Raw genomic sequence first — 576,716 nt, 5'->3', positions numbered from 1 at the left:
ACTGCTTCCTTGCCATCTACCGGTAAGACTAAGAGCCCTTCATCCCCTCTTCTGTCCTCCCCCAACCCATTCCCCCCTTTACCTCCACATCTCTGCCACACCAACCCCATCTTCTCAGCAACCCAGGCCCTCAAACCTTGGAGTCATCCACTCCTCTCCCACCCCACACAAACCCTATCAGCTGGACTTTCCAAGCAGATCTAGAACCTTACCCCTTCTCTCCATCTCCTCAGTCTCCACTCTGATCTGGGCCACCTTCACCTGGGGCCTGAAATAGCCCAATAGCCTCTCCACTGGACTCCCTCCTCTTGCCCTCGCCCGTCACTTGGTCTACTTGCAGCCGCAAAGCCAGAGGCGATCCTTCAGAGTAAGCCAGCCTGTGTCTCTCCTCTACTGAAAAGCTGCCAGTGGTTCCCTGTCTCATTGAGGATAACGGCGGAGCTCCTGGGACTTCCCTGGTGGTCCGAGGGTTAGGAATCCACCTTGCAATGCAGGGGACATGAGTTCGATCCCTGTTTGGGGAACTAAGATCCCACATGCTGCGGAGCCATGATGCCCGCACGCTGCAGTTAGAGTCCATGAACTAGAACTAAAGATCTCGCCCGATGCAACTAAGACCCAAAGCAGCCAAACTAGAAAACAAACTGAGCTCCTTAAAATGGTCCCAATGGCCGTCTTGTTCCTCCCTCCCTCGGCGACCTCCGACCTCCTCTGCTGCTCTTTCCTGCCCTGGTATAAATCCTTCCAGCCCTTCTCCAACACCCAGTACCCAGCACCTACACTTGCAGGAAGCTCTCAGGGTGGGCCTTCCTCCTCCCCATGCCTTTGTGCTTCTTAACTTCATGCTACGGATGTTTGGGGCTGGTTAGTTAGCTTTGTTGTGGGGATAGGGGGGTGGGGGGGTGCGTTTCAGGAAGGTCACCAGCATTCCCGGCCTCTCCGTACTGGCTGTCCACAGCATCTCCATATCTCCAGAAATTGCCACGTGTCCTCTGGTGGGGGCAAAATCTCTAGGCGGGGAACCGCGGCCCTTCCTGTAATGTATTCCCCAGATACCCTTGTGCCTCCTCCCTCATCTCCTTGGGGCCTCCACTCAGCTGTCACCTCCTTTTGGAGGTCTCTGTCCTCCCCAATTATCACTGCCGCCCACCACAAAGTCCCTGGGTCCCTTCCTGCTATATTTGTCCCCATAGCACTTATCACCATTTCCTGTTATTATCTGTCTCTTCTCCCTAGACTGTCAGCTTCAAAGAATATTTGCCAAATTCACTGCTGTACCCCCAGCACTTACAGAAAAACCTGGCACACAGTAGGCACTCAGTAGATGCTTCTTGAAAGAACAAATCCATGTCAGGCTTTGTAACAGATGCATGAGCATTAGACCTTGACCCTGACAGACTTACACTCCAGGCCGGGTGCGGGAAGTAAAGAGACAAATGTCTCAGTGCAGTGGCAGGTGGTGGCAAGTGCCAGGAAGAAAAACAAGCGTGTGTCTTGGTTTCCTAGGCTGTGAACAAAGTTCCACAAACCCGGCGGCTTAAAGCAATAGAGCCTTATTGTCTTGCCCTCCTAGAGGCCAGAGGTCTGAATCCAAGGTGTCGGTGGGGACGTGCGGGGGGCGGGGAATCCTTCCTTGTCTCCTCCTCGCTTCTGCTGGTTTCCCAGCTCTCTTGGGCATTCCGAGGCTTGTAAATCCTGCAGACCAACCCTCCGTCTACCCAAGGCCTTCTCCCTGTGCGTCTCCACAGCACCTTCTCTCTGTGCATGTCTGTCCAAAGGTCCCTTTTGAATAAGAGCACCGCGCTTCTTAGATGAGGGCGCACCCCCATGACCCCATTCCGTTTTGATCTCTGTACAGATCCTACTTCCCCAGAGGCCACATTCTCAGCTGGGGGTGGGTGGGGGGGTGGGCAATCCATTACGTTTCTTGGCGGGGACAACGCAGTTCAGCCCCTAAAGTGGGGCGTGGGTTGAGAGGGTGCTGGCAAGGCTTCTGAGTTGCTGGCATTTGAGCGGAGTCCTGAATGAGCAGGGGGTGAGTCCTGTGGCTTTTTGAGGGAAGAACATTCCAGGCACAGGGAACAGCCAGTGCAAAGCGGCAGCCAGGGTACCTACCTCAAAATGCTGGGAGGATTCAGTGGCTTAATATATGAAAACCTTTGATTTGAGCCTCACCTGGGGACCAAAAAACAGTCAGCAGGCAGTTAACATGAGTTATTATTACTATTACTATTATTTATCCTTTTAACAGTCTCTAACGTGACGTCTGCTCTGGACCTGGTAGGCTCCTAGGGCCGGGGATACACTTTGAACTAGCCAGACAGCACCCTGTCTTTTTGGGGCTGAACGTCTAGCTGGGGGAGACCAAGAATCCAGTAAGTCAGCAGAGAACAGCTTGTGGTGTGATTGCTGACAGCCCCAGGGCTCAGTGCAACAGGGTGATGTCATACAGGGTGACTGCTGGGTGGGGCTGGGGCGCCTCCACTGGTTAAAGCCCTTTGGGAGGAGGTGACCTTGGAGCTGAAGGTTCTTTCCTCCAGGGGACGTTCGTGGAGAAAGGTCCACTGGTCAGGTCAAGAGCCATGACTAGGCTGCCATTGGCCATGGCAGGGGTGCCCCAAAGGTGAGAATTTAATGAACCTATAACACTGGCAAGTCAATTCAGGTTAACTGCAAAGAGCAGGACGCCTGATCAAACTGGTCTTAGAATTCCAGACTTCTTTTATCAAACCCCACGACCATCCGATCCCTGTCTCCAAATGAAGAAAACATTGGTGAGAAACAGAATCATTCCCTAGGTCAGACCCCCGTGATTCTGTCTGACTTTAGGTCCAGGTGGGAGCAGTTAAGAACAGGTACTGTGGTTGCCCCTGTAAACCCACGGGTTACTCTCAAAGCGGGTTAGCCACATGACGACGCCACGATTACACATTCTCAGTGGGCTCTCTGGGCTGGATTCAGCACCGCTCCTCAGTTCAGTTCAGTTCAGTTGCTCAGTCGTGTCTGACTCTTTGCGACCCCATGAATCGCAGCACGCCAGGCCTCCCTGTCCATCACCAACTTCCGGAGTTCACTCAGACTCATGACCATCGAGTCAGTGATGCCATCCAGCCATCTCATCCTCTGTCGTCCCCTTCTCCTCCTGCCCCCAATCCCTCCCAGCATCAGAGTCTTTTCCAATGAGTCAACTCTTCACATGAGGTGGCCAAAGTACTGGAGTTTCAGCTTTAGCATCATTCCTTCCAAAGAAATCCCAGGGCTGATCTCCTTCAGAAAGGACTGGTTGGATCTCCTTGCAGTCCAAGGGACTCTCAAGAGTCTTCTCCAACAACACAGTTCAAAAGCATCAATTCTTCCGCGCTCAGCCTTCTTCATAGTCCAACTCTCACATCCATACATGACCACAGGAAAAACCATAGCCTTGACCAGACGGACCTTTGTTGGCAAAGTAATGTCTCTGCTTTTGAATATGCTATCTAGGTTGGTCATAACTTTCCTTCCAAGGAATAAGCGTCTTTTAATTTCATGGCTGCAGTCACCATCTGCAGTGATTTTGGAGCCCAGAAAAATAAAGTCTGACACTGTTTCCACTGTTTCCCCATCTATTTCCCATGAAGTGATGGGACCAGATGCCATGATCTTCGTTTTCTGAATGTTGAGCTTTAAGCCAACTTTTTCACCCTCCTCTTTCACTTTCATCAAGAGGCTTTTGAGTTCCTCTTCACTTTCTGCCACAAGGGTGGTGTCATCTGCATATCTGAGGTTATTGACATTTCTCCTGGCAATCTTGATTCCAGCTTGTGCTTCTTCCAGTCCATCGTTTCTCATGATGTACTCTGCATATAAGTTAAATAAACAGGATGACAATATACAGCCTTGACCTACTCCTTTTCCTATTTGGAGCCAGTCTGTTGTTCCATGTCCAATTGGAACTGTTGCTTCCTGACCTGCATACAAATTTCTCAAGAGGCAGATCAGGTGCTCTGGTATTCCCATCTCTTTCAGAATCTCCCATAGTTTATTGTGATCCACACAGTCAAAGGCTTTGGCATAGTCAATAAAGCAGAAATAGATGTTCTTCAGGAACTCTCTTGCTTTTTCCATGATCCAGCAGATGTTGGCAATTTGATCTCTGGTTCCTCTGCCTTTTCTAAAACCAGCTTGAACGTCAGGAAGTTCATGGTTCACATGTTGATGAAGCCTGGCTTGGAGAATTTTGAGCATTATTTTACTAGTGTGTGAGATAAGTGCAATTGTGTGGTAGTTTGAGCATTCTTTGGCATTGCCTTTCTTTGGGATTGGAATGAAAACTGACCTTTTCCAGTCCTATGGCCACTGCTGAGTTTTCCACATTTGCTGGCATATTGAGTGCAGCACTTTCACAGCATCATCTTTCAGGATTTGAAATAGCTCAACTGGAATTCCATCACCTCCACTAGCTTTGTTTGTAGTGATGCTTCCTAAGGCCCACTTGACTTCACATTCCAGGATGTCTGGCTCTAGGTCAGTGATCACACCACTGTGATTATCTTGGTCGTGAAGATCTTTTTTGTACAGTTCTTCTGTGTATTCTTGCCATCTCTTCTTAATATCTTCTGCTTCTGTTAGGTCCATACCATTTCTGTCCTTTATCGAGCCCATCTTTGCGTGAAATTTTCCTTTGGTATCTCTGATTTTCTTGAAGAGATCTCTAGTCTTTCCCATTCTGTTGTTTTCCTCTATTTGCATTGGTCGCTAAAGAAGGCTTTCTTATCTCTTCTTGCTATTCTTTGGAACTCTGCATTCAGATGTTTATATCTTTCCTTTTCTCCTTTGCTTTTCGCATCTTTTCTTTTCACAGCTATTTGTAAGGCCTCTCCAGACAGCCATTTTGCTTTTTTGCATTTCTTTTCCATGAGAATGGTCTTGATACCTGTCTCCTTCCATAGTTCATCAGGCACTCTATCTATCAGATCTAGGCCCTTAAATCTATTTCTCACTTCCACTGTATAATCATAAGGGATTTGATTTAGGTCATATCTGAATGGTCTAGTGGTTTTCCCTACTTTCTTTAATTTAAGTCTGAATTTGGCAATAAGGAGTTCATGGTCTGAGCCACAGTCAGCTCCTGGTCTTGTCTTTGCTGACTGTATAGAGCTTCTCCATCTTTGGCTGCTAAAGGGTATAATCAATCTCATTTCGGTGTTGACCATCTGGTGATGTCCATGTGTAGAGTCTTCTCTTGTGTTGTTGGAAGAGGTTGTTTGTTATGACCAGTGTATTTTCTTGGCAAAACTCTATTAGCCCTTGCCCTGCTTCATTCTGTATTCCAAGGCCAAATTTGCCTGTTACTCCAGGTGTTTCTTGACTTCCTACTTTTGCATTCCAGTCCCCTATAATGAAAAGGACATCTTTTTGGGGTGTTAGTTCTAAAAGGTCTTGTAGGTCTTCATAGAACCGTTCAACTTCAGGTTCTTCAGCCTTACTCGTTGAGGCATAGGCTTGGATTACTGTGATATTGAGTGGTTTGCCTTGGAAACAAACAGAGATCATTCTTTCGTTTTTGAGATTGCATCCAAATACTGCATTTCAGACTCTTTTGTTGATCATGATGGCTACTCCATTTCTTCTGAGGGATTTCTGCCCGCAGTAGTAGATATAATGGTCATCTGAATTAAATTCACCCATTCTAGTCCATTTCAGTTCTCTGATTCCTAGAATGTGGACATTCACTGTTGCCATCTCTTGTTTGACCACTTCCAATTTGCCTTGATTCATGGACCTGACATTCCAGGTTCCTATGCAATATTGCTTTTTACAGCATCAGACCTTGCTTCTATCACCAGTCACATCCACAGCTGGGTATTCTTTTTGCTTTGGCTCCATCCCTTCATTCTTTTTGGAGTTATTTCTCCACTGATCTCCAGTAGCATATTGGGCACCTACTGACCTGGAGAGTTTCTCTTTCAGCATCCTATCATTTTGCCTTTTCATACTGTTCATGGGGTTCTCAAGGCAAGAATAGTGAAGTGATTTGCCATTCCCTTCTCCAGTGGACCACATTCTGTCAGATCTCTCCACCATGACCCACCTGTCTTGGGTTGCCCCACGGGCATGGCTTAGTTTCATTCAATTAGACAAGGCTGTGGTCCCAGTGTGATTAGATTGACTAGTTTTCTGTGAGGATGGTTTCAGCAAATAGCAGGGGGCAGTCTAATTAATTGGAAAGTAACTCCAGGAAGGGTACCCTGAAGAAATGAATTTTGTGTTGGGTTTTGCAGGATGAGTAGGAGATTTCTGCTAACAATAGTGACAGCTAAGTAGTGTCAGGCACTGTGCCAAGTAAACACTATTAATAAAGGAAACATTCAGGTATGACCTAAATCAAATCCCTTATGATTATACAGTGGAAGTGACAAGTAGATTCAAGGGATTGGCTCTGATAGAGTGCCTGAAGAACTATGGATGGAGGTTTGTGACATTGTACAGGAGGCAGTGATCAAGGCAATACCCAAGAAAAAGAAAAGCAAAAAGTTTAAATGGTTGTCTGAGGAGGCCTTATAAACAGCTGAGAAAAGAACAGAAGCTAAAACAAAGGAGAAAAGGAAAGATATACCCATTTGAATGCAGAGTTCCAAAGAATAGCAAGGAGAAATAAGAAAGCCTTCCTAAGTGATCAATGCAAAGAAATAGAGGAAAACAATAGAATGGGAAAGACTAGAGTTCTCTTCAGAAAAATTAGAGATACCAAGGGAACATTTCATGCAAAGATGGACTCAGTAAAGGACAGAAATGGTATGGACCTAAAAGAAGCAGAAGATATTAAGAAGAGGTGGCAAGAATACATAGGAGAACTGTACAAAAAAGATCTTCATGACCCAGATAACCACGATGGTGTGATCCCTCACTTTGAGCCAGACATCCTGGAATGTGAAGTCAAGTGGGCCTTAGAAAGCATCACTACAAACAAAGCTAGTGGAGGTGATGGAATTCCAGTTGAGCTATTTCAAATCCTGAAAGATGATGCTGTGAAAGTGCTGCACTCAATATGCCAGCAAATGTGGAAAACTCAGCAGTGGCCATAGGACTGGAAAAGGTCAGTTTTCATTCCAATCCCAAAGAAAGGCAATGCCAAAGAATGCTCAAACTACTGCACGATTGCACTCACCTCACACGCTAGCAAAGTAATGCTCAAAATTCTCCAAGCCAGGCTTCAATAGTATGTGAACCATGAACTTCCAGATGTTCAAGCTGGATTTAGAGAAGGCAGAGGAACCAGAGATCAAATGGCCAACATCTGCTGGATCATGGAAAAAGCAAGAGAGTTCCCGAAGAACATCTATTTCTGCTTTATTGACTATGCCAAAGCCTTTGACTGTGTGGATCACAAAAAACTGTGGAAAATTCTTCGAGATGGGAATATCAGACCACCTTTCCTGCCTCCTGAGAAATTTGTATGCAGGTCAAGAAGCAAGTTAGATCTGGACGTGGAACAACAGACTGGTTCCAAATTGGGAAAGGAGTACATCAAGGCTTTATATAGTCACCCTACTTATTTAACTTAAATGCAGAGTACATCATGTGAAATGCCTGGCTGGATGAAGCACAAGATAGAATCAAGATTGCTGGGCGAAATATCAGTAATCTCAAATACACAGATAACACCACCCTTATGGCAGAAAGAGAAGAAGAACTAAAAAGCCTCTTGATGCAAGTGAAAGAGGAGAGTGAAAAAGTTGGCTTAAAACTCAACATTCAGAAAACTAAGATCATGGCATCCGGTCCCATCACTCACAGCAAGTAGATGGGGAAACAATAGAAACAGTGAGAGACTTTATTTTTTGGGTTCCAAAATCACTGCAGATGGTGACTGCAGCCATGAAATTAAGATGCTTGCTCCTGGAAGAAAAGCTATGACCAACCTAGACAGCATGTTGAAAAGCAGAGATATTACTTTGCCAACAAAGGTCTGTCTAGTCAAAGCTATGGTTTTTCTAGTAGTCATGTATGGATGTGAGAGTTGGAATGTAAAGAAAGCTGAGTATTGAAGAATTGATGCTTTTGGAGAAGACTCTTGAGAATCCCTTGGACTGCAAAGGAGATCAATCCTAAAGGAAATCAGTCCTGAATATTCATTGGAAGTACTGATGCTGAAGCTGAAACTCCAATACTTTGGCCACTTGATGCGAAGAACTGATTCATTTGAAAAGACCCTGATGCTAGGTAAGATTGAAGGTGGGAGAAGAAGGGGATGACAGAGATGAGTTGGTTGCATGGCATCCCCAACTCAATGGACATGAGTCTGAGCAAGCTCCAGGAGTTGGTGATGGACAGGGAGGCCTGGTGTGCTGTAGTCCTTGGGGTCGCAAAGAGGCGGACAAGGCTGAGCGACTGAACTGAACTGATCAGATCAGATCAGATCAGTCGCTCAGTCGTGTCTGACTCTTTGCGACCCCATGAATCGCAGCACGCCAGGCCTCCCTGTCCATCACCAACTCCCGGAGTTCACTCAGACTCACGTCCATCGAGTCAGTGATGCCATCCAGCCATCTCAGCCTCTGTCGTCCCCTTCTCCTCCTGCCCCCAATCCCTCCCAGCATCAGAATCTTTTCCAATGAGTCACCTCTTCACATGAGGTGGCCAAAGTACTGGAGTTTCAGCTTTAGCATCATTCCTTCCAAAGAAATCCCAGGGCTGATCTCCTTCAGAAAGGACTGGTTGGATCTCCTTGCAGTCCAAGGGACTCTCAAGAGTCTTCTCCAACAACACAGTTCAAAAGCATCAATTCTTCCGCGCTCAGCCTTCTTCACCGTCGAACTCTCACGCCCATACATGACCACAGGAAAAACCATAGCCTTGACCAGACGGACCTTTATTGGCAAAGTAATGTCTCTGCTTTTGAATATGCTATCTAGGTTGGTCATAACTTTCCTTCCAAGGAATAAGCGTCTTTTAATTTCATGGCTGCAGTCACCATCTGCAGTGATTTTGGAGCCCAGAAAAATAAAGTCTGACACTGTTTCCACTGTTTCCCCATCTATTTCCCATGAAGTGATGGGACCAGATGCCATGATCTTCGTTTTCTGAATGTTGAGCTTTAAGCCAACTTTTTCACCCTCCTCTTTCACTTTCATCAAGAGGCTTTTGAGTTCCTCTTCACTTTCTGCCACAAGGGTGGTGTCATCTGCATATCTGAGGTTATTGATATTTCTCCCAGTAATCTTGATTCCAGCTTGTGTTTCTTCCAGTCCAGCGTTTCTCATGATGTGCTCTGCATATAAGTTAAGTAAACAGGGTGACAATATACAGCCTTGACGTACTCCTTTTCCTATTTGGAACCAGTCTGTTGTTCCATGTCCAGTTGGAACTGTTGCTTCCTGACCTGCATACAAATTTCTCAAGAGACAGATGGTCTGGTATTCCCATCTCTTTCAGAATTTTCCACAGTTTATTGTGATCCACACAGTCAAAGGCTTTGACATAGTCAATAAAGCAGAAATAGATGCTTTTCTGGAACTCTCTTGCTTTTTCCATGATCCAGTGGAACTGAAAGGAACCAATTGACTCTTGTCAATACTATGGACTACGTTATAATTCGCATTTGCCCAGAGGTTAAGTTACTTGCACAAGGTCACACAGAGAATGAATAGCAGGGTCAGAATTTGAACCAGGTCAGAAGCCTTGTTGGTGTCAGAGCCTCCCAAGATGGCTGGGGTCTGGTTGGAGTTGAGACTTAAGCTGAAGTTGGGGAAGGGAATCCTGCAGACCCCAGAAGGCTTGGTTAAAAATGAAAGACTTTGACTTGAGAACAATGGGAAATCTTTGAAAGGTTTTTGGAGGTAAGGGGCGGGAAATGGGGGTGTGTCCTGATCCAAATTGAAATTTCAATAGATCTCTCTGGCTGCTGAGAGTGGGGGATGGGAGCTGACTGGGACCTGGGGGCTGGTGGGAGGCTGTTCCCTTCCTGCCCAGATAACAGCTAATGGTGGATCTGGAGCAGGCCACCACCTCTGTAGAATGGAGTTACGTGGCCGCAGTCGACAGTGTAAGACACTCAGCAGGTAAATCCTACGGAGCTCCCGGATGGGAAGTGGGAGAGGAGAGGGAGAGGAGAGGTCAAGGGTGATGACCAGGTTTGGGACTTGCAGTACTGGCTGGGAAATACGAGCTTTGGTGGCCTGAGATCATGTGAGAATCGATTGAGTTTTGACCAAATCGCCCAAGTCTGGGATTTCTTTGGGGGCTTTACTGTCCTCTGTTTTGTTGCTGTGAAACTGATTTCGGATCGCATTTGAGTGTTTCCTGTCTGCCTTGATTCTCTTTCCCACAGTATTTGTTTCTTGAAATTTGAGGTTGGGAGTTCATTTTTCTTATGAATGTCTTCCTTTTTCAGATGAGTACGTTACTTAGTCTCTTTGCCTCCGTTTCTTCATCTGTAAAACGAAGGTAATAATAGAACCTGATGCATAGAGTTATTGGGAGGATCAATTAAATGATATAAAGATTGTATCAGCACCTGGAGGTAGGAAACTCCGGGTGTATCTGCTCTTTAAGGTAAAGATGATACTGCCAGACGATAGTGATATCTTCTGACAAGAGCTGGAGGTGGGAGTGGCTTTAAAAGGAGGTGAAAGCTCCTAGAAGTCACTCTAGTTACTTAGCAAGTACATATTAACACATTATTGACCAGAGCCGTATCAATATCACTTACATAACAAATCACCAGCCACAGGCTTTAGTTTCTGCAAAAATCCCCCCCCATCAATAAAGGATTAAACATCTTTTTATATCCAGTCACAAACTATTTAAAAAAATGTGTATAAAAACTCAAGGGATTTCAGTCACCCAAACAAACACTGAGAGAGTCTTGAATTCTAGACCTGCTCTGGACTCTGCGGTGGTAACTGTATATGAAAACAACACGTTTCCTGCCTTAAAAGGAAATAGGACACTTAATTTTAGAATAAGCCTTGGGAAGGCAAATCACTGTTGGGATGTGGCGTGATCCCAGAGAGCTTCCTGGAGGAGGTGACCTTTGGTCCTGGCTCTGAAGCAGAAGGACCAGGTGCAGAGGTCCAGAAAGGATGGGAACCAGTTTGACTAGATGCAAGCAGCACATTTCCAGGACCCCAAAGTAGGTCAGGTGACTGGAGTCAATAAACAGTTGAAGGGGAAAGCTGTTTTGTTTGTATTTCTCTATATTGCCATAGATAAAATGACTGGTGGTCAACTTTCTCTATTTGTATATAAATTTTGAGATTGTACGTTGCAAGAAGGTGCAAAATCCAAATCAGGGCCATGGTTGATCTACTGAAGATGTTGCAGAGAAACTCCTTTATGTAAGAAAAAAGTGTGATTCATTGGCTAAATATTTATTGAGCAGCTACTATGGTACCCAGGTCTTTGGTAGCCTGGGGAATATTAGTGAACAGATTCACAGAGTTCCTTCCTTTGTACACAAGCAAAAAGTACTAAGGGAAGAATTAAGGTGCTTATGTGTTGTGCTGTGTCCTAGGAAGGAAAAAGGGAGTCAGCTCAGATGGGTGCTGAGCAAAGACCTTGAGCTCAGAGATTTAGGGACCAGGCCTGAGGGGGCTCTGCAGGCCAGGTACAGGATTTTCAGCTGAGAGGGAATTTGCAGAGATTTTTTGTAAATGTGCATGCATACTCAGTCATACAGTCGTGTATGACTCTTTACAACCCCACGGACTGTAACTACCAGGCTCCTCTGTGGAATTTTCCAGGCAAGAATACTGGAGTAGGTTGCTATTTCCTTCTCCAGGGGATCTTCCCCACACAGGCCTCTCCTGCATTGACTGGCAGATTCTTTACCACTCAGCCACCTGGGAAAGCCCTTCTGTAAAGGACCAGGTAGTAATTATATTAGGCTCGGAGGACTATCCCTTGTGGCTCAGCTGGTAAAGAATCTGCCCGCAATGCGGGAGACCTGGGTTCGATCCCTGGGTTGGGAAGATCCCCTGGAGGAGGGAAAGGCTACCCACTCCAGTATTCTGGCCTGGAGAATTCCATAGACTGTATAGGCCACGGGGTCGCAAAGAGTCGGACACAAATGAGTGACTTTCACTTTGAGGACCATGTATGATCTCTATTGCAACTATGCTATGCTATGCTAAGTCATTTCAGTCGTGTCCAACTCTGCGCGACCCCATAGACGGCAGCCCACCAGGCTCCCCCGTCCCTGGGATTCTCAAGGCAAGAACACTGGAGTGGGTTGCCATTTCCTTCTCCAATGCAGGAAAGTGAAAAGTGAAAGTGATATGAGACCCTGTTGTACCATAAAAGCAGGCCTGGATAACAAGTGTGTGCCCAAGGCTGTGTTTCAATAAAACGTTACTTATAGACACTGAAACTTGAATTTCCTGTGCTAAGTTGCTTCAGTTGTGTCCGACTTTGTGCAACCCTATGGATTACAGCCAGCCCGGCTCCTCTGTGTGTGGGATTCTCTAGGCAAGAATACTGGAGTGGGTTGCATTTCCTTCTCCAAAATTTCGTATAATTCATGCATTCTCCAAATTGCTTTCGTTTTTTACTTCTTTCCCAACCATTTAAAAATGTAACAAAACTTTTTTAGCTCATGGGCCAGACAAAAACAGGTGGTGGGCTGGATTTGGTCTGTGGGCTGTACTTTGCAGACTCCTGTTCTCAACTCATGGGAACCCATGGAGGGTTTTGAGCCAGGGAATGAAAAGGTGTGATTTAAGAGGGGAAGGTATGAAGACAGGGTGTGATGCCAGAAAGTGGATGTAAAGAATCCATTCCAATCAAGCAAGCAGTTCGTCACTCAACAAACTCTGACTTCCCTCAATAGTCCTGGTGCCGCTGCAGGGGAACCCAAGATGTAAACGGCAGTTTTACACTTGTGGACTTTGTAACAGCAGGAGAGATTCAAGAGCAAGACAGAAATACTGACAAACTTTAAGGTCAAAAGAGAGATTGTTGGCCGTGTTTAGTCACTAAGTCGTGTCCTACTCTTCTGCGACCCCATGGACTGTAGCCCCCCAGGCTCCTCCGTCCATGGGATTTCCCACACAAGAATACTGCAGTGGGTTGTCATTTCCTTCTGCAGGGGATCTTCCCAACCCAGGAGTTGAACCCGAGTCTCCTGCATTGGCAGGCAGAGTCTTTACCACTGAGCCCCACATGAGGGGTAGGAAAAAGCAAAGGGTGCTTTAAAAAACAGCAGGGTGGCAGACAGGTGGCTGGAGTGCAGTGAGCCAGTGGGAAGTCGGTGGGAGTAGAGGGGAGGGCCGTGGAGGAGTTGGGATTTTTATCCAAGGTGACATAAAAGGTTGTGGAAAGTGTTTTTAAATTGTCGTATTTATAATGCACAATTTACCACTTCACCCATTTTATTTAATGTTTCCTTTTATTATTTACCTGTTTGGCTGTGCTGGCTCTTGGTGGTGGCATGAAGGATCTAGTTCCCTGACCAGGGATCGAACCCAGTCCCCAGGCACTGGGAGCAAGGAGTCTTAGCCACTGGAGAACCAGGGAAGTCCCGTCACCCATTTCAGCATGTGCAATCCAGTGGCATTAAGTACATTCACAGTGTTGTACAACCACCACTGTCAGAATGTTTTCATCACCCCAAAAGGACAGCGCCAATACCCATTAAGCAGTCCCTCCCCATATTGCCCCCCAGCCCTCTCTGGCCCCCGGCAGCCATCAGTGTTCTTTCTGTCTCTGGGTTTGCCTCTTCTGGATCTTTCATTTAACTCTGGCTTTTTGTATCTGGCTTCTTTGACTTAGCATAAGGCTTTCAAGGTTCAAGCCTGTTGTCTACATCAGTATTCCATTTCTTTTTGTAGCTGAATAATCTACTGTGTACATACACTGAATTTGTTCATCCATTCATTTGTCAGTGGACAGTTGAGCTGTTTTTACCTTTTGTCTGTTGCGACCAGTGCTGTCCATGGAAAGTTTTGAGCAGGCGGGTGATATTTTTTAATAGGCTTTCTCTATGCTGTGAGGGGAAGCGCCCAGAAATGGCAGGATGGGAGACTGGAGATCAGTCAGAACAGGATTCCTAGTCTTGACTGCACAGGGTGAACCTCTGGGAGGTGAAACAAGCCTCTCACACCACTAGAGCTGAGTCCTCAGGTGATTCAGCAGGAAGATGGCAGATTGGGAACCACTGGGGAGAAGGCTGTAGGGGTCCCCTGGGTGCGCAGAGGCCATGGTGCTGATTCAGGGTGTTAGTTGACAAACAAGAGCCAGGTTCAGAACACTCTTGGGGGGAAGGATGCCCAGGCTTGCTGATGGTTTGGAGGAGGGTATGTGTGGAAGTGGGAGTCAAGGGTGGGGCTTTGAAACAAACCCATCAAAGGGTGTGATTCTGTTGACTGGGATAGAGGAGACTTTTGAAGGAGCTGGTTTGGGAGAGTCTAGAAGTTGAGTTTGCCTTATTCAGTGGGAGGTCCCAGGAACCCCCACGCTGAGAATTCATACAGGCAGGGGCCATGAGGAGTTCGGGGGCCTAGAAATCTCCCAGGTGAGAAATCAGGAAAGACCTCCTGGAGGTGATGTGGCACCCAGGACTTGAAGAGTGGGTGTTATGCCAGCAAGCAAGGGAAACAGGAGAAGGAGCCCCAGGGGGACAGACTTGGGACATGCTTCCCAGCTTCACTGAAAAACAGGGCGATAGGGTGGGAAAGTCAGGTATGGGGTTAGATGAAGGGGTGCTGATGGGGGGAGTCAGGGTTGCATTTAATTAGTGAAGAATTGCTCAGAAAACAGCAATGAGACAGATCATTGTGAATGTTTTGTTTAATGGCGGGTACTTTCATACCCTTTATTTGTTTTAATCAAGGTTTTAAAGTTGAAGAATGGTTGATTCGCAATGTTGTGTTAGTTTCTGGTGTACAGCAAAGCAATTCAGTTATACATTTATCATTTTTCATATTCTTTTTCATCATAAGTTATCACACGGTTCCCTATGCTATCCAGTAGCACCTTGTTTATCTATTAATATATATAATAGCTTGAATCTGACAATTCCAAACTCCTGATTTATCCCTTCACACCTTTTAATTCTTTGGCTCTTCAGTCCAACTTCATGAGATTGGAAGTACTGTTTGTAGGCAGAGAGCCAGGTGTAGGGCGTTACGGAAATTAGTTGGGGTTTTGTCACCTGATGCCGGTAGACTTCGTTCCAAGCGGCTCAGGCCCTGATTGTACGTGTCCCAGGGGCCTCTCATTTGGGGTAGACTTGGAGATGGTGTGGACTACGTGTGTGTGGGGGGTGTGTATGTGGAAGGATAAAGAATATTCTGGAAGATTTTTGAGTCTGAGTAACGGAAGGATGGCAGGAAGTAGTGAGCTTGTTTCTCGCTTCTCCATGCTCAAGTATAGCAGTCACACTTGGACTTTAATTGTTCCTCTGGAACACCAAGCTACCAAGCCAGGCCTGCCTCAGGGCCTTTGTCCTGCTGCCTACTCCACCTGGGAGGCTCCATCTCCTTCATCCTTCAGCTCCTATGTCACCACCGCATTCCCTACCTGTGTAAAGCAGGCCTCCCCCCACCATCTTGTGACTTGTCTATATCCTCACCCAGCTGTTTCTTCACAGCGCTGGTCTCAATTTGTTATGTTATTAGTATATTTGTTTAATAGCTCCCTACCTCCACTGCCCAGCTGTCAGTTCCTTGAAGGCAGGAGGAACAGACAATAAATCTCAGAGCTAGAGCTAGGGCTCCCTGCATATTTGCACACAGCTTGGATCCACAGCAAGAAAAGGCCTGTTGCCCAGGGAAGAGGTTGGGCCTGGTTAGTTACATTCGGAATCTGCTGTGGCAACGGACGAAATGACCACGTGAAAAGTTTCGAGGGAAGAAAAAAACCTCTAAGGTTTCTTAAGCCCGCACTCTGCGCCTGTTGTTAAACTAATCCTCACAATGTCTCTGCAGCCAGGACCATAATCCCCATTTCACAGACTTGGAAACTGCGGCACAAAAAGGGCAGTCACCTGCTCAAGTTCCGTAGGTACAAAGAGAGGGAGCTTGGAATGGACCCCTTTCCCCCCATAAGCTGGCTCCAGAGCCCAGATGAGAAGCACTGTTGGCCAGGAAGACGGAGCAGAGTCTGGAGTTAAGGTGCAGATGGAGAGTTGGAGTCTCTGGACAGAGCACTGGTTGGAGACTCAGAAATGCCCAGTATCAAACGTGGACCCAATACTAACTAGCTTCTTGAAATAGATTCTTGGAGGTCAGTGATGACCTTTTTTTTTTTTTAAATCACTGCTCAAAAATAATATAAATATAAAACGAACACATTAGAGATTTTATCTAACTCGTTTAAATAATGATGCTTCTAAGGTGTTAAGACCAAATTCAAAGGAGGATTCCAAGTACTGCACAGTTAAGGAAGGAATGCTGAATTTACAAATAGATGCAAAAACTGGCAGTTCAGTATCCACCGGGCAATAATCAATTGCATTCCAGGGGATTCCATTTGCATTTCTGTGGACGAGCATCATTTGCATAACTATTCCTCTTCTGCAAGTTGTAAAACAGTGCCAAAGCCATGAAAGGTACAGGTAACCCAATGGGGAAGCTAGACAGGCTACACGTTAATCTCTTTTTGCTCCGTCTTTAACAACTTTCCTCATATTATATTTACTAATTTATTTTTGAAGAAGTAATACATTCACATGGTTGAAATTCAAAAGATATAGTGGTGAACACAACATTGTAAACCAACTATACTTCAATTAAAAAAATAAAAAGATACAATGTAAAGTCTCCTCCCTACTCCTGACCCCCAGCCACCCAGGACCCCTTGGAGGCAACCATTGCTATCAATTTCCTAAGTATGCTTCCAAGAAATTCTATGCATAGTAAGCAAACATGTTAAAGAGACACTCACACAGGTTTGCTTATTAAAAAACAACAATGACTATATTCCATGTTCTGTTCTTGTGTTTTTTAAACTCAACAATATGTCTTAGAGTTTGTTCCATAAAAGGGTTCCCAGATTATTTTTTTTAAGATTAAAAACATTGGGAATTCCCTGACAGTCGATAGTCCACTGGTTAGGACTCGGCACTTCCACTGTGGCAGCCTGGGTTCAAGCCCTTGTTGGGGAACTAAGATCCAGCAAGCCACATGGTGTGGCCAAAACACAAATTGCAAAAAAACCCACCATTATTATTTTTATTGCAGTACAGTTGATACAATATTTTATTAGTTTCAGGTATACAACATTTATATGCATTATGAATTGATCATGATAAGTCTAGTTACTGTCACCATACAAAGTTATTGCAAAATTGACTATTCCCTATGCTGTACACTACATCTCTGTTATTTATAAGTGGGAGTCAGTTCAGTTCAGTTGCTCAGTCATGTCCGACTCTTTGCGACCCCATGGACTGTAGCATGCCGCCAGGCCTTCCTGTCCATCACCAACTCCCAGAGTTTACTCAGAAGCATGTCCATTGCGTTGGTGATGCCATCCAACCATCTCATCCTCTGTCGTCCCCTTCTCTTCCTGCCTTCAATCTTTCCCAGAATCAGGGTCTTTTCCAATGAGTCAGTTCTTTGCATCAGGTGGCCAAAGTACTGGAGTTTCAACTTCAGCATCAGTCCTTCTAATGAATATTCAGGACTGATTTCCTTTAGGATGGACTGGTTGGATCTCCTTGCAGTCCAAGGGACTCTCAAGAGTCTTCTCCAACACCACAGTTCAAAAGCATCAATTCTTCAGCATTCTGAGTGTGTACCTCTTATTCCCCTTCCCCTGTTTCGTCCAACCTCTCCCATCCCACTCCCCTCTGGCAATCACCAGTTTCTTCTCTGTATTTATTCGTCTGTTTCTGTTTCTTTTTAGACCCAGATTCTTTCTTCACAGCTGCATAGTATTCTGTTGTGTGGCAGAACCATGTTTATTTAACCATTCCCTTATTGATAGCATGGTGTCTTCTGAGTAAATAGCTAATTGAGAGGCATTAAGGAGTTGGTGAGTAGTGAGGCAGAAGAAACTGGAAGTTTTCTTCAGTTCAGTTCAGTTCAGTAGTTCAGTCGTGTCCGACTCTTTGCGACCCCATGAATTGGAGCACGCCAGACCTCCCTGTCCATCACCAACTCCCAGAGTTCACTCAAACTCAGGTCCATCGAGTTGGTGATGCCATCCACCCATCTCATCCTCTGTCGTCCCCTTTTCCTCCTGCCCCCAATCCCTCCCAGCATCAGAATCTTTTCCAATGAGTCAATTCTTCGCATGAGGTGGCCAAAGTATTGGAGTTTCAGCTTTAGCATCAGTCCTTCCAATGAACACCCAGGACTGATCTCCTTTAGGATGGACTGGTTGGACCTCCTTGCAGTCCAAGGGACTCTCAAGAGTCTTCTCCAACACCACAGTTCAAAGGCATCAATTAAGTGACTCTCAAGTCTTCTCCAGCACCACAGTTCAAAAGCATCAATTCTTCCGCGCTCAGCCTTCTTCACAGTCCAACTCTCACATCCATATATGACCACAGGAAAAACCATAGCCTTGACTAGATGGACCTTTGTTGGCAAAGTAATGTCTCTGCTTTTGAATATGCTATCTAGGTTGGTCATAACTTTCCTTCCAAGGAGTAAGCATCTTTTAATTTCATGGCTGCAGTCACCATCTGCAGTGATTTTGGAGCCCCCCAAAATAAAGTCTGACACTGTTTCCACTGTTTCCCCATCTATTTGCCATGAAGTGATGGGACCAGATGCCATGATCTTCGTTTTTTGAATGTTGAGCTTTAAGCCAACTTTTTCACCCTCCTCTTTCACTTTCATCAAGAGGCTTTTGAGTTCCTCTTCACTTTCTGCCATAAGGGTGGTGTCATCTGCATATCTGAGGTTATTGAGATTTCTCCTGGCAATCTTGATTCTAGCTTGTGCTTCCTGCAGCCCAGCGTTTCTCATGATGTACTCTGCATATAAGTTAAATAAACAGGGTGACAATATACAGCCTTGACCTACTCCTTTTCCTATTTGGAACCAGTCTGTTGTTCCAGGTCCAGATCTAACTGTTGCTTCCTGATCTGACTACAGGTTTCTCAAGAGGTAGGTCAGGTGCTCTGGTATTCCTATCTCTTTCAGAATTTTCCACAGTTTATTGTGATCCACACAGTCAAAGGCTTTGGCATAGTCAATAAAACAGAAATAGATGTTTTTCTGGAACTCTCTTGCTTTTTCCATGATCCAGCGGATGTTGGCAATTTGATCTCTGGTTCCTCTGCTGTCTCTAAATTCAGCTTGAACATCTGGAAGTTCACAGTTCACTTATTGCTGAAGCCTGGCTTGGAGAATTTTGAACATTACTTCACTAGCGTGTGAGATGAGTGCAACTGTGCGGTAGTTTGAGCATTCTTTGGCATTGCCTTTCTTTGGGATTGGAATGAAAACTGACCTTTTCCAGTCCTGTGACCACTGCTGAGTCTTCCAATTTGCTGGCATATTGAGTGCAGCACTTTCACAGCATCATCTTTCAGGAATTGGAATAGCTCAACTGGAATTCCATCACCTCCACTAGCTTTGTTCATAGTGATGCTTCCTTAGGCCCACTTGACTTCACATTCCAGGATATATGGCTCTAGGTGAGTGATCACACCATTGTGATTATCTTGGTCGTGAAGGTCTATTTTGTACAGTTCTTCTGTGTATTCTTGCCACCTCTTCTTAATATCTTCTGCTTCGTTTAGGTCCATACCATTTCTGTCCTTTATCGAGTCCATCTTTGCATGAAATGTTCCCTTTGTATCTCTAATTTTCTTGAAGAGATCTCTAGTGTTTCTCATTCTGTTGTTTTCCTCTATTTCTTTGCATTGATCACTGAGGAAGGCTTTCTTATCTCTTCTTGCTAGTCTTTGGAACTCTGCATTCAGATGCTTATATCTTTCCTTTTCTCCTTTGCTTTTTGCTTCTCTTCTTTTCACAGCTATTTGTAAGGCCTCCCCAGACAGCCATTTTGCTTTTTTGCATTTCTTTTCCATGGGGATGGTCTTGATCCCTGTCTCCTGTACAATGTCACGAACCTCTGTCCATAGTTCATCAGGCACTCTATGTGTTAGATCTAGTGCCTTAAATCTATTTCTCACTTCCACTGTATAATCATAAGGGATTTAAGTCATACCTGAATGGTCTACTGGTTTTCCCTACTTTCTTCAATTTAAGTCTGAATTTGGCAATAAGGAGTTCATGATCTGAACCACAGTTAGCTCCCGGTCTTGTTTTTGCTGACTGTATAGAGCTTCTCCATCTTTGGCTGCAAAGAATATAATCAATCTCATTTCGGTGTTGACCATCTGGTGATGTCCATGTGTTGCGTCTTCTCTTGTGTTGTTGGAAGAGGGTGTTTGCTATGACCAGTGCATTCTCTTGGCAAAACTCTATTAGCCTTTGCCCTGCTTCACTCCATATTCCAAGGCCAAATTTGCCTGTTACTTCATTTCTTGACTTCCTACTTTTGCATTCTAGTCCCCTATAATGAAAAGGACATCTTTTTTTGGTTGAAAAGGCAAAATGATAGGGTACTGAAAGAGGAACTCCCCAGTTCCTCCCCATATTGGTCGGTAGGTGCCCAATATGCTACTGGAGATCAGTGGAGAAATAACTCCAGAAAGAATGAAGGGATGGTGCCAAAGCAAAAACAATACCCAGTTGTGGATGTGACTGGTGATAGAAGCAAGGTCCGAAGCAAGGATAGAAGCAAGGTTGCTGTAAAGAGCAATATTGCATAGGAACCTGGGATGTCAGGTCCATGAATCAAGGCAAATTGGAAGTGGTCAAACAGGAGATGGCAAGAGTAAAGGTAGACATTCTAGGAATCAGCAAACTAAAATGGACTGGAATGGGTGAATTTAACTCAGATGACCATTATATCTACTACTGTGGGCAGGAATCCCTTAGAAGAAACGGAGTAGCCATCATGGTTAACAAAAGTGTCTGAAATGCAGTACCTGGATGCAATCTCCAAAACAACAGAATGATCTCTGTTTCCAAGGCAAACCATTCAATATCACTGTAATCCAAGTCTATGCCCCAACCAGTAACACTGAAGAAGCTGAAGTTGAACGGTTCTATGAAGACCTACAAGACCTTTAAGAACTAACACCCAAGAAAGATGTCCTTTTGATTGCAGGGGACTGGAATGCAAAAGTAGGAAGTTAAGAAACACAGAAGTTTTCTTAGAATAGGACTATTGCTTGTTCCTACCTCAGTTTCATCATCTAGGAAATGGGTTGATGATTCTAACACTACCTTACAAAGTTGTATAGGTAAATGGATTAGTTCATGTAAATTGCTTAGAACAGTACCTGACATAGTAATTGGAACACGGTACGTATCGGAATTTATTATTTTCCTCCTTTGGAAAATTTGATGGTGAAAGAACAAAGAAAACTGAGTGGGAACCATCCAGGAAATATCCTTTTAAGAGTGAGTAGAGAGGGAAAAAGGAATAGCAAACAAGTGAGTGCTGTGTTGCTGCAAGTCTTGATGGGATGGGTCCCTTCAATGTCTCCAAGTAGGCATTACAATTGTGCCCATTGTACAGATGAGGAAATCAAGGCACAGAGAATTTTGTTGCTCAGGCAAGACTGCCCAGCTGGCAAGTAGGGCAGGTGCATTCACACTCAGACAGCCTGATGCCAGCAGCCACACACTCAACCACTGCACCATTCTCCCTCTTGATGTGGGAAAGAAAGGAAAAAGGTTAAAGACGTAAGAGAAAGGCTGTGGAGCCAGAGCTCAGATCAGAAGGCATCTGATAGAAGGAGCAGGGCTGGGGGGGATGCGGTGATGGCTGTGGGAATGGAACCTCCTTTCTGAAACCGACAAGAAGGCAGGAAGGAAGAGGCAGCCACATGCAGGCAGAGGAGGGGAATGGCTGCTTTGGGTGCTTTGCGGAAGTTGGGAGGTCCACTGATTGGGAGCTTGGGAAGATCAAGTGCAAAGGCCCAGAGGAGGGAGGTTCGGAGTCAGGCCCTGGAAAGAACAGATGGACAGAGGCTAGAGCAGAGTGAGCCAAGGGAACAGAGAAGGAGATGCGTGAAGTCAGAGATGCCAAGGGCCCTGATGTTCCGGGGAGGCCTGTGGGCCATATTTAGTCTTTGGGCTTTTACTGTGAGTTGGCAGCTATTGATGGATTTTGAGCAGAGGAGGGATGAGATCTGACTTGTTTTTAAAGGATGTGTGTGTGTGTGTGTGTGTGTGTGTGTGTGCGCACAAGCATTTGCAAGGGCAGAAGCAGGGGCTCAGGTAGGAGACATGTGCAACTGCCCAGGCAGGAGATGATGTTTAATTGAGCTCTAATACATATTGATCACAGTGTGAGACTCTAAAGGGACAACGGTGAAGGATTCAGGCCAGATCTTTGCCTTGTAGAAGCTCTCAGGCTAATGTAGGGTTTCTCAGCGTCAGCCCTGGAGACTCAGGGGCTGGCTAGCTCTCCGCTGTGGGGGCCTGCCCTGGGCACTCTAGGACATCTAGTAGCATCCCTGATCCTTATCCTCTCGATGCAGTAGCATTGCCTCCCTTCCTCCAGGTGTGACAACCTAAAACGTCTCCAGACACTGGCACTGGTCTAGTGGGAGATGAAAACAGAGCATATAAATATGTGCTCTTCTTTCCATAATGGTAATTGCTAGGAAATAAAAAGAGCAGGTCAGGGGAGGTCCTGAATCTTCCTGGTTTTGATTTTTTGTTCTCTTGCATCCATTACATCTCTGCCCACCCACACTGCCGCCATCTGCCTGATGGTCAAGTACCATCCCCTCCCCCGCTCCACCTGCCCTTCCTTCCCTCCTCCCTCCATTAGCGTAATCCTGCCAATCCCTCCTAGAAAGAAGACAAAAACGAAACGAAGAAAACCTTCTAGAGGACCCCTCTTCTCCGAGGTAGGGACCGAATCCTAATTGCCCCTTTACAGCTGTAACGTGACTCGGTCAGCTTCATGCTCTGAAGGGGAGCTTTTCTGTTTCTGTGCCCAAAGTCGGCCTTGGTTTCAATTGGCCAAAAGGGAACAAAACAAAACAAGATATTTCAGACATTTCCCGCCCTCGGTCCTGGCCGTTTCACGTAACGGACAGGGAGGCCTGCTGCTCGCTGGAGGCAGATAACTCCAAGGGTGCTTATTTTCATAGTCAGCCCAACAGACTATCTTGGGATGCAGCTTGCAGAGGCGGTCGCTCCTGCTGCTGGCCTGGCTGTGGGCCATTTCAGTGGGGCCAGGCCTGGGCCGGTAAGAAGCCCGGGGAAGGGGGCTGAGGTCAACCCTTTGCTCTCCTCGGAGGCCCTCAGCTTTGTCACTGAGACACTCTGGCTTCCTTCAGCCAGATTTTATCCCCAGATTCTCTGTCTCCTGGAAATATTAAAAGAGACATGTTTCATCTATTCTTACTAGCTCATGGCTTATTCATATCACCACGAAACCTGCTTGTTTAGGCCTGTGCTGGCTTTGCTATCCAGAGGCACAATGGTTGGATTTTTCTTCCTTTCCTTTAAGCCAAGGTTTCCCACCTTGGTGCAGTGGACGGTTAGATCATGTAAGTCCTTGCTGGGAGCTGTCCTGCACGTGGTGGGATATTTAGCCACATCCCAGGTCTCTACCCACTGGATGCCAAGGGCACTTCTCTTCCCACACTGTGACCGCCCCAAAGTCTCCAGACATTGCTACCTAACCCCTGGGGGGCAAAACCACCCTTTTGAGAAAAGCTGATTTCCAGGGATTTTTATATTTCTGATTTTAGAGTTAGCAAAGTGTCACCCTGGACATCTTGCTGGAGGTTTGTAGGGAGAGAGGAGCTTTCTCTGAGTCTTTGAATGATTCTGACCTAAAGGTCTCCCAATTTCATTATTCAGTACTTAAAACATTCTCAAAGAAGTCAAACTCCTAAAAGAAAACGCAGAGCATGCAGTCACTGTTGGTAGATTTCAGCCTCGTCTCTGCTCTGCTTGGTTCGGCTTTTTTCTTTTCTTTAGAGGCAGGCAAAAGTACAGGCTTTAGGGATATGACGTCTTCACTGGGTTGGAAATCTGACCTCTAGCACTGGCTTGCTGTGTGACCTTGGGCAGTTCACTTCACCTCTCTGGGCTCAGTTCCAGCTCTCAAACAATGCTCCCCACTTCGTGGAGTCAGTCTGTGTAAAATGCTGATTTAGCCAGCGCCAGGCCCAGGGCGAGCGTGCAGAAGCTGCTGAGATTACTCTGTGCAGTGGGGGTTTGAGAGGGGCCCACTGGGTAATCTCTCGATTGAAGCCAGCAGCATTTGGTTTTCTTTATTCCCTGCTTATCAGCCACATTCCATCAAACCCTGGGAACTGGCCCTTAGTAGGCCTGCCCTGGGCTTCCTTTTTCAATCCGCGTCCCTCCCAGGATTCCATCTGCCACCATACCTTTGTCTCTGTCCCCAGCCGAATTGCTGTTTTCCAGATAACCTCAGACCTACTCGAATGCCAGCAGCATTCCTCAAACGGAGCGGAGCTGCCAGAATAAGCCGGCAGCTTCCTGCTCTTTGCCCCAGAAAACATTTCAAGTGATCAAGTGATCAGGGTGGAGGGGGGAGGGGGAGGATGCTGCAGCTGCTTATGCAACCAGCTTTAATCCGGGGTTAAAATCCACCACGCCAACCAGCGCTGTATTTTATTTCCTCGTCCGCTTGGGAAGTGAGCTGTTTGGGAGATCCGCCACAAACTCGTCGTCCTACTTGTCACCCCCTCCCCCAGAGCAGCACCCATGGACACAGAGAGTATTCCTTCGGGGCCGGCGGTGGGGGGCCCCTGCCCACATTGCCGGGAGGGAGAGCACAGTCCGATCAGCTCTGGCCTCCTGTCCCAGTCCCCCCCACCCCGCCCTCTCTTTGGTCTCCGGGTACCCAGTTCCACCCCCAGGAAGAGGGGGCCCTCCCTTCGGGCGAGGCCCAGCCTGCTGTCCTGAGTGCTAGCCCTTTGTGGAGGTGTCCCTCCCTGCATCTTGGCCTCTTCAGCCTAAAATGCAAGACAGCAGCCACAAAATCCCCTCCCTTTTCATACAGCCTGGGCCCTGCCCCTGCGGTGTACAGAGTGCTGGGCTGGATTCCTGGCTTGTTCCTGTCTTGATAGGAGATTCCCGGCCAGGAAGAATTGATGTACACGCGGTGGGCATCTGTTGTCCGTGGGGGCGGGGGCGGGGGCAGGGCGAGCAGGCCCTCAGCTCCACCGTTTTCTTTGTGGCAACGCACGGGGTAGGAAGGAGAAAGCCCGCAAGTCCTAATTTTAGGAGAAGGGGAGACTTGCCTGGGCTACGGTTTTTACCTCCTGGCATATGTGCGTCACCTCTGGAAGATCTCTCCAGCCTCTGAAGAACGGTGTTTAGTTTCTGTTGTTCCAGCTTGCTGTTTTTTTTTTTAAACTTGTTCATTAAGCACCTTGTCTTAAAAAAAGAAGAAGCAAGCGAGCACCAAATGTTTTAAGATCCTTTTTTGGATCTGCTTTTTCTTCCTCAGGCTACAGACCCACGGCAAAGGCAGCCTGACAGAGGAAACAGGCAGAGACGTCCTAATGCTGTTGAGATGGGTGGAATTATAAGTGGTTCTGAAATGCTAGTTAATATTTTACTGGGGAGCAGGGCCACAGATCCGGTGGAGGTGGTGGTTGTGGGGGACTGCCAGGGTAGGGCTGAGTGTGAAATAGCCATTCCGTCTGCCTTTGGGGACCTGAAGAAGCCGCTCTCTGTAGAAATAAATTTAAGCAAGAGTCTTAATAAAGCTCACGGGATCTGTCTGCCCACCGAGGGCCCAGTTTGCCGAGCACCACCATACAAGGCTGATTGTGGCAGGAAGGTCTAAGCAGTGGGTGTAGGCCTGACTAATAATGGGGGTTCTTGTTCCCGGCTGAGTTTGACATCTTTCTTTCTCCCTCTGGATTTAAATGGCTTCTCAGCCCGGGAGGCACTGCCTGTGCCCTGGATTCAGAAGGTACACGCCTCCTTGGGAAGCCAAGGCGAGAGAGACAGCGGCTCGCTCACTCTCTCTCTCTCTCTCTTTCTGCATCTGCCGGGGGAGCTGCCGCTGGTATTTTTCCACAGGCCTTTTCTGCGATCTCAGGGCCTAGTTCTTCCCAGCCAGGCCCAGAGTCCGAGAGAGGGTTAATAGGCAGGAAGCTGAAGCCATCGCAGACTAATACGGAAGTCAGATTTTTGTTTAACTGACAGGTTTAGCAGGCCTCAGCCGTGGGGGAGGGGGCCGGGGAGGGGAAGGGAAGTTTGTAGATGTAGGCATGTGGCCTGCTAGGAGCGCCTTTGGCTTTTCTTAGGGTAAGGACGGAGGTGGGGGTGGGGGTGGGGGCCCTGGCATCCTGGCAGGGAGGCTGGAAACCATTTTGGTTTTTCGAGTTCTGGCTGGCGGGGGCGGTGGGGGTGGTGAGAGGTTAGATTCTGGGCCGGGGGACAAGTGGCCTCCCTGGTCTGCTTTGTCCAGAGGAGGCATTCGGACAATGACGATGCAAACTTTGACCACTTGGTTCCCCTCCTCCCCTGGCAGCCTGAGTCCTCTGGCCTCTGAGAAGCCCAGGGCTGCTCTGGGGCGATTTCGGGGTGGGGTCGGGGGGCTCTCCTGGCTTGTCTGGTTTGCTCAGAGGCCTGCCTCCAGCCTCCTTCTCTTGCCCCTGGGCCTCTTCCTGGGCCTCCCCTCCCTCCAGCCATCAGTCCCCATCCTCCCCCCCGCGGGTGGGGTGGGGGGCAGAACATTCTGCTGGATTGTTCCAGAAAAGGGTTAGCCTTCCTCTCAGCGAGAGAGAGCCGTTTCTGAGGGGGCAGATGAGGTTGAGTCCTACCAGCTCACCCCCCAAAACTCTCTTGCTCGTGGCCTGTGGGCCTCAGGCTCTGCTGGAGCAGGTCAGGCTGGCTGCACTGGTTCGCCCGCGCTGGGAAATCTAGTCAGGGTGTGGGAGAAGGGCGTCTGGGGGCCCCTTTCCTCAGTTTTTCTTGCTGCAAAAGGCCTAGCTTAGCCTGTCTTTCTCTATGCACAGGATGGCTCTCTTGCTCACCAGAGCCTCACAAAGATAATCGCTCAGGAAGTGTCTCAGCCAATCCGGGGCCGCCTTACACTCCGATTTGCCGGGGCAGCCAATCGGGGGTGCGCTTTCATGAAGCGGCCAGATCATCAAGCCGAAGTGCCAAACCCTTTTTCTGTGAGAACTAGGAGCCTGTCCTCCATGTTTTATAAGTATTGACATTACACAGTGTTAACAATGCATCCACAGAGGTAAGCTCGACTTTTTAACCATCTTTTCTCCCCCTCCCTCTGAGACATCCGCATTTGTGGGCGAGCCGTGTGATTTCTTGTGGCTGGCCGTGCCACACTCACCCCCACAGCACTTAGGTTAACTTGGAACTGTTTAGAGAGAAAAAAAAATTTTTTTTTTTTTTTTTTGCTTTCTTGGGTCACATGGCTAAGTAGCCATTAGCCAGAGCTCGATTTTGCAAACTGGCAAGGGCCTGGCACACCTTTTCTTCCACCAGGACATGGTGTTTCTAGAAGAGTGTGAAGCTAGATCCTGGTATTGCCAAAAAAGAAGCTTTTTTTTTTTTCCTTCCTCCCTCTTCTCTCTTTCTCTCTCTCTCTCTCTCTGAGCAGTTCCCCCCTCCCCCCCCAACCCTGTACTATTGTCTTCTCTTGTGTCACATGCCTGCTGGGGAAAGAAAATGGAAGGTAAGCAAGCAGGCTCCCCTCCAAGGAGAGCTCATGGCAGACAGCAAAGCAGGCAAGTTTACCTCCAAAGAGGTGCTGGGAAGGCCGGACTCAGTGCTGGCCAGAGAGGACGTGTGTTTGAAACAGAACCAAAGGCCTCAGCAGAAGAGCAGCGCTAAGGACAGATCCTGGGTCCTGGGGCCTAGGTGGGTGGTGGTGTCTCCCTATGGTCTTTTCTCTTCCTGCAGGGTTTCTTCACTTGAAACTACATTGTTCAGCCTTTTTTCCTGACTTCTGTTGATACAGAGTGTTCTTCTGCAAAGCCAGCCTACAGCCAGCAAATGTTTCTGAAAGTGTTTTCTAGGCTTTGGAGGAAGTTTTTGGAGTAGGGATGGGGATTGGGGGTGGGGGGGGGAGTGTAGGAGGTTGTGGGGGGAAAGATGTTGGACAACATCCTGCAATAAATCTGAGGAGTCTTTTGAATCCCTTCGTTTTCTCCTCGTGCATGGTTTTCAGTGAACTCATGTATCCTTTCCCCTGCTTTTTCATTCTCCTTTCCTCATTTTACATTGTATCACCCTCTGTCCTCCTGTGTGATACAGTGCAGAGGAAATAAAATCACATCTGTGGCTCATGACAGCATTCCATATTCAGTGGTTGGGTTGTGGTGTTGTTGTTGTGTGTGTGTTTTTAATAATCCCGTGTAACTGTTTAAAAAAATTTCCTTTTTGATCAAGTCCCAAATCTGCCAGCCTGTTCTCTCTTCTTAACTGTGGAAAAATGAGACGGTTGCTTGAACATTTGTTGGGTAAGTAAAGCAATCCATTTCTGTGACCATGTATAAAGAGTTTGGCGAACATTTGGGGTCTGTTTGTAACAGGGGGGTCTTGGCTCCAGCCGTTGGGGGCTTTTTTTTTAATGAGCAGGAACCCAAGGAGGGCTTTTAAATAGAGTCTTGATTTCAGGTGACTGTTTGAATCCACTGTTTTTCCTGATAACCTGGGTCTAGGATTGAAGATTATACTTCCTGTTTACCCTCAGACAGGGAGAAATTGTTCAGTTCATTGTGACTTGACTGGAGACCTTGAATTGGGTTTGTTTGGATATTAAGTAGAAAACTCTGGGGAGGCAATCTGCTTGTGAAATGTAAGGAAACTGCTTGGTGTTAGAGTCACAGAGCAGGGTGGGGTGGGGGGGAGGAGCTGGGGTGGTGGTGTGTGTGTGTGGGGGGGTGGTGTCAGTACTTATGTTTTAAGATACTTAACATGTCTGTAAAAATCCCACCCACCGCCAAACTTGGTCTGATTCAGGATTCAGTACATCCCAGACCCGGCCTTTTTCCAAGCCTGCCCCACACATCTGTATGCACGCCTGCCTTTACTTCTGATTTATTTCTTACTTTTTACATTTCCCCTTGATCTCTCAAGGCTGCAGCTAGAACTTCAGAGTCAAAAAAGTAGCTTCTTGCTTAGCGTTCGCTTCAGAATTTCCCTAGACGTTCCACTTCATACATTTCCAGCCTGGAGACCAATCCAGGACTGTAAAAGCTGGAAGTATATTCAGTTGCTGTATTTTGCCAACTTTATGGAGTCAGTAGTCTTTCTTTTAGAGTGGTGTTCAGCAACCCACCTTTGATAACCCATTGGGAAAAGGTCATTTAATAACGAGGAATGTACCTCATTCTAAGCGTGAGAAAAGTCTGTGTAAGACAGGCCAGCTTCTCAGAGTAAAGAGACAGGCCATTAATGATGAAATGTACTTAGAACTGTGTGCTTGTACCCCACACCAGAAAGTTCAGACACTTTAGCTCTTTTCTTTGTTCTTATCTCCTGGCTGTAAATGAAAATTACATATTGAGGTTCATAGGCGCAGTATCTAATCACAAGACTGCTGGTTTCTTGCCGTCAGTGTTTGCATAATAGTGTATTTGTTGGGCTGGAAGGAGACCTAAGGGCAGGGCACTTGTCCTCCAAAAGCTTGCATTAAAATGGCTCCCACAGGTTTGCAAAGCCAAGATCTGTTTTCAGATGTGCAGCCCCAGCAAGTTCTCAGCCCTGGACCAAGCCAGCCTCTTGCCTCTGGTACTGTGGCCAAGCAGCAGACATGAGTCTGTAAAAAGTTAATTGCTCTCAAAGTAGTATTGTTTTCCAGCTTTCACTCGGGGTAGGGGGTGAGGGTAAATAAATGTCTGCATTGCAGCAGGACTAGGTAAGAGGCAGCAGACCTGCCTCACCGTGCAGCCCAATGGGCTTCCTCTTACCAGCTTTTGAGCCAATAGACTTGGAGGAAAGGTTACAGATTGACAGTTGCAGTGGCCGGACCCAGATCAGGCCTTCTGGAAATTTCTACCATCTTTGTTCCTTTTAGGAAAAGGAGGTCTGCTGAGCTGAAGCATCCCCTAGGTTCCATGCCTAGGGCATCTCCCTCCCCCCACCTTTTCTTTTTTACATCAAGGTAGATGGGTTCTCTCTGCCACATTTGTAAATTGCAGAGGGAGGAACAGAACTGTTGGGCTGTTTTCCTTTTTCCTTCTGCCTCAATCCCCAAAGAGGATGCACAGCTGCAAGGAACAAACACAGACACTGGAGCTTTTGATTCCTCTCTTTCTCTCTTTTTTTTTTTCCCTTCAAGACCCTCTAGGATGGATTCACTTTCTGCTTTGGGAAATTAAGTGGCATTCGTGTGGGGGAGGGGGAGTAACTGCTTTTATTAGCTCCAGAAAATGGTCAATGTTCTGTCTGTAACTAAGAATTAATTATATATAATCACTCAGTAAACTTTCTACAGTTTTTCTAATTGCTGCATAGGATCATGATTTGCCTGCTGAAGCTGAGTCTAGTTACTTTTATAATTAACAGCTCAAAGATTTGAGTCAGGAAGAAAAGCAACAATGGGGCCTCCTGGATTATAAATTAGAGATGAAAACAATAGCTTTTTTTTCTTTCTTTCTTGTTACCCCTTTTATTTTAAACAAAACATTCCCCTTTTTCTTACCCGGGGAGAACAGTGGGGAAATGGCTTCAGGTTTTAAACAGGAGAGATGGGGGCGGGGGGGGGGGGGCCGGTGGCGATGAGTCACTCTTTCAGAAAGCGGGGTGACAGCAACCCAGCAAAACCTGAAAGCAAAGGTAGGTTTTTCTTTTTTGCAAAGTCCAGCCACCTCACATGTGTGTGATCTCTTTGTTTCTCTTGACTCCTTTTCCCCTTCTGTCTCCTGGGCAGAGGCCACAGACATTTGTCAGCTGGAAAGCCCTAGGTCTGGCTTTACCTCTGCTTTGACCCTGAAAAGAAGGATACCTGCAAAAGTGCCCTGGTCACCCCACCGCAGAGGAGGAGGAAGGGAGAGTCAGTGTAGCAAGCCAGCCCTTGCCTTGCTTGCAAAGGCAGAAGCAAGTAAGGATTCACCCTTGGCTTCAGGTTGCTAAGGCTATGGCCGCCCTTCCCCCTCCGCCCCACTCTGCTTACTGATAAACAAGCAGGCAGGAGCCATTTCAGCAGTGCAGCGAACTGGGCTGCCAGCCTGTCCCTCCTCATCAAGATTACCTACCTACCGGCCGGCCAGGAGCCAGCCGCCCGTCCTCGCCCTGGCACAGCGTTGGGCACTCTGCCCTCCTTTCTCTCCTGAAGCTCCAAAACAGTCACCTTGAAAACTCTGAGGCCATGCTCAGACCTGTAACCGTAAATTACATTATCCACTATGAGGCTCTTAGCTCGGCCTGTGAAAGCAGGTTTTGCTAAACCCATGGTTAATTTTGAGGGCTCTGTTGGGGGTGGACAAAAATTAATTTGTGAGTATTCTTTGCGCCTTGGCTAAGGGGGAGGTTTTCCTGTTGTTTCTCCTCTGCAGACTCGGATTGTCTTTTCCTTGATGTTAACTGTCTTAGGACTGGCTGGGTGTTGGGGGCCGTTTCCAGGCTTATTAAATGGCCTTTTTATATTCCTCTGGCCTCAGACTGGGGTACAGCCCTTCAGATGCCTGCTGCCCTGGACGCACTTTTCATTTTCCCCAGCTCCTCTTTGGTAGGGATGCAAGGCTGGTTTCTAATCTACCAGCAAGGGGGAATGGGCTTCCTTCCCCCTCCCCAGCCTGTGCCCTTTTAAGATTTTTGTTGTCTGCGCAGACACCTGTCTGTCTGCACTTTATGCCACAGGGCTGCCTGATTCTTAACCTTCCACCCACCTAATTCGAGGGTAAGGGGGCCTCACTGTAGAGCCTCACATTGAAGGCTCAGGATCTGAAAGAGAAGGGTTTTCCTTAGGAACCTGTGACTTCACAAACTCCCCCTGTCACTGCAGATTTTTTTTTAAGCCTCTAAACGTTTGGTTGTTGGTGTCCTTTGGTTGAGCTTTTTCCTAGTTCTGATATTTAGGAAGGTGGCTTTGAAACTAGCAGGGCTGCTTAAGCCAGAGCTACAGCTATTGAACAAACTGCTACCATTTTAGCTTCAATACAGGAATGAGGCAGTGTTGCCAGACGCCATTTTAAGAATCCTGCATAAATAGCTTAGCTCCCGATGACTCTGCCTGTTTTAGGTGAGTGCTTATATAAAGCTGCTAACCATTCCCTCCCTCCCCCGCCCCCCCCATTTTTAAAGAAATTAATTGCAGATTTAGGGAAGCATGGTGTTTGGATTTTGATATTCCCTCTTTTGTGATCTGGAAGAGGAAAGATGTTTGTATCTTGGGGATGAAATATTTCTTACAGCCTGGACCAGTTTGGTATTTTGAATGAAAGTAAAAAGCTGAAGGAAAAGTCCTTTCTACTGATTGCATGATTCTTGAATTGCTGTGTGATGGTCCTCAGCTGTAGACCCAGAGTCTTGTGCATGCTGGTTATATATTCTAAGAGGGGTTAGATATTCTTGGTTAAAAGTCAAATAGTAAGGGCACTTGGGGAAAAGAAATATCTGGGCATTGTGTTTCCAGGCAGTTTTCTATCCAAACTAGCTATTTTTTCTCTTTTCTCTCTCTCTACTGGAAGTGTGGAGGGGATGGGATTCCTGGGAATTACGGACCAGCCTTGAGTCTTCAGAATTAATAATCAGAAGGCTTAAAACATCCTGGAGGTGCAGTTCATCTGCAACTTTTAATTGCTCTTTTCCAGTGCATGCAGGTTAAGTAAGCAGAGGTTTTCTTGCTCAGGCATTGGGGGAGAAATCTTCTATTCTTTCTGGGCGGGATGGGATGGTCTTGGTTGTGCAGGGGCTGGTTATTTCTTCTTTAATTGCCTGAAATGTATCAGTGTGTGAAATCCAGGGGCAAGTGACTTAGGCGAACCTGTGAGTGTAAGAGGGGATGGTGGTGGGAGCATACAGTATATACAACTAGTTGGTGGGGTATTTTCCTGTTGGGGTGAGAGGCTGTTGTTTGATTTTCAGCTAATTTTACTCTTTCCCTTAGCGGGCCCCCAGCCGACCTAAAAAAAAAAAAAAAAAAGTAATGTCAGTTTGAAACAAGGACTGCTTGTTCCATTGTTTTGGATTTAAATAATCGGGGTTGCTGGAAGCTAGCAGATATGGAAGGAAAAATGCTGTGTATGTTGTAAGACTTTAATGTGTTAATGACAGGAGTTCAACGTCTTTTCTCCAGACGTAGCCTCTTTTTCTTAACAGTTATTATTTGACTGCTTTTTTGTTTTCCTCCAAATGACTGAACAGTTCTTAACCTAAATTGACCGAGATCTGTGGGGGCATTCAGACAGGTACAAATCTTTTCTCACCACCACTTTTGATGTAATATTCATATTTTCCCCCCACCTAACAACATACTAGTACTTAACACTAAACCAAAAAAGCAAAAAAAAAAAAAAAAATGAGATCAGTGGTGTAGAAAAAAAGGAAGTCCCTTTAGATGTGGCTATTCAAAATGACTAATTTTGCATTCTGGTCTTTTGTAAATGAATTTTTTTTTTTTTGCCCTTTAAATGCATAGACATTGCAGTTTCCTTTAGTCAAATACAAGTTATTGTGTGTGTGTGTGTGTGTGTGTGTGTGTGTGTGCACGCGCGTGCATGTATGAGTTCCCTTTGAAAGGATGGCTTGCTGATCTGTGAAAAAGATGGTTTTCTGAAATTGTTGTCCTTCAAATCCTTGGCTAAAGCTGGTGGTGCTGTTGTTAGAGTTAGGTGATTACGGTGCCCACTTTGTAATACTTGGAAAGATAAAACAGCTTAACTTTTTTTCCCCTTTTCTGCTCCAGCATTGATTATCTTAAACTCTGCAGCAAATAGCTACCCCTTTGCTAGTTTGCATTTTCTTAGCCTCTCAGCAGCTTTCCTCCCTGAAGTATTCAGCCTCCTCTAGGCTGTTACAAGCCAAATAATTGTTCTCTTGAATGCAGCCCTCCTCCGTGATCAATACACCTTTGAATGTTTTCATCACTGCAGAAATCCTTCAAGTGGGTTTGGGGGAGGAGGGGTAGGCTCTGTAAATGCATAATTGTTTCTTTTCACCACTGAACATTTTGGTTGGATACCAGATTAGCGTTTCTTCCATCACTCAAAATATGGGATCAGTTTCAAGAAGTTTAGTATTTCACATACTTCGTGCTAGAGAGGGGAACAGAATTCTAGTTGCTAGAAAGATCAAGGTTGCTCTTTGTGCTTTTGAAGCTGACCATTTTCCCCCCTCTCTGAAGGGACCGCCTGGGGCTTTCTGTTAAAATTTATTTCCAGTCACCCCAAGCAAGAAACCATCAACAGCATCCATTCGACTGGGTGTGTTACATGCAGGGGGTGTGTTTCGAAGTTGAGAATGTTTGCCTCTTAAGTTGGAAGAAAAAGTACCCGTGCTAAAATCACCTGCCACAAATCACTGTTCTATTATTGCATGTTAGCGACATGTTTAAATTTCAGAGGCGCTGGCTTCTGACGAAAACCGCTTGTGACAACATGTCTGTTGTTTCTCTGGTGGTTTGTGTCCCAAGCTTTCCCTACAGATGCAGTGTGAATGAAATTGTCAACAGGGTTCAATATCAGAGGCCTAAATGTGTTAATATTCTGGCTTAAAAGCAAACTACCTTTCTCTTTCTTCTCTTTGCTGAGACCAGTGAAGTTGGAGGCCTCCAAGTTCTTCTAACTAAGTCCTGAGCTCTCATCTCTTCCTTTTTCTATCTAGTCTCACCAAACACTGAACTCTCCTAAATGCATCTCCACCTGACCCTGAGGTTCCAAGCCATTTGGGACTTTGTCTCATCACTGTCCCAGACCACAAAACACAGGCGGGACATTCTGATTCTTCCTGCCTTACCCAGCCTCCCTCCTGTCCTGGCTCTTGAGGCTTCCAGAAAATTTCAGCCATCTCAATTGGAGATGCACTCATTTCTTCTTGTTGAACCACAGTCCGATGGAAATGCATGTAGAATAATTGCTCAAATTCTTATCACTTTGTTGTCAGCTGAATGTTTGGAAAGTTCTAACACCTCAAATAGTTGGCACTTTTAAAAGCAGATCTTCCTGGCGTGGCCTGAGAAGTGTATGTGTATCCATGGGAAAAATGGAAATAGCCTGCACTTTGTTCAGCTGGGGAGAGTTCTGGCCAAGAGAGGGAGAGAAGATTCTGGTGAAGGGGCCTGGTTTTCCCTACTTCTTGTCCCAACCCCCAACTCTCAGCCTGTCTTTTAAATAATCCTTCCTCATTCCACTTTGGTGGTGGGGGGGGGGGGCGATAATTAGTCACAGCTCAGAAGAGTGCTGAATACTTTCTCTAAGCCATGCCTGCTGTAGAGAAGAAACATCCCAGGGGCTGGGAGTGTGGAGACCCCAATCTTAATTCCTGGGCTAAATGCTGGTGGTTTGAATGTTTTGAAGCCAGGCCTTTTGCTTCTAGCCTAGGCATATTTTTCTACTTTGTGATTTAATGTATGTATTTTCATGTCCCTGCCTCATCACTGCCTCATTGGGGAATTTTAAGATTTAGCAGGGAGGTCTGCAAAGATACTCTTTGCCTTGCAGAACTCAAAGAGATCAGAACTCCAAGTACCCTGAAAACCATCTCCAGCCTGAACCCAGTGTTAACAGGAAACTTACTTACTCAGAGGCTGGGTTTTCACTGGTCCAGGGCGGGAGATTGTAACTGTGTGTCTCATTTAAAAAAAGCCTTTTGCATCCCCCAATAGCATGACAACTGGAATAGTCATTTGACTTCAAGAACAAACTATTATTTTAAAAAACCCCTATAGGAATCTTAACACTTCGTTTGAAATCAGATGTGGGTTTCTTTCCCCGTGCCTCATCTAAGGATGGGGGATTGTCTTAAAAAGGTGGCTTTGTTGTTAGAACTTCTGAATAAATGCCCCCATGGGGCAAGTTCTCAGTCTACCTAAAACGTGAACATAATTTGCTCTGTTTCAGCTTGGCTGAAGAGGAAATAAAAACAGAACAGGAGGTGGTAGAGGGCATGGATATTTCCACCCGCTCCAAAGGTAAGTAAAAACCTTGTGTTATCTATTCCAGAGCAGAGGAGGAAATTGGAATTCCTTTTTCTTGTTGTTGTAGTGCAGTCAAGTGTGGCTTACGAGCCGAGGTTGCGACACTCCTCCCATTTTGAGAGGTTGGCGCCTTTGATGGATGACCCTCATTTATAGAGAAATCTCCTCCTGATTTTCTTTCCCTTGCATGTCTGGCTAGGTGTTCTGACCTGTTGGGAATTGTCCTGACAGTCAGTCTTACGTGGTGTGTGTCATGACTGAGGATGGCTGGCTAGCTCTCTGCAGGGTGACTTTTGGGAATCAATTTAAATAAAGCATGTTCTAGAAGCAACGGGCATCTCCAGCCGCTTCTTGGTTTCCGATTTTAATAAAAGGTCTCTTTGGAATTGCGAAGGTGGAACGAAGATGATCCACTTCCTGGAAAACGGTGGTCTTGGTTAGTGAGTAAAGGAAAATGTTAGGACCTCCTGGAATTCTGGGGCTATTGTTAGAATTTTGCGAGTCAGAGTAAACACTGGTGTGTGCTTCTGTTCAGAATCCTGTGTTAGAGTGCCTCAAAGATCTTCTAATTGTGATATTGGTAACTTTTTGTTTGGTCTGTATGAGATTTTACTAGGTTTCCTACGAGGAAGCAGTTATCCACGTTGCCTTAGGGGTGCTTTTAGAAGGTTGATGAAAATGCTCCTCTCCAAACTAAGTGGTTGTACCATGGTGTTGTTATGCCTTCGACAAGTCACTGGGTACTTGTGCTGGGGGCGGCGGGAAGGGCTAGACAGAGGATGAGTATAGACTCGGCCAGAAAGACTCCTTTCCAGCTCACGAGCTTCACAAAATGTGGTTCCATAAAGGGGTTTGAGACAACAGAGCTTTTTGAGGGTTTTTATAAGACAGCCTGTCGTTCTGGGTGATGAGGAGGGTCAGCTGGTGGTGGCTGTTGTTGGGTCTGGCCAGCCTGATAGGGTCTGGCCTGGTTCAAAGAGGTGGGCAGGCTGGGCTGCCCGGGTGGGTGGTCAGTGCCTGGGGAGCGGGAAGAGGATGTTGGGAGGGAGACAAGGCCCAGTCTGAGGCCTGCTGCCCTTCCCCACAGCCCCCACCCAGCTCAGGCTAGACCAGCAGCAGAGCCGCAGGGGAATCTGAACAAAAGGTGTCTGGAGACAGCTGCCGATGGGAAGCAGGTCCCAGCTCCCCTTGGTGGTCAGAATTGACTGTGGAGAAGAAACTCGAGAGAATGGGAGCTGGAGGTGGGCTCTTTGTGCTTGATCTGTGCATCACTTGGACACTTTTCTGGCTCTGCTGCTCAGTTTTCTTATCTGTAAAATGGGCTGTTGGGTTAGATTCCAAGAGTCCTTCCACCTTGGGCTTCTCTTGTGAAGATAACGCATGCTGGCGGCATTTATGCAGGCTGTGCTTGGAGGGTCCAGGAGCCTTTTCTTAACCTGGGAGGATGTGGGAGGTCGTGTTCCCATTTTACAGATGAGGAAACTGAGGCTCTGAGTGCTAATGTCTCCCAGGTGGTCAGTGTAGGATGGGATCGGACCACATCGAGGCTCTGATTCCAAGGAGGTGCTTCTTTCCTGAACACTCAGGGCCTGGAAGGGCCCGGAACCCAGTCGTTCTCCAAAAGGGTCCAAACTGGGGACTATCAGCCTGCTCAGGCCCGTCCATCTGTGTGTGGAGACCCCACTTCTCATCTTGCAGACCCCCTGGACGTTCCTGGCCCTTCACCCTATGTCTGGGCTGCCCGAGGTGTGATCACTCTGGGATCATCTCTGTCCCTCTTTCTTATCTGCACCTCCCCATCTTCTCCCAACAGCAGCCAGGGTGATCTTGGAAAAACACGTCCATCGGATCTGTCTGCTCTTGCTGAGTCCCTCCACTGCCCTTCCCGCGCCCTCAGGCTCCAGTCTGCAGTCACTGTGACCGTCCTGCCTAGCCTGAGCCCTTCAGCTTCCTTCTCTTTTGTTTACCTGGGACGCTCTGTGCGCCTGACCTCACTTGAGCTCCCCGCTCCTCCTCCCTGCTCTGTCTTCTCCTGGGGGCCCTTTGCTGGGAGCATGCCACCCTGGGTCCGGCTGCCTAGTTTTCTCATCTCAGCCGTCTCAGACGTCATCTCCTCAGGGAGGCCTTCGGTGGCCACCCAGTCCACGGAGCCCTTCCATTGTTTTCTGATAGGTTTTCAAAATAAGCCTCATTTTAGAGCAGTTTTTAGCTTTCTGGATAAGCAGAGTGTTCCCATAGTACCTCCTGCCCCCGCCCCCCACACACACAGGTACACACACCGTTTCCCCTCTCTTATTAACACCATATATTGGTCTGGTCCATATGTCACAATTAATGAATTGTTGTGCTTCATTCAGATTTCCTTAGTTTTTTCCACTAAGATCCCTTTTCTGTTCCAAGACCCCACCCAGGCTCCCACATGACATTTAAGTGATGTGTCTGCTTTAGAATCCTCTTGGCTGTGACAGTTTGTTAAATCTTCTTGTTTTTGATGGCTTTGCTAGTTTGGCGGTATTTTGTAGGATGATCATCATTTGGGGATAATAATTTTCTCATGGTTGGACTGGAGTAGCCTGGAATTACGGGTTTCTGAGAGGAAGGCTTTAAAGTGCCGTTTTCATCACATCATATCAAGGGTATGTACTGTGAATATAGTTCACCATTGGTGATGTTGACCTTGGTCACTTGGCCAAGGGGATGGTTGTCAGGTTTTTCCCTTTCCTTTTTGGAAGGAAGTCACAGTGCCCAGCCCACATTTACAGAGTGGGGAGCCACGTCCCATCTCCCGAAGGCCAGAATATCTACATAAAGTATTTTGTATTCTTCTGTGTGGGAGATTTGTCTTGTTTTCCTCATATGTTTGTTCAGCCATTTATTAATATCAGCAGGACTAAACTGTTTTATACTTTGGGTTATAGTTCAGTACTACTTACTTATTTTGTTGCTCAAATTGTTCCAGCTTTGGCCACTGGGAGCATTTTCAGTTGGCTCCTGTGTCCCTTTGACGTCATTGTTGGTTGATCGGTTGATTGACTGAATACTGTTTTACTTTCTTCCACTGCAGAAGTGCTCTGGGCATTTCTTAGGATGCTTTAGGCTCGTTTGGGTCTTCCCTGGTGGCTCAGGGTACAGTAGAACGCTGCCTGCAGGACAGGAGCCGCAGGAGCCACAGGTTCAATCCCTGGGTTGGGAAGATCCCTTGGTGAAGGAATTGGCCACCCACTCCAGTATTCTTGACTGGGAGATCCCATGGACAGAGGAGCCTGGTGGACTACAGTCCATGGGGTCTCAAAGAGTCGCACACGACTTAGTGACTAAACCACCACCACCACATAGGCTCATCTTGTATGTATTTTCTGCCTAGAATTAGCCATTTCCCTGAGGCCCCCTGTTTGTTATTGGAGAATAGCTTTAGAAACCAAGATCTGGGTGCTGGATGTGCTCATTGCTACTGAGGTGTCTTTGCTTCTAGGTCCTTTGAGCTGACAGAGTGAAGAAACACGTATGTGCACGGGAACCTACATGCAGGCGCGTCTATAAGTACTTCTATCTGTATCTATGTTAAATTGAGCTCCTGCAGGTGTCTCTGAGTCTGATCCATTACCACCTGGATCCTTCTAGCTTTCTGTCCGTAAAGTAATCCCTGATCTCCCACTCTCACAGTGAGAAGTGGCTCCTACCATCTGCCATTCCTTACCATTTTCTGGTACATTTAAAATCGTAAAAAAAAAAAAAAAAAGTTCATCTGGCTGTACCAGATCTTAGTTGCAGCATGTAGGGTCTTTAGTTGCAGGCACGTGAACTCTTAGTTGCAGCGTATGGCGTCTAGTTCTCTGACCAGGGATTGAACCCAGGCCCCCTTCACTGGAAGCGTGGAGTCCTAGCCACTGGCCTATGGGGGAACTCCCCATTTAAAGTCTTACGTTCAGCATTCAGCTTGATGCACTTTAACACGTGTGTGCACTTGTGGAACCACGGCCCAGATCAAGGTGGTTGAACATTCACGGCATTCCAGAAGGTCTTCATAGCCCTTGTCCACGATATTATGCTTCTATTTGTTTGTTTGTTGATGGTCTCCTAGGCAATGTTGCAGGCCCCTTCTCTCTCCAGGGCCTACACCACCACTGTCAACCTTTCCCTTCCATTTGAGAGGCAGGATGGCACGGAGGTTTAAGAAAACCTGCTCTAGTGTCAGACTCCCTGAGCTTGCATTCTGGCTGCCCTGTGCCTAGCTGGGCCGTTCTTCATGGCTCAGTTTCCCCTTGTGCATGGTGGGTGATAAGAACAGAGGGTTATGGTGGAGATTAAATTTGCTCACATGTGCAGAGCACCCAGATCAGTGCCAGGAACATGGCTAGTGCATGGAAGTGTTAACCATGATTAGAATCAGCTGAGGAGGGATACACTTGTGTTGATAAGCCTATCAGGTGGAAGCCTTACTCAGCAAGTTCTGCTTCTTTCCCTGCTTCCAGTCTCCAGGAGGAGGGCGTGCTATGCTATGCTATGCTATGCTATGCTAAGTCACTTCAGTCGTGTCCGACTCTGTGTGACCCCATAGACGGCAGCCACCAGGCTCCGCCGTCCCTGGGATTCTCCAGGCAAGAACACTGGAGTGGGTTGCCATTTCCTTCTCCAGTGCATGAAAGTGAAAAGTGAAAGTGAAGTCGCTCAGACGTGTCCGACTCTCAGCGACCCCATGGACTGCAGCCTACCAGGCTCCTCCATCCATGGGATTTTCCAGGCAAGAGTACTGGAGTGGGGTGCCATTGCCTTCTCCGGGAGGAGGGCATGGAGGTCGTTAATGAAGAATTGTATAATCCAAAATATATAAACAGTTTATAAAGCCCAATATCAGAAAACAAACAACCCAATCAAAAAATGGACTGAAGACCTGAATAGACGTTTTCCCAAAGGAAACACACAGATGGCTTTTGGGCACGTGGAAGATGCTCAACGTCGCAAATGTCAGAGAGATGCAAATCAAAACTTTTAACAATAAGAGATCACCTCATACCTTTCAGAATGGCCATCATCAACGAGTACAAATAATGAGAATTGGCGATGATATGGGGAAAAGGAGACCCTTGCTGCATTATTGGCGGGATGGTAAATTGGTGCAGCCCCTATGGAGAACAGTATGGTGATTCCTCAAAGAAACTAAAAACAGAGCTACCGTGTTACAGCAGTCCACTCCTGGTTGTGTGTGTGTGTGTGTATATATATAAGTAATTTGAAAAGACACGTGCACCCTGATAGTCATAGCGGTACTATTTACAATAGCTGAGATACAGAAGGAACCCAAGTGTCCATCAAGAGAAGGGATAAAGAAGATGCATATGTACACATGAATACTACTCGGCTATAAAAAAGAATGAAATTCTGCTTTTTGCAGCAACACACATGGACCTAGTCAATACTTGGCTTAGCAAGATAAGTCAAAGACAGGCACTGCATGCTGTCACTTAGGTGTGAAATATATATACGGGCAGCGTAGGGGTATGGGATTAAGAGCTACAGACCACTGTCTATGAAATAGATAGACAATAAGGATGTACACACAGCACAGGGAATTCCAGTCACTTTGTCATAATGGGGTATAATCTGTAAAAACACTGAATTGAAATGCTATATACTTGAATTTAATATAACATAAATCAATAAAAAATTGTACTTCAGTTGAAAAAAAGAGAATTGTATAGGGTAGCCCAGCGGGTATGCTCAGGACAGGCATCCTATCCTCTGAGACATTTGGACTGATTTTCTCAGGACCTTTGGAGCCTCTGTTCTGGTGGGGAATCCGGAGGGGAAGGGGTACCTGGTTTCGAGGGAGACCTTCCACTCTCCCCAGGGACTGCCTTGGACGGCTTTCCTTGTGTGGAGCCGAGCTCCCACCCTCCAGGGTCATCGGATGGCCAGGTGACTGACTGGCTGCTTCTCTGTCTAGGGAGCCTTTCTGATAGAACCTCTGGGGTTAGGTGAGGATGCTGCATATGCAAAGAAAGGCCTGGAGTTATGATACTGGGTTGCTGGGGCTCTGAGAGCTAAAGTTAGCCTGGTCCGAATGTGACCCCCTTGCAAAGGCGGGAGTGAAGGCTTATCTCTCTTAGTCCCGATGATTCGAAATCAACGTTGTGAGGCTGTGGGCTCCGTGAACACATACTTGTTCCTCTAGCCTGCTTTTCTTACGGTTTGGGAAATTCATGCTTCAGCCCTTACCTGATACCGTCCGATTGGGGTTCTTTTGTTGTGAGCAGCAGAAGCCAGGTCGGGTTCTTTGGAGCAGGGAAGGGATGGACTGGAAGGTGGTCAGTTGCCTCATGGACTCAGCGGAGTGGCTGGAGGCCCAGGGCTGCTCTGGGCAGTGAAGCTAAATGTACAGTCTCTGCAGATCAATAGGACAGAGTCCGCAGGGAGAGTCCCTTGCCTAGTGTCTTTTTTTTGCCCTTTGCTCAAGGAAGGGCTGGTACTAGACACTTGGACCCCCCAGGGTTGCCCTCACTGGGGAAGAGATAATTCCTCAAAGGAGGATGAGGACCACCAGGCATCTTGGGAAACTGGCAGCATCATGCCCTCCTTGTGGGTGGAGAGGAGACCCTGAACTGTCGTGGAGAAACGTAGAAATCCTAACAGGAATTGGCTCAGAATTCTTTCATTCTGTTCCTGTGTCTAGTTTGTACGACCTTTTAGATTCTCTAAGTGAATTTCAATTTGTGCACCCTCTTCCCCCTGACACATACTCACTTATTAACTGAATAATTCCCAAGCCAGTCATTGCCATAACGCCAGCCCTGGCATTTACTGGAGCGTTTTAGTTCTCAGGAGACAAAGCTTTCGCACTTTCAAGATGTCAGGTTGACATTTGTGTCCAGGGGTAATGATCTGCTGAAAGATGCTAGAGCAAAACTCGGAACTACCGTCGAGGTGCCAAGTGTGTTTGCCTAGCTGCTGTTTTCCTGAGTACTTCCTAGGTATCAAGTATTAGATGTAGATTACTTCATTTTATTCTCTTAATAATGCTGTGTTACAGGTGTGTTGTTATTCCCATTTTATAGTTCAGGAAACTGAAGCTCAGAGGGATTAATGAAGTGGCCAAGTAGAGAAGAGAGGTTAGGTTTTATCTTTGATTTTAAACCTTTGTACTTGGTCATGAGTCCCCAGGATCCCGGGTGAGATGTCCTCAGGGGACAGCAGGTGGACCACTGAATGTAGCTGGTATCCAGGGTTTGGGGGCCTTTGGTGGGTGGGAGACCATCTGTCCTAAAGGGGTAGGGTGCCTCCATCTGATTGCTGAACAAAGCAGGAACAGGAATATGTCTCACTTGGTGTCACCAGCTGGGATTTTATTCCCCTCCGCGCCCGCCTCCTGTAAAAATGCCTGGTTTAGAATCGTGATCTGTGTAGCCCAGTTTCTGAAAGACCATGCACGAACCCAGCAGGACACATCTCAGGGTCACAAGTGGTGGGAGAGTTGTGGGTTTGCATTCTCTGCAGGAGACTGGACACAGCACAGTTCAGTACGGGATTTTAGCCACACGACGTAGGAGTGTGGCTCCTCCAAGGACAGGGACTTAAAGTCTGGAAAGTGATGGACGCTGGGCGCTCACGGCCCCGTACAAAGGCTGCCGTTTGGGCTGCCTGCGTCTTGATCCTGCTCTGTGTGCATTTTGCAGTATGATTGTGGTGTGCGGATGCCAGGCTGCCGAAGCTGAAACCATTTTTTAAAAATGTCTGTGTAATGTCACCCGCGCAAGGGAACGAGTCACTTGGAAACCATGCACAGATGCAACGGAAGCCCAAGATATTAAAATCTTGAACAGTATCATTCTTGCTGAGATTTGCCTCGGTATGAGTCTGTTTTCCAAGACAGGAAGCTGGAGAATATACAATTACAGCAATTTGCTAACCAGCCCGACCTTAATTAGTACAGGATCCTCGTTCTCACTGTTGTATGTAAATTAAGCTTGTTTCACAAAGGGACTGTTTATGAGGATGGCTCTCAGACAGAGACCTTGTACCATTCTTTTTTTTTTCTCCCCAAGGAAACTTTAAGAAAATACAACCGTAAACACCCATTAAATCACAGTGCGAGGCTGAAGTGCTGAGAATATTTCTTTTCAAAAATGAGCATCAGTATTTTTAACTCAGTTTTGGCTCTTTCACATTTCCTCCAGCCCGAGAAGTGCCGTCCTTATACTGTGCAGTGGAAGGAGCTGATTTGCGAGTTAGATAACTACCAGATTGTTCCTCTCCCAACAAGGTCTAAAATATCCTGCAACTCTTGAGAATGTTGGATACGGCTTTCTGAATGAGAAACCTGCCTTCTCTTGGCCTGCAGAGCCTCGGTGCAGTCTGCTCACGGAATCCTGTCAGCACCTTCTGTGCAGTTTATCTCCGTGGTTCACTCGTGGAAAACCTTGCGTTTGCCCCAGTTTTGAAGCCTGACCTACGTTAACGTGTTTATGTGACTGCTGTTGTTCCAGAAGACTGTGATCTACAATGATCCATTTTCAACCTTAGTTTCAAAAGAACCATCTCTCCTTTTTCCTCCTCCCAGTGCCTCTGGAGTTAACATTCTAGGTCTGAGGCCTTTTAGAGATCCTGGCACTTTTTTTCTTTTTGCTTGAAAGTTTCAAAGAGTAGTTATTTCACTTTGCTCCATTGGTGGAGGCCCCTTGATGATTAACTTGAGGGCAGCAAGCTTGGCAAGCCCACATCTCAGAGTTGGGGTGAGTGGGGGTGCTCCCCCGCGCAATTCTGTCCTGCCTTCAGCTTTCCTGGAACCCAGAGAGCCAGCGTTTCAAAGGGAACAGAACCATGGTTTTTATTTTTAAAGTATTAGTATTATGTTTGGCCGATTTGCTCAGCATGTGGGATTTTAGTTCTCCGACCAGGGATCGAACCAGTGCCTTTGGTGCTGAAAACACAGTGTCCTAACCACTGGATCACCAGGGAATTCCCAGCAACATGTTTTTTAATCCAGTCACAGAATTGTTCAGTGATGATCTGGTTGTTTAGTCGTTCAGTCGTGTCCAACTCTTTGCAACCCCATGGACTGTGGCCCGCCAGGCTCCTCTGTCCATGGGATTTCCCAGGCAGGAATACTGGAGTGTGTTGCCATTTCCTTCTCCAGGGGACCTTCCCGACCCAGGGATCAGACCCTCATTTCCTGCATTGGCAGGTGGATTCTTTTACCGCTGAGCTACCAGGGAAGCTTCGTTCAGTGAATCACCACAGTCTTATTTTGGAACATTTTCATCACCCTAGTAAACACTCCCTGACCCGTTAGCAGTAACTCCCCATTCGTTGCCCATTTATCCCGGCTCCTGGTAACCACTAACCTGCTTTCTTCCTCTCTGGATTTGCTTACCTGGATCATTTCGTATAGATGGAATCATTTAGGATGTGAACGTTCATGTCTGACTTCTTACTTGTAGATTAATGTTCTTATGCTTATTCATGCTGTAGCACATACCACTTAAAAAAATTATTTGCTTATATTAAGGCTGTGCTGAGTCTTAGTCGTGGCAAGCAGCTTTGTGGCATGTGCACTTCTTAGGTGCAGCATGTGGGATCTAGTTCCCTGGCCCAGGGATTGTACCCCGGCCCCTTGTGTTGGGCGCGTAGAGTCTCAGCCACTGGACCACCAGGGAGTCCCCTCACCCCACTCCTTGACTCCTTTTTATGACTTTATAATGTTCCACCACATTATTCCGTTGTCACATTCTGTTTATCCATTTATCTGTTGATGGACTTGAGTTGTTTCTTTTTTTTTGGCTGTCATGAAGAACGGAGCCGTGAACGTTAGTGGATGAGTTTTTATGTGGGTGTATGTTTTCATTTCTCTTGGATGTAGACCTCGGAGTGTGGTTACGGGGTCATAGGGTAGCTCTGCGTTTAGCCTTTTGAGTAATGTACAGAGTTTTGAACACGCGCGGGTCTTTCCCACATTCCCTTTCTTGACCCTGCATCCTTCCTATTAGTGTTTCTCCTTTTTCTGGCCTCTCCATAGCCAAATTTGGTAAAAGGAATGTCAGTACTTAGGTCTTGGTTTCCTTACTTCCTGCTTTGTTCTGCCAGCTCCGTGGTGGCATCCACGGAGACGCTGCATGTTAGCAGTTCCCGCCGGGCTTCCTGTAGACTCCAGGGGATGGTGTCAGCACTTCGTGCCCTGACCTAGCAGAGGCAGTGGACACTGCTGATCATTCTTCTCCTGGAACCTGCCTCTTCTTGTGCTTTTCCTCTGATTTCCCTGGCTCCTCCTCTTCTCCCGACCACGGCGTCGCTGAAAGCTTGGTTCCTCATCTTACCCAGCATGTTCTTTCCCTGGGTGATCTCGCCCACATCTGTGGCTTTATGACTCATGAATATCTTACTTCCAGCCTAGATGTTTCTTGAGTTACGATGCAGAGGGCTAGCTGCCTACCTGACTGCCCGACCTGTTGGTCATGGGCGTCTCGAACTCAACATGTCCCAAACTGATTTCACTGTCTACCTTCCCTCCTGCTCCCCCAAGAAAACACCTGCTTCTCTCCCATGGTGAATAAGCCAGGACTCTGCCAGTTGGCTAGGCCAGGATATGGGACTGAGCCTTGATTCTTCTATCCTTTTGCCTTTTTTTTGTTGCTTTCTTACAATAATACATTGTACATACCACTCTTCTTCAGGTTATCACCAGTGAACTGTACTAGTCTTTTTTTTTTTTGGCTTCACCCAGCAGCATGTGGGCTCTTAGTTCCCCCAAGCTTGCACCTCATGCATTGGAAGTGGGGTGTCTTGGCCACTGGACCATCAGAAAAGTCCCCGCAGTAGTCTTTTAATTGGGCTCCCATCTCTCATCTGCCCTACCCTCCTGATCTTTCTAAAAGGAACCTCTCTTTCAGCTACCACCTCCTGCTTTGAAGTCTTAAGGGCTCGCTTCTTGGTATTAGGATGAAGAGCAAAATCCTGATATCCTTGTGTGTGAGCCTTGCCTGCCTTTCCAGCCTCCTGCCTCTGTGTGCCCCTTTCTCTCTACTCCAGCCACACTGATCTTTTCAGATCCTCCGAAGGAAGGTCCTCCCCGCTCTTTTTTCTCCCAACATCCTACCTGCCCTGGGTGCTCCGGCTCCAGGTGGGGGTGGGTCCTGCCTCTTGTTTTTGTGCATCTTATTTTCCCTGGTGCCCGTTTTACCACCACTTGTTCCAGATGGAGCACAATAAATATATCTCTTGAATGAATGAGTGAATGACTTGACTTTGTCTACCAGGTGGATAGAACTCCTGGAGAAGGAAGTAAAAGCAGCCTTTCAGCTAGAGTGGATGGCTTTGTTTCCAGCATCTTCCGCGCCTGGAAATAATTACCTAAGCTCAAATTTCTTCTCTCTCTGAAATGATCGGTGGCTTATCTGTCTTTCCCCCCAGGGATATGGGGCTCTTTGAAATGGCCCCCTTCCCTCTGATTTCTTTCCTTCCCCAGGTATTAAGCCCACTTGTAATGGGCCCTTTTCCAAACACAAGTGCGATTGTCTTGCTTGCCTGATTTGGGCTGCTGGTGGCTCCAGAAGATGACCCCAGTCCTGAGTCGAGATTCAAGGCCCTGCTCCATCTGTGTTTTCTGGGACTCTGGTCAGTGTCCCTGCAGAACTTGCCCCTCCTATTCAGCCTGTCCAACCTGAGTGCCTGCCGGCTCCCTCCTGCTCCTCACCGGGTCGTACCTTTGTTCATCCTTCCAGGCTGCTCTCCCTGGGGACCTGTCTTCTCCACGTCCTCGGGGACCCAGGCTCCCCTCTTGTGGAACCTTCCCGGGGGAAATTCCCTAGCAGTCTGTCGAGTGGTTCGGATTTCATGGTTTCACTACCCGAGGGTACAAGTTCGATCCAAGGTCAGGGAACTAAGATCCTGCAAGCTGCAAGCGTGGTGAAGAAAAAAGAAATCACCCTGGAAAGTACCCTAAATTGGCCAGGAAAAGGACAGGATGGTAATCTGCTCAGATCAGACCTTCTCACACATCCTGAAGGTTTGAGAAATTTCCAACCTAGGCTGAAGGTGGCAAGTCCACAAACACTTCTAGCCCCCAAATCATTTTGCTTTGAAGGCTACTACCAGATTCTTCCCTTAAGCATGGGTGGAGGATTCTGAAGGATCCCGCTTGCCTGCTGAACTTCCTCCCTTGTCTGTTGTATCAGATCAGATCAGATCAGATCAGTCGTGTCCGACTCTCTGCGACCCCATGAATCGCAGCACACCAGGCCTCCCTGTCCATCACCAACTCCCGGAGTTCACTCAAACTCACGTCCATCGAGTCGGTGATGCCATCCAGCCATCTCATCCTCTGTCGTCCCCTTTTCCGCCTGCCCCCAATCCCTCCCAGCATCAGAGTCTTTTCCAATGAGTCAATTCTTCGCATGAGGTGGCCAAAGTACTGGAGTTTCAGCTTTAGCATCATTCCTTCCAAAGAAATCCCAGGACTGATCTCCTTCAGAATGGACTGGTTGGATCTCCTTGCAGTCCAAGGGACTCTCAAGAGTCTCCAACACCACAGTTCAAAAGCATCAATTCTTCGGTGCTCAGCTTTCTTCACAGTCCAACTCTCACATCCATACATGACCATAGGAAAAACCATAGCCTTGACTAGACGAACCTTTGTTGGCAAAGTAATGTCTCTGCTTTTGAATATGCTATCTAGGTTGGTCATAACTTTCCTTTCAAGGAGAAAGTGTCTTTTAATTTCATGGCTGCAGTCACCATCTGCAGTGATTTTGGAGCCCAGAAAAATAAAGTCAGCCACTGTTTCCACTGTTTCCCCATCTATTTCCCATGAAGTGATGGGACCGGATGCCATGATCTTCGTTTTCTGAATGTTGAGCTTTAAGCCAACTTTTTCACTCTCCACTTTCACCTTCATCAAGAGGCTTTTGAGTTCCTCTTCACTTTCTGCCATAAGGGTGGTGTCATCTGCACATCTGAGGTTATTGATATTTCTCCCGGCAATTTTGATTCCAGCTTGTGTTTCTTCCAGTCCAGCGTTTCTCATGATGTACTCTGCATATAAGTTAAATAAACAGGGTGACAATATATAGCCTTGATGAACTCCTTTTCCTATTTGGAACCAGTCTGTTGTTCCATGTCCAGTTCTAACTGTTGCTTCCTGACCTGCATACAAATTTCTCAAGAGGCAGATCAGGTGGTCTGGTATTCCCATCTCTTTCAGAATTTTCCACAGTTTATTGTGATCCACACAGTCAAAGGCTTTGGCATAGTCAATAAAGCAGAAATAGATGTTTTTCTGGAACTCTCTTGCTTTTTCCATGATCCAGCGGATGTTGGCAATTTGATCTCTGGTTCTTCTGCCTTTTCTAAAACCAGCTTGAGCTTCTAAAGCGAGGCTTGTCTGATTAGGTAGCTACTCTGAGGCTGTTTCAGTTTATATTAATTGAAATAAAAATTCCTTTTTCAGTTGGACTAGGCACATTGCAAGTGCCCAGTAACCACACGTGGCTAGAGGCTGTCCAGATATGTAGATAGCCCAGATACGGAATGTTGCCATCACCATAGAAAGTTCTGTTGGATGGCACTGCATTACAACTCTCCATACATTAACATGTCGTGCTGGATGTAGTAGGTGGAAACATCTAGCTACGGATTGGCTCAGCACAGAACATGCTAAAAAAATAATTTTATCAGTGTCTTAAATTTCCCTTGATTAGATTCTCCTGGGCTTGCTGTTTTTTGAAAAGATCCGCAAAGAAAAGAACACAGCTATCTTCCCATCTTCTCAACTGGTATTTGCTATCCAGGCCCCTCTGAACTGCCTTTCTGCCAGGCTCTTTGGCATCTTGGTGCACTGGCTGGGGGAAAAAGAATCCAGGATGTGCTGGGCCCCCGTCTCCCCAGCCTTCAGCCTCTGTTGTTGCATTCTTTTCCCGTTGTGTCTCCTCCTGAACTGATAACAGGGACCAGGTCTTCTTACCTCTTTAATGTGGGCTAGCGATTTCTAGTCCTGGCTTCCCTCGTGGCTCAGTCAGTAAAGAATCTGCCTGCAATGCGGGAGACCTGGGTTCAATTCCTCGGTGGGGAAGATCCCCTGGAGAAGGAAATGGCAACCCACTCCAGTATTCTTGCCTGGAGAATCCCACGGACAGACGAGCCTGGCGGGCTACAGTGCATGGGGTCACAAGAGTTGGACACGACTTAGTGACTAAACCAGTGATTTGTAGTAGCTGCTCAATAAATGCTTTTTGAATGAAGACTCTCTTGCAAGAAATAGAAACTAAGGGAATAAAGTGGTTGATTGGATTTTCTTTGCTTTTTTTAAAAAAGAAATTTTTATTTATTTACTTTTGGCTGAGCTGGGTCTTTGTTGCTGCGCAGGCTGCTCTCTGGTTGCAGAGAGCAGGGGCTACTTTCTCGCTGTGGAGCGTTGGCTTCTCTTGTTGCGAAGCATGGGCTCTAAGATGCACAGACTTCAGTAGCTGCAGGTCCCAGGCTGTACAGCACAGACTTCATAGCTGTGCATGGGCTTAGCTGCTCCGTGGCTTGTGGGATTCTCCCAGAGCAGGGATTGAACCTGTGTCTCCCACATTGGCAGGCGGATTCTTTACCACTGAACTACCAGGGAAGCCCTGGATTTTCTTCTCTTTTTTTTAATCTTTTTTTTTGAGCACACCTTGCAGCACGTGGGATGTTAATTCCTAGATCAGGGATGAACCCGCACCCACTGTAGTGGAGACCTGAGTCTTAACCACTGCACTTCCAGGCAAGTCCCTGAATTTTTTTCAAATGATAAAGTCAGTTCATCTCCTGGCAACAAGCTGAAGTATACAAAGAAAAAGCTCAGAAATCCTCTGCCAGGTAACCTAGTTGACGGTTTGATATGTTTTCATCTGTCCTTTGTCTTCCTCTTAGAAAAATATAAACAAAGGTGTACCACGTTGGGTTTGCATTGTCTCGATCTTAGCCATTTTAGCAAAGCATCCTTTATCTCTTATCCTACTATTTACCTGCTTTGCCCTTCTCTGCTCTGCCTTGAAGGGATTTTCAAGGTTACGATTAATTATCTTGACAGTTAGGAATGATGGAAACCTTGGCAAATGGGGAATTTCATGTTCCATCCTAAGGGTAGGGGAAGCAGCCTGGAGGATCGTACCATGTGGAAATGGGGACTTTTTGTGGCTGGATCTTAATTTTCTTTTTTTAAAGAGGAGCTAGTAATCTGGATTTCTAGATCAGTTTTTCCCAATTTCTAAATATCAGCAACTAAAGAATCACACAGTTGTGAGGGGTGGGCTGAATGCAGTCTGGAATCCTTCCGTGGGGCCATCTCCCACCCAGGCCAGGGCTGTCAGTTTGCTTAGATGATTTCCTGGCCATTGCTTCTCTTCTAGATCACTGGCTCATCTCATCAGCTGTCACTTGGGCCCTCTTCCTAGTAAGACTGACCTGGTTTTGCCCTTCACCTTCTTAACCAGCCTCTAGTAACCGCCCATACCCACACAGGAACATGGGGACCATCTTTTAAACCAGGCTGCTCTTTCTTGGGTTGAGACCAGACATATTAGTAGTTGCTGAGAGTTACTTGACAAATATCTTTCAAATCGAGACTCCCCTCAAGCCGGGTGAAAATGCTTTTATCTGAGAAGCCCAGGGAAACAAAGATGGAGACAGAAGAGAGCAGAGTTAATTTCTCTTGTTGCATGCCTGTTGAGTGGGATGGAGGGAAGATGAACTTGAGAAGTCATCTTTTACTCTCCCCTTTTTGAAGCCGAGCCCATCTTGCTGGCTTCCCATGGATGAGTGCCCATGCGATGGGCCCCTTTTTTCGTCTTGCAGGCCCATGCTGGACAGTCCAGGCAAGCCTTCAGGGAGGCATGGAAAAGAGAACCTCGGTGGCCTTAAAAAGGTTTGATAAGAAAAAGGGAGAAGAATCTGGGTTAAGAGGTGTGGTAAACAATCATCACAGTGGGGAGTCTCCCAGTTGGGAGTGTGTTTTCCCTGGAGAAAGTCATTCTTTTCTAACACTAAATCTTTCTGAAACAATAGCTCTCCCCAAGAAGAATGGAGGGAGTTAGGAAATGAGTGGCCAGAGAAAACCCTTCTGAGTTTTCCGCCTTTGGTTTCTCTGTAATTGCATTTAGCTGCTAGGCCCCATCACGTTCAAGATATAAATCCTCACTTAATCTCCTCCTTTGGGGAAAATGGGCTCTTTAGGCCAGAAGTGAGAATAGCGGAGTACCTGTTGAAAAGGGAATTTCCTCCTTCAGTTTCTTTCAGACCCTGGAATGGCCAGGCTCCCTTTTGTGTAATCCTCCCTGCCCGCTTCACCAAGACCCTCTGGCCGTCTTGGTTTCCCGGGACAAATGCTTAGACCTGGGAAGAAAAACTGGAGTTTGCTGTGATCACACTTCATTTAGCTGGTCCAGTGTGTTTGGGGACTGCCTCTGAGCCACATTGGGTGTCAGTCATTGAGCTACAGCAAAGAAACACAGAAAAACTGAGATTGAGTTCTCATTCTGGAGGAGACACAATAAGCTAGCGAATCAGTAAAAAAGAGAATGTTTTGATAATTTCCAGCTAGAGATGACTTCAGTGAAGGGGCGGGCTGTGGGGGCGGAAACTATTTTAAGATGATAGAAGAAGCCACGGAGACTGGGTTGGTAAGGGAAGGCTTCTCTGGGGAGGTGACTATTGAGGTCAAAAGTAGAAGTTGCCAACTATGGGAAGATTGGGCATAGAACGTGCCAGGTGGAAGAATCAGCCAGGACAAATGAGATGGCTCCTTCGGGGCTGTTTGTGGTTAAAAGTGAAAGTTGCTCAGTCGTGTCCGACTCTTTGCGACCCTCCAGGCCAGAATTCTGGAGTGGGGTAGCCTTTCCCTCCTCCAGGGGATCTTCCCAACCCAGGGATCGAACCCAGGTCTCCCGCATTGCAGGCAGATTCTTTACCAGCTGAGCCATAAAATAAGCTGTTTGTGGTTATCATTGAGTAAAAGAAAGGTGGGTAAAAGATGGGCATGGCCGATCCCTGCGGGCGTGGTGAGTCCTGATAAGATGCTGGGCGTCTGCAGGAAGCCCCTTGGCAGTGGGTTTTAAGTAGGGGACGGCTTATTTCCTTTAGGTTTGAAGAAGGCTGCTGGCAAGGGCAAGTGAATAGTCCCAGGGCTGGGATCAAGATGGTGGCCACTGTGAAGGGCGGGCCAAACGGGAACCGGCAGGAGGAGGGTGGGCAGGGGAGGAACAGCTCTCTGCAGAGCACTTGCTGTGTGCCAGACACCACGTAGGCACTTCCATGCCTCCATCCTAACCCTGCCAGGTCTGGCATTCTTCACGCATGTTGAGGATTACTAGGATTCTGAGGCCAGCGCTCTCCCAGGCTTCCTGAGTCTCACTTGAGTAGGGAGGAGAGGGCGTTAGGAGGCATCCTAGGGTGGAAGGTCACGGCCGGGCTGGGTCTGTGGGCCACCAACCTGGTGCTTCTTCTTTGATCTGGGAGGAAATCCTGAGCCCTGAGGAGATTTGAAGCTGGCTTGGTTGAACTTGTGCCAGCCTGGGAGGACTTACTATGAAAGTCTGGTATTTCCCATCAGTGAACCCTTTTTAGGAACAGGCTGGGAAGGCCTCATTGGGGGGCAAATCAAGGTGAAGAGGCAAAATGATTGGGGGAAACTGGTTTGAAATTTCTGGGTTTATGTCTTTGCTCTGGCACCGAGGTTACCTACCAGTAATAACTGGTGGTGTTTTGAGCTGTTCACTGTGCTCACAAGACCTCTTTTATTCCTAACAGTCCTTGAAGGAAGAGTCTTTAACAGTTAACAGCTGGGTTGACTAGGCACAGAGGTTAAGTCACTTGCCGAAGGACTTGGTGAAAGGGCTCGGATTTAGACCTGGTGGGGTGTGGCTCCAAAGTCCACGTGCTGAACAACTGTTGTGTTGACGTTGGCTGGCACCAAACATGCCCTTGTGTGTGAAAGTCGCTCAGTTGTGTCTGACTCTTTGTGATAGCCCATGGAATTTTCCAGGCCAAAATACTGGAGTGGGAAACCATTCCCTTCTCTAGGGGATCTTTCTGACCCAGAAATCGAACCGGGGTCACCTGCATTGCAGGCGGATTTTTTTTTACTAGCTGAGCTAGCAGGGAATCCCCCCTGGTAAACATGCCCGTAGTGATAGAGAATTACAAGGTGGCACCCTGGACTTCAGGGAAGTCAGCTGACTGATTTGGGGGAGGGGGTGTTGTCTTTGGAGTGGGACCCAGCTATGATGGAGCCCCAGTCTGCTGCTTTGACCTGAGTGCCTTAAGGCACAGGTGATTTCACCTCTCACCGATGAAATGGGTACAAAACCATCATCGTTGGACTTTGCTGGTACTCCGTTGGTTTAAGATTCTGTGCTTTAACTGCAGGGCACAGGTTTGATCCCTGGTCGGGGAAGTTCCAAACGCCATGTGGTACGGCCAAGAACCAAAGCAGAAAGTCCAAACAAAAACCATCCTTACCTCATGGGATCTGGGGGAGGATTTGTAAAGTAGCTTCTTAATAAATATCAGCTGTGACTCACACAGGCCAAGTTTGAGAAAGAAAGCGCAGAGATCCTGTCCTGGTTATACTCTCTCCCCAGTGTGTTATTCACAAATTCCCAGTATTTGTCCTGCTCAGCTTTTTGTCCATCTGCAATCAGTTTCTCATTCAGTATTTCTAGGTGGAATATATTCTGTATCCATTATTTATTAGTCACTTCTTCACGGGCTTGCTTTTCTCTGGGCCACAGTTTCCTCATCAGTAAAACGGGGGGAGTCTCTGGCCCCACTGCCTCCTAGAGCTGCAGTGGGGAGTCAGTCGGTTCACAGTTGTGTCGGGAGCTGTTAGTACGGTTTGTCTCTGGCTGTCCTCCCAGCGGGGCAGGGCCCTTCCCTGGGTGGTTTCTCAGGGAGCCCAGATGTCTAGGAGTTTCTCAGTGACTCTCTGTTGACTGACTGATCCCATTGTTTTCTTCTCTTTGAAATCTGAAGTCAGGGCCGCCAGGTGAAACATAAGGCATCATTTTCCTTCTTCATGGCTGCAGAAACCTTCGTGGGTGGTGTATTGACACAGAGTTAGACCTGCCTGGCAACTCCCTGGAAGTTTCTTTACTGCCAGGGATTTTCTCAACATCGGGGGCTATTGACATGTCCTGTTCCCCATCATTCACTGGGATGGGAGTTGAGCTGAGCACGGTGGGCTGTTGAGCAGCACCCCTGGACGCAGAGTCCAGGTAGCAACCCCCTCTTTGCCTGGTTGTGACAGCCAGAAGTGTCTCCAGACATTGCCAAGTGTCCCCTGAGGGGAACGGGTTGAGAACCAGTTTTTCACTGTTTCAGACACCTGAGCCCCTTAAGAGCAGCTCCTCATTAATGCCAGGGTAGGGAGAGGGTGGTGGGGTGTGGGAGATGTTCTGAATTCCTCCTGCGTGCGGGGGGTGGGGTGCAGACGTGGTCCCTGGCATGTACTGGGAGCCCCATAAATCTTGTTCTCATCCATTTCTCCCCATGGCCATTTAAAAATACCTTAAATAGTTAAATACGTGACTGGGATCAGAAAGCATTCAAAGAGGAGTTCCGTGCTGGCTGATGTTCCTGGGTGTTCCTCCAGGCCTTTGCAAACCCGGAGCCCATGCAGCTCCTATTTCTTTCAGCCAGGTTCTATTTCTGGCCTTTTTGCATTTGGATTTTGCCCCACGCCAGTACACAAAGACGTGCTTCCTTCCCTATTTCATGACGGCGCGTCAGTCCCCTATGGATGACATTGGAGTTACTGCCCATCTTTGACTTTCCTCTTACGGCGTGTTGCAGGGGCTGTGCTAATCCATGCTTCTGTACACACTTAAGCCTGGGGGCCTCCATATCCGGGTGATGTTAGGGCGTCCTTTTGACCGGGGTAATTTGAGTGACATTCTGGGCCTAACATCTTTGCTTCCTCCAAAAAAAAAAGAAAAGAGGCAATGAGGTGACTAGAGGGCCTGTCCCTTCTTCTCTGGTGTCTTCTAGAGAATTTTCTTTGTCTTCATTAAGGCGACTTATAGAGAGGCCAGACCCCGCCCAGGGTGGGTGGGGAACGTTGCCTGGTTACCACCGGGGGCAGCACCTCTTCCTTCATCTGCCCACCCCCTTCCCTGTGGCCCCTTTCGTTTCCAGCCCACTTTGCTACTTCAGCTGGCGGCTGGCAGTCTTTTTGTTTCCGAACTGGCCTTCTGATGCTGCAATTCCCCATTGCAGTTTGAAAGCCACCCACCAGCACCTGAGCTTTCCAGAACCTGAGCCGAGTCCCTGCCGCCCGGATAAATAATGCACACGGGCTTGGGGCACCGGGACCAACTCCTGTGACCTTGCTCCTCGGCCAGCTGCGCTGTAAAGGCTGGGGGCGACTGGTTCCTCCACATTTTCTCTGTGGCAGTCTGGCGGGTCTTTAAAGGCCTCGTCTGTGTACACGCGTTGGATTGCCAGCCTTCTGGGCCTAGACCTGCTGAGGGGGGTGGGTGGGGCACAGCGGTTTTTTTTCTTAGGGAGTTGGGCCCTGCCTTCGCTCTGTAAAGCCTGAAAGAGCTTGGCATTCGGGAACCAGGAAATTCCTGTTGAGATGTTGTCGTTTTTTCCAGAGGCTTCATCCCAGCTGGGATTGGGGGAGGCGGGGTGGGGGAAGGAGAAAGGGCTACTTGGTTTCCATTGCCTCTAGATATTGAAGGCTAAACAGGGAATTCATTTGTAAATCAGCCTCTTCTCCTTCCCTTGTTGGAAGCCTTCTCTCTGTCTGGCCGTGAGAGTTTGGAAGTTCATCTTTTACATATGAATGTGCCCATTAATCACCACTTCTGCATTATTGGGTGGGGGAGAGAGAGGAGAAAGAGGGAGGTGGAAAGGGAGGAGGGTGGGGGAGAGGGAGACTGAGTCTGTACAGTGGGAAGATGGTTTTCTCATTTCTGGGAGAGGCGCATCAGAACTAAATTGGAAACAATTATTGAAAAAAAAAAAAACCCACCTTCAAAATGCAAGCCACCCCAACTTTCATTTCCCCCACCCCCACCTCCCTTCTGATATTCTCAGTCGGGCCAAGTAGAACCATGCAATTTGTTGTGTTTATTCACATCAGCGAAATAAATGGCTCTCTGGTGCTGGCACTGAAGATTTTCAGCTCAGCCGAGCCGCTGTCTGCTGAGGGTGATAAATGAGAGCCTGCAAGCTTGGGGGACACAGAGGCCTGTCGTGGGCCTCGGGCTGTCTGATTGCAGGGAGGCGAGGCTGTCCCGGCCCCGCCGGCCGGCCTGGGAAGCAGTGACTCTTAGCCTGCCGGCCCTGCCGCTTCCTCCTCCCCCTGGGAGAGGCCGCTGAGCATCCGGAAGCAGGAATGTGTGCCGTGTGTGAGCCTCTGTTCTCTTTTAAAGAGAGGCTAGGCCCTCCGAACGGCAGAGCTTTCTCAATGGCAGGTAAGCGCCCCGTTCGCAGGGTTATCTGCCCCTCGCTCGCTTGGATCTCCGAGGTACCCAGATTCTGGTCCAGTGACGTGTCCCCCAAGTTGAGAACGACCCGTTTCCTCATCTGCATTCCAGCCCTTCTTTCCCTGATCTGGAAGTTCAGTCACATGCGGGAGACCTTTAAAGGAGCCCGGCTTAGGCCAGGGTGGCCTTTCCCTGGGAGGCCCAGGTCGCGGCCGTGTCTTCCAGATTTTGTGGGTCCCTGGTCCGCAGACTGTTCACCTGAGCGTTTCGGTCACTCACTCGTTCCTCGTGGCTGGGACCTGGTCCGTGGCAAGAGAACCGTTGTCCCCTCCCTGCCCCCACGTTTTGCTCTAGATTCCTCTCCTTTTCTGCTCCGGGCCTGGAGGAAATTCCGGGCTTTTGTTTCATTATGATGTAATGACTGGCTGGAGAGGGCCTGAAGGATTCCTGGGGAGGGAGGTCTGTCAGGGTACCTGCTCTGCGTCTTTGGGAAAGGCTTGGAAAGGATGAGCCGCGCTGGGCTCTGCTGCTCCTGGTAAAAAGCGGCCTGTGGTCATGCTGGAAGGAGGCCACGATGAAGGCTGGCAGCCATGGCGCCTGCTTTCGTGGTTGAACCTCCGCAGGCCTCCGGTCTGCCCCTGCCCCTGCCTTCGCTGTGGCAGGGGGAAACCTGGACTCTGTACGATCTGATGGACGTGGAGACATCACGTCCTGGGCTCCTTCTATATAGGCTGGTATTTCCGTAACAGAATTTGTGGCCTTGATTTAGCATGCTTTCTCGGAGAAATCGACTCTGTTTTTGGAGAAGGATGGAAGAGGAGGAAGATGAGAAAGAAGGGGGATGTGTGTTGCTTTTTAAAAGAACTAGCTACTGTTTATCCAGTGCTTCCTCTCTGTCTTACCAAGAGTATCTCATGAATTAACTCTGTTTAATCTGTGGATTACTCCGTGGGGTACCGCCATCTCCATCTGCCGGAAGGAAGCGTGGAGGCACAGAGAGGTTAAGGAACTTGCTTAGAGCCACGCTGCACTCTCACGTGTCCTGACCGCCCTGTATCCTGTGCCGCCCGGCCTGACTTCAGTGTAGGGTGACCAGCTTGTACGGGTTTGCCTGAGACTGTCCATCTCCAGCCAGCTGATGGTGGGTCACCCCACCTCTGTGGCCTTCGGTGCTGGTCCAGGCCTGTTTCATTCAGCCCCCCCCCCCCCCGGCCGCCCCGCCATTGACAGCATCAGGGAAATTTAACACCCATAAAAACACACTACTGGGCTGGTCCTCCCCAGGAAGCGCCTGGCCTTCGGCTGGGGCCCCTTCCCTCTCTGGAGGAGACAATTCCCTGTAATTGGTGTGTCATTTCCTGGACTCTGGAGAAGGGCGGGGGAGCTGTGACTCAGGTGCCGGATGTGGGTGGGGGCAGGGGTGCCTGGATGGATGGATGGATGGACACTGGGGAGGAGTGTTGGGGGAAGGGAGATGGCTGTGGAGCGCCACTCCCCACTGGCCTGTTTTGTGATGCCAGCCAGGCTGTGGTGCCACCTGTGAGGGTTGGGAGGTGGGATGTGCTTCAGTATTGTGCATCGTTGCAAGTGACACGGTCACAATTTTCCATCTTCCTTCTGGTTCCTGGAGCACCGCAACCCCCACATTCTGTGTGATCAGAGCAAAAGGAGTGTGTGCTGTTGAACGCAAAGACCCTGAATTAGGACGTTTTCGGGCAACAGACCTGAGGCAAGCCTCTCTCCCTGGGGTGAGGCCCAACCCGTGGGCCTTGGAGTTCTGCTGCCTGGGCTTGAATCCCAGCCTGGCCGCTTGTGTGCTCTTGGGCCGGTGACTTAGAGGGAAGGACACGGGAGGCATTTTGAACAGGGCTTGGTGCATTGTGTGCAATACAAGCGCATCTTAGCTGTTGCTACCTGTGGGTGCGTTATCTGGGAGGAGGGCGTCCCTTGTGTCAAGGGACATCTAGGAAGGGCTGAGTGGGATTATTTCTGGCCTTTCACAAGACACGGGTTCGGGGAGGATGGCATCACAAGCCTGGCTCCTAATACCCAGGAGACTTGCCATATTATTAAGATTTCAGCGAAATGTCACAGGAGGGGAAATTCTGCTTCCTGCTCCATGCCAAGCTGTTTTCCTGAGTCACAGCTCCTGGCCTTTTCTTCTCTGCTCTGCTCTCTTGCCCATGTTAACTCCTTCAGAACCAGACTGACTTTGGGGGAGTGGGTGTGGGCCAGGCCCAGAGCATCCCAGGTCCTGCCACTTGGCCAGGAAGGTCTCTCAGATCAAGGGTGAACCATTTCCCTGGTGATTCGGTGCACAGTGGGTGTGTGTCATCATCGTTCCAAATTTATACATGAAATGCATTTAGAAATATGTCCCTGTCAGAATTAAATCATCATAAAGGGAAAAAAAAAAAAAAACCTTTGACTCAGCTTTCTGGAAATGGTCTTCAAGGCAGCTTTGTTACCATGACTACAGCAAGGTTCCCACCCACCATTCTATCACCAGCAGAGGCCTGGCCTCCACTGGAGTGGGTAGGCTGGTAGTCAGAATGCTGCCAGCCTGCTGTCTCGTATCTCAGAAGGACCCTGAATCCAACAGGCATTTTTCAGTTTTTCTCCCTAAGAGGCTTCAGTGAGAGCCTCTGCTGTTGACAGATGTGTCTGTTGTTTGGATTCTATTAAATTTCTTGTATCCTCTTGGATATAGCCACTGTACAGATACTCACCTTAACTCCGGAGCAAGTTGCTGTATGTGTAACCGGGAACAGAATTGGGGATTTTCTTCTGTTTTGCTCAGACTAGAAGGTTGAGGATCCTCTTGGGTGTGGGCAGTCTTGGGTCAGACCCCCTCCTCTCAGTGAGTTAGACCCTCCTGCCCTTTTATTTCCCGGTGGCCTTGGGGAAAACTGTTTCCTCCACTCTCAATGGCTTATGAGTATATTCATTTCTAGTGACTCCCTCCCCATCCTGCTCTTTCATGTATCATTAAAGAATTTCAAAGTTAAAAGACTTTAGGATCCTCTGGTCCTGTAGCTTTTTGATCTTTAGAGTCGATTCACCTTTAAAAAGGTGAAATAGGCTCAGGCCCCCTTTCTCAGGAAGTTGCATCCACGTATAGAACTGTGGCAGGCAGCTCATGGGGCCTTGAGGCACTTTCATGGACTCCGGGTAAGAACTGGTCTGGTCCCTTTCCTTACCTTTCCTCCCATTTTACAGATGTGTCCCCGAGGCCCTGAGAAGGAGGCAGAGTTGTTCAGCTGTTTCAATTCTTTCTCCTTGCCTCATTCCTGGCTTCTGTTTCCTGGGGTCCTGAACCAACCCTCTAGATGGTGATGAGGAAGGCAAGGCAATTCCTGAGACTGGAGAACTCAGACTCTGTCTCCTAAACACACAGGCGAGAGCATCTCAAATTAGCCTTCTCCGTAATCCTCCAGAAGCCTGCTTATACCCCAGATTGCTGGGCCTTGCTCCAGTTTCTGATTCTGTAGATCTGACATGGAGCCTGAGAACATGCATTTCCGGCAAATTCATAGGTGATGCTGCGGCTAGTGTGGGGACAACACTTGGATGGGGAACCATTGTCCTAGGAGATCTCAGCCACAGGCGGATGATTTAGATGGCCCAGGGAGGAGCTGGAGCCATTTCTGGCCCCAGAGGTTGACCAGGCGTGGGCTGGGCTGTGGGTTCCATTCATTGTGCCCCATACTCTAGCTCTGAGGTGCTCCAGGAGGCTGGTACCACTCCTGGGAGGGTTCAGGAAGTATTTGGGGTGCTTTTGTTTGTCACAGTGTTTGGAACCATCAATGGCAGTGGGTATGAGGGGGCTGGGGTTGTCCTTGCAATGAGGAGGGGCCATCCTTTCCAAAATCCACTAGTACTCCATTGAGAAACATCGATACACTAAACTTGACTCTGGAAGAACACGTGTTGAATCTACTCTGATCCACTTACACGTGGATTTTTTTTCAATACATAGAATACTTGTCTTTTCATTTTGGGCTTCCCGGGTGGCTCAGTGATAAAGAATCAGCCTGCCAATGCAGGCCACACAGGTTGAATCCCTGGGTCAGGAAGATCCCCCGGAGTAGGAAATGGCGACGCACTCCAATTTTCTTGCCTGGGAAATCCCATGGACAGAGGAGCCTGGCAGGCTGCAGTCCATGGGGGTCACAAAGAGTCGGACGCAACTGAGTGAGCACGCACGCATTTTCATTTTACCAATTTTTAAGTGAGGGGAAAAGTTTGTGTTCAATTACAGATCACAGTATGTGGAATCACAAAAAACCAGGGCTTGAGTCCTGATTCTATCCAGATTGCTTCAGCTTCCTGCTTTTTGGTGAGTCCTTTACCCATTCCTTTGTTTTTGAGGCAGAGATAGCAGTATGTGGATTTTCAGCTGTGGTGGTGGCTGCGGGCTCAACCCCTGTTGTTCAGGAGTCAGTGGTTATTTGTTTTTTCCCCAAACATTGTCCTAGCTTTCCACTGGCCTGACTTTGCTCCAGTGCTCTCCTCCTTCAAACTTTGTGCACTAAGGGAACAATACGTACAGAAGCAGCACCTTGGCCCAGTGGCTTTCAGTTTTGCCTGGCCTGGGTACCGTTTCTCCTGGGACACATCTCCTTTGAGCCCCCAAAATGGTTTTGTTAAACACCTGTCCTCTGATACATAAATGGGGTTATTTGGATTTATTAGATGCACACAGAACAAATTTCAAGCTCCTTCCTGGGGTCTGTAGGCCCGCACGGATCAACCCTAAGCTTGTACATCTGGTCACATTTTTTATCCTGAGTCAGGCCTCTGTCATTTGCTCATTACTGGCTTTGGTTTGCACCTACTGTTTTTTTTTTTTTTAAATATGACACTGTACCTTCTAAATACTTCCTTTTTATTTTTCCTTATTTTGTTAAAGTAGTTCAGGAACATGGTCAAGTACAGCAGGATACACAGCAGAAAGAAGAAAGAAGTCCTGCGTCCACTCCTTGCAGATTCTCCTCCCCTGAGGCAACCTCCGGTCCCCATTAAGAACTTACGCTTCTGTGTTCAACTAGGAGTATTTTAGGCTTATGTAAATATGAATATATATGAAAACATCTTTTTCAAAAAGAAACAAAAAACCCAAACAAAATGGAGGAGAAGAAAAAAAAAAACCCCGAAAAAAACCAAGCTAACCCAAACCAACCCATCTTTTTTGGGCTGTGTCTTTTGGTCTATTATTGGTGCTAGACATGCATTGCTTTTTTGTACATGGTGTTAGAGAATGTTCTAATTTTATTCTACATGTAGCTGTGCAGTTTTCCCAGTACCGCTTATTGAAGAGACTGTCTTTTCTCCATTGTATATTCTTGCCTCCTTTGTCATAGATCGACCATAAGTGTGTGGGTTTATTTTTGGGCTCTCTGTCTTGTTGCATTGATCTTCGTGTCTTGTTTTTATGCCAGTACCAAAGTGTTGTGATGAGTGTAGCTTTGTATTAAATAATATAGTCTGAAGTCAGAGAGTGTGATTCCTCCAGCTCTGTTCTTCTTTCTCAAGATTGTTTTGGCTATTCAGGGTCTTTGTGTTCCTATACAGATTTTAAAATTGTAATTTGTTTAGTTCTGTGGAGAGCGTCATTGGTATTTTCATGCTGTTTAACCTGACCCAGAAGCTTGGAGATTATCACACGTCAGTTTGTCTCAAGGTGATTTGTTCTTCTTCATGGCTGTATCCCACTGTATGTTCAGGCCAACTCCCAGTTTGTGGACACGGAAGTGCTTTCTAGTCTTAGCTGTAACACCAAGTGCTGCAGTTGAATCATCTTGTATATGCTTTGCTGCCCTGTGACCAGGCCTGTAGAATGTTTCTAGGAGGAGATTGTTAGGTCAGAGACCCTCTGGAGAACGTGCGCATTTTCACGTATGATGGTGATGTGGGGTGAGGATCCCTGTGGGAATGAGAGGAGGTTCTCTCCGGGGAAACTTGCCAGTCCTAGGCTACATCTTTTTAGTGCGTTTCCCCACTAACTAGCTGTTGTGTGCCTCTGAGCCATCCCTTTGGGCTCTCCAGGCCGCTGTTTTGATGTCTGTGGGGTGGCCCCTTGACTCTGAGGTCTCTTCTCCCTCAAGGTGCCTGTGGTTAGCATTTAATTTCCTCTCGGGGCTGGTCTCAGTGCAGCACTCCAAACGTTTGTTCAGGATTTTCCTGCAGCCTGCCTGGTGAGCAGAGAGAACTCCCTGGTGTGGATTGGATTTTGCAAAAGTGGTCCATTGTCTGAAGCATGCTGGAGGGTGCTCCAGCCCTTGGGCCCTGGTGATCTGCCCCAGCAGCTCTGGCCACCATCCCAGACACAGGCTGGTCACACACAGCAGAGCCCGCATGCTGGGACTTGCCCGAGAGTTAACCCTGGAACTGGGGAACGTCATCAGGCCATCTTCGCAGATAGTCATCTTTCTGAACTCTGTATCCCATTCTGCCACCTGTGCTCTTGGCACAGTCCTGTGCTCCTCTGGTCCCTGGAGTTTTCATTCCTCAAGCATAGCAGGGGCTCAGGCCTCTGTCAGCTAGTGGGAGAGCCATCAGGCATGAAACGGATTCAGATCTTTGCAGGTGAAGATAGGATGGTTGTGTGAATGCTTGTGTTTAAATGAGGTACGGGGAGAATAAAAATAGAAACGGATTGTCGAGGGTGGCGTTTGTATTTTTCAGATGAGACGCGGGTGAGAATGCAGCTCTCTGTTGATCTCTGGAGGATAGTCACAAACACGTTATCTACTGTTGATTGGGTCACGGGAACTCTGGTGGGTGGGGTATATATATATATTTTTTTTACATAGTTATACTTTGTTAATCTGATAAACGTGAATAAATATTTGTCTTCTACCACGAGTTATGTTTGCCTTCATTTTCTTAAAAGTATGTGGCCTTCTTTTCTTGGCCTGTCTCTCATGGTTTTCTGCTTTTGCCATCAGCGTTGAGTTTGTGACTCTGGTAGCTCAGACGGTAAAGCGTCTGCCTGTACTGCGGGAGACCTGGGTTCGATCCCTGGGTCGGGAAGATACCCTGGAGAAGGAAATGGCAATCCACTCCAGTACTCTTGCCTGGAAAATTCCATGGACAGAGGAGCCTGGTAGGCTATAGTCCATGGGGTTGCAAAGAGTCGGGCACAACTGAGCGACTTCACTTTCTTTCTTTTCTTGGGTGTGTGACAGCTCATGGCTGCTGGTTCATGACCTGGTCAACAGGGAGACAGTAGGGAAGGCTGGTGGTGTTTCTTGTTCAGTTGCTAAGTCATGTCTGACTGTTTTTGACCCCATGGACTGCAGCACATCCGGCTTCCCTGTCCTTCACTGTCTCCCAAATTCATGTCCATTGGGTCAGTGATGCCATCCAACCATCTCATCCTCTGCTGCCCCCTTCTCCTTTCGCCTTCAGTCTTTCCCAGTCTTTTCCAATGAGTTGGCTCTCTGCATCAGGTGGCCAAAGTATTGGAGCTTCAGCATCAGTCCTTCCAATGACCGTTCAGGTTTGATTTCCTTTAGGATTGACTGGTTTGATCTCCTTGCAGTCCAAGAAACTCTCAAGAGTCTTCACCAACACTACAGTTCAAAAGCGTCAATTCTTTGGCATTCAGCCTTCTTTATGGTCCAACTCTCACAGCCATGCATGACTACTGGAAAACCATAACTTTGACTAGACGGACCTTTATCAGCAAAGGGAATGGTGGGGATTTGGGCAAAATAGAGGGCATATTCCCTTCTAAAAACTGGCTGGCAAATATTCAGCTCGATCTGGTTGTATAAGGCCCTGCAGGCTCTGATTTTTTTTTTTTTTTTTAATAGAAGCCCCAAATCTAGGGTATTATGTGAAGTTTCTCAATTTTTTTATTTTGGCCATAAATTACAAATTTCACAGAAATGTTATATATGCAAAAGAAAGACCGTCTTACCTCTTTGAGACATGTAATGAAGACAGTGGGGTAAGTATATTCTAGGAGGATCAATAAGATAGCATTAAGTTTGGGGACAAAATGAGTGTGTCCTCCACACCCCGCTTCCTGCGGGGCCTAGTCCTGACTGCGTTAAAATACGTGATCCTGTGTGTCTCTTTCAGATCCTGGCTCCACAGAGAGAACAGCCCAGAAAAGAAAGTTCCCCAGCCCTCCTCATTCCTCCAATGGCCACTCGCCACAGGACACATCCACAAGTCCCATTAAAAAGAAAAAGAAACCCGGCTTACTGAACAATAACAATAAGGAGCAGGTAAGAGGCCCGGGAATGGCGTCCGCACTCTAGAGGGTGGGGCGGGGCTGCGGACACAGGCTGTTGTTTCTCTAACTGCCCGGCTGCTTGGCATTTAGGAAGCTGCCTTGCTCCGGCTGTCATTTGCATGGGACAGCAAGAGGAGCTCAAAATGGGCCTGGGGAGAAATTCCCAGTGGCTTTTCAGATCTCTTTGTGGGGACAGGGCAGTGACCCAGATAAGATAGAGATACCATGCTCTAGGATTTGGGGATATTCCTTGGATTTCTTTTTTTCTCATGTTGGCACTGTTTGCCCTCGTGGCCTGAGGGTGTTACCCTGCTAGGCTGGGCTGGTAGGACAGTGTAGAGTTCTGCCTGGAGGGGGTGGTATGGCTGAGGCCTGTGCTCCCTTCTGGTGTCAATTTTCTCATCTGTAAAAGAATGGGTTTAGGACTGTGGTGAGAGACAGCCGCCCTCCCAACCCACTGCCCACTGCGACTTGGGTAATTGGTCCCCATTTCTTCTCGGAGTGCCCGGTCCCTGGCAGACCCCATCCTCGATGCAAACATCGATTCGCCATCTTATATCTTATCTCGGGGACCTTCTAGCTCTAAAATTCTGTGCTGCAAACTAGCTACTCTTCTGATTTAAAAAGATGAGAGGTGCTTTCGTGGTCCATGAGGTCGAGTCTCCTAGCGTGGAGCAAGCAGGATGCCCGGTTTCCTGATAACCATTTTAGAGGAGATTCCTTGGGATGTATTCACACATTTGTGCAGATTATGGATGTGGAAGTGGGCCCTGGGGATTTGAGGTCGAATAAAATAAGATTGTTGCTTTCACGGGAAGGAACCCAGCAACGGTTAAACGCCCGGGACTCTGAGAGGGGCCGTTTCTGGGCACGAATCTATTTTCTCTCCAAATTACACAGTGAAATGCCAGCGCGGCTGCTGCCCTGTGGCTGTGGGCAGGTTAACCTCTTTGAGCTTCATTTTCCCATTTTCTGAAATGAGAATAATGATCTTACTGCTACCAAACTCGCAGGGCTGTTGTGAAGAGGAATTGAGCTAAATGACATAAATAATAAAAGTTAAGCGAGAGTCTACACTAAGTGAAATAATCACACAGACTATCTGTGAAATAATTAAATAGCTTTGGAAATGTTCCAGGCCTGTGCTGTTCAGTGTGATAGCCACAAGCCACGTGTGGCCACAGCACTTGTAAAAGCGGCAGCTGTGCCTGAGCAACTGAATTTTTAATTGAATTTAAATTTACGTGGCCACCTCTGGTTTATAGCTGCCATGTTGGTCAGCCCAGGTTTAATGAGTTGAAACTCCCATCACAGAAGAAACTGATAGCTTCTAAATAAGTTTTTGCAATTTGAAAAGATGATTTCAATGATCTTTTCAGTGATCTTGATCATTTCAAGATCTTGATCAAGAGCATTTGAAAAGATCATTTCAAATTGCAATTTGAAAGATCATTAACAGTGTTGGAAAAGTGAGTGAAAGTGATAGTCATGTCCGACTCTTTGTGATCCCATGGACTGTACAGTCTTGAATCCTCCAGGCCAGAATACTGGAGTGGATATAGCCTTTCCCTTCTCTAGGGGATCTTCCCAAGCCAGGGATCGAACCCAGGTCTCCCGCATTGTGGGTGGATTCTTTACCAGCTGAGCCACCAGGGAAGACCAAGAATACTGGAGTGGGTAGCTGTCCCTTCTCCAGGGGACCTTCCCAACCCAGGAATCGAACCGGGGTCTCCTGCATTGCAGGCGGATTCTTTACCAAGTGAGCTATGGTGGCTCAGTAATAGTGTTGGTGAGACTAATACTAAAAGCAGAACTTGCAGTGTGCCTGTCCTTTCATAAGCCTTTTTTTGTGTAAATGTTTGTAATGATGCTGTGAGGAAGGGTATAGTCGTCTCTGTTTTACTGGCAGAGAGGTTAAGTTACTTCCCCAAGGCCTGATAGCAAGAAGCTTAGGTCTGCCTGTCTGGCTTGAAGCTGCTGCCCCCACCCCAGCCCCGGTCCCCTGCCCCCCGTCACCATTAGCCATCCCATAGCTGTTGGGCTTGAAGACTAAGAAACATAAAGGCTATAAATAATCCTCAAATCTTAATTTAAGGCAAGCCCTCTTTTACCAGTTATCAGTAAAGTCATGAAGCAGATATTGTCCTCTCTGGGGAGAGAGAGTCTCCTAGTGGTTCTCTCTGTGTGTGTGCTCTCAGTGACTTCCTTCTGTCCTTTAAGAATTGGCTCACATTAAAAAAAAAAATTAAAACAAAAAAAAATTGGCTCACATCTCTCTTCCTAGAATCTGACCAACTTAGGCAATTCACAGGTTTTCTTTTCCCCCTTCCTCATCCACGGGTCCTCTTAACACTTAAACCTCATGACCACAATGGTGTATTTGTAAATCTGTGGCCAGAAAGTGGCCAGTGGCTGCTGTCACCCCAGAGCTTGACGCAGGGGGAGCTCATGAATACAGAAGGCACCGTGCATGTGGAGCCGAGCAGCAGGGATGGCCAGACACAGGGCGTGACTATACATCTGCAGAATGGGTCATCTTCCATAGTGATGAGAGAGTTTACGGAGCCGTGTCTCTGGAGGAGAAGGGGTCCAGACGTGTCGTCCAGACTCCTTCCTGCCCCACTGCATCTGGGAAACCCACTGGGTGACCTTGTCCGTTGCTTTCCCATCCTGGTAAAATGGGGGTTTGAACTGGGAAGGAACATTCTAAGGTTGATTGTAGGTTTTTGTTTTTCACATCTAAAACTCCCTGGGGCTGAACTGCCAGGAGTTGGCAACAGAGAAATAGCCTGAACTGTAAAGAAAAGAAATTCCTGACCCTTGACCCCATAATTCACTCTAGTTTATAGTGTTTGCATAAACTATGCAAACCTTCCCTCGAGGCAGCTTCCCTTGAGCACAGTCTGTTTTCCTAAGGGTAACTTAAATCCTTAAAAAAAAAATTCTTCTGGACTCTTTTTTTTATCTTCTCTTTCCCTTTTTTTCTTCTTTTAAGATTACAGAATTGAAAAAAGTTATGGAGTTAAATGCAAAATGTATGTCTCCATATGCTAGGTTTTACCAATGTAATTTCTGTTAGTCATCAACATTTGATGATCATGAGATGTCAAATATCAACTTATAGTTCCTACAAAAACTCAGAGAAATCCAACAATAGCTGGACACTGAATCTGTGTGCTCTATCTTTCTGCACTCCCCATCCCTCCCTATAGTGGTGTCCCCTGCCAGCTTTGCTCATTCCTTCTGCCTTTAGTGCTCTCTAGGCGTTCATACTCTTGATTTTTGGTATATATCAAAATTCTTCTCCCCTTTCTTGTTTTTCTTCACGCTGAAATTTCTCTGTGTTCCATTGTTCTAAAAAGAAAACCATTCTAGCATAATAACTCCCCCCACCGCCCTCATATTTTCCCATTTTTGGTAGAGATGGGTTATTATGAAGTAGAGTTACAGGTTTTAAATTTCCACCCATTTTTCATGTATTGGAGGCTCATTACTTTAGGTTAAAGCCTCTGCCTGGAATGCGGGAGTACTTTTAGGGGAGTTCTAAGAGTTTTAAGAACTTTAGAACACACTTTACTTTTAGGGGAAGGGTTCTAAGGTTTGTATTTAATTTTTTTCAACCTTTTTGTCTACTGATTTTACTTGTTTAAAATACCTTTTTTAAACAAAGACTTACGGATTTTATTTTTTGGCGGTGGTGAGTCTTCATTCCTGCACGCGGGCCTTCTCTGGTTGTGGGGAACAGGGGCTGCTCTTTGTGGTATGAGTGCTTCTCATTGCAGTGGCCTCTCGTTGCGGGGCCCAGGCTCTAGGCTTGAGGGCCTCAGTAGTTTCGGCCTGCGGGCTTAGTTGCTCCGAGGCATGTGGGGTCTTCCTGGACCAGGGATCAGATGCATTGAGAGGTGGGGATTCTTAACCACTGGACCACCAAGATTTTGCCACCTGGAATGGACCACCATCATCTTGTTTCACCTTCTAACAAAGGTGAGAAAGTATGTAAGCGCGTTTTTCTTGGAACTGGGAATGGGGGACACCCCAGAGCTTGGAAGGATGCTTCTGGTGTTGTGTGGAGGAGGGCAGGTTGCTGAATGACCTCTGGTAGATGGGGCGAGAAATACCTTTTCTCAAGTGACATTGGACCGTTGTTGAGAAATACCAGTCTATCTGCAGTTCTTAGGACATTTTTGAGTTTGAATCCTTTGGGAGGTTCTCTCTCCCTCCTCTCCTTACTTCTTTTCTTTCTTATTCAAGTATTGAGCAATAATCTGCTAACAGATTTGTGCATAATGGCCTTAGGTGTACCTTTGATCAAATATGGCAGAGAAATGACAGGGCCCCTGTTGCCTCCTCTGAGTTCAGGGCTATACATATTCATAAGGAGGCGAGCTGGGGCTTATTTTGTTGGGCCCATGCATTGTCTTGGGCTTCCCTGGTGGCTCAGACTGTAAAGAATTCGCCTGCAGTGTGGGAGACCTGGGTTCGATCCCTGGGTTGGGAACATGCTCTGGAAGAGAGCATGGCAACCCACTCCAGCGTTCTTGCCTGGAGAATCCCCATGGACAGAGGAGCCTGCGGTCCATGGGGTCACGAAGACTGGGACACGACTACGCACAGCACACAGCACAGGCATTGTCTTAAAAACAGGTTCCTTGTTGGGTGGGAGCAGTATGTTAACAGCCAAGATGGATCAGGGGACAGTCAGTAGGAGTGCCGATCACTGGAGCCGAGGGCCTTGAGGATGCTCTGCCCTCCTGCTGTTTCTCTCCAGCACCATCCTCATGCTCCAGGGCCGAGCAGTTTTTCTTTATTTTGCAGCCCTTGTGTATTTTTATCAAATGCAGGAAAACACAGGCTGGAATGAGGACAGTTTTCCTTCTCTGTGTTTCCTGTGTGGGCCCAGAAGGCATTTGAGTCTGTGGTCCTCCCCAGACATGTTCTCCGGTTTTCACAGACCAGGTGTGGCCCAGCGCCTCTTTCTGTAAATGAAGTTTACAGGCACAAAGCCACGTCCACTTAGTGACACCTCGTTTGTAGTCACTTCTGCTCTCCTGTGACAAGAGGGTTGCAGTAGAGACCACACGACCTGCGAAGCCTCAGCTGTTCACCTCCTATCTTTATAGAGCCCTTTTGTAGAGAAGGCTTGCTGGCTGCTGGTATAGGCTGGGGTGTTCCATGGGGTGTCCCAGAAGCCGATGAACAAGCCTGTCTGTTTCTCATTAAGCTGACCTGTGGAAGGAGCAGGGACATAAGAACGTGTGCGCTCGGAGCCTGCAGTTAGTCCCAGAGCAACGCGTGTTCAACCTGCTTGCCTGGCTCTGAGAACACACCTTGTGCATGTGGGGGACAAAAAAATCATGACTCATTCTACCTGAAGTGATTTCCCTTTCCTTTTATTAAATGTTGCATATTTATCAGATTGTTTTTATGGCCCAGAAAACACTTACAAGCAGCCGATAAGGCCCGTATCTGATTGGCAAGGTGATTCCCAGCCAGCTAGTTCTCATCAAGGATGAACCCTCCTAAAAAAAAGGGCAGCCTGGTCCACCCGCCTCTTGGTCCTCCCGGGAACGCCCACCCCTGGCCAGGTTGGGGTAGGGGCAGGGACATGGAGGAGGGGAGTTTAACTTCTCAAGGGGCAGTAGCCTGGCTTCTGTTAGATGGAAAGGACTTGGGTTGCCTGCTCAAGGGATGATGAGCTGTCACATTCTGATTCTTCTAGTTTCATTGAGGTTTTCATGCCTCTTCCTGTTCTATTATTAACTTACTGAAAGGAAGTTGGGCCCTTAAATACGCCTTCCTGCTATCTTGCAGAAAGCCGCAGTGCATCCTGGAGGACCCCACTCAGGTTAGAAATAGTTCTGCTCGCTTGATAGGTCCAGTTTATCTCTCTGGGGGTTCCTCCGTCTTCCCCTCCCCCAACCCCTCCACTTTCACACCCTCCCCCATAGAAATTCAAGCAACCATTTTTCCTAGGCAGAGAGCAGGCCTCTGCCTGGGTGACTCTCAACTGAGGGCAGTTTTGCGCCCCGCCCGGGGACCTTGGGCAGTGCTTGGAGACACTTTGGGTTGTCCCAGTTTGGTGCGTGGCGGGTGGAGGTGCCCCCGAATGATGCCACAAATCCTCCAGTACACAGGAGCAGGTCCCCACAACCAAGATTGTCTAACCCAAGATGTCATCTGAGTTGAGAAGCCCTTACTCTAGATGCTGTTATCTTTTCCTGTCCCCTCTATTATGTTTCTAGTAGTCTTCCTAAATTTTAGATTTTTTTTCTGCTCTACTTTTTTGCATTAGCAGAAGTTATTTTTTTTTTTAATTTTTACTGGTGTATTGTTGGTTTATAATGTGTTAGTTTCAGGCACACAGCAAAGAGAAACAGGCACATAACGTATATCCAGTGTTTTTTAGGTTCTTTTCCCGTGTAGTTCATTACAGAGTATTAAGTAGAGTTCCATGTGCTATACAGTAGGTCCTTGTTAGTATTCTGTTTTATGTATTGTTGGGTAGTCACTCAGTCATGTCCAACCCTTTTGCGACCCCGTTTCCTGTAGCCCACCAGGCTCCTCTGTCCATGGAATTTCGCAGGCAAGAATACTGGAGTGGGTTGCCATTTCCTCAACCACTTCCTGAACCAGGAAGATCCAAACCTGAGTCTCCTGCATTGAAGGTGGTTTCTTTATCACTGAGCCGCTGGGGAGACCCATCTATTTTATATATAGTAATGTGTATATGTCAATCATAATCTTCCAATTCATCCCCTGCTCCCTTTACCCCCTGGTAATCATAAGTTTGTTTGGCAGAAGTTATTTTGAATTACAGAGAATGTTCTCTGAGGGGGTCACTGAATCATCAGAATCTCTTTTGCATTCAGCTTCATCTTCTGTGGGGCATAGCGGTGAGAGAAAGTGCTAGGACCCCCGGGTGGGAGTCCTTGCTTCTGGACTCGAGGGGTCAGATGAGTCTTTTAAGCTTCTTTTTCTCATCTGTCCACTAGGACTAGTGGTGTCTGCCCTGAGTGCCTCTCTGGGGGATGGTGAGGACAGAGTGAAGATGGTGTGTGTGACAGTGTGCTGAAAAACGTGACACGGACAGAATAGCCTAATGATGATATTATCCGCTGGAAACCAAGTAGAGCACTCTAAATGTTGAACTGAAACAGGACTCAAAAATTACACAACCGCCCTTATGAGTCTTAGCTCTTTTCTTAGTAGAAGTGAGTTGGGAGGCTTAGAAGGATTGATTCATAAAGATCTGCTAAGCAAGCATCTCTGAAACTCTTTATCAAGGAAGGTGGAAGTACCAGGCATTTGGGAGACATTAAAACCTCATAATAAAAACCAGGAGCAAGATGGATGCCTGCAATTGTGGTCACTCTCTCCCATTATCCTGGGGGGTCCTAGCTGGTAAAATAAGGAGAAAACTAAAATGATACACGAGTATTAGACATGGGCCGACAAAACTAAGGTTACTTAGAGATGATAAAAGTTTTTAATCAGTAAACTATTAGAACTGTGTATATATAAGTAGTATTAAAAAATCTAATAGCGCTTCTATGTACCAACAATAACTATTTAGAGACTGTAATGGGAAAATGACCCATTCACACAGCAACAAAAATTATGCAGTCCCTAACCAATGCTTGAAATCTTTATGGAAAGAACTATAAAGTTTTTCTGAAGGACAGGGAAAAGCTTGTTAACAAGGAGGTTTTTTCCGAGGTAGGCATTGTGGCTGTGGCTGCCCTGTTGTCCATGGAATCAAGGCTAAAGTGGGTTGAGTAGCTTTCCCAAGGTCAAATGGGAAGTTACCAGGTCATTTTGAACACATACCCCTAGACTTTCTCATGCTTCCTAAACAAGATTTCTTACTGGTCTCCAATAGGCATTTTCTGAATGACTTTCTTCTGAGGGATTGTTTTCAGTTTCTTCTGAGGGATTGTTTTCAGAGAGTAGCTTTGCCAGATTTTGTAATGTATCATTTAGTTCATTCAGTTCAGTCGCTCAGTTGTGTCTGACTCTTTTTGACCCCATGGACTGCAGCATGCTAGGCTTCCCTGTCCATCACCAACTCCCAGAGCTTGCTCAAACTCGTGTCCATTGAGTTGGTAATGGCATCCAACCATCTCGTCCTCTGTCATCCCCTTCTCCTCCTGCCCTCCTTCTCTCCCAGCATCAGGGTCTTTTCCTATGCATCGTTAGGGAAGCATTTCTCTTGCTATTTTGGCGTAGGGAGGGGTCTAGCTCTCATGAATTGGCACTTCCAGCTCTTATCTTTCTACCCTTGTTTGTCTTCAGTAAGAAACGTGGCTTCTCTGCAAATACCAGGGCCTCCTGTGTTTGAGAAGCATGGTTTTAGGAAAGCCTCTTGTTGGCTATAATTCTTTGTGCATTAGGGGTGGCCTTCAAAAAAATGAATGATCATTTTTGATGACTTATTTCCAAACAGATCCATTCTCCCATGGCCCATTGTTGAAAGACTCCCAGGGCAAATTGCCATACTTGCTTGGCTTTTTACATTTAGACTTCCATATGTTGGACTTAAAAGTGTATTAGCAATATTTTTCATGGTGGCGCTGTGTTAATTGCATACGTTGTATGATTCCTTTTAATTCCAACCACAATCCCATGGAGTTAGATGTTATCAACCCCATTTTACAGATGAGAAAATTGAAGCTGGGGGGGTTAAGAGACTTGCCCTGGTCCTGCAGCTGGTAGAGCTAAATTTGAACCCAGGCATGCCTTGGTTTTAGCCATTGAGCTCTCCTGCTAGGCTGCCTGTTAACTCTCAGACACCAGCTTTTCAAGTCATGGCCTCTTCAAATACAAGATCGAATAAATAAATCTTAATACCTAATGACTTGCAAATTCTATTTTAATATAGAGTAGAGTAACCCCAGATAGCTTTTTAATGAATGTGTGTAATGCTCTGATTTTCTTTTGTTGTTATTGTTGTATTTGTTCAAATTCCTTTTGAGAATGCACATTTGTTTTGAAACCAAACCTGTCTTTCTTGCCTACATTTCAGTCAGAACTAAGACATGGTCCGTTTTACTATATGAAGCAGCCACTCACCACAGACCCTGTTGATGTTGTACCGCAGGACGGACGAAATGATTTCTACTGCTGGGTTTGTCACCGGGAAGGCCAAGTCCTTTGCTGTGAGCTCTGTCCCCGGGTTTATCACGCTAAGTGTCTGAGACTGACATCGGAACCAGAGGGGGACTGGTTTTGTCCTGAATGTGAGGTTAGTTCCTGATGAATGAATGCATTGTCTGCCTCGTTTACTCTCCTTTCTGTTTCTTCCTTTGATATCAAATTTTTCAAATAATCCAAACACAAGGAGAAGAGAAGTTCTTTGCCTTCCCTCTGCTCGGTCCTGATCGTCCCCCTTTTTGGGGACCGACACTGGCAGTGGCCTTAGCACTCCAGCTCTTGGAAAGACAATCGCACTGAATATTGATTTTGATTCTTTGTGGGTTTTTGGATCGCTCTGAGATCTTCAGCCTTCTCTGATTCTTCTGGAGTGCGCATTCCAGAAGTTACAAACTTCTACCAGTTCATATGTTTCGAGAAGATCCCGAGCTCTTTTCTTACTTCTTGGATGTTGTTTCCTGCTGCATCACTGAATCCTCGGTAGTAGCCAAGCTGGAAGGCCAGTGTTTGTGTGTCCTACGTGGGGGCCATCTGATGCTCTTTTGCATGCCTCTTAAATGAAGAGGTCCAGGAAGTCCTCTTACGATGTGAGAAAGACTTAAAGAAGGGAAGGAGCCATGGAGCCATGGGAAAAGGCAGTGGGTACGGAACCGAGTCAGAAGCACGCTGGCACAGTGAAGGGAACGTGTATATTTCATTTGTAGCAAAGCCTGAACACTCTTCATGAAAACAATTATGATTTCCACTCTTCTGAAGTGTCTTCTAGTCTTGGGAACATCCATCTGAGATGCTTTTTCCAAATGCTGAAAATAAGAATTTTATCTAGAAAACAAAAATGAAGTGAAACGACAGCAGCAGCAAACAAAAAGAATGTCATCTACAAAGTTATTTAATATGGAATGTCACCTGAATTCAAAGGTACATTGGTATTAGGTCTCAAATGAGGATGCTTTCTATGTAGGAAATGGAAAGTTCTCAGATGTTGATCATGGGGGGAAAAAGGCAAGCTTTAGGACGGTGTCTGTAGTACCGCTTTTGTGTACAGTAAAGGGAAAATCTATGCGAAGAAATTAGGTGTCAGATCAATATGATGACATTTTAATGGTGTTATGCCCCTAGAATTGCAAAAGATGATCCCTGATTCTCTCTGGGTTACTTTAGACAGAGACATTGTTCAGCAGTGGCCTCCTGTTCAGAGTCCAACCTCATTCTCTGCATTTAATTGTGGAAACTGGAGCCTTCATCTGTTTCCTTTGTCTTGACCATTCCTTCCCAATTGTTTAATAATTTCTCAGCGAAGATAGTGGCTCAGACAGGATACTTTTGCTATAGAGAATAGAGCTTGATGAAAGGCAGCTGAAACCATAGGGATTTATTATCGTGTGTAGAAAGAAGCCAGAGGCAGGACCAGGACAGAGTTTGTTCAGAGCCAGAATCTTCACATTTTGTTGTTGAGGTGATGTGTCCCTGGCCATAAGATGGTGGCTGGAGGTTTTATCACGTGTGGCTAGACAGTAGTCCTCCTGGGAGAAGTGTGTCTCCTCACGTCCCTTTTTATCAAGCAAAAGACATGTCCTTGGGCTCCTTGGTCAGGATTGGCTCACCAGTCCCCAGGCAGGAAAGGCTTGCAAATGTCTGTCTGGCCCCTTTTCAGTCTATATTGTAGGACCCAGGCATTGCCAGCCAGGAGGACTGGGCTGGGGCTGGGAGAGAAGAGGTCTACAGTTGAGTGAGCAACTCAGGTGTTCACCATGGATAGTTACCTGGAAACGAACTGGAGTTCAAACAGATGTGTGATCTATGTCTAAGACTTTTGAGTCCTGGATTTCTTCCAGGAGTGAATGGGCGAGGCGGTCAACTAGAAGACTAGCTGTTTCCGGTTCTGGTAGCTGAACAGTTAGATCCATGCATCATCTCCCCTTCCGAGCACCTCTTGTGTTGCCCTTTTTTCTCAACAACCAACCATGAAAGTTCCTTTTGGAGGATCCAGAGATCTGAAGAATGGAAACAAAATCCAGAGTAGTTGGAGAAACCTTGCTTTGCTCTCCCTACACAGGTGATTCAAGAGTGACATCATCCGAGTTGGCTGTTTTTGTTCTTGCTGTTACCTAAGGATTCCACAGCTCTGAGATCTGGTACCAGTTTATATAGCAGAATCTGGTTTCAGACATGTCTTTGATAGGAATTTCTCTTTTCTTGCCCATGGAGGTAGACATGTAAGATTGCTCCTTGGATAGTTTGCTGGAGTGTCCTGAGTGGGTTCACGTCAGTGGTGACGGAGAATGAAATCATACTTATTCGTTCACTTTCACGCATTAGACTTTTTCTGTAGGGAAGACTGTCCTGCCCCATCCATGATGTCATTGCATCAATGCCTTGTCAGTTTCCTGAAAGATAGCCCAGAACCTCTAGAGGCTCAAGGAAAGTGGTTCATTCATTGTGTGAGGAGAGTGCTCTGAAACCTCCAGTGGCCTTTCACGTCCTATTTTTGAAACCCAAGGTTATAAGAATGACGATTTTTCGGGTCCTTGCCCACCTTCCCTCTTTTCAGATTACATCGCCTCCATGAGCTAACAACACTTCTTAATCAGGTCATCAGTGGATTGGTGTGCTGCTTCATTTTTATCCACAGATCCAGCCCCCAGGTCAAGTAGACTGGAGTCCTCATCAAGCGAAACAACTGGTCTCATTTAGATGGGGATCGTTTTTTATGTATGAAGTTACTGGAAAATTAGGAAAGGGAAATGAATACATGGGATCGTAATATTCTTTCCTAACTGGGTATTTGTGTGATTTTGACTTGCAGAAGATCACAGTAGCAGAATGCATTGAGACTCAGAGTAAAGCCATGACGATGCTCACCATTGAACAGTTATCATACCTGCTCAAGTTCGCCATTCAGAAAATGAAACAGCCAGGGGTAAGAAGACACTTCCCCGAAAAAAAAAAAAAAAGACACTTCCCCTTGATACACGTGTTAATGAGAATGGTGGTTTTTGTTCTGTTAACATTTTTGTTCCTTGTAGTTACCTTGGCTTTTCAGACACGTGTGCTTCTTACTCTTTGGGTCTTGTGTGCCCAGATGCAAATCCCTGAAAATTTAACTGGACAGAGGCATTCAGTGAATTCTCTAAAGTGAACACTTTGTGTCCCTTAGGAGTTTAGTCAGAAAATGACATATGTTAGGAAGCTGGTGGGGATTTAAAATTCTTAGTGGTTGCAAAGTGAAACCTCAGACCACACTAGATAAGGGGGAGTTGTAAAAATTCCATTTCAGTGAGAGAGCTGAGTGCAACCCAGTTTATTTGTAATCAGGGTCTAATGATGGGGAGCCTTCAAGTAAAACTCAACCAGTGAGATTCCTGTAAAGGGTGAGGATTTGCTTAGTTTCTTTAAGTTTGAATTGGGATTTGATGGGCAGCCTTTGCCCTTAGGAAAATCGATGTGAAGGCAGGCCTGCCATGCTCAACTGGCAAGCTGTGTACTTTAAAATGGTTTCTCTCAAAGAGTCCCAGTTATCATAGCTGTCATTTTGTAGTTTTTTGCAACAGTTGTCAGAAAGATGGCAGTAACATACCTTGTTTTTAAAAATAATACTTTATGACAAGATTATCAACGTTAGGACATTTTTCCTACAGAAAGTTGGGTTCTTTTGTAGAGTTCTTTGGTAGATTTACATGAAGGCACCAGATGGGCTAGTGGTGACCCTTTATGAAACTCTTGAGACTTTGCTTTCTAAGTCAAAGGAATACATGGAAATACAGAATCTGAATGCTTTTAGTAGCCATTGTGGTTTAATTTCTTTAAAAATGTAGAAACTTTACTTTTGAGATTCTATTCTGAAATTGATATCATGATGGAAAAAGTTCAGAGCATGCCCGTTGGGTGTTGCTAAATTGGGAACCCCTTTCACAAAAACTCCATCAACGGAAGCAAAAGTATATAGCCTCATTAAAAAGAAAACACCAAACTTTGACAGGAAGAATTGATTTATTTAGATTTGTCAACTCTGTAGAATTATAAACCAAAAAGAAAAATCAAAGAAGGTGTTAATTTCTTACCTAAATTGTTTGTTACAAAATCAGGGCAGAAAGTTGCTGATTTTATGGAAACATCTTTTAAACTGACAAAGCCAAACTTATTCTGGATGAGAAAGAGCTCGGGTAACTGCAAATGGTAACCCATTCACATGCCTTGCTTGAGCACAATTTGGTCGTTAATTAAATCTTATCTGTAAGTGTGTGTGTGTCCGTAAAAATTGTATCTGTGTGTTCCTGGTCATAGTTACTTGACAAGGGATCAAACCTGGGCTCCTCGCGTTGAGAGTGCTGAATCCTAACCGCTGGGAATTCCCTATATATTTTTTTATTAATAAGTAAATAGTGCCCATTGACAAACCAGGCCTCACATTTTGAACTGATTCAAATAGGGCTTAAAAAAGTGGACTAAGATACAAAACCTTTACTCCAGGGCCCCAACCTCCAGGCCGCGGACTGGCACGCCTGTCAGATCAGCAGTGGCATTAGATTGGAAATAAAGTGCGCAATAATTGTAATACGCTTGAATCATCCCCAAACCATCACCTCACGCCCGTCCATGGAGAAATGGTCTTCTACAAAACACGTCTCTGGTGCCTAAAAGGCTGGGGACCGCTTTACGTAGTCCCTGTGTTGGAAGTAATTTGGCTCCTAAGAGGAGGAGCAAAATCTCACTAAGATTTCCACCCATGTGTAAAATATCTGTTGGCACTTAGAGGAACTTTTTGGCATGTCATCTCTGCTACTGCTGCTAAGTCGCTTCAGTCGTGTCTGACTCTGTGCGACCCCATAGACGGCAGCCCACCAGGCTCCCCCGTCCCTGGGATTCTCCAGGCAAGAACACTGGAGTGGGTTGCCATTTCCTTCTCCAATGCACGAAGGTGAAAAGTGAAGGTGAAGTCGTTCAGTCGTGTCCGACCCTCAGTGACCCCACGGACTGCAGCCTTCCAGGCTCCTTCGTCCATGGGATTTTCCAGGCAAGAGTACTGGAGTGGGGTGCCATTGCCTTCTCCGATGTCATCCCTAGGTGTAGCCAAATTTCACCGCCAGTCAATTTTAATTATGGGCATTTGCGATGTACTACAGATGAGCCTCCTTCAGAGTTGAGGTCTAAAGTAACTGATAGCCCATTGTTCTTGTCGATCTTAACTGAAGAGGCCTGGACCTGTTTTTGAGTTTACACTGAAAACAGAACAGATGACAAAACTGGAACACGGCTTGGCCCATGATTATTGATAACCAGGCAGAATTAGAAGGTAAACCACTTTGGAGCTTTTCAAGGGCCTGTTTTGTAGAAAGTTTTAGAACTGTATTTTCTGGAAAGATGTCTCCGTTGTGGAAGTACTGTGTAGGCGTTAATGCTTGCGGTCTTCCGTGGCAGTGACGGGTTTGTGTTTGTGTGTACGCGTCCTTTCTTTTACAGACAGATGCATTTCAGAAGCCTGTCCCCTTGGAGCAACATCCTGACTATGCAGAATACATCTTCCACCCCATGGACCTTTGTACATTGGAAAAGGTGGGCTTCCATCAGAGAGCCCACAGCTGTCGAGATGACTCGAGAGTCGCCCTCACTTGCCAGCCCTGTCTCAAGTTAGATGGCTCTTCTGTGTCTCCCCTGCGCCACTTTCATTTGGATGGAAGAATGCTCATTCCCCTAACGTCTTTGTAACATTGTCCCAAGGATTGCAGTGGGCGTTGAAACCCACTGCTTAGCGCCAAATAGTATTTCTGCTGGTGATTCTAGCCTTTTATCCGAGAAAGTTACAGCTTCTAAGCATTAGTGATTTGATTGATTTGGGGTTTACCCCTTCTCTTTCTTTTGGAGGTGTTAATGAGAGCAGCAGGAAGGAATCAGAGAAAATTAAGTATCTGGGAAAACCTTCATGTTAGCAGTAAACATGTGGCTTCTTAGATCTTGACTTACTTCACCGAGAAGGGTATTTCTGTAGTGCCTAACCCTGGTTTTCAAAGGTTTGAACTGAAATTCCATGCTGAAAATTACACTGGTAGCATTTTAGACTGTGTCTGTCATCTTGGTGCTGATTTTCAAATTTTTGGCACCAAAATATTCTTAAAGAAAAGCATGAATGAGGAGAAAACATTACTTTATATTGTGTGTATTGATGGACCCATTCCCCCAACCTCCAAACAGTAAATTCACCCTGCTTTCGAAAATTGCTTACACCCTTATGGTGTTAAAAAAAAAAAAAAAGACGTTCCAAAAAGATGAGATTAGAATCCTAATTTCACAAATTAATAGCTTTGGAACTCGGATTAGTTCTTTAACAATACTATACCTCAGTTTCTCTGTCTGTAAAATGGGGATAAGAATGGCTTCATTGAGTTTTCAATTATGAGGCTTATGGGAGACTGTACAATTAATAATAAATGTGTAAATATATAAAATACCCTGGTTCATTGGAAGAAGCTGCTTGATAAATGACAGTGCTATAAGATGAGAAGATTCAGGTTAGTGTGATGAATTCAGTGAATGCATTTTTATAGAGTTATAGATCTCAACTGTAATAGCATCTTGGGAAATGAGTAAAAGCATTAATTAATTTGGCAAATGACTGCTAAGAAAATTATGTGGGGACGCAGGTGTTACATGCTGTGGCTTATAGAGACTCACTGGTGATTATTTTCTGTGGCTTTTCTCCCCAGAATGCTAAAAAGAAAATGTATGGCTGCACAGAAGCCTTCCTGGCTGATGCAAAATGGATTTTGCACAACTGCATCATTTATAATGGGGGTGAGTGGCTTAGACGACTCTTAGAAAAGAGAGTATGCTGCGTGTGTTGCCTGTTCTCCTGCCTTTCATTAAAAAAAGAAATGAGGATCTTTTCTCATGCGTCAACCCAGAGCTGAAGAAACTTACGTGTAGATTGCTAATATGTGTGAATAGGGCACGGTGACTACATGCATTTTAGGGTATGAGCTGATGTCCACTGTTGCTTGTGACTATGTGATGCTTTTACCTGTCCTCTTAATTAAAAAAAAAACTTATTTATTTATCGTTGGTTGCGCTGGGTCTTTGCTGCTGCGTGTGGGCTTTCTCTAGTTGGAGGCTACTCTTCGTTGCCGTGCATGGGACTCTCATCTCGGTGGCTTCTCTTGTTGCAGAGAACAGGCTCTAAGTGCTCAGGCTTCAGTCATGGTGCGTGGGCTTAGGTGGTCCATGGCATGTGGAATCTGGGATTGAACCCGTGTCCCCTGCACGGGCACGCAGATTCTTAACCACTATATCATCAGGGAAGGCCTCCCTGTCCTTCTTAATGGAGGAATAATTATATAAAATAGAAAGCACAGGTTTTACAGGTACATTCCATGAATCTGACAAACGTGTTCCACCTCCGTAACTCCAACTGCAAATAAGACCCTGAAACAATTCTATCACCCCTATTATATCCCAGTTGCCGCTCTCCACTAAATCCACACTCCTCAAAAGGAATTACTGAGAATTAATTCTCCATATTCTAGAATTTGATATCAGTGGAGTCTTGACTGTGTGGACAGAGTATACTATTTTGGGGATTCCCTTCTGTTGTATGTATTATTGCTTTGTTTCTTACTGAGGGGTGATGTCAGTATTGTGTCAATATACAATTTATCCATTTCCTTTGTTGATGTTGATGGATATTTGTATTGTTTTCAGTTTTCGGCTATTATGAATAAAGCCCCCCTCGTGAACATTGTTACAGAAGTCTTTGTGTGGACATAGACTTTCATTTCTCTTGGATAAATACCCAAGAGTGGTATTGCTAGATCATTGAGTAGGTTTGTATTTAAATTATAAGAAATTTTACCAAATTGTTTCGTCAGTTGGTTGTATTATTTTACACTCCTTCCAGCAGTGTATGTGAGAGTTTTGTTGTGCTGTATCATTGCCAACATTTGATACTGTGTAGCCGTTCTTGAAGGCATGAAGTGTTATGCAGTGGCTGTTTTATTGGTCTCTAATGACTAGGTATTGAGTACCTTTTGTGTTTATTAGTCATTATGCATCTTTTGTTGGTAAAACGTCTATTCAGATGTTTTGTTCATTTCAAAAATTGAATTTTTTTTTGTTATTAAGTTTTAGGAGTTTTCTTTAGATTTTGTGTAAAGTTTTGTTAGTTACGTTTTTGTGGATTAAGCCTTCTGGACAGATTGGAGGAGACTTCCCATTAAGAATCTCTCCCGTGGGCACCTTTCCCATTGCCCTATCTTCTCCCATAATCCTCTCTGTCTGCCTTCTTGCCGGGTAGATCTTTAAGCGTGTCCTGCCTCATCCTGCTCCTCTAGTCCCCTGCTGAAACACTCCTCTCTCTTTGCCTTGATGATTTTTCCTTGTCCTTCAGTGACCTTTGTGACCTTTCCTTTGTGACCCAGACCGTATTACATACTTTTGTTAAGGGCTCTCAGTACTTGTTCTTCCGCATGACAGTATTTATCGCACTTTCTTGATGGTGCTTTTTAAATTTTGAGTTGCTCACCAGGGCATAAGGTCTTTAAGGGCCTATCTTGTTTCCTATAGCATAGACTGTTGTTAGCTGATGTTTGAAGAAGGAAATATGAGTGGATGACTATCTGCTTAAAGTACATATTTTGTATTACTAATGTGTTTGCAGGGCTGGGGACGCAGGGATGAGAGAAAGGTATGTATCTAGGCATTGGGAATTTGTGTAAAGGTTATAAAATCAAATACAGAGAAAGGCCAGTAAGATCATATAAACAAGTAAATGAAGCCAGGTAGCAGAAAAACAGTAGAATAAGCCAGGATGACCAGTGCGGGGAGCTGGAGACTGCAGACAACAGGGAACTCCTGCCCACTCTGGAGAGGTCGCCATTGGACACTCCAGTGGTTTATTGGATACAGAGTTTTCTGATGTGAGTTTTCAAACATGTCAGAAATCTAGGTATTTGTGTGTATGAAATCTTTTGCCACCAAATCTACAATTTCTGAAAACATACTGTTCAATACAACATGGCTTTTCGACCTTCTTGTTCTCTGGTTTAGTGCAAAGGTGAGGGATTTAAGAGTTAGACCAGGAGCCATAATCTCAGTTCATTAGCTCAGTGATCTCATATATGTGATGATTCCTGAACCTCGGTTTACTCTTAGGTGAAACGAGACCATTCATGCTTGCTTCCTAATAAGGCTTTTTTAAGGAGTTAATTTCATTGCACCAGGCACACTGGAGTTAGTCAACTAAATGTTTTCTTTTCCCTGGACTCTTCTTCGTAGTATTCCGTGGTGGCTCAGAGGGTAAAGCATCTGCCTGCAATGTAGGAGACCTGGGTTCGATCCCTGGGTCAGGAAGATCCCCTGGAGAAGGAAATGGCAACCCACTCCAGTACTCTTGCCTGGAAAATCCCATGGACAGAGAAGCCTGGTAGACTACAGTCCACAGGATCACAAAGAGTCGGACACAACTGAGCGACTTCACTTTCACTTTCACTTCTTGGGTTAGGGTCTGGGACAATGGGCAGAAGAAGGCTCCTTTATATATTTATTTATTTTCAGCTGTGCTGGGTCTTTGTTGCTGCGAGGGCTTTTCTCTGGTTGCACAGAGCAGGGGCTGCTCTCTGGTTGAGACGCGTGGGCTTCTCGTTGTGGCGACTTCTCTTGGTGCAGAGCATGGGCTCTAAGGTGCTCGGGCTCAGTGGTTGTGGTGCACGGGCTCAGTTACTCGTGTAATTTTCCTGGACCGGGGATCAAACCTGCATCCCCTGCATTGGCACGCGGACTCTTTATCACTGGACTGCTGGGGAAGTCAGAAGGCTCCTTTCCACTAATTTGGGCCTTGAAACTATAAAAGCATCTTTCAAATATTAACTTATGAACTGTTGGGAAACCACCACAAATTGTCATCTTTCAGGGAGTATCTCAGCACCAAAGGCTGGTTCCTGGGAAGAGTCATCTACACTGATGTTAGAAGCCAGACATGTCTTGTTTTTAACCTTTAAAGGGTTACTCCCAAGGGAAAGCAAGTGAAAAGGTTGTTAATAGAGGTATAAATCCTAAGGTGTTTCTGTGTTTCCATTTGAATTAATGCTATTGTCTTATTCCCTTAGGAAATCACAAATTGACACAAATTGCAAAAGTAGTCATCAAAATCTGTGAGCATGAGGTATGTGTTTCTCACTGTCCCCTTTTAAGTGTAACTGGAATGATGGGTTGGGTGATTGATGTTCCCATTGGTGGAATTGTCTGAGGGTAGTTGTGGAGATTTGAGAATTTGTTAACGCATAGACAGCGTCTTTTGTCTTTGAGGAAAGTAAAAGCAACAGAGCGGACCCTAGTACGTGATGAAATAACACCCTTACCTTATCTGTGATCTAAGAGAGAGGATTTTTTCAGCCTTGACTGGTGGTCAAGCACTGCATGTAGCGTAGAGTTTATGATTCTTTGCCCCACAGTCTGTGGCATTTCCCTGGGTCCTTTTTAGTCGTCTTTTTTTTTTTTGGTTATAGCACAATTTATATATTTCAAATGGACAAAAAAATTAGTATCATTTACAGTATCTTAAGATGAACTGCCTTTGAATGGGAGCTTTCTTTCCAGCACTTTGAGGTCTACAAGACGAATCTAGAAAATTTACTACTGTGGAAAATGAAGACTGCTTAAATCGATGGGGGCAGGGGAGGCCTGTGGTTTTTCTTTTTGATTAATTGCTGTAATGCTGTCCTTCAGGCGGCTGAGGGAGTTTCATATTTTCTTTAGACATCATTAGGCGCCGAAGCTCTTGCAGGACAACTTTGATGCTATACGAATTCTGCCATTTTGCTAGCACTGATAACGGCTCTTGGGTCCACCACTCCATTAGAACTATTAGCTCCATTCATGTTAGTTTTTGTTACAAATCTTACAAAGGGGGGTGCTTCTGGGTATTTAGGTCCCCATTCTATTTTAAGGCTGTATATTCGGTTTTCATAAATTGTCCAAGCCCGTGGTGGCTGCCATCTTGCGTTGCTGTTGCTCAAAGGCCGACCCCTTATTCCCTTTCAGACTTCTTGTGGCAGGTGTTTGCATTGACGTTATTTGCAGGAAATGTCCTGAATTTCTCCAAGAATGGCCTAGGTGTCCTGGAAAAATGCCCCCTAGTTTTGATGGTGTGGATGAAATGAACCTCCTGGGCTGGGCTCGGGCTGTTCCATGTGTGTGGGGAATGAACCAAGTTAGGACGCTGAGGTTCAGAAAGAGATGATGATGGCTTGGGCTAGGGGAATGCATCAAGGTTGGTGAGAAATAGTCCAATTAATGTCCAGGGTGTTCCCCACTGTGGCATTTAGTTTAGCTAACCTTACCTGCCAGTATCGTCATGTATTTCTTGAGGACTTGCAGATATAAGGCCCCTGGGAGTGACGCATTCTAACACCTTTTTGCTTTACAGATGAATGAAATTGAAGTTTGTCCAGAGTGTTATCTAGCTGCCTGCCAAAAACGAGATAACTGGTTTTGTGAGCCTTGTGTAAGTTGGGTTTCCTTTTCTATCTTTGTTCTCTGAACTCTCTGCCTTGGATGACCCAGGACAGCTTTCATCAGGTGGCTTACTGGATGGAACTGTGGATGATGTTTTTAGATAATTTTCTTGCTGATATAGTTATAGTCAGAAAGGGAGTAATTCAGGTGGGATAAACCTCTTTGGCTAAAAGTTCAAAGCATCATCATTGACGGGGTCTGTTGGTCCTTGAAAACAGCAGGATGCAGAGTGAAAGAAAAACTCATCAGAGGGAAGACACACCAACGTCATGCAGACAGTGAGCCAGTAGTGGTGAATGAGTATGTTACTTACGAATCACCCGGGTCTATTTTAAGAGGTTTGGAAATCCCTTCTAGGATTAACTCCATGATCTCGCCAAACCATGGTTCTTTTTTTTTCCCCTTTCTTTAAGATTTGATCAACGATTTAATCAACACTGACATAGTCAGAGCTCAGGGAAGAGCAGGAAAATACAGGGTGGTCTGGATTCCCCCCCCCCCTTTTTTTTTTAAATCTGTTTTTAATTGGAAGATAATTGCTTTACATTGTTGTGTTGGTTTCTGCCATACACCAACATGAGTCAATCATAGGCATACTTAGTCTCCTCGCTCTTGAACCCCCCTCCCACCTCACACCCCATTCCACCCCTCTAGGTTGTCACAGAACACCAGGTTGAGCTCCCCTGTGTTCCATATGTAAAATCCACTAGCTGTCTATTTTACATATGAAACCATGGTTCTTGAGGATGGGATGGGGGTAGGGAGAGAACGTCAGTCACCCTCGTTGTCCCCAGGGATCTACATTTTCCAAACTGGTGCTTTGTAGAGAGAGGTGTGTTTTGGGGTGGGCTGGGAGTATGGGGGTGGGGGTAGAGGGAATTGGGCAGCAAGACTTGTCATTAGAGTTGAGAATCAAAGCATAGTTGAGAGCTTTTCCTGCCTTTGGAGATGAATATCTGAATAGTTAGGCTCTGAGTAGCACTTGATGAAGAATAAAGGTATGTAGTGCTGCCTGTTACTCTGTGCTCGGTGTCATGTGCATTTAACCCTCCAACTTAACGGAGAGTTGTAGGTATTATTGTCCCCGTGTTGCCCAGAAAGGGTCGGTCTCCTGCTCACTGCCATCCAGATGGTAGTGGCACAGCCAGGATTCAAGCCTGGATTTGTCAGCGCTGACTTCTTCTCAGTTTCCCCGTTTAACTGCCAGCCTTGCCCAGGCTTACTGGCCACGCATCTGGGGACTGCTGCTTGGGGAGACAGACCCTGTTTGAAACTGTCCTCTTTCACTTTGTGGCCTGTCTCACCGCTCCCTTGCCTGAACCTCACCTACTGAGCTTTATATATGGTTCTTGCTGTCGAATACGTACAAACTCGGGATTTTGTTTTTCTTTTCCTAGAGCAATCCACATCCTTTGGTTTGGGCAAAACTGAAGGGGTTTCCATTCTGGCCTGCGAAAGCTCTGAGGGATAAAGATGGGCAGGTGGATGCCCGTTTCTTTGGACAACACGACAGGTGGGAGTTAAACACGGGCTTCAAATGCGTAGCTCCGAGGGAGCCTTTGATCCTGCCAGTGAATGTGAGAAGGGGCGGGGGGCACGACTATTATTTGATTGTCATGATACCCACCGATGATCTTGTACTTTAAAAATACTGGCCTGGGCTGTGTTAAGCCTGATTGTGCACCGGCTTCCGTTTTTATCAGGTAGGTTGGAAAGGATCTTGCTTTCGTGATTTTGTGGATGTAGCCAGCATGGGCATAGGTTCCACGGCTGTTTTAAGCTCTGCTGTTCTCTTTTCTTTTTCTCCCCCCTGCAGTAAATTAAATCACCGCACAAATTGCTTTTCAAAATAATGCTTTCAGGGATCAGAAACATTTCCCCAGATCGCTGGTAAATGAATCTCCCATCGTCATGTGGGGTGGTCCCCTCCTGTTCCTTTTTCTGTGGAGCTAAAATGGGAAACTAGAAGGGGTTGCTGTTTTGACAGGTAGGAGCCCTCCTTCCTAGCCTTCCTGCCCTCCCCCTACTAGCGATGCGAATTATTCTAGCTAGATGTGAATTACTCTAGCTAATAGCAGCTCTCTGCAGAGCGCAGCCCCCCCACCTGCTTCAAAACAACAGGTAGACGGAGATGAGCAGCGGTTAATATCTCCAGCTCTCTTTCAGCAAGTTATGTTGTGATTAAATGAGGCAAACCGCGCCCCCCCTCACCCCCAGAGCCCTAGCAGGCAGGCTGGGAAAGTGTTTGTGTGTGTGTATATTTAAAAGACATATTTTGAAAATTATACCCACCCACAGAACATACAGAAAATACAGTTTATCATTTGAAACAACAGCAGACTCTGAAATAATTGCTCCTTGTAAAATTTTGCTTGTCATCTTGGGGGAAAAAAAACGAATTTCAAAGTAATCTGCAAAGTCACTTATCAGGAATCCAAGCAGTGCATTGATAGGAAACAAGATGGAAATTAGTGGAGATGGTTCTGGGTTTGATAGCAAGTATTATATTTTGATCTTGACCATTTTTTGTTGGGAAGCTTTCTGAAATTCCCTTATTCGTTCATTCATTCAAAGAAACATGTTTTCAGTGTGTGCTGTGTGCCAGGCCAAGTGCATGCTCCTGTGGCAGCTGACATTAAGTGCTTTTTTTAATAGAAGCTGCTTTTATCCCCATTTCACTGATAGGAAAACCAAGGTCCAGAATTAGAAAGTAGCTCAGCTGTGTGCCGTGTTGCCTCTCAAGACATAGCCTCCTAGAGGCTTCCTGTCACTAAGCAAATAGGATATCCCTTTCAATATTTCCTGGGTCTCCTTTAAGAAAAAGAAACCCTTTTCTGAAATCATTTGTAAAATAACTTCATGGAACTTAGGACACCAATGCCGGACAAAAATGGGAGAGGGTACAGCCCCGGTGACTGTGGCTGGTCAGCTCCTGGGGGTGCAGGGTACCGGTCAGATGCGTCTCCCCAGCATCCCTCCAGGTAGGGGCTCATCTTCCACCCCACCAACAGAGTGGAGGCTGGCCCAGCGAAGGGGCGTCAGCTGTCGGGGCCGCCTGGAGCTCCCCGCTGCTCCTCAGAACCCCATTTTGGTCCGGACTCCTGCCCACTTGGCTGAAAGCCCCGGAGGCCCCGCAGACGCTGGCCCTGGGGCATCTGGCTCCTGCCCAGCCCCCGTTCTGCCTGGCTGTACCTTTGTTTCCGCGGGCCTCTGCAGAATGACAGCATGAGTGGGAGCGGATGAGAAGCGGGTGGTTTCCAGCACTCGGAGGGTGCGGGTGGGTATTTTGAGGGGTTCCATGTTCATATGCATCGTGGCCTAGCATCACCAAGAGCTGTGAGCTGTGGGCAGCCAGCCTGTGCCCAGCCAGCCTGTGCCCTGCCAGCCTGTGCCCTGGACTCTGCCCCATGGCCAGGCTTTGTTTCTCCTTGGTGGTTTTCTCTTAAAAAATAGGAAGGAGATGCTCTTAACATTTGGGTAAAAGAGAAGATAAAAAGTTTCTATTTTCTACTTTAAAATTTTGGAAGACTTGGTGTTGGGTCCAAATTCCCAAGGCACTTTGATAGCACCTGAGTAGGGGGTCCTTGCATTAGACTGGGTGTGAGTTTCCCACCTGCTCTCCCCACTAAGTCCACGTTGCTCCCCGTGGCTTTGTACCTGACTTGAGTTTATGGTCTATGAAATCCCTGAGGTCTCCTTGGAAACGCTTATTCCTACCAGATTCCCATCTATCCGCTGGGTTGAGGCTAGGGGCATCAGGTATCGCAAAGGCACACCCCGCCTGAACGCTCGTATATCCACTTTTGCCTTCCCCAGAGCATGGTGGTTTTGTTTCTGTCTCCTGCCTGCCTTCACTTGGGTGGCTGATTCCAGAAAAGCAGCTCACGTTCTAGTGGATTTCTGCAGAGCACACTAGGATGTGAAGGTTGATGGTAGGAAGATAGAACTAGCCTGAATCAAGAGTTGAAGGGCTCATACCCCAAGGGTAATAGGCTGTTTTCCCATTTTTTCCATGTGAATTATCTCACGTTCAGAACCATGCACCCCTTTTAGGGCTGTGGTTTTCTAACCTTTCCTTCTAGTCCCATGGAGAATCACAGTTTTAAAAGAGAAAAGAAACGTCTTTATGTCTGAGTGCATGAGAGTGAGATTTGGGGAATAATTATCTTCTCGGAGGTGTGGTCTGGGATCCAGACTGTTTTCTTACTCTCTACCAACCCAGAGGCAAAGGGGATTTATTATTTTTTTAATGGATTAAACTGACTAAGCTATTGAGCCTTTTAATGTAGCTGAGTGTCTTGTTCACATTCTGTCCTTGTGACAGAACATGTCTGTTAAGTGGATTGTTAATTAACCATTCAAACCAAGTCATTTTTAAAAAATGGAATACGTGTTTAAGAATCTTGGTAATTCCACCAGGATACTTTGGTTTGCATTAAGGAAAAAAAGAAAAAACACCATTCTGGAAACAACCCAGGTGGCCATCGAGCGATGAATGGATGGAGTAAATGTGGTCTCTGCACACAGTGGATACTGTTCTGCCTTAAGAAAGATGAAGCATCACGGCTGTACCAGAAGGACTTTGAGCAAAGTGGAATAAGCCAGTTCCACGAATACTGCATGATTCCCTTTGTAGGAGGTATCTGAGATAGTCAGGTTCAGGGGCTGGGGACTGGGGAAAAAGGGAGACTACTGATTAACAGATACAAAGTTTCAATTAAACAACCTGAATAAGCTTTAGAGAGCTGCAGTACCAGCATGTACCTACAGCTAACTGTTGAAAAAATGTTGCCTGCTCTATCAGTAGGCAAAGGATGGTACTGCCATCAAGCCAGTACAGACTCCCAGATGATGAACCCTGAGGGAGCTTAGGATGGAGACAAATGGGTACCCAGCTGCCAAGCGCTCAGCCACTGCAGCCGACCCCCAGTGGTGCACCCTGAGGGGACTCAGGCTGAGAAAGCCCCAGATAGCTAAGCTGCATGTCAGAGGAAAGATTTCAGTGAACCCAGACTCTTGCATCTTCCCAGACTGAGAAAAATGCTGAATTCCTTAACACGAGATATCTGGTTTTTCTTTAATAGGAAGCTTTTGAAGTTCTGGCTACCTGGTCTTTGTTACAAAAAATCTCCTGTATATGCTGACTCCTCCCTTGCCTCTTTGGAGCAGTCTCTCAGTGTGATCTGAGAGGCTGCGTCCTGGGCTAAAGTCCTCAGTTTTGTCCGCCAAATAAAACATAATTCTCAGCTTTTAGGCTGTGCTGTTTTTCCGTTGACACAGCAGTAATGTATGATACACTTGTTAGGAGAGTACATTTGTCAAGAGGGCAGATCTCAACTTAAGCGTTCTTGCACAATCAAATTTGTAAAAAAAAAAAAAAAAAAAACTTAAAAATCTTGGGAATGACCAAGGCTGATTTAAACTCCCTTTCTCTTTTGTGCTCCCAGGGCCTGGGTTCCAATAAATAATTGCTACCTCATGTCTAAAGAAATTCCTTTTTCTGTGAAAAAGACTAAAAGCATCTTCAACAGTGCAATGCAAGAGATGGAGGTTTACGTGGAGAATATCCGCCGGAAGTTTGGGGTTTTTAATTACTCTCCATTCAGGACACCCTACACGCCCAACAGCCAGTACCAAATGCTGCTCGACCCCTCCAACCCCGGTGCTGGTGCCGCCAAGATGGACAAGCAGGAGAAGGTCAAGCTCAGCTTTGACATGACGGCGTCGCCCAAGATCCTGATGAGCAAGCCGATGCTGAGCGGGGGCGCAGGCCGCAGGATCTCCTTGTCCGACATGCCGCGCTCCCCCATGAGTACAAACTCCTCCGTGCACACGGGCTCCGATGTGGAGCAGGATGCTGAGAAGAAGGCCACATCCAGCCACTTCAGTGCCAGTGAAGAGTCCATGGACTTCCTGGACAAGAGCACAGGTCAGCCCCGGGGAGAGAGGGTGCAGGGGGTCCCTGCGACACAGGGGTTCTCATCTGGGGGACACCTGTCTGGCCCTGACTACCTGGTGAGCATCACGGAGTCAGAGGGAGCTGGGTAGGGGGATCTCATCCCAGTGGAGCCGATTTTAAATTTTAAGTGCGTAAACCCACTGGGATTCTTGCTGTCGTCGTTCAGTCGCTACGTCGTGTCTGCCCCTTTGTGACCCCGTGGACTGCAGCACGGCCCCACAAATGAGAAAAGCGTTCCCCAAAGGCCAGCTGGAGGTCATTCCTAGAAGTGGGCAGAGGTGGCCAAAAATCCTTCAGAGTTCGGTTCAAATGCCTCGGAGATGAATCACAACTTCCTGCAATCGTTTTTTTCTTTCTCAAGAATTTTATTTTAATGGAAACAGTATTTTTCTATCAAAACCAGATACTCGCATTACTGAAGGCTCAAATATTAGAGTAACATGTAAGGGAAACAAGAATATTCTCTCCCCAGAGAGAGCAGAGGACTCCCACTCCTTGAATGGTCCCAGTCCACTCCTCCCCGCGCCCCACTCGGGTTAACAGTCATGTTGCATCTTGCAGCCTGGCTGCTGTAGCAGAGGTGAAGGAGGAGGATGCTGGTCTCGGATCAGGTCCCAGCTCTGTCATTTACTAGCTCTGTGGCTTTAGGCAAGGTGCCTCACCCTCCCATGCCTTGGTTTCCTCTCCTGTAACACAGCCATAATGATAGGCCCTGCCTCAGTGTTTCTTGTGAGGATTAATGAGCCGATATACATAAGGGGTTTAGAGTAGTACCTAAGATAATAAGTGCTACAAAAATGTTGGCTGCTCTATTATTTATTCTGGTAGTCACTCATTCCGTGCTGATACGGATCCGGAGAGGTGTTGCAAAGGAGGGGTGCTGGCTGAGTTACAAAAGCCAGGATGACTTAAATTGAATTCTTTTCTATCCAGACATAATTCAGTTGCATGTTAAAAACCTATGAGGGGGCTTCCCAGGTGGTCCACTGGCTGGGACTCTGAGCTCCCAATGCAGGGGACCCAGGTTTGATCCCTGGTCAGGGAACTAGATCCCACATGCCGCAACTGAGACCTGGTGCAGCGAAATAAATAAATATTAAAAAAAAAAAAACCCTGTGAGAACTTTATGGTTTCCTCAAGGAAATGGGTTTACTGTCATTTTTCTTGAAACGGGGCCTTTACTGTTTGCTCTTTCTTGTTCTCTGAGAGGCATAGGTAAAAAAACAAAGCTTTACACTGAACGTGATGATGGACGCAGGCAGCCTGCAGGCTCTGGGCTGAGGAGACTGTTGGTGAACCTCAGGCACATGCCCCATTCTCAAGGGTTTCAGCCCATGGTTGCTGCCCAGAAGTGTGGACTTAGGGTTTTCACGTTTTAACATTCTTACAGAGAAATGGGGAATCTGCGTTTTTATGTAGACTCTCCAGTTATGAAAGTGCAGCTCAAACTGTCTTAAGATATTTGCCAGAATGAATAAAGCACATCCACAGGTTGAACCACCAGTATTTAGACTTCTGGCCAGAGAATTACCCTTGGATAGCCTTTCAGATCAGCCCTCTTCCTACCTCCCTCCTTTCCTCTTTCCCTTCTTTCCTTCACGGAGAACTCTTTAGGGAGCAGGCATCAGGAATTTCCTGGTGGTCCAGTGGTTAGGACTGCAAGGTCTTCCTGCTGGGGCCTGGGTTCGATCCCTTGTTGGGGAACTAAGATTCCACAAGCTGCATGGCACCCCCCTCCCGCCCCCCAAAAAGAGGAGCAGGCATCGGTTAAGAGAACATCAATATCCCCAGAAGATAAATGATGAAGCCTTAGTCAATGGGGAACTCAGAAGATTTCCACTCATTTTGGTTCACGCTGTGGCTTCTTTCTGGGTAGCTGCTTATTTTCAAGTACTGCTTGTAGCTGCTCTGAATGGCTCTAGGTGGAGCAGAGTTCATCACCAGCGGCTTTTGATTCTTCAGAGTAAAGGCCGCAGTAGGTTCTGATCCAGCCACGTGGTTGACGGATTCAAGGTTGAGTTAAGAGCTTTGTTCTGGGATGACATAACTTCTGTTGACATAGCTTCAGAGAAAAGCTTGCCCTTTGCCCCCTTGTTTCTGACCAGAGTCCTTAAAGGCTTACTTTTATTCTATGACATGATTTCATTTAAGCCAAGTTAACAACATATGGTGTATAACCACACAAGCTCCTCAGCCTCTGAGTTCCTATTGAAATCCTACTGCTTGAGAAACTGTTTTAATGGGCAGCAATCCCATGAATCACTGTTGCCTGAACTTTTCATATCTGAAGTTATTGATATTTCTCCTGGCAATCTTGATTCCGGCTTGTGCTTCTTCCAGCCCAACATTTCTCATGATGTGCTCTACATATAAGTTAAATAAGCAGGGTGACAATATACAGCCCTGATGTACTCCTTTTCCTATTTGGAACCAGTCTGTTGTTCCATGTCCAGTTCTAAATGTTGCTTTCTGACCTGAATACAGGTTTCTCAAGAGGCAGGTCAGGTGGTCTGGTATTCTCATCTCTTTCAGAATTTTCCACAGTTTATTGTGATCCACACAGTCAAAGGCTTTGGCATAGTCATAAAGCAGAAATAGATGTTTTTCTGGAACTCTCTTGCTTTTTCCATGATCCAGAGGATGTTGGCACTTTGATCTCTGGTTCCTCTGCCTTTTCTAAAACCAGCTTGAACATCTGGAAGTTCATGGTTCATGTATTGCTGAAGCCTGGCTTGGAGAATTTTGAGCATTATTTTACTAGCATGTGAGATGAGTGCAATTGTGTGGTTGTTTGAGCATTCTTTGGCATTGCCTTTCTTTGGGATTGGAATGAAAACTGACCTTTTCCAGTCCTGTGGCGACTGCTGAGTTTTCCAAATTTGCTGGCATATTGAGTGCAGCATGTTCACAGCATCATCTTTCAGGATTTGGAATAGCTCAACTGGAATTCCATCACCTCCACTAGCTTTGTTCGTAGTGATGCTTGTAAGGCCCACTTGACTTCACATTCCAGGATGTCTGGCTCTAGGTGAGTGATCACACCATCGTGATTATCTGGGTCATGAAGCTCTTTTTTGTACAGTTCTTCTGTGTATTCTTGCCATCTTTTCTTAACATCTTCTGCTTCTGTTAGGTCCATACCATTTCTGTCCTTTATCGAGTCCATCTTTGCATGAAATGTTCCCTTTGTATCTCTAATTTTCTTGAAGAGATCTCTAGTCTTTTCCATTCTATTGTTTTCGTCTATTTCTTTGCATTGATCACTGAGGAAGGCTTTCTTATCTCTCCTTGCTATTCTTTGGAGCTCTGCATTCAAATGGGAACATCTTTCCTTTTCTCCTTTGCTTTTCGTTTCTCTTCTTTTCACAGCTATTTGTAAGGCCTCCTCAGACAGCCATTTTGCTTTTTTGCATTTCTTTTCCATGGGGATGGTCTTGATCCCTGTGTCCTGTACAATGTCACGTACGTCCGTCCATCTTGATGCTTTTGAACTGTGGTGTTGGAGAAGACTCTTGAGAGTCCCTTGGACTGCAAGGAGATCCAACCAGTCCATCCTTAAGGAGACCAGTCCTGGGTGTTCGTTGGAAGGACTGATACTGAGGCTGAAACTCCAATACTTTGGCCACTTCATGCACAGAGTTGACTCATTGAAAAAGACCCTGATGCTGGGAGGGATTGGGGGCAGGAGGAGCAGGGGACGACAGAGGATGAGATGGGTGGATGGCATCACTGACTCGATGCACATGAGTTTGGGTGAACTCCAGGAGTTGGTGATGGACAGGGAGGCCTGGTGTGCTGCGATTCATGGGGTCGCAAAGAGTCGGACACGACTGAGCAACTGAACTGAACTGAACTTTTTATCACCCATGATTTTTTTGTTTATAGTGTGCATACCACCTGTTTTATTACATTCTTACATATTAGATCCACAATTTAGCTTCATGTAAAGCTAAATAAAATACACAAGCTCATGTGTTTAAATTGCTTGTTTTTTTTTTTTTCCCCCCTAATGTACATGAAATTAGCACATAGCTTGTAAAGTAAAACATGTTGGTCCGTGAACCACTGTGGATGTTTTTACACCATATTTCAGGAAACACAGTTGAGAGGAGTATGAGGAACACATATTGTGGGTTTACTTAAACTTCTCTCATCCCTCGAGAGGGGCAGAGGTTGAAATGATGCCAGAATTCCTGACAAAGTTTCTCATTATTTGAGTGACTTTTGAGATGGTGAGTTAGCAGATGCCCCATTTCAGTAGAATTTAAAATCTGTTTCACGAAACATAATCTGTTTGCTAGTATGTGTCTGAGTTATTTTGCTGATCATTAGTTAGGCAGCCAGTGAGTAGTGTAGGAAGAGAAGGTATTTATTAAAAATCTTTTTAGTTTTAGAAACTGTCCCCTTTCTGGAGCCAAATGGTAAATATTTTAGGCTTTGTAGGTCTCTTGTCACAACTCTGCAATTATTCAACACCTTGTTTGTGTTACTAAAATAGCCATAGGCAGTAAGTATGTGACTGGGATACTGAAATTTGAATTCTATATGATTGTTATGTTTTCAGGAGCTATGAATCCTTTTTTTCTCCCCTAAACCACTTAAAAGTGGTAAATACCCCTCTTGGCTTCCCAAGTGACTCAGCAGTAATGAATCTGCCCGCCAATGCAGGACACACAGGTTCGATCCCTGGGTCGGGAAGATCCCCAGGAGAAGGAAATGGCTACCCACTCCAGTATTCTTGCCTGAGAAATCCCATGGACAGAGGAGCCTGGCGAGCTACAGTCCATGGGGTCAAAAAGAGTTGGACACGACTTGGTGATGAAACAAGAACAGCACCCTTCTTAGCTTGCAGGCAACATGGGTTGGTTTGCCAATATGTGGTGCCAACTAAGAGAAGAGAGACTCTGAGTCACTCTCCTCCTTTTACAGAAGGCAGGTTGAGGCCTCAGAAGAATGAGGGAGTTCCACAGCCAGATTCTGAGACTGGCTTTCTTTGCCCTGCATGCCACTGCCCTCTGCTGTTGGCAGTGATAATAGCATTTAGTGGAAGAAGACATGGGATATTTGTTGAAATGCCCCCACACAATCATTGAGAATATAAGTGAGACAAGACTGTGTTTTATCTAACATTGTATTAAAATAGTAGCTTGTCATAGGATTGCAAAACCTTCTTTGTTTCAGCAGGGAAAAATTGACAGTCTGCAGCATAAACGTACACATTGAAATAAGTTATTAGATAAAAATTCCATGAGAGTTTAGAAACCCTCCTTTTGTTTAGGGCATTGAGGAGCTCAGAATCTTGTGTCTGTAATCCTCAGGGCTGGTTTTAGTCTTCGAGGAGCACTTCGGTCAGCCAGAAGCTGTTCACTCCTGGAATCTTGTCATGTTACGGGTCAGAGTAGTTTATATTCTCCATGCTTTGTCTGCTTCCTCTATCTAGACCTCCTGGCCAGAATTGATGCCTTGCCAGTATTTTGCTTGCAGGATCCTGTTGCATTTTATATGCATATTGAAATTATACATATAAAATTACAATTAATATGTATTAGGGTAAGAATCCTAGGCCCTGGCTTTCACCAGCCTCTGGGCTAATGGTAGTTCTTTGGTCTCGCAGCTCCACATGGGTTACTCCAGGGAAAAAGGAAGATGGTTTCGTATACACTTTGCCCTGTGAAATCAATACGTATTTGTCATAAACCAATGGTTAGTTACAAAAACTAAAGTCAGTGATAATCCCACCTTCCACAGTCAGCCCTTAGAGATTGTTCCCTGAACTTTTTCTTTTTTGGCACACGGCATGCTGGATCCTAGTTCCTCAACCAGGGATCGAACCTTGGCAGTGAATATGAGGAGTCCTAAGCACTGGACTTCCAGGGAATTCCCCATCCTGAGCTTTTTTTCTATGTTGGTTGACACAATCATACGCCAAGTTGAAAACTCAAGCACTTTGGGGGATCAGGCAGATACAGAAATAAGCGAGGATTGGAAGTGACAGGGACTGAACTGAAGCAGAAATCTGCTTGTCTTCACGACCATTTAACTACTCATGGGTGCCTGTGTCTGTAACGCTTCTCAAAGCAGTACTGACTCTTCTGTATGTGTGCGCTGAGCTAGAGACCTGTGCTTTTTTAAAGTCACTGGCGGCCCTCTCCCCTTGCTGGTTCTAGCCAAGTGGGAAGGTTGGCTCAGTGTTGCCACATTTCTGTGCTGTTCAAGAGAAATCCCAAATATTTTTTAAAATACAGACTACCCCAGCTTTTACACGTTATCTCCCATTTTTAAAAATAGCTCAGAAGGACTTCCCTGGTGGTCTAATGATCTAAGACTCTGCTCTCCCAATACAGGGGGCATGGTTCAATCCTTGTTGGGGTACTAAGATCGCACATGCTGTGGGATCTTACAAACCAAGATAAGTGAAAAAAACTACAGGCTGCATCAAATGCGTCCATGAACTGTTTGCTTCGTGGACCACCTCTTTCGTGTAGACCTATTTAACTTAGCCTTGTATTCTGAATGGGCTCCCCTGCTGGCTCAGGTGGTGAAGAATCTGCCTGCAATGTGGGATACCCTAGTTCGATCCCTGGGTTGGAAAGATCCCCTGGAGAAGGGAATGGCTGCCCACTCTGGTATTCTTGCCTGGAAAATTCAATGGACAGAGGGGCCTGGCGAGCCACAGCCCATGGGGCCCCAAAGAGTGGGACACGACAGAGCGACTAAAGCTGATCTGAGAAAAATAAAACTGTGTTCTGACTGCTTTTCCATGTTACTAAATAACCATTTAGAGCAGCATTTCTGTCCTGTACTGATCGTCCAGTGATTCTGTGCTATATAGGTCCTTTGTACAAGCCACCAAGAGTGGTGCAAGATGCCAGCAGCCCTTTGAATGTATAGGTTGCTTCCAAAGTTCTGTAAGTAGAGGAGCTGAAGCATGAATCATGACTCCTCCACAGGCTACCCCACCCAGAGTGCTGGGGTGCGTGGGAGGAAAGGGCCCCTTTTTTCTAATTTAATTCTGCAACTTATATTTCATGTAGTCAGAAGGGCACTTAGCACAGGCTGGGGGTTTTGTAAATGTAGATAATAAATGATGTGTTTTAGCCGGCACTCGTGAATTGTACATCAAAGTAGATTATCTGATTAAATTATTTGTGACTTCAAAGGCAATTAGGTCTTCCTTTGGGCAAGATTTATGGCTTTATAAAAGGATTGGCATCCATTTGAAGGCATAATTGAAACGAGCATTTCCAAATGTCTTTCTGCTTTTGAAAATGTCTAGAGTGATTTAAAACAGGGTTTCTCAACCCCAGCACTACTGACATTTTGGGATTTGGGTGGGGCTGTCCTGTGCCCTGCAGCATCCCTCCACCCATTTGATGCCAGTCTGCACCCCTGCCGTGGTCAGAACCTCTCCAGACATTGTCACACATGGTCATCTCTCCAGTCCTCATCGGGAATCATAGATGTAGGTACCATGCTTTTGATTTTCAGCACCAATAAAACTTTGCTCAGCCTTCAGGTTTGAATCTCTTCAATATTTATATTTCATCATTTCCCCCTGAATATAAAATATTCCTTTGAAATTTTAACATTGTAGAATAAATAGTCCATTATTCCATCCTGAGAGGTGACAGCTACTAAGAATTGGGTGGTCCTTCAGATTTTTATCATGTTGATGATGACAGTAATAAAAATTATTTTTGTGTGCGTGATAGAATGGGATCATACTGAACTTTTTGCGTCTTTCAATTTGGCATTGTGTCTTTAACATCATTTTATTTGCATGCACTTATTATTGGGCTTCTCTGGTGGATCAGTGGTAAAGAATCTGCCTGCCAATGCAGGAGACACAGATTTTATCCCTGGGTCAGGAAGATGCCCTGGAGAAGGAAATGGCAACCCACTCCAGTATCCTTTGCCTGGGAAATCCCATGGACAGAGGACTCTGGAGGGCTGCAGTCCATGGGGTTGAAAAGAGTTGGACACAACTTAGTGGCTAAACATCAACAGCATTTCTCATGTTTTATGAAATCATACGAATGCAGATGTTTTAAACAGATACATCAACTTGTTTTCTTAATGTCAACTGTATATAAATATATATATATAGAGAGAGGGAGAGAGTCCTTGCTCACTTTCTAACCCCCAGTGCTGAAGGTGTGTTGGCCAGCTTAGTATTTTACATGTTTCTCTAGATGGTCATGAATAAAAGTCTTCAAGAACATATCTATTGAATGTTACTGGAATCATACAGAATTCCTCTCACTTCCTTACATTTTTTATATTAATAAATATATTTTTGCACCCGTTTTAATGCTTCTCCCCCACAAGAAAACCATAGTAAAAGCATTTTAAAAAGAGCAAAATGGTCCATAATCTAAATGCCTCTAGTTGACTTTATTTTTAAAAAATGATGAAACGACCAAACGCACATGGTTAGAATTAAAACAAAATGGAAACCCAGGCAATATTAGAGCAGGTCAGAAAGGTATATAAGAAAAGGTAAAGGTTTTTTTTTGTTGTTAATCTTTGAATTCTGGGCTCCAGTTTTTCTCCAAAGTTTCTATGGCTATAGAATGTGCTGATAGGAAAAAAAAAGTATGCATTCATTTAAGGATGTGGGACTGCTTTTGGAAAGTATTTACACATATGGGGGCATTTCTGTACACTTGATTTTACCTCTCTCTTTTTTCCACACTTGTTATTTTTTGGCTGTACTGTGTGACTTGTGGTCCAACCCAGGCCCTTGGCAATGAAAATGCAGAGTCTGCACCACTGGGCTGCCAGGGAATTCCCTGTATGCCCTGTATGTTTCATTTTTATTTTTAAAAATATTTATTTATTTGACTGCGTCAGGGTTTAGTTGCAGCACGCTAGACCTTCAGTCTTTGTTGTGGCATGCGGGGTTTTTTTTAATTGCCATATGCGAACTCTTAGTTGAGGCATGTGGGATCTAGTAGGCTGACCAGGGGTCAAACCCAGGCCCCCTCACTGGGAACAGAGAGTCCCTGGACTCCACACCAGGGAAGGCCCAAGTTGTTATTTTTTGTACCAAGCGTACCATGCAGATGAAGAGGCTGTAGGATAGAGCCTATAAATAGACAGACTGTATCTATTTATCTCTGTGCCTGTTAGCTGAGTTTACCTTTATTTATATCCAACTCAAGTTTCTCTCTAAATGTGCTTCTTGAGCTTTTGTATTTTCTTCTGTGGGCTGCTTATCCATGTTTCTTCCTTGGCCGCTTAATCACTCACAACGCTGCAGAATGTCAAGGAGATGGTGTACATTGGCACCTGCGTATGAGAGAGGTTTCATTTTGATCGTCATTATCATTTCTTTATTACTTATTGTGACCACAGTCATGAGAAGAGAAATGGAGACCTGATTCTTCAATTAATCATCTCGCATATCGACTCATTCTGTCATCTCCGGTGCCTGGCAGTGTCAGAGGCCGGCAAGGAGACTGTGCTTGTGGAGTTGGCATTCTCAAGGCAGGAGGGGCACTGGGGCCACCTTAGGTGGGGCCAGCAGGGAGGGCTTCAAAGGGATGGTGTTGGACCCAGATGTAGAGGACTGCCAGCCGGAGGATCTGAGTGGGAGTGGTGGGTAGTGGGGAGGGTGTCTTTCCTGGGAAATTCCAAGTGTAAAGGTTTGAGGTAGGAGCAGACTTGATCTTGGAAGGGCTAAGCACAAAAGGCCACGTGGCTGGAGATTGCAGAAAGAGACGAGGAAAGGTCCTTGGATTTTATGCTGGCCGGCAGGACGCCCCTGAGTGCTCCCTTTCCTTGTTTTAGGTGGCTCACAGCTGCTAGGTGGAGGTGCCCCGGGAGAGGGGTGCTGTGGCAGGCAGTTGGGGGACCAGTGCGAAGCTTTTACAGGGTCTCTGTGGAAATGGTAGGTAAGGGCAGTGTTTCCCAACCTTTTTTTTTTTTTTCCATTGATTATCACCCCCTAAGGAGCCTTTTTTGACACTTTCTTCCTAATCGTTCTCCTGTGAATTTTTTAAGTGGAGGTGAGAATCACATAACAGAAGATCGATCATTTAAAAGCCAACAATTCAACGGTATTTAGTGCAGTCACCACATTGTGTGATACTGTGCATTCACCGCTGTTACCTCATCCAAAACTTTTCTGTCACTGCAGAATCAAATCCTGTGTCTACCAAGCCGCCCCTCCTCATCCCTCCGCCTCCCCCACCCCATCCTCTGAGCCTAGCCCCGCCAGCCACCAGGCTGCATTCTATTTGAATGTGCCCATTCCGGATATTTCATTTTAGTGAAATCCTGTAAAACGGGGCCTTTGTGTCTGGGTCCTCTGATGTCATACGATGTTTTCACCCACATTGCAGCGCGCATCCGAACTTCATTCTTTTGCACCATGGCTTTTCTGTTGATGGGTGTTTGGGTTGTTTCCATCTTTGGGCTGAATAGGGCTGCCTTGAGGCGTTGTTTGAGTGCAAGTTTTCAGTTCTTTGGGCTCTATATCTAGGAGTGGACCCTCATGAAATTTGAAAGTATTATATGTCCCATTACATACTGTGAATGGGCTTTATATATATAAAGAGTAAGATTTTTTTCAGGCCCTAAGATCTATTTTGGGGGCCCACATTACCCCTGTTCAGAATTCACGGACTAAGGTGATAGCCCTGGAGATGGGGGTGGAGATAAGTGGGGAGATTTGGCTATATTTTCGAAGTGGTGTGCAGAGGCCTCGCTGAAGGTTGGGTGAGGCATGGTTTAGACATGTTTCTTAAACCTTCAATACTTAAGTTGTATTAACAAAGGAAACTTTCTGAAATTAAAGGCTCATTTTTCCAATAATTATTTTTTTAACTCTGTGAATATATACACAGACACACACACACGTATATATATACACACACACACACACAATTATAAAACTAATGACTCCTGTGTTTCTGGCAAATTCCCTGCAGCAGGCTCTCAGTCGGGGAGGGCTCTGCTAGATTGCCTGCCGGCTGCTTCTTCTTACTTTTGTAACTTGATCTGTTAAGAAAGGAAATATGGACTCTACTTGCTTGAGTTCTCTGTGTGACCCCACACTTTTGCAGGCTTTTGGTTCCTACTACCCTCTGGGGTTAGAGTTCCTCGTCAGAGTTGCCTGCAGCCAGAAGCAGAACTTCTGGAGTGTGTTAAGACCCTCTCTTGAGACCTCATGGCTCCCTCGTTTACTTCAGTTAAGTTCAGTTCAGTCGCTCAGTCGTGTCCGACTCTTCGCCACCCCATGAATCGCAGCACGCCAGGCCTCCCTGTCCATCACCAACTCCCGGAGTTCACTCAGACTCAGGTCCGTCGAGTCAGTGATGCCATCCAGCCATCTCATCCTCTGTCGTCCCCTTCTTCTCCTACCCCTAATTCCTCCCAGCATCAGAGTCTTTTCCAATGAGTCAACCCTTCGCATGAGGTGGCCAAAGTACTGGAGTTTCAGCTTTAGCATCATTCCCTCCAAAGAAATCCCAGGGCTGATCTCCTTCAGAATGGACTGGTTGGATCTCCTTGCAGTCCAAGGGACTCTCAAGAGTATTCTCCAACAACACAGTTCAAAAGCATCAATTCTTCGGCGCTCAGCTTTCTTCACAGTCCAACTCTCACATCCATACATGACCACTGGAAAAACCATAGCCTTGACTAGATGGACTTTTGTTGGCAAAGTAATGTCTCTGCTTTTGAATATGCTATCTAGGTTGGTCATAACTTTCCTTTCAAGGAGAAAGTGTCTTTTAATTTCATGGCTGCAGTCACCATCTGCAGTGATTTTGGAGCCCAGAAAAATAAAGTCTGACACTGTTTCCACTGTTTCCCCTTCTATTTCCCATGAAGTGATGGGACCAGATGCCATGATCTTCGTTTTCTGAATGTTGAGCTTTAAGCCAACTTATTCACTCTCTACTTTCATTTTCATCAAGAGGCTTTTTAGTTCCTCTTCACTTTGTGCCATAATGGTGGTGTCATCTGCATATCTGAGGTTATTGATATTTCTCCAGGCAATCTTGGTTCCAGCTTGTGCTTCTTCCAGCCCAGTGTTTCCCATGATGTACTCTTCATAGAAGTTAAATAAGCAGGGTGACAATATACAGCCCTAATGTACTCCTTTTCCTATTTGGAACCAGTCTGTTGTTCCATGTCCAGTTTGAACTGTTGCTTCCTGACCTGCATATAGGTTTCTCAAGAGGCAGGTCAGGTGGTCTGGTATTCCCATCTCTTTCAGAATTTTCCACAGTTTATTGTGATCCACACAGTCAAAGGCATTGGCATAGTCAATAAAGCAGAAATAAATGTTTTTCTGGAACTCTCTTGCTTTTTCCATGATCCAGCGGATGTTGGCACTTTGATCTCTGGTTCCTCTGCCTTTTCTAAAACCAGCTTGAACATCTGGAAGTTCACGGTTCACGTATTGCTGAAGCCTGGCTTGGAGAATTTTGAGCATTACTTTAGTAGCGTGTGAAATGAGTGCAACTGTGCGGTAGCTTGAGCATTCTTTGGCATTGCCTTTCTTTGGGATTGGAATGAAAACTGACCTTTTCCAGTCCTGTGGCCACTGCTGAGTTTTCCAAATTTGCTGGCATATTGAGTGCAGCACTTTCACAGCATCATCTTTCAGGATCTGAAATAGCTCCACTGGAATTCCATCACCTCCACTAGCTTTGTTCGTAGTGATGCTTTCTAAGGCCCACTTGACTTCACATTCCAGGATGTCTGGCTCTAAGTGAGTGATCACACCACCGTGATCATCTTGGTCGTAAAGATCTTTTTTGTACAGTTCCTCTTTGTATTCTTGCCACCTCTTCTTAATATCTTCTGCTTCTGTTAGGTCCATACCATTCCTGTCCTTTATCGAGCCCATCTTTGCATGAAATGTTCCCTTGGTATCTCTTAATTTTCTTGAAGAGATCTCTAGTCTTTCCCATTCTGTTGTTTTGCATTGATCACTGAGGAAGGCTTTCTTATCTCTTCTTGCTATTCTTTGGAACTCTGCATTCAGATGCTTATATCTTTCCTTTTCTCCTTTGCTTTTCACTTCTCTTCTTTTCACAGCTATTTGTAAGGCCTCCTCAGACAGCCATTTTGCTTTTTTGCATTTCTTTTCCATGATCTTGATGGAATGGTCTTGATCCCTGTTTCCTGTACAGTGTCACGAACCTCCGTCCATAGTTCATCAGGCACTCTGTCTATCAGATCTAGTCCCTTAAATCTATTTCTCACTTCCACTGTATAATCATAAGGGATTTGATTTAAGTCATACCTGAATGGTCTACTGGTTTTCCCTACTTTCTTCAATTTCAGTCTGAATTTGGCAATAAGGAGTTCATGATCTGAGCCACAGTCAGCTCCTGGTCTTGTTTTTGTTGACTGTATAGAGCTTCTCCATCTTTCGCTGCAAAGAATATAATCAATCTGATTTCGGTGTTGACCATCTGGTGATGTCCATGTGTAGAGTCTTCTCTTGTGTTGTTGGAAGAGGGTGTTTGCTATGACCAGTGCATTTTCTTGGCAAAACTCTATTAGTCTTTGCCCTGCTTCATTCCGTATTCCAAGGCCAAATTTGCCTGTTACTACAGGTGTTTCTTGACTTCCCACTTTTGCATTCCAGTCCCCTATAATGAAAAGGATGTCTTTTTTGGGTGTTAGTTATAAAAGGTCTTCATAGAACCGTTCAACTTCAGCTTCTTCAGCGTTACTGGTTGGGGCATAGACTTGGATTACTGTGATACTGAATGGTTTGCCTTGGAAACGAACAGAGAGCATTCTGTCATTTTTGAGATTGCATCCAAGTACTGCATTTTGGACTCTTTTGTTGATCATGATGGCTACTCCATTTCTTCTGAGGGATTCCTGCCCACAGTAGTAGATATAATGGTCATCTGAGTTAAATTCACCCATTCCAGTCCATTTCAGTTCGCTGATTCGTAGAATGTTGACATTCACTCTTGCCATCTCGTTTGACCACTTCCAATTTGCCTTGATTCATGGACCTGACATCCCAGGTTCCTATGCAATATTGCTTTTTACAGCATCGGACCTTGCTTCTATCACCAGTCACATCCACAGCTGGGTATTGTTTTTGCTTTGGCTCCATCCCTTCATTCTTTCTGGAGTTATTTCTCCACTGATCTCCAGTAGCATATTGAGCACCTGCTGACCTGGGGAATTCCTCTTTCAGTATCCTATCATTTTGCCTTTTCATACTGTTCATGGGGTTCTCAAGGCAATCCCTTGTCCAGTGGACCACATTCTGTCAGACCTCTCCACCATGACCCGCCTGTCTTGGGTGGCCCCACGGGCGTGGCTTAGTTTCATTGAGTTAGATAAGGCTGTGGTCCTAGTGTGATTAGATTGACTAGTTTTCTGTGAGTATGGTTTCTGCCCTCTGATGCCCTCTTGCAACACCTACCGTCTTACTTGGGTTTCTCCTACCTTGGACGTGGGGTATCTCTTCAGGGCTGCTCCAGCAAAGTGCAGCCGCTGTTCCTTACCTTGGAGGAGGGGTATCTCCTCACCGCCGCCCCTCCTGACCTGGAACGTGGAATAGCTCCTCTAGGCCCTCCTGCGCCGGCGCAGCCACCGCTCGACCTGGGGTAGCTCCTCCCCGCCGCCGCCCCTGGCGTCGGACGTGGGGTAGGTCCTCTCGGCTGCTCCTGCGCTATTGCAGCCTGGCACTCTCCACCGCCGCCCCTGACTTCAGACGCGGGGTAGCTCCTCTCCGCCGCCGCCCCTGGCCTCGGACGTGGGGTAGGTCCTCTCGGCTGCTCCTCGCTGTTGCAGCCTGGCACTCTGGGCTGCCGCCCCTGACTTCGGACGCAGGGTAGCTCCTCGGCTGCCGCCCCTGACCTTGGACGGGGGGGTAGCTCCTCCCGGCTGCCGCCCCTGATCTCGGACGTGGGGTAGCTCCTCTCGGCCGTTCCTGCGCCGTCGCAGCCTGGTACTCTCGGCCACTGCCCCTGACCTCGGACGTAGGGTAACTCTTCTTGGCTGCCGCCTCTCGGGCATGGGGGTCCTCCCGGCTTCTGCCCCTGACCTCGGACGTGGGGTAACTCCTCTTGGCTGCCGCCCCTCGGGCATGGGGTCCTCCCGGCTTCTGCCCCTGATCTCGGACGTGGGGTAGCTCCTCTCGGCCGCGCTGTGTGCGCCGGTCGCAGCCGCCCGCGCTGTGTGCTTTTAATTAAGGGAATGCAACTAAAAAGGCCTTGACTTTAGTCCTTGCGGAGGGAGCACACTACCCTGCTGTTTTCAGCCACTGCTCATCTCTTTTGGAAACAACGTATATGAATGAATAATCATAATTTTAAAGTCCTAATGTTGAAGATTTTGTTTTTACTACTTACATCTTTTGAAATGCCTTTATCTTTCTTTATTCTTACTTCTTTGTGCGACAAGCATTTCTGCTTGTTGGAGTGCCTGCAGTTAGAGAACAAGTGGGAATCAGGGTCATGATTTGAGAGGATGTTGTCTGCCAGGTGCTGGGGCAGGCATTTAATCCTTCCAGTAAAACTGATTATATTTTTAAACAATTTAAATTCTCAAGATAATGTCAAATGTTTATTGAGCACTTGCTAAGCACCAGTTGGCATGTATTTGCTTATCTCATTCTGGCCTCCTCATCTTATTTGCAAATAAGGTGAAGGTTTCCTGGAGACACACCTCCTTCATCCCTGTATGGATTTATCAACCTTAGCACTGTTAACATTTGAGGCCAAAGATAATTATTTGTTCTGAGGCGGGGTGCTGTGTTATGCATCATAGGATGTTTAGCAGCATCCCTGGTCTCTACCTACTAGATTCCAGAGCACCTCCCTCCCCAGCTGTGACAAACAAAAATGTTTATAGACACTGTCCACTGCTCCTTGGAGGGCAGAGTCACTCCTGGCTAAGAATCACAGGTTAGATGATTGAAACCAAAACCCTGGAGGTTAATGGGGAAATAATGGGGAAATAATATGATACTAATAGCAGATGGTAATATAGTACTTAATAGAGATCAGGCACTGTTTAGATAATTGATGAATTTATTTGTTCCTTATAGTTGATGAGTTAGGTGCTTTTTTGGTTGTTTTTTTAGTGACTTTAGAAAACTTTACTTCTTTGGCTGCGCCAGCTCCTAGTTGCAGCACTCAGGATCTTCTAATTGGGGCATGTGGGATCTTTAGTTACAGCACGGGAACTCCTAGTTGTGGAATGTGGGATCTAGTTCCCTGACCAGGGATTGAACCCAGGCCCCCCGCCTTGGGACATGGAGTCTTAGCCACTGGACCACCAGGGAAGTCCCCAAGTTGGGTACTTTTATTGATCCTATTGTATTATATTATCAGTGTCCCTCCTTGTAGCCATCAGGAAAGGAGATTTGAAGACATTAAGTCACTTGCCCAAAGTCACATTGTACGTCAGCCACAGAGTTGGGATTTGAACCTCGCCTTCTGGCTCCTGATCTGTGCTTGGATCCGTTGCTCCCTACGTCTAGAGTCTTTCCCACTGTGTTGTGTTAAAAATAGCATTGGCAGGTCTTGGCCCTGGAGCTGGGGCTGCCTCATGTAGGTTGACCGGCTGAACCTGGTGTAGAGTTAAATCCATTAAATCCTCACTCTGAGGATCCCTGTTTGGCAGATAAAGAAACCAAGGCAAGAACCCACCACCAGCGTGTCTAAGCACATGTGAAGTCCCCGGGATGTCTCAGTTCTAAACCCCTCACCATCCACAGCTTTCTTGAGGTTTCCTGTGCGTCTGAGGGGATGGACAATCATTTGGTTGCCTGTCACACGTTGTTTGTTTTTTTTTTTTAATGTTTGTTTATTTCAGCTGCTCTGAGTCTTAGTTGTGGCATTCAGGATCTTTAGTTGCGACACATGGGATCGAGTGCCCTGACCAGGGGTAGAACCTGGGCCCTCTGCACTGAGAGCGCAGAGTCTTAGCCACTGGACCACCAGGAAAGTCCCTGTCCCATGTTTATAGTAACAGGACAGCCCAGTAGTATAGAGCCATTGCAGCAAAGGGGCGGTATCTCAGAGATTCTTGGCAGGTTCCGGTTGGCCCATTCGAACTCTTTGTTTTGTTAAATGGTTTGGTTTCTGTCCTGCCTCCCGCTACCCAGTGGACAGGGCTCAGGGGAGCAGTAAGTAGGGAATTTTAACTTCTTTTTAAAAGACTCGGGCATAGGTATGACTCTGTCCTATAAGAGTTTGAAACCCAGTGAGGAGGCAGATAATTGACCAGACACTCCCTCACTCCATCTGGCGTGGAGTTTGGCTTCGTTCAGCGTCGCAGGACCTTTGAAATGGGAAGCCCACGAGCCCCCAGCGGGTCAAGCTGGCCCCCGGGGCAGGTGCAGTGGCTGAGCGCACGGCCCCTGTGTCTCCCACAAACGGATGACATGCCATTTGTAAGCCTGGCTCTGGCCTCTGCATCTGGACTGTGGTGGGGGCCGGTTTAATCGCTCTTTATTTTGAGATTTACACCCGTGAATGGGCCAAACCAATTTCAGTGGCAGCTTAGCCGATTTGTCTTAGAGCTTTGTGTTTAATAGAATGACTGGGGTGGCCTTTTTCCTTCGTGGCTTTAAGGGTTTAACATTGGGTTAAAGCTCTTTGCTCGAAATAAATGGCCAGCCCTTCCCGCTTCATCCCCTCCATGGTGCTTTGGGGGTCTCGTTGAAATCAAATACAGTTTCTGTACTCTGTTCTCTGCCCCACACCTATAAGCTTGATATGTTCCTTTATTTGTAAATCTGTCTTTTAACAAGTAACCTGCTTTTTCAGCTTCACCAGCCTCCACCAAGACAGGACAAGCGGGGAGTTTATCCGGCAGCCCAAAACCTTTCTCTCCTCAAGTATCAACGCCAGTCACCACAAAAACGGACAAGACATCCACCACAGGAAGCATCCTGAATCTTAACCTGGGTCAGTTGAAATTTTGGGAAGCTTCTTTCTGTGGCAGCTGTGCATGTTTCTGCAAGTTAAAATGTCCTCTTTTGTGTGTGGTTCTTTTTTTTTAAGGTTGGTATTTTTATTTTATTTTCTTTGTGTTTGGCCATGTGGGATCCTAGTTCTCTGACCAGGGGTTGAACCCGTGCCCCCTGCATTAGAAGCATGGAGTCTTAACCACTGCACCACCAGGGGAATCCTCGTGTGTGGTTCTTGAACCACTCTTTTCTCTGTGCGGAATATTGAAAAGATACAGTGGATGGAGATGAGAAGAGATGAGTAGAAGGAACTGGCAGAGCATTGCTCAGGACTTGTTGAAATGCAAGGCTGTTTTACTGTGAAACACTTGAGGCCAGTGTTTACCACCTTACTTGCCCTTGACCACAGCAGCCCAGTTCTTCAGTGTGTAAAATGTATATTTCAAGTTATCTGTATACATGTAGTATCTATTGTTTTATGAATCAGTATTTACTTTCTTTTTAAAAAAACTTACTGAGTCTCAGTAGATTCTTCCGAAAGCATTATCTCAGGTCAAAGTCTTTAACTAAACTTGGCACCAGGAGTGCTAAACACTCAACTGTGAAGTTATTTTATTAATTCATTGCATCATGAGCCCGGATTTTGATTGAGCATCTGTTATGTGCTGTGCACTGTGTTCGGCCTGGGGCAGAGAGCGGTGAGTGTGGGCCTTGCTGTCTTGTGGAGCTAGGTTCTACAGAGGGAGAAATAATAATCAAACTGAAAAAAAACCAAGACAGGTCATGTCGTCATGGAAGGTAAAAGGCGTTCCTTCGACAAGGGGAGAGCTGGGCAGGATGGCGGCGGGGAGCAAGAGGCAGTGGTTAGGGGAAGCCTCTGGGGAGGTGATATCCCATCAAGGGTTTGTCTGACAAGGAAAGATAACCATTCCAGTATTAGGAGGAAGAACATTCTAGAAGGAAGAGGAATGTCAAGGCCTTAGGATCAGTCTGAACTTGGTGTGTTGTAGCAATGGTAAGGAAGCCCAGTGACACGTCCCAGTGGGTGAAGGGGCCGAGGTGAGGTGTTGAGGTCAGAGAACACAGTGACCTTGTGGACTTTGAGGTGGGGCCATCTGGGCAGAGGAGTGATGTGACCGGGCATTTTAGAAGGACCTCTCTGAGTGCTGTGTTGGGAATTAGCCTGTGTCAGCCATTCTTCACCAGGGACAGCCCCCCCCCCCCACCCCCACCTCGTCCCAGGGGACACTTGGCAACGTCTGGACACATTTTTCAGTTGTCATAGCTCGCGGGGAGGCTGTTGCTACCAACATCCAGAGCGAGCCCCGCAAAGGAGATCTGCTGGATCGTGCCTGGGTTGACAGATTTGGTTACAGCAGGAGAAATAGGAGCCAAGGGTTCAGTTTTCGATTTCGTAAGTTTGAGATGCCTGCTAGATTCCTAGGTGGAGAGGGCATGAGGGCAGGTGGAGGCCTGGATCAGGCCAGGTCAGGGCAGAACATGTAATTCTGAGAATATTGATTTCTTCATGGGATTGGATTCAAAGCAGTAGGTCTCATAACTTAGGGGAAGGAGGGACGCTGCTAGACTTTCTGCAGTGCACAAAACAGTCCCCACGACAGAGAATTGTCCAGCCTCGATGGGGGCACTGCTGAGGCTCAGAGACCCTGGCCCAGAGCATAAAGAGAGTGAGAGGCTGGAGCCACCTGCCCATGTTGGTGTTTAGTCGGTCAGTCGTGTCTGACTCTTTGCAACCCCACGGACTGTAGCCCCCCAGGCTCCTCTGTCCATGGGATTTTCCAGGCAAGAACACTGGAGTGGGTTGCCGTTTCCTTCTCCAGGGGATCTTCCTGACCCAGGGATAGAACCTGAGTCTCCTGCATTGGCAGCCGGGTTCTTTGCCATCAGGGTAGCCCACTTGCCATGTAGACCTTAGGAAAAGTGAGCGGAGGAGACTGAGAAAGGAGCAGGAGACAAGCAGAAAGCAACGCTCAGGGTGTATGATCCAGAGCCCTTTGAATACACCAGGTTTTAGGGAGGGAGGGCAATGGCACCCCACTCCAGTTCTCTTGCCTGGAAAATTCCATGGACGGAGGAGCCTGATGGGGTGCAGTCCATGGGGTTGCGAAGAGTCGGACAAGATTGAGCGACTTCATTTTCACTTTTCACTTTCGTGCATTACAGAAGGAAATGGCAATCCACTCCAGTATTCTTGCCTGGAGAATCCCAGGGACGGGGGAGCCTGGTGGGCTGCCGTCTATGGGGTCGCACAGAGTCAGACATGACTGAAGCGACTTAGCAACAGCAGCAGGGAGGGAGGGGAAGCCACCTGTGTGGAGTGATGCTCCAGCCTGAATTCACAGCCTCTGGTGGTCAGTGCCCTCTGGTCTCATCTTGTCCTGAGATGCCATTTTCAGATGGAGGAGCTGAGGCCTGGAGAGGAGGCCCTAAGGGACTGGGATTGCAGAGGCAGAGGTGGCGGGGCTGGGGCGAGTCTCTGTCCCCACAGAGGCCGAGGCCATGTTCACCCCCATCATCTGATTGTCCGGCCCAGAAGTGACGGGACAGGCTGGGCAGTGGCTTGAGGGGCTCCCGCTCAGGTTGGCTGGTGGGAACTCCTTATTTGAACACACGAGGACCCATCTGCGCCCCTGGGGATCACTCCCGTTCTCAGCAGTGTGGTGTGCTTTCTCACGCTCTCCTCCACAGCCTCAAAAAGAAAGCTGTATGGAGGCGTTCTCACAGTCACCCTTCCTAATTGCCAGTCATGCGTGGCAGGACTAGCTCCTTCCCTAAACGAGGCTGTCCTTGGGCATCTGTGCCGTGCTCTGGGTCTTTCTGTTTGACTTGAGTCATGCGGTGGGAGAGAAAGGTTTTCTCCTGGCGTGTGTATCGGTGGTGGGCACAGTGGAGTCCCAGGCTCTCTTTGCAGAAGCTCCCTGCCAGCTCCTTCCATTCCTGGGACATAGGCTTCATGTCAGTAGAGACAAAAGCGTTGGCAATGTTGGCAGTTTATGGGCTGGCATTTCAGTTACCCGATGCCAAGAGGATCAGATAGGGACTGGTGAAAAGTGCTGTGAATGGGTAGAAAAATCAGAAAGTGGAGGGAAATAATAATTCTCATGGCACTTGATGTCTGGCATCCCCGTAACTATTTTGAGCAGAGAGAAGTGAGAGTGCCAGGGATAATAATGACATTATTCTGTCTAACAAAATAGTGTTTCATTAAAAAGCAAAACAAAACCAAAAACTAGAAAAGGCAAAATTATGCAGATGGAAAAAAGATCAGTTTTTGCCTGGAGTTGGGGAGGGTTTGACTATACATCACAAAGGAACTCTTTGGTAGAGGGAATTGTTCTGCATCCTGTTTGTCCTGGTGGTTACTTGCATCTGCGCAGGTGTTAAAATTGATGTATTCTCCAAAAAGTGAATTTTACTCTCTGTGTTTGAAAACTATTAAAAAATATACAGTGACCTTCAAGGTAAGGTAATAGCACCATCGCACAGAGAAATGAAGTTACCTCCCAGGATCACACATGGTTTGTGGTTGAGTTTGGCCTTTAGATTTGGGTCTGTCTGCCGTGTGCAGCTTGTGTTTTTAATCAAGACACGTGAACTGTAGTGCTGCAGGACAGGGCATATTTTCACTCTCGTGGGCTCTTACCGCTTAGTGCTGTAGGGTTAGTTGGCCCAGCTGTAGGGGTCAAGGATCAGGTGAGGATTTGGATGGCAGTGGAATGAAGCACAGAGTGCGTTTTTCAAGGAAGCTGCTCCCACCCATTGAACTTGTGCTGTCCAACCCTGAATTTTCAAGAAAACAGAAATCCAGGTTTTTAGTATGAACTCTTCTAGGTTTTAAAAGTGGACCATCAGTTTCATTAAAAACCTCTGTTTGGGGATTTCCTGGAGGTTCAGTGTCTAGGACTGTGCTTTCACTACCAAGGGCGAGTTTGATCCCTGCTCAGGGAACTTCCCTGGTGGCTCAGATGGTAAAGCGTCTGTCTACAATGCGGGAGACCCGGGTTCGATCCCTGGGTCGGGAAGATCCCTTGGAGAAGGAAATGGCAACCCACTCCAGTACTCTTGCCTGGAAAATCCCATGGACGGAGGAGCTTGGTAGGCTGCAGTCCATGGGGTCACTACGAGTCGGACATGGCTGAGCGACTTCACTTCAGGGAACTAAAATCCCGGCAGCAAATTAAAATAGATAAACAAGGAAGTAAGTAAATAAACCAAGCCACCCATCACCTTTTAGACCAAAGAAACAAGTAGAACCAAAAATATAGCCAGCCCACTGGTTAGATACCAGTTGGATACTGTTACGGTTTATTTTACAGCATGACGGAGGGGAAGGCCCTGCTTGCTGATACACTGGGCCTCACTTGCTGTCTTGGGCCCCTTCTTCTGCTCTAAAATAAGGAGCCAAGTTAGGCAGATGGTTCTGGCTCCTTCTGTGCCCTTCTGGCAGTTAATAAGATGAGTCCTGAATAAGAATATGCTTGTGGCACGTGGTGGGATGGAGGTGGGGTGGGGTGTGTGTTTCTTTCCTTCACCTCGACTCCTTTTTGCTTTTTCTGGGAACCTTCTCTCCTCCTGTCTCATGCACGGTGTTTGCTTTGGGCTCAACAGACTCAGCAGTTAGTCATACTGTTAGTGACAAAATGTGCCTCGATGCCCCGTCAGAGATGCCGACGATGGAACGTCCTCAGACCCGAAAACTTGCCTCTGGTTTATTCTTCCACTGTTGCTGTCACCAGCAGGGGGCAAGACTGTGGAGGCCAGGCCTTCTTTGAGGATGTGGATGCGGGGCTGGGTACCCCGGTTGTCCAGATGTTGTCTTGATTTTTTTTAAGAGTGAATGAGGTGAGGAAGATCTCTGCTTTACTGATTGATAAGAGCATCTGCCCGGGTGTCTTGTCTAAAGATATTCCTTTGAAGGAACCGTTATCTTGTGCCTCCTGAAAGACCATTCTTTATAGTCTGCCTGTGTCTTTTGAATAAAGGAGTTCTTTTTTTTTTTTAGTTTAAAAAGAAGTGCTTATATTTTTGTTTTAAAACTTTCTGTGGCAGGGGGAGGTGCATGATTCATGGCATGCAGGATCTTAGTTCCCGGATCGGAGATGGAACCTGTGCCCCCTGCAGTGAAAACTTTGTCTTAACCACTGACTGCCAAGGAAGCGCCCTTAAAACATTTTGTTGTGATGGCTGTTTCTCTTGTGGCTGGAGCCTTAGGCCGTGGGATTTTAGTCTGTCATACGTCTAAGCTGGCTTGTCTTCTCTCAGGACACCACAGGGATGGCTTGGCTGTTTGTTAGTGTGTTTTGACTTTTGCCGAATCACACAATTGAAGAAAAAAAATTGTTTTTATAAGTAATGAATGCACACCGGGAACAAATAGTCAAAGTACGATCCCATGGTCTGTAGCCTGCCAGGCTCTTCTGTCCATGGAGATGCTTCAGGCAAGGATGGTGGAGTGGATTGGCATTCCCTTCTCCAAGTCAGAGTATAGAAGGACGATGAATGAAAAGGCAGTCCACACGTGTCACCTCTGATCACCTGTTCCTCTCTTCATCCTCCCCCTGCTGCCTGCGAAAAAGAGAGTGACCAGTGTTGGCTCCTTTGTTTGGTCCACCCTCTGCCCCTGTTGGCTCTATTTAGTCTCCTTGGAGAGCTCTTTTAGACATCAGTCTGGGTGATCTGGTCCCCAGTTAGCAACGTCTACACACTTTTGAAGCAGGGAGTCCAGGTCGGGACGCTGCACTGTGTATCTCATGTGGGATCTTAGTACCCCGACCGGGGATCAAACCTGTGCTCCCTGCTGGAAGGTGGAGTCCTAACCACTGGACCTCCAGGGAATCCCCTGGACCCCTTTTTATTGTCCCAGCTGGGCCGTGAGTGCTCCCGTCTAGTGGGTGGAGGTCAGGGTTGCTGTCAAACATTCTGCAGTGCCAGAACCCCTCCTGGCCCCCTACCCCCACCCCGCTAGGCCCAAATGCCCACACCAAGAAGCCCGAGAACACATATATTAGTATTTGCATTTCCTTTCCTCCTTTTCTGCCTCGCACCAGCGCTCATGTCCTTGACTGACTATTTTCCTTTTCATTAAACAGATGGGCTTTCCATATCACCACACAGAGAGCTATGCTGCTGTTATTTTAGCGGCTGTATTTTATTCCCTTTAAAGGTGACCAGTAACTTATTCATCCAGGCACTTTACTTATTGAGTAGATCTCCATTTTTGCTGTTGGAAACAGCTGTGAGGAAGACCCTTCTGCCCAGGTGGTAGTGAACAGATCTAAAAACAGGATATGTTCCTAGAAGTGGAGCTGCAGGTCAGAGGCCTCGAGCTGCTGACATTTGGAAAGATATTGCCAGATTGCCCTCTGAAGGGTGGTTCTGATTTATGCTCCCTCCAGCAATGTGAGGATCGTGCCTTGTTTCTCTAGCGTGGGTGTTTTTTTTTTTTTTTTTTTTTTAATCCCTGGTTTCCATTTATAGCCTAAGCTGTCTTCCTATCAGCTGAGAAGTTCAAAATGTTGACAGCCAGGGTGGATTCTGCAGATATTCCCGATATAGAAGGGCAGAGGTGGAAGGAGTCCTGATAAGCCACTAGGAGCTAAATAAGAAAGAGAAGCTCATCTTTTCTCCCTGCGGAGGACAGTTGAGTCCACACACAGCTGAAAGTTTGAGAAAGATAATTACATCTGGCTTAACTCCTGAAGGTCCACTCTCAGGGACCCTGGAGCAGCCTCCTCCCTGGCTTTTGGTGGTGTCTCGTTAGAATAAACATCACAATGGAGAAGTGCTTTATCTTTTCATTCTTCTTGATTATGAATGTTCAGTCTTAGGCTAAAGGTAAGGGATTGCCCTTACATAGGCACGCAAAGGAGGCAGCATGCCCATAAGGCTTCCCGGGTGGCTCTGTGGTGAAGAATCCGCTCGTCAGTGTGGGTTCCTGGGTCAGGGAGATCCCCTGGAGAAGGAAGTGGCCGTCCATTCCAGTATTCCTGCCTGGGAAATCTCGTGGACAGAGGAGCCTGGTGCGCTGCAGTCCATAGGGTTGCAAAGACTCAGACATGACTGAGCGCACGTGCAAAAACAAAACCACGCAGTGTAGACACACACAGGTGCACACACGTGCTCATACTGGATTATTTTGGTGAGGTGTAGATCTGTTTGTATGAACCCCAAGGTTTCATACAAGGTGCATAAGGGTTAAGGCTAATCGTGAGGCATTTTCTTTCCTCACAGACAACGTTGGTCCAAATACAGGGGCTTACAGCCTTGCCTGCCAGTTGTGAACACCTGGGGAAGCTTTATATGGCCAGTGCTTAGGCCTCCCCCCATGCTGGTGAATTCAGTCTCTGGGGATGGGGCCAAGTAGTCAGGGTTTTGTTTTTTTTTTAAAGCTCTGGACTGGACAGTGAGCAATTTCAATGTGCGGCCAAGGTTAGCAGTCAGGGGTCCACAGTTTCCAGCCTGTGGACCAAATCTGGCCCCCAACTTGTTTTTGTAAATAAAGTTTTATTGGAATGCAGCCACATTCATTTAACACATTATTTTATGGCACTCAGCAGAGCCTATACACCTGCAGAGCTTCATTTATTCTGTGGCCCTTTATGGAAAAAATTTGGTTGACCCTTGCCTGATATGGTCAGTTGTGTTTTTCGGTAACGGCTGTGTGGAATCTGTTAACCACATAGGAATGTTGTAGAGGACAGGGTGTCCTCCTGTAACGTAGGCAACACCGCCGTCTCCTGCTTCTCCACTTCATGGAAAGTATTTTTGTGAGATACTTCTTTTCCAACTTTATGCTTGAAAAGGTTGCCTGCAGTTTCCCTCTGGAACGCAGTGCTTCTTCATTTCTGAGAGCAGAAATGACGAGACGGGCCTCGCATCTTCCCCCTTTTACTGTCGTGTTCTTGGCTCAGCAGTTGAAGTCCTTAAGTCCTGATTATACTGTTGTTTAATCAGATCTTCTTCTTTTCTCTGTTCCCCAGTTGTCCTCTTTTTTTTTTCTCTTTTATCTCTTTCACTCTCGCTGTTTACTTTGTAAGATGCCTCTCCAGTAAAATTGAATGAATATTCTTCCCCCTCTGAAGTAGTTGTACATTCAGCCATTCTCCTTGCAAGCATCTTCAGTCCTGGCCCCCAGAGACTCTCTGAAGGTCCCCTGATCAGCGTGTGCACACACACCAGACAAACACATGCGTGCACACACAGGTCTGTTTTTTTAGAGCCGTTGCTTTAATGACAAGGATGCTGTTCCTGTTTGCTTTGAAAGCTCACTTTTGGAATCTCACTGGTGGCCAACCTGAAGTGTGTCTTTGGGACAGGGCTGTTCCTGATCTTACCTCGTTATGGTGATAAATGAAGTTGGAGCAATTTGTGGCTCCAGTCATCTATGAGTGGGTTGTGTAGGACTTTGGGGAGACTACCTGTGGCCCTTTAAGTGGGTAAATCTCTGGTGTGTGGTGTTAGGAGCGCGCCCCTGTCTTGGGTACAGGGCGGAATGCTAGGGTCACGTTAAGGGGAGGAATGAAGGCTTTGGAGGAGCCTGCATTCCAGCACTCAGCCTGTCTTTGCACCAGGTTGGTGGCTAGAGGTGGCCTTCTGGGTGGGGTAACAAAGACATGGGCGAAGTCAGGTAGTGAGTGCGTAGCCAGTGGAACTAGCTCACAGGTGGCTCATCTTTGTTCTTGATGGATCCTTGAGGGATCCCACATCCTTTCTGACCCTGACCCGCTTTCAGGGATTGAGAAGAGGAGCTGGGCACCCCCCACCCCCTTATCAGACCCCAAGTGCATTCTCTGCTTGGGGTCCTAGAGGCAACGTCGGGGTGAAAGACCATGCTTCCTTCCTGCAGAGTCTCTCACTGTTTCCCGGCCTTTGCTACTTCCACCATTTTGTCCCCTTTTTATGTTTTGGGGAGTAGCTAGAGGAGGCAGCAGAGGAGGTAGGGAAGGAGTTCAAGACGTACAAGCTCATGGATCCTTTGGAATCTGGGCCAGCTTGGTCGTACAAAGACCCACAGCAACTGTGGTGTGGGGGTGGGGGTGGGGGTGGGCAGAACCTCTGGACCTGAGTCATTAAGCAGGGGCCTTTGCCTGCAGTCAGGGTGAGGAGGCGTTGACATCTTACCTGAGCAAGAAGACATAGGTTCATGTCCAAAACTAAGCGGTCCCCATTCCTCAGACAGATGCCAGGAGCCAAAGGGAGGTACAGCACACCAGCTGGAGCGTCTGCCCGTCTTGTATTTCCCCTTTCCTTAAGTATTTATTTGTTTATTTGGCTAGGCTGGGTCTTATTTGTGAGACGCGGGGTCTTTGGCCTTCCTTGGCGGCATGTGAACTCTTAGTTGCTGTATGTGGGATCTAGTTCCCCGACTAGAGATCGAACCTGGGCCTGCTGCATTGGGAGTACAGAGTCTTAACCTCTGTACCCCAGGGAGGTTCCTGTTTACCCTTTCTTTCTAATTTGAGCTCCAGACTAGGTCGGCGAAGATCGAAGTCTCTGTGGTAAAGGAGGAGCTGGGCTCCCCGTCTTTATCAACATGTTCTCCGCAAGGCTCAGCGCCTCTCTAGGTTACAAGCCCTCTCTGATCTGGGCCTGAAATTCAAAGCAAACTGGCCAGACTCAGTGTCACTTTATCTGCTGTTGTTGAGGTTGAACATAGCGTAACCTTTGGCTTTGGAGGATCCATAGTGATGCTGAGCTTCCTAGAAACCAACGATCTGGCTGGGATTGTGCATTTTCTGTATTGAAAGCAACCCAGGCGATAGTTCAGTAGAAACCGGCCAAATGTTCTCTCAGGCTCTTATCGCCAAGTCAGCCCTGGCCGTCGAGTAGATAATATTGTTGGGATAAACAGACACATTTTAGGTTTTTTCCTCCTGGGCTCAAAAGTGTGTTTTCGAGAAGAAGCCGAGTGATGAGCGTAATTCACTAGTTCCCTCCAGTGCTTGATCTCATGAGGGTGTGGTGGTGTCTTCCAGATCGAAGCAAGGCCGAGATGGACCTGAAGGAGCTGAGTGAGTCTGTCCAGCAGCAGTCTGCTCCTGTTCCTCTCATCTCTCCCAAGCGACAGATTCGCAGCAGATTCCAGCTAAATCTCGACAAGACGATAGAGAGTTGCAAAGCACAATTAGGTATGTGTCTCGGTTTGCTTATATCGTTATCACCATCATTACTTTAGGGGGACCACCTGGATGAAATGAAAGCCTGATCCTGGCTGCTGTTTGCGCAGCAGGTTTAACTTTGGTGTGTTTGTTCAACAAAAAATTATTTCTCAGGGCAGAATATTTCACATTTGCTAGTTAATTGTTCAGTGGGGTATTTTGAGTTTGTCAGAGTGCATTCTTTGATTGTGACAGCCTGCTGATCTGAGGTGCCACTTGTAAGAAAGTTTGGAAGCAGGAAGAGCCTCTTGAGTTTGCCGTTGTGCTTCTCTGCACGTGTCGGCGTCTCCACTTCAGCATCACGTGTATCCCACAAGTGTCCCCAGCACAAACCCTTCCCCTCCAGGCTGGGCCACACCCCCCTGTCCCCGCCCCCGGCACATACATCCTGATTCTGTATCTATTTTCCCCTTTCCTCGTCCTGCCTGCCTTTTTACACTGCCTACCTGAATCCTATCCCTAAGGCTGAGCTTGGGCGTCACCTCCTTCAGGAAGTCTTCCTTGACTGCCCTCCCCATCTGCCCACCTCCTTTGGTACTTTATGGCTCCAAAGCATCAGTGGTCCTTTTGTGTGGGGGTATTCCTCCCAGTCTAGACTGGAAGCTCCTTGAGGGCAGAGAGGTTTGTCTTAATAAAGATGTTATAAAGACTAGCCTTCTCCAAGGTACTTGGTCTTATACACATAGTGATGCTCTAGAATGTTTGTTGAAGAGGTAAATGAAGTCAGAAGGTATTTATAAGGAAATAGGGGGTGGCTGGGTCTCAGTAGAGAAAGCCAGTCCAAGATGAGATTTCCATGTCACTGGGTGCTCTGGACCTTTGGCTGAGAAAGGAGCTAGTTGGGAGTCACTCAGGCTGTCCGAGGAAAGCATTCCTTGCTGAGTTGCCCATTTGGTTAGGACACTGAGTGACATGGATGAAATTTTGCAAGGTATATCCCTCTTGGGTTCTTCCAAGCAGCTGGTCTAGCTCCTCAGTTTGTTATTGTTAATAAGGATTTATGGAGGACTTCCCATGCCTCCTGCACTGTGCAGAGATTGTCCTGGAGGTTTGATACTGTTAACAAACCCATTGTACAGGTGAAGAAATGGAGGTTCAGAGAGGAAGTTCACCTGTTCAGGGCCACACAACTAATAGAAGCGGGGGAGCAGGATCTGAATTCATATCCTTTGGGCTCCAGTATCCAAGCATGTGTGGTCATGCTTGTCAGTCTGGTGTCCAGCCTTTAGTTACCAGTTGCCCAAGCCCTGAGATCCAGAAATTAAACCAGATTTGGTTTTTAGATTCTTTCAATTTGAGCCCTGGAGGAGGTGGATATAATTCACTCCTGATCCTGCTGGGCTGTTTGTGGCTCTTAGCCTTTTACAAGTTTCTCTTAACGTGACCCCACTCACGGTAACCATTGCTCTAGAATGAAGACAATACAGAGTTGATGGGGATTTCCTGTTTTCAAAATTGTAGGGTATCGGATTACTTACCTCCAGGTGGATGACGCTCACTCCCGAGAGCAGGAAACATGAATAGGTTAAATGAAACTATTGTTAGAAATAGGCTTTTGCCCATTTGGGCTTGTGTGTATAGGAAACTCCTGCTGTTCTATCGTTTCTCCTTGTGCTTGAGGCGTGGAAATGGGTGACTTTCCTCTGGACTCGGTTACAAGTAGAGAAACAGTAGAAACGCAGTGGTGTTGACTCTGCTTCAGGGTGGGGAGCCCGCTGGGGGCTGGGCAGCTGGGCCACCTGGAGACTGCTTCCCAGCCGAAAGGGGCCAGTGGTTCTCAGCCCCGGCCAGCCTCGCAGGCCTGTGACCCAGAGTGGCCAGGGCTTCTGCTCTTGCAGCACAAGCCTAGCATCTTAATTTTTGTGTGAAACTTCCTGATTTATGAATTGGCCAGCATGTTCTAAGTTAAAAATAAAAACAACAAATAACACAATGTTGGAGAGCATTGGGTCAAACCATTGCTTCCTAAGTAACATGTCTGCTCATGTGGCTCGTGGGCTGTGAGTTTGCATCCCCTGCTTTAAGCCTTGGCTTATTTCTTTGAGTCCTGTACGCAAAGGGTAAAAGACTTAAAGCTTTGGGAGTTTGTTGGAAGAGCCCTAGTGCTGACTCGAGCCCATGTCTCTGGCCTCGCTTCTCTTGATTTTCTTTTGTGTCCCAGGACAAGTGATTTCTCAGGGCCTCTTTTTTTGTCATCTGTAAAATGGATCAGTTTTAACCACTCCTTTGTAGCATTCCCTTTCATCCCTCCCGTTCTGTGTCCCAGTGAGTTACCCATGCCGTCAAGATTGAGCTCTGGATAAATTAGAAATTCACGTCGTTTGGTCCCATGTCATCTTGGAATGTCAGTAACCGAAACCCTCAGCAGACAAGTCCCATTTGTCAGCTGTAGTCAGCTGCAACTTGTATCTGCTGCTACCCCACCAGGCCAATGTGATGCAATGTGATGCAATGTGAAATTTTCTTTTTTTCATTCCAGCGTTGGGCGTGGAAAATGTTTGCGTTTTTTTGGTCCTGCTCTTTATTCTGTGACTACGCCACATGCTGGGTTTTCTTTTTGAATTTAGGCATAAATGAAATCTCGGAAGATGTTTATACGGCTGTCGAGCACAGCGATTCGGAGGATTCTGAGAAGTCAGATAGTAGCGGTAGTGACTCTATCAGTGATGAGGAACAGAGGTCCAAGAACGAGCCAGAAGATGCCGAAGACAAAGAGGGGACTCGGATGGACAAAGAGCCATCTGCTGTCAAAAAAAAGCCCAAATTGCCGAACCCAGTGGAGACGAAAGAGGAGCTGAAAGGCAGCACGTCACCAGCCAGCGAGAAAGCGGACCCAAGCTCGGTCAAGGAGAAGACGAGCCCCCAGCCTGAGAAGGACTTTTCAGACAAAGCAAAACCCTCGCCTCATCCCACAAAGGATAAGCTGAAGGGAAAAGATGAGACGGATTCCCCAACGGTGCATTTGGGCCTGGACTCCGATTCAGAGAGCGAACTTGTCATAGATTTAGGAGAAGACCACTCTGGGCGGGAGGGTCGAAAAAATAAGAAGGAACCCAAAGAACCGTCTCCCAAGCAGGAGGGTAAGTGCTTGCGCCCGTTTCCGGTTTCTTGGTTTGGTGTGAGAATGCCACCTTGCCGTTTGTAGTATCACGTGTCATGTCGCGCTCTGACATCGTGAAGGGTGGCACAGCAAAGCTTGGATTGGCTCCTGGTCACCTAGCTAGTTACTGAGCGGGACCAGGCCTTAACCTGGGCCTGCCCACCTTGTACCTTCTCAGTACCCGATGTGGTTGATTTTGAGCACAGGAAAAGAAGTCTCTTAGAAAGTAGTAGTTGCTTCTAACAGTCAAGTCGTTTTGAACTTAAGCAGTTTCTTTTCCAGTGTGTTCACTTATATGCCTAAAGTGTTTGTCAAAGTTAAGACATTGAACAGGGCTAAAATTGTTAAAAGTGTTCGGTTCAAAGACCTTGATGAGTTTATTCTTTACCTCCCCTCACGCTGCCCAGGCTTCTCAAAACACATTTTCTTACTAGAGTGTAAGACCTTTTGGGTCGGTGGCACCAGACTGCTGAGTTCTTCTTAAGGCCTCTAGAAATCCAAGGGGGAATTAATGTATGATTCCCACCTGACCCCGTGTTCTGCCATATTTGCGTTTAACTGACATGGGCCCGAGGTTTCTCAGCCTTGGCACTAATTGACTTTTTATGCTAGATAATTCTTTGTCCTGTGTATTGGAGGATGTTTAGCAGTATCCCTGGATGTCAGTAGCGTCTACCCAGTGGTGGCCTTCAAAAGGGTCTTGACAAAACAAAATCTCCCCTAGTTCTGGACTACTACCTAAGTTCTCCCTTCGCTGCTGTGAGGGACCGAACTAGCTGTGGCTGCTCTCAAACCCGCTGCATCCCAGGCATGTTGGCAGACCCCCCAGTGGAACATGGGAGTGATTTGAAACATGTTTGGCCCATGGGCGAAGCAGTCAGCAAATTTCTCAGCTGGCTTGGCAAGTGGGTGGTGAGGGGATTCCAATATACCCAAGAAAGATAATTAAGAATTAATTAAGGGCCCAGGAGAGACAGGGCCAAAAGACAAACTGGAGGTTGTAGCCATAAAACCTCTTGTACTTTGTGGGTTACATAAGGGGATAGCCAGGTTTAATTCTGTGGCTCAGTGGTAAAGAGTCCTCCTGCCAATGCAGGAGACGTAGGTTCGATCCCTGGGTCGGGAAGATCTCCTGGAGAAGAAAATGGCAATGCACTCCAGTATTCTTGCCTGGAGAATTCCATGGACAGAGGAGCCTGGTGGGCTGTAGTCCATGGGGTCACAAAAGAGTTGGACATGACTTAGTGACTAAACAGACAACACACAGCTTCTGACAGGAGGTAACTTCTCAGTTATGTATCCCCTGGGGATTTCTTAGTCTGGCTGCTTAAACAGGAGGGGGATGGGCTTTGAGCATCTTCCTTCTGTGTTTGTATCAACATGAACTGTTCTGGAACCTCAGTTCCTGCAGTTCATTGAAAGAGGATGGAATATCTCTCAGTGATATAAGGCAGGAAGAGAGAGAGGCAGTTGAGTGGGTCAGGAAGGATGGATTACTGCCCCATCCCTTAGAATTATGAATGGCATCTGAAACATCCATTTCTGTGTGGATTGGGGTTTGAGGTACCACTTCTGATGCTGCAGAAAGCAACAGGAGTAGCAATTATTCCATGAAGTTTGTGGAATTGTTGGGTCCCAGATGGCAGTGTTCCTATGAATGATACATTTATACTATTCCTCTTTTTCTGGAATAGATCTTTTGTTTGGTTGTGGGATTTTTTTGCTCCTTCCAGAAAGGATTTGTGACGTACTGATAAAATGGAAATCAAGACATCAGTGAGAAAGATGAAAATAGAACAGTGAGAAATCTGGGGAAAGTTTGTATACAGAAATAATTCTTTCCGCCTTCAGAATTAGCAAAGCCAGGCTTCCATTTTGGCTCCGAGCTTCCTGGCAGTCAAAGCGAAAAGGGAAACACATTTGAGTAGTGCCCTAAAAGATCTCCACCTAAATAGAAAGCACTCCAGTTGATAAAATGAAGCTGAACTGTTCCTCTCACTGGTATCTGGAGCAAATTTCTCTAGGAGCCCCTGAGTGTATGGTGGGACTTTCAAGCAAAGGATGATTCTGAAACATAATTCAGTTAGAGGAACTTCGCAGGGGTTGAAATCCAGAGTCACCTGAGGATGATTTGCGTTTTGAAGATTCAACTTCGTGTCCGACTCTGCAGTTGAGCATCTTTTCAACAATGTGCTTTCACTTATAAGTTTATTAAGTGAAGGGTGTGTTGGAGAGTGCTTGGTGACCTCCAGCTGATCTTCAGTTTGGAGTGCAGCTTATACACAGAATCTGAATCCTCAGATAGAAAGACGGCTGTTCTAGCTAGAGATCCCAGAGCAGAGGCTAAGGGAGCTTGCTTCAGGACCTTGACTATGCTTACCCGGGTCACATCAGTCATTTCTAGCCTTCTCTTAAAAAGTCCTTTTTTAATGTACAGGACAGCAACCTGAGTCTGATAGAAGTAGGTTAGTTGGGTGGGGTCGTTTTTGGAGTGTTGATCTTTAAGAAATTCACTTCTTTTTGAGACTACAGGTGATTATATGCTCCCAAATTTTTAGGACAAATGGAATTTTCCATGGCCCTTCCTCTCCCTACCCCCACCCCCAATAAACCATCAGCATCCTCTAGAAATTAAAATGTTTTAGTGTCTAAACACTAAACACTAAAACACCCACCCCCCCACCAAGAGTGCGTCAAACCTGGAATTTTTTTTTTTTAATTTGGAAAAGAGCTCCAAAGGGACTCTTGCAGAGCAGTTACTCATCTACAAAGCCAGCTGTTTGCTTTTGCAAGATGAGAGAGAGAAAAAGACCTATTTGTGGTTGCCCTTTGCCCAAGGAGGGTTCAGGCTAGCTAATCAACAAGGGCAGTGTATTTTTTAATCACATGGCAGAAAAGAGAGGCACTAAAGATGCTTTTGCAGGTTAGAATCCCTGCCTGTGGCATCTCTGCTTTTTTAGAAGGGCTAAGCTCAAAGCCACTTTGCCCCGGAAGGGGAAGGGGCAGAGGCTGCGTCCGATATCTGGAAGGTTGTCCTGGGCAGGGATGGGGGCTCCTCACTGTAGGTAGGGATCTTCTCCCAGCCCCGCCCTGTGTTCTTGCCCAGGACTTGGCTGAATTTTTCCCCAGAGGAGCCAAGAGGGCCAGTCAGTTGTGATAACCACCGAGACACCCCCACCCCCAGGCAGTAAAGTCAGCCTGTCAATGCTCCTTTCCTTTCATACTCCTTGGTTTTTCCAGACCCACCGTTAACTGAAAATTTCCCCTAGAATGATCAAGAGCTCATGTCTTTTCTGGGTGATAGAAATCTAAAAATGACAGGCATGGAGTCACACGTCGGAAGTGTGCTGAGCCCCTAAAAAAGGTGTAGTCCTTATTAAGGGCTTCCTTGGTGGCTCAGCTAGTAAAGAATCCACCTGCAATGCAGGAGGCCCAGATTCTTTCCCTGGGTCGAGAAGATCCCCTGGGGGAGGAAGGAAAAGGCAACCCACTCCAGTATTCTTGCCTGGGAAATCCCACGGACAGAGGAGCCTGGCAGGCTAGTCCATGAGATTGCAAAAGAGTCGAACACGACTGAGCAACTTCACTTTCAGTCCTTATGAAAAAGTGTTTGATGTCCAGGCACATCGTCTGAGATCAAGGATGCTGACTTGCACCTGTGTTTTTTGTGTGAATCCCGGGGAGTCCTCTCTGGGGACGCAGGTTCATCTCTGCAGGGCCTGGGGCCCCTGCAGTAGTAACTGACCCCCTCCCCCTTACAGACGAGCACTCGTGTGGTCATCTCCTCTCCGCCGCTCAGTGCTTCTGGCTCTAACCTGCCTTCTGACCAGCCCTTCTCACTGCCTGCCCTCACTTACCAATATGCTGCCGATTCCTGGGCATGTCTTGGCTAAAGCTGTTCCCCTCCAAATTCTCCCTGCTGCCTGTTGACATCCTGCCCTCCTCCCTTATAGCCCAGCTCCTCCCAGAAGATACACTCCAAAAGGCAGCTTTTTTCAAACTTGAGTCACTCGCATTCATTCTTTTTGCCATACCCAAGACCTGCTCATACAATTATTGACTTAATATATTTTTATTTGAAGCAGCAGCTCTTTTTTTTTTTTTAATTGAACTCAATTTTGAACTTAAACTTGACTACCACACAGTAGGTGAAACAGTATTTTGTGCTCTGCATAAAAGACGTAACAGGAATAATTGCAGTCAAAATAAAAGCAAGGCTTCTAAATTCTCCATAAATACCATTGTGCTGGGGAAGGTTCTGGCCTTGGGGTGGAGTTCCCTTGCGTGTTAGGTGTCAAGGCTGCCAGGACCACACTGAGACTATTCTGGAAGGAATTAGAAGAGATGAAAGACAATGCTCTTCTTTCTGGGTGATTCATTGTTATTGGCCATTGGGAGGCTGTCTGGTTCCTTGGGGGACATGCTCTGTAGGTTTCCTGGCCAAGGAAAGGATTCCTGTTAATCTCCAGATGGACTTTGGCTAAGTCTCTCTCAAAGTGCTTACTGAACTCTTAACTTTGTAAAACAAGGTACTTGCAGTGATTCTGTTCATCCACTGGGTCATCGACTAGCAGGTGGGCAACTCCAGACCAGGGGCTGGGTCATGTTGGCCTCAGTCCCCCGGAGGCCTTGACAAGTATCTCAAATGTGAGCCAGCACGTAACCCAAGGAGGCTGATGTTTTACGCTAGAACCTGCTGCAGAAGTGGCCTAAGCATGTAAAGTGACAATGTACCCATTCACGGGGAGGTCCTTGGCATGCTAGCCTGGGATGGTCACCTGGAACTCACTGGCCTGGAGACCCTGCAGGTCAGCCGGAGTCCCGTCTACTTTCTGTTTTGTTTTTTCATGCCTTGGCTTCAGTCGTAGGTAAAGCTCCACCATCCACGACAGCGGGCAGCCAGTCTCCCCCCGAAACGCCGGTCCTCACCCGCTCATCCTCCCAAACTCCCACGGCTGGGGTCACGGCCAGCACCACGTCCACGGTCACGGCCCCGGCCGCCGCCGCCGCCGCCGCCGCCGCCACCACCACGGGAAGCCCGGTGAAAAAGCAGAGGCCGCTTTTACCGAAGGAGACTGCCCCGGCCGTGCAGCGGGTCGTGTGGAACTCCTCAAGTAAGTTTCAAACGTCCTCCCAAAAGTGGCACATGCAGAAGATGCAGCGCCAGCAGCAGCAGCAGCAGCAGCAAAGCCAGCAGCAGCAGCAGCCTCAGTCTTCCCAGGGGACGAGATATCAGACCAGACAGGCTGTGAAAGGTACCGAGCCTCCCCCTCTGCTCTCCGTGGCGCCCGCTCCCTTTTCGCCACATGGACAGGAGAAAAATCGTCCTCGTTTTATTTTTTCAGTTCCCCTTGGTTGCCTGGCCACCGTATCCGGGAGGCCTGACACATTCCATTTGGCATTATTTTTTAAAGTTGTTTTGCAGCTTGCTTTTTGTACTTTTCTTTTTCCTTTTTCATTTTATAAACGGTACATGCACGTCTTCTTAGAAAGGGGTGAAATAGATGCCTAGACACACAAAAATCTGTTGTCTTGATTGACTTTCTATTTCATTCTCCACCCTTTCTCTGAGGTTATTGTTAACCATAAGATCTTTTTTTAATGCATGTATGCATATATATTTATGTATATATATATATGACTTCATAAAAGTATTACTTTTTTTTTTTTTTTTTCTTTTTGGAAACATAAAAATGGTACCATCCTTGCCTTTTTTTTCTCCCCACCCATCAGCATGTTTTGGAGGTCCATCCATGCAGTACATAGAGCTCTCCCTGATTCTTTTGGACTGCTGCGTAGTATTCCAGTTTATTTAATAAAGTATTCCCCTATGGATAGACATTTAGGTTGCTTCCAGTTTTTCCCTGTTGTAAACAGTGCTGCAATGAATACCTTTGTATAAGTTTCCTTGTGCATGCCCGTGTACCCCTGGGCATTATTTTTGAAAGAGTACAGTATGAGAAGTGGATAGTAAAGGATACCTTAATAAGTAGGGATTAGCCCCTCAACGCAAGAAGATGCAGCCTCAGGAACCGTTGCTGAAGCGTGGAATGACAGCTCCCAGCAGGAGGCTCCATCTGGGCTGACGTAAAGCCGTACAAAGCGCTGATCTGATGGGTACTAGTTTGTCCAGCTCTCGTGAGGACTGACACAGGGCTTGTTTCCTGGGGAAACCCGCATCGAGGTCCTTCGTGGTTGGGCTCCTTGATCGAAACTCTCATGTACTGAGTGCACTATTGTGAGTAGAACTCTTGAGAGGTGCAGCAGATTGTGAAATGAAAGAGTAGCCAGATCTTGAACCGGGCCCCCAGTGAAACCCTTCGAAGATTGGGGTGGAAGGAAACTGAGCGGTTGGACACACAGTGTTGGAGTACAGCCGGAGTGATCCTGCTGTCTGAAGAGTTGCTGGGGCAGAACCGAGTCTGGGATCTTTCAGGTTGGGATGGTCAGTTCCAGTCTCCTGAGTTCATAGCCCTTAAGTATAATGAGCCATCCTGGGGAACTTGGGAGCTGGCGAGAAGGAGCTTATTGATGGTATGGCTCCTAATTCCCAGATTGTCCTGTTAAAGATAAACAAAGCTGGCCACTAGTTGAAGTAGTTAAGATGGATTTTAATCTGCTATATACTGTTGCAGTAGGGCAAAACGTCCGACATGAACTGAAGTCAATTTGAACGTGTACACGGGGGACTGGGGTTTTAAAGGGAGAATTTGGGAATAGGGAGGGGGAATCGTGGGGGCTCAGTAGAGTCAGAAAGGGACAGTTTTACACCAAGTGGGACGGGGGTGTTGGTCCATGTGAAGTGTCTGGGTTTGCTGACTCTGGTACGTCTTGAAGGTAGGCTTCTGCCCTCCCATGGAGACTGGACACTGGGCCCTGTCGTTAGGTGGTGACTGGAGCAAATAGGCAATTCTATTGGCAGCCTTGAGTTTTCGTAGGTGGGGACTTTAAAGGGGTGGGGGTCATCCTAGGGATGCAGCCTTGAGCTGTTGGAAACCGTATTGCTCTTATAGACCCAGATGGAGGTCTCGCTGAGAAAGGGCTCGGAGGAACCTCGCTTGAGTTCGGCCGACGAGAGAATTTTTGTCCCTTGAAAGCAGAGAAACTCGAATGGTGTGGATTGGGCCCTGCTCCCACCACAGCTTCAAGCTGGGGCGGCCTTCCTGAGGCAGTGGGGTGACCAAGATCCTTTGCTTTCCCAGCTGTCCAGCAGAAAGAGATCACACAGAGCCCATCCACCTCCACCATCACCCTGGTGACCAGCACCCAGTCGTCGCCCCTGGTCACCAGCTCAGGGACCACGAGCACCCTCGCATCTGCGGTCAGCGCAGACCTGCCCATCGCCACTGCCTCAGCGGATGTCGCTGCAGACATCGCCAAGTACACTAGCAAGGTGAGTGCCTGCGGTGGGATGGGGAGCACCAGCCTCGGGTCTTTCCCGGAATTGAAGGGGACCGGGAGGTGGTGGAGTTCCTTCCCGACTCCCCTGTCCTCTTGGCGTGTTCCTTGTGGAGGCGTGTGGTGGGCAGGCTCGCCTGCTCTGTGTTCACTTGTGGGCACCCTCTCAATGCAGGTTCTGTTGTCTCTCTTTTAAAATTTATTCTCTTGAAGTATAGGTGATGTACAGTGTTGTATTAATTTCTGCTGTATAGCAAAATGATTCAGTTATATACACATATACTTTCTCATATTCCTTTCCTTTCTGGTTTATCACAGGACAATGGTTGTAGCTCCCTGTGCTATACAGGAGGACCTTCTTGTTTATGTATAATAGTTTGCATCTGCTAATCCCAGACTCCTGATGCATCCCATCCCCGACCCCAGCCCTCCTCTCCACTTCTCTCTTAATTTGCCAAGTGCTTTTATGCTCACTGTTGAATTCGGGCAAGTGAAGCTTGCAGCTCTCCTTGCTGTCAAATGAAAGTGCTCTGGAGTGATGTTCAGGTTCATGTCTGTGGAACCCAGGGAGTGAAAATTACCACCAGAGTTGCAGCTCCCTGGGGAGTCCATTCTGCTCTCTGCTGGGGCCTAGAACAGTGCTTGATGCATAGTTGTACAATGAAAGCAGGTTGCTGCCTAACTTCTCATTGGGCTTCTTATCAGCACCTTTTTTTTTTTTAATGCGTACAGTTTTTTAAGTCTTTTGAATTTGTTGCAATATTGCTGTATTTTCCTTCTTTTAAAATGTTTTGGTTTTTTGACTGCAAGGCATGTGGGGTGTTAGCTCCCTGACTAGGGAATCAAACCCGTACCCCCCACAGTGGAAGGCAGAGTCTCACCCACTGGACTGCCAGGGACGTCCTCACACCCGTTTTATAGATGAGCATGCTGGGAGCTAGCCAGGCCACACAACTTGTCCAGGGTCACATAATCCGTGAATGTCTAACTGGCATTTGAATGGTAGCAGCCAGGATCTAGAGTATCCATTTAACCCAGCTTTGAGCTGACTTGTGAATTCGCACCGGGCCTGCTGACCACAGCTGTCCAGTGTCCACAAACCTATTGTTCTTACATGTGGCTTTTTAAAGCAGCCACGCTTGAGTCAGTGTTGCTAAAGAGAGAAAACCCAAGTCTTGGTGTAACATCTCTTTATTTAGTATTTCTGTTCCCCCCCTTTTGAATAAAACACAAGAATTCTTATTGAGTCCCTGAGTTTCGGAACAGGAAGGGTTCAACTATTAGGTATGGTTACATTCTCAGGGTTTTCGTCTTACCTGTTCATCACCTTGAACTAGGACTGACTGCATATTTTTACTTATAGTGACTTAATAGAAGTAAAATTAAGTCTAAACTCACCAGATCCTGTTCTTCAAGGCTTGAAGCCTAAGCCCATCTTTCTTCTGTTAAAAAGAGTGATTCGCATGAAAGTGTTAAAGAATTGATGCAAACTTCCCTGATGGCTTGTTGGTAAAGAATCCGCCTGCTAATGCAGGAGACGTGGGTTCCATTCCTGATGTTGGAATATCCCACACACCCTAGAGCAACTAAGCCCATGCACTGCAACCACCGAGCCCGTGCTCCAGAGCCTGGGAACCGCAACCACCGAGCCCGTGCCTAGAGCCCGTGCTCTCCGTCCAGCATGGGACGCCACCGCAGTGAGAAGCCTGTGCACTGCACCTGGAGAGTAGCCCCGGTTCGCTGCCACTAGATGGAAGCTTGTGAAGCAACAAAGACCCAGCACAGCCAGAAATAAATGCATAAATAAAGTTATATTAAAAAAAAGAATTAGTGGTACCACGTGGAGACTTTCTTCCTAACAAGATCTGTTGTAGAATTATAAGAGAACTGAAAGAGACTACTTTTTTTTTTTTCAAGAGGGTATTAAATCTTTTATTGATTACACATGATAATGGATGATACACAAGCTTCATTCCCATCTATAACTTTATCTGGTACCATAATTCAATTTAGATGTATTGCATAGGATGTGCCAACAATCATTAATAACCAAAAAAAAAAAAAAAAAAACTCCATGACTTTGCATGGGTGACCCTTTTAATGGTGAACTCCAGGTCACAACACAGTAACTGTCAGTTCAACTACACCAAGGTTCTGAAGACAACAGCTTCTCCACCAAGCAGGTTGTAAATAAATTTCAAATGGAACCTGGCATCACCCTGAAGGAATTCTAACTTCACACTGTTGGGGTAGTTTACCAAAATGGCTTCAGAGTAGACTAACTTTACACAGCACATAAAAAAAAAAAAAAGACATTTATTCAGCGTCATGATCAGACTATTACATTTAGCAATCAACAGCATGGGTGCAAAAAAAAAATCTACATTAAAACCCTTTGTTGGAATGCTTTACACTTTCCACAGAACAGAAACTAAAATAACCTGTTATACAATTAGTCACAAGTACAGTCCTCGAGTTTTTTGCCCATACACATGAGTATTGTCTAAAACATGTCTTCTTTGTAGCAGCTAGGCCCTGCCACCACTGCGCTTGGCTGAGTTCACAAATCGGTGGTAACCTGTAGCTTCCCTGTCACTTCTCTGGCTCTCCTCTCCTGCTAAGCTTTGTTTCCTGGCAGTAATTAAAACCTTCTGCCACTGCCATAGCTACTGCTGCTGCTGGAGCCACCATAGCCACCTTGGTTTCGTGGTTTGGCAAAGTATTGGCCACCACCACAGGGGCCAGAACTTCTGCCTCCAAAGTTTCCTCCTTTCATGGGTCCAAAATTTGAAGATTGATTGTTGTAATTGCCAAAATCATTGTAGCTTCCGCCACCTCCAAAATTGCTTCCGTCATTACCAAATCCGTTATATCCATCCCCACTGCCACCATATTCGCCACCACCACGGCTGCCACCAAAGCCACCTCGACCACTGAAGTTTCCTCCACGACCAAAGTTGTCATTCCCACCAAAACCTCCTCCACGACCGCCACCAAAGCTTCCAGAACCACTTCGACCTCTCTGGCTGCATGAAGCACTAGCCATCTCTTGCTTAGACAGGGCTTTTCTCACCTCACAGTTGTGGCCATTGACAGTGTGGTATTTCTGAATGACAATCTTGTCTACGGAGTCATGGTCATCAAAGGTTACAAAAGCAAAGCCTCTCTTTTTGCCACTGCCTCACTCAGTCATGATTTCAATTACTTCAATTTTCCCGTACTGTTCAAAATAATCTCTCAGGTGATGTTCTTCAGTGTCTTCTTTAATGCCACCAACAAAAATCTTTTTCACAGTTAAGTGGGCACCAGGTCTTTGAGAATCTTCTCTTGAGACGGCCCTCTTTGGTTCCACAACTCTTCCGTCCACCTTGTGTGGCCTTGCATTCATGGCCACATCCACCTCCTCCACCGTGGCGTATGTGACAAACCCGAAGCCTCTGGAGCGCTTGGTGTTTGGATCCCTCATTACCACACAGTCTGTGAGCGTTCCCCATTGCTCAAAATGGCTCCTCAGACTCTCATCGGTTGTTTCAAAGCTCAATCCTCCGATGAAGAGCTTCCGCAGCTGTTCGGGCTCTTTGGGAGACTCTGATTTAGACATGATGGCAGTGGAGGCGGGGAAGACTTCAACGATGCTTTCTCGGCGGCGTCCACGGGCAGAAAGCAGAGACTACTTTTTAAAACTACTGACTTAAGATGTCTGGTATTGCCTAAATGGCTTTTTTTTTTTTTTAATTATTTATCTGTTTGGCTGTTCTAGGTCTTTAGTTGTGGTGTGCAGATTCTTAGTTCGCATGTGGGATCTAGTTCTCTGACCAGGAATCAAACCCAGGCGCCCTGCATTGGAGGTGCAGAAGCTTAGCCGCTGGGCCACCAGGGAAGTCCCCCCAAATGGCTTCTCGTTTGCTTGCCATTGATTGGACTTCTTGTATCGCCTTCCGTTGATTTGGTCCAAGTTGTCCATTTACAAATGAGAAAACTGAGTTTGCCACGCAGCTCAGGCTGGTGTTCACACCAAGCCCAGTGTTCTCCGCTCCTGCAGCCCTTATTCCATCTCCTAAAGTTCTCCCCCTTACTCATGGAGCAAAATTGAGGAATAAACTTTTTGATAGGCATTTTCTTTGCAGTTAAGAAAATACACTCAGCGACGTAGTTTTGGAGCTGGTGAACTTGCTTGTGTCTGAGGTGACCCAGAGTTGAAGACCCAGATTTGTGTGTTTTGGCAGAAGGGCTCTTTTTTATTAATCTTGAGTTCTTTGCTATATTTGGAAGTGAGAACGAAGGTCAGCCCACAAATTCATGATTTCTTTAAAATGGAATGTAACTATGGCATTAGTAACGTATTGGATTTCATCCAGTCTCTAAAGTTTTCTCGTAAAGCAATTTCGTTTGAATATTTTAAATGGACCTGAGCAGGGAGGCCCGTGCAGAATGACTGACCATAAAGCACAAAGTGTTTTTGCTGGCAACGTCCTCCTGTGGTCCCTGCAACAAGGGGGAGAACTAATATTTCAACAGATACTTTATTCATTTTCCGCCTATTTTGGGGGTGAATTGGGGGTTACTCTTTTGGGGGTTGGCAGCAGTTTTGCGATCACATGTTCTTGAGAATGAATTCTTCTTTGAAAATAAGAAAACAGGTATCTCTTTATGAACTCCTCAGCAGGTACGGAACCATAGTCGCCTCTTCTCCTCATTTAATCCTTGTACACACCCTACAAGGGGCACTGTTGTTATCCTTGTTTTGTGCCTGGGGCCCAGAGAGAGTTGTGGATGGCAAGATAGAATGGCAGGAACAAATCTCGGGCATCAGATCCAAGGGTGCTCTTCGTCCTCTTTTCTTGCTGAATTGGAGCAAACGGCATGGCGCCAGGGCATCTTGGCGGTGGCCGGGCCAGATCCAAGACCTGATTTGGCCTCCTGTCTCCTCCTGCCCCTCCAGTGATGTGGGGGGGCTCAGCGGGTGTGTGCCCGTTTAGGTCACCACAGAGCCTTGAGGAGGGCTCCCTGTGCCGAGCAGTAGGCTCTCATGAGTTGTCTGCTGTGTACATAGTACTGTGTATATGTCAGTCCCAGTCTGAATCTCCCTGCTCCCCCATCCCCTCCTTTGGTCGCCGAAAGTTTGTTTGTTTTATCTGTGACTCTGTTTCTGCTTTGCCAGTAAGTTCATCTCTGCCATTTTTTTGGATTCCACAGAGAAGTGATATTGGACAGTATTTTTCTGTCTTACTTCACTCTGTATGACAGTCTCTAGGTTCGCGCACATCTCTGCAAATGGCCCTATTTCGTGCCTTTTTTATGGCTGAGTAGTACTCCGTCGTACATAAGTACATCTTCCGTATCCGTTCCTCTGTGATGGACACTTTAGGCTTTGTCCGAGTCCTGGCTATTTTCGACAGCGCTACAGTGGACACTGGGGTGCATGCCTCCCTTTGAATTACAGTTTTCTCCAGATACATGCCCAGGAGGAGGATTGCTGGCTCACCCGGTAGCTCTCTCTGTTTTTAGTTTTTTAAGGAACCTCCATGTAGTTCTCCTTAGTGTCTGCACCAGTTCACATTCCCACCAGCAGTGGAGGAGGGCTCCCTTTTCTGCACCCTCTTTCCAGCATTTATGGTTTGAGATTTTTTGATGATGGGCATTCTGACTGGTGTGAGGTGGACACCTCATGGTAGTTTTGATTGGCATTTCTCTAATCATTAGTGGTGTTGAGCATCTTTTCGTGTGTTTTTGGCCATCTGTGTGTCTTCTCTGGAGAAATGTCTATTCAGATCTTTCCCCCCCATTTTATGATTGGGTTACTTGGGGTTTTTTATGAGCTGCATGAGCTGTTTGTATATTTTGGAGAGTAATTCCTTTTTGGAGATTAATTCCTTGCTTTATTTGCAAATGTTTTCTCCCATTATGAAGGTTGTCTTTTTGTTTTGTTTATGCTTTCCTTTGCTGCCTACAGGTAGATTTTGGATATATGTCATCTAGAAAAAGTCTCAGGGAAGTTGATCACCCAGATTGTTTCTCTTTTTATCTTTTCAGATGATGGATGCAATAAAAGGCACGATGACGGAAATATATAACGATCTTTCGAAGAACACTACTGGAAGCACAATAGCTGAGGTCAGAGGTGACACATGTCATTCTTGTTTTTTTTAAAGTTTTTAAAAATTGGAGTAAAATTCCTTTACAGTGTTGTTAGTTTCTGCTGTACAAGAGTGTGAACCAGCTGTCTGTATACATGCGTCTCCTCTCCCTTGAGCCTCCCTCCCGTTCTTTACTCCCTTTTTGCTAAGGGTATTTTCTCTGGGCTGATACGGGGGCGTCCTGAAGAAGTTTGCCAACAAAGGTCCGTCTAGTCAAGGCTATGGTTTTTCCAGTGGTCACGTATAGATGTGAGAGTTTGACTGTGAAGAAAGCTGAGCGCCGAAGAATTGATGGTTTTGAACTGTGGTGTTGGAGAAGACTCTTGAGAGTCCCTTGGACTGCAAGGAGATCCAGTCCATCCTAAAGGAGATCAGTCCTGGGTGTTCTTTGGAAGGACTGATGCTAAAGCTAAAACTCCAGTACTTTGGCCTCCTCATGCGAAGAGTTGACTCATTGGAAAAGACTCTGATGCTGGGAAGGATTGGGGGCAGGAGGAGAAGGGGACGACAGAGGATGAGATGGCTGGATGGCATCACCGACTCGATGGACATGAGTCTGGGTGAACTCCGGGAGTTGGTGATGGACAGGGAGGCCTGGCATGCTGCGATTTATGGGGTCGCAAAGAGTCGGACACGACTGAGCGACTGAACTGAACTGAAGAAGTTCTCTGGAAACCCCTCTCAGGTCTGGCCCCGGTCCCCAGGCTTGCTCTGCCTTAATGGTGGTATTGAGGGTATTTCTTCACTTGGCTGGGAAGCTGGTGCCGTGGAGACACACCTTGCTCTCTGCGATCACCTCACTTCTAACCAAACAGCTGAAACCAGAGCCCGAGTTATTGACCCACTGGCGAAACCAGAAACCGGTTGTTTTGGCCCCATATAAAATTGGCTCCTTTATCATCTCCTGAAGTTTGGACTTTTTTATTCAAGTGATCTTGGTGTTCAAGAGGTAGTATCCCAAACTTCCTCACTTTAGGTGATTACTTAGAGAATGGAGTGGTTAAAACATGGAAATGTCCACTTCTGAAGTGACCACTTACTTATTTTTTTTTTTTTTAAAAGCCTCCCTGAATTTTCTTCCTAGGATAATGTCAGCGCAAGCCGGCTGCAAACGGGTCCCTTGGGGAAATGACAGGTGGCAGGACTTGTTGAGGTCATTGAAAGTCATGATGGAAAGTGACAGGAGCCTCACATGGAGCCACTGATGTGAGAGGGCAGGCAGAGTGAGGCCGGCACCTGGAAAAAGAGGGGAACATCTCCAGGAAGATGCTCTGATGGGCCTTAAACAGAGACCTGTGTGCTTCAGCTTTTTTTGTTTTTTTTTGTGCCACACTGAGCCGCTTATAGGATCCTAGTTCCCTGACCAGGGATTGAACCTGTGACCTCTGCGTTGGGAGCGTGGAGTCTTAACCACTGGACTGCCAGGGAAGTTTCAAGAGAGCTGTGTGAATGTAAAGATTTCAGGGAGGTCCCAAGAAAAATCAGTGAATCTCTTTAGGTATTTTTGCTGTATGACCGTCTTTATGATTATGCTGGGGTGTCAAACAACAAGGCCAAATGCTGTTTTTAGAAAAACCTCCTCTCCCTCACCCTGACCTGTCGTCATACTTCATTCCTTTTTGTTCGTTTAATTGATGTTAGGTTACCTGAAACCTTGGGTGTCTATAGATGTCAGATTATTCCAGATTTTAATGAGGTAATATACAGCCCCCTTCCACAATTAGAGGCAACATTTCTGCAGTGATACAGTATGATTGTTTCCACTGTGTTGGAGGAATCAGAATTTCTCAGCCTTGAAGCTCCTGACGTCGGTGCCAGATGTTTCGCTCTGGTGGGGGCCGTCCTGTCCGTCCGGGATGTTGAGCAGAATTCCCGGTCTCTACACTCTGGATGCCAGAAACAACCCAGAGTGTCTCCAGGCAGTGCAGCGTCATAGACAGAGGAGGGGGGCAAAAGTCATCTCAGTTAAGAGCCATGGCGATGATTAAACACTGTCAGCAGCCTTGTGTCAATTCAGTTTTGGTTTGTATTTTCTTCTCTCCAGATGAATTTGGCCCCAAATATACTCCTCCTCCCCTCCACCCCAAATAGCCCATGGTTTCCAGAATGGTTAAGCTTTGGGATTTCAGGTGAATGATTATGGCCCCCACCCAAAACTTTAGGTCAGAAATAAAATAAAGCTGTTTTTAGGATGTTTTAGTTTTATTTTTTTAGGCCAAAGTCCTGCTCAAAGCTTTTACGTATAGTAAGTCTCTTAGGCGTGAACCTTCAAATTGGGAACTTTGAAAGACGCGAACGTTTGCGTGTCCAGCCACCTAAGTTAGCCCACGTGTCTGGCGCACGTTGTCACGTGCATATGCCCTCTGCAAGCGGTTGTGCTTTGTGTGCTTTACTCTGTGGAGTGCAGTATGACAGTACCTTTATCTCAAGCCCGGATGTCCAGAAGCCAGCGTAAAAGCGGCGGGATGGAGCTGGTACTGTACTATATAGCCATTGTGTAGTTGGTTGCTTAGGCTAACTTTGTTGGACTTACGAACAAATTGGGCTTCTGCACGGGCTCTAGGAATGGAACTTGTTCGTATGTAGGAGACTCACTGTACTATTTATTTTGAAAATCTGGTCGTCTTTTTCTCTTTAAATGGCTTTTCCCGGAGTATCTCTTAGAAAAGATGAATCACTTGTATTTGGTGTTTTGAAGCAGAATTTCTCATGAATTTGGATTAACTCACTGGCACCCATCTGGGGGAGGCCAGCAGAGACTAGGCTGCCCACCCTCTGACTCTGCACGTGACGTTAACCCGTAGTGAGAGCTGGAGCTTCTGAGCCCTGTTGGCAGTGGGCACCCAGATGCGCTTTCTCAGTCTTTCTGTCCCCTTACAGATCCGCAGGCTGAGGATTGAGATAGAGAAACTCCAGTGGCTGCACCAGCAGGAGCTCTCGGAAATGAAACACAACTTGGGTAAGTGCTGCTGACCTGGTCTGCACTGACGAATGTTCTGGATAGGAACTTCTTGCCGTGTCTAGAGTCGGGCCCAGATGTGAACTGGGTCAAAAGTAGGCCAGGGGGATGTACCACTCCTGGGGAGAACACAGCATCCTGGGGAGTCTGACCTGGAGAAACCAGGTATGGAGCAGGAGCTGGCGGGAACCCCCTTTCCTCACTTGCAGATACTGACATCAGCAACCAGTTCATCCCAACAGCTGTGGTAGCTTGTGAGCTCTGACCTGCTGTAACATTGAGAGACATCTCAGTAGCCTGAGGAGTTTGATGATTGTCCTGTCAGCCTAGTGATCAGCCCTGATGTCCTGTCTGGCAGATTAGATCCACTGCCACTGAACACATCAAGAAGGAAGTATATCCAAGTTGTAGCCCCAGCTCTGCCCATCTTAGCAGCTGTGTGCCTTAGTTTCCTCATCTGTGAAATGGGTATTCTAGAGGTAGTCACCTCCGTAATAGTGAGGATTAAAAGAGTTCATATTTATAAAGTGTTTACAGCAGTGCCTACAGATCATAGGTGCTGTATAAATATTTGACAGGAAAAAAAGCTTATATGAATGATAAATTTCAGAAGGAATTGAGTGAAAATTGTTCTGAGGATTTATGTGAGCACTTCCTGCAGAGTCATCATGGGGCCCCGTTATCAGTATCCTCAGGACCTGACATTCCTGATCACAAATAGTTCCTCAGGTCGGCTCGGTGGATGCCTATTTTACAGATGAGGACGTTGGAGCTCAGGGAGGCAGGGTGACTCTCTGCACTGGCTCACATGACCAGGACATCCCTGAGCCAGGGATTTGCAGCTGTTAGGATCCACCCTCTGACCTGCTGTGAATGAGCCCACGGCTCGGGATCGGGGAATGAAGTTGGCGTCCTCTCCCCTTCTCTCTCCTGGCAGAGCTGACCATGGCGGAGATGCGGCAGAGCCTAGAGCAGGAGCGGGACCGGCTCATTGCCGAGGTGAAGAAGCAACTGGAGCTGGAGAAGCAGCAGGCCGTGGACGAGACCAAGAAGAAGCAGTGGTGCGCCAACTGCAAGAAGGAGGCCATCTTCTACTGCTGCTGGAACACCAGCTACTGTGACTACCCCTGCCAGCAGGCCCACTGGCCCGAGCACATGAAGTCTTGCACCCAGTCAGGTAGGCCTTAGGAGCGCCCCCTTGCCCAGGCTGTGGCGGACGGGCCCTTGGCCCCCCGTGGACCACAGGACACTTGCCACGCTCACTCACTACAGGTGACTCCTGCACACAAGAGAGCAGGCAGACACATAGCCAAGTCTCCAGGCTCCGTTGCCTCCACCCTCTGGTTTCCTTGGCAGTGTTCTTTTGTGTGAATGGAGCTTATAATGACAGCCCAGATGACTTCAGTTTCCTGTGGCTTGCTGTGGTTCTCCACTGGGGGCAATATCTGTCTCTGCCCAAACCAAATGTGGGCGTCCCTGGTGGCTCAGATGGTAAAGAATCTGCCTGCAATGCAGGAGACCTGGGTTCGATCCCTGGATTGAGAAGATCCCCTGGAGAATGAAATGGCAACTCACTCTAGTTTGCTTGCCTGGAGAATCCCACAGAGGAGCCAGGCAGGCTTCAGTTCATGGGGTCACAAAGAGTAGGACATGACTGAGTGACTAAGCAGACACACGCACAAATCAAATGCATCTTCTACCCCATTCTCCAATGCACAGGACAGCCCCCCACCATGGAGCCCATCCTGGACTGAAGGCTTTAAACAATCACCGGTTCTTTTGTGAATGGCAAAGTGTTGGTTTGGAACTAATCTGTCTTTGAAATCTCTTTCTAATGCAGAGCAAGCAGATCCCAGGCCAGGAGACTCTAGCAGGAAACACCGTCTAGTTAGAACTTATTAATAATATTTATTAGTAATATTTTACAGTTAGCACTTATTTATGGCCAATATTAGATTTCTGTGTTTAGAAGTAGAAGTCTCCACTTCAAAGAATTTATTTAAATGCAAATAACATAAATAATATGACAAGGGACTGTGTCAGTGGACTGGCAAAGTTTTCAAAGGTGGTAGATGAATGACCCAAGTTTGAGAAGCTCTAGGCAGGGGTTGGTGAGCTTTTTTTATGAAGGTCCAGAGAATAAATGTTTTAGGATTTGTGGCCCATGGGGTCTGTCAAAACCTCTCAACTGTGCTGTTACAGGGTGAAAGCGAGTGCATGAGGTGAACACTGGTCTAAAATCAGAAATTATGAGTAATTGGAACAGCTGTACCAGGCTGTTTGCTTCACGAACATGCTTTTGTCTCCAGAATGATTTAATAAAACTTAAATCACAGACTCTGAAAAATGAACATATCATGCACAGTTTGGAATTCTTGCATCTGGGAAGGCTCTGGTCCAGCTATTCTGGGCCGGCGCTGTGCCCTGGGCGGGGTTGGCTGGCATCTCTTAACACGTGGTGGTTTGCACGGAGCAGGGTTCCCTGCGGGCCTGGGCGCTACTACGCTTGGCTTATACATGGCTTCTGTCACCCTTTGCCCTCAGCTACCGCTCCTCAGCCGGAAGCAGACCCTGAGGTGAACACAGAAACACTAACTAAGTCATCCCAGGGCGCCTCCTCCAGTACTCAGGCAGCCCCCGCGGAAAGCAGCGCCTCGAAAGAGAAGGAGACGCCAGCTGAGAAAAGCAAGGACGGTGGCTCGGTGAGTATCCATCCCACACGCCTCGGGGCCAAGCAGAATCTCAAACCTGCCCCGCTCCCACCGGCATGGCGAGTCCCGTGCTGTAGGAGCTTGTCTGTCTTCAGGCTGTAGGTGGGGGCGAGAGGGTCTCTGCAGGGCTCCTCCTCTCCAGGTATGTGTTGGGGGCAAGCATTGTCCGGTAGAACCTTCTGTGATGACGGCAGTGTTCTGTATCTCCTCTGCCCCTTGTGGGAGCCACCAGCCTCAGGTGGCTGTTGAGCATTTGAACTGTGGCCAGTTTGACCAAGAACCTGGATTTCAGATGTTAGTAAATTAATTTAATAACAACTAATTTAAATGCAATCGCCATGGCTGGCTGGTGGCTGCCGTATTGGACACAGAGGTTGCACCTCTTATTTTCCCAGGGCGTGGTATATGGATTGTATGCAGACATTATTGTAGATGACACGTTGGCCGTTTTTTACATTTGTAGTCATTATGGGTTTACTTCATGTGTATTAGGGAAAACATCAAGTCATCCCAGAAGTCAAACCTCTTTGATTTCATTGATAGTATTGCTTAGGAAGAGGTTATTGTGAAATAAAAGTGAATCAATATAATACGGTGTAATATGTAGTCGGCCCTCAGTATCCGTGGATTTCTCATCTGCAGATGCAACCAGCCAAAATGCCATTCTGTGTTTGGTTGAATCCATGAATGTGAACCCTCGGATACAAAGGCGTGGTTATATTCATCCTTCTGGGCCATTTTATATAAGGAAATTGTGCATCCTTGGGTTTTAGTATCCTTGAGGGCTCCTGGAACCATTCCACCTTGGGTCCTGGGGGACGGCTGTACTTCCTTTTTGGGATAGGGCAGAAATCCGGAGAGGGGAGTAGGTCAGAGAGAGGGCAGTTGAGGAACAGTGTTCTTGACGCTGAGGCTCTAGAGTGGAGTAAGGGGCCCCCCTAGGCCTGTGTCCAGGGAGACAGGGCAGAAAAGGGCACAGGGTAGGGCCAGCCCAGCTGACCTGGCCGCCCCCCGAGCACGCCAGGCAGGGGCCATGCAGGTGCTGGCGGGGCCGTGACGAGCAGCCCATGGATCCCGGGGCTCCCTGGGAGGGCTCCGTTGACCCCAGTGCCTTGCCTCCATCTCTCTCTCTTTGTGTTTCTAGACCCTCGACCTCTCTGGCTCCAGGGAGACGCCCTCCTCCATTCTCTTAGGCTCCAACCAAGGCTCTGGTATGTTGCCCCCTGGTGGGTAAATGCTCTCATGTTCCACACGGGCAGAGGGGAGCCATGTCCTCAGGGAGAGCCTGAAGGGTTCAGGGCGGTGGTTTGCAAACTGGGTTTCCTTAGGGATTCTCGGGGGCGCCCTGGGCCGGTCAGCAGGGATGAGGGAGCGGCTGGGCAGGCGGCGTTGAGGCATTTCTCCAAGCGGAATGAAATTGAGTGAAACTGTCCCTGAGGTCCCAGCACCCACATTCCGTGGAGGAGGGTACTTGAGCCTTCAGAGGAAAAAAACCATTTCTAGTAGATGATTCTTCTTGAGCAATCTTTCCTTTTGAGGGATAACCTGGCAGGCTGGCGCTAACTTTTCTGGTTCTCCTCTTCTGTGGAGTTTGCGCTGTTTTCTAGCCCAGTGGGTGTTTCCCCTACCCCCTCTCAAACCAGTTTTAGGGCCTTCCAAAAGAGTTCATCCTCGGTGAGAACCGTTCTGCTGCTTTCAGGGTCCTTCAGCTCCAGCCAGGGTCTTTTTCTCTTCTAGATCATTCTCTTCTGTTGAAAACCACTTTTTTTTTTTTTCATTTCTGCGTATTGAGTACCTAGAGGAAGAAGTCATGTCCCTTGTTAGGGTGGCTGGAGGTTTCCCAGTGGCGCTGGAAATGGGGTTTAGGTTCAGGGGACATGAAGTGGGGGTGGCATGAGCTGACTTCAGGGGCAATATGAACTGGGCATGGAATTATGATTGAGCCACCTGTCACTCCCTTCTCACTCTCAGGTCTTGTGATTGCATTTTGAGGACACGTTGAGTTTGGAGCTGAGGTGTCTTCCTCATCCCTTCTTCTAGCTTCTCTTTTTAACCAAGGCAGAGCGGACTCGAGACCTCAGCAGCATGGCACCTGCCTAGAGCTTCCTGCTACAGTTTGGGTTTCATTATGTTGATTTGTAGAGTTGCCTGCTGTGTATGGCAGGTATTATGCGTTCCTGCTTTTGGCAGTGATAAAAGAGTTTCTGTTCAACTTAAGTGGAGAGTGAGTTTAGAAACATCAGCTGAGCCGTAAGTAGGAGGATTTTGGATGTGTCAGAGCTGCAGAGGTGGTTGGCGTGGGGAAGGGTTCAAGTTGTGGGGAAAACACTGCTGCGGGCAGGGGGCGCTGTTGAGGTCTCGGAGCAGCCAAGTGGCAGCATCCACGTGGGAAGGTTAACGGACCTTAGGAAGATCAGCGATGCTGTGGGGTATGGAGTCCGGTGGGACGAGAGGCTTCATGCAGGAAGGCGGTTGGGAGACGCAGCATCTCCCAGTTGTGAGGTGGATGAGGTGTTCCCTGGCCCAGGGGTTGATAGGCTTGCTGTAAAGAACCAGAGAGTAAAAGAGGTGAAGCTTCGAGGGCCACCCCGTCTTTATCAGAACTGCCGTCGTCGGATGGAAGCAGCCTCAGACGGCATGTAAACAGATGGGCCTGCGCTGCAGTGAGCTCGTGCTTGGAAGCCGGCGTTGGGCTGGATTGGGCCTGTGGGCGTCACTAGCTGACCCCCGGCCTGAAGCGCCCTGGTGTGCGAGGGAGTGGAAAGGGAGGCTCAAGTTGCTGGGGAGTTGGTGCGGAGGGTGGAGTAGAGAGAAGACCGTCCCGGGGAGTCTGATAACTAGAGGGGGAGGGAGGGAAAGGTCCCGAATTGTCAGCATTTTTTAGGGAGTGCTGCAGTGTTACTCTAGAGCAGGGGCAGAAGGAGCTGAACCAGAGGTCCCTGGAGGCTGGATCAGGACTGGGAGCTCACGGCTCCTCATTGCCCCCTGTTCGCGCTCCACAGCTGTCTGGCTGATGGGTTGTCCTCAAAGCAGACAGATCAGCTCATTTTCTGATTCCTCATACGTCTCCGGGCTTCTGTTAGTGCTTGCTGCTCGCTGACAGTGTAGAATCTGGAGAAAAGCGGGCTTTGTAAAAACATGGAGGTTCCTGTGCTCTTTATTGGCTTCTGGAACCTGGCTGTTTAAGAGGAGGGTCTAGTCGGGAGGGAGAAAGGTTGAATAGGAGACAGGAGCTTCCTGGGGGTGGGCGTGGGCCTCTCCTGTTCACTTGTCTCTTCATTTTAAGATTTTAAAGCGACGTCTGCCTATCAAGTTGACTCTTAAAACAACATAGGTTTGAACCATGCAGGCCCATGTCTTGTGTGGATTTTTTTCCCCCATAATGAATACAGTTCTACACAGTCTGTAGCTGGTTGAATCTGTGGATGTGGATATGGAGGGCTGACCATGAGACAAGTATCCATGGAATCTGGTATCCATGGTGGGTCCTGGAATGGATCTGCTGTACCATCCCTGATACCAAGGGATGACTAGTCAGAGAAAATCGTACGGGGAAAAAAATTCCTTGTCCCAGTTTTCATGGCTATCTTTTTGCATCTGGTACTTATTTGTAAATAACTTGTTTCCCCATATGTCTGTTTCTCGACTTTATCTAGACATTGCTTGTTGACTTGTGGCTTTAGAAGATGAGAATCGGGGTCACTAATCACCTCTCTTCTCCCCTGTCTCCCAGACCACTCTGTCCCTGTTTGACGTGCTCTGTGGGTTCCCTTGGTCCAATTCGGCACTTACTCCTTCGTCCTTGTTCTCCAGCTGGAGGAAGCAGTGTCCCTGGGCCCCTCTCTTGGTGCTCATCGCCTCCCTCACCTCTCCTCCACTGTCACATTCAGCCTTTTCCATCTTCCTGCTCTGACTTCCCCATCATCAAGGTGGAGAATGTGTGCATTCTCTTTAACTGCAGTTGGTCCTTCTCAGTTCCGGCTGTTGGCTCTCTTAAGGTTGACAGGTGATCATCTGTTTCCATCATTATGGTCGTGCTGTTCGTTGCAGAGTCAAATAGTACACTGTGAATACATTCCCATCTCTGTATAGCCACTTTTCCCTGGAGGTTTTTTCCTCCCCCCTGTATCGTATCTTCAGCGATTTCCCTGCCAGGTTCTTCGCCATGACAGTTGTTTTATTGAGACACTTTTCCTGTCGCACATTTTGGGCTCTTCCATCTCAGACAGTTACGTGTTGGTGTCCTGAGATTCAGAGTGGCCCGCTGAATCTCACCTGTGGCTCCTCCCTCAGTCCTTTTCACCACACACCTCCATCGCCCTCTCTTTTCTGATCTGTCATCAGCCTTGGCAGTAGATTTGTGATTATACTTGCCCTAAATAATCTGGGTTCCTTGGGTGGAGCCATCCCACCTAAGTGTGGTGGGGCCGGCACCTTCCGTTTCCCTGGCTGAATTAAGCTCTTGGTAGAGCTAGTGGTTCCGAGAAAAATTTGCTGTCAGAATTCTGGGAGTTGATGGCTTCATGTGGTTGCTTTTCTGTCCTTGTATGCCGTATTTCCACCTGTATTCTCGTGCTGTGTCCAGTGATCCTGTTCATGGTTTTAATATGCATTTTTAAAAGCCTTAGTCTCCTGTGAATGCCTTGAGTTGGAAAATGGTGACATCGACCCAGCAGTCCCCCATGCTAAGACCAGTAGCCTGTTGATGAGCAGGAGAGCGAGCCCGTGGGGTTGGCGGACTCAGCTCTCTGCCAGACTCTGAGGGGGCCTGTGCTATCTCTCCAGTTAGCAACAGGTGCGACAAGCAACCTGCCTCTGCCCCAACCTCCACAGACCACCAGCCGCACCCCAACTACCCAGCCCAGAAGTGTAAGTATGAACCCGCCTCACGGCAGCCAGCGGGGAGCTTTTCCCAGCAGGCGGAGGGCTCGTCTTGTGTGTGTCCGTGTGTGTTTTCTCTGTGGGCGTGTCTTCTCCTGTTCTCCTGAGTGATGGGTCTTGGCTTTGCCTGGTTTCTTCCTCGTTGTGCCTCTGATGGCCATTGGAAACTGCAGTAGGAAACGAGAGAGCCAGGACAGATGGTCTGGCTTCTTTTTTTTTTTTTTTTGACCATGCTGTGCAGCTCATGGGATCTTAGTTCCCCAAGCAGGGATTGAACCTGTTACCCTTGGCAGTGAAAGCACCAAGTCCTAACCACTGAACTGCCAGGGAATTCCCCATCTGGCTTCTTGAAGGGGCTCCATCCTTGGTCTTTTCATGATGAGTTCTAGAGTCACAGGCTCTGCAGTGACCAGCTGAACCAGCCAGCACTCCCTGTCCTGTCAGCTCTGCAGTTCCTCAGGTGGCCAGCCTGGCTCTGGGATGCGGCTTCTGTGCTAAGAAAGCTAAGCCCGGCTGCCCAGCTGGACTCGGCCTTCAGCAGAGCTGGGGAGACTCCAGTGTGACTTGACTGCCTTGTAGTCAGAGTTCCCGTGTCGTGATGACCAGCTGCATCACTGACCTTCCAGAGGAACAACAGTGTAGGTGTCACGACTAGGGAAGAACGTGTAAGAAGAGGTGGATTCAAGGACCGTAAGAGAGCTGGACCCCGGACCCCAGCTCTGCCCACCACAGTAGTGCCCCCTTTGGGTCACAGATGCAAGTGACGAGGAAGCATTCCCTCCTGAGTGAATCCAGGGCTTGGGAGATCCATATCACTGTCTTTGCTGCTTCTCTTCCAGAACCAGAGCTCAGGACCGCACACATGCCTCTATCACCCGGCGGTGATACGAGCGGTCACCCTTCTAGGCGGTGATCCGGTCCCTTGCTCCCTCACTCCGATTCTGTCTTTAAGCTTGACAGCCGACTTCTTTCGATCAAATATTTTCATCCCACCTCAAGAAGTTAAAAAAAGTGTTGTCCCAACCTGTCTGAACTTGGTAAATGATCTAGGATATGATGGGATCTCAGTGATGTGCTGGTGGGTCTCTCAGAGTCGACCATCCCGCTGAGCCTGCAGGCTGGACTGTCTCCCAGCTGGACAGACACCTCCTTTGGCTCTTCCTTCAGAGTCCTCACGTCTTACTCATCCTCGATGTAGCTCCTTACAACGCACATGTCCTTGAAGCTCCCTTAGGTCTCACTCTGGTTCTTGCATCCTTCAGTTGACCCTTAAGCTTGTCCTTACTGGGAGCCAGGTGGGCTTAACTATTAAGCCCAGGTGGGCTTAACCATTCTGGTCCTCACTCCTTTTCCTTTGGCTGGTTTAGGTGTAAGTCTGTTTTTTCAAGTTGCCTGTACAATGATTAAAGAAACCCCATTAACAGAAGTGAGTAGACTGAACGCCAAATTTCAGTGCCTTTTTTAGTGGCCAAGGTCCGACGCAGCGAGGACATGGGTACTTGGTGTCTGCTCATGCAGCAAGGGTGCCTGGTCCCAAGTGGCACACAACAAACATCTTCCTCGATAATTTAGTACCTTTTCCCCACTTGTCTTTATTTTCTCTGAGCATGATGCCCTCCTGTTTTTCCAACCAGCTCTTGTTAAATCCTTACAGACCCCCACCAAATGCAGGGCAGTAAATGGTGGCAGGATTTTGCCCCTGTGTGTTGTGGGGAGTCGGGAGGGGAAGGTGGCTTCCTGGGGGACCAGGTGCAGATCACGTAGAAGGGGATGGTTGCCCTTGGCCAGGGGTGGGCAGGGATGCTAAAGCTCCGTTTCCCCTTGGCTTCCCCCCTCCCCAGACCATTCCCGGAGCAGTAAATCCAGTTGCTGGAGCGGCAGCGAGGAGAAGCGAGGATCGGCCCGCTCCGAGCACAACGCCGGTACCAGTTCGAAGAGCCTCATCCCGAAAGAGTCCCGCCTGGACACCTTCTGGGACTAGGGACACGCTGGGACACAGGCCGCCCGCCCCATGGAGGGAAACAACCCAGACGCCAGGGAAACCGGAAACCGCAAAGAAACGTGAGACCGGAAGACCGCCACCCTCAGCCTGGAGGATGCCAGCCATTCAGACTCGGCCTCTGCACCCGGCACAGAGGGCCGCCCACACTACGTCACGTCCGGCGATAGCCTTGACTAAGGACTGTTCCACCCACGTGAAACCTTTGCTTTAGATGTAAATAATGTACAATTTGTGGATGTCATCGAGCCTAGAGTACCTTCCCCTTTTTATATTTGTATTGACTTTAACTTATAAAAAGAGAGAGGAGAAAAAAACAATAAAAAACAGAAAACACACCCAACAACAAAAAGAAGGTTTGGATGCTGGAGAAAGGATGGTCATCCAGCCCGTCTGTCACAGGGTGCGGAGAGGGCGCGGGGCTCGCTTTGGGGCGCACAGCTCCTCCTCCTCTGATGCCCCGTGAGCTGTTTGCATTCGTATGTCAGTGCGCGGCACATTGGGATCAGGAATTTCCAGCACAGAATTCGGTGCTGCTGCGGACACATCCCATGCACCCATTGGCCCCTTTCAAATACTACGTTGTCATGTTACAAAAGGCAAGCTCTCTGGACCAGAAGGACGCACGGAGGAGCTCGTTAATTGTATGTGATTTCCACGATGACTCTACTCCTATAAAAGGGAAAAAAGACAAAAAAAAAAAACCACACCCACATCCTTGTTTACAGAAGATTAACTAGAAACAAGCCCCGCTCAGCTCAGTTTGCAGAAGAGAGGACCGTAGAAAGCGTTCGAGTCAGAAGCTCCGAAACAGAGAGTTTTTCTTTGCTTTGTGTTTCCTTTAAAGACACTCACACCCGCTCGGTAAGAGATGGCTGTGCTTCACGGAAGTGAGAGGTCAAAGGCGAGACGCACGCGGAGAGGACATTTGCGTCTGAGATGAAGCATGTATGTAATATTTATGCGATGGCATTTTACGTTCTTACGTCAGCATGAAACAAAGGCAGTTTGAGGGGAAGCAGGAGGCCGCCGTGCTGTGGGTTACACTACGTAGGCTGTAGAACCATTTTGTATGTCGTGTAAAACAAGAAGCATTGAACAAAGCAAAAAGGCGATGTATGTATATGAGAAAAATTAATTGTACGATATCATTCCAGTACATTCTGTTGTACATCTTAGTCTCGTTTCCTTTCTCTTCATTGTTGATAAGAGGATGCGAACTGTACAGTTTCCAGCTAGTTACCCATATTAGAAAAGAAATAAAAAAGAGAGTCCTAGAAGAAAACAGGAAAGAACATTTGTCGATTGCAGTTGTCAAAAAAAAAAACAACAAAAAAAAACCTAGCCTAGCTGGCCTTATTTGTGAAGCATAATTGCTTTTAGCATATGGAAGTATTTTTTCACATTTTCTTTGTATAAAATTTGTATTAAACTTAAATATCTTTTTTGATGATGGTGTTTCTTTGTGACTGAGCCAATGGACTCACGCGGTATGCTCTCTTGGGTTCCCCCCACCCCTTAAGTTTTTCAGATTCTTCACCCTTTTTTTAATTAAACTGTTTTGGAAAAATGCCTTGGTCGTCCTCGAATTTGCGGTTTTCCCTTTGGTTGGGATGGCCATGTCAGGTTTGGACCAAACACAGAGACAGGGCCACACAAGGTCAGGAGCCCCTCTCTCCACATTATAAATCACGGCCCCCACTGGGAGCTTTCCTGGGAAGTCCAGTTCTTGGGGATTTACTGACAGAGATGGAGACAGAAGGGAAATCCTGGGTCAGTCTTGGAAGAACACTGGGAGGGAGTGAAGTTGTGTTTCTGTGGCCGGGATGGCAGCCTCCGCTATAAGCAGCTCTGTGGGCAACGTGTGACCTTGACTGCCCAGGCACACCCTGGTCATTTCGTCTTCATGCATCATGTAATTATTTTGGTTTTGTTTTTTTCAATCACTTAAACATGTGAACACGCCTCAGCTCATGGCTGGACAAGAGCAGGGCATGGTTTGGCCCCTCAGGCCATCCCTGGCCGGTGCTGTGAAAGGAACCGAATGGTACTGGTTTAGAGAGGACCGTACAAGAGCGTCTTTGTTCTTCTTCGTGGGTGTGGGAGCCTGTCACGTGGAAGGTGACAGTGTGTGTCACAGCCCCAGTTGACGGATATTCAGGCGTGGCTGGCATACCTGCCTCGTGTGCAGGTCATGAGCCAGCTGAGGGGCCTGTGGGAGTCATCCCAGCTTACATCCAGGGCTCAGTGAGGGGCCAGGGAAGAGGGGGAGGACTTGGAGGCTCCAGACAGGGCAGTGGGGCCTTCTCCCTCTGACTTCAGTCTGAGTGGAGTGTTCTCAGGGCTCAGTTGCTGTGAGTCTAGGAATGAGGAGAGGAAGAACCCCATGCTGTCTGCCGTGGTTCTTGCCCGTCTCTGAGCGATGACCGGGCGCAGGGCAGGATGGGTCCCCCTCCCCACCCCACCCTGCCCAGCTGGCCTGGTGGGTCTCGTTCAGTTCAGTCGCTCAGTCGTGTCCGACTCTTTGCGACCCCATGGACTGCAGCATGCCAGGCCTCCCTGTTCATCACCAACTCCCGGAGTTTACCCAAACTCATGTCCGTCGAGTCGGTGATGCCATCCAACCATCTCACCCTCTGTTGTCCCCTTCTCCTCCTGCCTTCAATCTTTCCTAGCATCAGGGTCTTTCCCAGTGAGTCAGTTCTTCGCATCAGGTGGCCAAAGTATTGGGGTTTCATGAACACCCAGGACTGATCTCCTTTAGGATGGACTGGTTGAATCTCCTTGCAGTCCAAGGAACTCTCAAGAATCATCTCCAAAACCACAGTTTAAAAGCATCGATTCTTCGGCACTCAGCTTGCTTTATAGTCCAACTCTCACATCCATACATGACTACTGGAAAAACCATAGCCTTGACTAGACGGATCTTTGTTGACAAAGTGCCCTTTAATGCAGCCAGGTACTATCGCCACCTCGTGGCCTCCCTGGAGAACTGCAGCCCCTAGAGCTGGCGCTTGACCCAGGCGGGACCGGTGGAGGTTCACTCGGGCAACAGCTGTGTGCTGAGCACCTGTGTGAGCCAAGCACTGAGGACCCAGCCTCTGCCTTCGTCCATCTGACATTCTCACTGGGAAGCAGTCAGATACGTATATGACAGAATCCTAGGGGGGACACGAAATAAGCAGGATACGGAAGGGAGGTAAATGGTGTGACTGGGGACGGCCTTTTGGAGAGCTGGCCTCTGAACTGAAACCTGAAGATGGTGGGGACTGAGTGTGATGTGTAGAGCGGTGACTTCTTAATGCTGCTGAACGTTAGACGCACCTGTTAGAACAACACACCAATAAATGTTCAGGTGCCGCCCTCCTTCCCCAGGTAATGACATCTGACTTTCCGAGGTGGGGCTTGGGCCTCCATAAAGCTCTTCAGGTGATCCTGATGGGCAGCTCGATCTCAGAGCCTGTAGCCTGGTTGGAAGAACATCCCAGGCAGAAGGGAGAGCAAATGAAAAAGACCCGAGGGGGCGTCTGGATCTTCTAAGAAGAGGAGGAAGGCGAGTGAGGCCAGAATGAGGGATTCAGCGCTGGAGGTTGATGAGGTCAGAGAAAGAAGAGAGGTCGGCGGGCGCGGGGTTGAATTAGGATCAGAAGGAAGTGGGAAGCCAGGGTGGTTGGTATTTTAAAAAGCTTTACTGACATAGCATTTAAAGTGTATAACTGCTATGGGTATTTCACTTTATTATTATTTTAATGGGGTAAAAGAGATGTAACAAAATTTGTCCTCTTAACCATTTTTTTAAAGTGTATGATTCAGTGACATTAGTCAAGGTTGGGTTTTAAACATGTAAATGTTTTCTAAACTTCAGCGTTCACAGACCATCTTCATCTTGGACTCCCTCAGGACAGCGCCTTTATGATTACTTATTTTCTTTAATCCAGCAAAACAAAGGCCACTCACATTCCCTCCAGCATCACTGGTGCGGGTGCGTCCCGCACCCTGAGCTGTGTGCTGAGAGATTGCTCCGTACGGGAATCTTTTGGTCTCCATGATAACCCCCTGAGGCCGGCACTAATCCCAGTCCGTTCTCCAGATGAGGAAAGTGGTCTGCTCAAGGTCACAAAACAGGTCAGTCAGCGCCAGAGCCGGGATTCAAATCAGTCTGCCTGACTCACGACCCAGGTCTGTGACCGCCTCCGATGACACGGGGCCAGAGTCTGTGGCACTGTGTAAGTGTACAAAAATGCCTCTGACTCCACTGCCCCCGGGAGTGGTCATCGTTTCCCTCTGTCTAGGCTGGGAAACAGACTTGGCAGTTAAATGAAGTTAGAGGAGCGTCAGGTTTTTACTTGAAAACAGTAGAATCCATTACAGGTTAAGTCTGAGCAGGAAAGGAACTTACAAAGGATATTAAGTGACTCAGATCTCTGGGAGGGAGGGCTGGAGAGACAGCCATGAGCAACATACAGATTATATTGCAGGAGCTTCCTGTCACGCCCACTGGTCCACTCACAGCAGCTGTCACTAGAAACACTAGTCAGGTCTCTTCCACTTCCTCTAGATGGAACTCTACGCAGCAGAATCCGCCTGCGTTGCTTTCACCTGTAGGTGTATCCATTGGCTAAGCCTACGTTCCACATGGCTGTAGCTAACTGAGGCCCAAGTACCATCTGCATGTATTTGATTGGCTGAGCCTGGGTACCATCTGGGTGTATCTGATTGGTTGAGCCTACGTCACATTCTGACTGCAGGGGAGGCTGGGAAAGTGAGATTCAGGCTATTTCTAGTGCAGATTTGTAAGATGGGAAATTAAAGCATTGACCAAAAATGTCTACCCACTGCAGACTTGTCCAAAGTCTCTCTATCAGTCAGGTCAGTTCACCTCAGCAGAAGTCACCCTACTAATTGAAGCAGAAGGGTTTACTGAGCCACTGGTCTGTGCTCCGCTGTGTTTATCTGGCTAGGCTGGGACTGTATTTCCCAGAATCCCTTTCTTTGGTTCCCAGGTAGAAATTGACCAAAAGTAACTTGGGAGAGAGTTTGAAGGTGGACGGGGAGCAGCAGTCTGTCCTCTTACAAGGTCGCTGCAGTTTGATGTGGTGACAAATAGCCGCAGACCTGCCTGCAGGCTCTGGCATGTCCTTGCTGTCCTCTGGGCTGTGTCCATGTCTTCCTCCTGACTCCTGGGCATCAGCACCTGGCTGTCACCAGCCGCTTGGCTGCAGAGGCAATGGTTCCCGATCCATTTCTCTACTGTTGGCCCTCGGCAGCCTCACTTGGTGACTAGATGGACCCCATGGCCTCTCAGTTTGCCTGGTTGGTGGCTCCACAAGTCCCTGTTCAGACCTCACTTCTCAACCTCCTCCCACATGCTGACATATAAGGCTTATTAATAATTCTCATAATAAATTGTGCGTGCATGTGTGCATGCTAAGTTGCTTCAGTCGTGTCTGACTCCGTGTGACCCGGTGGACTGTACCCCGTCATGCTTCCTTTGTCCATAGGATTCTCCAGGCAAGAATACTGGAGTGGGTTGCCATGCCCTCCTGCAGGGGATCTTCTCCACTCCAGGCTCGAACTCGCATCTTTTGCATCTCCTGCATCGGCAGGCAGGTTCTTTATACCCCAGCCACATGGGCTGGATCTAGCTGCTTCCCTGATGGGGTGTGGCTGTTGTTCAGTCGCTAAGTCTTGCCAATTCTTTGCAATCCAGTGGACTGCAGCATGTCAGTCCTCTGTCCTCCGCTGTCTCCCTGAGTTTGCTCAAATTTCCTAGGGTATGACTGATAACATCATGAGTATTTACAGAATCTCAGAAGGGCTGAGGGAGCCAGGCCCCAGGATCAGGAGGCCCTGCTCACCTGCAGGCCAGTCTCCTGTGCTCAGCCATTTGCCCTTTCTCAGCACACGCACAGGTGTCTTGTGGACACGGCTGATGGGTGAGCCCTTAGAGGCTTCAGATCCCTGGCTGCAAGGGAGTCTGGGAGATGAAATTTTCTGCTCTCCAGCCTCTTCAGTTCAGGAAGGTAAGCAGCGAGAAGCACGCTCGGACGTTGAGAAAGCCAGTTCTCACCCAGAGGTGTGCCTGGGGATTGACTCTCTGCTGTTGCCTTCTGGCCCAGGGCTTTCTTTTCAGGCCATGATGTTAATGGGAAACCATCACCTCCCTGGCCTGCAGATAATCCAAGGCCAGGCTAACTGGTCACCAGATGGCTTGTTAACATGATTGAGTACTGACCTCGGCTCACCTTGACGAAATGAAGGAGGAGAAGGGAACTTCATTTATCCTGCGTTTTTCACATTCCCGGTCACTTATGTACACGGTGCCTTTTGCAGCTGATGACACAACGGGGCCCAGAGAGACGGAGGAAACTGCCTGAGGTCACACAGCTAGTTACGGCAGAAGCCAGACTCAAGCCGTCCTGTTGACCAAAGAGTGCCTGCTCTCACCGTTACTGCGTATTTGTTAGGAGAAGCTTTTGCATAAAAGCCATTCATTCTTAATTAGGCACTTTTTCTTGGCTGAGCAGTTTTGGGTGCTGGGGACACAGTGGTGGGCAAACCAGGCGAAGGTAGATAAAGGTAGTGTTAGGATGGGGGTTGCAAATTCTCAACGAGTCAGGGAATAGAGACAGGTGAAAGAGATTTGGGGTTAAGTTGATATTGATGTGTTTTCTTTGTATTTAAACATGTGAGAAAAGATTTGTGCTTTTTTTTTGAAACGTAGGTCCCTTGGTTTAGTTTTTGTTTTTTCTTTTTTGAAAAAATTTATTTATTTTGGACTGTGCTGGGTCTTCATTCCTGTGAGAGAGCTTTCTCTAGTTGCGGTGCGTGGGCCTCTCTTTGGTGGCTTCCCTTTTTCCAGAACATGGGCTCTAGAATGTGGGGTCAATGGTTTTCATGGGCTTACTTGTCCCACGGCATGTGGGATCTTCCCAGACCAGTGGTCGAACCTGTGTCCCCTACATTGGCAGACAGATTCTTAACCACTGGACCACGAGGGAAGTCCTGATTTTCCTTTTGTGATAGAAAAATATTTCTCCATTCTGAAAAAAACATAGACTCCAGCAATTGATGGTTTGTCTCAGTGTCGGGGACACAAAACGGCAGTGATTGCTGTTGTTTAGTTGCTAAGTCATGTCTGACTCTCTGAGGCCCCATGGACTGTAACCCACCAGGCTCCTCTCTCCATGGCACGGCGGGGACTGGGGTAAACCAGTGAACCTGGAGAGCAGCTCAAAGTGGCGGCTCTGGTGTGGCTCCTGCTGATCCCGTGCATACGTAGGTCCCCGTGTTGCCAGACTGCCCACTTTTTTTAGTGGGAAGTTGAAGATTCATATTTTGAGTTATGTCTTCCAAGTTATCTATAGTTGTACCAAATTTTGCAAACATTGTGAAAATCAGTCAAACTTCTCTGTTTGGGAAGACGGGTCAGATCTGGCCAGTGTGCATCTTGTGTGGAAGAGCCTTAATTTAGGCGTCAGAGATACTGGGTTGGAGTCTGGGCTCTGTAACCTTCCAGTGGGTGGGGTCACAGGCAAGCCACGACACTCTCTGGGCCTCAGTTTCCCCTTCTGTAAAATGGGACTCCTGAGAACAACATGGTCTGCCGAGCCTTTTACTGAACCAGTATTTTCTAAACGGTGGGTCATGGAGTCGATTTAGTGGATTGTGGCCTGCATCTTTTAAATAGAAACCAGGACAGGATGGAAAATAACAGGATGGATCATAGTATTATAGGTCAGCATTGCTTTGTGGAACATATTTTAGTTTTAGACACACAATATGCACACACATATATCTACGTTAGACTGGCTCTTGATGTATATAACATGCATTTCTCATGTGCAGTGACCGAAAAGGAGGCTTTCAAATAAAAAATGTTCATGTCTGAATGTATTCAGTGCTGGCAACATTTCTGTGAGGTGGGTTTTCTCATCAACCCCATTTTACAGGTGAGAAAGCTGAGGTTCAGAGAGTGACGTTTCCACAAACAGGAAAAGGAAGAGCTGGGATTTGACCCCAGGCCACATCTTAACCACGTGCAATCTGTCCTCTCCAGACATCACCTGTGTGACTGCAATGAAAGGAGCTAGTGCAGGTCAAGGGCTTAGCCGGGTGCCTGGGGCAGAGCAGGTGTTTAATAAACGCAGAAGCCAGGCTTGTGTGCAGCGCCTCATTCAGAAACGCCAGGTGGTGTGCAGGGACCCAAGGGCTACAGGAGACAGGAGGGCTGGGCTTCTGTGGTCCCAGTACCCGTGCGGTGGGGACGGAGCTACAGGGGCAAAGAGACACCCTCTCCCCTGCAGCCTGAGTTCCCCAAATACTCATTTTTGGCCAAATACTTGATGGTTGAATTTTAAAATCAGTATTTGGCTGGAGCTGGCGTATCCATCATCCTTGAATGAACTTCTGCATATTTTGCTATATTGAATTTATGGATAAAAAAAAAAACCCCAACATTTTGGTAAACAATTTAAACTATCATGACGATGGTATTATTAAGCATTAGGGCAGTTAACTTTTAAAACCGGGCTGAGTGTAGGAAGAAGTGCTTCCAGGGCAGTGGTTACTGATGGCTCGAGGCCACCATGCTGCTCTCTGCTAGAATCCCCATTGTGACCACAGCAGGTCAATTAATCCTTAACTCTTGGGCCTGAACACATCCTTGAAGGTGCTGCAGTTTCAGGGAAGCACTCCCCGAAGCAAGGGCGCAGCCTAAGAAAGTGCTTCTGGAATCCTTGCAGTGCTATTTCCAGGCCTAACTTTGGGTGGCACCTGCGGGCAGTTGGGGCCAATGGCGGGCTCGCACTGCCCTCTGGTGGTCACTGGCGAGCACAGCGTAGCGGGTGCTGAGCCGGCAGCATCGCTGGGGCTGCGGGCGCTGGGGGAGAACCGCAGAGCGCGCTCAACCCAGATTTTCCCTTATCCAGAATGGACTGTCTATGCATCCGGACGACATGTGAGTAAAGAAACAAGGCTGCATTCTGTATGGGTCCATTTATAGGAGCTTGGAGATCTGGGGTGACAGAAATCAGGAGAGAGGTGGAAGGCCGGGGAGAGGCTGGGAAGGACCACGAGGGGCCCTTTAGGGGACCTGGAGACGTCGTCCCTCCTCATCTGCGTCGGGGACCATGGTTTCCAGCGGGAAGGATGGAGGCAGGGTGTCTGGGCAAAAACAGCTGGTCGTGGACTTTCTCTTGACCTTGAGGGTATTTTCTCCCTTTGTAACCTACACCCAGCTTACTGCACCAAGCTCAAGTGTGCATCGTGACATTTTCTTACACATGGTTATACTTGGGTACCCATCCCCCAGATCAGGATATTTTTTTAAAAATAGAAGTCAGATCATGCCCCTCTCCTGCTTTAAACTTTCTGGCGTCTTCTCACTGGATTTGGAGTAAGATCCAAACTCCAACGAAATAAAAAGTCCCACAGCCAATATGTATCAGTCCACTGCTGATGGATATTCGGTTGGTTTTCATTCTTTGCTATTACAGATGGTATTGTAGAAAATAACTCTGTACAGAATATGCATGCTTACGTAAATATATCTGTAGATAGAGTCTCAGAAGTGGAATTACTGAGTCAAACTTACAAATTGGATAAATATGGCCAACTTTCCCTCCTTAGGTGTACCAATTTCAGCTTCCATAAGCAATGCACGAAGCCCCACAGCTCCACCAGCTCTGTGAGTCATAAAACTTTTGAATTTCTGTCAATCTGATGTGAAAAATGGTATCTCAAAATATCTGCATTTCTCTTATTATGAGTGAACTTGAGCATCTTTGTATAAGTTTAAGAACCAGTTGTACTTAAAAAAAATACAAAAATGTCTGTTCATGGCCTCTGACCATTTTTTACTTGGGTTGTTGGCCTACTGTTTATTTCTAGGAGCTTTTTATGTATTAAGGGGGATTAACACTTGCTGTTGTCTGCGATTTGAATTTCAATTTGACTTTTGTCTCGTGTTTTTATTTTTATAGTATATTTGTGGCTGTGCTGGGTCTTCTTCCTGCGAGGGCCTTTCTCTCGCTGGGGAGAGCGGGGGCTGCTCTTTGGCTGTGGTGCACAGGCTTCTCACTGCCGTGGCTTTTCTTGTTGTGGAGAACAGGCTGTAGGGCAAGTGGGCTTCAGTATTTGGGGCTCCCGGGCTCTAGAGCACAGGCTCAGTAAGCTGTAGTGCACGGGTCTAGTTGCCCCTCGGCATGTAGAAACTTCCCAGACCAGGGATCGAACCAGCATTTCCTACATTGGCAGGCAGATTCTTTACCACTGAGCCACCAGGGAAGCCAGTTTTTCAGTAAGTTTTTTAAGGTGGTCAAATTTCTCAATTTGTTTTTGCAAGCACAATGTCTTATTCAAATATGTGTCTGTTGTACCTGGGACACTGCCAATGCATTGTAGATACTCGATTAATATCTGATGGAAAAATGTCCACTCCACTCGAATGACTGATTTTCTGAGTAGACATCTGAGCCCATGTGATATAATACTGCTACTACTACTATTTATTACGTGCTGTATATGTTGAGATGCTTTTGGCTGCAAATAACTAAGGAAGAACGAACTCGAAATATTTCAACCATCAGGACACTTTAATCTCACATAATAAATTTAACCTATCTTTCCTAAGCAATTATCCTTCTAAGAATTAACCAATGCTCAATCAATAGAAATCTTTGTTGAATCACTCCTGCCGCATCTTTTACCCCAAGCATGTGAATTATTGTCCACAAATGAAGCCAAGTTAGAGGAAACAAGAGTCCAGGGGTAGAGACAAAGAGACTGAATTTAAAAGAATTTAAAGACACTTGTTGAATTCTGCATTTGGGGTGGTGATGGGGTCTGAGATCACACATTCCTGAACTTTTCAGTCAAGCAGGCCAAAGACATCTTTTTTTAAAAAAGCCACTTTGATGGTATTTATGCATTTGCAACTGAAAAATCCCCATGTTAGCTCTCTAATTTCTAAATCCCTTGTGAAACAAATACCTTCAGCCCTGGAGGCTGACCTGAAGACTTCTTTGATTCTCTGTCCTTCTGCTGAGCTGGCCAGGAAGTGCTGGTGTTATGCTCAGACTTCCAGGCCAAGGGCTTTTGTTTGGGAGTACTGCACAGTCCAGTTACTCTACTTCTAAGAGTGTCCCAGAGGGCTGCAAGATACTTTTGGATAAACAGTGAAGGCAAGCAGCCTGGGACTACTGAATCTTAGCTACCCATCCATCCGTCCATCCATTTATCCATCTATCTGCCTATCATCCACCATCCGTCCATCCATTTATCCATCCATCTGCCCACCATCCATCCATCCGTCCATCGTCCATCCATCTGCCTATCATCCACCATCCATCCATCCATCCATCATCCAGCATTCATTAATTGCCATCTCTTACAGAATGAGAGAGATACTGTCTTTACCCACTGAGAGCTCCGAGTCATCTAGAATTCAGAAGGAAACACTTTCCGACTGTGGCCCGTCAGCACCAGCCTTCGGCAGTCAGTCATCACAACAGAGAAGTAGTTGACCACCTAGGCAGTGTCCCTTAATTTCAGGATTAAGGGACAGGTCTGTTTCACCCCAAACCTCTTTCTGTGTGGACAGCTGAGAGTCTACTATTCGTGCCGCTAACGGAAGTCTTTTAAAATAAAATTTATTTTTTATAAGTAAATTTACTCGTTGTTAAACTCTAAACAGAATTTTTCTTGACAGCAGTTTTTTTCTTCTTTTAGTATTTGGAGGTAGGACTACTTTATTTTTTTCAAATACTGAAGTATAGTTGATTTACAGTGCTGTGCCAATCTCTGCAAATCAGCAAAGTGCCTCAGTTATACACATATACACATTCGTTTCCATTATGGTTTATCGCAGGATACTGAATATTGTCCCCTGTGCTGTACATTAGGATCTTGTTGTTTATCCACTCTAACTGTAGTAGTTTGCATCTACCAACCCCAGATTCCCAGCCCGCCCCTCTCCCCTCCACCCTTGGCAACCACAACTCTGTTCTCTATCTGACAGCAGGTTGCGATGGTGGCTGCAAGGGAAGGGTGGATAGCACGTGATTACAAGTGGGTACCTAAGCAGCCAGGGTGTCAAGGGGAAAACAGGGCGGATTCAGGAGTGTTCACATCACTGGTTCCCTGGGTGGCTCTGCTCCAGTCTCTCTCTCTTCTCCAGCCAGAAGTCAATTCATCCAGTACAACTCCTCCACTCATTGAAAGAAACCTACGTTGGCAGATTACAGTGAGGTTGACCCATATTTTCAGCAGCTAACTATGGGGATTCTCTACCTCCATTTAACCACCTGTCCATCTAACCATTATACCATTCTTGCAATCACGTATCCAACTATCATAGTATTACTATCAGTCACCCATCAACCATTAGTCATTCTATCCAATTATCATTCAAATACCCATCCATCCATTTAGCCACTCGTTCACCTACTTAACGCTCTATCCATCTTTCCATCTCACTGTGCAACCGTTCATTCATCCAGACAAGCATCCACCCATCCACCTCACCATCTCACCATTTGGTCATCAATTCAGGTATCTATCCAATCATCCAACCACTCATAGTCTATATAAGCGTCTATCTAGTCATCCCAAGTGTTATCCACCCATTTGTTCATCCATTCTCCAATCACATAACCAGCCACCTACCCACCCAACTATTTAAACATCTATTTATCCATTTTTACAAATATTCCATTCACCCAGCCAATTACCTTACTATGATTTCAATTATACTTCCATCCTTCTTTCTACCTCGTTTATAGTTCAGTTCAGTCGCTCAGTTGTATCCGACTCTGCAACCCCATGGACTGCAGCATGCCAGGCTTCCCTGTCCATCACCAACTCCCGGAGCTTGCTCAAACTCATGTCCATTGAGTCAGTGATGCCATCCAACCATCTCATCTCTGTCATCCCTGTCTCCTCCTACCTTCTATCTTTCCCAGCATCAGGCTCTTTTCCAATGAGTCAGTTCTTTGCATCAGGTGGCCAAAGTATTAGAGTTTCAGCTTCACCATCAGTCCTTCCAGTGAACACTCAGGACTGATATCCTTTAGGATGGACTGGTTGCAGTCCATGGGACTCTCAAGAGTCTTCTCCAACATCACAGTTCAAAGGCATCAATTCTTTGGTGCTCAGCTTTCTTTATGGTCCAACTCTCACATCCATACATGACCACTGGGAAAACCACAGCTTTGATTAGGTGGACCTTTGGTGAAAAAGTAATGTCTCTGCTTTTTAATATGCTGTGTCGGTTTTTCATAGGAACCTCATCTATAATGGGATTCCAATTTGTGTTAGCATCCACTCTGTGGATTGATTCCAAGAATATCATTCCATGCTTGATTTTGGGGGAAACAGAGATGAAACAAACAGCACCTGCCCCCAGGGAGCTCAGCGCCTAGCGAGGAGTCTACTCACTGTTGGTAATGGCTTCCTATGTATCAGATTCTAGCTCTGCGACTCCAATCATCAGGTCGTTTTCCCATCTCCGCTGACATGGATGCCAGTCAATTGAAGACCCTGGATTTCACCAACATGAATAGAGGGAGGAGCTTATACTTAGGCTTAGCATCCAATCAAATGGGTCCAGGCTCTGCTGGGAACTCTGTGGGCAGCATGATGTCCTTGGAACTCCTCTGGATGTCCCTTCCTGTTTCCTACACTGAATCCTCAGTTCATCCCCCTGGAAAACAAACTCCTACCATTGGCATGGAGATTAGTTCTACTTCCATGCTGCTGCTGCTAAGTCGCTTCAGTTGTGTCTGACTCTGTGCGACCCCATAAGATGGCAGCTCACCAGGCTCCCCCGTCCCTGGGATTCTCCAGGAAAGAACACTGGAGTAGGTTGCCATTTCCTTCTCCAATGCATGAAAGTGAAAAGTGAAAGTGAATGAAAAGTGAAAGTGAGGTCGCTCAGTCATGTCTGACTGCCCGAGACCCCATGGACTGCAGCCTACCAGGCTCCTCCGTCTATGGGACTTTCCAGGCAAGAGTACTGGAGTGGGGTGCCATTGCCTTCTCCGTAGCACCCCCCAAATTCTTTTAGCAGTAGCTCACTGATTCCTCCTCTGGGGAACCAGCTCTCTCCAACTTTCTGCTCATGAGATTGAACCCTAAATCCAGCTCCATGGGTAGCTCATGACTCAGGTTTGGCCAATGAGACACAATCCTGGGGCTCTTGTTGGAACCTCAAGGCAGAAGCAGCTCTTTCTACTGGTGTGGTTTTGCTGAAAGATTCTTGGAGCCATTTTTGCCACAACAGGGAAGAGCCTGCCTGAGAAGTAAAACCACCCAGGAGAAAGTCACTCGACCACCAGGACCCATGCTTGGTTTGGGGGGAAACGTGAAACAAATGGCACCTGCCCCCAGGGAGCTCAGCGCCTATTTCACTGTCGGTGATGGCTTTCTATGTATCAGATTCTAGCTCTGAGACTCCATCATCAGGTCGTTTCCCCATCTCCACTATAGGATCCAGCTATGCCTGAAGACATATATGGACTAAAGTTCCTGGAGATGCTTTGTTTTTTGGCTTAAGCCAATTTGAGTTGGATTTTATACTTCTGCAGTGAAAGAGGAAAAGACCAACATATTCAGAAGCCGCAAAGGTGGTCATCAAGTAGTGACACCCTACCCCACTTCAAAATGTAAACGTGGTTTTATTTAATGCCTCTTTCCGTCGCAAAATACCACCTCCTCCCCAGGGTCCCCTCTTCCCAGAAAACAAGATGGCAGCGTAAGGCACGCGCACTGTCCGCATGATGTCAGGTTAGGTTCTTAAACACAAAATAAGCCACAGTCTTCCCCACAGCCCCGAATCGTCTCCTTCACTAGTCCCCCCAAAGCACAACTCGGAGCAGAGAGGCTTCGATTAGAACTGTGCACCACCAAACATTGCCAGCTGAGAAAACAAAAAAACCAACAGCTAAGAAAACCATCAACACAGGTACAAGAGCATAATAGCGGAGTAATGAGATTAGTCCATAAATTAAAGTGGGAAAAAAAAAAAAAAAGCCTGTTCCCTTCTCATCACCAGCCCTTCCCCAAATCAGCAATTCCTTGCTTTTGTTCTGTGAGTCTTGCAGAAAAGTCTGGACTCTGAGCCAGCCCTCTTCCCCAAAGTTAAATATTCCAAAGCCACTGCTGGGTGCTCTATTTCTCAGGACCCGCGATGGGACTGAAAGGACAGCTTCTGAGATGGTCACTGGACACCTCTTGGCTGCAGGGACCCTGCCCGGTGTCCAGCATCTGGCGGGGGCGGCGGGGAAAGCCAGGGGCCTGGGCTGGTGGGCTGCATCTCTGACAGCAGGTGGCGAGGCTGCGGGTGCTGCTATAAATACTCCAGCTCCAGGGCGTGCCTCAGCGCCTCCAGGTCTGCGTGGCAGGATATCCTCCAGAAAGGCATGTTGTGCTGGAACACAGAACCGCAGACTCATGGTTACGGCTCTGCTGGCACCTCCTGCAGCCCCGCTGGATCCCATGCCTGTGGCGAGAGCCTCAGAAGTCACCAAGTCAACACATCATGGTGGACCCCACCACCCACTGATGTGATCAGTATCCTTTCTATTTCTTTGGAGCCTGTTATTTAGTTATTTTTTGGCTTTGCCCAGTGTCCTGGGGAAATCTTTGTTCCCCAACAGCGATCGAACCTGTGTCCCCTGTACTGGGAGTGTGGCGTTTTAATCCCTGGACTACCAGGGGAGTCCCCTTCTGCGCCTGTTCTGATGCCTTATCCTGTACTGTCTGACATGTGGACTGACTGGCTCCTTTCCCCTCCATTGGGACCACTGTGGTCTTGATGTGCTGAAAGTGATGGTCGCTCAGTTGTGTCTGACTCTGTGACTTCACGAACTATAGCCTGTCAGGCTCCTCTGTCCATGGAATTCTCCAGGTAAGAATACTGGAGTGGGTTGCCGTTCCCTTTTCCAGGGGATCTTCACGACCCAGGGATCAAACCTGAGTTTCCTATACTGCAGGCGGATTCTTTACCGTCTGAGCCACCAGGGAAGCGGTGCACAGACATGGCATCAATCACACAGCAGGAAAGCGATTCTGTCTTAAAAATGTGTTCTCAATCATGATATTCCAGACAGAAAGTCTTGGCCAGATGCTACAGTGTCTTCAACCCCTCCCTGACACTCACTAATTTCCGTGTGAACAGACAGGGCTGGTCCCAGAGACTGTTTTTATCTTTTCTTTACAGCAGGCGATGCTTGCTCTCTGTTACTGTCACGCAATGAGGTTTTTCATTTTAAACATAAGCGCGCTGACTGAAAGGGAAATGTGAAGTAGGTAACAGGACAGGCAGCATGCAGATACAGTAGAAGTAATTGGTGTAAAATAAGTGCTATGTTGACTACAGAAAGAAATCACTCATGTGAAAGGAGAAATCTATGAAACACTTCCATAGTGTGAAGGTTAAATGTTTAAGACTGTCCTTGTCAGAGCTCTGTTCTGCCGTCATTAGCTGGGTGACCTTAAGTGATTTACTCCGCTGCTTGTCTGAAAAATGGGGATAATACTTGCTGTATACCATGTCTATCTTGTTTTACAAATGAGGAGACTGGGGCACACAGAGATTCTGTCTGACTCCAGAGAAAAAACTTGACTGCGTGTTCATCACTAGATGAACTAAAGCTGATGCCTGTCCAACAGCCGTGCTCCTCCTTTCTACTTCCAGAACCCTGAATTTGGCAGCACTGTGCCAGAGACGTAAGTAAGGGGTGAATTATGATTATATAAGTCAGCTATGACAACCCCAACCCTGTTTGTCAGGGATCTGTCCTGTATCCCACTTGACTTGTGAGCCACTGAAGCCAATGAGGAAGTTGGCTGGGGGCATCTGGGAAAGATTTTCCTCAGGGTTAGAGATAACTACCTGAGAACTCTTTTCTCCTTACATTCCCTTTTCATTTGAATGCTGGCATGTTAGTATGTGATGTCGGGAGCTGTGGCAGCTGTTTTGAGATCATGAGGCAACATAGCAGAAATGAAAAAGCCAAAGATGATTAGAAAGGTAGAGCAAAATGATGGAAAGGGATACTTGGTGAGTTTTTGGACCCACTGCAACAACCTAGGGTACACCTACTTCTAATCTTGTTAGGTGAGCAAGTGTTTAAGTCTTCATTACAGCTAAAAGATACTGAGCCTCCTCAAGATGGTCACTGACCTTCAGTTATTTACTGAATGAACAGGGGATGCCTGATGAACATATGTGAATGCCCCAGTTCCGTGGTGGGTGTGCTGCCCTGTGAGGTTTTTTGCCCACAGAGTAGAAACTATACAAGTGTCCTTTTGGTTCCAGGAGCACAATAAACCCTTTCCTGCCTCTGGGGGGTCTGCACTTTTGATAGCTGGGTCAGAGCAGGTGTCTCCAGAGGGGTGACATTTAAGTAGGCCCCAGAGAATGGGAAGGCAGGGGCCATGCAAATGTCGGGGGGAGGTAGTCAAGGCTGAAGACACAGCAAGTGCAAAGGCCCCGAGGAGGGTCTGAGCTTGGAAGGTCACGTTCACTGCTGCCTAGCATGCCTCTTGGCCCACAGTGGGCACTTAATATTTGTGGAATGAAAGAAAAAAGGAAGGGAGGAAGAAGAAGAGGGAAGAAGAGTTTTTCAAAGCTAAGTTCTCAATGGACACATCTTTTTCTCTTTTGCCCAAAGGAAGCAAAAAATGATCCATCGTGGGCAACAGATGCCATCTCTTTAATGCCTTTCAGCCCCCCGCCCCTCCCCTCAGCCTGGCTGAGCCTTTCATTCTCTGCGAAGATGGATGTTGGTGGCTGCCTGACCAATCCAGTCCCTCCTTAAACAATGTAATTTATTTTTCTGGGAGGAAATGAGCAAAGGGGAAGAGATTGTCTCAGCAGCCTCCCTCCCAGGCCTGGTGGCTGCAGAGCCCGGGTGGATTTATCACTTGTGGAGAGGTGGAGACAAATGACCCGCTAAAATGGAGATATTAACAACACTGTCAGCTGAGACAGCCGAAGCCCCCGTCCTGTCGCCGTATTTCACGCTGCTCAGGTGTCCGGCGGCCTGGGCTAATGAGGCCCATCCATCAGGCCAGGAGAGCTGCTGGCGCACAGAGCTGCTCATTAACGTGCTGGGGCTGCTGCTTCAGACACTGGTGGGCATTTTCAGGGGAGCTTGGCGTATGGGGGTGGTGTGCCCTAGTCTTCTTTGGTGGACTCCACTCTCTTCTGACCAGCTTGGGGGTGCGGAACGACAGTGTTTGAAACTCCTAAGTCCGCCTCCTTCCTACCAGGAGTTTGGCACAAAACACGTAGCAGTTTACATGACCAGCTGTGTGACCTTAAGTAAGTTAATTAACCTCTCTGAGTCTCAAACAGGTCCTCTATAAAATGAAGTGGGGTGGGGGGAGGGGCTTGGAGGATTAAATAACATGATGACATCAGTAATAAAGAGTAGTGGGTAACCAACCTGGACAGCATATTAAAAAGCAGAGACATTACCAACAAAGGTCTGTCTAGTCAAAGCTATGGTTTTTCCAGTGGTCATGTATGGATGTGAGAGTTGGACTATAAAGAAAGCTGAGCACTGAAGAATTGATGGTTTTGAACTGTGGTGTTGGAGAAGACTCTTGAGAGTCCCTTGGACTGCAAGAAGATCTAACCAGTCCATCCTAAAGGAGATCAGTCTGAATATTCATTGGAAGGACTGATGCTGAAGCTGAAACTCCAGTGCTTTGTCCAACTGATACGAAGAACTGACTCATTGGAAAGAACCGACTCTTTGCCTGAGGCTGGGAAAGATTGAAGGCAGGAGGGGAAGGGGATGACAGAGGATGAGATGGTTGGATGGCATCACCGACTCAATGGACATGAGTTTGAGTAAACTCCAGGAGTTGGTGATGGACAGGGAGGCCTGGTGTGCTGCAGTCCATGGGGTGGCAAAGAGTCAGACACGACTGAGCAACTGAACTGAACTGAAGGCTGGGATGAGTTACAGCCCCGCCGCCTGCCGTCTGTGATGGAGACTGCTGGCTGGCTCCCTACATTCATTCTCCCCTTCTCTCTCAGAAAATGTTCCTTCCTTGTTTTCTTCCTTTTCTTCGTTTCTTTCCTTGCTAGGCAGGAGTGGCTGAGAATCAAGGCTACATCTTCCAGCTCGCTTTGTGGCAAGGTGTGACTTTCTGACTCAAAAATCCGTCCAATAGGATTTGAGCAGCCGTGATGTCGACCTGTATCTTCTGTGCTCTTAAAGGGCCGGGAAGTCCTCCCCTCCGCCCTCGCCTTGATTTTCCTGGTGGGGGCAATGCAGACGTGGAGGGGAGAGAAGCGGTCTGTGTGGTAAGAGCAGTACTAGGACTGGCAGAGCAACGAGACGGAAGGGGCCTGGGCCCCTGGTGCTGGCCCCGCCCTTTGGGCAGCTAACAGGAGAAAGAGTCGGCTTTCCGCTCTTGAAGCTGCCAGCCGGCATCTCTGGCGTCGCAAACTCCGCTGAACAAAACCTGGCCCTGCTGAGGACTACCTTACCCACTCCCTCAGCCTGGATTCAGTGACACTTGCTCCTGTGGACTTCGCCCAAACAAGATACTGGGGTGAGTTTTTGTTATGTGGGCTGACTTTGTTTTTTTTCTTATTTAAGCTATTGTATTGTGAAGTTGCTCAGTCGTGTGTGACTCTGTGCAGTCCCATGGACGTTAGCTTAGCAGGCTCCTCTGTCCATGGAATTTTCCAGGCAAGAGTACTGGAGTGGCTTGCCATTTCCTTCCGGGATTTGAACCTTGGTCTCCCACATTGCAGGCGGACGCTTTACCCTCTGAGCCACCAGGGAAGCCCAAGCTATTTTATTAGATACCTGCAAGTTGTATGGATGTGAGAGTTGGACTGTGAAGAAGGCTGAGGGCCGAAGAATTGATGCTTTTGAACTGTGGTGTTGGAGAAGACTCTTGAGAGTCCCTTGGACTGCAAGGAGGTCCAACCAGTCCATCCTAAAGGAGATCAGTCCTGGGTGTTCATTGGAAGGACTGACGCTAAAGCTGAAACTCCAATACTTTGGCCTCCTCATGCGAAGAGCTGACTCATTGGAAAAGACTCTGATGCTGGGAGGCATTGAGGGCAGGAGGAGAAGGGGACGACAGAGGATGAGATGGCTGGATGGCATCACCGACTCGATGGACGTGAGTCTGGGTGAACTCCGGGAGTTGGTGATGGACAGGGAGGCCTTGCGTGCTGTGGTTCATGGGGTCGCAAAGAGTCAGACACAACTGAGCGACTGAATTGAACTGAACTGAACTGAAGTTTAGCTCAAATGAATACTTTTATATTTCTAATTTTTTAGTAATGACGTTCACCTTAAAATCCATTTCTTTGATATTAATACAGCTATACTGGCTTTCATTGTTAGTATACATATGAACACTTTTTCTGTATTTTTCAACTGTTCTCTATATTAGGAATCTTTCACATTCAGCCAGCTTAAAAAAAAAAAACTGTCAGAAAATCACTGACTTTGAAATTGTGCTTCATTCCCATTTATTGTGATGACATTTGGCTTTTTTGATATCAGTTTACTTTTTTTTTTTTTTATCAGACTTCCCCGGTTTTCTTTGATAAACTTCTTTGCCTTATTTATCTTTGGCTGCGTTGGGTCTTCATTGCCATGAGGGCTTTTCTCTAGCTGAAGGGGCAGGGGCTACTCTTCAGGCGTGGTGTTCAGGCTTCTCATTGCAGTGGCTTCTATTGTTGTCGACCACGGTCTCAGGGCAAGCGGACTCAGTAGGTAAGGCTCCTGCGCTAGAACACAGGCTCAGCAGTTTTGATGCATGGGCTCAGTTGCTCCGTGGCACGTGGGATCCTCCCGGATCAGGGATCAAACCTGTATCTCCTGCATTGGCAGGTGGATTCTTTACCACTGAGCCACCAGGGAAACCCCCTCTTCTTTGCTTATTTTTAATTAGATTCTTTGCTCAATTCATCTTCCCTCTTTGTTATGTGTAAATTCGGACTCCTGTTTTCTTTCTCTGCTGGCTCCCCTGGAGAGAGACCCTCCTCTGAATTTCTGAAGATGGATTTAGCTTTCTCCTGCAGCCCCAGGGAGTAGTAACTTTGGGCTATTGAGTAGTAGCTTTGGGCTACTGAGGGCTAACTCTGCACGGTTCCTCTGCTGGCCCCCCTGGTGTCTGTTCTCTGCAGGTGTGATAGATTAAAAAGGCAGCTCAGAGAGGGTTGCTACTGGCTGAAGGCCACACAGCCAACAATGGCAGAGCTGGGATTTAGGGCAAAATACGCTCCCCTGGCCACCTGTTTCTGTGAGAGCCAGGTGGCTGTAGGGTGAAGCGAGGGAGGCGCCAGGGACACAGAGTTGAAAGAGGCACCTCCAGGACTTCCCTGGAGGTCCAGTGGTTAAGACTCTGTGCTTCCACTGCACGGGGCATGGGTTCAATCCCTGCTTGGAGAACTAAGATCTCAAAAAAAAAAAAAGGACTCCTTTAGTTTATCAAGAGGCATCTCTCAGCTCCCCCTCCTCCTGGCTCTCTAAGGGAGGGCGACCCTGGACTAACAGTTCTCAAAGCAGCAGCCTGCCCCCTAGGAGTGACTGTGTGAGTTTTGACTGTTGTCATGATTGGGGGGCACAACACATGGGGCAGGTGCCTGCTTCATCCCACACACCTTAGACTTGAATGATTTTCAAATGTTCTGCCAGATATTTAAGTATAAACCCATTCATAATAACCTGAGTGGAGACCCTTAACTCCACTTTGCCACATAAATAGAGTATCTTTCACATGCTTTTAATAAACGTTTTCCAGGGCTGCAATTACTGTGTGAACTGGGGAAGCCTATATTTTGTTTTACTCCGAGCCTAACCACGGGTTGCTCTGCAGTTTGGAGCAATCACGTGACGGCCGCAGCAGCTCGATGGCTTTGTGAGTGGCCGAGACTGCACATGCGTGTCCTCCTGCATTTGCTGGGCTGCATCCGCAGTGACAGCACTTCTGGGTGCAAGGCTCTGTGCTCAAACATTTACCTACTGGAGCACATGTTATTGTGAGTATAAATACGTGTGTGTGCTCAGTCGTGTCCAACTCTTTGCGACCCTATAGACCGTAGCCCGCCAGGCTCCTCTGTGCATGGGATTCTCCAGGCAAGAATACTGGAGTGGGTTGCCGTGCCCTCCTCCAGGGGACCTTCCTGACCCAGGGATCGACCTTGTGTCTCTCACGTCTCCTGCATTAGCAGGTGGATTCTTTACCACTATCGCCACCTGAGGAACCCTTGAGTACAAATGACTTTCCCTTATTTCATTAAAAAAATTTTTTTTGATGTAGACCATTTTTAAACTCTTTATTGAATCTGTTACCAGATGCTGCTGCTTTATGTTTTGGTCTCGAGACATGTGGGATCTTAGCCCCCTGTGGATAGAATCTGCGCCCCCAGCACTGGAAGGCGAAGTCTTAACCCCCGGACCACCAGGGAGGCCCCGCCCTTATCTCTCTCTCTATCACTGGATGTTGATCTCCAGGACGCTATGGTTTTTTTTTCTTTTAAAATTTTCCTGGGGCAGGCCATTATGGTTTTAAGGGGGTTTTATTATCCATTAGTATTTCATTTCAGGATAGTAAATAATCATTTCAAAACATTTGCTCAGTCAGTTCAGTCGCTCAGTCTGACTCTTTGTGACCCCATGGACTGCAGCACACCAGGCCTCCCTGTCAATCACCAACTCCTGGAATCTACTCAAACTCATGTCCATTGAGTCGGTGATGCCATCCAACCATCTCATCCTCTGTCATCCCCTCCTTCCGCCTTCAATCTTTTCCAACATCAGGGTCTCTTCAAATGAGATGCTTACTCCTTCGAAGGAAAATTATGACCAAACTAGACAGCATATTAAAAGGCAGAGACATTACTTTGCCAACAAAGGTCCATCTAGTCAAGGCTATGGTTTTCCCAGTAGTCATGTATAGATGTGAGAGTTGGACTATAAGGAAACCTGTGCGCCGAAGAATTGATGCAACTGCAGTGTTAGAGAAGACTCTTGAGAGTCCCTTGAACTGCAAGGAGATCCAACCAGTCCATCCTAAAGGAGATCAGTCCTGAATATTCATTGGGAGGACTGACGCTGAAGCCGAAACTCCAATACTTTGGCCACTTGATGCGAAGAGCTGACTCATTTGAAGACGTTTGAAAACATCTGCTACACTGTCCTAAGAAACGCCCTTTGACGTGAGAAGGCAAGTAAACAGCAGTGACTGCTCCATGGACTTCCTTGTCATTCTCCAGGTGAGAACCAGAGGGCGGGTAGGGAGGTGCCCACAGCCAGAGGCCTAAGCAGGTTCTCAATCTGCTTCTATCAGAGTTAAAGTTTATTTTGATCGCTGTCACATGCTTGGGCAGAAGTTCTCAGTTAGATCTGAACTTGGAAAAGGGGCTCTAGACTCCCCCTCCCACCCCAGAAGTGGGCTTCAGGTAGGTTCACCAGAGACCAGCTCTTGACCTGGCACACTGGTCCTGGATTCATGTGATAATTCATGAGGTTCACACCACTGTTTTGGTCATATCCTGGTGTATCATCCATATCAGTCAGCTCACTTGCTCAGTTGTGTCCGACTCTTTGTGACCCTATGGACTGCAGCATGCCAGGCTTCCCTGTCCATCACCAACTCCTGGAACTTGCTTCAACACATATACATTAAGTCGGTGATGCCATCCAACCATCTCATCCTCTGTCGTCCCCTTCTCCTCCTGCCTTCAATCCTTCCCAGGGTCTTTTCAAATGAGTCAGCTCTTCACATCAGGTGGCCAAAGTATTGGAGTTTCAGCTTCAACATCAGTCCTCCCAATGAATATTCAGGACTGATCTCCTTTAGGATGGACTGACTGGTTCTCCTTGCAGCCCAAGGGACTCTCAAGAGTCTTCTCCAACACCACATTTCAAAAGCATCAATTCTTCGGTGCTCAGCTTTTTTCATGGTCACCCCAATAGCTATGATTAATATTTTCTCCTCTAAATTGAATGTAAGCCATGCCGTGTGGTGTATGGGATCTCACTTCCCTGACCAGGGATCAAACCTATGTCCCTGCATTGGGAGTGTGGAGTCTTAGCCACTGGAGGGCCAGTGGTAAGGACAGCCAGGTAAAGAAGTCCCTCAAAATCAGTTCATTTTTAAAGTTAAAGAAATCTGCTTTAAAAAGAAGTACTCAGAGTAAAAGCTGAAGTCCCTCTGAAGGCCCAAGGCACCTCCACGACTGCACCTCCCTGACCCTCCGTGCCCTTTGCTTGGTGCATCCCTGAGGCCACCCCACCTCTCTGCAGGAAGCTCCAGCCTTCGGACCTTTGAACTCCTTGGTTCCTCTCCCAAAATTCCCTCCCTCTGATGCTCACTTCATCAGAGGGAAAAGTTACTTTTGAACTGTGGTGTTGGAGAAGACTCTTGAGAGTCCCTTGAACTGCAAGGAGATCCAACCAGTCCATCCTAAAGGAGATCAGTCCTGAATATTCATTGGGAGGACTGATGCTGAAGCTGACACTCCAACACTTTGGCCACCTGATGCAAAGAATGGACTCATTAGAAAAGACCCTGATGCTGGGAAAGATTGAAGGAGGAGGCGAAGGGGATGACAGAGGAAGAGGTGGTTGGATGGTGTCACTGACTCAATGGACATGAGTTTGAGTGAACTCCGGGAGCTGGTGATGGACAGGGAAGCCTGGCATGCTGCAGTCCATGGGGCTGCAAAGAGTCGGACACAAGTGAGCGACTGAACTAACGGATGCTCACTTGGCTTACTTCCTCTCCTCCCACCTCTGCTCGGCTGTCACCTCGCAGCCAGGCCGGCCTTGATCACCACATACACTCCTAGCCTGCCCCCCCCAGCGCCGCCTTTGTTTTCCACTCCCCGCTTTACTTTTCTCCCAAGCTCTGGTGGTCATCTGACACGCTTGTTACACTTAGGTGCTGACTGCTTGTCCCCAGGCTGTGAGCTGAGTGAGGGGTGAGACGGTCCGTGTGTTCTGCTCACTGCCCAGGCACAGCGCCTGCAAGAGAGGCCACACACAGTAGGTGCTCAGCTAACGGAGCTTGCACTCCAGGTGGAGGGTCGGTGATGCAGCCACGAGTCACAAAGGTAACTCTTTCATGACAAGAGGGGATACGCCCTTGGAGGAGGAATATGGAGAGCTGGGGGAGGGAAGTGCAGGCAGGCTTCACTGAGCTGGAAGGTCGGAGTGGGAGCTGGGAGGGAAATCCTCCTCTGGAGGGAGGCTGAGGTGGGAAAAGGATGAATCAGGAAGAGTAAGGGGAGGAGCAAGGAAGGGAAAGGGAGGAGCCTTCCAGGAGGCTGGACCAGTACATGCAAAGCCTTCTAAGCTTCCCCTCTCCCAAGCCCGTCTCAGGACCTTCCATCTTCTTGTGGGTTTCATCCACTGAGACCCTAAACATTTTTGCATTTCCTTAGAATCTGTTTCTGAGACAGGAAGGGGGAATTCAGGTCCCCCAAATTAAGCTCTGTGACATTAACAATCCACTTCCCAGGCCTCTGGGTGGGGGGGGGCGGCAGGCTCTCTGGGATGCTGTCGACAGGTCCAGACCCCAGACTTTAGCAGCTGTTTCTTTTCCAAGAACAGAGCTACGGCCACCAGAACCCCCCTGCCTGTCTCCTCATGGGCCTGAGATCACAAAAGCAGGATTTTCTTTTTTATTAGCTTAATGCTGTCTTTATTAACTGGGAAGGGTTCCTGGAACATATGATCAGTGAGTATTAAATAAAACACACACGTGCACCAGCTCCCCCACCAGCCTGCCCTGACGGAGGGTCTCTGGGCTCCTGAGCAGTTGTCCCAGAAACAATGCAAGGCTACCAGGGGCGGCAGCCAAAGGCACGGAGGGGGGATTTGCAGAAGGAAATGACTCAGGATGCTTCTGCGATTTCTGAGTGGGAGTGGACCAGTGACCAAAGAGCCTGGAAAGGAGACAGGCTCAACAGAGGAGGGGGAAGCAGCCTGAGAGCTTCGTGGAGGAAGTACCTTTTTGGCTCCCTGCTCCTCTTCCACTCCATCGCCGATCACGATGTAGACGGCCTTTCTGCCAAACCTCTGCATTATCCTCTCGAAGCAGCTCTCCTTCCCTGCATGCACGGAAGGAAAGGGAGATGCTCGGTGAGGACCTGGGGCTGCGGTGAATAATCACCACTAATAAGAGCTTACTTTGTGCAGCCATCTTCCTAAGGACCTGGGATGAATCATTTCATCCTTGAGCAAACCTGGAGGTGTCCCTGTCCCCAGGCGACAGGACAACAAGACAGAGGCCCAGAGTGGTTAAGAGGCTGGTCCACGGGGACCCAGCAGAAAGGCAGAACAGGGGTTTGAAACACGCTCTGGTGTCTGTGCAGCTGTCCGGTGTAAGAGCGATGGACCCGTTTTACAGATTAGACGTGAAGCCCCGAGAGGTGAGGTGATCTGCCCAGGGTCCCAGGGTTAGGAAGCAGAAGTGTCGGGCTTCACGTGTCCGAAGATGGGCAGCCTGGCACCAGGGTGGCCCTCATGTGATTCCCTGGTTTGTTTTTCTCTTGCTTCGTGTAGATGATCATCTTTTCATGTTTTCCTTCGTCCCAGGTGGCCAGGCAGCAGCATCAATCCTGGCACACTGAATTCAGATCTTAGCTCAACCTGACCTCGTCGGCAAGTTTAGGAACTACCATCATAACGAGAAGCGTTCTAATCGTGACAGCTGTGACTCTATGCTGGTGCCTGCTGAGCGCTTCACCTATATCAGCATTTCTCAGCCTCGGTGCTCCTGACGTTTTGGGCTGGCTAATTTCTTTGCCACCCTGAGCACTGAAGGATATCCAGTGCCATCTCTGGTCTAGAACTTTAGTAAAGGCTCTGCTCTAAGGAAATGCTTCCAAAGTATATATTATAAATTGATTTTTTCTCCAAAACAAAACACAGGTAAAAATATCTCATCAAAAACATCTTAACTAGATTTTGTATTATTATACATTTTTAGGTGATACACACACACACACTAATCAAGACACAGTGTCCCTCTACCCCTACCCCAGAAAAACCAATATTACTTGTCCTGATGACAATGCTGCTGTTCATTTTTAGTTACTGAATTCTCTTATTTGATGAGAGCTCTGAGCCTAAGGTGTTTTATCTGTTAATAAGGGAGATCAGCAAATATGAAAGAGTTGTTGAAACAGGATAACACTAAATTGAGACACTTCTTGAAAGAGCATTAAAAAAATCAACAGTCTTCTGTGTGGTTCAAAGTTAGGTTATTCAATGTACTACCTAAAATAAAACCACCTCATGTACCATCCTGGGGTGGGAAATGTTTTCCTATTCTTCCTTAATAATAGAATTTCCCGAGTTTTACCCGGGCCTGCTGCTGCTACTGCTGCTAAGTCACTTCAGTGGTGTCCGACTCTGTGCGACCCCATAGACGGCAGCCCAACAGGCTTCCCCGTCCCTGGGATTCTCCAGGCAAGAATACTGGAGTGGGTTGCCCTTTCCTTTTCCAATGCATGAAAGTGAAAAGTGAAAGTGAAGTTGCTCAGTCGTGTCCGACTCTTAGCGACCCCATGGACTTAGCTATGGTCATTTAGCTATGGACTACATTTCCCAGATTCCCTGGCAACTAGTTGTGGCCACGTGACTAAGCTAGGCCAATAGGTGAGTAGAAGTAAACCCCGCCCCCGGTGTTATTTTTAGAATACTGGCGGTGTATCACCCCTTCCTCTTTTCTCCCTTCCCATAAGCTAGAATAACAATATGGCAGATTCTGATTTGACCATATACATTAGAATAAAATTAGAAGGGATGATGATGGGAAAAATGGGAAGAACCTTGCTTCCTGGATGAGTATGAACAGAATCACCCCATCAGCCTGGATCACTCGCCTTTGGTCTGTTTGACCTCTGAGAGAACTTAGCTTTGGCCCTAATGTAATTAGGGTCTTCCCAAAGGTGGGGCTAGAGGTAAAGAACCTGCCTGCCAATGCAGGAGACAAAAGAGATGAGGGTTCGATCCCTGGGTCAGGAAGATCCCCTAGAGGAGGGCATGGCAACCCATTCCAGTATTCTTGCCTGGAGAATCCCATGGACAGAAGAGCCTGGTCGGCTGTGGTCCACAGGGTTGCAAAGAGTCAGACATGACTGAAGCGACTTAGCACACATACACGCACTAATGTAATTAAACCCTTGTATTTGCGGGTATTTGTTAATAGCAGCTTTGTGCATATCTTACTAATACACTTTGGAAAACTGCAAAACTAAGCAATTTCTCTAGAAGCAGAGGTTATGAGAGTGGTTTGGGGAATTTGGTCATGCCTCGGACAAATTCTTTAACTTCCCTGGTGTCGTTAAACCTCTCATCCCGGCAGGCAAAGTCGACCTTACCCTCCCCCTGTAGGTGCAGGTTCCCCTACCTGTCTTGGTTGCACTGTAGATGTTCTCAATAGGAAACACAGAACCCAATCCGTACAGCAGGACTTTGGCCAGGGCAGGAATTAGTTGAGTGGTGGTGACCAGCACGTTGACACAATTGGGCCTGAGGACAAAGAAGACTGTGGGTCAGAACTCCAGGATAGCACAAGGAGTTTAGTAGCTGAGCCTGGAGTTGGTGGGAATTCTGGTGCGGTTTGGAGGCTCTGGCCAAGTCATCTTCAGGTGAGGGTGGATGGAGCTCCAGGATCCTCCCGCCATTCCTCTCTTTTAAGCCTCCTGACGCATTACAATTGAATACAAGTATAATACTTCTATTTACAAAGCAAATGTTAATTGCAAGGGTCACTAAAATAGCTGCAGGGACCTGCTGGAAACGTACCTGAGCGGTACAGAACAAGTGTGGGAGAGCAGGGAGACGTGAGGCCTGGCATAAGGACTGGAAAGCACGTGCGAGTTCTGACACCTGACATCCTCAAAACCTTTCGGTTCTGGATTAACCTTCCCTGTCTTTGGGGCCAAGTGTGTATCAGACAAAATGCATCAGTAGGGTGGATTCAGCTCACGGGCTGCCATTTTGTAACCATTCATGTATTGGGTCACAAGAATTCTGATGTTGGTACAGAGTAATTTGTTCTCTGCTGCAGGTGATTTTTTTTTTTTTTTAAGAGTAAGAGGCAATTTATTAGGAGGCCTAGAATGAAACTGGACTCCCCTGACCTCACTAAGGGCCCACCAGATAAACTGGGGCATTCTATAAAATGGTTTTCACCGGGCAATGTTGTGGCTGCAGGGTGTTGTGGGCAAGAGTGGACAGGAGAAGACAGACCTACGGACCAAAGTCTTTAGCTCTGCTGGCCCCTGACTGAGTCTCTGCAGCTATCTACTCATCTATGGGACAAGGTGTCCATGGTGCCTGGTACATCCCAGCTTTATCAAATGTCTGGAAAGTGTGCCAGGGAGAATTTGGAGAGTTCGATTGTCCCACTGTGGACGTGAAGGGGCCACCAGCCTTGAATGGGAGAAAGTTCAGCGGCACAAAGAGAAATGGGGGCTCCCACCTACCGGGAATTGATGAGGTTTAGTGCCTTCAGAGAGTGGGTCAGCCAGAGGTCAGTCAGAGCTTCCAGCTCGGCTCTGAGCTGTAGCCAGGTCTCTCTTTTGGGAGCTCCTATCAAGCCTGTGGACAAAGCAAAAAAACATACAGTTATCATTTTAGAGATCTGGGGAAGTAGGGTGACAGAAAGGGAGTCTAGCTACTGTACTTTGAGGTTTCAAGTCAGGTGACACCCAAGGACAACTTCAGTCCAGTGACCTAAATTTTATTTTGAGATTGACTGATAGGCTCAATGGATGGATGGATTGATCATTCACTGCCTCCCAGATGCTGACTTATTAAGCATTTTCTCTTTACATCCTGTATCTTGCTCTTTTCCAGACACACTTACTGAAACCCTTAGGATGCTGCTGTCTACAGTGACTCCTGGGTTGGCGGCTGCAGCCCTCACTGGGCTGGTTCTGTGATGCAGAAATAGCTGAGGGCGGGGCAGCAGGAAGGGGCTGCGCACCGGTGTTCTGCCAGCCGCCAGCTCCTTGCCTGTTGATACATCAGATAATTTCCCCTGAGCTGACTGGAAAGCAGAACAGCCCGACAGAAGCCCTGAGCATTTCCTGGGGCTTAACTTGGATGAGGACCCGAGGGCCTCTGTTGGCTGACTCGGTCCCTGTCACCCCTACTCCAAGCACACCTGCTTCCCTCCATCTGTGTGCAGAGATGGGTGAGCAGGCAGGGCTGACCACGAAGCTCTCTGCTTCCTTCCTGCAGCTGACAGGCTTGGGTGTGAGAGGCCGTGAAGTGTGGGCAGAGGTGGAGAAGTCACCGGCTCAGGACTCGCTCTGCCACCTGGGCTGTGAGACTCTCTGACCGCAGTTTCCACCTTGGTACAACATGCGTGATAAAAACTGATACCTGGCTTCCCTGGTGGCTCAGTGGTGAAGAATCCGCCTACCAGTGTGGGAGACACAGGTTCGATCCCTGATTTGGGAAGATTCCACATGCCACGAGGCAACTAAGCCCGTGCGCCACAACTACTGAGCCTGTGCTCGAGAGGCTGGGAGCCGCAGCTACTGAAGCCCACACGCCCTAGAGCCGGTGCTCTGCAACAGAAGCCACTGCCGTGAGAAGCCCCTGCATCACAACTCGAGAGCTGCCCCCTGCTCTCTGCAACTAGAGAAAAAGCCCGTGCAGCAACGAAGACCCAGCACAGGCCAAAAGAAATAATAGAAAAATTATTTAAAAGAAAGTTGTTACAGAGGTGTTGTGAAGAGCAAAAAACCTATTAGACAAAAAAGCCTTCATAACAGAGCCTCGCATGGAGGAAATGCTCAATAAACATTCGCTGTTGCCAGGACTGCAGCCTCAGACAAGGCAGAAAATCTGTCCTGAAGGACTGATGCTCTACCCGCAGAAAGCAAACAGAGAAGAATCTAAAAGACAGCGAAACTGAAAGGAACCAGTGATAAATGCTACTGTTTACTGAGTGCCTGCTGCATTCCAGGCACAGTCCTGCCTTTTGTATGCATTAACAACAAACCTTTCAGTCACCAGGGAAGCAGAATTATTTTTATCCCCATTTCATAGACTTAAGAAACTAAGGCTCAGGGAGTTAGAAAGTGGCCGCGCTGGGACTAGAAGTGGATTCTGTCCAGTTGGAGACCCTGAATTCTTCCCGGGACTCGACTCTTTCCGGGAATGGGGTCAAGGTGTAGACGGCAGATTCTATTATCCGCCTACTCAAATCTAATTCCCTTTACCGGCCAGTAGCTGGTTAGAGACGTCGTGATAATCAAAAACATCCCCATGTACCTCCCAGGGAAGAAGCAGCCTCACCTGTTAAGAGTCAAAGGCCTAGAGAATTCCAGAAATATTGATCAAGGGCCTGGTCATTGGTGAACCCACCCTGCCTCCAGCCCCTTCCAGGTTTCTTGTTCAGTGTGATAAACCAACGCTCTCCTGCCACTGAAGCTGGTGGCTTTCACGACTTGGCCGCACAGTAGAATTGCGCAGGGAACTCAGTAAGTCCCGAAGCCAAGCGGCAGCCAGGCCAAGGAAAGCAGAAGGGGAAATTCCTCAGGGGGTTCCAATATGAGCCAAGCTTGCGAACCAGTGTTTTCACGAATCACCTGGGAATCTTGTTAAAGACACAGATCTGACTCAGTTGCCTTGGGAGGGGCCTGGGTGTCTACAATTCTCACCAGCTCCCAGGTGATGCACATGTGGCTGCTCCAGGGGCCACAATCTGAGTAGTGAGGGCTGAAGCCTGTGGCCCTCAAGCTTTCAACAAGCATCAGAATCACCTGGAGGGCCAGTCAAGATACAGAGGACCAGGCCCACCCCAGAGCTCCGATCTGACAGGTTTGAGGTGGGGGCCAGAGAATGCATTTCCAACAAGCCTCCCGGTGACCCTGATGCTGCTGGTCCGAGGACCAGAGGTGGAGAACCACGGCGGGGCCGGAGGCGTGATCATGCATGGGCAGGACATGTCATCGCTTCCTCAGCTTCCCCAGACCCAAAGTGGGGGTGATGAGATCATAGTGCCCTCTCCCAGAGGGCGTCACGAGGGCCACCCCAGGTGAGCTAGGGTCTGCGGGCCTCTCGGAGCCTGGCGCCGCGCATGTGGGATGTGAGTGACAGCATCCATTCTTGATGAATTCCCTTCGGTCCGGGGGTGCGCCCGGGGCCCAGGCAGGCAGACCCTCCGAGCGCCCTCTCCCCGGCCCGCTCACCACCGACGTTGTTCTTGTAGGTGTTGTACATCTCCTTCACCCGCCGGTAGCGGAAGGCCAGCTTCCTCATCCAGTCCACGCCGCCGTGCACGCCGGAGCCCAGGCACAGGTTGGCTCCTGGGGCCGAACTGTGGAAGCCATCGGCGGAGAAGTTGTAGGTGCTGGGGAGACGGCAGAGGGAGAAGAGACAGCGTTATTGCGGGGAGGTGGGAGCTTCTCACCAGGAGACTCGTGGGTGGGCTTATGTTTGCCTGTGTCCCCGAACGTGCGAGGATGCTCTGAGTATCTGCGTTCTGGGAGAAGCAGGATCAGAGCTTTCATTAACTTCCCAAACAACAGTGGCATCCTGTGCACATGCCCAGTGGGCATCCATTCTCTTTCCTTCTGGTATCAAAGAACATCTCTGTTTTTTTTTTCTTTTTTTGAGGGGCAGTCATTCTGTTCCCTGCATGCAGTGCAAGCCAAGGAAAGCCTCTCTCTCCCCCACTTTGGAATCTGAAGCTGGAAAGGCAATTCCAAAAAAGTGGTTGGCCTCGGTTCACCCCGAGAGAAGAGTCCAGAAGAAAATACCAGTGAGCTCTTGATACTTTGATCCCCAAATCTGCTCTGCCTCACATGCCTCGAAAGGCCTGGCGGCTAACCCTTTCTTCCTCTGCTGTGAGCATCTCTGTGTCTTTCCATAGGCATTCCCCACGCTAATTTTATCTTTTAAACTAGGCAGTCACACTTCTCTGGTGGTCCAGTGGTTGGGAATCCACTTGCCAGTGTGGGGGACACAGGTTCAATCTCTGGTCCCAGAAGATCCCATGTGCTATAGAGCAGCTAAGCCCCCCAGGCCACAACTACTGAGCCCGCAGTCTGGAGCCTGTGCTCCGCAACAAGAGAAGCCACCTCAGTGAGAAGCCTGCGCTCTGCAAGGAGGAGTAGCCCCTGCTTGCCCCAAGTGGAGAAAGCCTGTGCACAGCGCTGAAGCCAAAAAAAGAAAAAATCAGGCAGAGTTGATTGCTGGTACTTTGTAGATAGAACCCTCCGTCAGCATGAAGCATGCCCTGGGGACATGTCAGAGCATCACTGGAAGTTAATGACAGGAGTGCCAGCTGGGAACCAGAAGGGGGAACTGTGGGCGATTTGTCACCTACAGCAGCTAGAGCGTGAGAAGGAAAACCCCAGGTCTCATGGAACACCATTTTCTTTCCCTCCACCGGAAGCCTGGTACAGGTCTGCAAAATCATGGGACGTCACAAGGCAATATGTGGACCAAAAACTTCCACAGTGAAGGTCTCTTCAGAGAGAAAAAGCCTGGGTGTGGTGTGGGGAGCAGTTCAGCGTGGTACCAGGGCCTCTCAATGGCGGCGGGGGCAGCTGGCTGACGTTTTTCTCTTCCTATTATTTTGTTGTTTCTGGATTATCTGTGATGGGTTAAGGGTGGAGATGTGATGCACTAGGAATGAAACAACACTGGGGAATTGTACCCTAGGTATCCCCAGTTCAACACAAGTGCTGCGACAGAGAAAAGGGAATTTGGAAGTGGGAAGTGCTGGGTCATTCTCTCCTGTGCGTGGGGCTCAGCCTGAATATCAAACTGGTGACAACAAAACCCTTGCAGGATCCACAGAGATGCCTTACGTGATGCCTCAAATTTGAAATCAGATTTCACCACTGGGGCAGGCGGCCCAGGAGGACACTGAGCAGGGTGGCTTAATGTGAAAGGGCTCAGCTGCAGACGCAGGGATTCTCTCCAGAGGAGGCTGGATGGACAATCCCAGAGATACCAATGGGCTGACACAAGCTGTTCTTCAGACAAATTCTTGCCCATATGGCCATAAACACACACACATTCACCTGGGTCATTTTTCACAGACATTTGTGAGTGTGTACAAGATTAGAAGCAAGTAAGTCATAATATCAGCAAGTGGTGAGTTGGAGATGGTAGATTCGAATAGGGGTAATCACAGTCTCTGCTCTGCTTTTTACTGAATTACTCAGATTTAAATAGATGAGGAATTCCCTGGTGGTTCAGTGGTTAGGATTCCATGCTTTCACTGTTGAGGGTGTGGGTTCAATCCCTGGTCAGCGAACTAAGATCTCCTAAGCTGTGTAGCATGACCAAAAAAAAAAAAGAAAAAAGAAAAATACAGATTGTGTGTAATTAGCTTGTTCGACCACTAGCTTGATAACATGGTATTTAACATCGTAACTTCTGAGATCTTGAGAACATTACTAAAAAATGTCTTCTGCCTGGAGATAAAATGTGGCTGTTCTAACAACTTGTTTGCATGACTCTGGTCCCAGAGCTGACACCTGCATCTCCCAGAGGCTCTCGGGTTAACCCGCCCACCGCTGCTCTGTGTAGCACAGACTCCTCCCCACCGTTCCTGAACCGCAAGGGAGCCTCCCCAGCGGGTCTGGCGCAATGGATTCTGGCCCCAGAAGTCCTGCACAAGCTGGGACCATCTCTCCTGAGGACTGGAAAGTGAAATTATGGAATCCTTCCTCTTTCCCACCAAAGATGCCGGTGGGTTTGTCACACAGAGGTGTTGCTGTCACTTTTTTCTCAGCCCCTCCCTTGGGTGGCGGTGATCAGGGGCTAAAGAGAAATAAAATAAGCCCAACTAGTAAAAGGGAGCAGACAACATCTAATCAAAGGGACAGAGAGCCATTTAGTAAGGATTATTCACTGTGCTGGGCACTTTTCGAGCACATTCTTAACCTGATGAGAAAGGGGCTATGTGACTTTATCCCATCAGGGCTCCTCTTTTCTAGAACTGACACTTTTTCTTTTTCCACCTGAGAATTTTGCTTTATTGGGTGTTTGGATAAATACAAGGTTACTTCTTATCTGAGTGACCACCACTATGTCTAAAATGGAAATCATTACATAGCTTGCTGTATATAAGGTCTCTTACTCTGGATTTAAAAAGAATTTTAACTCATTAGTTTTATCAAGTAAAGGAAATTTTATAAGAGTTCTTTTCAATTGCCACAGTAAAGGGAAAATATTTTGGATATTTCACAATATTTTATAAAAAATATTAAGACATTTTTTCCTGAAATTTAAGTTTCACATTTTGGAGTAGTATTTAAAACCACTGATATGAATAGCCTGATGAGTGATATTCAACTATAGTTTTTTTTTTTTTTTTTACATATGTTGGGAAAATACGTATTTTTTATGAAAGTCAGTGGATTTTGATAAATTACAATACAAAGACCATGTCCCTAGGAAGAGAAATTATAAGAGGGAATGTTCATAAGGTTTGAAATACAAATGTTACTAAGGAGAATCATGCCCCAAGAACCCACGCTTTAAATTGCCACATACTCCTTCCTCTGTACTGTCAAGGTTCTCATCTTGCTAGAGAATTTTGTTTTTTCACTTAATTTCTATCAACTTCTTTTCCATTTTTTTTTTTTTTTTTAAGAGTCTATGGAAGAACAGCTTCAGACCACTTCCCATCCAGTGGTCTGAGCACCGCAGCCTCCAACGAGGAGCCGCTGGGCAGGCACAGAGGGCGTCTGTGTGACTGTAGAGCCATCTGTGGCCTTGGTTGAGTGGCGGTGAACTTGGGTGCTGGAGCACCCATTCACCCTAACGTTCCTCCTTTTCAAAAGTGGCTTCTTCTCCTTTTTCAAACTCTTCTGGATCCCTGGAGAAGTGGAGCTCAGGCACGACCTCCTGGGTACTCACGGGAGATGGTACCGCGCATGTGCGACTTCCCAGACCAGTATCCACCGCCTCAGACCCGCTGGGGAAGCTCCCTTGGTATCGCAGGGACCGCTCAGAGGAGAGTCTGTGCTACACAGAGCAGCGGTGGCGGGTTAACCCGAGAGCCTCCGGGAGAGGCAGGTGTCAGCTCTGGGATGGGTAGCCACCAGTAGCCCCTCCCTGGGTAGTGCAGAAAGGCTAGAGGATTTATTGAAAAACGCTGACTTAAAACTCAGCGGACACCCTGGGGAGATGGCTGGATGTGCTGCCAAGAGGTGGAGGGCAGGGCAGGGTGTCCATGAATCCTGCCTCCCGCACTTACCAGCTGTGTCAGGTTGGGCAAGTTACTTGACCTCTCTGCACCTCCTGTTCCCGTGTAAAACGAGGGTGGTAAGAGCCACTTTTCCCTAACTGCTGTGAAGGCGCAATGAGGTGAGCCATGTGAAGCATCTGGAGCAGGGCACGGTGCAAGATAAGGACGGTACCGCTGTTTCTTTTCACTGTTTGTTTTTTTTTAATTAATTATTTTTTGGCCACCTTTGTGGCACGTGGGATCTTAGCTCCCCGGCCAGGGATCAAACCTGTGACCCCTGCCTTGGAAGCAGAGAGTCTTAACTATTGGTCCACCAGGGCAGTCTCAGTTTTCACTATTAACTGAGGGAAAAAAAAGGGGGGGAGGCGTTTGATGCCTAGCACACAGTAGGTCCTTAACAGATATTTCCTGAATGAACACATGGGGAATTTGGCTCCTAGGGGCAAAAAACACCCTTGGATTGTGGATTCTTGAAGTGAGTTGGTGCCCAACAGCTTAGCTCGAGTCAGGGTTTAGAGGGGCACCGCTTTCGATGCAAGCCAGCCACTACAGCAGAGAGGATAAAAATGGAACGCTGGTTGCTTATTGCTTTCAAAGGGAGAGTGGTTCCCAGGGATGACTTCATGGAAAGGACACAATTAGCCTTGATCTGGGATTTATTTACTCCATAAATTGAGCAGTCCTGGCGGGCCCTGGAGCCTGGTCCTGGCCAGGCCTGACTGCAGAGGATTTTCTGAATGGCTAATTAAAGCGAAGCAGGCGATGCCTACCAATCACTTCTAATCGAGCTGGGCTTTGAAAAGACTTGCAGGGCTCAGTAACAGACACTTTGATTTCTTTTTTTTGGAGTAAGTTGGAAGACACACCTCAGAAGCCAATGCTAAGTAAAATTACCACAAACGGCCCACAAGCAAAACATCGTTTTGGTCTCACAATACTTTTGATGGGCCGAGAGGTGCTGAATAGTGATCATTTTGATAAGCACAGATTAACAAGGGTTTTGTTTTTATAGTGGGCAGGCTTGGAACATTCCTCAGCCACATTCTTCAGAAAGCTGTCTCATTTTGAGCAGTTGGGGACCTTATTTCTGGAATTCATGTCCTTGGAGTGATTTTCCTAGAAAACCAACATACCATTTATTCATTCAAGAAATATTTTTGAGTGTTGACTGTGTTGATCTTATATCAGATTTTATATATATATATATATATGTTAATGAGTGCAGTCAATCCTTGGAAAAAGGTGTACTAAACTCTTGATGGTAGTGATTCTGGGAGGCAAGATTAGGTGTGGTGTATGACAGTTCTTACAATATGCATGCATTAGTTTATTCTTGCAGGATCTTAGTTCCCTGACCATGGACTGAACCTGTGCCCCCATGCATGGATTACTTTAGTTAGCAGGGCAAAAAAAGACCCACAAAGAGATCAGCAGAAGCAGAGTTACAGGGGATTTGTGGGAAGCTCAGCTCCAGTGACTTGAGATGATGTGGAAGAAGCTGCAGGGTTGGCGGCATGACTGTGCTTTTTGAGTTCAGAGAAACAAGTCCCAGTTATGGTGGAGGCAGGCACACCCTTCACTGATAACCAGCCTCCTCTCTGCATCCCAGTGATAGGTGAGCTTGATTTGCAATCAGAAGGGGCATTTTTGATTCCCTGAATTCCTACCTTAAATCTTGCCCATTGTCATCGGATGAGACATCGTCCACGTGGATCTGGTCACAATCCTATGGAGAATTTGGCAAGAAGAGAAAAAGGGAGATATGTGACTGGTGAAGTTGATGCAGGCTTTGAGAGCTGATTTCATAAGCTGGAGGGTGAAGGAGCACTGGACTGGGAGTCAGGAGTCTTGAATATGACTGTCCAGACTTTGCTACTAAATGTTGGGTGACCTTGGGTAAGTCTCATCCTCTTCTGCCTTTGGTTTCCTTATGAAGGAGCTGCTTGGCTATAAGGGGTGGTAATGACTGTATAATTTATCATGCACTCCCTGACAGTTTTGCAGTGTAAGGGGGCTGCTATTAGTAATACACTGGGAGGACAGGCACAAAATAGGACCAATCCAATCTCCCTCTGTCCCCAGGTACACTAGGACCTACGGTCACCATGGCCATACCGTGGAAGCCTTTGCTTTGTTCAAGGTGCTTCCTCTGTGTGGAGGGTTCTCTGCTTTCATCTGCTTAGTGAACCTTGTATTCTTCAAGCATTAGCTTCAGGAGGTACCCCCTGCCCAAGTTCCCCTCTGTGTCCCACCACCTGTGACCATCATTTATTGAGCACTTACTATGTTGAGCACTTACTATGTGCCAGGCATATAGTTTGGGCTTCCCTGGTGGCTCAGAGGGTAAAGCGTCTGTCTGTCTGCAATGCAGGAGACCTGGGTTTGATCCCCGGGTGGGGAAGATCCCCTGGAGAAGGAATGACAGCCCATTCCAGCACTCTTGCCTGGAAAATTCCACGGACTGAGGAGCCTGGTAGGCTACTATCCATGGGGTCGCAAAGAGTCGCACATGACCGAGCAGCTTCATGTCTGCTATGTGCCAGGTTACCCTTTCAAGTGCTGGCCATTCAATGGATTCCAATAACAAGCTGCCGGCCACCACTCATGTTCTCTGCAGAAATACCTTAACACGTGGCAGTTAAGACAGAGAGGAGGGGATGACATTGGTGGGCACGTGACTCAGGTTCAGCCAATCAGAGAGACCCAGGGTCCTCTGGCCACAGTGATTGCTTCAGAGATGAGGGTGTGGTCTCAGATGGACCAATGAGAACCAGCCCTGGGACTTTTGAGAAAGAGGAGCTCTCCTTTCTCTGGGGCTGCTGGATGGTGGGGTTAAGCCTGGGGCTGTTAGAGGAAAGCAGGTCTGGGAGCCTGAGAGAGGGATGAGGTACGATCACATGACTAGCTCTATCCCGCCGCAACTGAGAGGAGGCCACCCTGACCACTATAGTAGGCTGAACTGCAGCCCCCCCAAGATGTGTTATGTCCTAATCCCAGGAACCTCACAGGGCAAAAGGAACTCTGTAGATGTGATTAAGTTAACCATCTCGAGATGGGGAGAGTACGCTGGTTGGATCCTGAATGTAATTACAAGGGTCCTTGCAAGTAAGAGGCAGAGGGGTATTATTTGATGACAGAGAAGAGAACTGGAGTGAGGTGCATTGAAGGTGGAGAAAGAGGCCACAAGCCAAGAAATACAGGTAGCTGCCAGGAGTCGAAAAAGGCAAAGAAACAGTTTCTTCCCTTAAAGTCTCCAGAAGAAACCAGCTCTGCCGACATCTTCGGCCCAGTGAAATTGATTTTGGACGTTTGACCTCTAGAGCGGTGTTGTTTTAAGCCACTAAGTGTGTGGTAATTTGTACAGCAGTCACAGGAAAGGAATACACGGACTTTTCTGTTTAAGGGAGTGGAAAGGGGTTTTCTGCAGTTGGCAACCAAGAGGCAAGGGTGATGCCAGTGCCCCCAAGGAGGCCACATGCAAATCCCACCAATCCTGTGAAGAGCTCCACCTCCATCATAAAGTACATTCAGGTGAAAGATCCATAAGGCAAAAATCATGAGTGTGCTGTGCGTGCCACCATGGTACTGATTATAGAGTCAGGCTCTGCAATCTGATCGCCTGGGTTTGGATCCTGGACCTAACCACTGCCTAGCTGTGTGACCTTGAGCACATGACACAGCCATCCTGAACCTCAGAGGTCAGACTGGCAAATGGAGATAACAACAGAACCTGCTTACGTGGTTAACGAGAGAAGAAAAGCCTGGTGCTACACAAATGTTAGCTTTGATTACTGTGTTAAGATTTGTAAACATCCACGTTTTGGTTTTTGCAAGACAATTTCAGGGCGTAGAGACCTCCTAGTAAAGACTGTTAGAGAGAGAAGACACACGTGGAACTCTGAGCTTGACCTCTGAGAAAAAAACTGGTTGTTATATCCCTGGACTCCTCACAGGAGGAGACACGCTGGGGAAAAAAATGGTGCTATCAACATCTTGAGCAGATTTCTTTTTACACAAGGAGGAGGCTGGAATTCATCTTTGAGGACAGGAGCTTTGCTGGGGGATAATGGAACCACCTTCCCATCACTTGTGAAAGATATACAGAGGGAACCTGGTTGTCATGGAGATACAGGGGGCAGGGTGGAGACAGTCGTACCTGGGGAAGCCTGGGCGGCTTTGTGGGGATGAAGGTCGGAACCTAGAAGAAGGGGTGGTGTGGCGCTGACCCCTCCAAACCTCCTCACGGGGCTGTGGACTGGAGGGGGTTTGCTGAAGCCTCTGGCTTGGGAAGAGGTTTATGCCCAGAGTCCCTGGCCTGCTTTGCCCACAGTTCTGTGGCAGTGGCGAAGCAGGACTTGGGGTCCTGTGGCATGGGACCTGGTGTGTCTGAGGTCCCTGGGGGTGGGTGGTGCGCTCTGACACGCCTGGATGGCAGCAACAGCAGGGAGGTCCGCCCAGGGGCTTCCTTAGGGTCAGCCCTGGGCAGAGGGCAGCCAGACCAGAGGGCAAATGACATGGCGGCCGCTCAGCGGTGACTCCGACTGAGAGACTCTTTGGGTAGTAGTGGGAAAAAAAAACCTGGGAGGCAATGAATGACCACTCTTCAAGCTAGCAGACATCTGGCTGACACCTAAACCGTTTCTATGTATGATTCCACATCGCCTTTCTTTCCATGCACCCAGGATTCTAATCTCTTGGTGGTATAATTGATCCCTGTCCCTGAGACGGCGTGTTCTTTCCTAAAGAGTTGTGATGGCATACCTCTGACTGAAAAGGTCCTATAATCACGTTATCTAATACAGTAGCAATCAGCCACACGTAGTTCTTTTTTTTGTTGTTGTTAAATATTAACTTTATTTATTTGGCTGCTCAGGGTCTTAGTTGGGGCATGCAGGATCTTTGATCTTCATTGCAGCATGCAGGGTCTTTAATTGTGGCATGTGGGATCTAGTTCCCTGACCAGGGATCAAACCCAGGGCCCCTGCATTGCAGGCACAGAAACTTAGCCACTGGACCACCAGGGACGTCCCCACACGTGGTTCTTTATATTTAGTTAGACTTAAATAGAGGACTTCCCTGGTGGTCCAGTGGTTTAGCATCTGCCTGCCAATGCAGGGGTCAAGGGTTCGATCCCTGCTCCAGGAAGATCCCATGTGCCACAGGGCAACTAAGCCTGTGTGCCACAACTACTGAGCCCACGTACTCTGGAGCCCAGGCTTTGCAACAAGAGAAGCCACTGCAGTGAGAAGCCCACGTGCTGCAACTAGAGAAGGCTCATGTGCAGCAGTGGAGACCCAGTGCAGTCCAAGATAAATAAATAAATTAAAAAGTTCCATAGAAAATTCAGTTCCTTAGGTCTATTTCATGGGCTCCATAGCCAAATGGAGCCAGTGGCTACCATACTGGATGGCGCACGTTTCCATCACTGCAGAAAATTCCGCTGGACAGCGCAGCTCTGGAGGGACAAAGGAACAGGGTGGACAATTTCACTGCTGTGTTGACAGGTTCAGTTAGGGAAGAGCTTGAGAGCTGGCCAGGAGATGTATCTCATCTAGCCCAAACTGTCTTAAAACAATAAAACATTTTTTGGAACAACAGCCGTCTCTCTCCCTGCCTCTCTCCCTCACTTCCCCTTCCTCCCTTCTCTCTCCCTTCTTCTCCCTCTTTCTCCGTCTCTCCAGATTTTCTTCTACTTTGAGAATTTACATGCTCTGGCAAGGCAGGGCTTGCATGCCTCTGTCCTGACCATCCACAGCCTCAAGCTCCATCTCCACCCCCCACAGCCTCTGCTGGGTTTTCCTCACTTTACCTCACTTGGGCCCCCGTGAGCATCCTTGTTTGAGACCCCTGATCCAGAGCAATGTCATCAAGACAGAAGGATCCTAGGGCCTGCCATCCTAATAGGTTAACGGAGACTGTATTGAAAAGCCAGCGCTGACTTCTGAGACCCAGGCACCGAGGAGAAATTAATAGCAGATTTCCCCCAGTCCGTTGCTTTGCCTGAAATTGGAAAAACACTGCCCAGTGGCCCCCGGTCCTTCCCTCAGGCTTGAAAGCTGCTCCGGGGGGTCACCCAGGCTCTCGGGCCCCCGGGCAGGGTTCCCTGCACTTTCCCTGACGTCAGGGGAAAGGCATGCGGGAAGGCTCTGGTTTTCTCATCTGCCAGGGGATTGTTGGGGGCGCTAAAGTGTGACAACAGTAGCGATCACATTTCGGGCTTAATAAAATACCATGACGCTCAGCTAGACGCTACCTCATACTCCGCCAGCTGACCTGGATCGAGTTACCTGCCGAGCCGGCACCGAGGGGAGCGGGACAGGGCGGAGGATGTGAGGATGGGCTGGGTCCCGGGGGCGAGGACCCCCAGCTCCTCAACTGGGCTGGGTCCTGGGGGCAAGGACCCCTGGCTCCTCAACTGGGCTGCGTGGGGGACGGGCATCCTCACGCTGAGGATGCCAGCTTCTCACTGCCCAGGGTGCCTCTGGCCTCTCTGGACTCAAAGTGTGACTGTAATTTTGGGGGGGGATCTGAGCAGGAACACCCTTCCAAGACAGAGTGGGGGGTTCCTGTGGCCTCGACATTGGTGAGGCGCAGTGGTGCTGAGGAACTGACACTTTCTGACCCAGAGAAACACACACAGAGTCCTGCACAAGGAGGCCATTCACCCCAGTGAGAAGCTGGAATCACCTGCAGTTCCCTCAACTGGGTCATGGCGGAATGAACTGTGGTATATCCATTCAGGACACTCCCACCTGGCCGCTCAGAAGGAAGACGGAGATTGTTAGGCTAGCACAAAGACGTCCTGCGGGGCAAAAAGCAGCAGACTAGAGAAGGAGATGGCCAGTATCACTGGGGTCTACACAGATTAAAAACTATGGGGTTGCAAAGAGTCAGACATGACTGAGTGACCGAACGGAACTGAAAAACAAAATGAGATACTATATACAAATGTATCCATACACATAAATGAAAATGGAAAGATCCGGAAGATCATAAATCTGGTTGGAAACAGGAACTTAACATGTCAAAGGGAAAGAGTCTCCGTAAAGAGTCTCCCTTGCTGCTCCCACCATGGTCTAAGCTATGATTACCTCCCACTTACACCAGGGGGCAGCAAACTATGACCTGGGAGCCAAATCTGGCCTGCCACCTGTTGTATAAATAAAGTTTTATTGGAACACTGCCATGTTCATTCATTTACTTCCGGTCTGTGGCTGATTTTGTCCTGCAACGGGAGAAGTGAGTAGTTGAGACAGAGACAGTCTGACCCTGAAAAACTTAAAATATTTACTCTCTGGCTCCTGACAGAAATTTGTGGACCTCTGACTCAGCTATTACCATCACCTCTTCATTTCTACCCTCCTTCTTTCCAGCCTAGTTTTCATCCAGCAGCCAGAGGGATCCTGCTAAACCCTAAGTCAGATCCTGGCCCTCCCCTGCTCAAAACCCCACAATGGCTCCCACCTCCCTCCAAGTCCTCACCATGACTCAGGCCCCACTTGTCTGCACACCCTGCTACTCATCACCTTCCACTCCCCATTTCCCAATGCACTGCAGACATAGCCTCTGCTAAAGTGGAGAAGGCAATGGCACCCTACTCCAGTACTCTTGCCTGGAAAATCCCATGGACGGAGGAGCCTGGAAGGCTACAGTCCATGGGGTCACTAAGGGCAGACAGGACTGAGCGACTTCACTTTCACTTTTCACTTTCATGCATTGGAGAAGGAAATGGCAACCCACTCCAGTGTTCTTGCCTGGAGAATCCCAGGGACGGGGGAGCCTGGTGGGTTCTATGCCGTCTATGGGGTCACACAGATTTGGACACGACTGAAGCGACTTAGCAGCAGCAGCAGTCCTTCAACAACCCTCGTCCTCTGGCCCCAGGGCCTTTGCACTTGCTGTTCCTTCTGTTCTGAATGCTTTCCCCCGCTCTCTTTCCAACTATCTAAAGCCTGCCAAGGTTTGTTGATGTCACTGCCTTTGTAAAAACTGCCCCAATTCTACCCCATTTCAGGACAAATGTTTCTCTGTTTCTGCAGTTTGTGGGGCCTGTAGGATGAATCTAGGCCCGATACACTGGCTAATTTGTTTCATCTACTAAACTGGGAAATCGTAAAGTAGTGTCCTTTTTTTTTTTTTAACTGGTTTTTGCAAGGTCAGAGAGTACAGCACAGACTCTGGGATCTGGGTCAAATTCTGACTCTGCTACTTATTAACAGAATGAACTTGGACAAGGTATTGAATCTTTTTGACTCTCAGCCTCTTTGTTTGTGATTGAGCTGCAGAATGGTACTTCCCACTTAGGGTTTTGTAAGGACTGAATGAGTCAATACAGATAGAGCACTTTGAAAAGTCCCTTGACTGTAGAAAATACCACATACACGTTTGTCTTGATTATTGCTAGTATTACTACTGTGGATTCCATAGCCTCAAACTGAATTGAGTTCACCACTGCAAGAGGTTCATGGATGGTCAGTTCTGCTGATGAAACAATTTAGAAGCAAAGCAGAACACTGTAGTCTTCAGTCCTAATCCCATGGACACGTCAGGATGCTACACATTAATACATCTCAGGGAACAGGGCAGAAGAGAACAGGGGTAGACACATTAAGTTTCACATGGCCTTGACTTTATAGTTGGCCTTCAAAAGCCCATCCCTGGGCTCCAGTACCAGCCCTGCCATTTCCTAGGTGTGTGATCTTGGGCAAGTTACTGGATGAGTCTCCAGTTTGTTTGTTTGTTTGTTTTAAATAAACTTTAAATTTTAGAATACTTTTAGATTCACAGAAAAATTGTGACTATAGTATAGGGCGTTCCCATACAGCACATGCCCAGTTTCCCTTGCTGTTAACATCTTATATTCAAATGGCTTGTCACAACTAATAAATATCACTATATTATTATTAGCTACTGTCTATTTTTAATTCCGTTTTCCACTACCATCCTTTTTCCCTTCCAGGATCCCATCTGGGATACCATGATATATTTTTTCATCTTGTCTCTTTAGGTTCTTCTGGACTGTGATAGTTTCTCAGACTTTCCCTGGTTTTGGTGACAGTTTAAAGGAATGCTGGTCAGGTATTTTGCAGAATGTCTCTCAACTGGGATTTATCTGATGTTTTGCTCGTGGTTAGACCGGGGCTAGGGCTTTTGGTGAGGGAGATCGCAGAGGTGAAAGTGCCACTCCCAGCACATCACATCAAGGGTATGCTGTACCAGCATGACGTAACACTGGCGATGCTGACCTTGATCGCCTGGCTCGGGCAGTGTTCCTCAGGTCTCTCCACTGTAAAGCTGTCTCTTCTCCCCCACTTGTCTGTTTATTCAATCCTTTATCTGCGTCAGTACGGACTCACGGGCGCTTACTTTGTACTTAGGGTTGTGTGCGTGCTCAGTTGCTCAGTCACGTCCGACTCTTCGTGATCCCATGGACTGTGGCCTGCCGGGCTCCTCTGTCCGTGGAACTTTCCAGGCAAGAACACTGGAGTGGGTTGCCATTTCCTACTCCAGGGGATCTTCCTGAGGGATTGAACCCGTATCTCTCGTACCTCCTGTATTGGCAGGCAGATTCTTTACCACTGTGCCACCTGGAAGCCCATACTTAGGGTTAGATGCTATGTTATTTGTTTTAGTACTCAAATTGTTCCAGCTCTGACTCTTTCTGGTCAGCTCTTGTATCCCTATGACATACCCCATCATCATGGGGCTTTGTGAGTATGTCCTTAGTTTGGGGCACTGTAAGATGCTCCATGTTACCATGTCTTTCCTGTCCTGCCCTAGAATCAGTCTCATATCCAAGGAGCCCTGGTTCCTTTCACTGGAAAATGGTGTTTAGAAGCCAAGATCTGGGTGCCACGTACACTAGTTGCTGCAGGAGTGTCACTGCTTCTGGGCCTTCAAGGTCTCCAGGATTTTAAAACCATGAAATATGGTTACTGCATCCACTCGTCGGTGTGTGATGAGGCATACGGCTGGCCTGATAAAGAATTCCAATGATAGTCCAGACCCCTCCTTCCGCCAGCATGCAAACTGAAGTTCAGACCGGGTCAGTGGAACTTACATACAGAGTCACAGGGCCTGGGCAAAGGTGCCCAGTGGCTGGGCTGGTGGTCCAGTGGCTAAGACTCCACACTCCCAACGCAGGGGGCCCTGGTTTGATCCCTGGTCAGGGAACTAGATCCCATATGCCACAACCAAGAGTTGAATGCCACAGCTAAAGATTCCTTGTGCTGCAACTAAGGCCCGGTGCAGCCAAATAAATAAATACAATAGATAAATACTTAAAAAAAGAGAATCTCCTCTGAACCTACAATAATGTCCACTCTTTCATTCTGGATGTTGGTTACTGATCTCTTTTTCTCTCTCTTTTTTTTTCCCTTGTTTGTGTTTACCAAGGACTTATCTACTTAATGGTCTTTTCAATGACCAGTTCTTATTAATTTTCCTGGTTTTTCTAATAAATGTAATTTAAGGTTATCTGGATTAGACTCTGCCTGCATCCCACAGGTTTCGCTACTTTGTATCCTTGCTCATTTATGAACAGTAAGCCTGGTGACAAATACCCATCAAAATCCATTCTGATTAAGCTGGTGACAGCTGGGCTTTTCCCGACCTGCTCTGCTGTGGTCCAATCCCATTACTTTTTGTCCTTGGCTGCTTGGAGACACGAACGCAGAAAGGAAATTGTTGACAAATTTGCTTTAGAAAAATGACTCAGAGCGCAGATGGACTCCCTGCCCACTCCTCCTCCAAGGCAGGTATATTTTAAGAGCGAGGTTGCTTAATCCTGCCTCTAGATTAGCCGGCGAGGGGCCTGCTTCCTGGGAGGGAAACCCGGGCCATCTTCCTCGTGTTGTCTGCATGTTTAAGTTCTCTGAAGAGCATTAAAGAGGCTGTGGTCCATGTTGCATTAATGGTCAGTTGGGCAGGACGTTCTGGAGAGCAGCTCAGCGCTGACACGGTGAAATATTACTCTCCCTGATAGCTCCTGCAGAACCATAAATCAGATGCTTAGCAATCAGGCCTGTGTGTCAGGCAGGCAGCCACGGCCTGCCCAGACTCCAGCTACTTCTGAGTCCCTCCAGCATGAGCCTTCCCAGAGCTCCAGCAGCATCTAGAAATGTCCTCCCTCTGGCCCACCTGCCTGCCTGGCCAGGCCTGAGTTGGGCCGGGGATACCTTTTGCCAAAACCTTTCCGATGATCTCGTTTCTTATGAAGGACTCTTTTCTTCCACCCACTCTGTGGACCTGTTCTCCTTCTCCAAGTCTCCATTCATCTCAAAATTGTATCTTCTTTGAAAGATAAATATCCTAGCCTAGAAGTCAGCTTGGCCCGGGATCAGACCTCCACTCTGTTCTTACTAGCTCTGTGGCCCTCGAAAAGTGACCTCTCTGGGTTTCATTCTTCATCCATAAAATAGTCTTAAAAAAGAAACAACTCCTTTGCATGGCACTTAAGATTTCAGTGAGAAAATGCATGTGTGATGCTGGGCACAGTGTTAGAGCTCAATACAAGTCAGCCCTGAGTACGTTAACCTCTCTGTGCCTCAGTCTTCCCGTCTCTAAAATGGGGATACATAACAGAATCTACCTCTGTGGCTGCTGTAAAGGTTAAATGAAGGCATACAGGTGAGCCCTTTAGGGGTCACCTGAAAGGTGAGCCCTCAGGACATGTCAGCTGTCACTGTGATTGCATTTATTATTCCCACCAGTGCCTCCTACTCAGCTCCAGCCTCTGTCCATGTCCTGCTTTATAGAAATGCATTTAGATTCTCTGTTTATTGCTTTGTTCCTGTTGCGGGGGTCGGGGGGAGGGAGGGTGCTCTAGTACTGTAGTGTGGTTTAGGCTGCTGTTATCTGTGTGACCTTTATGTATACAATGTGAAGATGCCGTGCTAATTTACAGAGGAGTTTCTCATCTTCACTTTCTTCACGTGCACCAGGAATTTGTTTTCTTGCTGTCAGTCTTTCTCCAGGCTTCCTGGCACATCTATCCTCCCTGCTCCCCCTTTCCCTCAGAACCTGCTGTCTACAGCCCTGTGCAAGTCGAGATTTCCCACTGGGAATCTCTGCTCTTAGCCAGATGGCAATCTCTCCTGGGAGAGACCGCACAGCACAGCTGATGCGTGGAAGGGCTCCAGAGCCAGCTGCCTGGGTCTGAAGACGGCCTCTGCCAACTGTGTGACTTTGGATTGTTCGCTTAACCCTTCTGTACCTCAGTCTCTTCATTTGTAAAATAGATGTTATGGACTGAATGTTTGTGTCCTCCCCGAATTCATGTGTGGAAGTGTGAACCCTCAGTGTGGCTCTGTTTGGAGAGGGGGCATCTAAGGAAGTCATTAATGTTAGGTTGTAAGGGTGGGACTCTGATCTGATAGGATTAGTGTGTTCATTTGGGCTTCCCTGGTGGCTCAAGGGTAAAGAATCCACCTGCCAAGGCAGGAGACACAGGTTCGATCCCTGGGTCAAGAAGATCCCCTGGAGAATGAAATGGCAACCCATGCCAGTATTCTTGCCTGGGAAATTCCATGGACAGAGAAGCCTGGTGTGTGGGGTTGCAAAGAGTCAGGCATGACTTAGCAACTGAGCACATGTGCTCATAATAGTCAAGAAGAGACTCAAAACTGGCTAGCACACACACACACACACTCTTTTTTTTTTCTCTCTCTCTCCTGTACACACATCGAGGAAAGGTCACATGGAGACAGCGAGAAGGTGATCTCTACAAGCCAGGAAAAGAACTTTCACTGGAGACCACATTTGCCAGCCTCTTAATCTGGGACTTCTGGCCTCTAGAACTGTTAGTTGCTCAGTCGTGTCTGACTCTGTGTGACCCCAGGACTGTAGCCTGCCAGGCTCCTCCGTCCATGGGATTCTCCAGGCAAGAACACTGGAGTGGGTTGCCATTCCCTTCTCCAGGGGATCTTCCTGACCCAGGGAGTGAACTTGGGTCTCCTGCATTGCAGGCAAATTCTTTACCATCTGAGCCACCAGGGAAGTCCCTAATTTATTTCTGTTGTGTAAGCCATATAGTCTGTGGTGTTTTGTTATGGCAACTAGGGCAGACTGAGACAGTGGGGATAATAATAACCAGGATTAAACAAGTTAATACCTATAAACTACTTAGAACAGTGCCTGGTACCTGGTAAGTGCTCAGAAACTGCATCCTAACTGAAAATGTAGGTCATGTCTTACAAATTTAGGGCTCCAGAGCTGCACTGTCTCATAGAACTTCCTACGATGAGTTGTTATTTAAGTCACTAAGTCGCGCCTAACTCTTTGCAACCCCGTGGACTATAGCCCGATAGGCCCCTCTGTTCATAGGATTTTCCAGGCAAGACTACTAGAGTGGGTTGCCATTTCCTACTCCAGGGGCTCTTCCCTTCCCCGGGATCAAACCTTCATCTCCTGCTTGGCAGGCAGATTCTTAACCACTGAGCCACCATGGAAGCCTAACAATGAGTACAATGAGGTAAATGTTCTGTCCTGTCCGATATGACCATCAGCTACACGTGGCTTATTACATTAAAATTACTTAAATACAATGAAAAATCCAGGGCCTCAGTCACACTAGCCACATTTCAAGTGCTCAGCAACCTCAGGTAGCCAGTGGCTACTGTGCTGGACAGCGCAGAACAGAACACTGACTGCTCAGAAAATTCTACTGGACAGCCCTGCTCTAGAATACTGGCTTTCAAGTGTTTTGACTGTGACCTTCCATAAGAGACACGTTTTCTATCACAGAGAGATTTAAATTACTGAAACAGAACTGATGTCACTGAAACAATTTCTCAAACAGTATTCACTACGACGACTTGTGGTGCACCCTTATCACACCTCTTTCAGTCAACTCTCCTGTTTAAATGTTTAAAAAATTGGCTTCTAATTACCAGAGAAATGCAAATCTCAACTGTAAGGAGGTATCACTTTACACCAGTCAGAATGGCCATCGTTACGGCTACGGCTAAGTCACTTCAGTCGTGTCCGACTCTGTGCGACCCCACAGACGGCAGCCCACCAGGCTCCCCCGTCCCTGGGATTCTCCAGGCAAGAACACTGGAGTGGATTGCCATTTCCTTCTCCAATGCATGAAAGTGAAAAGTGAAAGTGAAGTCGCTCAGTCGTGTCCGACTCTTAGCGACCCCATGGACTGCAGCCCACCAGGCTCTTCTGCCCATGGGATTTTCCAGGCAAGAGTACTGGAGTAGGCTGCCATTAAAAAGTCCACAAATAACAAATGCAGGAGAGGGTTTGGAGAAAACCTCCTACACTGGTGGTGAGAACACAAATTGGTGTAGCCACTATGAAGAACCAGATGCAGGTCCTTTAAAAAACGAACAATTGAGTTACCATATGATCCAGCAATTCCACTCCTAGGCAGGTGTTGGGAAAAAACTCCTAATTCAAAAAGACACATACACCCCATGTTCATTGCAGCACTATTTACAATAGCCAAGACACGGAAGCAACCCAGTGTTCATCAACAGAGGAATGGATAAAGAAGATGAGGTACATACACACAATGGAATATTACTCAGCCACGAAAAAGAATTTACTAACGTCATCTGCAGTAACACGAGTGGACCTAGAGATTATCATATAGTGAAGTCAGAGAAAGACAACATATGATATCACTTACATGTGGAATCTAAACTATGACACAAATGAACTTATTTACAAAACAGAAACAGACAAAGAAACAAACTTATGGTCACCAAAGCGGAAAGGGAGTTTGGGATGACCAGATATACAACACTATATATAAAATAAACAATAAGGATTTATATTTAGCACAGGGAACTATATTCAATATCCTGTAACAAAGCACTTAGAAAAGAATATGAAATAATATATGTATATAACTGGATCACTTTGCTGTACACCAGAAACTAACACAACATTGCAAATCAACTATACTTCAATAAAACAAACAAACAATAAATAAAACCTTAGTTTCATTCTAAGCAATATCACCAATGATATCACTGGCATAATGTGCTAGTCATACCCACCCTCCCCCAAAAAATTAGTAAGAAAAAAAAGTAAGTTTAACAACAAAAAATATTTTTTTTCAAGTAAGTTACATGAAGCCTGGGTCGTGCTGAATGCTAGGTAATTCGTAAATACGGTAGAGTTGACTAGGTGATATGCAAATACAAGGGCTCCGCATAGCATTTCTCAACGGGGTGCCCCTGGCATTTTGGGTGGAATGGTTCCTCATTGCACAAGGCCGTCCTTAGTACTGGGTTATGTGGCCTCTCTGGCTCCGCCTGCTAGAAGTCAAAAATTCTTCCCTTTCGTGTGATAACCCACTCTTTCCTCCCATTTCGACACTCACTCTCCTCCACTTGACACCTGAGAGCAGGGAAGGTGGGAAAAGCGAGGGCCGGCTGTCTCTTGCCTGAATCTGCCCTGCCCCACTCACCTCGGGGCCACGCGGGTGATCGGCATCGCCACCCCTGCGGTGCACTGAGCCCTGAAATCAAAGCCCAGAGGGCTTGCCCCCCAGCGCCTGCAGTCACTGGGACGCAGGACTGGGTCCGGCCCCAGCGTGGCGGGAGCGCACGCGCAGTTCAGTGAGCCCCGGAGGCTCGACCGCTCCGGAGCTGTCTGCGTGTGAATTCAATCGAGCCTCCACCCTCGCCCCGCAGCCCCGCTGGCATTTCAGGTGAGGGTCCTCTGCCCTGGATTTTCCTTCAAAAGAAGCAGTTCTCACACAAAGGCAAACTGGCCAGGTAATTGTCAAGACTTTTTTTCCAGATTCCAGCAACTGGCTGTCAACGGAGGTCCAGGTCAGCCACCACTGTCTTTTCTTTGCCATATCTCTGTATTATAAGTATTGTTACCGAATTATGGTAAAATCAGGGATTGGGTAAGCTAGTTGTATTTTCTAGCTCATCACACAATGCATCTAACAATTATTAATCAGTTTGCCCCTGTACCAAGTTACCCCATTCTCGTGTCGTCCCAGTGGCACATGTGGCCACTGGTGGGGAGCCCCATCTGCTGGACATGTACACGGGAGCAGGCTCTGTGCTGACTGCTTCCATACATCTCCCATCATCACGATAACCCTGGAAGGTAGGGACTTTTCAGCTACCCCTTTAACAGATGAGAAAACTGAGATTCAGAGAGATGCAGTGACTCACTCAGGTCACACAGCCCAGGAGATGGTGGGGCCAGGAATCAAAGGCAGACTGAGCTGATGAGCAGGTGCTTGCCCTGAACTCAGGATGCGCATCCCAAATGTCCAGAGGGAAAGCTGAACTTGGCACCTACTTTGTCTCTGACCAGTTCTTCCTCCGTGGATTCCACCCTCCCCTCCCCCGCCCCAGGAGCCCTTTCACCCTTGAGGCCCAGAATCAGATTTAATGCAAAACACTTGCTTCCACCATTTCCCTCTTTGGTCTTCTCCACCCAGCAGCCAGGGGGCGCCTCTGAACCACGAGTCAGGTCATTTTGCTCCCCCGCTCAAAATCGTCCAGTGGCTTCTGGTCACTCTCAGAATGTTATCTGGAACTTTACCATGGGCCATATGATCTGTCTTCCCCTCCCCCAAATCTCTCCTGCTCTGGCCTCTCCTCCCTGCTCCTGGAACTTGCCAACTTTGCCCATGCCCCAGGGCCTTTGCACTGCTGTTTTCTCTGTCTGGCACACTCTTTGCTTAGATACCCACATGATTCTCTCTTTCACCTCCTTCAGGTCTCTGCTCCAATGTCAGAGAAGTCTTATCTGGTTATACCAAGTAAAATACCCCCTGGGTCCATCTCCTTTGACTTTGCTAGGCTCTCTTTGGAGCATTTCATCTGACATTTTATATGCAGTTATTTATGGTCTGTTTCCCCAACTGGAAGGTCAGTGCGTCCAAGGTGGGGGATCTTGCTGTGCTTTTTTTTTTTTTTTTTGGCCACTGAATTCACAGCACTTAAGAGTAGGGCCTGGCGAACGCTAAATTCTCCATAAATCACTGCTGCTTGTGGAAGCCGACCACCTAATTTACAGACAGCACTGCAGGCTCAGAAAAAGGGATCAGACTTTGATCCTTAAATGCCATCATCTAACCATCGGCCCAGGAGTCAGGCCTTGCACTGGGCTCCGTAGACAGCTCGCCTCTGCCCAGCCCGGAACAGCCTCCCTGCAGAGCTCCACGAGGCTGCTCTTCAGATTTTGACAGGGGCTCCCCGGCACCAGCAAGCAGTATGTTTTCACTTGTGTGAGTCTTAACTTCTCCATCGAGGAGCGTGGTTTCAATTCTGCCGAGGTGCCCTTGGGGCTTCTGGCATTGGGGACATTTTGGAAAAAAAAAAAAAAAAAAGTGTAGAGAATAAAAACAAACTGTCTTCCCTGAGTAGCTCCAGCTGGTAATTAAGATGGTTTTCTAAGAGGTGCGACTTTGACTTTGGGGCCAGTGAGGAATAGCAGAGGGAGCAAGGGTCTGAAGATATGGGCTTGAACTCACATACAACGGTCCCCTCAAAATACCTGGCTCTGAGTCTCAGTTTCAACCAAGGTGGACAAAGCCCCTACTGTGTATCTGCCTTTCTATTGCATAAAAGCTTCAAACGCTTATGTATTTGCCTCACAGTTTGGTATCATCGGGCTTCCCTGGTGGCTCAGATGGTAAAGAATCTGCCTGCAGTGTGGGAGACCAGGTTCGATCTCTGGGTTGGGAAGATCCCCTGGCAAAGGGAATGGCTACCCACTCCAGTGTTCTTGCCTGGAGAATCCCCATGGACAGAGGACCCTGGCGGGCTACAGTCCATGGGGGTCACAAAGAGTGGGACACGACTGAGCGACTAACACACACTTGGTGTCATCGCTGGAGTGTCCCAGACATCTCAGACCCCAGGTGCACTCGACAGAGGGATGGATTCTTCACCTCCCCTGTGTTGCCCATCACAGAGAGAACAGCACCATCACCCAGGTCAGGCTGAGCCCAGGAGTCTCTCTTGCCTCCTCACTCTCCCTCATCCCCCTTGTCCAACCTGTGAGCAAGGCCTCTTAGCTTTCCACCATCCCTAAGTGCACATCTTCTTCCCATCTCAATCCAACCCGTTTTTCTTCTTTTGCTTGGAGGTACCTCTATGTTAGTCCCCCAGTCTCTCCCCTCCCCCTCCTATTGCCTGTTCTCCATGCAGCAGCCAGAGTGGTCATTGTGACACATAAGCCAGGTCAGGTGGCTCTTCCTGTTTCATGCTCCCCCACCCCATGGCTGTCCACAGCACTCAGAATAAACCCTGATGTTTATGGCTTGTGTCTGGCTCACGCCTACCTCTCTAGACTCATCTCTCTCTGCTCTCACTCACTCACTGCAGTCACGTGGCCTTCTCGCAGAACCTAGAAGACATCACACTAGTTCTAACCTCAGGGCCTTTGCACCTGCTGACCCCATCTCCTTTCATCTCTACCTGGCTGACCCCTGCCATCATTCAGGCCTTGGCTCAAATGCCATGTCCTTGAGACACCTTCCCTGACTCCCTCGAGAACGAGAATGCTGTTACTCCAACCTGTTCCCTCACTATCACACCTGATTTGTTTTATTTTCTTCACATCTTTTTCACTCTCACAAGCATTCTTGTTTACATATTTGTTTGGCTGTTTATTGCCTGGTCTCCAGGGATTTAAGGTAAATCAGACAGACATGGTCTCTGCTCTCATATAAGTAATATTCTAAGCAGGATATAGGGAAAAACTAAATCTACCCTGGACTTTTCAACTACAAGGGCCAATAGTTTTCATTTTTTGCTAAAGCGACTTGGGTTTTGCTATGTGTGATCAGTGGAGTCTTTACTACATTAGGCTCCATAATACTTGCCAAATTCAATTGACATGTTTTTTGTTTTTTTTCAATTTAAAGATTTAAGCTCTTTCTCTCTCTTTTTTCCCCCTCCAAGATATGAGAGGCGTTAGTAAAGAGAGCTTGCATGTTGCTTTTGGTGAAAGAGATAGTTTTGGGCTTTGATGCTACTGGCATTTTCCACTACTCCAAAGCTCTCTTTCTTCCTCAGCAAGTTTCTATCTCAATCCTCTCTTAAAAAAGAGGCTGGACAGAGGGCATCAATCCCATTTCACAGACGTGAGGACTGAGGCCCAAATGGCTTGTCGAGACTGGACAGAACACAAGACCCATCATTTCACCAAGCATTTTCCCTCTGGAACTCTAGGACAGCAGAACAGAAAGGAAACCCTGTATCCTTTCCTGATGATAAATACTGGCAATGCTCCAGGCTGGCCAGGACAGATTTGAAATTTATAGCCTTGATGTTTCTATTTCGCAGTGGAGTCCCCAGGGATTTTTCAGATTCTAGGAAAAAATATTCCTACCAGGATAAATAGAATTGTTCTTTCATAAGCAGTTATATTTTAGGTTGCCTTTATTTTTCTATCTGTTAAGCCAATAATGAGAATATAATTTACAAATCTAGAAGATTCCTATGTTAATTCTCTTATCAGACAACCTTTCCTTACCTTGGAGAAAGCCGTTTGCTTTTTCATTAGGGGAAGGTAGTGCATTTTATTTCCTTTCTTGCTTTTGCTACCAGGAAGCTCACAGACAGACTCTGAATTGCTGTCATTAACCCAAGCCAGATTTTTATTTTTGTACAGTGCTTCAGCCTTATTCATTACGTGGCTTTCTGTTCCTTTGTGTTTGCTTTAGTAGATCTATCTTAAATATGTTTTCTATTTGAGATTTTTCCCCAATCTTTCGGACACAGGCAGTGTATAAACAAATGAATTAAATTTATTCCTGAAGCTGCTCTCCCCCTTCTCCCATCTCCCTTGCTCCTTGCTTAAGGGCACAGGAGCTGATACTTTAAATCAGCATGCTCCCCCTCCCCTTTCTCTTTGTAAAACATGTTTTCAGGGGAATGTAAATTGTTTTTAAAAGCTTCCATCCTGGCCCGCTGCTAATTATTCCTGACCCAGGAGGATCCATACTAATTTGCCTTAATAAACTTTATTAAATAGTAAATTTCAGGAGGAAGAAACTACACAGCTTTGATTGGATTAGTAAAACTGCCAGTGGACATCACCGCTAGAGCAGAGAGAAAAGCCCATTAACCGCAGAGGGAATCCGGTCGAGTGTGTTTCCAATAAGCTGTGGCTGGCCACAGTCCTATGCCTTCTTGGGGGTTGCAAGCAAAAGTTTCTAGCCTCCAAATGAAAAAGAAAAAAGGGAAAACGAAAAGGCAGTGTCTCCGCCCCCAAACTAGATGCAGGTGATTAAATAAAGCAACTATGGAATGAAACAAGTAATCAAACAATTCCAAACCTCCAGGTCATTGAAGAACAGATGTGTGTCTGCGAGGTTGAAGATCATTTCCTCCATCATGAGGCCGATGCGCACGGACGCCGTGGTGTCCTGTTAGGAAGAAGAGGAGAAGAGTGTGCAAGTGGAGTTGGTGCCATCTCAGCCTGCCCTCCTCCGGTCCCACCTGTGAACGGTGCTTGTGGTCTGTCTTCATCTCTGTGGCTCCCACACGGCCTAAAATGTGTGTCCAGGTGGGCTCAGGGTGATAATGTTGCACAGCTTCTGGGATTTCACGTCTACCTTTTCATCATTTCTATTTATCCTCATCAGTGTTTAAATCTGCCCCCCAAATGCCTCTGGAATGGCACGTGTGTTCAGTGTTGCAAGAACCACAAATGGCTGGAGGAAAAGAGAACCTCTTGGAAAACAAGACATTTCAGGGAGAGCAGTATAAACCATGTATAAACTACTGGCAGACTTGGGATCTTGGTTCTCTATACTGATCAGTCTATGACGCTGCCTTCCTGCTCCAGATGTTTAAAAAAACCCACTGTTATCTAACAAGAGAGGATTAACTATAAAAACACAAACAAAACCCAATGTAGTACATCCATACCAGGGAAAACTAGGCAGCCATTAAAAAAGGGAGTCATGCTAGAACTCCTGACATGAAAGAATCATCCAGAAACACAGTATTAAGGAACAAGAGCAAATTGTATCACAGTACACTGTGTAAAGGGCATCCCAGGTGGTAAAGAAGCCGCCTGCCAATGCAGGAGACATAAGAGACGCTGGTTGGGTCCCTAGGTTGGGAAGATTCCCTGGAGGCAGGCATGGCAAACCACCCCAGTATTCTTGCCTGGAGAATCCCATGGACAGAGGAGCCTGGCGGTCTACGGTCCTTAGGGTCACAAACAGTCAGACACGACTGAAGCAACTTAGCACTCATGCAATTACTGTGTAAAACACAGTGAACAATAAAAGGGTCCATTCTCTCACCCTCTCGTTCCTACACACATAATGTGTAGACTGCATTACTCTTCATCCACATTTGGGGTCCCTTCCTGAAAAGCTTCTCCCTGTAGGGAGAGGATACACACCAGGCGCTGGCAAACTACAGCCCGCAGGTCAGATCTGGCCTGCTGTCTGTTCTGAATGGCTCACAAGTTGAGCGATTTTTACATTTTTGGAGTGTGTTGTATATGGTTGCTTTTGGGCTTTGAAGGCTGAGGTGAGTAGTTGTGACAGATCCTTCCCGATCCTAAAGTGCTGACTATCTGGCCCCCTGAAGACAAAGGCTGCTGACCCCTGATTTAGAGGTTCCCTGTGGAACTCAACGGTGACCACGTGACTTGCTTTGGCCAACGAAATGTCAGCAGAAGATATGTTTCACTTCTGGTTGGAAGGGCCTTCTCCGGTGGCTGGGACGGTAAAGAATCTGCCTGCAGTGCAGGAGACCCAAGTTCGATCCCTGGGTCAGGAAGATCCCCTAGAGAAGGGAATGGATAACCACTCCAGTATTCTTGCCTGGAGAATTCCATGGACAGAGGAGCCTTGTGGGATCCCAGTCCATGGGATTTCAAAGAGTCAGACACAACTGAGCGACTAACTCTCCCCCCTCCTTTTTTTTTTCCACTTCTGGTTGGAAGCTTTAAGAGCTAGTATATGGTTTGCCATGCTCTCTTCCCACTTCACAAGGCTAAATGTTCCAGCTACAAGTGACTCGTCAGCTTGGGTTCCAGAATAAAGCTGATGAGTGTCAGAGCTACAACAGACCACAACGGGCATGTACCATAAATAAGAAGCAGGTGAGATTCGGGGCATGTCTGTTGCTGCAGCATAACCTCACCGATTCCAACTGATACACGTGGAAAATATAGAGCATACACGTGGGAAATATAGTCATAATGGTTCTCAGCCCTGGCCGCACACTTTGTTGGCGTGAGGAGCATTTAAAAATCAATAAAGTCACAATGGCTGCGGGTGGGATCCAGGCACGAGAAAAGTTTAAGCTCCCCACCTGATTTCAATGTGCAGTCAAGGTTAAGGACCACTGATCTATAAGGAGAGACAACACTTAGTAACAGTCCTCGTTAATATCTGTTAGGTGCTTTCTCTGTGCCACTCTCTAAGTATTTATTGACTCATTTAATCCCCACAATGCCCTCTGAGGTGAGCACTTAATATCTTCCCATTTCAGAGGTGAGAACACTGAGGCTCACAGAGCACCCTGCTCAAGGTGCCACAGCTAGCGAGTGCCGGGATCTGAAGCCAGTAATCTGGTTCAGGGCAGCTCGGCTTCAGAGGAGGCCTCGGAGCGGCCAGGATTGGGAGAGGAGGAAAGGTGGCCTTGACCTCCATACACCTCTTTTCCCAGTTGAATTTTTCACCAGGAGGCTGTATTACCTCTATTATAAAAACAAATAATGAATGACATAAACCCGTCTTGACCCCTAAAAAAATAGAAAATCGCAGCTGGTGATCTCAGCTTCACACACACAACTGTGAAGAATCAAGCCCAGGAACACAGCCATTAGGTGAAACACCTCATTAGGGCTTCCATAGCCAAAGCTTAGCACGCCAGGCCCTGGCTGGAAGTCGCAGGGTAGAGTGGTCCATGAAAAACGAAGAGGAAATGGGGAAAACAAACTCCATGGAGCCAAGTAAGGAATCACTGTGTGACCTGGGGAAAGGTTTGGGGGGTGTTTCCACATACTGCTCGAAACCAAACCATTTCACCTCCGCAGGAGTGCACACATTCTTTCCTACTGAGGCTGTTTGTACGCCTAACCACCTATGCCCAGCCCTCCATGTGCTAAGTGGGAAGCAAGAAGCAGCAGCCATCTAGATTCATCCACTGAAAGGATTTATTCAGAAAAATGTCAACTCTCAGGCCAGCACACAAAACAGGAAAAGCAATTACTGTAGACAAAAATGGCTTACCTGTGACAAGTGTTTGCATGGTTATAAGAAGCCGAATCCTCTACATCAATAAAGCTGAAATGATGACTTACTGATATTGGGGGGCTGTGGAAACAAAGTCTACATGTGTGTGAGAGGCAAGGGTGGGTGAGAAGAGAGAGCTAAAGCCTTACATTGTAGTTTGGGAAGCCAGAGATCCTGCCGAAAACAGAAAAAAATCATGCAGTGGGTAAAGAAGCAGGTTACTTCGAAATTTGAAGGTAAATACCCAAAGAATCAAGAAGAGTTGAGAGTTGTTGCCTCTGGGTGAAAAAACAGGGTGGGGTTGGGGGGAAATCACTGGGGACTGCTCGCTGCGTTTCATAATCCCTTCCTTTGGAGAAGACATGAGTTTTAAACTCTACGCATATATTTCTTGGATTCAAAGAAAACTAATAACAAAAGGAGGGGCTTTCCTGGTAGTCCAGTGGTTAAGAATCCAGCTGGCAAAGCAGAGGACACGGGTCTGATCCCTGGTCCAGGAAGACTCCCTATGCTATGGGGCAGCTAAGCCTGTGCGTGACAGCCACTGAGCCCGCGGGCACCAGAGCCCAAGCTCGACAACGAGAGACGCCACCGCAGTGAGAAGCCCGAGCGCCGCAACTGGAGAGAGCCCGTGCAGCAGTGAAGGCCCAGTGCCGCCAGAAAGGGAAACCTCGGCAAGCAACGTTACCCTCCAGTGTACACTGCGCGCTTAGTCACTCAGTCGTGTCCGACTCTTTGTGACCCCATGGACTCCAGCCCGCCAGGTTCCTCTGTCCATGGGGGTTTTCCAGGCAAGAGTTCTGGAGTATGGGCAGTTGCCATTTCCTTCTCCAGGGGATCTTCCCAACCCAGGGATCGAACCCAGGTCTCCCTTATTGCAGGCGGGTTCTTTACCGTCCGAGCCCCCAGGGAAGACCAGAGTAAATACTACCCTAGAGAAAAATCCATATATGTGAACAAGGGATGTGTAAAAAGATGCTCATTACAGAGTTGTTTGTAAACTGCAAATGACTGAAAACTATTTAGCTGTCCACTAAAGAGATTAGAGAAATAAAATGTAGAATATTCGTGCAATGGGAAACTAAATTCAATGGAAACAAATGAACCAGATCTCCAGTTGTTAACATGGACACATCAAAAAAATATTGACTGAAAGTACATATCAGAGAGTTATATACTGCATGTTATTACCATTTATTGGAGACATATAAAATGTTACTACATATTTTCCATGGGCCCTTATATATCTGTAAATATCTGCAAAGCTATATATCCATAATCAGAACAGTAATTACCTTTGGAAAGCAGAGTGGAGGGGAGAGAGGAATTAGAAGTGATGATCAAAGTGAACTTTAGCCTTATCTAGAATATTCTCAATTTCTTTTTTTTAAAGAGAAGAGATTCAAACATTTCTGGGATTATTAAAAACTGAAACAAAAACTTCAAGACACCCAAAGGTTTCTGAGGAGAACTTTTAGAATACCTAACTACTCCCTAAGCATTCTCTTATTTCAGTTTTTTTCTAAAATCTGCTTGCATGCTGTCTATTAGATGATTTTAAACTGTGTAGTGGGAACCTCTTTTCAAGATACTTGATAAAAACTAGTTCTGCTGAGGTGGAAAAGTCTAGAACAGCCCAAGAAAAGCGCAACTGTCCCTGTAGTTAAGTGACACACAGTGTTACTCCGGGCCAGACCACTGTATCCAAGTAGAAAATGTTTTTTTCAGGGTTGTAAAGACTGAGAAATGAAGAAACAAAAATTGGTGGAGGCTGAGCATGAATTAATGTGAGGACAGGGTGACAGGGGTTTCATCTCATGCTGCCCTCTGAATGCATCCCTGACATGCTCTATAAACACACCATCCTGGTTTGTTAGCTTAATTCACCCCGTGTAGCTTGGAGAGGGAGGAAGCCCACCTGAACTAGCACTCCTCCCAAAGAAAGCCTAAAATATGGAGTCTTTGCACCATGTTTTTCCAACTAATAAAAGGACTAAATGAAACAGCACACGTGTAACCCCCAGCCCAGGGTCTGGGATATCAGGCACTCTGCAAGCGCTGGTTATTGTCAAAACATCCCAGTGTGCTTCCTCGTGTTTCTGTAAACCCAGCAGGAATATCCCGAATCAGATGGTACCCTACGAAAGATGTGCTTTATGAAAATACCATCTCACATGAAAACCATTTTCTTAATCATTACATACTCTTTGGATTAAAAAAAAAAAATCGGTGGTTAATTTCTTAAGTAACAGCAAGAAACAGATTGTGCTTAAGAAACAATCAATTTAAACCAGAATGGAGAACTGAGAAAAGGGAGTTTTTCCAAAACAGGCTTCGATTTGTAACTTGTCTGTGGAAAGGACTGCGCTGGGGGCCGTTGGGGTCGGGCGGATGGAATGTCGTCTTTGACTCAAGAATCTGTGGGTGGTTCTCTCCCCACGAAGGTACAAATCAGACTGCAGATTTTTTCAATGTGCTCTCATGTTCTACAGATTTGTCAGGGTTCGGCTTTGATGACGGCGAGGTGGGCTTCGCACGCTTTCATTTAGGAGGCTGATGAGGACGCTCCAAGCACAACAACCCCCCTCGAGGCAGACGCTGTGGGTCTGGATGCAGCTGTAACCTAATTATCACGCATTCTTGGTGAGGTTCTCTTAATTAGAGGAAGATGGTGGGGGTATTCACCATATGGGCCCCTCAAAGATCTGCCTTGTGGATCAGTAAGTTATCTTGTGACGTATGGCTGTATTTCCTGGATGCGGGCAGAGAGGGTAAGAGCCTTAAAACAGAAAGTCTTTTCCTAAAGCGAAATTAATCGAATATCAAACAAACTTGAAGGAGGAAAATGGCATGTGGATTCCTGGAGGTTTCAAAATCTGAATGCAAAAAAATTCTTCGGGGTTAATTTAGATGTTAATTTAGATGACGGCAATTGTTTTCTGTCAAGTGCCTTCATCACTCCCAAATATCTAAGCTCTCCGATTTAAGCCGTATTCTAAGAGGTCTTCTGCCCAATCCCTGTGGATTAGGAGGAAACCATTTTCATTTCTGAAGGAGTCCAAGTTTTGAACCAAAAAGTCGTATGTAATGAATCACAGCTCTGTTCGTCCAAAAGAGAATTTCCTTTATTGAATTTTCCAAGTTTTCTATTTTAAGCACATAACGCTTTTGTAGTAGATGGTTTAATTCATCATTTAATTCCGTTTATAATTTAAAGAGGTGAGAGCCACACTATTCAGCATCACAACGCTTTGAAGAAAAGAAAGGCACACCCCCAAATTCATCTTGAAATTAACTTATAAGAGTGTGGTTGTTTTTTTTTTTTTTTTACAGCTGGCTGGATAATAATAATAGCCAGTCATTACTGAGTGTTTTGTAGTAGGTTAAGAGTGTGGGTTCTGAGCCAGACTGCTTATTATGTTCAAGGCTAGTTCCACCTCTTACCACTAGATGACTTTGTACAAGTTACTTAACCTCTGTGTGCCTCAGTTTTTCATCTGTAAAATGGGGTTAATCAACTCATAAAATTGTTATTAATACAAAGATTAAACGAGTTTTTCAAAGAGTAGGTTGTCATCCGGGAGAAGGCAATGGTACCCCACTCCAGTACTCTTGTCTGGAAAATCCCATGGACGGAGGAGCCTGGTAGGCTGCAGTCTATGAGGTTGCTGAGTTGGACACGACTGAGCGACTTCACTTTGACTTTTCACTTTCATGCATTGGACAAGGAAATGGCAACCCACTCCAGTATTCTTGCCTGGAGAATCCTAGGGACGGGGGAGCCTGGTGGGCTGCAGCAGCAGCAGGTCGTCATCCTTTTAGTGAATGTTTACTTTAAAAATGACCAGCTTAAAAAAGACAAAAAAAGAATGAAAGAAATAGAATCTGCTGCTGCTAAGTCGCTTCAGTCGTGTCCGACTCTGTGCGACCCCATAGACGGCAGTCCATCAGGCTCCCCCGTCCCTGGGATTCTCCAGGCAAGAACACTGGAGTGGGTTGTCATTTCCTTCTCCAATGCATGAAAGTGAAAAAATAAAGTGAAGTCACTCAGTCGTGTCCGACTCCTAGCGACCCCATGGACTGCAGCCCACCAGGCCCCTCTGTCCATGGGATTTTCCAGGCAAGAGTACTGGAGTGGGTAGCCATTGCCTTCTCCGATAAGAGAATCTAGGGGTTACTAAACTACAGCTGTCAATTTTTATAAAGTTTTACTGGAACACAGCCACGCCCACTTCTTTGCTCATCGTTTGTGGCTGCTTTCGGGCTATAATGGCAGCGTTGATCGCTCCTGCAGAGCCTAGCCTAAAGCCTAAAATATTTATTATGCCACCAGGGAAAAATTTACCAATCTCTAGAATAGATGACACTCCAGTGTTCTTGCCTGGTGAATCCCAGGGACGGGGGAGCCTGGTGGGCTGCCGTCTGTGGGGTTGCACAGAGTCGGACACGACTGAAGCGACTTAGCAGCAGCAGTAGAATAGATGACGAAACATCAAAGTACATCATCATATGCAAATTCATACGAAAATATTGGGGGATCAGATCCCACTGTTTCTAAAATCTACTTCTGGATATTCTGGTTACACGAATACATTTTCCATTTTGTCTTAAACTAATGTGTGCTGTTTCTGTTGCATGCAGTTGAAAGATTCTTGACTCTGCTCACAGCTTCCCTGTGTCTGCACCCAAACAGGTATATTTCAGTCAGAGTGGCAATGACCACAGGCAAGTTCAAGTGCTTCTGCACATCTTAGGAATAACTGAGCCTTTCCAGGCAGCACTTCAGAAGACTGATGGCACCTCTTACTCCCTCAACCCTAAAGTGTTGTGAAGGCAAGTGCACGGAAGGGCCTGTTTTATTTTCTGGTCTTAGGGCCACAGTCTCTTTTTTATACAAGCATTGCCTAATGGAGCAAGTGCTTTCCTCCAATGAGCACCACAGATCGCCTCCACCATTCACCAGGTATGCGTGAAAGTGGCCACAGGCAAGAAGCTTCCTGAAGCAAAGCGACCGAGAACGTTAACTGCGGAGTCAGCAGGACCTGGCTTCAAATCCCAGGACTGCCATTCCCCAGGGACATGACCTTGGATCAGATGTTCACCCTCCCTGGGTCTCAGTTTCCTCACATGAATATAAGCAAGTGACTCCTTTCTAGGGCTCCCGTAGGATAATGAGTGCGATATGATTTCCTCCTGGTGCTTGGGTATATTATTAGCACAGGCAAATTAGCAAAAAGGCATCAGAGTCCACAACCTTCCATCAGAACGCTTTCCCCACTTAGAAATTCCCGTGCAGTAGTTTGACCTGGTATTTGCTAAACCACGGCCATTCTTGTAACACCTTTACAAGTTTCACACACTGCAGAGCAGCTGTGTTAACTTAGGATTTTCCTTTAATTGAGCTACCCTTCCTGCACATTTTTTTTTTAAACAAACACAGTTCAGAAAGAAACTTGTCCTCACAACTGCAGATGGCAAACCTGTTCCACTCACCATCGCAGAAAGTTAAACACAAAGATGAGCATGTATGTTAGTTTCTTGTGGATGCTGGAACAGATCACCACAAATTCAGTGGCTTGAAACAACAAAAGTTTGTCCTCTTACAGAGTTCTAGACATTAGAAATCTAAAATCAAGGTGTTTCAGACTTCCCTGGTGGCCCAGTGGATAGGAATCTGCCTGCCAAAGCAGTGGACAGGGGTTCGATCCCTGGTCCGGGAAGATTTCACGTACCATGGAGCAACTAAGCCTGTGTGCCACAACTGCTGAGCCCCTGTGCTGCTGCTACTGAAGCTTAGAGCCTGTGCTCTGCAACAATGACACCCATGCGTCACAACCAAAGAGTAGCCCCCGCTCTCTGCGATTAGAGAAAAGCCCGTGCAGCACCGAAGATCCAGTGCGGCCAGAAATAAATAACATAAATAAAAAAATTAAGTCAAGGTGTTCCTTCGGGAGCTTTCAAAGGCGAATCAGTTTCCTTGTCTTTTTCAGCTTCCAGAGGCCAGTGCATTCCTTGGCATCGGCTCCTTCGCCGCAGCCAGTTCCTGCCATCGACTCTCACCTCCTGCCTCCCTCTTCTGAGGACTCTGTGATTACATTAATCACACCTGTTAAGTCTCTTTGGCCATACAAGGTAACATTCACAGATTCTGGAGACTGGGACCTGAACACCTTTTGGGGGCCCATTTGTCTGCCTACCACACAGCATGCAATGAAAAAAAAAAGACAAAATGCTGCTCTTTTGGGTGTGTGATCTCATATACCATGTTTTAAGGCAGTTGTTTAGTCACTAAGTCATGTCTGACTCTTCGTGACCCCATGGACTGCAGCCCACAAGGCTCCTTTGTCTATGGGACTTTTCAGGCAAGAATACTGGAGTGGGTTGCTATTTCCTCCTCCAGAGGATCTTCCTGACCCTGGGATCGAACCCGTGTCTCCTATGGCTCCTGCATTGCAGGCGGATTCTTCACTGCTGAGCCACCAGAGAAGCCTGTTTTAAGGCAGAGGTTCTCAGCAAAGGTGGCATCTCCCCCTAGAGAGCAGTTTGCAAGTTTGGGCAACACTCCTCCTTGTCATAAGTGGGGGGAAGTGGCATTTGGGGAGGGTTGATATTGTGATTTATAGTACGAAATATATATTTGGGTTTTGTCCCTGTTTCTGGCACAGAACTCCTAAAGCCCTTGGAATTTTTAATAGCCGAGATATGGAAGCAGCCTAAGTGCCCATCAGCAGTTGAGTGGATAAAGACGATATGGTGTGTATATACAACGGAATGTTACCCGGCCGTGAAAAAGAAGGAAATCTTGCCATTCTGACAACATGGATGGAGCTGGAGGATATTTTGCTCAGTGAAATAAGCTGGACTGAGAAAGACAAATACTGTTTGTTTTCACTTGTATGTGGAATCAAAACACCAAAACAAACCAACATAAAATGAAAACAGACTCATAGATACAGAGAACAAACAAGTGGTTGCCTGAGGAGAGAGGGGTGGGCAGAACAGCTGAAGAGGATTGAGAGGTACACGCTACCAGCTGTAAAACACGTAAGTCACGGGGATGTGATGGACAGCACAGAGAACACAGTCAACCATACTATAAAACCTTTTTATGCTATGAAATCTATAAAAATACAGACTTGTTATGTTTCATACCTGAAACTAATATAATACTGGGAGAAGGAAATGGCAACCCACTCCAGTATTCTTGCCTGGAGAATCCCACCGACAGAGGAGCCTGGCGGGCTACAGTCCATGGGGTCACAAAGAGTCAGACATGACTGAGCAACTTTCCCTGGGGTGATGAACGTATCCACGTGTTGGGAAGGTGGCACACCCCAGTTGCATGTGGGTGCTCCTGTGCTGGGGACCCTTCTGGACCCTCCTTATGTACGCCACATGGCTGTTCATCCGTATCCTTCATGATATCCTTTGTCATAAACTAGTCCCTGTATGTAAGTGTTTCTTTCAGTGCTGTGAGCTCCAGCACATTAGTTGAACCCAAGGAGGGGGTCATGGAACCTCTAATTTATAGCCAGTTGGTCAGAAGCACAGGTAACAATGTAGATGTGCAACTGGCATGAAGTGGGGGCGGTCTTGTGGGACTGAGCCCTTAGCGAGTGGGATTAACCCGGACGCTGTCTTCAGGAAGACAGAGTCAGAACTGAATTAACTGCTTGGTGATGTTGGGAAATACACATTAGAGGGTGCCAGGGACACAGGACAGTCATTTGTAATGAAAAATTGTCACACATCCCACGTAACTTTCCCATTTCATTGCTGGACACTCTTGTTATAAAAAAACCTGTTTCTAATTATCTGAGCCTAGCCTGTAACTCATGTTTTTACTTTATTCCCAAGGGGCCTTTAGATCATCACTGAGAGAGGGAGACGGTGAGGGAGGCTGAAAGCAAGCACATTTGTATACTGGGCTATATACGGCTAGCTAGCTTCCACTCACCTCCAAAGCTGTTGTCCACACAGCAGCAAGATCGGTCTTTTTAAAACAAAAACCAGAACTGTCCCTCCTCTTTTAAAACCCATCAGCATCCTCTGGCCCTCTGAATAATGCCAGCATCCTTCACTTTTCCACTCTAACCCACTGGTCTGCTCTGTGAGCTTGCCAACTCGATACTGCCTCAGGGCCTTTGCACTGGCTGTTCTCACTGCCTGGAATTTCCTTTCCCCAGATGCTTTCCTGGCCGGCCCCTTTGTAACATTCAGTTCCCACTTTCAATACCAGAAAGACCTTCTCTGATCATCCCGCCTGAAGTAACCTGGGTGCTGACCCTCCACTCATGTGGCATCTCATTACGCTGTTTCAGTTTTTAACAGCATTTACCATTATCTGGAAAGATCTTATGATTTCTGATGCTTCTCTCTCAACCAGAACACAAGCTCTCTGAGAGCTACTGCTATGTAACTCGAACCTGGACCGGGTACAAGGCAGATGCTCGGTTAAGTATTTTTAAAAATAAATATTTAAGTGTGTGTAAGTCTTTTGTATATTAGCACACTTCCTCCTCAAAATATCTTGTCCCTAGTTTACAGATTAAATGAGATTCAAAGCGAGGAGGAGATTCAAAGCGACAGAGCTGGGATTCAAACCCAGGACTGAAGCAGAGCAGATCCCTCTGGTCCTTGTGCCTTCTGCCCACCTCCCCCCACTATCAGGCCTCTGCCTTCCTTTGGTCGGCGGAAAACTTTAAAGAATAAGTTGAGTCCAAGAAGTGGGAAGTGTGCAAACAGGAACACAGTCAAAGGAGCCTGAATAATAATAATAATGTAGTCGTTAAGCATAGTCAAGGACCTTTAGTTCTTTCTCAAGGGCTGTAGATAGTATGCTGAGCCAAATCCTGTGAGTTGTCTTATAGATACTAAAATAGCAGGTGGAGAAGTTAGCTACATGATGACCAGACTGTACCCAGGACATGAGCTACCGCGATTCTGAAAACTGGCCACAAAGAAATGGAAACAAATGGACCCTGGAATTGAGGATTAACTGGACCTAAAACAATCAAGATGACACTGGTCAGACCACCGATGACCCATCTGAAGATGACTGTCAGAGATGACTGTGCTGTTTCTGCATGTAGCCCCCCCGCCCCCAAGACTTCTATAAAAGCTCTTGCCCATTGGTTGCCAGTGGTGGTGGTGGGGAGTTGGCCTTTGGACAGACGTCCGCCACCCTCCCTCTAAGCTGCCGGTATCTGAAATAAAGCTAACTTTCCTTTCCATCAACGTGGCCTGTTTTTGGATTGGCAAGCAGCCGGACCCCACACACTTTCGGTAACAGGATTACCGAAGAAACCAAAATCTTATCCATTTTACTCACGGAGTATGTCTTCACAGGAACTATTAACAAGTGCTTTATTAAGAAAAAGAAGCTACAGTCATATTACCACCAGAATTTTTTTTTTTTTTTTTTGGTAAATGTCTGATTTAAAACTGTTGAGGTCTACTTTTAATGAACAAGTGAAGTGAAGTCGCTCAGTCGTGTCCAACTCTTTGCGACCCCATGGACCCTGGCTACCTGGTAGCCTACCAGCCGCCTCAGTCCATGGAATTTTCCAGGCAAGCATACTGGAGTGGGTTGCCATTTCCTTCTCCATTAATGAACAAGGGACCCATTTAATTAAATTACACTTCCAAAGTTAAGAGAAATGACAGGTGGTTGCCATGCAAAAATCAGCCTGATCCTTTTCTCAGTCTCAGGCTAGCTTTCCTTTTTAATAACTGCTGGGCTTCAGAGTAGATAAAAGGAGAGACCACGTGCTGGGGAAGGATCTCCCTTCATTGCCCCTGAGCATTTGTGCCTCTCATTTCCCAGACGTGATGTGGAAAAAAAAAGTTACCCAGTAAATCCCTCACTTCTTAGCTGTCCCCCGCTCCCCACTCCCCAAGCCAGGAATGGCTCTTCAGGAACCAGATGCTTTGGCTGAGATTGGAAGTCACATCTCTTGAGCTGGCCTTGAAGGACTCTGAATCCTCTCTTGGCTCCCCAGCCTTCAGCCCCAACCCCTGATTTATGAGCAGCCCATAACTTTTTAGGATGTCATTGTATGTGTCAAAGAGAGATGAGCCGGGGGAAGGCCCATCCTGGTAACCAATTCAGGGCCTCTCTAGATCCGTGAATGTTACCAAATGCAATGCTTCCAAAAGTAATTTTCAGAAAAAAACCAACCAAACAGTGAAAAACACAACTCCCGTATGCACGTTATCTTGTTCTCACGGGGATCAAAGGACGGCAGCTTCCAGGGGCAGTCTCTTTCACCCTCATCACGGGGGTCTCAGGTGAAACGCCAGTCAGTCCTTCAACATGAAGAGGGGGGAGCCCACGGTCTTTCCTCCAAGATGCTCCTATGCCGACATCCTACAGGTTAAACCACTTCCGGTCTAAGTGGACCCAGCCCCAGGTGTAAGCCTTCCTGGACTTCCCACTCCAAAGGCATCTCTGAGTGCTCCCAGCGGGAAGCAGGTCTAAAGAGGCATCCGGAGATTTCCAAACTCTTCTCTTACCCTGAAGCTTCTTAGGTGATGGAGTTAGTTAACCCTACTTCAAGCTCCTCACAAGGCATTTTCTTAAGGAAACGTGTATAACCAGCAGAGGTAGATGTTTGTGAGTTCGGGATGTGATCTTGCTAATTACTTGTTAATTAGCAAGCTCACGGCTAATATTCCTGTGAGAACTCAGCTCCTTAGATGTGTTTCTGAAAGCTAGCGGCATGGTTAACAGTCAAATTCACTAAGAGACTTCCTTAGTCAACTACTTTATTCTTATTTTTTTGGGTCACACTTCGTGTCTCGTGGCAGTGGTCCCCAACCTTTTGGGCACCAGGGATCGTTTTGTGGAAGACGATTTTTTCATGGACTGGGGTGGTGGGGGGATGGTTTCAGGATGATTCAAGCACATTACACTTATTATGACATCAGCTCCGCCTCAGATCGTCAGGCATTAGACGCTGGAGGTGGGGGACCCCTGTCTTGTAGGATCTCAGTTCTTCAATCAGGCACTGAACTCAGGCCATGGCAGTGAAAGTGCTGTATCCTAACCACTAGACCACCAGGGAACTCTTAATTACTTTAAAAGAAGAAGTTTGGGCTAGTTCTTTAGGAGACCGATAGGTGGGTGCATGAACCTGCTTTTGTGTGTTTACAGAATACCTCTGGAGTGAAAAACTGGAGCTCTTGATAAATCAGGGAGCTCTTGATAAATCAGCCTCGGCACTGTTGACCCTTGGAGCCAGATCATTCTTTGCTGGGGCTGTACTGTCCATGGTAGGCTGTTCAGCAACATCGCTGGCCTCTATCCACTAGGTGCCAGGAGTATCCCCCTCATCCAGTTGTGAAAACCAAAAATGTCTCCAGTCAAGCACCCGGGAGGCCAAAGTACCCTCAAGTGGGGAACCGCTGCTCTAATTCCTTTAAAATTAATGAAAGGCTTGGCTCTTAGTCAATTAACTCTGTAATTCTAGAGTGGACAACCTTATCAATGAAACTAGCTTTCTAAATAAGTGACAAGTTAAAAAATTCTTCGATCTCCCAACCAGCTGAGTGTAAGTGCCGTTCTCCCGTTTCAAAAGGCCATGTGGCCCAGTTGTTCGGCGTCACCACTGCAGCCAGGCCCCAGTCTGCAGACTCGGGCTCTGTCCTTCTTACTAGGAGGTCAGTGACTGCCAGAAGTCGCTGTGCCCATCTCCTGGCCTGCACATGTGGGTAACCAGAGCATCTACTCCTAAAGGATGAGAGTAAACGAGCTGATGTATGTAAAGCTCTTTAGTGGATACTGAGTTGGGAGCAAGCGCAGAGGGTCTGTCATCCTTATTCACAGAGTTACCTTCTCCGGGGCCTCACTGGCCACACCCAACGCTTGCACTGGGCCGTCCCTTTCTCGGGTGCCACCTGAAGGGGCCATCAGGGGAGACATGGAGAAGAAGCTTGGTTTGGCGCTTTGTGATCTTGGCCTTTTCCTTCTCATCCCAGCACCCAGACCGCCACAGGCCAAGCTTGTGTCTTGGCGGGCACCCTGTCTGGGCTTGCAGACTTCTGCAAAGGGCAGCCTTGCCTACCTTGGAGACAGTTCACAAATTCAGGCAGCCTGCCACGTGTGTTCGCCTGGCTTTTCTCTTGTGTAGATTACCCTGACGCCCCCAACTTGGGGTCAACGTGCTTTTGCACCGATTCTGGAACACAGTGCTCTCCCTCTCCCTTTTAAAGAAAAAAGAAAACCAAACGCACAAACACACAAAATCAACCAGAGCCATCACGCCATACAAGCCAACTGGGCCTTAAAAAAAACACTGCCAAGTAGCTGTTTACAAGCTGAACAAATAATTACTCTGCCACAAGGAAGAAAAGTATTAATTAAAGCTATTCATTAAACCAGCCTCGCTATTCTGTGGGGTTTATCTCTTGGAAGTGTCAGCCAGAGGTTAGGGACGGATTAACACACAATGGAGGGCTTTGCCAGTTAAATCTCCTCCTTGTGGTTAGCTTTTAATAATAAAGTTGTCATTAAAAGAAAGAATTTAATGGTTTTAATTGGGTTTAATTACTTGGAAACTCCTGGAAAACAGATCAGCTTGTTTGAAAGAGAAAGACAAGTAAATGATGGTGGTAAAGAAAAAAAAAAAAAAAGGTTGATTCACATGTTTAAACAGTAAAGCTGAAAAAAAAAAACCAAAAAAAAAACTTGGCTTCTTTGGCAGTTTCATAGGAGAACACAGAAAATAGAAACGATCTTCTTAGCTCAGCAAATGGGTCTATTTGTATTCACAAGAACTTTACCAAAAAAACCAGAAGGATAAATGCCCGTCATCACTGAATCACAAAAGAATCAAACTGACTACAAATGATAAAATCATAGTTAAATTGAAGAGAACAAACAAAGATGTCTAAACTGGTTCTTCTTTTGAAGTTTTACGCAACTACTCAGCCTCTTAAGATTTTTTTTTATCCTTTGAAAAATGTTCTTTCAGCTGGAGGTGTCTGGCAGCTTTAAAAGCATTTCCCTAGGATGTAAATTTAAATGCAAAATATTAAATAGATAAATGGAGCTGTGAAAGTGGATTAGGGGGACCGACTATCTGGATGTGCCTAACTGAGGAGGTTCCTGGGACTTGCCACCTTGAATGTGAAAACTGGGAAAGTTCCAGATGACCCAGATGAGATGACCACCCTAACTCGAGTCACCATTCATGACCAAGGGGCATTTGAGACCAGTACATTTCTGGAAGTTCACACCAAATGCTTAGACCAGGGCTTGACACCCAGCAAAGTGGCTCCTGCTTCTGTCCAGGAATGGGCACGTCCTCATCAACACTCTTGAGTCTTGTGCTTTTCATTATTATTTTTATTACTATTATTTGTAGTGGTAGTGATACATTCAGAGAAGGCAATGGCACCCCACTCCAGTACTCTTGCCTGGAAAATCCCATGGACGGAGGAGCCTGGTAGGCTACAGTCCATGGGGTCGCTAAGAGTCGGACACGACTGAACAACTTCCCTTTCACTCTTCACTTTCCTGCATTGGAGAAGGAAATGGCAACCCACTCCAGTGTTCTTGCCTGGAGAATCCCAGGGACAGGGGAGCCTGTTGGGCTTGTCTATGGGGTCGCACAGAGTCGGACGAGAGAGGATATTCTTACACAACCAGCAACATGCTTCTAAAGATGTAGTTCTTGGGACTTCCCTGGTGGTCCACTGGCTAAGACTCGGAGCTCCCAATGCAGGGGGGCTAGGGTTCGATCCCTGGTCAGGGAACTAGATTCCACACAGCTAAAGATTCTAGATTCTACAGCTAAAGATCCTGTGTGCCACAAATAAGACCCAGCACAGCCAAATAAATATATGATAGATAAATAAATAAATAAAGATGCAGCTCTTTAAAAGACATTCATTCACTCATTATTACTTACGGTTATATTTATTACAGACCACCAAAGTGTGCTTCCAAGAACTGGGCAAAGTGCATTCTATACATGGAGTGATAAAGACTATGGAAAAAATACAGCAAAGGATTTGTGTTGTGTGGGCTGTGCGGGAGGCGTTGCATCTCATAGGATGGTCAGGGAGGTCCTTGTGTGAATCTGTGCATCTGAACACATCTTCAGGAGGAGAGGGAGGAAGCCATGTGGGAGGAGGAATGGTTCAGATGGAGGGAAGCAAGTGTTCCAAGGCCCTGAGGTCGGGGGTGGCTGGCAGGGCGCGGCTGGCAGGGCTGAGTACCAGTGTGGCTGGAGTAGAGAGAGGAAGAGGAGGAGTCCTAGGAGATGAGGGCATGGAGGTAATGGGCCAGACCCTTCAGAGCCACATCTAAGGGCGTGCTGGTAACTGGGCCAGATTTGTCTTCAAGTGCTTACTGAGCACCTACTCTGAGCTGGGTAAGAACATGCGTGTTCTTGGCTCTCATATGGCTTAAAACATACACATGGAAGCTCAGGGCTGGTGCTCTTGTCTTCCCAGCATCCATGCTGTTACCTTCTGGTAACAGTATCCTGAGTGTTTGTGCGGGGCCGGGGATTCCATCACTCCCCGTCTGTGTAGTCCCAAGGGGGCTGTCTCAACCTACATCCACCTTTGAGTGACTGGCTCTAGCCAGGCCAAGGAGAGCTTTGTCTGGCACTTGGTTGGCACTCCTGGGAAAGAGTTACTCTCTTTTTACAACAGTTATCAGGCTGGCAGTCCTGTGTTGCTTGGGGGCATTTCTGCCATCACACGTGAAAAGAACAAAGCCAACCTGAAGAAAACAGAGCCAAGGGATGCAAAGAGGCTGACTTCTGTTGACACCGTTTGAACCTCTGGATTCAACCATGCCCCTGAACTTTTTGGTTATAAATGCCAATAAATTCACTTTTCTGTTTAAATCAGCTTGTGCTGAGTTATAATGGAGAGAAAATTAACCTGACCACTAATTACGGGGCATATAGACTGTGCTGTGCTAGAAAGCAGAGATGTGGAAGGAAGTAAGACATGGTCACAGTCCCTGCATTTGAGCTCTGAAGTCCAGTGAGGGAAAGACACAAATCAGTAGGTGATAAAATAATTAGTGAAAAATAGAAGAGGGTTCTAAGGGAACACACCGGAAGGACACCTAACTCAGTATAGTCAAGGATAGCTTCCTGGAGGCAGAGATGTCTAACATAAGACCTGAATGCTGAGTGAGCATTAGCTGGGCAAATGAATGGCAAGTGAGAAAAGCATTCCTGGCAAAGCGAACAGCATGGATAAAGCTGGGGGAGTCTGCTGGTGCAACCGTAGGCTGTAGCTGAAAACAGAAAGATGAGAGTCTGGGAGGTGAGGCAGGACAGAATGGAAGGAAGACCAAGGTCATGGAAGGTCTGCAAGCCAGCCCAGAGGGTCTGGACTTTATTCTGTGAATGAGGCACAAAAGCCAACAAGATTTACAGAGACTAAGTAGCTCACTTCAAGGAGTGAAACACGTGCCTTGCTGATCTGTCAATTTCCACCTCTTGGTACAAGAAATATTTAACTTTCCCCTTAACTCTTCTTAGAGAAAGACAATAGTGCAAGAGAGATAGGAATGACAGCTGACACGTGACCTTCATGTCAGGGAGGCAACAGGGAGTGGTGGGGATTGTGGCCAACTGGAAGCCACCTACCCCACTGAAAGGAACCAGTTGCTATGCAGCTCCAGCCAAGTGGTGACCTTTGGGAGTGTGGATGCAGCATGGACAGATCTTCTGATTTTTTAAGAGAACCCAGAGCCTTAATTTCTGTGAAAATCTCACAGTTAAAAAATGCTTCATTTAAAGTCTAGTTGATTGATGATATTATATTAGTTTCAGGTGTATAGCATAGTACGTAGATTCAGTACTTTTACAGATTATTCTCCATTAAAGATTATTACATGATAACGGCTATAATTCTCTGTGCTATACAATATATCCTTGCTGTTTATCTAAAATCTCCGCATTTGGGACTTCCTTGGTGCTCCAGTGGCTAAGACCCCATGCTCCCAATGCAGGGGACCCAGGTTTGATCCCGGGTCAGGGAACAAGATTTCACACGCTGCAGCTAAGAGTTTGCAGGCCTCAACTAAAGATCCCACGTGCCACAGCTAAAAGACCCTGCATGCCACAATGAAAATCGAAGCTCCCAGGTGCCACAAGTAAGACCAGGCACAGCCAAACAAAGAAAGAAAGAAAACTCATCATCTGACGGGACCTTGTAAGTTTTTGCACAGCAAAGGAAACCATAAACAAAATGAAAAGACAACCCAGGAACTGGGAGAAAATATTTGCAAGTGATGTGACCTACAAACAGCTCATCCAACTCGATAACAGAAAGACAAACAACCCAATCAAAGGCTGGGCAGAAGACCTACCCAGACATTTCTCCAAAGAAAATATACTGACGGCCAATAGGCACATAAAAAGATGCTCATCATCATTAATAATTAGATAACTTCAAGTCAAAAGTATGATGAAGTACCACCTCACACCATGTAGAATGGCCATCATTAAAAAGTCTAAAAATAGCAAATGCTGGAGCGGGTATGGAGAAAAGGGAGCCCTCCAACACTGCTGGTGGGAATGCAAACGGGCGCCGCCACTGTGGAAAGCGGCAAGGGGGTTCTTCAAAAAACTGAACATAGAGTTACCATATGATCCAGCAATCCCACTCCTGGGTATATATCCAGAAAAACTAATTCAAAAAGATACATGCAGTCCTGTGCTCATAGCAGCACTCTTCACAACAGCCAAGACATGGCAACAACCAAATTTCCACAGATGAGTGGATAAAGAAGATATGGTACACACGTGCAATGGAATAGCCCTAAAAAGAACAAAATAATGCCATCTGCAGCAACACGGATGCACCCAGAGATGATCACACGCAGTGAAGTCAGACAGAGAAAGACAAATGCCATACGGTATCGCTTTTACTACGTGAAACCTAAAATATGACATAAATGGATTTATCTATGAGACAGAAACTGACTCACAGATATAGAGAACAGACTGGTAGTTGCCAAGGGGGAGTGGAAGGTTGGGGGAGGGACAGAGTGGGAGTCCTGGATCAGCAGAGGCAGCTCTTATGTATGAACAACAAGGTCTGATTGCATAGCACAGGGAGCTGCGTTCAATGTCGTGTAATGAACCATAATGGAAAAGAATATATATATATAAAACGGAATCACTTAGCTGCATAGAGGAACTAATACAACACTGAATACAAGACACTGAATACAACTAATCAACTACACTTCAATAAAATAAAGCTTTAAAAAAATCTCTCCAGTTTGAATGGTGGCAGCTGACTTAAACAATGTAACCCAAAACTATGTTTGAGAGTCAGGTGTAGTCCACAGCTCTCCTCTTGCCCACTGGGGGAAATCAGGCATTGGAAGGACCTGGAGTTGGACTGAAGGTCTGAAAGCTGTGCATGGAACTTGGAGGTCTTCTGATGGGCTGTGCTCTGCTCAGTGGCAGAGGGGCTTTCAATGGCCTTTGGAGTTTGGGGTTTGATCCTTTCTCTGCCGCTTAAGAAACTGGTAGTCGAAAATCCAGGTGTGTCCTGGATAGAATGAGGATCACATATACCTTGTAGGTTTATCTTAAGGACCAAGGAGATGACTCATAGCCCACTGCCACGCATGCAGGGAGAGATTTACATTTTTTATCCCTGTAATTGAAGGCTTCTGGGTGTGGGTTATAATATGCTAGAAACTGAAAGTCACTGTAAAAGTATACTTTTTTTTTTTTAACTCCAGACACTTAAATTCAACAATGAATTAAATGGACAAATTCCTCAAAAACCACAAACTACCAAAACTCACTCAGGGTGAAATAGCTGTAACTATTCAAGACACTGAAATCAAAGTTAAAAACCTCCTGAAAAACGAAATCTCCAGGTCCAGATGGTTTCACTGGAGAATTCTACCAAGCATTTCAAGAAGAATAGCACCAATTCACCACGAGCTCTTCCAGAAAATAGAAGAGGTGGCAATATTTCCCAACTCATTTTTTTTTTTTTTTGAGGCCAGTATCACCTGGACACCAAAACCAGGTAAGGAGAGTATTTAAAAAAAAACAAACACATACCTTCATTTTTCAAGTTAAAAAATGTTCATCTTTTACCAGCTCAGGCAATGTTGCATTCCTTTAACGGCACCCACAGTGCTTTTAGGGAAACAGCAGATGATTCCCGGACTGGTCTTTTGAGGTCAGTGGGGCAGGAACTGTTATTCCAGTTTTACAGATGAGCAAACCTCTATTTAGTTCCAAAATATTTTCATCACCCCCAAAGGAAACCCCACACCCATGGAGAAGCTGCTCTCCATCCGTCCTCCCCTCCGGTCCCTGGTAACGACCAATCTGTATTCTGCCTCTGTGGACTTACCTACTCTGGATAGTTCATATAAATGGAAACACACAGCGTATGACCTTTTGTGCCTGGCTTCTTTCCCTTTAGCATAATGTTTTTGGGGTCTGTCCACATCGAGTGCGTATTAAGTTCTCCATTCCTTTTTATGGCTGAAAATACTCCATTGTATGACTATCCGAGGATGTGTTTATCCATTCAACTGCTGATGGACATTTCCAAAGAGATTCTTACACTGCATATTTCTCCTCTGAATTAGGCCCCATCGGGGAATTTGCACTAGTACCTTCCCCTCTCTGCCATCGGAAGGGCCCACAAGTTCGTGAATTCACAGAAGTGTGGGGAGCAGGCCTGGCGGGGGGAGCCTCTCTCCCTGTCAAAGTTAACTTCCCATACAACTGCCTTGACACCTTCCTGCCACTCATGGACAGACACCCTCATCACCCAAGGCCGTGGAAAGGGTTGGGATCTTTGGACAGCTCAGGAGCCCTTTTGTCCAGAAATAAATACCGTAAAAAAAAGTACAGGGTGGGGGGACACTGGGGGAGACGGCCTCTCAACCTGCTAGTTAAGTGTAAAGGAAAATTGTTCCCATTATTCAGGTTCGCAGGGTGCCCGGGATTTTTTTCCCACTACTTATCGTTGTGAGCAGCACCCCTATATTTATAGCAGACAAAAGAGCTTCTCATTCTAACCCGACCAACAATTTGTAGGTTTTACACAGGAGATTTAACTCCCTCTTATTATGATTAGCATTATTATTATTTTTTTTTTTTCCAGGTGCCCTGCAGCATTCAGTGAAAGGTGAGGCTAGACAGAAAAAAAAAAAAAAAACAAAAAAAAAACCTGGCCAAAGTCTGGGAAAGCAGTCGCATTTGTTCAATTTGGGGGCGGAAAACGAGGCATACTCAGGAGTCTTAACTAGCTCAGAAACCCTCCGCCAAAGTAGAAATGGTCTGTCTCCCAGCAGAGCGAGCCTGGGGCTTCAAAGAAAGTCTCTGCTAATGAGCACCTTTCTGACAACCCCGAACCATCTCTGAAATATATTTTATGTTGAAAATAATCCTTTAATGCTCTAAAATACCTAAGCAGAGGCACTTGGCATGGAGGCCCAGTGGCTCAGGGAAGAACTATTACAGGGGATTAAAGCTACAAAGGGTCCCACCCCCCTGCCCACGGCCCCTCCAACTGTCATTCACCTCGAGGACATCTTTGAAAGCGTTTCCCACCTCTTCCTCCTCCACCCCCACCGGAATGACAAGGGCAGATGTTCGCGTCCTGCCCTTCCCAGATAGAAGACAGCGATTAGTTAAGTCACTCTTCCTAGTCCTGCAAAGAAAGGAATCATGGCTTGAGGAGCCCAATCAAAATCATCATTTCTTTATTAGCCACAAAGACTAAATACCTTTTACCTAACTGAAAAGAGAGCTTGCGGGGTGTGGGGGTGGTGGTGGGGGAAGTGGGGGAAGATGGAGCGGGAGGTGGGGGTGGGCACGGAGACTCAAATACAAGGTTTAACCCCCAGTGGGGGAAAGAAATCTCCGACTTCCTCAGAAAATCCTTTCCAAATTGTATTCATCTTGACTTAATCCACATCTACTGAGTGAATTAGGCAGTATTTATTTTGAAAATCTATTTTATAGAGTTCCAAGGACTCTGTTTTCCTTGGGCTGGGCTGACTCCATTTCAGAGCTGGAGACCGCGGCAAGGGCCCCAGCCAGGCCTTTAAACATCCAAGGTGCTGGCCTCACATGGTTAACACAATGTAAATAAACACAGCTGAGCCCGGAGAAATTGGAAGGTTTTCTCATTAAAGAAATAAAATAAACAGATGTCCTTAAGCACTTTGGCTTGTGTTTGTCCAAGGATGGAGCGCTCTCGATGTCTGAAGGGCAGAAATGAATTAGACCCACATCTCCAGGTAGAAGGGTAGAAAAGAAAGAAAAGAAAAGAAGCTGTGCTCCTCTGAAATTAACTAATCGCCCTCCAGGGAGGGCACTTTTGATTTGAACCTTAGCAACTTCTACAAATAGTTTTTAACTGCTGGGTCATAAAAGCAGGGTTTGTTTTTTTTTTTTTCTTCTCAGTTTGTAAAGCAGTAACGGACAGGCCAAGCCGTGTCTCGCCAACTGGATCTGATTGAATCCTGATGGCACCGTGCTGGGTATTGGATTCCGGAATCCGAGCCGGAATCACGTAATTACACCGGTTGAGAGATGGGGGAGGAGGACTGGCTGATCAGAGAGGGCAGGGGAGCCCCCGGCAGAGATGTGTAGAGCCAAGACCTGGCCGGGCTCTGTCTGCCCAGCCTCTTCTAGATACACAAAGAGGTTGGCGGGCTGGCAGGACCCACGAGAAACGCCGTCACCAGGGAATGCATGGCTATCATCCTGCTTCACGGACTAAGGTGTGGAGATGTCCAGTCAACACGTCCATTCTGGTATTGAGAACTGAGACTGCATTTCTAACAGCTTCCTCATGAGGCCAGTCCCTGGACCACGCTTTGAGGGGCCAGGAGGGCTTATGTTACAACAGGGATCCTGCGATGTGGAGTTTCAGTTCCTATAAGTAATGCATCATGAAGATGTCTGAACATCCAGGCATCCTTAATGCCTTAGTTTGGGTCTCCCCCCAAGGCAGATGCTGAGCCTAAGATTCAGGTCAAGTAGTTTATCTGGGAGGGGACCCCAGGAAGCCCTGGTGACCAAGTATGGAGGTGGCGGGGCAGAGGAACAGCAAGGGCAGGTCCATGAGCAGGGTGCTGCTGTGGGTTCTGCCCTTCTGGGGACACGTGGCAGACTGCACCCCAGAGTGTCACAGGTTCTTACGGAGGGAACCCATCATGCCTGTGGGGATGGGGAGGGCAGTGGTGAGAGATATGAGGCATTAATAGCATCTACTTCAATGGAAATTCAGTCCCTGCCATTGAACGATCATAGAATAATAGTGATGTTATTCTATCATCAAATAATCACACCAAGAAACGTGCTATGGGAAGCCTGCTGTCATCTCAAGAGGGCGTTTCTAACCAGTTGGGAAGGCCAGGCAGACTTGCCTAAGAAAGGGACCCTGGATAATAGCACTGCTTCTCTTTTCTTTGTTTTAGGAGAGGAGAGGGTAGCATTTAAACCACACTGAGGGAACAGACGGCGGCTGTGACCGGCGCACTAAGCGCGGCCGAGAGCGGGCAGAAGCCGGGAGGACCCCATGACCGAAGGGCGGCGGCCAAGAGGAGTTACCCCACGTCCGAGGTCAAGGGCAGCGGCCAAGAGTGCTAGGCTGCAACGGCGCAGGAACGGCAGAGAAGAGCTACCCAAGTCCGAGGTCAGGGGTGGTGGCCGAGAGGAGCTACCCCGCGTCCGAGGTCAGGGGGGCTGGCCGGGAGGAGCTACCCCACACCCCAGGCCAGGGGCGGCACCGGGAGGACCAACCCCACGTCCAAAGAGTGGTGGCTGCACGGGCGCAGGAGGGCCTAAAGGCGTTATCCCACATTGAAGGTCAGGAAGGGTAGCAGTGAGGAGATACCCCTCATCCAAGGTAAGGAGCAGCGGCTGCGCTTTGCTGGAGCAGCTGTGAAGAAATACCCCACGTCCAAGGTAAGAGAAACCCAAGTAAGATGGTAGGTGTTGCAAGAGGGCAGACACACTGAAACCATACTCACAGAAAACTAATCAATCTAATCACACTAGGACCACAGCCTTGTCTAACTCAATGAAACTAAGCCATGCCCGTGGGGCAACCCAAGACAGGTGGGTCATGGTGGAGAGATCTGACAGAATGTGGTCCACTGGAGAAGGGAATGGCAAACCACTTCACTATTTTTGCCTTGAGAACCCCATGAACAGTATGAAAAGGCAAAATGATAGGATACTGAAAGAGGAACTCCCCAGGTCAGTAGGTGCCCAATATGCTACTGGAGATCAGTGGAGAAATAACTCCAGAAAGAATGAAGGGATGGAGCCAAAGCAAAAAGAATACCCAGCTGTGGATGTGACTGGTGATAGAAGCAAGGTCCGATGCTGTAAAGAGCAATATTGCATAGGAACCTGGAATGTCAGGTCCATGAATCAAGGCAAATTGGAAGTGGTCAAACAGGAGATGGCAAGAGTGAATGTTGACTTTCTAGGAATCAGTGAACTCAAATGGACTGGAATGGGTGAATTTAACTCAGATGACCATTATATCTACTACTGCGGGCAGGAATCCCTTAGAAGAAATGGAGTAGCCATCATGATCAACAGAGTCTGAAATGCAGTACTTGGATGCAATCTCAAAAACGACAGAATGATCTCTGTTCGTTTCCAAGGCAAACCATTCAATATCACAGTAATCCAAGTTCATGCCCCAACCAGTAACACTGAAGAAGCTGAAGTTGAACGGTTCTATGAAGACCTACAAGACCTTTTAGAATTAACACCCAAGAAAGATGTCCTTTTCATTATAGGGGACTGGAATGCAAAAGTAGGAAGTCAAGAAACACCTGGAGTAACAGGCAAATTTGGCCTTGGAATACGGAATGAAGCAGGGCAAAGACTAATAGAGTTTTGCCAAGAAAATGCATTGGTCATAGCAAACACCCTCTTCCAACAACACAAGAGAAGACTCTACACATGGACATCACCAGATGGTCAACACCAAAATCAGATTGATTATGTTCTTTGCAGCCAAAGATGGAGAAGCTCTATACAGTCAACAAAAACAAGACTGGGAGCTGACTGTGGCTCAGATCGTGAACTCCTTATTACCAAATTCAGACTTAAATTGAAGAAAGTAGGGAAAATCACTAGACCATTCAGGCATGACCTAAGTCAAATCTTTTATGATTATACAGTGGAAGTGAGAAATAGATTTAAGGGACTAGATCTGATAGATAGAGTGCCTGATGAACTATGGAATAAGTTCGTGACATTGTACAGGAGACAGGGATCAAGACCATCCCCATGGAAAAGAAAGGCAGAAAAGCAAAATGGCTGTCTGGGGAGGCCTGACAAATATCTGTGAAAAGAAGAGAAGCGAAAAGCAAAGGAGAAAAGGAAAAATATAAGCATCTGAATGCAGAGTTCCAAAGAATGGCAAGAAGAGGTAGGAAAGCCTTCCTCAGTGATCAATGCAAAGAAATAGAGGAAAACAACAGAATGGGAAAGACTAGAGATCTCTTCAAGAAAATTAGAGATACCAAGGTGACCTTTCATGCAAAGATGGGCTCGATAAAGGACAGAAATGGTATGGACCTAACAGAAGCAGAAGATATTAAGAAGAGATGGCAAGAATACACAGAAGAACTGTACAAAAAAGATCTTCACGACCCAGATAATCACAATGGTGTGATCACTGACCTAGAGCCAGACATCCTGGAATGTGAAGTCCAGTGGGCCTTAGAAAGCATCACTACGAACAAAGCTAGTGGAGGTGATGGAATTCCAGTTGAGCTATTTCAAATCCTGAAAGATGATGCTGTGAAAGTGCTGCACTCAATATGCCAGCAAATTTGGAAAACTCAGCGGTGGCCACAGGACTGGAAAAGGTCAGTTTTCATTCCAATCCCAAAGAAAGGCAAGGCCAAAGAATGCTCAAACTACCGCACAATTGCACTCATCTCACACGCTAGTAAAGTAATGCTCAAAATTCTCCAAGCCAGGCTTCAGCAATACATGAACCGTGAACTTCCTGATGTTCAAGCTGGTTTTAGAAAAGGCAGAGGAACCAGAGATCAAATTGCCAACATCCACTGGATCATGGAAAAAGCAAGAGAGTTCCAGAAAAACATCTATTTCTGTTTTATTGACTATGCCAAAGCCTTTGACTGTGTGGATCACAATAAACTGTGGAAAATTCTGAAAGAGATGGGAATACCAGATCACCTGATCTGCCTCTTGAGAAATCTGTACGCAGGTCAGGAAACAACAGTTAGAACTGGACATGGAACAACAGACTGGTTCCAAATAGGAAAAGGAGTATGTCAAGGCTGTATCTTGTCACCCTGGTTATTTAACTTATACAGAGTCCATCATGAGAAACGCTGGACTGGAAGAAACGCAAGCTGGAATCAAGATTGCCGGGAGAAATATCAATAACCTCAGATATGCAGATGACACCACCCTTATGGCAGAAAGTGAAGAGGAACAAAAAAGCCTCTTGATGAAAGTGAAAGTGGAGAGTGAAAAAGTTGGCTTAAAGCTCAACATTCAGAAAACGAAGATCATGGCATCCGGTCCAATCACTTCATGGGAAATAGATGGGGAAACAGTGTCAGACTTTATTTTTCTGGGCTCCAAAATGACTGCAGATGGTGACTGCAGCCATGAAATTAAAAGACGCGTACTCCTTGGAAGGAAAGTTATGACCAACCTAGATAGCATATTCAAAAGCAGAGACATTACTTTGCTAACAAAGGTCCGTCTAGTCAAGGCTATGGTTTTTCCTGTGGTCATGTATGGATGTGAGAGTTGGACTTTGAAGAAGGCTGAGTGCTGAAGAATTGATGCTTTTGAACTGTGGTGTTGGAGAAGACTCTTGAGAGTCCCTTGGACTGCAAGGAGATCCAACCAGTCCATTCTGAAGGAGATCAGCCCTGGGATTTCTTTGGAGGGAATGATGCTGAAGCTGAAACTCCAGTAGTTTGGCCACCTCATGCAAAGAGCTGACTCATTGGGAAAGACTCTGATGCTGGGAGGGATTGAGGGCAGGAGGAGAAGGGGACGACAGAGGATGAGATGGCTGGATGGCATCACTGACTCGATGGACTTGAGTCTGAGTGAACTCCGGGAGTTGGTGATGGACAGGGAGGCCTGGCGTGCTGCGATTCATGGGGTCTCAAAGAGTCGGACACGACTGAGCGACTGAACTGAACTGAGTGAACAGAATTCGCAGTCATGATAATGGATTCCTGGAACAGATGATCCTTAGGAAGTAACAGCCTGCATTTTGTGGGGTGGGCAGTCCTAAAGGCATCATTTTTGAACCACCTGACAAAGCTTGGAATCTGGTTGGAGGGAACCAGGGACCCACATGTCTTAGAGTCCATGCAGAGGACCCGGAGGGCACAGGGACCAGTAACCTCTGCCCTATATATCCCACCTAGGCTGGGTGCAACCTGGCACTGGCAGGGCACAAATGTAAATGCCTCTGGGGGTGCAAATGAGGCACCATGGAGCCACAACCCACAGCCCAGGGAGGGTAAGTGAGTCCAGGGAGTGAAGGGGGCAGGGGTCAATCCCAGGGCACACATCCTGCCAAAGGGTCTCCACTCTGAAAACTCAGGCCTGGTGTTGCCAGATCTTCTTGTTTTCCAAGAGAAGGGAGACATCCAGATTTTAAAATACTGGCAATGAATTGAGAACTTAAGGAAATGCCAGAGGGCCAACTTGTCTTCAAGCCAGATCTGGCCCCCTACATTGCCAGTGTGAAACCTCTAACTTCTTCAGATTGAGCAGGGGCTGGCTCTTTTAAAGGGGTGATGTGGAGAGGAGCCCTTGATTGGAGTCTGCTCAGGCACCAAGGCTCACCTGGCTGCATCCCAGGTCCTCCACCTGCCAAAGAGTCCCTGGCCCCAGGCCTGCCTGGAGGGGCCACTTACTCAACTTTCCATAGCCTTTGCTGAGCTCCTGCTGTGGGCCCAGCTCCACAGCTGGGTGAGGTCAGGCCAGGTTGGCACCTGGCATCTTGGCCTCGGATCGATGCTGACAGCCCCCTATCTTGTCAAGCATCTGGGTGTTTGTTTCCTGCAGGGCAGACACCCTGGAATCTCATTTCTGCAGTGCGTGCAACCACATACACCGAAATCTCCCTACCCATGAGCTGTTTATTTATTTGTTTATTCCACAAATATTTATCAACTGGATGTGCCAGGCACTGTCGGCTGCCAGGGGATGAAGCTATGAAGACATCAGATCCAGTCTGTGTGCTCCTGGAGCCCAGTCAAGCAGAAGAGTTCATAACGCTGGTTTGTGTTTTTTTTTAAAGGAAGTTCTTCTTTTTAAAAACTATTTGGCTGCGTTGGGTCTTAGCTGTGTCACATGGGCTCTTCATTGCAGTGCACGGGCTTCCTTCTAGTTGCGGTGTGGGCTTAGTTGCCTCGAAGCTTGTGGGATCTTAGTTCCCTGACCAGGAATTGAACCCGCATTGGAAGGCGGATTCTTAATCACCAGGCCACCAGGGAAGTCCCTCCAGTGGCTTTTAATTTGCACCCTGAGGACGTTCACATGGATCACTGGGGATGCAGTTTAGATGCTGACTAAGAGCGGTGGGCTGCCTTCTGGGTCTCATGTCTTTCAAGGTGGATGACCTGGGCTGAATCATGCTGCCTTGCGGAGCCTCAGTCTTCCCAGAAATGGGTGTAATAGAACAGTCTTGCCTTATAGGTTAGTGGTATAAAGCTCAGAGGCAGCTCATAAAGGGTGCTTGTCACAGCATTCTCTGTGCTGGTGGGCAGCTGGTGGACCCTGGGTGTCCTCCCTGCAGGGAGAGGGGATAAGGAAGACGAGGAACCCTGGAACTCAGAGCAGCAGATGGATGTGATGTTTCGCAACCCCAGCACTACGGACGTTTGGTGCTAGATAATCCTCTGTTGTGGGGGACTGTCCAGTGCGTTACAGCAGGGGTTCCCAACCCCTGGGATCTAATGCCTGATGATCGGGGGGTGGAGCTGATGTAATAATAATAGAAATAAAGTGCACAATAAGTGTAATGTGCCTGAAACCATCCTCTTTACCCTGGTCTGTGGAAAAACTGTCTTCCATGAAACCCATCCCTGGCGCCAAAAAACCGCTAGCCTTGTAGGATGTTTAGCGGTATACCTGGCCTCTCCCCACTAGGTGCTAGTAAGAAACCCCAAGTCGCCACAGCCAAAAGCGGTTGACACTGCCAAATGTCACTTTGGGGGCAAAGTCACCTCCAGCTGAAGACCACTGAGTTAGAGCAATGGAGCAGGGCATACGGCCACGTGGAAGGACCTGGGACCACCGTGCCGAGGGAGAAAGGTAAGAAAAAGGGCTACTCAAACAGCGCCACCTACAGGCAGAAGGAATAAACGCACACAAGAAGGTAATACATACTTTACAGGGAAGTACACAGCATGGTACACGATAAACTACAAGGAGGGGAGCAGGGAGAGTCCAAACGGGCCTCCAAGGAAACATACATGTGCCCACGTGATATAAGGAAGAGGCCTGTGTGGGCAAAGTGTGAATAACTCCATGTTGGCACTTAGTTTCAACTCAAAAAAACAAAACAACAAAAACCCACCAAAACCCAAAAAACACATGTTCACAGCAGCAGAGTACTTGGTATACAGTGAATGTGCCCCCCCCTCCAAAAAAAAGGGGAGATTTTTTCCAAGAGGAATGTGCTAGTTGGCAATAGAGGGAGAAGAGATCAGGTCCCTTTAGAGGGAGACCATGGACAGTGAGTAAGACATCTCTGAAGCCCAGGGGGTGAGAATAAGGACTCGCTTTGCACTCTATGTGTGGTTGGTTCTGCCGTCACAGTATGTCCAGACTGCTGCACTGCTCGTCTTCCAGCATCTCACCCACTCTGGTCCAAACAACCATTGTGTTTCAGTGGGACTGCTCCAGCAGTCCCCTCACTGGTCTCTCTGCTTCCAGCCAGGACACCCCCCTTTTTCTGGGGGAGCAGCAAGAGAGACTCTTTAGAAGTATAACTCAGACCCTGTCTGTCCTTTCTCTGTTTCAAACCTCATGGCTCCCTCTTCAGGGGAAAAGCGAGTTGAGTTACTATTTTTCCCCTGACTTGTTGTGCTCCCAACATGCTAGCTTTTTTTTGTCCCTCAAGTCCATCAGGCAGACTTCTGCCTCAGGGCCTTTGTACTTGCTGTTTCCTCTTGCTCTTACAGCAGATATCTGTTCCTCCACCTCCTTTTAAGTCTTTTTTTCAAAATTCAGCCTCTCCATGAGGGCTCCTTCCTGGGCCACTTTTAAAAAGTTTTAATTTAAACCCCTTCCCCCTGCAATATTTCATATCCTTCAAAGGACATCATCAATAAGGTGAAAAGACAACCCACAGAAAGGGAGAAAACATTTGCAAATCACGTATCTGATAATGGTGTGTTATCCAGAATGTATGAAGAACTCTTACAACTCAATGACAAAAGACAAATGAACTACTCGCAAATGGGCAAAGGATCCACTGACAGGTGAAAAGATAAAAGAAGATATGTGTGTGGGTCAAAATACTAGTCAACCATAAAAAAATGAAATAAAGACATTTGCAGCAATATGGATGGACCTGGAAATTACCACATTAAGTGAAGTAAGTCGACGGAGAAAGACAAATACTGTATGGTATCCGTTATATGTGGAATCTAAAACATACAAAGTAACTTATTTATAAAACGGAAACAGACTCAGACACAGAAGACAGACTCATGGTTACCAAAGGGGAGGGATGAATTAGGAGTTTGGGATTAGCAAGTACAAACTACTATATATAAACAGATAAATAACAAAGGCCTACTGTATAGCCCAAGGCTTCCCAGGAGGATCAGTGGTAAAGAATCCACCTGCCAAGGCAGGAGACTTTCTGCCTGCCAAGGTGGGAAATCCCCTGGACAGAGGAGCCTGGTGGACGCCAGTCCATGAGGTCACAAGAGAGTCAGACACAGCTTAGCGACTAAACATCAACAAGTATCTGCTTTAAAGAAACACCTATTAAATCCTTTGCTGTTTTTTTAATTGAAATAGAGCTGATTTACAATATTGTACAAGATTCTGGTATATAGCAAAGTGATTCAGTTATACATATATATTCTTTTCATACTCTTTTCCATTAGTTTATTTCAAGATATTGAATATGTCTTGAAAAACAGTTCAATCCCTCAGGAAGGGATTAGGAAGGAAACAGCAATCCATTTCAGCATTCTTGTTGAGAAATCCAAGGACAGAGGAGCCTGGCGGGCTACAGTCCATGGAGTTGCAAAAAAGTCAAGCATGACTTAGCAACTAAACAATGACTCTATAGCACAGGGAATTATTAATATATTCAATATCTTGAAATAAAGTGATGGAAAAGAATATAAAAAGAATATATATGTGTAACTGAATCACTTTGCTATATACCAGAAACTAATACAATCTTGTAAATCACCTATATTTCAATAAAAAACTGGAAAGGATTTAATAGGTATCAAAGCAGATAGTTATTGTTGTTTAGTCGCTAAGTCGTGTCTGACTCTTTGGTGACCCCACGGACTGTCGTCCACCAGGCTCCTCTGTCCGTGGGATTTCCCAGGCAAGAATAATGGAGTGGGTTGCCATTTCCTTCTCCAGGGGATCTTCTCGACCCAAGGGTCGAACCTGGCATTTCCTGCTTGGCAGGCAAATTCTTTACTACTGAAGAATTCTTAGGGCCACCTAGGCCGCCCTAAAGAAGGTATTACAAGTAGCCAAATAAGCACGTGAAAACATCAGTCATTAGTCAACACAGTTTGTCATCAGGGGAATGCAAACCCAAACCACGAGATGCCACTTCACATGCACTAAGAGGACGGTAACCAAAAAGTCAGATGGTGACAAGCCCTAGAGAGGATGTGGGGAAAGTAGAACCCTTATCCTTTGCTTTTGGGAATGCAACGTGGGGCAACTACTCTGGAAAAGAGTCTGCAGTTTCTCAAAAGTTTAGACATACAGTTGCCATACTACCCAGCAATTCCAATCCTAGGTATATACCCAAGTGAATTGAACACATATGTCTACACAAAAACTAGTACACAAACGTTCACAGAAGCATTATTCATCATAGCCAAAACCCAACTGTCCATCAAGTGATGAATGGATGGACAAAACGAAGTCTATGCATACACTAAAATTATGTGACAGTAAAAGTGAGGTATTGATATATGGTACAACACGGATAATTGAAAAAACATTATGCTAAGTGAAAGAAGCTAGTTACAAAAGACCACATATTGTGCGATTCCATTTATAAGAAGTGTCCAGAAGAGGCAAATCTATAGAGACAGAAAGTAGATTAGTGGTTACCGGGGGCTGGGGGTGGGGGTGGGCCGGAGGAAATGGGGAGTGATTACTAAAGGGTTTGGGCTGTCTTTTGGGGGTGATGAAAATGATCTAAAATTAGATGCTGGTGATGGTTGCGCAACTCTGTGAATATACTAAAAACTAATAAAATTGTACACAGTGAAATGGTAGATTTATGGTATGTGGATTATATCTCAATAAGCTGTTATTAAAACACACATACCCACAACTGGGCCTAGAGCTGAGCTTCCAGTCGGTACTGAGCAGCCTGGAAGGCAGGGCACAAAAGGGGGAGTCGGGGCCGACCCACTGTGAACCCAGAAAGACTGCTCACCAGTCCTCCCTAGGAGCCCTTCCTGGCCACAGGCAAAGGCTCCTGACCACCTTGCATTTGTCTAGTCCCGGCTGGAAAAATAAGAGTTTAGGGCCGGAGGGGAGGTGGGGCCGGAGGAGAGGTTAGGAAAGAGGCGGCGATCACTGGCAGCTCCGGCTCTCCAGGGAACCTCTAATGGATCCACAAGATGCGAGGAGGTGCAGCCACCAAAGGGATGCTCTGGCTGTGAGCACTGGGTGGGAAGAGATGGAAAGGAAGTGGAGAGATGACAGCCTCGAGCAGCACATGCCCTGATTGGGAACAGGAAGACAGCCCAGTTTCTGTTTTAAATTCAATCACTCTGTTTTGAATCATTCCTTAATCATTTTAGCTCTGTAGCTCTTTATTTCCCTAAGTAAACAGTGAGTCGCCCCTTCGGCTGGGACCACAACTGATACGACTTCTGCTTCCTGGACGGTGCTCAACACAACAGCCCCATCCTGGCCCTTGGTGTGGATGTACAGAGGGTCGTGACCTGCAGAGCCCACTCAGGACACACCTCTCACTCCCATGTGGTTGGGGTAGAGCTGACCTGCTCCTCTGTTCCCTCAATGCCAGGCTCCTGACCTAGGCTGGCTACAGAGGGCCACAGACTTTGATACATGGGTGGCCATTTGACCTAGTTTGGGCCAATGAGATTCAAGCCTGGGAGTTGTGCTGGAATTTGGAAAGGAGGTCTTCTTTTTCAGCTGGGATTTCTAGGAAGGAGTTGCCACATGGAAAAAGTCAGCCGAGGGATGCAGAAAGACCCAAGTCCTAAGACACTGAGCTTCTGGATCCAGCCCAACCTGAATCCCATTACCTCTGGGCTTTTCAATTATTGTGATCTAATAAATTCCCTTTGTAGTTTAAACAATTCAGAGTGCTGAAGCTGAGTGTCCTGCTTGATATAAGCTATTAATAACATGCTTTGTGTAGCTGCAGCTATAAGAAGAGCACAAAGAGAAGGAACTGGGGGCCAAAAGTCAAGGCCATGTATTTTAGTTCCATTGTGAATACCCTGACTATATAACCTGTCTGTATCTCAGTTACTCCATCTGCAGAATGGGGCTCACACTCCCCCTGCTCCTCTGTATCCCCTCCACTGTCGTCCAAGTTTATAGCCCAGACCTCCCTTCAGAGCTTCAGACACACAAATACAATTGCCCTCTAGGTCTCTTGAACAGGGCAAATTTTACTCTTCCTCAACAATTTTCTCTTTCATGGTTCTTCCTCTTACTGCATGGTGACTTTGTGCCAGAAAACACTAGCTGTCCTCTAATATACCTTCTTCCTTTTTCCCCCTCTCAGAATCCTAGAATCCCTGAATTTTAATACAGCATGTGTCTAGACTACACTTCCCAGACTCCTTTGCAACTAGAGGTAGCCATGCGATCAAGTCGCAGCCAATGGTATGTGAGCAAAAACGATCTGTGCAACTTCTGGTTGTAGCCCTTCAAAGGGAGGGGAAAAAAATAAAACTGAAAAAGAGAGGAGTGGATTCCTTTTCCTGCTTCCCTTCTCACTGGATAGATGCAGACGCAGGGGTGAGCCGTTTCACCTTGGCAATGAGGGCAATGCTCCAGGGATGGAGGAGAACAAGATGGAAGGGGCCGTTGTCCCTGGTGTTGGGCAGCAGCCTTATCAGCTTGAACTGCTTATGCCTGGACTGCAAGGTGAGGGGAGTAAACGTCTATCTTGTTTGAGCCATGGTTACTTTGGGTCTCTCTTAGAGTGGCTAGATTTAGCAAAACCAACCAACCAACCATACTCACCTAGGAGAGCTGGAGGTCATTGTCCAAAGTCTTGAAGGACTGACCGTGGCGTTCTACCTGAGACCCCCATGATCGGGGTGAAGGAGACTGCCACCAGAAGCAGCTGACTTTTGATCCCCACGAGAACAAGCTAGTGTACAGATAAGAGTTGTTTTTTTCATTGTTTGAGCTTTTCCTAAAAAATTACTTTTGGAAGCATTGCATTTGGTAACATTCATGGATCTAGAGAGGCCCTGAAGTTGGTTACCAGATTGGGCCTTCCCACTTATCTCTTTTTGACACATACGATCACATCCTAAAAAGTTATGGGCTGCTCATAAATCAGGGGTTGGAGTGGAAGGCTGGGGAGCCAAGAAAGGATTCAGAGTCCATCAGTGCCGGCTCAAGTGATGTGACTTCCAATCTCAGCCAGTGTCTGGTTCCGGAAGAGCCATTTCTGGCTTGGGGAGTGGGGAGAGGGGTCAGGCTGACTCAGCTACTCAGTCGTGTCCAACTCTTTGTGACCCCATGGACTGCAGCACACCAGGCTTCCCTGTCCATCACTATCTCCTGGAGTTTGCTCAAACTCATGTCTATTGGGTCAGTGATGCCATCCAACCATCTTATCCTCTGTCACCCCCCTCTCCCCCTGCCCTCAATATTCCCAGCATCAGGGTCTTTTCCAATGAGTGGGCTCTTCACATCAGGTGGCCAAAGTATTGGAGCTTCAGCTTCAGCATCAGTCTTTCCAATGAATATTCAGGGTTGATTTTCTTTAGGATTGACTGGTTTGATTTCCTTAAAGTCCAAGGGACTCTCAAGAGTCTTCTCCAGCACAACAGTTCAAAAGCATCAATTCTTTGGTGCTCAGCCTTCTTTATGGTCCAGTTCTCACCTCTGTACATGACTACTGGAAAAACCATAGCTTTGACTATATGGACTTTTGTCGGCAAAGTAATGTCTCTGCTTTTTAATATGCTGTCTGGGTTTGTCATAGCTTTTCTTCCAAGGAGCAAGCATTTTCTAATTTTGTGGAAGAGTCTAGAAGAGGGATGATGATGGCACAGGAGACCTGGGGTCTCCAAGAGCATCTCACCTTAGTTTTCCCTGGACCTTGTGAGAGTATCCAGGGAGGGACATGGGCCTGAGGTGTGCCTCTTGTTATCCCCTGGGTGACCTCACTCTCTCTGGGCCTCAGTTTCTCCTACTGTCCCATGGAGACTCACTGGATGTGATGATCTCCCAGGTCCTTCCAGCTCTAACTTCTGTGGTTCCGAAATTTTAGGACAGATGTTGAAACTCAGGTGCCAGTGGGGTCAGGAAGGTCCCCTAAATGGGTTAAACAGGCCAGGTGGGGCCGTGGATGGGCTGGAGAGCATCCACCCCCGCTAACTGGGCAGCGGCTACTCAGCTCCTGCTGATTGCTGCCACCTGGGAGTGCAGGATTGCCAGATTTTCTAATTTTTCAAGAAGACTTGGACATCGCGATTATTTTGGTCTGTGCAATCTCCTGCTTTTTTAAATGTTGGCGACAAATTCACATTTTTTCTAACACTCTAGGGGCAAAACACAAATGTCTGCAGGCAGAATTTGGCGTGTGGCCCCCAGTTAGGAATTTTTTGTTTTGATGCTATTTTCTTTCCTTCCTCCCTTCATTCACCAAATATTTATTTGATGCCTGCTAAGTAGGGGGCACTGTTCTTTGCTCTGGGGACGAAGCAATGAACAAAATGGGAAAAAAAGTGCCTGTCGTCATGCTGCTTTCATTCTAGAGGACCACCCCGATTCATTCTCCCAACAAATACCCATTGAGCAATCTGGTCTGTGCACTGTGCTTAGGTGGGTTGATAAAAAAATGTTCATGGTCACTGTGCTAAGGGCACATACAACTTAGCAGGGAGACAGAGAATGAGTACATAATTCTATTTATTTTTAATTTTTTGGCCACGTCACAAGGCTCGTGGGATTTTCAGTCCCCTGGCCAGGAATGGAACCTGAGCCCTCAGCAATGGGCGCATGGAGTCCTAACCTCTGGTGAGCGCGTCAGTCGGCCAGTGGTGTTGTGTCTGACTCCACCCCATGGACTGTTCCTCGCCAGGCTCCTGGGTACATGGGCTTACCTAGGCAAGAATACTGGAGTGGGTTGCTATTTCCTTCTCCAGAGGATCTTCCTGACCCCAGGATCGAACCCTCATCTTCTGCATCGGCAGGCGGATTCTTTACCACTGGGAAAGCCCCCTAACCACTGGACCACCAGGGAATTCCGTAATTGCAAGTGAAAAATAAGAATTATGGGAAGAGATGCAATGTAGATGGGAGTGGTTAGGAAAGTCCTCTTGGAGGCAGTTACACTGAAAATGGAAACTGAAAGATAAGTGTGAGCTAACCTAAGTACACCAACTTTCTAGAACATTCTAGATTATAGCAGAAACCTCCAGTATGCCCCTCTTCCAGGTCCTCTCAGCAAGCAGAGGCTCTCTCCTGTTAGAACCTGTGATTTCCTGCCCTAGAGTTTCCACGGGGCAGGCCAATTCAGGGAGCTAACACCCCTAGAAGAATCCCTCAACCCATGATGGAAGGGAATTTGTAGATAAATATCTCATCATCCTTGCTCCTTGGGCTATAACCTCTGAGGTGAGTCTCCCAGAGGTCCCCAATAGCTCTGAGCCCCAGTTACCTGCAGCCATAGCTACTTCTTGTTAATAGCTAATATGTTATGGAAAAACCCAAATGAACATTTTGGCCAACCCAATATTCACGTACCCTGTAGAGGCTGCCTTCCCCTCCCCACCTCACTTCCCCACTCTGTGCCCAGTGCTCCCTGGGATCACCCCCCGGCTAAACTACCAGCACTCACTCCCTCCTGGCCTCAGGCTCTGATGCTGAGAGAAACCTAGGATAGATGGGGAGAATGTGGAAGGTTACGAGGACAGAAAGCAACTCTGGATAAGTTGCAGGAAACAGGGCGGGAGAGACGGGAAGGAGCCAGCTCGTGAAGTGCCGTGGAGGCTGGGGTTAGGGTTTCTCTACAGGGAAGCCACTGACAATTTTTCAGTAGAGGAGAGACCAGGCTTACATTTTAGGATGATCTCTCTGTAGGTGGCTGGAAAGGGCAAGACTGGAGACCAGAGAGCTGCAGGGAAAGGTGGTGGTGAACAGGTGAGCGGGCTGCAGAGAGCTGGCTAGTGATGAGGACTGACATGCACCAGGTGCCATGGGGCCCAGAAGAGAGCTCTGAGCTTTGTCCCTGCCTTAAGTGAGCCTGTAATTTGTTTTAATTTTTACTGAATGTATTTTTTATTGGAGTTGCTTTAAAACGTTGTGTTGGTTTCTGTTGTATAGCAAAGTGAATCGCCTATGAAAATGAAAGCCGTTCAGTTGTGTCTGATTCTTTGCAGCCCCATGGACTGTAACCCACCAGGCTACTCTGTCCACAGGATTTTCTAGGCAAAAATGGAGTGGGTTGAATCACCTATACGTATACATATATCCCTCCTTTTTTGGGTATCGTTCCCATTTAGTTCACCACAGAGCTCTGAGGAGAGTTCCCTGTGCCATATCATTCTCATGAGTTATCATTTTATACACAGTATTTTTGTTTAGTCGCTAAGTCATGTCAGACTCTTTTGTGACCCCATGGACTGACTGTGGCCCGCCAGTCTCCTCTGTCCATGGGATTTCCCAGGCAAGAATACTGAAGTGGGTTGCCATTTCCTTCTCCAGGGGATCTTCCTGACCCGAGAATCGAACTCTCATCCTGCACTGGCAGGGGGATTCTTTACCACCGAGCCACCAGGGAAGCCCATTTTATATGTAGTGTACATATGTCAATCCCAATCTCCCAATTCATCCCATCCTCCTTAGGAAAAAATGGTACAGATGAACCTATTTGCAAAGCAGAAATAGAGACATAGACGCAGAAAACAAATGCTTGTCATCTCTTAAACTTTCCCTCTCCAGCTTTCCATACCCTCAAATTTTCAGCAGCAGTAGGAGCATAATTTGGTTTAAAAAGTGGTGGTGAGACACAGACACAAAAATCATACGCAAGATTACAAAGCCCTCCATGGAAACCAAATTGTTGCGTGAAGTAGTGGAACTTCTTGAAGGGCAAGAAGAGTGAAGGAATGGTTCTTAGGGGAGATGGTTTTATCTGGGTGGTTAAGAACCACAGAATACCCAGCCCGGGTGGGCATTTCGCTACTGCAGCCCCTTTGGGAAAGCCCATTTTCTTTCTTTCTTTTTTTTTTTTTTTTGCAATAGCTGCCAAGTCTGCTTTCAGCAGCTCTGGACTCTGCCATCCTTTCCCTAAGCTGTGCACGCTCCAAAAACGCATGCCGGATTTCCCGCAGGCACTGCTAGACATATTAACGGCATTCCTCCTCGCCGAGAGGTTTCTGCACCACCAACACCATTTTAACATTCTTTACAACGTAACGGCAGACGATAAATCTATCTTGCTAATTACACATCCAGCTTGTTACAACCCTCATAAAAAACACGAGCAGCTGGAAAAGCCATGAGGTGATGTCAAATCATATTCCTGGGCTCTAAACAGAAACAGAAATATTTTCCAGGCGCTGGTGAGTCTCCTGGTTCCCACTCATGCGTGGAAGCAGCTGCTGACAGGTCGCTTAACTCAGAAAAGCTGATTCTGTGTCTGTCCCCCAAAGCCCCACCCCTCCACCTCTACCTGTCTCCCTGAAGAGATGGCAGACATCTGGAGCATCCACAGGGCGGTTGATACCAAGCCCTCAGGATGGATGCAAAGAATCAGCAGGGTTTGGGTTTTAGCAGTTGGGTTCATTTTTGCATTGTATGCATGCTCTGTTGCTTGGCCTGACTCTTGGAGACCCCGTGGACTGTAGCCCGACAGGTTCCTCCATCCATGGTATTCTCCAGGCAAGAATACTGGAGTGGGTAGCCATGCCCTTCTCCAGGGATCTTCCAGACCCAGGGGTCGAACCTGCATCTCCTGCATTGCAGGCGGATTCTCTACCACTGAGCCACTGGGGAAACCCTCATTTTTGCATTTTTAAGGGGTTTTTGGTGGTTCTTGCATGGACCACCAGTCCACCAACAGCATCTGCCTGAAATTCTAACTGGATGGTTCCTCGACATAATTTGTCGATGATACATTTGCAAAGCTGTTGGAGCTGACAAAATGCCTCCCCCTTGTCTCAGAAAAATGGGAGGAAAGTTAAATTCATCTGCCAGAGATACTAAGATAAACAATAGGGAGGAAGAAAAGTACTTTACCTCACTTTCCAGCTAGGATTCCTGGGTTTGGCTGAAGCATCTCCTAGCCCTCTTAGGAGGAGGGAGACAGGCGAAGACTACAAGCTTACATCCGATCAAGTGGATGTTGACTGTTTCATGTGTTGGAAGAAAAGGCAAGGCAGACAATGGGGGAAGCTGATTGAATTTTCACATGTCAAGGGAAAATTCTATAGGACTTCTCAAACCTGGGGTGATACAAAGGGGCAGCATTTGTTGGAGAAGCTGCCTCACCAGCTGCCCCCACAATTCCCAGGATAAACCAGCTGGACAGACTGTTATGCTGAAAAAAAAAAGAGAAACAGAGAGACAACATGATTCTTACCTTCCCGTATCTGGAGGCGAAAGTCCCCGTGAGTAAGGAGTGGAAAATAATTATCGTCTCATCCAGGTCCCACACGAACACACGCTGGGATGAAAGAGAGGGAGAGAAAGGAGATAAATACATTTGCTTGCATCTGACTTGATGTCTGCAGAAATTAACTCCCTGGGAGGAGAAAGATGTCTTGAAAAACATTATCTCTAATTTCTAAAACATGTGACTCATGGATGGGTCCTTGAGTCTCCATTCAACCTCAACTGTGTAAAATATATTCTGATGGCTGATCCTGGGGGTCCCTGTCAACCCAAAGATGCCAGAACTGAGATGCCTGTTCTTGCCTTTCACATAAAAGCTCAAAAAAGGAGGAATTCAGTCCAAAACCAACAATAAAAATCATAGAACTCATTTGACAAAATGAAATACTACCATTTTACGTTGACTGCTCACCATAAGCCTAGCTACTTCTGAGAGTTTGTTTTTAGCAGTTCTGGTGATTACCTTTATAACTCTAAATTACATACTTTCACTTATTGGTTTGCCAACTTTACTCATTTTTTTTGTGTTTCTATTTTTACTTTTTTGATTTTTGGCTGCACCTCGAAGCATGTACGAACTTAGTTCCCTGACCAAGGATTGAACCTGTGCCCCCTGCATTGGAAGGTGGAGTCTTAACCACTGGACCCCCAGGTAAATCCCTGATTTGCCCACTTTAGACTGGGCATTGTGAAAGACGAAGGTTTAGCTCATGGTAATCTCCCCCGTTTCTCCGGAATTTTATGTTTTTCACATATGTGAACTGCTCTATTTCCAATTCCCATATGCTCTGGATATTTTCTCTTGGCTAAAACAGCAAGCTCAATATGGAAAATATGGATATTGGTGTCCCTACCCTTTCCACCAGGGCTTCCCTGGTGGCTCAGAGGTTAAAGCGTCTGCCTGGAATGCCGGAGACCCAGGTTCGATCCCTGAGTGGGGAACATCCCCTGGAGAAGGAAATGGCAACCCACTCCAGTACTCTTGCCTGGAGAATCCCATGGAGGGAGGAGCCTGGTAGGCTACAGTCCATGGGGTCACAAAGAGTCGGACACGACTGAGCGACTTCACTTTCACCCTTTCCACTAGCTCCTCCCCTCTCCAGTATTTGAGCTTCAGCCTTACTTTTGCCTTGTCAGTGTGGATAAACTGGTTCGTGCATTGGGTTTTATAACTACCTTAAGTGCTCTGTCTTCATGTTGATGTTAAAAGTTGGTAGCCAGTAAAGGGCATTTATTTACATCTTGTGATTACTGTTCACTGAAGAGCCAAGTAATGAGCTAGGATTTTACTTCCTTTTCTCTGTAGCCAGTGTCATAACTCTGGAGCCCATTTATTTTAATTTTATTAAAAAAAAAAAAAAACAACGTAGTTATTTAGCTCCATCAAGTGTTCGTTGCGGCATGTGGGATCTTCCATCTTTGGTGAACTCTTAGATGTGGCAGGTGGGATCTAGTTCCCTGACCAGATCTAGTTCACTGGCCCCATGCACTGGGGGTGTGGAGTCTTAGCCACTGGACCACCATGAAGTCCCCTCCAGAATGACTTTAAGGAAACCGTTTCTGCCACTAAGGTCATATGTATTCTCCTTTCTTGTACTCCATCTTGATTAAAATCATGTCATAGCTCAGTTTTTTTCACATAGGAATCATGCCTGTCTGGAATAACTTTTATTTTTGCTGGAGTTTATTAACTGATTTAATTCTTTTGTTTCCAATATGGTCTCTTTATTAGAATCTCAAATTTAGCCACACCCTCTATATCAAAGATGTTCTTCCTCTGTGACAGAATGTTCCAATGTGGACTGGATCATCTTTAGGGTTGCCACATAGCTAGGATCCTGAGACTCCCCTTCACTGCATTTCTGGGTCAGATTCACTGTTTTCTGGATCCTAAATCTCTTTATTGGGTTTCTTCCTTGTTTTGCTTGAGTATATCCTTAGGTTGCTTTTTCTAAGAGGGTGCATAGAAAGTAATCTTGCTGCATTTTTACAAATCTAATCATACCTTTAATTCGCTATAAAGTTCCTCTAAGCGCAGAATTCCAATGGGAAAATAATGCCGTCTAGAGCTTTGAAAGAATCCCTCTATCTTGTAGTATCCAGCATGATTAATGAGAAGTCTGATGTTTCACTGATCTTCAGTTCTTTGTAGGTTTTACTTTTTTCCTCTCTGGATTTTTTAGGCTCTTTTCTTTATATTTGGTATCCTCAAATCCCATGAGGATATATCTAGGTGTAGTCTTTTTTCACTCATACTGTTCAGCATTCAAATAATTTCAATCTTATTTCTTTAAATAATGTCCTCTCATCTCTCCCACTGTTCTCTCTTTCTGGAATTTCCAACAGTCAAATTAGACCTTTTGGATTGATATTACTTATCCTTTAAAAATATTTTTTCTATAATTTTTTTTAATAAATGTTCTCAGAGATGTCTTTAACTTTCTCTTCTAACCTTTCTATGAAACTTTTGAGTCTATCATTTAAAAATCTACAGTAGCTTTTTCTTTGTCTCTGCGTGTTTCTTTTCCATTAGCCCGCACTTCTTATTCTGTGGATACAAGATAAGAAAACTGCTGGGAGCGAGCTCCGCCCGTGGCAAAGGTCATGAGGAAGGAGGCTTGGCATACGCAAAGGCGGGATCGAGCCTCAGGAGTCCCCCTGGAAATTCTCGAGCATCTACTCCCCAAACCAGAGTCTGCCTACTTTCTGCTTTGTGCTTTCACCTACACCTCTGACTTTATGGGGGGCTGTCCCCCACTACCTCTCTCTGAAAAAAAGAGTTAACTTACAGCTCCAGTTAATAATTCCTGGGTGTGACAGTGTTTCAACCTACAAACTCCTTTGGAAGTCCTCTAGCCTGCCTGAATAGGTTTTTCCGGCCACATGTGATTGCTCAGAGCCTCCCAACCGTGAGAGGCATGAGATGTTCTAAACTGTCTAAATACAGAGTCCTTTGTGCAGTTAAAAGATTGATTAGAAATTGTATTGGTGAAGGGATTTTCACTTGTTGGGCCAATGTTTGCTGCTAAGTCTCCATATCCCTTACCTGCTGTGTCCCTGGCAGTGTATTGATTAATATAATTGGTGTAAATAGTAGCTTTAATGTTTGCAACCTGGGACCCTTGAGTTAATTCTTTTTCTTGTTATAGCTCACCACACCTTTGCTCTGTAGGAATGCAACTTTATCTAACGCTTTTGAGGGTGGCGCTTGACTAATCACCTTTAGAGAAAAATAAGTTTTCTGAAGAAAGGGTCTTAAAATCTTAACAGGCCTCCGGGCCAGAAGATGATGCAAATCACCTAAACTTTTGCATATGATAAGTCTGCAGGAAGAAAGCCTGGCTTACTGCATGACTCTACCCCTTCCCCCATTATCCTCTATGCATAACTTAAGGTATAAAAACTACTTTGGAAAATAAAGTGCGGGCCTTGTTCACCAAAACTTGGTCTCCCCATGTCGTTCTTGCTCTCACCTTCTGGCTGAATTATTCAGCCTCTTTTCTCCACTGAATTTCCTCACTGAGCTATCCTTATTCTATTACTCTTTATATCCTTAATTAACGTTTAATTAAGCAGTTGTTTCCTGATCCTTGCCGATGCCGTCCCCGCTTCGAATTCCCTGGACCCATCGGGGCTGGACCCCGGCAGAAAACCAAAGAGAATTTTTCTATGATCTCTTTTGTTTCTTAAATTACCTCTCTTGTCATTTATCCTATTCATTTATCTTGGCCATAATTTTTCATACTGTAGGTTTTCTTAATTTTTCTGGTGATCATTATTTTTAAGAACAAAAGGGCTGACTGATCATTTATGTCGCTGGTGTTGGGGGCAGCAAAGGTACCTACTTAGTCTACCAACTTGAGTGGGCCACCTTGGAAAACCCTCTGGGGGGTCAGGGGTTGTATTTACACATCTGTAATGCCTTTAAAAGTGAAGAGAAAGGTAATATCTCAAAGGAAAAAGATCAATGAATACAGAGGTTTTCAAAACAATTAGTAGACTTGAATATTACTTTGTGAAATTTTTGCTCTGCTTACAATTATGTGTATATATATTCTGGGTCATGATAATAAGTATTGTTCCTATTATAGGTCAAGGCAAAAAGTGTTTGAAAATCACTGTGGGGGGTTAAATATGCTAAGTCCTAATTTATCCAACTGGGTTGGATCAGTTAAACTTAGATACTTTGGTAAGAGGATTTTTAAGAAAATCAACGAATATTTTTCAAATTTAATGCAGAGTCCCTTAATTTATTGACTATATTTCCTCTGAAGAGGGACTGTCCCTCTTCCTCACTAGGCCACCATTCTATCTCCCTGCCCTAGATTTTTAGTGGGTATATTGTTTGCGGTGGCCATTCTGCTGATGACCCTAACTTTTTAGCCCACCAGGGTTTGGGCCAGGGCTGGGCCCCTAACCCCACTGGGTCAGAAGCCTTTCCTCGGGAACTCAAAACTGGAGCCTGGAAAGAAATTCATCGTCTTTGGGTGGCTGTTGCTGGCAACATGATCTGGAGGCCAGGCCAGGCCACTCTGCGGAGGAAGAGGAACAGAGGTTGGAGAGAGGGAAACACGATCCAAGACTTTTGTAGGACTTGGTTTTACTGAGAAGCAAGGGCTTCTCAGCTGGCTTTAGTGAGGACTTCCCAGCTGGCTCAGTGGTAAAGAATGTGCCTGCCAATGCAGGAGACGTGGGTTCGATCCCTGGGTCGGGAAGATCCTCTGGAGGAGGAAATGGCAACCTGCTCCAGTATTCCTGCCTGGGAAATTCCATGGACAGAGGAGCCTGGTGGGCTGCAGTCCATAGGGTCGCAAAGAGTCGGACACGACTGAGTGACTGATTGTGAGCACAGAGTGAGGGGCCTGGAGGAGAGCCGTGCCCAGTAACCTGTACACTGAAGGGACATTCCTGCCTGGGGATTCTAGCACCTACACTGTGGAACGTGGGGCGAGAAGGTGTAAATGCGTTTCCTGGCCTCTCCCACCTTCTGGTTACAGTATCTTGCCGACACTGGCTGTCCCCTTGGCTCATGAGTTCTAAGAGAATCCCCGTATCCTTAAAATAAATTCTGCTTTTTCACTTTAGCCAGCTCCAGTTGGTTTCTGGCACCTGCAGTCAAGGGATTTTAACTAATACAGACTCCGAATTTTCCTTCTTTCCACTTCTCTACCTAATTTCTCTCTCGTGGGCTACGGTCATTAGTAACAGTACCAAAGACTTAGGAGGTGCGACTCGCGCAAACCCTCCATGCTGAAATTAAGCACGGCAGTGAAACACAGCTCACGCCTTTTCAACTGTTCCTGCCCAGTGGTACTTACTCTGGAATCAAGCAGCAGATGTTTCTAGAAAAATATCACCCCATAATCCCCCACTTCCATGCCACCCCACCCCTTTCTCAGCTTAATGGAAAAATGTCTCTCTGCCCCCACTATCCCCTACCTAGAGCAGAAACCACGTTAGTGACTTAATACATTTTTTAAAAATAGTAAAATGTGAGTTGCTCTCCGGGATTTTCTATAGCTCTGCAACTTCCAGCTGGTAGAAAATCCTCAGGCATCTGGGAGGGCAGAAAGCAAGGGTAACCTGGAGCCAGTACATTTTCTTCTAACTTTTCGCAAAGGCTTAATCTCCTGAAGGGTTTGTGCAAAGTCTCTTTGGTTTTGGAAGGTGGTGGCTTTAAGAATTAGAGGAAAAGCAAGGACAGAATCCTCTGGACTGAGAATGGTGCCATGAGCAGTGGCAACACACGCTCTGTGGCAGGTTCCTAGGGCAGTCCAGCTCTCGGAGGAGATGGCTGGGTGTACCTCCAGAGGCTGACCAAGCACAGGGAAGAGTCGTTGTTTAGTCGCTCAGTCGTGTCCAACTCTTTTGAAACCCCACGGGCTGCAGCCTGCCAGGCTCCTCTGTCCATGGGATTTCCCAGACAAGAATACCGGAGTGGGCTGCCATTCCCTTCTCCAGGGGATCTTCCTGACTCAGGGATCGAACCCACACCTCCTGCATTGGCAGGCAGGCTGTTTACCACTGAGCCACCTGGGAAGCCTTAGCGGAGGGGAGTGATGTTCAAAATACTTAATAACTTCTGGGATGATCGGAACAGACACCAGCCATAAACAACTGCCACTGCTCTCTTAGTGAATATGGCGTAGCCCTACTAGTAAACACTGGTTAACTAGTACGTCCTACCAGAGAACACTGGCTAAATATCAAATGTCCTAATATTGGCCATTTGTTGTTGTTAGGGTCTCCAGCATCCACCCCCTTTCCAAAAAATAATTTTTATTTATTTATTTTTGGCTGTGCTGGGTCTTTGTTGCTGCGTAGGCTTTTTCTCTAGCTGCAGCAAACAGGAGCCACTCTCTAGTTGCGGAGCACAGGATCTAGGGCACATGGGCTTCAGTAGTTGCAGCTCCCAGGCTCCAGAGCACAGGCTCAGTAGTTGTGGCATAGGGGCTTAGCTGTTCGATGCCATGTGGGATCTTCCCGGACCAGGGATTGAACCCCTGTCTCCTGCACTGGCAGATGGATTCTTTACCACTGAGCCATCAGGGAAGCCCCTACTGGCTTAGAAGAGCATCCCGTTTTCTTTTCCCATTGCGCGCTGTCTTGGTGGGACTGTCCATCTGGGCACGAGTGAGGACCTAGACCAGGCCAATGGGATGCCGCCTCTTTGGAATCAAACGTCGAGTGACATAGTGTTAGAATTTTAAATGTTTTGCTCTGCAGTTGGGACTGGCACCCTGGATTTCCCAGCATGGCCTTTGATAATATTCTTCATAACTTTGGTTGTATCACTTCCTCTTCATGCCGTTTACTCCCAGTAAATTCCTTTTTGCTTAAGTAACCAGAATTGGTTTTTGTTGTTTGCAACCAAATGACTGTACCTAATACCTCAAAGTCCTTATTGTCAACAAGGATCTCTATGCCCAACATATGGCAGGAGACCCCAGAGAATGGCTGGACTTCCAATGACCACTGCAGATCCTGAAAATGAGAAAGGCAGCAGCCACCAAGCCACACTGGACAACAGAGGCTATTATTTTGTCTTTTTTTAAAAATTAAAAATTATTATTTTTTAACCAGGGGAATACTTATTTATTTATTGGCCGCATTGTGCAGTATGTGGGATCTTAGTTCCCCCGCCAGGGATCAAACCCACACCCTCTGCATTGGAAGCATAGAATCTTAACCAATGGCCTGCCAGGGAAGTCCCTATTATTCTGTTTTCTGAGACCACATGAACCTTGAGATTCTCACATAATCCCGGCAGGGGGAAGGGCCCCAGTAATGAAATGGAATTCCCCACCACCTGGATGGATGGGGACTCAGAGTCAAAATGACACTGGTTTTAAGGAAACGATGAAAATGGTATTTCTTAGCATATCTGAGTTTGCCAGCTGAGATTTGTAGCTGCCAGATTTGTACAGGATTGTGAACAGGGGTGTGATGATGCTGCATTTGGGTACCTAGACAGTGACCCAGGCTTTGCCAACACTACCCGTGTATACCCATGGCACACTCAAGCCGACAAATGACTGCCTTCTGCAAACAAGTAGAAACTTGTGCATGTGCCCATTTTTTCTCTTAGATAACAGTTAGACAGATAACATGAGCTAGATAGATAACATGAGCTTCCCCGGTGGCTCAGACAGTAAAGAGTCTACCTGCAATGTGGGAAACCCGGGTTCAATCCCTGGGCCAGGAAAGATCCCTGGGAGAAGGAAACGGCAACCCACTCCAGTGTCTTGCTTGGAAAAATCCTATGGATGGAGGAGCCTGGTGGGCTACAGCCCATGGGGTCACAAAGAGGTGGACATGACTGAGTGACTAACACTCTGGGAGGCATTTGTCTCCTTTACTTGTCTCCTCAATCTCTCATGCACACTGTTCTTTTTTGTTTGCTTGGGAAAATGTCAGCACCTGACCAATAACCCCACACTTGCTTCATTATAATCAGGACTGCTGCGGCTCTTCGATAGTAGTTCTGAGCCTGGGCTGCACTGGAATCATGGAGGGAGCGTAAACATACTGACACCTGGGTCTCTCCCCAAGGACTCTGACTTCATTGATCTGGATCGTCATTGATCTGCAGCTTGAGAATGAAGGTTTCTCAAAGCTTCCCAGAGATTCTTCTTTTTTTTAAATTTATTTATTTGGCAGCACTGGGTCTTAGTTGCGATATGTGGGATCTAGTTCCCTGACCAGGGATTGAACCTGGGCACCCCCTGCATTGGGAGGGCAGTCTTAACCAGTGGACCATGAGGAAAGTCCCCAGGAGATTCTTATATGCAGCCCAGACTGAGAGCCACTGTCTGAAAAACTCAGAATCACAGAAACAATGCAAATTCATTTCAGCCAGCCCCCTATCTCCAGATAGATAAATATCTAAGCTGTAGGAGGGTCACTATTGCTTCCCAGGTGGCTCAGTGGTAGAAGAGTCCATTTGTCAATGCAGGAGATGCAGGAGACGTGGGTTCAGTCCCTAAGTTGCAAAGAACCCCTGGAGGAGGAAATGGCAGCCCACTCCAGTATTCTTGCCTGGAGAATCCCATGGACAGAGGAGACTGCCAGGCTGTAGTCCAGGGGGCTGCAAAGAGTCAGGCACGACTGAGCGACACACACCCAGTAGGGTCACTAGGGGAACTTTTAGAACTCCCTGCAATGTCCAGTTAATTAGTCTGGGAGGAGGTCTGGGTATCTGAATTTTCAAAAGCACCCCGGGTGATTCTAACCAGTAGCTGAGGTTAAGAATCACTCCAATCCAATGGGGAAGGTCCACTGTCCAATGTCATCTTTACTGAAGGTTTTCTTTCTTTCTTTTTTAATTAAATTTATTTATTTTAATTGGAGATTAATTACTTTACAATATTGTATTGGTTTTGCCATACATCAACATGAATCTTTCACGGGTGTACACGTGCTCCCCATCCTGAACCCCCCTCCCACCTCCCTCCCCGTACCATCCCTCTGGGTCATCCCAGTGCACCAGCCCCAAGCTTCCTGTATCCTGCATCGAACCTGGACGGGCGATTCGTTTCTTATATGATATTATACATGTTTCAATGCCATTCTCCCAAATCATCCCACCCTCTCCCTCTCCCACGGAGTCCAGAAGACTGTTCTATACATCTGTGTCTCTTTTTACTGGAGGTTTTCAAAGTGTGGTCTCCCACCACATCAACATTGTCTAGGAATCTGCTGGAAATGCAGCTTCTCAGGCCCTGCCCCAGATCTACTGTCTTGGAATCCCTGGCGGTGGGCACAGTCTGGGTTTTCCCAGGCCCCCAGGTGATGCTGTCTTGGCTCACCGGTTGTTACCACATCTAGGGTCACTTTTCCTAGCCTTGCAGTCAACAGTGCTTCCGTGTGGCCAGTCAAATTCTTCCCTCCTTCTCATCAAGGGCACTTTTCTGTTACTACACTCTGTGAACACAAAGGGCCATCTTCCTCCCAGGGACTTGGAGAGAACTCTGGTCCCCACTTCCTGTTCCAGCCACACGTGGACGTGACATTCACTCAACAGGGTGGAAGCATCTGGAGTTACCTCGATCTCATTGTCCCCTGCTGGGGAGGGGTCGCTGCTCCGCTTAGACCGGCCTCGGAGCTTCCCGTCGGAGGCCCGGGGTGGCCTGTCCGTGTCTCCCTCCTTTGCCGGTGTGGAAGGTCCATTGTGTGTGTTATATTCACCTGGCGTAGGAAAGGAAAGGGCAGACAGATCAGAGAGCTGGCTGAGTGTCTCCTCCTGTGAACGATTATACCAGAACCATCTAACTCCAAAATGGGAGGTCTCAAAGGCAGCAGTGAAGGTAAAGATCATGTAGGATCAAAATTAACTCTCAAAAGTTCCTTAAACTGCTCATTCATAATCATTCATTCACCCAGCAAAGATTTACTGACTAGGTATAGTTCCAGGCACTGGTTCCCACAGCACCCAGACTAGAGGGAGGAGAGAGACATCAGAGAGAGAAGTAAACATGTAACATGCCAGGTGGGGACATGTGTGACAGAGAACTAACAAATCGGATAAGAGCAGGGAGAGTGCTGGGGGGTCACTAATTTATAGGGGACACCTTGTGGATAACGTGACAGCTGAGCAGGGATCTGAGAGAGGCAAGGGTGGGCAGCTACAACTTCAGTGAACAGAGTTTTGTGCTTACAACTGTCTATATACCCTAAGGTCTGAGAATCCCTAAACTAACAGGAGGAGGAAAATAACATATACATGTGTATTTGGCTGGGCTCCTCTGGTGGCTCTGATGGTAAAGAATCTGCCTGCAATGCAGGGTTCAATCCCTGGGTTGGGAAGATCCCCCGGAAAAGGAAATGGCAATCCACTCCAGTATTCTTGAGTGAAGAATTCCATGGACAGAGGAGCCACGGGGTCACAAAGAGTCGGACACATCTGGGCAACCAACTTTCACTTTTCACTCCGTAGCTGGCTATCAAACTCCCTCCCTTGGGGTGAGTGGGAGTGTGTGGGGAGAATTCTCTACGTTCCTGTCACTAGGCAGCTTGCTGCATTTTCTGTATGTATCTTAAAAGCAAGTCCTTTAAGCTTTTCTTGTTAAGAAATCTGTCAATTTGAGATTGTAAGGCAAGAGCATCCAGCACAGGGCTGGCAATTAGGAGATATCAGCAAAGGGCTTAAACTGAGTTCTGGCTTGACTAGACCTACATACATGAAGGACCAGTGAGAAGGTGCAGGGATGAGGGTGGGCACCTTCGGATTCTCGTTGAAGTGGCGTTTCTGGACACAGTGTGCCGAGAGGCTGCCAGGCTCCTGCCCTTGGGCAATTGTCTAATGATCCACAGTGAACAAGTGGTCAGCACCCCGCAGGACTTAAGTCCCAGAGGCAGCATCCAAGTTGTGTTGGTTTTTAAGCACAGAAGTTTTAAATGCATTTTACTAGACTTTATTATCTTTATTTAACTAATGAGGGAACTGAGGCTTATGGAGATGATGTAAGCCTGTAACCCTGCAAATGAGCGATAAAGCCAGAACTAAAATTTGGGTCTGCCTGTGTCACTAGAGTGACAGAACTGTAAACCAGTGTGGAACCTTAGAGGACCTCCCATCCCACTTTCTCATCTTACATCTGCTTGTTTTAGCTCCCAAATGTACCCTGTGGACTCCATCTTTCCTTCCATAATTGCCAGTTCTTGGATCATTGGGGTGGCGGGGAGAAACGCTTTTGTCTAAAAATACTTGGCAAGCCACTAATTTTTTCCTACCCTGGAAGGACTATTTCCCTCCCAAACCCAAGGGATTGAATTTTATTTATTTAATATTTATAAAACTTAGCAGACTAAGGACATAATAAAAAAAGATGTGATTTTGAGTTGTAGAACGGCTGGGCTGTCTCCAGCTCCCCCAAATTTCTGGGACACAGCATTAGAGACTTCCAAAACATCAAACTAGCAAAGACTTTCTTCTGGAGGATGAGGAAAAGGCAGTAAATAAATTCACAGATGCTTAAGAGTCATAAATAAAGTTTATCCTGATTCACTTGGTAGTTCTAAGATTGTGGAGGCTTAGAAAACACCGGTTGGCCCCATTAAAATTCAGGCAAATATTATTAAAAAGAGGAGGAAACACCAGCTACCTAAGAAATGTCCCAATAAGGTGTTAGGTGAAGTCAATTTATTAGGGGTGCCAAAAAAAGCAGCTTTCCCCAACCTTATACATTCTTAGAATGAAGGGTCAAAGTTCAAGGACAAAGTCAGAGGTGCACATGCTATACAGCAAATTATAGTAATCTTTCCTGGAGTCATTTCACTCTTTTTCTTTCTCCCCTTTCAATGTTTTTACTTATTTTAACAACTGTTGAGGTATAACTGACATACAAAATAACCATACATACTTAGAGCACAGTTTGATAAGTTTTGAACACACGGTCACATCTATGAACCCACCACCACAATGAAGATAATGAACAAATCCAGCACCAAGGGTTTCTCTGTAATTCCCTTGTAGTCTCTTCCTCCTGCTACCCACTCCCTAGCCAACCATAGGTCTGCTTTCTTTCACCATAAATTAGTTTGTATTTTTTAGAGTTTTAAACAAATGGCATCACTTAGTATGTGGTGTCCACACACATACAAACACACTTTTCTGGCTTCTTTCAACCAGCAGAACTGTTCCGAGATTCAATCCATGTTGCTATGTTTATCGCTAGTTTATTTCTCTGTGTTGCTGAGTACCACTCTATTGGGTGGATGTATCCCTATCTGTTCACCTGGAGATGGACATTTGGGTTGATTCTAGTTTTTGGCTGGACTAAAGCTTTTATGATCATTCACTCATCAGTACTCATCAGTCTGCATAGACATGACCTTTCTCGTTATGAGAGACTGTGGTTACTGGTTCATAAGCAACTGCAAACTTTTTTTCCAAAGTGGTTGTAGCATTTCACACTCTCACCAGCAAGGTTAAGGGGATTCTAGCTGCTCTGCATCCTTGCCATTCATTGGTGTGGCCAGTCTTTGTAATTACAGCCATTCTAAGGGGTGTGTGTTTGAGGATTTAATTTCCATTTCTCTGACTAACGCAGCACTCTAGTCATGTGCTTTTTACAAAATAGTTCTTTATTTTATTTTTGGCTCTGATGGGTCTCAGCTGCAGCACTAGGGCTCTTCGTGGTGGGGTGAGGGCTTCTCTCTAGACGTGGTCCATGGGCTCAGTTGCCCTGCGGCGTGCGGGATCTTAGACACCGGGATTGAACCTGTGCCTCCGGCTTTGGAAAGCAGATTCTTACCCACCCAGGGAAGTTCCAGTCAGGTGCTTTTCGTTTTTTTCCGGCTGTGCTGGTATATTCTTTGTTGAAGTGTCTGTTAAAGTACTTTGCCAATTTCTTTATCGGGTTGTTTTCTTATTATTGGTTTTGAAAGTTTAAAAAAAAAACATATTCTGGATGGTTTATTTTATGCATCAACTTGACTGAGCCAAGGGAGGCCCAGAGAGCTAGTAAGACATTATTTCTGGGTGTGGCTGTGAAGGTATCTCCAAAGAGATTAGTGAGTAGAGAAGATATGCCCTAACCAATGTGGGTAGGCATCAGCCAATCCATTGAGGATTCGGGTAGAAGAAGGCAGAGGAAGGGAGAACTCTCTCTCTTCCTGACACATAAAATTAACTCTCACACATGGGTTATTTACAAGTGTGTTATTTCGCTTTTGGATATTTGCGAATTTTCCAAAAATCTTCCTTTTACTTCCCCTATTTTCAGAGTATGTACTTTTTATTCCTTGAAAATTAACTATCACACATGGGTTATTTAGAAGTGTGTTACTTCAGAGTATGTACTTTTTATTCCTTGAAACCTTTTAAATGTAATGGGACTTCACGATTTATGGCCCGGAAGTTCTATTTTTGGTAAATGTTTCATGCGCATTTGAAACAAATGTGAATTTTGCTGTTCCGTGGAGGAGCCTACAGATTGTCTGTTACATCTTTTCCCTCTAGTTCCCTCCCCAGAGAAAATGAGTTAACGGTTGTTTTTGCATCCTTCCGGAAACTTTCTATGCGAATATGGGCATTTAACTATACTCATATTTAAAACCCTCCAGGACCCTGTCATGCACGTAGTTCTTGTTTCCTCACCTATCACAACAGCTCAGAGAGATCCGTATTAGTGGATTCTTTTCAACAGATGTATAGTGTGCCAAGGGTAGGTATACTACCGTTTATTTAACCTGACTCCTATTCATGGATATTTAGGTTACTTCCAGGCTTTTGCTCTGCTGCAAAAAGAATTCTTTTAACTTAAGTCTTTGTACCTATGTGAAACTTTATTTTTAGTGTAAGTTTGTGGAAGTAGAATAATTGAATTAAAGCAACCACTACTGATTTGTCTTTTCTCTTGAGTAACAAGAGAGGTTCAGATTTTGCCTTTGCCATCAGCAAAAGTGAAAGTGAAAGTTGCTCAGTCGTGTCTGACTCTTGGTGATCCCATGGAATTCTCCAGGCCAGAATACTGGAGTGGTAGCCAATTCTCTTCCCCAGGGGATCTTCCCATCCCAGGGATCGAACCCAGGTCTCCCTCATTCCAGGTGGATTCTTCACCAGCTGAGCCACAAGGGAAGCCCAAGAACACTGGAGTGGGTGGCCTATCCCTTCTCCAGGGGATCTTCCCGCCATCAGTGAATTGCTCTGCAAACGTCCGCGAATTGTTGGGGCTTCACATAACTGTGAATGCGTGTTGATGCCAACAGTGCGCTGATGGGGCTGCGGGCTGCGGAGGAGCAGAGCCTGAGGACAGCGTATCCGGACAACGCAAAGGGTGAGCATGATCTGTCAGTAATATATAAACCTTTTGAGCCTCTGGAATTTAGAACCAACCACTCAAGGAGATCCTGGATAATTTCAGAAGTGGAGTTTTTATGCGGAATTTTAAGAGAGTGCATGAGCGTGTGCGTGTGTGCATGTGTGCACAAGTAAGCTTACATGCCGTTCCTTTATAACAGACACGGGGGAGACGAGGCAAGAGACCTTGGTTACAGCTGACTATTATTTATGTCATTAGATTTTATGTGAGCTTGTTAGACACGCAGTAAAAACCATCTCAACCACTTATTGTTGAACCTTAGGGCCAGGGGATAAATGAAGAACAGGGGGAAACAATAAGGGAAAATTTCAAAGAGACACAAAGAGCCTTTATGTTCGCTCCGGATGGGGAACAAAAATGACCATCTCACATAACCCAAATTCTTGAGAAGTCAAGTCTCTAGAATCCAGTTCACCAGCAAATTACAGATAGTAGCATCAAGTGGAAGATTTCCTGCTTATATTTCATTTCTGAAACCAGTTTGAAGAGGCCACATGCTGAAAAGCAGGATGGGCAAAGATAATTCGGCAAGTTTGTTACATTTCATACTCTTCCAAGGAAGCAAACTTTGGAAATTGGAAGGTGGGTATTATGCATTTATTCTATACTCTTTGATGAGGTCACAGTGACCAAAGTCAACGCCCAAACCTTAAACTGCCTTCCAAGTTGACTAAAAAATGCTTGGCTGTGTTGTCTCCCATTTGTCACCAAGCCAGTGCGATTTAACCCACCCCAACTGGTGGAAAACGCAAGCAACAGCTGCACCAAGAGCTGCAGGAACGAAAGTGGTGAGTCTTCACTACTGTCTTTTTCTAGCCATCCACCAATGAATATTTATTGAATGAATGTCCATACACATCATGCTAGCTTGCCTTCTACAAAGCCCCAGAAACAGGAGGCTTCAGAAAAGAAGAAAATGCAATATTTCCTATTATTGGACGGTCTAATTTATGGCTGTCATGGTATTTAATGGTGATGAGTCTAAATTGTCTCATAAAGAGTAGACACGTGCACAGCAGATTTACGAAATCAATAAATGAATGCACAAGCTGGTGAGCTAGTTTACACAGGGATGCAAACATCACCAAAGGGCCTAGATGTGGAATCGGGTGTGCTCTGTCTAAATGGAGCAAACATTACTCAGCTCCAGCCAAGCCCTGTCACTTAACAATGTGGGCCTAGGGTGACCGGATCGTCTTTTAAGAGAAGGCAGGCATTAGAATTTTTAGGTAAAAATTTATGACTTTCTAAAACATGGGTGCAATTAAAAACACACGTACACCACGCCCCCACATCCACACACAAAGAAAAGCCAACAAAACATATCTGAGGGCTGATGCTAACTCATGGGTGACCAGTTCATTAAAACTGGGACCTCCACTCAGTTCATCTTTCATACAAGAGCTCAGACCACAGCCATGAATGACCACAGGGCAGTGATGGTACTTACCGCCAAGCGACTCGGAACTCTGGCTGGGGATGTTGTGAGATGCCTCCTGGAGGACGTAGGTGGACGTGGAGAGAGGAGAAGGGCAGATGCTGCTGGCTGGGACGTAAGGAGGGTTGTAGGACGAGCTGTAATACTGGGAGTACTGGCTCTGCGGGAAGCCGGGGTAGGAAGGATAGTCCTGGAAAGGGAAACCCACAAGGCTGTGAGTGGGGAAGACTGTCAGGCTGACGGGGGCGAGGGGCCTCCTGGGCTGGGTCTTCTGAATCGATCCCTGTTCCCCCACCGTTACAATAAAAGTTCTATGAGGGCTGGAGTTTTGGCTAAAAGCAGATTTTCCCCCAAGACAAGGATTCAAGTAGAGGATTTGGGGGATGAAGGCAAGACCAGCTGGGGAATGGGGAAGTGAGGTAGCAAAGGGAAGAAGGGCAAGCAGTCAGCACGGGGGCTTCTCCAGTGGGGACTGGAGCTGAATTCTACCCAGGAGATGCTGGGATGGCAAAAAACACACCTCAGAAAGATCTCTCCCAGGGGGCAAAGGAGCTGGGGTATTTATACACCAACTCCAGCCAGTCTTTGCTTGAGAGCTGCTCCCAGAGGGTTTCAATTCCCTGGCACTTCCTACTGCCCTATACATTGGTTCCAGAAAACACCTGTGTGCCCAGAGATGCAGAGATTGGCAGCTGGAAGCCAATGGGTACACCCTAAGGGACGTGGGTATGGTTCTGACAGCATCCGTCTCAGGCACTATTGTATCCCCAGCGCTTGGAAGAGTGCTGGGCACACGTGGGCACTCAATAAATGCTGGAAAAATTAAAGAACAACTGAGTGAGGAATGAAGACCACGTACACTTGTGCAGGAGTCTAGGTTCATTTTAGGTTCATGGTGGGTGGTGGTGGTGGTGGCTCAAATCTAGTACGCCTACACAGCATTAAGGATCCAGAACCTTCTAGGAGGGAGTCTTAGAGATGAAATCAAAGAATACCAATCCTCTTTATCAAAGAGGATCTTGGTCTGTTTCAACCAACCAGATAGTCCAACTCTCCCACCATAGTCACTGTTTCATATATTTAGCCCCCCTGGAAAGTAGAGCTTCTCAATCTTGCAAAGAACTCATGGAAGGTTCTTAACAGGAAAGGAACACAGGCAGTGCACAGAGTTCCCGTCCACTGTGAGCAGGTTAATTCTTAACTCACTCTCTAAGTGAAACCAAGAGACTCACATTATTGGCCAACATCCATCCATCTTTATAGTGTTGACTAAGCTCCGTTTCACAAGTATTTATAATGCAAAGTTGGGCACTTTACAGTGAGATGCAGAGGTAAAGATGATGTCCTTTCACCCTTGAAGAGCTTGGGGTCTGGTGAAAGGCACATGTTTTTGCTTTCATACATTCCAGACTCAACAGTCAATGGGTGTCTTCGACGGGGATCAAGAGGGAACACAGAACAGAGCCCCTTCATCTTGAAAATCTGCCAACAATTCCGATTTCTCTGCCTCTACGCTGTCTCTTTCCGATGGCTGTTGGTGTAGCCTGGCCCCTGTGGCCTCCAAACCCAGGGAATAAGAGGCCTGGCGCAGGTGGCCTCTCTGGCTGCCCTGATTTAAGGGGACTGCTTATGGAAAGAGCCCAGAAAGCCACTGGTAGGGAGCTAGTCTACCTGGTGCACAGTTCCGAATCCGGCCGCGTTGGTCAGTCCATTTGCTCCTTGATAGATCCCGGCCGTGCCTGTGGGAAGGAGCGACAGATGAGGTTCTTACAGTCAGGGAGGGACATGGAGGAGAAAGGCGCAGTGGAAGGCTGGAGTCTTTGAGGTTCGACAGTTTGGGATGGAACTTATGACTCGGACGATCTCTCTGAACCTCGGTTCTCTCAGTTAATGAATAAAATACAAATAACACCTTCAAAGGATTCTGGTGAGAGATAAATGAGAGTGCACACAACATAGCTTCTGGTACTCCATAACTATGTTTTAAAAATAATTTAGTTTTTTAAAAATTGTGGTAAATGTACATAACAACACTGGCCATTTTAACCATTTTGTTTTTACTTTTTAAAACTGACGTATAGCTAATTTAAAATGTTGTGTTAGTTTCGGATGTACAGCAAAGTGATTCAGTTCCAATTTCTCCACATCCTCACCAATACTTATTTTCTGATTTTTAAAAAATATTGCAGCCATTCTAAAGGATGTAAGGTAGCAATGATTATGCTTTGAATTGAATGAATAAAATGACTTCTCCTTTTTGAACTTCAGTTGTCCCACCTGTAAAATGGGAATAAAAATGATACTACTACTACTAGAAAATGCTACTTAGTCAATGAATGAGTAAATGAATGAATGAGTGTGGTGTCATTACCTGGTCTCCCCTGACCAGGTAAGCTGGTGGTCAGGGGAGACCTCCGAGATGACATTTGAGCTGAGTCATGAATGGTAAGAGGAAACCAGTGATGGAAATGCCTTGAGGGAAGAGACTTCACGAACACTGAGGGTGAGACTCTCCGGTAGGGACTAGCTTGACAGGTTACAGAGAAAGAAAAAGGGGTCAATGGAGCGGGAGCCCAGAGAAAGAAGACGGGGGTTACCACCAGAACAGCAGTCAACTCGTGTGTGTCAGGGCTCCTCATGGGGGAAGTGAGCAGAGGAAAATTAAGTCTCGTGCTCAAGGCAGCCTGGATAGTGAGTGACAGCCTCGGGCGCTGGAATCCAGGCAGTCTGGCTCAAGTCTGCTTTTCCAACATGGCTCTATACTGCCAGGGCTTCCCTGGTGGCTCAGACAGTAAAGAATCGGCCTGCAATGCAAGAGACCTAGATTTGATCCCTGGGTCAGGAAGATCCCCTGGAGAAGGAACGGCAACCCACTCCAGCATTCTTGCCTGGAGAATTCCATGGACAGAGGAGCCAGGCGGGCTACAGTCCATGGGGTCACAAAGAGTCAGACACGACTGAGTGACTGAGCACACACACTGTACTGCCAAAGCTGCTTCTTTTTAGAACTGTTTTTGGGGCACACTTTATAAAATCCCTCCACTGTAAATGTTGGCTCAGTGATTTTTAAAGTAAATTGCTTTACTGTACAGCTGTCACCACGATGAAGTTTTAGAACATTTCCATTGCCTTCAAAGAACCCTCATGCCTGTTTGCAGTCAACCTCTTCTCCCATCCTCAGCCTCAGGCAGCTCTTTTTGATTATAGCCATTCTAGTAGATGTGTCCCTGGAGTGGGAAATGGCAGCCCACTCCAGTATTCTCGCCTGGAAAACTCCATGGCCAGAGGAGTCTGGTGGGCTTCAGTCCATGGGGTTGCAAAGAGTCAGAAACGATTGAGCAGCTGAGCAGTAGATGTGTAGTGGTCTCTCATTTTGGCTTTAAGTAGCATTTCTCTAATGACTAATCAAGTTGGGCACCTTTTTATGTACTTATTAGTCATTCAGGTATCTTTTTTGATGAAGATTCATTCAAATTTTTTTCCCACTAAAAAAAAGTTAGGGTGTCCTCTTAACACTGATTTGTAAGAGTCCTTTATATACTCTGGACACAGGTTCTTTATCAGACATATGATTTGCAAATATTATCCCCCAGTCCTGTCTCTTAATTTTTCTAATGGTGTTGCTTGAAAACCAAAGCAAAAGTTTTAAAGTTACTAATATTTTTTACAAATCTTGTTTTTGCTGCCTAACTCAAGGTCATAAAGACTCTTTCTAATATTTTCTTTTAGAAATTCTAGAGTTGAAGGCCTTACATTTAGGTCTATGACCTAATGTAAGTGAGTTTTTGTGTACTGTGTGAGATAAGGGCCTAAATTAATCTTTCTGCACATGGCTACCCAGTTGTTCCAACACAAGTATAAAAAGTCTATCCTTTCCCTCATTAAATTACTTGGCACCTTTGTCAAAAATTGACAACGTGAGAGTTTATTTATGGGCTCTCTATTCTCTTCCACTGACCTATCCGTTCTGCACAAATTCCATCCAGTCTTGATTACTGTAGCTTTATATGAAGTTTTGAAACCAGCTAGTGTAAATTCTCCAACTTGGTTTTTCTTTTCCAAGATTGTTTCGCCTTCTCAGTATAACCTTGACATTTACATATCAATTTTAGAATAAGCTTGACAATTTCTATTGGCGAGAACAAAGCGGCACGACATTATTCAAGAGTATCAACTCAGAAATCTATATCCAGAGGAAACATCCTTCAGAAATGGGGGAAATCAACACATTCTCAAAATGAGGGAGAACCAAGAGAACTTGTCACAATAGATCTCCCCTGAAATAAGGGCTACAGAAAGTTCTTAAAAGAGACAAGAAATTTTAAAAACTGGGCGGGGGGGAGAGGTAGGGGAGAAAAGGAACCCTGAAACATCAGGCAGGAAGAAAGAAAAAGAGTAAAAATATGGGCAAGTAAAATCTCTTTTCCAAGAGGTTATGACACTAACTCAATATACCATTAGATTCATAATAGTTTGCTGTTAAACTTGTTTTATAACTATATAAAACACTGAAATGGTTCCAAAGTCAGATCGACAAAATAAACTAACCATATCCTTATCCAGGGCTTTCCCAGGTGGCTCAGTGGTAAAGAATCCTCCTGCCAATGCAGGAGATGTGGGTTTGATCCCTGGTCCAGAAAGATCCCCTGGAGTAGTAGGAAATGATAACCCACCCCAGTATTATTGCCTGGGAAATCCCATGGACAGAGGGCCTGGTGGGGTACAGTCCATGGGGTCACAAAAGAGTTGGACAGGACTTAGCAACTGAACAACACCACTCTTATCCAGAGGTGAGGGGAATGTGTCCCAAGCACTGGTAAGGTGGGGGAGAAGTAAACTGCCAGAAAGTGATTTCACTAGGAGCTTGAGGGGCACAGGGAAGGGTTCTGAAATGCCAACTGGGAGGTGTGGAGTCAGGGAGGGCTTCCTGGAGCAAATGACAACTAAACTAGTCTCTGAAGGATGAGTAGGAGTGAGCTGCATGAAGAGAGCACGAACCAGGAACACCAGCACACGTGGGCATCTGCTTCAGATCTTCATTCCACGGAGGCTTATCTGAGACCCAGAAACCAGAGAATGTGTCCACACTAATACGGCATGATATGCTGGAATCCCATTCTCTCCTCCACGGCCTGTCAGGACACATCTGGCAGAAAGTCTAGGCCAGTCGATTTCATTCAAGGTCATTTTGGGGGTCCTGGTTACCATGGCAACCCCTCCCTGCTAAATCACAGAAACATGCCTGCCTTGGGAAGTCACTTCTGGATGCGGTGCTTTCTCTCCTGATTTCTCTTTTCTTTAGTGGCAACCTTCTGAATGATGAATTGGGCGGGTTTAGAAATAAACCGGCCCACAATCTCATCCCTTGGTATTCTTTCTCCCAAACGGCTTCTTGTTTGTTTATATTTTATGACCCAGGGGCATGAGAAGAATGGGCAGCTGAACAAACCGCAGCATGCCGAGGGCAGTCCCCGAGTCCCCGCAGTGAGAGAGCCCTCCCATGCCAGAGAGGACGCAGGAGGAAGGGGGCACACAGCCCCAGATGCCTCATGCCACATATGTGGTCTGCAAATGGACCCACCTGGAGCTGGAATGTTAAACACTGACCTCTCGCCTCCATTTGGCTGGTGGAAGGCCTGGGGAGGGCAAGGATGAGAAGAGGAAAAACATCTTCTCTTAAGGGGACGATGGTGGCGGATCCTGCTTTGGGGTCCCCTCCACTATCCCTTTATTCCTTCTCTCTCATATTAAGAGAATCTCTGCTTTCAAGCTGCGCGCATGGCCGATTAGAGTAAGCCCCGTGGCCCAGCTTCCCCTGTGACTGGTGTGGTCATGTGATGAGCTCCAGGGAAGGGAAGAGGGCTAAGTTACTGTGTGCAGCTTCCTAGTTGTGCCCTCAAAGGGCAGAGGTGGGTTCTTCCTTGCCTGGAATGGAGCTATGTTGGATCACAAAACTGAGGAACCAGACATAGGAGCTTGGAACCCCGCCATATGTGCAGACCAGAACCGCCACATCAGTTTGGACTTTGAGGAGAGAAAGAAATGCCCTTCTTTCTTGCTGAAGACATTGCTATTCTGCGTGTCATATCGGAGAACTGCTTTATTTTTTTGACTGGTTGGTTTTCTTGGATTTTAAGTAAAAGTTGATTCTTACTGCCTGGCTCAGTAAAACAGTTTTTAAGTGAATGGTCATTCATTTATTGAATAATCGTTTCCCAGTGATGTACCAAATACTACTGTGTCTACGACTTTTCTAGTATCATACAATGGGCAAGGGTTGACGCTGATATTCAGAGAGGACAGACAGAAGACCACTGAGTGAAGAGATACGCAAGGAGTTGAGATAACTCCAGACAGACCAAAACACAGTGATGTGTGAATGCTGGCTTTTAAATGCTAACGCTTTGGGGAAGAAGATGCGGCAATTCATGGTGGGATCGTCCTGAACTGGTCCACACCCTGCTCAAGGAGACGAGTCTCTGATCACGGGCATGGATTTGGGGGCACGATGGAGCTGCTGTGAAAGTTTCTCACTCCAGTTTCGTATGTGTTTGTTCCTGCTAGCCAGCAGGCTCGTGGGCTGATCCCACTTGGCAGGCCAACTAAGAATGAGGGTGAAGTAGGTAAAACGGCTTAGTAAGAAATAGGAAGAAAGAAGGCTTTTCTCAAGTGGGGGATGCAATTCTCCTGGCTAGAGAAGTGGGACAGAGCAAGAGGGAGGGAAAAGAGTGAGAGGAGGCGAGTGAGGACGAGCAGGAGTCGCGGGGCAGAGGGATTCCATTCTCTGCACCCGCATGTAGCTGCTGAGAAAGCAGCAAGACGCTCAGGTCATGGGGAACACATGTACACCCAGGGCTGATTCATGTCATCGTATGGCAAAACCCACTGCAGTATTGTAAAGTAATTAGCTTCCAATTAAAATAAATAAATTAATTTAAAAAAAAAAAAAAAGACCCTCAAGTCAGAAGTGGCCGTGTGTGCTGCGGCTAAGACAGGAAGCCCTCAGAACCTTACAGGGAGGAGAGGGAAGGAGCTGGTGCAGACAGTGATAAATGGTGACTGACATGCAGTTTCAGGGTCAGGGAATGATGAGGGTGGTGGGGATTGTGTCAAACTAGAATGTATAGTTTCTATCTAAGGGGCAGCAGCTTGGAGCAGACACTATTTGGCTCTCCAGGAGGAACTCCCAATTCCTTTCCCCCCAGCAGCTTCAAGATGGCCATGTAATCTAGCTCTGGTCAAGGGGGCTTCTGGGAGAGACTTTTGTCCCTCTGCTGGATCCTCCCTTGGATTATGTAAGGATGTAATGTCTGGAGTTACAGCAGCCATCTTGGGACATGAGGTCACAACCATAAAACAAAAGGTCCACTGGCTGAGGCAGAAGGAGTAAAAAGATGAAAAGAACTTGGTCCTCGAAGATAAAAAATTGAGCTGACAAACAACCTTGGGGGTCCAGACTTCTGGCTAAATACCCAATAAATACCATTATGGTGTAAGCTGATGTTAATTGAGCTTTTTGTTCCTTGCAGACCAAAGCATTCTTAACTGATACAATACTACTCAGCTCCAGCTTACCTGTGTCACCTAGAAATGTGAGTCTAAAGTAGCCAGGGCGTCTGATTTTTCCAAACAAGTCAGAAATCTGGATTTGTATAAAATGTTCCAATTTTAAAGTGTACGCAATAAATACAAAGTAGTCAGACAAAACAAACAAAAAACAAAAAAAAATTAAAAACATGGTCACATGGTGGATGTGGCCAATGGGTTTCCAGTTTGTGACCTGTGGTCTAGGAAGACAGAACAATAGAAGATTCCTGTGTCCACAATGTAGCACAGACACAGCAATGAAGAGCCCCAGACCCAAAAAGGCTACATGGGCCAAGAAATGAATGATTTGGCAGCAGCCTGGGCCCCAGTAAGGGAAGACAGGATGAGCCCCCAACCCCACAACACACTGGGTAAGATGCCAGAACTACAGCCAACATTTTGGAGAGTTTGGGAAAGCCCCAGACAAAACTTTCCCATCAGTTCAGGGAAATGGTGGCTCCAAAGAGAAATCACATTGAAATACTGAAAATAAAATCAGTTCTATTTTGTACCCCCTTGAGCGCACAGATTGAGATTTATACCTAGACGAGGGACTGAGGAATTAGTCATGTCCCTGGAACTGTACTTACATCAATGTCAGGGAACCTGTGCGGCTAGCATCTCACTGCCCCCCATCCCCCACCTTTGTCATCATGCAAAACGTTAAGTGCTGAGGAGTTAATTCACGTTCTTTGCACATTTTCCATTCCAGTGTGTCTGTGTGTATCCTTTGTTTCTGTGTTCTTACAAATGGTGCACTAGCGTTTTGCGGGCAAATATATAATTCCCTGGTAGCTGAGATGTAAAGAATATACCTGCAACGCAGGAGTCTCGGGTTCAATCCATGGGTCAGGAAGATCCCCTGCAGAAGGGAAGGGCTACCCACTCCAGTATTCTTGCCTGGAGAATCCCATGGACAGAGAAGCCTGGCAGGCTACAGTCCCTGGGGTGTCAAAGAGTCAGACACGACTGAGCGACTAACACCACCATTCATTTATATGCAATTCCGGTAAATTTTGTGCATTACATTTCTTATGGTTTCTTAGCTTTTTTCATCCAGCATTAGGTTCTTTTTTTTCCCTGAAGTACCTTTACTGGTATCTTTTCACATCGCTCATTAAAAATCTACGTTCCATATTTCTTGCATGAATCCCCTGAAAGTTCCAGACCCGGCCAAAATATTTTTAAGTACACAGCTGATTTCTACATTACGTACTTAATATTCATACATTTGTTATTTGTTTTGCACATGTCTATGGTTTTACTGCTTTCAAGACAAAAGTCACATATACAAATGCAGACTAATCAAAACATAAAAGTCAACCGCTGTCTAGAACGAGGTACACGCGTCTGTATCAGAAAGCAAAACTGAAGTTGAAACTAACCTGTGTTGCTTATAAGATGTGAGACAAAAAGCACAAGTTGGAAAGTGTATGACATCTTTTCGGAGTGGGATGCCTCTATGTCTGTGTTTGCCTTTTATGGTATTAACCTCTTAGTTACCGGCACAGAGTGTCAGCATTAGGTTCTTAATACCCATCGATGCTACTGCGGGTATATCCCGCCTGCCGCCCCAGCAGCTGCCCAGCCCTCCCTGTGCGCTTTCTTCCTATCTCTTTTGTTCCCTCCTCCATCCGGGAGGGGACGTGGGATGTCTCCATCACCAACAAGGCTGCTGTGAACATCGTTGGACCTCTCCCTCGTGGTCTGTGTGTGAATTTCCTTGGGATGTACTCCTGCAAGCTGGGCTGCTAGGTCCCAAGGCCGAACAGACTGAGTTTCCCTAAGGACTGAGTGAGCGCTCTTGGCACAGCTACTGGCAGTGCTGGTGGGTCCCCTGTCCTCGAGTCCCCACCAGCGGTTGGCATAACCCCACTTGCTAATCTCTGCTATCCAATTAGGACATCTCATTTATTGTCCTGAATTTGCATTTCTCTGATGACTGGGTGACTCTGCACATCCCTTCTTGGGCTTGTTGCCTTCTGGATTTCCTTTTTTTTTTTTTTAAGATTTTTTTGATGTGGACCCTTCTGAAATTTTTATCGAATTTGTCACAATATTATTTCCATTTCATGTTTTGGTTTTTTGGCTGCCAGGCGTGTAGGAACTTAGCTCCCCAACCAGGGATGGAACCCACACCCCCTGCTTTGGAAGGTGAAGTCTTAACGACCAGGCCAGCAGGGAAGTCCCTGGATTCCCACTTTTTAAGGAGATGGTGACAGTTGTCAATGAAAACCTCTCCTCCCTCTAAAGCTCGGCTTTAACTTAATCTAAGCCCTGAGAAGCCTCAGTTACCAGCATTAGCTGTTGTACTACTACGGGTAATGGTCTCCGTTTATTGAACACTTATTACCTTCCCCAGGGCTGGTCGTTGTACACACATTATCTTGTTGTGTCTCCACTACGCACCAGAGGAGGGAGGTTCTATCTGTAGGTGACAGGGCAGGGTTCAAGCCCAGGTCAGCCTGACTCCAGAGCTCCAGCCCCAGCCTGTGTGCAGCTCAGCCTTCCAAGCAGCTGTGGGAAGGCCACAGGTTCTTTAGGCCCTCCTGATTTCACTGTCACCCGCATGTCTGACCTGCCATCCCAGGCAAAGGAAATCTCACGGAGAGTCCCAATGCACAAGCACCCTCTCATCAATGTTACTTGCTCTGGAATCTATCTTACAATTTCCTTCCCTGTAACAAAGGAACTTACTCTACTGGGTCCACAATGACACTCAAAAACTAGATTCCCACTTGCCACAACTAAAGATTGCACTTGCTGCAACTAACCAACTTTTAAAAGATGCTTTAAAAAAACCCCATCCCTCCACCCCCAACAGGTGCTCATTCATTCATTAAGTCTGACTGCTGCCAGTACTAGAATAAGATTGATGAAACCATACCAGGACTGCAAGCGAGAAAACTCTGGATATGCAGTTGCGGCGGGGGGGGGGGCTGATATACAAAGTCATCAGCAGATAATGTACCACAGAGAAAAACCACAGCTAGAGAGAGGTGAGCCTGTTATAGAAACCCAGCCACTCAAGCATCCCATCCATGGCCCAGGTTCAAATCACACAGCTCTTTTTCAGGGCGATTTTCTGCTTCTTTTCTTTACCCAGGATCCAGTGACCGCAAAGACCTGGTAAGCCCCGGCCCAGCCCTTTTCCTACTGTGTCCACTCACCCAGACATTCACTCATTTATTCAATAAATATTTGCTCAGTGCCTCCTATGTGCCAAGATTTCTATCTTGAGAGAGAGCTGGGTCCTGTCTTCTTGGATCTGAGAGCCTGGAAGGGGTGGATGACAACAGTAAATTCAGATGTAACTGAGTACTTTGCCCTCGTGACTGTGCACAAGTCTCAGTTTTCCTAAGCCTCAGTTTTACCACCTGAACAGTGGAACTGAGCACAGTTTACTTCTATGATTTATTATGAGGATTCTGTGAGATAAGGCTTATGAGAGGCAGAGCCCAGCACAGAGTAAGTGTTCAGTAACTAGGAGTGAGCTTATGATCCTCTCTGGGTTCATAATTACCGCTGGAGGTGTCAACAAAGAGAGTATTTCATTGATCTACCATTTTAAAAATTTTCATGGAAGTAAAAACATCCAGGAAGTTTGGAAAAAGAAAAAAAAAAAAAAAAGAAAACAACTTGGATAGGGCCAAACACAGATCCCAAATGAAAACAGAGGATTCTGGGGTGGGCCCGCACTGAGCTCTCGGCTCTGAGACCCACTCGTGGTCCGTAGACAGGAAGGGAGGCGCCCAAGTCTGTCTTGCTGATACCGAGTCGTCAAGCCCATTTTGCCATCTTAAAACAAATCCAAACACACCCCCGGAGCTTGTCCTCTCGCATCTTTGCTCCACGTGGAGTCCAGCCCACATCTGCGTTTAATCAAATCAGTTGCTAAATGTCACAATGGCCTCATTCACAGGTAGCATAAAGCATATTTAACTGGTAATAAAACAATCCGCATTCCTGAGAATGCCTTTTCAGATCGGCTGCCCTGTCACTGCGTCTCTGCCACACGAGTCGGAATAAAGCTGGGGCAGAGGCGGGGGAGGTGGGGGCGCCAAGAGGGGCGAGGATACTGTCGGGGAGCCAGCGATCACAGGCAGGGCCACACGTGCTGCTGCGGGAAGACGTCCAAGGCGCTCGGTGAGAAAGGCAAGAGGCAGGATGGTGAGGCTGCCCCGAGCAAACACGCCGGCGAAACATGGAAATCTGTTCCTTTCAGTTACGTAGAAAGATTGATAAACTGGGTGGGCGTCTTAGAGGAGATGGTAGGTGTGCAGGAGCTCAATGGATGAGACAGAACCAGCCCAACCAGTGAAGGGCTGGCGAAAGGTCATTCCAGGTTGGGGGTATCAGCACAATGTAAAGGCCCTGAGATGGGAAGAACAAAAGGGAAGCCAGTGTGAGCTGAAATGGAAGAAGGGCTTAGGGGGCCGTATGCATGATGTGGTCTGAAAGGCTCTTCAGGCGCCGACCCAGGCCAGGCTTGGCCGGGGGCAGCTATGGCTAGGCACCGGCATTTATTTCTGATTGCAACAGGAAACCCCAGCAGGGCTTTCACGCAGGGGAATGGCATGATCTGATACAACTCGGGAAAGGACTGACTGTGTGACTTCTCTGCTCAGTGTGGTAGAAAGACATCAGGAGGTAATAATGGATGCCAAGGCCAAACACGCAATTCTTCCTGCCAAGCAGCTCCTCGAGAGAGACTCTTGAGAATGGGAACCTATAAAGACCAGAGATTCTTTTTTTTTTTTTTTTAAATACTTATTTATGTATGTATGTGTTTGGTCTTAGTCACGGCACATGGGATCTTTAGTTGCGGCATGTGGGATGTAGTTCCGCCACCAGGGACTGAACCTCGGCCCCCGGCACTGGGAGTGCAGAAGTCTTAGCCACTGGACCCCCAGGGTAGTCCCAAGATCAGAGAAATGTATGCTGATGTCAAGTGCCTAGGGAGGGCATTAAGGTTAGACAGGCCTTATATTGCCCTGGTGGAAATTTGACAAGAATGGAGTGTGTGAGCCAGCCTGGATCGATTACTGTATCACATTCCCCCAAGCACAATGACTGCTTTAGGGATGTGCCTCTGAACCACGCAGGTCCAAATGACAGGGAATCTCAAGGTATTAGATCGTAAACCAGCTGAGCTGGTGCAGCCACTTGGTGACCATGAGGGCCCTTGGCATTTACATGACTGCCCTCCTCCAAAAAGAAATAACATACCCATTTTTCACTGAGTAGATATGCAAAAAAGTCTGCTGGAAGATCAGATGAAATGATTGAATCATCATCTTTGATGCTCTCCCCACCTCATAGATTTAAATGCCATCACTGATTTCTATGAATACGGCCTCTTAAATACCCTGCAAGTCTATCCATTTTTCTTCATCTCCACCACCACCACCTCCACACCTCTATCATCTCTTTGCCCAAGAATGCATAGTCTCTTCATGGATTTTCCTATACCCACCCAGGTCCTGGTTCAGTTCCTTATCCTCAAGGCCCACTCTGCTCCAGATCAGTACGGCCTCCCTGGGTTCCCGTTGTATTTACAACCCTTCACTACGTCCACAGGCCTGCTGTGACCTGCGTCTTCTCTAACCTCACGGAGCTCCACCTTTCTGCCCTGCTGTGGGATGAACTGTGCCCCCTGAAAAGATCTATTCAAGTCCTAGCTCCAGGACCTATGAACATGACCTTATCTGGAAATAGGGTCTTGGCAGATATAATCAAGTTAAGATGAGGTCATTCTGGATTAGGCGGGCCCTGATCCAATGACGGGCTCCCTACATGGTGCAGTGGTAAAGAATCTGCCTGCCAATGCAGGAGACGTGGGTTCGATCCCTGGATCAAGAAGATCTCCTGGAGAAGCAAATGGCAACCCGCTCCAGTACTCTTGCCCCGGAAATTCCATGGACAGAGGAGCCTGGTGGACTACAGTCCACGGAGCTGCAAAGCATCCAGTAGGGCTGAGAGACTGCGTACACAACACATGATCCAGTGACTCATGTCCTCACGAGAAGAGAGGACTCGACACAGGCAGGCAGAGGGAAGAAGGCCCTATGAGGACAGAGGCAGAGACCGGAGTGCTGTGTTTCCAAGCCCAGGAAGGCCAAGGATGGCCGGCGACCACCAGAAGCTGGGGGCGGGGCAAGAGACAGATTCTCTCTCAGAAGCTGCAGACGGATCCAACCCTGCACACACCTTGATATTGGACTTCTGGCCTCCAGAATTGTAGGACTTGGTTACTGCAGTCCTAGCAAACCAGGACACCTCCGCTTGGCCTCCTTCCAGTTTCCTCTCTGTTTAGAACATCATTTTGAGACGTCTATGTTTGCCCCTCCCTCCGCCTGGAATACCTGCTTATAGCCCAAATGTTAGTGTGCACACGAATCATCCAGAGATCCTGTGAAAAAGTAGACTCTGTAGGTTCTGGGTGAGCCCTGAGGTTTCTAACCCTCTCCCAGGTGATGCTGGGGCTGCAGGCCTGGCGGTCCCGCCCGGAGGTCCTGCCCCCTCTCCATGGGGCTGCCTCCTTCATCAGCCCCAACTTCGATGGGACATTCTGACCCTGCCGGCTAAAGCAGTCCCCACTGCCCCAGCCACTCCAGCCACTCCTCGCACACTACCCTGGTTTCGATTTTTTCTTTTGGTAGCACTTGCAGCCTCTGAAATCATCTTTACATCTTTGGATACACACGTATTGTCTATCTCATTCTCACTTGGATGTAGGCTCCCTGAGTGCGGGTACTTGGTCTTTTATTCACTGTATTATGCTTGGTTTCTAGAAGAGTAGGTGGTACATGATGGGCTCTCTGGAAATAATTTTTGGAAAAAAAAACAAAAGAAGGTAGGCTTTGTTTTGGGCACCATTTTCAGCTCCTAGCACCATATGCGGCACATTACATTCAACAGCTATTTGTTGAATGAATTAAAAAAATGAAGGAATTGACTGGGATAACTTATTATTGAGCACATATTAGTACTATGTACCAGGAACTACATTAAGTCCCTCATTTTAATTTTCCTAGTTTATCCCACCTCGGACAAGGAGAACGGAACAAAGGGGGCTCGGGGTGATCTCTTTTCAATCATTCCACCCGTGTTTACTGAGCACCCACTGTGTGCCAGTCTGTCCTAAGCACAAAGGACCCAGCAGTGAATAAGATAACGGAAAGAAACCGCTGTCTCCGTGGCGCTGACCTCCTAGTGGGGAGGGGCCGGAAGTGAATAAACATGTCAAATAACGTGTTAGATGGTGACAGGTGCTGGAGCCAGCCAAAGCGAGGACGGGAGCTAGGGAACACTGGGATACAGGGTGGGTGGTCAGGGAAGGCTCTGCATTTTAGTAAAGCCTCGCAGAAGGCGAGAGAGCCACACCCACAGGGGTTACACCACTTGCCATTTATAACTCAGAGATTATAAGTGGCAGGGCTAGGGATTGGAACCCAGGACTGCCCGACTCTGGGCCCTGCTGTTCTCCATCTCAACAACCTCCAAGCTGCTGGAATTTCCACCCCCGACCCTGGAAGGTTCATTAATAGTTTCAGTGTATGACTGATTGAACCTAGTGAAAATTTCTTCCTTCTAGGGTGCCCCTAGCTGCTGGATCTGTTCCATGGGGTTCTGATGCCCCAACAGTACACAGCTGCCTGCAGAGCTGTTTTGATCATGCTCTGCGATGCCAGCCACAGGCCCCAAGGCCAGTCTGCCGTGGGGAAGCCCTGCAGAACGTGTTTTTATAATCTCCCGGCAGCCAGCGCTCAGCAACCAGGGGAAATTCTACTGGAGAGGCCAGGGGCTCACCCTGGGGCAGACAGAGGCCAACATCTGGTTCGTGACAGGGTGGCCATCCAAAAACCAAAGAACAGCCTCCGGTCTAAAGTTTCTTGGCAGTAAAGACAACCTTCTCCAAATTGATACTTTTTCAAATAGAGAGGTCAAGTGCTCACCAAAATGACCGCCCACAGCCATCCTCGAATGCCTCATAAGCTCACAAATCCTACATCTGTCCAACTTGAGGGGGTGCAGAGAGCCTCGTAAAACGGTGCATCCCTCTCAGGTACCCTTTACGGGAGTATGGGGCTGGGTCTCCCTGAATGCGTCGTTCCTCTGCTTACAAAGCTGCCTCTTTCAAGTGTTTACCATTAGGACTAAGGTTGCTTCCGCAGACCTGTAAATTCCAAGTGGGTCCATCTAATGCACCCCAGGAGGATGTGGCAATACCTTACGTAAAGGCCACGGTTTCCCTTAAGATGTCTCCCACTTCTAGATCAAAGCCGACTGTCCTGGGTCCTAAGAGCCATAATTCACTCCCTGCCCTAAAACCTCACGTGGCTTTTAAAGATCTGATGGTCCAAGCAGCTGCAGACCTTGGCTTTCATCTCTGCTGGATTTATTTCCCCTTCTCTGGTCAGCTCTTCCAATCTCTGTACCTTCAATGGTTTCCAAAGTCCCAGAACTTGGGTGTCGTCCTTCCCCACTCCTGCCATCACTCGTGGGTGTTTTTAAGTCTGTCTTAAAACTCAGAGGGGCGTTCACACACACAAAGCAAATCCTACGTACTAGGTCAGTGTGCAGGCTGGATGAGGTCTACTGACGAGTTGCTCTGCATATTTTCTGTTTATTTTGTATTTTCCCTTCTCTCTGCAGAAGGAAAGCATTTAAACCAAGGGGTTATAGGGCATGGACTCTGCTGATCAAGGTTAACATCACGGGTAATAAGACTGATATCATGTAGCCCTGATAAGAGGCAAGGAGGGCACAGCATCACGTGTGTGGTCTCCTTGTCCCAAATGCACAACCTCAATCTAACCTTGAGAAAACATGAGACAAACCCAACTGAGGGACTTCTGACAAAAATGCTTGACGAGTATTCATCAAAGTGTCAGGCCTTGAAAGGCTGAAGGTTTGTCAGAGATAGGGGACCAGGAGGGACCAAATAACTAAACGTGACCTGGGATACTGGAACAGAAAATGGAAATTTGTGGGGAAACTGGTAAATTTCGTGTTAGGTCTGTAGTGCAGCTGGAAGCACCGTGCCCCAGTTAATTTCCTGGTTTCAATCACTGTACTACGGTTCCAGAAAACTCACACTGGGGGCAGCTGAGTGAAGGGTGCATAGGGACACTCTGTCCCACCTGTGCAACTCTCCTCCTAGAAGTCTTAACTCACTTTGAAATAAAAAGTTAAAAAAAGAAAAAGGACAAATTCTGATGGAGTTTGAATTGGATACTTACTGGCTAGGTGACCCAGTGCAAATTAAGTAACCCCTCTGTGCCTCAACTTCTCCATCTGTAAAATGGGTATTGAGATAGTAGCCACCTGACAAGGTTACTGTAAAAATTAAATGAATAAACATGTGTACTGTGTTGCGAATGGGATCTGGTTCTGAAATGCCGTAACCATTGTCATCTGCTGTTAGTATCATTAATCTCATCACTCTCATTTCTGCTATTTCTCTTTTGTTGGGAGAGAATGGGGTGAAACAAATACAGCAATTCAGTGTTCTCTGTCAGCTTATCAACCTGGACATTTCATAGTATCTGCCACGTAACTGTGGCATGAGGATTTAAAAACACACACAGGACTTTCCTGGAGATCCAGTAGTTAAGACTCCATGCTTCCTCCAATGCAGGGGAAGCGGGTTCAACCCCTGGTTGGGGAACTAAAATGCCATATGCTGCATGGCACAGCCAAAAAATTAAAAAATAAAACTGACAGAAGTTATTAATTTCATATAACCCAGATTTTGCTTTTTTTTTTTTTTCAAAAAAGGGATGGGAGCTCTGGAAAATTGGGCTCACTTTCTGCCATGCCATCACACATTCCAAATGAAGAGCGTCTGCTGCTTTTAGATGAGAATGTGCTCTCCATGTGCCCACACTCCCCTCCCCTCCCTATTGCCTTCCCACCACTAAGGATAAATCCTACCATCCTTGACTTGATAACTTTTCTACAGTTAAAATGTTTTTTTGTGTGTCTGTGGTTGGCTGAGTAAACAACACCAAAAATACCAATGTCCTAACCCCCAGAACCTGTGAATATGTTACTTTAAATGGCAAAATGGACTTTTCTGATGTGATGTCGGATCTTAAGATGGACAGATTATTTTTAATTAGCCAAGCGAGCCCAATGTAATCACAAGGGTCTAATAAGAGGGAGGCAAGAAGGTCTGCTAAGAGAGGAGATAAAACAATGGAAACCAATGTTGGAATGATGCAATGTGAAGGTGGAGGAAGGGGCTGCAAGAAAGGAATGCGGGCAGCCTCTAGAAGCTAGAAAGGCCGACAGGATGGATTCTCCCCTGGAGCCTCCAGAAGGAATGCAGCCCTGCTGACACCTTTGCTTTCAGAATTCTGACCTTGAAGACAAAAAGATAACGAATTAAAAAATATATATTTTTGGCCGTGTCACACAGTATGCAGGCTCTTATTTCCCTGACCAAGGATCAAACCCACGCCTCCTGCATTGGAAGCACAGAGTCTTAACCACTGGACCGGCAGGGAAGTCCCAAGAGAACGATTGTGTTATTTTAAGACACTGCTGCTACTGCTGCTAAGTCGCTTCAGTCCGGCTCTGTGCAATCCCATAGACGGCAGCCCACCAGGCTCCCCAGTCCCTGGGATTCTGCAGGCAAGAACACTGGAGTGGGTTGCCATTTCCTTCTCCAATGCATGAAAGTGAAAAGTGAAAGTGAAGGTGCTCAGTTGTGTCCGACTCTTCGCGACCCCATGGACTGCAGGCTACCAGGCTTCTCTATCCATGGGATTTTCCAGGCAAAAGTACTGGAGTGGGGTGCCATCGCCTTCTCCATTTTAAGACACTAAATTTGGGCAATTTTTTGTAGCACCAATAGAACACTAATAGTACTCCTGTCTCCAACAAAAATAAGAGCGAAAAATGCGGCAGAGGCCAATTTCTCTTAGGCTCTGTCCACTTTACTCACTCGTGTGACCCGCCCTGTTCCTGTGGCCATTCGTGTTTGCTGCCCCGGGACCCGGGAGCCTTATTCATTCATTCATGCAAGCGTGCATGCACGTCTTGTAATTATTCACTGAAGACACAATGGAGAATAAGACACAGACTCGGCCCTTAAGAATCTTACAGTCTAAGTGAATATTTGAGGGGATTAAACACAACATTTAAGCTTCAAAAAGCGAAAAATCGTATGAGAAATGTGCAAAAAAGAAAAAAAAAACAACAACAAAGGACTTCCCTGTTGTTCCAGTGGGCTAAGGCTCTATGCTCTCAATGCAGGGGCCCTGGGTTTGATCCCTGGTCAGGGAACTAGATCCCACAGGCCACAACTAAGAGTTTGCATACTGAAACGAAGACTGAAGATCTCAGGGGCTGCAACGAAGACTGCTCACAGCCAAAAAAAAAAAAAGTATGAAAATACACAAAATTTTAGAAAATCGGACAAGTTGCCTCAATGTCATCTAAGTTCTGTCCTCACAATAACCCGGAGGAAACAGATATCATACCCATGGTGACCATCTCAAAAGGAAGGAAAGTGAAGCTCAGGGAAGTTAAGTAACAGATTGAAAGTTGCACAGCTGGTAAGTGGCTAGCTATCTCCAAGAGGAGCCTGTCTTTGTTCTATGTTTCCAAGAGGTGCTCAAATCTGTCAGAGCTTCCCCCGAGGAGCACACCAAGCTGTTGAACTCTTGAACTCAAATCTTACCGGCCTGCTCTTAAGCAGTGGCACATGTTACGGTGATTAACCTGGCCCGGAGCTGGCCCTGGACTGGGCTGTTTGTGGTTGCAGCCACTTGGTGACACATTCAGAGCAGATGAAACGACTGATCCAGAAAAAGCAGATCAGCACTAACTCCACACTTGGCTGGGAGGATTTGGCTCCTAGCCACTCGAAACACCAGCCTGCCGTCAAAGCTCCTACTCTGGATGTTTACACCACGAGGGGGCTGAGGGCTTCCCTGGTGGCTCAGAGGCAAAGAATCTGCCTGCCAATGCAGGAGATGCCAGGGATGTGGGCTCCATCCCTGGTCCAGGAGGATCCCACATGCTGGGGAACTACTAACCCCGTGCACCACCGTTATTGAGCCTGTGTACTAGGGCCCAGGAACTGCAACTACTGAAGTCTGTGGTCCTTAGAGCCCGGGCTTTGCAACATGAAAAGCCACTGCAATGAGAAGCCCATGTACTGCAACTAGAGACTAGCCTCTGCTCCCTTATCTAGAGAAAAGGCCATGCAGCAATGAAGACCTAGCCCAGCCAAAATAAATAAATTCTTAAAGTAGAAAAAAAAAAAAAAGAGGGTTGTGAATGCCAGTAGGTAGCTGGAGTCAACTGCTCTGTGCAGAGATAACTTGGTCACTGTCATCCTTGGGCATACCCACATATTTCTCCCCCTAATCAGCCACGGGTGTCAGAGCCTCATTGCTGTTCAGTTGCTAAGTCATGTCCCACGCCAGGCTTCCCTGTCCTCCACTAATTCCCAGAGTTTGCTTAAGTTCACGTCCACTGAGTCAGTGATGCTGTCTAACAATCTCATCCTCTGTCACCCCCTTCTCCTTTTGTCTTCAATCTTTCCCAAGATCAGGGTCTTGTCCAATGAGTCAGCTCTTAGCATCAGTCCTTCCAATGAATATTCAGGACTGATTTCCTTTAGGATTGACTGGTTTGATCTCCTTGCAGTCCAACAGACTCTCAAGAGTCTTCTCCAACACCACAGTTCGAAAGCATCAATTCTTCAGTGCTTAGCCTTCTTTATGGTCCAACTCTCACATCTGTACATGACTTTTGGAAAAACCACAGCTTTGACTATACAGACCTTTGTCAGCAAAGTGATGTCTTTGCTTTTTAATACGCTGTCTAGGTTTGTCATAGCTTTTCTTCCAAGAAATACGCATCCTCGAATTTCATGGCTGCAGTCACCATGCATAGCGATTTTGGAGGCCAAGAAAAGAAAATCTGTCACTATTTCTACTATCACTCAGAGCCTGATAACAGCCCCCAGATGTTTGTCCCTTCCTTCTCTCTGCAAGTCTGAGCTGGGGCCATGGCCACCCTGACATCTCCCAACATCCCTTGCAGCTAGGTTCGGCCAACTGCCTAGGAGTTGACCAGTGTCACATGAGTGTATGTGTGATGTGCAATCCCGAGGTTGTGCTCTTAAAAGGAAGGCGTGGCCCCATTGCTCCTCTCCCCACCGCCTTCCCTCTGGCTGGGCTAAGCTTGGTGTGAGCCACCCTGGGTCATGAGGTGGAGGGCGGCAACTGGGGACCGAGGAGCAGCGCGAGGGAAGGGGTCTGAGCGTTCAACTCTGCAGAGCGGCTTCCACCCAGACTGTTACATCAGAGAGAAATACACTGCTATCCTGTTGAACTGCTTTTTTAAAAAAATAGCTTTTAAAACATATTTAATTCATGTATTTGACTGTACCGGGTTTTAGCTGTGGCATGTGGGGTCTTTAGTTGAGGTCTGTGAACTCTTAGTTGCAGCATATGGGTTCTAGTTCCCCGACCACGGTTCAAACCCAGGCCAAGTGCACAGTCTTATCCACTGGACCACCATAGAAGTGGTGGAACCGTTTTAAATTCTGGTCTTTGTTACAGCTGTGAAGGCTTCCCTCACAGCTCAGTTGGTAAAGAATCCACCTGCAATGCAGGAGACCCTGGTTTGATTCCTGGGTTGGGAAGAGCCGCTGGAGAAGGGGAAGGCTACCCACTCCAGTATTCTAGCCTGGAGAAATCCATGGACTCTATAGTCCCTGGGTCGCAAAGAGTTGGACACGATTGAGCGACTTTCACTTGTTACAGCAGCTGAGCTGCATACACTCCAACACTACTCCCAAACCCTCATACACCACTGATGTCAAACGAAACTCTCCAAGACAGGGGTCCTGGCAGTTTTCTGATAGAAATTCTCTTGGCCCAAAAGCAATTCCATTACTTATGTAGATGTCCAGGAGAAAAGTTGAGGAAAAGGACAGGGGCAGCCCCAGACAAAAGTTCCTTCTGATAACAAAGCCATGGGAACACTGCATTCTAGCTACTCCAGAAACTCGTGAGAAATTTTTAAGACAGAATGTGGTAGGTTGCCTTTGAATATGGCTCATAAGAATCCCTTGAATACTGTATGTAGGTGCTGATTCCTCTATCTGGTGCTGGGCCCTCTTTCCCTCCCCCTTGAATCTTGGCTGGCCTTGTGATTGCTTTGACCAATAATAACACGCAGCAGACTGATGCTCTGGAACTTCCAGAGCTGGCAGTTCTGGCCTTTGCCTTCTTGGAACCCAGCCGCCATGCTGTCAGGAAGCTGACCAGACAGCTGGAGGAAGAGAGGCCCACGTGCAGGAGAATCAAAGCGCCCAGCCTAGAGTAGCACCCGCTGCCAGACGAGTGAGTACGGCCCTCCTGGGCATCTCTGCTGAATGTGGCAGCATGGTGACCCCAGGCATCACCAGAAAGAGCAGAAAAACCCCCTAGCTGAGCCCAATCAACCCCAGAAATCGTGAGGAGTAACACACTGTTGCTGTTTCAAGCCACTAAGCTTGGGGGTGGTTTGTTGCACAGCAGTAGCCAGTCCACACACAGGAGCCGTCTGGCTTTTCTCTGTATCTGCTCAGGTGCAGTTACAGCTCCTCAAAGCCCTGTGTACTCTTCTTTCACAGCACCAATCACGTCACCATCGTTTGATTAGTGTGACTATTTGTTAAGTATATTTAAGAGGTAGGAAGCGTGTACTCAAGAGGGTCTCAGACCCGAATTCAGAATTATGTTCTGTTGCTCTCTGACTGTGTGACCTTGGGGAGCTCACTTTGCCTCTCTGGGACTCAATTTGCTCATTTAAGAAATATTAGTACTTATTTAATGAGATTTTTGTGAGATGAAATGAGAGGGTGTTTGTTAAACTTCCAGCATGGGATCTGGTATACAGCATGCTCTTGATTAATATTTATCGAGTGAAGCAATGAAACAGTTGATGTAACAGTTCTACAAGGGCTACCCTGGTGGCTCAGATGGTGAAGAATCCACCTGCAGTGTAGGAGACCCAGGTTTGATCCTTGGGTTGGGAAGATCCCCTGGAGGAGGAAATGGTAACCCACTCGAGTGTTCTTACCTGGAGGATTCCATGGACAGAAGAGCCTGGTGGGCTACGTCCATGAGGTCACAAATAGTCAGACCCAACTGAGCGACTAAGCGCACACACAACAGTTCTACAAATACTCGTTGTCTGAACGAACCAACTACTCAATGTCACTTTCTTGGTGAGACCTCACCTGATGGAAAGATACAGCTTGTCCCCACTGCCACACCCCAATCCTCCTGCCACTCTGTTCTTTTCTTTTCTTTTTGGCTGCACCGGGTGGCATGTGGGATCTTAGTTCCCCAACCAGGGATCGAACCCAGGCCCCCTGCAATGGAAGTGCAGAGTCTTAACCACTGGACTGCCCAGGAAGTTCCCCAACTCTGTTCTTCATTCACAGTATTTATCGCCCTACAATACAACGGACTTATTTGTTCTATCTCCTATGTTGGTTTTTACCTGTCTTTCCCACCACAAAAATAGAATTTTTAGCTGTTTTGTTCCCTGAAGCATCTCAAGTGCCTGGAACCATGCCCAGCACACAGTAGGTGTCAACAAACATTTTATGAATGAATGAATAAATGTAAGAAGTGTTCATTGGCATCCATGACTTCTGGGGACGTGTGGACACAAACATGTGGAAAGCAGACCCATTAGAAGAAGGCCCCGCACATTCAAAGCAGTCCTGACAACGATGTACGTCTGTGATGACTCGAATGTGAAGGGTACTGCCTAGGGTCATGTACCTGATGGGAAGGGGAATGCTGGCAAACAGTGCCCCGCTCTATTCAACATCAACCAAGCTCATGAACACTTTCTCAAAGCCTTCTCTCCAAGAATATGGATTTATTAATAGGTTTGTGGCGAAAAGGATCTTCTGTCTCTGGACAATGTCACTGGGATCTAGAATCTCACAGCATTGTTGAACTCTCCCTCTTGACCATTGTGAAAATGAGATGAATATGCCAAAGCTGCCCAAACATTGTTTGGGAATGGATCAACCTCTGTGGACCCTCTCATGTGGGACGATGATGCCGATACAATAACCTTAATATGGAGCTTATAATGTGCCAGGAAAGTCACTGTGAGCATTGTATGTATCAACTCACTTAACTCTCATAATAATTCTATGAAGTGATATCATCAACAGCCCATTATTCAGGTGAGAATACTGTGGAACAGAGAGGTTAAGAAACTTTTGCGAGGCCACCCATCTAGAAAGTGGATGGGGAAATGCTAAGGTGGGCCAGGTCGTAAAGTAACAGAGAAACTGCCTTATGAGTGCAGCACTGTGGAAAGGGTGCTGGCAGGTCACGTGAAAAATGTGGTCCACGCTCATGACCACGGGCATCTGGAAGGAGCAAGCCTGGCTCCAAGGCCACTTCCTGTCCCCGCCGTTGCAGGGAGGCACCTGACACATTCTTCCGGAGACTTCTACCTGACCTTCCCAGGCTGAATGTTTGCCTCCCTCTTTTAAAACATTCTCTTTCCATGGGTCCCCTGCCTATGCCTCCTGTCGTACTTAAATATACATCTGCACCATGGTGAACTTTCATTCCCCTGGAGTAAGTTTGCCAGTAAAAACAGAAGTGGCCTCAACATGCAGAAGTTCACAGAAAAGCCCATTTATGGAAAAATATAGTGTTTATGCTGCTGGGCACTGAGCGCCTTAGGAGGGAGCAGGATGAACATTCTTTTATCACAGCCCTGTAGAGCTGGAAGCGGAGGTCTAAGGAATTAACCCTCCCCTCCTTCCTTTCCTTCTTTGAGGGTTTACAGTCACCTAATGGTTGCCTACCACAATGTCCATTTCCTCCTCATTCTTGTTAAGAGAAGCCACCCAGAGTAGCAATGCATCCAGGTAAAAATAATCCTTTCTCTAGCCTGGCCTGCAGCCAAGGGTGGCCATATGATACAAATCCAGACAAGACAAGACTTGAAAACGTTAGCTTTCGTGATTATGGCTTTGCTCCTTCTTGAGTCTTCTTCTGCTTGCCTGAAATGTGGAGGTGAGGGCTGGAGGTGAAGCAGCCATTTGGTGACTATTAGGCGACAAGAATGAGGGTGAAAGCTAGAGGTTAAGGACAGTAAGGGAGGTACACCGAGGAAAGCTGGGATATCGGGTTTTCTGTGGCTTCTGGCTGGATGAACCCCAACTGAAAATGTGTGCCAGATGCCATGGGTCCTGTGAGATTAAGGGAAGCTTCCTGCCATCTAGAAGCTCAAATACAGACCAACTCCTGTACTTTACAGTGGGGAATTAGAAGATAGAGACTGACCAGGGTCACAGATGAATTATTAACAGAAATGGGATTAGAACCTGGACTTATGTCCTAAGACTAGCTTTGCCACTTCTACTAGTCTATGGGTCTCAGAGTGTAGCAGAAATCCCTGATGGGTGTACAGAAGATAATTGTAGATGAATCCCTTTTTAATTCTCTTTTAATCTGTCTCATAGGCAGCCTAGCTCAGAGGTTAAGAGCTTGGACTCGAACTAGACTGCCTGGGTTCAAATCCTGGCTTCACTATTCATTAGCTGAGTGACTCTGAACATGTTATCGACTTTTTCTGTGCCTCGGTTTCCTCCTCCTCTTCTATAAAACAGAAATGATAACAATTTCTATTTTATATGTTAGTTGTGAGTAGTTAATGAGGTACCACTTGGAACATAATTTTAAATAAATATTCATTATTAATAGGTTCAAGAGAAAATACTTACTGATACTTACTAATCTCTTTTTAGCTAAGAGATTCGGAGCCTTGGCCAGAATTTAATAATACTATTTTATTTTCAGTGAACTTATTTTTACACACTTCTCTCCATTTATAGCAAATAATGCTGGCTTTCCACTTAAGGTAATGCCGCAAATTTCCCTTTTAAAATGAATTTATTTTAAGCCCAAAGAAGTCTATAAATTAAAAAAAAAAATCAAATAACAATACAAGTAGTACTTGTGTGTGTGCTCAGCTGCACAGTCGTGTCACAGGTTGGACTTATATGTGACAAAAATCATGAGCAAGAACTGGAGTGCCTGACGTTTGGGAAACACTTTCTGGACCAAGAGAGAAAACTGCAGCATCTACCCTGTAACCTCCCCTACCACGATCAAGGCAGACATCACTAACTGATCCCCACACGCTTTTCCACTGAGGCCCCACAGGCCTCAGACGTTTATTCAGTGAAATTCACCAAGGGCTTCCTTGATTTCTCCCCTTCTGACAAAATCCAGAACCTGCCACTGCAAGCTGCTGCTGCTAAGAACACACCAGAGTGAGCCACAGGCAGCAGCAGAAAGGTTGTAAGTCCTGGTACGTTTCGGGTCGGGTTTTTATCATTTGTATAGAAAGTGTCAGATGTGACACGCACTGACTATCTCTGGAAGGACACTCGAGAACTGGAGCCAGGAGCTGCTTCTGGGGAGGAGTCACGGGGGGCTGTGAGAGAGACGGACCTGTTCCCTCCGCACTCTGTGTGTGTAGTAACTATATGCACAACCTAAGTAACATATCATGAAAGGAAAGAGCACGGGGGGGATTTTCTGGTGGGTTAGAGCTGACAAAGTTTCTGCATGTCTTGAAGAGCGGAGTCCTTTAAACCCTGGAGAAGCAAAAGCAGGTTTGTCTGTAGTTTAACTTCCAGTGGTAGAGGGGACAGCTGAGCTCCTGGCCCAGTGCGCGATGCCCACTGGCTGGTTATCTAACTTCGCTGTGGCGGTGGTGCTGGTGGTGGTGGTGGCGTGTGCCTCCGCCCAGGCCTAAGCTGCTTACCTGCAGGAGCCCCAGGGTGCTTCTGAATCACCTGCATCTCTGAGGACATAGTTCAGCACTCCAAGGGTTAACCAAACATGTGCTATTCAGTGATAATCTTCTGGATTTCCTTCCCTCTCTCTGCCCCCACTTCTAGTGACACACGGCCCCTGGAGCCCTCGAGCCGTTCAGGCAGTGGCTGTCATTCAGGCAGTCGGGGTCGGGGTTGGGCATCTTACACTGGCCAGTGACCATTGGACGTGTCCCAGGGTCGACTTGCACTGGCTTCGATGGGTTGACAGGATCCAAGCATTGATGCCACATGAGCCAGGACAGCATTTCCACTTCTTCAGACACTGCCAGCTGCTCTGACATTGAAGGGGTTCCTACACGAGGCGCATCTGAAGGGGCAGGCGCGGTTCAGTTTTTTTCTTTGCTGGCACCTTGCAAAGCCCAGGAGGGAGGGATTCTGAGGGCAAGGAGTGTCACAAAGGAGGAGAGGCAGCTCGGCTTCACAGTGAGGACAGCTGGGGCTGAGTGTGGAATTTCTGTCTGTATTGTCACAGCTGGGACCTCAAACCTGCTACACGGTGCATTCTGTGAATAAACAGGGGGCTTCCCCGATGGCTCAGTGGGCAAAGAATCCACCTGCCAAGGCAGGAGACACAGGGGACCAAGAGACTCAGGTTCGATCCCTGGGTCGGGAAGATCCCCTGGAGGAGGAAATGGCAACACACTCTAGTATTCCTGCCTGGGAAATCCCATGGACAGAGGAGCCTGGTGGGCTAGGAGTCGCAAAGAGTTGGACATGACTGAGTGACTAAGCACAGCACACTCCTGAATAAATATTTGTTTGTTACTGATGAGTGAATGAGTGAGTGACTGAGCAGAATAATGCCTCCCTGGCCCATTATCCATCATAATCCCTGGAGTCTGGGACTGTATGAGGTTACATGGCAAAAGGGGATTAAAGCTGTAGATGGAATAAAGGTTGCTAATCAGCTGACTGTAAAATGGGAAGAGGAGCCTGGATTACCCAGGTGAATGCAGTGTTACCACATAGTCCTTGAAACTGGAAGAGGGAGGCAGGAGAGAGATGTAACCACGGAAGATCAGAGCGATGCTATGTGAACAGGACCTGACCCACCGCTGCTGACTCTGAAGATGGGAGAGGGGCCACAAGCCGAGGAATGTGGGCAGCCTCCAGAAGGTGCAAAAGGCAAGGAAATGGATTCTCCCCTGGAGCTTCCATAAGGAAAGCAGTCCTGCTGACACCTTGATTTTAGCTCAGCGAGACCTTCTGACCTCAGACTTTTGAACTCCAGAACTGTAAGATAACAAATGTGTGCTGTTTTAAGCCGCCAATTTTGCAGTCATTTGTTACAGCAACAATAGAAAACAATATAATAATACTCATAAATAATAATACTACTACTCATAGAACTTCCCTGGTGGTGCAGTGGAGAAGAATCCGCCTGACAATGCAGGGCACACGGGTTTGATCCCTGGGCCGGGAAGATGCCACATGCCGTGGAGCAACTAAGCCCGTGTACCTTAATACTGAGCTGGCGCCCTAGAGCCCTTGGGTCACAGCTACTGAAGCCCGTGCACCTACAGCCTGTGCTCTGCCACCAGAGGAGCCAACGTTAGTGAGAAACCCGTGCACTGGAAGTAGAGAGGAGCCCCTGATCTCTGCAACTAGAGAAAGACCTCGCGCAGCAATGAAGGCCCAGCGCAGCCAAAAAGTTTTAAAATGAAAATAAAATAATAGTACTACTCCTGAATGTGTGGTGTTTCTTCTGTGTCATGCTCTATTCTCAGGGTTTTACACTGACTCATTTAACCCTTACAACAATCTTAGCAACACAACGGAGATGTCTGTGATCTGAATCTTACAAATGTGGAAACGGAGGTCCAGAAAAGCGAAGCTGCTTGCCTGTCACACGGCTGCTAGGTGGTCGAGCTGGAATAGGAAGTCAGGGTCTGGATGCAGAGGCCACGGTCTGCACCCCACACTTGGTTATGAAGATTACGTGAGGGCGTGTGTATGACGACACTGTTAAGACCCACCAGAAGGGAGTAATACAAGACAAGGACTTTTCATCCAGGCTGCCTGGAAGACCATCCTGGCTGGTGCCGAGCCTACGGGAAAGGAAAAACACCCAGTTCTCTGTGTCTTTACCAAAATATCCTCTCACGTTCTGAACCGAGCGGAAAAAGTTATTAAACACTCTACGTTCAAAAAGCAAAACTATATATAAAGTTGCTGAATCTGTTTGCACACCCTCATAGACCAGCCTGGCAGGACCCCATGACTGTGGGTGCCCAAATCACGGGACAATTGGAAACAACTGTTCCCCTTGCACAGTAAGTGAGTGTGTGCTCAGTCATGTCCAACTCTTTGTGACCCCATGAACTGTAGCCCACTAAGCTCCTCTGTCCATGGGATTTCCCAGGCAAGAAAACTGGAGTGTGTTACCATTTCCTCCTCCAGGGGTGTCTCCTGCGTCTCCTGTATGGGCAGGCAGATTCTTTACCACCGAGCCACCTACGAAGCCCCTTGCCCAATAAGGCAAGGCTGAAAAACAGAGAAACGTCAGCAGTCTGTCTTTATTTAAAAATACAAGGGACTTGCCTGGAGGTCCATTGGTTAAGACATCCTCGCTGCCAATGCAGGGGTCCCTGGTCAGGGGACCAAGATCTCATATGCCATTCAGTGTGGCCAGAAAAGATTAAAAAAATAAAAAAGAGGCATAAAAGTTTTTTGACACTTTCCGCATCAGGGTTTTTTGGCATTGACTCTGACTCTTTTAAATACTGTATTAAAACATTGATCATGATTACTGAGTTTTGGACATCCTCTTAAATTCTGCACCCGGGAGAATGCCTTTTTTTTTTTTACTTTACTTTAGTCTCAGCCCCAAGGACTGATGCTGAAGCTGAAACTCCAATACTTTGGCCACCTGATGCGAAGACCTGACTCATTTGAAAAGACCCTGATGCTGGGAAAGATTGAAAGAGGGAGAAGGGGATGACAGGGGCTGAGATGGTTGGATGGCATCACCGACTCGATGGACATGAGTTTGAGCAAGCTCTGGGAGTTGGTGATGGACAGGGAAGCCTGGCATGCTGCAGTCCATGGGGTCGCAAAGAGTCAGACACGACTGAGCAACTGAACTGAACTGAAGCCTGGTTATGGCATGTCCTGGCTTTGTGACTTCCTTCCTTGGAGCCTCCGTTTTCTCATCTGTCAAACGGTAACGAACTTGCCACAAGCGCTCAAGTGAGGACCAAGGGAGTGAATGCAGCTGAAGCCTTCAGCCTGGCCCCCACCCCCCGGCCCCCAGAAGCCCTTCCGACCCCACCACACTGCTGCCCAGGGTAAGCTATTTTCACCAGGATTCAGCACCTGTCACTACACAGGCCGCTGACTCCTGGTGGCCATGGTGAGGTTGGCGGTCCCTAAATATTTGTCAAATAAAAGGCTGGATATTAGGACACACTATAAGAGTTACTGCCCCAGGGTTCCGAGAACCATCAGAGAGCAGAGAACAGAGGCACACGCTGGAGAGACATCTATTATGAATTTTTTTCCCCCTGGGAAGGCGGTGGCGGGTGGTGGTGGACAGAAGGGGCCGGTTTTAAAATAATAAAGTCAATTTGGTACGGTCTGCTTTGGTGTTTTGAGATCTTTGAAAGAGATATTGTGTGGCTGCGGGAGGGGGGTGGCCGGGAAGCGGGTGATATTTATACTGTAAAGAGGGGGCCCTGACCTTTGCTGGCGGCGGCCGGTCCTTGTCGAACGTGCTGGGGCCTGGACCGCCTCTGCCGCCACAGAGTTCGACTGAGACTAATGCAAGCCAGCTGAGCAGCAGGGGCCTTGACCGACCCCTCTCGCTTGGGTGGTTTCAATTTTTTTGCACAGCCCAGACATCTCAGGGGCAGAGCAAGCTCTCGGTCCTGCCACGCGCCCCCCCGCCCCTGCCCCAGCTGCCTCTTGCTGCTCAGGCAGGGACCCCGGGTGGGCAATGCTGTGGGTTGAACTGTGTCCCCGGACAAGACCTGTTCAACTCCTAACCCCCGGTCCTTGTGACTGTGACCTTAGGTGGAGATAGGGTGTCCGCAGATGTAATGCAGGTTAAGATGAGGTCATCTTGGATTAGGGTAGCACCCAATCCAATGACTTGGCGTCACTGCAAGAAGAGGGACATTTGGACACAGACACCCAGGGAGAACGTGCTGGGAAGAGTAAGGCAGAGAGCGGACGCGGAGGGAGCCAGCAGCTGTCGGAAGCTAGGACACAGGCGTGGAACACACGGTCCCTTGGCGCCTCCTCCAGAAGGAACTGACCTAGTGAATAACACTTTGATTTCAAACTCTAGCCTCCAGAACTGTGCCGCAAGAGATTTTTATTCTTAAAGGCATCACCAGTTTCTGGAACCTCGTTATGGCAGCCTTAGGGAACTAGTCCAGCTGATTTTGTTTCCTTGCTGGCCTTCATTATTTTTCATTCCCCCTTTCGCAGGGACAGGGCTGTGGGCACAAGGACAGCCTGGCCTCCGAACTGCAAAATCCAGGGACGCCTCTGGGCCTTGTCACTGAGGAGCAGGTCCCCCAGATCAAGCATGTCACCAGTCAGAGCCTCCATTTCCACGTTGGTACAAGAAAGATCTCAAGCTAGATCCATGTATCCAGACTTGACCTCCCTACCTCTTTATGCTTTTCACCACGTCTCCAAGCCACTCTTACATATTTTACTTACTATTTCTATTAAGTCAACTTCAGATTGACTCACGTTTAGAAAACTTTGCTTTGTCCTAAGTCATAATGTCTACAAAATCATCCATTGTTTTTCTTAAATAAATTTGTCTGAGAAAAAGACTTTACATCACTACCATATGAGAAAATCAATACCACTTGCCATCTGTAATGAAAATGTAAAAATAGAAAATACACAGAAAACAAATGGTTTTAGTTGTAGCTAAATACAATTGCCTGCCAAAGGCCTTAAAGCCAGGCTCGTCTCTATTCCTGTGTCCTTGAGCAACCATAAATACTCCATGGACTTCAGTCCTCAACCAACATCATAGATAACTCCTCCAAAAAAAATCACAATATCTGTAAAGCACAATGACTTATATTTATCAACTACATACTGTGTTCTAGGTGCTCTTCTGTGTAGTTCATAAATACTACCTGCCTTCATCTTTACAACAATCCTATAAGTAAGCCATGGGCTTCCTAGGTGGCTCAGGGGTAGAGAATCCACCTGCCAATGTAGGAGATGCAGGTTCGATCCCCGGGAAATGGCAAACCACTCCAGTATTCTTGCCTGGAAAATGCCATGGACAGAGCAGCATGGAGGGGCTACATTTCATGGGGTTGCAGAGTCGGAGACGACTTAGCTACTGAACAACAACAGCAAATGAATAGGGCGACTGTTGTACTTTGGGCTGAAGAAGCTGAGGCACAGAAAGGCTAAGTAATCCAGCCAAGGTCACACAGCTTCAAAGGGGCGGGAGCTGAATCTAGACCTTGAAAAGATCACAGGGTGAAACACAGGTAAGAGTGGTTGTTTAAGTGTTTGCAGAAACTTGGTCGTGCAAAAAGCAAATATCTGTACATTTAGCGTGTACTGGGCTGTGATGTAGAAGGTCTTTTTTAGTGTGGACTGTGATGAGCGAAGGTTGAAAGCCAGTGATATCTCGTTCAACTCTCTCATTTTACAGGTGGGAAAGGTGAGTTCCAGAGAGAAGGCTATGTTATCCCTGACACTCCCACTCTGGGCAAACACTGGAAGTTGAGTCCACCTGTCCCTTTTAATAACCTGCCCCACCCTTCCAGGCCAGGGCAATCGGCCCGCCATCCCAAGGAGCAATATCGGATGCCCACGTGGTGAACGACCCTATGGCAGGTGACACGCCACGAGAAAGGTTAAAGCCCCAGCAGGAGCAGATGCTAAGAATCTGGGCCTCCGAGGTCACAGGTCCCACTCCCTCCCCATGGTGGGGTCCTCCTGTTCACCCTTTTGGCCACATCCCTACTTTGGTCCCAGGGGTCTCTAAGGAGGTCATTCAGAGAAGCCTGGAGAATGTAAAGGTCAGGCAGCTGACTGGGGCCCAAATGCAGCAGCAGCTGTGACGGCTCCAGGCTGTGGCTTGGAGGTTTGCCCAATCTTTTGAGCAGCCAGGTCTTGGAGACCACGATCTAGGGCTGGCGCAGAAGAGACTCAAGGTCTGGTGAGACCCGGAGAGGTTGCCGAACACATCAGAAGGTGCTCTGGTTGCCCCAAAGAGGGACAAACACACACAGAGATGGGGATCCCAGGACGAAGTAGCAAGGGCAGCAGGTGGCCCAACAATCAAGGTTCCAGCCCAACAACTAACACTCCAGAGAGCAACCCATATTCTGGGGGCAGAAGAGATATAGAGATTATGGGCTACACAGAAGGCAAATACAGTGAGATGTTGGGAACCATCTAACTGCCCCTCTAAAGAGGAATGGCTAAATGCCACGATTTACCTGTAAGAATAATTGTTACTGCTGTGTTAGTTGCTCAGTCGTGTCCGACTCTTTGCAACCTCATGGACTGTAGTCCACCAGGCTCCTCTGTCCATGGCATTTCCCAGGAAAGAATACTGGAGTGGGTAGGCATTCCCTTCTCCAGGGGATCTTTCTGACCCAGGGATTGAACCCGTATCTCCTGCATTGCAGGCAGATTCTTTACCGTCTGAGCCACCAGGGAAACCCTAAGAATAATAATAGCCGACACTAACAAAGTGCCTTGACTGTTCCAAGTACTGCCCTAGGCCCTGTGCATGTACTATTTAGCATCCAGATCCACAACAGATCAGCTACTCCTAGAGACCCCATTTCACAGATGGGAAAATCAGGTCCCAGAGAGGTTATTTGTGTGAAGTCACACAGCCAGTAAGTGGTGATGCTGGGACTCAAACCCAGGTGGTTGGTTTTTCCGAGGGCGCAGAAGGAGGCCAGAAACCAGAGAATAATCTGGGTGTATCTGGACTAACTTTAAGAGATCTACAAAACACACCATTTAGTGACAAATATAAAAGGCAGTTTATAAAACAAGATGAACAGCAAGGTATTTTATTTTTTTAAGGAATTTTTCAGTTGTGGGAGGAGAAATACACATACACACACTTACACACACGGAGAGATGTTCCAGAAAGATACACTAATATTATTATGTGATTTAAAACAAATACATGAAAAACTAAAACTAACTATAAAAAGGCAAGTGGATTAGGGTCTGAAGGATGATGCTGCCTGCCTGGGGCACGCGGACACTGCTGAACGTGAAATGACACTGAGAGAGAGAACTCAGAGACAACAGAGAGAAATGTTGAGACATCAGAAAAACGCTACGAGTTCCCTTGGATCAGGGCAAGAGGTCTCCAGGGTGGGATCTGGGCCCTGGTCCCCCTTTCCTAACAACTTTTAGGAGCAGAAAAGTCTGATTTGTTCTAAGGTACAAATTCTGTGTCCCTAGCCTGGTTCCGTCCTGACCTCGACTTCTCTCTGAGTGAAGATGGATCTGCAGTGTCTGTCTGTCTGTGTCTCTAGGCTAATCAACGGTTCCCTGCCTGAGGCTGTGTTTCCTCCCTCCCCTCGCTGTCCACCCTTCATTATCCATTTCAGTCCTCCGCAGAAGGCAGCCTGCCCCGGGGTTGGGAGCAGACGGCGCCCTCCTTTTATCTGTGAGGAGTTGCCTCGCAGGGACTTGTATAAGCCCTTCCGTTTCTGTGTGTCTGTAGGTTTTTGTTTGTTTGTTTGTTTTGTTATTTGGTTCCTTTTTGTTTTCCTTTCCTCACTCCCCATCACCTCCTACTCTCTGACCGTACTTATCAGATTTATTCTTCCAGGTTTTCAACACATTTTGCAGACACAGACCTTGCTGTGGGCTCAGTTCCTGTTTCATTGACACATTAGAACTAAAAATGAAAACAAATACACAAGAGGGGCAACGTCAAAGCCCTTCTTTGGGTCTTTGCTCCTTCAAGAATGAAAGGATAAACTGGGATGAATCTAGAATGTTGTGAATTGAGCCTCTGGGACCTGGTGGGTATTGTTACAAGCCAAGTTTCGTGAATATGGGCTTCAACTGTGCCTGCCTTAAAGCCCTGGACGGAAGGGAGGTCCAGGGATGGGCTGGTGGTCAGAGAGACCTTCCTCCTGGTTGTATCTTCTGTAACCTCCCTACAGTCCACTCACCCCACAGCGGCCACCTGGTTTTTTTTCGAAGATGCAAACCAGACCAACCTTCCCTGTTTGAAAACCTCTGAGGCTGCTCGATCCTCTCAAGATGAAATCTAAACACCTCCATGTGGCCACAAGGCTCTTCAAGGTCTGGCTTCACCACCTTCCAACCTTATCTTCCCCCGTCTACCCTCCTCCAGCCACTGGGCTTCCTGTCTGTCCGGAACACTCATGACCCATGGACACTTAATTTCCCCATTTAGGCTCTCTACTGATGTTGATATCAACCCCAAATTGGCCATCCACATGGAACAACAGACTGGTTCCAAATAGGAAAAGGAGTTCGTCAAGGCTGTATATCGTCACCCTGTTTATGCTGGACTGGAAGAAACACAAGCTGGAATCAAGATTGCCGGGAGAAATACCAATAACCTCAGATATGCAGATGACACCACCCTTATGGCAGAAAGTGAAGAGGAACTCAAAAGCCTCCTGATGAAAGTGAAAGTGGAGAGTGAAAAAGTTGGCTTAAAGCTCAACATTCAGAAAAAGAAGATCATGGCATCCGGTCCCATCACTTCATGGGAAATAGATGGGGAAACAGAGGAAACAGTGTCAGACTTTATTTTTCTGGGCTCCAAAATGACTGCAGATGGTGACTGCAGCCATGAAATTAAAAGACACTTACTCCTTGGAAGGAAAGTTATGATCAACCTAGATAGCACATTCAAAAGCAGAGACATTACTTTGCCAACAAAGGTTCATCTAGTCAAGGCTATGGTTTTTCCAGTAGTCATGTATGGATGTGAGAGTTGGACTGTGAAGAAGGCTGAGCACCGAAGAATTGATGCTTTTGAACTGTAGTGTTGGAGAAGATCTTGAGAGTCCCTTGGACTGCAAGGAGATCCAACCAGTCCATTCTGAAGGAGATCAGCCCTGGGATTTCTTTGGAAGGAATGATGCTGAAGCTGAAACTCCAGTACTTCGGCCACCTTATGCGAAGAGTTGACTCATTGGAAAAGACTCTGATGCTGGGAGGGATCAGGGGCAAGAGGAGAAGGGGATGACAGAGGCTGAGATGGCTGGATGGCATCACTGACTTGATGGAGGTGAGTCTGAGTGAACTCCGGGAGTTGGTGATGGACAGGGAGGCCTGGCGTGCTGCGATTCATGGGGTAACAAAGAGTCGGACACGACTGAGAGACTGATCCGATCCGATCCGATCCGATAGGGACAACCAGTCTGTGGCATTCTGGCCCCAGGTGCCCTAGAAACATGGCTAAAATCATGGCCGCCCAGCAGGGCAAGTGGAGGGCCACCGTGGAAGCAGGCAGTGTTGCTCCCGTGCGTCTCCCTCACAGCAGAGGTGAGCCGGCTTTCTAGGGCCAGTACCTTTTACCTGCTGAGCCCCTTATTCAGCTTGAACTCCAGTCCAACTGACCAAGAAGACTGATGGGATTGAGAGAGAGAGAGAGAGAGAGAGAGAGAAAGACAGGACACACACAGAACCCAGGCCCCAGGCCGTATGGCTCTTCCACCTCCTTGTACCCTGTCCTAAAGGTGCCAACTCCATCTCTCTCCCTGGGTTCCTCAGTTTAAGTCGATTTAATAAACCATGTTATCTGGACATCTTAATTTGTTCTGTGAGCCTTATACCTGCGACCTCTGGGAGAACAGCCTCCCTGGAGGTTGTCACTGCTTCAGGACAATTTCCCAAGGATGCCACCACTGTCAGTAGAAGGACAGGTGTCCTTTGCTTTGGTTGGATTTTACCAAGACTGGCCTGCCATTATGGAAGTGCATGCCGCTGACAGCCACGTGCTGGTGATGTCTGGTTGGCCACACAGCCCAGCTCATCAGCCGCGATTGCATGAGTCTTCCCACGGGTGAGTCTGACTGTTTCATTAGGTTATCTGGTGGGGTCATGCCTGGGCAGTTTATTTGTTCAAAAACATAGTTTATAAATTATTTTATAGCAAGGGCATTCTGCTTGACTTTAAAAGATACATGCAAGTAGGTTAAATTATATATGAATTAAATTTCAGGAGCGTGAAGGGGTTTTCTAGGACATTTGTAATAAAAAAAAAAAAAGCAGGGGGCACTGGGTCTGATGGGGTTTGTTGTTTAGTCGCTAAGTCATGTCTGACTCTTAGTGACTCCATGCACTGTAGCCCGCCAGGCTCCTCTGTCCGTGGGATTTCCCAGGCAACAATACTCGAGTGGGTTGCCATTTCTTCCTCCAGGAGATCTACCTACCCGAGCCAGGGATCAAACCCTTGTCTCTTGTGTTGGCAGGAGGATTCTTTATCACCTGGGAAGCCCGACAGGGTTAGAAACTGGGATATAAACAGCCCTGGTGTCCAGGCTGCTGTCCACGTCACAGGCCCCCAAGTGTCTTCCTAGGGAAACCGAGCTTGAAGGTGCAGCTCCTTTTCTGGACCCTAGAGACCCACAGATCAAGAAGCGTTCCCCTTCTCATGGTCCAAATACATCTCGTCCGCACCCTACAATCAGCAATTCCGCATTTAAAACGCACCCAGAATCTGGCCGCTTCTCCCACCTCCACCTCCCCTGCGAGTCCAGCCCCCACCGTCTCTTGCCTGACCTACTCAGTCACTTCTGCACTGGTGTCCTGTTTCATTCTTGTCCCTGCAGTCTGTTCTCTACATGGTGGCCAGAGGGAGCTTGTTAAAACTAAGCTGTATCACATCACTCCCCTGCTCAAAGCCCTCCACTCCTCCAAGTCTCCCACCCTAAAGCAGAAGCTGGAGTTCTCTCCATGGCGCGAAGCCCTTATCTCCACTGTCCCTCTCAACCTGCTCACTCTATTCCAGCTGCATGGGTCATCCTGACTCTCCTCAGGCACACGACACCTGGACTGCTCACCTACCACGTGGATCCCTCCGCTGAAGGCCTTTGCTCAACTCTTCCTCCGTGGAGTCTTCCCACTCTAAAGAAAAACATGCAACCTCCAGTGCTTCCTTCTATAGTTTTTACCTTAGTTCTTATTCTTGCCATCTCACATCCTATATGCTTTGTCTTTCGTATTTATTATCTGTCTCCTGCCACAGAACCTCAGCTTGAGGAGAGCAGGCTTTTTGTCTGTTTTCATCTCTACATGTTTGTTGAATGAATGGCGGAACATGTTCCACCAGTGCCTTGGAGTCAGGCTCAGAGACAAAGTAATGGGGAGCTGTTTGCTGGTGCTGGGTGTCAGCTCTTTGAGGGTGAGGCCTCTAAAATAAGCACGGAGTCTCTTGTCCAGATGTCAGTCCTTTCCATGGTCACCATGGAGAACAGCGTTAGCAAAATGGTGGCCTGGGGGGTGCAGAATCCAGTCTGTAGCTGTGCTTTGTTTTGACCTGCACAGTAGTTCTTTTAATTTGCTGCCACCAATTTAAGTTTTGTTTTGTTTTTCAAATTGGGAAATATCTGAGAAAATTCCAGATCTCTGTTTTTCGTTTTGAAAATTTGAGATAACTGACCCATGCATACAACAAAAGGAGCTGCCCCCTTATGTAGGGTTGGGGCTCCTCCATTTATTGCCGGCATCGCTTGGGCTGGTGGGCGTGTCTTGGACCAGATGAAGAGATCAGGCGTGGAACGGACAGCTGCAGAGTCCACCTTGGCTCTACTTCCCGGTGCTTTACTGATGCAATTTTACATGTGTTTTGCCATCATTTGATTATTGTTTGTCTCCCTACTCTGGGCTGTGAGCTCCATGCAGGTAGCGACCTTCTCTGTCTTGCTCACCTTTGTGCTCTTAGCACCTGGCACAGAGAAGATGCTCTATTAATATTTGCTGCAATAATGGTCGTAAGAAGGTGGCAGCCTTGCCCCTCCTTCTCAGTTCCACATTCAGGGAACTTACACTTATTAAGCCCTCAGTAATGGACCTTTGGACATGGGTTTGGGTAGACTCTGGGAGTTGGTGATGGACAGGGAGGCCTGGTGCGCTGTGGTTCATGGGGTCACAAAGAGTTGGACACAACTGAGCGACTGAACTGAACTGACTGAATGGACCTTTGCCTTGAAAATATCTCTCATAGTAGGAGGCAAGAACAGAAGGAGATGAAGCATCTGCAAAGACGAAATTTTAAAAAACGTTCCTCTGCTTTTAAAAAAAAATTATTTATTTATGTATTTCTGGCTGCGCTGGGTCTCTGTTGTTACCTGTGGGTTTTCTCCAGTTGCAGCACATGGGCCTCTCATTGTGGCGGTTTCTCTTGCTGCAGAGCATGGGCTCCAGGGTGCGAGGGCTTCAGTAGTGATGGCTCATGGGCTCAGTTTCTCTGCGGCACGTGGGATCTTTCTGGACCAGGCATTGAACCCATGTCCCATGTATTGGCAGGTAGATTCTTAACCACTAGACTACCAGGGAAGTCCTGTTCCTTTGCTTTTAAATGTCTCAGAAAAATCTACAGCTTAGCTAGATGGGGCTGTCACAACAAAATACCACAGAGTGGTTTAAACAGCAGAAATTTATTTTTCACAGTTCTGGAAGCTGGAAGTCTGAGATCAGGGCGCTGCCTGATCTGGTTCCGGATGAGAGCTCTCTTCCTGGCTTCAGACGGCCATGGTCTCGCTGTGTCCTCATGCGGCCTTTCCTCAGGGTGTAAGATGAGAGAGAAAGAGATCTCTCTCTTCCTCTTCTTGTAAGGACGCCAATCCCATCAAGAGGGCCCCACCCTCAAGACCTAACCTAACCCTAATCACCTCCGAAAGGCCCCATCTCCAAATACCATCATGCTGGGGGTTAAGACTTCAACACATGGATTTCAGGGGGACCAAAGCATTCAGTCCATAATGCCTACTAGTCATCCTCATTAAACTCCAGAAGTAACCAGGTTTAGAGATGGGTTTTAATCATCTCTTAAGAGTTGCGCTACCTAATATGGCAGCCACTAGCCACATTTATGTTTGATACAATTAATTAAAATAAAACAAAATAGAAATTTCAGCTCCTCATTTGCCTTGGCCACATTTCAGACGAGACCAGGCGTGTCCAGAGTGGTATGGCCATGGACGTCAGCCACATTTCAATGCTCAACAACCACACGTGGTTCAGTTCAGTTCAGTCGCTCAGTTGAATCCAACTCTTTGTGACCCCACGGACTTAGTAGCCACCATGTTGGACAGCACAGATAAAGAACGTTTCCATCATCATCACCAAAAGGTCTACAGGCCAATGCTGGCTTTAGTGCACTGTCGTTTATCAAAATCCCTGCTGGTCCCCAAACTAACTCTCAGTCTCTCCAACTTTTTTCATCTGTGACCTCCAGCAGCTTCTGGAGCTGGGGGTGACCAAATCAAACTTGCTACACAACCAGAGGAAAAGACCATCCATTTAATCTTGATACGTCCTAAATCCAGAAGACTTCAGCTCAAGCAGGAGGCAGCAAGCCTGCCAACACACATGAAGGTCTCTAGAAAGCAGCCACCAGGGTGGAGGCGCTGCGTGGCATAAGAGTGCTGACAGGTATCGGAAAACTTCACCCACTTCATCGTGTGCAGAGAGTTGCTGATTCACTCCAGGAAACCTGACCACCAGCCAGGAACCCGAGGAATGCCAAGCCTGGCTCCTGTCTTGACCGACACAGTGAGACCAGGCAGACTCAGACTGCTCAAAACTAGCTGAGCCAGGATGGCTTGAAAGTTGCTGCTGCCAAGCAGAAATAGGGAAATACTTGATTTCACCAGGAGGCCACTGGGCTCCAACTCAGCTATACCCATACCCACAACTCCAGTCTTTTGGGACGTGCCTTGGTGGTGAAATAAATCAGAGATGGGGGCCAAAGGAGGTGATATTTCTGGCTCCCCAGGTCATCACTTGGCTTGGAATTTTCTCCTTCCATTCCTGGTCTCGTAATCTGTGGTTCAATTATGAAAATACAGAACCAGATTGCAAGACAGAGGCATAAACAGCAGCTTTATACATGTGTGTCTGCTTCACAGGTATTTTAAAGAGTGTTTAAATCCATTGCCAATACTAAAAAAGAATGAGAGAAGGAGGAAATGGAAACCCACTCCAGTATTCTTGCCTGGGAAATCCCGGGGACAGAGGAGCCTGGTGGGCTACAGTCCACGGGGTCGCAAAAGAGTCAGACACGACTCAGCGACTAAAAGACAACTGCACAGTTTTGAGGGAATTCCCTGGCAGTCCAGTGGGGAAGACGCCACGCTTCCCCTGTAGGCTGCGGGTCTGATCCTTGGTTAGGGAACTAACACGTCACTCAGCCAACAAAAAAAACCCCAAAACTTTGTGAACTGAATAAAAATGAAAATACAATATATCAACGTAAAAATTATTAAAAATATATAGTTTTGAGAATTTTCTTGAAAAACGAAAGATCTGGCCTCTCCAGGGTCCCATTCTAGTGCAGCAGCAAGGAGCTGAAGCTGCGTAACACCCACCCCTTAACTCTGATGGGTCTGTGCTCTCCAACTGCCACGGACCCTACCACTCCCTATAACTGTACACCTGGCTCATGTCTCTTTTAATTAGAAGAATCATATCCTAGAGCAGCTTAATTCATAGAACTGTAGAATCACTTGAAAAAGAGCGTGTGTTTCCGATGTGACATGTGAACCTTTCCTCCAGTGCACCGCTTGTTTTTGTTTTGTTTTTGTTGTTCCAACATTACTTCCGGGGCTCTTTGCCACACCAGAACCAAGACAAAGACAGCAACAACAAAACCACTCAAAGACTGTCAGATTTGTGTCTTTCCATGGATGGCCTCTGGATTTCTTAGTCATGACGTCCACTGACGTCAAGGGTATGGAAAGTTTGATTCATTCTTGCTCTAGAACCTTAAAAAACTTTGTTGTTGCTGTTCTAAGTTGCTGTTCAGTCATGTCTGACTCTTTGTGACCCCAGGAACTGCAGCCCACCAGGCTTCCCTGTCCTTCACCATCTCCCGAAGTTTGCTCAAACTCATGTCCATTCTGTCAATGACGCGATCCAGCCTTACCAGTTTGTTTAAGTGGTAAGCATTTAAAACTTTATTTATTTTGCTGCTCCTCAGGGAGGCATCTACACCACCGAGCAGGGACTGAGCCCGGGCCCCCTACACTGGCATAGCACAGTCTTAGCCCCTGGGCCACCAGGAAAGTCCCTTGTTCTATAACCTTATAGTTTTACTTTTGACACTTAAATTTTTGATCCATTTGGAATTTTTTCTGGTATACAGTAATAGGAATGGATCTCCACCCTCCACCCCGAGATGGCTAACCAGTTGTTCCAACACCATTCTCTGAATATTCTCTCTTCTCCCATTGGCTTAAGATGCCATTCACCCCATGTGCTAAATTTCCTGACGTGTTTGGTCTCATTGTGGACTATACGGTCTCCTCTACTAGTCAATCAGTCTCTTCCAATATTAGAATCACATTATTTTGATTAGTAAAGCTTTATATTTCTTTTTTTTTTATTGTTAATTTTTTGTGGGCTGCATTATGCAGCATGTGGGATCTTAATTCCCCAACCAGGATCGAACCCGCACTCCTTGCAATGGGAGCACGGAATCTTAACCACTGGACCCCCAGGGAAGTCCCTCCAGCTTTATGTTTCAATACTGGTATGCCTAGTACCTTAGCACTCTTCTCTGGTACAGTTTTTCAAGTCTAATCTCCTAGTTCACAGAAAAGAAAACATAAATTGATCAAAGATCTGACAGGATGCTTACCCTTGTAAGACACAATTAGAAATTAGTAGCACACTGAGATACTATTTTTTCATGCAAAAACTCCAATAGTAAGATTATACTGGGTTGGCAGAACAGGCACTCTCATACACTGCTGGTAGGAGTATAGGATAGGCTCCCTATGGAGAGTAAGGTAGAGATATCTAGAAAATTTAAATACGGACTTTCCCCTTGACCCTTCTGGGAATTTGTCTATCAGATATACTTGCAGAAAAACAAAATGATATACATATAGGAGTATATTTATAGCCTACTGGTGGTAATTGCAAAAGACTGGGAACCCCCCATAAGGAACTGGTTAAATCATTTACAGAATATCATTCAGTGGAATAATAGGCATCTGTAGAAAGAATGAGGAAGCACTTTCTACAGACTGACTGAGAAAGTTCCCCAATGTATATAGCTAAGTTAAGAAAGCAAAGTACAGAGAGTATGCACACTATGTTTCCTAGGAAAACAATATACACAAAGGTTTTGCTATAATCTGAGAGGCCTGGAGTTGTGTAAAATTGTGCGCTAAAATAATGGGGCTTATGGGAAAAAGCAGGATTCAAGCAGATTGCTAAAAAGCCATGCAACTTAGTAACCGCAGCATTAATGAAAGCAATAATAATCCCAATAAAAATAATAGCACAGTGAAAAAATAAATAAGTACTCCACAGAGAGGTGCCATGTTAAATACAGGACTTCCCCTTAAAAAGGAGATAAAGGTATCTTGATGGGGGGCGGTGCGCGGTGAAGGATAACAGAGGTGTCGAATCATGGAAACAAGGGCAAAATACACAAAGATTGGGGGAAGCTGCAACAAAGATTCTTCAAAAACAGAGCACATGGCCAAATTGAGGTCAGAAGAAGAATACGGGTCACTAGAGGCAGAATTTGGAGAAGGCAATGGCACCCCACTCCAGTACTCTTGCCTGGAAAATCCCATGGATGGAGCAGCCTGGTAGGCTGCAGTCCATGGGGTCGCTAAGAGTTGGACACGACTGAGTGACTTCACTTTCACTTTTCACTTTCATGCATTGGAGAAGGAAATGGCAACCCACTCCAGTGTTCTTGCCTGGAGAATCCCAGGGACGGGGGAGCCTGGTGGGCTGCCGTCTATGGGGTAGCACAGAGTCGGACACAACTGAAGCGACTTAGCAGCAGCAGAGGCAGAATTATTCCTACAAGGTTTATTGTCTTTACCCGGGTTAAGTATTTCGTGTTCAGCTGCTGTTACGTGTGATGGGAAAAAGTGCCGACGAATCAGGGCAGCAGTACCTCCAGTTCTGGTCAAGACTGAGACCCAGGGCCTGGTCTCCCTCTCACAGGAAACGGTTTAAAAACTAGATTGCCAAGACATTGGGCATGAGATAATGAAAGACAATGATGCCTTCGACTAATACACACTGCTCTATTTAAAATGGATAACCAACAAGGACCTCCTACTGTAGTAGGGAACTCTGCTCAATGTTATGTGCCAGCCTGGATGGGAGGGGAGTCTGGGGGAGAATGGCTACATGTATATGTATGGTTGAGTCCCTTTGCCGTCCACCTGATACTTTCACAACATTGTTAATTGGCTATACTCCAACAATAAAGAGTTCAAAAAATAAATAAATAGGTCAGTGATTAGAAAGGTAAAAAAAAAAACAACCAAAAGCCCAAGGAAAGAAAGACCATAATGCTTGAAAGAGAGGAAACAGGTGGTGATCTGTAAGATTGTCTCCCGTGTGGGGATCGTCCAGGGAGGGGGACCCAGGCGGCCCCCAGCGTTCTCTCTGAATTGAGGAGATGGAGCTGCAAGTCCAGGGAGGCCAAGGTGGTTAGACTTCATAGGGCAGGGTACCAGAAAAGAGGGCTGCACAGAGAAAGTGAGCTGGAGACTTGCCGAGCTCCCCGTGAGAGCTCCCTTGAGTAATGACTGGCATATGCTTGTGAAGAAATTACTCAAGGCCAGGAGAGAACCACTTGAAATGATCAAAAGGAACAATCCTCAGAGCTCATAATAGAATTGAGAATAGTTCCTGTTCCCACCAACATGACTGGAAAACCTCTTACTTCTGGGGTACTGAGAGGAATACTCAAGAGAGGCTTGCCTCAGTCCTGGGAAAGCCTGTTAGGTAGAGAGAGCCCTAGACCAGATGCTGTCCTGTCCCCCTCAACAAAGCTTGAAGCGAGACTCGAAAGACTCAATCTATTTCCATGCAACAACGGCATCCTAGAGCAAAGCTCAAGAATATTCACACAAATAGAAAAATATCCAGCAGTTAACCAGGCAAGACTCACAGTCCCTGATATCCAATCAAAACTTATCAAGCAAGTGTCCCTGGTGGTTCAATGGATAGGAATCTGCGCCCTCAGTGCAGGGGGGCTGGGTTCAAACTAGATCGCACGTGCTGCAACCAAGCGTTTGCAAGACACAACCAAAGATCCTGCATGCTTCAAACTAGAAGATCTCTCGTGCCGCACTGAAGACCCAGCACAGCCAAATAAATAAAAATAAACATTAAAAGAACTCACCAAGCATGCAAAACAGCAGGAAAATATAACAAAATGAGAGAAATCAATGAAAATGTCAAAATGACACAGGTGACGGAATTAGTACATAAGCACATTAAAACAGTACTGTCTGTTCAAGGGGCCAGAGGAAAGCTTGGGCGTGTTAAATAGGGACATGGAAGAAAAAAAAAAAGACCCATATAAAACTTTTAGAAATGAAAAATATGTACAAGATGAAAAAGAAATCACTGGAGAGTAATTAACAAGCAAATCAGATACTGCAGAAGAAAAGATTAATTGACTTGAAGACATGGGGAGGATATTTGAATAATACCCCCAAATTTTCCAAATTTGATGAAAACTATAAACTCACAGATCTAAGAAGCTCAATGAACACAAAGTACTACATCAAGGCCCATCAAAATTAAATTGCTTCAAACCAATGATAAGGAGAAAATCTTAAATGAACCAATACACCTTTGGCGTTCCCTGACATCATTTCCTTGTTTATGAATCACAAATGAGTTGATTCCTGGCATAGAAATATGCAATGGAATAGACTGCACTCATGTTTGCTCATATTTGCAAGAGGAAATTCCGGTTGGGTTCACAAGAACAGGGGCTAAGTACCGGAGATTTAGAAGCTGAGTGGATGCTGGATGAGGGTGGGATAGCGATTTCTGTAGATGTTTAAAGTAGATAAATGCATAACCTGCTTAAAAAATTAATATAAAGGAGTAACTTTAAATATATCTTTTTTTTGTTATTATAAAAGGAAATACACTGGGAACTTTCCCGGTGGTCCAGAGTGGGGGAGTCCACCTGCCAGCGCAGGGAACACGGGTTTGATCCCTGGTCCAGGAAGATCCTACCTGCCTCAGGGCAGTTAAACCCGTATGTCACAACTACTGAAGCCCACGTGCCCTACAGCCTGTGCTCTGCAACAAGAGAAGCCACTGCAATGGGAAGCCTGTGTACTGCAATCTAGAGTGGACCCTGCTTGCTGCGACTAGAGAAAGTCTGAGCGCAGCAATGAAGATTCGGTGCAGTCACAAATGAAAAGTGAAGTGAAAGTCTCGCAGCCGTGTCTGATTCTTTGCGACCCCATGGACCATATAGTCCATGGAATTCTCCAGGCCAGAATACTGGAGTGGGTAGCTGTTCCCTTTGCCGGGGTATCTCCCCAACCCAGGTCTCCTGCATTGCAGGTGGATTCTTTACCAGCTGAGCCACCAGGGAAGCCCAGTGCAGTCAAAAATAAATTAAATTAAAATTTAAAAAAAGGAAATAAATTGGCAGGAAGGGAATTAAGGAATGATGGCTAACGGGTGTGGAGTTTCTTTTGCAATGATGAAAATATTGTGGGATTAGATAGGGTGATGGTTGCACAACTCTGTGAATACAGTAAAATCCCTGAATCTACACTTTAAAAATGGTGAATTTTATGGTATATTAATTAATCTCATCAAAAAATAAATGAAAATACAGGAAAAAAGGAACACATGTGTGATCATCATGAAAAAAATTTAGAGAAATAATTTTAACACAGGAAGGGGCCTAACAGCTTCCCAGGTGGTGTTAGTGGTAAAGAACAACCCTGCCAATACAGGAGATATAGGAGACTGGGGTTTGATCTCTGGGTGGGGAAGATCCCCTGGAGGAGGGCATGGCAACTCACTCCAGTATTCTTGCCTGGAGAATCCTATGGACAGAGGAGCCTGGTGGGCTACAGTCCATAGGGTCGCAAAGAGCCAGACACGACTGAAACAGCTGAGCATGGGGACTAATAGTCGTTACAACCAGGGCTTCCCAGTGAGCAGAGAACATTAGTTTAGGGAGAGGGTCCCTGTTCAAAACTACCTGGGAAAACTGACTACTGAATTTCACTCCTAGAGAGTCACAAGGCACATTAGTCTGCAAAGGCTCTGAAAAGGCCTACGTGTGTGTGTCTGTGTGCTTCAGTTGTGTCTGACTCTGTACGACCCCATGGACTGCTTGCTCCTTGGAAGAAAAGCTATGACCAACCTGGACAGCATATTAAAAAGCAGATACATTACTTTACCAACAAAGGTCCATCTAGTCAAAGCTATGGTTTTTCCAGTGGTCATGTATGGATGTGAGAGTTGGACTGTAAAGAAAGCTGAGCACAGAGGAATTGATGCTTTTGAACTGTGGTGTTGGAGAAGACTCCTGAGAGTCCCTTGGACTGCAAGGAGATCCAACCAGTCCATCCTAAAGGAGATCAGTCCTGAATATTCATTGGAAGGACTGATGCTGAAGCTGAAACTCCAATACTTTGGCCACCTGAGGTGAAGAACCGACTCATGGGAAAAGAGCCTGATGCTGGGAAAGATTGAAGGCGGGAGGAGAAGGGGAAGACAAAGGATGAGATGGTTGGATGGCTTCACCGACGCAATGGACATGAGTTTGAGTAAGCTCTGGGAGTTGGTGATGGACAGGGAGGCCTGGTGTGCCGCAGTCCATGGGGTCAGTCACAAGTAGTTGGACATGACTGAGCGACTGAACTGTACTAAACTTCCAGGCTTCTCTGTCAGTGGGATTCTCCAGGCAGGAATACTGGAGTCGGTTGCCATTCCCTTCTCCAGGGGATCTACCCCACCCTGGGATCAAACTCGAGTCTCCTAAGTCTACTTGCATTGGCTGGAGGGTTCTTTACTACTAGCGGCACCCGGGAAGCCGGCTCAGCTGGTACAGAATCTGCAATGCGGGAGACCTGGGTTCAATTCCTGGGCTGGGAAGATCCCCCGAGAAGGGAACGGCTACCCACTCCAGTATTCTGGCCTGGAGAACTCCAAAGAGTTGGACATGACTGAGCAAAAAGTGCTGCAGTGAAGACATCTGAGTTCACACTGCACACTATTTACCAAGTGTATTTGATGTATTTGACAATGACCTTTCCCAACTTCTTTATTTTTCAGTGAGTATTTGTGAGTGCCAGAGCTGTGAAACACAGATCATTAGAGTTCAGTGACTTGTCCAAAGTCACACATCTGGCTGGAGCCAGAGAAGGTTCTAGGTTTCATGAATCCAGCACAAACCAACCTCAGAGGTCTCTGGGTGAAATCATTGGCTCAGACTCTTCCTCTGGACTTTTAATTTCCCTATGCATCCTCAAATCACACATATCCATGCTGCTCTCGAAAGGCTTATGTTGGGTTCGGAGCTCACTGTTAACAATCCCTGTTATTGATGTTGTTTAGTCACTAAGTCGTGTCCGACTCCTGTAATCTCATGGACTGCAGCCCACCGAGGCTCCTCTGTCCATGGGATTTCCCAGGCAAGCACAGTGCGTTGCCATTTCCTCCTCCAGGGGATCTTCCCCACCCAGGGACTGAACCCACATCTCCTGCATTTGCAGGTGGATTCTTTCCCACTGAGCCACCAGGGCAGCCAAACAATCCCTGACTTTGGTAAATAATAGTAAAGAGGAATTCCCCCAGAAGAAGGCTCTCCCACTGTTTGTAAGGCCCGCCCCTGCACACCCCCGCCCCATTCACCATATTTCACCAGCAGGGAATCTGATGCTAATGTGGGTGGCTCAACAATGTCAAATTGGTATTTCTCTTTTCTCTTACCAAAACTACTTCCTAAAAAGGAGAGTTCAGGAAAGAGAAATGAATTTGGGGAAAACATAATACCATCAAATCAGACATTAGGATGAAAATAATATTTAACATTTGTAGTGCACTTAGTTTGTGCCGGTGCTGTTCTGAATATTTCACACACATTAACTCATTTAATTATTGCAGCACCCCACGCGTGGGTACAGTTCGTATCCCCATTTTACAGGGAAAGAAACTGAGGTACCAAGAAGTCACAAGGCTCAAAGTCCCACGCTGGCACATAGGGAACAGCTGGGAAGTTAGCTCAGCCTGACTTCAGGGTTACTGCCTTTAACTCTCATGTTCAGAAGCAACGAGAGAAATAATAAAAAAGTACACCCGGTCTTGAAGGACTTCATCTGATTGCTCATGGCCATTCTGTGCAGTCCCCCAATAGCCCCATGGGCTCACCGCTCTTGCTATGATGCTGGTCCCACAGGTGAGGAAAGGGATGCCTGGAGAAGCCAAGCACCTCACCCAGGTCCTGCCGCAGGACACAGTGCTGACTGCAGCCGGGTCCAGGGCTCTTAACCCCTCGGGGGCACCGGTAAGTTCTTACAACACACTCTCAAGACTTTTTGTTTGTTTGTTTTTTCCTTCTCTTTTTAATCTTTGTGGCCGTTTCCATGAACAGCAGTGTTTTAGCAGGAAAAGCCGAAATGGAACAACAACAAAAAAATCAAACCCATAAGAAATACATTTCAGCTACGAAAACCCCTGGGTGAACTTAAAAAAGAAAATAAACAGCCATGAAAAGGCCACAGGGGCTGTGAACTTTTCTTTTCTACATTTACTGTACATTTGGCAGTGGGGCAATGCTATATTAGCAGATACAGATCTCCAACCAGGGCTGTGGGGGGCAGGGGAAATGGCTCTGCTGAAGTTTCTGGAAGTTACTGAGATCGGGTAGAAGACCCAGCAGGAGGCATTTTTAATGCTTTCCAGTCCTTACCCTACACAAGTCACGCTGCTGCTGCTGTGCCTCAGTTTACCCATCTGTAAATGATGGCGTGGTCCCCACTCAGGGACTTATTTTTACTTCTATAAAATGATGATTTTAAATTCTTAAAGAAAAGGACTCAGCTCAGCTTCTGAATATGGACCAATCTGACTCCAAGTTGGTGCTTTCAGGCCCCAAACTCAATCTCAGTCTCTCTTGATTCCCTTCTTTCAAAAACCCTATGCTTAACCCACATCTTCCATTCTGAAAGGCACACAGAGTAGTTGGAGAGTTTATTTCTCCTCTGGAACAACTTGAAAAAAAAGTTAATAGGAAGCACATGGGCATGGTGTGTGAGCCTTCTGTGTGTTTGCATTTGAAAAAAAAAATACTTAAGGAGGAATATGTCAGGCTTGCAAAATGCCTGGGCTGTCTCAAGAGCAGTTTATGGCCATTAGCATTAGACTGAAGGCAGTTAATTGGGACAAAGTCCAGCTGGCATCTGGGCCATGAAGACGATAAGAAAATAACCTGGACTATTCCCATGGTCCAGTGGGAGTGGATCAGGAGATGTTTTTCTATTTGTGAGGGCTGATGGGGGTGGGGTCTGGGCCAGGGCTCATCCATGGAGGTTGGTCTTCTAGAAGGATCTATGAGAGTGTGGAAGCGGACTAGTGTTGGGGTTATGTGCCTGGGCTCTGGATGGGAACTGCCTGGTTTGAAATCCCACTGCCACAGCCAGGTGACCTTAGGCAAGCCACTTTACCACGGTGTGCCTCAGTTTTTCCACCTGTAAGATGGGGATACAACAGAATCTAGGTCACAGAGCTGCTGGGAAGATCAAGGGGAATGGAGTATATGCAGAACGAGGGCAGCATCTGGAGTCTGAAGGAGTCTGGGAAACAGCACTTGCAAGGGAACAGCACAGGCTCGGGAACTCTACTCTGAATCCCAGCTCTCATCACTTCCTGGCCCTTGGGCAAGCCACTTCCTCACGTTCACTGTGTTTGAAGCAGCGTTGATGGAGCCCGCCTCCTGTAACTTCTGTAATACGGACCAGAGAAGAAATAACATATTCTCTACGTCCCAGTCCAGGGGTGCCTCCTGCTTCACTTTCCAGTCTCATATCCCTTTCTCACTACCCCCAGATTCAAGTCTCCATTGGAGTCTTTCAACACTGCAAGCCTTTTCCTGCCTCCAGACCTTTGCTCCCGCCGGTCCCTCTGCCTGGGCTGTCCAGTCTCCAGCTATTCACAGGCTGGTTCCTTTCCACCACTCAGGCCTCCTGACCATCTGGGCAACGTCCATCACCACTCCCTTCATCAAGGCCCATCACAGCGCCCTGTTTGGTTCTTCACGCGATTTAGCACAATCTGTTATGATCGACTTATTTAATTGTTCACTGTCTGTCTCCTTAGAAGCCCTGAGACAGTCACATACATTTCTATTGGAAAAGCTGAAAAAAGAACTGGTTAAGATGGTTAGTTCAGTTCAGTTCAGTTCAGTCGCTCAATCGTGTCCGACTCTGCGACCCCATGAATCGCAGCACGCCAGGCCTCCCTGTCCATCACCAACTCCCGGAGTTCACTCAGACTCACGTCCATCAAGTCGGTGATGCCATCCAGCCATCTCATCCTCCGTCATCCCCTTTTCCTCCTGCCCCTAATCCCTCCCAGCATCAGAGTCTTTTCCAATGAGTTAACTCTTCACATGAGGTGGCCAAAGTACTGGAGTTTCAGCTTTAGCATCATTCCTTCCAAAGAACACCCAGGGCTGATCTCCTTTAGAATGGACTGGTTGGATCTCCTTGCAGTCCAAGGGACTCTCAGGAGTCTTCTCCAACACCACGGTTAAGATCAATCCAAAGATAAGTTAAAGTTCAGGGTCTTCACAAGCCTTTATGATCAGGATTGTGCTACTGTTTACTCCCCACCTGAAGATGGGTCCCAGCACCTTATCCCCTTCAGTGGGACTCAGAAAAGACCCCCAGGGAGACAGAGGTGCCAACAGAAGCAAAGGAGGCAGGAGGTACCACAGCGAAGAGCAGGCTTTGAGTCTGGTTTGGGGCTGGGAATCCACCAGGCCCCCAAGACACTTCTTGCAGCCTGTTTCTCACTGCACTTGCAGTAAAATCTAAGCTCCTTGCAGTGATGCTGGGTGGGTAAGGCAATCCCTCTATGACTCAGTTCTGTCTCCTGCAAATAATACTAGAACCAACACTTTGTGGAGTGTCATGAAGGTTGTATGAGATCATAAGCCAGTTTGTGTGGCATGTGGTGAATGCTAGGTTAACGTTAGCTGATGGTGTCATCAACAAACTCTACTGCAAATCTTTACATGGACGGTCTTCCAACGTCTGGGCATTAATGCTCATCACCTCCTTTCTCTTACATACCCCCAAGATCATTTGCTGTCTCTTCATAATGCCTTTTCCTGAAATGATGCCCTTAACATCACTTTAAATTGTTTCCTTAATTAAAAAAGACAAAGCAGCAAAACTTGCAAAGATTTTTTTTTCAGAGAAATGTAGCATCATGCATTAGCCCACCACCTTGTCATTACTCTTTTAATTTTACACATTACTTTTCAGACTCTTGGTAGTCATTCGTACCAGCTTTCAAGAAGGAAAAAAAGAATACCAGGGTGAGGATGCCCCGAATTACTGCCATCAGCCCTCTACTCCATGTGTCAGCTCCAACACACTCCCCATGGGGCACCAGAGAAGGGAAGGGGCCTTTGGATGGTGACAGGTGGGAACAGGAGAATGCAGCAGGCCAGTTCCTTAGGGTATGTGGGATTGGTGGGAGTCACACTGGAGTTTCTTCCCTTTCTAAGGCTGCCCAATGGGGATGCGGAGCCTGGAACCTCCTGCCTGGAATAACAACGCTTTTACCTGCTGTCCTGTATTCCCAACACCTGTCACTTCTCTGAGTCTACAATGGACTTGCCTGTCCCATCACACTTCAAATCAAAGCCAACACCTCCCCTCTGCCCTCAAGGCCTTGCATGCTTTAGCCCTGCTCTCCCCCAGACTCTCTCCTCTTATATCCTCCTAATCCTGCTCCAGCCCCACTGGCCCCTATTTTGTGCCCTAAACACATTAAGACACTCCCCCACCCCCCCACAGAGCTTTGGCACAGGCTGTTCCTTCTGCCAGGCATGTTCTTCCCCCTGGTCTGCGCAGGGCTGGTTCTGCCTCATACTTAGGCCTCTGTCCTATGTCACATCTTCCAAGAGCCTTCTTGATGACTATTAAAGTTACCTCTCCCACCTCTCCGGACCCCTCAACTATTCATCACTCTCTGTCCGTTTATTGGCTTCATTGCATTCAACCCCTTCTGAAATTAGCCATTTGCTATTTGCTGCCTTGTTTAATTGTGAGTCTCTCCCTCCTGCCCTTGTAATTGCCATGAGGGCAGAAGTCGTTATCTCCTCTGCCCACCACTGCAACTCCGCTACTTGAGATAGGTCCTGGCACATAGTAGGTACTCAATAAAGCTGTTGAATAAATGAACGAACGACTGGACACCCGACTCAGGCAGTACCTTCGAGACGGCAGGGAGGGGCGCAGGACTGCACTCACCATGCATCTGGTAGGTGTACGGGCTCTGTCCAGAGGCTGGGGTGCTGAAGCTGGAGCCATAGCTGAGGAAGCCACTCTGGCCGGGGGAATGGTTCAAGCTGTCTTCTGTCTTGATGCCTTGGAAGGGGAAGGAGAAGCACCAGGCACACACAATTAGGATGCTTCCTTGTCACCCGCAGAAGAGCTGCGGAATCAAGACAGCATGATTTCAGCTCTAACTCAGTCCCACGTGTCCTTCTTGGCCTGTGTATGTTAAAGGAAAACCTGAAATTGGTTGTTTTTGTTTAAAAATCAGGAGATTTCACCCCCAAAATCTAGACTTACGGCCTCTCTTGAGCAACAGGATGATCTAGAAACCTCATGACCATGTTCCCACATGACAATACACTGTCTCCAGAAGCTCCCCAATTTGTGAGTTTCCAGGTCACCATGGTTCCCATAACTGTCTCTGAGACATGGAGGTTGGTTTTTAAGGTGCTATTTTTCACCACAGTTTTTTTGGGTGTTTTTGTTTGTTTTTACATCCTAGGATGTGTTCAAGAGTGATAAAGGGAAAGGCAGGCTAAGTGGATCTCATCTTTTGCACATGTGGTCAGCTTCCTGCCTGACTCTACATTCTTATTTGCTTATTTACTCTTATATTGCTTATCTTTATCTTGTAGGTGTAAAACAGTATTTCAATACTATTTAAATTTGCATTTTTTTAAAAGGACACTGCTAGTTCTGGGGATGGTTTTGTAGTTATGATTTCCCTCCTTCTCACCCATTCACCCCCATAAATAAAGAGAATGCTTAATGTGGTAAAAAACAATGGATTCTGACTCAAGTGGTCTGGGCAGGAGCCCAGGACTGACGGTTTGCTTCATTACTTGGTGACCTGGACAGTTTCTCCTCCAACCCCCTCCCTTATGAAATAAGATGCTGATTCCCACTGGCAGGATTGCTGGGAGACGAAAAGAAAGGGAATGAATGAATATCTAAAGCTGTGAATGAGGTACTCACAACAATCCCATGAACTAGGCAATATGACTTTCCCCATTTTATTTTATGGTTTTTTTTTTTTTTTTGCCAAACTGAGAGGCAGGCATATGGGAGCTTAGTTCCCGGACCAGGAATCGAACCTGCACCACCTGCAGTGCAAGCATGGTATCTTAACCACTGAACCATCAGGGAAGTTTCTCCCCATTTTAAAGATGTGGAAACTGAGGTTCAGAAAACCAGGCCACTTAATCAGAGTCTTGCAATTAGCAGGTAACTCTGAAGTCTGGGTTTTCTTTGCTTTCTCTTGGTGCCTCTCAGTAATGGGTGTGAAGGGGTTTTATGCACTAGATGGTACACGACTTCACCGACACTTATGACAGCAACTTGGCTAACTTGGTGCCGGAGCCTCGCTGTCCTCTGTCTAGGCTTTCAACAGGACTTCCTGTTGAAAAAAGTACTCCACACTCCTGACCTCCTTGCCTCTGGTTTCCTGTTTAATTTAAAAAAAAATTTAGCATTTTTACAATTTAAAGTGAGAGATGTGTGACTTTTTTTTTTCACTTGAACACTTTGAGGCCACCGAAGGGTTATTAGTTGACCTAATTCCATATTGTTGTGTGTCAGGGAACAGGGAAGTCTGAGGAGAGGGAAAGAAATGAGGGAACGGCCAGCTGGTGGGCAGTCAGAACGCAACTCTGGTTGATTAAATGTGCCATCGTATGTGGCCCATTTCATGGAGCCCCCAAACAATCCAGTAGTAACGCCAAAGGTCGCTGATGACAGATTACCATAACAAATATAGACATGATGCAAAAGTCCAAAATATTGCCAATATGTAACACAGAGAGATGAAGTGAGCAAATGTAAAAATGGCCATGACAGACTAGCTCAAAGCACGGCCCTTCAATTTGTTAAAAAACAAAACAAAACAAAAAAAGAAACCCCACAGTATCTGTGAATCATAAGAGAGCAAAATGCTGTAAAACAAGGCATGCCTGTACACCCATTCAATTATGTATTATCTGTGGCTGTTATCAAAATACAGGGTAGACTTGAGTAGCTTTGATAGACACTGTATGGCCTACAAAGCGCAAAATACTTATTATCAGGCTCTTTACAGAAAAAGTTTGCCAACCTCTACCCTACATAAGGCCTTCCCAGGTGGCATACTGGTAAAGAATTCACCTGCCAATGCAGGAGACACAGTTTTGACCCCCGGGTCGGGAAGGTCCCCTGGAGAAGGAAACAGCAACCGGCTCCAGTACTCTTGTTTGGAAAATCCCATGGATAGAGGAGCCTGGAGGGCTACAGTCCATGGGGTCGCAAAGAGCTGGACACGCCCGAGCACACATAGCAGTCCAAAGAAAGGCAGAGCAATGATATTAATAAAGGGAAAGGGGCAGTAACCAGCAAATCCAGGGATGTGGGTATTTGACAAGAAAGGGAGATAACCTCCCTTTATTTTTCATGTTGGATGGTCAGCTCACAGTTATTTATAGTGCTACTTTTTTACATATGTCTTAAAAGTTGCATAACATTGTGTTTGCGTAACAAATTGAGAAAAAAGTACTCCACACTCCTGACCTCCTTGCCTCTGGTTTGCTCAACTGTGTTATTATTTCCCTGCAGCTATTTAAACAAAGGTAATAACGCAATTTGCCAAGGAGCAAGGAGAAAAGTTTCCTAACAAGATTCAACAAGGTTTGTCCAGACGGTGAGCAAACACCGCCTGCTCTGGCACAGGCATGTGTGAAAGGCAAGGGCTTTTCAGCCCACCTGTCATTACTCAGTGATGTGGACATACCAGGTGTATGGCAGCCTGGCTGCTACTGTACTGACTGAACGTTTCCCTTGGGCCAGGCCCCGTGAGCTAAGCCCTTAATATAGGTCAAAGGCTGACACATTGTGGTCCGTGGACCCACTGTGGCCCACTGTTTTTTTGTGTAAATAAAGCTTTATTAGAACACAGACACATTCATTAGTTCACATATTGTCTGGCTGGTTTCATGCTCCAACGGCAGTGCTGAGTGGCTGTGATAGAGACTGCATGGCCCAGAAAGCTGACAATACTTAGGAACTGGCCCCTTAAAGGAAAAAGTAGCTGATACTGGATGTAGATGATCCCATTTACAGCAACAACAATGGTTAGGAAGCCAGACTTAGTATCACTCCCATTGTATGAAGGAGGTGACTCGCCCTGGGTCTCAGGACCAGCTAAGGGGCAGAGGTGGGGTGTGAACCCAGGATATGTGGCCTTGCCCCTTATGTTGTATTCTGAGGGCAGAGAGCCTCTGAAAGTAACTGGGACTGAAAAATGACTTTTGACCAAATTAATTTCCACCGGATGCCATGTTTTGTCTGGAAGCAGGGCTAGGGTTCTCTTTTATGCTGAAAAATAATCTGGTTTCATGTGTCTTGACTGTCAGCCAGGCAGGTGACTCACCTGTGATTTTATCACCTGTCTTCTGGCACAGGAGGGACAGAAGTTAGAAAAGATGCCCACACCAGTTGGCCGAGGTCCATCACAGGTAATCCCCCAGGATTTCTGAAATGTGTGCTCAGGCAGCAGAGCTCAGCGGTGAGGGGCTTGGACTCCAGAGCCCAGGCTGCTGAGTGTAATTCCACCTCTACCACTGACCAACTGGGGGACCCTGGGCGAGTTATTTATCCTCTCTGAGCCTCTATTTATTTATCTCTTCAAAGAGGATAATGATTGGTCCTTCCTTCAAGAGCTGAGTGGGGGCTTAAAAGAATGAGTGGATACAGAGCCCTGAGGACTGTGGGTGGCAGCATCTCAGTGATACAGCATCTCAAAGACACAGCATCTCAGTGATGGCGTCTCTGATGGATTTGCGACCCAGTGTCCCACAACTTGTCACTCCTAATGCCACAACTGTTCTTGAATATGTCTATCTCTGTCTGTCTACTGCCCCCAGCAGGCTTCTACCATCACTCCACTCCAGGCTTCATCAGTCTCTCAACCTGCCTTCCTGTTTCTCCTCTTGCTTCTCTCCAATCCAATCTCCCCACAGCAGCCAAAGTGATCTTTTTTTTTTTTTTTAAAGATACATTTATTTACTTTTTGGCTGTGGTGGGTCTCTGTTGCTGCACGCAGGCTTTCTCAAATGACAGAAAGCAGGGGCTACTCTTCATTGCCGTGTGGGGCTTCTCGCTGCAGTGGCTTCTCTTGTTGCAGAGCACAGGCTCTAGGCAGGCGGGCTTTGGCGGTTGCAGCGAGTGGGCTCTAGAGCGCTGGCTTAGTAGTTGTGGCGCACGGGCTTAGTTGCTCTGAGGCATGAGGGATCTTGCCGGATCAGGGATTGAACCAGTGTCCCTTGATTGCAAGGTGGATTCTTAATCACTGGACCACCAGGGAAGCCCCAAAGTGATCTTTAAAAACCCCAGATTGCATCAGATAGCCCTATGTTTATAGACCTGTTTATAGACCTATGTTTAAGTTCCTGTTTCACTGGAATAAAGTCCTCCCCAGGTGCTAAGACTGCCCATCTCGCCTGTCTCATCTAGGTCCTGTGTTCCAGCCACGGGGCTTCTAGGGTTTGCCAAACCCATCTCCCCAGGATTCCCAGGCATCCTCGGCCTGGATGCCTCTCTTCCCGTGCTCACTAACGGTCATCTCTCAGTTCTCAGATGACAGCTCCTTGTGTAAAAGACCTTTCTTGGAGCTGGAACCCAAGTTAAATCTTCCTTGTTCTGTTCCATTTCACGATCTTGTCTTCCTTCATCCCATGAATCATAATTTGAATTTATGCTTTAAGCTACGATTTTTAAAAGTTCATTTGTTTTTTCTCCCTCTAGGCCAGGGGTTGTAAGCTTAAACGTCTTCAGGCAGCTAATTTAAGTGAGTGATGAGGGCTAGGAGAGGACTGTGGCCAACAAAGGCTAACAGGGTCAGCCCTACACAGTTACCTACTTTTGATGCAAAAATGTGGGCCCAGTGCTGCCCAGTCATCTGTTGTTTGTTTTTTTTCAAAGACATTAGAAATACGAATTTCTATGTAAACACTTTCGATTTAAAAACTGGCAATTAATTTTGCAAATGTCAAGTATATATTATAGGTTAAAAAATATCCAAGGGCCACCTTATCTCAGTTCTAGATTATCTTGGCAGAACCCAGGTAGAAGTAAAGATAACTCAGAGGAAAACATCGGAAAATGGAGAGAGACATTTTCCTCCTGATATCCTCTGAGCACCTGGATCCAGCCATACCTGATATCAGCAATGTCCCCAAGCTTACCAGTATGTGAATCATTAAATTTCCATTTTCTCTAAGCCAGCTTGGGTTAAGTTTCTTACCCTTGCAATCAAAAGAGGCCTTGACATAGTCTCTAGAACTTGAACTGTATTGAAAGTGTCTGTCCTTCTTCTCTATCTCTAGTCCAAAATCAGGCTGGCTGCATGCCTCTTTCTGCATTTAACTGAAGCGTCTGGGCAGAATGAAGACCATGATGTTAGGGATCCTGGGGAAAGCAAGGGATTGGTCAGGTACTCACTGTAAGAAGGGATTCCATAGGCTTGTGCTGGAGGCGGGTAAGCCGTGTAGGGGGTAGCTTGCTGGATCCCTGCACTGTACTGTGTCTGGCTGTAGGCTGCCATGGCCGAGGGAGGCTGACCAGGTGGGACACGCGGGCAAGGTCTGCGTGGAAGAAAGAAGATTAAATCTCCAAGCCCAACCTAGCACATCCCTCCCTCCTGGTATCACCACTACTACTATTTCCCTTAGGGTATTTTTTATTTTTTTGGCCTTGCGACTTTTGGGATCTTTCCTCCCTGATCAGGAACTCCAGTCCCAGCAATGAAAGTACTAGTCCTAGTCCCTGGACCACCATGTACTCTTTCCAGGAAAGAGACAACCTACATGTTCATCAGGTCCTATTTCAGTTTCCTTTCCTGGGCACCAGGAAAATGACACTTCCTGGGTCCCTTGCAGTCAGATTCAACCACGTGACTGGATTCTGCTCAACACAGCAGTTTAGCCAATAAAACCGTCTCCTCGAGACCTGCTGCCCTCTCTCCTCTTTCAGCAGCAAATGTGGAGGGTGCCAGTTGAGAGGGCGGAGCCAACAGGGTTGCACCCTGGAACCCCGAGTCAGCCTGTGGAGGAGCGCTGCCTTGGAGAGATCCATGCGATTCCTGGGCTTTATGTAAGAAAGAGACCGTTGTTGTGTTAATCCACTGGGACCAGGGTTTATTGATTACTACAGTAGAGCCCATTCCGCTGTGACTTTCTACCCTTAGACACATTCCCAACTGATACAGCTTTGACAGGGTTGCCAGTCAAGATGCCCTGCTCTAGGCTACGGGGTGGGCATAGGGTGCAAGATTATCCAATCAGATTCTATTCTGGGAACTGAAATCCTGAGCTGAATAATTCATTCCAACAACCACATTCTGAAAAGACTGTTTTTATTCCCTTCCTATTGCTTGGATCCCAGAAGCGGTCCTATTCCGGGTCTTTCTCAAGACCTGATCATTCCAGTTTCAATTTCACTGTGAGCTACTCCAGATGCTTCAAAAAAAAAAAAAAAAAGAGAAGAAAAAAAAAACCAGCTCCTTTCGGGCTTATATCAGCTGGTGTCTGGGCTTCCCAGATGGTGCTAGCGGAAAGAATCTGCCTGCTGATGCAGGGGACGTAAGAGATGCGGGTTCAATCCCTGGGTTGGGAAGATGCCCTGGAGGAGGAAATGGCAATCCGCCCCAGTATTATTGCCTGGAAATACCTACGGACAGAGGAGACTAGGTCCTTTGGGTCACAAAGAGTTGGACACAACTGAGCATCTGAACACAGCTGGGGTCTATTTGTCTTACTTGCAACCAAAGAACACAAATGAATTCCTTACTCCAAGATGAATAATCAGTTCCATAAGGGCTAGGACTTAAGGGCCACTGAGGGACTTCCCTGGCAGTCTAGTGGTTAAGAATCTGCCTGCAAATGTGGGAGACATGGGTTTGATCTCTGGTCTGGGACGATCCCACATGCCACGGGGCAACAAAGCCCGTGTGCCACAACTACTGAGCCCACGTTCCCTGCAAAGAGAAGCCCACACACCGCAACTAGAGATTAGCCCCTGCTTGCCCCAACCAGAGAAAGGCTGTGAGTGGCGATGAAGACCCAGTGTAACCAAAAATAAATAATACTAGGAAAAAATCCTAGAAAAGTAAATAAAGGGCTGCTGACCTACGACGTCCGTAAAACAATGACTGCTAGTAACCCCTGAGCTCTGACCACAGGCTAGGCATTGTGTCTCACAGGCCTGATGTGGTCTACATCACATCAATACTGATATCAACTTCCTGGGGTAGAGGCTCTGCTAACTCCCATTTTAGAGAAGAGAAAACTGAAGCTCAGAGACCAGAAGTCACGGCTAGAAAGTGGGAAATCCAGAATCTGAACTTGGAAGTGTGACTCCTGAGCCCACACTTGTAACCATGGAGCTTTGCTGCTGCTCAGGGACAGGCCTGGGACTGACTCAGTCCTGCAGGCAGCAATAAATAAAGTCAAGGTTAGCTCATTCTAACCGGATGGGGACAAGACGGTGAATCTACAGATGCAATTTCTTTGGCCAGTGCAGTCTTTTTCTTAATTTGGAGTCGCCAATATTTTAAAACCAGGAGAGATTCACACATGAACATACACACTCCTTATTTTCCCCTTCTCTTGCACAGCAGATGCTTTGGAAAGCCTGGGTCTGCTCTCCTGGACACTGTATTCAGCTGGATTTGAGAATTTCTTCTGACTCTCACATTATCCTCAGCAGTCCTTCCTGTGATAAAAAACACTGACAATTCTTGGGTCTATGATGCGCCAGGCACTGTCCTGGTTACTGTATGTGGACTGGCTCATTTAAATCTCATAGCAACTGTGACAACCCTTGGAGGCACTTACTATTCCCATCCCCATTTTACAGATAAGAAAACTGAGGCAGAGAGAATGCACACAGCTGATCCACAATTTGAACCCTGGTTCCAGAGGCCACGTCCTTAACCACTCCACTAGGACACCCAGACCCTTTAGGTCAAAAACCCAGACTCTAAAGTTCTGTGCAACTTGACAAACTGTATCTAATCATTCTGACCAGAGTTTATCAGTAGATGGTAATGAGATTCCCAAACCAGTATCTGATTCCATTTTGATCACATTAATACAGTAAAACCTTCTCATTTCCAGAGTTTCTCCTACATATGAAGCCTAATGGCATGTATGAGACAGATGTAAAAATTCACAGAATTATAAAAGATGTTCTCAGGCCCCCTTTCCTTTTGACAACTTCTGTGCCAAAGGGTCAGGGAATTTGTTCGAAGATGCATAAGAAAGTCGCTTGAACTGGAGACACCAGATCCAGTATTGGAAGGTGTTTCATCAGTCAAGACTCCCACCCTATGAGGTGCCTGGAAACACATCCAGAGCATGGGACTTAGCACTGAGCAGAGAATTTTATTTGAAAATGTTCCCAATTTACACCTGTCTGGAAGTAGAAGGTGGAAATCCGAGATGATCAATTCCTGCTTCCCATCAAAACTGATGTGAATTTCATGGAATAAACTGGGGCTCAAATGAAAAGCCAGAGAGAGGACAAGGAAGCTCTCTAACCCCAAGGCCACAAAACAAGTTAGGTAGATTTAATAGACCTCAGTTGCTACTGACAACCCCCAAAATATCTTCTGGAGGGAAAGGAATGCTGAGAAAGTGTGTTCCTTACAAACAGCTTCTCCGGGGTCGTCTGGGGAAGAGAATATCCAGCTATGGAGGAGGTGAGTATTCAGAGGAGGGCCATGCTGACCATCCTGCCAAGGCTGGGGCTTCTCACACTGCGGGGTGCAGAAAAGGCAGCTCCCCAGTTGCCTTGGGTAACCCTGTCCATCACCAGGCTCCCACCGACCCCTGGACGCAGCTCTAGTGGAGCATCTGTACGGTTCACCATATTGAGCTCTCTGATCTACTGGTCCATTTCCCACTAGACTGGAAGCTCTCTGACGGTAGGGGCTGTGTCTCATTGATCCTGCAAGTCTCCAGAGCTCCTAGGAGATTTGGTTATTGAGCAGTGTTGGGTGAATAGTGGAGTAGGAAGAAGGGAAGAAGGAGGAGAGAGAGATAAGAGAAAGGAAAGGAAGGAAGGAAAAACAGAGAGGGAGAGATAGAGAAGCAAGAGGGAGACAGGAACGGAGAAAATCTATGTTAGGAAAGGACAGGAAGGAATGAAAGAAAGGATTGAAAAAAGGAGAAGAAAACAATAGCCAACACTCCCGGAACAGTCTATTCCAGACCCCATTCTAAGTGTCTTTTATGTGAAATAGACATCAGGATTGTTCCCTTTTTCCAGATGGGGAGACTGAGGCCTGGGGAAGTGGGGGTCATTTGTTCAAGGTCGCTCAACCAGTTAAGAGCATCACTGGGATTCCTCTCCAGGGAGTCTGGCTCCAGAGCCTCTGCCTCCAAGGAGAAAAGGGAGAGAGAGAGGAAGCTAAGGCAAGGGTACTCACCTTGCAAAGAGCTGGGACACACTCCGAGCCGATGTGGTGATGCCTGGAGAGGAAAAAAAGATTTGAAGGACTTGAGCTGTCAGCGAGATGGTCCCCAGAAGCTGTGACTTCAGATGCCAGGCTGAGGGGGAAGAAACTCATGGAGTTGCTGTCAGGGACTTTCTCAAGCACACAAGCTTATCCAAGCCACATCAATGTAGCACTTTTTCCTTCTTGAAAAGCCTTCTCTGGGTGTGCTTTGTCTCCAGGTACTAAGTGAAGGACTATGTATATACAATCTATAGCATCTTGAAACATCAGGGTGGAATCCATCCCCCCACCCATTGTACAGATGGAGAAATGGAGACTAAAGAGACAGAAAGAATGTGCTTGAGCTAGGCCCATGACTAGATGTCAGCTGGCACCATTTCTACTGCTGGATGGAGACCCACTCTTTTCTTTGCTTTAAAGGCAACCCCAGAAACCCAGAAAGGCAGATACTGGTTGGCTTTGGCTATCCGACACCCATTTTCCTTCCTTCTGAGGACATCACATTAATATTCCTCCTCTCCGTCCCCAGTTTCAGTCCGTGGGGTTCAGGTGAGGCTGGCTCCAGCACTTAGGGGAGACACATCTTGGATTGTCTCCAAGGCTCCAACTAGAGTGTGGGGAGGGAGATGGGAGACGCCTGAAGTCCTGGTACAAGGACTGTGTCCCTGGGCACTCAGCCTCCAACCATGGTTGGGAGGCAATGATCAGGAGATGATGAAGAGGTGATACAATTTTGCTGGGAGAGATTTTGCCAAGAGGATCATTTCAAACACCATCAGTTCACTGGGGAGGATTTTGTGCTGTGTCATCTTGAACAAAGACAATGCAATGTCCTCAATGTGGAGCCCCAGCAAGTTCTAGATGACGTGTCGACTGATTGTACCAACCTGCCAATTCACACTCCCTGGTTTGCCGGGCAGGGGCAGGGGTGTCCCTGTGCCTCCCGAGAAATACTCCACGCCCTCCAGAGCTCTGGGCCGCTCTGTAAACCAACCTGCAATCCCAACTGTACCTCTGAGTCAGCACTGAGACTTTGGGCAGATTGCCTATAGTCTCCAGGGCTCAGGGCACCCTCCTGTGAAATGGGGGAAAACATTTGTCTCACAGCGGTGCGTGAGGATGAAATGAGATTATGATGATGGTAACGGTGATGATTCTATCCATCATTTACCCTGTGCCGGCTACGAGCCAAACTCTCTTCTAAACCTGTTATCTGGATTCATTATTTTAATCCTCATAATCCTCCCCCCTCCCACCTTGAGGAAGGTTCTGTTCCCGTCCCTGTGTTACAGATGAAGGGAGGTGCAGTTGACATCACGCACTCAAGAACGCACGGGTCCTAAGGGGCAGATCCGTGGTCTGAGCTCAGGTGGTCTGGCTCCGGAATTTGGCTTCCCAAACAGGGCACAGCAGCCCACGAGTGCAGTCATCATCATTAACAACAACCAGCCCCCACCAACAAGCTCACACGTGCCAGGCTCTGCGTTAACTGCCTGAACTCACTTCACTCCCAATGCAACAAGGACATCCTCATTGCAGTCATGCCGAAACCAAGGCTCCAAAGGCTAATGAGGTGCCTTGCTCAAGCCTGTGGACATGGAAACTGGGACTCGAACCTAAGGCTGTTTAGTCCCAAGTCTATTTGCTTTTTGTGTGTGTGTGTGTGTGGCGGGGTTGGGGGGGGGGGGGGTTGTGCCTTGTGGCATGTGGGATCTTAGTTCCCTGATCAGGATGGAACTCGTGCCCCTGCATTGGAAATGTGGAGTCTTAACCGCTAGACTGCCAGGGGAGTCCCAAGCCCATTTCCTTAATCATCTCCTTGGTTGAGTCAAATTCTGTTTGAGTCCCATGCTACTAGGGTGAGGAGGCAAGTCCTGAAGTCCACTTAGAAAGCTATAGCTGGAATTTAAAAATAAAATAGGACGGACAGCATCAGCATATACTGGCCACATAGCACACGAGAAGGAATCGTGGAAAACTTTTATTCTAGCTATACATGTGAGAATATGGTGTGTGTGTGTGTGTGTGTGCTGGATGACTGTGTAATATAACGTATCTTCCTATGTGCTGTCTTTATACAAAGTCGGGCCAACAGGGGTCCAAAGCCGCAGAAAGGCCCTGGCTCCGCTTCCTCACCGCTAATGTCCCTGCTCTGGGTTTTTGCCCCAGGTGGAGCCTCCCATATCCCCCTTCCTCCGCTTCCCCGAGGACCGTCTCCTTCTGAAACAGCCTCAGTTTCATTACTGGTAAGAAGCGTGTGATTTATGTTTAGTAATAATACTACATAAGATACTGAATTAAACATTTTGTGATGTGTTTTAATAAACATGTAAATATTCATAAAAATCGCAATCTATGGAAATAGTCCCGTGGGCTCAGATGAACTCGGCATTCTAGGATTGTGAAGAAAGCATCTTCCCATGCCTGCAACCTCTGCACCCTGGTTTGTGGGTTCACGCGGCGCCAATCGCCTCCTCCTTTCCTCTGAACCGCTGCATGCTCTGCCCTCCCCACGCGGGCCCGTCTCCTTCTCCGGCCGTGCAAACCTCCTATCCTCTCCCTCTTCCGCCCCAACAACCCCCAGGAAGACTGCACAAGCCAGGAACAGGCCTTCAGTCAGTGCTATGAGATTTTCCTTCTGCAGATGATGTGCTTTTTGAAAAGCATAAGCTTTCTCCTATTTTTTTTTTTTTAAACTGGTATCACATTTAACTTTTTTGAATCCAAGATGCCTGGGAGAATTGAGAACCTGGAAAATGAATGCATTCTATAGAGAATAATCTCTTTCCCTTTCTTCTTCCTTTTTTCCCTGGTAAGGCTGGCACGGACCTCCTCGAGAATCCTGACGGGATGTGACGACACTGGGTCCTCAAGTTCCTTCCCTTCCTGTGGGCCCTGGAGTGGGACTGTGTCAAGGACGGCCATGCTCAACTCTTTGGGTGCAGAGGTGGGGTAGGGAATCCCCGAAAGCAGAGAGCCCCTCTCTTCCTCTGCTGGGGTCCAGGGACATTAGTCCTGTGGACCAGGAGGCCCAGCTGCAGTTGGAGCCATACATCCTCTGTGTATCAGGAAAGGGCCTGACGGAGTGGTCGTGGGGCAACGTCAACCCCAGCATGAAAGGGGGAAGAGGCATTATTGTTCATGTCGTAGGAACAGCCTGGTTCTCGGGGTAGCCCTGGACACCTTTCAGGGACCCCCCGAGTCACCACTCTCTGGCTCCTGTTGTATGTGACAACTTTCTCCAAATGGTAAGTCAGAGCTAGACTTACATGGGGTGGAGACCATGCCAGACGGCATTCCATGCAGCTTAGGAATGGTCTGGCCCACAGACTTGGCAATGCCCCTGGGTGCAGGCATGACCCTCTGGACAGCAGCACGCCCATTGCACCCAAGCTTGCCAGAGGGATAGAGAATGTGGACTTCGGTCACGAGTCTCTCCATGAGGCCAGTGTCCCAGGCCCAGAGGGCATGCTGGCAATCGAGGGGGAGTGGTCATACTGCTCCTGGTTGCCCCATCACAAACATGGGACCCTTAGAGCAGGGGCAGAAGACGTGTTAACTCTTGTTCTCAAGTGAGACCCAAGGGTGGTGAAGACCTCACAGGCTGTCGCAGCATCAGCCCTTTGATGCTGGTGGGATCCAGAGTCTGGAAGGTGGAGATGCCCTTCCTACTGACTACAGTGTTCTGTTCTCAGACTTGGCCATGCTGCTGAACATGGCATGGTGGACAAGACTGGGGGCAATGGCAGAATCACTGATGGCAACTTATATCCACGTTGACAGTGACTTATATCCACGTTGGGTATTCCCAGGTGGCACTAGTGGTAAAGAAGTTGCCTGCCAATGCAGGAGACGCCTGAGATGTGGGTCCGATCCCTGGGTTGAGGAGATCCCCTAGAGGAGGAAATGGCAACCCACTCCAGTACTCTTGCCTGGAGAATCCCAGGGACAGAGGAGCCTGGCAGGTTATGGTCCATAGTGTTGCAAAGAGTGGGACGTGACTTAGCACTAGCACTAAATCCAGGCTGCCAGTGGTAAAAACAGCCCTGGTGACCTGACTCACCGTAGCCAAATCTATTTACGCCAAGCTTCATGACGTGTCTCCGAGGGATGTGGTTAACACAGAAACTGGGGCAGCTGGCTCTCAAGGGAGGGGTGGAGAGCCTCCTTCATTTGTGAATTGAAAGCTCTAAGTCCCTTCTTCCTACGGGTGAAGGGAGAAGGATTAGCTAAACAGATAGCCAGAGTCTCAGGGTGATCTCATTCATTCATTCACCACCTTCCACATGCCAGGCATGTGGTAGGTAATGGGTTACAAGAATCAGCAAAACCAGTCAGGGTTCCTGTACTCATGGACACTCCAGTTTAGCAGGGGAGTGAGAGTGGAAGTGTCTGTCACTCAGTCGTGTCCGACTTTTTGTGACTCCATGGACTGCAGCCCACCAGGCTCCTCTGTCCACGGGATTCTCCAAGCAAGGATACTGGAGCGGGTAGCCATTCCCTTCTCCAGGGGATCTTCCCAACCCAGGGACTGAACTTGGGTCTCCTGCATTGCAGGTGGATACTTTACTGTCTGAGCCACCCTCCACTTAGCAGGGGAGACTGATGGTAAACAAATACACAGGTAAAGAACTTAATTATAATTGTACCAAGGTGCAGAAGAAGGCACGGATACAGAGAAGATCACCTGGACCGTGACTATGCACAGGATTCGCCCAGGGATCTTATTAAAATGCAGATTGCGAGTCTGTAGGTCAAGGAAGCTCCCAGGTGACGCTGACACGGCAGGCCCGGAAACCCCACTCCGAGTAGTGAGAGTTTAGACCACAGGCTCATAAGGAATTGCAAATTATTAGGAAGTCCCAGCTCTGGCTTCATAAAAATAAATCTTCATTCCAGAAGTCACAAAGCAAATGCATACCGGGGCCAAGAAGGGAATAGAAATGATCTAATGGAATATGAGGAAACTAGAGCTGGAGTCCGTGTGTGTGGGCACACAGGTAGTGTGTGACTGTGTGTGTGTGACTGTGTGATGTAACTTACCCACGGACAGACCGGTGGGTTCATTCATTCAACAGTGCTTACCATGCACCCACTGTGGACCAGATTTACAACTCAAGTCTCATAATTTGTTGTCTTATGGTTCCTTCCAAAGAAAGTACATGGGCTAAGGGGTCAAATTCAAATCCTGACTCTGCTGCACTGTAACTGTATGGCCCTGGGTCCATCACTTCCTTTCCCTAAACCTCAGTTTCCACATCCACAAAATGGGGCACCATCTCATCCCTGTAGGGCTGCTGCAAAGCAGGTACCTACCAAATGGTAACTGATCAACACAGAGGAGCTACTATTAGCTTTCTATTCTCCTGAGGTCTCGCTTAATCGACTTCCATTGTAAGCCCAATTTGAGTGTCCCCACATTTTTTTTTTTTTTTTACCTCTCCTTTCACTGGGAGGATTAAGAAACTAATGATTCTGAAGGCAGCCACCACTATTATGTTGCCTAATTGGGCCCCAGGGGCCACTTCCAACTGATCCCCATGAGATGAGATAATGCGAGATGTCTTGAGGCCGGTCTGTGCTGCCGAAGGTGCGTGCCTGTAAATTTCATCAGCTCATCTCCCTCCTGTGGATGCTTTAAGCGGCACTGAGACCAGGGGCAGAGACAGCAGGAGGGAGCACTGTATGAGGAGGCCAGTGTGTAGAGGTAGAGGTAGGTCGTTCTGGGGGCACAGGCCCCCCCAGGAAGCCCGCTGAAAAAGGCTTCAAAATGCCAAAGGTCAGGTTGATCTGTGCCTCCCCCGGCCAGACCCAGGCAAAGCTCTGGGCAGCTCAACCTGGCTTGGGGAAAATGAAGGAAAACCTGCCAGCCCCTGGCTAGAACCGGTGACTGAAACTGGAAACGAAACCACATCACCCCGGGGCAGAGGCGGCGCAGGCGGCCTGAGTGCATCTGACAGCTGCTTGTTTCACAGGGCGGTGACTTCACCTCTCCAAGGAAACACTTAATGAGATTATAGTCTCAGCTTTTGCAAAATGTGTCTGCATTTTAGAAGAAAAAAAGTTTTTTCTTTTTTCTTGATTCAGCTTTGCTTCCTTAGTTCCATAACTTTTTCCCTCCTCCTTCCAGAAGACGGGATAAAATTCAAATCCAATTTTGCCTTAAATGGTAACGAACGATAGCTTCTATTTCTCAAGTGGTTCCTACAAGCCAGGCACGCTGCTAAGGACTGCATGGGCCTTATCTCTTTTATTCCCCAGAACATCTTATTCTCAAAACCAATATCAACCTGAAGTTATCCATGGTTCCTCGTGCTAAGTCACTTCAGTCCTGTCTAACTCTGTGTGACCCCACGGACTGAAGGCTGCCAGGCTCCTCTGTCCATGGGATATTCCGCAAGAACAGTAGAGTGGACTGCCATGCCCTCCTCCAGGGAATCTTCCCCACCCAGGGGTCAAACTTGCATCTCTTATGTCTCCTGAATTGACAGGCAGGTTCTTTACCACTAGCCTCACCTGGGAAGCCCGTAGGCTACTCTATTTATCCACCACCCACCCATCCACCTAACCAAGCATCCACTTCACCTCCATTCACTCACTCACTCATCCAACCATAAGTAATTTTTAAGGATCTACCATAAGTCAGGCACTGAGCTGTGTGCTAATTAGGAACAGAAATTTAAATACATATGTAGGAATAAAAAATTGTCTTTGCCCTGAAGTAGACATCTAGAGCAGGGGTTATTAACCTTGGGTGCATAAAACTGGGTGCATTTGGAGAGCTTTAAAAACATCTCAGGACTTCTCTGGCGGTCCAGTGATTAAGACACTATGCTTCTAATGCAGCGGGTGGGGTTCGATCCTTGGTCAGGAGAACTTAGATCCCACATGCCTCGTGGGGCAGCCAAAAAAAAAAAAAAAAAAAAACAACCTCACTGCCTGGGTCACATTTCTGAACAACTAAATCAGACTCCTTGGGGGTAAGATCTGGACATTTGCATTAAATTTTTACCAAAAGACTTCCCAGGAGAGTCCAATGCGCAACCAGGCCCCAATGTCCTGGAGCCTGGTTCCCAAAGCATGGTCCTTGGACTGGTAACATCAGCATTGTCTGGGAATTGCTAGAAATGCAAATTCTTGGGCCCCAGCCCCAAACCATGACAGAAGCAGAAATGTGGGAATGGGGCCCTGCAACCGGTGTGCCAACAGAACTTCCAAGGTGACTTAGATGCACTGGAGAATGTGAGAACATAAACGTATCTCCTTAAATTACAGAAATATACATTTATGCACTTGTTAGACATAGAAGAAATCTTCAATAACAGGAACACAAAACACTGATAACAGTAGTTACTTCTGGGGAGGGGAGGAAACCACTAAGATTGGGTAAACGCAGCAAAGGGGAATTTGGCCTAGCATTCAAGTTTTTTTATAAGGACTGTGTTACCTGGTGATCAGAAACTGAATTGTCTTTAAAAAAAAAAGCAGCAGCAGCAAGGGAGGGCGCTGCAGACAGGCGACACAGCTTGTGCTAAGGCTGTGAGATCATGGAGGGTGGAGCTCATTTAATCACCACATCCTATAGTCTTGCAGAATGCTGTGTCTCCTGTCTTGATTCCTTTTACAACTATTTCTTCTTCTTTTTAAACATGGTAAGTATCATTTTAAAGAACTGAGGTATAGTTGGTTTGCAATGTTTCAAGTGTACAGCAAAGTGATCCAGATTTTCTTTCGTTATAGGTTATTGCAAGATATTGGCTATAGGCACTTCCCTGGTGGTCCAGAGGTTAAGACTGCTCTTTCACTGCAGCATATGTGGATTCGATCCCTAGTCAGGGAACTAAGATCCCACAGGCCAAGCAGCACAGCCAAAAAAAAAAAAAAAAAAAAAGCCTACTGGGACTTCCCTGGTGGTCCAGTGGTTAAGACTCCACACGCCCAATGCAGGAGTTCGAGGTTTGATCCCTGGTCAGGGAACTAGATCCTACGTGTTGCAACTAAGACATGGAGCATTGAAATTAATTAATTAATTTAAAAACCCAAGATATTGAGTATAGTTCTCTGTGCTATACAGTAGGTGCTTGTTATTTATCTGCTTTATATATAGTTCAGTTCAGTTCAGTCGCTCAGTTGTGTCCGACTCTTTGTGACCCCATGAATTGCAGCGCTCCAGGCCTCCCTGTCCATCGCCAACTCCCGGAGTTCACTCAGACTCACGTCCATCAAGTTGGTGATGCCATCCAGCCATCTCATCCTCCGTCATCCCCTTTTCCTCCTGCCCCCAATCCCTCCCAGCATCAGAGTCTTTTCCAATGAGTCAACTCTTCACGTGAGGTGGCCAAAGTACTGGAGTTTCAGCTTTAGCATCATTCCTTCCAAAGAACACCCAAGACTGATCTCCTTTAGAATGGACTGGTTGCATCTCCTTGCAGTCCAAGGGACTCTCAAGAGTCTTCTCCAACACCACAGTTCAAAAGCATCAATTCTTTGGCGCTCAGCTTTCTTCACAGTCCAACTCACATCTATACATGACCACTGGCAAAACCATAGCCTTGACTAGATGGACCTTTGTTGGCAAAGTATTGTCTCTGCTTTTCAATATGCTATCTAGGTTGGTCATAACTTTCCTTCCAAGGAGTAATTTATGTATAGTAGTATGTATTAATCCCAAACTCCTAATTTATCCCTGCCCTGCCCCCCTTTGGTAACTGTAAGTTTGTTTTCTATTGACAAGTATTTTTTAAGCACTTACTATGCATCATACCTTGTTCTCAGCAGATATGTAAGCAAATAAGTAGGTAAGATCTGCCTTCAGAGAACTTACATTCTGGTGGAAGGGCAGACAAAAAGCAAGGGAGCAAACACAACACGCCAGGCAGGGAGCAGGAATACAAACAAAATAAACAGAACAGCATGGCCGGATGTTCTGCTGACTTCCCCCTCAACCTGCTGCAGAACCTGACCTGTTCTCCCCTCCACCACCACCACCGCATCGAAGCCACCGTGGCCTCTCACTTGGGTTGCTGTAACGTTTCTTCTTTAGCTCCTGGACTCCCATTGTGTGCATCCCCGGTCCTGTTCACGTGCAGCCTGAAGGATCCTGTCAACATAGACCAGATCATCTCTCATCTGCTCTCAGCCCTCCCATAGCTCCCATCTCACTCAGGGTAGAAGCCAAGTCCTTCCAAGGGTTCACGGAGTCTGATCCTGGGTGCCTCTCTGACCTCGTCTCCCTGCCACCGGTCCCTTGCTCACTGGGCTCCAGCCACACCAACCTCCTTATTGCTCCTCACGTGCTCTGGGACAGTTGCTGCCTCAGGACCTTTGCACATGCTATTTCCTCTGCTCCTAAGGCTCTTCCTCTCTGTCACCATGAAGTGCTCTCGCACACCTCCTTCAGGTCTTTTTTTTTTTTTTCGTCCTTAAATTAATCTATTTATTTGGCTGTGTTGGGCCTTAGTTATGGCACACGGGATCTTCATCGCATCATGTGGGACCTTTCATTGCAGTGCACAGGCTTAGTTGCTCCAAGACATGTGGAATCTTACTTCTTTGACCAGGATCAAACCCAAGTCCCCTGTGTTACAAGGAGGATTCTTAACCGCTGGATGGCCAGGGAACTTGCTCTTCCAGGTCCTTCTTCAAGTGTTCCCTTCCCAGTGACATTATTTCTAGTGCCCCTAACAAGAACTGCAATCCCATGTCCCTGCATTTCTTATCCCACCTTGCTTTCTGCCCCCCCAGCACAGTGTGTGGCACCATCCACATGCTATATATCTTTCTTATCTACTGTTACCATCAGACCCTCGCCCTACCAGCACCCCGGGTTAGGCTCCAGGAGGCAAAGATTTTGTATTTCCTTCCTAGAACTTACACAATGCTGGGCATGTGCTTGAGGAAAACACTTCTTGAATGAATAAATGAATGAATAAACAAATGATTACTTCTGAAAGGAAAGACCTCTCTGCTAAGAACTGAAGGATGAAGTGATGGTCCTGGGATGGGAGGAAACCTGGTCCAAGCAGAGGAACAGCACATGTGAAGGCCCTGAGGGCAGAATCAGACTTGTCAGTTACAGCAAAAGAAACAAGGCCAGGGGCTGGGCGCCATGGCAGGGGCAATGGGGTGGAGTCCAGCCTGAGAGGCTGCCAGGGTCACAAAGCAGAGCCCCCGGCCAAGAGTAAGGAATTTAGATCTGATTCTATACTTTTTAAAAACACCAAGCCCTCTCCATGTTTTAAGTCATTTCAACCTCACATCAACCATGAGCTTGGTGGACTAATTATTCTACTTAACAGAAGAGGCAAATGAGTCCCCAAGAGATTAGGCCACTAGACCAGGGACTTTAAAAAGGTAGGACTTAAAGTAGGAAACACAATGGGAGCCTTGGGGGGTTTCTTGGGTTCGAGTTTCCCCTCCAGACCTCCTGGAGTGTAGGCCTTGTGGCCCATGTCTCCTGGGGTCCTCCTTTGGGGCGGATCTTTGTGGTCACTCTGTAACAGAAGGGGTGGGCCCAGGAGGAGGGAGACCAGAGGTCGGGCAGGAAGAGTAGCTGAGTCTGACACTTGAGGCCATAGCTAGAGTGGAATGTCCCCTGCTGAGTCCCAGAGCTCGCTGCCCACACCAATAATCAAGAGAAAGAAACATGTGTACATTGTCTGTGTGCGTGTGTGTGTGTGGGTGTGTGTGTGTGTGTGGGTGTGTGTGTGTGTAAACTGACCCTGCCAGCCCTGCCTGGTCTGAATTTGGAAGCAACCTCTCTCTGCCCCTTTGCTGACTCCCAAAGTCTTTCTCTTGGCTCCCGCTGACCCTACCCCGCCCGCTCCCCCCGGCATTGGAAAGGGTGCAGACAGCTCCAAGTCCCAAAAAAGGAGAGAGACGAGGTGTTTGTGGGTACTACCACTGGGGGTGAGGGGTGAACATCTGGGGTCTGAAGACCCTTAAGATCTTGAGTTTAGAAGCAGAGACTGGAGCCAGGGGACTGGGTTTAATTCCTGGCCCTACCACGAGCTGTGTGACTTTAAGCCCGTTACTCAACTCCCCAAGCCTCAAGTTCCACATCTCTAAAACGGGTTCATAACCAAGAATACTGCCGTGCGCGGCCATTTCCTTCTCCAGGGGATCCTCCTGACCCAGGGGTTAAACCTGTGTCTCCTGCACTGGCAGGCATATTCTTTACCACTCTGCCATCCGGGACGCCCTGGAGTCTGATTCAGTTCAGTTCAGTTCAGTCACTCAGTCGTGTCCGACTCTTTGCGACCCCATGAATGGCAGCACGCAAGGCCTTCCTGTCCATCACCAACTCCCAGAGTTCACCCAGACTCATGTCCAACGAGTCAGTGATGCCATCCAGCCATCTCATCCTCTGTCGTCCCCTTCTCCTTCTGCCCCCAATCCCTCCCAGCATCAGAGTCTTTTCCAATGAGTCAACTCTTCGCATGAGGTGGCCAAAGTACTGGAGTTTCAGCTTCAGCATCATTCCCTCCAAAGAAGTCCCAGGGCTGATCTTCTTCAGAATGGACTGGTTGGATGTCCTTGCAGTCCAAGGAACTCTCAAGAGTCTTCTCCAACACCACATTCAAAAGCATCAATTCTTCAGCCCTCAGCCTTCTTCACAGTCCAACTCTCACATCCATACATGACCACAGGAAAAACCATAGCCTTGACTAGACGAACCTTTGTTGGCAAAGTAATGTCTCTGCTTTTGAATGTGCTATCTAGGTTGGTCATAACTTTCCTTCCAAGGAGTACGCGTCTTTTAATTTCATGGCTGCAGTCACCATCTGCAGTGATTTTGGAGCCCAGAAAAATAAAGTCTGACACTGTTTCCACTGTTTCCCCATCTATTTCCCATGAAGTGATGGGACCGGATGCTATAATCTTTGTTTTCTGAATGTTGAGCTTTAAATAAACTTTTTCACTCTCCACTTTCACTTTCATCAAGAGGCTTTTTAGTTCCTCTTCACTTTCTGCCATAAGGGTGTTGTCACCTGCATATCTGAGGTTATTGATATTTCTCCCTGCAATCTTGATTCCAGCTTGTGTTTCTTCCAGTCCAGCGTTTCTCATGAGGTACTCTGCATATAAGTTAAATAAGCAGGGTAACAAGATACAGCCTTGACATACTCCTTTTCCTATTTGGAACCAGTCTGTTGTTCCATGTCCAGTTCTAACTGTTGCTTCCTGACCTGCAAACAGATTTATCAAGAGGCAGATCAGGTGGTCTGGTATTCCCATCTCTTTCAGAATTTTCCACAGTTTATTGTGATCCACACAGTCAAAGGCTTTGGCATAGTCAATAAAGCAGAAATAGATGTTCTTCGGGAACTCTCTTGCTTTTTCCATGATCCAGCTGATGTTGGCAATTTGATCGCTGGTTCCTCTGCCTTTTCTAAAACCAGCTTGAACATCAGGAAGTTCATGGTCCACATATTGCTGAAGCCTGGCTTGGAGAATTTTGAGCATTACTTTACTAGCGTGTGAGATGAGTGAGACTGTGCAGTAGTTTGAGCATTATTTGGCATTGCCTTTCTTTGGGATTGGAATGAAAACTGACCTTTTCCAGTCCTATGGCCACTGCTGAGTTTTCCAAATTTGCTGGCATATTGAGTGCAGCACTTTCACAGCATCATCTTTCAGGACTTGAAATAGCTCAACTGGAATTCCATCACCTCCACTAGCTTTGTTTGTAGTGATGCTTTCTAAGGCCCACTTGACCTCACACTCCAGGATGTCTGGCTCTAGGTCAGTGATCACAGCATCGTGATTATCTGGGTCATGAAGATCTTTTTTGTACAGTTCTTCTGTGTATTCTTGCTACTTCTTCTTGATATCTTCTGCTTCTGTTAGGTCGATACCATTTCTGTCCTTTATCGAGCCCATCTTTGCATGAAATGTTCCCTTGGTATCTCTAATTTTCTTGAAGAGATCTCTAGTCTTTCCCATTCTGTTTGCTGCTGCTGCTGCTGAGTCACTTCAGTTGTGTCCGACTCTGTGCGACCCCATAGACGGAAGCCCACCAGGCTCCCCCATCCCTGGGATTCTCCAGGCAAGAACACTGGAGTGGGTTCCATTTCCTTCCAATGCAGGAAAGTGAAAAGTGAAAGTGAAGTCACTCAGTCGTGTCCGACTCTTAGTGACCCCATGGACTGCAGCCTACCAGGCTCCTCCGTCCATGGGATTTTCCAGGCAAGAGTACTGGAGTGGGGTGCCATTGCCTTCTCTGCCCATTCTGTTTACGTAGGTTCAAATTTGGCAATCACTAAACTGTCATCTCAATCAAGCCACTTAACCTGTGGAGAAGGACATGGCACCCCACTCCAGTGTTCTTGCCTGGAGAATCCCAGGGACGGGGGCCTGGTGGGCTGCCGTCTATGGGGTTGCACAGAGTCGGACACGACTGAAGCGACTTAGCAGCAGCAACCTGTGTCTCACCTGTAAAACAAGTGTCCACTTCTTAGAGTTACAGACACTAAAGTGTTAATACACATTAATGCCTGACACATAGCAGGTGCCAAGGGTTTGCTCTGACAGTGATGGAGGAGAAGGAGGATTCATTTAGATTTCTATTGTTTTGAACAGGGCCTGAGACGGAATAGATGCTCACAAAAACAAAGGGCAAGAGGGGGTGGCAGTCACATTCGCCACAGCTGCCCCTCAGTCCCCAGTGGTGGCAGCCAGGTTCCCTGGTGGGGACAGAGGCCCAGCACTTCTAGAGCATTCGGCATCTCCAGAGAAACTAGAAATCTAGATTTTTATGCACACTCTCTCAATTTTTACAAGTTACCTTTATTTAAAACACAGTATAAATCAGACAAAGACGTACCTGAGGGCCAGGCTTGGCTGTGAGCTGCCAAGTTTGCAAGCACGGGTTTGAGTCCACTGTGACTATCTGTTCTTTTCTCTTTGGCCATGTTGTGTGGTATGTGGGACGTGATAGTTCCCTGACCAGGGATCAAACCCGAGTCCTCTGCATTGGAAGTGCAGAGTCTTAACCCACTGGACTTCCGGGGAAGTCCCCGTTGTGGCTATTTAATTCAATGGACGTAAGTTTATTTATCACACTTCCAATCGGGTGGCTCAGACGGTAAAGAATCTGCTTGTAATACATGAGACTGAGGTTTGACCTCTGGGTTGGCGAGATCCCCTGGAGAAGGGAATGGCTACCCACTCCAGTATCCATGCCTGGAGAATCCCATGGACTGAGGAGCCCAGCGGGCTAAAGTCTATGGGCTAGCAAAGAGTCAGACACGACTGAAGGACTAACCTTTTACACAACATCACCTCATTTGATCCCTGCAGTAAGCACCCTATGAAGTGGTCATGTTTCCCAGCTCTCCATTTGACAGGTGAGACAGCTGAGGCCCAGGAAGGTTGAGCCATTTGCCCAAGGTCACTTGGCTGGGAGTCAGTCTGGGATCCTCCCCTCTCAGCAGTCTATGTCCTTTTCTGTTGCTACTGGCTCTGAAATGAAGAGTCTTTAGTTGACTGGTGCCTTCAGGCTGAAGGAAAAGGAAGACGGTCTTTGAACAGGGTTCCGGAAATTATCTCAAACTCTCAAAGAGCTCAGGGTGGCTTATCCAGATGCTCCACAGGCCTGGGAGGAACGAGGCTGTGTTGGTCTACTATGTAGCTTTGGCACAGGAGCCCAGACTCTCTTGATGGTACTTTCAGCAAGGCTGTTTCAGCTTCACAACCAGCATGTAAGACATTACTGACTGCTGTCTTGGTGACAGCAGTAATCACTCCCCAAAGCCTGGAGTTGCTTAAAAGCAAATTCCTTCTGATGTTATATTCAACTAGAACCCTGTCTCTTTGGTTTTCCATGACAATTACATAGCACTGTGTCCCCACGAACTGGCCTCAAACACAAACAATGAAGGAGAGACAGCCAGGGGTCTTGGAAAACCAGCAGCAAATCTCAAAGCTGCTCAAACAAAGGGTTAAGCTCAATGGTTAAACATAATAGCTTAATGCCTTTTGCTAAGTAACTCTGAGCTTTACCAGGAAGGCTGACAGATCCCAAACAGTGCAAACAATAGCTGGAATTGTTCTAGTGAAAACTCGTCCGACTGCATCATTTGCCAATAATTTTTTAAACAGCTTAACTCTCCTCTGCTTCCTTGACTCCAACCCGACCTGAAAGCAAAAGCCAGATGACTTGTTGTCCCAACGTCAACCCCCCGTAAACAGGATGCCTGCTTGGATGGGGCGGTGGTAGGAGAGGTCCAGCCCCAGAGCCTGCAGGACACACCCGGGGCCGGGCATGGAACCTGAAACTGACTAGTGCCTGTGGAGGTGTCAGCATTTCTTGGAACTGGAGACCAAGACAGGAAGTTCAGAACACGAACCAGCATACTTTTACCTTTAATGACTAGACAAAATTGTTAGCAAAGTACAAAGTTTTGGTCCAGAGTCAATAATCTAATTGGATGGGAAGAGAAGTTGTCGTAATGACGGTACTTGGGAGAGGATGCGTGTCTAAGGCTGTCAGTCTCTTACCGTGTTCCGTGGGCTGAACGGAACCACCACCAGGCCCGCTAAAGCACACAGCAGGAGGCCTACCTTCTCTGTCACTCAGAGTCCAGACATCGGCGTCAGCACGGCTAGGCTTCAGTTTACCCGGACGATCACTGTTTACAGTAAGGCTGGCTGAGACCAGTAGTTCTAGCATTTCCTTGTACCTGCAAGAAAACAAAGGGAAATATAATTTATTCATTAATTATGCATGCCTACTAATGATTCCCATTTCTTTCCCTAAGAGTATAAATATTAAAGCTGATTACCTAAACTCAGCCATCTTATAAATTCTACATCATAAAAATTCACTGAACTTTTCATCAGAGGGAAATGAGGAATTGAAATGAAGTACTTGCTCCCCTCCAGAGAATACACCCACTTGATTAAAACTTTCCCCTCCTTCCTCCTGTATTTTGCCATTAGAAAAATTATATTTGGGCCTTTTAAATGTCATCTAACTAAGCTGGAGTGAGCCAGGGAGACTTTCCAGTAGAGGCAGAGAGAAACAGGTGGCGAGGTAGGATTGAATTTGGATTCCTACAAGCCAGAGGCATGGAGAGAAAGTGGCGTTGACTGCAGTTAAGAGAGACTGAATGTGGTGTTACATGTCACTTATGCAAACGGAGGAAGGCTCAAAAGATGTCATGGATATGTAAACGTCCCTCTGGCAGCAGAGCACTCAGCCCAGCACTGTAGTCCCCATCAAGAAAGAATACACTAGCTCCTGAATTACCCAGGATTTTGATAAACGCTACGGAGGGAGGGTTGGAGAGGGCAGCAAAGAAAAGGGACAAATCTCTCGGGGTCATTCTCATTTTTTAATGAAAAATTTTATAACTCTTGCACCGCTGCTGCTGCTGCTAAGTCGCTTCAGGCGTGTCCGACTCTGTGCGACCCCATAGACGGCAGCCCACCAGGCTCCCCCGTCCCTGGGATTCTCCAGGCAAGAACACTGGCGTGGGTTGCCATTTCCTTCTCCAATGCAGGAAAGTGAAAAGTGAAAGTGAAGTCGCTCAGTCATGTCCGACTCTTCTCGACCCCATGGGCTGCAGCCCGCCAGGCTCCTCCATCCATGGGATGTTCCAGGCAAGAGTGCTGGAGTGGGGTGCCATTGCCTTCTCCAACTCTTGCACTAGGTCAGTACTTATTCTTAAATTTCTAGCCCCACTTTGGTTAGGTCATTCCCTAACCCAAACCTCATTCGGTTTCTTTTTTAAAAAATTTATTTTACTGAAGTATGGTTGACTTTTTCTATTGCAGGATAATTGCTTTATAATGTGGTGGTGGTCTCTGCCATGTATCAATGGGAATCAGTTATAATTATATACACACCCCTTCCCTCTTGCACCTCCCTCTGCTCCCCACCCCTGCCTATCCCACCCCTCTAGGTCATCACAGAGCACCAGCCTGGGCTCTTTGTGTTGATTTACAATTTGTGTCAATTTCTGCTGTACAGCAAAGTGATTCAGTTATATATATATATATATATATATATATACATATATATGTATGGCGTATATACATCCTCTGGCATATTATTTTCCATAATGGTTATCACAGGATATTGAACATAGTTTCCCTGTGTATACAGTAGGAACTTATTGTTTATCCATTCTATGCATAATAGTTTACATCTGCTAATCCTAAACGCCCAAACCAGCCCTCCCCCAATTCTTCTCCTTCCACAACCACAAGTCTGTCCTGTCTCTGAGTCTGCTTCTCAAAGATACATGCATCGTCTGTGTTCACGGCAGCACTGTTTACAGCGGCCAAGACACGGAGACAACCTAACTGTCCATCGACAGATGAACAGATGAAGAAGATGTGGTTCACACACACACACAATGGAATACTGCTCAACCATAAAAAATGTGTCATTTGCAACAACATGGATGGATCTAGAGATTATCATACTAAGTGAGCTAAGGCAGAAAGAGAAAGACGAATACCATATGATATCATGTATACGGGGAGTAAGGTTTTTTATTAATGTATACAACGTCAAACACAGCAATTTTCAAAGGACTGAACTACAACCAATAACACGTGACACTGATTCAAGTCGTCCTCAGAGAAAGGCTATGGTAGTCACTGCACATTAGTATCCAAGGTCATCCTTGGCAGGATCCATCGTTACTGTGTTAATAGAACACAGTGTACCAATCGATGGCAACATGGTTATGAACTCACATTCCATCCTGAAAAGACTGTGGATTCAAATTCCACTTCACTACTCAGTACCTTGAACGAGTTAACCAAAGGGCTCTAAGTCAAAGGTGTTCTCATTTGAACAATGGGGGTTATCAGTATCTCCATTACAAGGTCATGGTGAAGATGCAAAGAGATGAGACACAAATAAAGGACCTACCAGGCAGCAACCTAAATGCCCATTCTCTACCACAGGAATGAAGAATACAGGTAGAAAGGTCTCACAGTGGAATACAATACAGCAATGAAGAAGATTGCCCTGGAGCCCCACTCAGCACGATGAACAGTTTGCCAGACAAAGCCATGGGCAATGAGACAGAGGGTACCCAACATACGATACCATTCTTATGAAGTTCAAAAGTATACAAATCAATATGACACACTGTTCAGGGAGAGGTACAATCAATAAAAAAGATAATCGTATGTATAGGAAGGATAGACACCTGTTTCAGGAGAATGGTTAGCTAGGGGTCATCAGGGGATGAAATTTAGAAAGAGGTACCCTGGGGCTTCAACTGTGTTTGCAACAATGTAGTTCAGAGGTTGACACAAACTCTGACCCATCCAAATCCAGCTTATCTGTTTTTATGTGACCCATGAACTAAGAATGTCTTTCATATTTTTAAATGGTTGAAAATAATCCTAAGAAGGATAGCATTTCATGACCTGTGAGAATTATGTGAAATTCAAATTTCAGTGTCCATTAGTAAAGTTTTCTTGGAGCATAGCCCTGCTTGGCAGGTTACTGTATCCTTCACGGCTACTTTTATGCTGCAATTTCTGTATAGAGTAGTTGCCATAGAGACCCACAAAGCTGAAAATATTTCATATCTGGCAGTAAAAGTTTGCCACCCCCCTAAAAACAAGGAAGCTTGTTGCTTCCTCTAACAAGCAAGTGGTGGAGGGCAGGAGAAGGGGGTGACAGAGGATGAGGTGTGAATGGCATCACCGACTCAATGGACATGAGTTTGAGCAAGCTCCGGGAGACGGTGCAGGACAGGGAAGCCTGGCATGCTGCAGTGCACAGGGTCGCAAAGAGTTGGACATGACTTAGCGACTGAGCAACAAGTGGTGGCTTAGTCGCTATGTTATGTCCGACTCTTGTGACCCCATGGACTATGGCCTGTCAGGCTCCTCCATCCATGGGATTTCCCAGGGGATCTTCCCCACAAATTGCAGGTGGATTCTTTACTGACTGAGCCACCAGGGAAGCTCTCATAGGGTTACTCTACATCTCTGCATGCCCAAAATACTTAATAATTTATAACAAAGAAAGAAATCACTTATCCCAGGACTTGCATATAGGAAGTACTTTATATGTGCTACCACATATAAAAAGAGAAAATTCCACACAAACTAGCTCCTAGTGTTTATGTCTCTCTGTTCGCTGATAAACATTTGGGTCCTAAGTGTTCCCATGTATACATGGGTCCTGAGATCCAGTTTTCTTGTTCCTCAAATGCCACAAGGCATTCCAGAAAGAGGCCTCTGTATCTCTTTAATATATCAAAACATATTGCGTGGAGAGTGGCAAATAGCAGACACTGAACTTATTGTCTGACTGTAGGTGTCAGAAATTTGCATTTTATCCAAACTCATTCCCTTCATTCTTTTTGATATATGCAAATAATTGAAGGTTAAAAAATAGACAATGTTGTAAAAAATTGCATTGGTCTCTAGACATACAAATGCTCTGAGTGTGGGTATGGAAAGCAGCAAATTGTTAGCTAAATGACCAAATCCAGTGAAAAACGTAAGGAACTGTTTTACATCTTCTTAGGGTTTAAAAATATTTGAAGTAGTTGCCAATATTTTAAAATGAGGTGATTTCACATAAGAATCTAGAGTTTCAGCTTCTCTTGAAGAATTAGAGGAATACTGACTGTTTCTGTATTGCAACTATCAGTTGGCTGCCCACTTTGGCCAAGGCATATGAGCTCGTTTGCCACAGTCCCCACCACTCCCTAGTGTCTTATATTTGACCTTTCTTTTTCCATCTCCTTGTATTTCCCCGTGGTCTTACAGGCTTTTGTGTTTGAGCTCCATGGGTTATGTGCCATCAGACAAGCCTGATGAGGAAAGAGACAGCAATGTGACACTTTTGGCCTCAGTCCCATAGCTTATGGTTTTTTTTTTTTTACTGAGTATTACTGTCAGATATGCAGATGACACTACCCTTATGGCAAAAAGTGAAGAGGAACTAAAAAGCCTCTTGATGAAAGTGAAAGAGGAGAGTGAAAAAGTTGGCTTAAAGTGCAACATTCAGAAAACTAAGATCATGGCATCCAGTCCCATCACTTCATGCAAAGAGATGGGGAAACAGTGGAAACAGTGGCTGACTTTATTTTCTGGGCTCCAAAATCACTGCAGATGGTGACTGCAGCCATGAAATTAAAAGACGCTTACTCCTTGGAAGGAAAGTTATGACTGACCTAGATAGCATATTAAAAAGCAGAGACATTACTTTGTCAACAAAGGTCTGTCTAGTCAAGGCTATGGTTTTTCCAGTAGTCATGTATGGATGTGAGAGTTGGACTGTAAAGAAAGCTGAGCACAGAGAAATTGATGCTTTTGAACTGTGGTGTTGGAGAAGACTCTTGAGAGTCCCTTGGACTGCAAGGAGATCCAGCCAGTCCATCCTAAAGGAGATCAGTCCTGGGTGTTCATTGGAAGGACTCATGTTGAAGCTGAAACTCCAATACTTTGGCCACCTGATGCGAAGAGCTGACTCATTTGAAAAGACCCTGATGCTGGGAAAGATTGAAGGTAGGAGGAGAAGGGGTGACAGAGGATGAGATGGTTGGATGGCATCACCGACTCGATGGACAAGAGCCTGGGCAAACTCCGGGAGCTGGTGAAGGGCAGGGAAGCCTGGTGTGCTGCAGTCCATGGGGCTGCAAAGAGTCAGACATGACTGAGCAACTGAACAACAAGAAGAAGACATTGCAGGGCAACTAAGGCAGGACTCAAAGGCCCAGGGTCCCAGAGGTGAGACGTGGACTGAGCTAAGTCTGGCCTCGACTACTGTTCCCGTTATGACATTTGCCAATTTATAAGCACAGAAGAAAAAAGAAGCAGCTTAGAGTCTTCCAGTCTCAATGAGCTGGGGAGACAAAAACTGGAGTTCAGGTTACTAAGGCAGCTAGGACCCAAGGAGCTAAGATCTTAGAGATGTGAGAACCACAGAGAAGTCAGCCTGACGTCGTTGACAGTCATTACCTTTGAGACGTTTGCTGAAACCTAACCTGGGTGGGGTAAGAGTCAGAGAAGCAAAGCAGAAAGGTGGTGGCTAAGAAGGCAAGGAATGAAGCAGAGATTTGGCAATCTCCCAGTACCAGGGAGACAAAATTGGAGTTCACGGTCCATCAAGATGAGACTCCTTGGTAAACAAATCGGCCTTTTCATGAGACCTCTGAAATGTCACTCCCTTGGAGTAAGGACCAACCAAATAGATCCTGTTTTGAATCATTTAAATCTCTTATTAGATAAAAGTGATTTGCCTCAACTGTCACCACTTGCCAAAGAGCAACTTTTCTTTTGGGGAAGACGTCATCTTCCAAAGTTCCCAAAAATTTTTCCTGCACAATGCTTAGCATGTCACAAAAACACAGGCATGCAAGAGACAAAACCAAACAGTCAAAAACCAAGACAAAAAAACCAAACTCATATATAAGATTCGGATATCAGAGTAACTAAGCAAGGACTTCTCAACAACCTTGATAATGTGATCAAGAAAAGAGATTTACAATGGAAAATGCTACTAGAGAACTAGAATTCCTTAAAAAAAAAAATCAAATGGAAATTCTAAACCCGAAAAGTACTATAACTGAAATTCAGAACTCAGCAGAGCCTTTGAAGCACAGATTGGATATAACAGAAGAAAAGAATGAACTGAGATGTAAGTCACTAGACAAATTTCAGAAAGAAGGTTGGAAAACAAGTTTTTAAAAAAGCATAAAGTAAACATCGGACATCAAGTAAAGTCTAACATACATGTAATAGGACCACAGAGGAGAGGAGAGAGAGAACAACTTAGAAACAATATTTAGTGATAAACTCACTGAAAACCCTTCAAGACTGATGAATGACATCAAGCCAAAGCAATGAAGAAGCTCTGTGAATCAGAAGCAGGATAAACACAGAGAAAAATACTCCAGGGCATATCACAGTCAAACAACACACATGTAAGAATATACTAATCTCAAAAGCAGTCAGAGGGGGAATAAGGCAAATTATTTTTAAAGAAGGTCTAATAAGACTTCTAAACAGAAATGATGGAAACCAGAAAACAATGGAATTTTATCTGCCAATGTGAATACTATGCCAACAAAAATCCTTCAAATATGAAGACAAAATGAAACAAATTAAGATCACTTGCCACTTAATTTTGCTACAAAATTTAGATTACTATAGCAAATAGACTTGCAGTACAAAATAATACTCTGGAAGCATAAAAATTCAAGGAGGATGAAAATCAGAAAATGAAGATCATGGCATCCGGTCCCATCACTTCATGGGAAATAGATGGGGAAACAGTGGAAACAGTGTCAGACTTTATTTTTTGGGGGCTCCAAAATCACTGAAGATGGTGACTGCAGCCATGAAATTAAAAGACGCGTACTCCTTGGAAGGAAAGTTAGGACCAACCTAGATAGCATATTCAAAAGCAGAGACATTACTTTGCCAACAAAGGTTCATCTAGTCAAGGCTATGGTTTTTCCTGTGGTCATGTATGGATGTGAGAGTTGGACTGTGAAGAAGGCTGAGCGCTGAAGAATTGATGCTTTTGAACTGTGGTGTTGGAGACGACTCTTGAGAGTCCCTTGGACTGCAAGGAGATCCAACCAGTCCATTCTGAAGGAGATCAGCCCTGGGATTTCTTTGGAGGGAATGATGCTGAAGCTGAAACTCCAGTACTTTGGCCACCTCGTGCGAAGAGTAAATTCATTGGAAAAGACTCTGATGCTGGGAGGGATTGGGGGCAGGAGGAGAAGGGGACAACAGAGGATGAGATGGCTGGATGGCATCACTGACTCGATGGACGTGAGTCTGAGTGAACTCCGGGAGTTTGTGATGGACAGGGAGGCCTCGTGTGCTGCCATTCATGGGGTGGAAAAGAGTCAGACACGACTGAGCAACTGAACTGAACTGAACTGAAAGAGCAACATAAAAGGGTAAATTCAAGAGCAGAGAGGAACAAATAAACTAAACACATTCTAAGGACTGTGCATCCTCCTTGAAGTAGTACAAGTACTGCTGCTAAGTCACTTCAGTCGTGTCCGACTCTGTGCGACCCCATAGACGGCAGCCCACCAGGCTTCACCGTCCCTGGGATCCTCCAGGCAAGAACACTGGAGTGGATTACCATTTCCTTCTTCAATGCATGAAAGTGAAAAGTGAAAGTGAAGTCGCTCAGTTGTGTCTGACTCTTAGTGACCCCATGGACTGCAGCCCACCAGGCTCCTCTGCCCACGGGATTTTCCAGGCAAGAGTACTGGAGTGGGGTGCCATTGCCTTCTCTGACAAGTACTAATTTATAGTAAACTGGTAAAGATTTATCATGGGTGCATTCTATAATCTTTAGGGTAACTACTTAGAGAATAAAAATAATAAATGTATGCCAACAAGCTAGTCCAGGAGAAAGTGGAATAATAAAAATACTTGATTAATCCAAAGAAAGCAAGAAAGAAAAGAAACAAAGAAGAGATGGAACGCATAGAAAAAAATGACAGATTTAAACTTCAATTTATCAATAACTACATTTAATCTCGGAGAAGGCAATGGCACCTCACTCCAGTACTTTTGCCTAGAAAATCCCATGGACGGAGAAGCCTGGTAGGCTGCAGTCCATGGGGTCGATGAGGGTCGGACACGACTGAGCGACTTCACTTTCACTTTTCACTTTCATGCATTGGAGAAGGAAATGGAACCCACTCCAGTGTTCTTGCCTAGAGAATCCCAGGGACGGGGGAGCCTGGTGGGCTGCCGTCTATGGGCTCGCACAGAGTTGGACACGACTGAAGCGACGCAGCAGCAGCAGCACATTCAATGTACTGCACTAGGGTCTTTGTTAGGTAATGCAAGATCTGAAATTCAAACATGCCTAGAGCAGTACAAACACACCATCCTTCGGAGGCAAATAAATAAATATCACGAACGAAGTCAAAGCAATAGAAATGTTAGTCCCAGGACTCCCCTGGCACACCAGGGGTTAGGATTCTGAGCTCTCAGTGCTGAGGATCTGGGTTCAATTCCTGGTTAGGGAACTAAGATCCCACAGGTTGCCCAGCATGGCCAAAAAAAAAAGTAGTCCTTAAAATAAATACAATATATTAAAAAAATGTTAGTCCTCACACACTAAACAGGACCCTAAATTAAGAACCCGATTATTGTTCTTTCCTGCTGCCACCTAGAGCTTATGGGCACTGCTATCTCATAGAAGCAAACCATTAACCACAAACTATAGCAACATGAATAGTTCAAGGCAACACAAAGTGAGAAAAATCCTTCCAAAATTTCTAACCACAGCTCCTATGTCCCAAGCACCTATTATGTGCCAGGCACTTTCCTCTCAATAATTTTTACCTTAATTATCTCCTTTAATTCTCTCAACCGCCTGGGGAAATAGGATTATCCACGTCTATTGGGTTGACCAAAAAAGTTCATTCAGGGAACGAATTTTTTGGCTCACGCAATATTTCCCAACAGGATGACTAAACACAGATTTAGGGCTAAGCAAAGCACAAGGACCAAGGAAATGAGAATCATTCGTGTTTGGTGAACATTTCCTATTCTGCCCTGAGGATCTTTAAAAAAAAAAAAAAGCTTTGTGAATTTCAGCACAGGGTGAATGTTGTGTTCATGTTTTATGGGTCATATTGTTTTATTATTGAATTACCTGAGGCATCAGAGGAAGTGGCACTAATCTCTCTGGTGTTTTGAGGGCTCTGAAGGTCCTAACCTGGCCCCATTAGAGTGCTCATTTTATAGACAACCGAAATAAAAACAGCTAACACTTAGACAGCATTGACTCTGGGGCTAGGAGCTCTTTGTATGTATCAGCTCATCTTAATGCAGTGATGTGGGTAGAGATGAGGAGACTAAGAGAGTGACCTGCTAGTGAGTTGGGGAGCCAGGACTCGCAACCAGGTGGTCTGGCTCCAGGGTCTGTACTCTTAATCATGCAGTTGTTGTTTAGTTACTAATTCACGTCCAACTCTTTTGTGACTCCATGGACTGTAGCCCATCAAGGCTCCTCTGTCCATGGGATTTCCCAGGCAAGAATATTGCCATCTCCTTCTCCAGGGGATCTTCCCGACCCAGGGATCGAACCCACGTCTCTTGTATTTCCCACTGAGCCATCTGGGAAGCGTGCTCTTAACCACAGCTTGCGACTGAAACTGGGTCAGAATGTAAACCCAGGGTCCATCCAGCTCCAACACCCAATGAACCAGCTCTGTCACCTGCTACGGTTCAAATCCTAGCTTTGGGTCTTATGAACCTTGTTACCTTGGGCGGGTTATTTAACTTCTCTGAGCCTCATCCAACAGAATGGAGAAAATAATAATACCCTCTCAGGGAGGTTGTTCTGCATTATGTCCGAGAAGGCATGAGTGAGTGGATATTCAATTAAGAGTAATTACTGACATTATTGGCATTCACACAGACAAAAGCTTGAAACACGAAGTGGTTGACGCTGGGAACCGCCTTGAGGACTGTCTGGAAACCACTGGTTCCTATCATGGTCTGACAGGCAGAGTTAGTTCTCTCACAGTTTTGGGGGACACTTCCTTCACTTTCTCCCCCACCCCTTACAATTACTGAAAGAGGAGACTGGTTTATTCTCTTTGCAGGGAAGCTTAGAGAGAAGTCAGGCTTGTCATAACAGAGTCCGAGGGGAGGAGAAAGACTCAGCTTCCTTTTCATGAAGGCAGGGAAAGGAAGTGAAGGCGCGGGATTCATTTACCAAATAAAATTTTGTCCTGCGTTGCACTGTTGCAAAACCCCGATACACCAGCAGCTTCAGAACCGGGACAGGAGGAACGAGAAAGGAGCAAGAGGCCTAAGTCCCCGCCCTCTGCCCTCTCCTCCTCCTGCGGCTGCCAGCGGCTTGCCATCATTTGTTATCCTTGTCACCACCAGTGTCCCTGGGGACAGAGAAGCTCTGGGGGAGTGTGGAGGAGCCCAAGAGATGACAGCTGGAGGGTGGGGGCGGGGGTGACTTCAAAGGCTGGGAAGCATCAAAAGCAGATGGAGGGTCCCAGGCGGGCGGGCAGCTCACCTTTCTGCACCCCCGCCGAGCGCACTGCTACCTTGGCTGAGAACAGGGGCCCTGCCTGCTGGATGCAGAGGACAGATGGCCAGTCAGCCAAAGGGCCCTTAGAGAGGGCCAACTCCTGGAAGCCTTCAGGGGCTTAGAAATCCAAATCTGCCGACAGCGATCACCGGCTTCTGGAGGGGCAACAGCTGTGGCTCAAACCTGGACCTTCCTGGCTGCCTCCACCCCATTTGATTTCATTCAAAATACATCTGCTTATTGTGAAATGTCTCTGCCCCTCCACCTCCGTCTCCCCGGGCCTAGGCAGGGTGGGGACGGCACTGCTTATACTAAAAACCCAGGATCTTCCCCCCGCCTCCCTCTCCCTTCAGCTCTCACATCCAATCCATCACTCGGGGTTGTCAAGTGTATCTGCTAACATCCACAGAACCTGTGAACTTCTCCCCACCGGCCCCCACTCCCATCGCCTAGGGCCAAGCCGCCACCCTCTCTGCCCTGGACAACTACCACTGCCCTCCGAACTGCCTCCCTGGGGCCACTCTGGCCTCCCTCCTGCTTGTTCTCTGTGCGCCAGCCGGAGGGACTTCTGACAGCATAAATCCGAACCTGCCGCCTTCACGTCATCCTTGCTTAAAACCTCTGATTGTTCTTAGAACAAAGCAAAAACTTCTGAGAGCAGCCTTGATCCAGCTTCCCTTCGCTCGCTGTCTCATTCCAGGGTGCTGGCCTTCCTCTCACCCCACGCTCTCTGTCACGGGGCCTTTGCACATGCTGTTCCGTCTGCCTGGAACACGACTCCCCTCTGCTTGCCCTTTGGGGGGTCTCAACTTGAGCAGGATTTCCCCAGGGATCTGGGGTACTAACCCCTCCCTGAGTACAGACCCTTCCCCCGGCGCATTCCAGGGACCCATGCCCCTCTCTTTCATATGCCAGTCACTCTAACAATTTTTAGGCTATTTAATTTCCATCTGTCTTCCCAACCAGATTACAACCTACCTGAGGGATTTTATTTTGTCCACCACTACAGTCCCCAGATCTCCTGCAGGGCCTGGTTCTTGATGACTACTTAATAAATATTTGTTGTAAGATGGATGAATGTGCTGTATGAATAAATGTTACTTATTCAATCAATATTAACCGCCTGTTATATGTTCCAAACACTGTGCTGGTCACTGTCATTGTCACTGCTCTGCACAGGACGCTTATTTACATTTGCTGCCTGGCCCTTCTAGGAAAGGATTTTGAGGCCCCTGGTTTACTGTTCTGCCAGGGTTAGCACTGTATGTAGACATGATCAGAAGTACGTGGATATTGGCTGTGGATCAATGAAGCCCGTGTGCCACAATTACTGAGCCCACGAGCCTAGAGCCTGCGCACCACAATGAGAAGCTCGGGAGTAGTCCCCGACCGCCCCAACTAGAGAAAGCCCACATGCAGCAGCAAAGGCCCAGCACAGCCAAAAATAAATAAAAATTTAAAAGTACATAGATGTTGGATGCTACTGTCCCCAGGCCATCCCAGAAGAGAGAAGTAGTCCAATAGCTCCTGGTCAAATGATACAGGTGTTTGTTAATTATGGTTATCACACTATTAAGTTCTGCCTGGCTGTCATGTCCTTGGTGTTCCTGCTCCCCCATCCCATTTGTTTTATTTTTTTCAGCTTATTGAGATATAACTGACATATAACGTAAGTTTAAGGCATATGATGAGATGATTTGATACATGTATATATTGCACAGGGATTCTGGTAGTCCCACTTGGAGCTTAGAAAGCAGAAATGTCCAGTGTAACAGCATGGAGGAGAAAGTTATCACTTAAAGAACATGGTGGGAGCAGCGCGTGCCTGGCACTTGGTCCTGGTGGTTCTTGCGGCAATAGCATCTTTCTTTTCTTCAGGGGAACTGCTTTTCCCCCACTTTCTGTGCATGTGGCTTGAGTGGGGTTGACTGACAGGCCTGGAGATTGGCCATTTGCATCCTTCATCCCTCTGTCTAGTGATTGGCTCAAGGGTGATGGTCACATGAGTCAGTGGAGGCCAATGAGAGGTCTGGGGTTACCCGATGTAGAAGATATTTCTCCCACAGAACACAAACCTTGGAAGGTATCTATTTCACTGGCAGTGCAAGTCCACAGACTACCTTTGAGTGGCACAGTCTTAGAAGACTGTGACTCCCATTCTGATACATGCATGTCACATCTTTGGTGTTCAGTGTAGGAATAAACTGTAAATACAGTGAAATTCAGGGGTTGCTGTCACCACAAACGACTTCCACATCTAGGGGGAAGGATGCCACCTGCTGACTGGTACGGCCACAAGCCCCTCCTGTCCACATCTCCATCTCCACCCTGTCTCCCCCTTTTCAGTGGGGAAGATGTCACTTAACAGAAGTTGAGACAGGGCTGGGATACAGAGGGAACCAACACCCCAGATGCATGAGGTACTTTCTGTCTCCTCTCCAAATGCTAGGAAGAAGGCTGGTAAAGTAGGAACACAGTTGACACTAAATTCATTCACTGATTCATTCACTGAGTCAAGCTGTCAATCATTTAGAATCGCTGACTCTATTCATGTTGCTGTTGTTCAGTTGCTAAGTTGTGCCTGACTCTTTGTGACCCCATGAACTGCAGCATGCCAGGCCTCCCTGTCCTTCACTCTCTCCTGGAGTTTGCTCAAACTCATGTCCATTGAGTCAATGATGTCATCTAATCATCTTATCCTCTGCTGTCTTCTTCTACTTTTGCCTTCAATCTTTCCTAGCATCAGAGTCTTTTCCAGTGAGTCGGCTCTTCACATCAGGTGGCCAAAGGATTGGAGCTTCAGCTTCAGAATGAGCCCTTTCAGTGACTATTCAGCTTTGATTTCCTTTAGGATTGACTGGTTTGATCTCTTTGCAGTTCAAGGGATTCTCAAAAGTCTTCTCCAGCATCACAGTTCAAAAGCATCAATTGTTCGGTGCTCATCCTTCTTTATGGTCCAACTCTCACACCCATACATGACTACTGGAAAAACCGCAGCCTTGACTATTCAGACCTTTGTTGACAAAGTGATCTTTGCTTTTTAATACACTGTCTAGGTTTGTCATAGCTTTCCTTCCAAGGAGCAAGGATCTTTTAATTTTATGGCTGCAGTCAGCTTTTGCAGTGACTTTGGAGCCCAAGAAAATAGTCTGTCACTGCTTCCACTTTTTCCCCATCTATTTGCCATGTTGGAGAAGGCAATGGCACCCCACTCCAGTACTCTTGCCTGGAAAATCCCATGGAAGGAGGAGCCTGGTAGGCTGCAGTCCATGGGGTCGCTAAGAGTCAGATACGACTGAGCAACTCCATTTTCTCTTTTCACTTTCATGCATTGGAGAAGGAAATGGCAACCCACTCCAGTGTTCTTGCCTGGAGAATCCCAGGGACGGGGGAGCCTGGTGGGCTGCCGTCTATGGGGTCACACAGAGTTGGACATGACTGAAGTGACCTAGCATAGCATAGCGTATTTGCCATGAAGTGATGGGACCAGATACTGTGATCTTAGTTTTTTGAATGACTCTATTCATATCATACACCAAAAATCAAAACTGTTACTCATTTACTAATTTACTCCCACCCACCCTTTTTTTTTAGGAAGACCAAGGACTGTTCCAGGCACTGGGGATACAGTGTCAAATTGGTCAGACAAGTTCCCTGCTCTCACAGAGTTGACATTCTAGATTGAGTTGCTCTTCAGTCTTAGGTGGCATTCATCAGTGGGTGACCTCAGATAGCTGGGTTAGATCTTCCAGCCATATAGATGGATCTCCTCCTGCTCTATTATCTCTATTATCTATTATCACAGCTCTATTATCTGTATTACTCTACTTTTTTTATGATACAGTTTTAATGACCCAGCTAATATCTCAAAACTTTTCAATAAATTTTAGAATTTTAGATAAAATTAAGGCTGGTGGCTCAGAGGTTAAAGCGTCTGCCTCCAATGCGGGAGACCCGGGTTTGATTCCTGGGTTGGGAAGATCCCCTGGAGAAGGAAATGGTAACCCACTCCAGTATTTTTGCCTGGAGAATCCCATGGATGGAGAAGCCTGGTAGGCTACAGTCCACGGGGTTGCAAAGAGTCGGATACGACTGAGTGACTTCACTTTTTTAAGGCCATCTTAGATGTGGGTTTGATCTCTGAGTTGGGAAGATCCCCTGGAGGACGGCATGGCAACCCACTCCAGTATTCTTGCCTGAAGAATCCCATGGACAGAGGAGCCTGGCAGGCTACAGTCTATGGGGTTGCAGAGTCGGACACGACTGAAGTGACTTAGCACGCATGCAAGGACACTTCTGGTCACTATCTCCTATTAGCTATATCCACAATGATTAATAAAATGAAGAGCTTTGCAGACCTTTTTCTAGTCATAAACACACAAAACACCCACATATATCCTTAAATACACACAGTATTGTTTTATAAATGTATTTCATGAATACATTTTTATCAATGTCATTTCCCTGAATATCCTATTCTATGACATTTTTGGCTCTAATAAGAAAATGTCTTGATGTTCATTCCATGTCATGACACAGAGATCTAGCTTATTCTTTTTAACTGTTGCATAGGATTCCCAGAGCTTTGGGCCAGCCCTCAGATCTCCCAAGGCTGGCTGATATAACTTAATGCCACACTGCCTGGGATGGGTCCTCTTGGGAGCATAAGCATGCAGTTCTCTAGGGGTGATACCCCAAGAGAGCAAAGGCTGGGTCTGCCTTTAAAATTGTAAGGGACGTTGGCAAATTGCCTCGGAGTGGCTGATCGAAATTTATATTCCCAGTGGCCATGTCCTGTCTTCACACCTTGCATTGTTTCCATTCCCTGATCGGAAAGCCTTTATCCAAAACTCTCCTAGGAAGACGCAGCAATTATCTGCATCTGCCCCATAGCAGCAGTCTACTCCTCATACCATCCTTCAGCCAAGCAGATGAAGTTCTTCGAAAGGAAAATCTTGTGAATTATGTCAGAAAGGAAAACCAGCCTGAGTCTTGAATCTTAGCCCCAGACTGAGCTCTCTCATTCAGGTCTGATAAATTCTCTTCTTTGTGAACTTGGTGCAGAATAAAAACATCAATGGAAGAATTTTACTACGCTTCTCTCAGCCCTGATACCATGTAAAACAAGGGCCCATTGTTTAGGAGAATCCGGTTTTGTTTTTTATTTTGAGAATATTGCAGAGTCACAAGAAGTCGTAAAAAAAGAAAGTACAAAGAGGTCCTGGGTACCCTTGATTCAAATCCCTCCCTCCTCCCCCACAATTATAACTTCCATAATCATAGTACAAGATCAAAACCAGAACACTGACATTGGGACAGTATGTTTGTATCTCTGTGTCATCTTATCTCATCTGCAAATTTATGTAACCACCACTGCAATCAAGAGTGGTGATTTCAGGACTCCCCTGGTGGTCCAGAGGCTGACTCCATGCTCTCAGTGCAGGGGGCCTGGGTTCGATCCCTGGTCAGGGAACTAGATCCCATATACCACAACTAAAGATGCTGCCTGCTGCAACTAAAAAGCATCCCACATTCCACAACGAATATGAAGATCCTGCATGCGCAACTAAGACCCGGTGTAGTCAAATAAATAAATATTTTAAAAAAGAACCCTCCTAAAAAAAGACAGACAACTATCCCATCACCACAAAGATCCCCCTTGTGCTACCCCATTCAGAAACACAGCCATCCTCATTCCCAACACCCTTAACCCTTGGCAATCACTAATCCTTTCTTCATCTCTAAAATGTCACTTTCAGAATATTACATAAATAGAATCATACAGTACATGACCACTGGAGATTGGCTTAAAAAATGACTCAAGGTCAGATGCCTGCATTTTACAGTGCGCTTTCCCATATTCAGTAGACCCACAAGAGGCAAACTTCACAAAAGCGCCCAACGTGTGGTGACGACCGAGGTGGGACCACACACACTCCGCTGATTTCAGGTTGGGTTCAGCACAGCCCTGGAGCAAAATGCAGAACTTTATAGAATATTTCTCATGCAGAGCCATTAAAAAAAAGATTCCAACCCACAACCAACAAAACAAGGTACAAAGCAAAACACCACGGACTTTTACTGTAAGGGAAGGCTTGCCCGCGCCAGTGGTGGCTGGGGAACATCAAGGACTCGGAGGCCACCAGGAGCCCGGGGACCTCCCCAGCAGGCAGGCAAGCAGCAGCCGGCAGCAGGCAGTGTTCCTTGGATGGCAAAGACCTTTTGCTGAGTCCAGTCCCTGCATTCGGTAGACACCACACCAGCCCTGCTGCCCATCACTGCCCCTCTCCCTCTTACTCACCCAACCACAGTCCACCGCAATGGCCTGGACCCATTCTAAACCACGGAGAAACTGCTTCTGAGGTCACAGAGCCAGAACGCTTTAATGTGAATGAAGAGGGAGGGGTGGGAGAAAGATAGTGGAGAAATGCAAAAAGAAACTGTACTAAACACAAAATATTAGAGGGACTTCCCTGGTGGCCCAGTGGATAAGAACCTGCCCTCCAGTGCAGGGGGCGTGGGTTCCTTCCCTGGTCGGGGAACTAAGCTCTCACAGGGCAACTAAGTCCAAGCACTGCAACTACAGAGCCGAAACTAGAGAAGGCCACACGCCGCAAGGAACAGCCCGAGAGCTGCAACTAAGACCCGGTACAGCCAAAAAAATACTTCTAAAAATAAATATTAGAATATCTTCATCCTATCCAAATCCTTAGTGGGGTCTCCGTGAAGCACCGACAACTGTGAAACTGAAAAACAGTAATTCTCAGGCAGTGAACGCTGTCCAGGAACCAGGCCCTGTTTGAAGGGCTTTTTCAGATTTGAACTCATGTTATCTTCCCAAATGGGATTCCCTGGTGGCTCAGAGGGTAACGAGTCTGCCTGCAATGTGGGAGACCCTGGTTCGATCCCTGGGTTGGGATGTTCTACTGGAGAAGGAAATGGCAACCCACTCCAGTATTCTTGCCTGGAGAATCGCATGGAGGAAGGAGCCTGGCGGACTGTAGTCCACGGGGTCACAGTCACAAAGAGTCGGACACGACTGAGTGACTTCACTTTCTTCTTTCTTTCTATCTTCCCAATAGCCTCCATGAGATTGGCAGAACTTAGATCCCATTTTACAAATAAGGAAGGCAAGGACAGAAGTAGAAGTTGCTTGTCTAGAATCAACTACAAGTAGCAGAGGTGGATTTAAAGCCAGGATGTCTGATGCTGAAAGCTCTACTCTCCTGCCATCTGCCACGTTGGCAGCAGATGTCTTAAAGTTAATCTTCCCTAATGATGGATCTCTTTTAGTTATATCGTTACGCTCAAACTGAATGGGCCATGCCGTGATTCATGAGTTTGTTAAAATGTTTTTCTTCTTGTGTTGAGGTTAGCTCAATTTTATGCAATTTCATAGACTGAGGGGTTTTTTTCCCCTCCTTTTTCGGTAAGATGATTTTGCAGTGAGGGCTATAAGTTTTTTTTTTTTTAATGAAAAATCTGAATCATACGCAACAGCAGACACAATGGTAAAATGAATTGCTGTGTACCATTCAGATTCAGCCGTTTTCAAGATCTTACCACATGTGTCTCTTATTTTTTTTTCTCTCTTTGGTAAAGTGTTTTTAAAAAATTCTTGAAGTCTCCTCTCTCCACTGAACATCATTTAAAAATCTGAACACTTTAAAAAAAATTTTTGTTTTGTAATGGGGTATAGCGGATTAACAATGTTGCAATAGTTTCAGAGGAACAGCAAGGGGACTCAGCCCTACTTATACATGTATCCATTCTCCCCCAGACCCCCTTCCCATCCAGGCTGCCGCGTAACATTGGGCAGAGGTCCCTGTGCTATATATACAGTAGGACCTTGTCCGTTATCCATTTAAAACATAACAATTTGTACATGTCCATCCCAAACTCCCTTCCTCCCATCCTTTTACCGAGCAACAATTAAGTTCCTTCTCTCAGTCTGAGTCTGTTTCTGTTTTGTAAATTCATTTGTATAATAAAAATCTGAACACTTTCTATCATCACGCGTAACAAAAGTCACAGTGCGTCCTGGTGCCATCCTGAACACTGTTCATCTTCAAACCTTGTCTCCACATGCCCTCAACAGGTTTATAAGATACCTGTTTATAAGGTCTAAACAAAGACCACACACCACATTTGCCTATTGTATCTCTTACATTTATTTAAACTAGCATAGCCTCCCCCTTCCTTTTTTTTTTTTTTTTTTTTAAACAGACTATTGACATGTTGGCAAAGTAGGTTAGTTGTCTTGTAGACCATCTCATGTTCTGGACTTATCCGTTGGCTTCCTCATGGTGTTGTTAATTTCTCTTTCTACTTCATTTCCCACGATTTCACTTTAAAATGAGATTAGGTTTGGATTAATCTGGTGGGGGAGCAAAGCTTCGGAGCAGTGCTGAGTTCTTCCCATCGCCTCGCATCAGGAGGGGCATGATGTCCACATGTCCCCCCTGCCCTTCCAGTGACAGCGAGACCAGGTGGCAACACCCTGCCTCCTCCAGTATGAAGCTCCCCCTATACCTTTCATCTAACGTTTTCATCCACTCATGCTCATGGTCTGAATCAATTATTTCATTAGGGGTTTGGAAGTTTTCAAAAATGTATTTTGAATGAGGAGAGTTATCTGAGAGAATTGCAATCGTATGAATACATCCGTGCAGCATCTACAAGCTGCCAAACTGTTGCCACAAATCTTTCTTCACTGCTCCTCCCAACCAGCCTGTGAACTGGGCCAAGCCAACAGGAGCCCAGAACAGTGGGTTGACTTGAGCAGGACCCCCTCGGGGGCCTGGGAGTCTGGGTTCAAATCCCAGCTCTGCCACTTACCAGGGGTATGGGATCTTGCTTGACGTCTCAGCCTCAACTTCTTCACCTGTCAAATGGGGATAAATGGCAGTACCTGGGCTAGTGTGAGCTGACTTACTGCTTGCACAGCTCGTAGGACGGAAAAGGACACAAACTCCTCTTTTTTCCACCCTTTCAGGTAAAGAAATCTAGAGGCCAATAAGCCGAATACATGTCCTCAGGTCCCAGAGCTGACGGGGTGCTGAACAGGACCTCCTTCTACTGCATGATACTGTGTCAGTGGAATGTTCTTCCACATTTTGAAAATAACTGCAAATAATTAGGAAAAACCATCTTTGTCCATAATGACTTAAGAGTAATACCTAAATGGCTTAATATAACACCAGATCCAAGGTCCCACATGATGTGGGTGCTAAGCACCCTCCAATCTCGTCTCCTAGGAGTGAGACAGGCGGGCCTGGGACCTTTGACTGCAGTGCTTGCACCTGGACAAACGCTTCCTCTGAGCAACAGAATACAAAGAAACTAAAGGGAGGAAAAGTAACTGCAAGTAACTGCGTGCGCAGTTGGGGCAAATTATGAACAACAAGATACAAACACACCAAACACCCAACTGCCACTTCTTAGGTGCCAGGAGTAGGAGCAGGTGCACCACCAGCGGGTGGGCAGGCCATCCAAGCCACACCTGTGGCCCGATCCCTGGACCCACCCCACCTTCCCCCCATTTAAGGGACCAGCTCCCCGGGGAGCGAGCAAGTGCGCCCACTGGTATTTGTCTCCCCTCCCTCGTGCCACACGAGCCCCAGGAAAGCCCTGCCTGAGTTTCTCGTCTGGCCTCTTAACAACTCCTATTGATTGAAGAGTCTGAGAACCTGGATCAGTAACAGAAGGTCTGTCCTTCCTCAAATGCAGGGACACTGTTTTGCTTCACTCAAACCATCTCATGGCCTTGCACTGGTTCCTTCCGCCACACATTCTCTTTCCCAGAGCTTTCCCCGACTTCAGGTGCTGTCTCAAATGTCACCACCTCAGAGATGCCTTCCCTGATCAGAGTATCAAACCCATTTCCCCTCACGCCAACCACTCCCCACTTTCTATCCCCGGGCCCTGCTGTCTTTCCAAGTCTGATCAGGATCTTAACACACGTTGCGTATTCATTGGTTCACTGTCCGAGGTGCTTTGTCTTGTTCACTGTGGCATCCTTACCATCTAGTGTGCATGCGTGTTCGGTCGCTGAGTTGTATCTGACTTTGCGAACCCAAGGACTGTAGCCTGCCAAGCTCCTCTGTTCTTGGGATTTTCCAGGCCAGAATACTGGAGTGGGTTGCCGTTTCCTCCTCCAGGGGATCTTCCTGACCCAGGGATCAAACTCGCAACTCCTGCATTGCAGGCGAATTTCTTACCACTGAGTCATCGGGGAAGCCCTAGCATCTAGAATAAGTCACTGAAATTGGCACTACACAGTCAGTGGGCGTTGAATATTGAATACCTCCCTCTGCCCATCTTCCAACCCCACCACCCAGCTCATGGCCAATCTAGCTTTGTTTTCATCCATCTCCTACCCCTTTCATGGTACTTGGAAGCAAATCCCAGCCAAAATATCTGTTCACCCTACAGCCTCACAGCGTTATGCGCAAGAATCAGGTATGCACCATTTATCAATAGCTTTTTTACAAAATAAAAACAAATTGTGTATGATAAAAGAGTTGACTAAAGCAACATATAATGGAAAAAGATGAGGTCCTCTATAGTTTCACTGGTCTGTACTGATCATCCTTCACAGTTTGAGGTAAGCCACGGTAGAGTTTGTTAGGTGATCCCCAGAATTCTTCCTCTCTCCCTTTCGTTTACAATCAAGGAATCTGTGATTCCAGGCACGGCATACAGGCACCAGAATGAATATCCCAGCTTTCCTTGTGGTGAGGCTGTGGTTGAGACTAAACTATGGTCGGGATGGAATCAAAAGTGATGCATGCAACACTTTAAAGGTCCTTTAAAAAGTGGGGTGAAGCTCCCCTTTTATGCCATTCTTCCTTGCTAGGTTTCAATGTGATAGAGTCATCTCGGGCCACAAGGAAAAGGGCAGCATGTTAAGGATGACATAAAAAGATGAAAGGAGTCTGGGCCTCTGATGACCTTATTGAAAAACAATATATTTATCTTATATAAATATATGTATATGTATATGTGTGTATATATATATATATATATATCAGCTCAGAGTTTTACATAAAAGACAGATAAACTTCTACGATATTTATGCCACCATGATTTCAGTTCTCTGTTACACAGAACCAAATCTATGTCTGTCCTGTCTGTCTGTGTTGTGTGCTGTGCTAAGTCATGTCCAACTCTTTGTGATCCCATGGACTGCACGCTCCTCTGCCCATGGAATTTCCCAGGCAAGAATACTGGAGCGGGTTGCTATTTCCTTCAGGAAAGGCTCTTCCCGACCCAGGGATTGAACCTGTGTCTCTGGTGTCTCCTGAACTGGCAGATTCTTTACCACTAGCGCCACCTGGGAAGCCTGTCTACACCTATTTATTATGTATCTCCTACCAGATTTCTTTCAATGCATTTATGTGTGCATGTGTGTGTGTTTATGCGTAGCATTTTTATTATGTGGAATCCCAACATACACAAAAATACCCAGACTCAGCTAATGAGCCTCCCTCTGCCCAGCACCCAGCCTCAACAACCAACTCATGGCCAATCTAGCTTTGTTTTCATCCATCTCCTTCCTCTTTCATAGTACCTGGAAGCAAATCCCAGCCAAAATATACTTTGATCTGGGAAAATTTCATCTATAAATATTATCTGTAAGTGAATCCCTGAAAAAACCCAAAATCTTTTTTCGAAAACACAGACATAATACCATTATGCCTAGAAAATTCCTTAATATTACTAAAGCAGATTTTAATTTATTTTAACCAAAAATACTATTTAAAAAATATACCGTGGGCAATTTTCAACATCACTACACGCAGCATATACATGCACACAGAACCACCTAATTCTTAATATGGAATGCCCAGTATTCCATAGAAATGATGTAAAGAAGTTTATTTAGTCATTCCCCAATCTATGGACTCTCATGTTATCTTTTTTTTTTTGCCATTTTAATCAATGAAGCAATGGACCTTTACTGATCTCGGATTTCTCAGCTTGGGCACTTTTAAGATTTGGGGCTGGATGACTCTTTTCTGTGTGGAGTTGACCTGTGGATTGTAGGCTCTTTCACAGCATCCCTGGTCCTCATCCTTACTTGATAATAGCAGCATTTCCCTCTCCAAGTCGTACCAACCAGAGCTGCCTCCAGGCACTGCCAAAGGTCCCCTGGGGCCCTGGTCACAAACCATGACTCTAAACATTTACATATACACTTAAGCAAGTAGACAGCCTTCATTTCCACAGTGGAGGCCAGCGGAGAAATGGAAACAGGAGTTTGCAAAATGGTGGCCACTTGAGAAAAATATCAGTTCATACTCACGCTGGATTGTACTTACTACCGTCAGGATCCAATGGAAGAACACGAGATACATTTTATAAAAAGGATGTAGGGATGGGAACGCCATCCTAACTCACAGTCCTGTTTTCTTCCAGTGGTTGGATTAGGTTTCAGGGACAGGTGTGACCCTTTGCATCCTTTTTTTCCTTACATGTAATAAGGAGTTGTATTATAGTGGTGTTTGTACATAAAAGAGGAAAGGACTTCCTAATTCTACACAGATCCTAAATCCAACAGCTTGAAGCACACCCCCTCTGCCGAGATTTGCCCCTGGCAAGATTTAATATGCAGCCACAAGCTGCTGGGGAAAAATCAAAGGGCCAAAGGGTGCCTCGTGGGGCTGAAATAGTGAGTGAAAGTCGCTCAGTCGTGTCCTACTCTTTGCAATCCCATGGACTATACAGTCCATGGAATTCTCCAGGCCAGAATACTGGAGTGGGTAGCCTTTCCCTTCTCCAGGGGATCTTCCCACCTCAGGGATGGAACCCAGGTCTCCCAAATTGCAGGCAGTACCAGTTGAGCTACCAGGGAAGCACAAGAGTACTGGAGTCTGTAGCCTATCCCTTCTCCAGTGGATCTTCCCAACCCAGGAATCGAACTGGGGTCGCCTGTTTTGCAGGTGGATTCTTTACCAGCTGACCTACCAGGGAAGCCCAAAATAAGCCAAGGAAGTAACTAAAGCAGGTTCGAGGCTCTGGAGTTAGGCTGGTCCAGCTGGTGATTCTTCAGCTCATAGCAGTACCAAAGAATCCTCAGGATCTATAATTCCTAGGATGGTTAAAACAGCTATAGCAAAAACAATCCTAAAGGAAACCAATCCTACATATTCACTGGAAGGACTGATGCTGAAACTCCAATAAGAAGCTGAAGCTTTAATACTTTGGCTTCCTTATGCGAAGACCCGAATCACTGGAAAAGACCCTGATAGCTGGGAAAGATTGAGGGCAGGAGGAGAAGGGGGAGAGAGAGGAAGAGATGGTTGGATGGCATCACTGACTTATGGACATGAGTTTGAGCAAGCTCCGGGAGATGGTGATGGACAGGGAAGCCTGGCGTGCTGCAGTCCATCGGGTCGCAGAGAGCTGACCACAACTTAGGGACTGAATGACCATAGCAAAAACAAACTAAAATTTAAAAAAAAAAAAGTTTAAAAAAAAAACAAAGGAAAAACAAATAGAAAGACAAGAGAAGCCTTAAGGGGCATTTAAAAGAACAGTTTTGTAGATATTCACAAGGGTTTAAGTCATTTATTCATTCAATAAATGCTGTGAGCACCTGCTATGGCACAGATCGAAGCCCCAGGAGTCCACTGGGGCCAGGGGCAAGACAGACGGCAGCCCTGACTCCCAGAATCAACATCCTGGTAGATTTCACTCTGGACCATGGAGTTCACTCTTACTAGTAAAATCCAGCTAGCAGTTCCTGTTAGCTAAAGATAGACAGGACAGAGGGACATCTAAGCCAAATCTTCACACTGAGAAAGAGCTCATTGTACACCATGTGCTACGTTAGTTGCTTCCCATATACTGGCTCATTTAATCCTCAAAGTAAATAAGATCAATATTGTACCCCCCTGCCCCCGCCCCGGCCATCGTTTTGCAGAAGAGGAAACTGAGGACCAGAAAGATTAAACAGCCTGCACAAAGAGCCACCTAGGTGACTGGCACTAAAACATCTTTTATTCTTTCTTTTTTTCCCCTGGCCATGCCCAGTGACATGCGGGATCTTAGTTTTCCAACCGAGGATCGAACCCATACCTCTTGCATTGGGAAGGTGGAGTTTTAACCACTGACCCACAAAGGAAGTCCAGTGAAACATTTTTTAGAGGAGAGGTTCTCAGTGGGGAGGGGGTAATTTTGTCCTGCAGGGGCCACTCGGCAATGTCTGGACACATTCTTCGTTGTTACAACTGTGGGAGGATACTACTGGGATCTAGTGGTAGAGGTCAGGGAAGCTGTTAAATATCTACAAGGCACAGGACGCCCCCACAACAAAGAATCAAATGTCCCAAGTGCCAACGAGAAACCCTGTTTTAGAACGATGCTGTTCTGTGGGGAAAAATAAACTTTGCAAATGAACACATTAGAAAAACGGAGAGGCAGTACAGAATGGTGGTTTAAACAGCCCCAAAACCTGAGTGTGAATTCTGGCTTTACCTGTACGCCCTGGATAAGAGAGATGCTGAGAAGATGAAGTGAGATAAAGTGCTGTGAAGAATGCCTGGCATGTAGTAAGTGGCAGGTAAATGTTTGCTCACTCCACACAGGGCACCTCACAGGAAACTACATATGAATTTGTTATCACAATTCATGCGATGTCTGTCAATGGGGCCCAGAAGGGTCAAGAATATCAAGGACTGAGACACGCACACTAGGTCAGCGCATTCTCTTGGCTTCTCCCATGGGCAGAAGATGCCACAAGCCACAGGTCCCAGCAACACAACTTAGGATGGCCTCTCCAGAGGAGGAAGCATGGGAAAGGGGCATTCAGCCCTTCATTTTATCTCGGAGGACCATCTATAGCAGCATTGTCCAGCATACATGGCGACATGTCTCATCAGTCAGAACTGGCTCATGGTAAAGGGGCTTAGTCTAGTCATCCTTCATCCCTTTGGCCCAAGCACAGGCCAACAAGCCTGGGGGTCTGTTGGTCCAGAAGAGGAGCAATGGCTACTGCTGAGCCATCCACACAGGCTGTCCTGGAGGAATCCAATACACCAGCCAAACCAAACTTTTAGGCACGTGGTATAACTAGAAGATGCGGCTGCCCCTCCAAGCACCGGTTGCCATTTAGTAGTGCAGCCTCACCCTAACCAGACAAATGCTGGCTGCTTCAGGGGACCCTGTCACTCTCTCCCATCACGTCCCTCACCACTCTATCCTCTAGCAACACTGGTATTTCACCCGTTGCCCCTTAAAAGCAGCAAGTTCCTTGCTACCTCGGGTTCTATGGGCAGCTATTACCTCTGCCTTGGATGCTGGCCCCACCCACCCCCACCTTTAGGATTTTGCATGAATGTCACAATGTCACTGCCTCCAGGAAGCCTTCCCTGACCACCACCACCCACCCTTACTGGATTAGTTTTCACTGAACCGTGCACTTTTTGATCATGGAGTTTATTATCATTGTAACGAACAATTAGCTGAAAATTTAATTGTATGATGCTTCCCTTTCCTGTTATGTCCTACATAGCAGCCATGAGCCACGTGTGACTCTTCGGCACTTGAAATGTGGCTATGTCAAACACACGCTGATCTCCAAGACTTAATACCAAAAAAATGTAAAAATGCATCAATAATTGTAAAAGTATTGCTTATATATTGAAATGATACTAGTTTTTTATATATAGTTGTTGTTCGGTCGCTCACTCTTTGCAACCCCATGGACTGCAGTATACCAGGCTCCCTTGTCTTTCACCATCTCCTGGAGCTTGCCCAAACTCCTGTCCATTGAGTTGATGATGCCATCCAACCACCTCATCCTCTGTAGTTCCCCCCGTTCTCCTCCTGCCCTCAATCTTTCCAAGCATCAAAGTCTTTTCCAACAAGTCGGCTCTTTGCATCCGGTGGCCAAGGTATTGGAGCTTCAGCTTCAGTGTCAGTCCTCCTAAAGAATATTGAGGGTTGATTTCCTTTGGGATTGACTGGTTTGATTGGGTTTTGATACATTAGGTAAAATAAAAATATACTATTAATTTCACTTATTTCTTATCTTTTAATGTGGCTACTAGGAAACTTCAAATTACACATGTGGTTTGTGTTTTTCACTTAACTTACATTTCTATTGGATGGTGTGGCTTGAGACCTAATAAGTTCCATGAGAATAGATACCGTAACTAGATTGTTTCTTACTTATCCCAAGTGCTTAGGACAGCTGGCACGGAATATGTGCTGAATAAATATCTGCTGAATAAACAAATGAGTGAATGAATGAGTGAACAAATTTAAGAGCCTATAGGAGGTTGCCAGGTTCATATCCTGGTTGTCAAGAAGAGCTTGTATATTGCATTTTAAAGTTCTCCAAATGTTTACCAGGTGCTATATACACAAAATTACAGTTCGTTCACTTGCCTAGTCTTGGATAACACGGGCATCAGCTTTCAGCCGGTTCCCCTGCTTCTTTAGCCGACTTCACAGCCCAAGAAAAGACAAGGCTTGAGTGAAACATCCACGGCAGCCTGGCAGCCACAGTCTCCCACAAAAGCCAAGAGATGGTGGCTTGGGGAGTCTGTCAACCTTGACCGGACAAACACATTCTAGAAAGGGCCACTTGAACTTGCAGGGGACGGCACGGTGGACAGGAGCCAAGGCGGGCAAGGCTGTGCCAACCTCGGGGAAGCCAAGAGGCCACGACCAAGTGTCTGAGAGGCTGAACAAGCCTGGGCCTGAACCAGCCAGGTGGGGTCACCTGTCTCCGTCCTACGCCAAGGAAAACAGTTCTTTGAGATGAGACAGGAAGGAGGCAGCTGACCAGGTCAGACTTGGGAGCAGCCCAGACCACGTGGCCTGTGGGGGCTGTGAGTCTGTAGCGCTGTCTGAAGCTGCTCCTTCCCGAGTCCCTCCTGGGCCTGACGCTCTAATTTAGGTCCACTGTTGGGTGGAGAGAAGGGATTAAGGGTTTGAGGGAGCAGAAGAGAAATAAGCCTTGGTGTCTTGACTTCTTTTAAACTGGGTTTTATGCACTTCGGAGCAAGCTGGCTGCAATGAGTTTGAACCCTGACCCTGGCCTTGATGCTTGTATTCCTGTTTGAATAGTAGCACTGACAGCTCATACTTGGAAAGGGGTCACCGCTACAGGCCAGACTCAGTTCTAAGTCCTCAGCAATGAGGGCCCAAATGAGAGCTAACGCTGGTCCCACGTGTCAGCAACCCAGAGGGTCAGCCGCAGAGGTGGGATCCGAGCCCTGGCAGTTGGAGCTGCCATTCTGTTCACTAGTTATGTGGGTTTGAACCCTGGCTCTACTGTTGATTTGCTCTACCACTTTGCAATAGCACAACAGCTATTTAGCGATCACTCACCAAACGCTAGCAGTCACTGCTCTACGGGTGTTACTCACTGAATGTATCGCTGATTGAATCCTCACGACAGCCCTTAGCTATTACTCAAACTCAGGCATGTCGGCTCCCATGGACCCTCTGCTGATGCTGGCGTCGCACTGCCTGGCTGGAATCCCAGCTATGCAACTTGATCATAGCTGTGACCTTATCCTCTCGGGGCCTCAGTTTCTTCATTTATAAAATGGGAATGAATAATAATAGTACCTACCAATGGGTTGTTGTGAGGGTAATAAATGAGCTAATACTTGAAAGTATTTAGCAGAGTGTCTGGCAAAGAGGTGTCCGTCATGCAAGTGATACCTGGGCCACAGGAAAGGTGACAAGATGGGGTCAAGGCTCCCGAGGGAAGGCTGGGAGGCAGAATCTCAAACTCAACCTTCCAACTCTCCCGCCCCTCCACTCCCCTGGCACTTCTTGGGGGTACATGCAGCTCTTCGACAACTACCTGCAGGCCCTCCACGCCCTGAACACCCCTCGGGTTTCATTTTCGCTTCTTGATGGCCCAGCCCAGCAGCCCCTGGGGGCACCTCCCAGCCTCCATGACCCACCTCCCTGGATCCCTTCTCCATGCTCCTCAGGTAAGATTTTAACATAAATCTGACCTTGTCGTGCTCCTACTAAAACCTCTTTAATGACTCCCCACTGCCCTTGGGCTCAGTTCCAGACTTTCACAGGGATGAAAAACAGCGGCTTTCAAAATCTTTGAGACGCACAGTAAGAAACACATTTTTCAATGCCGTGCAGGGTACACCTTTATAAAACTTGAAATAAAAGTCTCGAGAAACCACACTGACCTCATGGGCAACACACATGAATATTTTCTATTCTATTCTTTGCCTCCCCCAGCCCAGTGCCAGCTGTGACCCACTAAACTGATTTCACGACCCACTGAGGCATTCAGACTTGCAGTCTGAACAATGCTGGTTTCAGAACTCTCAGGCCCAGGCCCTGGCAGCCCTTCAGACTCATCCCTCCCCACCCTCTCCTGGCAGCCCGAGCTCTGGTCAGGCTGAACCCCCTGCATCATACGCCCTCTCCCCACCGGGCCTTCGAACATGCTGTTCCCTCTTTCCGATTGTTCATCTGGCTTAGCCAAAGGCCACCTCCTTAGGGAAGCTGCCTGCCCACCCCATGAATGTTGTCTCACCATTGCCTGTGACCCACCTGCAGACTCTCCTGAACCTCAGAACCACCTTGAGTGCTTTTTGTTTTTTTAATGAATGCCTAGTCCTGACTTCAGGAGAAAGCGATGGCACCCCACTCCAGTACTCTTGCCTGGAAAATCCCATGGACAGAGGAGCCTGGTAGGCTGCAGTCCATGGGGTCGCAAAGAGTCGGAAATGACTGAGCGACTTCACTTTCACTTTTCACTTTCATGCATTGGAGAAGGAAATGGCAACCCACTCCAGTGTTCTTGTCTGGAGAATCCCATGGACAGCAGAGCCTGGTGGGCTGTCGTCTATGGGGTCGCATGGAGTCCGGACACGACTGAAGTGACTTAGCAGCAGCAGTCCTGACTTCACATCAACTGAGTCAGGCATTTCTGCGGGGTAAAGCCTGAATATCAGGATTTAAAAAAATTCCCCAGTGAGTATGGAGAAGGCCTGGGTGTAGAAGTCACCTTGTTTTATTTCCTCCAGAGGACTTGGGATGACCTGAACTAGTAGCTTATGTATTTGCTTATTTATTTGCTTGTCTGGGATTAAATGAAGCAAGGGAAAAGACTCTCAGATTTCTTCACATACCTCTCCCTTCCCTGGGGGCCGAGGAGGTGCCTGCACACCGTGCTGCTGGCCTAATCTTAAAGTAAGAAATGTGATGGAGATGAGAACTCAGCTCTGAGGGCACCTCCACAACACCTTCTAGGATGTGGGTTTTCTTTCCAGTAGCTGCCAAAAAGATCAACTTGTTTAAAACTACAACACATGCCCCAAATCTAGCAGGCTGTGGGGGTCCCACAGCTCAGATGTTTGGATGGTGATCAGAGAAGGCCTGAGAGCAAGGGTTGGCAAATGTTTCTCTAAAGGGCCAGACAGTAAACCTTTTAGGCTGTGTGGGTCACATCATCTTTGCTACAACTGGTCCACTCTACCACTGTAATCGGAAAGCAGCTCCATGTCAATGAATGGGCATGGCTGTGTCTCAATAAAACTTTATTTACAAAAACAGGCTGTGAGTCGGATCTGGTCTTTGAGACACTGTTTGCCACCTCTGCACCAGAGCATAGGGCTTAAGAGCTAGACCACTGGAGCCCAGCTGTGGGACCTTGGACAAGTCATTTGACCTCTACATGCCTCAGTTCTCTATGGGAATCATAAAGGAATCGAGTTCATAGGGTGGTTGGGAGCATTAAATAAATGAAGGCACAGGAAGTGCTCCGGGCAGTACTTGGTAAACACATCAGTAAATCCTAGCTATTATCTGGAAGAGGAAGGTCCTGAGATTAAATCCCAGCGACTTCTCTTACAAGGTTTGTCCCTGGGGCCACGGAGACTCTCAACCTTCATTTTCTCAGCTGTAAAATGGGGTAATAATAGTGTCCATCTCCAGGGTTGCTGTGATATGAAATGAGCGTATACATGCCTGGTACTTTGCCGAGTGCATAGTAAGTGCTCAACAGCCAAAGTCAATAGTAGCACTTCCCAGAATGATACGCATAGAAACATTTAACAAATCAGAGCAAACTTTGGGCACATTACAACCTTGGCTATGAGTGCAGGCTGCTGACCTGGCCTGTATCTGATAAGTGTGGCCCAAGGGGCCCCTTTAAATGTTTTCTTGCAACCCTTTCCGCACAACTCCTTCCTGAGGTTTCAAAGGCACAGAAGAACACAGGGCAGGCAGTTCCCACATTCTCCGGCACCATCCCTCTGCCGGAGCTCCTGCTGACTTCAATGGGATGGGGTGCTTGGAGCCTTTCAGAAAGGAGGCACCCCTGATGGCAGCCGGGTTCTGGATTCAGTAAGTGGACAGTCAGAGAGGGAGGGTAAGACAGTCTTCATTCTCTGACAGGTCTATATGCCAAAGTGGGGGCAGCTGAAGGGAGATGTGTATACGTGTGCACACACATGCGTGTCTTGGGCGTACACGCAGCAGAGTGCTGCAGGAGGGAGACGCTCTGTCGGGGGAGGCAGTGAAGTTCTCCAGAGCTACAGGGCCTCCCCAGGACCAGCTAAGCAGCGGCGGGGGCTGTTTTGCCTCCAGGAGAACTTGGGCAATGTCTGGACATTTTTGGCCGTCACAACTGGGGAAGAAGTGCTATTGGCATTCGGTGGGTAGCAGCCAGGGATGCTACTAAACATCCTACAATGCACAGGACAGTTCTCCACAACGACGAATTATCCGGCTCAAAATGTGGATAACGCCAAGGTCGAGAAACTCTGAGCTGAGGAAGAGGATTTTACTGTCTACAGTGATGGATGCAAATGCAATTAGAAAGGTCTTTAGAACCTAAAATATAGCACAAACCTATCTATGAAACAGAAATGGACTCGCGGGCACAGAGAACAGGCTTGTGGTTGCCAAGGGGGAGGACGTGGGGGACGGATGGGCTGGGGATTTGGGGGTGGTAGATGCAAACTACTGTAGAGTGGATCAACAACATGACCCCACTCTACTGCTGTTCAGTCGCTCAGTTGTGTTTGACTGTATAGCACAGGCAACAATATCCAATATCCTGGGATAAACCATAATGGAAAAGAATATAAAAAAGAATGTACACATACATATATAACTGAGTCACTTGGCTGTAGAGTAGAAATTAACATAGCATTATAAATCAACGCTGTTGTTTAGTCACTAAGTCGTGTCCTATTCTTTTGCGACCCCATGGACTGTAGCCCGCCAGGCTCCTCTTTCCATGGTATCTCCCAGGCAAGAACACTGGAGTGGGTTGTCATTTCCTCCTCCAGGGGATCTTCCTGACCCAGGGATTGAACCCAAGTCTTCTGCATTGGCAGGCGATTCTTAACCACTGAGTCACCAGGGAAGACCTGTAAATCAACTATAGTCCATTTAAAAAAAGGTCTTTGTGACTCAGCTGGATCCATTTTCACGTATGTGCTCATTCAACACTTATTTCCTAAGCATCTACTACGTGTTGGATGTCAAGGAATAAATGGGTCACCTCGTGGGAATGCCTTTTTTTCCCCTTTTCATACTGTTCATGGAGTTGAAGGCAAGAATGACGAAGTGGTTTGCCATTCCCTTCTCCAGTGGACCATGTTTTTTCAGAACTCTCCAACTGTTGTATGCAGGTCAAGAATCAAAAATAGAACCACACATGGAACAACAGAATGGCTCAAAATTAGGAAAGGAGTACGTCAAGGCTGTATATTGTCACCCTGCTTATTTAACTGATACGCAGAATACATCACTTGAAATGCCAGACTGGAAGAATTACAAACTGGAATCAAAATTGCTGGGAGAAATAACAAAAATCTCAGATATGTAGATGACACCACTCTAATGGCAGAAAGCACGGAGGAATTAAAAGGCCTCTTGAAGAAGGTAAAAGAGGAGAGTTAAAAAGCTGGTTTAAAACTCAACATTTAGAAAACTAAGATCATGGCATCTGGTCCCATCACTTCATGGCAAACAGACAGGCAACAAATGGAAACAGTGACAGACTTTATTTTCTTGGGCTTCAAAATCACTGTGGATGGTGACTGCAGCCATGAAATTAAAAGATGCTAGCTCCTTGGAAGAAAAGCTATGGCAAACCTAGACAGCATATTAAAAAGGAGATACATTACTTTGCCAACAAAGGTCTGTCTAGTCAAAGCTATGGTTTTTCCAGTAGTCATGTATGGATGTGAGAGTTGGACCATAAAGAAGGCTGAGCACCGAAGAATTGATGCTTTTGAACTGTGGTACTGGAGCAGACTCTTAAGAGTTCCTTGGACTGCAAGGAGATCAAACCAGTCAATCCTAATGGAAATCACTGTGAATATTAATTGGAAGGACTGAGGCTGAAGCTGAAGCTCCGATCAAGGCCACCTGATGCAAGGTGCCAATTCACTGGAAAAGACCCTGATGCTGGGTAAGATTGAGGGCAGGAGGAGCAGTGGGTGACAGAGGATGAGATGGTTGGACGGCATCATTGACTCAGTGGACAAGAGTTTGGGCAAACTCTGGGAGAGAGTGAAGGACAGGGAAGCCTGGTATGCTACAGTCCATGTCACAAAGAGTCAGACAAGACTGAGTGATTGACCAAGCATAGGAATATTATCTTTTATTCCCATAATGCTACTACCTTCACATTAACTGTCAGTGGAAAACTGTATGTTCATGGTTTTCTCATACTTATAGAAAACATGGGCTTAGATTCACCAAATATCATGAAGTTTTATTGCAACCAGGCATGTTTTGGCTCCCAGCCTAACTCATCTCCTAAACAATGATTGGAAATTGGCTAGAAATGCAGTTGACTTGGCTGCACACTTGAATTTTTCTCTTCTGGGGACAGGAGAGCCCATGGAGAATGTTGGGCAAAGAAACAATTTTGGAAAACCTTACCCAGGCAGCATCTTGATGGGTGGCGTGGAGGGAGGTGTAGGGACAGGTAGGGACAGGTAGACTGGTTTTGTTAACAGAAGTTCTAGCTTAGGCAAAAGACACCAAAGTTACAACTAAGGGTGTGATGATGAGAATAAAATGTTAGGGTGGATCCAGAGCTATTTCTGAGCCACTTGGACAAATGTTTAGCGATGGATGAAACTGGATACAAGAAGGGAGGGACTGGAAGAAGGCCAGTGAGAATTTGGAGTCTTCAGCATGAACCATGAGTGGACAGTGGAGTTCACAGCCAATAGGAGGAAATCTGGTAGGAGAGAGCAGGGGCTTTGGTTTGGAACACGCTACAAACTGAGGTACTTATGCACTTTATTCCTAAAAGATCCTTAGAAAACTTCTCCGTGTATTACTTTCATGTACTAAGTCTTGAGAGCATTAGACTGTCAGACCAGTACCAAGCCACACGTTTACAGTCATCAAGGTAGCACCTGCTGAGTGCTTGCTCTATACTGAGGCAGACTGTAACTGCTTAATCAAGTCACTGAGTTCTTAAGGCAGAGATACTTACATGGTTACCGAAGTCCAGCTTTTCTTCCTTCTAAACAGATCTGGACTATTTCCAAGCCTCCCGTGCAGTTACTGTGGTTGTTGTTGTTTAGTCGCTAGATCTTGTCCACCTCTCTGTGACCCCGTGGACTCTAGTCCACCAGGAGGGTCCATGGGGTTTTCCAGGAAAGAATACTAGAGCGGGTTGCCATTTCCTTCTCCAGAGAATCTTCCTGACCCAGACATCAAACCTATATCCACCTGCATTGGCAGGTGGGTTCTTTCCTGCTGAGCCACCATGGAAGCCCCTGCCGTCACACGCAGCCAACGACTGAGCTCTGGCCGATAAACCATGAGCAGAAACGTTGTGTGTGATGTATAGGCCTGGCTGGTGAAGTCTTTAACACTCGATCATTCCCTCTCCTTCTTTATCCGTCTGCTGATTGGACTAGCCTCTGAGGCACTAAAGGAGGCAGAGCTACACAACAGAAGGAGCCTGGGTCTCTAGTAGACCACAGGCAGAATACCAGTCTACCAGGAAATGGTCTACCACCAAACCTGGTCACCACTACTGTTACTGGTCTTTAAGTGAGCCAGAAATGCATGGTGATTGTGTTAAGGCCACAGACTACATGATTTATTTGTTACAGCAGCTAGCATTACCTAGACCAATACAGACAGTCTATCTACTACATGAAATTTTATACAGCCATTGAAAATAAGAGTGATATCAACTGCCTTAAAGGCAATCCCATGAATATCACTGACCAAAAAAAAAAAAAATAAGATGCTAAACATATGTAATACATTATTTAAACATAATCAGCAATTCCTCCTGTTTCTTCTCAACCCTCAAAATTGAAAAAAATTAAAAACCCAAGTAAACCCAAAGCTAAATCCATGTGTTGAGGAACACAAGAGTGTGAAGAAAAATGTAGAAGACTACAAAGTCAGGGATTGGCAAACTGTGGTCTGGAGGCCAAATCTGATCACCACTACCTGGTGTGCAAACAGTCTTACTGCAATACAACCATGCCCCTTGACTTACACCTCTCTACGGTTGTTTTCCGGAGAAGGCAGTGGCACCCCACTCCAGTCCTCTTGCCTGGAGAATCCCATGGATGGAGGAGCCTGGTGGGCTGCAGTCCATGAGGTTGCAAAGAGTCGGACACGACTGAGCGACTTCACTTTGACTTTTCACTTTCATGCATTGGGGAAGCAAATGGCAACCCACTCCAGTGTTCTTGCCTGGAGAATCCCAGGGATGCGGGAGCCTGGTGGGCTGCCGTCTATGGGGTCGCACAGAGTCGGACACGACTGAAGCGACTTAGCAGCAGCAGCAGCAGCGTGGTTGTTTTCATGCTACGTTGCTGACAGGGTTGAACGGCTGCAGTGAAGACTGTGTAAATATTTACTATCTGGATATACAGAAAGTTTGCTGATCCTTGTACTGGTTAGCCAACAGAGGAAGGAAAAAGATTATGCTGTATCTGCCAGTGAACCAGCTGATAGTGTCTGACATGGAAAACTTGTCCACCATATAAAAGTCGAAGGCAGGAAGTTGTGGTGTGCAAAGTCCAATCTCATTTTTGTAAAAAAGAAAACTATATGACTTCATATGATGGTTTGCATACACATTAAAACACATCTGCAAGTGTACACACCCAACAATTAGAAGTGGCCCTGTTACGAGGAAACCTGGGAATTGATGATGAGCCTGTTAATTACTTCTGTGATTCAAAACAAAACCAATACAAGAAAAAAATCACAAGAAACTTGAGCCTCAAAGAGCATAAAGGTTGTTGGTGAAGCAGAAATTGTGGAGGACAGTTCTTAAACCTCCTCAGACTCTCTAAACGCCAGGCTGGGGCTGGCTAGCAACACAGCTGTTGTTCAGTTGCTAAGTCGTGTCTGACTCTTTGAGATCCCACGGACCGCAGCACACCAGGCTCCCCTGTCCGTCACTATCTCCTGGGGTTTGCTCAAATTCATGTCCATTGAGTCGGTGATGCTATCCAACCATCTCTCACTGTAGATGCTCATTAAAAGTATGCTTACTCAGGACTTTCCTGAAGGTCCTGTAGTTAAGACTCTGTGTTTCCAATGCAGGGGTGCAGGCTTGCTCCCTGGTCAGGGCACTAGATCCCACACCCCTCGTGGCTTGGCCAAAACAAAACAAACAAAACCATGTATACTGACAGCATGAGCCAAGCGTTGGAGAAAGTGAGCAATATAACAAAAGGATGAAAAGAGAAGAGAAAACCCCACCTCCTTCTGCTCACCCAGCAGAGCCTGGGAATCAACCCAGGACTAGGACATGCTGACGTCTCATTCTGACCTTTGGAATAACCGAAGGTATGGCATTGCTTCCTCCCCCCACCCAAAAGCAAGGCAAACAAGTAAACAAAAAACCCAGAATAAGCAGTCTATTAAAAATGTTCGGCCTGCAGATCACACCAGTTCAGCATCACACACGCCTCATTGTAGGAACTGTCATCAGAGCTTGTTTCCCTTTGGGTCAAGGTCAAGAGCGATGTGAACTGCAGCTCTGCTCAAGGCTGAGCAGGAGACCTTGAGGAGGACTCGGTGGCTCTGGGTGCTTCCTGGTGTTTGAGGGACAACACATTTTAAGAGTCCTTCCGTCACTCACCAGCTCAAGGAAGGAGCCTCTACTTATGTTATTGCTGCTTTAACACAGGTCACTCATCAGCATGGTATTTCTGGAAAGAGGCAGCATAAAAATCATATTAATGTGTTCTCTCCAAGGGAGCTAGCTGCCTGGAGCCTGTTTGCTATGCAAATCTTTTGTCCATAAACCACAAGTTCAAAATGAGTTGGAATTTAGAGAGAAACACAGCTGTGTGGGTTGTGAGGTTGTGCTTTTACCATAAGCTCCTGAGTTTACTGATTTTATTTTTCTTAATTATTCTCCTTCCTCCCTCCCTTTGTTCCTTCCTTTCTCCTCCAAGTCTCCTTCCTGCCATCTCTCTCCTTCCCTCCTTCCACAAATATTTATTGAACTTCGACTATGTGCCAAGCATTGTTCCAGGGATTGGAGATGGAACAGTAAATGAAACACAGTCCCAGCCCTCCAGGAGTTGACATTCTAGTGGGAGAGACAGACAGTCAAGGGAGGATACATGACTGTTCCAGACAGGGTGACCAGGGGAGGCTTCTCGGAGGAGGTGACATTTGAACAGACACCTGATGTGGCTTAACAAGCGATGCGGAGAGGAGATAGGGATGAGCAACTGGGCAGAGCAGCATATGCAAAGGTCCTGAGGTGGAAATGAGCCAGGTGTATCTGAAAAACAGAAAGAATAACAGAGCAGCTGGAATGTGGTGAGTGAGAGTAATGGGGACAGAACACAGCCAAGAAGCAGCCAGAGGCCAGACCACACCAGGGTCTTGTCAGTCTTGGTGAGGCTGAGTATACTCAGAATTCACTGGAAGGTTCTGAACAAGCAAGACATGATCTTTCCTAATAGGAGATTCTTTATTCCAACTTATTTATGTAATCTAAGCTTACCTCTCAAAGTAACTTTGGAAGCCATAGAAAAGAAAAAAGAAGGAGAAATGGCACTGTAATGCCACTTGTGATCTTAGCATCTATAACCACATGGTTCTCAACCAGGATGATGGCACATCCCATGGGAGACTTGGCAACAACTAGAGCCACTTTCGGTTGTTACAACTGGGAGGTGGTTGTGCTGGCTGCACTAGCGGATAGAGGCCAGGGATGCTACAAAACATCCTACAAGGCATGGGGCCATCCCCACCACAATCACGTGTCCCTACGTCCAAGGCTGAAAAGTCCTGTTCCAAGTCAATGTTTTGGGACATTTCCCCTGCTCCCAAGTCCACTTGTTCATATATTCATTTATTTTTAATATAGTTGAGCTCCTTCTATGCTGCTACTCTTTCTATCAACCATGAAAACAAAACTGTTCCCCAAGATCTTTTTTTCACAAACACTACCTGTGACCGTACCAAATTCCTTAGGGTCGGATGTCATAACTGGGTTAACCTAGTGTGGAGGTTATGGACACGGCCTGTGGGCTCTCCTACCCGCTAGGTGAGCTTGGGGAGTTACTGAGCCCTGGGACCTCAGTTTTTCCATCTGTAACATGAGCTTAACGTGAAACCTGTCCCAGAGGATCATCACGAAGATGAAGTGAATTAGTATATGTAAAGCATCAAACAGTGGCACATTACTAAGTCACAGAGAAACATTAAGCTATTAAGATTACTCAACTATCTCTCTTTCACATCTGCCAAGCTTTTGTTTTGTTTTGTTTTAATTTTTACTTTTTGGCCACACCATGTGGCACGTGGGATGTTAGTTCCCTGACCAGGGATCAAACCTGTGTCCCCTGCCTTGGAGCATGGCATCTCAACCACTGGACCACCAGAAAAGTTCCCCCAAGTTGTAATATTAGAAATAATGGTAAAACTTTATTTAATGTGAAAACGTTTCAAAAAATAGAGTTCTGTAACTTCAAACATCAGGTCTCACAGAGTAGGATGATACCTGAAAATCGAGTTACATGAGTTACATGAGTTGTACAAAACTGAAATAGAACAAAATGGAAATACAGATGAAGTTCCATTTTCTGTGTGTTTAGATACAGCGTGACTCCTTTACCCTCACTCCTCTGGGGAAACGCCTTGGGCTCTGCATCTTAAACTAACTAGGGGTGTAACTTCTATATATATCTTAGGATTCCCTGCTTCTATGCCAGTGGGGCTGACCTGGAGTGAGGGTCTTAGACAGTGAGTGCGGATACCACGGGCCCCAAGGGATAAGCAGGCTGGACTGGCAGGACTCAGTCACACACTGTGTGGAAGATGAGCTCCAGGGAGCAGCTTGGGGCAGGCGGCAGCTGTAGTGGAGGCTAGGCTTCGCTTTTTCTTGGTGCACAGCCTCTCCATGACCCACCATCACCTTCAAACAAGCAAGCATTGATAGTCATCTCAATTATTGAGTGCTTGCTTTGTACCAGGCACGACGCACTCAGAGTTGATAAAAACACGTGCTCTGGGACCAGACTACTGGGTGCACACCCGATCCAGCACTCACTGAGCACAGGCCACTCAGCTTCTCTGTGTTATGCTTTCCCTGTGTGGTGTATGCATGTTACTGTAGTAGCTACTTCATAGGGAATGTTGTAAAGGTTCAATAATTCGTGTAAACACCAGAGGACAGTGTGTGACTCTTGGGGAGCTGTCAGGAAGTAGTAAATATTACTACGACCTCATTTGAACTTCTGGGCAACTCTTAGCTTCCATTCTGCAGATGTAGAACTAAGGGGCGCAGAGGCTGAGACCCTTGCCCAAAGCCACATGGTGAATAAGTGATGCAGTCAAGACTGCAATCAAAGCAATTTGCTTTGGGACTTCCCTGGTGGTCCAGTGATGAATAATCTGTCTTCCAAAGCAGGGGACACGGGTTCAATCCCTGGTCAGGGAACTAAGATTCCACCTGCTGTGGGGCAACTAAGCCAGCACACCACAACTACTGAGCCCACGTGCTCTGGAGCCCAAGCGTCACAACTAGAGAAGCCCACGCACTGCAAGGAAGACCCAGTGCATCCAAAAACAGAGCAACTTGTCTCACCATTTCCCTCTGTGCCATCCACTGGCCAATGCACACAAGTCTTAAAATAGGTATCAACTTAACACTTGAACAAAAGTACCAACCGTTCGAACCAATCTTAGTAGTCTGTTCATTCAGTAAATATTTACAGGCTGCCCTGGTGGCTCAGGGGATAAGAATCCTCCTGCCGATGCAGGAGACACGGCTTTGATCCTTGATCCAGGAAGATCCCGCATGCTGTGGAGCAACTAAGCCCGTGTGCCCCAACTCCTGTGCTCTACGGCAGGGAGATACAACGACTGGAACCAGCATCCTAGGTCCTTGCCAGGAGCCGGCGGTGAGGAGCTCCACTCGTGGCAAAGGTCATGAGGAAGGAGGCTCGGCACATGCAAAGGTGGGATCGAGCCTCAGGAGTCCCCTTGGAAATTCTCAAGCATCTACCCCCAAAACCAGAGTCTGCCTACTTTCTGCTTTGTGCTTTCACCTACACCTCTGACTTTACGGGAGGTTGTTCCCCACTACCTCTCTCTGAAAAAAAGAGTTAACTTACAGCTCCAGTTAATAAAGTTCCTGGGTGTGATTGTGTTTCAACCTACAAACTCCTTTGGAAGTCCTCTAGCCTGCCTGAATAGGTTTTTCCGGCCACATGTGATTTGCTCAGAGCCTCCCAACTGTGAGAGGCATGAGATGTTCTAAACTGTCTAAATACGGATTCCTTTGAGCAGTTAAAAGATTGATTAGAAATTGTATTGGTGAAGGGTTTTTCACTTGTTGGGCCAATGTTTGCTGCTAAGTCTCCATATCCCTTACCTGCTGTGTCCCTGGCAGTGTATTGATTAATATGATTGGTGTAAGTAGTAGCTTTAATGTTTGTAACCTGGGACCCTTGAGTTAATTCTTTTTCTTGTTATAGCCCACCACACCTTTGCCCTATAGGAATGCAACTTTATCTAATGCTTTTGGAGGGTGGCGCCTGACTAATCACCTTTAGAGAAAAATAAGTTTTCTGAAGAAAGAGTCTTAAAATGTTAACAGTCCTCCGGGCCAGAAGATGATGCAAATCACCTAAACTTTTGCATATGATAAGTTTGCAGGAAGAAAGCCTGGCTTACTGCATGACTCTACCCCTTCCCCCATTATCCTCTATGCATAACTTAAGGTATAAAAACTACTTTGAAAAATAAAGTGCGGGCCTTGTTCACCGAAGCTTGGTCTCCCCATGTCGTTCTTTCTCTCACCTTCTGGCTGAATTATTCAGCCTCTTTTCTCCACTGAATTTCTTCACTGAGCTATCCTTATTTAACCACTCTTTATATCTTTAATAAACATTTAAGTAAGCTGTTGTTTCCTGATCCCCGAAGCCGTCTCCCCTTCGAAACCCCTGGATCCACCGGGGCTGGACCCCGGCAGATCCTGTGCTCCACGGCAAGAGAAGCCACTGCAACGAGAAGCCCATGAACCACAGCCAGAGAGTAGTTTTCACTCACCAAAACTAGTGAAGAGCCCATGCAGCAATGAAGTCCCAGCACGGACAAAAATAAGTAAATATTTACTGAGCAGCTACTATGTGCCTGAGAAGATGTGGGGATGGAGATACCTCTACCATCTAGCTCTACATGCAGTCTGAAGATTAAGCCCCCAAAATGGAAAATAAAATCAAGAGGCAGAAAGCACCTGGAATCCTGATTGGCTCACCTGAACCCTGAACCAGCTATACCTGAATGTAGATCTAAATCTGAACTCTCAGTTCCTTGAGCCTATGAAGTCCCTTTCCTCTCTAAGTCAGTCTTAATTGGGTTTTCTGTCACATGTAACTTGTCTTGACTATGAGAGTAGGTTTAGTCCCACTTATATTTGGGACAGTTTCTAAAGCATTAAACCCATCCTACTCCTCTAGTTTCTCTCTTTATTTCAGATCTTTCCATAAAAAGAAATTGGCCATCTATGTTTTTGGTAATGCCTTGTGGAGTACATTATGGTACATTTCCACACTAAACGCTTCAGTTCAGTTCAGCCGGTCAGTCGTGTCCGACTCTTTGTGACCCCATGAATTGCAGCACACCAGGCCTCCCTGTCCCTTAACCCCTTAAAAACAGAGTCTCAAATGCCAACTGCAATTTAAAACCCTGTCTTTGAGATAACTAATAAGGTAATGTGCTGTTCATCAAATAGGTCAGGTTTGTCTTTTGGCTAGTACCATGCCTCTTTATCCTGTTTAAAGTTATAGAAACATGAGTTACTTTGGCCAAAGAAATGTTAAAGGAAATGACGATGGACCCTTCTGGACAGAGGCTTAGAGAACCAGTGTATGATGTTCTATAGCTTTAGAGTCACCAGAAACCCAGGAGGAATGCAGAACAAAAACAGCAAACAAGTATCTATTGACTTATAGTCACTCAGATTTGGGGCTATTTATTACTACAGCAGAGTCAAGCCTATCTTGACTGATATTAATAGAAAATACGAGCATGTACTGCATCCAGTAAGAGTCAGTATTGCTTACTGAGACTTTTATTTATATATGTACCTTGTGTATTCATGCTGAAGCTGACGCTCCAACACTTTGGCCACCTGATGCAAAGATCTGACTCATTTGAAAAGACCCTGATGCTGGGAAAGATTGAAGGCAGGAGGAGAAGGGGACGACAGAGGATGAGATGGTTGGATGGCATCATCAACTCAATGGACAAGAGTTTGAGCAAGCTCTGGGAGACAGTGGAGGACAGGGAAGCCTGGCATGCTGCAGTCCATGGGGTCACAAAAAGTCGGACATGACTTAAGTGACTGAACAAAATTCTGTGTGCTGGTGGTGCTGGTGGGAGCCGTGTCTTCTCTGTACACATGTGGTTTTTCTTTCTTATGTCATTACAAGATCATAATACATACATTTCTTACTGAGAATCATGGTCAAAAGTTTTTAGAGCCAATACTATGGAACTTTGGAAAAAACTTCGGGTCCAAAAAAGAACATCTAAAAGATGAGATGGCTGGATGGCATCACTGACTTGATGGACGTGAGTCTGAGTGAACTCCAGGAGTTGGTGATGGACAGGGAGGCCTGGCATGCTGCGATTCATGGGGATGCAAAGAGTCAGACACGACTGAGCGACTGAACTGAACGGAACTGAACTTACTATGATGGAAGGAAGAAAGGAAGGGAGGGAATAAAATTAATACTAACTATGGATTTACCATAGGGTCGCAAAGAGTTGGACACGACTGAGCGACTGAACTGGATTGAACTGAACTGAAACAATTTGGAGGACTAAAAAGGAGAACTTGGAGGGAAAGGTCTAAGAAGTTAAGTTTATTTATTTTAAAATATTTTGACCATACCCTCATGTGGGACCTGAGTCATGGGACCTTAATTCCCTGACCAAAGACTGAAGTCACACCCTCTGCATTAGAAGGTAGAGTCTTAACCGCTGGACCACTGGGGAAGCCCCATGAAAAGAAATGGTGTTTTCCAGCTCTTCTCCATCTTTCTAGAGCAGGGGTCAGCAAACATTTTCTGTGAAGGGCTAGATATTAAATATTTCAGGCTTTGGAGGCCCAGAGGTCTCTGTCACAACTATTCAACACTGCCTGTGTAGGGCGAAGGCAGTCACAGACCATACAGAAGTGAATGGGCATGACTGTGTGTTCCAGTAAAACTTTATTGACAAAATAGTTATCTGGCCAGATTTGGCCTATGGGCTGCAGTTTTCTAGCCCCTGCTCCAGGGGATCAAACAAAGAAGTAGAAACAGGTTGAAATGGAAGGACTTATATTTGAGATCCACAGAAGAACTAAAGATGAGTTTCTATTAGAAGAACAAGAACCGCATCATCTACATTAGGATTCAGTAAGCTCCTACCCCTGGGCCAAATTCTAGCTGCCTTCTGTTTTCATAAAATTTTGTTAGTTTAGGTGTTGTCTATGGTTGCTGTCATGTGATGGCAGTTAAAACTGAATAGTTGCAAAAGAGACCATTGGACCGCAAAGCCCAAAACATTTATCATCTGGCTCTTTACAAAAAATGTTTGCCGATTCTTGGCTGCAAGTATGCCCAGGCTTACGTTCAAACAATGGTGTTTGGAGGCTTAGGGTGGACTCAGAGCCATCTCCAGAAAAGTCCTTAGAACAAAGGGAGCCCCAAGCAGAACAATATTTTTAATAAATTAAATAGGGCAAAAGCCAAGAACGAATCAAAGTAACCTCTGGCCCTGCACCCTGGAGAGATTTTGACCGCAGTGACGCCCAAGAAATGAGTTCACAGCTAAGACGTGCTCCGTAAATGTTAAAATAACAAGAACAATAAATAGTAATAAAACACAGAGCCACGCACCCCATCTCCACAGGCAAGAACACCCAGGGTTCTGAGCTTAGAAGTAAGGAGAGAGGAGTCTTCTTCACCAATGGCCCGTCTTGGTAGAGGGTCGGATGGTCTTACAGGGAACCAATGGGTGAGTCCAGGGGAGGAACAAGTTCAAACATAAGCAGGCACTGGAGAAAAGCCAACCCTGACCATAAGACTCTAACTTCCACTGGGGAAAGGTACCCAGATCCGAAGGTCAACACTTATTCTTGAGGTCCTCAGCGCTCAGGGTGTTCTGTGCCCCGACCACCTGGGTTCCAAGTCAGCCCTCACTGCAGGTACACAAGAGCCTGCGTGCCGGACCTCAGCCCAGAGAAGGGCAGCTTAGCATCTTCCATGCTGTGAGACTCAACAGCTGCTGGTTTGATCTGACGGTCCCAGCGCCTCCACCCTCCGCAGTGGAGCCTGCCTAAGGTCTGGAAATCTAAAGCAAAACACCCAATCATTACATCAAGAGCTTGCGACAACCAGTGACCAGGCAGATAGGAACGATGAGGCACCCTTCCGGGAACACGCCCAGCGGGGCCCAGCCAGCCGCAGGGGTGAAAGGCAGACCCTGTTCAAAATCATCAAGCGCTGAGGTGTAAGACAGGCTGCTGAACTCTCTGAGATGCCTTGGGGTTGGTTAAAAAACAGAACAAAACAAGGAGATTGAGCTTTCTAAAAATCCCCCAGATCGGCACTCAGAGTCCGGCCACCCTGGCCAATTCTTACACGGCATTTAGGAAACAGCAGACATTATTGTAGGCACTTTACATAGGCGATCTCACTGAATCCACAATATTATGCAAATTCTATAATTAGCTCGATTTTACAGATGAGGAAACTGAGGCCCAGGGAAGTGAAGGCCATCTAGATAAAGGAGGAATTTTCCCATGGCTATCGCAGGGGCATACATTTTCAAAGAACTATATTTTTTTCAAAAGAATTGCTAAGAGATGGTAAAGCCTGCATCATTACCCTTCATGCTCCCCTCCCTTCCTACCTGATGCCTCTTCTCAGTGCACAGTTGGCATCAATTAGGTAAGATCTGAGACATGCTACAATCTGAAAGTTTCTGCCTCTCCCAAAATCCATATGTTGAAACATGACCCCCAGTGTGGTCATATCCAGAGGTGGGGCCTTTGGAAGGTGATTAGGTCATGAGGGTGAAGCCCTGCTAAATGGGACTGGCTCCCCTTTAAGAGAAATCCAAGAGAGCTCCCAGGCCCCTTCTGACAGGTGGGAACACAATGAGAAAATGGTCACTCAAGAAACGAACTCTTACTTGACTTCAAATCTGCCTTGACCTTGGACTTCTAGCCCCTAGAACTGGGAGAAGTAAACATTTATTGTTTAAGCCACCCAGCCTATGGTAACTTGTGACAGCCGCCCAAACAGACTAATACAAGTCACCGACATAACAAACTTTTCTGAGCACTAATTATTTGACAGGTCCTACTGGGACCCTTGGAAGGAAAGTTATGACCAACCTAGATAGCATATTCAAAAGCAGAGACATTACTTTGCCAACAAAGGTCTGTCTAGTCAAGGCTATGGTTTTTCCTGTGGTCATGTATGGATGTGAGAGTTGGACTGTGAAGAAAGCTGAAGAATTGATGCTTTTAAGCTGTGGTGTTGGAGAAGACTCTTGAGAGTCCCTTGGACTGCAAGGGGATCCAACCAGTCCATCCTAAAGGAGATCAGTCCTGAGTGTTCATTGGAAGGAATGATGCTAAAGCTGAAACTCCAATACTTTGGCTACCTCATGCGAAGAGCTGACTCATTAGACCCTGATGCTGGGAGGGATTGGGGGCAGGAGGAGAAGGGGATGACAGAGGATGAGATGGCTGGATGGCATCACCGACTCGACGGATGTGAGTTTGAGTGAACTCCGGGAGTTGGTGATAGACAGGGAGGCCTGGCGTGCTGCGATTCATGAGGTCGCAAAGAGCTGGACACGACTGAGCGACTAAACTACTACTACTACTACTACTACTACTACTACTACTACTACTGGGACCCAGCCAGAGAAGAAGACAGAACAGGGAGGAGGTTTCTGGTTAGAAACCTGCTCAGGGAGCATTGGGAGGCTCCACGCTGACCCTGAGAGCTTTCAGCAACCACCCTGTTTTGTTTTTGGCCCGAGCCAACTTCCTGTACTTGAGAGGAAAGACATCCTTTTAAAGACAAAGAAAAGAGGAGAGAGAGAGAGAGAGAAGTAAAAGAAAAAAAAAAATGGCTTTGATCCTCAGAGGTTCTATTAACAGAGAGGTGACTTGAGGAATCACAAACAGGCAACAACACGTGGATTAAGCTCCCCTTAAAATTCTTACAGCTTTAGAAATCTGGGAAGCGGGGGAACCCCAGAGGTCAAATTGATCCTAGATTCCTTCTGTTCACTCTGCTGCCAGCCTTCTTTCTCTGGGTACATGTCACCCTTGAAATCCTTCAGGGAGAAAACAGTTTGAACTGGAAGAAATTCATGCTGACTCCCCAATTTCAGATCTGGGACTCTGTGCCCCCTGATTGCCACGTTCATTCAACAGCTGACAACTGTGACCCGGTCCAGAAGGGGTCATGCCTTGGGCTGGGAACTTCCATAGATTTTTTTCCCCTTAAATTTCATGACAAATCTGTGAGGTGTATACACACACACACACACACACACACACACACATCCTCTCCATGCTAGAATAAAGCTGAGACGGAGAGCAAGTTTTTTTAAGTCCTTCAACAAATATGAGCCTTTACCATTTAACGGCACTGGACTGAAACCGTACACTCAGTCAGGATTTCTTTTGACATTTGGGGCTGGATAATTCTCTGCTGGGGGCTGTCCTGGGCACTGTAGGATGTTTAGCAGCATCCCTGGCCTTTACTCACTGGAACCTCTATAACATATACTCACTCTATAGCATATACTCACTCTAACCTCTTCTCAGCCTGACGAAGATGCCTGCAGACACTATTAAATGTCGACTGCAGGTAGGGGGAAAAAGTCACCCCTGGTTAGGAACCACCGCCCCACGAGGACTCACTCACAGAATCCTCTCTGTGAGGCAAGTCTGCTGGGGTCTTCCTCTCACAGATGAGAGGGAGGTTAAGTCATCTGCTCCTGCCCAAGGTCACAGAGCTAGCAACAGAGAGGGGCCTCAGCCTAGCAGGTCTCTCTCCCCAGAGACCTGTGCACACTTAATTCGGCTCTAAGTACATCTTCAAGGCTGCACAGCTGGTTGTTGGAGGCCTTCAAGAGGTTCAATTCTGGAGCTGCATGAACTCAACTCTTAGGTTCTCTCAAGGACACAGAAAATGTCCCCTGAAATCAGTGGGCCCCTTGCCCTACTCCTCATCTTTTAAGGAGGTCTTTCTGTTATAACATGGTGCCTTTTCTTGGCTTGTCTATTGTGCCCTCTTTGGTGAGGAATTTTCTAGAAAGAATGTCAGTAACACAAGAACTCTAGTCACAATCAACTTCACGATCGACAAGCACTTTCATAACATTAAGGGCTGATGTCTACAGTGTGCTCACCGCTATTCTCCAGGGGCTTTTATCATATTTCCTCTAGTCCTTACAACAAGCCTTTGAGGAAGGGGCTATGAGGAGCTCCACGTTACAAATGAGGAAAACAGAGGCACAGAGAGGAGAAGTCACTTGCTTCGGGTCACAGCTGGCAGGTAGTGGAATTACTCACCAGGACAAACGGCCTCTCTTAACAGTGCTTACTAAAGTTCTACACAGAGTGCACTGGGGCTTCCCTGGTGGTCCAGTGGCTAAGACTCTGCATTCCCAATGAAGGGGGCCCGGGTTTGACCCGTGGTCAGGGAACTAGATTCACATGCTACAACTAAGACCTCCCATGCCACAACCAAGAGCTTGGTGCAGCCAAATAAAAAATCTTTTTTAAAAAGAGTGCATCTATTTCCTTACCCTAGGGGAAGTGTCTTCATTTTCTTAGCCTGATAGATGAAATCCCATGGACAGAGGAGCCTGGCAGGGCTACAGTCCTTGGGGTTGCAAAGAAGTCAGGCACAACTTAATTACTAAACAGCAACAAAATTGTCACCCTATTCTAGAAATTTTAGAAACTAAGCCCCAGAAAGATTACAGAGCCTGCCTGTCAGTAGTGCCTAACGCGGCTCGGGAGCCGCGTTAGGCATTACTGACGCCTGCCAAAGCCACAGCTAAGGATATGAACCTAGGAGTTTGGTTTTAGACATTGTGTGTAATCAACATCATCTCACTAAATCCTTCCAGTGCCACTTCAAGAAAGACATACATGACATGTGATCCAGTGAGGGGGCTTGCCCAGACTCAGGATTCAAACCCGGGCCCCTGGGGTCCCAAGGCACAGTCTTCTCACCGCACCATCTCTTTGATGATACCCCCAACCAGCCTTCTCCACCAAATACCCTTTGGCAGCCTGTGGGACCAGGGCTTTTGAAAGATGCTGTGTCTTGCACAGTGCCCACTGTCTATTTCAGAGTTGTTTCCCCATTTACACTGAAGGGAACGATCTGAAATGGCACTTCCAGGCCACGAGACAGATGGCGAGTCAGGAGGCTGAGGAGCCGGCGGGCAAAGCTTTCACCTCGGGGTCACTGGCCAGCTCTGCGGGTCCACTGAAGCGACAGGCACCCTTCCCCTCCCACAGCTGTTGGGCCTCGCCTGTGAGAGGCCTGGGGGTGCCTGGCCTGGTCAGTGGGAGACAGCTGGCCACAGCCCCCAGTGGCACCAGCTGCCTGGAGCTGTCTACCCCTCCCTCAGCTGGCCTGTCGCCTTCCTCTCCCAGATTCCCTTGCCTGGGCCTGACCACGATCACAGAACAAAGGGTTTAACTCCTTGAGGACCAGAGCCCAGAGAGCTGGGCTCTAGCCCTGGCTACATGGGTGATCTCCATGCCTTTTCTTTTACATCTTTGTCATCATTTGAGTTTTCAGCCATGTGACCTCAATAACTGCTGTTGTTCTTCTCGTTTGTTTTTAAAATCAGTAATAGTATTTGCAGAGTGGTTAGGCTTCCCTGGTGGCTCAGATGGTAAACTGCCTGCTATGCAGGAGACCCACGATTGATCCCTGGGTCAGGAAGATCCCCTGGAAAAGGGAATGGCAACCCACTCCACTATTCTTGCCTGGAGAATCTCATGGACAGAGGAGCCTGGTGGGCTACACGTCCTTGGGGTCACAAAGAGGCGGACATGATTTAGCAAGTAACACTTGGGTTACTCGCAGAGTGATTAGGAATGTGGGCTCTGGATACAGACACACCAATCCTGTGTCCCCACTTAGGACCAAAGTGGTCTTGGGCCAATGATTAACCTCTTCATGCTTCTGCATTCTTGTTTATATAATAATAGTTCATTGGTTTGTGTTTCTGTCCACTCTGTCTAAGAAGCCCATCTATTTATTTATATTTTTAAATTGGGGTGAATGCTTGAAAGGCCAGATCAAGCCATTTTCCTCCATGAAGATTCCTGAGATATCAGGCAGGCATATCATACTCCGGGTATATCTTCTCACAGATGTTTGAATAATAATGGGCCCACAGAAGATCGTTCATCTAACAATAATTATAAATGGCTATAGTTTTATTGGGTACTTACTATATACCCAGCTCTGTCCTAATACTTAACATATATTATTTTACTCTTTCCTAAAACTTTAGGTACTATTAATATATCCATTTTACAGATAAGGAAGTTGAGGCTTAGAGAGGGTAAGTGACTTACTCAAGATCCTAGCAGTAATATGGGGAACAACTAGACCTTGATGAACTTCCTGGGGGATGGGCAAACCCATTACATAAGGCAGGAAGGTTAGAGGGTTTGCTGCACCATCTTTTACAAATAGAGGGCAGAAAGCCAAGAGCTCTGATTTCTAAGAATATCAGCCCTGCTCTCTTACAGCAACGTTCTGCTGCAAACAAATTAGCTTCTGTGGTAAGGATTTACAGTAAATCATCCTCTTTCCCTGGAAGATGTGCATATTGGGACCATTTTCAGTGCAAATGACAGGAAATTTAGCTCAAATTGGTTTAAGTAAGAAGGGGAATTTATTGACTCACATAACTAGAAACCTTAGGATTAGCTAACTTCAGATATAGCTTGATCAAGGGATTTAGAAACAGTAAAGTCATTACCATCCCTCTTGCTCTGTTTCACTCTCCTCCATGTTGGCTTCATTCTCAGCATTCTTTCCCCCAAGTTGTTGGCAAAGATAGTCCTTGGTGTGTCCAGCTTGATCCCCTGCCAGCTCTTCAATCCCTATAATAAGGTTATATTTTTTCTTAATAGTACCAGCTAACACTCAGGAATTATTCTGATTGGCCAAGTTTGGACCATGTGCCCATCCCTGAACCAATCACCATCACCAAGGTGATGCTATATAGTACTCATTGGTCAAACCTGTGTCATCTGCTCACCAGGCATGTGGGAAGGGGAGTCAGACCCTCCTGAACTGAGAGTGAGGAAGGAGTGCTTCCCAAAAGGACAATCAAGATGATTTTACATCAAGAAAGTGGAGCGGATCTGGACTGGCAACTCCCAGTCCAGTAGCCGAGAGAGAGAGAGACATGTAAGTTCATCATGAAACTTTGGGGTAATAGATAAAACAGTGAAACGCCACAGCACAGAACTAGAGCAGAGGGAAATCTCTGCAACCTGAGAGTGGGTGAGGGACTCCTCAAGGAAAATCAAGGCAAGTTACCCAAAGAAGAGGAAGGAATGTTAGCTAGCCCCAAAACTCAGAGGTCTCTCTGGGTCTGGAATGGCAGGTCTGGAAAATACCAGTTAACTGGTTTCTTTTCACAACAACCCTATGAAGTAGATACTGGTAGAATTTCCATTCTAAAGATAGGGAAATAGGGCATTTAAACCACTTGCCCAGCTGAGTAGCACTGGAACTGAAACCCAGGCAACAGGCTGAGTCTTTTTTAAAAAAAATATTTATTTATTTTTTGGCTGTGTTGGGTCTTAGTTGTGGTTTTCAGGCTTCCCTCTAGTTGAAGGGTGAAGCTTTAGCTGCCCCGAGATAGGTGGGATCCTAGTCTCCTGACCAGGGATCAAACCGTCATCCCCTGCACTAGAAGGTGGATTCTTAACGGCTGGACCACCAGGGAAGTCCCCAGCAGTCGGAGTCTTAATCGCAAGGCTGACTGCCCCTCCTAAAAGAGGCAGATTCTGAATCATGTGATTCAACTTGGCTACCAAGGAGAATTTCCCATCCTCAGTATTGCCTTAAGCATCACAAGCTGATGCACCGAATTCCAGACAACCCCCACTTCTTAAAGACATGCTGACTTCGCAGAGGTCTCTCATCCCTAAATCTGACCACCTCCCTTTCCCTAACTCTGCTTCACCTCCACCATCAGAAGGAGACTCTATCTTCCCAACTGCTCTCCCAGCCATCCTCTCCATCCCAAGACCAGTTCAGGATTCACCTTCATGTCTTTCTGGGATGACCCACAGCCTCTGACTGCCCCTCAGTCCCTCCTTTGTGGCTTTCATCTTGGCTTCTTGGCAGCTCACCCTCCCCTTTCTCCTTTTCTCTCTCTCCTTCTCTCCATTTCTCTCCATCTCTCTCTTTGCTCTCTCACTGCTTACTTTGTGAGAAGCCAACCGACACACCACGAGCAGCCCTATAAAGAGGTCCATGTGAAGAGGAGCTTCGGCCTCCTGCCAACAGCCACGTGACGTGTGCTAGTTGCTGAGTTCTGCCTGACTCTATGCAACCCCATGGACTGTAGCCCGCCTGGCTCCTCTGTCCATGGAATTCTCCAGGCAGCTGGAGTGGGTAGCCATTCCCTTCTCCAGGGGATCTTCCCAACTCAGGGATCAAACCCCCATCTCCTGCATTGCAGGTGGACTCTTATACCATCTGAGCCACCAGGGAAGCCCTAGTATAATGATACCTCACATAAATACAGCCCCAGCTTTGGCCTTGATTCCAGTTTAGTGATGGACCCTGAAGCAGAGGACCCAGCTAACAAGCTTCATCCAGATTCCTGCCCCCCACACTGTGATACAATAAGTATTTGTTTTATCAAGTCATGATGTTTTGGGGGTGGGTAATTTGTAACACAGCAATAGATAACTACTATACACACTGAAGTATTTAAGGATGAAGAATTAGGATGTCTGCAAGAAACTCTCAAATGGTCGAGCAAAAATTTATAGAGAAAGAGAGTAATAAAGTGAACGTGGCAAACTTTTAACAACTGGTGCCATGTGATAAGGATCTGATATTCACTGGACCACACTGGTAAATTTTGTGGGTTTGATAGTTTCCAAATTAAGAAACTGGGGAGAAAAAGAGAAGAGAATAGACTTTGCAGGTGGGCTGCTTCTGTTTGAATCTGGACTCTACTTAAGTAGCCCTTTGGGTTACTTAACTCTCTGGGCCTCAGTTTTCACATCTGTTGTACTTGAAAATGGCATCTATCGTAGGACTGTGGTGATGAGTAAGTGTACTGGTGGAGGTACAGCTCTAAAATCAGGGTCTGGTTCCCCAAAGAGTCAGTTGTACTGTGTCATGCAGTACCCTGAGCCTGGTGCAGAAATCTGGTGAATAGTAAGCCCACAAGAAATATTTGTAGAATGAATGAATGAGTCAGTTTTCTACCCAGTGGTTTGCAGTCTCCTCTTGGTTTTGAAGAACTCCCCTGTGAGTTAATGTGGCCAGAAAAATCTCTCTGGGATTCAAGAATTCTAAAATGCCTTGCTAGGAGGCATATCCTGAAAGGTTGGATTAAAAAAGAAAAAAAATCAAGACATGATGAAATGCCTGCATTGGACTCCAAGCTAGAAAACCAAGGAGAAATAGACAATTACAGGTTTCTCTTGCAAACAACAAGGCCATTCTCTAGACTGACTTTCCTGTGTGCCAGGCAGAAAATTACCACCAACCTCCAAAGAGAAGTCTGTATAAGGTAATACTAAGTAAGCCTTGTACCAAGTGTCTTCAGTATCCCAGGCACTGTTTTTCCTTATGCCTAATAATCCCTTCAATCCTTACAACTAGAAACTAGTACTATTATCCTTTCCATTGGACAGATGAGGCACAGTGAGGTGAAGTAACTTGCTCAAAGTCACACAACTTTGGATCTCAGTTGTGATCTCAAACAGTCTCAGATCAAATCCATATAAATACAAAAGTACGATGATTATAAAACCCTTATTCTCCATGAAGTTCCTCCTGTAGGTTCATGTCCATGAATTCAACTCTAATCCCCCCACAACTGAGATTTTTTCTCCTGAAACGTGAGCTAGATTTGTGTGTACTTTGTACATACACAGAGGGATTTATTACTTTGCAGTCAAACGGCTCCAGAGCAGTGTTGTCTTTCTTTCTTCTCAGGGCAAGGCTGTCATAAATTAAAAGGGCTCCCCATTCGGCCTGGCACTTAGCTGGGCCACTTAAAATCACTTTGGACTTTGCCCTCAACTGACCTTTCCAAACCACTTTCCAGGCATTACTCCTTCCGGGACCTGAGTGGGGTTGATCACAAGAACTTTACTCTTGTAAATGGAGCCACAAATTATTCCAGGCACAAGAAAGGGAAAAAAAATCTCCAAGTCACAACACCAAAACGCTAGCTACAGTCAAATCCTGGGAACGACAGGACTGTCACAGGAGCTGGGGGCACCCCTCCTGTTATCCTGGGAGAAGTGAGTCAGGGAGAGGCACCAGCCTTCTTTTCCTGTCCTGTTTGAGGAGGGCTGGGGGCAAATTTTCCTCAATGGATGTCTTTTCACCCCACCCAAGGAGCAATATTTAATATCCGTGTGATCTGGGAAGAAAGGCATCTGCCTTTGTGGGAGGAAATGGTGTCCCTTTTGTCCGCAAAACCAAATGCTGTCATTTCCCCTCAAAGTGTTTGATGGGAAGATGATGATAAGAGTAATAGCCACTATTTAATAAGCTCTTATTATGTCATAACCTCACTTAATTATCACTATTACTCCTACTCATTAAAAGCATACGACTACTGATATTTATTTATCTGATGTATATCAAGAGCATATTACGTACCAGGAACTCTTCCAAGCACCTAACATAATTCACTTAATTCGCACAGCAGCCCTGTAAGCAGGTACTAAGATTAGCTCTGTTTTGTTTTTTTTTTTAGACGAGGAATCTGAGGCACAGAGAGGTGACATCATTTGCCCAAGGTCACAGAGCTGCTAAGTGCTTTACCTCTCCACCAAGATACATGGGATCAAAACTCATTTTCCAAGACAGTCAGATGAGTACCAGAGGTGACGTGCCTTGAAAATGGTAATAAGAGTAATTAGTAACATTGCCATTTACTGAGCATTTCTTATGTGCCAAGCGCTTGGCTGGCACAGTTCCATTTAATCCTCGCGATCAGCCCAGGAGACAGGTACTATCACTAAGCCATTTAGAGAAGGAGACCGAGGCCCAGAGAGGCGGGGCAGGTCATAGAGCCAGTAGTGTATGCAGCAGCAAGGATTCAAATCTAGGCTAATTCGGTGGGTGGCAGTCTATGCAAGCAGATGCTACAAAATTGTTCCCAGCAGGCTGCCCTGAAGCGGCATCAAATGAGAGCCTGGCAATCTGCCTCAAGCATTCTCTACACAGTCCGGGTTTAGCTTTGAGCAGAGCTGTGATTCGGGGGAAATATGCTCCACATCCCCACTAAGTCTGATCCTCTTCTGTCTGCACCGGTGCACTGGCCTCCCCACTGGCCACCCTGCCTCGGACGCAGCGTCCCCTATCGTGTCCTTGGGTATCATGAAAATAACCAAGGAGTTTGCGTCTTCACATAGTAGGTGCTCAGCAAATTTGTGTTGGATGAAGGAATAAATTCTAAAACACGAGGTGGACCATAGCCCTTTCCTCTTTGAACCATCTGACATTCAAGACCCCTGGTCACCTGGCCCCTTCTCAATTCTCCAACTTTGTCCACCTACTCCCATCCAATTCCCTATGATCCACGCATGTGAGCTTGGTATCTGCTTCCTAAACATGTCATTTAACGCTTTGGGGCCTTTGCTCATGCTGTTTCCTCTCTCTGAGGTTCCCTTCCCTTCAGTCCAGACCTCCTGTCCCACTTTTTGAACTCTCATTCTAACCATGCAACCATCTTCTTCAAGGGTCAAACTGATACCTGTTATCCCTAACTGCCCAGTGTTTACCTCGCCTTCTCTTAACAGCATCTCGACTTTCCTTTAGAGAAACACTCCTCCTTCACTCTCAGTCTATACAAATTGACAGTCTCACATTGTCTTTCAAAGGGATGGGCATAGGTCCCAAGCCTAGCCAATCAGAGCTTTGGCCTGTCCTCGACCAATGTGATTGGTTGAGGGATGGACACATGTTCCAAGCCTGGCCAATCAGAGCTTTGACTCATTGCTGGCCATCGTGATTGGTTCAGGAATGGATATGGGACCCAACTTGGACAGTGAGAGTCAATCCTGTGGCTCCAGTAGAGATTTTGGTTGGAGCCCTCTGGGACTGTGGGGATGCGGAAGCTGATGCCAAGCTCTTCTTACTGATGTTGCTGCCTAAGTCCGTAAGGATGCCTTGTCTCCTTATCTGCCATATTAATGGAGGTGTGGCCAGTCAAATGGCAGCTGCCATCATCTGTTGCTTAAGGACTCTGACCACTCGGCGTTCCCTTTTGCCTCTCTGCATGTTCTCCTGCCGTCCCCAGCTATACAAAGGGGTCTCTCTGCCTCACCCACCCAGAGCTAACCTAACTGAGTCATTATCACATGCTCATCAGTGTCAAGCTCCTAGCACACTTCTCTCTTTTAAATCTGATATGATCCTTTGAGGAAGACACCAATCAGTCTTCCCATTCTACAGGGCCAGTAACTGAGGCTCAGAGAGAGTAAGCCCTTTGCCCCTTCTTAGCAGAGCTGAGGTTTTAAACCCCATTCCAGGTCGCACATCTGTGAACTGCTAGAAGGATGTGGTGGTGGTGGCACTAAACTTGAAAGATGTTAGTATTTAGCCTTGTAGAGACTGGAAAGGTGGTCATGGGGACAAAAGAGGGTTTTTTAGGTAGGGGAATGAGGGAGGCAAAGGCCTGGGAGGTGGGAACTCTGGCCATACAACAAGCTCATTTGGCTGATGTGTGGGAGGGCAGAAGTAAGCTATGATGGGGATGGTAGTGGGAGGGTGAAATTAAAAACAAACTACTTAATCTCATTCTGTCCCCTTCAGTTCCTGAGAGGTCCCCCAGCTAAACAGGCTGGGTAGCTAAGGCAGTCCTGTGGCTTTTTCGGCTGCCGAGCTGGCACCCTGAGTAAATTTCAGGGGATAGGAGATCACAGCGCTGAGGACACAGTGTTCGAGCTATTTGTGGCCGCATGAATTAATCTCTTCCATGTGCAGAGATATTTCCATAGTTCTCCTGAGACTCCCGTTGGTGGGGAAGGCGAATGCTTGATCAGCTTGGATGGCTTCTTCTTGGGACATTCAAGCCAAATCTGGCTACTTCTGCAGCCCGGAAATGATTGCTCAGTGGTCAGTGAAAAATCGACCCAAATTGCAACTCCAGGACTTGACTGCAGAGAAGCAGAGTCAGCCACTTAGGCAATGAGGTTCTGATGTACGTCACTGGGGTCTGAGTTCCAGGCCTGAGTACGTGAAATGGATTTAAAAGCTCGCAAATAAGAATAACAGCTCATATTCATCAATGCTGAATATTGATCTGCCAAGCACTGTTTTACTCTGTGTCATTTAATCCTCAGAATAACTCTGTGAAGAGGTATTATCATTAACTCCATTTTACAGAGAAGAAAACTAAGGCCCAAAGATGTTAAATAACATGACAGGGTTTCCAAATGGGTAAGTAGAGTGAATAAAGGCTTCTGGCTCCAGAGCCTGTTCTCTTGGCTACAATGCTACCAGCCTTTTTTTTTTTTTTAAGACTTTTTTAAAGAACAGTTTTAGGTTCACAGCAAAACTCAGCAGAAGGTACAGGATTTCTTAAATATACTCTGCCCCTAAGCATGCATAGTGCTATCAACATACCCTAAACCTATCAACCTCCCCTACCATTGGTCTAGTGGTTAAGAGTCTGCACTTCCAATGCAGGGGGCATGGGTTCAATTCCTGGTCAGGAACTAAGATCCTACATGGCCAAAAGAAAAACATCTCCTACAGGAGTGGTACATTGTTACCACCATCAAAGAACATGCACTGACGCAATATTATCACCCAAAGTCCATACTTTACATCAGGGTTCATCTTGGTGGTATACAACCTATGTTTGGACAAATGTGTGACGACATATATCCACCATTAAAGTACCACATGTAGGAGTTCAGTGCCCTGAAGATCCCATGTGCTCGACCTATTCACCCCTCCTTCCTCCTAACCCCCGGCAACTACAGATCTTTCAACTGTCTCCTTAGTTTTGCCTTTTATAAGATGTTGGAACCACACAGCATATAATTGGCTTCTTTCCCTTAGTAATGTGCATTTACGTTTCCTCCATATCTTTTCATGGCTTGATTGCTCATTTCTCTTCAGTGCTAAATAGTTTTCCACAGCCGGTTTATTCATTCAGCTGCTCAAAGACATCTTGGTTGCTTCTCGGTTTTGGCAGTTATGAATAAAGCTGCTATAAACATTCATGTGCACGTTTTTGTGTGGACATAAGTTTTCAGCTCCTTTGGGTAGATACCAGGGAGAATGACTGCTGGATAGTAGTAAGAGTGTATTTAGTTTCATAAGAAACTGCCGAACTCTCTTCCAAGTGGCTGTACCATTTTGCATTCGCACTGGCAATGAATGTGAGGCTGTGTTGCTCCACACCCTTGCCAGCATTCGGTGCTGTCCCGTCTGCTTTTAAAACATTAATGAAATACTAGTATGATTCAATTCTGCATTTTAATGCTAGCCTGGGGAAAATCGAGGTCAAGCCCAGATCCAGGTCTTTATTGAAATACTTTGATTTTCGGCTCTACTACTACTAACTACATGTCCCCAGGTGAATCCCTCCCCTGTTCTCAGCCTCAGTTTTCTCATCTATAAGGTGGACATCCCAACCAGTAGCTATAGAGGTGACTGAAGACAATCCATATGGCATGCCCAGTCACAGGAGACTGGTGATCCTCAACTTGGGGTGGTCTTGCCTCCCAGGAGGCATTTGGTAATGTCTGTAAACATTTTTAAATTTATTTATCTTTAAATTAATTTTTCTTGGAATATAGTTGCTTCACAATGTCGTGTTAGCTTCTACCATACAGCAAAGTGAATCAGTCAGATGAATACCTGTATCCCTCCCCTTTCAGACTCCCCATTTTAGGTCACCACAGAGCACTTGAGTAGAGTTCCCTGAGCGACACAGTAGATTCTCATTAGTTACCTATTTTATACATAGTAGTATATATATGGGGCTTCCCTGGTAGCTCAGCCGGTAAAGAATCCACCTGCAATGCAGGAGACCCTGGTTCAATTCCTTTGGGAAGATCCCCTGGAGAAGGGATAGGCTACCCATTCCAGTGTTCATGGGCTTCCCTGGTGGCTCAGAGGGTAAAGAATCCACCTGAAATGCGGGAGATGTGGGTTCAATCCTTGGGTTGGGAAGATCCCCTGGAGGAGGGCATGTCAACCCACTGCAGTATTCTTGCCTGGAGAATCCCCATGGACAGTCCATGGGGTCATAAAGAGTCGGACACAACTGAGCAACTAAGCACAGCACAACACAGTAAATATATGTGTGTGTCAGTCCCAACTTATCCCGCACTCCGCTTTCCCCACTTGGCGTCCATATATTTGTTGTCTATGTTTGTGTCTCTATTTCTTGGAAACATTTTTGATTGTCACAGCTTGAGAGGGTGGGGGATGCTCCTGGCATCTACAGGATACAGGCCAGGGGTGCGGCTAAATTCTACGGTGTTCAGCACCTCCGCAACAGAACCATCCAGCCCCCAACTGTGAGCTGAGAAACCCTGCAGTAGGCATTCCAAAGTGACCTCCATAGTGACTATGATTATTCCTCAGGGTCATGGTGAGCACTAAACGGGCTGACATTTACATAAGGTTCCTAGCACAGTGCCTGGCACAGAGTGGAGTCTTCAAAAACAGCTTGCTTTCTCCCTCTCTGCCTCCCTCCCATCAAGGCCAAAATGAAACAAGAAACTGTTCATTAATTTCTCTTTTAATGTGCATCTGTGCCTTCTCTGCAGAATTTCTCAGAACGCACAATCTAGAAACCAAACCACAACCTCCTCTTTTTGTCATCACTTCTCTTCCAGTTATCTTCTGGTCCATTCTGCAGCACCATCCACCTCCTCATCCTCTCCCTCTTCTCAAACCTCACAGAAGTCTCACCTTGGGCAGAGGACAACAGAGAATTGTGTATATGAGTTTGACTTGGGTTCTCAAGTCAAAAAAAGCCTTGGCAGTTCCCTCTTTGTGCGTGTGTACTCAGTTGCTAAATTGTGCCTGACTCTTTGCCACCCCATGGACTGTAGCCCACCAGCCTCCTCTGTCCATAGGATTTTCCAGGCAAGAATACTGGAGTGGGTTGCCATTACCCTCTCCAGGGGATCTTCCCCACCCAAGGATCAGACCTGAAACTCCTGCATCGGCAGGCAGATTCTTTAGCACTGAGCCACCAGGGAGCCCTCTTTGTAGAGCAAAACAAATCACTTCACCTCCCTGAGCACATTTCCTCATTTCTAAGATACAATTAATTAAATATGACAATATCTGAAAAGCTCTTAGCACAGAATCCAAAAAATGGCAGCTACTATCGTGTTTTATTTCTTAAAGTTTTTGAAATTTTTAATCAAAGTTCATATAGCTACATGTAAATTCAAAATTCATATAACACAGAATAGATACTAGAGGAAAACGCACCTCCAGCCCAGTTCTCAGGGGGCAACCACTGTCAACTTTTTTAGCTGTTCCTTCTGGTAATTAACTCCACATTTCTAAATAATATGCTGACACGACCATTTCTCGATGTGTCAGTTTTAGGCTTGATTTTACATGCATTCCCCCTATCCTGTTTCATCCAAATCAGAAGCATATTTTCCTAAAATCACAGAATCTTAGCAATGGAACAGACTGGGACATTATCTAATCCTGATATTTCCAGGCTTCTACATTCCACAAACTGGTAATTTTATAAAGGACACTGAAACACCCAAACACAGGAAGGGCATAGCCTCAAAGGGGCTTCCTGGTGGCTCTGACGGTAAAGAGTCTGCATGCAAAGCAGGAGATCCAGGTTTGATCCCTGGGTGGGGAAGATCCCCTGGAGAAGGAAAGGGTAACCCACTCCAGTATTCTTGCCTGGAGAATCCTGTGGACAGAGGAGCCTGGAGGGTTACAGTCCATGGTGTCGCAAAGAGTCAAACACAACTGAGCGAGTAACACCCACTCAGTCATAGTCTCAAAGGGCAGTCTTTTAAAAAAAATTTAATTTTCATCTTTCGGATTAAAATGTCACTACTCAATCCTCTTGGTCCTGAAACACAGACCAGTGTTGTGAGCCTCTGCTCAAGTCTTGTGTCCTAGCTCAAAGATGAAATCCCTGTATTATCACACAGGCTCTGCTTAAATGCTTCTGGGGACGGTCTACTCACTACTGCATGAGGCAGCCTCCTGGCAGCATCAGAAGGTCTAACTGGTGTGGAGCTGGAACTGCCCTTGCAACCTTTCATCCCATGATACCTGTCTGTCCCTAGGAACTCTAACTCCTCAAAAAAAGGGGCCTTTTCTCCATTACCCTCTTGACCCACAAGCTTACCCTCATGCCCCACATTCTTCACAAACGATCACTCCATCAATTTCACGGTTCCTTCCAGCCTCTAGATATGATTCTCTTCTTCCAAACATCCCCCAGCTCCTCCAGCTGAGGTTCCACAGGACCACAGGACTCTGACCTTTTGAGAACTCATTTCTCCAGCCCTCTCTTCCTTTCAGTTTTCAGAAAAAGCTTTGGGACTTTATTATTATTATTATTGTACAACTTATTTGTGATGGCAAAGCACGTCTGCAGGCCTCTCCCACCCCACAGTTCCCGGAGCCTGCTCCAAGCCCTCAGGAACAATGCTTCCATTTTGCTATTTTCTCACAAGTTTCTCTCCTTATGATAGTCTGCCCTTGCTAAAAGTAGCTGTTGGCAGCAGGATCCGCATTTTAAGTAGCTTGGGTGGGAGAGCAGGGCCAGAACACAATGTGCTCTTGTTGGAGGGAAGAATTTGCTTGTAGTTCCGAGGTAGAGGCCCCCGACATCAGCGCGGTGCCGCTTCCGGGCCACACAACCTTCTAGAAGCCTTTCCATAAAGCAGTCCCTGAAAGCTGCCTCCCGACCTCCCCTCCCCGCACCGCCATCTGCACCCTGACCCAGCAGAGGAGGAAAGGGAGACCCCAACGACAGCTGAGGTCAGTTTTCCACGAGCAGATGTAACACCACCACTCCAGGCCTTGGTGGTTTTACCTGTCCAGTGCCCTGTGCCAGAGAGCACAGAAAACAGCTTGAATCCTCAAGCCAGCTCCCCAAGGGCCCAGGCCAAGCAGGGTGGTGATGGATCCAGACTCTGGAATCTGAGAAATGTGGCTTCAAACTCCATCTCTGCCACTTATGGGTTGCCTAAGATTTTGAGTCCATGGGGTCACAAAGGGTTGGACACGACTGAACAACTGAACTGAAGATTTTGAGACACTCTGAACCTCAGTCTTCTCATCTGTAAAATGGGGACAATAGTACTTACTGCATAGGATTCAAGTGAGACAAAAACAAGATGTGTAGGTACTTGTCCCAGCACCTGGCACTTAGGAGGTGCTCAGTAAACAGCAGATCTTATTACTGTCCACATCCCCATTTATACATATATAACAAAAAGGAAATTCATGGAACTAAGAATGGTCCAGGCAGCACTTGAAAGATCAGAGACTGATGCCTAGAGTGGACTTTGACTGAAGGTTTGGGGGTTTTTATTTTCTCATTCATTCAAATGCACGCCCCTGAGCTTGTTGAACAGAATGGTGAACCCAAGTAAGCACAGTGTCTGAGCCAAACTCCCAGATTTCAAAAGCCACCTCCTCCCTTGTCCAGATCCTTAACCTCTATGCCTCAGTTTCCTTATCTGTAAAGTGAGGATAATAAAACTATCTTCATAGAGATACAGTTTAGAGCAAATATATGTGGAGGACCTGCAACAGTCACCTGCCCAGTGATGCTCTCTTATTCAGTAAGAATCATCAGATATAGGCTGTTAACCTTCTCACACCAACTTGAGACTTCTTTTTCTGAACTTAAAAGAATTGAAAGTGAATGGAAATGAGATTAAAAAAAAATGACTCAGTGACTTAATGTTATGCAGGGCTCCGCTGGCATAACACTGAAAAACCATCACTGGAAGAGGCATTTCATTACCAGTTTAATAGATAAGAGTGTGGGTTCTGGGCAGAAATGTGGGGGTACTGCTCTAGCACTGACTCGCTCTGGGTCTTGACGCAACTTTACCTCCGTGACCTTCAGTTTTTTCATCTGTGAAAATAAGCATAACCATGCCTGATGTCAGGGGTCTTTCTGAGGAGTAAAGGATATAACAGGGCTGTGCTGTGCTGTTCTTAGTTGCTCAGTTGTGTCCAACTCTTCGCGACCCCATGGACCTGCCAGGCTCCTCTGTCCCTGGGGATTCTCTAGGCAAGAATACTGAAGTGGGTTGCCATGTCCTCCTCCAGGGGATCCAATCCAGGTCTCCTGCACTGCAGACAGATTCTTTACCATATGAGCCACCAGGGAAGCCCATGAATACTGGAGTGTTCAGACTTACTAGTACAAAGAACACACATGTACCTTTTATCCAGATGCACTTGCTGAAAGCGTCTTATCCCATTTGATTTACAAACTGTTCTTTCTCTCCATACACATGTGCATGCGTGCACACACACACAATACACACACACACACACACTCATCTAATTTTTTTCTGAACCATTTAACACTAAGTTACAGATACATGGCCCTTTACTGTTAAAGAATTCATTCATTCGGGGTGTATTTCCTGAGAATATTCTCGTACATAATCTCAGGACAGTTACCATCAGTTCATTGAATGCCAATATCCTATTTTACCTAATCCACTCTCCATATTACGATTTGTCAACTGACTAACCCTGTCCCGCATAGCATTTCCCCTCCTACATAGGACCCAATCTAGATATAGTCTCTGAAGTTAGTTGTCATATCTCTTTAGACTTCTTGAATCTGGCCTTTCTCTGTCTTTCACAACACTGGCGTTTTTAAAGAATAAGGTGGGGTTTTTTAAAAAACAGAGTGTTCCACATTCTGGGTTCCTCTGCTGTTTCTTCATGATTAGACTCAGGTTCTGCATTCTTGGCCAGCCCACTGCACGGCTGATGGTGTGTCCTTCTAAGGGTACCCTGTACCCACCCTCCTCTCACTGATGATGTTAATACTGATCACCCAGGCAACGTGTCATCTGATTTCTCCACTGCACAGTGACCACTTTTCCCCCTTGAAATTAACAAGCCATCCATGGGGAGATCCTTAAACATCACACAAAGTTCCTGGCTCTCATCAACATCCCTACCCCAGACTTGGTATTCATGAATGATTCCTGATGGCACCAAATCTTTTACCATAATGGTTACAACATGGTATGTCTCCAATCCAGCCCTCCCTCCACACTTCCCGTCAGCCCTTGTCATTCTACTGTAAACAAGAAACCTCCCTCTCCGCTGTTTATTTACTTATCTATTTATTATTGGCTTAAACTCCTGGATCCCTATTTTTTCAAAGGTTTGTAATTCACTATTTGATACTCTTAAGTGTCCCAGGTCAAAGTCAGCTACTGTTACATTTCAAAATTCACTGTTTATTTGAATATAAAACAATCCATGTCCTTAGTAAAAGTTTTCAGAATGTGCAGAGAGTATATAAAGTGAAAAACAAAAATCTCTTCTCTCCCCATTCTACATCCCATAGTTAACTACAGTTAGCTATTTCCTATCCTACATGCTAGAATTTTTCTAGGCATCTCAACTTACTATTAGTTCTACCCTTACTGTGACTCCATGATACAGTTTAGGGTCTTCCCTGACCTTGCTCACTCTGGCAGTTCATCAAATCACTTTGCATTCCCCTCCCCTGAGGTGGAGGTGTCCTGGGTATTAAAAATTGCTTTTATTATCCAAACTGAAAGTTGGTAAGGATGGTCTAAAGGCGGAGGGGTGGGAAAGTTAACTTGCTTCCTTCCCCTTCTGTGCCTTAGATCAGTCATCAACAAAAATAGGCCAATGTCATTTTGTAGAAGTGAGTCCAATCGCTATGAAAAAGCTTTCAAGAGGGCTTTATAAATGAAAGGGAGGACTTCCCTGGTGGTACAGTGGATAAGAATCTGCCTGCCAACGCAGGGAACAGAGGTTCAACCCCCGGTCAGAGAAGATAGCACACGCCTCAGAACAACGAAGCCCAGCTACTGACTGAAGCCTGTGCACTCCAGATGCTGGGCTCCGCAGTAAGAGAAGCCACCTTAGCAGAGTGCCCCCCGTTGTCGCAACTAGAGAAAGCCCTTGTGCAGCAACAAAGACTCAGCGCAACCAAAAATAAATACATAAATAATTTTTTTGAAGTTCAGGAAAGCATTCAAAAAACTTTGCAAAAATAAATGAAAGGGAGTGTTCCTATGATCAGAGGACATAATGGTTTGAACCATGGCTCTGCCCTATCCTAGCTGTGACACCTTAAAGCAAGTCACTTAGCCCCTCTGAATCTCTGTTTCCCCGTCTGTAAAATGGGGACAATTCCTGCCTCGCAGGGTGTCCATGCCGTCCTGTGTTGCTATTCCCTGAGCACCTACCACATGCCTGGCACTCTCCCGGAGGCTAGGAACACAGCAACAATGAAATGACCACAGAGCCTTGGTTCAAAGAAGTTGGCTAGAACTATGCAGAAGGTTACACAACTAAGTATTTAATGACAAGTTTAAGTGCTTTGAGGAAGTACACGATGTTAGAAGGGTTTCCAAGCTTAGGGGCAGGCTGACCACCTGACCACTCCTGAGTATTGTGAGGGCAAAACCAAACCCATCACTCATGATCTTGTCACATCCACAAAGCCACCTGTGCTATTTACATATTTTTCCTCTAAATGCACTCTTCTCCCTTAAACAAATTGCACCTCGTTCTAGGAAATACTACTCATTATGTGCTTTACAGCTATCTTTCTCTATTTTTTCCTAATACAGATGAACAAGAACAGGTCAGTATTCAAAGAAACTTCCATAGCTCACTTCGGAAAGCAGACTGAGAGAATCTTTACACTGAGTTCTGACACACAGCAGGTATTCTGAAAACGTGAGTCTCTTTTCTCTTGGTCAGCTCTCCTGGAAGGAGCGTGATGATCATTTTAAAAACTTGGAATCCACAACTCTTCTCTCGACGAGCCCTCCCAATATGGCCCAGAAAGAAGAAACGTCACTCTTAACCCAACCTTAACCCAGCTCCCTGCTATACCATTAAAAGAGAGTTAAAACCACTTGGCTTTGCACCCTGGCTTAAATTTACACCAAAGTCCAGAAGTGCCAGTCCCAGAGCCAGGGAAAAAACACTTTCATCCAGTTCTATTCAGGGGAAATCCCATAAATCAAGAACACATCACAAAGTCACACAGCATGCACGCACGTGGACACACACGCAGACTCACTCAGATGCACACACACGGTCTTTCTTGAGTAATGAAAAGATTATTTAGACTTTTTTTTTAACTTCTTAATTTCATTTAATAGCATTTCAAGTTTCAGAGAAGTGGGGCAGACTTCGGTCAAGGAAGTTTAATTCTGTCTTAAAAAAAGTAAGTGGAAACCTCAGCCCTGGCATGGAGGGGGTCACAAATGGGATGCTGGCGGAAAAGGGGAGGCAGAGGGAATATCAGGGAGTGAAGACGGCTGGCTGTTCTGACACCGATGTATTCTGCTTGCACATTAAATTCACAGAAAATTCCTTCCCTGCTACAAAGAAATAATATTCTGTACCATTCGTTTTAAAATAAGCAGCCATTTCAGTTCATCTTTTGTTTCTTTGCTTTTGATATAAAGACGCAGCTTCAAGATATCGTTTACTTTCCTCTTAACTACACCATCAGGCTTCCCTGGTGGCTCATACGGTAAAGAATCGGCATGCGATGCAGGAGACCCAGGTGTGACCCCTGGGTCAGGAAGATCCCCCGGAGGACGGAATGGCTACCCACTCCAGTATTCTTGCCTGGAGAATCCCCTGGACAGAGGAGCCTGGTGGGCTACAGTCCATGAGGTCACAAACAGTCAGACACGACTGACGGACTAAGTGTGTGCGAGCACACAGACACACACATCGCCATCAGAGAACCAGGAAGGGAGAAGTTCTATGATGGTAACTGACATTCAGCCCCAAGCATCCAGGGAGACTAGAGGGCAGGTTGGGGACTGCGGCAAAATGAAGACATGCTCTGGCTAAAGGGAGTGGACATTACTGAGATCCTCAATGGTCACCAGGCAGGAATGCAGACCTCACTTGGCAGATCTCCCAATGGTCTAAGAGCAGCCAGAAATGTGGGTTTTTATATGGAATCTCCTGATTTCTAAATGCTGGCAACTGATGCAAATTAAAACACTCCTGGGCCAAAGAAAGCACATCTGTGGGGTAGAGGTGGCCACAGGCTGCCCGTTGGTGACCTCTGATGAAGGAGGAAGAATAATGGGCCTGAAATCCAGAGATCTGGGTCTGGCCGAGGCCCGGAGACCAACTCAGCGTGTGGCTCTCCTCCTTGGCCTCTCCGAGCCTCAGTTTTCCCATCCGCGAAACGCAAGGGCGGCTGAGATAACAGCCAGGCTCTGCCATCTGGGACTCTCTTCCAAAGCAGTGAGTGGAAAGAGTGGCGTATGTAGGCCATGAAAGTGGGGCATAACTTGACACCCTTTCAAAACCCAGTAATTCAACGAGAAATGTTTCTCTTCGGCTGAGGTTTTGGGAGGCAGTGGGCGTGTTTTTAAAAAAACACAACACACCAAGTCAGGAATTTCATCAGGAAAAACGTGGCAGCCCTGAATGGGCTCCCATCTGGGGATTTGCTTGTTGAGAGAACAGGCTGTTCTGCCTTTGGCAAATGACATCTCAAGGCAGCCTTCTCCGTGGGGCCGAGGTCGGCCCCTCTGGGGGCTCCGACAGCAGTTAATGGCCAAGGACTGGCTGCCTGTGAGCACAGCAGAGACGCAGATAGAGGCCGCCAACCTCCAGGATTGGACAAAAAGAAAAAAAAAATGGCCAAACTACAAAGCTCTCAGGCAGGACACACTTCACAACTCCTTGTCCCCACCCCAGCTTCAGAAGGCCAGTCAGCCTTTGTCTACGATTAAACCCAAGCTTCTCATTCCTTCACTCAAACCATAACGGTCCTGGGACTCTGCATTTGCCCTGTGTGGCCTCTGGGCTACACACAGTGCCAAACACCTTATGAATTATCTCATTTAATTCGAGTGGAACTCTTAGTGTGTCCACAGCACAGATGGATAAACTGAGGTTCAGGCAGGTAAAGTTACTGAGCGGTGGGATCTGGATTTAAACCTACGTCCATCCAAAACCAAAGCCTTCTAGGCTGTTGACTAATGTTTTGTAAGTATGAGTTCCCTAGGATCCCTAAGCCGCTAGCAAGAGCATCAGGGGCGTGCAGGGGGCGGTGTGCTCAGTCGTGTCCGACTCTGCACTGCATGGACTGTAGCCCGCCAGGCTCCTCTGTCCGTGGGATTTCCTGGGCAAGAGTACTGGAGTGGGTTGCCATTTCCTTCTCCAGGGGATCTTTCCTGACCCAAGAATCGAACCCTCATCTCATGCACTGGCGGGCAGATTCTGCCAAGTGTGAGTTCTCCTGTGAAATATTCATCTTCTTGAGTCAATCCAACATGCTTGTCACAGAAAGAGGCATGCAGTGGACCAGCTGAGCGGACCCACCTGTGCCTGCAGTGGTGAGCCCTGCAGAGCTCCTTTGCAGTGGACCGGCTGAGCGGACCCACCCGTGCCTGCAGTGGTGAGCCCTGCAGAGCTCCTTTGCAGTGGACCGGCTGAGCAGACCCACCTGTGCCTGCAGTGGTGAGCCCTGCAGAGCTCCTTTGCAGTGGACCGGCTGAGCGGACCCACCTGTGCCTGCAGTGGTGAGCCCTGCAGAGCTCCTTTGCTTTTGGTTCCTTGGTTGGTTCCATCGCAGAAATTTTCTGCCTCCATTTCCTCAAAATAAAAAGGAGGAATGTGGCTGGAGAGCCAAGGAAACATGGCAAGACAGCTGAGCGGTGGAAGGGGGCAATTCTGGCCTGGTCCAGTCCTAGCGGGGCCATTTGGGGCTTGCTGTTTAACCACGTTGAGTCCCTGTCACAGCCTCTTGAAAATGGGGTAATAAAAGAACCTCCTCATGAGCACGGAAGGAGAAGAGGCTGCACGTAAGCACTCACAGGCTCATAGGAAGAACGCCTAACCTTCCTTCTCAACCTGCTCCTCAACTTGCCTCCCTATGTTAGGAAATGTCAGCTCCATCTTCCCAGATACTCAGACCAAAAACCTTGGAGTCACCTTGGACTCTCCATAGCACTTCCCAGACCCATTCTGTTGGCAAGTTCCATTGGTTCCGCTTATACATCCAGAATCTAACTACTTCTCCCCACCCTTGCTGCTACTCGCCTACTCCAAGTCATTCCATTCAGTTCAGCTGCTCAGGCGTGTCTGACTCTCTGTGACCCCATGCTCTGCAGCATGCCAGGCTTCCCTGTCCATCACCAACTCCCGGAGCTTGATCAGACTCGTGTCCATCGAGTTGGTGATGCCATCCAACCATCTCATCCTCTGTTGTCCCCTTCTCCTCCTGCCTTCAATCTTTCCCAGCATCAGGGTCTTTACCATTGAGTCAGTTCTTTGCATCAGGGGCCACAGTATTGACTCCAAGTCATTATCTCTTGCCATTAGCAGTCTCACAACAGAATTACCTGCTCTGTCTTTGCTGCCTGCTCTCAGGGCAATCAGAGGGGTTCTGCTCAATGTAAATCGGATCCTGTTTCTCTTCTGCTTGGTCCCTCCAGGGGCTCCCACCTCAGTCGCAGGAGAAGCCAAAAATCCAACCGTGGCTTAAAATGCTTAGGTCATCTGCCTCTGGCTCTCTGACCACATCTCTTGTCCCTCTCCCCTCTCTCTGTTTCAGCCACAATGGACTCTGGGCTATGCCTGAATACATCAAGCACAATCTCACTCAGGGCTTCTGCACGTGCTCATCGGCCAGATAGTTTATGGTGAGGCCCTCCCCACTGGTGGCGTGCTAGAGCCAGCCAGCACCAACCTGCAAGAAATGACTGGTAAATTGCTGTGAATATTGTGAACTGGTTTTTACACCATCAGGAGCTTGAATCAGCATGGTGGGAATATTTACACCATGGGAAGTGGCAAATGCTACAAATAAGGATCTTAATTTCCAGACAGCCAACTTACTAGAACACCACTGCACTGAGCACTTTATTTTAAATTAAAACTAAATTAAAAATACCACCTTTCCTTGCTGCATTACAACCCTCCTTGCTTCCCCCCTCCCACTTAATTTTTCTCCATAGCAGTTAACACTATATGTATATGTACATATAGTATAACACTAAATACTACATGTATTTTTCCTTGTCTTCCTGATATTGCCCATCTCTCTTCCACCAACAACACAGCTCCATGAGAGCAAGGACTTGGTCACTTGTTTTTGTTTGTTTTTTCCATTTCTTTGGCTGCACTGGGTCTTAGTTGTGGCATGCAGGGTCTTTGATCTTCCTTGCAGCACACGGGATCTTTTGGTTACAGCCTGTGAACTCTTAGCTGCGGCATGTGGGATCTAGTTCCCTGACCAGGGACTGAACCCAGGCCCCCTGCATTGGGAGTGCAGAGTCTTAGCTACTGGGCCAATTTGGTCAGTTTTGCTCTCAGCTTCCTGCCAAGTGCCTGGAACAGCGGCTGCCTCATAGCAGGTGTTCAATTAACATGTGTTGAATAGATGATTGGCACCCATTATTGTCATTATGTGAAATTGAAACATGGACACTATTTCAGACACTTGACCAGATTTGGAGCATGGGTCAAAGGCCAAAACAAATAAACAAAAAAACCAAGCCAGCAGTACACAGTACTGGCCTAGGGAAGCCTCATTTCCCTCCCTGGACAACCATGTTCCTCTGGGTTTCCATCACAGACCACTGTTAGGAGCTGCTGTGATGCAGGAGGCAACAAACCAAACCAGTCTTGGGGCAATTCACTCTTTGAGGAGCAGCTCACAGAATCAGAGCTGGAAGAGACACCTGGAGCCCATCTGGTCCCTCTATCTGCTCTGCAGCAAGCCTCGATGCCGGTCCGCTCTCAGTGGCAGAACCGACTGTTTGCAAGCCTTTTGCAAGTAGTGGCCACGATGTCCTTTCACAGCTGAAAGTCAAGAAATTCTCCAAAGACTCTAAGATGCTTCAACCTCTCTTCCAATGCTGAATCCCTTCTATAACATCTTAGACAGGCTGTCGTAAGTGGCCTCAATAGTTGGCAAGTTCACCTATGATTAAACCCAAATCAGCCAACTCAGAACCTCTACTGCCAATGCAGGGCCTGCCAGTGAGCAATTCAGGGCAAAAACAGTTTTGTTCTTTTTTTTCTTACGGTAACTCTTCTTACCAAACTGGTGGTGGATGCCTGGAGCACAGGGAACTATTTATTTCCGAAAGGAGTATGGTCCATATGTGGACATATTAAATGCCATCCTATAATGCAAGGACCCATCTCCACAAACAGAACTGTCCAACCTCAAATCTTCACGGGGCCAACGTTGAGAAACATGCTTTTCCTTATTTTTCTTAATACTAACGACCAACTCGATTTACACTTCATTTTCATACTTTTGATGAAGACCTGGATATAGGAACGACTTCTCTTCCCTTTGAAACCTACTGTAGGACAGGAGGACAACCAACAGCACCATCCCAATGGCCAACGGTAATTAACCCTGGACCCCTGCTTTGGGGAGACAACAGAGAAAGGTGGGGACCGTGGGGAACTGAGAACTCATCCACCTAAAGAGGCAATCATGTCCCAGTTCCAGTCAATTGAGGTCATGTGAAGATGTGGGCAAAGTGTCAACAGATCTTCTGATTTTTAAATGGAAGCCAGAAATCTGCATTGTTGTGTACTATGTCCAGATTTTCAAATGTTGGCTCCATTTTCTACTTTAAATGTTCTGCAGACAAAACAAAATGCCTTTTGGCTGCTGGCTTGCAACCTCTGTGTTGCATCAGATATTACTGTAGGGTCACTAAAGGCAACAGGAAAAAGGCAATAATGGAGTGGAGGCAACAGTGAAGGGCAAGGCTCAGAGGAGGATAAGAAACACAGGTTGATCGTCAGAAGCCCAGCAACATAAGCACAGCCTCCCCAAGGTCGCTCCAGCCACTCCAGGTGACGCTGAGACATTTCATTTTTTCCTCAGAAGTCTTCTGCAGCTCCCATGCTTGGCTGGAGCACCCCAAGATTGAGCATTAATTTTGTACAAGACACCATGAAAAGAGATGACCCTCTCTGAAACACCCTTGTGCATGCACACGCTAAGTCGCTTCAGTCGTGTCTGACTCTTTGCGACCCTATGGGCTGCAGCCCACCAGGCTCCTCTGTCCATGGGATTCTCCAGGCAAGAATATTGGAGTGTGTTGCTATGCCCTTCCCCCTGGGACCTTTCTGACCCAGGGATTGAACCCGAGTCTCCTGTGTTTCTTGCAATGCAGGCGGATTCTTTACCGCTGAGCCACCAGGGAAGCCCCGGAAACACCTTTACTTGAAATAAAAGATCATCCTCTAGGTATGTGGGAAAGAACACGTGGGAGGCAGAATAGTAGCACACCTTAAAAGTGCCATCCTCACAGGAATATTTGAGGAGATGATGTACAGAAAGAGTGAAATCACATTTCACAAATGGCACTGTAGCTCAGCAGAAGAGGGGCAGTCAAGGCAAATCTAGAGCAGCATGACACTGCAATTTGGGGGTCCACAGGGAACCAGTCCACTCCTCACTTCCAGAAAATGTTGCTGCGTTCAGTTTGGGAATCTACTTCTCACCCACTCCATCCTGAGTTCCAGAAGTGGCATGTGACAAAGGACGGAATCCTCCTGAACAGGGATGAATTAAAAGATGGGTGCATCACCTATATCTGAGCTCTGGAACCAGCCACACCTGAAGCCAGCACACCCCAGAATTTTACATTTTCCCAAGTCAATACATTTCCTTTTTATTTAAACCAGCTTGGAAGTAAGTTCTCTGTTACTTTCATCCGGAAGAATCTTGATAGCTATGTGGACCCTTGGCTGGGGTTTTGCTTAACTCCAGCTTTGGGGCTGAGAAGGCAGACTATAAAGTCGGTGTTGTCAGTCTCAGCATCCCAGATCTTTAGGGCTCTGAGCCCCCACCTCCCACCCTCAGAGCCCCCCACCTCCAACTAATTACTCAATTTTCCAATCACTCTATGTGGAATCCTTCAAGGCCCCCTCCTTTTATCCCATTTCATGTCTGTAGCCACTGGAAACTATCACAACAGTCCTTACAATGTGAAAAACACAAGAAGTTCCTTGCCATTCTAAACAGTGGCTGACAACCATTTACGAAACCTGCAAACATTTCACCGCTCATAAATCAACCCCAGATGACAAAATAATAATCATCATGAAACTAATGGAAACCCGAAGGAGGACAGATTTGGACCATGTTTGCCATTACCCATGATGAGGGGTGATCAGGAAAAAGTCCTGAGAAAGACATAAAAAATGAAGCAAACTGATTGCTCCTTGGAAGATATCTCAGCCCCCATCCCCAGGAGATTCAAGTCCTACTTTTTCCTGGAAACAATTTTTAGCATCTCTTGGCATCCTTCTGGTCGGGAATTGGTAAAAAAGAAAAGAGAGTGTTTGAGAAAAGCTTGATGCCTTTTCACTGAAGTCAGACTCCCAAGGTCGACAGGGATGTTTGGAAGAGTGGGCTCAAACTGTGAGCATGCAATTGCATGCCCGTGGTTCCTCACGCTGATTTAAAAATCAGAACATTTCTCACAAAGGTCCAGGTTTCGGTGTCTTTTGAAAAATCAGAACACATGGCAATATGGAGTCCTCATTTCTCCTGGTTAATTACCCTGCTCATTTCATTCACTTCTTACCTGGCTGGCCACTCTGGCTATCTGAACTTGCGATGACTGACCTCAGATTTAGGTCCTATGTACTTCTAAAAAGTCATTTAAAAATTGTAATACTGTTGACTTCAGACACATCTAACTGATACAGAATGGCCCTCCCGGATGGGGCCCCTCCTTCACAATTTCACCTCCTCCTTCCCCCTATTCAGTGGGCCTAGCCCACTGGGCTCCAGGTCATGGCCATCTCAAGATTTTTGCCTTTGCTGGTTTCTTCTCTCTAGAATACTCTTCCCCAGATATGGGCAGGGCTCCCTCACTCCAGCGGTGGTGTGCTCAGAGGCTGTCTGCGCAGGGAGCCCTCTCATTCCCACCTCGCCCCCCCTACAGTTTCCATCAACCTTCTCTTGTTTATTTTCCCCACAGAGGCATGAGCGTCTGACATCCAGTGTACTGCACACATACAGGTTTTTATCTGTGGTCTTTCCCCCTCTTAAGTGTAGCTCCACGAGGGAGTAGACTTTGGTTGTTTCTGTTCTCTACTGTATTCCATGTCCAGGGTAGGTCCTGGTACACAGCTGGTGCTCAATACATATTTTTGAATGAATGAATGAAATTCCATTTTCTATATTCAAGAGGAAATGGAGGGGAGCTGAAGCAGAGGAGGAAGGCGGAAGGCAGCAAACCCAGACGGTCTGCACACCTGGTCACTGGAAACTCGGCCGAGGCTTCTGGAGAGAAGGACGTTTTCCAAGACAGAAGAAAGGGAAGAAGAAGAAAAATGGAATCACAGCCTACAGTTGTGTTTGAGTTTGCACAGGCAAGCCGGGAAGGGTTTTTGGAAGAGTTCTTCTCTGCCTCTGAGTTGAGCTCACGCCCAAAGTCCAGCTCTTCCTGGGGTGGTGAGGAGTGTCTCCCCGCTGCCAGGTACTGGTCACGTGACAGTCAAGCCTCGCCCCCCCGCCCCCATCCCAGGAGGAGGGGGCGTGGGGTCCTCAAGCGCAGATTCTAATCCCGGCGGGCTCAAGAGTTCCAGGCTGCCTGCTGAGGAGTCGTCTCTGCAACTTCTCACGTGGGGACGAGGAAAGCCAGTGTCTCTGATCTCATATGGAAAATCCTGGGCTGTTTTCCAGCTCGAGCCCCGCATCCCAGGCTCTTTCCCTTCTCCTTCACTCCAGACTGTACCCCACTGCAACTGTGCCTCACTGGGAGAGACAATTTCTACAGTTACTTTCTCCCCAACAGGTAATAAACAGCACCAGACAACCAGTCACTGTGTATCAGATGCCCTCTGCTACTCAGAGCACAGTTGTTAACGCTGACGATGTAGATTAATATTTGCTAACTCTGATGTTGTAGATTCATGATCCTCACTTCCTAAGTGAGGAAACTGTCGCTGGAAGAAGTAAACCCAAGGTCACAAAGATAGTATTAGTAAGTCGTAGACTTGGACAGGCTGGCTCTTGACCCCTGCATTATGCTGCAGCGGAGGCTAATACACCAACACATCCTTGTAAAATACTGAAAAACTACAGTCAGGACTGACAGTCCCTTTGTTTCCCTCACATGCCTGTCCCTAACTAATTAAGTGTCCAGTAACGTGAAGGTCAAAGAGAAGGAAAATTTAATTTTTTCTATGGTGGTTAAAGAGGCAGGGAGTGCAGGGGATATGAAGATCGTCTCTAGAACCATCTGCAGACAAAGCCTGGCTCTACTCCTTACTTGCTGTGTGACCGTGAACAAGCCACTTAACCTCTCTGTGCCTACTGTCCTCCTCTAAAATGTGAATAGTAATAGACTTCCGTCATAGAATTGTTGTGAGGAATAAGTGAGTTGATCCTTATAGTCGATCAGAACAGATCCTGGAACTGAGGTGATTTTAATTAGCATCATATTCATCCAAAGGACAGCCATTCTTCTTCTGAAGATACAAGATACAAACTGAATATGTCCAGACACGTGCTCTGAGATGACTTTACAAATGAGAAAACTCGTTTGTTTCACTGTATTCCCCTGAAAACTGAGTGCAGAATTCCAATTCTGGTTAGTAGAAAATTCTGTTATTTGACTTATTTGCTGTAAATACCTGGATGCCACTTTTGCTAGAATTACCTGGTGGACTTGATTTTTAAAATACTTTTGTCTTGCACGGTTAAAAACATACAAAACCATTTTTCTGAAGTGCCTGCTATTTTTCAAATGTATAATAACATAAAGACAGAACTCTAAAAAAAATATTCATCCATGTTTTAATGTGGAAACGGTACACCCTCCCTACCCACTCCCCCCCCCCCATTAAGAAGAAGATTGCTCTTCAGAGACCAGTAGATTCTTCCAGAATGTTGAAATCCCAAGACTGAAGCTACTTGAAGAATAAGAAGGAATATTCCCTAGGCAAGTAGTGGTCACTTTCTGTCTTTTCTTAGTACTTCTAGGGGTCCACTGTAAGAACCACCACTCTCTGAACCTGCAGACCATGTTCCCATCCATCACTGTATTGAAGCTGTTTAACAAACCCAGCATGGAGGAGTGAGTGAAAGTCGCTCAGTCATGTCTGACTCTTTGCGACCCCATGGACTACAGTCCATGGAATTCTCCAGGCAAGAACACTGGAGTGGGTAGCTGAGGAGATGGCAAATGACCCATGAATGGGTGAGGGGCTCAGAGAGCCCAAGTCCTCTGCCCAATATCACACAGCAGGTCGGGGGTGGATCTGGGAGTCCACCCCATGCCCTCCCCAACGGCTGCCCAGCCTCCCTCCCCCTAATCTCATGGCCCCACATCACAGCCAAGGTCTGAGAAGGAGGTCATGCCACCCACTGGTTGGCAAGAAACCCCACCTAGAGAAAGATGTCACAGTCCACTGCTGTTACTTTTCCCATGTGTTGTGAAAGGCTCAGTGAGGATGAAGGATGCTACCGAAAGGTAAGAGGAGGTTATCTTTGGTTATGGCGAGTGAGGCAGAGTTCGGTGAGGCAGCGCTGGGATGGGACCCTAGCAGCTGGGCTCTCAGGTCCCAGCTCCCACTGATACACGACCACCACCTATAAAACCTGACAAAGACCAGAATTGATACTAGCTTAGCTGGTGGAGCATATCAGATCTGAAATGGTCTCGGGTACCATTCAAAGCTGGGGTTAGAAGGGGGCCAGGCTTCTTTGGCAGGATAAGGCAGCAGGAGAAAAATGAGAAATCTTTTGTTTTTCTTTTTCAATTCATTAAGGTTTGTTGGGGTGAGCAAGAACCTCACTTTTTTTTTCTTCCTATGACTTCCCTTTCATTTTAACGGGAAACGTGCGTGCATTTCAAAGACCGCTCAATAGCAGCGTTGAAGTCTCAAGTTCAATCACAATGTCCCCATTGTGGCTGAGGGACTCCTTGGCCTTTAAGCTTGGGTTATAAAAATTTGGTCTGAGCCCAAAGTCTGGCTTTAATAGAATATTTTAATTTTGTTTAATGAATATTATTTTAAATCTGTTTGGCAGTTTTAAAATGTGTTCTTTTATTTTCAAATTAAAATTTACTAATGTTCAGTGCTTTCTGGGGGGTGGGAGTAGGGCAAGGAGTCGGGGTGATAATAATGCAAGCTTGCATTTATTGAGTGCTTACTATGTGCCAAACACCCTGCTACCCCTTTTAACCCTCAGGACCTCCTAATGCACAGCGACCCTTGCCTCCGCTGTTTGGGAAGCTGAGGGGGTCATCCCCCAACCTGAGCTGGCATAGTTAGTGAGTGGTGGACTTAAGATTCAAGTCAGATCTGTCTGAGTTCAGGGTCTGTGTTGTTAACCACTGCCCTACACTCGCTTGATACTGAAAAAGGACTCCATTGACCAATAGCTTAGAGGCACATCACTGGCCCGGTATGTAATTCCCTATAACCTCAAGCGTAATGACAGCTGGCTTGAGCATAATAGCTGGCTTATTGAGCATTCAATGTAGGCAGGCACTGTAGCAAAGCAAAGTGTTTTACATGTACTGCCTCATTTAAATTCTCACAATGGCCTTTTGAAGCACTTACTATTATCATTATTATCATCATCTCCGTTTTACAGAGGGGAGACTGAGATTAGGGTCATGCAAGTATGTAAATAATGCATTTAAGCTGAAATAATGTTAATAATAATGACAATAATACAGTAGCTGACTTTGATATAGCTCACCCTAGTTGCCATGTACTACTGCAAGCACTTTATATTTATTAGCTTGAACTCCATGATGTGTGTGCGTATGCTCAGTCATGTCCAAATCTTTGTGACCCCAAGGACCCGCCAGGCTCCTCTGTCCATGGAATTTCCCAGGTAAGAATACTGGAGTGGGTTGCCATTTCAAACTCCAGGGGATCTTCCTGATCCAGGGATCGAACCTGTGTCTCTTGCATCTCCTGCACTGGCAGGTGGATTCTGTACCACTGTGCCACACTGGAAGCCCATATTTCCATGATAACCACCCTAAACTATAGGTGAAGAAACCAAGGCATGTAAATGTTAGGTAACTTGCCCAACATTACGTAGTTGGTTAATGCTGAGCAAGGATTTGAACCCAAGCAGCCTGGCTCCTGGCTTATGCATCTTAGAGATCCATGTGAATACCAATCCTGCTATCAGAGGTGCCAGATTGGGCGGCTCCTTCTTACCTTTGGGTCGCCATTAATTAGCCCAATGCCTAGAACACAGCTCAATAAATAAAGCTGAATAAATGAGTGAATGAATGCATTTGTAACTTTCCCCATCACCATGCAACACACAAGGCATGTAGGACTCAGTAAATAGTGTTAATAAAATCAGCAAAATGGTATATGTCATGTCCCAAGTAAATGTTATTCTTTGTCAACAAAATTTGTCTTGTCATATTGCAATAGCTCAGGGGTCAGCAAACATTCTACAAAAGGCCATGCAGTCTCTACAGTAACTACTCAACTCTGCTAGCACAGAAGTGGCCATAGGCAATAGCTTAGACCAGCTAACTGCAGTGATGCAGCCACCATTTCAACAGATTTCAATTCTAAACTTTAGTTATTCTATAAGAACAGGCTCAAGATTCTGTGAGAATCAGGTAATGTCGCTTATTTCTGAACCCAACTTTTATACCTGATCATCACTGAATAATATCCTCCAGGCAAAACAACTGGAGACTGACTTTGAAATCTAGCTCTCCAAGGCAGACATGTACAGGAAATGTAGCTCTCATTACACCAGGGTCGGGGGGTTGGAGGTGGGAGAGCTGGGTATACTAGTGGTTAGGAATCAACAATTCTGGCTCTGATATGAGCCATGTAACCGTGGATGAATTACTTCTCCACGAGATTCAATTTCGCATCTGTAACATAGGGGTAATAATAATAGACCCTTCCATCTAAGGCTATTTGGAGTCAGAAATATAAGTGTTTGCTTAGCACGCTGGCACATAGTAAGTATTCAGTAACCATGAGCCACTTGTTATTCCCAAACAAATCTTGTGTCTTTTTTAAAAACAAAACTAAAACCTAATTCTCTAAAAACAAGCATGAAGAAAGGACAGCAAAACTGCAGGGAAGACATTTCCAAATTAGTTTCCCACAGACACTTAGCAAGGCATTCTAGGGGTCCCAAGGTGTCCGAAAACTCTCTCCTCTACATCAAACTAGCAAGCCCCCAATCTCCCTGCTTAGCCCCATCCGCCCAAAAGCCAGCTTCTGTGTCCTCTTATCATTGTCTTTCTCGTGGGTGTCACAGCAATGCTGGAGAAATTCGGAGCGTTTCAGACATTTGCTGAGTTTAAGACATTCTTTCTCCCCTCCCACCCGCCCCCCTTCACTCCACACTCCAAAATTAAAGTCTCCAGGGAGCCCGGGCTCTTTAGCAAGGGGAGACCGCCAGAAAGCCCCATCACAGACCCGGAGGTGAATAATCTCAGCTCCATTCTTTTCCACGGCTGGATGGGGACAAAACTTTGTTTACAACACAAGCGGCAAGTCACAACTTGTTATGCCACATGACACCCTCTAAGCAGTGAGCCACCGCTTCCCTCTACTGTACTAGCCACACAAAAGGCCAGAGAGGCAGGAATCTGCCCGCTCGGCTTCTCTCCTCCTCCCCCTTCCCAACTAGGAAGGGCATTCAGACCTTTGCTGGGAGACAAGTGTTTCCAGAACGCTGTGAAACTAAAGTTCCCATCCTTGCAAATAATACACACCCACAAAAGAAAACAATCTTCTTTGCAGCGAAACCCTTTCTGTGTCTCCTGTGAAGAGATTTTCTCCCTGCGTGGAATTTCCATCAGCCCCAGTGTTGGTACCAAATTCAGGGATGCGGCAGAATCCTCTCCACCTCTCTGAATTTTCAGGAGCTGCCCATCAACGAAGACCGAAAGGTCTGTACTTACATCTTGTACCCCACCGGCCAAAAAACACATACGTGTTCTTAGAACAACAACAACAACAAAAAATTGTTTTGGAAACTACTAATACCTTAACCGCAAAGTTACTACAGGAAGGGGATGGGAGGCGAAGCAGTTGACCAGAAGGAACACAAGCCATTTTCGACCTCTGGCTTCCACATCGCCAAACACCAGGAATGAAACCTCAGCTTTGAAGGAAGGGGTGGCCCCGGAACCTGCTTTTTTGGTGGAGCCGTGGGAGGGAGAGATCCAAAGGAGATGGGAATTCCAGCTCTCCGCTCTAGCTTCTCCCTGCAAGAACGTCTTCAGAATCCAAATGAAGATCTTTCAACCGTAGACTCAGAACCCCCCACTCTGTGTCCACTTGAACCAAACACGTCTAACAGGCAGGAATTTAGACTTGGCCGAGGTGAAGAGAACTGGTGGTTTTCGCCCTGTTTTGGTGACCTTCAAGGGCTTATTTATGCACTTCAAGCTCATGACCTAATACATGTTGGTTTGGCTTCTTTTCTCATAATAGCAGCCTGTAAAAAGCTTTTGAGAATTCCCCGTGTTTTCTTATTTTGGGTCAAGAAAATAAAATCGATATCTAAGTAACCTTAAAAAAAAAAAAAACTCAGCCTGCACAATCTAAAAATTTGGAATGTTTCCACCGGGACTGCAGATATCTCTGAAAGCCTCAAGATCATCAGAGTAAGACCCACATTTGCCATTTTTAAGGTGAGGTATTTGGTAACAGCATCTGTGAGAATTAGCTAAGAGGGACTTTTTGACATAAGTCAAACAATGACATTTAAAACTCACGTTAAAGCAATTACCGTGTGGAATTTTTCTGTGTTTTTCCCATTTCTCAAACAGAAGTGTATATGTTTTCAGCATAGTTTCTTGCTGTAATTTTCTTTCTTGGCAAATCCACATCTTAACCATGAAACCCAAAGTATGCACGCTACAGAAACAATAATGGTTGAAACAGACTCGGCCGTCTCTGGCATGATTTTTCTTAACAAAATTAAAACGTCTTTTGGCTAATATACTGTACATTTCAGTTATGAAAGACCATTCTTGGGAGATGAACAGAAAAGAAAGGGGAATTGACAGATTCAGCTGATGCGAGACAAAAGTAAAACAGTAGTCTAACCCTCCAGTTCCTCATTCTTTCGGAGAAAAAAAATGTCGATTTTAACATTTTTTCCTTTAGTTAAATTCACAGAGAGCCGACAATTTTCCTCCAAATGATTATAAGTACATGGGTGCAGATATGTTAAAGCTGGGAATGCATGGATCTAAAAATCTAACTTTACTAGATCTTCAAAAGGAAACTAAAGGGGAAAAACCCAAACCATTGAAACCACATCTGTTTTCATGTTATTGACACAATACTACGGATACTAAGAGAGAAAATAATTTCTAGCCTCTTTCAAATCTTTGGTTCAAGTTTAAATAGGCATTATTAGGCAAAGACAATTGGCATGTGCACATTCTCAAAACTGGTGAGAAGTAAACCTGCTTCCTTGACTGCCTGTTCCTCTGAGCTCCTGTTGTAAATTTCTGTGTATGTATATCTGAGAGCAGAGGCAGCCTTTGCAAAAACATATAAGCAGTCACTGCTGCACCCTAACTAGTATCACCAGATGGGCAAGACAAAGTCCTGCTTTCTACAGACCTGGGTCTATGTGCAGAGACCCCTTCATCCATCCCTCCAGGCTCCATCCCAAAGTGGGGGCCCTCTCAGCCCTTGCCTGACCCTCAGGCTGCCTGTCCCAGATTCAGGCAACCGCCAAGCCTCCCTTAACCTTCAAAGTGGCAAAGATAAATCGCTCTGGTTACCTGACTCTTGGGACCACCTGTTCCAAATTATTCTTCGAACTCCAAATGTTTGTATTTCAACCTCCAAACAACAACCCACCCATAGCGATCCAGCACCTTCCAGTAAACTGGATTTGGACAGCCTACCGTAATGTTTTCGGGCCTTGCCACTGCCGGTAAATTTATTGACTCTTTTTAGGAACTGAAATGCATAGCGTTATAGTATTGAAGGAACAAATCAAATTAGTCCTTGTAAATAAACTTTTTTTTTCCTTTATAGACCATATACAACCTGCTAAATATCATGGTTCACCAAGGCCCAGATTTGTGTTTTCCAAACACTTAGTGGCTTTTTCTATCATTTAGGACAGTGGCAAAAAAACATCAGGGTACAATCAGAAAATCATTGTGCTCAGGGCATTTAAAATGATCCAAATTCAGCATCTCTTTTCAAAGGGAAACGAGAGCAGAAATATTCTCGGAGGCAAGGTTTTCACAGCCCCGTCAGTAGAAGGCTAAAGGCCTAGATTCTGGCCTACGCGCCCTTCAGCTTTGTCAGACATTTGACTTGTGACTCCGTTTCTTTGTTAACGAAGTTGGGAAAATTAATAATAGTAACCATACCTAACTCAAAATGTTGTCAGAGCCATCCTGAAAAATACATGTCAAGAGTTGACTTCAGGCCTGGCATACAAACGCTCGGTTATTTTCATCATCACTATTAATACAAGGACAGAAATTAAGCAGAGAGAAATGACAAAGCGATCGATACCAAGTGAGCAAAAGAAAGAAAAAAAGCAGCCAAAAAAATAAAATGTAAAGCCTATGGCTTTCTTCGTCCTTTTCCCCTCCATCCACCTGGCCGGCACTCTCGTATCTTGGAATTGATTCTAAATCACACGCAACAAAGAACTAGTTCTGGCCCCTCTGATTCATTTCCAGCAAGACAGTGGGTCTAACTAAGACAGTCATTTCAAGTATTTGTCACCTGACTGAGGGGGTTTATCCTCGGATTAGAAGAGGTGTTAGTTAAACACCATTAGGCCAGTTACGATCTTCAAATAGGAAAATGAAGCATTGTCTCTGGCGAATTCTCGCTAATTGCTTCCCTACCAGAGCCTTCTTTTTGTTTTGTATGTTTGGGACTTTTGAACAGCCACAAACGGCAGGGGGACAAAAAGTGGGCCCTTCGGAAAGCTGTTATGATATAGGGGGTTGGGGGTCAGAGAGGAAGGTGGGGAGTGAGGGAGGCGTTGTGGGGCGGGGAGTGAGTGGATATGTGTGTTTTCTGTCAACAGGCCGTGTCTTCTCAGCTCTGGGGTTAATTCTCTGTAAAGGGATTCCTTTTGAGCCGAGTCCACCGACTCCTTTTTCAGAGCAGCTAGCTTGGAAAAAAAGTTTCCTTCCACCAACAAAACTCAATCTTGGCAAGAGGCAGAAGGTTCAGCCTTCGGAGGTAACTGAATAACCAGCCACTTCATCTCCGCAAACCAACTCTCCCCCGCCACAACCCCACCCTGCAGATAAGGAGAAACTACATCAGGAGAAAGAGGTAAAAAAATCTTTAAGGGGAAAAAGTTATCCTCTCCTGGAAGGAATTGACGTCAGGCCAAAGAACCCTGCATTTTATCTGTGCCTAGTGGAGAGAAAGCCTTCTGACCCAGTCTCCATGCGCATGCACGTACACACACACACACACACACACACACACACACACACTCCAACACTCATCACTACACCTCAGACCTGTGGCCACTGCCTAATACTTATGGTTTTCCTTCTTCCCTGAGCATTTTTATGCTAAGGAGGCCTGTCCTCAAAGACAAAACTCAACCCCTGATACAACCCACCTCCTTGGAGAAAAGAAGGCACCGTGTGTGGTGTGCTTGGATATTGAGGGCCAGGCAAAAAAAAAAAAATCCAAACAAGATATTCCCACTTCCTTCATTTTTTCTTGACAGCCATGGGCTCTTTCTGCAGAGAGAGGCATCTGTCATGAGCTGCCGGGAACCCCACTTATGCAGCATAACGGCCTGAGATTTTATTATACAAGGAGTTTATTGCTGGCCTAATTAGTTTCAAACTGGGCATTCCAGCTGAGGACACCTAAAAAACATCTGGTGGAAGGAGTAAGAATGAGTCCTCGTTTTTTGGAGCTGGTTACGGTTGGCTTTCTGCATAACTCTGGTCTCCTGCGCCTGACACAAGTTATCTTTGGAAAAGTAACTGAAAAAATAAGGAAACGGTTTCTTCTTTGTGGGAAAGGAGTCATCTTGTCCTGGGGGAACCAAAAACGTCTTAAAGTGGACGTGCCTGAATTGTGGATACTTTTCCCCAAGCTGCCCAGGATCTCAGTAGCTCGCTCAACCTAATTCAAAATGTACTCAGCTGCACCACAAAGCATTTATTTTGTTTTTGGTCTTTTGTGTGAGTGTGTGTGTGGAGGACTCTTTTGCTCTCCCAACAGCAGCTAGCGTTTTATCAATTTATCCGTCTGGAACAAGGCTTGCGATCTTTTACATGCAATTTAAAGCAGAAGTAATACCGCGTATTTGAAACAGCGTGTCTTGGGTGTTTTTGCCAAATGGTAATCCTATAACAAGTCAACAAATCATATTTCTTTATGATGTGTTTAATACAACACAAAAGGCATGAAAAGAAGATTCTAAAACACCAGGGCTGAAAACATCTGTTTTTCTAAATCTCAAAGTATTGGGATAATAACATTTTGTTGTATTGTCTTTAGCTATTTCATATTAGGAAAGATGTATGTGTTTATAGAATATTCTCATACATACAGTCACTATACTCAATAGATGAGCTATTTTCAAGACAGGAAAAATGCTGAGACCTTTAAGGTAAAATAGTTTATCATATTGTGAACCTACAGGTACAAGACTGGAGCGACTAACTAGGTATGGGACACATGAAGTGCTTTTTTAAAAGGTCAGGTCCCTTCAGATCTAGCCACATAGGTCGAAACTGCAAAATTTAGAATTTCCTCAAAAGGCAAGGAGATTTGGGATACAAACAGGAGTTTATGCTTAGTCTAAAGTAAGATTCATACTGTCGGCATTTGTTACATAAATTACGAATTAAGTTTTCCTAGTCTGAGTATGTCTAAATGCAAGGAAGTATAAAGTTTAAGGGGCTTAAAGTGATGGGGAGAGAAAGGTGGGGGAAAAAAATGAAACTTTCTTGGGCAAAAAAAAAAAAAAAAATCTTGCTGAAGATTTTTTCACAATCATTATTTTAAAAAGGAGGTTCTCCTCTCCGCCTCCAACTCCCCTCCTCCACCCCGCCGCCCCCCAAAGGACCATAGGCTGGTAAGGCGGCTACCAGCTCAGACTAGAAGTAGAAATTTCACTCAAGCAGGAAAGGGCTCGCGAAATGAACAGATTCGGCTTGAAATACAATTGTCCGCTGGTTATAATTTCCTTTGGAAGGGAGCGCCCTAACTCAAACCTAATTCAGCACTCAGATTCTCACTTGATGTTTGTAAATCATTCTACCTTGCCTCTGCCTTGCCCACAACACCCAGCTCCGATGCTCACTCATTCCACTGCGCCCCGTAATTAAAAGGTACCTCCACCAGGGGTGATTTATATATACCTCAAGGTTATTTTTAAAAAAGTAATTCGAAAGATTACGTTGCATTTCGGGGGAAGAAAAGAAAAAAGTTATCCATAAAGTCGCAGCATCAGTCTTGCTTTTTAAAGAGCAAGCGTGCATGCTGTCAACTCTTAGCCCCAGTGAAGCTTCGAAGCTTCGCTAAAGGAAAGTAGGAACCTTAAACCGTCAAAGCGCTTCCCTTTCACGCAGCTGAGAATTTCGCGTATTGAGGATTTGGGGATGCGAAAGTTTTTCCCGGTCAAGCTTTCCTAACATTTCTTAATTGTATAACCTATTTGTTTGGGGACAGGAGATAGATTTAAGAGCCATCACGGCCGTTTAAACCCCAGGCTGCTCTCCTTAAAAAAAAAAAAAAAAAGCAACAACCCCATTCCATTCTCCGCTTTGTCCCATTACAGCAAACTCTCGCTTCCTTCTAAACATCCTTCTGATGTAAAGTTTTCTAAGTTTCAGCTCCAACTTCAGCTAGCGCCCGGACGCCCGTTCCGGTACAAAGCCCGGAGAGCTGGACCATAGCTGGCCGAGCGCAGATGGATTTTTTTTTTTTTTTTTTTTAAGAGATACAGCTAGAAAAAGGTTCAGGGGGCCATTCCAGCCCCATCCCTGGGATTCCAGCCGTTTGCTCCGTTACCCCATTACCAGCGCCCGAGGGCGTGAGCTTGGCTCCTGGCTCCAGGCGTCTCTGGGTCCGATAAGCGGATCGCCGCTCATCGCTAACCACCCGGGCCATAAAACGAACCAAACGCGGAGGACCCGGGCGAGTCTGAGCGTCATGCACTTGTCCCGCGCTGGAGCGCACACTTCAGGGTCGTGGCCTTCCGGGCGAAAGGGGAAACTGAGGCCCCGGGACCGGCTTTCCCTAGATCTGCGCGCTCTCCCCGCTGCCCTTGTGCCTGAGACACCCTGGGAGCCCCGGACGCCGCGACCCTGCCGGTGCGCCCTCGAGGGCCCCGACAGCTGCGGAGGCCCCGGCTGGCCGAGTGCGAGAGAGAGGCTCCAGGCCAGGGGGTCCGGGTCAACACCAGCGAATCCCCGCAGGCAGGCCCGGGCTGGGCGCCGCGGGCGGTACTCACCGCGCGCAGTGGAGAGGGCGCCCGGGCGCGGCGCGGTGCCGGCGACCAGGCGGGCGCGGGTCGGACGCGGCCGGGCTGACTGCGGCGGGCACGTTGCTGCCTCTGCTGCCGCCACTGCCTCCGCCTCCTGGGCTGCCGCGGCCGCTGCCTGCGCGGGGAGGACCGGCCCCTTCCCCTCCCTCGGCCGGGCCCTCCCTCTGCCCCCGCCCGGGTCCCCGCGCCGCGACGTGGGCGCGTGGGGGCGCCGAGGCGCGGCGCCGGGCTCCGCGGGCGCGCACACCCCCGGCGGCTGAACGCGGGGCGCGGGGCTCCGGCCCTGCAGCTGCCTCGGCGCAGCCCTCGGCGCCTGCCGCCCAGCCGGACGCGCTCGCTCCAGCCGGTCCTAGAGGAGGCGAGGTCTCAGCCTCCTCCCCACCCACCGACACCCACACCTCCTCCTTCGGCAACCCAGGCGCGGCCCCCCCAGAAGAGAAAGACTGCTTGGAAGGGACCTCAAGGGTGACACTGCATTCACTCATTCAGCCACCTCTTCATTCATTCCACATCTGTGGACCATCTATGTGCCAGGTACAGCTCTTGGGAGATTCAGCTAGAACAAGTCAGACTAGTTTTGTTCCTTCCCGGAACTTAACTGGGAGACCGTAAACAAACAATCAAGTAAAGAATCAAGTCAATTTCAGAAAATTATAATTATTATGGCGGAGGGGAAGTATGTGTTGGGGCAAGGGAACAGGAATCTTGGCTGGAGTAGTCAGGGAAGACCTCCCTGAGGAGGTGACGTCCGTATGATGAGAAAGTGTCATTTCTGAAGGTATCTGTGGGAGGAGAGTTGGAGGATCTCCTTTGACCTGTTTTACATGTAGGAGGAACCGAGGTCCCAAGAACTTAACTGGCTTACCTAAAGTCTGGTATAATGCCCTCCACACATACCCTTAAATGAAGGCACCCCACTTCATCCTCTCCTCTTTCAATCTTCCCCATAATAAACTGTCATGAACAGAGCCTGTACAGCATTTTTTTTTTCCTCTCACCCACTTTCTAATGTTCAGGAAGCCCTTTATAAGCACCCAGGCTGCTTCAATCTGAAAGCAATGTCAACCACTGCCATTTGTTAAGCTCAAGCAATCATATTTTTCTGGGATCAGGATGCCCAGATAAATGTGAATTATAGAAAAACAGAACTAACTTTTAGTATAAGTATGTCCTCTGCAATAGGTGACACATACTTTTACTAAAAATGTATTCACTTTTCTCTGAAATTTCAATTTAACTGGATGTCCATATTTTTATTTGCTATATCTGGCCTCCCTACATCCATCCAGTTTGCAGGACATTTCCTTGTCTCCTCTGATCCCCCAAAGAGACCAGAAGGTAGATGCTGCTAGCATGCCTATTCTTTAATTTTTAAAAAAAATTTTTAATTTGGCTTCCCTGGGTCTTAGTTGTGGCACAAAGGATCTTCAATCTTCGTTGCAGCATGTGGGATCTAGTTCCCTGATCAGGGATGGTACTGCAGCCCCCTGCATTGGGAACTTGGAGACTTAACCACTGAACCCACCAAGGAAGCCCCTAGCATGCCTGTTTTACAAATGATCATCTAAGCTCAAAGAGAAGGCAGAAAATGTCTGAGTCAGGGTTGAAGTTCAGATCAAGCTGACTTCAAAGCGCTTGCTCTCAAGATATAAAGCCTGTAACTCCACCTGTGGGGTTACTGGGAAGACAGTGAAACTTAACCCTTGGGTCCCTTACTTGCTATGCCTCTTTGTAAGGCCCTGACAGGGACCTAGAAATCTATTCATGGGTCACCTGTTCCTGTGAAATTTACGAAAGTTGTTTGCTTTTGTTAGTGGCAAGCGGCAGAGCCCACCATCTCTCTCCACTCTGATTCCCCCTGGAGCACTTGACCTTGAGTAGGGTGTATGGGAGTGGCCACTGGCATCTCAGAGATCCAGCGGAAGGGAAGAGGAGTTGGGAATTTGTGGTGTTGGTGGAATTCTTCAGCTTCTTAAAATATGCCTGTCGTGATTTCTTTTTTTTTTTTAATAATTTTATTTATTTTATTTTTGGCTCTGCTGGGCCTTTGCTGCTGCACAGACTTTTCTCTAGTTGTGGCGAGCAGGGGTTACTCTCTAGCTGAGGTGTGCAGGCTTCTCATTGCGGTGGCTTCTCCTGTTGCAGACCACGAGCTTTAGGCCATGCAGACTTCCGTGGTTGTGGCTCCCAGGCTCTAGAGCACAGGCTCAATAGTTGTGACACACAGGTTTAGTTCCTCTGCAGCATGTGGGATCCTTCCAGATCCGGGATCGAACCCATGTCTCCTTCATTTGCAGGTGGATTCTTTACCACTGAGTCACCAGGGAAGCCCCTGTTGTGATTTCTTAATTCAAAGAAATTTCGTACCTAATTTCAGACTCATAATTTCGTATTCTTTTTCTTAAGTAAAAGGCCCTCAAGTTGTATAAGCAGCGGGCCCTGCTCTACCAGGAGCCACCTCTGGTCAAAACTTACTCCATCCCTTTTCTGCTCCCCAAAATTCAGGCATGCGAATCTATTAATATTCAGTGAACACGGTTATTCTCCTCCAGTGACATGGCTGAGGTTAGATTTCCTGTTTCTGGATGAAGTTAACTCTCCTGCTTTCTAGCTGCAGGATGTATATGTGTATTTGGCCTTGACTTTCTCATGTCTAAAATGGAGATGGTGACTTACATGTGTCCTACTCTTTGCGATGCCATGGACTGTAGCCCATCAGGCTGCTCTGTCCAGGGGATTTTTCAGGCAAGAATACTGGAGTGGGTTGCCATTTCCTTCTCCAGGGGATCTTCCCCACCCAGAGATCAAACCTGGGTCTCCTACATTGCAGGTAGATTCTTTACCAAATTAGCCATCAGGGAAGCCCTGGAGAAAACAGTACCCATCTTACATTATTATTGGGATGATTCACTGAGATCATGTTCCTGAACCTGTGACTGTAGTTGGGCACGAGCATTGTTCTATATATATTGATATTACTGTACAAACTTTGCTTCCCATAGCATCTTTGCAAAAAGTTCTAAGTCATTATAGACTGAGCATCTTAATGCTCTCCAGAGGTGTTTAATTTATCTGGGTCCACAAGCCTTCATAGAATGTTGTTTAATTTATTTTTAAAAGATATTTATTTATTTGGCTGCATTGGGTCTTAGTTGCATTATGTGGGAGCTTTCTTTGTGGATTCTCTAGTTGTGGTGCTTGGGCTCTGTAGTTGCACGTGGGATCTTAGTTCCTGACCCGGGATCAGACCCACGTCCCCTGCATTGCAAGGCAGAATCTTGATCACTGGACCGCCAGGGAAGTCCTAGAATGTTGTTTAAATAGTGGCAGTAAGCAGCCTTTTTTTTTTTCTAAAGTAAAAGAATGGAGTAGACTGGAATAGAAAATATCAAGTGAACTGCATGCAGAGTAAGACTGTGTGTGTGTGTGTGTGTGTGTGTATACTGGGTCAGAATGTGAAATGTGTTCCTTCTTGCAAATGGTGGGCAAAATGGTGATGAACACTTATTAACCAAGAGTACTCAATGGAATACAAAGGGTTAATCTATTCCTACCCGCCTTCGCCTTCTCACCTCTTTCACTAGAATCTGGCCCATTATCTCATAAATCGAAGCCACACCCTATGGCCCCCAGAGACAGAAACAGGAGGCAGGTGCTTATTAATTTTATTTTTTTCCTTCTCTTAGGGCAGTGGTTCTCAACCCTGGCTTGCACATTAGAATCTCCAGGGGAGCTTTTAGAAATCCCCATGTTGAGGCCTCACCCCAGACCAATTAAACCAGATTCTCTGGAGGAGGGACTGAGGCATCAGCATATTTTTTTAAGGTTCCCAGTGATTCTAGTGTGCAGCGGAGGGTGAGAATCCCCATGTTTGGGAGAAAAAGGACTTGATCACAGATTCACAGCAGATGAGATGGAAACTCAGATAAGATTTAAGGCACCCATTTCTTACTCAAGATCACTTAAAATCCAGCCCCCTTCCTATGCAGGAGCACTTCTTTCCTGTCCCTCTTTCCCTTGATTTCTTCTTGATAACTATTTGTCCTCATTTTATAATGACCAGAAAAATAATCCCAGACAAAATCTGAAAATGCTAACCATAACACAGATTCTTTGGAGTGTAGACCACAGGCATGCCTAACCTGGAGTAAAGTATTTTTTCCCCTAAAATCTTCCAAGTATAAATGTCCTCTGAAGCCAGAAGACCAGCTTAACTTTGAAAACAAAAACTTCACAAGGCTTTCAACGTGTATATACATATCCTACAAACACATACGCACTCACCATGCCAAATCATGCCTTATTCTAATCACATTCCTTTCCCATCTGTAAAAATCTCCTCTACAGAAAAAGCATCGTTTTTTTGTTTTAATGCATTCGTTTAAACCTTGACTTTTTCCAAAAAGGACTTGAGGTTGCATGCAAAAACATATATGTGGCAGCAGAATGAGAAAACAAGAAAAGCAGGTGAAGGGGAAACATGGAGAGGGAAAGAAAAGGCACTCAAGGGTGAGATTTGCATAAATATGTAGGGTAGGAGGTTCTGAGCACTTCTTGTTGGCGGACTGAGAATTAGATGCTGAGCTTCCTGGCAGTCAATGCAAAGGGGAAAATGCAATCGATTATATGAGTGGCTTTCAAACTTTATTGAACTCAAAAGTAAGCATATTGTGCTTGCTTTGGTAGCACGTATTCTAAAATTGGAATGATACAGAGATTAGCATGGCCCCTGGACAAAGATGATGTGCAAATCTTTGAAGCATTTCATGTTTTTAACATGAATTTAAAAGAAAAAAAAAAAGCAAGCATGGCAATCGGTGGTTAGGACTCCTTGCTTTTGCTGCTGAGGGCCCGGGGTTCAGTCCCTGATTGGGGATCTAGGTTCCCACAAGCCACACAAGCGTACATAGAATCTCCATATGGAAATCAGAGTTGAAAAATCCCAGCCGCCTGCCTTGCACCTTTCTCCTGTGGGTACTTGTAAAGGGTCTTGAAGAAGCATCCAGAGCTCTGCAGAGTCAAGATCGGAAGCCATGGATTTCAAAGTGCTTCGCTGGGTTCATGATCCTCAGAGCCTGTAAGACAGAAACTAACAGAACTACTTGAACAAATCAGAATGCTTTCTGATACTGGGACAGGAGAGAGTGGAATGGGCACTATTTGTAATAAAGCATGTTTGGGATTAGCACATGCAAACTAGTATATGCAAGATGGATAGACAAGGTCCTACTGTGTAGCACGAGGAGCTACATTCAATGTCCTGTAATAAACCACAGTGGAAAAGAATATGAAAAAGAATATATATAACTGAATCACTCTGCTGTACACCAGAAGCTAGCACAACATTGTAAATCAACTATGTTTCAATTAAAAAAAAACAGAAGCAAACATCAGGACTTCCCTGGTAGGTCCAGTGGTTAAGACTCCAACCTGCCAATGTAGGGGGCACAGGTTTGATCCCTGGCTGGAGAACTAAGATCCCCCATACTGTGCAGCATGGCCAAAAGATTTTTAAAAATCAAATCAACTATAGCATAAACCAGGACTGCTCCAGGCAGACTGGGACAGATGGCCACCCTGCCTAAACAGAACGACTTGGATATGTCCTGAGGACAAAGACGTGAAGCTCCGTCAAGTGATCACACAAGAGGCGGTGACAGCTTCCATGAGTAGACCAGGGGCTGTGAGCAATCCTCCTTGAAATTACAAAATCATCAACCTAACACTTCCTGATGTGGGTTGGGGCATTCCATCCACATCTCTGACAAGACCCCAGTCAGCACTCTGGGTCAGATCTATGGTTATTATGCAATATCACTGTGCTGAAAAAGGGTGTCCCGTACTGGGTGGGCTGACTTGATGGATTCCTACAAGCACATCAAGAGTATTTTCCCTGAAAGTCTGCAGTTCCTTATCTCTCACTCTGCTGGAATCTCTAGAATATCTGCCAGGGACCTCTTTGGCAGTCTGCTGAAGTCCAAGGACATTTACTCAGAAAAATGCTTGTATATATACAGAAATGCATATAATGCACATGGGGTGCTAGAAAACTGAATAATGATAAGAAACAATTTCTTATTTCTTACTGATAAGAAAAAGATTACCTCACATTGTTCACAAAAATTAACCCAAAATGGAAAAAAAAAAGTAACCCAAAGTGGATTAGAGCCCTAAAAGGAAAGCTTAGAACCGTAAATCTTCCAGAAGACAACACAGGGAGAAAATCATTGCAACTCTGAGGTCGGCTAACATTTCTTAGAGCACTGAAAGTACCAACCATGAACATCAGTAAACTGAGCTACATCAAAGTATAAAACCTTTTGTTCTTCAAAAGACAAAACTGAGAAAATGAAGAGCAAGCTACAGAATGGAAAAAATATAATACTTCTATCAGACAGACATAAAAATATAAGGGAAATATAACAATATATGAAGAACTTGAACAACTCAATAACTTTTCCAAAACAATTTAAAAAATGGGTACAACTTCTGAACAAACACTTCAGAGAAGATACATGAATAGCCAATAGGCACAAAAATAGATGCTCAACATCATCAATCATCATGGAAACATAAAAAATATAATGAAATACCACTATGTAGTCATTAGGTTGGCTAAAATTGAAAAGACTGACTATACCAAGTGCTGACAAGGATATGGAGCAGCTAAACTCTTATCCATGGCTAGTAGGAATGTAAAATGGTACAACCACTCTGGAAAACTGTTTTGCAGTTTCTCAAAATGTAAAACATCTCCCAGTCATGTGACCCAGCCATCTAACACCCAAGGGAAAGGAAAACACAAATCCACACAAAGATTTGTATGTGAATGTTGATAGCAAGTTTATTTGTAATTGCTAAGAATTGGAAACAGTGAAACTATTCATTAGCAGGTAAATGAATAAACAGATTGTGGTATATCCATGCAGTGGACTGCTGCTGCTGCTGCTGCTAAGTCGCTTCAGTCGTGTCCGACTCTGTGCGACCCCATAGATGGCAGCCCACCAGGCTCCCCCGTCCCTGGGATTCTCCAGGCAAGAACACTGGAGCGGGTTGCCATTTCCTTCTCCAATGCATGAAAGTGAAAAGTGAAAGTGAAGTCGCTCAGTCGTGTCCGACTCTTAGCGACCCCATGGACTGCAGCCCACCAGGCTCCTCCATCCGTGGGATTTTCCAGGCAAGAGTACTGGAGTGGGGTGCCATTGCCTTCTCCGAGTGGACTACTACTCAGCAATAAAAGAAATGTACACACAGAACATAGATGAATATCAATATCATTATGCTGAAGGAAACTGCCAGACCCTCATTCACTCCATAAGGACTCAATGCATGATTCCAATTATATAAAATTCTCAAAAAGGCAAACTAATATACAGTGACAAAAAGCAAAGCAATGGTCACCTGTGGATGGGTGTGGCAGGAAGGATGGATTACACAAGAGCTCAAAGAAACTGTCGAGGATATGATGAGAAAGTCCAGTGTGGGGGGAGTTCCTTGGCAGCCCAGTGGTTAAGATTCTGCACTCCCAATGCAGGGGGATGAGATCAATCCCTAGTCAGGGATCTAAGACCCTGCATGCCATGTGGCAAACAAACAATAAAAGAAAAGTCCAGTTTGTGGATTGTATTGATGACTTCACTGTATATCTCTATCTATATATCTATACATCAAAAATGATACAATTAAACCCTTAAAATGTTCCCAAAGAGGTGACATGGTAAAGCGGTAAAGTATCCATCTGCCCATGCAGGAGATGCATGAGACTTGGGTTCAATCCCTGGGTCTGGAGGAAATGGCAACCCACTCCAGTATTCTTGCCTGGAAAATTCCATGAACAGAGGAGCCTGGCAGGCTACAGTCCCATGGGGTCACAAAGAGTTGGACAGTACTGAGCCACTGAGCACATACCTCCATAAAAATATTAAAATATTGTGACATAGTCATGTGAGTTCCTTTACTAATACATTAATAAAGGAGAAGGCCTTTAATTTTCATAATTTTGAAGTAATGCTGAATATAGAAGATATTTCAAGATGTTTGTTAACAACCATAATATGATATGAAAATGCCCATACTTCCTGCTGGTAACAGAGTTGAGGTCCTGTTCATCTGTTATGGTTTGTTGCCACATTCACATTTGAAGGGAGTGTTAATTTTCAGTTAGAGGTTGGTGAATATAAAGATACTTTTTTTAACATCCAAGTTTACAGACCCCCCTGAATTCTGCCATGCACCCCAAGTTAAGAAGTCTAGTTGGAAACAATCTCAGCTACTTGAGGGGAATAATTGCCCTAGAAGGTAAGCATCTTTAAACTCCAGAACAGTTCAGTTCAGTTCAGTTGCTCAGTCATGTCTGACTTTTGGTGACCCCATGGACTGCAGCACGCCAGGCCTCCGTGTCCATCACCAGCTCCCAGAGTTTACTCAGACTCATGTCCATTGAGTCGGTGATGCCATCCTGCCATCTCATCTTCTGTCATCCCCTTCTCCTCCTGTCCTCAATCTTTCCCAGCATCAGGGTCTTTTCAAATGAGTTAGTTCTTCACATCAGGTGGCCAAAGTATTGGAGTTTTGGCTTCAGCATCAGACCTTCCAATGAATATTCAGGACTGATTTCCTTTAGAATGGACTGGTTGGTTCTCCTTGCTGTCCAAGTGACTCTCAAGAGTCTTCTCCAACACCACAGTTCAAAAGCATCGATTCTTCAGTGCTCAGCTTTCTTTATAGTCCAACTGTCACATCCATACATGACTACTACCATAGCTTTGACTAGATGGACCTTTGTTGGCAAAGTGATGTCTCTGCTTTTTAATATGCTGTCTAGGTTGGTCATAACTTTTATTCCAAGGAATAAGCGTCTTTTAATTTCATGGCTGCAGTCACCATCTGCAGTGATTTTGGAACCCCCAAAGTAAAGTCTGTCACTATTTCCATTGTTTCCCCATCTATTTGCCATGAACCGATGGGACCAGATGCCATGATCTTAGTTTTTTGAATGTTGAGCTTTAAGCCAACTTTGTCATTCTCCTGTTTCACTTTCATCAAGAGGCTCTTTAGTTCTTCATCTTCAAACTCCAGGAACATTTAGAGTGAATTATAGAAATAGCTGAAACGGGAAAGCAGTTTTATCAGGAAGCATATTTTAACTAAGGTTCATAAATAAATGTGGAAATACTCAACAAAGTCAAAATCATCATATTAATATTTTTTGTTAAGAAGGAAATTGTTCATATTTAACAGTTTACATACTTTAAGAGACTCATGTTTAAGTGACTTGGACCCATCAGAGTAGGATGTTGGTCAGACTTGTTAATTATCATGTTTAATGTTATTGAAGCACTGCTTAAATGTGAAATTTGTAAGTCAAAGTTGCACTAAGTTTATCTGTAATCATTTAGAACACATAAGAGAATTTAAGGTTTTCTATATAAGTGTTATCTATTAGATTTATAAAAACTGATTGAGAACTTCTCTGGTGGTCCAGTGTTTAAGAATCTGCCTGCCAGTGCTGGGGAGGTTTGATCTCTGATCTGGGACGATCCCACATGCCACGGTACAACAAAGCCCGTGTGCCACAGCTGCTGAGCCCGGGCTCGAGAGCCCTTGCTCTGCAACAAGAGAAGCCACTGCAATGAGAAGTCTGCACACAGCAGTGAAGAATAGCCCCTGCTCCCCGAAACTAGGGAAAACCTGCGTACAGCAACGAAGACCAGGCATGGCCATAAATAAATAAAGAATAAAATAGAGTCACTCTCTCTTTAAAGAAAAAAAAAAAAAAAAGAATGGACTGAGAAGTAGAAATATTGAACAGTTAAAGTACTTGCAAAGAAAATCCAGGATATCAAATTTAGAAATGCAATTTCAAGTGTTTTAAGGCATTTAATTAGTTACGTTTTAAGTGGGACCAAATATTAATCCATGACTTCCTTAAAAACACTGGCTGAATTTTGTTATTTTGTTCTTAGAGCAATAGATTTGAAAAAGGAAACTTAAAAACCCAAGGGGGAGAAACTAGGTTTGGTAAGTTGTAACTTTAGTAATTCAAAATTATTTCCTAGAATTTGTGTACAGCTTATTCAGTACACAAAAAACCACTCAAACACATGTATAGCAGTATGGATGACTGAAAATGGAATGAGCCGCAGGAAATCCAGGATCCTGCTCTCATCTCATGTTTAGTTTTGACCTAAGTGTCCCCCTGTCCCCTTATTTGGGCCTCTGCCATGAAGGAATTAGCCACAAACACAAGAAAATTCTTTTTAGTGACCTAAGGAGAGGAAAGGTCATTCGTTACACTCGGATTAGGAAAAAATTTAAAATACTCAACCACTTAATTTTTCAAAACAGTGGAATCTAAACAAAAGCTATACTGGTGAACAAATGCAGATTCATTGCCAAAACCCCAGTTGGTTTGGACAACATTTCTTCCTGGTTCCTTCAACGGAGCTGAATCTCTTGGCCTTCCCTCTCCAACAGTGTAGAAAAGTCTCAAGGGGAATAAAATAGTTGTACTATAAACGTTCTTAACACTCTACAACAGTAATGGCAATTAAATACCCATATACAAAATTTCCTCCTTGTAGAATTACTGGGAAGATCAAGTAAAATAATATTTTTATAATCCCCCCAGTTGGAATCTTCTTTTACCAGATAATTTTCTTTTAGAATTTAATAATTGCATTGTTTTGGCTGTTGTGACAGAAAGACATTCCCCCAAAGTGGCTTTTATTCAATACGCTTCTCTTTCTCTTGCTTAAAAGTCTGGGTAGGCAGTGGATGGCTGGTTTGATAGCTCCACCGTCATGGGACCCAGGGTCCTTCTGTTTTTTCTGCTCTGCCATTGACAGGTGGCTTCCATTTTACAGTCCAAGATGGCTGCTCTAGTGCCAGTAATCACATCTGCATTCCAGTCAGCAGGAAGAGGGGAAAGCGCCGTAGGGCTCATTCTTTTCTCCTAAAGGATCTGCGCAGAAGTTGAACACATCACCTCCTTCACATTCTGTTGACCAGAATTTAATGATATTACTATGTCTAGCTCCATGGGAGTTTGGAAAATGTGGATTTTATTTTTATTTAGGCAGATAGATAGTGCCGAACTAAATACAGTTGGCCTTTGAATAATGTGAGGGTTAGGCATGCTGACCTAGTCAAAAATCCAAGTATAACTTTACAGTGGGTTGTCCGTATCTGTAGATTCAACCAACCGGATTGCATGGTACTGTAATATGCTATTTATTGGAAAAAATCCGTGTATAAGGGGACCCATTGCAGTTCAAACCCATGTTGTTCAAGGATCAGTTGTATTCTATTACTAAGGTAGGAAGACATACTGAGTGACAGCAGTCTCTGCCACATTCAACGCTTGACTATAGGTTATTGAGTTGCGTGTGCATGATTTCTCTTGTGTAATATCCCTTGTAAGTTCAAATTGGTGTGACCACTTAAGAGAAAAATTTGGAGATATTAATTAAAATGTAAAGAATAACCCAAGAATTCTATAATCTGTCTCCTCACTAGAGACCCAGGTTAAGGTAGTCTACAGTGAGCATGTACAAAAAAAATTTAATCGAACCTTGTTTATAAGAATAAGCAGAAGGAAGCAAAAGGCAACTGAAGAGAAATGGCTAAGTGCCCTGGTGTATCCATATTTGACAGCATTTAAGAAGAAGGTGAATCTATATGTATGAGAAATGTAATTTATGGGATGTCACAAATAATATGAGTGACAGTATTTATGTATGATAAAAAGAATAAACAAAAGATAAACTGACAAAGCTTTAGGTAGAATTACCAAGAAAGAGCGCCAGCCTCCTCTGTGCATGGAATTCTCCAGGCAAGAATACTGGAATGGGTAGAAAAGGCTCAAATAAATAAAATCAGTAATGAAAAATGTTACAACTGATACCACAGAAACACAAAAGATCATAGGAGACGACTATGAACAATTACATGCCAACGCATTGGACAACCTAAAAGAAATGGATAAATTCCTAGAAACATACAACCTACCAAGACTTAATCATGATGAAATGGAAAATCTGAACAGACTGATTACTAACAAGGAGACTGGATCAGTAATCAAAAACCTCTGAACAAACAAAAGTCGAGGACCAGATGGTGAATTCTACTAAACACTCAAAGAAGAATTAATACCAATCCTTTTCAAACTCTTCCAAAAACAGAAGAGGAGAGAACTCCCCTAAATACATTTTAAGAGTCCAGAATTACCCTGATAACAAAACCAGACAAGGATGGTACAAAAAAAGAAAAAGAAAATTACAGGCCAATATTCCTGATAAACTTAGTTGCAAAATCTTTAACAAAATATTGGCAAATTGAATTCAACAATAAATTAAAAGCATCATACACCATGATCAAGTGGGATTTACTCCAAGGATCCAAAGATGGTTTAACATCCACAAATCAATGTGATACACCACATTAACAAAATCAAGGATAAAAATCATATGATCACTCAGTAGATGCAGAAAAAGCATTTTCAAAATTCAACATCCATTTATGGTCAAAAGAAAACTCTCAACAATGTGGATATAGAGGAAATGTAATGATATGATATGATAAAGGCTATATATGATAAGCTCACAGCTAGCATCAAACTCAATGGTGAAAGGTGAAAGCTATCTCTCTAAAATCAGGAACAAGACAAGGATGCCCACTCTTGCCAGTTTTATCCAACAGTACTAGAGGTCATTGCTGTTGTTGTTGAATCACTAAATCATGTCTGACAATTTTATGACCTCATGGACTGCAGCCTGCCAGGGTCCTCTAATCCATGGAATTTCCCAGGTAAGAATACTGGAGTGGCTTGCCATTTCCTTCTCCAGGAGTTTTTCCCCACCCAAGGATCAAACCTGCGTCTCCTGTTAGCTGGCAGATTCTTTACCACAGAGCCATCAGAGAAGCCCATTGGAGTCATAGCCAAAGCAATTAGGCATAGATCAATAGAACAGATAGAAAGCCCAGAAATAAATCCATGGGTATATGATCAATTGATTTACAACAAAGAAGCCAAGAATATACAATGGGGAAAGGCTATTCTCTTTAATAAAATAGTGTTGGGAAAACTGGAGAGCCACATGTAAAAGAATGAAACTGGAACCCCTACTGAAATGGCAACATACCGGATGCAAGAAACATGATTGTAAATCATGTGTCCGATAAGGTGCTAATAACCAAAATATATAAAGAACACACATATACATACAACTCAACAGCAAAAAATCAAACAATTTGGTTAAAAAATGGGCAGAAGATTGGAATAGACATTTTTCCAAAGAAGATATCAGATGGCCAGAAGGCACACGAAAGAATGCTCAACATCACTCATCATCGGGGAGACGCAAATCAAAACCAAATGGGCTGTCACCTCACACTTTTCAGAAAGGCTATTATCAAAAAGACAAGCAATAACAAGTGTTGGCAAGGATGTGAGTAAATTGTGCACTCGTGCACTCTTAGTGGAAATGACGTAAATTGGTGCAAGCACTATGGAAAACAGTATGTTGGGTCCTTAAAAAATTAAAAAAAAAATAGAACTACCATATGATCCAGCAATTAATTAAAAACAAATTGTAAAATGGTCATTTTTTAAAAAGGAATTATTTTAGGGTAAAATGATCTATGCAAATCACATAGCACAGACTTGGTACATAACACAGTGCTAGCTATCCTTGTTCTATTTTTAGGTATGAGATTTTCGGATAAAATCCACTTCCCAGGAGGTAGGATTCCTGGTTTTATCACTGCGTGCTGTGTGTCTGCCCCCATTTCTGATTTCCAGGGCTCCTCTAAAATGAAGGGGTTGGACTAGTCTTTCTCAGCATTAAAGTTTTTTTGACTTGAAATATTTGCAAAAGTCCTCACAAATCAATTCTATTAGTTTTCTATTGCTGTACAGCCCCGATTATCACAAACTACGTGGCTTAAAACAACACACACTTACTAGCTCCGTTTCTGTGGGTCAGGAGTCCGGGCTCAGTTTGACTGAGTCCTCTACACACATCTCACTGGGCCACAGTCAGGGTCTAGCCAGGCAGCGTTTTCACCCACAGGCTTAACAACTGGGGAAAGGACTTACTCCCAACCTCATTCAGGTTTGTGGCACAATTCATTTCCCTGTGGTTGCATGACTGAGGCCCCAGCTCTTTAAAGGCCACCAACTGGAGGCCACTATCAGATCCCAGAGGCCACCTGCAGTTCCCTGCCACATTGTCCTCATCATAAGGGGTTCAGTTCACCATGGAGAGACCACATCCATCCTACAGAGTTTATGAGACAGGCTGAGACCAAGGACCTGGGATTCTTTGCTGCAGTGCTAGCACCTGGACAAACCTCTCCTCTAGCAACAGAATACAAAGAAACTAAAGGGGCTAAATCAATCCCTTATGATTATACAGTGGAAGTGAGAAATAGATTTAAGGGACTAGATCTGATAGATAGAGTGCCTGATGAACTATGGACGGAGGTTTGTCCATTGTTCAGGAGACAGGGATCAAGACCATCCCCATGGAAAAGAAATGCAAAAAGGCGAAACGGCTGTCTGGGGAGGCCGTACAAATAGCTGTGAAAAGAAGAGAAGCGAAAAGCAAAGGAGAAAAGGAAAGATATAAGCATCTGAATGCAGAGTTTCAAAGACTAGCAAGAAGAGATAAGAAAGCCTTCCTCAGCAATCAATGCAAAGAAATAGAGGAAAACAACAGAATGGAAAAGACTAGCGATCTCTTCAAGAAAATTAGAGATACCAAGGGAACATTTTATGCAAAGATGGGCTCAATAAAGGAAAGAAATGGTATGGACCTAACAGAAGCAGAAGATATTAAGAAGAGGTGGCAAGAATACACAGAAGAACTGTACAAAAAAGATCTTCACCACCCAGATAATCACGATGCCGTGATCACTGACCTAGAGCCAGACATCCTGGAATGTGAAGTCTAGTGGGCCTTAGAAAGCATCACTACGAACAAAGCTAGTGGAGGTGATGGAATTCCAGTTGAGCTATTTCAAATCCTGAAAGATGATGCTGTGAAAGTGCTGCACTCAATATGCCAGCAAATTTGGAAAACTCAGCAGTGGCCACAGGACTGGAAAAGGTCAGTTTTCATTCCAATCCTAAAGAAAAGCAATGCCAAAGAATGCTCAAACTACCGCACAATTACATTCATTTCACACGCTAGTAAAGTAATGCTCAAAATTCTCCAAGCCAGTCTTCAGCAATATGTGAACCGTGAACTTTCAGATGTTCAAGTTGGTTTTAGAAAAGGCAGAGGAACCAGAGATCAAATTGCCAACATCTGCTGGGTCATAGAAAAAGCAAGAGAGTTCCAGAAAAACATCGATTTCTGCTTTATTGACTATGCCAAAGCCTTTGACTGTGTGGATCACAAGAAACTGTGGAAAATTCTGAAAGAGATGGGAATACCAGACCACCTGACCTGCCTCTTGAGAAACCTATATGCAGGTCAGGAAGCAACAGTTAGAACTGGACATGGAACAACAGACTGGTTCCAAATAGGAAAAGGAGAGTACATCAAGGCTGTATATTGTCACCCTCCTTATTTAACTTATATGCAGAGTACATCATGAGAAACACTGGGCTGGAAGAAGCACAAGCTGGAATCAAGATTGCCGGGAGAAACATCAATAACCTCAGATATGCAGATGACACCACCCTTATGGCAGAAAGTGAAGAGGAACTCAAAAGCCTCTTGATGAAAGTGAAAGAGGAGAGTGAAAATGTTGGCTTAAAGCTCAACATTCAGAAAACGAAGATCAGGGCATCTGGTCCCATCACTTCATGGCAAATAGATGGGGAAACAGTGGAAACAGTGTCAGACTTTATTTTTCTGGGCTCCAAAATCACTGCAGATGGTGACTGCAGCCATGAAATTAAAAGACGCTTACTCCTTGGAAGGAAAATTATGACCAACCTAGATAGCATATTCAAAAGCAGAGACAATACTTTGCCAACAAAAGTCCGTCTAGTCAAGGCTATGGTTTTTCCAGTAGTCATGTATGGATGTGAGAATTGGACTGTGAAGAAAGCTGAGCACTGAAAAATTGATGCTTTTGAACTGTGATGTTGGAGAAAACTCTTGAGAGTCCCTTGGACTGCAAGGAGATCCAACCAGTCCATTCTAAAGGAGATCAGTCCTGGGTGTTCTTTGGAAGGAACAATGCTAAAGCTGAAACTCCAGTACTTTGGCCACCTCATGCGAAGAGTTGACTCATTGGAAAAGACTCTGATACTGGGAGGGATTGGGGGCAGGAGGAAAGGGGGATGACAGAGGATGAGATGGCTGGATGGCATCACCGACTCGATGGATATGAGTTTGAGTGAACTCGGGAGATGGTGATGGACAGGGAGGCCTGGCGTGCTGCGATTCATGGGGTCGCAAAGAGTTGGACACGACTGAGCAACTGAACTGAACTGAACTGAAAGGGGCTAAAAATAACCATACCTCTGTCCACTGGGGCAAATTATGTACAAGATAAAAAAGGCCACCAACGAACCCCCACTCCTGAGATGGCAGAAGCAAAAGCAGGGTTCTACCCGTGCCTGCACACACTGCCAGCAAGGGGCGGGCCACCTAAGCCACGCCTCTGGCCCCACCCACTGACCTGCTCCACCCTCTTAACCCTATTTAAGGGACCAGCCAGCCTTCTGCCAGGCCCAGCAGGGGTACCTGTTACTAGTTCTCCCTGTCTCATGCTACAGCATAAGGCCTTCCTGAATTTCTCATCTGGCCTCTTGCACATGCTAAGTCGCTTCAGTTGTGTCTGACTCTTTGCGACCCCATGGGCTGGAACCCAGCAGGCTTCTCTGTCCATGGAATTCTCCAGGCAAGGGAGTGGGTATCCATTCCCTTCTCCAGGGAATCTTCCCCACCCAGGGATCGAACCCCGGTCTCCTGCACTGCAGGCAGATTCTTTACCGTCTGAGCCACCAGGGAAGCCCCAGCCTCTTAACAGTTTCTATAGAGGAAAGAGTGCAAGGACCTGGGTCAGTACCATTTGCACTCACTCTGGGAGTTCATACTCACCATGGAGAGCTCACAGAGGTAGAGCTGTTTGCTTCAAGGCCAGAATCTCTCCCTCCTCTAGATCATGCTAGCAACAGGGTTCTCTCTCACACACACATGTAAAACCTTTATATACATATTTTATATAAAAATTCCTGTGAAGTTTTATATATGTATATAAAATATACTATTTACATTTATATAAATTATATGTGTATATATAAAATCATAGGAGTAACTCCCTTCACCTTTGCCATTTAATGTAACCTAATTAAGGGAGAGACGTTCCATCACCTTTGCCAAATTCTACTGGCTGGGAGGAAGTCACAGGGCCCCCGCCCCTGCAGGGGATGGAATTCTACAGGGCATTAACACCAGGGCAGAGATCATGGGAGCCATCTTAGAATTTCTCCAGCCAGGACATCTCTAAGTGGCAATTATTCAAACAATCCTCTTATCTTTCTTTTTTCCCCCAAGCCGCACAGCATGCGAGATCCTAGTTCCCCAACCAGGGATTGAACCCACGCCCCTTGCAGTGGAAGTGCAGAGTCTTAACCATTGGACCACCAGGGAAGTCCCAATCCTCTGTCTTTCCACTGATAAAATTATTTAGACAGTGAAAGAGAGCGGAAGAAAGTGGATTTAACAGGAAGGCAGAATATCATTTAGACAAAATAGTTTTGCAACCAAGATGACAGAGCTTCACTGCTAGCATTTTTATTTTATGATTCAGAGCCTACTCTATACACTAATTTAAAATCGTTCCTTCAAGCCATAGAACACTGAAAAATACATATTTAAAGAGGATGTGAAACTGAATCACCTCTAGACAATTATTTTGAAAAATTAATTCCTGCCTGATTATATAAAAAAAATCTAGTCCATCATTTGGATTCTATTTTCCCATAATTTTTTGTACAGTTATATTAAAAATTGAGGCTCTAGGTATCTCTGGCATGCTTAGAGGGCAAAGTTAAGATTGAAGGATCAAATAAAACGAGTCCCCTTTGAAATGTGCATTTAGGCAGGGATCATTTGCATGAAATGGTGTGAAGCAAGGATAGAAATTAACTTGATATTTATTATAAAAAATAGGTCAATATCAGCCACAAAGCAGGCTCAGATAAATGAACGGACAAGTGAATGAGGAAGGAAGAAGAATGGGTCTTCACATGGACAGTTGTGTGTAAGACTGAGTGTAAATTCTACCAAGATTATCAAGGTCTCCCTTATCAGGTGCTGAATTTGCAGTGCCGGGTTATAAACTTGCATCCCAACTGTACAAGAGGGCATCACTGTATGCCAAGGCAACTTTGGCCTCTCTTACAGAGACAAACAAACAAATCTGCAAATGCTTTTATAAGCTGGCCTCTCTTGTAGGGGAAAAAAGTTTGGCTGTTCCTCTTGGTCTCCTAGCAAATGGATGATTTGCCACAACAGTTAAAACAAATGTTTCTGTTAGGGAGCCACTTCCCAGGCGAATAAACATCTTTTGCAGAAGTAAACATTAAGGCCATGAGGACAGGGCAACACAAAGCCTTTCCAGTCAATGCTGCCAGTGAAGTTGAATTGTAGTTCCGTGTGACCGTGTCTAAAACAGGGTGGATTTTGTTTGCCCAGTGTTACCAAAAATTGTTTTTAAAAATTGGATGGCATCATGAATGAGACGAAAAACTTCTCTAACATCTGGATTTCTGTTCCTCCCCAAATAATTGGAACATCTGTCAATAATCGGCTTCTATTCCTGCCTAAACGGTGGCAGCTGATGGAGCTGACTAGTGGTTTTTCTCTTCCGTTCACCATGGTTTCCACCACGCCCTGTGCTGTCTCTCCTGGGCTTCTTCATTCATGTATCTTTTCTCCTTGGACCCTACAATCATTTGAACTTGCAGCCCTTAATTTGATGCATATCTAAGCTTTTCAACTTGCAAGCATCAAGGCTGATCCTCTGATTTTACAAATGGGGAAACTGAGGCAATCACATGGTTGGGTAGAGGCTGAACTAGGTGCTGGTCTTCTGACTTCTCAGTAATTCCTCTTTCTGCTGTGGCCCTGTTCCCTTTCTCCATATTCATTAGCAGGAGGTGAAATTCTTGAACTTTCTCTCCAATGAGGTAACTAAAATGTCTTACCGAATTTTCTCCTTTTAATTTGGAGAAGCCTTGGTTGCTTGGCATCTGTTTCAGCAGATAACCTGCTCTAAGGCTTTTAACTCCTCTAATTGGAATTCATCATCTATGGCAGGGTCTCCAGTGTGAAGTAGGTCAGATTAACCATTGGAATTCAAGAGGACAACAGAGGAACTATTTCTAAGTATAATTTTTATCTAAAATAATAAGAAAGGCATTCAGCTCTACTAATACTGAACATTCCAGTTGGCAGTGATGCCCTCTCAGACTGTAGGTTAGATAGTCTTGGGTCCCTTAGGGATTTGAGAACTGCAGAGGGAAGAACTGGAGTTTTCTGAAGTTGAGAGGCTGGAAGCAACACACTTTCATTCATTCACTTACCTCTGTCATGTGTTGAAGGTAAGTCGATTAACTAACACTACTTAGACATTAGGGGCTTCCCTTGTGGCTCAGCTGGTATGCAGAGAAACCTGGGTTCGATCCCAGGGTTGGGAAGATCCCCTGGAGAAGGGAAAGGCTACCCACTCCAGTATTCTGGCCCGGAAAATTCCATGGCCTATATATACAGTCCATGGGGTTCAAAGAGTCAGACAGGACTCAGCAACTTTCACTTTCACTTAGAAATTAATAAACGCTACTTGGAAATTATTTGTGTGCTCTCTCCATTCTTGGACAACTGTTCTTTTCACTCTATATTTTTTGGAATATCTTTCACGTTGACAGTGGAGTTGATTACAGCAGCCCTTGAAATGGGTTTTTAGGTCTGGGGTGGAACTGAAAACTTTTCTCTTTCCCAGTCCCCCACGGTGAATCCTCTCCTATTGGTAGGTTCGGACTTTCAGATTCATGCCAGTCTGCCATTAATGGTGGACACTGTGGTCTCAAGCTGGGAGAGCAACCTGATGCACTGTCCTATTGCAGGCTGGCAGCCTCCTAGGGCCCTCTGGCAATAAGAGCTCAAGAGAGAGCACCCGATAATGGGTGGCATTTGATGAAGAATCTCACTGACTGGCCTTCTGAAGTGGCTGCCCCTGTGGAAGAGGCAGCTGAATGATACCAATCTGCCCTGATCAACTGCCCTTATCAATCTGTGGGACCCAGGGCAATTGTACAAATGGAGGCCCACTTACCGTATGTCTAAATATTCAAATGTTAAATAAAGCTTTATCAAGGCTCCTACTTTTACAAATACACTGCCATGATGACTTGGATTGCCAGGTTCAGATTTAGAATTCTTGGACTTCTCCATGTTCTGGCTGGAATTTCACCCAGCCTATAGCCACCTCCCTTTTCCTTCTACCTCTAACTCCTTCTACTATGAGGAGCTCCATGCACACGTTGGCACATGCCAGTGCCTATGTGCCAGCTCTGACCTGACCCCTGTGCTTGGCTTTCTCTGGGGCTGCAACATGTGGACCTTGCTGATGCCATCTGCTCGTGGGAGGATGGCCCTGGGGAGGAAGCTCGAATAGCCCTGGAAGGAAATTCTAGGGTCCAGAGTGGGTGGTCTGGGAGATGGTGTGTGGATTCTGGGTGGGCGCATCCCCTTCGCCTCACTGACTCCTCCCCCAGGGAGAGGACACAGCTGGAGGAGGACCAGATGGGGGCTCTGTGGCCACTCTAGTTGTACTTGAACCAACGTTTCCCAAAAGGCATGTAGCCACCAAGTGGCTGAAGAGATGCCTTGGGGAGAAGATGGCAAGACTCATGCAAGCAGAGGAAGAGGGCAGAGTTCATGTTCCTCCTACTCCAGGCACTGGGTCAGCCACACACTTATTCAGGGCCTTCAGGGTGACGGTGGCACTTAAAAATGAGAGACAAAAGGATTGCTTTTCAAAAGAAAACTGGACTACAGAGAGATTATTTTGAAAACAAATGCTTGGAAAGATTCTTGTTCAGGGATTACTGTTGATATTTTCACATGGTTCAACATTATGTAAATTACCTATATAAATGCTCAAAACTGTACACAATGTAAAAACTTGGAAATGGCATTTTCTAATATAACTTAAAATCATCCCATTGTGTATAATGAAGCAAAACAACCTAGGGCTTCTCTGGTGGTGCAGTGGTTGGGAGTCCACCTGCCAGGGCAGGGGTCGCAGGTTTGATCCCTGGTCTGGGAGGATCCCGTGGGCCCGCATGCCACAACTACCCAGCCCTTGCTCTAGAACCCTCCAGCTGCAACTACTAAGCCCCTGAGCTGCAACAGCTGAGCATGTGTGCTACATTTACCAAAGCCCTCATGCCTGGAGCCCATACTCCACAAGAGAGCCATTGCAATGAGAAGCCCATGCACCACAACTCGGGAGTAGCCTCCACTTGCCACAACTCGAGGAAGCCTGCATGCAGCAATGAAGATCCAGCACAGCCATAAATAAATAAATAAATGTTGAATAAATTGTGAAAAAAATCATCTCAACCTAACATGTCAGGGGATTTTAAACTCATGGGTTAAAAGCATAAACATTCAACGCTCTTGAATCCATTTTCAAGAACAGTAGTTTAACCTCAGGGAAGATAGAAGGAAGCACACAGATTTCAACCAAAACTTTTGCAAAACTGGTGTATGGGATGAAAAGGCTGGAAAGCATTTTAGAAAGCAACTACAGCAAGTGAAACCCTTCTTCCAGTTGGAAGACATATCTTTATGAAGTTATTTTTCCATTTATGACAGCCATTAAAATCAATAATTGATTAGAAAATCTACCATATGATTATAAGCCAAGAATTTAAAAAGAACAAAGGCTATTGAATCACATTGTTTTCAATATTCAAACAGTAATAATGGTTTAATGAGAGTAAAACGATTTTCTAATGTCATTGAATCATTGTTTCCAAAATATTCTTTATTTATCACTTCTTCTTACCCTTTTTCTTGCATCTGCTTCACCATTCAGAGAATATGCTAATAGAGTAGAATATGTATATGATTTGTGAGTAAATATATCAATACTGGGGGAGATGTTTCAAAATGGTTTGCCTGATCAGAAGTTTGGAAAACACTGGTTTAGGGTAGAATGTGATCCAGGGTGAAACCGCAAGTGGCTCCTTTGCCTTGGAGACTTTGGCAGGTCTGTCTGAGAGTGGATGCTTTCTTCTTACTCCTCGTAGACCTGTGCAAATAAATTATACCATCTGCTTCTGGGGGAGGCAGGGCCGGGACTGTTTGTTAATGTATTGCATCCAGCACTTGGGAGCTTCTGGTTTCTATTTCATAATTGGAGTGATACAGGCAGCCAGAGTCACAGTTTGCTTTTGGTTAAACTCTTGGTTTTTAGGACTGATCTGAGGAGTCCTGTTTACTCAATCCCAAACAGAGAAGTCACTGCTGAGGGCAAGAGACAGCAAAAGCCACCAAGCAGCGATGAGCACGCTGGTGCTATGTGAGCAAGGGTTGGATAACAGATGGAAAGGGGCTAGCAGTCACAGCCACCATCACTTATAGGGTGCTTATCCAGGGCTGCACTACGGGCTTTATGTGTGTTCAATCCACATCGCATCTCTATGATAAGAACTATTACTCGCCCTAATTTTCAGTTTCGCAGTAATTTGGGACTTTCAGAAAAACTGCAGAAATAGTACAGAGAGTTCCCGTATACCCTTCATCTGGCTGCCCCCACTGTTAGCAAGTTACCTACTGTTGCACAAGTATCAATCTCCAACCCCAGGAAATTCACACTGGAGCAATTCTGTTAACTCAATTGCAGACCTTATTCAAGTTTCACCAGTTTTTCCCACTCACATCCTTTTTCTGTTCCCAAATCCACTCTAAGAACCCACATAGCATTTAGATGTATTGTCTCTTAGTCTCCTCCGGTCTGTGACAATTTCTCCACCTTCTTTGATTTTTCACGGCCTCTGATTGATGAGTAGTGGTGAGTTATGTCTTTTCATTTGGGTTAGTCTGGTGTTTTCTCGGATTAGGTTGAGCTTATGAATCTTTGGCAAGAACAGTGCAAAAGTGTTGTTGCATTCTCATGGCATCTTATCGGGGGTTACAGGATTTCCCTATGTCTTATTATTGGTGATGCTAACTAACCTTGATCACTTGGTCAGGGTTGTGCCTGTTGAGTTTCTCTGCTGTAAAGTTCTAAGATTTCCTTTGGTAATTAATAAATATCCTGGAGGTGATACTTTCATGCTCTGTGAGAATCCTGTCTCTCTGTAAACTTTTGCCCACTGATTTTAGCATTTGTGGGTGGATCTTGCCTGAAACAATTATTACTATGATGTTTACCTAATGGGATTCACTCTGATTTTATACCGTAAGCAAATGAAGCTCACAGAGCTGAAACCACTTGCCTAAGGCCACAAAACCCATGACCCTCCTCTGCTCAGAAACCTGCCATGGTTTATCCTCCTTCCCTGCTTTCTTTCTCTCCCTCTTATTTGCTATTTTTAGTGATACTTTATGTATATGTGCAAATAGGTGTTATTGATGGCCTGTCAACCCTCCTAGCTGGAATCTCCATGAGGCCAGCGAGTTTGTGTGACTGGATTACTGCTGTGTCCCCAGCATCTACGTTAGTGCTAAGCACACAGTAGACACTCAATGAATGACTGTTGAATGAATGATCAAGCTTTGGAACATGAATGAAGGACTTAGTGCATATTCCGTTTGAGTGAGTGAGGTCGCTCAGTCGTGTCCGACTCTTTGCGACCCAGTGAACTGTAGCCTACCAGGCTACTCTGTCCATGGGATTCTCCAGGCAAGAATACTGGAGTGGGTTGCCATTTCCTTCTCCAGGGGATCTTCCTGATCCAGGGATCAAACCTGGGCCTCCTGCATTACAGGGAGACACTTTACGCTCTGAACCACCAGGTAACAAAAAACCACAACTCGAACTGTCTTTGCTCTAAAGGGAGGTCAGAGGTTCTCCTAACTGCAAATCAGGGATAGGGCAGGCTACAGAAGCATGCTTCAGGACTATGGCCTCATTTCTCTTTGATTTTCTCAGCCCTCTGGGTCTTCTGCATATGGGTTCATTCTTGGGCTGTTCCCTTAAGAACCTCTAGAATCAGGACTTCCCTGGTGTCCAGTGGCTACAACTCTGCACTCCCAATGCAGGGGGCCTGGGTTCAATCCCTGGGTAGGGAACTAGATCTCCCATGCTGCAACTAAGAGTTGGCATGCCCCAACTAAAGAGTTGCATGCTGCAACTAAGACTTGTCACAGCCTAATAAATTAAATAAATATTTAAGAAAAGAATCTATAGACGCCTCTTTTTCCCTTTCCAGCTCCATTTTGCCTACTGAAATCTTCACTCTCCAGTGGGTCTTCACCAGGTGGTAGACCCTGACCCCTGCAGGTTTCCATCACCCTCACATTAGTGCTCCCAATGGAAAGAGAGGACTTCTGTTTTACAAGATTTCCAATAGAATTCTGGGACTGGGGTTCACAAGCTCAGGTTGCATTCAGTGCCTACCCTTGAACCAATCTCTGTGGACAGAGGGAGCAAGTTCTCTGGTTGACCAGGTCCAGGTTTATGGTCACTCTCAGTACTGGGTTTGTGTCATCCCCTCCAACAGCTGCATAGATTGAAACTCGGAGAATGTGGTTTCAGAAGGAGACCTGGAGTTTCTAGAGGAAAGGGGAATATATGCTGGCTGGGAAAAAACATTACCCCTCTATATGTCAATTACTATATGCCCTCCCTGGTCACACCCCCTGGGATTCTGCTTCTTTAGGTCTGAAGAGGGGTCTAAGCATTTGTATTTTTAGGAAGCATACCAAGGGGATGTTGATTTACAGCCAAGTTTGGGAATGACTGGTTTATGGAATTTGCTGTAACCTCCCTGGAATAAGAAGGGGCCCATTTCACAAATGTGATTCTAAAGTTTCTCAGGTGAAAGGCACTGACAGGAATTCACATCCATTATTTGGAGACTGTGCAATGACACCCCACTCCAGTACTCTTGCCTGGAAAATCCCAGGGACGGAGGAGCCTGGTGGGCTGCTGTCTATGGGGTCACACAGAGTCAGACACGACTGAAGTGACTTAGTAGCAGCAGCAGCGGCAGCAGTCGTAGGGGACATCTGTTCCTTTGTGTGCTCATCATCCTTTCCTTCTTCCCATCCGAGAGCCATCAATTTCATGGCCCTGCCTCTCCTACTTTAGGGCTGACCATGTGACTCAGAAGCGCCAATTAGAGTCATCCATCTCCTGGCTACTGTGATTGGTTCAAGAATGGGTACCTGACTTGAGTCAGGCCACAGACCTAGTCCTTTGTTTGGAGATATCTGGGAAATGTTGCTCCATTTACTTTCACAAGTGAGGATCATAGGAGCCCAGAACTTGACAACAGTGTTTGTCTTAAAGTGGGAAAAGACCTGCCTATAAACAAACCAACCTAAAGGAGAGAAAAGGGACTAATGATGTGTTGTTAGTGCCCTGAGTTCAGCCATGACTGATGCTGATGCAACCACTGGACTTTCAGTTGCCTGGGCTAACAAATTCCTTTGTTCTGTTTAAGTCAGTTAGGGTTGTGTTTCTATAACTGGAAACCAGAAGAGTTCTGATCAACTCAGTAGAACTACGACCACCTCAACTTTAAGATGAGGTAAACAGTGGCATAAGAAATGTCTTTTGAATTTTGAAGAATAAGCCATCACACATATCTCTACAAATATCACATGTAAGTCAACCTGTATACTGAGTACCTTCGAGGTACAAGGCATGGAATTAAGCACAGCAGGACAAGTAAGGAACATCTTAAAGATGAATGAGACATGGTCCAGCCCTTGAAGCCTAGAAAATGCTGTGCAGCCATTCTTAGACTTTGTGCATAAATAAATATCATCTGGGGCATTTATCCTTATTTCTCTGGGTCTCAGTCTCAGAGACTGATTCAATAGGCCTGGGGTAGGAACCAACAATCTGCATTTTGTACAAGCCTTCCCCACCTCTCATCCTGCAGGCGATTCAGACCCCACTTTGAAACTGATTGAGTAGGAGAGACAGAGAAAAGGAGAGAAGAACAAGAATGAGATAAGAAAAAATACTGAAGAAATAATGCTGAAAATGGGCTTCGCTGGTGGCTCAGACAGTAAAAAATCTGCCTGCAATGTGAGAAACCCGGGTTTGATCCCTGGGTTGGGAAGATCCCCCGGGGGAGGACATGGCAACCCACTCCAGTATCCATGCCTGGAGAATCCCATGGACAGAGGAGCCTGGTGGGCTGCAGTCCTTGGGGTCACAAAGAGTCGGACACCTAAGCATGCAATGCTGAAAATGTCACAAGTTTGATGAGAGACATAAACTCACCCATTCAAGATGCTCAATGAACACCAAGAAGAACAGAGATGAGAAAGGGAATGCTGAAGTCAACCTGAAGAGCAAGTCATGAAAACAGCAAGAGAAAAACAACATATTACAAATATGGGCAAAGATTTGATTTATGTTTGACACTCCGTGGGAAAACACAGAGCATAGAAGGGTGAAGCCATATGATTAAAATGATGAAAGAAAGAAAAAAAATTGTCAACCCAGAATTCTGTATCCAGTATGAATATTCTACATTCATCAAGAATGAGGGCTCCGGCCCAGGTTCCGGAAATGAATCTGAACCCGAGGGATCCAACAACGAGGCCTCGGATAGGGGCTCAGAACGTGGTTCAGATGATAGCGACTAGGCTTCATTTCATGAATATGCTTCATCTCTGCAGGAAACTTTTCTTTAACATATGAAAGCTGTGATAAAAACATTTCAGGTGTTTGGTCAGTGGTGAAATTTTTGCTAAGGCAATTTTTTTCCCTATCCATTCGTACATTACTATGACCGCAAGAGATATTTCCCGTGCTAGAGTCTAATATTTGAGTCTCTTGAGCAAAAGGTGACTATTCTTCATTATGGTACAATTCCACCTATTACATGTGAAAACCCCAGAAAAATAAACCCACGTGCTGAAGCATTCCTACAGAGTTTTGAGTGCCTACAACAGTGGCACACGTATCATCTTTGTATGTTAAGCAGTACACTGTTTGGATTTCTATTACAATCTTTTACCAAGTGGTGTGAGAAACTTGGTGTTATTGTCTTTTTCCATTTCAAGCTTAGATCAAGAATATTTTTATTTTCTGGAGAAAGAGGCATCTACTGTATAATTGCACCAAAGTACAAATGAAAGGAAGGTTTCTTCGATAGGGTAATACTGCAGCCATGTAGATAAAACCACAAATATATCGTTAGGTTGACTAAGATGTGGAAAAATGCTTTTCTGTTAGTAGAATGCAAAGACCTACCTAAGCCACATAATAAAATTCTTTTACCAAAAAAAAAAAAAAAAAAGAATGAAGGATATTATCAGATGAAAGAAAACTAAACGAATTTGCTTTGCCAGTGGTTCTGCCTGCAAGAAGTGTTAATGGAATTTCTTCAGGTGGAAGGGAAATGCTACCAAATGGAAATCTCATGCTTCAGAAAAGAATGAAGACCATTACAAATGTTAAATAGTTGGATGAATACCAAATTCTATGTTTTCGCTTTTTCCATTCTAATTTCTTTATAATACATACCTATGTTTAAACAAATACTATAGCACTATCTCGGGTTTATAATGTATGTTGACTTAATACAGATAACAACTATAACATAAAAGATGGGAGAATGTGGATCTATGAAGTTATAGTATTTCTACCTTTTACATGAAGTGATATAGGGTAATTGTAGGTGGACTATAAAAAGTTGAGAATATACCCTGTAAAGCAATTTTAAAAATAATGCGAAGATGTATAGCTAAAACTTAATACAAAAATTAAATTATAAAACCAATTGTTACAGGGCAAATTTTGTTCCCCCTCCCCTAAATTCATAATTAATTAATTAATTTTGACTGCAGCTCTTGATTGTGAATCTTGGCACCCTGCTGTCAGCAACCTTGAGTAAAAGAGACTTTACGGTGAGGCTATCAGGAGGTCATGGAATTTTTGGAAAGGCTTCAGAAGAGGGGAAAGGAACGGACAGGACCAAGGACGCTGTAGGAGGCAGGAGTTAATTCCTCTGTGTCTTTTAGTCACTCTGAGCTCACATTCCAGAGAGGAAGCCCCCTGTTGCCCTAGCTTGGGTTACTCCTGTGCCCTCTCCTAGGCCAGGGATAGGGTCCCACCTGATTAAAAACAGTGCTGGGGCCCCTAAGACATCCCCAGTATGGACTGGATCTGGGAGGGGAGGTTAGAAAATCACTCATTCATTCATCCAGAAAATGTTTGTGTTTAAATTGTGCTTATAGGGGCTAAGCTCTAGATGGCCACTTGGGCAGGACTCAGGTAGGAGAGATGAGAATTAGGTTCTGGCTGGCGGGAACCTGCAATTGTCTGTCTGCTCCCAGAGCAGGCAGTGGGGTCCCGTAGACACCGGACAGACTTGGGCTGGCATCTCAGCTCCACTCCTCTCTGGCGACTTTGGACAAGTCATCTTACTTCTCTGAACCTGTTTTCTCCTCTGTGAAATGGGAATAAGACTCCCTACCTCCAGGGAAGGAAGTGGTGTTCTGGAGCCTGAAGATTATATAACTTAAGGGCATAAGCAGGTCTGACTTTTGCCAGTGTTACCATACATGCTGTTATGAGCTTTCCCAGAGGTCTTCTTTTAACTTTAATAGCCTCAAGGTAAACCCATTTCGGGGCTTCCCAGGTGGCACTAGTGGTAAGGAACCCACCTGCCATTCAGGAGATGCAAGAGACACGGGATTCAGTCCCTAGGTTCTTAAGATCCCCTGGAGGAGGGCACGGCAACCTACGCTAGTGTTCTTGACTGGAGAATTCCACGGACAGAGGAGCCTGCTGGGCTACAGTTCACTGGGTCACAAAGAGTTGGACATGACTGAAGCAACCTAACTTGCACGCAAACCCACTTTTGCTTTCATGAAGACTTTCTCTCTCTCTCTTTTTTATAATGAAACAAGACACTTAAAGAACTCAGTGCCATGTCCTAGCACAGAAGTGCTCATTACTAACAGCAAACAATTAAATAGCCAGCCAATGCTCTAAGCACTTAACAGAGATTAACTTGTTTAATCCTCATTGTGGTTTTATAGGGGAGGTGCAATTGACTACTCCATTTTACAGATAAGAAAATCGAGGCCCCAAAGGTTAAGTGATCAGTGCCACGTCTCTCAACTTGTGAGTGTTCTGGCAGTCTGGCTCCAGGGTCCCAGCTCTTAACCACTTGGACTTTATGGCTCTTGTTGAAAGGCAGGGGGTTTTTATTACCTTTTCTTGAATATCATGAACATGCCCCATTGCAAGAAAGTCTCTCTAAGCAAAATGAGACCTTTATCCTGTAATGTAGGTGAAAGCCCCTTTGGAACTCCAGAAGCCTGTTTTCTGAAGGTTGCACTCCTGGTGAAAGAAAACTTCTCCTCCCCTAGGGAGGTCGTGTGAACATGCTACCCCCAAGAACACATGTTACACACGACCAGCTTGCCAGAGTCCCAATTCCCCGACATTACACAGTCAACTCGGAACTCAATTAACTTCCGCCTCCACTTTATATTATCCCTAATGGGAAAACCGGGGACAAACCCAGTTGTACTTTCCATGCAATTTAACTACGCGTAGAAACAGACATGCAGACACTGTCTTAGGAGCGGAACTTGCCCCATATGGTTGTTTCAAAGGTGGGATTTGTCCTCCCGTGGAGGATGGTCATGGCCCACCTGCAGGGCGATGACTGAGGCTTCTGAAGGGTTAACTCTAACCATTTTCTGGAAGCACCTGTGCTGTTTGATACAAGAAGCACCTTTTTAAAAGTTGCAGGGCAGTGCGTGCTGTAGCCCCTGTACAAGCACCCTCTTCTTTCAGCTGAGGAATGAAATCACTTGAGTGAATCACAGCAAACAGCATGAGGGTCAGAGGGCCATCGTGCCCTTCAAAAGCATCTCCGGGTTGTCATACCCATTGGAGGAACACATGTCACCCACATGGGTTCCGCTGGAAAACGTGATTGCCCAATTGCTTTAATAGGGTTGTTTTCAAGATCTGATATTGAGAGCAGTGCTTCTTCCCTCTCACCCCGCTCTCTGCAAAACTGTTAACTCATCAAATGTGAAGGCAATTCAGAATCTTCAGTCTCCTTCTTCAGTCGTGCAGTGGCTTCTCACTGCCTCTGGGATCAAGGCGAAACCCTCAGGTGGCTGAGACGCCCTGTGGCCTGGCCTCCCAGACTCATCTCTCACGTTGCCAGCTCTGATGTAGGACCTTGAGTCCTGAGCATTCCTTGGGGTCCTCTGAAGCATCACAGGTTTTCTTTGATCTTCACAGCCTCTGCCTGGAACTCTCCTTTGCTTCCTCCTTCCCTCAGAATGTAATTTATTTTTTTATTTTTTGGCTGACCCAGCATAATTCCCTCTTCTGGTAATAGCATTTCAGCCTCCTTGGGAACCTATCCACTCATCTCCAAATCTGTCCACTTAATTAGGGTAGATGTGATCACACTATGAAGATGGAACAGCACCTGTGCCTGGCCAGATATATACATATACATATACATATATATATATATATATATATATATATATATATATATGGAACCCCAAGAGCTTCCCGTGTGCCTGCTAAGTCATTTCAGTCATGTCTGACTTGTTGCGACCCCATGGACTCCAGGCTCCTCCAGGCTCCTCTGTCCATGAGATTCTCCAAGCAAGAATACTGGAATGGGTTTCCATGCCATCCTCCAGGGGATCTATCCCTGACCCAGGGATAGAACCATGGGTTGCCATGCCCTCCTCCAGGGGTTCTATCCCTGACCCAGGAATAGAATCCACATCTCCTGTGGCTCCTGCATTGCAGGCGGATTTTTCACCACTGAGCCACCGGGGAGCCCAAGAGACTTCTATTTTGCAGCATTTATGAGCACGTGAGCACATCATGGGGTCGCAAAGAGTTGGACACGACTGAGCGACTGAACTGAACTGAACTGAGCACATCAAAGATTTGCAGTAATTCCTAAAAATGAAATAAACAACAGCTTCAAGAATTCCTAGGAATTCGGGACCTCCCTGGAGGTCCAGCGGTTAAGACTCCACACTTGCAGTGCAGGAGGCGTGGGTTTGATCCCCGGTTGGGGAACTAGCATGCCGCAGGCTGGGCAGTGTGAGCAGGCAAAGTAGGTTGACTCCCAGCTCCATGTGCCCACACTCCCCTTTCTCCTCCACTGCAGGGACTAGAAAGCTGCAAACTACACTTCCCACCTCGTTAGCTGGCTTCCTGTGGTTCTGGCGGCACCGTGGAGTTAATGGAAGGTGGGAGAGGGAAGAGGCCATTTCCCCTGCTCCTGGTGATTCCTTTGACCGGTGACAGAGGCGGCAGAGTGACACGCAGCTTCTGACCCTACCCAGGCAGCTCGTTCCCATCAACAGCAGACTCAGCGGCACCACGCCTGTGGACTCCAGTAACCTCACATCCTCCATCTCATTCCTCCAGCCCTTCCAACACCTTCATAATCAATTCCCTGCATTAAATTCCGTCGGCGAAATACGAGATTGAATACTTACTGATAAAATGAACTGGTGTAATCCACACCTTAGAGGTTATCTAACCTAGCCCACGATCCTATTCATGGAGAACAGCCCCCAGTGACCTGTGGCCAAGTCCCCCAGGCCAAGTGTTTACCACGTGACTTCCCCCAACCCCCGTGCCATCTTTGGCCACTGTTGCCTCTCCAGTTTCAGGCTGAACAGTCAGATTTGTCCTCCGGAGAGTTAGAACATGTGACACTCAAACCCTGAGTGGGTCTCTGCTATTACTCAAGTTTAAAACAAGTCCTTGTGCGTGCGCTGTGCAGCAGGTCTCACCTGGGTTGACACTGTCCTCTATGGTATTGCCTGGACGCATTTTTTGGTTGCCACAACTTGGGGGTGCTACTGCCATCTAGCGGGTGGAGGCCAGGGATGCTGCTAAACATCCCTCAACGTACAGGGCAGCCTCCTCCACGAAGGTCAGGAGTGAGGATATAGGAGCTGAAGGTTTGGAGGTGGCCATGTTTGCTCATATGCCTGCTGGAAAGAAAAAAATAGCAGTGAGTGAAGGAGGAAACAACGCTGACACGTCTAGGTGGTGGATATACAGGGCGATTTTATTTTCTGATTGGTTTCTCATGAGCCCTCTTGCATGGAAAGAAACTTACTCTCATCTCTATTTGGTTAAAATGTTATTTAGTGCAGTGGTCCCCAATCTTTTTGGCACCAGGGACCGCTTTTGTGGAAGACAATTTTTCCGCGGACGAGATGTTTTTAGGATGATTCAAGCGCATTCCATTTAGTGTGCACTTGATTTCTATTATTATTACATCAACTCCACCTCAGGTCATCAGGCAATGGAGCGCAGAGGTTGGGGACCCCTGGTGTAGTGAGAATGAGGGAACCACAGCTGCATGGAACAACATGGATAAATCTTAGCAATAAAATGTCACATCTGAAAAGCCAGTCCCTTTAAATTATAGACAATATAATACTATTTTTAGAAAGCTCCCCCCCAAGCGAAGTTTTTACACATGTTGCTTAGGGAAACATACATATTTGATAAAACTGTGAAAGAAAAAACTGGAAGGTAAGCACAAAACTGAGAATGTGGTCCCCTTGGGGCAGGGTAGAGGGAGGCAGGGTGATGGGAGAAGGGAGTAGAGAGTCGATGGTGTGAGTAATATTTTGAGAGTTGAGTTGGATGCCGAGTTCACAGGTTTTTCATTTATTCTTGTATTTTATAACATATTTTATATATAACTTTTTGTGGTTTCTGTAAGACTTTCAAGCTAGGTATGGTTTTTGTGGTTTTGAAATGGTTAAAAAAAATGAAAAGACTATTTCATGACCCTTGAAAATTATATGAAATTTAAATTTCAGTGTCCATAAAGTCTTGTTGGAATGTGGCCATGTCCATTTGTTTACAACTGCCTAAGGCTGTTTGCTGAGTACAACAGCAGAATAGAGTATTCATGGTGGAGACTGTATAACTTGGAAAATGAAATATTTATACTCTAGCCCTTTGTAGAAAAACTTTGCTGACCTCTTAAATATTACATTAAAGAAAAAAATTTTTAGAAGCTATCCTATAAAAAAGAGTCTAATCTAGTGATTCAAATACTTTATCTAGGTAATGCTCAGCTGTTGAGCTACTCAGGTCCCTTTTTTCTTTTTTTTATATTTTGTTTTCTTTATTACCTAGTCGTATGCTTGAGATGGGGCTTCCCTGGTGGCTCAGTGGTAAAGAACCTGCCTGCAATGCAGGAGACATGGGTTCCATCCCTGGGTCGGGAAGATTACCTGGAGAAGGAAGTGACAACCCACTCCAGTATTCTTGCCTGGGAAATCCCATACACAGAGGAGCCTGGTAGGCTACAGTTCATGGGGTTCCGAGAGAGTTGGACATGACTTAGTAACAAGAACATCATGCTTGTAATAAGAACTACTATCAAGGATGGGCTTCCGTGATGGCTCAGACAGTCAAGAATCCACCTGCAATATGGGAGACCTGGGTTCTATCCCTGGGTGGGGAAGATCCCCTGGAGGAAGTCATGGCAACCCACTCCAGCATTCTTGCCTGGAGAATCCCCAAGGACAGAGCAGCCTGGCGGGCTACAGTCCATGGGGCCTCAAAGAGTCAGACATGACTAAGAGACTAAGCTCAGCACACATCATGGATGGGATACACCTTGTAATTTGTACAATGAACGATTCTTATGAATTTCCATATTTCTGTCAACAGTGCAACGGACTCCCCTTTCTGCTCACACCCAATCCTCACTCCCACCTCCGTCTGCCTCCACCCAGTTCTATCAACGTTCAATACAAACATGGAAATGCTAGGTAAATCTTTATGTTCCCATCAACCATTTGGCTCTTCCAAGTCCCTGAAAACTGATCTTCAAATAGAGGAAGACCTCTACTGTTGAGGTGTGAGGGGCATTAACAAATTTTGTTTTCCTATTACATGTATTTAAATTATACTATTTTAGTCCCAGGTCCCCTATTTCTGTGTCTATCCTGCTGAGATGATCTCCAGGTGCTCAGAGGCAGTGTGAGTGTGGGTGGTCCAAAGGGAGATGTCCTTGCATCCACAGCCTGCTGTTGTGACTCCCTGGAGGTCCTGGGGCCTCCACAGTGAAAGCTGATGGCTGATGGAACAGGATATCTGTTCTTCCTCAACTCGGCCAGAACCTCACTATTAACTTGTTTTCTCCTTCACTTTGGGATTCTTTGAGCCAATGCTCTCCCCCTGCACATGGCCGCAGTGCCTCCCTTTTACCCCCATCTCCCACCGTGAACTGCGCCCCCATAATTTTATCATGCCCAGGCAGTCCACCTTCCATCCCAGCCTCTGCAGCGAGCCATGCTGCCTTCACCACCCTAGGTACCATGATCCATGTGCTAAATTTTGACTTAGCTGCCTTCTGAGTCCCAACTTCTAAGCCACAGGGAATGCCAGGTCTCACCCTTACTTATGTTGGGAACCAAGAATAACAGGGCAAAGCAGAAAGCCAAGGTTGTCCTTGGCCTCACCAACTTGCTGCTCCAAGTTCACTTCCAATGTGACATCCCTGGGTGTAGACAAGTCAGCCAGAGGAAGCCAGATAGAGGATCCATTTTCAGTCTTACATGAAAAATTGAGGCAGGAGCCCCTCTTATCTCAGGCTCCCCCTAACCTGTTTGATGTAGGTCTCCTGGCCCAAAACCATGGTGGGAAGTTAAGACACAGACACCTTTTCTCTTATTCTCGCTGTCATTCCTTGCCCCCACCTGATAATAATAACTCTGTAGTCTTGGATCCAGTGAAGGAGGCTGCACACAGAACGAGATTTAAAGGACACTATCCAGGTGTACCTTTTTCGGCAGTCATTGCAGGGAGGAGATACCATATTGCCCCAGAGGAAGAGATGCCCTTATCTTGGCCCCAATATCTTTCCATTCTCATCTTGGATTGCTGATGTGGCCTGCATGTTTGGGCTTTGGAATCCATAGAACATCCCTGATTCCTTATAACAAATTCCTTTGTTTGGTTTAGAAGAACCCCACTGACGGACTTCCCTGGACCATCAGGAATTTAAGTTTCTCTTACTTTCAATGAAGAGCCTATCTAACCCAACTCACACTCAATGAATTCTGTAATGCAGTCACGTTTTTTAGTAGACATGTCCTTGATAGGGGGAGGGGAAGAAAAGTCTTCCTGGGCACTAATGTTTCACTGTTGATGATGTCTTTAAACACCACCACCCGTCAAACACACAGAGTTACTCAGACATGTGGTCCCAAATTCAAATCAGTTTCTCCCCTTCATCCTTCACTCTTCAAAGGCGTTGAATGATTTTTAAAGTAGACAGTCTGGGAGAAATAATGAAAAAGATTAGAGTATATTTACTCAATGGACTAACGTGCAGACGGATGGAAGACAAACAAAAAGCCTGGCTCAAGGTAACAAGTCGTCATGGCAGCTACTGTTTCTCCTGGTGCTGCCACGTCCAGTGAAGGGCCTGAGCTAGCGACACACTTTAGCCCATTTAATACTGTTGACATGGGATCTAGTCATACTGCTCCCATTATACAGATGAAGAAATTGGGGCAGAGAGCGGTTATATGATTTGTGCAATCAGATTTCTATAACTTGTATTGGAACAGATCAAACTGAAACACAGGTTTGGTACTAAACTCTCAGCCTCAGCTCCTTACCATGCCGCTGCATCTCATACTTAAAAGCATATACAGGAAGTCTGCACACTGTGGCCCGCGGGCCACCTGTTTTTGCGAACCGTTTTCATTGGAACACGGCCACACCCATTCCCTGATGGATTGCTTGTGACTGTTTTTGTGATCACAGTGGCAGACTCAAGTCATTGCAACAGAGACCATCTGGTCTGCGAAGCCTAAAAGATTTATTAGGCCCTTTACAGAGGAAAGTTTGCTGATCCCTGGGAAGTGAGTCTTAGTCACTCAGTTGTGTCCAGCTCTTTGCAACTCCAGGGACTGTAGCCCACCAAGCTCCTCGGTCCATGAAATTCTCCAGGCAAGAATACTGGAGCGGGTATTCCCTTCTCCAGGGGATCTTCCCAACCCAGGGATTGAACCCAGGTCTCCTCCATTGCAGGCAGATTCTTTACTGTCTGAGCAACCAGGAAAGCCCATACAATATTCTATCAAGTGTAAAAAAAGGAAACCGGGCTTCCCTGGGTCCCTTAGCAACTAAACAATAACAAAAAAAGGGAATCATGGAACTGTAACTATATTGTTCCCCTACAAATGCAATACATGGGTGATGGAAGCAAATGGATTAAAGATGTGGGTTTTTTTTTTTCTCTCTCTGAGGGGTGGAGAGGCTTAAATTTGCTCTAGTAATAAATTAAAAATTCAAATTAAGAAGTTAATTGATTGCATTATTTAAATAACTGAAACAAAAATTGGGACATTTGAATTTGAATGGTATTTGCGAAATACACAGTGATGTTTTCTTTTCTCGGGCTAACATCAGCCCTCCTGAGAGATGGTCTGGCTCTTGCTAACGGGTCAGGCGAGAGAATTCGGGGCGTCTCAAAAGGCAAATCATTGCAAAATGTGGGAAACACTGAGATCAAAGTCCTGTCGGCTGGGGAAGTTTGGAAACTTTTATCGTCTTAGACATTTTGAGTTTTCCAAGGATAATCTGGGAGCAGGGCCGCGAGTCAGGAAGAGAGACGGGGATGGTGAGGCCGCTTAAAAAGCATTTTTCAGATACGTTCTTCTTAGCCTGTTTCACTGTAGCTCGGGGCTGTGTGTACTCATAGAAGGAGAAAACGCAGGCAAAGTCATTGGGAACACAGATTTTGCTGCTGATAGGCTGGGTGACTCTGGATGTGACATCTTGTGGTTCTGCTTGGATGAGCAGTCTCTCTCCTGATTGGCCAGGGCTCACCAATGTGTCTGCAGAGCTGGGAGATAGGTTGAGGCCGAAAGGGCTGTAAATAGACGCCCTCCTCTGTCTTGCTGGCTGTTGTCTGGGACACCTTGCTCCTCTTCCACAGAGGGTCTCATCCCCCAGGAGGTTTAGACACACCACCTTACGTGGTGGTCTCAAGGTTCCAAGAAGGTGAAGGCAGAAGCGTCAAGGTCTCTTAAGAACATGTTCTGGAACCCCACATCATGTTGGTTAAACCAAGTCACAAAGTCAAGCTCAGATTCAAAGGGGTGGAGAAATAGACCTCACCTCCCTGGTGGCTCATTTGGTAAGGAATCCACCTGCAGTACAGGAGACCACCTGCAAGGCAGGATTCTGGGGTTTGATCCCTGGTCCAGAGTCCCTGGAGAAGGAAATGATGACCCACTCCAGTATTCTTGCTGGAAAATCCCCTGGACAGAGGAGCCTGGAGGGCTATAGTCCATGGGGTCGCAAGAGCCGGACACGATGGGAGAAGCAGCAGTCACATTGTCAAGGGCTGTGCGAACCGGAATGGAGGAATCTGTAGCTATTTAACAATGAACCACGAGAGGGATGGGAAAGCCAGAAGCAGGCAGAGTCTCAGGGAAAATACTTCAGAGGAGAGACAGTGGCCTGTGATTCAGTTACAACACGTCTGCTGTCATTTTGTAACCAGGCCTCGTGGTTTGCCCTGGCTTGGGTATCTGTGTTAGTCTGTTCGGGCGGCTCTAACAAAATACCAGGAACCCAGCAGCTTATAAACAACAGAAATTTATTTCTCACAGTCCTGGAGGTGGGCAGTCCTGGAGGAGGCCAGCAGATGCCATGTCTGGTGATGACCGGCTTCCTGGTTCACAGCCGGTGCCCTTTTGACGTGACCTCACGTGGCAGAAGGGGCAAGGGAGCTTTGTGGGGCCTTGTTTATGAGGGCACTAATCCCAACCCACCCTCAAAGGCCCACATCCTAATACCATCACCACGGGGACTAGGATGTCAACCTAAGAATTTTGGGGGGACAGAAGCACTCAGTCCATAGCCATGCCTCTGTGCAGGCTCTACCCTCAGGCTGGGGTCCCAGCTAGGTGATATTTTGTGGGTTCTACTTTCTCTGTCTGGGCAGAGAACACTCCCCAATTTCTTGGGATGCTCTAGCTTTTTAGCACTCAAATTTCCTTTTCAATGGAAACTTCTTTCCTCGACAGCCTTCAGTCATTAGGTAAACACTTTTGGGCTTCAAACAGAGTCTTCGTGGTGACAGCTCCCTCTGTTTTACCTCCAGCCCAGCCTTTCCCTTGCATTCTAGACTCAGTCCCCTGCTGTCTCATCAACATCTGCTATTGTATGTGTAGTGGGCATTTCAAACTTCGTGGCCGCAACAAACTCCTGGTCACACCCAGGCCAACATCATCCCTTGCGCGGCTTATTGTATAGAATCCTCAGCTAGTCCTCCCAAGACCTAGTATCATTACGATTTCCTGAGTGGTCCTATTGAAACCTAAAACAGAACATCCTGTTTCTCTGCACAGAACCCTTCAATCGCTTCCCATCCTATGCAGAGTAAAGCCGAAGTCCTTACCTGAAAATAGGTGTGGATGTGGTCAGTCTTGTCCAACTCTTTGTGACCCCATGGACTGTAGCCCATCAGGCTCCTCTCTCCGTAGGATTATACTTGGACCCAACTGAACATACATGCACGAGAGCATCTGTGTTAGATGTATCCTCACCTTCAAGTGAGACTTTCTCCTGAATGTAATAGAATAGTTGAAAGATAATTGGACAGGGATTATTAACACTATCACTCGGAGAAGGCAATGGCAACCCACTCCAGCACTCTTGCCCGGCAAATCCCACTATGTGATAAAGTGTTCCATGGCATACTCACATGCAGTTTGCAACCAAAACATCATTTCCCACACCACCACGGTTAAAGGCCCCCACACTTTGCTAAACACTGCCTTACACTGAGGAACAAGAGGTCTTGTTGTAGACTAGTTTTCAAGGTTTTACAATCACCCACTGATGGTAACAAGTATAAACCCACATTCATCACCATATCTGTATTCCCGTTCATATCTCAATCTGTATAGATATATCGATATCTGAATGCAGTCTTGGCTGTATCTAGAACAATGCATAACAAAGTACCTAGAATATACACACATGTATCCTACTCTTGGTTGATTTTATGGTTCTTGTTCATTTCAGATACACAGCCTCATGGGAAGTAATGAAAACTGTCACTTTTATCCATTTTTACACGCTAATATTTCCTTCCTGTCCCTTTTTTCCCCTTTCCTATCCTATATTGTCACCCTGTTTATTTAACTTATATGCAGAGTACCTCATGAGAAACGCTGGACTGGAAGAAACACAAGCTGGAATCAAGATTGCCAGGAGAAATATCAATAACCTCAGATATGCAGATGACACCACCCTTATGGCAGAAAGTGAAGAGGAACTAAAAAGCCTCTTGATGAAAGTGAAAGTGGAGAGTGAAAAAGCTGGCTTAAAGCTCAACATTCAGAAAACAAAGATCATGGCATCCGGTCCCACCACTTTATGGGAAATAGATGGGGAAACAGTGGAAACAGTGGCAGACTTTATTTTGGGGGGCTCCAAAATCACTACAGATGGTGACTGCAGCCATGAAATTAAAAGACACTTACTCCTTGGAAGGAAAGTTAGGACCAACCTAGATAGCATATTCAAAAGCAGAGACATTACTTTGCCAACAAAGGTTTGTCTAGTCAAGGCTATGGTTTTTCCTGTGGTCATGTATGGATGTGAGAGTTGGACTGTGAAGAAAGCTGAGCGCTGAAGAACTGATGCTTTTGAACTGTGGTGTTGGAGAAGACTCTTGAGAGTCCCTTGGACTGCAAGGAGATGCAACCAGTCCATTCTGAAGGAGATCAGCCCTGGGATTTCTTTGGAAGGAATGATGCTAAAGCTGAAACTCCAGTACTTTGGCTACCTCATGCGAAGAGTTGACTCATTGGAAAAGACTCTGATGCTTAGAGGGATTGGGGGCAGGAGGAGAAGGGGATGACAGAGGATGAGATGGCTGGATGGCATCACTGACTCGATGGACATGAGTCTGGGTGAACTCCGGGAGTTGGTGATGGACAGGGAGGCTTTGTGTGCTGCAATTCATGGGGTCGCAAAGAGTTGGACACGACTGAGTGACTGATCTGATCTGATCTGATCCTATTTGATTTTTTAAAAATGCTAACCAGAACCCGTAATATAAATACTAAAGTTACACCAAAAAGGCAATGATAGATAAAAGATAAGAAGGCTTCCGGAAGGAGAGGGAGATCTCAGTGCCTCTAAGTGTTCTAATGCTTAAACTGTGCTTCCGGGGCCCTGGGCTCCCCCAGAACCTTCAGCAATTCCATAAGATCAAAACTTATTTTTGTTTTGATATAATGATAATAAGATGCTATTTGCCTTTTTCCCTCTCATTGTCTCACAAGTGTCGAGTGGAGTTTTTCAGAGGTCACATGATGTATGATGATGTCATTGCCTGATATTAACATAGACTGGGCTTGTTATTGTTCTTTGCACATACATTAATGTGTATTCTAAACATTTCCTGATTTTGATTTCTAATACAGTAAAAATCAATGTGTTCTTTGGAGTCCTCTCTCATTCTCGAGTCTACAGGGTTCATGAGACCAGCAGCCTTGAGAACTGCTTGCTTTAAAATGATTTGCTGGATTAATGAATGAAGAAGTAGTATAGCGGGCTGAGGGAAAGAAATAAAAGTTTGTGTTGGGGGCTTCCCTGGCAGTCCAGTGGTTAAGAATCAGCCTTGCAGCGCGAAGGACACCAGTTCGATCCCTCGTCTGGGAAGATCCCACCTGCTGCGGAGCAACCAAGCCCATGCGCCACAGCTACTGAGCCCGCGTGCGGCAGCCTCGGACGCTGGTCACCTAGAGCCTGTGCCTGCAGCAAGGGAAAGCGCCGCAGTGAGAAGCCTACACGTGGGAACAAAAAGTAGCTCCCATTCTCTGCAACTAGAGGAAGCCCACATGCAACTAGAGAAGACCCACCATAGCCAAACAAATAAATCTTAAAAAAAATTTCTTTTTAAGTTTGTGTTAAACTGTGGTGTTCAGGGCAGTCTCCACGGGATGGATGTAGCACTTTACCTGGGTATTGAAAACTGAAATAGATTTGTTTAGTCATGGCAGGTTGGGCATCCCAGGCAGCTGGCTCCATGTGTGGGAAGGCAAGATGGTGGGAGAGGGAGCAGGTTGGATTGGAGTGGTGAGGAGACCAGCCTTGTCGACTGGTAGGTGCAGTTCAGAGTCGAGATCCTGGGATCAGTGTTGAAGACCCTTCCACCCTTTGGTGGTCTCTGAAGTCGACTCAGAGGCCCCCGTGGCCAGAGAAACCAAACTGTCTGGCTTGCACTCCATGAATGTTCCCTCCCGCTGTTCCTGGGAGCTGAGACCTCACCCACGGGTCCCCTACACCACAGAGGGTGGGAGTCTCCAGTCAACCACAGAGCAGAGCAAAACCTAAACTGTTTCTTTTCTTTGGAAGGCCTCTAGAAATCGAAAAAGAGGCTGTCTTCTAGAATTTGCCAAGAGTTAAGTCATTCTTTGCTGATACAAACAATTTCTCAGATTACTCTTTGGGGTCCAGGAACATTCATGAACTGCCCGGGATCTGAACTCTTCAACTCTGAACTTGAGTTCTCTGGGTTGTCTGCCTGGGACTAGGGCACAGTTTTCTGGCCCTGCCAAGGTTTTCAGAGACATGGTTTAGCCACCTCTGGGTGAGACCTGTGGGAATTTCTCCTCCAGAGCTGTTGTGAGGAATAGACTGACTTCAGTCTTTCTCCAGAGTTAGATCAGTGGATGCCAGGCCTCCAGAAGCATGTAGCTGGGTGTGTCACAGGTAAAGTAAGGCATGGACATAGAGGCGGCAGAAGAGAGTGTGTAAAGTCAGAAAAGCATCATTTATGGAGCTTGGAATTTATTGTGCCATGCCCTGTACCAAGCACCTGGCAAGTTTTCTCTCATTTAATTCTCACTACCACCTAGCTTCCCTGGTGGCTCAGAAGGAATACACCTGCAATGAGGGAGACATTTGCCACCATGGGGTCACAAAGAGCCTGGCAGGCTACAGTCCATGGGCATGACTGGGCAACTAAGCACAGCATACCACCTAGCAAGGTATAGTGTCGTGGGGAAGAGTAATAGCTCTGGAGCCACCTCCCACGCCCGAACAGTCACTGTGCCCGGATGAACAAGGCTGGATGGGCTCAGCCTGAGTCACGTGCTCACCCCAGCACTAGGGATTGTGGTGTGCTGTGCTTAGTCACTCAATCATGTCTGACTCTTTGCGATCCCATGGACTGTAGCCCACTAGGCTCCTCTCCATGGGGATTCTCCAAGCAAGAATACTGGAGTGGATTGCCATTTCCTTCTCCAGGGGATCTTCCCAACCCAGGATCAAACCCAGGTCTCCTGCATTGCAGGTGGATTCTTTACCATCTGAGCCACCAGGGAAGCCCAACACTAGGGACTGGACCTACAAAAATCACGTAGACAGAGAGTAAGTGGGAAGTGAAAGTCACTCAGTTGTGTCCAACTCTTTGCAACCCCATGGAATTCTCCAGGTCAGAACACTGGAGTGGGCTGCCATTCCCTTCTCCAGGGGATCTTCCCAACCCAGGGATTGAACCCTGGTCTCCTGCATTGTGGGCAGATTCTTTACCAGCTGAGCCAAAAGGGAAGCCCAAGAATACTGGAGTGGGTAGCCTATCCCTTCTCCAGCAGGTCTTCCCAACCCAGAAATCAACCCAGGGTCTCCTGCTCTCCGCATTGCAGGCGGATTCTTTACCAATTGAGCTATGAGGGAAGCCCAAGAGTGGGAAAGTTTTTCTCAGAGCAAAATCAGACTGAAAGAGCTGCAGTAAAGGGGATTCATGCTATATGAAGGTAACATTACCTGATGTTTACCAGGGGGACTGGAGTGGATCAATGGCTTTCTAGTCTGGGTTTAGGGGAGACTTAAAAGGAATTCCCAAATAGTCAAAACATTTTGTTTATGTTAAAACCATACATTCACATAGTTCAAAATTCAAACAATGTATACTTTTTCATTCCTGTCCTTCAACTGATCATTCCCAGAGGCAACTAAGAACGGAAGGTTTCTTATTAGTTGTGTTAGTGTCCTGTTGCTTCTGTAACAAATTGTCACACACTTAGTGACTAGAAACAACATGGATTTATTATCGTTTTAGTTCTGTAGGTTGGAAGTCTGACACAGGTCTTATTGGCTAAAATGGGGCTGTCGAATTCTGATGTAAAACAACAACAAAAAGCAGTGTTGCTCATTCAAACGTGACATCTACCTAGTTTTTAACCTACTGAATATGTACCGCCTGTTAGCTGCCCCGGATCATTCCCATCATCTGTTCTCTTTAGGAGAGAGAATGCATGACACATAATGAAAGGAAGTATTGCTTTGCGAAACTTCTGTCTCAGTCTTTCTTGTGGGTGAATGCATATGTGTGAACTGGGTCATGAGAGAAAGAGTATTTTTTGCTGTGAGTCATCGTAAAAAATGTAGGGAAGTCATTATTATATAGTTTAGTGGTTACGTGAGTTTTTTCTGGGGTCAGACTGTCTGGCTCCATCACTTACCAGCTGTGTGACCGTGAATAACTGATTTAATCCATCTGGGCCTCAGTTTCCTTGTCTTTGAAATGGGGGCAATAATTGTACCTCCACCTTATAGGATTTGTGGGAGAAGATTAGATGATCTGAAGTGTGCTAAGTGCTTGGCACATGATAAACACTTGTTATTATCATCCTTTTTTTTATTATTTTGGCCATGCCATGTGGCTTGTGGGATCTTAGTTCCCCAAGTAGGGACTTGATCACCAGAGAATTCCTATCATCCTTGTTTATATTATCTTTATTACTCCTTTTGGAGAAGGAAATGACAGCCCACTCCAATATTCTTGCCTGGAAAATCCCATGGACGGCGGAGCCTGCTACTGTCTATGGGATCACAAAGAGTCGGACACCACTGAGAAACTTCACTTATTACTCCTTTAAAGGCAGATGGGGGTGACATTTTTCAGGGGAGTTAAGAGCAGAGGCTAGAGAGAGATTTTTATACAAATAGGAAACATAACCTCAGCTTTAGGAGGGCAGGCAGCCCAGAGTGGGATGGGTGTGGAAGTGTCCTCATGTTAATCCAGACCAGGTGAGAGGTCACCCCACTCTCGTGCTCAGTATTCCAGCTCCAGGTGAAGGTTTGGGAGGTGTCTGGAGCTTCCCTGGTGACTCAGACAGTAAAAAATCTGCCTGCAATGCAGGAGACACGGGTTTGATCCCTAGGTTGGGAAGATCCTCTGGAGAAGGGAATGGTTACCCACTCCAGTATTCTTGCCTGGAGAATCCCATGGGCAGAGGAGCTTTGTGGGCTCAAAAGAGTCAGACATGACTGAGCAACTAACACTTTGATGACATATAAATAAGTTTGCAATCTGAGGGGAATTGATCATTAACCCACCAGAATCCTCCAGATTTGAGCACAAATTGGTTGATCTCATTCATTCATCCAGTCAGTAAATATTTATGAATTTCCTAGTGGGGCTTCCCTGGTGGCTCAGTGGTAAAGAATCAGCCTGCAATGTAGGAGACACAGGAGACATGTCTTCGATCCCTGGGTCAGGGAGACCCCCCTGGAGAAGGAAATGGCAACCCACTCCAGTATTCTTGCTGGTTCAATTCCACGGACAGAAGAGCCTGATATGCTATAGTCCAGGGAGTCTCGAAGAGTTGAACATGACTCAGTGACTGAGTACGCATACAGGGTGGATCGGGTCCTGTTCCAGGGGTGGGGACACAGCCGAGAACCATCAGGACGGTGTCCTTGCTCCCATGTGACACTAGACAGGTGTGTGATTAACAGGTGTGTTGGATGGTGTTAAGGAAACATACAGAGCATTAAGGGCAGGTAAAATGGGGACTCTGAAGTATGAAGGGCACGAGGAGTTCCCCATAGAGGTGGATGTGGTCAGCTACCTGCGCAATGAGTAAGGAACCTGCACATTACTGTTAGGGATGGGCTTACATCAGAGAGATTGGTTCTGGACTCTACTGTTAGGGATGGGCTTACGTCAGAGAGATTGGTTCTGGACTCTAGGCTGGACGAGGAGAACACAGAAATGAAAAAGTTTTCTGGTCTCTAGTAGCTGCAGTCTTTGGGGAGAGACAGACAAGAGGAGAGGCAATTACCATATCCTGGGATTAGGGACACAAGGGTAGAGGGATTGGAGGCTGTGCAAGCAGACAGAGGGGGTCCTTTGGGTCAAAAAAATCAACTGCAATTTAATTCATAGGGTACCCCTTAGAGTTACTCAGGTCTCTGAGTTGCAAGTGACAGAAACTCAATCAAAATGTATCAGTTCATACAATGGATAACTATAGGGAGCAAGGCTGGGACATGGGAACATAAGGAGCCTGAGGCTCACAAAAGTGAAATGATTTGTCGAAGTCCCCCACCTGCAAGTGGCGGAATGCGTATTGGCCCCCAAAACCCTTCCCATCGCCCCACAGGCCATTACAGTCAGAACACAAAGCCAAACAAAGTTCTTTAGAGAAAGAGAGGGTCAAGAGGAAGGGGAGAACTAGATAAAGCCTTTGTGAGCCTTCTGGAAGAAAAATAAAGAAAATAATATGCATCGAGTATGAGAGAGGAATGTAATTACAGATAAAGAAGAAAGTAAAATTATTTTAAGAAAATGGCTTGGAAACACCATGGGCAAAAACATGGAAAATCTAGAGGAAATAAGTGATTTTTTAAATCAAAATATAAATGACCAAAACTGACTCAAGAAGAGGTCAGAAATGTTAAAAGGCAAACCATAGGAAAAAATGAAGTTGTTAAAAATTTACCAAAATGTTATTCAAAGCGTTTCAGTAGAAATTGATGCAAAGATCCTAAGTCATTTATCAAAGCAAAGAACAACCTTAATGCCAAGATTTCTCATTCTTAGTATAATTAGGAAAACCCTAGATCGTATTCACTTGTGAATAGAGATACTAAAAATCTGAATACAATGTCAGCAAATAGAATTTAGTGGCATATTAAAAAGAATAATATATCATGGGAAAATAACATCCTTTTCAGAAGCAGGAATAGCTCATTAGAAGAGCTGACAATATAATTTATTACATCATTACATTAGCAAATTAAGCGAGGAAAACCATTTTTATATTTAAAAAAATGCTGGATTGGCATTTGATAAAATTCCACAGCTGTTCCTAGGAAAAACTCTAAGTAAAACCAAGGATAAAAAGAAGCTACATAAATAGAATAAAAATAATTATGATAACCTAACAGTGACTTATTAAGATACCATGAAACATGAATCAGGCCCAGTAAAATGAGACATATGGCAGGAAGGTCATTGTCTCTACTGTTATTTAAGAGTTTTAGCTAGTTATATAATTAGCTAATGTAATTATATAAAAATGGAATAAGTAGTGTAAATATTCAAAATAAGGAGGCAAAATTGTCTCTTTTAGGGGGCAGATCATATCATTGTAAGTGTAGAAAATTCAAAAGAGGTTATTTTAAAAAATAGTATTCACTTGAGTATTTGGTATTTGTAAATGGTAATTTATAAATTGCTCTGATATGTTTTAAAGATGAGTAAATCCATAGCTTTTCTTTTCATTAAGTATGAATTTAGTGAACAAGGAAGGTAAATGATTTCACTCATATCAGTGATCAAAACTATAAAATATGATGAAATTTAGCAATAAAAATACAATACAAGACCCATATCGAAAGGACTTTAAGATTTAATTAAAAAATAAGAAATAAAATCCTAAATAAATGGCATCCAAAGAAAGACATTCCATGTCCCTGCATGAGAAGATTTAATTTCACAAAGCTTCAATCCTTCCCAAATTAATCATTAAGTTGTATAAAATTCCAATCCTTATCTCAACAAGGTCTTTAGGGACATGGATAAGAATCTCCAAGATGTTTTTGAAAATGAGGATCAGGGTGTGGGTGGATTAGACAAGCTGTCCTACCAGATTGTCTTGGGAGGACATTTCCATCTGGATATTTCCATTTCCACCCTTTGCTCCATGCCCCTGGAAGTTGATCTCTCGGACTGTGTCTCCAGCTCCCGTGTCCCCTGACATCTGCTGGGGTTTCCGGAGCGGGAGGCGCTGCAAGGGTAGAGAGGTATGAAGGGATGGAAGGTGGAGGTCAGCATACTTTCCCCCCCTCCTTCCCTGCTGGGCTGTGGTGACTGGGCTGTGTCCTAGTGGAGATCAAAGTTCCTCACAGACAGGCTGCTCCAGACAAGTCTACTCTCCCAGTTCCAGGCAATACTTCTCCCGGAGGTGTGCTGCTAAGCATTGAACAGTCGACTCTGGGGATGAGGAGCTCTGATTTATAGCATTTGCCAATTTCCTTGGTGTAAAATATTCCCACCGTGGCTGATTTCAAGTTACCCACGTGAAGTCATGCGTAGCCCAAAAGAGATGCTGACAACTGGTTCCTGCTAGCCAGTGCAAGCCAGTTCCAGCATTTCTCTGCCTCCTTTAAGGTCTCGAGATCGTGGCAGCTCCCTGAGTAGCTCTGTACTGCTTTATCCCTTGTTGGCTTCCACAGACCCTGTCCCTCCCTTGGCAAGTTGTGTATTAAACCCTTCTGTGTCCTCTTGCTTGAGTGGGACATTTATTTCCTCTTGAGACCCTGGCTGCTATATTATGAGAAAATTAGTGAAAGAAAAATGTTAAGAATAAACAAAAAGATTTGTAGGAAATTGTAAATTCCAGAAGAGAATCTAAAAAGTATATATGGAAAAAAATATTTTGGTGGCATTTCAATTCAGTAGAAACAGGATGTTTTATTTTACAGTAGTACTGCTGTAAGGTTTCAGATAGGCTTACTGCTATCTATTTATAAGGAGGTAGGTTAGACCCTACTTTATACTATACACAAATCAATTCTAGGTAGATCAAGTATCTAAATGTAAGAAAATAACATGACATTTGGATAACACTTGAGAGAATGTTTATATACACTCAGGAGAGCACGAGGAGACATTTACAACAAAACTGACAGGCAAAGATACAATATTCCTAACCTACAAAGAGCTCCTAGAAATTGACAAGAAAAAGGTAAAACATTTCAATAGCAAAATGGAGTATTTACAGAATGACAAATATACATAAAAATATACTGCATTACCTCTAAACAAACTTTCACTATTATAAACCACACTGCGACAGATTACTCTTGTATATACATATCTGCATATTTTATTCATCCACTCAAGTCACCATTCATGTTTTCTGCACCTTCTATACACCAGGCTTGGTTTAGGTACTAAGGAAATAGCCTTCATGGACTTGACACTCAGGTTGTGGGGCAACTTGAATGAAACTTGAATATGTAATTAAACACATGTGAAATACAAGGTTTTATAAAATAATCTGTTGATATATAGTTGATTTACAATGTTTCAAGTGTACAGCAAAGTGAGTCTGATATATATATATATATGTACATCTATACATATATACATGTATATATCAGATGTATATATAAATACTAGGAAATGAATGCTCAGTCATATCTGACTCTTTGTGACCCCATGGGCTGTAGCCTGCCAGGCTCCTCTGTCAATAGGATTTTCCAAGCAAGAATATTGGCGTGGGCTGCCATTCCCTTCTCCAGGGGATCATCCTGACCCAGGGATCAAATTCATGTTTCTTGCATCTCTTGTATTGGCAGGTGGACTCTTTACCACTAGTGTCACCTGGGAAGCCCCTGTATGTATACATGTATATATATACATGTATATATTATATATATATATAATCTGAAAAGAATTCAGATTATTTTTCCAGTACAGAAATCTTTTCAGGTTTTTACAGCACATAAGTTGTTTATATTCTTTTTTTCTCTTTACCTAGACTTGTTACTGTGGGCATTTCTTCATGCTATATTTTTCTGATCATTTCCTTAGGATAAACTCCTGAGAATGAAATTGCTGATCAAAGGATATGCCCATTTAACATTTTGATAATAAGCATTATACCACTTTTGGCTTCCCTAGTGGCTCAGATGGTAAAGAATCTGCCTACAATGCGGGAGTTCAGTTTAGTTCAGTTCAGTCACTCAGTTGTGTCTGACTCTTTGCAACTCCATGAACTGCAGCACGCCAGGCCTCCCTGTCCATCACCAACTCCCGGCGTCTGCCCAAACCCATGTCCATTGTGTCAGTGATGCCATCCAACCATCTCATCCTCTGTCATCCCCTTCTCCTCCTGCCCTCAATCTTTCCCAGCATCAGGGTCTTTTCAAATGAGTCAGCTCTTTGCATCAGGTGGCCAAAGTATTGGAGTTTCAGCTTTAGCATCAGTCCTTCCAACGAACACCTGGGACAGATCTCCTTAAGGATGGACTGGTTGGATGTCCTTGCAGTCCAAGGGACTCTCAAGAGTCTTCTCCAACACCATAGTTCAAAAGCATCAGTTCTTCGGTGCTCAGCTTTCTTTATAGTCCAACTCTCACATCCATACATGACCACTGGAAAAACCATAGCCTTGACTAGACAGATGTTTGTTGACAAAGTAATGTCTCTGCTTTTTAATATGCTGTCTAGGTTGATCATAACTTTCCTTCCAAGGAGTAAGCATCTTTTAATTTCAATGTGGGAGACCTGGGTTCAATCCCTGGGTCAGTAAGATCCCCTGGAGGAGGGTATAGCAACCCACTCCCGTATTCTTGCCTGGAGAATCCGCATGGACAGAGGAGCCTAGTGAGCTACAGTCCATAAGGTCACAAAGCATCAGAATGACTGAGCGACTAAGCACACACATACCATTATACAATCTGACTCAGCTGTATAGAAGAATCCCCATTTCTCTGTCTTTCTTTGCCAGGCTGATAACTTATTTTTTTAAAAAAAGGAAAATCAATCTCATGGTGGTTTTAATTCTCTTTTTGATTGTTAGTAGAAGTCAATAACCCCTTCATTTTTCTAAAAAGAGAAACAAAGAAGAATTAGGAATTCACTTATTTCTCCAGGCAACAAATATTCAGAGTGTTCTTTGTGTTGGAAACCATGATCCTGTGGACGAGGTCAGGAAATTGCGGAGTTGGGAGAGAAACTGGAGACCTCGTACAGTCCTTGGTTTTGTGGACAAAGAAACTGAAGCACAAGAATTCAGTGATTTGCCCAAGTCACACAGTGAATTTGTTGAAGATTTGGGTCTAGAACTTGTGTCTCAATGCTCTTTTTATGACAAAATGCTGCCTCCATAAACAAAACAAAGATCCGTGCAGACTATTTACGTGGAAAGTATGATTTGAAGAGAGATGCTTGGCAGGAAGGCTGGAGTGAGGGAAAGTGGTTTAATCAAACCTTGGTAGCTGCAGAGACTAAACTTGGGGTGCAAGCTGCAAATGTGACATCCTGTAGTTGGTCCCAAGAGTTTGGAGAGAGAAGTAAACGTCAGGAAATTAGCTCTGTTGGCTGTCTTTGTCATTCTGAACCCCCGTGCCCTTACTCTTTCCCCCTCCCCAAACCCATTTCAGAAATCCGGTCCCATTTTTCTTGCCTCTGACCCTGGTGGCTGAAATTTCTCTCAGTACCATAAAACCCTGGGTTGTAAAATTCATATTGTAACTTTAAGAGCCACATCTGTTTTAATCATTTTTTTTTCCTGTTTTAAGAACACAACGGGATTTTAATGGCAGCAATAAAATGGAAAAGTTGAAGGAAATTATCACAGATTTGTAAAGCTATAAGGCAGGTTCCTGGGCTCATGTGAGCAGTCAAATTACAAAGAAACAACCCAATTGCTTTTATTGCAGACAGATCTCTGGTTTAAGCATTTCTCAGTTTAATCTATTGATGAGGATTAGCATTTTATTCACTTCGGCACTCATAAGAGCTTTGGTACATATTACCCTGATGGGCCTGAATGCTGAGGCTCACGAATCTCAGAGATGCAGAGAAAGCCAGAGAAATGGACTGAGGGGGGAAATATTGGGTCTGGTAAATCAAACAGACCTGGTTTGAGTCATGAATCTGCCATGTTTAACTGGGTATGTGGTTTTAGGCAAAGCCCTACATTCCCTAAAGTTTGCCTTTCTCATCCACCTATGAGGCTACACGAGAATGTTTTGCAGTGAAATTGTACAAGGAAAGCACTCAGCATGATGCTAGGCAAATAGCAGGGCCACCACCCGCTTCTCCCTCTAAGTTAGTGACTTGGAGCAGCCACAGCGGTGCCTCATCTACATCCTCTCGAACTGCCCTCCTTTCACCAGAGAATGCTCACTGCAAACACCTGCCAACCTCCAGCCCGAGGCTCTTTTTCTGGCCCCAGGAGCATGCTTGGCCTGCGTTCAGGGCAAGCCAGAGGACGGAGGAGTTAATGCTCGAAGAAGCAGCCCTCGCCCAATGACAGGTGGGGACTGGAGGATAAATATCTGTGCTCCCTCTCCCGGCAGGAGGCACCTGTTCTGTGCTGCCCCCCACCCGCCACATCTGGACAGCCCCAGTGAGATGAAACTCTGGTTGCCTGCCGTGATCACCTCCTTGGTTACACACTCTATATTGGCTTCCTTCTCTTCTCTGTCTTCTGTCTCAGTCTGAAAGTTCCACAGACTGGGTGGCTTAAAAACAACAGAAATTGATTTCTGGACTTTTCCGGTGGTGCAGTGGTGAAGAATCCATCTGCCAATGCAGGGGTCATGAGTTTGGTCCCTGGTCCGGGAAGATTCCATATGCTGCAGAGCAACTAAACCCATGTCCCCCAACTTCTGAGCCCACGTTCTAGAGGTCGTGAACTACGACAAGAGAACCTACTTCAACGAGAAGCCTGTGTACTGCAATGAGATGCAGCTTCCCTCCCCCGCTTGCTGCAACTAGAGAAAGCCACCATGCAGCAACAAAGACCCAGTGCGAGCAAAAAAATAAACAGAAACTATTTTTTAAAAATTGATTTCTCACAGTCCTGGAGGCTGGAAGCCTGAGATCAGGGGATCAGCATGACCAGACTCTGGGAAGCCAAGTGGCACATTGCCAACTTCTTGTTGGATCCTCACTTGTCAGAGACAGCAAGCAAGAGAGCTCTCTGGGTCCCCTTTTATTTACTTATTTTTTTGGTCAGTAATTTTCTTTTTTTAAATTATGAAAGTATGATAACACATTTACAGGAGACTTAAAAAATATAGAACAAAGTTACATATAGCTCCACTATATATTACAATTATTTTTTAGTAGATAAATAAGATTTTTAGTTGGAGTTTCAATATCCAACTCTCGCAAATTAATAGGATGAATATACAAAGAAGTAGAAGGATACAGAAGACCAGAAGAGCACTGTGAACCAATTCAACATAATCAAGATTTATACTATGTTCATACAACAGCAGCATGCAAATTCTATTCAAGTTCTCTGGGTCCCCTTTTATAAGGGCACTAATCCCATTCATGAGGGCTCCAGCCTCATGATCTAATCACCTCCCAAATGTTCCACCTCCAAATATCATCACATTGGGTGTTATATTTCAGCATATTAGTTTGGGTGGGGGTTGCAAACATTCAGTCCATAACATTGTATGGAGAGAAAGGAGAAGAAGGAGTAGGGGATAGACAAGGAAAATGGTCCCTGGAGGCTCTAATAACTTGTAACTGCCAGTATGGACATCTGGGCCTGGGAGCTTCTTTCCCTGAAACTAGAAAGCTTTGCTGCCAATGGGAAGAAGTACCCAGGATCTAACACTGTGACAATTCTCAACCAGTGACTCAGGAATTAATGTATAAACACTCTAGCTCCCTCACCTTGGGCAGAATAACTGTGGGGCATGTAATCTGCACCATTTCCCAGGGTTTGTCTGAGGAATGAAACCGTGGTCACCCATGTGGCCGCTGGTTTAATAAGGGATACGGTATTGGCTGCTCACACCCCTGTCTCCTTCCCTGCTTCCCTTTGCCTCACGCTTCTCAAATAAACTACATGCCTGTGACACTTCTGGGGAAACTCAGATGTCAGGTGTCTCTGATACCTGAGTGATGAGAAGTCGGTTTTGAAAAAGATTGGCAAAGAGTGGAATAAAAGTGGTGGCTGAATCTCTTTCCTTCCTCTTTCTGTCTCTCCCTCCCTCCCCTCCTTCCTTCTTTTCTTTCTCTCTTTTTTTCTTCTTTTGAGTGCTGCTGTTTTTCCAAGATGTGGAAAACTAAGGGAGAAAAAAGAGGAATAGAAGATCACAGTGTAGCAGACTCTGGGGCCAGACCCGTGGGTTCATTTTGCAGCTTTGCCACTTAGCATCTTCAGAAACTCAGGCAAGTGACTAAGCCCCACTATGCCTCAGTTTCTTCATCTGTAAAATGGAACTGGACAGTACAGGAAAGTATTGGATTGTGATGAGGACTAAATGAGTTAATGTGTATAAAGCACTTGGAACAGTCCTGGTTGCGGTAAATACTCTGTCATCATCATCACCATCATCATTATTACTATTACAACTACTACTGTTACTGCTTTGGACATAAGATTGAGATGCCCGCTGACATCCAGTTACATCTGACCCAAGTGCTCCCAGCTCTCCCAGAACAAAACGGTGAGATAATAACAGACATGAAAATGTTTTAGAAACTCTTTGTTCACCCCTGCGTCTGCCCCTCTGCGCTCCAGAGACCGTGACTAACTCGCCCTGGTCCTAGGGCTTGACTCAGGGCCACCGAGAGCAGAGAGGCCCGGGGTGTCCGTAGAGGGAGTGAAGAGGCAAAGGAGCAGAGCCCCTGTTGCTGGCCACAGGTGAGGGAACATTCATGAGATTATTTCAGCGAGGGTCCCAGATCTAGTCAATTCGGAGCTGCATTCATTGCCCCCGAGGCAGCTGCAGGGTTTTTAGAGTTTGCCCCGGAGTTGAAAGGTCTTCCTGAGAGCGCAGTGCCGCGCGGGGCCTTTGCAGATCTGTGATAAGGCCGCTCTCGGAGCCTGACGTAACCTGAGCCCGCCCAGGCACTGGTAGGGCTGTCTGGGTTTTCCTCGGCAGTGAATGAGGAAAGAAAGCCAGCCCCGGTAGGCAAGCCAGCTCCGGGATCCTCTCAGACAAGGGCCTAATGTGGAGATAATGACTGTCTGCTGGAAGCAGCTTAATGCCCAAAGATGCCTGAAAAACGAAGTCCCTTGTCAGTGGGAATGATAATTCTTATAACCCTTTGGGATGACAAATTTAAAGCATCTAGAACCTTCTTGAGTCATTTTAGAGCCTGAGGCAAGAGAAAAAATGTACATCCCTGATAAACACATTTTTATGTAATTTTTTTCATGGTTAATTTCTTTGTAGAAGTAGATTTTGAAAACACTAGTGATGAGTTTACTTCCGTTAAAGCCAGGAAAGTAAAACTGATACAAATTCTGTCTGATATGAGTAAAATATTTAAACATAAAATAATGCTGCTTTGTTTAATATGCCTACTTTTCAACTTTACAATATTTTTTTCCAACTACTTTAGTATTCTGGAAAAAAAGCAAGCCCACTCCTGGGCATATATCTGGGGAAAAAAAACTCTAATTAGAAAAGATACATACACCTCTGTGTTCATAACAGCACTATCCTCAATAGCCAAGACATGAAATCAACTTGAATGTCCATCAACAGATGAATGGATAAAGATGTGGTACACATATACAATAAACACTACTCAGCTACAAAGAATGAAATAATGCCATTTGTAGCAATACATATGGACCCAGAGATTATCACACGAAGTCAGAAAGATAAACATCATATGATATGACCTATGTGTGGAATCTAAAATATTACAAAAACGAACTTACCAATGAAACAGAAAATGGACTCAGAGAACAGACTTTAGGTGGCCAAGCGGGGAGAGGGGTAAAGGCAGGATGGATTTGAAGTCTGGGATGAGCAGATGCAAACTATTTTATATAGAGTGGATGTGTAGCACAGGGAACTATATGCAATATCTTGGGATAAACCATAATGGCAAAGAATATGAAAAAAGAATGCATTTATATGTATAACTGAATCACATTGTTGTACAGTATAAATTAACATAGCACTGTATATCAACTATACCTCAATAAAATAAATTTTAAAAATATTCTGGAAAAAATTACCATTAAAGAATATACAAAATTCTGTACATAGAGGCATGCATTTTCTTTGGCCACAGCCTTCAGTGTAGTTCAGTATGGCACTGCCAGATCCTATCTGTAAAACTGTGATATTTTGTTCATTGTGACGTGTTTTTAGCATTCATTTTTAAAGAACTGTTGCATTAACATCTGATGTATCTTGGTTACGGTTCTTTTTGGTGTCCTCTTAAATTTTGTGCCTGAGTGGAGTGGCTTGATTGCCTCTCCCTAGTCCCAGCCCGGGAGAGTCTAACTCTGCAAAACCACCTTTAGGACCTGAAACTACAGAAAATCTCACTGCAGGGCATGAAGATGTGCATTCAGTGGTGTTTGCTCCAACACTAGGGAACCAAACCCCAAGTCCCTTCCAGTGAAAGTGAAAGTTGCTCAGTTCTGTCCGACTCTTTGTGACCCCATGGACTGTAGTCCATGAAATTCTCCAAGCCAGAATACTGGAGTGGGTAGCCTTTCCCTTCTCCAGTGGGTCTTCCTGACCCAGGAATTGAACCAGAGTCTCCTGCATTGCAGGCAGATTTTTTACCAGCTAGCCACAAAGAGGACCGCTTAAGTCCGTGATGGTCCATCATAGGATGGCATATTCTACAGCTGTTTAAAGAATTCGATTGCTTGCCTGGAAAATCCCGTGGATAGAGGAGCCTGGTGGGCTGCAGTCCATGGGGTTGCAACTGAGCGACTTCACTTTCACTTTTCACTTTCATGCATTGAAGAAGGAAATGGCAACCCACTCCAGTGTTCTTGCCTGGAGAATCCCAGGGACAGCAGAGCCTGGTGGGCTGCCGTCTATGGGGTCGCACAGAGTCAGACACAACTGAAGCGACTTAGCAGCAGCAGCAGCAAACTGCTTCTCTTTTGATTTGGGAGTCTATGTACATATATAGGGGGCTTCCCAGGTGGCGCTGGTGATAAAGAATCTGCCTGCCAATGCAGGAGACTCAGATTGGACGATCCCCTGGGGAAGAGAATGGCAAACTACTGTTCTTGCCTGGAAAATTCCATGGACAGAGGAGCCTGGTGGGCTACAGTCCATGGAGTTGCAAAGAGTCAGACATGACTGAGCACACAGCACATATGTATATTATACATATAATGTAGATATAATGCCAGAAAAAATCCTGGAGCCAAACAGTAAACCATTACTAATGGATATTTCAGGTAGAGGTGAAAGGATGATACTTTAACTTGGAATCTTACATAGGTTGATAGAGTGTGAATTCCTAACAATGAGTATGTGTTATTTTTATAAGAAATAAAAAATACTAAGTACTTAACTGTGTCTTACGCTGGGCACTTTGAACCCACAGTCTCATTTAACTCTTGCAACAGTCCTATTACTATTCCATTCTACAGATGAGAAAACTGATGTTGGAAGAGGTGATCTCAGTAGTTTTGCAGAGCTCCAAAGCAATGAAGCAAGCCAGAATCCAATCTTGGATCCAGTACACTGAACATACTGCTTCGAGACCTGCGTCCCTTCTGTAGTATGTTTTTTTCACGGCTGCATGTCAGGGCTTTGCAGAAACCACAGCACATTTTTTAGTCTTTCCCCTATTGTTGAGTATTTAGGTTACCAAAAGGGACTCACTCTTTTTTGCAGCGAGGGGGGCTCGGGAGTCCACCGGGCCAGGGGCGCAGGGAATGGTATGGGGAAGGGACGGACGGGGGCTTGGCTTGGTCCCACAGCCCAGTGCCATTTTCTCAGTTGCCCCTTCTCCAGATTCCAGACTTTGAAAGGAATCACCGGGCGGGGAGGGAGGGAAGGACCACCGCCCCCCCCCCCCATACCTCCTCTCCTCCTCCCACGCCCCCGTCCAGCTTTCGTCCCGCCTCCTGCTCCCTGGAGGGTCCTCGGTGCCTGCTGCCGCGGGCGGCACCATCTGCGCCGCGCAGGTGTGCCCGGCCCCCTGCCCAACCTGGGGGCAGCGAACACTGGGCCGATTGTGGCCCCCGCGAGCCCGGCGGGCAGCTGCGCCCGGGCTGCCATCTGTGTGCGCCGGGCCGCCAGGGGCGGCCGGGGGCGGCGCGCGGAGGGGCCGCCGGGACGCGCCCTCGCCGGGCCCCATTCAAGCGCTGCCAAGGCCTAATTGATGAGAAATGGCCCCGAGCAGGTGCGAACCTGTCTCCGGAGGCGGCAGGGTGGAGGGCGGGGGCCCGGGGAGGGGCGGCTGCTTAGTGGGAGCGCAGCTGTCGCGGGTCATTACCGCAGCCGTCTCTTAGGGGTGTTCCAGCCTGGGGGAGAGGGGGGATGGAGAGAGCGCGCGCAGGGGTAAAAGGCGTGCGCTGGGGGCGGGGCGGGGAGCCGCAACCCCTCTGTCGCACCCAGGGCCTCCTCCTTAGTTCTGTGACCTCGCTTAGTGCAGGAGACTGAAGCCAGGTGAGACCAACCTCGCAGCCAAGGACGCCCAGCAAGTCGGAGCTCCCCAGGGACTCCGAGTCCAGGACTGTCCCCAGGGGACCCTCAGTGACGTTGAGTGACCCCCTCCGCTTCATTTTTATTGCTACACCAGGTATGCACACGAAATGCGGAAGCAGGGTTTTGAAATTCTATCCCGTTTTAAATAGACATTGACTGCATCAACGCTTTTGAACCTCTTCACACCCAAACCCCACACCCCAATACCACCCGTACCTGACCCCGCCCCCCAGCCCATTACCAATCAAAAGTGCAATCAAATTGTGCTTTTCCTAAAGACGCTTATAGGACTGAGCTGTACAATGATAGTTCCTTAGAGCCCTGCAGACAGGGTGGCCAGTAATGCGGTCAAGGGTCTGGTTGGATGATGAGGGGCTTCTCTGTAGGAGGTGAACCTCTGCTTCCTATCAGCCACTTGCTCCTCCGTCCATGGGACGAAGTGAAGTGAAGTAAAAGTCATTCAGTCATATCTGACTCTTTGTGAACCCATGGACTGTATAGTCCATAGACTAAATTCTCCAGGCCAGAATACTGGAGTGGGTAGCCTTTCCCTTCTCCTGGGGATCTTCCCGACCCAGGAATCAAACTGGGTTCTCCTGCAAGGCAGGCGGATTCTTTATCAACTGAGCTATCAAGGAAGCCCTGGGACTAAGTGGAGAGCTCACTTAGATGTAATTTCGGAAGGCCTAGTGCCAGGCCCTCCTCAGCAGGGCCACTGGCCTGGTGGATAAGGAGGACCTCTTGGTCCCATCCCCGCCTCTCCAAATACCTCCTCACTCAGCTGCTCTCAGGCCAGTTGATTAGAACACACATTCTCAGTGTCAGATACTTTGCCAAATTTTCACCTGCAGCAGCATCACTCTGCGGCAGCCAGAGCAATCTTTTCAAAATCAGAGCTTGTACATTACGTAAGTAAAATAGATAGCCAGTGGGAGATGGTGTGTGAATCAGGGAACCCAACACAGGTGCTCTGTGACAACCTAGAGGGGTGGAATGAGGAGGGAGGTGGGGGGGGGATTCAAGAGGGAGGGGACACATGTATACCTATGGCAGAAACCATCATAATAGTGTGGTGGTGGTTTAGTCACTAAGTCATGTCCGACTCCTGCGACCCCATGGTATAGCCTGCCGGGCTCCTCTGTCCATGGGATTCTCCAATCAAGAACACTGGAGTGGATTGCCATTTCCTTCTCCAGGGGATCTTCCCAACCCAGGAATCGAACCAGGGTCTCCTGCATAGCAGGCAGATTCTTTACTGACTGAGCTATGAGGGAAGATTGTAATTATCCTCTAATAATATGGCGATGGACAGGGAGGCCTGGCGTGCTGCGGTTCATGGGGTCACAAAAAGTCAGACACAACTGAGCGACTGAACTGAATATTGTAATTGCTGCTGCTGCTGCTAAGTCATTTCAGTTGTGTCCGGCTCTTCGCGACCCCATGGACTGCAGCCTACCAGGCTCCTCTGTCCATGGGATTTTCCAGGCAAAAGTACTGGAGTGGGGTGCCATTGCCTTCTCCGGAATATTGTAATTACCCTCTACTTAAAAAAAATTTTTTAAGAAATCATAGTCAATCAAAATAGAAAAAAAAAAAACAAAACCCAGAACTTGTTTCTTGTGACCCAGAGTCCTCCATTAATTTCCTATTGCACAAGAACACAATTCTGATCCCTACCAAGGTCTGTGGCCCCCACCGGTCTTGCGCCAGGACACTTTTCTGCCCTCATTTCTTTCTCTGTTTCCCTATATGTACTGATCCTGCTACACTGGGACAGCATTCCACAATAAAATGCCTACTGTGTGCCTACTGTGTCAGGCACTGCTCAAGGCTCTTGGGAAACAGCGGTGAATGAAAAAAAGCTGCACCCCATTTTTTCATGTATTACCTGGTTCAAGTTACCTACCCTTTCTATACCTCAGTTTCTCAACTGTAAAATGGGATGATAATTTAAAAAATTCCTTCCCTTCAGAGTTGCTGTGAGGATTAATTAACCAGGGCTTGGAGACCCCCTGGCACAAAGCTAGAGATCCCTACCTGTGAGTTCTAATGATGTGAATGTATATGATGTGAGACAAAACCAGAAGAAGCATGTCAAACCCCTTCATGGGTGTGAATTTTTTAAAATAGATCCATTTGAGGAAAAAACATTAAATGAATAGTAGAACATTAAGTGGTTTGTGGACATGAAATTCATCCCAGAAGTTGAGAAAATGATTGAAGTTTGGGCAACTCTGCTGTGTTGGAGAGAAACCTGTCTCCCAAGCATTTGCTTTCAGAGGCTTCACCTGTGGGTGATGGATGGATGTGCTGAAATCAAGCTGAGCCTGAAGTAGAGTGATTATAGTGGGATTTCAGTCTTGTGTAGGTGGTCTTTCCAATGAAATCCCTGGAGCCTAGGCCTGTTCCTTAAAGGCCATGCCTGGTGAGGGCGTTGGTGACCCCCTGTAGTGGATTGAATAGTGTTCCCCTCCTCAAATGATATGTCCAAATCCTGACGCTATGAATGTGTCCTTATTTGAAATAAAGGTCTTTGCAGATGTAATTACAGTAAAGATCTCAAGATAAGGTCTTCCTGGGTTTGAGTTGGCCCAATCCAATGACAGATATCCTTATAAGAGACAGAAAAGACATCAAGAAGGGCAGGCAAAGACGGAGGCAGGGACTGGGGTGACGCTAGCCCGAGCCGGAGCCTGCCAGGGGCCACTGGAGGCTGGAAGAGACACGGCAGCTTCTCACCTGGAATCTTCAGAGCAAGTGCGGACCTGCCAACACCTTGATTGCAGATTTCTTGTTTTCAAAACTGGCTGAATAAGTTCATATTGTTTAAGTCACCGACTTTGTGGTAATTTGTTACAGTGATATTAGGAAACAAATACACGCCTCATCACACACACAAAAAGCCCCATTTGCTTTTCTCTTTGGAACTCTGGCCTGGCCAGGACTCTGAGGGGCTGGAGAGGGGATGCTCAGAACACAGACCGCCCCACCGCTCCGAGGCAGATTTCCTGTGAAGTTAATGAAGCTTAAATTTCAGGGCCCGAGTCACTCACCCGGGCATCTTCTAAAACTCTGGGAAGAGCCCTAACACCATGTCCATGGAACCATATGTTTGTGAAATCTGCAAAAGTGTGCTATTTTAACTACTATTTCTCAAGACCACTGTGTTGGGACAGCCCTAGGGGGCTGGCCAAAGGGAAGTTTTGTTGGGATCGCATTCAGTTGGCCCCATGAGATGTTTTGTGTGGCTCACAGACATCTCTGCATAGTTAAGTCATTGCTTGACCTCCAGATGTGAGAATGGCTTCCCAGAAAATTCCTCTTGCTCACGGTGGCCCCAGGGACGTCATCACAACACGAGGATGGATGGCATTGACAGACTGGTTGATGAGAGTCAACAGTTAGAAGGTATTGGAGCTGAGACACTGGGCTTAGAAAACTTGAAATGCCTTGAAATGTTTTAGATCATAGGAAAGAAACTTGAGAGTGGTTTCCCCAAATCTGACAACCGTCCTGCAAAGGTATGCGTCATGGCTGAATTGCATCCTTGCCAAAGTTCCTGTGTTGAAGTCCTAGCCCCCAGGACCTCAGAATGTGTCTGTATTTGGAGATGGGTCTTTAAAAGGTCATTAAGTCAAAATGAGGTCCTCAGGGCGGGTTCTAATCCAATATGACTGATGTCCTTAGACGGGGTGGAGATGAGGACGCGGACACAAAGAGAAGACCCAGGGAGGAGACAGCCATCTCTGAGCCAAGGAGAGAGACCTCGGTAGAAGCCACCCCTGTTGACACCTTGATCTCAGACTTCCACCCTCTAGAACTGCGAGAACATGAATTTCTATTGTTTAAATCACCTAGTCTGTGGTACATCGTTATGACAGCTGTAGCAAACTAACACTGGGTATGACATTACCGATTATGGATTACCAGGCCAAGAGAAACTTTTCTAAAAACTGTCAGTTGGTTTTTTTTTTTTTTTTCCTGATCAAATTTTCTAGAGGAAAGGTTGAGTTACCTTCCTTTTCTCTTTTGTGGTGGCAGTGGTGGTTTAGTTGCCAAGTTGTGTCTGAACTCTTGCGACCCCATGACTGTAGCCTGCCAGGCGCCTCTGTCCATGGGATTCCCCAGGCAAGAGTACTGGAGTGGGTTGTCATTTCCTTCTCCAGGGGATCTTCCCAACCCTGGGATTGAACCCATGTCTCCTGCTTGGCAGGTGGATTCTTTACCACTGAGCCACCTGGCAAGCCCTCTCAAAGCATACCAGGAAGTTAATTAATGATATTGCTTTTTATTTCTGAATTTTGTGGCTTATGCCAGCTTTTTAAAAAGTAATTGTTTTTTATTTTTTTCTAAATATTGAGTTTGTATGAGATTTTGTATCAGTAATTTTGTCTTCTTCTTAATAAAGAGGGCCCCTCAGAATAAGTTTCAGGCCCAAGACTGTCTTTGCCCCCAAACCTCCACCCCGTATCTCTCCAGCAGATCAGCATTTTGGGGACCTCCAGGCCTCAGAGGGGCCCTTTCAGGCTCCAGCCACTCCGAGCCTCTCCTGTCTGGGCCCTACTTTCCCAGGAGGTGAATGTTGAGTGCAGGAGGGAAAGATGCATAATTGATGAGACTCCAAGCATGGCTGGGCTGAAGAGGTCAATTAATTATTAAATATAGACTCAATGGGGAGAAATTTCATTATGGGGTCATTTAATTAAGTGACGGGCCAGAGGGACATTCCGAGATGGGATTTCAAAGGCTCTGATATTTTCTGAGTTTGGTTCTGGACCAAGTCTGAGTGTGTGAAGAAGAAAGGAATGGCTCTTTCTTAGACCTAGAATATTTGTTTGAATCCATCCTCCACCACCCTCATTTCCTCTCTTCCTTTCTTTTTTCTTCCTCTCTTCCTTTCTTCCTTCCTTCCTTTTTTTTCCTACCTCCTCCTTCCCTGCCAAATTCCCTTCTTTTATTAGTTTATGGAGCATCTTCCAGGAACCATTGTTCTAAACACCAGGTTGTGGTGATGAAAAAACAGAATCATGGTATCAAGGGAAACAAGTAGGAACAAAGTAAAGGACTCAGTACACAGGAAGGCATCACATATGTGGGACGGCTGCGCCGGGCTGAAAAGCAGGGTGATGGGAGAGCATCTTGATGGGCTTGTCAAGGAGGTCCCTCTTGAGGAGTCCCCATCCTAGCTGAGTCCTGAAGCCTGACAAGGAAATGGGGAGATGACACTCGGGCAGTGGAGCACGCGCGTCAGAGAGAACAAAAAACGCAAAGGTCTGACGGAGGACCAGCTGCGGTGCTCCGGGAAGAGCCAGGAGGCAGAGTGTGTGTGAGAAAGCCAGGTAAACCACGAGCTTCAGGAGGTGGGCAGGGGCTAAGGCTAATAGATAATTGATGGGTAGTTTGGTTTTTTTCCAATAGGTGCTGGGGTAAACTGCCTGTCACTCACCGTATTAGGCACTTTTCAGCTGTACGTGATAGAAATCCAACTCAAGTTATCTTCTTCGAAACGGGACTTTATTAGATCATGTATCTGGAAAAAATAAAACAACAGAGGCATGCAGGCTTCAGGCGTGGCTGAATCTAGTAGCTCAGAAGACGATGATGTCATGATGAATTTTCAATTCTTCGTGTCTGTCTCTCTCTCTCTCTGTCAGCTGTTTCCCTTTTCGAGCAGGCTTTCTACATATTATGGCTAAGGTGGCTTCCAGTGGTCCCATGTTTCATTCTGCAGGAATAGAGTACCTTTTCCTAAAAAGTTCCATGTAATATCTTGGGTTTAAATGTTGTGAAATGGTGTGGGTCAGTTGCCCTTGCTCAACCAATCACAGTGGCCAGGAGTGTGGGATACTCTGATTGGCCAGGACTTGGATCCGGGGAGAGATGGATCCTCACAGACTAGGAATAGGAGAGGGATGGATTTCCCAGATGAAAACTGGGCTTCTAAGGCCAGAAAAAGGAATGGATTCTGAGCAGGCATAAACAACCAAGTTTAATTACATTTCTTAGACAGTTAGTTGTTTTTTTTCTCTGCTGAAAAGGCTGTTGTTTTGAAGAATCCATCAACAGGAATTATCCCATCTTGACAATGGACATGCATGAGCCATGGGCATTGACATAAATCTGATCAGTGGGATTAGCAGGCACAAGTTTTGAGTCAGAAAGGCAGCATGTAAAATTAGAAAGCACTAAGGTCCTGGGACCCAACAAAACAGAATTTGAGATGAAGAGCTTTGAAAAGGACAAAGAGGGAAATTGTGTGTGAACAAGAAGGAAAAAGCCACCAAAAAGGACCTTGGACATGGGTATACCTAACTGTGGAAACTCAAAATGTAAAAAGTAATAAAAACTGGGTAAAGCAAAAATATTCTGCAGGAGGGTAATCTGATGCAGTCTTTCTAAAGAGCAGACAGGCAGGCACTGCTGAATTAGTAGAGGTAATCCTCTCCCAGGTATTAATTCAAGACAAACTCTCATGAAGATCATAAAAGGACCTCCCAAAGGACATCATTCCAGCATCAGTGGAGGTGGCAAGAAGAGTTTACCAGGGCGTTCATTACTGAGGGAGTAGATGGATAAAATATGGAGGCTCTCTTGCAGTTCTGAGCAATGGATGAGGCATACACACTACAACATGAATGCATCCTGAGAACCTAGTCCTAGTAGACAGCTCTTTACCATTTACAGAAGGTAAAAGCATATATGTATCCCCAAATACTACAATTTGTATATCAGATCAGATCAGTCGCTCAGTCGTGTCCGACTCTTTGCGACCCCATGAATCGCAGCACGCCAGGCCTCCCTGTCCATCACCAACTCCCGGAGTTCACCCAGACTCACGTCCATCGAGTCAGTGATGCCATCCAGCCATCTCATCCTATGTCGTCCCCTTCTCCTCCTGACCCAATCCCTCCCAGCATCAGAGTCTTTTCCAATGAGTCAACCCTTCGCATGAGGTGGCCAAAGTACTGGAGTTTCAGCTTTAGCATCATTCCTTCCAAAGAAATCCCAGGGCTGATCTCCTTCAGAATGGACTGGTTGGATCTCCTTGCAGTCCAAGGGACTCTCAAGAGTCTTCTCCAACACCACAGTTCAAAAGCATCAATTCTTCGGCGCTCAGCCTTCTTCACAGTCCAACTCTCACATCCATACATGACCACAGGAAAAACCATAGCCTTGACTAGATGGACCTTTGTTGGCAAAGTAATGTCTCTGCTTTTGAATATGCTATCTAGGTTGGTCATAACTTTCCTTCCAAGGAGTAAGTGTCTTTTAATTTCATGGCTGCAGTCACCATCTGTAGTGATTTTGGAGCCCAGAAAAATAAAGTCTGCCACTGTTTCCACTGTTTCCCCATCTATTTCCCATGAAGTGGTGGGACCAGATGCCATGATCTTCGTTTTCTGAATGTTGAGCTTTAAGCCAACTTTTTCACTCTCCACTTTCACTTTCATCATCAAGAGGCTTTTGAGTTCCTCTTCACTTTCTGTCATAAGGGTGGTGTCATCTGCATATCTGAGGTTATTGATGTTTCTCCCGGCATCTTGATTCCAGTTTGTGTTTCTTCCAGTCCAGCGTTTCTCATGATGTACTCTGCATATAAGTTAAATAAACAGAGTGACAATATACAGCCTTGACGAACTCCTTTTCCTATTTGGAACTAGTCTGTTGTTCCATGTCCATATGGGCACATGCAAACCCAAAATGCATCTTTTTTTTGGGGGGGTGGATAAGGTCTTACTTTTGGAACAAGGGATTTTCCTTCATCATGCGGAATCTCTCCTTGTAGCACATGGACTCTAGTTGTGGCCCACAGGCTTAATTGCCCTGCAGCATGTGGGATCTTAGTCCCCTGACCAGGGATTGAACCCACATCCCCTGCATTGCAAGGCAGATTCTTAACCACTGGAACCCCCCAGGGAATTCCCCCAAAATACATCTTGAACACACTAGAATGGTTGCCGACTGTACAAAGGTGAATGAACTTTAATCAGAAAAATGGACATATGGAATTTTAGAAAATGAATGGCAAATAGCTGTGATTTTATGAAATGCTAGCTTTCTTGCACAGAGGTTATCGGAAAATTGGGAAAAAGAGAGCTCTGAAGCTTTTGGTGCATGGCTGGTTTCCCCCATCTTGTCTGCTTCCAATGGTGCACCAGGTGTTGGGAAGGACAGGCAGCCTGGCAGAGGAGGACGCTTCTCACGTGCTCCTTTCCCAAGAAGGTTCTAGAACTTGGTGTTTCAATGCGTCCTGGGCCTGTCTCAAGTCAGACCATCCCTGAAGTTTGCTCGGATTCTCCAAGAGGGACCTTGATCAGCTCTGCCAGTCTGGAGAGTGCGGGCTGTGTCCAGGCTCCCGGGGGTCCATTGGGCCTGGTGAGGCTTTGTTTCCAGTCTGGAAGTCTCTGTGCCTGCCTACGGGTAATTTTACCTCTTATAACTAAGAGACTCCACCGTGTGTCCATCAGGATCCTGTGGGAAACAGATGGAGCAGTCAGTCTAGGTCATAGAGGAGAGTTCAGTGAATGAAATATTTACGAAAGCGTGGGGGGAGGCAGGGAGAACCCTGCAGACGGTGCTCTGCACTTGGGGTACCAGCCGTGGGAGCCTTCACCTCTCCAGGCTAGAAGGGATTCAGGAAGGGAGGAGCCCCTGAACCCAGAGAGAGATGCATGGAGAGAGACTGTGCCCGGCAGGGAGCAGGGGGATAGAGACCCTGCGCTCACTCTGCTTCTATGCATCCATCTCCTGCTGGGGCTTCTCACTGGTTGAACCCACAGGAAACGGGGGGAGGGGAGAGCTCAGATTTGCCCCCTGGCTTATCCTTCAGGATGGACTTGGAGGGGCAGCGAAGGAGGCCCACGTGACCTGCCGCCCCGGACCTCCTTCTGTCAGCTTGCCTGGCGGGGGTGCTGGAGGCGCGCACTTTCTCAGCATGACCCCTTCCTCACCTCCCCTCCACACCCACTGTTCACCTTTATCTGCCTCAAAACCATCAGAACTAATCTGTCTTTGACCCCTTGGCTCCATCAGACACCCCAAGAAGCCCAGACCCTCATCACCCTCTTTTCCCAGGACCCTTATCTCCACGAGACTTCAGAGACAGCTAGGCAATCCCCTAACCCTGGCCTGTTTAATTTTTAATTTTCCTCCATCGCCCTTTTCCCATCTGCCCTATTCTTCCTTTGACTTAGTTTTTCTGCTTGTCTTCTTCAACTTGAGCACAGATTTCTGTCCTCATTGCTCCCCATATATTTAGCACAGTATCTGGCATGTGCTAGGTGCTCAAGAAAGAACACAGCATCCAAGCACTTTTGTGTCTTTTAAATCAGCTCAGAGGCATTTCTCTCATGGTCCGATGGTTAAGACTTCATCTTCCAGTGTAGAGGATGCAGGTTCGATCCCTGGTCAAGGAGCTGCGATCCCACATGCCTTGCAGCCAAAAAATCAAAATCTAAAACAGAAGTAGTATTGTAACTATGTCAGTAAAGACTTTAAAAATGGCCCACATCAAAATAAAAAATCTTAAAAAAAGAAGTCAACTTAGAGTATTTCCTAATACTGGCAGAACTATGGTACATGCAGCCATTCCTGTAAAAAGGAGCTTTTGGGTTAAGTTCCAGGTCTCCCCCAGGACTGCCCTTGCCGCAGGAAACACCCTCCCAATGCGGTTTGCCTCACCTGTGTGTGCCTCACACCTGTGTCCTAGCAGTGGAAGTGCCACGTCAGAGAGGTTGCACTCTGGGGCAGATGCTATGCTGTTTTGAGTTTGCCAAGAATAAAGAATCAAGCTTTTCTTGGTACTCAGTACTGTTCTGAGGTAGAGACGGAATTCTCCATCCACCATGTATCCAGCACTTATCCGGGGGTAGACAGAGCTAGATCTAGTCCAGGCTTTGTCCCGATGAGCTCAGAGTCTAGTTGAGAGTAGGGCATTCCCAGGGTGTTTGCTTCCCTTCTGAAGGTTCCTAGACAGCCAAGGCTCGGGGAGACTCAGAGAGGGCAGGGGTCCTGGGGGCCCAGTATATCAGGATAACTCTCTGGCAAAAAGGCCACTAGTAATCAAGCCTGGGACGCTGCCGTTCATGGGGCTGCAAAGAGTCGGACATGATGGAGTGACCGAACAGCAACAACAATTTACTGGGCCTCTACTATGTTCCAGGTACCATTCTAGACTCAGAAAATAGTGTCAAAAGAGTTAGAAACGGCTCCTGTTCTCACAGAGGTGACAGTCTAATGAAGGGAGGAAAGTACTCACCAAGTAATCAACAAACAGAATGGGATGGTGTCATGGTGACTGATGAAGTGAGTTGGCCGCATAGACTAGATGCTCAGGAAGGCTTTCAGGATATGGCATTGAAGTGAAGATGTGAATGACAAGGAGTGAGCCATGGCAAGAGAAGTCTGAGGATTGGTCTGAGAACTGTGTCTTTCCTGTGTGAGGAAGGCATCCTCTGTGGCTGGGAGGTGGGACTCAGTTTGCAGTGATCAGGGAGCAGAAAGGAGCTCACATGGCTGGAACAGAGGTCTCTGGGGAGCCAACCACGCAGGGCTTAGAAGTCATTGCCAGGAATTTGATTTTATTCTAAGTGTAATAATTAGTCATTGGTGGATTTCAGGCAAGGTAGGGACCTGATGTGATTTCTTCTTTTTTTTTTTTAAGATTTTTTTCTTTTTGATGTGAACCATTTTAAAAAGCTTTATCGAATCTGTTAAAATATTGCTTCTGTTTTACGTTTTGGTTTTTCAGCCCCAGGAATGTGGGATTTTAGCTCCCTGACCTGGGATTGAACCCAGAATCCCTGCTTTAGAAAGCAAAGCCTTAACCACTGGACCACCAGGGAAGTCCCCTGACTTGATTTCTTTTTTGAAAGATCTTTCTGGCTGCTCTATAGAGACTGACTTTAAAGAAGGGCAAGAATAGAAACAAGAACACCAATGAGATGGCAATTGCAGTACTTTAGAGATGATGGTGGTTTGGACCAGAGTGATGGCTAGGGAAGTACCGGCAAGTAGATGAGTTTGGGGAATCAACTTTATTAAGAACCAATAGGATTTACGGATGGGAAGAATGTACAGTATGAGAGAAGGAAAGGATAACCTTGAGACTGAGGGACTTGGAATGGGTTGGGTGTTGGGGCCATCCACAGATTTGGAGGTGAAGGTAAAGGAGGATGAAATCAAGAAACCAGTTTGCTTTGGCTCTGCCCCTAGTTCAGGAGCGTTGTCTACAGCTTCCCAAATCTTTTCCTACAGGCGCATCTTTACCCAGACTTGTCTCCCAACAAAGGCTTGAGAGGTTGAGTCTGGGTGGAGAGCTCCCCCACACCTCTGGTTGGATTGTGAAGATGGTTTGCCAAATTGCTTCTGGGGATGAAATTGACAAGGTCAGGTGCACAAATGCTGTAAATAATAGAAGAGACACATTCGAAATGACAGGCATAACCAAACCAGAAAATCCTCATTTCTAACCAGATACATTAAGTATCTGTTTTTCATCTCCACCCCAAAGATGTGCACAGCTGTCTGGCATTTGCGGACGGATGGGCTCAGGCTGCTTAACACCCACCTGCCTTCCTGAGGTCAGGCCTCTTTGGTGAACTTGGATGTTTGTTCCACTGCTACCAGCAGCTTAGATCTGTCCAGCCAGCAAGAGACTTCTGGCAGGAAGAAGAAGGGGCATTTCCCTGAGGGGATATTGGAAGGGGTGTCAGATTGATCTGGGTTCAAAGGCAAACTAGGACCCATCATGATCTTGTGGGGAACAGTGGAAAGAGTTGCCTTCTTTTCTCTAGCAAACTGAGGAAGTGGGGTTAGGTTGGCAAAAGTAGAACTCTGGGTGGGCAGTAACTGGAAGAGCAAGGCATGTTCTACTTGTTTGTTGGTTTTGGTTTGGGTGGTAGGAGCAATCAGAATGGAAGAGGAAATGGCAACCCACTCCAGTATTCTTGCCTGGAGAATCCCATGGACAGAGGAGTCTGGTGGGCTGCAGTCCATGGGGTTGCAAAGAATCGGACGTGACTGACATGACTTAGCAGCAGCAGCAGCAATAAAAAGTAAAAAATGAAATTATTTTCAGTGATGGACATTTCCCTTTGACTTGACTATCCAACAGCCATTCCCCTTCTTTATTACTCATATAACCCTGATTTTGATCCCAGGCACAGGGTCCTGTCCCAGAGGATGAGTCAATTGATCCAAGCCAATCACAGTAACTCAGTCTTCATTGGACAGTTGGACTAGGAGTGGACATGTGACCCAAGGTGTGTCACTGGACATATAATGAAAGATTTTTCAGAAAGAGATGGAGAGGGAGAGAGAGCAAGAGAGATATTTGTTTCTCTTTGGAATGATTGGGATGATGAGTGTGATGCTCAGAGCAATGGCAACCATATTATAACCAGGAGGGAAAACTCTAGAAAATCACAGAAACACAAAGTCCTGCCATTGCTGAACTATTGAACAAATTCTGAAACCATTTAGACCCTGAAATTTTCATTTAGGTCAGTTTCTCAACCTCACATGGAGCAGATAATTCTTTATTGTGGGGAGCTGTCCTGTGTACTACAGAATGTTTAGCAGCATTCCTGGTCTCCATTCAGTAGATTTCACATCCCAGTCGTGACAATAAAAAAAAAAGAAAAATCTCTATAGATATTATCAAATGTCCCATGATGGGCAAAATCACCCCTGGTTGAGCATGACTTCTCCTGAAATCTTATTAAATGATACAATTTCATGTCTTGAGTACTTAAGCCACTGCTGGCTGGGAATTTTGGTTCTTGCAGCCTAAGCTAAAAGTCAGACACAGTCCTAGTTTTCATGTAGCACATAGTCTGGTAGTGGAGACAGAATCATTCACTCATTTTTTGTTCAGATATTCATTTATTTAAACAGATATTAGCTGAGCCATGTACTATTCTAGGGGCAGAGATATTTCAGGAAACAGAGAAACATTTGTCCTCTAGAGAATCTGACATTTCAGTGAGGCAGACGATAAACAAGGCACAAACAATAGTCAAGTGGTGATACCAGTGATGAAGACACCAAATGGGGTGGAATACTGCTTCATGTTCACATTAGTGATCAAAGGGCTCTTCTGTGTCAAGGTGACATTTGAGTAACTGAGGAGAGTGCAAGAACCATTGACAAGGATGGGAAAACTTTTTTGGGAGAAGCAAGTTTTGGATCCGAAAAACATTTTTTAGGGGAACACATTAATCTGAGATGTTCATTAGCTGCTAATATCTAGTAGAGATTCAAGACAGGCCACTGAAGATAGAATTTGCAGAATGATGTAATTCTCAAACAAATCACCCTTTTGTCTCAGAGCATTCATAATGCTGTTCCCTCTGTGCAAATGCTGTTCCTTCAAGTTAATATTTCCAGTTCAATATGATCTGCTCAGGAAGATCCCTCCATCATGCCGCAGCCCCCTCCCCAGGTCTCCACTTTACAAACATTCAGAGCCCCACTCTCCCTTCCCTGTCTCCTTAGTGCCTGTGTCATAGTTGAAATTGAACAGTGAAGTCTGTGATGATCTGCTTTTTGCTAGTCTATCTCATTTCCTTTCCCAGACACCAGCTCCATCAGGTCAAGAACTGTGTCTGTTTAAATCATCACTGTGTTGCCAGGGCTTTGTATATTCTGTAAGTATTCAGGTTTATGAAATTAATGAATGATGGTATTTTTCTATTCATTCACTTATTCACCAAGCAGACACCATCGGCCCCCCACCCTCTGCCTGGGTCCATTTGGTCTTTATTCAGTATACCCCAGACTGACTTTGCAGGTGCCAACATCTGTATTTCTTTGCCTGAGGGCTTCCATGAGCCATTGTGATGAGTTCTGCCCTGCATGTGGCAGGTAGGAGGTACCAAGGAATTAACACTCCCTCCCCTCCCAAGAGCAACCCTCAGCTAATGACTGATTAGAGTTTGGAGATTACTCCAGCTTGCTCACTCCCCAGGGGAGGGTAACTGAGGTGCGTGTTCTCCATGGTTACCCCGAGCATCCCAGTGGGATCAGGCTCCAGTTGCCCTAGGTGGAAACTTGCCTGATGCCACCTGCTGTGGGCGCCGTCTTCCTTCCCACGTCACTTCCCCACTCAGTTAGTGCTGTTTCCCATTCTTCCCAAATACACTTCTTGCACTTGAATTCCTGTCACGGTGTCTGTTCCTGCGGAGACCAAATCAGACACTCAAAGATTTTGAGGAGCCGCTTGGGGCCAGAAGTGGCTTTGGTCTCCAGGAACAAACTAACCAGGCTTCCTCTGACCCTTATTTCCTCTGATTGGAATGGATCACAGACCAGAAACAAGCCCATCAGTAGACCACCAAGAAAATCAACAGAAAATGCTGATGCCCCAAAGAGTTAAACAGTACCATGATTCAGAAAGTGTCTGGTGGGCGAAGACTGTCTTAGTCAGGGTGGTCCAGCAAGGTTTCTCTGAGATAAGGTAGATCTGGAGGATGAAGACAAGGCAGCCGCGGGAAGCTCTGAAGGAAAAAAGTTCCGGGCAGAGAGCAAGGCCAACTCAAGGGCTGAGGGGCTGGCATGGGAAGGGGAAGGAGCGGAAAGATGGGCACGTCAGAGGAGCAGAAAGGAGTGAGTGTGATGGGGCCCACCATCAAGTAAAAGAGATAGGAAATGAGGCCAGTGAGATTGCAGCGGCCAGAATGAATGCACGACTGCATGAACCACCGAGCAGACGACCTAGAGAAATCGGAGAGGAGGCCATCTGGGGTAGATCTCTCCAGCTCCTGGAGGGAGAGGGGAAGTCCCCTGTCTAGGATGGCGACAAGAACCGTCAGAAATGTTGCAGCTGGATCAGAAATGCCGCTTATTACTTTAATAACCACTTGGAGGTCGAGAGGCGAAGGAAGGGAGCCAGACAAGGTGAGGAGGGAGGGAGTGGGGAGGCCCAACGGCCTGTCCCACCAGGGTCTCAGAATCTGACAGCATCTGTCACCAGGAAATCACATGTAATTACCCCCAGGGATAAAAATCCGGGTGGGGAAGCATTTAGGGCCGAGCAGAGGGGTGAGTGGGATGTCTGTCTGGCCTGCCGCAGTCTGCTTCCTTGTAGGGGAGGTGGGGCCACTCCCCTGGAATGGGGCCCCCCGGGGGCTTCTGCAGTCCAGTGTGCCTGGGCTCGCCACTCCCAGGGGCAGGAGGTGGACCTCAAGAAGTGCTGCTTGTTGAATGAAGCTATTATGGATTTGTGGGGAAGCCAGCTCACTCTCAGGTTGTTCCACCCCTGGAGCCCGCCTTTGGACTTGAACTCTCTACCAAGAGCCCGGGTGAACTCACACCGTGACATCCAGAAGTGCTAAGCTCGTTGGCACCTGCTAAAACCTTCATCCAGATGCTTGGTCAGGTGCCAGTGGAGCCCATGAGGGGAGGGGACACAGGACAGATATACGTCAAAGGCAGATAACTAGCGGTACCATGAAGCTGTAGTTTTAAGAATGTAAACAAATAAGGAATGCATCGGCATTTGGAGGTATTTTGTTTTATTGTGGTTGTTGTCTTTCAGCCGCTAAGTTCTGTCCAACTCTTTGTGACCCCATGGATTACAGCGCACCAGGCTTCCCTGTCCTTCACTATCTCCCCGAGTTTGCTCAAATTCATGTCCATTGAGTCAGTGATGCCATCCAACCACCTCATCCTCTGCTGCCCCCTTCTCCTTTTGCCTTCAATCTTTCCCAGCATTAGTGTCTTTTCCAGTGAGTTGGCTCTCTGCATCAAGTGGCCAAAGTATTGGAACTTCAGCTTCAGCATCAGTCCTTCCAATGAATACTCAGGGTTGATTTCCTTTAGGATTTATTGGTTTGATCTCCATGCGATCCAAGGGACTCTCAAGAGCTTCTCCACCATAATTCAAAAGCATGAGGTCCTCAGCACTTAATCCTACTCTCACATCTATACACGACTGCTAGAGAAACCATAGCGTTGACTAGACAGACCTTTGTCAGAAAAGTGATGGCTCTGCTCTTTAATATACTGTCAAGGTTTGTTATAGCTTTCCTTCCAAGGAGCAAACATCTCTTAATTTCATGGCTGCAGTCACTGTTTGCAGTGATTTTGGAGTCCAAGAAAATAAAACCTACCATTGTGTAGAGTACACGCAACACTGCACAGTATCTGGCCTTGCCAAGTGACTCAGTGGTAAAGAATCCACCTGCCGATGCAGGAGATTCAGGAAACACAGGTTCAATCCTTGCATGGGGAAGATCCCCTAAAGAAGTAATGGCAACCCACTCCTGTATCCTTGCCTAGAGAATTCTATGGACAGAGGAGCCTGGTGGACTACACCCCACAGTGTCAGAAAGAATCGGATACGACTGAGCAACTAAGAACAGCACAGCATAGCACGTGCTGGTCAGCAAAAATATAAGTGCTTTCTACATCCTGTGTGTCAAGCCATCTTTCTGGCCTGAGCGGAGGGTTCAAGTCAGGGCAGTGGGTGTCATCCTAGAATTGTTTCTGCAAGGATATGAACTCGGGTTGCTAAGCTAAATGAAAGCCCAAAATCACTCAAGACACCCAGGCCAAGACAGCCCCCTGGGTCTGAATCCAACACAAAGGAAAGCAGAGCTGAGGGATGGAGGGGGACCATTCCTGACTACACAAGTAAGTCCCCGGATCCAGCCAAGCTGAAAGCCAATTTTACTTCTGGATGTTATAGTTACATGAGCCAACAGATTTGCTTTTTGGTTTAAGCCGGTTTGAAGTTTTATATTTTTGTCACTCTTTATCCAGAGAGGCTTAATACTAGTTCACAACCACAAATCATTTAAGAAGCATGAAGCTAGATGGTTTCTAAATTCCTCTCCAGCCAGTCTAAAAAACTTCCCTTCCAAGATTTGACAACAAAGAATTTTATGCGACCTGGGATTGCTTGTCAAGCCAGCGAAGTTTTTCTAATAGTTACCAACTCATCGCTCACCTCTGGCCGCCCTTTCACTCCCTCCTCCCAGTCTGTCCTTCTGTCCTTCTGCTCCACCCCAGGGACTGGGGGTTGGGATGGCTGGCGGATGCCAATGGTGGTCACAGCTGGAGACTCTGATCAGATGACATTAGAGCAGAGCCAGGAAAAGGTGAGGGAGGAAGTCATGTAGGTTTCTGGAACGTGAGTATTCCAGGCAGGAAAAACAGCAAGTGCAAAGATCCTGAGGCAAACATGAGCCTGCTGTGTTCAAGGAGCTTGGTGTGGCTGGAGGAGAGGGAATGGGGGAGTGGAGTGGTACGGGGCAAGTTCAGAGAGGAAATGTGGGAGGGGGCAGACTGTATGGGGAGCTGGGTGTTATTTTTTAATATTAGCATGATGTTCAGGGTACATAAATCCTTTTTTTGGTCCCACACATTTTTTTGTAGCTTTGTTGGGATATAATTTGTATATGACACTGTGTACATTTAGAACGCACTGTGTGATGATTTCATCACACATGCACTGTGACATGCTTACCACAATAAGGTTAATTAACATAGCTCTCATCCTACAATTCCAATTTGTTGTTGTTGTTTTTATGGTGAGAACATTCAAGCGTTACTCTCCTAGCAGCTCTCAAGGATGCAATATGGTGGTGTTGACCATGGTCACTATATTGTCAGCCTTTCACACCTTCTCCATCACACACTCACACCCACAGTCCCACAGGCCCACATACACCCTTCAGACCCGCACTTATGTTAGCCTATGGACACGTAAGCACACACACTCACGCATGCACATGTACATCCTTTGCCTGGACACACATACTGACATACTTGCCCACATTCTCTCCGACATGCACTCACGCACACAAGCATGCACACACAATCACAAGCATGCATGTGCACTCACGTGTGCTCATTTCTACTCAGTTACATCTACAGGCTTACCTGCATCATCTGCCCACACATGGCTCACTCACACTCAGCCTTGACCCCCCTCACGCCACCTGACACTCTCGTACACACACACCTCTCTGCTGACCGCACCCACTGTCACTCACAGCAGTCGTGCAGAGACGCAAACACACAAACAGGGCTTCCCTGGTGGCTAAAGAATCTGCCTGCCAGTGTCAGAGACACGGATTCAATCCCTGATCTGGGAAGATCCCACGTGCCATGAAGCAACTAAGCCTGTGTGTGACAATTACTGAGCCTGTGCTCTAGAGCCTGGGAGCCGCATTTACTGAAGCCTGCACACCCTAGAAATTTGGAAAACTCAGCAGTGGCCACAGGACTGGAAAAGGTCAGTTTTCATTCCACTCCCAAAGAAAGGCAATGCCAAAGAATGTTCAAACTACTGCACAATTGCATTCATCTCACATGCTAGCAAAGAAATGCTCAAAATTCTCCAAGCCAGGCTTCAACAGTGTGTGAACTGTAAAATTCCAGATGTTCAAGCTGGATTTAGAAAAGGCAGAGGAACCAGAGATCAAATTGCCAACATCCGTTGGATCGCTGAAAAAGCAAGAGAGTTCCAAAAAAACATCTACTTTTTCTTTATCGACTATGCCAAAGCCTTTGACTGTACCAGACTACCTGACTTACCTCCTAAGAAATTATGCAGGTCAAGAAGCAACAGTTAGAACTGGACATGGAACCACAGACTGGTTCCAAATAGGGAAAGGAGTACGTCAAGGCTGTATATTGTCACCCTGCTTATTTAACTTATATACAGAGTACATCATGAGAAACGCTGGGCTGGATGAAGCACAAGCTGGAATCAAGATTGCCGGGAGAAATATCAATAACCTCAGATATGCAGATGATACCACCCTTATGGAAGAAAGCAAAGAAGAACTAAAGAGCCTCTTGATGAAAGTGAAAGAGGAGAGTGAACAAGTTGGCTTAAAGCTCAACATTCAGAAAACGAAGATCATGGCATCTGGTCCCATCACTTCATGGCAAATAGATGGGGAAACAGTGGAAACAGTGTTTGACTTTATTTTGGGAAATAAGATCACTGCAGATGGTGACTGCAGCCATGAAATTAAAAGACGTTTACTCCTTGGAAGAAAAGCTACGACCAACCTAGACAGCATATTAAAAAGCAGAGACATTACTTGAACTGAACTGAACTTACTTTGCCAACAAAGATCTGTCTAGTTGAAGCTATGATTTTTCCAGTAGTCGTGTATGGATGTGAGAGTTGCACTATAAAAAAAGCTGAGTGCCGATGAATTGATGCTTTTGAACTGTGGAGTTGGAGAAGACTCTTGAGAGTCCCTTGGACTGCAAGGAAATCTAACTAGTCCATCCTAAAGGAAATTAGTCCTGAATATTCATTGGAAGGACTGATGCTGAAGCTGAAACTCCAATACTTTGGCCACCTGATGCAAAGAGCTGTCTCATTGGAAAAGACCCTGATGCTGGGAAAGACTAAAGGCAGAAGGAGAAGGGGATGACAGAGGATGAGATTGTTGGATGGCATCACTGACGTGATGGATGTGAGTTTGAGTAGGCTCCAGGAGTTGGTGATGGACAGGGAAGCCTGATGTGCAGCAGCCCATGGGATTACAAAGCGTCAGACACGACTGAGCGACTGAACTGACTGACTGCACACCCTAGAGCCTGTGCTCTGCAACCAGAGAAGCCGTCGCAGTGAGAAGCCTGCGCACCGCAACTGGAGAGCAGCCCCCACTCCCCGCACCTAGAGAAAGCCTGCACACGGCAGCAAAGACCCAGCACAGCCAAATAAGTAACTAAAATTATTTTTTTAAAAAAACCACACTGGTGCATTCTCATCCCCTCATCACCATGTCCCCCTCCCCTTCGTTTTTTGCTCGTTGGGATTCATCAATCATGGGGTCAGGACAGACATTTGAAAATCATCCTGCTATTACATTATTTCAGGGAAGGCTGGGGGCAGAGGAAGTTTATTAAATTTGGAAGGTTTGCTTCTCTGGGGAAACTCTGAAAAAGAAGGGGGGAAAAAAAAGAACCCTCGACTGATGATGGAAAGCTGAGCTCAGAGCAGGGGATTACGGGGATCAGCCTAGATCATCTCGCTGCTTTCATTAACCCCAGAGTTTATTTTTTCCCTCTCCGTCTTGACAAGTTCACGGGAGACTGACAGCCACAGCCGCCGGCTGCCAACCCAGCCTCTCTTAGCCGAGCCGCTGGTGAAGCCCCTAAGGAACATGGTTGGGGGGAGACCCAGGTCCTTGTCAGCTCTACCAGTGTAGTCGTTGAACAGCATCCTCCCAAATTCACGTCCACCCGCAACTTCAGAATGTGACCCTATTTGGAATAGGCTCTTTGCAGATTTGTAATTGTTAAGGGTCTCGAGGTGAGCTCATCCCAGAGCTGGTGGGGGGAACCCTAAATCCAATGACTGGTGTCCTTACAAGAAGGAAGAGATGGACCCAGAGACCCAGGACAGAGAGCTGTGAGAAGACAGAGGCAGAGACTGGAGCGGGGTAGGCAGCTACGAGCCAAGGATGCTGAGGCCCCCAGAAGCTGAAGTGACAAGAAGGACCCTCCACTGAGAGCCTTCAGAGGGAGCACAGCCCCTACCAACACCTCAACTTCATATTTCTGGCCTCCAGAACTGTGACAATAAATGGCTTTGTTTTATGCCACCAAGTTTGTGGTAATTTTTTCCAACAACCTGAGGACACCTACATAGACTTTATCTCATGGCTTGATCAAGTCTGTCACTCTGCTGGTCCTCAACTTCCTCACCTGTAAAATGGGATGCTCTTGAACATAGATTTATTCGATGAATGTATATTGGGCACCTCTTATGTACCTGGCATTGGATAAACAGACAGGAACCACTACTCCCATGAAGCTGACATCCCAGAGAATAGGAGGAAGGTAATACACACGAAAATAAGTAAATAGCATGTATATCAGGATGTGAATGGGCTTCCCAGGTGGTGCTAATGGTAAAGAACCCACCTGCCAATGCAGGAGATATAAGAGACTCAGGTTCGATCCCTGGGTCGGAAAGATCCCCTGGAGGAGGGCACGGCAACCCACTCCAGTGTTCTTGCCTGGAGAATCCCATGGATAGACAAGCCTGGCAGGCTACAGTCCATAGGGTTGCAAAGAGTTGGACACAATTGAAGTGACTTCACACACACACACACACACACAGAGGATGTGAAAGTCCTCTGAGAAAACATTAAGTGAGGAAGAGGAGTAGAAGGACCAGTGGGAGGTGTGAGTTTGTAATGGTAAAGACGGTGTTACTGGTGGGACTCCACTGATGGTCCAGTGGTTGAGACTTCACCTTCCAGGGCAGGGGGTTCGAGTTCAATCCCTGGTCAGGGAGTTAGAATCCTTTATGCCCAGCAGCCAAGAAGCCAAGACTCGGAACAGAGACAGTACTGTAACAAATTCAATGTAGACTTTGAAAGTGGTCCACATTAAAAAAAAAAGAAGAAGAAGAACAAACACTAAAGAAAGGCCTTACTGAGATGCCGACTTGTTTTTCTGATAGGAAAGAGATAGACTGTTGTTCCATACAGAAGGCCCAGCAAATGCAAAGGCCCTGGGGAAGGAGGGAGCCCTGTGTGCTCCAAGAACAGCAGTGAGGGTGGGACAGAGTGAAAGAAAGGGAGAATGGATAGATGGTTTTTAACTTCCCTTTTAGTGCTAGATTTCTAAAAGTCTCTGCTTCCCTCTGGCTGATAGAGCCAATCCTGGATTGTGTACATCATGAGAAATTCACACCAATCACTGGGCATTTGTTAAGTTTGTGTTCTCTCAGGGAGGGAGGCCTGGTGAGAGTGCACAGGGCTCTTTCTTGCAGCCCCCACAAACCTTGATTCCAGTATCTTGGCAATAATGGGAGGGGAGGATGGAAGGCCACCCTAAGAGGCGACTGGTGGAGCAGGACCCTGGATACTGGGTCATCCCATTAGCGGGATCCTCTCCTATGCCCAAAGGTAATTCTCCTCTCCGGCTTCTTTCCCCTTCAGAACCACACTGATGATGAAAACTACTTAACTCTCCTGGACTCCAGAGCACACTAGAGCTCCTTGTTGTAAAGACAAGGATGCCAGCTTTGGCCCCAAGCAGACCTAGACCAAATTCCTAACCAGTATGACTATGGTTTTCCACCTTCAGCTCCTCTGCTTGCTGGGCACAGGACCCTGGGCAAGCATTTAACTTCTCTGGGCCTCTGTTTTCTCTTCTGCTAACGGGGTAGTGATGGTTGCAACCTCCTGTCCAGGGTTATTGTGAGGCTTAACGAGGTCTCTGAGCTATCAGCCTGAATTACTGTTACTGCCTTGGTTGCTATTCAGCCCTCTCCAGTGGTCATCCTCTGGCAGCCAAGGGGTGAGAGGAAGGCCAACCAGAGTGCATGAGACAGGCTCCCAGCTCTCAGCCCTTGGGATCAGACATGACTGCATCACAGAGAGGCGTGGCTGTCTGCTCCTGACTCCAGGGGCGTGGGGCACTGCGGCAGTCCAGGAGCCAGGTTGGGGGTGGCTCAACTCTCCCAAGGGCACAAGTCTCATCTGGTGGGTTATTTAACTATTTTTACATCATTAATGCATTAGCACAGGGACATCCTGTGGTTGAGACTCCACAATTCCAGTGCAGGGGGTAAGGGTTCAATCCCTGGTCAAGGAGCTGAGATCCCACATGCCTCAGGACCAAAAAACTAAAACATGAAATGGAAGCAGTATTGTCACACACTCAATAAAGACTTAAAAAATGGTCCACACACACCCAAAAAAAAAAAATCTTTTTTTTTTTTTTTTACACAAAAAGGATGTTATGAGCACAGTAGTTGCTCAAGAAATAATTTTTATCGTTTTATGTATTTTTTATTTTTGGCTGTGCTTGGTCTTTGTTGCTGCACGCGAGCTTTCTCGAGTTGCAGCGAGCCAGGCTTCCCCTCCAGTTGTAGTCCACGGGCTTCTCACTCAGGGGCTTCTCTTGCTGCAGAGCCTGGGCTCTAGGTGCACGGGCTTCAGTAGTTGTGGCCATGGGGGCTTAGTTGCCCCGCACCACATGGGATCTTCCTGGACCAGGGATCGAACCTGTATCTCCTGCCTTGGCGGGTAGATTCTTATTCTTATTATTATTTAATTGAAGGATAACTGCTTTACAGAATCTTGTTGTTTTCTGCCGAACATCAATACAAATCAGCAGTAGGTATACCTATGTCCTCTCCTTCTTGAACTTCCCTCCTGTCTGTCTCCCCATCCCACCCCTCTAGGTTGATACAGAGCCCCTGTTTGAGTTCCCTGGGACATACAGCAAATTCCCATTGGCTATCTAGTTTACATATGGTAATGTAAGCTTCCATGTTATTCTCTCCATACCTCTCACCCTCTCCTCCCCTCTCCCCGTGTCCATAAATCTGTTCTCTATGTCTGTTTCTCCATTGCTGGCAGGCAGATTCTTAACGACTGGACCCCCAGGAAGTCCTGTTCAAGAAATATTGACTGAGCGCCTTGAGAGTGCAGGCCCTGATCTAAGCGCTGGAGACAAGGCAATGAGTGAGACACAGTCCCCAGGTGGCACATAGAAACTAGCAGAGAGAGATGTGGAAAAATAAATGAATAAACAGAAAATGAAATACACCATCTGAATCTGATAGCAGCTAGAGAAGTGCTTTGGAAAAAAAGTGAAACAATTTAAGAGATAGAAGAATCAGATGGGAAGGAGGCAAGTGTTTTAGTAGGACAGGGAAAGCATTGCTGGAGAAGGACATCTGAATAAAGCAAGCCATCCTCAAATACAGTTAAGGCCTGGAGCTGCAAAGGCCTGGAGTCAGGATGATCCTGGTCTTATTGGAGGAATAGTAAGCAGACTAAGTGCGGCTGGAGCCCTATGACTGATGGGCGGGGTAGCAGGAAGTGAGGCCTGAGAGGGAGAGAGTTGGGGCCAGCTCAGGTATTTAAATGGAAAAGTGAGTGAAGAGGTATTTAAGTGATGATTTTGAATGGTTATCTTTAAAATCATAATACATTGAGCCATTTCTGCGGTTGCCTTTCCACCGCAGCCCCTGCCCCCACCCCCAACTCAGTGTCTTCCTTTCTGGGCTCTGATACATATCTCTGGCCTCCTCCATCCATAACTCACTCCCCACCCCTTACAGCGGGCTCCTTCCACAATTCTCTCTCCTGCACTGGCTGGCTTTGGCAGAGATTCTAGCTTGGGAAAGCATCCCCAGCTCCCATTCCAAGTAGAATCCTAACCCTGGGTATCTCCTTTGGTCAGGTGAATAAACGCAAGAGAAGGGGGCTGTCGAGACCACCGAGAGCAGAGATCAACCGGGTCTGGTGAGCAGAGCGGGGTGAGGGAGTCCCCCCAAACTTCCCCACTAGGAAGAAATTGGGGTGATAAAGATGCCTCTTTGGGTTCCGAACCTGCTACATGTCTCCTTCCCAGGGCCTTCCTCCCTCCTTCAGGTCACCGGGACACCGGGGCCAGAGGACATCTGGAGTCCATTAGAATGGCATCAATCCCACACGGGGATGTTTTGACTGGACCCTTGGATGGATTTCTTGTACATTAACGGTGTTTATTTTCCAATAAAGATTCTGAAGTCAAGATTGCTGCCCTGGCCTCTTCTAAGGGGAGAGAGGAGCCAGAATGCCTGCCCTGCTGACCCAAGGGTCTTTGTCTTCCAATAAGGATGGTGGAAGCTTCGAGCATGGGGTATCAACTTGTAGGTGGTCAGAACCCAAGGTAAGCCCAACCCTCTCATGATACGCAGTCTCTGTTGTAGCTATTGAACAGCCCCCCTGCAAAACACAAACAGCAACAGACAATACATAACCAATGAACAGTGTTGTGTGTCAATAAAGCTTTATTTGCAAAAACAGACGGTGGGCCACAGTGGTATCTTCTGTCACCTCTGCCCTGTGGTATCCCAATGCTTCCCATAAGATCTTGGATGTGGTATGTGATCAATAAATATTTGCTGATTTGATGAGTGATTCTTGCAGTTCAGGAGCTGTGAGAATTTGAGCAAATCACTTCCTCTCTCTGAGCCTTCATTTCCTCATTTGTATAATAAAGGGATTGAATCAGATGAGCTGTGATTGTGAGAGTAAGTGGTGGCTGAGAATTTCAAGGTGCCCACACTATTTCTGAATGATTTGCTTATCTTAAAAAGGCGTGATGGGAGTAGCCTGGCCATCCAGTGCTTAAGACTTCACCTTCCAATGCAGGCGGCACAGGTTTGATCCCTGGTTGGAGAACGAGGATCCTACATGCTGAGAGGTGCGGAATGAAAAATAACTCTAGAAAATTTGAATACTTCTGTGCAAAAAAATAGCAACTGGTCATACTTTGCACCATATACAGCAGGTTAACTCAAAATGGATCATAGACCTAAATATAAAACCTAAAAAGATTTTTTTTTAAAAAAGGGTGTAGTGTATATGTGTGTTATTCAGAGATTTATGCATCTTCTGGTATAAATTCTTCGATTCAGCTATCACTATTTCTTTATCTAAAAGGTCTGGTTATAAATTACTGTGGGCCTCTGACCTTCACAATTGAAAGGGTACAACTGAGCCACCTTCCTGCCTCCCAGTCTGTCTTCCACAGTGATGTATTAGCGGGTCTTCTAGTCATAAGTGACAAAAATGTAAGTGGCTTAAGCATAAAGAAAAATTATTGGCTCATGCAACTGAAAAGGCCATGTATACTATAGCTTCTAGCACATTCCAGTGTGAAACGCCAAAGAGTATGAGATTGCTAAATTCAAACCTGGCCTTCCAGATATGTTTGTCAAGGTAGGAGGAGAAAAAAAACAAAACAAAAACACATTCTTAGCTTTATTCATACCTTTTGCACATGAAGCTTAGGGTCTCCAGTCATTTTTTAAAACTTTTAACTTTACTGTATTGTTTATTTTTCGGCTGTGCCAAGTGGCACGTAGGATCTTAGTTCCCTGGCCAGGGATTGAACCTGTGTCCCTGGCATTGGAAATGCCGGGTCTTGACCACTGGACTGCCAGGGAAGTCCCTGGGCCTCCATTTATACTTTTGTTCCAGGTCCAACAGATGAGCTGAACCTGGATGAGCGGCCTTTGGCCACTGCGGATGGCCCACGAGGGGCTGAGATGGCTCTGCACCACGCTGGCCGGGAGCTCGGAGGCAGGTGGCTTAACAGTGCTCTCTAAAATAGGACTCAAAAGAATGTCCAAGTCTCAGGGTTATTGTGAGAAGCAAGTGAGATAACGTGTGCAAAGGGGCTTTGAGAAATCTTATACAATGTCGGGAACTATTATTATTACTGGAAGTGATTAGCGGCGGACGTGGTTTCATCACCCTCCTGAGAGATGCTGCCTGAAACCCAGAGGATTCTGGGAAATGCCTGACCCAAGGTGAACAGAGAAGGGCTCTGTGCAGACGGGAGATAAAGCAATGGGCTTAACATGGCGGGAAATCTTAGGAGCTCCGTAAATATTTAGCTTGTCGACCAGATGTCAGCTGAGCTCTACCTGTGCTAGTAAGTTCTGGAAAAGGCAAACTGAGCGCCCCCGTATCTAGCCTGAACCTCTTAGAAAAACAGGGGGTCTTCTCTATGCTACTCTGCCCCTCATCCCTGGGAAATCGTGATCTAGACAGAGTCTCAGAGTTGTGTGCAGAGGTGCAAGGAAAACAGCGTAGGAGGAGGAGTGGGGAGGAAAAGAGGAGAGGAGAGCGTGGCCAGGGGAGCAGAGTGCAGATTCCTAGAGCTTTAGAGGGGGAGTCCACAGATCCTGACCAACCCCCCAGGAAGTGGAGGCTCAGAGAGGCCAAGCAACCTGCCCAAGTTCACACAGCTAAGCACGGGCCTCTGAAAAGAAAGAGAAGTCACTAAGGGAGAGTGGTCTGCAGCAAGTGAGGGGTGGGGGCAGTCAGAAGTCTGCAAAGCTACCCCAAAACTAACCCCAGCCACAGGGTCAGCCAAGCTGAGTGTGGGTGGGGCAGTAAGGACCTGGGAAGAAGCTAATGATTACTAAGTATCTGCTCCTTGCCACCCCCCATGCTGGGCCTCTTTCTTACTGACTGAATATTGTCCTTGGATTATTCTTGGTCCACAAACTCAGGTAAATTTTTGCTGCGTTTTGCTAAGCACTTCCTTTTGGTCTCCTAGCCACATGCATGTCAGTGAACTGTAGGGAAAACCAGATTTAGTCCTTTTGGGTGCCCCCATCCAAGTCTTGTACCAATGTCCGGTGGCCGTGGATGGCTCAAGTCATGGGAGGCGGTTCTTACTGGTCCACAGTCCCCTTTTGATGAGACATCCAATTCCCACCCAGGCAGGAAGCCCTGGTCACTCATGCCATGATCAGGACACAAGACCTTTGGTAAGATTAGCCCGAACTTCCCAGGTGCACTTTGCAGCCAACAGCTCTAATGGGCAGATGTTGGGGCACAGAATCTGGAGCCAGGCCACGTGGGTTCAGATCGTAGCTCCGCCACTTACTAGCTGTGCAAACTTGGCAACTGGCTTAAGCTCTAGCTATGGAATGGAGATAAAAAGTTATGGTGAGGAGTAAACAGGTGAAACCATTTAAGGCCTTAGGATAAGGCCTGGTGTAGAGGATGCACTCAGTAAATGACAGCTGGTACCAGCAAACGTCCCCCACCCCTTCTCTTTTCTTTTTCTTTGGCCTCAAAGGACCCTCTTGCCTCTCCTTATCTTCCGGGACACTTAGCAGTAGGCCATCCCACTGGGCTAGTAGTGATAAGAATACAGATCCAGGGACTTTTCTGGCAGTCTAGTGGCTAAGACTCGGAGCTTCCACGGCAGAGAGCGAGGGTTCAATTCCTGGTCAGGGAACCAAGATCCTATATGCCATGCAGCACAGCCAGAAAAGGAAAAAAGAAAGAAAAAAGGAATGAGTGAACTTTGAAAAAAAACAAGAGCCATTGGGAGAACCTTGTGACATTGGCATGATGCACGTGAAGGGTTTAGCATGGCGCTTCACGCACATTGCTACCATTTTCATACTTACTGGGATCACTGTTGTGATTCTGATAACCTCTGGGCTGTCACTCAGACCCACCTGCCCTAGGAGATGAGAAAGCACACAATGAAAGTCCAGGAGTAACTGAGTCTATGGGCTTCCCTGGTGGCTCAGTGGTAAAGAATCTACCTGCCAGTGCAGGAGATGCGGGTTTGATCTCTGGGTTGAGGAGATGCCCTGGAGAAGGAAATGGCAACCCAATCCAGTATTCTTGCCTGGGAAATTTCATGGACAGAGGAGCCTGGCGGGCTACAGTTCTTGGGGTCGCAAAAGAATCAGACACAACTTAGCGACTAAACGACAACAACTGAGTCTATGACGCTGAGTGCCTGGTACAGAGGAGGTGCAAGAGGGAGGCAGGGTGGGGTGGGCGGCAGGGAAGAAGGATGGCGGAGGCTCCAACTCTCCTGGCCTTCCAGAGTTGGGCCCTGCCTGTGCTGGCTGCTGGCCACCCCCTTCTGGCCTTACCTCTTTTTAAAAAACATTTATTTATTTATTTGGCCACACTGGGTTGCAGTTGTGGCACGATCTTTGTTGCAGCCTGGGAGATCTAGGTCCCTGATCAGAGGTGGAACCCACCCAGGTGCCCTGCATTGGAAGCTCGGAGTCTTAGCCACAGGACCACCAGGGAAGTCCCTGGCCTTACCTCCTGCCAGTCTGGACCCTCCAACTAGCTTTCCTTGCCCCTGGCATCTATCTGGTCCTTTTCTCTCTATCCTCCCCTTGGCTTGCTGCTTCTCATTTGACCAGACCGTCTAAGACCTTGGCCAAACCTCTTCAGCCAAGCCAGATTCCAGGTCCTGGTGTTGTTACCCCCATTTGACAAGTCAGGGAACCAGGCCAGTGAGGGGGTCATGATTTCTTGTGGATCCCACTGTGAAGCAGGATCAGTCTCCCAAATTCTAACCCCGTGTTCCTTCCCCTTCCTGGCAAGAGAGGCTGCCTGGGTGGTGGGTGAATACCCAGATTCTAGACCGGTGAGTCTCAGCCGGGGATGGTATCACCCTCCAGAGAACATCTGGCTATGTCTGGAGACGTTCTGGTTGTCACAACGGGGGGACAGGGGTACCACTGGCATCTAGTGGGTGCAGACCAGGAATGCTACAATGCACAGAACGTCCTACAATGTGCAGAACAATCATCCACCCCCTACAAAGAGTTATCTGGCCCCAGATGACAATTTGGGCCCCAAAGCTGAGAAACTCTGATATGGATTCACGTGCAGCTTTAAACGTAGATCCATGATTTAACTCCCTGTTTCTCTAATGTAAAATGGTGATAATAACACCACCAAGCTTGTAGAATTTTGAGGGGGATGCATTGGAGAAGGAAATGGCAACCCACTCCAGTGTTCTTGCCTGGAGAGTCCCAGGGACGGGGGAGCCTGGTGGGCTGCCGTCTCTGGGGTCGCACGGAGTGGGACACGACTGCAGCGACTTGGCAGCAGCAGCAGCAGCAGATGACTGAATGCATGTAACAAGAAAGCCGGGTGGTTGGCGGTAGTGAGTTTTCTCTAATAAATGGGGCTGTGGGGTGAGGATGGGGGAACAGGGCACCGGGGGCTCATCTCCTAACAGCATCCTGTAACTGAAGTCCAGGAAGTGCAAAAGAAGACCACCATCTCCCAAACCAAACCCAAGGGGCACACTTGTGTCTAATAGAATTTTGAGTTCCTCTCCACCGCCTGCCATCAGCATTTGAGAATTCAAATGTTAATTTAAAAGAAGAAACTGCATTACCTGTTCTCCACGCAGATCTGAGCTTCCATTTTAATTTGCCTTCATTATCTCTCTCTCTTATTAAGAACAGTAAATCTGTTTTGTGTTTTCATTATTCCATTAGCTGGAGGAAGCTCATCAGTAATGTGGGGGAGCTGCCAACATAAATCGCGCAATTTTCATGCAGGCGATGCAATAATTGACTTAAATCGCTATTCTGTGGAGGCTGCAGCTCCCAATTAGAGAAAGCGGCGTGATTTAGAAACGAGTTACAATTGATTGGATTTCAGGGGAAACCAGGTTTGGAACGTGTTAATTGCATTCCACCTAAACACCAGGTCTAAATGAAGCAGCCAGAGATTTAGGGAAATAACAAAATCTTCTCTAGAAACGGCCCCAAATTGCTTAATAAGATAGGCGAGATCTGATTAAGATGGGGGGCTAATGGCCTGCTGTATTTGGGGGTGACAGGCTGAATCCTCATCTTAGAAACTACTCCGGAGAAGAAGTAACAGACCTCAATCTGTTGTATGGTCTGGCTGAGTTTCAGGGGCAAGTATCAGTGGCACCTCCTTTCCGTTAAAACCGAAGTCAGACGACGTGCTGTGCGTGCGTGCTAAGTCGCTTCAGTCGTGTCCAACTGTTTGCAACCCTATGGACCATAGCCCACCAGGCTCCTCTGTCCATGGGATTCTCCAGGCAAGAATACTGGAGTGGCTTGCCACGTCCTCCTCCAGGGGATCTTCCCAACCCAGGGATCAAACCCACGTCTCTTATGTCTCCTGCACTGGCAGGCAGATTCTTTACCACTAGTGCCACCTGGAGAGCCCAGACTATGTGCTACCTCTGCTCAAACCCAGCAGTGGCTTCCATCTCCTTCCGGGAAAATTTTAGTCCTTACAACGGTATGCCAGAAATTATACGATCCATCCCATAAACCCACCGACCTCCTCACTTGCCAGGGTGACCAGGGTCCTTCGTGGTCTGGCCCCTGCCTACGTCTCTGCTCTCATCTTATGGCTCGTTGTTTTGGCCTCCCACTCAGTCACCGAGAATTTCTGAAAGATCCCTGATGGTTCCTGTTCCATGTGCCCCGTGCTCTCCCTGCCTCATTCACCTGGCTAATTCCCAGGCAGCCGGCAGAACTCACTTGGTTTGTGACCTCTTCTCCTTTAATCCTTCCTCTGAAAGTTCTAGCATCCAGGGAAACAGTTGGCTTGAAATGGTCATTGAGTCGTCAACTTGAGAGAGCAAAGAGACATTTTGGCTGTAAATGGATTTTCTGAAAACCTGGAGAGGATGATTGTGGAGCACCTGTGACAGGCGGTCTCTGAACACAAGCATCTTTCCATCAGAGCACCTCCGCCTTCCATGGCCGGGCAGTCACCATCCTCCCCCAGTCACCAGGGAGGAACACCCAGGTCCCATCTTCTCCAGCTGTGCTGCCAAGCACATGCAAACGCGTGTGTCCTGGGTGAGCTGTGCTGCCATGCACATGCAGACATGTGTGTCCTGTGTGAGCTGCGCTGCCATGTGCATGCAAACATGTGTGTCCTGGGTGAGCTGCGCTGCCATGCACATGCAGACACGTGTGTCCTGGGCGAGCTGTGCTGCCATGCACATGCAGATACGTGTGTCCTGGGTGAGCTGCGCTCCCATGCGCATGCACATGCGTGTCCTATGCAGGGACTTGCTCGACTATACATTCTTAACAGGTGTCCTACTGTCCCAGGGGATAAGAATCGATTGCTGTGGGGCTGGCAATACAGAACTCTTAAAAGTTTGTGCTAAAATACACATGGCATCAATTTACCATTTCAACCATTTTGCAGCATATGGTTCAGTAGTATTAAGTCCATCACATTATTGTGCTACCACCATCACCATCCATCTCCCAGAACCCTTTTCATCTGGTGAAACTGAAACTCTATACCCATTAAACAGTAACTCCCCATTCGCCCTCCCCTCAGCCCCTACCAAGCACCCTTCTACTTTCTGTCTCTATGAATCTGACAGCTCTAGGTACCTCCTATGGGCTTCCTTGGTGGCTCAGAAATAGAGAATCCACCTGCAATGCAGCAGTTGCAGGAGACACAGGTTCGATCCCTGGGTGGGGAAGATCCCCAGGAGGAGGGCACGTCAACCCACTCCAGTATTCTTGCCTGGAGAATCCCATGGACAGAGGAGCCTGGCAAGCTACAATCCGTAGGATCACAAAGAGTCAGACACGACTGACCACTTAGCACGCATGCACACAGGCACTTCCTATAAGTGGAATCATAAAGCGTTTGTCTTTTTGTGACTGGCTTCTTTCATTTCGCATAACATCTTCCAGGTTCATCCATGTTGTAACCTGTGTCCAAATTCCCTTCCTCTTTAAGGCTGAGCAGTATTCCATCGTAGGTCTAGACCACATTTTGTTTATCTGTTAATCTGTCGATGGACACTTAAAACCCTTAACTCTGCTTATGTATAAAGCACAGCTATACCTACAGCACATAAACACATACAGTACTCACAGTGTCCCCGTGGTATTAAAATTTCCTGGGGGTGGGCATTTAGGAAAAATGTCCCTAAAGGCTCCTTTGTGCTGTGCTGTGCTTAGTCGTTCAGTCATGTCTGACTCTTTGCGACCCCATGGACTGTAGCCCACCAGGCTCCTCTGTCCATGGAGATTCTCCAGGCACGAATACTGGAGTGGGTTGCCATGCCCTCCTCAAAAGCTCCTTAGGAAACGATAATAACTATTGACATTTGGACCAGATAATTCTCTGATGCGGACGACTGTCCTGTGCAGCGTAGGGCGCTTAGCAGCCTCCTTGTCCTCTACCCGTAGGATGCCAGTAGCACACCCCTAGGTGTGGTAATCAAATATGTCTCCAGGGACTTCCCTGGTGGTCCAATGGTTAAGCACCCGCCTTCTAATGCAGGGGACAGGGGTTCGATCCCCGGTGGGGGAACCAAGATTCCACATGCCTCAGAGCAACTAAGCCCTCCTCTGGCCACCACTGAAGCCCACATGATCTGGAGCCCACGTGGCACAACTAGAGAGTCTGTGCCTGCAGGGAAAGGATCCCGCGTACCGCTGCAATCTAACTGCCTGACACAGCCGCATAAATAAGTGAAGACTTTAAATAATGTCTCCAGGCGTTGCCAAGGTGTCCCCCGGGCGCAGGGTTGTCCTGGTTGAGAATCCCTGCTCCGGGCTTTTGCCATGGGGCAGGATGCCCTGTCTGAGAGCATGCGCACTGTTACTTTCTTGGAGTGCTGCCACGTGGCTCTCCAAGGGGCTCTGCTCCAGCTCCCAGGGCCAAGCACGGCTGCTGGGAAAAAAACCGCGTGGAGGAGCCTGGGCCCAAGCGTAAGGTGGCCAGAGGACAGAAGCCTCACCAAGTTCAGCACAAAAAGCCGTGATTTCTCAGCCCCGAGTCCCTGCGGCCGCTGGGTCACATGTCCCAGCTGTGTGACCAAAGCCGGCCTGGGCCCTTGCCTTGTTCCTGGGTGTCAGGCTCCAGGGCGCCTTGAAGGGACAAAGCTCAGGTGTTCCCATCTAACAACACCCCACCACTCCTCCCCAGCCACTTTCTCACCCTTTCTGAGCACACCTGCCTGTCCACACCCCTGGGTTTTTGTGTACACTCATTCCTTTAGCTGGCAAAGCATTTGTTAAGCATCTCGTAGGTGCCAAGCACTGTGCTCAGCTCTGAGATATGATCGTGAATAAGACTGGCCAACTCCCCACCCCAGCCACACCCAAGAGCTTTCAGAAGCCTGTGGGTGCTCAGACGGCTACAATCCCTCCCCTCCAGCGTGGGCAGTCCAAGAAGGAATTCTAGAGAAGGGATGTCCAAGCTGAAACCTCCAGCTTGCTTCCACACTGTCCGCATAACGGGGACAGTTCCAACAATGGCACCCCTGGTTGCCTACTTACCATCTGCTACCCCTTCTTTCTCCACCTGCCAGTGGTGGGGGTTCCCTGCTTGCTGAAGGAGAAGCCACCGTCTTTGGCGACTCCTAAAGTCACCCATTACCTACCTCTGTCCTCTCGTCTCTCCCAACTCATCTTCTGGCACCTTCTCTTCTTTTCAGCCACTCTGCTCTTTCAAACGCAGGAAGCATGGCTTCTGCTGAGGCGTCTCTGCAGGTCCTTTTTCAGGTCAGCTGTGATACGCCCCTTTCCTCACCTCCATCAGGCTGATGCTCAGCTGCCACCTTGTCATTCTCTCCACCATCATAATCTTTCTCACCAAGCCCCATCCAGGAGCACCGCTTCACTTTACATATTTACATATTTATCATAGCAATTAAATTCCAGAAGAGTCAGGATTTGTGGATCACATTCCCTGGTGTATTCCCAGTGTTTGCCATAGAGCCTGGCTCAGACTAAGTGCTGAAGAAATGTGTCGAATCAATGAATTAATTACATGTCCTTCTCATAAAAGCTCAGTCAGTACCTCTCAAGATGTATGATGCACACGAATCACTTGGAGATCTTGTGAAAACAGTTTCTGGGGTGGAAACCCCCACCTGGGGTGGGGTCCCAGGTCCTGCATTTCTACGAGCTCCCAGGTGATGCTGTGCTGCTGGCCCTCTGCTTTGTGCAGCAAGAACTCATCGGCGACGGCCGGTATCTATGTTCCAGATGAGTAAAGCCAGCGCAGAGAGGTTACTCTCATTGCTAAAGGCACCAAGCTTCAAGATGGGCTGGATTTGAAGTCTGTCCAACTCCCAGATGTTAATGGATCACCCGATCATATTGCAGACCCCAAGTCTGAAAATTGTCCCTCAGGTGCTTGCAAAACTGAACTTTCCCAAACTGTCCAAGTGAGAATATCATGGGTGCCAACTCGGAACCAGCACAGTGAGACCTGTTAGGTGGTGTAACCTCCAGACTGAGCTGGGGTGCTTGTGTGCAGGCTAAGTTCGCTTCAGTTGTGTCTGACCCTGTGTGACCCTATGGACTGTAGCCTGCCAGGCTCCTCTGTCTATGGGATTCTTCAGGTAAGAACACTGGAGTGGGTTGCCATGCCCTCCTCCAGAGGATCTTCCCGACCCAGGGATCGAACCCACATGTCTTGCATCTCCTGCATTGGCAGGCAGGCAGGTTCTTTACCACTGCTGCCACCTGGGAAGCCTCTGAATTGGGATTCTTTGCCTTAACTCTCCCTGCTCTCTATACGCTCTTTCTTATGCTGGGTTTTGGGATCTTCGTGTGTGTGTGTGTGTGTGTGTGTGTGTGTGTGTTGGGAATCTTCCAGAGAGCTTTCTCAGCTCATTGATCATGAAGGGAGCTCTCTCCAGGCCTAACCTTGCATTTGGTTAAGTGTGAGCTGGTAAACTTGATAAGCAAATTGGAGGGAAATTTACAGCATCATCTCATTAGAAGGTCAAGGGCCTTGATCTCGCTCTTACTGGGTCCCAGAGCTCCATCAGAAACCCCAGAGAGGAAGGCAAAGGTGGCCTCGTGCAGAGCCTTCTAATTCTTTGGTTCCAACTGAACTCATATCGCAGAGAGAGACTTTTCAGTGAGAAGCTCTCACGTTGCCTCTCAGCTCTTACCACTGGCTAATTACCAAGGCCGCTGTTCCCAAATCTAACTAGCTTCGCTGGAGCACAGTCTCTCCAGCTTGGGCCGATCTATACGTAGCCTGCCTGCTGCCTCCACACCCACACCCACCGCAGCCGCAGAGCTCCTGGGCCATCACTGTGGTCCATTTCCTCCAACATCGACTGCCATCCGAGCTCTTCCCCCAAACCCGAAAGTGGGATACTAGTTCTGGTTTCTCTCGCAAGCAGGCCCGTGGTTAAAGGCAGGTGAAGTCTGGAAGACTTGAGAGATCATAAACTCAATGGCTAGCGGAGCCAGGCAGGTAATGTCAATAGGAAAGGTGGGTTTAGATGGGAGGGTAGTTCGTGGAGAACTTGGGGTCAAGCTTCTAAAAAGGCAGCAGATGTCACAGCTCCTCCCTGATGGCTGAGAGATGTTGTGAGGGGCAGCCGTGTGTGGCCAGATCTGAACTTCCATGTGGACATCCAGTTACGCGAGCTCTCCTGATGACTAACGGTGGCAAAGATCAGTTGAGCAAGAATGACACCCAGTTCAGCCCTCGAGGGCCACTAGTTTGCAGTCTTGGCTTGTGACGCTGAGGGTATGTAGACTAACAGAGATCCGTATCAGCCGGGGTCTGAGGAAGAAATGGGGACAGAATTAAAGAGGGCCCTTTGAAGGGAGGTTTCTATTTACAAAGCTGGGCAGGGTACAGGGAAAAAATGTGCAAGAATACAGGATGGGCTGAACAAGACATAGATGAGGGCATATCCTGATGGAAGATTACGTAGCCTTTACAGATGATAGGCATGACAAGTTTGCAAGAACATAGGAAATGAATACAGTATAATGAAGTGAAAAAGCACAATTTGAAATTAGAGTTGTACATAGGGGAGCTGCATGCATGTCCATCAATTGCAAGTAAAGTCACCTGTATAGTCTCTTGTTCGAAAACATTTAAAAAGGAAAGAGACTTTTCTGGTTTGCAAATAAGCTCGTTAGTATCTTGTGTTTTTTTTAGATTCCACATATAATAACGTGATATTTGGCTAAGTTATTTCACTTTGCATGTCTTTGTCTGTGTTGTTTCACTTAGTATGTTATTTCACTTAGTATGCCTTCCATGTTACTGCAAATGACATTATTTCATTCCTTTTTATGGCTGAGTAGTATTCCGTTGTATAAACATGCCATAGGTTTATCCGTTCATCTGTCGACAGGCATTTCGGGTGCTTCCACGTCTTAGCTAGTGTAAATAGTGCTGCTGTGAATGTTGGGGTGCACGTAACAGAAAGAGACTCACAGACACAGAAAACAAACTTACGGTCACCAAGGGAAAAGGGGGAGGGCGCGAGGAGGTTGAGATGCACATATACGCACTATACAAAGCAGATGACCAGCGAGGACCTCTGTACGCACAGGGAACTGACTCAATATTCTCTAGTGACTTGTAAAGAATGTGAAAAAGAACATACATATATTATGTTGTACTAACATGATATTGTAAGTCAACTGTACTGCAATAAATAAATAGGTAAGAAAAATTTATTTACACAGTACAGGCAGTTCCTCTAATTTAAGGACAATTTGCCGTGTATTGAGTGTGAAATGGGGGGTGAGATGCTGGGGGGACAGAGACTCTGGGTCCAATACCCCTGAGAGCATCTCCCCCTTAGCGTCACTCTCTGGCAACTCAGGATGTGTAATTTCCATGCAACAAACCTTTCAAAAGCAAACCAGCTACTTCGTGTGTAGACAAAATCATTTGGGAGCAATTAGCAGCTTTCATAGGAGAAGGCAATGGCAATCCACTCCAGTACTCTTGCCTGGAAAATCCCAGGGATGGAGGAGCCTGGTGGGCTGCCGTCCATGGGGTCACGAAGAGTTGGACACGACTGAGCGACTTCACTTTCACTTTTCACTTTCATGCATTGGAGAAGGAAATGGCAACCCACTCCAGTGTTCTTGCCTGGAGAATCCCAGGGATGGGGGAGCCTGGTGGGCTGCCATCTATGGGATTGCACAGAGTTGGACACGACTGATGCGGCTTAGCAGCAGCTTTCATGAGCATTTCTGGTTTCTCTCCAGAGGCGTTTTTCTTGATACTCTAACCCTGGTGTACACAATGACTCCACTGTAGAGATGAAAACAAAAGCCAATATATGCCACAAAATTAGGAAGCAAATGCACCAAAATACTGCCAGTGGTTGACTATGAAAGAGAAGTGTGGGTGATTTTTTTCCAACCTCTCTGCTTCATTCATTGACAAATGTTTATTGAGCATCTACTAGGTGCCAGATACTATTACACGCACTGAAAAAGAAAACAGTGCTTAACAAGTTGCAAAAATTCTTAATGGATAGAGACAGACAGTAAACACCTGAGTAAGTAAAATACAGAGCAGGCTGGGGCTTGGCACGTACCTGGGAGAACCGAACAGAACTGGACAGGGGGACGAGAAGTGCTAGGTTGGGGATGGGGGTTTTGAGTTCAAGCAGGGTGATGGAAAGCCTCAGTGAGAAAAGGTGACAGCTGAACAAAGATGGGGAGGAGAGGAGGGACTGAGGATGTTTGGAGGAAGAAGGTTCCAAGTGGAGGGAACAGCAAGTGCATAAAAACTTGGGGGTTAGTGAGGCTGGAGCAGAGAGAAAAAGGGGTGGATGTTTGCTGTGCTTTCTGTGTTCTTTCTAATGAGAGCACAGAACTTGTATGATGGAAATGGTGGTGGTTTAGTTACTAAATCATGTCCAACTTTTGTGACCGCATGGACTATAGCCCACCAGGCTCCTCTGTCCGTGGGACTTTCCAGGCAAGAATACTGGACTGGGTCAATTTTCTAGACCCAAGGATTGAACCCATGTTTCCTGCATTGCAGGTGGATTCTTTATTGCTAAGCCACCAGGGAAGTCTCATCATGGAAATAAAAACCCTTTATTATCATTAAAGGAAGAGCAAAAGAGAAGGAGGGAAGCCATCTCCTCTTTTCTGGCCCTGGAAAGCTGATGGTTTTCTCCTCCTGATCAGTTCTGCATCGGCGCAGTGGATGACTTCCCGTGAGACCTGAGCATCCCTTCAAGTCTGTCCTTCCCTGGGTTATCACGTGGCCAGCACCGAAGATGCCTGTGGTCTAAGAACTGTGGGAAGCACCCCCTCCTTCCCTCAATGCCCTCTGCCCCGCTTCCCATCGGCAGGAGGAGAAGCAGAGACCAGTGTGAGCAAACCACGCTGACCGCCTCACTCCCCCCAAGGGCACCTGGGAGTGATGCCAGCCCCGGGAAGAAATTGCCAATAAAGATCTGAGGTGCTGATAAGGAGGTGTCAATGCATTAACCTCCCCCAAAGGGAAGAAAAATTTTTTTCAATTACTGGTAGCGGGAAACAAAATAGTGAGAAATCACAAATGACAATCTTTTTAAGACAGCCCTGGGGCCACTTTCAGTTGACCCCATGCATTAACCTGGCGGGGAAATTTTTTACTCGTGGCTCCCTCCTGTGTCCTTAATAGCATAAAATAAAAAGATTTTAGATAAGATTTCATTCTGTGAATCAATTGGCAAACCACACTAGGCTTCCCGGGGCATTCTGGCCTCAATCTAATGGAAATTAGTATTTTTTAAATGAGAATATCGATACTGAATTGGATCCCATAGCAGAAAGTCTATACAGAGGATTTCATTTCAACTGGAAGTCTCCGGCTTCTTCTGAGCTTTGCTTAACCCAGTATCTGTTAGTGTCTCAAGTGAAGGATGAGAAAACAAAATCCGGAATCCTTGTTATTGTTAAGTTCTGGCTGCTCACTAGTTTTCCACACTGGTCTTTGTTCTGTTCCTCAAACTGACCGAGGACAGCCCCCGGTCCTGAGGGCTTACAGTTGCCTCTGCAAGGCTTTCTCCCATTGTCCTCCTCTGGCTTTCTCCTTCTCAGTCCTGAACTTCAAAAATCACCTGCTTGGGAAGCTGGGCTTAACCACAGCCTTCTCCCATTATCCCCCCTCTCAGGTCCTTCATAACTTGTCATCAAAGATAATTACATTAAAATGCATTTAGTGTTTCTTTTTCTTCTGCAGAGATGGGGCACATAGATGGGCGGTCATCCTTGGGTATCCTTGGGGGACTGGTTCCAGGACTCGCTGTGGATACCAAAATCCCCAGATGCTTAAGTCCCAGAGTCAGTTCTCCATATCCACAGTTCCGCATCCACGGGTTCAACCACCTTTGGACGGTAGATTAGGTTTGCTCCCTGCGTTTGGCTGAACTTGCAGACGCGGAACCCGTGGGATATGGAGGGCTGACAGTGTTCATTTCAACCACCGTTTTCATGGTGGTCAGTTGTTCTAATCAATAATTCACTCTCTGTGGGTGATCCCCTAGCAAGGCATAAGAGAGACCACACTCCAGAGGCAATGACTTTGATGTTTGGTCAATACCAGAGACTTCACTAATTGATACAATGAACGTTAGACATAAATGGCAGTGGTGAAAGTCGTGGCTGATGATTAACAAAGTGGATGTTAGAATGTGTTCTCTTCAGTGACTTCAGTGCTACTCAAGGGAAGGAGGTGGCAGAAAATATTTTACAGCAGCTCCCTGCACTTGCACGAACAGGGTTTAATGATCTAGGGCTGTGCTGTCTGATACAATAGCTACAATTTCAACTTCATTGTAAACTAACCCAAGTTTAAATAAAATCGAAAATTCAGTTCAATTCAGTCACATCAGCTTGAATTTCAAGTGCTCAATAGCCATGTGGCTGGGGGCTGATGTCCTGGACAGAACCGATTCATTTGTTGTAAGTGCTATTGGACAGAGCTGATCTAGGGAGTGGTACCCTTGGCTATCGTAGGTCAGATCCCTGAGTGACTTTGGTTCTGACCCCTGTGGATGTCAGACAAATCCTGCTGCTGGAATATTGCTGCCTTTGCCCCACTGTGAACCTTTTGTGCAAAGTGTTTTCTGAGCCTCAGAGAGGACAAGGATCCAGCAGTCCATTAAGCTTCCAGGTCGGCCTGTGAGGCTATTTTCTGCTGCCTGTTGATAAGTAACAATTTGTGTAAAATGGATGTGGTCTGAAATTTGCTTTCATCAAAACCAGGATGCCCGCTGTCAGCTGCTCCATTTATTCTCATAGTCAGTTGATAAAGATTTATTGAACACCTACTATGTGCCAGACACCTTTCTGGGTGCTGGAGGCACAGCAGAGAATCACAGTTAAGTCCTTCCTCTCGTGCGGATTATATTTTGGGTACTGTGTGGGGTGGAATAGACAACAAGGAAACCTACAAATGAACACCATCTTGCTGGCTGGCAATAACATCTTGAGGACAATCCGACAGCGTGATGCTGTACACGCTGGCTTGGCAGGGCAGGTGTGGAGAGGGTATTTAGTGGGGCACATAGAGCATCACAGCAAAATTGCTCTTCTCCACGCTGGATTTCCTCCGTTTCCAGGCTCTCTGCTCTCCCCTGGACTCCCAGGCTCCCAGACATCCACTCTGGAAGGAAAGTGGAAGTTCCTTTACCCTGAAATGCATGTGTGCTAAGTTATTTCAGTCGTGTCCAACTCTGTGCAACCCCATGGACAGTAACCTGCCTCCGTGTAATCCTCCGTGTACGGGATTCTCTAGGCAAGAACACTGGAGTGGGTTGCCATGCCCTCCTCCAGGGGATCTTCCAGACCCAGGGATCGAACCTATGTCTCTTACATCTCGTGCATTGGCAGGCAGGTTACTTACCACCAGTGCCACCTGGGAAGCCCTGAGCTCTACCACTAACTTCCCGTTGTTTTAGGAAGGTCACTGATCCACCGATCCCTCAGTTTCCTATCTGTAAGTTGAAGGCATTAGGTCTGCTGATTTTCAAACTGTGAGCTGAAACCTATTAAATGAGTCACACAATCAAGTTGGGGGTTGGGACCATTATTTCAAAAATAGAAAATAGCAGAATGTGAATAGCTGAGCATGAGGAAGGGTGAGTGAGTTTCCTCTGACTTTCAGGTTCCTGTGAGCTGGAGCAGGTACTGGGTTACCATGTAGCTCTTTATCATGGGCTGCCGTCGAAGGAAGTGGAAAGCTCTGCACTAGATCACTTCCCAGGGCCTTTCGATTCTAGCAGACTAGGAATCTGAGTTCTTAACCCAGGGGACCAGACAATTTAGCAACATGCTCACAAGCAGAGTGGAAATTGAATCGGGGAGTGTGTTCTGAGCAGACATCGCCTACACTTTTATTACTCCCAATATGCCAAAATCACATTAAGGCCATGTTTAAAAACCAGTAATATTGCAGGAGGCTTGGTATTTCCTGGGGATCTGTTTCTACACTTCCACCCACCGTGGTCTGAAACTCCAAAATCCCTCTCCTGGGGGGACAGCCTCTCAGCCTCCCTTCCTCCCCTGCTTTCCCTCCATGAGTTCTTCCCATCGTCCTAAGTCACTCCCTCATTGATTCGGCCGTTCAGCACCTGTGTCTTGAGTGCTGCTATGGGACGAACACCATTTTAGGTGCTGGGGATTCAGGTGGTGAAGAAAAAACCGGTGAGAGCCCATTCTCAAGGAGTTTGTGATCGAGGGACTTCCCTGGTGGTCCGGTGGTTAAGAATCCACCTTCCAATGCAGGGGATGAGGGTTCGATCCCTGGTCCGGGGTCTCAGATCCCACGTGCTGCAAGGCAACTAAGCCCGTGTGCCGCAACTAGGGAAGCTCACGAGCTGCGACTAGAGAAAGCTGCACGCCACAGTGAAGACCCAGCACAGCCCTGCCCCTCCCCACAAAAAAGGAATTTATGGTCACGTTTGGTGGGGAGGCATGGCTGGTGGAGGGCAAGACAAAGAAGACAGCGAAGCAATGATGACTTACGGGTGGTGATGGGCACTATGATAGAAATCAACTCCGTGATGGAGGCGAGGGTGACGGGCGGAGGCGAGGAGAGGGGAAGAGAGGCTGCTTCTAACACAGTGACCAGGGAAGACCCATTTAGGGAGCTGATGTTGGACCTGAAACTCGAATGACCAGAAAGAGTCAGGGGAGGGGGACAGTGCGGCAGGGAGAGGGGACAGAGAGTGCCCGGGCCCCAAAGTGACCCCTACTCCTCCTACCTGGCTCCCCGATTTCCCAGTAGCTTTGTGATGACCTCATGCACCTTCCAGTGTAGACGAGACCCATGGTAAGTCAATTTAAAGACGAAATGTAATGGCCCCGATCCCTCTCCTTCCCGTGGCCCGTGGAACTCTTAGCATATGTTATCTTGTTAATTCTTTCAGTGACCCTGGGAGGCGTCTATTGTTTTTCCCTATTTTTCAGATGTAGAAACTGAGGCTCAGAGACGACGTTGGATTTGCCCAAGATCATACAGTTTATATAGTGGTGGACCTGGGGTTGAAGCCAATTCAGTCCGATTTAGAAGTCCACTGAAGGGGTTTTCAGCTGGAACCTCTTTGACAAATCCCTAGTCTCCTCTTGCTGAATCCCCGTAGCTTTGGGTTTATCTCCTTTGCCTGTTCTGATTGATTCCTCGTGGTTGCTGGGAACTCACTGTTGACAAGAAATCTGAAGCTGCCTCTGAGTGCAACATTCATTCACTCAAGAAAAATTTATTAGGCCCCTATTGTGTGCCAGACCCTGTTTTAAGCATTGAGGGATCCCTGGCAAACAGAACAGTCCTCACGGAGCTGGCATTCCAATGAAAAGACATAAGCAATAAATCCAATTAATGCGCTTCCCAGGTGGCGCCGTGGTAAAGAATTCTGCCTGCCAATGCAGGAGACACAAGAGACATGGGTTCGATCCCTGGGTCGGGAAGATCCCCTGGAGAAGGAAATGGCAATCCACTCCAGTATTCTTGCCTGGAAAATTCCACGGACAGAGGAGCCTGGCAGCCTGCAGTCCATGGGGCTGCAAAGAGTCAGACACAAGTGAACAATTTAATTTCAGAAATCAAAATCTACGTTAGAAGGTGAGAAAGGAAGCAAGCATGGAAAGGGGAATGACTGCGGTTTTAAGTAAAAGAGTTAAACCTGATTCTTCCCACGTCCAGCTCCTTCTGAGTCTTTGAATGCCAGCTTTCCCCCGACCCCCAAAAAACCACACAAAGAAAAAGGCGGAACCTGTAGATTAAAAGATTTAAGGGGCAGGTTGTACATGCGTGTGCTCAGTCATGTCTGACTCTTTGCAACTCCATGGACCGGCCACCAGGCTTCTCTGTCCATGGAATGTTCCAGGCAAGAATACTGGAATGGGTTGCCATTTCCTACCCTGGGGGATCTTCCTGATCCAAGAATTGAACCTGTGTCTCTTGAGTCATCTGCATGGCGGACAGATTCTTTACCACTACACCACCTGGGAAGCCCATGGCAGATTAGCCATTCACAGTATCTGTACCTTCTTTGGATGCTTGTTTGAACAAATAAACTGTAAAGCTAATTTAGACTATCAGGAATATTTGAACACTAGATTTAGGCTGACACTGTGGAATCATGGTGGAGAAGGAAATGGCAACCCACTCCAGTGTTCTTGCCTGGAGAATCCTGTGGACAGAGGAGCCTGGTGGGCTGCTGTCCACGGGGTCGCACAGAGTCGGACACGACTGAAGCGACTTAGCAACAGCAGCATGGAATCATGGGTAATTTTTGAAGTCATGTTAATGGTCTCAAGGTGACATTTTTAAAAATTCTCATTCTGGTGATATTTACGAAATGTCCACAGGTAAAATGACGCGGCATCTGTGGTTTGCTTCAAAATCACCCAGTGCGGTGGGGGTGGGGTGGGTCCATCAATGAGGGCAGATGGACCGGGAGTTGGGAGTCAGAGGGGTGGTCTTGGGGTCGATCTTACCATTTTCTCTACTTTTGTTTAGATTTTTAAGAAAATGTTTGTGTGTGTGTGCATTCAATCGTGCGATCCTATGGACTATAGCCGGCAAGGCTCCTCTGTCCATGGAATTTTCCAGGCAAGCTTACTGGTTAACCATTCCCTCCTCCAGGGGCTCTTCCTGACCCAGGGATGGCGCGTGTCCTTGGATCTCCTGCATTGGCAGGCGGATTCTTCAGCACTAGCGCCACTGGGAAAGGAAAGTCCTGCTCTGGATGAAGCTGCTCTCTGTCCACTCTGCCGACCAAGCTCCTTTCTTGCTGGGTGTCTGCGGTAGCCTCCTGTCTCCTCTCCTCCTGCTGCTCCCCCATCTCCAAGGAAAAAAGTGTAAAGAGCCTGTCACCCACTGTGCAGAAACCCCCGAGACATCCTGCTGGACCTCCCCTCCGTGGTCCTCCAGGGGACTCCCCTGGTCTGGCGGCTGCCCGCTCTCCTCTCTCCGCCCAGCCCCCAGCCGGTCGCCCCCTTCCCAGCCTGGTCTCCGAATGTGCCCGGCATGCTCCTGGCGGAAGCACTTGTCTCATCCCTCCTTCCTTGCCAGCTGACTGCTTGTCATCTTCCAGGTCCCGGCTTGAAGGTCCCATCCTCGGAGTGGCAGTTCCTGGACCACCACCCCAGAGTCCCCATCACATCACCCTGGGGGTCCCCTCCTACCCCACCCCCCTGCACTGCTCCAGATATGAAGGGATCCTGGGTATCTCCTGTCTCCCTAGACCTTGGCCTCCACCCCTCACTGGGCACAAACACAGCCTGGCACGCAGTTGGCACTTAAAACCCAATTATCGGGTGGACGCCTACACCCCTCCCCCTCCAATGCCGCCACTCAGAGACTACAGGTGGCACGGAGAGATTGTTAGACAGTTGGGAAAAAACTTCAGATGTGACCTTGGGTGAAAATCCAGGCCACAGAATCAAGCCTCTGGGGGTGATCACACCTGTGTTGAAAAACTAACGAAAGAGAAATCATAAACAACTTGGCTTAAGAAAAAGAAGAAAGTAGGATTTAAATTTTAGCTGCCCCTGGAGGTGGGACTAGGGGCAGTTTAAATTTCTTTGTTCTACTTTTTTTTGTTTTGGCTGCGTTCTCTTTAAGGCACACCTATTCCTTTATAATGAAAAAGCTTTTTAAGCGGGAAAGGCAGCAAAGGACCTCTTGCGCCCTCTGATGCTCACTATTGGATACTGCAGCGCAGCTCCCAAGATCTGCCCGAAGTGGCGCGTTTGGAGGTGCCCTATGGAAGTTTGGAGGCAGGTAAAAGTGAATGAGAAGAGGGATCATGACAGACTTGGCCATCCTCTGAGAATCCTTCCAAATTTCCCAGTGCCTCCCCCGTCTGTGGTAGGTCTCTGGACTCCACCCTCCACTTCTCACCCCTCTCCCACCTCCCACCTCGACTGGAATGAGCCCCTCCTCCAAGCTCCTTCACATGCCATCACCCCAGTTCAATTCAGTTCAGTTGCTCAGTCGTGTCCGACTCGTTGCCACCCCAGGAACTGCAGCACACCAGGCCTCCCTGTCCATCACCAACTCCCAGAGTTTACTCAAAGTCATGTCCATTGAGTTGGTGATGCCATCCAACCATCTCATCCACTGTCGTCCCCTTCTCCTCCCACCTTCAATCTTTCCCAGCATCAGGGTCTTTTCCAATGAGTCCGTTCTTCACATCAGGTGGCCAAAGTATTGGAGTTTCAGCTTCAGCATCAGTCCTTCCAATGAATATTCAGGACTGATTTCCTTTAGGATGAACTGGTTGGATCTCCTTGCAGTCCAAGGGACTCTCAAGAGTCTTCTCCAACACCACAGTTTAAAAGCATCAATTTTTTGGCGCTCAGCTTTCTTTATGGTCCAGCTTTCACAACCATACATGACTACTAGAAAAACCATAGCTTTGACTGATGGACCTTTGTTGGCAAAGTAATGTCTCTGCTTTTCAATATGCTGTCTAGGTTGGTCACAGCTTTTCTTCCAAGGAGCAAGCATCATGTGATCTAATAGTGGGAGGGACAGGAGGGTAGCAGGGCAGGCTTTCTGGCCGAAACCTTGTCCCGACCCTTCCTTCCTGTGTGTCACTGAACATATTACATAACTGCTCTGGACCTCAGCCAGCTCATCCATACAATGGGTTCGTGAGAAATCTGGGTTGTTTGGCCTCAGCCCTGTTGACATTCTGGGCCGGGTAATTCTCTCTGAGAGAGCTGTCCTGTGCACTGTAAGAAGTTTAGCAGCATCCCTGTCTTCTACTCAGTAGATGCCAGCAACACTCCACCCAAAGATCACAGCAACCCAAAGGTTTCTGGACAGTGACCAATGCCTCCTGGGGGCATGGATGCCCCCCAGTTGAGAACCACTGCACTCTTGGTTTCTATTATTACCCCCAACACCTTGCTACAGTTTTCTTCTGTTGAAAGGGGCTCAGAAAATATCAACATGAGTTCCTAAAGAATAACCGGGGAGGACTTGCGTGGACAGAGGAGCCTGGCAGGCTACAGTCCATGGGATCATAAAGAGCTGGACATGACTGAGCAACTAAACAACAAGAACAAAAACCCTGGTGGTCCAGTGGTTAAGGCTCCATGCTGCCAGTGCTGGGGGCGTGGGTTCGATCCCTGGTCAGGGAACAAGACCCCCACATGCTGTATGGTGCAGCCAAAAGATTTTTTTATTAATTGTTAAAAAAAGAACAATTTGGGGATTATCTGCTCTGTTAAGAAAAAGAAGTTGAAAAGCAGATAAGACGCCCTCCTCCCTCCTGCCTCCCACCCCAGTTGGCTGCTGCCCATGCGAGGTGAGCTCACATCCCTGGTCCCCTAGAGACATCCCCTGCCCCTGCCTGAGCGGGCCCCAGGCTGCCGAGGTGGGCCGGGCCTGTTGTGCTTGGCGTGGTCCGCAGGCCTCCACGGCAAAGAGCACATATCCAATTAACCTAGAAAAACAATAGCAGAAAGGGTCAGAGTTATTGTGGAGAAAGAAAAGTGGTGAAAAGAATCTGGCAAACAGGTCCCCGGTGGGTGTGGGTGAATGAGGGAGGCCAAAGAGGCTGGCTGAGCTGGGAGAATCCCCAGAGGTGTGGAGGCGTCCGTGTCCCCCCGCTACAGGGGCCGGGGACAGCTAGCAAAACAAAAACTCGCTCTGTTCCTTGGCCCGTGGGCCTCCCATTCTCCAGTGTGGGGGCAAGAAAAATACAGTGGGATCCAAGTCTCCCTGGGTTCCTCCCGGGCTGGAGCAGAGAGAGCCACAAGATTGGCTCAGAAAGTGCTCAAAGGTTGGGGAGTCCAGTTAGGGGTCAAGGCGGGGGATTCTTTACCTCCTCACTTCCTGGGGAGAGAAGCTCTTCCTATCCCCAAAGCCTGAACCTCAGAAAATCAGAAATTAGAGTAGAGGAAGGTTCTCACTGCCTGCTCCGCTCCACCCTGCCCCCGGGGAGGGTGGTCTCGATTAGTGACCTTCTCATGTTGGGTGTGGATTAAGGGCTGGGCCAGCTTCCCTGATGGCTCACATGATAGAGTCTGCCTGCAATGCAGGAAACCGGTTTCGATCCCTGGGTCAGGAAGATCTCCTGGAGAAGGAAATGGCAACCCGCTCCAGTATTCTTGCCTGGAGAATCCCAGGGACAGAAGAGCCGGGCAAGCCCCAGTCCATGGGGTCACAAACAGTCAGACACCGCTAAGCGACTAACATTTAAGGGCCACGCACTGTGCCAAATGCCTTACAAAATTATCCCATTAAATCCTGACAACTATGCAGTGTGTGTAACTGCTGCTAGTCATCCATTTATTGTACTCAGCAAATATCAATAAGCCGCTAGTCATCCATTTATTCTATTCAGCAAATATCAGTATTTGTTGGGCACCTACTGTGTGCCAGGTTCCATGCTTGGAAGCAGAGATACAACAGTGAGAAGAAAACAGATATGGAGGGTGGGAAGGGGGATGGGAGGAAGGCTCAAGAGGGAGGGGATATACATTATACACTTATGGCTGAGTCGCGTAGTTGTATGGCAGAAACCCACAACAGTGCAAAGCGATTATCCTCCATTTGGGGCTCCCCAGGTAGTGCTAGTGGTAAAGAACCCGCCTGCCAATTCAGGAGACATAAGAGAAGCAGGTTCAATCCCTGGTTGGGAAGATCCCTTGGAAGAGAGCACGGCAATCCACTCTGAGCTTGTTAGATACGCAGTTCTCAGGTTCTGCCAAAGAAGCATTTGGCAGGTGCCTCACGGAGTTCACATAAGCCCTGTATCATCAGATGTGCTTTTGGCTGCAAGTAACCGATCATCTAGAAGAGGTTTGAACTGTATTTTCTAGAAAGTGCATCGAATTAAATGGTTCCAAGTTTGGTTCACTCAGCCTCAATTATGTCAAACAGAAGGGTGGGGATCCCTGCATCCCCCTGGGCTTTGCTTTGTGGTTGCAAGATGGCTGCTGCAAGTCTAGACATTCTGACTATGTTCAAAGGTAGGAGGAGAGGCAGAAGGAGAAGTTTCTCAAGGGTCTGTCTGTCTCTTATTAAACAGGAAAATCTCTCCCAGAAGCCTCCAGGAGACATGCACTTACTTCTCATTGGCCGGAGTCAGGGCATCAGTCCACCTGGAAACCAATCACTGGCAAAGGGGAATGATTTACATCAATAACAGTTGTCCTCCTGGGACTGGGGCCGGAGCATCTCTCCCTTGAGCTCACTGCCATCTGCTCTGTGCTGGAACAAAGTGGGAGTTCGCTCAGTCAGGAGGAAGGGAGGACAGCAGTCTCTCTGTTGCAGGTCCTAGCATCAGCTTTTACATGTGATCTTCAAATAAAGTTGTACCCAAGTCACAGAGCGATACCACCAGAACTGAAGGCAGAAGAGACCATAGAAAATCATTAAACTTGGGTCCCACTATCAGACCACGTGAATTACTTATTTAAAATGCATCCCACCATCTCTGTCTCTGCCTAGTCCTGTTAGGTTGCCCTGCGTGTGTGTGTGTGTGTGTGTGTGTTTTAAAATCTAACCTCGTAAAAGTGACTTCGATTTTGGTAACTCCATTTGGGGCTTTATCTTTTCTTTCTCTCTCTCTTTTTTTCTTTACAACTTTTCACTACAGAGAGAACTAGTTCAGGCTTCTTTTGATCTCTAGGAGTCCCTGCTTGATCCTCGCAACAGCCCTGCAAGGTGGGATTTACCGTCCCCATCACATAGATGAGAACACTGAGACCCAAGAGCACAAAGACTCCCTTGCTCAGTCTGGCTTCTCCAGCTCTCCTCCCCACCCTCTCAGGGAGTGGACCCTCACCCTGACAGGGTTGGCCGACAGGACCAAGATGGTGCCAAGAATCGCCCTCCTCACTTACAGGAGACCCCTAGGGTGTTTTCCCCCCCACCACTGTGTTCTTAAAGTTAAAGCCTCCAAGGGTCACAGCTATGAAAACTCTTCTTTATTAGGTGCTGGGCGCGCCCTCGTGTGTCTCTATGGTGTAATAACACTGTAGGAGGTTCAAACAGTCCATCTTTAAAAATTGCAACAATAGTTATAATGACTGCTGTGCCGAGCAGTGTACCAGTGATTTAAATGCACCATAAGTTTTACATGACTATGGTAAAAGGAAAAAAATTTGTTCGATACAAAAAGGTAGACAGTGAAAAGTTATCTGCCTCTCACTCCCATCCTCCATGATGTAAAAAAGTGCCCCCCTCATGTTGTGTGACAGTGCAGTCTGCCCAGCCTTGCACTGGAGCCCTGATGTGCAAATGTACCTGTGGGAAAATTCTTAGACATACAATTGCGTGTGTATGTGGTCCTTCTCGGGCTTCCCTGATGGCTCAAGAGTAAAGAATCCACCTGCGATGCAGGAGCTGCAGGATACGCAGCTTTGATCCCTGGGTCTGGAAGATCCCCTGCAGGAGGGCATGGCAAACCACTCCAGTGTTCTTGCCTGGAGAATCCCATGAACAGAGGAGCCTGGTAGGCTACAGTCCATGGGGTCACAAAGAGTCGGACACGACTGAAGCAACCTAGCACGCAGACACACTCGTGGTCCTTCCCGGGGCGATTTGCACCGCTTTGAATCGGCACTGGCACCAGGTGCGGAGACAGGCATTTTCCCTATTATTTCCTTCACTTGACAAACTACTCCTGAGCACCTACTGGATGTATGGCTTTGTGTTGCTGCTGCTGCTAAGTCACTTCAGTCATGTCCAACTCTGTGCAACGCCACAGACGGCAGCCCACCAGGCTCCCCCGCCCCTGGGATTCTCCAGGCAAGAACACTGAAGTGGGTTGCCATTTCCTTCTCCAATGCATGAGAGTGAAACGTGAAAGGGAAGTCGCTCAGTCGTGTCTGACTCTTCGCAACCGCATGGACTACAGCCTCCCAGGCTCCTCCTTCCATGGGATTTTCCAGGCAAGAGTACTGGAGTGGGGTGCCATGGCCTTCTCCAATGGCTTTGTGTTAAGTCCCGTGAAAAACTCCAGGCTGACTCGGACTCACTGAGTCACATGGACATAATCTGAAGGCTCTCCCAGGGCAGAGAGCCTGCTGCCTACCCCGCCTCGATCAATGGCCTTGGTCAACTGCCTGGGGATGGCACAACCTGTGCCCTGCACCTCCAGAAGCTCCCTCCTGAAATGTGATCCAATAAGCAGCTTCACAGAGCAGTCAGTGAAACCTTATGGGAAAGTTCATGGGGTCCAGACCCAGCTCTGACATCCCAGTGTGCGACATCAGGCAAGCTTCGTGTCCTTGCTGACACTTGCATTTCCTTACTGATAAAATATGGATAATAATACTTAACTTGGTTCAGGGTAGGGGGGCGGTTGTCAGGGAAATCCACGTGCTTCAGAAATACTTGTTGTTTTTTTTTTTTTAATAATTTTATTTATCTATTTTTGCCTGTGCTGGGTCTTCATTGCTGTGCGGGCTTCTCACTGTGGTGGCTTCTCGTTGCAGAGCATTGGCTGTAGGGTGCATGGACTTCAACAGTTCTGGCCACAGGCTCAGTAGTAGCGGCTCCCGGGTTCTGGAACACAGGTTCAGTAGTTGTGGCACACGGGCTCAGTTGCTCCGTGGCATGTGGGATCTTCCTGACCAGGGATCGAACCATGTCTCCTGCATTGGCAGGTGAATTCTTTACCACTTGAGCCACCAGGGAAGCCCAGAAATACTCGCTGAATGAATGAATTGATGAAATTCTTGCTGTGAGTTATGCTAAGGAGACATTTAAGATTAGGCATGTCTCAGATTAAATGCTTAATCCTTTCCCCTCCTGGGAGACAATTGCTCCTCTTTCTGTATCAGTCAGGTCTCTTGATTGCAAGGGAAGAAAAAAAATAAGGTGAACGGGTTTAAAAGGAGATTCATGAGTGGGTCTGAATTTGGATGTGAGATGCTCAAACAATGTCATTAGAAATCTATTTCTCTCCTTATCATCACCCTGCCACGTTACGTCTTGGCCTCATCCTCAACCAGGCTCTCCTTGCTGGCGGCTCCTTACCTACAGAAAAGTCAGAGCGATGTGGGGGAACCACCTGGAAGTTTGCCCTGAGTCTCCTGGACACACCCAGGCCTCCAACAGTTTACAAATTTCAGATAGTGGCCTCTCAGCCTTCATAGAAATGGATTACTGCGAGCAACAGCAGGAAGTGGCTCAAGTGGGTCAAAGGTGTGAATTTTCCCGAGGACTGGTTCTGAACCCCACAGAAGCCTGAGATCACTTGGGTTCTCAGTGGCAGGACCACCTGGAAAGGTGAGAGATCCAAGGGCAGGGACTGGACCATGGAACACCAAGGATCTGCCTCCAAGGAAGTGCATTCACAGGCGGGGGAATGGCCAAGAAACCCCAGGCACGCACACACGCACACCCCACTGCAAACCACTGCCAACACCCGCTGAGTCCAGAAGGCACAACACCGTGTCCTAAGAGTGCCAGCCAGGTAAGGCCTTTTTTGCCTCTTGCATCTTGGGTGTCTGGTGGAGGTGGGGAAGGGGAAGATGTAACATTAATGAAATTGGGAATTTTGACATGACATGTTAATTACTGATTTTAGACTGTCACTTAGCATCCCAGGTGGCACTAGAGTGGTTAGGAATCCGCCTGCTAATGCAGGAGAGAGACACAAGAGACGCGGGTCTGATTCCTGGGTCAGAAAGGTCCCCTGGAGTAGGAAATGGGAACCCACTTCAGTATTCTTGCCTGGAAAATTCCATGGGTAGAGGAGCCTGGCAGGCTACGGTCCGTGAGGTGGCAAAGAGTCGGACATGACTGAATGACTGAGCACACACAGACCATTACACTTGGAAATAACTGGAAGGTGTTTTATTGTTCTTATATTGTTATTTATCATTATCTAAGGGTGAGCGGAAAAGCTGTGGAGTCTGTGGGATAGATCATGCGAGGCCAGGTAAAGAACCTTCCCACTCGTTGTGTTTGAGTGCCTGGCGGGAGAGGAAATAGGGTTGGTGATTGCACCTGCTGGCTTCCTCGCTTTCAATGTACGTGAATGTGTCTGCCCCAGGAGCAAGTTCAAAGAGACAGTGATGGCAGGCAGGATCACTATATGGAATGGAGCTTCAGATCAGGTGTGAGAGAGGGTGACTCTGGAAGGCTGGAAGTCGCAGGTGCTAACATGGGGGTCACATTGTAAATATCTTCAGAAATGGAGCCACAATGGCATTCGAGAATTTAGAATGGCCGTTGGTACTTTTATGGGCTTCCCAGGCGGTCAGTGGTAATGAATCTGCCCGCCTGCCAAAGCTGGAGATGTAGGTTTGACTCCTGGATGGGGAAGATCCCCTAGAGAAGGCAACAGCAGCCCACTCCAGTACTCTTGCCTGGGAAATTCCATGGACAGAGGAGGCTGGCGGGCTACAGTCCATAGGGTCGCAAAGAATTGGACACGACTGAGCATGCACACTGGTGCTTTAAATGCTGTTCAGATCTGGAGATATTGGTAAGGAGGGCAGTGAAGAGTTGATTTGGAGCAAAAATTCTACCTCCTGCCAAGAGCTACCTGAACTGGTTCCAAGTGTCAAGGATGTAGTGAGCACTTATTTTGTGCCCAGCGTTGTGCCAGATGTATTTCAGGGAGAAGGCAGGGAAAGCTGGCGCCCAAAGGCAGGACGGCTGCCCAATTCCCCCCACCTCGGGAGTTGACATCTGATTGAGCGATGACCTCAGAGCGAGCTTTCTGGATCGTATCTCAGTGACCACCGACCTCGCCTGTCAAACCTGGAGATGTAGGATGGCATCGGATCCCAAATCTGGAAGAACTTAGCAACTTCACAGTGCCAGATCCAGGGGGAAAATATGCTCACAGAGAAACCAGAAAAGCAGAGGATGGTGGGGGGAAGAAGGAAAATGAGAACACTCTGTTTCCACTGGCAGAAATCAGTCTTTGCCAGGAAAACTGGAATGCTGACTTGGTATGCACATAATTTGATTTTCTATACGTTCCGATGTAAAGGAAAAGCCAGACAGTGAAACTGCTGATACAGTTTTTAACACCGGTGAAGGCAATACGTACATGAACTCAGCCTCATGTCAATGCCCGATGGTCTACAAAGGTATATGCCAGCTCGTATTAGATAGAGTACAGTCTAAGTGATGTGGAGGTGTCTATCAGAGTGTTGTCTGTCTCCATTTTAAACTAGCTATCATCATAAGTAACAGGTTCAGTGACCATACACCAACATGTGGTTAGTAACTGGCAGGGCCTGGGCAGTTTTATTTTTGAACTTTAGATTTTTCAGTGCTTTGAGATTTTCCTAATGTAAAAATTTATTTTTCAATGATTTTTTTTTTAAACCTAACTAGTCCCTTCATTGGAGGAGGCAATGGCACCCCACTCCAGTACTCTTGCCTGGAAAAATCCCACGGACAGAGGAGCCTGGTGGGCTGCAGTCCATGGGGTCGCAAAGAGTCGGACACGACTGAGCGACTTCATTTTCACTTTTCATTTTCATGCATTGCAGAAGGAAATGGCAACCCACTCCAGAATTCTAGACTGGAGAATCCCAGGGACGGGGGAGCCTGGTGGGCTGCCATTTATGGGGTCACACAGAGTCGGACACAACTGAAGCGACTTAGCAGCAGCAGCAGCAGCAGTCCCTTTATTATTGAAACAAGACATGCGTACCTGAACTTACATGAATATATTGAAGACATGGAGCTTAAAAGGCTCAAATCAGAGAGTAGCTGATCTTTCCAACACTCCCAGGCCCCACATCCGTGAGATAACAACGGACTAGTTAAAATTTTGTCTCCTTCCTTCCCTTCGTCCCTGCCCACCTTCCTTCCTTTAAGGTTGTTACCATAAAACTATACCAGGGATGAAATGCTAGGTGGCTCCGCAGCCAACTGTGGGTTAAAAGCCACATCTGCAGAGAATGGCTGCTACCCTTTGCCACCTGCTGGCTAGACTTCAGAGTGCAAGTGTGAAAACTGCCCAAATTTCAAAAGCTGGTACTGACTCAAAAAAGTTAAAAGCAATGGTTGGGCCAAATAGAATACACTTTAGGACCTGTTTTTAGAGCACTGAGACCTCTTCTTTAAAAAAAGAAACACAGAGTGCTTTTCTTAAATTATCAGTCCTAGACAATGTCTGGTGATGAGAGAGATGAGGAATTTTGGTCATCTGCATTCCCTCCACTGCTGCTTTCTTTCCTTTTACTCCCTTGTTTTTATTAGTGATATTATTGCTTATATTATTATTCTACCAGTGTGACCTTTATGACTTTAAATATTTATACTCCATTAAAAAATTTATATCAACTTTTTATAACACCTATGATATAAGAGGAAGAAAGCATTTTTCCTTAAGTCTCTGGTACTAACAAATACCCTTTATTCTGTATCTGCCACACTCTAGGCACTTTACATTCACTTATCCATCGCTCATTCATTCATTCATTCCTTCATTCATTCATGTGATAAATACTGAGTGTCCACTTATGAGCTGTTCTAGACACGAAGTACAGAGGTAAGCAGTCAAAATACCCTGCCTTTGTGGCACATATATTCTCACAGGGCATATGGATAATAAACGAACAAATAAATGAGCTACAGTCTGTTGGAGACTGGAAAGGGCCAAGGAGAAGCGAGGATGTAGGGAAGGGAGAATGTGAAGTGTCAGTGTGTGCGTGTCCGTGTGAGTGTGCAAGTTTAGCTGTGTGTACACACGTGTGGTGTGTGTGTGCATTTGCACATGCGAGTGTGCAATTTTAGCTGTGGTAGCCAGCGAAGGCCTTCCGGAGAAGGCAGCTTTAGAATAACAGATGGAAGGAAGCTAGGAGTTGAGCAGTCCAGGTATCTGTTGTGTGCACGTTCCTACCACAGGGCACAGAGGAGCCAAGAATGGAAGGCGGGGTTGGTCAGATGAGTTGGAAGCAATGGAAAAAAGATGAGGTCTGAGAGGAAAGGGTGGGCACCGCACGGAGGGCCTGGGAGGTGGTGGTCAGTGCTCTGCTGAGTAAGAGGAGGAATCGTGGGGCGATCGGATCAGAAGGGTGGCATGGACTGACAGGTTTAGAAAGGTTCCTTCTGGCCACTGCGTGGAGGACAGACGAGAAGGCAGGAACAGAAGGAAGAAGGCCGGTGTTGCACTATTGCAATCTTCCTGGTGAGAGGTGGGGGTGAGGTGGCGATGGTGATGGAGGAGGTGATCAGAAAGATGGGATTCTGTCAGGAGGCACTGACAGACTGGATGTGAGAGAGAAAAAGAGGAGTCAAGGATGCCTCCAAGGTCTTAATCTGAACAATTCGAAGGATGAAGTTGCCGTTTATCTCTCTTCCTAAGTTGCTTCATCTGTCATCAGAGATAAGAGGTTAGATGGATGTACACCAAGGTGTTAGTGATTTGGGGCTTCCTAGGTGGCGCTAGTGGTAAAGAACCCACCTGCCAATGCAAGAGACATAAGAGGCACAGGTTCAATCCCTGGGTGGGCACGATCCCCTGAAAGAGGGCATGGCAACCCACTCCAGTATCCTTGCCTGGAGAATCCCCATGGACAGAGGAGCCTGGCAGGCTACAGTCTGTAGGGTCGCAGAGAGTCAGACACGACTGACGTGACCACGCCTGGACACACATTAGTGATTATGTTTTAGTAGTAGGGCTTGGGTGGGTTTTATTTTTCTTGATGTTTCAGTATTTTGTATTTGTGCAAGCAAAGACTGTATTACTATTATTATTGCCGTCATTATTATTTTTTTATTTTAGGGCTTTCAGTCATGACAATTGTATACCCTGTGGGTGAGGTTAAAAGCACTTACTATCTGGGTGGATTCTGTATTAGTCACTATTTGCTGTGTGATAATCAGTTCCATAATCACAAGTTAGCACTCACTTTCAGACTTGTGAGTTGGCTGGCACAGCCCCACCGCAGGCTACAGGTCAGCTTCAGGACTGTACCAGATTTCTCCTTCTGGGGCCCAGACTAGATGGGCTGGGGTACCCTGTTGTTATGGTAGATGTAGAAAGTTCCCCAAGGAGAGAGAGGAGACACCCACTGCCTCTTAATGTCAAGGCTGGGAACTGATACCTTGTAGCTTCAGCCCACATCCTATTGGCCAGAGCAAGTCACATGGCCAAAGTCAACATCCATGGTAGTTTCCAGAGCTTGGCTGCTGTGAATAATACTACAGTGAACCTGGTATGCAGATAACTCTTTGGGATACTGATTTCAGTTTCTTCAAACATGTACCTAGGAGTGGGTGCTCACGCGATAGATCTCCTTTCAACTTTCTGAGAATCCACCACACTGATTTCTATCGTGGCTGCAACAGTTTGCAATCCCCACCAATGGAGCAGGTTCCCTTTCCTCTACATGCTCGCTGACGTTTGTCATCTCTTCTTTTTTATTATGCTCATCCTCACCCGTGTGGTCTTATTGTGGTTTTGATAGTGGTTTTGCCATGTACCTGTTGGCCATTTGTATGTGTTTGGAAGAAAATGTCTATTCAGGTCCAGAAGCCAGTTTTAAATTCGATTATGTGCTTTTTTGCTATTGAGTTCCTTATATACTTTGGAGATTAACTCCTTATCAGATTTAGAGTTTGCAGGTATTTTCTTCCATTCTGTCCGTTGCCCTTTCCACTCACTGAGCATTTCCTTTGCTGTGTCGGAGCATTTGGAGGGTGAGTGTGAGGCTTTGAGTTCCTGGGCTTCCAGTGAAACCTGCTTGTCAGGCTGGCTGACATGTGCATTTTCTGCCCACGTGCAGCAGGTGTGTACATTAATCCAGTATCAACATGGCTAATCTATAAGACAGTGTTTGCAGGGATTCATCCTAAGGCTGGGATGTGGGATCTAGATTCGACAAGAAGGACAATGAAGCCCATGAACCTCTTGATGGGTTCTGGAAGAGCACTGGAGTCAGGGATCAGCATTTAGAGATCAGAGATGTCAGTGAGGTCAGAGAGTTATTGCCAGGGGGAGCATTCAAGCACTAGGAGAAGTGTTAGCACATGGTGGCCAGGAAGTGGGATGTTTGATATAAAACATTAAAACTGAGTAGGGCTTGAGGCTGACCAGGTTTGGGGTGGAACAGGAGGCTGATGGAATGGCAGGTACAGGGACCCAGAGAGGCCACGCTGAGGTGTCATCCAAGAGGATGCTAGAGCTGGAGAGGATCAGTCATCTTCCTTGTAAGTCTTGATTTCCTTATCCACAAAGGAGGAGTGGAGATTCCCCTCCCAAGTCTCATGACCCATGACCTCAGGCATGGGCTGTGATGGGTTTCACTTCTTGTCCCATGAATGAGCAGCCCCTCAAAGCATCAGGGAGATAGAGGGTGGATGTACACAGCCTTCTTCTCTGCTGGAGGACCCATCCCCTCATCCCTCCAGTCCTCCTTGAAGGTCACTTGCTGTGGGGACCTTGCTCTTGTCTCCATGGTTCCAGGCTGACACTGCCAATGCTCCTCTCCAGCAGGGTCTGATTAGGGAGTAACTGAGGCACCCTGTCTCTTTCTTGGTGCTTAAGCTTTCCTTGATCGTTTCACTCTAGTGCTACACCAACCAAAGACTGGGAAGCATTAGTGCCCATGGCATTGGAAATGGTTTTTGGTGGTTCACAAACATGTAAATGTGCTGAATCACACCACTGTTCTTTCAATCCAGACACAGTCTTAGGATGGTGCTACTATGTCATGAACACCTCTCTCACTTGCTAAGCCCCCCTTTTCAACACAGAGGAGGCCTTAAGCTCAAAGCCATCAGTTGTTGACAGTATTGCAAAAGAATCAAATCCAGTGGAACCGGATTACTTCCATAGTATTTTTGTGGTTTCTATTTCTGTAACTGACATTCTTTTTTTTTTTGTATTCACCAACATCACCCACAAAGGGTATTTTATACCATTAAGTCTGATCATGCCATACCATTGTCAAAGTTCTCCAGTGGCTCCTCAGAACACTTAGAAGAAAGTCGGAAACTTGTTTTCTGGAAGTTCCTTCATGATCTAACCCCTGCTGACCTCTTCCTCATCTTCTGCCATCACTCTACCCTTCACTCACTCCTCCTTCGCATTCCTCCAAGACGGAATCTCAGTCTGACCTCAGGGCCTTTGCACATGCAATGCATCCCCTGCCTGATCTATGAGTTTATGACCCTGATCAAAACAGAGGAGAACCCACCCTAAGACTGGAAAAGTATCCCCTTAGGCTGAGAGGAAAGGAGAACTCAGAAGGTTGGGGGCTCCTGCAGAGAAAATTAGGTCTGAAGGAGTCAAAACAACGGCTGTAAGCAATGGTGGCCGGGTAAATGCTGCTAGTGGACTGGTAATAGTTGCTCTTTAGGGGAAAAAAACAATGTGTGTATGTAAATTTTACTGGGATAAAGGATGTACTGTTGCACAAACCTGACAAATTTACAAATAATAATAAACACTTAATTGTAAATACTCTTTGTTGTAAACTCCAGCTAGCTAATTCTCTCAGAAATGTTTTCACTGATTTTCCTGTCAAACTCTGGATTCCAAAACCAACTGTCACTGCAATTTAGCCATGATTTCACAAAATCAGACCATGAAGAAATGCGTGGCAGCAACACGGCTCGGTAAGGAAGGTGCTCACACCACCGAAGCACGTGTGCAGCTGTGACACGAATTCCAGGTGAAATGTTTGCTCATGTGAACGAGTAAGATGGAAGGAAAACAAGGAAGGTGTGTGTTCAGACTCCTTCACTGGTGACATGAGTCACCTGTTGGCTGAACTGGATAATAATCCCTCCATTTTTTTGTGCCATTCACAATGTATCGACTACAGACACGACAAAGTGTTAAGTTTAATTTACATTATTAACATTTTATCAATCACATTGTTGAGACTGGAAAATCAACAAAACAATACATCAAGCCCTGATCTGTCATGTTCCTCAGTCTCTCTGATGCAAAGACACTCCCTGCAGACGTTTCAAGTGACCAGCATGACATCACTGAATGCAGAATCGGCAAGGGGTGGGCAGTGCCCCTCCCCCATGCTCCTCTTGTGATACAATAGCTGTAAATCACCTTAAGAGCACAGACAAAAGCAAAATGCAGTAAAATGAGGAAGTGATGAGCTTAGAGTATAATTACCTTGGTTTTTAAGATAATTTATTTAAGTATAAATTTAAATAATTTAATTTTTTAGCAACTGTGTTTAATAATGAGCTTGCAAGAGTCTGAAAATTTAACAATCAGCTTTCACAAGCCAGCATAAGCCAGCTCCAGTGCTCTAAAGGAAGTATCTAGAAATGGGAGGAGAGGAGGACTCGGGAAGGGCCAGAGTCCTGTGGGGTGGAGCTATTTGCTCTGTCCCATTTGACTCGACCCTTGTGGCCTGGGGCAGTGGGGAGTGACCCTTTACAATGTCCCAAAGGTAGGGACCTAGGTATTGAGGGTAAAGAGAAATCCCATTCACCCTGACCAGCTGAATGGGACTAGTTGAAGACACTCCTGATGGGAGACAGAGATTAAATACACCCTTAGGGGGAAAGTCAACTCCATTCTACAGAGGTGGAAACTGAGGCTTGAGGGAGTTGTTACTTATTCAAGATCAGTAGCTGCCGAGAGGTGGAGGCCACACCTACAACCGTGTTTGTTAGCTTTCAGACCTGTCTCCTTTCTGCAAAGTCCTCCTGTGCCATCCTGGAAACTGCTCTTGGAGCGCATGACCCGCATTGTGATGGCCCTTGGATTTTAGGGCACACAACTCTGGAATTCTTCACCTTTCCCCTAATTAAAACTTATCTCCCCCAAAGGGATGACTAGCAACTTGAAAGCAGGGCCCATGCTGATTATCTGTGGTATTGCCAGCATTTAAAATTCTGACTCATTGGCTTCTGAAGATATCTTAAGAACCACCTGGTTCAGATCCCCCATTGTACATACAAGGGAAGCTGAGGCCCACAGTCAGACAGCAAGAACACCTACAGTCAGGGCTAGAACTCAAGCCTCCTACCAACCATCTGAGTCTCTGGTGAATGACAAGTGTTCTGGGCAAGGGAATTGGAGGGGTTGACAAAATGAGATCTGAGTACCAAAAAGCAGGTGTTCCCCCACAAAAGTCCCAGCCAGATGGAGAAAGAGAGCAGATAATATGGTATACTTTGCTGGATTTAGGGGTGATTCCAGGAGTGACTTCCTGCCAGGGTGGTACCTTTGAGATTCTTTGAGAAAGCCCACAGAGCAGCAGAGTCACCGTGAGATGCTCTCATCATGTCATTACTGCAGAGATGTGCGGAGTCAGTGGGGAAACTGAGGCAGGAAGGCAGAGCCTCAGGAACCCTCTGAGCCTGAGACTCAAAATGAAGACTGCAGCTCTCAGACTTTCATCCCTCTTCCCCCAGCAAAACAGACCTCTTCTGGAGCAGGGGCGAGTCTTGAAGGGCCATCTAGCCCTTGTGTTCTGGGGCCCAGGCAAGCAGGAAGCTGAAGACTAGAGCCACGGTTCCAGCACCTTCCAGATGGACCCCCTCAGGAGGCTGCAGAGACCTCGATACGACTGTACTGGATGCCAGCTGAGCTCTGCCTGTGGCCAAAGCTCAGGGGGAACCTGGAGCACAGAGAGCAGGTGGGGTCGGAGGTCGGCAGGGCCTGGCGGCCTTCCCTGGGGGTGATGGGAGTGGGCCATGCTTGGGGTCCCCATCCCTTCTCCTCCCCACTCCTACCTGAGCCTTCCTGCTTTCTGCCTTAATGTACCTTTCCTCTGAACGGCCCAGCTGTTCCCCCTGGTCTTCCTGGGTCCACCTGTGCCCTCTACAGCCAGATACCCCCATCACAGCTGGGGTGACCCTCCTAAACACAAAGACTAGCTCCTGTCCCTCCTGCTGGGAAGTGACATCACGCCCAACCAGCCTCTCCCACATCACCGCCCTCCAGTCCCATTTTCCCCATCCCACTCAAGGAGAAGAGCTCGTATACAAAGATAGGACAAAAGTCATTGTGTCCAGGCAGTAAGAACAACAGGAAGAGAAGAAAAACACTCTTCTGCAAAGGCCAAGTGTAAGGACTAAATCCCGAAGCAAAGTGCTCACAGTCTGAGGTCATTCTTCCTCCTTGGCCAGCCCTGACCACCTTACCATTTCTTCTGGAATTGCTGGTCTATGTCTGCCAACGACTGGCCTTTTGTTTCTGGGACAAATAAATAGATGAAGCCCAGGCCGAAGACAGCAGTCAGCCCGTAGAGCAGGAAGGTCCAGGACAAGCCAATGGCACCTGGGACAACAGGGTGGAATGTGGGCAGAGCTTAGCCTGGGCCAACTGGTTGACCAGTGTTCCAGGTGAAACACTGAAAATCAGTTCACCTTGAACAGATTCTCCAGATGGTAGATCTGCAGAATGACCAATACACTGTCAGATAAAAGTACCATAAAGCAGGAGTGGGACTGGTTGTCCCAGAGGCAGGCAAAGGCCCAGGACCCAAATCCACAAAACATCTGGGACTGAACCTGTGTTTCCTGTGTCAGCAGGTGGGTTCTTTACCTCTGAGCCACCTGAGAAGCTTGACCTCCACTTAATGCTTATACCAGCAGAGAGAGAGTGTTGGGCTTGGAGGACTGAGTTCTAGTCTTCTGATTACCTGGCTAGACTTGGGAAGGATGTATTTCCCAATCTGTGAGATGGGGATGATAGAATATGAAACAATTCTAAGAAGCCCTTCCTCCCCTTGCTTCCTTCCTCCTCTCTCTCCCTTCCTTCCTCTCTTATCTCTCATTCATTCCACATAAAAGGAATGCTTGAAAACTGAGGCACCAGTGAGAAATTTGAATTCCCAAAGACTGGATGTAGGGGACAGGCATGGTGGATGGGTTCTTCCACCAGTATTTCCCACAGCCCCCAAGGGCTCCTCTTTTGAAGGGGAAACCCTTGGCTGCAGGAAGTGGGAAAAAAACTGAACTCTCAGAACTGTGCCTTGGGGGTGGAGCCCCCCCACCCAGCCACCCATCACCTGGGCCCCGATGACCCCTGGCCTTGGGTCACAAGTATCCTCTGCATCTTGGACACCCCTCCCTGGTGTTCTGGGCCCATATAATTCCCACCCCACCCCACCAGCACTCAGACTGGGTCTGAATGCTAGGTAGGAAGAGATGTCACTCAAACCAGATCTGAGCAGAGCTTCCTGCTGGCAGGCGGGCACGAGCCAGTTTAAGCTGAAAAGTTTAGAATGGAAAGGAAAGGTTGTGGCTCCTGCTGGTCTCAGACACGTTCTCTCTAGGGGTAGGGGTGGGTCGGGGAGGGGACCTTCCCCTCTTCTCTGGCCTAGAGGATTTTACAGTGTGTCTGAGAGTTCTGGATGTTGTCAGGCACTTCTGTGGAGCTTCTGCACAAAATTTTATTTGGAGAATTGTTCTGCTGCTGCAAATAGGAAAAAAATGCAAACTCCTCTGGCGTAGAGTGGAAACTTTTAGTTACTGGGGGAGAATGGACTTGCCTTGATGGGGGCAGAGAGCAAAGACCCACACTCAGGGCTCCCAATCTCTGTACACCCTACCCGGAGAACAAACTCCGGGTTTGAGAACAAACTCATCCCCCGCCACCAGTCAGGGATGGCTTCCTGGACCGAGGAGAACTGGACACTTCCACTCTATCCCCCCTTCAGCCTCAACTCCCAGGTTGTCAATAAAGCCAATTCCTCCACTCCCCGCCCCCTGACCCGCCTGCTGCCAACTAACGGGGCCTGGAATGAAGTAGAAATTTCGCAGGTCATATCTTCTGTTGTCTTTGTCTCTCAACCCCTCTCATTCTTTCACTAGCACCTCAGTTTTCCTTCGGGGAACCTTCCCCCAACTCTCAGTCCATGCAGTGGGGTGTCTAACACCCCACTTTGTTTAGACTGGGTATGTGACCCAAGGCCTGGGCATCAGAATATTGCAGCTTTCCAGTGACAGTTCAGTGATGGGCATGTGATCTTGCTGGGCCAATGAGAGTCAGTCCCAGGACATGAGTGAGAGCCATTGGAAAAAACAGGGTCTCCTTCCCAGGAGGCTGCCAAGATGAAGAGCCCTGCTTGTGGTCATCTTTGCAGCCATGCAGTGGGTCTGCCCCAGAATGAAGCTCACAGCACGGAAGGCAGAGCCAAGAGAATATGAAAGCGGGCCCACAGTTTTGTTGAAGCTTCTGGATCAGTCATGGTTAAAGACAGCTACTACCCTCCTCTTTTCATGACTTAAGACAAAAACATTACCTTTTGCTCATAAACTGGTTTGCATGGGATTTTCTGTCACTTATACCCAGACGATATGGAAGCCTGGGCTCTGTTTGGAGGCAGTTGTTTCTGGGTCTTGGGCCAGGGAATTAGGTTAGAGGACTCACCGATGAGGTCGAGGAAGGAGAGGCTGATGAAGAGGTTGGCGGCCCAGTTGAAGCTGTTGCAGAAGGCAAAGGCCCTCCCTCGGATCTCCACGGGGTAAATCTCACTGAGGACAAGCCAGGTCACTAGAACAGGAGGGCAGACAGGATGCCTAGTAGCTGGGACCCAGGGCCTGGCACCCACAGTCCAGGAGGCAGTCCCCCAACAATGGGACTCAGTGCAGGGTCAGGCCCCTGACACCCATTTCTCCCTGCTGTTTCACCCATGTGGCCATAAGATTCCCTTTAGAAGGACCAGCGACCTGGGTTTGCCCAGGAAACCAACGGGTTTCCTGGGACCCCAGACTTTCAGTGTCCTAGGCAAACTGGGATGGTTGGTCACCCTATTTATTAAATTCCTTTCCAGTCAACCCTTCTGAGTGAGCCATCCAGGGGCACATTCTGACTTTATGAAGCTTAAAAGATTTTGGGTCTTTATAAGGAAGAAAACATGACAGACACAAATTAGGCTCCTGCTCTTGGAAGAAGTAGCTTCAAAGAAGCAAGGAGCCCTGGAGTCTGAGCTCATTGTTCTCACGGTCAAGCCACCTCTGGTCCTTCTGAGACCCTGACAGTTTCAGTCCCCAGGCTTTCCGCTAGGTAGAAGGCTTCCAAGTTACCTGCAGAAGACTCCCACTTACCGGGTCCAAAGCCGATGGAGAAGGCGCTCACAAAGACCATCATGCAGACCAGCGCGGTCCAGTGCAGCAGGGCGTGCTCGGGGGTGGGAGAAAGGTGTGCAGGGGGAGTGAGGCTTAGGGCTGTAGGGTCCTCGGCTCCGGGAGGAGGCCTGGTCTTCTCAGAAGTTGACAAGACTGGCTGCCTGGGGCTCTGGTCAGTCGTGGGCGGCAGCGGTGGAGCCAAGCCCCTGGGCAGGCCGGAATCTCCAGGGAGCCCTAACAGCCTGGTGGCATTGGGCACAGCCAGGCAAGCTGGGCCTGAGTGCAGGGGCACAGCAAAGCTGACGAGGCCGAGGCCGCTGACCGACAGGGCCATGAGGGCACAGCCAGTGAGCAGCAGCGCCCTGCGGCCAGCTCGGTCCACCAGCCCCATGGCCATCAGGGTAGCCGCCACCTTTACCGCACCGAGCCCCACGGAGGCCAGCACAGCGGAGGAGCCTCCCTGGAAGCCGACCGACTGGAAGATGGTGGAGGCGTAGGCGAGCACGTTGGGCTGCCCGGTCAGCTGCTGGAAAAGCACCAGCCCCAGCCCCACGACGGTCCGGACCCGCATGTTGTCCCGGGCCCTGAAGAGGTCCACAAAGGCGTATCTCGGCCTCCCCGGGTCCAGCTTTGTGGCCTCGCCTCCCTGCAGCGGGATGAGGTCCTTGCGGGCTGCAGCCCCGACTGTACCAGCAGGGAGGAAGAGGAGGCTGAGAGACTGCAGGAGAGCGGGCGCAGAGGCCCAGCCAAACATGTGCCTCCATCCCCTGGGGGCGCCGGCCAGTGCATAGTTGAGCGCGTAGGAGAGCAGGACGCCCACGGTGATGCCTGCCTCGTAGAGGGCCACCAACACTCCCCGCTGCCGTGGGCCCGCCAGCTCGGACACGTGGATGCAGCAGGCCATGGAGGAGAGGGAGATGGCAAAACCAGCCACCGAGCGGCCCAGGAGCAGCCAGGCCAGGGAGCCGGCCAGGCCCAGGCTCAGGCTGCCTGCCAACAGCACCAAGTTGCTCCCGAGGATGGCTTGCTTCCGGCCATAGCGGTCGATGAGGCAGCCCCCTACCAGGGAGGCAAGGAGAGCCCCCAGGAGCAGGCTGCCCACCAGAAGCTCCTGCTGTGAGCAGCTCAGCCCGAAATCAAGCTGCAGCGGCAGCAGGGCACCCGATATGACTGCCAGTTCATAGCCAAAGGTCAGGCCACCCAGCAAGGACACCGAGGCACACAGGGGCAGGAGGAGTGAAGGTCGGCCTGAAAAACAAAAGTGATGGGGTGGGTGCAGAATGTGTCCATGCCAGACCATCCAATCGTCCATCCGTCTGTCCCTTTCCATCTGTCCAGCCCTCCATCTCTCCATCTATTCACTCATCTATTTGTGTATCCCTCTATATATCCATCTATTCATTTATTCATCCGCCTACCCATATACCCACACATGCACGCACGCATGCATCCACTTCTTCCTTTATCCTTCATCCATCCCTTCATCCACTTCTTTCTTCATTCATCTCTCCCTCCATCCTTCCTTCCATCCATCTACCCATCCATCCACTCCTTCCCTCACCCACCCACTCCTTCCCTCACCCACCCACTCCTTCCCTCACCCATCCACTCCTTCCCTCATCCATCCACTCCTTCCCTCATCCATCCACTCCATCTGTTCATCCAGTTATTGATCAATTTACCCATCCCTTCATCATCCACTCCTCCGTCCACCCACCTGCTTCATCCACCACATATTCTTCCATTCATTGGTCCACTCACCTACCCCTTAATTCACCCAAACATCCATCCATTTATTGATCCATCTATCCAAAAATATATTCATCCACCCGTCATTGTATTCTATTCACTATTTACCCAGATACACACACACACACCCATCCATTCATTCATCCATCCAATCATTCAAAAAATTATCTGGCATCTACAGCACACTAGGCTGTGTTCTTGGGGCTGGCAATACAGTGGTGTTTTCAAGGACCTGACATTCTAGTAGAAAAAGGCAGATAATAAATGAATAGGTGATAGGTGTCATTAAAAAAAAAAAAAGAGCAGGTAATGCCGGGAAAGACTGAAGGCAGGGGGAGAAGGGGACGACAGAGGAAGAGACGGTTGGATGGCATCACCAACACGATGGACATGAGTTTGAGCAAGTTCCAGGAGTTGGTGATGAACAGGGAAGCCTGGCATGCTGCAGACCATGGGGTCGCAAGGAGTCGGACACAACTGAGCGATTGGGCTGAGCTGAAAGGGGGTTGAGAGCGATGGAGGGGTTCTGTTTTAAATAGGGTAGCCAGACAGCTAAGGCATCTCTGAAGAGGGAAAACTGGAGCAGAGATCTGAATGAAGTGAGGGTGGAAGTCATGTCAAGTATGGGAGAAGAACATTCTAGACAAGGGAATAGCAGAAACAAAGGCTCTGAAGCTGGACAGTTTGGGGCATATTTGAAAAATAACTATTAATAGCTAATACTCCTATGGTACTAAGTACCAGGCTCTGTTTTAAGGGCTTTACATGTATTTACTCATTTAATTCTTACAACAACCTTAAAATCTACTATTATTAGCATCATCCTCCAAGGCACAGAGAGGTGAAGAAACTTTTTCATGCTCACACAGCAAGTGGCAAAGTTGATGTGACTAGAGAGTTCAGGCTTTTAATCATGGCCTATTGAGCAAGAGGCCGGAGTGGCTGGAGATCAGTAAGTGAGAGTAATGGGTGATGAGGTAGGAGAGGTAGGCAGGGGCCAGATCAGGAGGACACTGACAGATTTCACTTTCAGTGGACTCTAGGCACTTTTTTTTTTTTAATCAAACTCTTAAAATGTGGCCAGTGTAACTGAGGAACTGCGGTTTTAATTTTATTTAATTTTAATTAAGTGTAAAAATAGCCACATGTGGCCAGCAACTACTGTACTGGCAGAGTAGCTAAACAGGTTGCTCTTAATTTTTAATTCACATATTTAAACAAATATTTCTGGAAGCATCTAGAGTAATCCAGACATATCTGCCTCACCCACCCCCTACCCTGGACCTGACAAGAACATTCGTAACATTGTAGTCAGATTTATGGAGTATTTGCTCTGGACCAGGCACTGCTTTGAGCCCTTTTCGTGGACTAGCTCATTTAATTCTCACCACAACTTTATGAGGTGGGCTTTTGTATTGTTTATGAAGGAGTAAACTGATCGCCATGCTCCTCAGGTGGTGCTAATGGTAAAGAATCCGCCTGCCAATGCAGGAGATGCAAGAGACCTGGGTTTGATTGGGAAGGTCCCCTGGAGCAGTGAATGGCAGCCCACTCCAGTATTCTTGCCTGGAGAATCCCCATGGACGGAAGAGCCTGGCGGGCTAAAGTCCACGGGGTCACAAAGAGTAGGACATCGCTGAGCAGCTGAGCACACACATACAAACCGATTATCAGAGACACGAAATGACTTGCCTAAGATGAAGAGTATTAATGGTAAGTAGCTTGTTGAGATTCAAAGCCTGGCAGTCTGGTTCCACAGTCTGTACCCTTAGGTACTCCAGTATAAAACCTTGGCAGAATAAGATTTCACTGTTTTCTCACTTCTGCCTCACCCCATCTATGTTAGGCAATTTTTGTGCAGGGGCAGGGAGAGGACTTTCATAGGTGAAGGAATCACCTCCCCCTACCCAGCTCATTTTTCTCTGCATCACCTCTGCCCCCCAGGAAACAAACCCCTACCATTCCCTGGCTGGCCTAGTCCTTCCTCTTCATGACCATCAACCAACACCCTGGGGACCCAGGTCCTGCCCCTTGTCACCCCCTTCTGCTCCACCTCCCTCAGTTTCTAGAGTTCACTGCCAGAAGGGAAGGTTCGTCCAGGCAGTGAGGCAATGTGAGGCAATCCCATGCAAACACAGAACTTTTCTGCCATGTCCTGGGTTCTTCTGGAGGTGAATGGGCACCCAGCCAAAGGACCCAGGGCCAAAGCTAACCGTCCACAGGTTCCACCGGAAAATGCTGAAGGACAGACTCAGGCCTCAGTGGTAAGAGCAGAACAGCAACGGTAAAGGAAGATCAAACAGTAATAATAACAAGTGTCACTGACAGGGTGTCTCCTCTCTGCAAAGACTCCAGGTGCCTTCTCTCAAGTCACCTTGGTGACAACTCTAGGTGGTACTGCTCTCATTACCCCCACTTGACAGATGGGGAAACTAAGGCTCAGATTCTAAGTGTTCTGTGAGAAACAAAGTGTTCTCACAGCTGGGAAGCAACAGGATCAGGACTCAAACGCTGTCCCATCTGACTCCCAAACCCACGTATTTAAGCTTTCCAAGGCTCCCACCACCTGCTCTATTAAGTCCTAACTCATTAGCATGACCTCCCAGTCCCTGCACGAGCTGGTGGCCCCAGCCTACCTCCTTGGCCGCCTCTCCTCTCCACCCCTACCCCCACCCCTCCGACACACCCTGCAAACACTTGTTTCCAGCACACATCATAGAGTTTCATGCTGCTCTGCCCTCTACACGACCTGGTCCCTCTCTTCCCAACCTCTGTTCCCCAAATGCTCACTCATCTTCCTCAGTCCCAGTTCACCTCCCTGAGGGGCTCTGGTAATACACATTGTGATTTGGCCTCAGTCCCCTGTGCTCTGTGGGGAGCTGCCTTCACCTCTCCTGTCTTCATCTCTCAAGTCTCTGGATCTGGGTGGACTTGACCTCCCCACCTCCAGCCCCCATCACCTAGCTCCAGACGTTGTGTCTGTGACCCAGATCTGACTACCTAGCAGGTTCTCCGGCCTTGGGCAGTGGTGAATGCCACGTGGCTGACCCTGAGCCAGTGAGAGACAGTCCAGCCCAGGGTGGTTGCTAAGGGGTTCTGAGCTGGTAGTTTACCTGCCTGGAGCAGCTGAGGGTCATCTTTCCCCAGCAGGGAATCCTGACTACACTGCCTGAGCTCCTAGATCCACCCATGCCTGAAGCCGTGGATTTTTCCCGGACCAATAAATAAGTACTTTTTTTTTTTTTTCCTGGTCAAGCTAGTTTGACAGAGACTCTAATTCCTGTACATCTTCCTCAACTTTCCAAGTCATATTTTTCTCTTCCAGCCAATTCTGCTATCTTCTGCATTTGCTTAAGTAATCGTGAAATTGATGTGTTTTCCTTATTAAACAGGACATGATGAGAACAGAGACTTACTGTCTCCGTGTCTCTAGGCCCCAGCCCCACCCTGAAACCTAAGATGGGCCAATTAAAGCTTCTACTGAGTGAATGAAAGATTGAGTCAGGATCCACAGCAGTATCTCCACATCCCATTCCAAGGACTGTGTCAGATACATTTGAACTTAATTTAATACTCTAGAGCAGCCAGAGAGATCCTATGATAGCACAAGTCAGGCCACATTATTCTGCCCAGAGCCCTCCAAGGCTCCTCTTTCTCTGTGAAAAAAGCCAAAGTCCTGACAGTGACCTTCAAGGCCCTATAGGACCTGCCTCCTCTTGCTGAGCTCCTGCTGCACCAGCCTCCTTGCGGTTCCTCCTCACTCCATGCCCGTCTCAAGTCAAAGCTTTTTACCAGGTCTCACCTCTGCTGGGAAAGCCTTTCCCTCCATTTCAGCGACCCCACCCCTGCTTCCCTCTGGTCCTGCTCAAGTATCACCTTTTCATGAGGCCTTCCCTGGTGCTCTACTTAAAACTGCAAGCTCCCATGGCATCCAGCGCTTCATATCCCACTTTGCTGCTTGTTTTCCTCCATGGTACTTGTCATCATATGAAATAACTATACATTTTACATGTTTGGGGGGGCTCAACAACCAGAATATCAGCCCTAAAGGGACATGAATTCTTTGTGAGTTCTCAGTTGTCTCCTGATGCTGGGGACAGTTCCTGGCATACAGTGGACACTCAGTAAATACTGGCTGAGTAAACACATGATTGAATGAATGCGTGAATTCAGGACATAGGGGATCCAGACAGAAAGGATTTGGGCTCTTGAGTGTCTTGGTGGATTCAGGGTCTGGAAGTGGCCATGGACAGGAAGTGGAGTAAATCCTGGCCTCCAAATTATGACAGCCCAGCCTGAGTTTAGGTAGTAGATGGTTCAGCAGGTAAACAATCTGCCTGCAATGGAGGAGATACAAGAGACCTGGGTTCGATCCCTGGGTCAGGAAGATCCCCTGGGGGAGGAAATGGCAACCCACTCCATTATTCTTGCCTGGGAAATCCCATGGACAGAGAAGCCTGGTGGGCTACAGTCCATGGGGTCGTAAAAGAGTCAGTCAGGACTGAGCGACTAAACGACTCCCTTTCTATGGATTGTCTGTCTAAATACAGTATGTGAAACTGGCTCACGCTGGATGAAGTCCCTCAGTTCTTGAAAGCAGAGCTTCCCAGGGGAGAGAATCAAGGGGCAGGTGGAGAGGAAAAACCCAGCTCATGGCTGCACATGTCACCAGCCGCAAGTCGCAGGGCACCTTCGGTGAATGACTCTAGAGCAGCCTCTCAGCCAGAGGCACAAGGAACTGGATCCCTCCCCAGCCAGAGATCTGCCGTGGCTTCCCTTGCAACTCCAGGGAAAAGCCAGGGGTGAAGCTGACCCATGCAAATATCTTCACCCAGACGGCTGGCTTCCAAGTGTCCCAACGACAGGTGATATAAGTGAGACTGTTGTTGATACTATCAGTCAGCTCACTTCCTTTTCCAGAAGCCATACCTGTAGCAGCTGCCTTAATTCCTGCATTAACCCTGTGTCACAGACACTGGTGCCGTTCCCATTTTACAGCTGAAGCAACTGAGGCACAGAGAAGTAAGGACATTTGCCTAGGGTGAGAGTTTATCAAGTCACAGAGCAGATTCTGAACTTGAGTAATCTGATTCCAGAGTTCCGATGTTGGGTGTGATTAAAAAAAAAAAGAAATCTCACGTTAACGGACCATTTACCATGTGCAAGTGGTATATGGAGTATTTAAGTTCATATTCTCATGTCATTCACATGGCTTCCCTGTGATGGGGTGTTTCCTGGTGACTGTTTTGGAGATGCGGAAACTAAGGTCAGAGAAGTTAACTACCCTGTCCTAGATCAGGATGCACCTGGGAAATGGGAGAATGAGGGCTGGAAACCCCCCACCACCTGTCTTTCTGATCCCCCAAATCTACATACAGGTCCACTGAATCCCCAACCCCCAAACCAATGTCTGCCAGGTGGATCAATGATTGACCTTTTGAGGCTTCTGAATCCAGAGAGAAAAACACAAACCTTAGTCCCCCGGAGCAACAAATAAGTTTCCTAATCTTCCCCCGCCCCCCACACCCCGCCCCCACTTTCCTCTATCTCCCGTCTATTAGGCATCTGACAGCAGAGGTTTTTGTCTGTTTTGTGTAGAGCAGCATCCCAAGCCTAGAACAGTGCCTGGAGAGAAGTGCTCAGCGAATCCATCAATGAGTTTGCTCCTTTCGGAGCCTCTTCTTCGTCTGCAGAATAGGAGCAATTTCACTCGTGGGACGCTGCAAGGCTTCAAGCGGTCAGGAGAGGGTAGGGCCCCAGAAAAAACTCCTGGTATCAAGTTAAGGAGCCCTCTCAGGTCACTTTTTTCTGGGCAGAAAGGAGCGTGGAAGGAAGTGGGCCCAAGTCCCTTCCCAGCCCCCAGCCAAGGCCTGCTGTCCCGGCGGCCACCCGAGTGGGCGGTATCTGGTCTGGGAGCGGCAGCGGCGTGCAGAGGGTGCGCGCGCGCAAGGATGGGGTCGCGGGGCTTCCCGGTCCGAAGCACCCCTCTACCCGCAGCGCCGATCGCGACTTACCCATGGTGACCAGGGCTCCCGAGGCGAGCGGGGAGCGCCGGGGGACTGGGTGTGCATCGCCCCCGCCGAGTCCCTGTCTCGGCAGCCGCAGCCGGACAAACTTTCCGGCCCGCCTCCGTCCCTCCCTCCCCGCCTGTCCGCCTGCAGCGCCGCCGCCACGTCGGCCAGCTTAGGGCCCCTGTGCTCAGGGGGCGGGACGGCGGTGTGCTCGGGACGTCGCCAGTCTCGCCCGGCCCGGCTGGGACCCCACCCACCGTCATCCCGGTTGCGGGTGGGGAGCCCACAATTTGTCCTCCTAGAGGAAAGGAGTCAGAATCACTGCGATCCACGCTAGTTTGGCCTCTCCAGCGAGCGTGTGTACATCCGCACTGACACACACCCACTTCAGCCGCTCAGGCTTTCACGGATTCATGTTCCATTCATTGAACACTTAGGTTTGGACACCTCCCATCTGCCTTCAGGCACTCTCCTATGTCTTGAGGATGGGCTGGGAGAACCAGAAAGACAGTTCGTTCTATTCCTGTGGAGTTTACTTTCTGGTGTGGGAAGCAGAAAGATAAATAGCCAAAAGAACCAGAGAAATACCATCTAGTGATGAAGGCCAGGCAGAGAATTAAGCTAGGGTGCTGGGTTAGACAGCCACAGGTGGCTGCTTTAGCTGGGGGTGGGAAGGGGATTTTTTGAGCTAAGATCTCGGCTTCCAGACAGAAGGGAGACCAAAGGCAAAGGCCCTGCAGGGAGGAGCTTGTGCAGCATAAAAACAAATGAAGCCAGAGTTTCTGGAGCACAGGGGGAGATAGTGTCTAAGGTGCATGCATGCATGCTAAGTCGCTTCAGTCTCTGTCCAACTCTTCACCTATGAACTGTAGCCAGCCAGGCTCCTCTGTCCATGGGGATTGTCCAGGCAAGAATACTGGAGTGGGCTGCCATGCCCTCCTCCAAGGCATCTTCTCGATCCAGGGATCGAAGTCAAGGCTCTTATGTCTCCTTCATTGGCAGGCGGGTTGTTCACCACCAGCACCACCTGGGAAGCCCAGAGTCCAGGGTAGGTGTTGGCAAACCCAGATCATTTAAATCCTTGGGAGGCCGAGGTCAGGATGAGACTTTATTCCAACTGACACAGAAATAACTGGGCAGTTCTAACAGGTTATACGGAGAAGGCGATAGCACCCCACTCCAGTACTCTTGCCTGGAAAATCTCATGGATGGAGGAGCCTGGTGGGCTGCAGTCCATGGGGTCTCAAAGAGTCGGACACGACTAATCGACTTCACTTTCACTTTTCACTTTCAGGAATTGCAGAAGGAAATGGCAACCCACTCCAGTGTTCTTGCCTGGAGAATCCCAGGGATGGGGGAGTCTGGTGGGCTGCCGTCTATGGGGTTGCACAGAGTCAGACACGACTGAAGCAACTTAGCAGCAGCAGCAGGTTATAGGGAGAAGGCAATGGCACCCCACTCCAGTACTCTTGCCTGGAAAATTCCAAGGATGGAGGAGCCTGGTGGGCTGCAGTCCATGGGGTCGCTAAGAGCCGGACACGACTGAGAGACTTCACTTTCACTTTTCACTTTCATGCATTGCAGAAGGAAATGGCAACCCACTCCAGTGTTCTTGCCTGGAGAATCCCAGGGATGGGGGAGTCTGGTGGGCTGCCGTCTATGGGGTTGCACAGAGTCGGACATGACTGAAGCGACTTAGTAGCAGCAGTAGCAGCAGGTTATAGGGAGAAGGCAATGGCATCCCACTCCAGTACTCTTGCCTGGAAAATCCCATGGATGGAGGAGCCTGGTGGGCTGCAGTCCATGGGGTCGCGAAGAGCCGGACACGACTGAAGTGACTTAGCAGCAGCAGCAGGTTGTAGGGAGCAGGAGTGGAAACAGGGGACCCTTTAGAGGCTGTTGCAGGGTGAAAAGGTGACATTGATGTGGACTAAAGTGATAACAGTGGGGCTGGAGAAAAGTTGGCAGACAGACTCGATGAGGGCAGACGGACCGGGAGAGGAGCATTTTATGAATGAGGAAAGTGAGGCAAAGGGAACTGAAGTAACTTGCATCATAAACAATACATGGAATCAACAGTGCTTAAGGACACACACTAGTATATAGCTGATCTTGAAGTCAAGCTCATGGGGAAAACCACACTCTTTCCATCAAGCTCTACTGCCTTTCTGGCATGAAGAAGAACCCAAGGAGGCCTCTTGGCTTTTGCCACGTGACAGTTCCTCCTTCACGTGCGTATCTGGAATTGTCACCAGGAGACATACAGAAAAGCTTAGGCTGTTCCATTCCTGAGATAACTTGTAGAAATTATACGATGGAAAAGGGCAGGAAGTCTTTGATCTTCATGGCTTGCATTATGTCAGGAAGATGTTTGCAAGTCTGCTGCCGGGTTCTATCTCTTCTAGAGAATAGAGAATCTCTCTTCACTGGTTGCCCCAAATGAGAAAGAAAAAGTTCTAATTGGGCATTTTGGTAGGCGTCTTCAAAAATGACTTCCCTTGGACTTTCCTGCAGGTCCACTGGCTGGGAGCCCACATACCAACGCAGCGAACGTGGGCTCAGTCCCTGGTCTGGGAAGATTCCACATGCCACGGGACAAACTGCAAGCCCACGGGCCACACCTACTGAGCCCATGTGCTCTAAAGCCCGTTCTCCACCACAGGAGAAACCACCACAAGGGAAGCGACTGCGATGAGAAGCCCACACACCCCAACTAGAGAGTAGCTGCCCCTCACCACAACACCGCAACTAGCGAAGGCCGACCCAGCACAGCCACAAGAAAATTAAAATAAATAAATAAAAAATTTAAAGAATAAACATTATTTTTAAAAAATGGCTTCCCTTGAGGCGAGGCAGGAGCTAGTAACTCATTTCTAACAAAGGGAATACAGCAAAAGTGTACTCTAAAATATTTGTCATTTTAGAGATCAGGTTATAAAAGATGGTGATTTCCATCTTGCTCAACCTCTTCTGATCACTTATGAAGCCACCTGCTGTGTTGTGAGTTGCCCAGTGGAGAGGCCAGTGTGGCAAGAATTGAGGATGGCCTCCAGGCAATAGCCAGGGAGGAACTAAAGCCCTCAGATTAACAATCTGTGGGGAACTAAATCCTGCCACTAATCAAGTAGTCATGTAAGCAAACAAAAAGGCAACACAAAACAGAGATTCACAGGGACTCCAGGAATTATTAAGTTGGGTTTTCCCTCCTATGAGAAGTCAGGGAGGGCTTCCTGAGGAAGTAACATTTGAGCTGGAAATGGAAAGATGCCTAGATGAGTTTAGGCAACCAAGAGAAGGAAGAGCACTTCTGATGTGGGAAATAGCAGCTGCAAAGGTCCCATGGCAAGAGGGAGCCTGGCAAGAATGAGACTGAGAGAAGGCAAATGTGTTGAAGATCCCAGAGCAAAGGGGAGTATGGTGGGAGATGAATCTGGAAGAGGGACACAGGGCCCCATGCAGGATCTCATGGGTCTTTGTCTGAAGCACAACAGGGAGCCACTGAAAGATTTTAAAGTAGATTTCCTATGGTAAAAGTCAGAACCAGTCTGACTATAGCAAGCCTGGGACTTTTAAATATGTTTGCACAATGGATTTTTCCAAAGGAGGGTGTTGGAAATTAGAGGAAACAAAAAGTGCCCTCCAAACTGAAAAGGTATCTTGAGAATGGAAAACAAGGCAGGCAGCTCCATATAATCAACGGATAAGTTTATTATAAGGTAACTTACAGGGTAGAATCAAGTGGACAGAGATCCAGAAGCATTTGCAGCTGCACTTTGAACCTTCAAGAGGCCATTGGGACAATTTTATAGTTAATCTAGGGTTTAGGGATACATGCTTGGAAACAGGAAGTGCATTCCTAAGTCAAGATTTATGAATGCGTAACTAGTTTTTGCAGGAGCCAAGAGTACATCAGCAAAGGTCTTCGTCGTTTGGAGGCTAACAAAGCATAGAGGCCACCTGGACCTAAAAATCACTGATGACAGAGAAGAGATTTATTACACAGAACAGCCATAGGTAGGGTGAGAAGAAGGACAGAAGGAACTGTACAGACCCAAGATGGCCTCAGTTATGCTAACAACCATACAGAGCAGTTCAGACAGATTTGGGAACCATGGAGATGACCATATGGACACTAAGAATTATGATAATGAAACTACAAACTTGGGAAACTGGGTTTTCCAAACCAAATAGAATTGGTTCTATAGGAGCTTCAAGTAGGCTGAACTGAAGAAAGGTGCTGGAAACCACATTAGTACAAAACAAAGGGTCTGATGTTTGAAAAGGTTACCTTCCCTGTGTATGCATGAAACTCAGGGACTGTGACGTGCAACTTCCCAGGATCCAGACAAATTCCTGAGAGCAGAGTCCAAGGGAGGTTTTTCAAAGAGACGCCGAAGCTTTCCGGAAATAGCCGAAGAGCTGAGAGGTGGCGCCACCAAAGCCAACCGCAAGAGTCACGAAGGGCTTCCGGAAAGAGCCGAGAAGTGGAAAGAGCGGCTCACCGAGAGCTGCCGAGGGTGTACGGAAATAGCCGAAGAGCCGAGTGGCGAGATCAGGCGGCTTAGAAAAGAGCCGAAAGGTTGGGAGGAGGAACCACTTCCAGGAGGCAAAAGTGTCGGCATTAGAGAGGCCGAAGAGGTCCGAGAACTTTCGGAGCGAGCCGAAGCAGCCCCGACAGTTTCCGGAGGCGGCCGAAGAGCTCCGAGCGGCGACGCGGAAACGGAACATGGCGGCGGCCGACGCTGCTGCTTCTAAGCCGAACGAGGATCTGGCGCCCGCGGCCGAAGCGCTGGCGGCAGCCCGGGAGCGGAACAGCCGCTTCCTGAGCAGCCTGGAGCTGGTGAAGCAGGGCGCCGAGGCGCGCGTGTTCCGCGGCCGCTTCCAGGGTCGCGCGGCCGTGGTGAAGCACCGCTTCCCCAAGGGCTACCGGCACCCGACGCTGGAAGCGCGGCTCAGCCGGCGGCGGACGGTGCAGGAGGCCCGGGCGTTGCTCCGCTGTCGCCGCGCAGGTAAGACGGCCCAGCTTGGGGACGCGGGGGACCCCCGAGGCTCCGGGGCCCGGGCGACGCAGGTGAGGGGCTCCCCTGCGCTGCGGGGTGGTGGGGGAGGGCGAGATTTGACTCAGTTTCTCCGTTTGTACCTTCTTCACGGCTTTCCATTAAGAAATGTCTTCCTTTCATCCTTCTTTTCATTAACTCTTAAGAAGCCACTTGACGTTGTAGCGACGAGCATTTGTCCCGGAGCTCTTGGCGCCTGGTTCAGTTCCCGACTCTGCCACCTTTACTCAACGTTGAGCGTGTGTTTTAACTGCCCCGAGCCTCAGTTTCCCCATCTGTACAATCTCAACTTTCGATCACTGTTAGTTACTTTTAAGAAGCAGATGTAGTTACAAGTACTTGCGCAGGAGCCAGGGTCTCTGGGTTCACACAGTCTAGTTCAGTTCAGTCGTGTCCGACTCTTTGCGACCCCATGGACTGCAGCACGCCAGGCTTCCCTGTCCATCACCAACTCCCGGAGCTTGCTCAAACTCATGTCCATCGAATCGGTGATGCCATCCAACCACCTCTTTCTCTGTTGTCCCCTTCTCCTCTTGCCTTCAGTCTTTCCCAGTATCAGCGTCTTTTCAAATGAGTCAATTCTTCACATCAGGTGGCCAAAGTGTTGGCGTTTCAGCTTCAGCATCAGTCCTTCCAGTGAATATTCAGGACTGATTTCCTTTAGGATGGACTGGTTGGATCTCCTTGCAATGCAAGGGACTCTCAAGAGTCTTCTCCAACACCACAGTTCAAAAGCATCAATTCTTTGGCGCTTAGCTTTCTTTATAGTCCAGCTCTCACATCCATACATGACTACTGGGAAAACCATAGCCTTGACTAAACACTGTTTTGCACCATGACCATAAACCTTTGCCTCTGTTGAGAAACAAAGTTCAGAGCGGAGAAGTAACTTGCTCAAGGTTACACAGTTAGTAAGCTTTCACCCCCTATCCCTCTGACTCAGAAACACTGGCTTTTCACTTTTACACTTTCTACCTTTGTTTCTTTCACTGGTGATTTTTTAGGCATCAACTGTACACCAAGATGTTGTTAGGTGCTGGGAGATCTGGAAGAAATTCAGTTGCCAACAAGCACACTGTCTCTGCCCTTGCTTGGATTTGCAAAGTTATGCATGCGTTCGTATTTCCTATTTTCACCCTTTCCAGGAGCTTAGTTCTCTTAAGCAGGGATCCCGGTTGCTTTGTTTTCTGCTGTATCTCTACACATTTGTCTCTAGTATCTCGAAGTGTCTTGAGTGTGATTGACATTCAGTAAAGAGTCATTGAATCTTCAAATTCAGTGAAGTTATTGGATTATTGGTAGTACTGTTTTCATGTTATAGAAGCAGAAATGGAGGCTTAGAGAAATGCATGTGACTTTAAAGATACACAGTTAATAAGGAAGGGAGCTGGGATTTGAACTTGTCCTCCCTCTCTGTATTCCCTGGTGGCTCAGAGGTTAAAGCATCTGCCTCCAATGTGGGAGACCCGGGTTCGATCCCTGGGTCGCACAGATCCCCTGGAGAAGGAAATGGTAACCCACTCCAGTATTCTTGCCTGGAGAATCCCATGGACGGAGAAGCCTGGTAGGTACAGTCCACGGGGTCACAAAGAGTCAGACACGACTGAGCGACTCACTTTCTTTCCTCTCTGTAAAGATGCGTCTCTAGGCCAGCACGCTGCTTGGTCTCCTGCTTCTGTCCTTGTCAGGAAACTGCTTTCATATGTTTGAACATATAACTAATGGTGCTTACCCTTCTGGCTGTTTACTTTGATTTGTATTTTAGGGAAGAAGTATCGGAGAAGGCAATGGCACCCCACTCCAGCACTCTTGCCTGGAAAACCCCATGGATGGAGGAGCCTGGTGGGCTGCAGTCCATGGAGTCGCTAAGAGTCGGGCAGGACTGAGCAACTTCACTTTCACTTTTCACTTTCATGCATTGGACAAGGAAATGGCAACCCACTCCAGTATTCTTGCCTGGAGAATCCTAGGATTGGGGGAGCCTGGTGGGCTGCCGTCTATGGGGTTGCACAGAGTTGGACACGACTGAAGTGACTTAGCAGCAGCAGCAGCATGACAGAGAAAGTGAAAGTTGCTCAGTTGTGTCTGACTCTTTGTGACCCCATGAACTGTAGTCCATGGAATTCTTCAGGCCAGAATACTGGAGCGGGTAGCCTTTTCCCTTCTCCAAGGGATCTTCCCAGCCCAGGGATCAAAACCAGGTCTCCCACATTGCCAGCGGGTTCGTTACCAGCTGAGTCACCAGGGAAACCCGAGAATATTTGAGTGGGTAGCCTGTCCCTTCTCCTTTGGATCTTCTGACCCAGGAATTGAACTGGGGTCTCCTGCATTGCAGATGGATTCTTTACCAGCTGAGCTACCAGGGAAGCCCAAATATGACAAATGAAGTTCAGTCACAGTGGGTAGAAGGGAGGAGGGAGCCCTGGCTGTGCTGACCTTAGCTGGGGTGGTCTAAGCATAGTCTGGCAGGAGAAACTTCCAGAGAAGGAAAGCTGTACCCTTCTGCAGCATTCCTAAATCTTTTCCCCAAAATGTTCAGATACACACTGGAAAATTTTTCTGACTGAGCTAGAAAATTAAGCTATTAAGAAAAAAAAAAGTATCTAATTCAATGACCCCTTATATCTTGGTTACAGGAATATGTGCCCCAGTAGTCTTTTTTGTGGACTATGCTTCCAACTGCTTGTTTATGGAAGAAATCGAAGGCTCAGTGACTGTTCGAGATTATATTGAATCCACTCTGGAGACTGAAAAATCTCCCCAAAGTCTCCTGGACTTAGCCAGGACCATCGGGCAGGTTTTGGCTCGAATGCACGACGAAGACCTCATTCATGGTGATCTCACCACATCCAACATGCTCCTGAAACCCCCCCTGGAGCAGCTGAACATTGTACTCATAGACTTTGGGCTGAGCTTCGTTTCAGCACTTCCGGAAGACAAGGGAGTTGACCTGTATGTCCTAGAGAAGGCCTTCCTCAGTACCCATCCCAACACCGAGACTGTGTTTGAAGCCTTTCTGAAGAGCTACTCCGCCGCCTCCAGAAAGTCCAAACCAGTGTTAAAAAAATTAGATGAGGTGCGCCTCAGAGGGAGAAAGAGATCCATGGTGGGCTAGAAGAATCACTGTGTGACAGCCACAGGCAGGACACTTCATGGTACATTTGAAGGAAGGCTATGAGTATGAGATCCTACCTAAATAAAGATGATCGGGTAATTTTAAGTGCTGCAATTGTGCTTGTTAGGCATTATCACCTGCCGTTGGCTGTTCTCACTCTGTATATGTCTGGCAGAACTGGGCATTCAGAAGAAATCTCAGGCTTTCTCTGCAGTTGTAAGGCATACACCTCAGATTGAAGGGCGTGACGTTACAAAACGCTGAACCACATACTGAACCAGTGAAGCACACTGAACCACTTTTCAGTCCTTCTGGTGAGACAAGGACAGAACCTCAGTTGGTGGCAGTGTATCTTTATCAGCTCTCTAACCCAGCCTTTTTTGTTGCTGTGTTCGTGACATATTCCTCTTGAAACCAGTACAGTGGAATGCAACCAGCATATTAAAAAATGAAATGGAATCAGAGATTAGAAAATGTTAAAGTGCATTGTATGTAGTATTGTAAATATTGTTTTATGAAACTTGTTTCAAATGTGTATATAGACAACAGTACATACTAGGTTTTGGTGTAAAATACAGTTCTTTTTGAGAATATGGTAAAAATGAAAAATGCTGCTTAACTCCATTGACCCTTTAAGAAATGAGATGCTGGCTATGACACATCTTCAAATTATTACATTATGTATTGGCATTATATCACACTGTTTTTCAAAGAATTCCAAGGCCACAGAGGCTGACCATAATTTTTTCAATGAATATTCTCAACGAGACTGCAGGCTCATTCCCCAGTCTCCTCCTGTACTATACGGCTAATATGGCTAATCTCTGCCTCGTGGTGGGAATGGTTGACCCATGTGTGCAGGCGTTACGTCAGCAGATACCTAGTGTTCGCTGTGTGCCAGGCCCCAGAGACTGGGGGCGTGAACCACTCAGGAAACAAACTAAGTACCTAAGACGGTTTCAGACAGTGATGAGGGCTGTAAAGGATGCTGAGATCCCAGGTGCCTGAGAGGAATGTGCGTCGCAGGGCGAGGGGCAGGAGTGGTCAGAGAAGCCTCTGATGAAGTGACGTTGGCGCTAAGACGCACCAGAGAACTGAGAGATGGCGGATGGAGCATGGTGTACCAAGTTGGTAAAGGAGGAACTTCCTTAAGGGACAGCAAGGCCAGTGGGACTGGCTGGCAGCCGAGCAAGGAAAAGCAGAAAGTGAAATCAGAGAAGTGGGTACGCGCTGGGTCATTCCGGGCCTGGTAATGAGGTTGGGTTTTTCTTCTTAACGCAACTCAGGAAGTTTTAAATAGAGCATCTGATCTGTGTTGTGAAAGGATGGCATCAGTAGAGGAAAGACTGTATGGAGTCAGAGTGAAGGCAAGAGAGCAGCGAGAAGGTTGAGCCTGTGATGATGGTCGACAGGTGGATGGTAAGCTACGTGACACGCTGGCCCGCAGCTGGGGGAGGTGTAGGCAGCAACAGGGAGGCAAAAACTGGCCTCTGCAGGCGGGGAGAAGGAGATAACCAGAGACTGGAGAGATGTCTGCCTGTTCCCAGGAGGCGCATTCCATCTTCTTCCTCAGTCCAGGCTGGGAAACAAGGGTGAACAAGCCTTCCTGGGGGGGATCAGTGGATTCTCCTAGTTCAGTGTCTCACAGAGGCCAGGCTAGGGAACGCTCTGCGATCCCAGATCCCTCGACCTCCACATGGGGACGGCCTGTGCTTTGCATCAGTGAGCCAACAGCACCAGCAGCCTTGTGTGAATTCCCCCTGGAATCCCCCCGCCCCCCAGACAGGGGTTCAAACCTCCATTTTACAGATAAGGAAACACTGAGCAACGTGGCCTATGATGTGCTAGGATCGCAGTAAGCGACAGAGCTGGGATTCAAGCTCCCATTTGCAACATCAGTTAACTGTATTGAGCAGTTAGGTTCTTTGTGTACATCGCCCCATCTTCAAGGGAAGGCAGTGAGGCACAGAGTAACTCAGCCTTGCTCCAGTCACACAGACAGTGAGTGGCAGAGCAGGGCAAGGTGCTGACATAGAGGTGTCCCGCAGATTCGGACACAAGCCACATCTGGAGAACTGGCTGGGCCATGGGCCACGGAATGCAGTTACCCAAGCCCGGCCTGGCGAGTGCCCCATGCAGGCGTGCTCCTGAACCGTCTGAGCTGCCCTCGGGGAGGTGGGCGAGCTGGTAAGGCCCGTGGGCTGTAGTCTCTGCTGTAACTGAGGAGTCGGCCTGGATCCTGATGCCGCTTCCCTTACGATTTCTTTTAGACAGACAGGTGCCTGGTTGTGGCCCATAGTTTGCCAGGTTGATTTGTTTAAAATATCACATTAAAGTATTTGTCTCAGTTATTGAGGACCCTAGGCAAGCACTGCTCTGGCCTTGCACTCATCCTTAACCCCTAACCCCGCCGTCACCAACCGATGGAGACCCTGACTGAGTGCCCATGTCCTTATAAGGGCCTGCCCCCAACCCTCTTTTTGAGAACTAGGAATCTCCTCTTGTGTCCTGAGTTCAGGGCCCAGCAATTCCAAAGGACTCAATTCCCCTTTCCCTGAACCCAGTGGAGTGGCTCTCCTTTGCCACCAGAGGTCGCAAGTTTCTGTCATTCTGGGTGCAAAGAAGTTAAACTTCCTACCCTTCCAGCCTCCCTTCCTCACTGTAAAAGGGGGCAGAGCAAATTCATTACTGTTTCTGCCCTCGCCCCCCAGCATCCATTTCCTGATCTTCGCATGAAACACCTTGCCCAGAGTCAGCCTGTACGGTAGAGGTTGTGCCAGACGTCTGTTGCCTCCTAAAAGCCAACCCCCTTAATCCTTGTGGACAATTCCTCGATTTGTCCAGGTATTTACTAGGTGCAGGTGGCTCCAGGAAAGTTAAGCTCAGTCCCTGAGATAGGGGTGGGTGTGTGACCTTTTTCTGGCCAATAAGACACAAGAGAAAAGCTTTGGAGTTTGCTCTGGGGGAAGAGTTTGCATCTTAAAGAAGGTGAGAGGAGTATGAGAATTCTAAGTTCTGACTCCAACACACCCCCATCAACAATGTCTGCTTTTATTTCTTCATTACATTTTTTAAATGGATCATCAGTTTTATTCCCCTAGTTCCGTGAAAGCAATGTAAATTTACAAGTGATTTGTACACTTTGCTGAAGAATTCACTTAATGCTCTAGTTCCCTTATCTTTTGACTTCTTCTCCTCAGAAGGAAATGACAGCCCACTCCAGTATTCGTGCCTGGAAAATTCCACGGACAGAGGAGCCTGGCAGGCTAGAGCCCATGGGGCTCCAAAGAGTCGGACACGACCGCGCGACTAACACTCACTTTACTCTCCAGTTACTCTCTTGCATTTGACCACTGGCCGTAGGAGTCGGGGCTTAGAAGAGAACTATGCCTTGAACAAATAGCTGTTTGGTATGGTAATTTGCTTTCCTGCTTGCCCTTTCAGTCCACTCCCATTTCTCCAAACACAGAATCAAAGTTTGAGATTTAAGCCCTTAAAGCTGTAGGAATTCCTGTCGGCTTTTTTGCAGAGGCATTACTTGGGATCTGAATGGTAGGGAGGCTCCTTGTGGAAGGTGGTTAGGAACCCAAAGCCAACTGTTCACATAAAGACAGCAACACAAAAGCTCCAGTCCTGTCCTCGAGAGGAATTACCTGGCACTGGTGTCACCGTCTGGCTCTGCTGTGTACATGTGTCCTTGGAATTAGACCCCAGAAAGGCAGCTCCAACTTTAAATTGCTAAAACCTGTTGTTGTTCTGTTACTAAGTCATGTCCAACTCTTTGCAACCCCGTGGACTGCAGCACACCAGGCTTCCCTATCTGTCACTGTCTCCTGGAGTTTGCTCAGATTCATGTCCATTGAGTCGATGATGCCATCTAAAACCTTTTGGTGATAGCTCAGTTGGTAAAGAATCCACCCTCAATGCAGGAGAGCCCGGTTTGATTCCTGGGTCAGGAAGATCCGCTGGAGAAGGGATAGACTACCCACCCCGTCCTTGGGCTTCCCTTGTGGCTCGGCTGGTAAAGAATCTGGCTGCAATGCGGGAGACCTGGGTTCAATCCCTGGGTTGGCAAGATCCCCTGGAGAAGGGAAAAGGCTACCCACTCCAGCATTCTGGCCTGGAGAAGTCCATGGATGTGTAGCCCATGGGGTCACAAAGAGTCAGACTCTACTGAGCGACTTCCACTTTCACTTTAATTGCTTTAAGGGGGCAGGGATATAACGGATCCACTTCAGAGATCTTGAAAGTGGAGGATTTGTCCCACAAAGATTCTTATAAAAGTTAACTGAAATAACTGATAAGGGTTTTTTATGGGCTAACTAGGAAACTGTCGATAGTCAGATCTCAGTAAAACCAGGTTGGTCAGTTTATAGTTCCTTTAGTTTTCTTATTGTCACAAATGCAGTTAATCAAGCCCCCAAAATGAAAATAAATCTGGGAGCCAGAAAAGATAAGCACAAGCCCTCATGCATGGTGGCAGGGCACACTGATTACCCTAACAGGTGCCCTGCAGGAGCCTGGTCACAGCGGTCACTGATGTTGAAGCCCACGGGAGGAATTCCTTTTCCTTTGCCTGTTCCTGACTATTTCAAGAGAAAGTCTCAATTTGGGTCTGTGTGCTTGGATTTCTATTCTTAAGGAATGTCCCTCTCAGAGAGCAAGGGGCCTCGGGTCACACCCCCTTTAGCTGATAAACTGGTTCAGCCCCTCCTGGGCTTGTATTCTTATTTCGCAGTTGCCTCCCAATTACAGCAACTGCTAGTAATTTCCCTTTTTTAGAGAATGACGCAAAATCTTTTTTTTTTTTAATATGTAATTTTAACTCAAAAAATATAAGTAGCAACACAATGTAAACTTCGTGACAGTAGTTCTGGAATGTCCGAAGTCTGAGATGGAGTCAGTTAGGCCAAGCTTGCCTCAGCTTTCCGTATAAGTGCAGTATCTAGATTGCTCTGAGGACCCAGGTGTCCAAAGCCAACTGATGCCATTAGTATGGACGAAGTTTCCTGTTTTACCTGAACAGAGACAAATGATTCTGACCTACTTTAATGAAATTTGGGAAAAACCAGCTAAGGCAGGCCCCATCATGTCCAGATTTGAAGGTGTTTGGGGGGATTAATGAAACATACCAGAAATACTTGTTTTTCTTTCCCCCCAAGCAAGTGTAATGGTTGTCAAAGTGTTGATGCTAATTTAGATCCTGATTACATATTGTGAAGCCTTAAATTCTGCTTCATTAGTTGTAGCACTGGTAGCTGTTTTGCACAATATTGCACGCTAAGCTGCAGGCAGCCTGACAACAAATACTGGAGGAGAGAGAATTTTAAAAACCAGCTTGATGAACCATTGTCCGTTAAGAACTTGAGCAAACATTAAAACCCTGAGGCTTTTGCAGGCAGACCCTCAGCAATGGCCTTCCAGAAGAATATTTCCTAGCTGACTGTTTGAGATGACAACTCATTGGTGGTGTTTTGCTGACATTTTCAATTATGCAGACAAGCCCTGTGATGGATAGCATTACCAAAACTAATAAAGCTCCCCCCCCCGCCAAATACAATGATTTGAAACCCTGAATTTTTACTAGCAAAAGTAAATCCTGTTCACAAGAACACAGCAATTAGCCCTTGCCCCCCCCCAACCACCACCACAAACCCTACATCCTATTAATAAATCCAACCTAAAATGTGTCATTTAAAAGAAGTAGGTTTTCAGGTCCGCAATTGAAGAGTTCATCAAGGCTTTGCAGCTGGAGGGAATTTAAAAATTCTCACTTTCCGAAAATATCTGACAGTCAAGGGCCAGGAAACTAAGGTAACACTGATCCTCATGGGTGTGTGTGAGTGGGTGGCCTACGCTACCACGAAGGGGCTGGTGCCAGCTGCCATTTTTGACTGGACCAGTGACTCTTTAAACCCGAGCTTGAGCAGGACGGCCGACATGCCCGCACTACTTGAAACAACCATGTAAGACATGCCCCAGGAGATTAATGAGATTCCAGTGTGCAGCGACACGCCAAGAGCACCATATTTTTGAAAAGTCTTTCAGCTGCTGCGACGTGCTTTGCTTTTTCTTCCCTGTACTGTTGATGTTGCCTCCTGTTGTCGCAGTGACTTTGCTGGGGTCCTGGTGGCCATGGCAGTTCCCAAAAGGGGCAGTGGTGCCCAGGAGCCAGGTGGCACAAGACTGGACCTGGGCACTTGCTTTGCCCGCAAGACTCAGCAGCGCAGCAGCCCAGCCATGTTGTGCAGCCTGGCATGGGTGCCTGTGCAGCTGCCCACTGTGTGAACAATGCCTGCTTTTAAATGCAGTGGTGAACGAGGTTAAACCAGTGGCCTGAGATCCGGCCCACTCAGCGCCTGGCCCATCTCTCCACTAACTTTCTCTCTGAATTTAGGAAAAGTCCCAGGCTTCTCTGGCCCTCTGTTTCCCCATCTGTAAAATGAAGGTTCTCATCTGGATCGGACTGGTTGTTGTACCTGTAGACATGTTTGATGGGTCCATGGAGTGTTTGTCTTTTTGGTTGCCAGTGTTAAATGATTAGGATGGTTTCATAGCAACATCCAGATATCTGACTTCTCTGGAAACATCAGGAGATCCAGCCACACTGGACCCTCATTCCAGCACTTCCCCTTTTGAGTGAGGAGGGCTTGTGTGTGCCAGCTTACGCCAGTCCCCACCCTGCCCTATTGCCCCTTGGCTCTGAGGCTGGCTGCTGGCCACAATTAACCCCATGCTCATCCTGCTCTTCTCATGATGCAGTTAAGAGGAGAGTGAAGCATTTCTTACTTGCAGACCTTCTCCCCCTCGTGCTGTTCATCCCTGTAAGTATTGAATGTGCAGCCCCCAGATAAGCTGGTCTCTATCTTTTTCCAGGGATTGCACCAGCAGCTCCAAATGCAGTCTGTTAAAAAAAAACTCCTGGTTCCAGCCCTTGGTCTCTGCTCCCACCCAGCTTCCCATCATAGGAAATGACTCCCCTTGACTCCTCTCTCTCATCCTCACACCCCGTTCCCCAACCCAGCAGTGAATCCTCTTAGCTTTACTTCCAGAATATAATCGGGAAGCTGGGAGAGTGGCTCCCCTTGGAGGAAGGGTAGAGACATGGAACAGGCTTCTGGGGGCTTCTGCGGGGGGAGGGGTAAGTTCCATTTCTCCGTCTTGACGCTGGTTACTTGGGTGGATTTGTTGTAAAACTTCATCCAACTGCACGCACACTTAGAATAAATGAATCTTTCTCTTGGAAAAAAAAAGTGAGTGTTAGTTGCTCCGTTGTGTCCAGCTCCTTGCAATCCCATGCACAGTAGCCCACCAGGCTCCTCTGTCCATGAAATTCTCCAGGCACGAATATTAAGTGGGTAGCCGTTCACTTCTTCAGGGGATCTGCCAGAAATTATGAATATACATTGGCTAGCAAAAGTAAATCCTATTCATGAGGACACAGAAATTAGCTCCTGTCCCCCCACCCAGCACACCCCACCTCCACCACAAAACCTACATCCTGTTACTTGGACCTTCTCCTCTTTTGTTTGAACCATTCTGGCCGTCTCCTCACCACACTCCCTGCTTCTGCCTCACCCGCTTTGGTCTTGTTCCCACACAGCAGCCTAGGGAATCCTGTTCAAGGCCATTTGATATCATGTCATTCATTCCTCTGTCCAAAACACTCCAGGGTTGCCACCTCCCTCAGGGCCAGAGACCCACCTGCACCCACCCTCACCCTGTTGCCTTTCTGACCCCCTCTTCTCACTTGGGTCAGTCACGCAGTTCTTCCAATAGGCAGTCATTGGAGGAACTGTCTTCCAATGACTCGGGGCCACTGTACTTGCTGTTCCCTTTGCCTGCCACACTATTCCTCCCACCTCCTCACGTGGCCACCGCCTTCGCTTCCTTCCAGTCTCTCCCAGACTCCACTTGGTCTTCCGGGAGGATCCTGTGCAGAAGGTGCCCCATTGCCTCCCCAGCTTTGTCTCCAACCCATTCACGAGCACCTGCTCCCATTTCCATTCACTTGCTCGTTTGCCTCTTGGCCACTCTGGGGGCCAAGGTGGTGTTTGCTTTGTTGCTCCAGCCCTGGTTTTTGCACTGGCGCCTGGAAGGTAGTGGGTGCTCGGTAAACATTTACTGAATTGAATTCCCTCATACAAGCCCAGCCTAGATGTTGGAGAAAAAAAAATCAAGGAGCCAGTGCACTTTCCTACCACTCTGTCAAACACACACACACACCCCACCTACCCACAGTCTTCCCTACTGGAGGCAAAGCAGAGTAGGGTCCTGGCCTGCGGCTTAGAACAAAAAACAGAACCCTCGGGGGGTTTGATGCCGATCAAAGGCCTTCGGATGTTTGTAAACCTTGGCTCTCTGCCTGAGATAGAGGGGGTCAGGGGATGGCCCAGAATCCAGGGTTGCTTGCAGCTCCGGGCCAGGGGAGTCCATCGCCTGCCACTTTCCCCACAGTGAGGAAGGCCCTGAGTGGTCAAGCCGCGTGAGCCCCTCCCTCCAGGGCATCTCAAGGGCTGACTTATCCTAACCCCAGCCGCGACCCCACCTGCTGGGCCTGGCTTCAAAGCCAATATTGCTCTTGGAGCTGCAGAGGCTTCGACCAAGTGTCCCACTGAGATGCTGACCATGGTACCATGGGGCTCAGGGAGGGGAATGGGGGGCACACCTTCTGTGTGGGCAGAGTGGGGAGGCTGGTGCCCATACACCCCTCAGAAGACTCTCCCCTCCCCTGCTTTATATTTCTTCACGGTGCTAAGCACCACGTGATGCTGAATATAATGCTGCATATTTCACGCACGCATCTTGCTGTAGAGCTGCCAAAACAAACACTCTGTGAGGGCAGAGACTTTTGTTTCATTTGATCCCCGCTCTTGTCCCAGCACTGAGAATGATGCCCGGTACACAGGACGCACTCGCCTCATATTTGTTGCATGAATGATAGGCATGATTTTGGTTGATGTTCACAGTAATACAATACAGTGACTTAAAGCATGTTCAACTATTCAGCAGTTGACTGAGCCTCTGCTATGTCCCAGGCACTGGGACTGTGGCAGGGCGTGATCTGGACTTCTTGTTCTCACGGGGCTTCATCTAGGAAGAATTTCAAATGGTGAGTCATGCTATGAAGGATTTCACAGGGGATTTTATACAGAGGGAGGGTTGTCAAGTTGAGGAACGCTGTGTTTCACTAAATTAGGTAGTCACGGAGGCCCCACTGAGGAGGTGTTGTCTGAATTGAGACCTGAGTCAGGAGAAGGAAGCGGCCACTGTGAGGGATGGTAGGAAGGAGTAGGGGAAGAGAGATGCAGTCAGAGGGAGCAGTCAGTGCAAGAACTTGGCGTGTTCAAGGAGCAGGAAGAAGGTCACAAAGAGGGTGGCACCCGGTGGTTGAAGGGAAGGTGGGTAGGACATGGGGTTGAAGTACTCAGCAGGACTCAATCATTCGTGTAAGTGCCCGGCACAGTGCTTGGCACACAGCAGCCCCCTTAGTAACTCCCCTGATGACTATAAACAGTGTGTTTACATATATGTGTATTTGTTACAGAGGTTGTTGTCTGCCTGTGTGCAACTTCTGTGCTATACACTCGCCTAATAATTCTCTCCACATCTTTATGAGTTATATACAATTTTTGTTCTCATTTTAGATGAGGAAACCGAAGCCTCGTGGAATTAAACGTCTTGCTCAGGGTTGTACAAACAGCAAGTGGAACAGCCAGAATTTGAATGTAGCTTCATCTAATGCAAGGTCATAGGCTCAATAAAGAAAAGAAAGAAAGAAAGTGAAGTCACTCTTTGTGACCCCATGGACTGTAGCCCACCAGGCTCCTCAGTCCATGGAATTTTCCAGGCAAGAGTACTGGGGTGGGTTGCCATTTCCTTCTTCAGGGGATCTTCCCAACCCAGGGATTGAACCCAGGTTTCCCGCACTGCAGGCAGATGCTTTACTGTCTGAGCCACCAGGGAAGCCCACAGACTCAATAAGGTAATGGAAGCAGATTATTGTAAGGATGTGGAAAAAGTAAATACATATAAAGTGCTGCAAACTGTGCCCTGCACATAGTAAGTGCAGGATATGTATTTGGTATTATCAATGCTATTATTGGGCTTCCCTTGTGGCTCAGCTGGTAAAGAATCCACCTGCACTGTGGGAGACCTGGGTTTGATCCCTGGGTTAGGAAGATGCCCTGGAGAAGGGAAAGGCTACCTACTCCAGTATTCTGACCTGGAGAATTCCATGGACTGTATGCTATTGTTATTAATACATTTGAGCCACCAGATTGAAACATCTGCTCTAATAGAAAATATTTGTACTCTTAATCCCTTAGCTGGTTTCAGAATAAGGGAGCCTGTCCAGGGACACTGGGTCCAGTATACCCTGTCCCAACAGCTTCCACCCAGGCTTTGGGGAATGGACCTGAGTTTCTATGAAGTCAGCTGGTCCAAATCCCTAGGACTAGTGTTTCCCGTTTGGAGCACCCCATCCGCCCACATCCAGTCCTCAAATGTCCAAAGTGCTCCCTGTAGGGCCTTGCAGTCCATCCAAGACCGTCTGATGCTAACCTGGCTAGCACCTTTGATGAAGCCGACTATTGGACAGGCTCAAGGTCAGGTCTCCAACCTGAAAGGACATGGGAGGAGGTTTCATCACAGACTGCAAGGGTCCATTGGGAAATAACTTGGCCTAGGGTTTATGGGAATCACGGCAGCATGCCCTGGGTAGGAAGTGAATACTGCACCTCTGTCTGGGCCTTTCTCTTGTCTTGGCTTGGCTTCCAAAATTTCAGATCTTTGCATCTAATTTTTGGAATTTTGCCATAACCATGCACTCTCCAGAATTACTTAGTATTTTTCTTTGAATTGCTTCACATTGTAAATTTCAATAGATGTAGCTTAAAAGGAGGATTATTTTAAAGTCATGGGCTTTAGGGACTTCCCTGGTGGTCCAGTGGGCCTTGGGGTCAAAAACACAAAATATAAAACAGAAGCAATAATAAATTCAATAAAACTTTAAGAATGGTCTTCATCAAAAAGAAATCGTGGGCTTTAATTAAAAAAAAAATCACTTGCTCTAAGTCAAAAGTAATTAGAAGAATAAACAAAATAAAAAGAAACCAGTGCCGTCAAATCGCAGCAAGATGTCAAAGTCTCTGGTCCTGAAGTCTTCTCAGGCTGTTAGAAGGGGAGTTACCAAGTGATGAGGAGTTAACGGGAGACTGACACCCAGCAGAGACCCTCTCCGTGGGGTAATGAGTTAAAGAAAGTTGACACAGGAAATGACTTTCACTCTGTGGGATTAAATGTTATTTAAATACCGTCTGTGTGTGTGCATGCTCAATCGTGTCTGACCCCCATGGACTGTAGCCCACCAGGCTCCTCTGTCCGTGGGATTTTCCAGCCAAGAATACTGGAGTGGGTTGCCATGCTCTCCTCCAGGGGATCTTCCCCACACAGGGATGGAACCTGCATCTCTTGCATCTCCTGCATCGGCAGGCGGGTTCTTTACCAGCTGAGCTGTCTAGTGCAACATAAAATGATCTGTGTCTCCTCATGGGTCTGCCTCTGTCATGTTGAGAAATATTCCACCACCTCATTTGGTCTCAACAACAGCTCCTTTCTGTCTCATCTTCAGAGATCTGAAGACAGATCCACATAAAAACCTGTACACAAATGTTCATAGCAGTGTTATTCATAATAGCCCCAAAGTATCCATCAGGTGATGCATGGATAAATAAAATGTGGTATATTCATTAAACAGAACATTAT

General features: G+C 46.8%; 4 protein-coding genes, 1 long non-coding RNA gene, 2 other non-coding genes and 3 pseudogenes across 35 annotated transcripts; 5 read left to right on the top strand and 5 right to left on the bottom strand.

Annotated features, from left to right (window-relative positions):
* The first annotated feature begins 26,144 nt into the window (after positions 1 to 26,144).
* Positions 26,145 to 151,209, top strand: ZMYND8 (zinc finger MYND-type containing 8). 25 transcript variants are annotated; one of them, XM_070801811.1, is made up of 25 exons: positions 26,145 to 26,264; positions 26,978 to 27,213; positions 28,377 to 28,447; positions 35,990 to 36,060; positions 65,598 to 65,746; positions 74,777 to 74,995; positions 77,711 to 77,824; positions 80,365 to 80,457; positions 81,606 to 81,693; positions 84,999 to 85,054; positions 86,318 to 86,395; positions 87,804 to 87,919; positions 91,854 to 92,335; positions 110,131 to 110,271; positions 120,269 to 120,421; positions 123,019 to 123,531; positions 128,414 to 128,806; positions 130,754 to 130,944; positions 136,983 to 137,063; positions 139,967 to 140,045; positions 140,983 to 141,222; positions 142,590 to 142,747; positions 143,901 to 143,967; positions 147,542 to 147,625; positions 149,479 to 151,209. In XM_070801811.1, the coding sequence occupies exons 4-25, from the start codon at positions 36,036 to 36,038 to the stop codon at positions 149,616 to 149,618; spliced, it is 3,660 nt and encodes a 1,219-aa protein (XP_070657912.1). In that variant the 5' UTR covers positions 26,145 to 26,264; positions 26,978 to 27,213; positions 28,377 to 28,447; positions 35,990 to 36,035; the 3' UTR covers positions 149,619 to 151,209. The 25 variants fall into 25 exon arrangements, with proteins under 25 accessions (XP_070657912.1, XP_019828090.2, XP_019828079.2 ...); XM_019972531.2 differs by lacking the exon at positions 28,377 to 28,447 and having other exon boundaries at positions 128,414 to 128,665; XM_019972520.2 differs by lacking the exon at positions 28,377 to 28,447.
* LOC139186607 (uncharacterized) lies at positions 57,501 to 62,687 on the top strand. Its single transcript, XR_011570253.1, has 2 exons — positions 57,501 to 61,845; positions 62,422 to 62,687. It is a non-coding gene; the product is annotated as an uncharacterized lncRNA (long non-coding RNA).
* LOC109567567 (ubiquitin-conjugating enzyme E2 variant 1 pseudogene) lies at positions 85,570 to 86,247 on the bottom strand (annotated as a pseudogene).
* LOC139186680 (small nucleolar RNA SNORA79) lies at positions 115,473 to 115,619 on the top strand. The gene has a single exon (XR_011570354.1). It is a non-coding gene; the product is annotated as a small nucleolar RNA SNORA79 (small nucleolar RNA).
* Positions 133,247 to 134,630, bottom strand: LOC109567521 (heterogeneous nuclear ribonucleoprotein A1-like; annotated as a pseudogene).
* Positions 151,210 to 164,291: 13,082 nt separating the features above from the next.
* Positions 164,292 to 427,311, bottom strand: EYA2 (EYA transcriptional coactivator and phosphatase 2). Of its 5 annotated transcripts, none has more exons than XM_070801824.1 (16): positions 427,291 to 427,311; positions 340,918 to 341,036; positions 325,324 to 325,366; positions 321,336 to 321,478; positions 315,843 to 315,959; positions 264,567 to 264,634; positions 262,908 to 263,085; positions 256,678 to 256,820; positions 247,102 to 247,185; positions 206,137 to 206,226; positions 187,532 to 187,590; positions 181,846 to 182,006; positions 179,125 to 179,239; positions 178,044 to 178,165; positions 175,637 to 175,737; positions 164,292 to 165,063 (listed from the first exon to the last, which is right to left on the bottom strand). In XM_070801824.1, exons 2-16 carry the CDS (start codon positions 341,024 to 341,026, stop codon positions 164,983 to 164,985), a joined length of 1,614 nt encoding a protein of 537 aa, XP_070657925.1. In that variant the 5' UTR covers positions 341,027 to 341,036; positions 427,291 to 427,311; the 3' UTR covers positions 164,292 to 164,982. The 5 variants fall into 5 exon arrangements, with proteins under 5 accessions (XP_070657925.1, XP_070657924.1, XP_070657923.1 ...); XM_070801823.1 differs by lacking the exon at positions 427,291 to 427,311 and adding an exon at positions 426,800 to 426,923; XM_070801822.1 differs by lacking the exon at positions 427,291 to 427,311 and adding an exon at positions 390,890 to 390,986.
* Positions 427,312 to 431,502: 4,191 nt separating this feature from the next.
* Positions 431,503 to 431,606, top strand: LOC139186701 (U6 spliceosomal RNA). The gene has a single exon (XR_011570373.1). It is a non-coding gene; the product is annotated as a U6 spliceosomal RNA (small nuclear RNA).
* Positions 431,607 to 543,781: 112,175 nt separating this feature from the next.
* On the bottom strand, positions 543,782 to 556,959 carry SLC2A10 (solute carrier family 2 member 10). Its single transcript, XM_019972514.2, has 5 exons — positions 556,782 to 556,959; positions 548,998 to 550,266; positions 548,321 to 548,443; positions 546,088 to 546,223; positions 543,782 to 545,561 (listed from the first exon to the last, which is right to left on the bottom strand). Exons 1-5 carry the CDS (start codon positions 556,783 to 556,785, stop codon positions 545,483 to 545,485), a joined length of 1,611 nt encoding a protein of 536 aa, XP_019828073.2. The 5' UTR covers positions 556,786 to 556,959; the 3' UTR covers positions 543,782 to 545,482.
* A 4,344-nt stretch (positions 556,960 to 561,303) lies between these two features.
* Positions 561,304 to 565,055, top strand: TP53RK (TP53 regulating kinase). The gene is made up of 2 exons (XM_070801808.1): positions 561,304 to 561,787; positions 564,472 to 565,055. Exons 1-2 carry the CDS (start codon positions 561,505 to 561,507, stop codon positions 564,948 to 564,950), a joined length of 762 nt encoding a protein of 253 aa, XP_070657909.1. The 5' UTR covers positions 561,304 to 561,504; the 3' UTR covers positions 564,951 to 565,055.
* Positions 565,056 to 570,669: 5,614 nt separating this feature from the next.
* On the bottom strand, positions 570,670 to 572,903 carry LOC139186424 (protein FAM210B, mitochondrial pseudogene; annotated as a pseudogene).
* Positions 572,904 to 576,716: the final 3,813 nt, after the last annotated feature.

Source organism: Bos indicus, chromosome 13 (assembly GCF_029378745.1).
Source record: "Bos indicus isolate NIAB-ARS_2022 breed Sahiwal x Tharparkar chromosome 13, NIAB-ARS_B.indTharparkar_mat_pri_1.0, whole genome shotgun sequence".
In the NCBI taxonomy this organism is placed as follows: domain Eukaryota; kingdom Metazoa; phylum Chordata; class Mammalia; order Artiodactyla; family Bovidae; genus Bos; species Bos indicus.
The sequence above is the reverse complement of the archived record's forward strand: the minus strand, read 5'-3'. Positions and strand labels throughout refer to the sequence as shown.

Coding starts and splice junctions, on each gene's coding strand:
- ZMYND8 (XM_019972515.2), top strand. CDS start 27,694: ATGGCAGACAGCAAAGCAGGCAAGTTTACCTCCAAAGAGGTGCTGGGA. Junction 128,807..130,753: donor GACCAGACAGGCTGTGAAAG/GTACCGAGCCTC, acceptor TTGCTTTCCCAG/CTGTCCAGCAGAAAGAGATC. Junction 142,748..143,900: donor AAAGCAAGGACGGTGGCTCG/GTGAGTATCCAT, acceptor TTGTGTTTCTAG/ACCCTCGACCTCTCTGGCTC.
- EYA2 (XM_070801822.1), bottom strand. CDS start 390,921: ATGGAGGAGAGTGAAACAGAGCAAGAGGGATG. Junction 264,635..315,842: donor GTACACCTACCAGATGCATG/GTGAGTGCAGTC, acceptor TCCTTCCCACAG/GCACGGCCGGGATCTATCAA. Junction 263,086..264,566: donor GATTCGGAACTGTGCACCAG/GTAGACTAGCTC, acceptor TTCCCTTTCCAG/GACTATCCTTCCTACCCCGG.
- SLC2A10 (XM_019972514.2), bottom strand. Junction 548,444..548,997: donor CTCCATCGGCTTTGGACCCG/GTAAGTGGGAGT, acceptor CTCCTGTTCTAG/TGACCTGGCTTGTCCTCAGT. Junction 545,562..546,087: donor CAGCAATTCCAGAAGAAATG/GTAAGGTGGTCA, acceptor TCTGTGCTCCAG/GTTCCCCCTGAGCTTTGGCC.
- TP53RK (XM_070801808.1), top strand. CDS start 561,505: ATGGCGGCGGCCGACGCTGCTGCTTCTAAGCCGAACGAGGATCTGGCG. Junction 561,788..564,471: donor GCTCCGCTGTCGCCGCGCAG/GTAAGACGGCCC, acceptor TCTTGGTTACAG/GAATATGTGCCCCAGTAGTC.